The following is a 576,716-nucleotide window of genomic DNA, read 5'->3' as shown; positions in this document are numbered from 1 at the left end:
AGCAGAAAAATGAGATCATCCAAGGACATGGGGTGAGGTATCATCAATATGCCGATGATACCCAGCTTTACATCTCCACCCCATGCCCAGTCAACGAAGCGGTGGAAGTGATGTGCCGGTGCCTGGAGGCTGTTGGGGCCTGGATGGGTGTCAACAGACTCAAACTCAACCCGGATAAGACGGAGTGGCTGTGGGTTTTGCCTCCCAAGGACAATTCCATCTGTCCGTCCATTACCCTGGGGGGGGGGAATTATTGACCCCCTCAGAGAGGGTCCGCAACTTGGGCGTCCTCCTCGATCCACAGCTCACATTAGAAAACCATCTCTCAGCTGTGGCGAGGGGGGCGTTTGCCCAGGTTCGCCTGGTGCACCAGTTGCGGCCCTATCTGGACCGGGACTCATTGCTCACAGTCACTCATGCCCTCATCACCTCGAGGTTCAACTACTGTAATGCTCTCTACATGGGGCTACCTTTGAAAAGTGTTCGGAAACTTCAGATCGTGCAGAATGCAGCTGCAAGAGCAGTCATGGGCTTACCTAGGTACGCCCATGTTTCACCATCACTCCGCAGTCTGCATTGGCTGCCGATCAATTTCTGGTCACAATTCAAAGTGTTGGTTATGACCTTTAAAGCCCTTCATGGCATCGGACCAGAATATCTCCGAGACCGCCTCCTGCCGCACGAATCTCAGCGACCGATTAAGTCCCACAGAGTGGGCCTTCTCCGGGTCCCGTCAACTAAACAATGCCGGTTGGCGGGTCCCAGGGGAAGACCCTTCTCTGTGGCGGAGCCGGCTCTCTGGAACCAACTCCCCCCGGAGATTAGAACTGCCCCTACTCTTCCTGCCTTCCGAAAACTCCTTAAGACTCACCTTTGCCGTCAGGCATGGGGAAACTAAACATCTCCCCTGGGCATGTTAATTATACATGGTATGCTTGTGTGTGTGTTTGCTATTACATGGGGTTTTCTTAAATCGTTAAATATTTTAATTAATTGGATTGTTGTGACTGTTTTTACTTGTTGTGAGCCGCCCCGAGTCTCCGGAGAGGGGCGGCATACAAGTCCAACTAATAAATAAATAAATAAATTAGTACACTGGTAAAGCTGGCAATAAAACAGCAAATAAAAGAATTAAAGATCACAGCAAGATAACTCACAGCGATAAGAAACTGCACCATACTCTTTTCTACACTCACTAAAACAGCATTTTGTGACAGTTCAAGAAATTAAGTCATTCTGGACTGCTCTGAGAGTAACAAAGTGCTGGAAGTATAGTGGAGTTTTGAGCATTAGTTAGTTAGTTAGTGTTGTGATTCAGCCTGAGGCTCCTCAGGGACCGGCTGGAGCTCTGCCGGATCCATGCCCAGAGGAGGAGGACAGTGACCAGGAGGGGGAGGACCAGGCAGACGGGGGAGAGGAACGTCAGGAAGAGGAGGAGGGAGAGCAGCCTGAGACCCCCCTGGGGGGGGGGGCTCTCCCCAGCTAGTAGCCTGGATTCATTGGATGAAGACGCACAGGCTATAATAGACATGAGGCAGAGACATGCAGCTCAAAGAAGGGGCCAATTAGAAAGATATTTCCATCCCTGAATTGGCAACAGCTGGGTTTGGGTGTGGTTCTCCTCAGCAGGGTTGAAAAGGCAGGCCCGCCCTTACAGTCTTGTGGAGAGTTATCAACTGGGAGTCCTGTAACCTTGTTTCGATTCTTTGCGTCTCTGATCTTGGCTTGTGGCCTAGAAGGCTGAAAGACTTGGGGGAGGCGTGGGTTTTATTATCTCCAGTGTTGTTTTTGCCAGCAAGAATCCTGTTTTATTGCCTGGCCTTCGTGAAACCTCTGTGAAGCTTCATCGTGTTCCTGTCTGTAAGAACAGTTTGTGTTACCTGTGTTTGCTTTCCAGTATATAAGCTGCCTTTGCTTTTTACCAGTGTGTCTGGGTACTCTTTTTGGTTGGTGTTGGCGTCTGGGGGGACCCAGACAGAACAGTTAGTTAGTTAGTTAGTTAGTTAGTTAGTTAGTTAGTTAGTTAGTTAGTTAGTTAGTTAGTTTGTAGATATATTCCACCCTTCTCCACCCCCTTTATAGTTTCTTATAAAGAATGTAAAGATTTTCTTATTTTTATAAAGATGCTGATAATATGGTTATAGTTGTCTCTTGTACCACTTAATTTTAGTCCGCACTCCTCCCTTTCTTCAATTTATATCTTTACTCATTTTCTTTATTCTGTCATTTTAAAATGCCCTAGATTTCTAATTTCTTTTCCCATTTCATATTTCCCTTCTAATTTATTACTCTTTTTAAAAATTTTAACTCATTCCCCATATTTAAACAAATTCTATTCTTATCACTACATTTCCATCCACTGGTTAATAACATTCTACAATCACCATAAAAAAATTATGTTTATTCATTCTATAATCTTATATAAAGACCTTTAGAGGTAATAATTATACAGAACTTGTATCATTCGTACAATATCAGTAATCATGTGAATCCTTTTCAGTATTAAATCAAATGTGTAAGTTATACAAATCTTATATAAACAAATCTTATAAAGAAGGGTAGTAATTGTTCAAATTATATATCCTCCCCAATTGACCTACTTTAGTCTAATTTATTTCCCTTCTTTTTTTATTCTTTTTTCCCTTTTAACAGCAAAACTTAATTCAATTAATTCAAAATTTAATTTAATTCAATCCATCCTGTACCAATCTAATATAGTATTAACCAATTTTAACTAAATAACTATGCTGATTAATTATACAAACACATAACTAATATTGTTAACACAATTAAATATAAAACAATAATTATAAAAAAATTATGACATTCTACCATCAATCATCCATTCATGTTTAACCTCTAAATAATTCCATTTCTTGTAATTTTTCCCTTCTAAACCCCTCTCTTTTCTTTATTACCAATAACTTTAGTACCAATAACTTCTTTTTTTCAAAATTCCCTTTCTTCCTTTGAATATATTATTTCTGTAGGTCTACTCTCAATTCCTCCTAATCTCTTCTGCCTATTACCACTCTCATTTTAAAATTGCTTCCTCTGATACCAATATTCCCCACTTGCTTTTTTTCTTATCACTGTAAATCCCAGTGTAATCATCAATCTGTTTTTTATTTTCAATTCCTTTTTCATTTTTCTTATCACTGTAATCATCAATCTGTTTTTTATTTTCAGTTCTCTTTTCATCTTTGAAGTCCACTTGTTCTCTATTTTCTTCCTTTTCATATCCCACCATTGTTAATCTAAATGTTCTTTATAATCCAGCTCCATTTCTGTTTTCTTTCCACCTCTGATTTTGAAAAGATAATTTTTATATCTTCATAAATGTACTGTATTTTAACATCCTAGACACTTCTTCATAAATGCACATTTCCATATTGTCAATTTCACAATTCACAAAGTTCACAAAATTTTATTTGCAGCTCAAGTCTATATGATCTCTTTGTGTTTCAGTCCAGTCCAATTCAAAATCCTCTTATGTTCTATCATCAAAACATTGTACCACCAAACACAATGGCAGGACACACACTGCTTTTAAGTTATTTCAAACTCCTAGATATCTTCTGGCAAGGTCAGTCTCCAGCTGTCAGCAAATTCATGCTTCCACAATCTGTTGCAGTATTTTCTGTTAACCAGCAGAGGGTATTGTTAATTCCCACTATAACAAAACATTTTTAAAAAGGCTCTGTATTTTAAATCCACTTAGCACTTATAAAGTATTTTCTTCTGATTCTTTGGGATTTTTTATTCACTTTAACTTCCATCGACTCAGTTATAAAAAGTTCCTCAAATTTGGGCTTTTAGTCCTGCTCCTTTAATTCTCTCTATGGTATTTCCAATTGCTAGATAGCCGCTCTCTCCATTTTGAAACCTCTTTTGTTTCCTTTTAAGTTTTAAATTTCTTCTTTTAATTGTTAAATCAGCCAAACACCAGCTCTTTACCTCTCTCCAGCACAAATACTTCGATCTTGTCACACAGGCAACCCACAATCTCTCCATTCAATGTCCAATCGTGGCCATCCCAGCTAATAGTGACAGAGTTGTCGTCTTCACCTGCTGGCTGAGAGGCTGGTGCTGGCTCCCTGTGAGGTTCACAAGCCCCCCAGACAACCAATTGATGCCTCTCTTCTCCATCATCCTCCAAGGCTGATCTGACCTATTCCAATTGGTTCCAGGTCTCTGAACAACTGTGATGCGGTGTTCCCCATGGAGTGCAGGGGACACCTGTACCGCTGCGATGTTGACCACACCCCCATCCCCAAATCCAAAACACTTTGGCACCATGCACAACCCTGGTCTGTGGATCTATATCTGAACATGCATATGTTGCTATTGGGCTAACTGAAATTGCCTTGCAAATTATCATTGCATTGCAGGCTTTAAAATATGGGTTGTAATTGAGCAAACTACTCTAGTGTGGGTTAATAAGTAGTGGCTCTTGCTTTCTGGGTCTAAGACTGAGTACGTGACTATAGGCCCACCCACCCCTTTCTTGCCCCTTTCTCCTTCAGGGAGGACATCTGGTACCATTACCTGCTAAGAGAAAACAAAGTGGAAAAGAAGAAACTTCTCCTTGAGACATTCTTTTCTTTAAGAATCAGAATTCTACCAGAAAGTAAGAGCCTCTTGTTCTTATCAGACTTTCTTTTCTCCTTATTTATTTATTTATTGGATTTGTATGCCGCCCCTTTCCGGAGACTCAGGGCGGCTAACAGCAATAATAAAACAATGTACAATAATAATCCAATAAATACTAAAAATGATTAAAAACCCATTAATATATATAAAAAAACCACACCAAACATACATACAGACATACCATACATTAAATTGTGAAGGCCCAGGGGGAAAGAGTATCTCAATTCCCCCATGCCTGGCGGCAGAGGTGGGTTTTAAGCAGCTTATGAAAGGCAAGGAGGGTGGAGGCAATTCTAATCTCTGGGGGGAGTTGGTTCCAGAGGGCCGGGGCCGCCACAGAGAAGGCTCTTCCCCTGGGTCCCGCCAAGCAGCATTGTTTAGTTGACAGGACCCGGAGAAGACCCACTCTATGGGACCTAACCGGTCGCTGGGATTTGTGCAGCAGAAGGCGGTCCCTGAGATAATCTGGCCCGGTGCCATGAAGGGCTTATTGCTTCTGTAAGTACTTTTAAGAGCTTGTAGTTTGCATGTTGCATGAGAAACACTATTCAATTCCATGAAATATAAAGATAAAGGCTCCATGTCTTAGTTTTGACACCACTGTGGAACTTAACCATGCAGGATGGAACTCACACCAACATGACTTTTTACAGAAGCCACAATGCATGTAATATTTTAGATTTCAGGCATAAAGCCATCATAATTACCAATCAGAAACTATATTTAATTTTCAGTCTCTTTTCTATTACTCAGCTAAGGGAATCACAGCTCTCCTGATTGTAGGTTCCATCATTCAAGACCCACTTTGTGATTAAGGTGGGTTACCCTTAAGCACAGAGAACCAATAACCATAATGCACCAGTAACCTTATTTAGTGTGCATTTATCATCTCCGCATATCCTGATGGTGCTGTCGCCTTTAATGGGTGTCACTTTCAGGATCTCCCATTTAGCATGGTCGACTGGTTCAAGAATCCCCTGCTGGATCAGTTTGTCAAGCTCCCAATAAATCTTTGGACAGGGAGTCATTGCTCAGAGTCACTCATGCCCTCATCACCTCGAGGTTCGATTACTGCAATGCTCCCTACATGGGGCTACCTTTGAAACTTCAGATGGTGCAGAATGCGGCCGCGAGAGCCATCATGGGGCTTCCTAGATTCGCCCATGTTTCTGCAACACTCCGCAGCCTGCAATGGCTACCAATCGGTTTCCAGTCACAATTCAAAGTGTTGGTAATGACCTTTAAAGCCCTACATGGCATTGGGCCAGAATACATCTGGAACCGCCTTCTACCACACGAATCCCAGCAGCCGATAAGGTCCCACAGAGTTGGCCTTTTCCGGGTCCCGTCGACCAAACAATGTCATTCGGCGGGCCCCAAGGGAAGAGCCGCCCCGAGTCTTCGGAGAGGGGCGGCATACAAATCCAAATAATAAATAAATAAATAATAAAGAGCCTTCTCTGTGGCGGCCCCGGCCCTCTGGAATCAACTCCCCCCAGAGATTAGAACGGCCCCCACCCAACCTTGTCTTTTGCAAATTATCAAGACCCACCTTTGTCGCCAGGCATGGGGGAGTTAGGATATTCCTTCCCCTAGGCCATTACAAGTTATGTATGGTATGTTTGTGTGTGTGTATGTTTGGTTTTTATAATAAGGGTTTTTAGTTGTTTTATTAAATTGGATTGTTACATGTTGTTTTTTTATCATTGTTGTTAGCCGCCCAGAGTCTGCGGAGAGGGGCGGCATACAAATCCAATAAATAAATAAATAGAGCCGACGGGACTCGCCTGGGATTCAGTCGGATCAGGGCATCCTTGGGGTCAAGGCTAAAAGAGATAGGAGTGCCCACATACTTGCCCAGGTCCTGGCTAAAAATGTTCTGGAATTCCTCAAACAGGTCATCGAAGACAGGGTTGGCAATGGAGGCCGAGGAGATCAAACCAATCCAAGCTCAGGCCGTTTGAAAGGTTACCACCCACCACAGTGAGCTGGAGAGGCGCCTCAACACTGTTGAACTTGATCAGGAACTGGCCTTGGCTGACAATGGTAGGCAGTTTAATGAGGTGCTGCTTGAGGCGGTGCTTCTGGATGGTCTTCATGGCACCGGACCAGGGTATCTACGAGATCGCCTTCTGCCGCACGAATCCCAGCGACCGGTTAGGTCCCACAGAGTTGTCTCCTCCAGGTCCCATCAACTAAACAATGTCGTTTGGCAGGACCCAGGGGAAGAGCCTTATCTGTGGTGGCTCCGACCCTCTGGAATCAGCTCCAGAGATTAGAACTACCCCCACCCTCCTTGCCTTTGGTAAACTCCTTAAAATCCACCTCTGTCGTCAGGCATGGGGGAACTGAAACATCTCCCCCTGCCTATGTAGTTTTTTGTGTATGATGACTGTATGTATGTTTTTATATATTGGGGTTTCTTGTTTTTTAGACTTTTTAAATGTATTATTGTTATTTTAGATTCTAAATATTAGATTTGTTATTATATATTGTTTTTATCATTGCTGTAAGCCGCCTCGAGTCTACGAAGAGGGGCGGCATACAAATCTAATTAATAATAATAATAATAATAATAATAATAATAATAATAATAATAATAATAATGCTCAGGAGGGTGAGCTTTAAGGTCCGCTAGGAAACAATGGAGACTGGACATGACTGGACAAATAAATAGTTGCCTAACAGGACAGGCAACGATTCATCATTACAAAGTGAAGCATGTCGTGAATAATATTTATTTACTGGCAATGGTTGGGGTGATCATGGGGGCTTCTGAATTGTCCTGGTAGTACCTATGCCAACGTAGAAGTCTTCTTTTGTATCCATTTGCCATATAGAACACATATTATCTTATTTTGCTTGGGGGAGGAATACCACTGATACAGACTTACTTTTGTATGCCGAGAACAATTATTAACAATATGCAGTTTTATAATAGCAATAGCACTTTAGACTCATATACCACTCCATAGTGCTCTTCAGCACTCTCTCAGCAGTTTACAAATGGCAACATATTGTCCCCAACAATCTGAGTCCCTATTTTACCAACTTCAGAAGAACAGGAGGTTGAGTCAACCTTGAGCCTGTCAGGATTGAACTCCTGGCAGTGGTTAAAGTTAGCCTGCAATACTGCATTCTAACCATTGCACCACCATGGCTGTATAACACACACACACACACACACACACATTATTATTATTATTATTATTATTATTATTATTATTATTATTATTGATTAGATTTGTATGCCGCCCCTCTCCGTAGACTCGGGGCGGCTCACAACAGCAATAAAACAATTCATGACAAATCTAATAATTTAAAAACATTTTTTAAAAACCCTATTATTAAGCAGACATACACACAGACATACCATACATACACATGCATGAGTGTGCACAAAGACACACAAAAATATTCCAAACAGAATTGTCCAAGTATATATTTGATATTTTAATCAAAAGGAGCATTTTAATGCAATCAAAAGGAGAGACAATCAAAATTCACTAAAATTCACCAAAATTTTGCTGTCATCAGTTTTGTTCCCATTTATTTTGCAATCCACCTACTTGTGCTTAAATATGTAGTGAAAGTGACTTCTTCCTCTTGGTCATCATACCAGATAAAATCATAACCAACAAGATTTCAACAGCAGTATTGGCCAAGAGGACAAAGAAATCGCAATAAAATTATGCCGAGAAAAACAAGCATTTAAGCAAACACTGTATGCTTGCAACCTGTGCCTAAATGACTCATATACAACATTTTTTTTCAAGATTCAGGTACTTTATTTTTTTCCCCTATAAAAAGCAGGGGGTGCATAAATCAAGATAAATGGTTTGATTTCATTGCTAATCCTGTGTAAGGAAGCAATGCCTTATTGCAGGGAGGGATGTCCTTAAATGCTCCCATTTTAATCTAACTCTTTCCCCCAAGTTTTGCAGATAAGTGAATGAAGATTGATAGTAAGTGGTAAACTAGACAGCAAGCAGCTTTTGTAGGGACTTGTGTGAAAGTTTTTGAGAGAGAAACGAACTGATTTCCATAATCAGAAGGATCCCCTCCATTAATATCACCACCAATTCAGTTATTTTGCATAATCCTAAACCATTTTGAATTATTTCACTTAAAACAGTTCTTCCATTACTAGGAAACTGAAATTCAGTAATCCAAGTACAGTAATACCTCGACTTACGAACTTAATTGGTTCCAGGATGAGGTTCGTAAGGTGAAAAGTTCGTAAGATGAAACAATGTTTCCCATAGGAATCAATGGAAAAGCCAATAATGCGTGCAAGCCCATTAGGAAAATCCAAAACATTAAGTCTTTTTTTTAAAAAAAAGTGGCGGGCAGTCGAAGCTGAGGCGAACGGAGTGGGGGGAGGGACAGCGAGAGGTGGCAAGAGGTGGCAGTCCCAATGAAGCAAGGCGAAAAGAGCCTCTCTTGAGCTCCATGGGTCTTTCCCTCCTGTTTTTGCCCACCCTGTCCTGCTCATTTCCCCCACACCTTTCTCCTCTCTTGAGCTCCATGGGTCCCTCCCGTTTTTGCCCACCCTGTCCTGCTCATTTCCCCCACACCTTTCTCCTCTCTTGAGCTCCATGGGTCCCTCCCGTTTTTGCCCACCCCGTTTTGCTCATTTTCCCCACACCTTTCTCCTCTCTTGAGCTCCATGGGTCCCTCCCATTTTTGCCCACCCCGTTCTGCTCATTTTCCCCACACCTTTCTCCTCTCTTGAGCTCCATGGGTTCCTCCCATTTTTGCCCACCCCGTTCTGCTCATTTTCCCCACACCTTTCTCCTCTCTTGAGCTCCATGGGTCCCTCCTGTTTTTGCCCACCCTGTCCTGCTCATTTCCCCCACACCTTTCTCCTCTCTTGAGCTCCATGGGTCCCTCCCGTTTTTGCCCACCCTGTCCTGCTCATTTCCCCCACACCTTTCTCCTCTCTTGAGCTCCATGGGTCCCTCCCGTTTTTGCCCACCCCGTTCTGCTCATTTTCCCCACACCTTTCTCCTCTCTTGAGCTCCATGGGTCCCTCCCATTTTTGCCCACCCCGTTCTGCTCATTTTCCCCACACCTTTCTCCTCTCTTGAGCTCCATGGGTCCCTCCCATTTTTGCCCACCCCGTTCTACTCATTTTCCCCACACCTTTCTCCTCTCTTGAGCTCCATGGGTCTTTCCCTCCTGTTTTTGCCCACCCCGTTCTGCTCATTTTCCCCACACCTTTCTCCTCTCTTGAGCTCCATGGGTCTTTTCTCCATGCAGTTTGGAAGGGGGAAGGTTTGTCGCTGGGATTCAAAGCAGCGCTGGCAAAAATGAAGGGAATCGAGGAGCCTCAGGGAAATCGTGGCGGGTTCGGGTTCGTAAGGTGAAAATAGTTCGGAATAAGAGGCAAAAAAATCTTAAACACTGGGTTCGTATCATGAAAAGTTCGTATGGAGAGGGGTTCGTAAGACGAGGTATTACTGTACCATATTTTCACACCATAAGATGATTCAGACTATAAAAGCACCTAGCTTTTAGGGAGGAGGGAAAATCTGATTCCCAGCATTTTGCCTCCTCGTAGCAAACAGTAAACAGCCTGGTCAGCATCAGCACAGCCTGATTTAGCATGAGCAGCTGATTGACAGTTGGATCGGTCTCCCGGCTTTCCACCAATCAGCTATTACAGGCTGCAGGGATCACTGCCACCCATCACCGCCTATCGCCGCCTCCACACACACCATTTTCTGATTCCACATGCCCAATTTTTGGCCAGTTCCAGGAGGTGGGGATTGCTGCCACCACTGTCACCATTTGACCACAATTGGCAGTGGTGGAAATCCCTGCCGCCTAGAATAGGCTGAAAACGGGACACACAGAGGCTGAAAATGGGGCGTATGGAGGCAAAAATGGGGCACGTGGAAATCATGATAAGTGGTGCCGATGATTGGGGTGATGAGCGGCAGTGATCCCTGTAACCCTAAGCAGCTGATGGGTGGTATTCTGGGAGGCCAACCCAACTGCCAATCAGCTGCTCGTGCTAAATCAGGCTGTGCTGAAGCTGATTAGTTTTTTTTGACTCTTTGCTGCAAGGAGGCAAATTGCTGGGAGACAGAGGCCAAAGGGTGGTGGTTGGCAGGGGGGCGGAGCTTCGGCAACATTCAATTCAATTTCAATTTATTAGATTTGTATGCCGCCCCTCTCCGAAGACTCTATGAGACCCTCAGACATTTCCACCCACTTTGGGGAAAGGGAAAAGTGTGCCTTATAGACCCCAAAATACGCTACATTGTGTAATAAATCTTGCCTCATTTGTAGTACACCTAAAAGCAATGCGCGCGAGAGAAATAATATATATATATATATGTGGAATTAGAACCACAGAGCCAAACAGAGGTGCTCATATATTTTAAGAAATATTTTACTGAGTTGATTGATTAGGATGGGTAGGGTTTGGGGGTTGTGATCATCTTACATTGTTGTAGTCTAGCAGCCTCATTTTACACCACATATCTGTCAGTGTTCAGTGTTTCATGGCCATCTTAGGAATAGTCAGCCCCAAGCCAGATCTCACAAGCATTTCCGGTCCAGCCTTCCCAGCACTCGCAGTTTCCACAGTTACATATACCATTTCCTGCAACAAAAAGACATATCCATAATTTAAATTAAAAAGGAGTTGCTCTGTGGAAGCATAACCCATCACGAAAAAATAGCTTTTATTTTTCTTTCTACATATTTCTCCCTTCTGGCTTGAATTGGCTTAAGACTTTTATTTTCTCCTTAGATCCCTCCAGGGGTGGGCAGCAGGCAGGACGGGGTGGAATGCAGTTCCACCGGCAGAAATGAAGCTGCGTCTACGCAGCCATCAACAGGAGAGAGTGCTGGCGCCCTCTTATGGCTAGCCAGCCAAAGTCCTTAAGAGATATTACAACTGTAACAAATGCAAACTACAATTGGTAGTTTAGCACACATGGCAATCCCAAATATTGTTATGTAGCATGTATTAACAATCTCCCCCTTTGGGGTTGACAATTGTTAAACAGAGTTGCATTCGCCATCACAGCCCTAGGAAGTAGCAACTGCTTCAAAGTGATTCACCAAAGTTCATAATTCAAATGGCGTTTGAATTATGGTCTCCCTGGTCCAATTCTAGCACTACGAATTGAGCATATGAATGATTGTGTGAAATCACAATTGTGCATGTGTGCACATGAGTAGGAAAGAATATAACACTGGATAAATACAGCTTGCCCCATTTTAAGACAAAGTAATTTGGGGCCTGACTTAAGACAGGGATTCCCCAACATGTGTAGAAAAATATTTATGATAGTAATATTTATGATAGTGAGCATTTATTATAGGACAGACGTTATGACAGCCTCTGTGTGTTATTTGCAGTTCTTGGGTGTAATGGAATAATTTACTCCTTCCTCTTTCAAAAGTCAATTTTATAAGGGGAACTGGAAGGATAGGAAATAGGCAATCAATTCCAGGTTTTTTTAAAGCATTCCTAAAAATCTCCCCCTTCCTCCCTCCTCTTCTCCCGGTCTCTCCTTCACTGTCTCCCCCTCTTCCTCCTCCATCTCTATTCATGAGGAGAGGTTTCTTAAGACTATTGCTTCATACACATAACCTGTTTCTTTTCCCAGGTCTAATGAAGAGGATTTCCCTCACTTATTCATGAAGGAAGAATCAAAATTTGAAAGCGATTTCTTCTCATTCATTTAGAAATCTTTGTTTTGCAAAGCAATAATTGTTTAAAGGTGCTTTGCCTCTTAGTTTTATAGCTCTGGACTCAAGAGGCTGTTGGATGGATGAGAGCATGCAATGTTTGGGAGCCACTGAGGTGCCGCGCGTCTTGTTAAATAGCAGATAGGTTGATTGTGGAGATCATACAACACCTGTGCAAATAAGGCCATCATATTTGTCACAATCCCGGTCATCACATTCGCAGAATTCCCCTGAAATGTACCATTCCTGGGGGGAACAGATGCATTTTCCACAGTGACAGGAACCTGAAAGCATAGAAAAATCATTACTGGTGCTCAGAGAAGAGTAGAACTTTTCAATCAGGCAGGGGGACATCTTAGGTAATCAGTACCTATCAATGAATGATTGTCTACAAGGAGTTCATTGTGATAAAAGCCTATTGGTGAGAAGGACGTTCTAGGAGGGGGGCTTTAACTGGAAGCGTTTTTTAGCATGCTTTATAACGATTTCCGTCCATTTTGATTTAATCAGGGTTTGCTTGGAAGGAGAACATTTTGTCTTGGTTCCAAAGCTTTAAAATCAAAGCCATTCTTCTCTGCGGGATTAAGGGAGAGTGGGTGAAGGCATGTGAGAAGATTTAGCGAAGGTAAAGGGAAGGACAAAACCTCAAGGTTATTGAAACTACAGAGATATAATCAGGAATAAAAACAGAGTGAGATAATAAGAACAGGTCTCACTGGACTGTATATAGCTGTGTGGAAACACCATCCTGCTCACGTAGGCTACTTGTTTTTCTATGAGCAGTTTTTTCCCCCCAGGCCTCTCTGGACACAACAGAGCTACAAGTGTCAGGTAGGTCGCGCACCTTGCGGTGGGGTGCAATTTTGGGTTGGCAGGTCGGGGTGGGTGGGCCACGAGACACGTGTCCTATCTGGGACTTGTAGCTCTGTCGCGCTCCTCTAGAGAGAGAAAGAGAGCGAGTGAGAGGCGGGTGCACACATGCCATGGCTCCTCTGGGCTCTGCCTACGACAATTTGAAATATGCTTCTGCCTGCGAGGAAGATGAGACGAGCACTGATCTTTGCCTCATCTCCTTGCAGGAAAGAGTGTGCTTCAAAAACTACCAGAGGCAGAGCATCTTGCTGGAGTCCGTTTAGCTCCAGTTCCAGCTCCAGGTGTTGCTATAGAGCGAGAAGTACACTTGCAGAGCAGCCATTGCCCTGGCTCGGGTTTGGTAGCTGCAGAGCCGGTGTTTTGGCGATAGAAAGAAAGTGGGAGATAGAGACAGAAAGAAAGAAAGAAAGAAAGAAAAAGAAAGAAAGAAAGAAAGAGAAGGAAGGAAGGGAAGGAAGGAAGAAAGGAAGAGAAAGAAAGAAAGAAAAGGAAGGAAGGAAGGAAGGAAAGGAAGGAAGGAAGAAAGAAACAGAAGGAAGGAAGGGAAGGAAGGAAGGAAGAGAAAGAAAGAAAGAGAAGGAAGGAAGGAAGAAAGGAAGAGAAAGAAAGAAAGAAAGAAAGAGAAGGAAGGAAGGAAGGAAAGGAAGAAAGAAAGAAACAGAAGGAAGGAAGGGAGGGAAGGAAGGAAGGAAGAGAAAGAAAGAAAGAAAGAGAAAGGAGGAAGGAAGGAAGGGAAGGAAGAAAGAAATAAAGAAAGAGAAGGAAGGAAGGAAGGAAGAAAGAAAGAAAAAAAGAAAGAAAGAGAAAGAAAGAAAGAAAGAGAAGGAAGGAAGGGAAGGAAGGAAGAAAGAAAAAAAGAGAAAGAAAGAAAGAGAAAGAAAGAAAGAAAGAAAGAAAGAGAAGGAAGGAAGGGAAGGAAGAAAGAAAGAAATAAAGAGAAAGAAAGAAAGAAAGAGAAGGAAGGAAGGGAGGGAAGAAAGGAAGGAAGAAAGAAAGGAAGGAAGAAAGAAAGAAAGAAAGAAAGAAAGAAAGAAAGACTTCATCTTCTTTCTTTTGGCTTCATGCAAGGAAAACAGCAGAACTCTTTCTTTCTCTCCCCCAAGCTCCAGCTCTGTGGCTTCCAAACCCCAGCCAGGGCAGAGTGCGCTTCCCACTCTATGGTGCCGGTCATTGCAGGTCTCCCCTTCCCCATCTGCTCCACTCCAATTTCCCTGCGGTCCCCCCACCTGAGCGCTGACTGACCAGAGTGCCCTGCCCAATGCCCTGGAAGCCCCCCCCATCTTGGGAGTCACCGGATGGCGATTGAGCCAGACTCTTCCTGGGGAGGGCAGCCTCGCTGGATCCCTGCCTGCATTCCCTTCCTCCTACAGGCCCTGCTTGCTTTTCCCAGGCGTCCAACAGCCACGCGGAGAGCAGCCCTGACAGAAGCAGATTTTCCAAATGCAGTAAGTAAGGTTGAATGTGTATAGTTTTAGAAGACGGGTGTGTGTGTGTGTGTGTGTGTGTACATTCACATACAGTTTATATAGTAGATAATGTATATTTTTATGTGCCTGTGTGTAATATGTGTGTATATATAGGATTATTATTATTATTATTATTATTATTATTATTATTATTATTATTATTTATTAGATTTGTATGCCGCCCCTTTCGGTAGACTCGGGGCGGCTCACAACACAATAAAACAGTTCATGACAAAAATCTAATAATTTACAATTTAAAATATTTTAAAAACCCCATTATTTAAGCAAACATACATACAAGCATACCATACATAAATTGTATAGGCCCAGGGGAGATGTCTCAGTTCCCCCATGCCTGACGACAAAGGTGAGTTTTAAGGAGTTTACGAAAGGCAAGGAGGGTAGGGGCAGTTCTAATCTCTGGGAGGAGCTGGTTCCAGAGAGTCGGGGCCCCCACAGAGAAGGCTCTTCCCCTGGGACCCGCCAACCAGCATTGTTTAGTTGACAGGACCCGGAGAAGGCCCACTCTGTGGGACCTAATCGGTCGCTGGGATTCGTGCGGCAGAAGGTGGTCTCGGAGATATTCTGGTCCAATGCCATGAAGGGCTTTAAAGGTCATAACCAACACTTTAAATTAAATAGTATATTTTGGATGTTCAGAAGTAATAAATAGATAGGGAAATTGTATCTCATTGAGGCCCTTTGAGCTGAGGAGAGGCAAGGCGCCCTAACCCTAAACCTTGACGTGAGTGATGTCAAGTTGGCCACGCCCACCCAGTCACATGCCCACCCAGTCATGTGACCACCAAGCCACCTCCATCCAGTCGCATGACCACAAAGCTATTCCCGCCCAGTCACATGACTGCCAAACCACTCCCACAAAATTAACCCACACCCACAAAACTAAGCCATGCCCACAGAGTGGTAGTAAAAAAAATTGGAATCCACCTTTGATCTCAAATATTAGAACAATGCTATCCTGTTACCCCATTCTTTCTTTTCATTAGACTAGACATATCTTATTTCTGTAACTAGTTTTTGTTTATTTTAGTCTTCAAAACTACTTAGAACCTGGGCCTCTTTTTTGACAAATCACATTTTTTTTTAAAGTGATTTTACATTTAAAAAATCACATGCAGCCACACACATACACACGCACTTTATAATAAATAAAGAACAAAAGAATAGATATGCTGTGATGATGCGTGACATTCATACAAATTATAATCAAATTCCACAATGCTGTTTTGCCTGCCCCAATTTCCCAAAACATTTGAAGGACAGATGCAACTCTGTATTTTTAGGTTAAGTGTCTCCACTAAGTAGATGAAATATTATAAAAGACTGGATTTATTCTACAAAAAATAAAAGTATCTTTTCATCTTCTACCTCATCTTAGACGATGGTAGAATATTAATGACTGGGAGAGCCAGTGTTAACAAGGTCAGCCAATGAATAAGCATAGCAACTAAGTCAGCCAGTTTAACACTTCTGAGTCTGTGCAGAGAATCAAAACTGAAAACCTAAGATTAAATCGTGGCGTGGCTCAGTCCACTCTGTGCCATTCTACTCTCTCTGAACTCTGAACAGAAAGCTTGACCACTGCTCAAAATGAAACTGTTTGCAACTGTTGCTACATTGAAGAAATAATCTACTTGTGGTATTGTGTGTGTGTGTGTGTGTGTGTGTAAGTAACATATTTTTGCTGATAATGAAAATAAAGGGAGACTAATATAGATCTATTTCAACCTAGCCTTCTGCCACACGAATCCCAGCGTCCAGTGAGGTCCCACAGAGTTGGTCTCCTCAGGGTCCCATTGACCAAACAATGTCAGTTGGCAGGATCTAAGGGAAGAGCCTTCTCTGTAGGGGGCCCAGCCCTCTGGAATAAGCTCCCCTGGAGATTCGCACTGCCCCCACACTCCTTGCCTTGCAAAGGAGTTTAAAAACTCATCTTTGTTGCCAGGCCTGGGGTAATTAGATCTTCCCCCTGACCAAAAAATGTTTTTAGCGTAAGTTATTGAGTGAATATTAATGAATGTTTTTAAAAATGTTTTAGAATTTTTTTAAAAAAAATTAATTGTATTAATTGTATCGTTATGTCTATTATATATGCTGTGAGCTGCCCCGAGTCCTCAGAGAGGGGCAGCATACAAATCCAATTAAATAAATAATAAAACAAATAAATTTAGCTCTCATCAGCTATCCATACCCTTTACCAGGATTTGAACCTGGGCAGTGTTGTGAGTGGTCCACGTCCGGCTCAGGTGGTCATGGATTTCAAGGCCCAGGAGATGGAGTACTGGCATCGCAGGCCAGTGTTCTTGCCATCTGAGTCTGAGAGAGTGACGTGGAATTGGAGAAACCATCAGAGACTGTAGCACCCCCAGTTATGGGACTTAGTGAGTCAGATGACGATGGGGAATCAGAGGAGGAGCCCACACCCTTCCCTCCGTTAGATGCAAGAGTCAGGAGAATGTGGTCTAGGCGGGAATATCTGAAAAGAAGGGGTTCTTGGCATGAATAGATCTATGGGTCACTTGGCCATGCCTTGCCAATATTTAAGGGATAGTGTGAGGAAAAGAGGGTGTGGTGAACAATAGTTATCATCAGGGCGTTCATGACTTTGGAGCAGAGCAGAATTTCTGCTTTCACAGGTTCCTGCTTCTTGCCTGCTTCCAGCTTTTCTGAGTTTTCACTGAACTGTAAGTTAGTCAAGCTGTCAGAAACATTCCAAGGACTGTGATTAATGACCCTGGGCTTGCAACCCAGATTCTCTTATCTCTGCTTATTAACCGGAAATGCTTCCAGCATGAATTCTTTAGGTCCCACAGAGTTGGCCTTCTCCGGGTCCCGTCGACTAAACAATGTCGTTTGGCGGGTCCCAGGGGAAGAGCCTTCTCTGTGGTGGCCCTGACTCTCTGGAACCAGCTCCCCCCGGAGATTAGAACTGCCCCCACCCTCCTTGCCTTCTGTAAACTCCTTAAAACCCACCTTTGCTCCCAGGCATGGGAGAATTGGGACACCACCCCCAGGCCTGTACAATTTATGTATGGTATGTTTGTATGTATGTCTGATTAATAATGGGGTTTTAAAAATGTTTTTAAATTATTAGATTTGTTATGAATTGTGAGCCTCCCCAAGTCTGCGAAGAGGGGCGGCAATCAAATCAAATCAAATCAAATCAAACATAGATAGATAGATAGACAGACAGACAGACAGACAGACAGACAGACAGACAGACAGACAGACAGGCAAGCAAACAAACAAACAAACAAACAAACAAACAAACAAATAAAAATTATTGCCTGGATTTGTGTTCACCAATAATACTTTTGCAATGATCAATGTCTGAAAAGTGTGTGTGTGTGGCTTTTATTGCTGATCGGATCCACCCAGAAATTATATAGTTATGTTTATAAAGAAGTTAATGAATCAATCTGAATCGGTTATCTGTGTGTGCTTTTGGAAATGAATTTTTCTGCAACAAACTGTAATAGAAAATTCTTTCTTCTCGCCTGAATTCAAGGCATGACCCTGAGCCCTATTGTTGCAAATGCAACTGATCTTCAAAGACTAGGACCAAAATGTAATTTATAATGAAAGCTGATGATTACTACATGCTAACTTATGCGACCTCTAAAATAAAGGAACTGAGTGAATTTTGATGAATATGAATTGCACAAACAATGGAAGAGAAGGTGGGTGGGTGGTGGACAAGAACTTTTCCCGTTCTGCTCAAAAGCAAAATTCCTTCTTCGAAGTTTAGCAATTGTAGAGTCGCCTGCTGCTAGTAGCACTTAAAGCCTACTGCTAAAATATATCCCATAATACACAATGGCCCCATATTGATATATACACCCACAAGGATATCACCAAATGGAGTGGCATGCTGTTGGTAAACAGTTCCTGGGGGCAAAACTTTGCGATGCAATGTGGAGTATTTTGCCACAAGAACATTCTGTAATATAAACATTTTGAAAAGCTTTTTTTAAAAACAACAATGGATTACCAAAAGAAAGTACCCCAAGATGTAAAGCACAAGTTGTACTTTTTTTCTTTTTAAATAACAGGGCCAATTGAAGCATCACTCAGTCGCCCACGTACTTACCCTTTCCTGAGCATAATATGCCGTCGGCTGATTCACAAAAACTTCTGCTCTCCTCTTCGGCCATGTTACATTTCCTTGGGTGTTGACACAATTTTCCAAACCATCCATCCTTGCAAATGCAACGACCACAGGAACAGGTCCCTTGATCTAGATTAAAAGGAGAATTCCCTAAGCAGGGACTTTAACATGCAGAGGAGTTTATTCCCTTTGTCTTTTCCGAGGGGCTCATGAATGTGCAACTATTTCTACTTCGTACTAAGAATAATAATAATAATAATAATAATAATAATAATAATAATAATAATAATAATAATAATAACAACAACAACAACAATAATAATAATAACAATAATAATAATGTTCTGTCGGGCTCTCTGGTAGAATCCTCCCCAAAATTCACAGGTACAAATTTCAGACACACACACGTTTGAAAATTCAAAACAATGTTCTTTATAATGAAAATTCACTTAAACCAAGCCCTCTTTTGGTATAGCAAAGAGCATTTGTCTCCAAACAAACCGGTAATTTGTACAAGTCCCTTATCAGTTCTGTGATACTTAGCTTGCAGCTGTGAGGCAATTCACAGTCCTTCTTCTTTCACAAAGTGAAACACACTTTGCCCTGGTTTAGTTTCAAAACGGGGAAAAATCAGCACACAAAAGGTCAAAGACAGTAAAGCAGTCACACAACGATCAGATAATCCTCCACAATGGCCAAACCCACAGGCTGCTATTTATAGCAGCCTCACTAATTACCACAGCCCCACCCAACTACAGGTGGCCTCATTTTCTTTGATAATAATCTCTCAGTTGTTGCTGCCTATGCATCGCTCTCCGCATGCATTGCTGTATCATTAACTTTTGTTCTGAATCCAAGGAGGAGCTAGATAATTGATCTCCTTCTGAGCAGTCACTCATGTCTTCTTGGTCAGAGGAGCCTTCATCAGCAGATTCCACCGGGAGCAAAACAGGCCTGCAGCATGTGGATGTCTCCCCCACATCCACAGTCCTTGGGGAAGGAGCCGGGCCAGAGCTAACCACAACATCAAATAATAATAATAATAATAATAATAATAATAATAATAATAATAATAATAATTTATTAGACTTTTATGCCGCTCCTCTCCGAAGATTCAGGGCGGCTCAAAACAGCAATAAAACAGTACAATACAAATCTAATAGTTAAAAACTATAACTAAAAGCCCGCTATCTTAAAAAATAATCAACATTATACAATCACAACCACACATAATTCTTAACAGTCAAAAAAGGGGATACATTAGTTGTCCCATGCCTGGCGACATAGATAGGTCTTCAGGGTCTTGCGGAAGGCGAGGAGGGTGGGGGCCATTTGAATCTCTGGGGGAAGTTGATTCCAGAGGGCCAGGGCCACCACAGAGAAAGCTCTTACCCTAGGTCCCACCAGACGACATTGTTTAGTCGACGGGACCCAGAGAAGGCCAACTCTGTGGGACTTAATCGGCCACTGGGATTCATGCGGCAGAAGATGGTCCCATAGATATTCTGTTCCGATGCCATGTAGGGCCTTATAGGTCATCACCAACACTTTGAATTGTGTCCGGAAACTAATCAGCAACCAATGCAGGCCGCGGAGTGTTGACGAAACATGGGCATATCTGGAAAGGCCCATGACTGTTCGCGCAGCCGCATTCTGCATGATCTGAAGTTTCCAAACACTCTTCAGAGGTAGCCCCATGTAAAGAGCGAGGAAGATGAAATGAGCAATGTCTACATTTAGCCTCTCCTGGGCCCTGGAGGCCCATTCCCCCTCCCCCCGAGCATCTGTGTGGACCCTCCACTTACCGGGAATCCAAAACGGGCTGCGTGGAGACTCCTGGGAGGGCAGGTCAATGTTTGTGGAGTCAGCCAGTAGTTTCAACTTAAAATTAACAACCGGTTTGCCCAAACCGGTCTGAACTGGCTATATCCCACCCCTGATAATGGTCTTATCTCCAAGTAGGTGCTTGAGCCAAATCAAAATCGTTGCAACTGCATGTAAGTAACAGAATTTGCAACAATCTGCAAAGGGAAAATATCCTGTCTCTCTTGCCAGTTTCAGAAAAGGCAGCATTCGGCAGATGCAAGGATCTCTATTCCAAGGAAGCAGGGTATTTTGGCCTGTTTTACAATGCATTTCTAATTCTTGCATTGTGTCAAAATGGAAGATGATTGCAGCCTGGAATGGAGAATAACAGCCGAACAGGAAAAATCTGAAATCTATTCCCTTGCCCCTTCAAGATGCATTAAGATGGATAATGGATGGGGAGATTTCAATTTAGCCACATGATGCAAGGCCTTATCATACTCCTCCTCCTCTACGCTACTTAAAATGGACTTGTTTACTGAAACAAAGGGCTCTTACAAATACAAGAATCAGATCCTTCCATATCTCTATAATGCCATGGATCTCCCAGTGGTTTTGGCACTTGACCTGATTAATTTTAGTGGTTAATTGCCTCAGCTATTCCACATAGAATGCAATGAAGATAGATCTGTGCTATTTTTTTCTCTCCCTAACTATGCAGTACACAGCTAACAACCCACAGCTAACATTGGAACACCATCTTTCGGCTGTGGCGAGGAGGGCGTTTGTTCAGGTTCACCTGGTGCACCAGTTGCAGCCCTACTTGGACAGGGAGTCATTACTCACAGTCTCTCATGCCCTCATCACCTCGAGTTTCAACTACTGCAACGCTCTCTACATGGGGCTACCTTTGAAAAGTGTTTGGAAACTTTAGATCGTGCAGAATGCGGCCGCGAGAGCTATCGTGCAGCTTCCTAGATTCGCCCACGTTTCTACAACACTCCATGGTCTGCACTGGCTGTTGATCGGTTTCAGGTCACAATTCAAAGTGTTGAAGCCCTTTAAAGCCCTTCATGGCATTGAACCAGAATACCTCTGGAACTGCCTTCTACAGCACAAATCCCAGCAGCCAATAAGGTCCCACAGAGTTGGCCTTCTCTGGGTCCCGTCGACCAAACTATTTGACAGGCCCCAGGGGAACTATTTGACAGGCCCCAGGGGAAGAGCCTTCTCTGTGGCAGCCCCAGCCCTCTGGAATCAACTCCCCCCAGAGATTAGAACGTCCCCCACCCTCCTTGTCTTTTGCAAGTTACTCAAGACCCACCTATATCGCCAGGCATGGGGGAATTAACATATTTCCCCCAGGCTTTCTTATATTTTATTTTTGGTATGTATGTGTTGTATGGTTTTTAAATTGTTGGGGTTTTTTAATGTAATTTTATTATTAGATTTGTTCCATTGTTATACTGTTTTTATTGTTGTTGTGAGCCGTCCCGAGTCTTCGGAGAGGGGCAGCATACAAATCTAATAAATTGAATTGAATTGAATTCCTCCTGAGGGGAAATTTCTACCATGTCATAGTTTGCAGTTCCAGGGATATCCTTTCTATTCTTAAGCGAAAACACCATCAATTCTTGCTAGCATTCCTCTTTTGTAGGCAATCAGTAGGGAGCTTTCAGGTTGTTGTTTATTGTTCTTTCAGCAGAGAAAACAATGCAGCGAGGGAGGAAAAAGCAAGGGAGAAGAATCTCATTAATTGCCATTTTTAGACCGTCCTCCCCACCCCCCACCCCCAATTTCTCTCTTGAGGGATTAGCCAGTAGAGAACCAAGAACAGAAAATACAAGGGAAGTGATACGGCACGGCAAAGACGCTGCTTTTACAGTTCTTTTAATAGCATTTCACACTGGCTCATGTAATCTCAGACATTAACATTAACACCCTTGAAAATGTCCAAAGATACTTCACCAGAAGAGCCCTTCACTCCTCCACTCGAAACAGAATGCCCTATGAGACTAGACTTTCAATCCTGGGCCTAGAAAGCCTAGAACTAAGATGCCTTAAACAAGATCTAAGTATTGCCCACAAGATCATATGCTGCAACGTCCTGCCAGTCGGTGACTACTTCAGCTTCAACCACAACAACACAAGAGCACACAACACATTTAAACTTAATATTAACCACTCCAAACTTGACTGTAAAAAATATGACTTCAGTAACCGAGTTGTCGAAGCGTGGAACTCATAGTATCATCCCCAAACCCCCAACACTTTACCCTTGGATTATCTACGATTGACCTATCCAGATTCTTAAGAGGTCAGTAAGGGGCGAGTACAAGTGCACTAGAGTGCCTTCCGTCCCCTGTCCTATTGCTCTCCTATATCTCCTATACCTTTCTTCTATTCCTATATCTCTTCTTCTATTCTTTCATTGATACGTTCTATTACTATATCTTCTTTTCTATTATTTCTTAGATATATTTTACTATGAGTATTTCCTCCATAACCTTCATCATGTATTTTACTATGTGTATATAGATATATGCCCACTAAAACCCTCATTGTGTATTGGACAAAATAAATAAATAAATAAAATAAATAGATAAACAAACAGTTCTTTTAATAGCATTTCCACACATGGCTCATGTGATCAGGAAGGAGAAGGTAGGGGGCTTAGGAATGGAGCTGGTAGCAGTCTTCTGAGTTGAGGTCAATTGTTTCTCTCCTCTGGAAGCAATGCTTTTGTTAGATTGTTTTTCTTCCAGATCCAGACCACTTTCACACTTGACTTTCCTTTCTTCCATTCTCCCACTAAACCAATTTTGGCCCTACTCTATTCTGTTTCCAGGGGGTTTGCCTGCTGAAAAACAAATAGGCAGTCTTGAGCCTTCTGTCCAGCTGTCCATCAACAGAATAACTTTCTGAAGATCAAAGAGAATGGGTTTACAATTTTATAATAATAATAATAATAATAATAATAATAATAATAATAATAATAATAATAATTTATTTGATTTGTATGCCTCCCCTCTTTGGTCCAGTGAAAGAAATTGGCAAGAGAAAAGTCAGGTTCAAAGGTAGGTCAGATCCAGAGAGGAACTAGGAAGAAAACACATCCAGAAATTCATCCACATTGCTGCCCTATTGGAAAGACACTTGGACAAGGTGTCTCTTAGGACTCTGTCCATAACTGTTGGGTTGGCAATATATTAGCTGTAGGTGTTGCAGATTGACACAAGAGGGAGCTAGAGTTTATAGCTTATTTCTCCAAGTCACCCTTTCTGTTTCTTTTTGTCTGGCTACTCACTGTTAATGGCTACTTACTGTATGTAAGCTCTGCAATATCTCTGCAATTTCTCTGTATTGTAGTTACATATTATAGCTAAAATGTGTTTAGGCTTGATACCGTGTTTCCCCGAAAGTAAGACAGTGTCTTACTTTCTTTTTATCCCCAAAAGCCCCACTACGTCTTACTTTCGGGGTATGTCTTACATTGGAAAAAAATTGAAAGGGTCGCGTTCCCGAAGGCATCTCCCCAGGCAGCTGTGGGACAGGAGCCTCGTGAGCCCTTTTCCAAGTTCAACCTCAGGGCTCCAAGCGGCGTGCACGCATGGAGCCACAGACGCGTGTCGGGGAAGCGTGTGTCTGGAGGGGAGGAGCCGCTCTGCGCAGTTGGGCAGCCCCACCTGCCTGCCAGAAAGGAGGCGGGTGAAGGAGGGCGCAGCTCCGGCTGCTCGCCTCAGAGCTGGTCGGCCTCGCTGGCCGCTTGCAGCCGAGCCTCGGCAGGACTCGGTTGCTGGGACGAGCGCCTTCGCTGCAAGCCGCCGCCCGCTCGGCTCGCTTCGGACCAGCGCCGTCCTTCGCTTTGCCAAGCCGGGGAAGAGGCGGTGGCGCCGCGGCGAGGCGAAGGCGAGGGGCGCGCGGGGAGCTTGGAAGCGACGTCATCGTGCTCCCCCACCCGTGTTTCCCCGAAAGTAAGACATGTGTCTTACTTTCGGGGTATGGCTTATATTAGCCGACCCCCCTGAAACCCCTGATACGTCTTACAATCGGGGGTGTCTTACTATCGGGGAAACAGGGTATCTTTGTTTACTGATTATGACAAAGACAACTGGTAAGAAAGACTATGTACTTGGTAATATTTGGATTGTTCTTCTGACTTATTATGTGTATGACCTTAGACTGTTTATCTGAATATGTTATTAGATTAGATTTATTGGATTTATATGCCGCCCCTCTCCGCAAACTCAAAGTAAACGTTAATTCAAGTTACTATATCTGTGTGTGGCTGATTAGTTATTCACAACTAATCTGAATCTGTGTGTGCATAACTTTGGTAAACAAGGATTACTCTGCTCATACATTAACAGCATCATCTAATCTATTTTAAGACCCATCCTTCCTCCCTCCTGGCAGAGTAAGCTAGGAAGGAGCATGTGCTTCTGCCTTGTGCTTCTCAGGGTACACATACCTACAAATGTACCCAGTCACAATACAAGGGAAACCCAGAAAGAAATACAAACATACAGATGTATAGGTTATGACCTATAAAGCCCTTGGCACCGGACCAGAATATCTTCGGGACCGCCTTCTGCCGCACGAATCCCAGCGACCGGTTAGGTCCCACAGAGTCGGCCTTCTTCGGGTCCCGTCGCCTAAACAATGTCGTCTGGCAGGACCCAGGGGAAGAGCCTACTCTGTGGTGGCTCTGACCCTCTGGAACCAGCTCCCCCCTGAGATTAGGATTGCCTCCACCCTCCTTGCCTTTCATAAACTCCTTAGAAACATAGAAACATAGAAGTCTGACGGCAGAAAAAGACCTCATGGTCCATCTAGTCTGCCCTTATACTATTTTCTGTATTTTATCTTAGGATGGATATATGTTTATCCCAGGCATGTTTAAATTCAGTTACTGTGGATTTATCTACCACGTCTGCTGGAAGTTTGTTCCAAGGATCTACTACTCTTTCAGTAAAATAATATTTTCTCATGTTGCTTTTGATCTTTCCCCCAACTAACTTCAGATTGTGTCCCCTTGTTCTTGTGTTCACTTTCCTATTAAAAACACTTCCCTCCTGGACCTTATTTAAACCCTTTAATATATTTAAATGTTTCGATCATGTCCCCCCCTTTTCCTTCTGTCCTCCAGACTATAAAACCCACCTCCTTAAAACCCACCTCTGCCGTCAGGCATGGGGGAACTGAAACATCTCCCCCTTGCCCATGTTGTTTTGGTGTTTGATTGATTGTGTGCTTGTTCTTTATATATATTGGGGTTGTTTTATGAATTTCTTAACTTAAAATTGTAATTGGATTGGTGGGTATTGGATTTGTCACTATGTACTGTTTTTGCCATTGTTGTGAGCCACCCCGAGTTTGCGGAGAGGGGCGGCATATAAATCCAATAAATCTAATCTAATCTAATCTAATCTAATCTATGTTTTCTTTGATCTGTTGTGAGTCGCCCCGAGTCCTCGGAGAGGGGCGGCATACAAATCCAATTAATAAAATAAATAAATAAATAAATAAATAAATAAATAAATATCTCATCTTAGTTCATTATACAGAAGTAAATGTAGACACTTCCTATGGCCATTGTTGGTAAAAAGGATTGAAACATTTTGAGGAGTCACATTCTACATGTTCTCTCTAAGTTGTACTCATCTTAAATGAGTTCATCAGCTATAGTTCTTATTTTGATGAATATATTTATTTATTTATTTATTTATTTATTTAGTTAGTTAGTTAGTTAGTCAGTCCAATAAATAATACACATTGAAGAGAATAGATATGTAGTAATATAAATAAAGAAAAGAATAGAAGAAAATATATAAAAGTATAGGTGAACATATTTGAAAGGAAGAAAAGATAAATGAGATAAGGAGAGACAATTGGACAGGGGACGGAAGGCACACTGGTGCACTTATGCACGCCCCTTACTGACCTCTAAGGAAACTGTAGAGGTCAATTGTGGATAGTCTAAGGGAAAAATGTTGGGGGTTAGGGGTTGACACTACTGAGTCAGGTAATGAGTTCCACGCTTCGACAACTCGGTTGCTGAAGTCATATTTTTTACAGTCAAGTTTGGAGTGGTTAATATTAAGTTTGAATCTGTTGCGTGCTCTTGTGTTGCTGCGATTGAAGCCGAAGTAGTCATTGACAGGTAGAACGTTGCAGCATATGATCTTGCGGGCAATACTTCGATCGTGTTTTAGGCTTTGATGATTTATATCTTAGAAATCCCCTATGAAATAGCGCTTATGGGGCTGCCCTTGAGAATGCATTTCATAATACTAATGTTTTAAAAAACAATCTAGAATGATTTATTTCCAGTCTGTTTTTCCCCCATGAGCTCATGGCGCAATATAGAGAGAATCTCCCCCTTCAATTCTTCTACCATTCTAATAACACTAGGTGGAACTAAGAGAGACGGGTAAACAAAGTCACCCAATTTGGACCTGCCTGAGTCACGCAACTACAATGCACTTATTAGTTCCTGAGAGCAGAATTGCAACATTTCCCTGGGTATAAGTGGTCTTTTTGCGTAGGTAAAGGTGATTATACAAGGTGAAGCTCAACTCTAGTCCCAGCTGTGAAATACAGTGTGTGCTCTCAAAAAAGTCTACTTTGGTTTTGTTTCAGTGCCGGACAAAGATCCTTTTCTTCTTTCCTATCTTTTATCCTCTTTATATTTCTGATGTGCTTTTGTTTATTTTTAGATTTTCTTGTGATGCTTCTTTTAGCGTTTCTTTTAATTGGCTCTTGTTTTAACTGGCTCTAGCGGGTTGTTTTCCATTCTAGCTACACGGACTTTATTGATGTTTCATTCTATGTCATCTTAAAAGTGATTAGCTAACTAGGCAATTATTAAGTCTCAAAAAGTATCTGAAAAAAACACGTGACAAGTCAGCTCAGGTAAAGCATATTCTAAATGCTGAAAGGACAGTTTACATTGTCAAGCATATTATTTAACTACCCTATATTATTTCCTACCATGGCAAGCTTTCTTTCCCGCTGTGTTCTCCTGGGACATTTTACTTCTTTGAGGAATTTGAATAACGCAGCACATTTTTCTGCATTCACCTCATGAAGGAGAAGGAGAAAGCTACAAGATGAAGTAATTTCCATTTCAATCAAGGGCACCAATTTAAGTGTGATAAACTTCTGAATATGATCAGAACAGAACAAGGCATGTAGACAAAAGATTTAAGTGCCAAAGCCCACTGCAACAATATAGCCAAGAAGGCTTCAAGAGTTGTAAACCTAATCCTACGTAGCTTCTGCTCTGGCAATCTCACACTACTTAACAGAGCTTACAAAACTTTTGCCATACCCATCCTCGAATACAGCTCATCTGTTTGGAACCCATATCGAATCTCAGACATTAACACCCTTGAAAATGTCCAAAGATACTTCACCAGAAGAGCCCTTCACTCCTCCACTCGAAATAGAATACACCATGAGACTAGACTTTCAATCCTGGGCCTAGAAAGTTTAGAACTAAGACGCCTTAAACAAGATCTAAGTATTGCCCACAAGATCATATGCTGCAATGTTCTGCCTGTCGGCGACTACTTCAGCTTCAACCACAACAACACAAGAGCACACAACAGATTTAAACTTAATATTAACCGCTCCAAACTTGACTGTAAAAAAATATGACTTCAGTAACCGAGTTGTCGAAGCGTGGAACTCATTACTGGATTCCATAGTGTCATCCCCAAACCCCCAACACTTTACCCTTAGATTATCTACGGTTGACCTATCCAGATTCCTAAGAGGTCAGTAAGGGGTGAGTACAAGTGCACTAGCGTGTCTTCCGTTCCCTGTCCTATTGCTCTCCTATATCTCCTACACCTTTCTTCTATTCCTATATCTCTTCTTCTATTCTTTCATTGATATGTTCTATTCCTATATCTTCTTTTCTATTATTTCTTAGATATATTTTACTATGAGTATCTCCTCTATAACCTTCATCATGTATTTTACTATGTGCATATAGATATACAGTACAGTGATCCCCCGTTTATTGCGTCCCCAACCATTGCGAATAGGGTACTTCGCTATTTTTCAACCCGGAAGTCAAAAATACCATCTACGCATGCGTGCCGGGCACGCATGCGTAGATGGCAGCGGCTTCCCTGGGTCTTCCCCCTCTTGCTGGCGTCAGCGAGGAGTTTCCCCACCGCCCACGCAAACTCCTCGCTGCCGCCCGCCCTTCGCCCGCCCACGCCGTTCATTCTCGCCGCACGGGCCTGTCCACGCTGTCTCTCGGCGCTTTCCAGCTGAGTCCGGGAGCGAACTCGCTCCCCGACTCAGCTGGAAAGCGCCGAGAGACAGCGTGGACAGGCCCGTTCCTTGGCGCTGTCACTCGGGGCTTTCGTGCTGAGTCCGGGAGCGAACTCGCTCCCCGACTCAGCTGGAAAGCCCCGAGAGACAGCGCCCCCCGGACCCCCAACCCGGGTTTGGGGGGTGGTAGGAAGCTCCCATTGTTGGCGGAGACCTTTTAAAACACTCGCGCGGCTTCCAGGACTCGGTTTGGAAGCCGCGCGAGTGTTTTAAAAGGTCTCCGCCAACAATGGGAGCTTCGTAGCACCCCCCCCCGAGCCCCCAACCCGGGTTTGGGGGGTGGTAGGAAGCTCCCATTGTTGGCGGAGACCTTTTAAAACACTCGCGCGGCTTCCAGGACTCGGTTTGGAAGCCGCGCGAGTGTTTTAAAAGGTCTCCGCCAACAATGGGAGCTTCGTAGCACCCCCCCCGAGCCCCCAACCCGGGTTTGGGGGGTGGTAGGAAGCTCCCATTGTTGGCGGAGACCTTTTAAAACACTCGCGCGGCTTCCAGGACTCGGTTTGGAAGCCGCGCGAGTGTTTTAAAAGGTCTCCGCCAACAATGGGAGCTTCGTAGCACCCCCCCCCGAGCCCCCAACCCGGGTTTGGGGGGTGGTAGGAAGCTCCCATTGTTGGCGGAGACCTTTTAAAACACTCGCGCGGCTTCCAGGACTCGGTTTGGAAGCCGCGCGAGTGTTTTAAAAGGTCTCCGCCAACAATGGGAGCTTCGTAGCACCCCCCCCGAGCCCCCAACCCGGGTTTGGGGGGTGGTAGGAAGCTCCCATTGTTGGCGGAGACCTTTTAAAACACTCGCGCGGCTTCCAGGACTCGGTTTGGAAGCCGCGCGAGTGTTTTAAAAGGTCTCCGCCAACAATGGGAGCTTCGTAGCACCCCCCCCGAGCCCCCAACCCGTGTTTGGGGGGTGGTAGGAAGCTCCCATTGTTGGCGGAGACCTTTTAAAACACTCGCGCGGCTTCCAGGACTCGGTTTGGAAGCCGCGCGAGTGTTTTAAAAGGTCTCCGCCAACAATGGGAGCTTCGTAGCACCCCCCCCGAGCCCCCAACCCGGGTTTGGGGGGTGGTAGGAAGCTCCCATTGTTGGCGGAGACCTTTTAAAACACTCGCGCGGCTTCCAGGACTCGGTTTGGAAGCCGCGCGAGTGTTTTAAAACATCCCCGCCGACATGGGAGGCTCGCTAGCACACCCCCGAACCCCCAACCCGGGTTTGGGGGTGTGCTAGCGAGCCCCTCATGTCGGCGGGGATGTTTTAAAACACCCGCGCGACTTTCCAATGAGTCCCGAAGACAACGCGTTTGTCTTCGGGACTCATTGGAAAGTCGCGCGGGTGTTTTAAAACATCCCCGCCGACATGGGAGGCTCGCTAGCACACCCCCGAACCCCCAACCCGGGTTTGGGGGTGTGCTAGCGAGCCCCTCATGTCGGCGGGGATGTTTTAAAACACCCGCGCGACTTTCCAATGAGTCCCGAAGACAACGCGTTTGTCTTCGGGACTCATTGGAAAGTCGCGCGGGTGTTTTAAAACATCCCCGCCGACATGGGAGGCTCGCTAGCACACCCCCGAACCCCCAACCCGGGTTTGGGGGTGTGCTAGCGAGCCCCTCATGTCGGCGGGGATGTTTTAAAACACCCGCGCGACTTTCCAATGAGTCCCGAAGACAACGCGTTTGTCTTCGGGACTCATTGGAAAGTCGCGCGGGTGTTTTAAAACATCCCCGCCGACATGGGAGGCTCGCTAGCACACCCCCGAACCCCCAACCCGGGTTTGGGGGTGTGCTAGCGAGCCCCTCATGTCGGCGGGGATGTTTTAAAACACCCGCGCCGCCCCCAATCTTAGGCTCCTCGCTAGCGCTGCGGAAGTAAAAACACCCTCTGCACATGCGCAGAGGGTGTTTTTACTTCCGCAGCGCTACTTCGCGAAAACCCGCTCGTTGCGGGGGGTCCTGGAACGGAACCCTCGCAAAGAGCGGGGGATCACTGTATACCCACTAAAACCCTTATCATGTATTGGAATAAATAAATAAATAAATAAATAAATAAATAAATAAATAAATAAATAAATAAATAAATAAATAAATAAATAAATAAACAAACAAACAAACAAACAAACAAACAAACAAACAAACAAACAAACAAACAAACAAATAAATAAATAAATAATCAATCAATCTTCGGTTGCTTTCCCTTCTTAGATCTTTGCTGAAAATGAACTATTTTTTTCTTCATCCAATGATGGGCAATAGAATCTTGAGGACTTTGTAAGTATGCAAGATCATGATTGCTTATGCCCTCATCCATTACATTTTCTCTTTATATTTACCTCAGCCTAGACTTGGAAAAGTGAGCTATAAATCAATAACTGTTAGTAAGACAAGCAGAAGACAATTATCCAGTTCACCTCCACTCCATTTGCTTTTTCAATAGGCATAAAGTCTTCCTACCAATTCACTCAAGACATATTTTGCCTGTGCATCTCAACATAATTAGTTGGTTTTCCAATATCTTCTAGGTTGAAAAAGTCTTTTTTTCCCTATAAGTTATAAATTCAATTCAATTTCAATTCAATTTATTAGATTTGTATGCCTCCCCTCTCCGAAGACTCGGGGCTGCTAACAACAATAATAAAAACAATATTCCAGCGAAAACAAATCTAATATTAAAAAGCACATAAAACCCTATCATATTTAAAAAAGCAAATACATATACGTACCCAAACATAAATATAAAAAAAGCCTGGGGGAAAGGTGTCTCAACTCCCCCATGCTTGGCGGTATAGATGGGTCTTGAGTAATTTACAAAAGACAAGGAGTGTGGGGGCAGTTCTAAGCTCTGGGAGGAGTTGATTCCAGAGGGCCGGGGCTGCCACAGAGAAGGCTCTTCCCCTGGGGCCCGCCAAATGACATTGTTTGGTCGACGAGAAGGCCAACTCTGTGGGACCTTATCGGTCACTGGGATTTGTGCAGTAGCAGGTGGTTCCGGAGGTACTCTGGTCCAATGTCTTTGCATTGTGACCGGAAACTGATCGGCAGCCAATGCAGGCCACGGAATGTTGCAGAAACGTGGGCGAATCTAGGAAGCCCCACGATGGCTCTCAAGGCCGCGTTCTGCACAATCTGAAGTTTCCGAACTCTTTTCAGAGATAGCCCCATGTAGAGAGCGTTGCAGTAATTGAACCTCGAGGTGATGAGGGCATCTCCTATAAGTTTTTATTTTTGATGCCCAAGTAGGAAGCATACTATGTGAGTAGTGATATTTTAAGAAATTTGATTAATGGTTTTTTTTTTTTGCTTGAATTGCATAAGCCCAATATACAACAGCTAATAGAATATGATACATATTCTATCGTAAATTTCCCTGAGTCTTTTCATGTGCAAAAATTCAGTGACAGATCTACAATGACGAGTTGAATTATTAGATTTGTAATGCTAAACCACGATATTGCTGATCTCAATCTCACACAGAATTTGATTTCTGTATTTAAAATTTTTAGTAACCACTTTCCCCCAAACCATTACAATATTGAAATTTTATCTTTTTATCTTTCTGATTAGTATATCTATTTGAAACTAAAGTGGGGGTTTGCGTCAGGAGCAGAGAATCATACAAATTTGTAGAGCAAACAAGGCTCCTTTTTAGGCTATTCTTGACCAATATACATTTGTTTAGCTTTTGGTAGACTCTGAAAAAAACAAATAATTTTAAATAATAAAAAAGCCTAACTTCCTCAATATTTCTACATATTTATGCCCACCCACCCCAAAAGCAGGGAGGGAAATTCATCTATTGTTCATATCAACATAAATTATTTGTCTGAAATTTTTAATTTACAATTTCCATCAACCACAATCAGCATGACCACTGCCTTCATCAGCAATAACAACAACAACAGAGTTGGAAGGGACCTTGGGGATCTTCTAGACCAACCCCCTGGTTGGGCAGGAAACTCTACACTACTTCAGACAAATGGTTATTCATCATCTTCTTAAAAACTTCCAGTTTTGCAGCATTCACAACTTCTGGAGGCAAGCCGTTCCACTGATCAATCGTTCTATCTGTCAGGGATTTTCTCCCTAGTTCCAAGTTGTTTCTCTCCTTGATTAGTTTCCACTCATTGCTTCTTGTCCTGCCCTCAGGTGCTTTGGAGAATAGCCTGACTCCCTCTTCTTTGTGGCAACCCCTGAGATATTGGAATACTACTATCATGTCTCCCCTAGACCTACTTTTCATTAAACTAGACATACCCAGTTCCTGAAACCGTTCTTCATATGTTTTAGTCTCCAGTCTCCTAATCATCTTTGTTACTCTTCTCTTCACTATTTCTAGAGTCTCAACGCCCTTTTTACATCGTGGTGACCAAAACTGAATATAGTATTCCACGTGTGGCCTTATCAAGACATTATATAGCGGTATTAATATTTCACGTGATCTTGATTCTATCCCTCTATTAATGCAGCCTAGAACTGTGTTGGCTTTTTTTTTTTTTTTGGCAGCTGCTGCACACTGCTGGGTCATATTTAAATGGTTGTCCACTAGGACTCCAAGATCCCTCTCACAGTTACTACTGTTGAACAAGGTACTACATACAGTAGAGTAGAGCCTCTACTTACAAACTTAATTTGTTCCATGGCCAGGTTCTTAAGTAGAAAAATTTGTAAGAAGAAGCAATTTTTCCCATAAAAGCAAATAATGTGTGCTATTGGGGAAACCACAGGGAGGGTGGAGGCCCTGTTTCCTCCCAGGAGATTCCTAGAAGGGCCCCATGGAGGCTTCTTCCCACCTTTTCTGGCCCTGTTTCCTCCCAGGAGATTCCTAGAGAGGCCCCATGGAGGCTTCTCCCTTCCTTTTCCAGTTACAGTTTCGGAGGCTTGGGTTTGTAAGTAGAAAATGGTTCTTGAGAAGAGGCAAAAAAAAATTGAACACCCGGTTCTTATCTAGAAAAGTTCATAAGTAGAGGCATTCTTAGGTAGAGGTACCACTGTATACTGTACCTGTGCATTTCAGTTTTGTTGACTAAATGTAGAACTTTACTTTGAATTTCATTTTGAATTTCATATGAATGTGATGATGTTCCAATCAGAATTTACAGATAGCAAAGTTTTTAATATGATGCTGGCTCCAGATACTATTTTTAGGAATAGGGGCATTTTACTGAATTTCCATTTTAGCTTTATAGCTGGTGAAGTGCACACCACAAGCACTTGTATGCCCTCATCTTTGCTACTCCTTCTGTTTCCCCAAGATGTGAATCATTGAGCATATGGTAGCCCTTTCGTTTAATTCAGATGAAAGATTCTGAGTCAATATCTCCTATTTCTTTCAAACAATTTCACATTTTAGAAACAAAACCATTTGTTTACATTGTTTATTTTACCGAACATAGATATATAGTGGTGTGGTTAGCTCTGGCCCAGCTCCTGCCCCAAGGACTGTGGATGTGGGGGAGACATCCACATCCCGCAGGCCTGTTTTGCTCCTGGTGGAATCTGATGATGAAGGCTCCTCTGACCAAGAAGACATGAGTGACAGGGAGGAGGAGAGTGTGGCAGACAGTTCAGAAGGAGATCAATTATCTAGCTCCTCCTTGGATTCGGAACAAGAGTTAACGATACAGCCACACATGCGGAGAGTGATGCATAGGCAGCAACAACTGAGAGATTATTATCAAAGAAAATGGGTGGGGCTGTGGTAATTAGCGAGGCTGCTATAATAGCAGCCTGTGGGTTTGGCCATTGTGGAGGATTATCTGTTTCATGCCTGCCTTGCTGACTTCGACCTTTGTGTGCTGATTTTCCCCCGCTTTGAAACTAAACCAGAGCAAAGTGTGTTTCACTTTGTGAAAGAAGAAGGACTGTGAATTGCCTCACAGCTGCAAGCTAAGTATCTCAAAACTGATAAGGGACTTGTACAAATTACCAGTTTGTTTGGAGACGAGTGCTCTTTGCTATTCAAAAAGAGTGCTTAGTTTATTTGAATTTTCGGTATAAAGAACATTGTTTTGAATTTTCAAACATGTGTGTGTCTGAAATTTGTATCTGGGAATTTTCGGAAGGATTCTACCAGAGAGCTCGACAGAACATATAGTAGACCAGTTATTCATTTCATTTAAGGAAAATGCACTATGGTGTCTACATTTCTGCCTCTTAAAATAATTACTTTCTTTATATCGTTATATTTACATTATCACAGTAATTCCAAACCGGGGAAAAAAATTGCATTATAACCACATTACATCTGAAACCCATATTAAAATTGGCCTTACCATTGCAGAGATTGCCATCATTGTCTTCACATTGTCTATCATCACACTCGCAAAGTTTGCCATATATTTTGGACTCTCCAGGAGGAAAACATGTACACCGGCCACATTCACATTTTCCTGTGAGAACAGTCATCTCTCATTAGTCAAATCCAACAGCCGAGGTCAACTTGTTCTTGTCTATGACTCAGTTTAGCAAACTAACAAAGAAATATAAAGATCACCCTGTTTGATGATTGTCCTTCCCATCCCAGCCCTTCCTTCCTTCCTTCCTTCCTTCCTTTCTTTCTTTCTTTCTTTCCTTCCTTCCTTCCTTCCTTCCTTCCTTCCTTCTTTCTTTCTTTCTTTAATTTATTTAATTTATTTATTATATTTGTATGCCGCCCCTCTCCACAGACTCGGGGCGGCTCACAACAATAATACAAACAATATATCACAAATCTCATATTAAAAAGTCTCTAAAAAAACCCCTTATTTAAAAACAAACATACACACAAACATACCATGCATAAATTATATAGGCCAGGGGGAGATGTCTCAGTTTCCTCATGCCTGACGGCAGAGGTGGGTTTTAAGAAGTTTACGAAAGGCAAGGAGGGTGGGAGCAATCCTAATCTCTGGGGGGAGCTGGTTCCAGAGGGTCGGGGCCGCCACAGAGAAGGCTCTTCCCATGGGTCCTGCCAGATGACATTGTTTAGTCGACAGGACCCGGAGAAGTCCAACTCTGTGGGACCTAACTGGTCGCTGGGATTCATGCGGCAGAAGGTGGTCCCAAAGATATTCTGGTCCGATGCCATGAAGGGCTTTACAGGTCATAACCAACACTTTGAATTGTGACCGGAAACTGATCGGCAACCAAGACTGCGGAGTGTTGGTGTAACATGGGCATACTTAGGGAAGCCCATGATTGCTCTCGCAGCTGCATTCTGCATGATCTGAAGTTTCCGAACGCTTTTCAAAGGTAGCCCCATGTAGAGAGCGTTACAGTAGTCGAACCTCGAGGTTCATCAGGTGTCACCAGATCAAACTCTTCCCAGACATATGGACAAGTACAGGCCCCAGTCACCTCGACTGACTCATTGTCAGCCGACTCTGTTATCCAATCGGAGTCGACTGGATATGTAGCCATCGCCATGCAGCCCAGCTCACCACTTGCCTCCATGCCTAGCCTGCTCTGCTCAGCTCACCAAAGATAAGATTGCCACTTGCTCAGATAGGTCAGGGAATGTGTCATCCCCCAGTTCCGGCCTTGACCCAGAGCCGCTGCCCACTCGTCACCTGCCTCAGCCAAGTTGGAGAATGCACCATTTCCCAGCTCCGGTCTTCCTGGGATCTCCCAGGAAGATTGGAGCTGTGCAATAGCACGTGGGGCATGTGCAATAGCGCACACCCATGCTCTTTTGGTACCCAAGGAAAAAAAGGTTCTCCATCACTGCCATACAGCATCAATAACTGCCTATTCAAGATCCTTGGAAAGGACTCGATAAATAGACCAAAATGCCAAACCCAATCCAAACATCTGGCTGATTGTACAAAGAACCAATACAATAAAATCACCAATATTCTAATAAACTGACAGTCCTATAAGGTAGACCAGATTAAGAAAGAGACTGACTGGGCCTAAAGCTGCTTTTTTTCTTTTCTTTTTTTGAATTTTTGAATTGATTTTTTAAAAATATGAGACAAAACAAGACATACAACATTTAACATGTAAAGGAGCTACCATTGCTCCGCTAGGCAAAGAAGTCTTCTAATACAGAAAAAAATGAATAGTTATAATTAGGTCAATACAGAAAGATAAAAGTTGTTAATAACATATCTCTTAATATATTCGTGATATAAAATCTATATATTTCAGCATTTTCGTTACGTCTCAATCAATTAATAAAACTAAAACTTATCCATTAAATATCAGTATAGAATATATTCAACCTGGTAAGTTTAACTAGTCTATAATTTACTTTTGTATCATTAATAATCTTTATTAACATTCCACCAATTACATACTTTCTCCCAAGTTTTATAATACTCTGTTTCCATTTGATTATTTAACCTTCTCGTCATCTTATCTAATTCTGCACATTCCATGCTCTTTTGGTACCCAAGGAAAAAAAGGTTTTCCATCACTGCCATACAGCATCAATATCTGCCTATTCAAGATCCTTGGAAAAAACTCGATAAATAGACCAAAATGTATTTGTATTTGCATTTATTAGATTTGTATGCCGCCCCTCTCCGAAGACTCAGGGCGGCTAACAACAATAAAAAAGACAATGTGAACAAATCTAATATTAAAAATAATCTAAAAAACCCCAATTTAAAGAACCACTCATACATACAAGCATACCATGTATAAATTCTATAAGCCTAGGGGGAAGGGAAAATTTCAATTCCCCCATGCCTGACGACAGAGGTGGGTTTTAAGGAGCTTGCGAAAGGCAAGGAGGGTGGGGGCAACTCTGCTATCTGGGGGGAGCTGATTCCAGAGAGTCGGGGCCGCCACAGAGAAGGCTCTTCTCCTGGGTCCCACCAAACAACATTGTTTAGTTGACTGGACCCAGAGAAGGCCAACTCTGTGGGACCTAACCGGTCGCTGGGATTCATCTGGCAGATGGCGGTCCCGGAGATATTCTGGTCCGATGCCATGAAGGGCTTTATAGGTCATAACCAACACTTTGAATTGTGACCGGAAATTGATCGGCAACAAATGCAGACTGCGGAGTGTTGGTGTAACATGGGCATACCTTGGGAAGCCCATGATTGCTCTCGCAGCTGCATTCTGCACGATCTGAAGTTTCCGAACACTTTTCAAAGGTAGCCCCATGTAGAGAGCATTGCAGTAGTCGAACCTCAAGGTGATGAGGGCCAAATCCTATCCAAAATGCCAAATCCAATCCAAAAATCTTGCTGATTGTACAAAGAACCAATATAATAAAATCACCAATATTCTAATAAACTGACAGTCCTATAAGGTAGACCAGATTAAGAAACAGCCTGACTGGGCCTAAAGCTACTTTTAATTGAACGTCTATTCCAACAAAATTTTGAAAGACTAAATTGTGTTTTCCTCCCTTTCTCTTTTATCTTCTTTCTTGCCCTGGGATCAAGCCTCCGTTATCTGTTTGTTGCCTTAGTAACAGATCTTCCCTCTGTCCTTCAAAGCCATCCTCTATACTCTTCACATAAACAAATCAATAAAATTAAGGTCAGTGGAACTAGGAGACGTCTCTCAACCAAACAGGAAAATTATATGGACTAGATTAGATAGAAGGCATAAGATTCCATAGAATTAATGTCTATCAGAGGTGGGTTCCTCCCAATTTGGACCAGTTCACCCGCTGGTGATGTAGTTTCAAGTTTTATTGGATTTATATGCCGCCCCTCTCCGAAAACTCGGGGCGGCTAACAGCAATCATAGACAATATACAATAATAATCCAATACTAAAAGCAAATTAAAACCCCTTAATATAGAAAACCAAACACACATACAAACATAGAAACATAGAAACATAGAAGACTGATGGCAGAAAAAGACCTCATGGTCCATCTAGTCTGCCCTTATACTATTTCCTGTATTCTCCCCCTAGGGTAATGGACGGACAGATGGAATTGTCCTTGGGAGGCAAGACCCACAGCCACTCAGCCTTGTCTGGGTTGAGTTTGAGTTTGTTGACACACATCCAGGCCCCAACAGCCTCCAGGCACCGGCACATCACTTCCACTGCTTCACTGACTGGACATGGGGTGGAGATGTATAACTGGGTATCATCGGCATATTGATGATACCTCACCCCATGCCTTTGGATGATCTCACCCAGCAGTTTCATGTAGATATTAAATAGCAGGGGGGAGAGGACCGACCCCTGAGATACCCCACAAGGGAGAAACCTAGAGGTCGACCTCTGACCCCCCACTAACACCGACTGCGACCGCCCGGAGAGGTAGGAGGAGAACCACTGAAGGACAGTGCTTCCCACCCCCAACCCCTCCAGCCGGCGCAGAAGGATACCATGGTCGATGGTATCGAAAGCCGCTGAGAGGTCAAGAAGCACCAGGACAGAGGACAAGCCCCTGTCCCGGGCCCGCCAGAGATCATCCATCAACGTGACCAAAGCAGTTTCCGTGCTGTAGCCGGGCCTGAATCCAGACTGCTGAGGACCTAGATAACAGATGTAACCATGATACATTGGAACCAGTTGTGTTGGCTCAGGTCCATAGGCACCACTGTCTTTTTTTTAAAAAAAAGATTCTTTTTATTTTTATTTTATTTTGCACATGCGCAAAAGCTGATTTTCCGGCACTTCCTTGCCACCACTCCCCCAAGCTCATGTAGATGGAAAAGCCTGCCGACACTCTTGGTAGTTTCTCCTGCAGTGTTTTCCAAACTGGGAGAACCCAAAGCGGCAACTCTTTACTAGGTGCTTTCCCAGGGCCCTGAGGGCCACTCTCCTGGAGCCCCATTGATGCTGCTTTGGAACTTTCCTTCCGCTACTGCTGCGGCTGGGAGCTCCCATCAGGATCGAAGGCAGGTAAGTATGTTGGGGCTGTGAGCTCTCTTTGTTCTACAAGGGCTACGTTTGGGCATCTGAGAGTGGCTGCCGGCAGGATAGCGTGAGGGTGGAGCATGAAGGTGGAGAGCCTTATTAGTTTCTGGAGGGCTTTTGGCTGAAAACATTCATTAAGAGAAACTCTCTAGAGCTGTGATGGCAAGCCTATGAATAGAAATAGAATAGAAATAGAATAGAAATAGAATAGAAATAGAATAGAAATAGAATAGAAATAGAAATAGAATAGAAATAGAATAGAAATAGAATAGAAATAGAATAGAAATAGAATAGAAATAGAATAGAAAGAAATAGAATAGAAATAGAAATAGAATAGAAACAGAATAGTAACAGAATAGAAACAGAATAGAAACAGAATAGAAACAGAATAGAAACAGAATAGAAACAGAATAGAATAGAAATAGAATAGAAATAGAATAGAAATAGAATAGAAATAGAATAGAAATAGAATAGAATTTTTATTGGCCAAGTGTGATTGGAATTTGTCTTGGTGCATATGCTCTCAGCACACATAAAATAAAATAAAATATACATTTGTCAAAAATCATGTGGTACAACACTGAATGATTGTCATAGGGGTCAAATAAGCAATGAAGAAGCAATATTAATAAAAATCTTAGGATATAAGCAACAAGTTACAGTCATACAGTCAACATGGGAGGAAATGGGTGAAAGGAATGATGAGAAAAACTAGTAGAATAGAAGTGCAGATTTAGTAGAAAGTCTGACAGTGTTGAGGGAATTATTTGTTTAGTACAGTGATGGTGTTCGGAAAAAAACTGTTCTTGTGTCTAGTTGTCTTGGTGTGCAGTGCTCTGTAGCGACGTTTTGAGGGTAGGAGTTGAAACAGTTTGTGTCCAGGATGTGAGGGGTCAGTAAATATTTTCCCCGCCCTCTTTTTGACTCGTGCAGTATACAGGTCTTCAATGGAAGGCAGGTTGGCAGCAGTTGCTTTTTCTGTAGTTCTGATTGTCCTCTGAAGTCTGTGTCGGTCCTGTTGGGTTGCAGCACCAAACCAGACAGTTATAGAGGTGCAGATGACAGACTCAATGATTCCTCTGTAGAACTTGGGCAGTTTGAGCTTCCTGAGCTGGCGCAGAAAGAACATTCTTTGTTGTGCTTTTTTGATGACGTTTTTGATGTTAGGTGACCATTTTAGGTCTTGAGATATGACACACGAACCTATGCCACAGATGGCATGCGGAGCCGTATGGGGGGGCATGCAAAACTTTGTCCCATGTCAGCTGCCCAGCGCGCATGTGCATGCTGGCCAGCTGATTTTCAGCCTTTGGAAAGGCAGTTTCATCCTCCAGATGCTTCCCTGAAGCCCAGGAAAGAAAAAATCCCCCAATGGACAAACCGGAAGTTGCACTTCCCCTGATAGACAAACCGGAAGGTCAGAAAAACGTACTTCCGGTTTGCCTGCTTGGGCATTTTTTTCACCTACCAGCAGTGGTGGGTTCCTACCAGTGTGGGCCAGAGAACTGCATTGGTATGAACCCACTGATTTTCTGCTATTCATTTTCCCAGCATCTTCATGTGGAAGAAGCCCTCAGCTGTGCTTCGGATGAAGAATAAAGGTCAACATTAAGACAAGAGCGGGCAGGAGGACTTCTTCCACATGGAGACACCATTTTAAAAAATCGTGGAAAATCAGTGGCTCTCTGGACCGTATCGATAAGAACCCACCACTACCTACCAGGCTTCAGAAAGGCCTGTGCATATATGTGGGGGGCAGCACAGGGGAGGTGCACATGCAGGAGGGGTGGGAAGGGGTGTGGGCACATGCACACATGCTAATACACACACACACACACCTTTTGGCATGTGAACAAAAAAAGGTTCACCATCATTGCTCTGGAGCGGTGATGGCAAACCTTTTTTTCCCCTCGGGTGCCAAAAGAGCATGCATGCTCCCTATCGCGCATGCACAATTCCCCACATCCATAATTCAATGGCTGGGGAGGGCGAAAACACCTTCCCCCAATGGCCTGTTTCCCAACTTCTGGTGGGCCCAATAGGCTTGCATTGCACCCTCCCCACGCTCTAAAGACTTCCCTGGAGTCAGGAGAGGGTAAAAATGAACTTCCCCATCCCTCCGGAGGCTCTCTGGAAGTCAAAAACGCCCTCCCAGAGCCTCTGTGCAAGCCAAAAATCAGCTGGCTGGCACAAACGTGCATGTTGGAGCTGAGCTAGGGCAATGGCTCGGGTTCCAGCAGATATGGCTCCGTGTGCCACCTGTGACACCTATGCCATAGGTTCACCATCACTGCTCAAGAGGCTTGCCTTGACCACCTGAGTCATAACAGGGAGGTATCTACAGGCTTAGATCTATAATCACTTCTACTTAAAGCAAAGGGGAAATACATATAATTAAATATAATTGCTGTATGGGGAATGGACCTTAGTATAGTCCTTTGATATGTTGAAAGAAAAATCAAAGCTAAAGAGTTGCAATTAATATCCATATAGCACAACCGCTTAGTTTGAGAGCTCTCCTTGGTCTGTTAGTGGCTATTAGGACAGTGTTCAAAAATGGGCAAAGGGTGGTTTAAAAAGTGTTGGGGAGAATAACATGAAAATAAATAAAGGTGATTATCTTTGACTTAAAGGTAATAACATTATATTGTTAATTTGATTATGGTGATACCTTGTCTTACAAACTTAATTGGTTCCGGGACGAGGTTTGCAAGATAAAAAGTTTGTAAGATGAAACAATGGAAAAGCGATTAATGCGTGCAAGCCCAAAACTCACCCCTTTTGCCAGCCGAAGCACCCATTTTTGCACTGGTGGGATTCCCCTGAAGCTCCCCTCCATGGGAAACCCCACGTCTGGGCTTCCATGTTTTTTGTGATGCTGCAGGGAAATCCCAGCAGGGGAATCCTGGCAGTGCAAAAATGGGTGCTTCGCTGGCAACGGAAATCCGGAGATGGGGTTTCCCAGCGAGGGGAGCCTCAGCAAAATTGCAGCATTGCAAAAACACGGAAGTCCTCGAAACCCCACCCCTGGACTTCCGTGTTTTTGTGATGCTGCGATTTCCCTGAGGCTCTCCTCGCTGGGAAACCACACCTCCGATCTTTCGTTGCCACTGAAGTGCCCATTTTTGCGTTGCTGGGATTCCCCTGCAGCATCGCAAAAACATGGAAGTCCAGAGGTGGTGTTTCCCATGGAGGGGAGCCTCAGGGGAATCCCAGCAGCACAAAAATGGGTGCTTCGCTGGCAACAGAAGTCCGGAGGTGGGGCATCCCAGTGGCAGCGACTTGGGTTTGTAAGGTGAAAATAGTTTGGAAGAAGAGGCAAAAAAATCTTAAACCCTGGGTTTGTATCTCAAAAAGTTTGTATGATGAGGTATCACTGTACTTCCCTTATATTGGGCCTTAGTACCACAGAGCAAAAAACCCCCCAAAGCCCCCCAAAAACAGCAAGCTAGGAGCAGGTTTGTGTGGAGGTAGGTGAGTGGGATAACCTCGGACTAATTCTGAATTGTGTGTCTGTATGTGTACTTCTGTATGCAACTACTTCTAGAATATAGGCAATACAAATACAGTGGTACCTCTACTTATGAACTTAATTCATTCCATGACCAGTTTCTTAAGTAGAAAGGTTTGTAAGAAGCAGCAATTTTTCCCATAGGAATCAATGAAAAACAAATAATGTGTGCAATTGGGGAAACCACAGGGAGGATGGAGGCCCTGTTTCCTCCCAGGAGATTCCTAGAAAGTCCCCACAGAAGCTTCTCCCCATATTTTCCAGCCCTGTTTCCTCCCAGGAGATTCCTAGAGAGGCCCCACAGAGGCTTCTCCCTGCCTTTTCCGCTTACAGTTTTGAAGGCTCGGGTTTGTAAGTGGAAAATGGTTCTTGAGAAGAGGCAAAAAAATATCTTGTTCTTATTTAGAAAAGTTTGTGAGGTGTTCTTAGGTAGAGGTACCACTGTATGCTGGACAAATTTCCCTCCCACCAGACAAAAACGTTTTCAGAACTTGCTGTGGTAACCATTCCCCAGAGTAATTCCCCAGAGCCAATTTAACTGAATAAGGAAAACCTTACAATCAGTTTCTAACCTCCCACTATAGTCTTTACAGATGTTAAGTCCTTTGGGAGTTGGGCGGCATAGAAATACAACAAATTAGATTTAATTAATTAAATTGCTTTTAATTTATTTTTGGGTAGCAATTTAAAATTTTTGTCTTTTGGATTGGAGACATTTAACAGTTACAATTACCTCGAGGGCACATAGAGATTTTGACACACACACACACACACACATAGAAAACAAGGAGGGAAAAAAGAGGTTTACACACACTGGTCATTCCCACCATAAATCTCAGTTAAATTAGGGAAGGCACAAATCTCAACAAACTTTATTTTATTTTATTTATTAATTTAATTTAATTTAATTTAATTTAATTTAATTTAATTTAATTTAATTTAATTTAATTTAATTTAATTTAATTTAATTTAATTTAATTTAATTTAATTTAATTTAATTTAATTTAATTTAATTTAATTTAATTTAATTTAATTTAATTTAATTTAATTTAATTTAATTTAATTTAATTTAATTTAATTTAATTTAATTTAATTTAATTTAATTTAATTTAATTTAATTTAATTTAATTTAATTGTTTGTTTATTTATTTATTTTGTCCAATATCCAATGAAGGTTTTAGTGGGTATATATCTATATACACATAGTAAAATACATGATGAAGGTTATAGAGGAGATACTCATAGTAAAATATATCTAAGAAATAATAGAAAAGAAGATATAGTAATAGAACATATCAATGAAAGAGTAGAAGAAGAGATATAGGAATAGAAGAAAGGTATAGGAGATATAGGAGAGCAATAGGACAGGTGATGGAAGGCACTCTAGTGTACTTGTACTCGCCCCTTACTGACCTCTTAGGAATCTGGATAGGTCAACTGTAGATAATCTAAGGGTAAAGTGTTGGGGGTTTGGGGATGACACTATGGAGTCCGGTAATGAGTTCCACGCTTCAACAACTCGGTTACTGAAGTCATATTTTTTACAGTCAAGTTTGGAGCGGTTAATATTAAGTTTAAATCTGTTGTGTGCTCTTGTGTTGTTGTGGTTGAAGCTGAAGTAGTCGCCGACAGGCAGGACGTTGCAGCATATGATCTTCTGGGCAATACTTTGATCTTGTTTAAGGCATCTAAACTTTCTAGGCCCAGGATTGAAAGTCTATACAATCACATACCATGTGGTTGTATGGAAGTCAGAGAGGAAGGGAGAGAAACGAACAAACAAACAAGTGGGGTACACTTCCCACAACCCCAAGAAGCCAGTTGGCTGGAAGGCACAAAAGAAGCAGAGTCAGACAAAACAAATTACATTTCAAGTCACTGTATACAAGAGTTGCATTCTGGGCCTAAGTAATTGAAGAAAAACAAACAGGAGGGCAAATCTCAGACCCACAGTAAGGAATTTCAACAGCTTTACTACTTTATCAAATGTTGCTCACAGTCACTCATGCCCTCATCACCTCGAGGTTCGATTACTGCAACGCTCTCTACATGGGGCTACGTTTGAAAAGTGTTCGGAAACTTCAGATCATGCAGAATGCGGCCGCGAGAGCTATCGTGGGGCTTCCTAGATTCGCCCACGTTTCTGCAACACTCCGCGGCCTGCACTGGCTGCTGATCGGTTTCCGGTCACAATTCAAAGTGTTGGTAATGACCGTTAAAGCCCTACATGGCATTGGGCCAGAATACATCCGGAACCGCCTTCTACCGCACGAATCCCAGTGGCCGATAAGATCCCACAGAGTTGGCCTTCTCTGGATCCCGTCGACCAAACAATGTCATTTGGCGGGCCCCAGGGGAAGAGCCTTCTCTGTGGCGGCCCCGGCCCTCTGGAATCAACTCCCCCCAGAGATTAGAACGGCTCCCACCCTCCTTGTCTTTCACAAATTACTCAAGACCCACCTTTGTCGCCAGGCATGGGGGAGTTAGGATATTCCTTCCCCATGGCCATTACAAGTTATGTATGGTATGTTTGTGTGTATGTTTGGTTTTTATAATATGGGTTTTTAGTTGTTTTATTAAATTGGATTGTTACATGTTGTTTTTTTTATCATTGTTGTTAGCCGCCCCGAGTCTGCGGAGAGGGGCAGCATACAAATCCAATAAATAAATAAAATAAATAAGTAAAATGTGTCTGGTTTAAGGTTTACAATGTTCAAACCGCTCGTTTGATGAGGTCATAATCACAAAGTAATCAGAGGTTCATGTCAAGTTGAAAAGGGATCGGCACTTTACCTATACTTGCTTCCCTTTGCTGGAGTAATAGCTTTGCCATAGCAACCTAGTTACAGAGGGAGAAAGTGAGAAAAGGAAGCTTCCTGAATTGGCTTCGGAATACAAAGCTCACATAAACAAATGCCTGTTTGTATCAGTCCAGTTCATTATTCTCAATTGTGTTTCCAATCCAGTTCATCATTCTCTTTGTTTCCAGGAACTAGATTTTCCTCTATTTAACGTTGGACATCTATGCCTGAAATCTTGCTTTGTAATTGCGAGTCAGAGAATTTCTAGGAAAGCACTATTCGGATTCTGAAGTAATAGGAGCTGTAAAAAAAAAAAGTTACAAAACGGTCAACATGTCTTCTTCCCCATTTTTCCTGCTTACACCAAGTTTTGCACCAGTAGCTTCTTCATAACCACGCAGGCTATTCTTCTAGTTTTCAAATCCTATGCTTGTTAGGAACTTTTTAAACAATTCTTATTATTTTTATTTATTTATTATTTGTATTTGTATGCCGCCCCTCTCCGAAGACTCGGAGAGGGGCGGCATACAACTCTTGTTGTTGTTGTTGTTGTTGTTGTTGTTGTTGTTGTTGTTCTTCTTCTTCTTCTTCTTCTTCTTCTTCTTCTTCTTCTTCTTCTTCTTCTCCTTCTTCTCCTCCTCCTCCTCCTTCTCCTTCTTCTCCTTCTTCTCCTTCTCCTTCTTCTCCTTCTTCGTCTTCTTCTACTTCTTCTTCGTCTTCGTCTTCTTCGTATTCTTCTTCTCCTCCTCCTCCTCCCCCTCCTTCTTCTTCTCCTTTGTCTTCTTCTTCTCCTTCTTCTCCTCCTTCTCCTCCTTCTCCTCCTTCTCCTCCTTCTTCTTCTTCTTGGAGGTCTTATTCTTGAACCACAAGCTTTCTTCTCCCAACTTCAAGCTGCTGGCCTTTGTCTCCAATATCAATTGGTGTCAGAGAAAACCATGATGACCACAATGCTTGATATAAATGGTGGCATGGACTTGCATTTCCAGCACTTCAGGAGAACGACATTAAATTATAATAGTGTCAGCGTTCCAAATAGCACCTGAGAAATAAATCAAGTCCCAGTTCAATTCTCTCAATCAGAGCTCTCTCTCTCTCTCTCTCTCTCTCTCTCTCTCTCTATCTATCATGTATCTATCTATCTATCTATCTATCTATCTATCTATCTATCTATCTATCTATCTATCATGTACCTATCTATCTATCTATCTATCTATCTATCATCTATGTATCTCTCATGTATCTATCTATCTATCTATCATCTATCTATCTATCTATCTATCTATCTATCTATCTATCTATCATCTATCTATCATCTATCTATCTATCATCTATCTATCTATCTATCATCTATCATCTATCATCTATCTATCTATCTATCTATCTATCATCTATCTATCTATCATCTATCTATCTATCATCTATCTATCTATCATCTATCTATCTATCTATCTATCATGTACCTATCTATCTATCTATCCATCTATCCATCTATCCATCTATCCATCTATCATCTATCATCTATCATCTATCTATCTATCTATCTATCTATCTATCTATCTATCTATCTATCATCTATCTATCATCTATCTATCATCTATCTATCTATCTATCATCTATCTATCATCTATCTATCATCTATCATCTATCATCTATCATCTATCTATCTATCTATCATCTATCTATCTATCTATCATCTATCTATCTATCATCTATCTATCTATCATCTATCTATCTATCTATCATCTATCTATCTATCTATCTATCTATCTATCTATCATTTATCAATCATCTATCTATCTATCTATCATGTATCATCTATCATCTATCTATCTATCTATCTATCTATCTATCTATCTATCTATCTATCTATCTATCTATCTATCTATCTATCTATTTGATTTTTATGCCACCCTTCTCCTTAGACTCAGGGCCGCTTACAACATGTTAGCAATAGCACTTTTTTAAACAGAGCTAGGCTATTGCCCCCACAATCCAGGTCCTCATTTTACCCACCTCAGAAGGATGGAAGGCTGAGTCAACCTTGAGCCGGTGATGAGATTTGAACGGCTGACCTTCAGATCTACAAGTCAGCTTCAGTGGCCTGCAGTACAGCATTCTACCTGCTGCGCCACCCCGGCTCATTTCGACTTATTAACAGAACCATGCTGGCTACGCCATTGTCATTCCGATTCTGAATAGTTCCCAGAATCTCACCTAGGTTAAGGTTCATCTTACGTCACCCACGCCCACAAGTTCATCATGAGAGCCAGTCCCGGTGCAGGGGCTTATCAACTTCCTCTTCTCTTCAGTTGAGGCAGAACAAACGGTGACCTTGGCTTGGAGAAAGGAATTGTTGGTTGTGTCAAGTAACTTTCCCCTCTGACTACTCACTATTCCTCCCATCCCCTTGTGTTGTGACAGGCTGAACTCTCTAACTTCACATGGAGGCTTCAGCCTGACAAATATATATATATAGAGGCAAAAAAGGAGCTGTGATGTTCCTTCAATATACCAGGGTGATTCGACACAAAATGTAACCCTTCCCTGGTACAGAGCTGAAAGGATTGGATACTGTAGCCTAGAGGTTAATTCTCTGCCTTACAAGGCAAAGGTTGCAGGTTCAAGTCCCATATATGAGAAGCTTCAGGATGTTAACATTTCAGGGGAATGGGGGGAATCAGGGGTGGTTTTCCCATTTTGCTACTACCAATTCATTGTGTGCATGCACCAGGGGTGGGGTCCAACCGGAACGCTAATTTGGGCTCACCGCGGCGGCTCGTGAGTGCTTGTAGGGCCTGTTAGTACAGGGTACATGGTTGTTAGGGATTGCCATTGTAAACTGCATATTGTACACTTGTACCAAACTTCTACTTAAAGAGTTAATGTGCACTTAAAGGGTTAACTTGTACTTGAAGAGTTAATATTCAAGGCTGTTTCATCACTTCCTCATTGAAGCTATAAAAGCTCATTATTTTGCTCAGTCACTTCCTTTACTTTTGCCTGAGAGAAAGCGGGAGTTGTGTTTAAGCTCTGTGCTTGTATAAGCTTTGTGCTTATTATCTAAATTGTATAAGCTTTGTGCTTATTATCTATATTGTATTTTGCTTTGTGCTTTTATCTTGTAATTGCTCAGTGCTTATTATTCTGTATTTGCTTCGTGCTTATTCTGGATTGTTTATATGTAAATAATACTTATTTAACTAAGTCTGTGTCTTGGCTTTATCACACATCCACGCTCTGTTAAAATTCTCTGCTCGGTGTTGTCGAAGGTTTCATAGCCTAGCTAACCGAGACAAGCCAACAGGGCCAGTGCAATTTTGCTTCTGCACCTGTGGATATAACAAAATCGCGCAAAGAGCCACGGTGTTTCAGTGAGGGTTTTTTGCTTCTGTACATACCGAACAACAGGCGCAACTGTGGCTCCGTGTGTGATTTTGCAATCTCCACAGGTGCAGAAGCAAAATCGCGCTGGCCCTTCTAGCACTCACGAGCCGCGATGGCAAGCCCAATTTAGCATTCTAGCACACTCTGTGTGAGTGCATGGTTTGTGCAAAGGCCTGCCTTCCACACATGCGGCCGGACTTCTGTGCATGCACTCGGCCTCAAAATCATCCCCACATAGGATATCATAGAGCCGGGGCGGGTGGACAAACCCATCTGTGATTTCCACTGGCTGAATACCACCTCTGGGGTAAGTCTCCACTTATCCCCACCTGCAAAGACAAACTTTCCATTATTTCTATGTGCAAATGTTCGCTTGATATTTAAGGACAAAGTAACATCTAGCAATGGCTGTGGCATTTTAGGTCCCTTATTGTATGTACTACACTATACCATTATGCTGCCATTCTCCATTGTTGAGCTTTTAAAAACGCACAAATTGCTGAAAATGCCTGGTGATAAGAGCAACTTTAAATATAATGCTTACGCAGGATCATTAATTACATGTATTTTGAACCAATTGCTAGATGGAGTATATAGAAGATAATAGAACTCCCTTTGTAAACTCTTTAATTTTGATTTAAATACAGCATGCTCAAAATCTTCCTGTATAATTTACAAGAATTTCTACCCTCTTCCACCGTCTGTGCATTGCCAAAGTTAAATGACAGTAGGATGGGCTCTCTAAATGAGTCATTATTTCTTTTATATTTCTAAAACACACTCTTTTCAGAACTCTTTTTCATGCAACCTTCACCTGCACCCAGCTGTAACAACAAAAGGGAAATTTGGTTTTACATAAGGTATTGGAGGTCAAGTTATAGCACCTGCTATACAAATCTAAGCCTGTTTTCACATTAACAGAATGCTTTGCATGTCCTCGTGTCAGCACAATTGTGCCGATTCCCCAGGAATTAAGAGAAGGGGTATAATCATTGCACTAGAGAATAACACATTGTGATCTGAATGCTCAGTGCTCTTTAAAATGCCCCCATCTCATTTTCATCAGTAGGGCTGATGACAATGTTAAAACGATTTTGGTTGGAAATAATCATCTGCATTTTAAAGAAACACTGGGCTGATTTATTAACCAATTTGAAACTACTGGAATATTAAATAATGAAGAAGGTACAACATAGCTAATCTCTCTCTCTCATCCATCCATCCATCCATCCATCCATCCATCCATCCATCCATCTATCTATCTATCTATCTCTGTATTTGTTTAGTAAATTGCTACCCACAGCAATTGAATTGCTTTGAGCATCTTACCAAAATAAGGGAATAAATAGTGGATCTAATCATGTAAAGTATAAATTGTAAAATGCCTGGATGAAAATAAATGGAAGTTGTTCTTATAACCCAGCATTTCTCAATTATTTTCTGTTACACCCCCCTTTGAAAGAAAGAAACATTTCAACACCACCCCCAAATTCTCCGCTGGGATGGTTGTTTGCAATATTCAGCATGTTTTCGCTGAAAAAACTCAAGCAGTTTATCAGAGTGATTGGGGTGTAATGTTTTTAAGTGATGCCTTAAATTTATTTGGCTTCATGCTGTCCGCTGCCAACATTTTTAGACCTGGTAAACATACTGGTTTTTCCTTGTCTCCCACCATAGTCACATTGAAGCCAAGCACTACATACGCTTCATCATATTTCCTTGTCTTAGCTTTCAGGAGACTTACATTTGTTTCATTATCTCCATCTCTCTCCTCATTTCTTTTCATCTCTCTTAGATATTTTTCCACGGTGTCTCTTAAAGGTTTGTTATATGTACTTCATATCTCCTACTCAGTGCTGTATGCGCAGGGGTGGGCAGCAGGCAGGATGGGGTGGAACACAGTTCCACCGGTGGAAATGAAGCTGTGTGCCCAGCTCCAGCTCACTATCCCCCCCTCCCATCCTCTTCCTCCTCCTTGGAAAACGGCAGGGAAACCAGCACCAGCAGGAGTCGCAGGGGGCCCATTTCCTCCCCCACTCTTTTCTTAACAGCTGATTGGCACCCATTCATCTAGCTACCCAGACTAAGGCAGGGGGCGACCCAGGAAGGAGATCGCGGGAAACACGAAGCAAATTGTCACCCCAGAAAGCAACACTGGTGAGGTTGTAAGTCGAGGACTTAACAGTTCACTTGAATGATGATGATTGTTCAAGCCACTCCCACCTGGTCACATGGCCATCAAGCCACTCCTACCCAGTCACATGGCCATCAAGCCACACCCACAAAAGAGGCCACACCTACAGTGTGGCAGTAAAAATTTTGGCTGCCCATTACTGTCCCTGCGGCAAAAAAGCAAATTCCTGGGGTCACACGCCCCCCTTGGCATGCCCCCTCCAGGGCCCCGTCCCACTATTTGAGAAACACCATAATAACCTAATCATTGCATGATCCTCTTAAGCAACTCATTCCTCAAAAAGAAGAATTAATTGGCAGTGTCTCCAGCACATCTGTGAAAATGCCCCTGTGAGCTTAACTCTGCAAGGCCTGCAAGTAATCGAAGTTGGGCAAAGCTTTGTACACTTAGATCAGAGGTCCCTAATCCTCTCACCGTGGTCCACGACTGGGCCATGGACTGTTTGAAATTAGATTGTGGGAGAGATGGGCAGGCATGCGCATGTGAAGCTCCATTTGAGCGAGCAGAGGGCACTTGCACTCTTGCACAAAGCTCCATTTGCACGAATGAAGATTTGCGTGCAAATGTTTGTTTGTTTGTTTGCTTGCTTGCTTGCTTGCTTGCTTGCTTGCTTGCTTGCTTGCTTGCTTGCTTGCTTGCTTGCTTGCTTGCTTGCTTGCTTGCTTGCTTGCTTGCTTGCTTGCTTGCTTGCTTGCTTGCTTGCTTGCTTGCTTGCTTGCTTGCTTGCTTGCTTGACTGATTGCTTGATTGCTTGCTTGGTTGACTTTTATGCCACCCCTCTCCAAGGCCTGGGGCAGCTTATAACATATAATGAACAATATACAATATCTTAGATCCAATTAATTAATTTAAAAGTCTAAGAACCCAAGCATAAAAAGCAGTCATTCCATTCACTCAACATTTTATCAACATATTTGTTGGCCAGGGGGCAAGAATCTAATGGCCCCAAGCCTGGTGGCATAAGTGAGTCTTCAGGCTCTTGCGAAAGGCGAGGATGGTGGGGGCAGTACGAATCTCCGGAGCTGATTCCATAGGCCCAGGGCCCCCACAGAGAAGGCTCTCCCCCTAGGTCCCACCAAGTGACATTGTCTAGTTGACGGAACCTGGAGAAGGCCAACTCTGTGGGGCCTAACCGGTCACTGGGATTCATGAAATATCCTTTTTTCACATGAGATGAGCTTTACACTTAAGCACAAACACCCTCTGCTCAACTGCTTTCCACTCGTGTGAGTAGAGTTTCAGGCACAAGCAGAAGCACTCTCCATTCACACACAAAGCTCTAGTCACCCACATGGGAGAGCATATACCTGCCGCTTACACACATGGAGCTGTGTGCATGCACGCATGTTCCTGCCACTCACATGCTTCCCTCCCCATGCCAGGCTGGGCCACCAAGCTAGAATAGAATAGAATAGAATTCTTTATTGGCCAAGTGTGATTGGACACACAAGGAATTTGTCTTCAGTGCATAAGCTCACAGTGTACATAAAAGATATAAGTGATAAATCTTGATCAGAGTCATCATAAAAATACATACATCATAAAGGTTGGGGACCACCAATTTAGATGTAAAAAATTAGCATTGACTCTGGAAGCAAATAACAATGAGTAGCCATTGCTAGAAATAAGACCAACAAAAGGAAGCTTGTATTGCAGTGGTTCTCAACTTGGGGGTTGTGATCCCTTTGGGGATTGAATGACCGTTTCCCATGGGTCCCCTAAGACCATGGGGAAAAACAAATTTCCCGTGATGTTAAGAACTATTTTGGCTCCGTGGAACACATTTTTACAATCCGACCAATCAGGCTTTACAGTGGGAGGTGTCCCTCTGATCTTCCTGCCAATCAGCTTAAAGCTCTGTTGGGAGATTTGGCGCTAGACTTATGGTTGGGGGTCACCACAACATGAGGAGCTGTATTAAGGGGTCGCGGCATTAGAAAGGTTGAGAACCACTGCTGTAATGCCTATGAAAGAAAACGAAAATGAAAATGGCTAAAAAATTACAAAGAATAGATACAATTTTGAAAGAATTCTAGATTTCACCCAGATGTTACAAAAGCCAAAAATAGATTGTGATGGGAGGAAAGGCTGAATTGGCAACTCAAGGTGAAAATGGGGAAGCGCTACATTTAAAGAAGGACTTATCTAACATTATATCAGTTTCTGGTTATAGCCAGAAACCGGAATAGCTTTTTAAAAACATGAATTCTTTACCTCCTAATTAAACTTGCAATTACTTATTCTGTGTATGTATAAACTAAAATTATTATGACAACCTGTGGTATCAGAGCTATGTGCAGCCTTCTGAAAAAATTTGGGCACAGCTCTCTGAGCCCAATGAACATTTGCTACTGAATAGAAATTTTCTGTGCCATAGAAGTGGGAAATATACAGTACAGGAAAATAATCATATTAAACGCTGTTCATTGATACAATTGAAGCTGTAACATTTTGTTTTGTCCCGGGGTGGGTTCTAGGTGTGGTCTAATTACTGGTAAGTAGTAATGGGCGAACTGAACCCGCACAATGCAGGTCCGTACTGAATTTTGCAGTGTTTGGTATGCCGAACACGTTTTTTTTTCAAACTTTGGTCAAAGTTCGGGGTCGTGTTCGGTGTTCGGAGCTTTGACATTACCGGCAGGTTGCTAAGGACGCCAAGGTGATCACTTCCTGGATTCCATGGAATCCAGGAAGTGATCACCTTGGAGTCCTTAGCAACCTGCCGGTGACGTCAAACTCCGCCCCTGGAATCTCTTTGTGGGAGGGATTCCCCAGCTCCTTCAAAGGGAGGTCTTCACATAAAAATAAACATGTTTATTTTTACATGAAAGGACCGCCCTTTGCTTGCAGCGCCGTTGCAGTGTCCTTTTTCGTAAAAATAACAATGTTTATTTTTATTTATTTATTATTTATTTATTTATTGGATTTGTATGCCGCCCCTCTCCGGAGACTCAGGGCAGCTAACAGCAATAATAAGACAGCATATAATAATAATCGAATACTACAAACAATTAAAAACCCATTATAATAAAAACCAAACAGACATACAGACATACCATGCATTTTTACGTGAAGACCTCCCTTTGAAGGAGCTGGGGAATCCCTCCCATGAAGTGATTCCGGGGGCGGAGCTTTGACATCACCGGCAGGTTGCTAAGGACGCCAAGGTGATCACTTCCTGGATTCCATGGAATCCAGGAAGTGATCACCTTGGCGTCCTTAGCAACCTGCTGGTGACGTCAAAGCTCCACCCCGGAATCTCTTCGTGGGAGGGATTCCCCGTTCGGGTTCGGTTCGGCCAAATTTTGGGTAAATTTTGTCCGAACTTGCCGAATCCGAACACTGTTGGGTACGCCCATCACTACCAGTAAGTCTTTACAGAGTGGTATTAGTACCTCCCTAGTCCTAGATTATATTCCTCTGTTAATGCAACTCAGGGTTGTATTAGCCTTTTTGACTGCCACTGCACATTGCTGGCTGATATTTAGTTGGTTGTCCACCAAGACTCCACGATCCCATTCGCAGTCACTAATAATGAGTGTGGTTTCACCCAGTTTATATATATGTCTTTGGTTTCTCTTATCTAGGTGTAGGCTTTTACTTTACTTTTAACTGGACACTATAAAGGATGACACAAGAATGACCATGGTGTATCTGAAGGAGGCAGTGTGAGATAGAGGGGCATGGAGAGGGCTGATCCATGGAGTGGCCAAGGGTCAGTCATGGCTAAATGGCTGACAACACTGATCATATGTGATATCATTTGAGTTCTCGGTCCTTCCCTCTTGAATCCCTTGGCTGGATGCCATTATAGCAGCTGGCATTGGGGAGGGAGGAGATAATCTCTAAGCAATTCAGACAAGATCCTGATCATCCACATTAAAATGCAGCTGGAGCTAAGCAGTTTTGACATTTGGCAGACCACTGCTGCTCTTCCCGCATGTATAGTAGCTAAACTAGAGGTGACAAGACTTCTGTCTAATTCGTCCTCCACTTGGCAACGATTCAGCTGGCAATATAATGTGTCGATTTACTCTGCTTCTCTCCTTGCTTCCTTTTTAAGAACTCCCTCGAAAGAAAATGCTTGAAGCCAGAAACCAGGAAGCAGAGAGAGGATGAAGAGTGATCATTTCCATCAGTGAAAAACAGGACCTCAGAAACTCAATTAAAAATAAATTATAAACAATCTTTTTTTTAAAAGGGCAGCTTTGGCTAACAGGTGCCCTTAGCTGATTCTGAACTGGTGCAAAATCTTGGGGTAATGGTGTCCTTAGGTAGTGAAATATCATTGCACAGAACCACAATAATTCCTGAAAGTTAGTTAGCTAGTTAGTTAGTTAGTTAGTTAGTTAGTTAGTTAGTTAGTTAGTTAGTTAGTTTTTGCAAAAATGGGCTGGCAAAGGGCCTGGGAAGCCTGCAGAGAATCCTCGGTGCTGGGGGATGGCAAAAATGTCCACATTTTTGTAAAAAGCAGGCCATTTTCACCCATTTTTTCACAAAAACGGGCATTTTTGCCTTCTAGTAGCTGTCTGCAGGCTTCCCGGACCCTCTGTCCACGCCATTTTTGGGACAGCAAAAATGGCTGTACAGTGGAACCTCATCTTACGAACACCTCTTCTAACAAACTTTTCGAGATACGAACCCAGTGTTTAAGATTTTTTTGCCTCTTCTTCCGAACTATTTTCACCTTACGAACCCAAGCCGCTGCTGCTGGGATGAAGGGGTTTCTTTTTTTTCCTTTTTTGAAGAAAGAAAAGGGAGGGGCGGCTTGGAGGGTGAAAGAGTTTGCAGAGAACAGCATGCTTGCAGAGGCACTGAAAGGGTGTCTTTTGAAGAAAGAAAAGGGAGGGGCGGCTTGGAGGGGGAAAGACTTTGCATTAACAAAAGTAGGAGAACAGTGTGCTTGCAGAGGCACTGAAAGGGTGTCTTTTGAAGAAAGAAAAGGGAGGGGCAGCTTGGAGGGGGAAAGACTTTGCATTAACAAAAGTAGGAGAACAGCACGCTTGCAGAGGCACTGAAAGGGTGTCTTTTGAAGAAAGAAAAGGGAGGGGCGCCCCCTTGCCTTTCTTCCTTCCCACTCACCCTTTAGCCTAGCCTCACTTCTTCCACCCGCCCCCTTTAGCTGCTCCTCCCTGCCCTCTGTTCGCCTCCCTTCTAAAGTTTGGGATTTTCCTGAAGGATTTGCACGCATTATTTGCTTTTACATTGATTCCTATGGGAAACATTGTTTCGTCTTACGAACTTTTCACCTTATGAACCTCCTCCTGGAACCAATTAAGTTCGTATCATGAGGTACCACTGTATTCTGTGTGTAAGACGCACAGACACTTTCACCCTCTTTTAGGGGGAGGGGAATGTGCATTTTTATAGTCTGAAAAATACGGTATATTCTCAACAATCGGCCTATTGGGCATATGAGTTTGTGTGGGTGTAACAAGCTCCTGGCTCTCTAAGGAAGAAGATGGTTTCCTTGAAATCAAGCTGAGATGGAAATGCTTAGAGAGGCAGAGAGGAATGCAAAGGAGACTTTCCAGAACATAATAGCTTTGTCCTACTTTTAGGAGTATAGCTCCCTTGCTGGCATGTAAGAGAGAGATTCCCTTAGGAAGAACTCAATTCTTGGAGAGTAAGCCCTATGCTCTCATATTTGATAGTTGGTATATCATTCAACATTACAGTAACATATTTAACATTCAATGATTTTCCCATAAATCTAATAATATATCTTAATACACTGTGCTAAAAAGATACCAAATTATCACATAATCATATCATGAAGTCAATGAACACACCTATTTCTTATATATCCAAAAAAATCACCCGAAACCAGGGGTGGGAGAACGGGGGGACGCATTGGGGTAGTGAAAATGGAGCTCCACCCCAGAGCACCCAATTTGCACAGAAAGATGTTGAAAGAAAATTCAGGGTGTCCTGCATAAGCCACGCCCACAGTGTGGTAGTAAAAATTTTGGTAGCCTTTCACTACCCCAAACCCAACCCTGATGTCCATTCTTTCAAATACAATATACTGTACTCTTAGATTAGATTAGATTAGATTTATTGGATTTATATGCCGCCCCTCTCCACAGACTCGGGGCAGCTCACAACAATGACAAAAAAAGTACATAGTGACAAATCCAATACCCACCAATCCAATTACAGTTTTAAGTTAAGAAATTCATAAAACAACCCCAATATATATAAAGAACAAGCACACAATCAATCAAACACCAAAACAACATGGGCAAGGTGGAGATGTTTCAGTTCTCCCATGCCTGATGGCAGAGGTGGGTTTTAAGGAGTTTATGAAAGGCAAGGAGGGTGGGGGCAATCCTAATCTCAGGGGGAGCTGGTTCCAGAGGGTCGGAGCCACCACAGAGAAGGCTCTTCCCCTGGGTCCCGCCAGATGACATTGTTTAGGGTACGATTTCAATAAATAAATCTTAATCTTAAATTTGAAGAGAACATTTAATATTCTCAAGACCCAAACCATTTTTTTAAATTAAAATTTAAAATTATAATTTCTATGATAAAAATTAAAACATTTCTTTTAAAAAAGCAATGAATAAAAAGGAAAAAATAGAGGTGCAGTAAAAAAATGGTAATGAAATAAAAAATAAACACTATGAATACAGTGATCCCTCGATTTTCGTGGTCTCGATTTTTGCGAAACGCTATACCACGTTTTTTCACAAAATAATAATTTAAAAATACTCCACGGTTTTTTTGCTATACCACGGTTTTCCCCACCCAATGACGTCATACGTCATCACCAAGAGTCACTTCTCTGTCTCTTTTTTTTCCCTGTCATTCTCTGCTTCAATCATTTTCTCATTTCTCTTTTTTTCTTCCCTTTTTTCTATCATTTCTCTCTCTTCCTTCCACTCATCTCTCTCTCTTTTTCTTCCTCTCTCTCACTCTCTTCCTTCCTTTCTCATCTTTCTTTCTCTCTCTCTTTCTCTATCTTGCTTCTTCCTCTCTCACACTCTCCTCCTCCCTCTCTCATCTCTTTCTTTCCTTCTCTCTCTTTCTCTATCTCTCCCCCTCTTGCTCTCGCGCGGCGGGCGAGCGGGCGAGCAGGAGGACTCGGCGGTGAGAGGGGCGGTAGCGGCGAGCGGGCGAGCGGCGGGCGGGCGGGTGCTTACGGGGAACAGTGGCCGCCAGCGCTGCTGCAGGAGGACTCGGCAGTGAGAGGGGCGGTAGCGGCGAGTGGGCGAGCGGCGGGCGGGTGCTTACGGGGAACAGTGGCCGCCAGCGCTGCTGCAGGAGGACTTGGCGGTGAGAGGGGCAGTAGCGGCGAGCAGGCGAGCGGCGGGCGGGCGGGTGCTTACAGGGAACGGTGGCCGCCAGCGCTGCTGCAGGAGGACTCGGCGGTGAGAGGGGCAGTAGCGGCGAGCGGGCAAGCGGCGGGTGGTAGCGGCGAGGGTGCCGGAGGTGCTGGGGGGGTGGGGGCAGCCGACATTCAAAGCAATCTTTGTCGGCTTCCGCACTTTCGTCACTCCCCGCCCCCAACTTCAAGCCCTTGCGCGGCCTTGCGCATGCGCAGATGGTATTTTACTTCCACGCCGCTATATCGCGGAAAAACGATTTTCGCGGGAGGTCTTGGAATGTAACCCCCGCGAAAATCGAGGGATCACTGTACAGTAAAGGAAGATACCAACTGCAGTTTCAACTAAATGATTATTCCCTTATCTCCATGAACTCTAAACTCATTGGGGATCGTTGTCTTTTGATCTCCTCATATGGCATAACTGTCTGGAGCAGGAGTCTCCAACCTTGGCAACTTTAAGATTTATGGACTTCAACTCCCATAACTCCCAGCTTTGCTGGCTGAGGAATTCTGGGACTTGAAGTCCACAAGCCTTAAAGTTGCCAAGGTTGCAGACGCCTTGGTCTAGAGCAGTGTTTTTCAACTAGTGTCCCGCGGCACACTAGTGTGCCGTGAGACATGGGCAGGTGTGCCATGGGGAAATTAAACATGGGTCCCCAATCTATGGCCCGCATGCCAGATACGGCCCGCGGAGGCCATTTATCCAGCCCGCCGCCAGCCACCTCCATCCGAACATATACACTCCCCTCACAATCCCTCCAGCTAGAGGTGAGGCACAGGGAACGCTCACTGACCAATCACCTTTTAGGATTCATCCCAACCACTAGCGATGAACCAATAGCAGTCCGCCTCTCATCCACACCCAGGAAGGTCCCCGCTCGGGCTGCCGCACACTTGTCATTGTGTGGCCGCGGTGAGTAGTTGAAGCTGCTACTCCTCCCCATGGTCCTGATTTCTAATCCTGGTCAGGACTGGAGGTAAATGTTGCCACCATTAGATGAAGCCTCAGCCTCAGCTGGTTATGTCTATCCTGATATAGATATAGATAGATATTTGACCTTTTTCTTTTTATAACAGGCCCCCGCAAAGGGTGATATACAATTCATCACAATGCATCACAATGTTATCTTATTGTATATGGCCTCCTGAAGGGTCATCTTCTTGAAGAACTCAAGGGTCATTTTGTGTCATTTTGGTTGGTGGTATGCTCCAGGATTTTGTAAATGTAAAAAATGTGCTGCGGCTCAAAAAAGGTTGAAAATCACTGGTCTAGAGCACTTGTGGGATCTCAAGTCCTCTCCTTGTTCAGAGGGGGATTATGAAAGCTGGTCTAACTCAGTAGCTCTTCATTCTGCCATGGTTGTTGGCTCTGCCTTTCATGGAGCTGTCTTTAAATTACCATTTCTACTCCAAGTCCTGACCTGAAGCCACTATTAATTATTTATTTATTTATTTATTCATTCATTCATTCATTCATTCATTCATTCATTCATTCATTCATTCATTCATTTATTGGATTTGTATGCCACCCCTCTCCAAGGACTCGGGGCAGCTCACAACATATCAGAACAACATAACAATACATCTAAAAATTCAATTAATATTTATTTATTTATTTATTTATTTATTTTGTCCAATACATAATACACATTGAAGAGAATGGATATGTAATAATATAAATAAAGAAAAGAATAGAAGAAAAGATATAGAAGTATAGGTGAACATATTTGAAAGGAAGAAAAGATAAATGAGATAAGGAGAGAGAATTGGACAGGGGACAGAAGGCACACTGGTGCACTTATGCACGTCCCTTACTGACCTCTACGGAACCTGGAGAGGTCACTCGTGGATAGTCTAAGGGAAAAATGTTGGGGGTTAGGGGTTGACACTACTGAGTCAGGTAATGAGTTCCACGCTTCAACAACTTGGTTGCTGAAGTCATATTTTTTACAGTCAAGTTTGGAGAGGTTAATATTAAGTTTGAATCTGTTGCGTGCTCTTGTGTTGTTGCGGTTGAAGCTGAAGTAGTCATTGACAGGTAGAACGTTGCAGCATATGATCTTGTGGGCAATACTTAGATCGTGTTTTAGGCGACGTAGTTCTAAGCTTTCTAGACCTGGGATTGGTAGTCTGCTTTCATAGGGTATTCTGTTTCGAGTGGAGGAGTGAAGGGCTCTTCTGGTGAAGTATCTTTGGACATTTTCAAGGGTGTTGATGTCCGAGATGTGGTATGGATTCCAGACAGATGAACTCTATTCAAGGATGGGTCTGGCAAAAGTTTTGTAGGCTCTGGTGAATAGTGTGAGATTGCCAGAGCAGAAGCTGCGTAGGATCAGGTTAACAATATAGCTAAAAAGACTTTAAAACTCTAATATAGTTTTTTTTAAAAAAACAGATTAATCACCATTCACTCAACCAAAGATACTAAACATTCATTGATCAGGGGGCTAAGATCTAGTAGCCCCAAACCTGGTGGCTAAATGGGTCTTTAAATTTTTATGGAAGGCGAGGAGGATGGGAGCAGTGCGAATCTCCGGGGCTAGCTGATTCCAGAGGGCTGGCGCCCCACAGAGACGGATTTTCCCCTAGGCCCCGCCAAACGACATTGTCTGGTTGATGGGACCCTGAGAAGGCCGACTCTGTGGGACCTGACCGGGTGCTGGGATTCACGCGGCAGAAGGCGGTCTCAGAGGTAATCTGGCCCAGTGCCATGTAGGGTATTGCTATTGTGGCTGCCCTGGAAATTCCAGTTCTTTATTTTGTATTAGAAATCCCAGAAATGTACAGTTTGAGTTTTTGATAGAAAGATGTTATAATTTTGTTTTCTGTAATAGCAAAAAAGCAACTCAAGTGCCTTTGAGGAAGCAACACATGCGGTACATATTGATCTGTTAGATAACAAGCGTTACCTGGAGACAACTCCACTGTTATGAATTAGGAAGATCAAATTCAATTTAAAGCTGGAAAAATCCTTAAAATAGTCATTACATAGTAGTTGATTTCAATTCATAATCTCAGCTTCTACCCAAGTTTTTCATTAAAATTATTTACCACCAATTTTCAAAGTAGAATTTTTCCTAAGTGTTAGATATTCACGAATCTTGTTATCAAAACTTAATTTACATTTCAATACAGCCCAAAGATTTCTCACTGCTTGCACTCTTGGAAATAAAACACCTTTTTTTGCAATGTGTTGTTCCAAGCATCTTACATAAAAGCAAAGAAAATAATAACTTTCCAACTTAGTTCATAAGATATAATATGTGACTATACAAGCTACTTATCCACCACAATCAAACTCTTTATATTTTAACCATCAAATATCTTACACCTAAAATCCCTCTTTCTTCTTTCGAAATTTGATTGTTTATCAGGCATTTTAGTCGTCCCAAGTGTGGGAGGGGTTGGCAAAAAGAATTATATTGAGAAATTGGAACAATGGTATTATCTAGATGTCAAGTAATGGTTGTCAGAAATGTATGCTACTAAATGTATTTCTACTAATCCAAAGATGCAGTAATGTGTTCCTATGAAAGAGATTCTTGATTACTTACAATAATATCTTGTTCATATTATAGTAATGAATTAACGCGTAAACCAGTGGCTATTGATAATAGCCTTCTTATTTCCTTCTTAGTCTGTATTTTTCATTTATTTATTTATTTTTATTTATTTATTTAGTCCAATACATAAAACACATTGAAGAGAATAGATATGTAGTAATATAAATAAAGAAAAGAATAGAAAAAAAGATATGAAAGTATAGGTGAACATATTTGAAAGGAAGAAAAGATAAATGAGATAAGGAGAGACAATTGGACAGGAGACGGGAGGCACACTGGTGCACTTATGCACGCCCCTTACTGACATCTAAGGAACCTGGAGAGGTCAATCGTGGATAGTCTAAGGGGAAAATGTTGGGGGTTAGGGGTTGACACTACTGAGTCAGGTAATGAGTTCCACGCTTCGACAACTCGGTCGCTGAAGTCATATTTTTTACAGTCAAGTTTGGAGCGGTTAATATTAAGTTTGAATCCGTTGCGTGCTCTTGTGTTGTTGCGATTGAAGCTGAAGTAGTCATTGACAGGTAGAACGTTGCAGCATATGATCTTGTGGGCAATGCTTAGATCGTGTTTTAGGCATCGTAGTTCTAAGCTTTCAAGACCTAGGATTGATAGTCTGCTTTCGTAGGGTATTCTGTTTTGAGTGGAGGAGTGAATTTACATTGTATTTAAATGTATTTAAATTGTATTTAAATGAAATGCATGGTCACTTCTTCAACTCATGTAAAGATTGTAGGAACCAGGCATCATTTAGATCAATGTTTCCCAACTTCAGAAATTTTGAGATGTGTGGATTTCAATTCACCGAGCTGGCTTGTGGAATTCTGGGAGTTGAAATCCACACATCCCCCCCCCTCCTGACTCCTATGCACTTTACAGAAGACCCATGCCCCCTAGTGGACCGGCTGTGAAAAAACAGCAGCTTTTAAAGACTTTTTTAAAGACTTTTTTTTTTTTTAAGATCTAAGTTATATTGAAGACCTACAAAGACACTACACCTGGACCGATTGATTAACCGACGATCAGCTAATAACTAATATTAAGATCTGATTTTAGTCCATTTTTATTATTTTATACTATTTTTACTATTAATTAATTATTAATTATTAATCTTGTGAACTGTTATTTATATGTATTTATATTGTGTCACATTTTTATTAGTATTTTTATCTATTAATAATTTAATCCTTTTTAATATTGGGGAGGTTTAATAATTAATGGATGATTGGAATGGATTCAATGTTGTGCATGGAATGAATGACTGGTATGAGTGTGAGGGTCGGGGTGGGTGGGAGTACGATATGGATGGGATGAGTGACAATAGTTTGAGTGATAGATTTGGCCCACCTGACACTCGGGAGACAGGAGAGGAAGGGGCACTGATCTCTGGGGTGGCAGAGGGCCGGAATATCCCTGTGTTGCTGGGGAGAGGCAGATATGGCGGGGGCCACAGAGCTAGCCGTTCCAGGGGAACGAGAGACCGTTGCCTAATAACGGTCCCTTGTTCCGGCTCTGTGAGCCCAATCTTGGGTACTGGTGATGAGTGTAACTCTGGCCCTGGACTCAGGTTGCTGCTGCTCAATGCCAGGTCGGTGGTAAATAAAGCTCTCCTCATCCGGGATCTGATCCTGGATGAGGAGGCCGACCTGGCTTGTATTACTGAAACCTGGCTGGGCCCGGAGGGAGGTGTCCCTCTCTCTGAAATCTGCCCAGCCGGGTTTCAGATATGGCATCAACCTCGACCCCAGGGAAGGGGGGGAGGAGTGGCTATTATAGCCAGGGAGAGCCTTTGCCTGCGTAGACTCATTGCTCCGGAAATTGCAGGTTGTGAGTCTCTCTTGCTGAAGTTGGACTTAGGGGTTCAGGTGGGCTTATTTCTCACGTACCTGCCTCCCAGCTACGTGTCAAAAGCCCTGCCTGTGCTACTCGAGGAGGTAGCCGGGTTGGCGGTGGAGTTCCCCAGACTCATTGTCTTGGGGGACTTCAATCTGCCGTCACTCGGTGAAACCTCTGGGTTGGCACAGGAGTTCATGGCCACCATGACAGCCATGGACCTGACTCAAGTAATACAGGGTCCGACTCACGAGGGAGGGCACGCGCCTGACATGGTATTCCTTTCCGAGCAATTGAGTAATGGTCCGAGATTAAGGGGCTTAGAAGTGTTGCCTTTGTCATGGTCTGACCATTTTCTGCTACGGCTTGACTTCCTGGCTCCAATCCTTCCCCGCAGGGAGGCGGAACCAATGAAGATGTTCCGCCCCAGACGCCTGATGGACCCAGAGGGCTTTCAGACGGCGCTTGGGGTTATCCCAGAGGCACTTGTCCACAGTTCGGCGGAGACCCTTGCTGAGGCCTGGAACAGGGCTGCGGCAGGGGCTCTCGACCGGATTGCGCCTTTGCGACCTCTCCGCGGCGCTAGACCCCGTAGAGCCCCATGGTTCAACGAGGAGCTCCGGGTGTTGAAACGCCAAAAGAGACGTCTAGAGAAGCGATGGAGGAAGAGTAAGTCAGAATCCGATCGAACACTTGTAAGAGCTTTTATTAAGACTTACAAAGTGGCGCTCAAGGCGGCAAGATGCGCGTACCATGCCGCCTTGATTGCATCAGCGGAATCCCGCCCGGCTGCTCTGTTTAGGGTGACCCGCTCCCTTCTTAATCAGGGGGGAGTTGGGGAGCCCTTGCAGAGTAGTGCCGAGGAGTTTAACACGTTTTTCGCTGATAAAGTCGCTCAGATCCGGGCCAACCTCGACTCCAATTGTAAAACAGAGTCGACTGACAACGAGTCAGTCGAGGTGACTGGGGCACGTACTTGTCCACCTGTCTGGGAAGAGTTTGATCTGGTGACACCTGATGAAGTGGACAAGGCCATCGGAGCTGTGAGTTCTGCCACCTGCTTACTGGATCCGTGTCCCTCCTGGTTGGTCTCGGCCAGCAGGGAGGTGACACGGAGCTGGGCCCAGGAGATTACCAACGCTTCCTTGGGGAGGGGAGTTTTTCCACCACTCTATAAAGAAGCGCTTGTGCGCCCCCTCCTCAAGAAGCCCTCCCTGGACCCAGCCGTACTTAACAACTATCGTCCAGTCTCCAACCTTCCCTTTATGGGGAAGGTTGTCGAGAAGGTGGTAGCGCTCCAGCTCCAACGGTCCTTGGAAGAAGCTGATTATCTAGGTCCCCGACAGTCAGGCTTCAGGCCCGGTTACAGCACGGAAACCGCTTTGGTCACGTTGATGGATGATCTCTGGCGGGCCCGGGACAGGGGTTTATCCTCTGTCCTGGTGCTCCTCGATCTCTCAGCGGCTTTCGATACCATCGACCATGGTATCCTTCTGTGCCGGTTGGAGGGGTTGGGGGTGGGAGGCACTGTTCTTCAGTGGTTCTCCTCCTACCTCTCTGGCCGGTCGCAGTCGGTGTTAGTGGGGGGTCAGAGGTCAGCTCCGAGGTCTCTCCCTTGTGGAGTGCCTCAGGGGTCGGTCCTCTCCCCCTTGCTATTTAACATCTACATGAAACCGCTGGGAGAGATCATCCAAGGACATGGGGTGAGGTATCATCAATATGCCGATGATACCCAGCTTTACATCTCCACCCCATGCCCAGTCAACGAAGCGGTGGAAGTGATGTGCCGGTGCCTGGAGGCTGTCGGGGCCTGGATGGGTGTCAACAGACTCAAACTCAACCCGGATAAGACGGAGTGGCTGTGGGTTCTGCCTCCCAAGGACAATCCCATCTGTCCGTCCATCACCCTGGGGGGGGAATTATTGACCCCCTCAGAGAGGGTCCGCAACTTGGGCGTCCTCCTCGATCCACAGCTCACATTAGAAAACCATCTCTCAGCTGTGGCGAGGGGGGCGTTTGCCCAGGTTCGCCTGGTGCACCAGTTGCGGCCCTATCTGGACCGGGACTCATTGCTCACAGTCACTCATGCCCTCATCACCTCGAGGTTCGACTACTGTAATGCTCTCTACATGGGGCTACCTTTGAAAAGTGTTCGGAAACTTCAGATCGTGCAGAATGCAGCTGCGAGAGCAGTCATGGGCTTACCTAGGTACGCCCATGTTTCACCAACACTCCGCAGTCTGCATTGGCTGCCGATCAATTTCCGGTCACAATTCAAAGTGTTGGTTATGACCTTTAAAGCCCTTCATGGCATCGGACCAGAATATCTCCGAGACCGCCTCCTGCCGCACGAATCCCAGCGACCGATTAGGTCCCACAGAGTGGGCCTTCTCCGGGTCCCGTCAACCAAACAATGCCGGTTGGCGGGTCCCAGGGGAAGAGCCTTCTCTGTGGCGGCACCGGCTCTCTGGAACCAGCTCCCCCCAGAGATTAGAACTGCCCCTACTCTTCCTGCCTTCCGAAAACTCCTCAAAACCCACCTTTGTCGTCAGGCATGGGGAAACTAAACATCTCCCCTGGGCACGTCAATTTATGCATGGTATGCTTGTGTGTGTGTCTGTTATCATATGGGGTTTCTTTTCTTAAATCGTTAAATTTTAATTAATTGGATTGTTGTGACTGTTTTTACATGTTGTGAGCCGCCCCGAGTCTTCGGAGAGGGGCGGCATACAAGTCCAACAAATAAATAAATAAATAAACATCTTGAAGATGCTCAGAGCAAGAAACATTCATCTAGATAAACTACTGGGAAGTACTAGGGAACATGCATTGGTCATGATCCATGTAGATATCATCAACATCTGGAAAAAGAAATCAGCTAATTATAGAAGCCTAAATTATGCTGCTAGAAAGAAGACTGAAATCCAAGATTATCAAGGCACATTTCACAATAAATCCCATTAGCCCATGACCAGGTCTAACTAGATAGACCTCTCAAAATGTGGTGACAATGAAAGGAGGTGACAATGAAAGGAGGAGAGGTTCAGAATTAGATTTGTAGACTTTTAAAATGTGTGTTTGAATCAGTTTTTGAGGCTACCGTGCAGTTTTCTTGGCATGTTTTTTGGAAATGGTTTGCTATTATTTCCTTTTTTAAAAATTAATTAATTTATTTATTAGATTTGTATGCCGCCCCTCTCCGTAGACTCGGGGCGGCTCACAACAATAACAATAACAATGTAAAAAACAAATCTAATAATTTAAAAAACACTAAAAACCCCATTATTAAAAGCAAACACACACACAAACATTCCATGTATAAACTGTATAGGCCCGGGGGAGATGTGTCAATTCCCCCATGCCTGACGGCAGAGATGGGTCTTAAGAACTTTACGAAAGGCAAGGAGGGTGAGGGCAGTTCTAATCTCCGGGGGGAGCTGGTTCCAGAGGGTTGGGGCCGCCACAGAGAAGGCTCTTCCCCTGGGTCCCGCTAAACGACATTGTTTAGTCGACGGGACCTGGAGAAGGCCAACTCTGTGGGACCTAACCGGTCACTGGGATTCATGCGGCAGAAGGCGGTCCCGGAGGTATTCTGGTCCGATGCCATGAAGGGCTTTATAGGTCATAACCAACACTTTGAATTGTGCCCGGAAATTGATCGGCAACGAATGCAGACTTGGTAGGGGTGAGAGTGACTAACCCAAAGATACCAAGGTAGCCTCAGCTGTTGAGCTATACAAATAAATAATAAATGTTGTAAAATACAGATGCAATGTGCAAGTGAGTTAATGGTGGATATAATAATTAGGAGACTAAAAGGCACACTAAAGGACATGATATATTTCTATATCTGTTTCTCTACTAATTGCTTCCAAATTCAGATGGGAAAATTAGATGTTATGTTTGCACTTTAACTTTTTAAAGGGTTTTTTTTTTTTGAGGATAAAAATTATTTACAAAAATAAAGATATTAAATGTGAAATGAAATGCATGGTTGCTTCTTCATCTGATGTAACGACTGTGGGTGTTTGTTGTTAGCTAGAATCTAAATGCAGTGGGTAATAAAGAAATCTGGTGGAGGAAAGAGAATGAATGGGTAATACATCCCTGTATTCAAACTATAAGGAAATGATGTGGAGAAGCACACTGCAAGAGGCATTGCATTCTGACATCCAATATGGTATAAAATGCAGGAAAGAAACAGGGTGAGAGATGGGTTAAATGTGTTATCAGTATAGTTTTTTGCGTTGCCACAAGAGATTCAAATCCAGCCTGCCTAGAATTCTGTTGATTCTTATCTAGTGCCAATTTAGCGCTGATCATTCATCAACTAGATTGTGGTTTGATATATTTTCTATCTTGCAATTTTACAAATGATCCTGATGCTATGAGGCTGACATAAAATCTTTTATTAGGTAATGTTGGAAAACTGGATTCCACCATAAATCAAATATAAGTGGAAATTATCTGGCTATTAATATAAATTAGATCTAAGCATTCTACTTGATTAAAATGCTGAAGCTAATCTTGAGCTATCAAAAGAAATTAGGGAGAGATTCCAAGAAATAGGTGTAATTATTGGGGCCAGTTAATCTTAAACAGACTTGGTACAACTAACATATCATATTTCTAGATTTGTGAATTGATTGTGTCCTAGAATAGCTTGTATTAAAACCAAACACCAGGGAAGCAATCTAGGTTTAATCCTAAATGGTATGATATGTAAGAGCTACAAAATTTATAGGAAAAGGTGGCCAAAATGCTATTACATTTAGATATATCTGAGTGGAATACTGCCAAATTTGACTGCAAAAGTGCCAGCTTCAAAATATAAGAGGATTGGTGAAAATGGATTGAAAGAAAAATAGACAAGAAATCTAAATTTCTTAATAATACACTAAAGATATTCAGAGCAATTGAAACTTAGCTGAAATATATTCCACACTGTTTAAGAAAGAGTCAACCAAATCCAGGAACCAACTCTAGTAACAAATCAGCACATTTCTCTAGTAATGTCCACAAAACTGTGTCATAATGAGGAAGATTTATTTCAAGTAGTGGAAACCCTGTTTTAACATGGAGAAATGGAAGGAACAGAGATGCTGGAATAAAAAGTGTAAATAACACTGGTCAACACAAAAAAATCATCAGCAAAGGTAATATGTCTGTTTTATGGAGTATGATGTGCTGATTCAAAAATATGCTTAGTTTTGCTCTATCACAAAAAGTTTCTGATATAGAAGCATTTTTGTTATTTCATTATTTCTACATTTTCAATGTATGTGGTTTTTCTACATTATTCCTATTTCTTTGCTTGTCATACTTAATTGTGAATTTTATTACACTTTTAATTTTTGCTCCTATTTTGGTTTCTATTTTGCATGTAAAATTAGTTTGGTTCAATAAAAACTGTTTTGTAAGATCAAGCGCTTTTTTCTGATATATAGATTACTGCTTTCTTAATGGCGCCAGTATAGAAACATAGAAACATAGAAGACTGACAGCAGAAAAAGACCTCATGGTCCATCTAGTCTGCCCTTATACTATTTTCTGTATTTTATCTTAGGATGGATCTATGTTTATCCCAAGCATAGTCACAGTTACTGTGGATTTACCAACCATGTCTGCTGGAAGTTTGTTCCAAGGATCTACTACTCTTTCAGTAAAATAATATTTTCTCATGTTGCTTTTGATTTTTCTCCCAGCTAACCTCAGATTGTGTCCCCTTGTTCTTGTGTTCACTTTCACATTAGTTCGGGTCTGTGAGACCCGAAATCAAGGTTTGAGACCCTGTAAAAAATTTTCCCTGCATATCTGAAACTTGAAATTTCATGACTTTTCATCATTTCAGGGGTTCTCTCTATGAGAATTTTTTTTTGGGGGGTGGGAGGTTTCTTTCTTGCTGAAAAAAAACAACTCCCTAATGTTATGTTCCCGGGTCACCCTGACCCGGACCGAAAACTCTTCATTTGCAGTGCTTATGTTTGGTCTTTTTGAAAGCTTTTTTCACTTGGAAAGTAGTCTGAACATTTCTTCACACAATGGAATGAAAATTGAACTGAAAAAATTAATCCTTATTGGTTTATTTTGCCCATAAATGTGCCTCCCCCCCCGTTTTTGTGAAAGTTTTTTCAATTTATGGATAGTTTTGCTTGCAAAATGCAGTCTATTTTACTGGAGTTGGTGTGGGAATGGTACCTTGAACATTTCTGAATATAAGAAAAATATAAAGGAACTGAAAAAAATGATTCTTACTGGTTTTTTAACATCAGAAATAAGGCCTCCCTCCTCCCCTCGGCTGCTTGCAACCATTTTCACTTTATATTTACGCAGGCTTCAAATCCAAAATATTTTTAATATCTTAGGCATTCATTTACTCAATTTAACAATGCTGATCATCAAAAAAATATTTGTGGGGGTGGGGAAAAATTTTTTTTTCTGGGCAAAAAAAAAGTCACGTTTAGTCTGTTCGGGTCATATAGACCCGGACCAAAATGATTTTTTTTAGGTACTTGAATTTGGTATTTTTGAAAACTTTTTCAACTGGAAAACTAGTTTGAACATTTATGAACATAATGATATGAAAATTGAACTGGAAAAATTGAGACTTATATTTTTATTTTGATCAAAAAGCCCCTCCCCCCATCCTTTCTGAATTTCGTGTCAATTTCTATTTTTTAAGGCTACAAATCCCTAAGGAATTTCCCCCCAAAAGGTTTGATATACTAAATTGAACATTTCTGAATATAAGAAAAATATAAATGAACTGAAAAAAATGGTTCTTATTGGTTTATTTTTGCCACAAAAGGGACACCCCCCCCCGGCCTTGCTGTGTGCCATTATTGTCACTGTTCATACATATTTGTCTAGAAATATTTGGAATATCCTTTTGAAAATCAACCACATTGTAGCCAGATAACTAATTTTATGAAAGAAATCCATTTTACTAAAAAAAAGTATGTAAATTTGAAATTAACAGCATAAATTTTATATAAATTGAAATAACTTTATATGCAAAATAAACCAATATGCATCAATTTTTCCACTTCAATTTTCATATCATTATGTTCAGAAATGTTCAAGCTACAAATCCCACACCAACTTTAGCAAAATTGAATGTATTCTGCTAGCAAAACTATCCATAAAGTGAAGACTATGTCACAGAAACGGGGGGGGAGGCACATTTATGTGCAAAATAAACCAATAAGGATTAATTTTCTCAGTTCAATTTTCATATCATTGTGTGCAGAAATGTTCAAGCTACCAATCCCACACCAACTTTAGTAAAATAGAATGGATTTTGCAAGCAAAACTATCCATAAATTGAAAAAACTTTCACAAAAACGGGGGGGGAGGCACATTTATGTGCAAAATAAACCAATAAGGATTAATTTTTTCAGTTCAATTTTCATTCCATTGTGTGCAGAAATGTTCAAACATGTTTCCAGGTGAAAAAAGCTTTCAAAAAGACCAAACATAAGCACTGCAAATGAAGAGTTTTCGGTCCGGGTCAGGGTGACCCGGGAACATAACATTAGGAACTTTTTTCGAACAGAACAGCGGGGTTAAAAACACTTCCCTCCTGGACCTTATTTAACCCTTTGACATATTTAAATGTTTCGATCATTTCCCCCCTTTTCGATCTTGTCCCCCCTTTTCCTTCTGTCCTCCAGACCAGTATATTTCCTATACCTTATAAAAATGATGCTGCTCCATGGAAACTATACTTGCTACAGAAAAACTATATGTGTGTTGTGGTTCAGCCTGAGGCTGCTCAGGGACCGGCTGTGTCTCTGCTGGCTCCATGCCCGGAGGAGGATGACAGCGAAGAGGAGGGGGCTGAACAGTCGGACGGGGGAGAGGAAAATCAGGAATGGGATGAAGGAGAACAGCATGAGAGCCCCCGGGGGGGGGATCTCCCCAGCCAGTAGTTTGGAGTCATTAGGTGATGAGGCTCAAGCCGTCATTGACATGTGACAGAGACGGTCAGATCAAAGAAAGGAGCAATTAAAGAAGTATTATCAGCACTGAATTAGGAACAGCTGGGTTTGGGTTTGGTCCTCCTTAGCAGGGTTTAAAAGGCGGGCAAGCCCTTGAAGCCATGTGGAGTGTTATCAGTTTGTAGTTGGGTTATCCTGTCTTGTTTCTCGGCGTCTCTGTTCCTGGCTTGTGGCCCAGCAGCTTTGGAAGACCCGTGGGAGGCGTAGGTCTGCTATCTACAGCCTCGGCTTGGCAGCAAGAATTCTGTATTGATGCATGGACTTTTGCCTTCGTGGATATATCTGAAGACACAGCATTTTCCTGTTTGTAAGGACATTTTCTGTTACCTGTGTTTTTCTTGACTTTTATAAAACTGCCTTTGCCTTTTACCAGTGTGTCTGGATTCTCTTTTTGGGTTGGTATTGGCTTCTGGAGTGACCCAGACAGAACAATATGTTTTTGGAATCAGAAAACAAAATGATTCAGGAAAGTACAACGTCAACTGCGATTACTACAAAAAAAATTTTTTTTGTAGATCTGTGTAATAAGGACTGAAAAGGAGGAGATAATATATGGAAGAAAACGGTAAGAATTTATTTCACTATATTCAGAATTAAAAGCAAGAGAATCAAGTGAGCCATCAAACAACAAAAAGTTAATGGAATATTCAAAGAGGATATGGCAATTGCAAAAAAAAATAATAATAACCCACCCCGAGTTAATATTTACTTTACTGTGCAAAATAAAGGACAATTATCTGAAATGTAATTCTCAGGGAGGGAATCAGAGTTAAAGCAAACTGAAGTAAAGTCTCTTAGGAGAATGTGAAGTATAAACAAGTTGGTGATAGTGAAGATCTCCAGAAGCATCTCTTTAAAATGGGTAAAAGTTCAATGTTACTAATAAAAAAAAACACTTCACAGCAGAAATCAAATGCTAAGCATATATATGATGAGAAGGTCATCATATAATCTATATTATGACCATGAGGCTACCTAAAAGTATCTGAAATGTCGATAACTAATTAGGAAAAAGATCTTGGGATTCTGGTAGGTATGTCAATGAGGATGTGGGCTAAGGTTGGCAGCAGTGAAAAAGACAAAATCCATGCTGGGAATTATTCTGAAAGGGATTACCATCTTTGAAAAAGATGTATGAGTGCTAAAGAGAAGACTGTAAGAAAAGAGTAGAATATTTTAGCTTTAAAGTGAAACTGAAAGGAAATATATAGTATGGAGCAGTATTGGGGTGCCCCTTGTACGCCTGGGATCGCCATTCTGGTAGCAGGAAGGTCAATGTTGTGAGCTGCCACAAGTCTTCAGAGAAGGGCGGCATACAAGTCTAATAAATTATTATTATTATGTCAATACAATACAGCAAATGAGATCACTATGCTGGATTTCGTATTTCATCACCAGTCGGGCACTTCCCAAGCACCTAGGACTGCATGATGTAGCAGCAAATTATGTTTGCCGTTCCCAGTAAAGCAGCCTTTTGCAATTGACAGATGGAGATTTTGTCAATTCTGATGGTTTTCAAATGTCCGCTGAGATCCTTTGGCACTGCGCACAGCGTGCCAAGTACCACTGGGACCAGTTTCACTGGCTTATGCCAGAGTCGTTGCAGCTCAGATCTGGGCCGATCTCGACTCCAATTGTAAAACAGGGTTGACTGACAACGAGTCAGTTGAGGTGACTGGGGCACGTACTTGTCCACCTGTCTGGGAAGAGTTTGATCTGGTGACACCTGATGAAGTGGACAAGGCCATTGGATCTGTGAGTTCCACCACCTGTTTACTGGATCCGTGTCCCTCCTGGTTGGTCTCGGCCAGCAGGGAGGTGACACGGAGCTGGGCCCAGGAGATTACCAACGCTTCCTTGGGGAGGGGAGTCTTTCCAACACTCTATAAAGAAGCGCTTGTGCGCCCCCTCCTCAAGAAGCCTTCCCTGGACCCAGCCGTACTTAATAACTATCGTCCAGTCTCCAACCTTCCCTTTATGGGGAAGGTTGTTGAGAAGGTGGTGGCACTCCAGCTCCAACGGTCCTTGGAAGAAGCCGATTATCTAGGTCCCCAGCAGTCGGGTTCCAGGCCCGGTTACAGCATGGAAACTGCTTTGGTCGCGTTGATGGATGATCTCTGGTGGGCCCGGGACAGGGGTTTATCCTCTGTCCTGGTGCTCCTTGACCTCTCAGCGGCTTTCGATACCATCGACCATGGTATTCTTCTGCACCGGCTGGAGGGGTTGGGGGTGGGAGGCACTGTTTTCCAGTGGTTCTCCTCCTACCTCTCTGGCCGGTCGCAGTCGGTGTTAGTGGGGCGTCAGAGGTCGGCTCCGAGGGCTCTCCCTTGTGGGGTGCCTCAGGGGTCGGTCCTCTCCCCCCTGCTATTTAATATCTACATGAAACCGCTGGGTGAGATCATCCAAGGACACGGGGTGAGGTATCATCAATATGCTGATGATACCCAGCTTTACATCTCCACCCCATCCCAGTGGTGGAAGTGATGTGCTGGTGCCTGGAGGCTGTTGGGGCCTGGATGGGTGCCAACAGACTCAAGCTCAACCCGGATAAGACGGAGTGGCTATGGGTTTTGCCTCCCAAGGACAATTCCATCTGTCTGTCCATTACCTTGGGGGGGATTATTGACACCCTCAGAGAGGGTCCGCAACTTGGGCGTCCTCCTCGATCCACAGCTCACATTAGAGAACCATCTTTCAGCTGTGGCGAGGGGGGCATTTGCCCAGGTTCGCCTGGTGCACCAGTTGCGGTCCTATCTGGACCGGGACTCATTGCTCACAGTCACTCATGCCCTCATCACCTCGAGGTTCGACTACTGTAATGCTCTCTACATGGGGCTACCTCTGAAAAGTGTTCGGAAACTTCAGATCGTGCAGAATGCAGCTGCGAGAGCAGTCATGGGCTTACCTAGGTATGCCCATGTTTCACCATCACTCCGCAGTCTGCATTGGCTGCCGATCAATTTCCGGTCACAATTCAAAGTGTTGGTTATGACCTTTAAAGCCCTTCATGGCACTGGACCAGAATATCTCCGAGACCGCCTCCTGCCGCACGAATCCCAGCGACCGATTAGGTCCCACAGAGTGGGCCTTCTCCGGGTCCCGTCAACTAAACAATGTCGGTTGGCGGGCCCCAGGGGAAGAGCCTTCTCTGTGGCGGCACTGGCTCTCTGGAACCAACTCCCCCCAGAGATTAGAACTGCCCCTACTCTTCCTGCCTTCTGTAAACTCCTTAAAACCCACCTTTGCCATCAGGCATGGGGGAATTGAAACACCTCCCCCGGGCATGTTCAATTTATACATGGTATGCTTGTGGGTGTGTCTGTTAGTATATGGGGTTCTTTTAAATCTTTAAATATTTTAAAGTTATTTGGATTATTTATGATTTGTTCTATCTTGTTGTGAGCTGCCCCGAGTCTTCGGAGAGGGGCGTCATACAAATCTAAATAATAAATAAATAAATAAATAAATAAGCTCGATTTTTAGATCTTCGTATTTCACTAATTTCTCTAGCTGCTTCTCCTCAATTCTGCTGTCTCCTGCGATTGCGATGTCGATGATCCATACTTTCTTTTTTTCCACAATCAGGATGTCTGATGTGTTATGCTTCAGAATTTGGTCAGTCTGAATTCGGAAGTCCCACAGTAGTTTTGCTTGCTCATTTTCGACCACTTTTTTGGGCTTATGATCCCACCAGTTCTTTGCCACTGGTAAATGGTAGTTCCGGCACAAGTTCCAGTAGATCATCTGTGCCACAGCATCATGTCTTTGCTTGTAGTCAGTCTGTGCGATCTTTTTGCAGCAGCTGAGTATGTGATCAATTGTTTCATCTGTTTCTTTACAGAGTCTGCACTTTGGATCGTCTGTTGATTTTTCAATTCTGGCTTTGACAGCATTTGTTCTAATGGACTGTTCTGTAAGCCATGACCAGGTCTTTTCTTTATCCAATTTGCCTTCAATCTTCTCCACGAACTGGCCATGTAATGCTTTGTTCCACCAACTGTCCATACGACATTGAGTTACAGTTTTTCTATACTGGTCCTTGGTTTGCTTCACCTTGAGAACTTCCTATTGTTGACGTCCATCAACGCTGACTCTTTGCTCTCCTTCACATAGTCAGCTAATGCATGCTTCTCTTCTCCCACTGTCTGCTTCACTTGCAAAAGTCCTCTGCTGCCTATTTTCCTTGGTTGTTGTTGTTGTTGTTATTATTATTATTATTATTATTATTAATGTGTGAGCATCTGCACATCCCTGCCACATGCACAGTCACCCCTGTGCCCCCCCCCCTATGCAAGATTTTGCTTCTGCACATGCACGGAAGCAAAATAATCGGCAAAAATCGGCAAAATCTCGTGTGAGGATGCTTGCGTTTGTGAGATTTTGGAAACTTTGCTTCTTCTTTGCTTCTGTGCATGCATGGAAAATACGGCAAGCAGTTCTACAGGTTAATTGTTTACACCATCAGGAAATTTCACTTAAGTTCTAGGAGTTCTAAGGGGTTTTTTTTTTGGTCCCTCCTGTGGCTAATAAAAGTTTGCCCCCTAGGCAAAAGTTTACTATCCAGGGAGTAAATGTTTACAATTTTTGTACAAAAAATTATATACAAAGGTAGTCCACAAAAATCCACAAAAATATTTAAAGATTTAAAAATATTCTAAAATGTATTGCAGTCTCTGCCTGATCCAGCAAGTCTTTTCTGGCATTTTCTGGTAACTACTTAGGAGAGTTTATGTCTCCTAGGTCCACACATTTATTAATACTACTTACATCTTTCAGGCGCTATTGATGTATTTATTCAACAATATTTATAAACTGCTCAATTCCTAACAGACTCTAGGCCCGTGATGGCAAACCTAAGGTGTGTGTGGCCAAAGTGGCACATGAAACCATGTCGCCTGGCATGTGCAGCCTTGCCTGTTTGTTTTCTGGATTTCTGGTGTGCAAATGCATGTGACAATCAGCTGTACTTCATGTATGCAGCACGCCGGCCAGCTGATTGTCGAGCGCGTATGCACACTAGAACCTAAACGTTTGGCTTTTCCAAAGCATGGTCCTAACAAGCATGTGTCCGTGCACATTAAGTTTCCACGCAACCTTTTTGGCACTCGGTGTCGAAAAGGTTCGCCATCACTGCTCTAGGCAAATTACAACAGAATCCAAAATATACATTACAAACAGATATACTGTAGATAACAAAAATCAACAAGTTAAAAAATTGCTATATCCAAGTGCATTCCCTTAATCTAAGTCCAAACACCCATTGGAACAAAGCTCCTTTGACATGTCTCTGTATCATCATCATCTCCATCTGTGTCAGCACCTGAAGTTTATAGACTGGTCCCATGTTGTGGTTAGCTCTGGCCCAGCTCCTGCCCCAAGGAATGTGCAGGTGGATGTGGGGGAAACATCCACATGCCGCAGGCCTGTTTTGCTCCCGATGGAATCTGCCGACGAAGCCTCCTCTGACCAAGGAAGCGTGAGTGACAGGGAAGAGGGGAGATGGGAGACAGTGCAGGAGGAGATCAATCATCTGTATCATCCTTGGATTCTGAACAAGAATGACACATCCACGCATGTGTAGCGTGGACCATATGAGTGTAGCGTGATGCATAGGAGACAACAACTGAAGGATTATTACAAGAGAAAATGAGGCCACCTGTGGTTGGGTGGGGCTGCTGTAATTAGTGCTACAGATAAAAAGAACAGTGTGCTGGTTTAGCCTTGTGGCAGTTTATCTGATTCATTGTTTTGTCAAGATCATGGTTTTTGTGCTGTTCAAGATTGTGTGTGGACTCTCTGGACTTTAGAATTGGACTCAATTTCCCAGTTATTGGATGAGCAATTGGACTGCATTTAACCTGTGCCTTGTGTGTACCAGGAAATCCCTTTGACATTTAAAAAGGGAGCTGTTTCTGTTTTTCTGTTTATAAAAACTTTTGGGTTTTCCTTTTGTAGTGTGGTGTGTGTCTTCCTGGACTAATTACCCTGTAATTACGGGCGGTTGAAACACACCGGCAGAACAGTCCCAAATCACCCCCGATGGCACAGATGCCTAAGAATAGACTAGACTAAGAATGAACTCCCACCATACTGGCTGTCATATCTACTTATCATCATGGTAGGTCCCTAATCTTTAACTAGATTCTTCTGAGTCATATACTATCCACATGAATCTTTGAGGTATGGGCAAGTGAGCAATCTTGTTTTGTTTCAGGATTTTTTAATGTTCTTACCCCTCTCCTTCCCTGTTCTTACCATATGAATGTAAGTGACTTAGCGCACAGTCTTATCCACATTCCATTGCACTCTGCGGGTGTAAAATTTGCTTCCATGGAAACAAGTCCCCGGATCATTTATGAGCATTTATTCTGTCATAATCCCACAGTGTGAGAGTGAGAGTGGGAGTCACCGAGAAGAAAAATCCGGGGGGATATAAGTGTATGTACGTGTGTGTGTAAAATAATGCCCTACACAAAATTGAGGGGAAGTCACAAAAGGTTCTCAATCATTAAAGAGGAAATTATATGTCACCATCTCCAGGATTCTATTTGCCATGAAAGCATTGAAATCATAATTGCTCAGAGTGTTCTAGACAATATAAGCCCCTAAAGTTTTGTTGCAGTATATTGTTCAGCACGCCAACCCGAAAACAGTTATATGTAGCTGAATTCTCATGTAAACTTGCCAAACTTTAAAATCCACCGGAAATGCTGCCTGGTGCCTGCCTTACTTACATAGATTTATTAATTTGCTTTGTCAAGTACGTATTGGTGGTATACAAAGATATAATATTTATGATACTAGTAAAAGAGAAACATTAGGACAGGGGGCGGAAGGGACTCTGGTGCACTTATGCACGCCCCTTACTGACCTCTTAGGAATCGGGAGAGGTCAACAGTGGATAGTCTAAGGGAGGATGCCGAGAAGCCCCCCAGCTGTTTGAAAAGGTGACAGCCGGGCGGTGGGGCTTCTCGGCGGCCACCCGAACCCGAACTTTTGCCGAACTTCCGGGTTCGGCGTTCGGGTGGCGGATTCGTAAGGCAGAAAAAGTTTGTAAGAAGAGGCAAAAAATTTCCGAACCCCGGGTTCGTATCTCGGAACCCAAGCCTGGAAAAGTTTCCCGGAAAATTTGAGAGCGGCACAAAGGCCCTGCCAGTTTCCTGCCATTCCCCCTGGGTTTCTCTCTCTGGCGCAATGTATGGGAGGCATCCTTGTGCCAGGTGTACGGTAGGCGCATGCTCATCCTCACCGCCTCAGAGTCCCTCTTTTTTTTTTAAGCCTTAAAGTTTTGGATTTTTTTTATTCCCCTCACCTCACCTTCTTCCTTTGGCAGCAACTGTCCTCCTCTTCTTCTTCCTCCTCCTCTTCCCACCCAAGTTCTGAGCTTTTATTTCTTTCCTAATGGGTTTGCATGCATTCTTAGCTTTTACATTGATTCCTATGAAAAAATTGCTTCTACTTACAAACTTTTCTACTTAAGAACCTGGTCATGGAGCGAATTATGTTCTTAAGTAGAGGTACCACTGTATTATGTAAGCAAGCTTGAAGTTGGTTATATGTATTGAATAAGACTAACTTTGTATATGCATTGAGAATATTTCTTACTGTAATATTATTATTATTATTATTATTATTATTATTATTAATCATTATTTATTAGATTTGTATGCCACCCCTCTCCGTAGACTCAGGGTGGCTTACAGCAATGATAAAAACAATATATAATTACAAATCTAATAGTTAGAATCTAAAATAACAATAATACAGTTAAAAAGTCTAAAAAACAAGAAACCCCAATATATGAAAACATACATACAGTCATATCATACACAAAAAACTACATAGGCAGGGGGAGATGTTTCAGTTCCCCCACGCTTGACGACAGAGGTGGGTTTTAAGGAGTTTACGAAAGGCAAGGAGGGTGGGGGCGGTTCTAATCTCTGGAGGGAGCTCATTCCAGAGGATTGGAGCTGCCCCAGAGAAGGCTCTTCCCCTGGGTTCCACCAAACGACATTGTTTAGTTGACGGGCCCCGGAGGAGACCAACTCTGTGGGACTTAACCGGTCGCTGGGATTTGTGCAGCAGAAGGCGGTCTCATAGATATGTAAATGACTAGGACTAGAACTGACTACGCTACTTGTCTACTGTAAATGATATTTATAAATTCAATGTATGTGGTCTAGTTATTTGAAGTACTGCTCATATATGTGTGAATATTAGCTGGATATCTCTAATCTCCACGTTTGTCCTCTGCATACGGTCAGTAACTCTGCTAACTCCCTAATACTTAAAAGGTCTCCTCTTCAGCAGGATGACATCTCCCATACTGTGGTGAACATTTATGTCCCTAAACAGTGTTTGTCCTACATACTTGAGATGGATAGGCCTGCTTTTCTGTATTATGTCATTTAGCAAAGATGGATCGCACAGCTGCTGAGAGAAGGAAGTTCCCAGCTGCACAGAAAATTTTATTTCTCTCTTAAGCTTGGCAAAACAATGCCTTCTGCAGGGAAGTGCGGTCATTTCTCATGACTTGAAAAACTCAGGGAATCGTATTTGCTTTGCCACTGCTTGAATCTGGCCAGGCTTTCATAGCCACATGGAAGTAGAAGTCACCCTATTCCCTTCTATTTGATAAATAAGCATATTATATTTTATTTATTTATTTTTAATTTATTTTATTTTTAAATTTATTTATTCTTTGTCCAATATACAATACATATGGAAGAGAATAGACATTAAGTAATATATATGATGATAGAAAGTAAAAAGAAGAGAAGTAGATGGGAGGGAAAGAATATATATGATATATATGTTTTTATGAAATTACTAATTTTAAATTGTAATTAGATTGGTGGGCATTGGATTTGGTATTATGTACTGTGCTGTTTTTTATTATTGTTGTGAGCCGCCCCGAGTTTGCGGAGAGGGGCGGCATATAAATCCAATAAATCAAATCTAATCTAATAAGAGATAAGGAGAGAATATATATATATATATATACCGTGTTTCCCCGATAGTAAGACACCCCCGATTGTAAGACGTATCAGGGGTTTCAGGGGGGTCGGCTAATATAAGCCGTACCCCAAAAGTAAGACATATGTCTTACTTTCGGGGAAACACGGGGGTATTGCCGGGGGGAGCCCGATGACGTCGCTTCCAAGCTCCCCGCGCGCCCCTCGCCTTCGCCTCGCCGTGGCTCCACCGCCTCTTCCCCAGCTTGGCAAAGCGAAGGACGGCGCTGGTCCGAAGCGAGCCGAGCGGGCAGAGGCTTGCAGCGAAGGCGCTCGTCCCAGCAACCGAGTCCTGCCAAGGCTCGGCTGCAAGCGGCCAGCGAGGCCGACCGGCTCCGAGGCGAGCGGCCGGAGCTGCACCCTCCTTCGCCCGCCTCCTTTCCGGCAGGCAGGTGGGGCTGCCCAAGTGCGCAGAGCGGCTCCTCCCCTCCAGACACACGCTTCCCCGACACGCGTCTGCAGCTCCACGCATGCACGCTGCTTGGAGCCCTGAGGTTGAACTTGGAAAAGGGCTCACGAGGCTCCTGTCCCGCGGCTGCCCTTCTGGACTCTGGGGAGATGCCTTCGGGAACGCGACCCTTTCAATTTTTTTCCAATGTAAGACATACCCCGAAAGTAAGACGTAGTGGGGCTTTTGGGGGTAAAAAGAAAGTAAGACACTGTCTTACTTTCGGGGAAACACGGTATATGTAGATTGTTCTGAGTTCGGGTTTTGCCCCGTGTAATAATTTGAGTGTCTATGCGACGTTTCGGTGAAATCACATTCACCATCATCAGGCTGAAGTTTCAAGCTTCGTGCTGTTGTAAATATGGAATGTTTGCAACTGCCATTTCTTCCTTGTATATAGTGTTAGGGCTGGAGATTTGCTTTGAATGTAGCAAATAGATTGGGTGACTATGTTTTAGTGATCTGATTGGTTGGTGGAATCATAATTACTAGAAGGATTGACATGGTGATTCTTATGAAGTGTTTTTTTGTTTAGGGCTGGTTTCCAAATCTCTGGTAGGCGGGACGTATCATCCCTTTTATTCATGCAGAGGGGGTGTTTTTCAGTCTCTATAGCTTCTAAAGTAATTCTTCTATATAAATTTTCTGTTTTGGAAAGTAATTTAGTTTTTTCAAAGTCAATTTCGTGCCCTGTTTTTTTAATGTGCTATATATGACGGTCTTGGTATATTCGGGTTTCTTCCCATGTAGGATTTGGAAATTTCTGGCGACGTTTTGACAAGTTCCCACTCGTCATCTTCAGGCTGGTGTTTCTGTCCTTGTTCTCAGGCGAACACTGCGAGACCTAAGCTGCCTTCCTTCTGTAAATACTGGTGGCTGAGTGTGGTTTGATGGCTCAGCAATTGCATGTATGTATGTATGTATGTATGTATGTATGTATGTATGTATGTATCAAATGTTTTTAGCTGAAATTTTAAAATTAAGGGAGACTAGGATGGTACCATTTCGGTACCACTATCTATCTATCTATCTATCTATCTATCTATCTATCTATCTATCTATCTATCTATCTATCTATCTATCTATCTATATGTGTGTGTGTTTATAGATAGATAGATGATAGATAGATAGATAGATAGATAGATAGATAGATAGATAGATAGATAGATAGGGAGAGAATATATATGACATATGAGATAAGGAAAGACAATTGGACAGGGGACGATAAATACTATGGGAAATTAAAAAGGCTTCTCCATCTTTCAAAGGCTATTTGGCAACTAGCAAATACTGGGTTGGCGACAGAATGAGAGGGCTCAAAGGCTCGCTTTTGAAAAGGTGATAGCTGAAAAATAGGATCAGGCCTATAAATGGAACTGTCTTCTAAATAGTGTCCGCTGTCAATTGGTAGGCAGTTCAAACCTCTGACTGACAGTTGAAGGACAATTCATGCTACTGTTCTATTCTCTATGGACATACAGGAATTTCATTTTAAATGTAATTGACTATTAACCTGACACATTAATATACCATTAAAGAAAGGGAGAGGACAGAGAAGAGAGACCAAACATATAAAATCTGGGGGCTTTTTCTTTGAACAGGATGAACTGTAATATACTAATTGGCTGAACATTAACTAATTGGTTATTTTGCTCCTGCACTTAAAATATGGCAAAGAAACTAGATATTTTTTTCAGGATGGACCCAGGGGTGGGCAGCAGGCAGGACGGGGTGGAACGCAGTTCCACCAGCTGAAATTTATATGTTTATTTATTGGATTTGTATGATGCCCCTCTCCGAAAACTCGGGGTGGCTCACAACATAAATGAAGCTGCGTACCCAGCTCCAGCTGACCATCCCACTCTCCCATCCTCCTCTTCCCCCTCGGAAAGCAGCAGGGAGACCAGCACCAGCAAGAGTTGCAGGGGGGCCATTTCCTCTCCCCTCTTTTCTCAACAGCTGATTGGCACCTGTTCACCTAGCTACCCAGTCTGAGTCAGGGGGTGACCCAAGAAGGACAGCGCAGGAAACGCGAAGCAAGTTGTCACCCCAGAGAGCGACACTGGTAAGATTGTAAGTCGAAGACTTACCAGTTCACTTGAACGATGATGATCGTTCAAGCCACTCCCACTTAGTCACATGGCTGGCAGGCCACTCCTACCCAGTCACATGAACATCAAGCCACACACACAAAATAAGCCACGCCCACAGTGTGGCAGTAAAAAAATTGGCTGCCCATTACTGGATGGACCTGAAACATCACCAACTCCAGGAAGAACTTGGAGGCTTTTCTTAATGGGCATTTGGCCATGGGCAGCATCTGAGTATCATTCTCTCATAGAAACATTTGAAAATACTTTCCAATGCAAATGGTGGGCAGGCAAACAAACAAACAAACAAACAAACAAACAAACAAACAAATAAATAAATAGGGCCTTTTTTGTTGTGGCTCCAGACCTAAGAACATGCTTCCATTACCTGTTCATTTATTTTTCCTTTGAATAGTTTTTTTGGAAATAAATTAAAATCATTTTGTTTTTAAGAAACTGATTCTCTGATTATGTTCCTGTTTAATGATTTTATTGATTCTTTTACACATTGGCGCTTGATATTAATAGCACTTAGACTTATATACTACTTCATAGAGCAGTTTACAGAGACAGCATATTGCCCTTAACAATCTGGGTCCTCATTTAACCTGCTCAAATGGATGGAAGGCTGAGTCAACCTTGAGCCGGTGAGAACTGAACTGCCGAACTGCAGTCAGCAGAAGTATTATTATTATTATTATTATTATTATTATTATTATTATTATTATTATTATTATTATTATTATTTATTAGATTTGTATGCCGCCCTTCTCTGAAGACTTGGGGCAGCTCACAACAGTAATAAGAAACAGTGTAACAATGGGACAAATCTAATAATAAAATATATATAAAACCCCCAACAATTAAAAACCATACAGCACATACATAACAAACATGAAATATAAAAAGCCTGGGGGAGATGACTTAGTTCCCCCATGCCTGGCGATACAGGTGGGTCTTGAGTAACTTGCGAAAAACAAGGAGGGTGGGGGACGTTCTAATCTCTGGGGGGAGTTGGTTCCAGAGGGCCGGGGCCGCCACAAAGAAGGCTCTTCCCCTGGGGCCCGCCAAACGACATTGTTTGGTCGACGGGACCCAGAGAAGGCCAACTCTGTGGGACCTTATCAGCCGCTGGGATTCGTGTGGTAGAAGGCAGTTCCGGAGGTATTCTGGTCCAATGCCATGTAGGGCTTTAAAGGTCATTACCAACACTTTGAATTGTGACCGGAAACTGATCAGCAGCCAGTGCAGACCACGGAGTGTTCAGAAACGTGGGCGAATCTAGGAAGCCCCACGATAGCTCTTGCAGTTGCATTCTGCACGATCTGAAGTTTCCGAACACTTTTCAAAGGTAGCCCCATGTAGAGAGCGTTGCAGTAATCGAACCTCGAGGTGATGAGGGCATGAGCGACTGTGAGCAATGACTCCCTGTCCAAGTAGGGCCGCAACTGGTGCACCAGGCGAACCTGGCCAAACGCCCTCCTCGCCACAGCCTTAAGATAATGTTCCAATGTTAGCTGTGGATCGAGGAGGACGCCCAAGTTGCGAACCCTCTCTGAGGGGGTCAATAATTCCCCCCCCCAGGGTAATGGACGGACAGATGGAATTGTCCTTGGGAGGCAAAACCCACAGCCACTCTGTCTTGTCTGGATTGAGTTTGAGCTTGGTTGGTTGAGAAATGGTAAATATAATTGATTGAGAAATGTAAACCTCTAAAGTTTGAGTTTGCAGATCACTGTTAGTTAAAATCACTGTTTTATTGGGATCAGACCACTGGCCAGTTTGAGACATACAGATAGCAATATGTAATGGCACTTAGACTTGGGTTCTCTAAGTCAGTGTTTTTCAACCAGTGTGCCGTGGCACACAAGTGTGCCACGAGACATGGTCAGGTGTGCCGCGAAAAAGGAAGCTCGGGTTCCAGTCTCGCAACTTTTTGCTGAGAGAGAGAGAGAGTGAGAGAGAGAGAGAGAAAGCAAGAGAGAGAAAGAGAGAGAGGAAGAGTGAGAGAAAGAGAGAGAGAAAGAGTGAGAGAAAGAGTGAGAGAGAGAAAGCAAGTGTCAGAGAGAAAGCAAGCAAGAGAGAGAGAGAGAAAGCAAGCAAGAGAGAGAGATATAAATGAGCAAAAAGGGGAGGAAAAAAGAGAAATGAGAAAATGATTGAGACAGAGAATGAGAGGAAAGAGAGAGAAACAATAGAGAGAGGTGACTCTTGATTTAAAGCATATGATAAAAAGCACCCAAAGAATAAGAGAGAGAGAAAACCCAGCCCTCACCTGTTTTTGGAAATCGTTCAAGAGTGTGTATACACGCACACACACACACACACAAGGGTGGGGAGGAGACAGGGATGGAAAAAGAGAGGAAAGTGTCTTAGGGTGTCATTTTGGTTGGTGGTGTGCCCCAGGATTTTAAAATGTAAAAAATGTGCCGCGGCTCAAAAAAGGTTGAAAATCACTGCTCTAAGTGGTTTACGGAGTCAGCATATTACCCCCAACAATCTGGCCCTTCCTTTTATCGACCTTGGAAGGTTGAGAAAACCTTGAGCCTTCAGAAAAGAATTCCTGAAGTGAGCAGTGAGTTAGCCTGTAGTACTGCATTCTATCTACTACATCACCATGGCTCTTCTTAATACTGACAGTGGGGATTGGGGATTTACAGTTTTTTATTGTTTTTATTGGCCTTTTTTATTTGATTTGATTTCATTTATATGCCACCCATCTCCTCGCAGACTCAGGGCAGCGAGCAACAATAAAATACGATACAAAAGTTAAAACCCCATAACAAAAAAACATTCATCACACAATCATACCACAATCAGACCGAGCAGGTGTCAATGTTCAACGCTCTTCCCAGGCCTGTCAGCAAAGCCACATTTTTAGGGCCTTTCAGAAAGTCAGGAGAGTGGGGCTGGTACGAATCTCCAGGGGAAGCTGGTTCCAGAGTGCCGGAGCCACCACAGAGAAGGCACTCCCCTGTGGTCCCGCCAGCCGGCATTGTTTGGCTGAGGGGACCTGGAGGAGAGCGACTCTGTGGGATCTGATCAGTTGCTGGGATGTGTGAGGCAGAAGGCATTCCTTTTTCATGCAACTGAAATGTTATGTATCTTATAAATAATAGTACTGGAATATCAGAATACTGGACAAATAGCTCATAGACTGGATTTTTAAAAACATTAGTAAATCCACATTAATATTAGTTATGGAAATATTGTACAAGCAGTTCCACTGTGCTATCTTTTCATTTGTTCCCCTCATTCATTTACGATGAATACAATGGTCTGCTGCCCTTCGAAATGAATTTTAATGTTGGATAATTTTCCAAGTCAGATAGAGAGACTCCATTGCTCTTTAATTGCTTCTTGAAAATAAGGAAATTATACATAAAGAGCTTGAGGGGAAGCAATCTCCTATCACCCTCTCTGCTTCAGGTTCCCTGGAATAGTTCCAGTGTTATTCCTCCTCCCCTCCCCTCTCCTCTCATCTCCCCTCCCATCGTGTTTCTCCCCTACAAGTTGTAAAAGATGCTACACTTACTCTCCATTCACAGTAAGATACCATTATAGAGACAGAAACATACCGTGTTTCCCCAATAGTAAGGCAGTGTCTTACTTTTTTTTAACCCCCAAAAGCCCCCCTATGTCTTACTATGGGGGTATGTCTTACATTGGAAAAAAAATTGAAAGGGTCCTTTTAGCGGCGCAGCAGCGAGGAGGCGAAGATTGGGGTTTCCCCTTTGCGTGGGCGGCGGGGAAGACCCAGGGAAAGGATAGCGGCGGTGGTTTGGATTAAGCGATCGTAATCCCCCAAAAGGATGAACTCCAGCATCGGAAGGCCGATGAACCGATGGCTACGAAATTAAGGCTTTTCTTTGAGAGAGAGAGAGAGAGTGGGGGATAGTCGTCGTCGGAGCGCTAAAGACCAGGGCAGAGAAAGCGCGAGCTGCATGCGGGAGAAGCGGAGGAGGAATCAGGCAAGCCGAATGGGAATCCCTCCCCTGCCCTCCCTCGCTCCATTCCCCGCCAGCAATTCCTCCGCAAACCCACCTCTACATCCTCGCTCTGCAAGTGCCGAGACAGGCGGACCACATTGCAAAGGGCTGCCTCTCCTGCCGCCGCTGCTATTGCTAATGCCCGGGGCTGTAAGCAAAACCCGGAACGGACTCACACAGAACAGGCTCCCATTCGGCTTGCCTGATTCCTCCTCCGCTTCTCCCGCATGCAGCTCGCGCTTTCTCTGCCCTGGTCTTTAGCGCTCCGACGACGACTATCCCCCACTCTCTCTCTCTCAAAGAAAAGCCTTAATTTCATAGCCATCGGTTCATTGGCCTTCCGAGGCTGGAGTTCGTCCTTTTGGGGGATTACGATCGCTTAATCCAAACCACCGCCGCTATCCCCCCCTCGCGCGATTCCTTGCACCTTCTTCCCAATGTTATATCTGCGGTTCAGCCTCCTTCCCCGTCGAGAAAGCGTGTGCAGCGGGGAAGACCCAGGGCTCCCCCCCCGCAATACCCCCGTGTTTCCCCGAAAGTAAGACATATGTCTTACTTTCGGGGTATGGCTTATATTAGCCAACCCCCCTGAAACCCCCCATATGTCTTACAATCGGGGGGGTCTTACTATCGGGGAAACACGGTAGAAGATTGACGGCAGAAAAAGACCTCAAGGTCCATCTAGTATGCCCTTATACTATTTCCTGTATTTTATCTTAGGATGGATATATGTTTATCCCAGGCATGTTTGTCTTCAGTTACTGTGGATTTACCAACCATGTTTGCTGGAAGTTTGTTCCAAGGATCTACTACTCTTTCAGTAAATTAATATTTTCTCACGTTGCTTCTGATTTCTCCCCCAACTAACCTCAGATTGTGCCCCCTTGTTCTTGTGTTCACTTTCCTATTAAAAACAGTTCCCTCCTGAACCTTATTTAACCCTTTAACATATTTAAATGTTTCGATCATGTCCCCCTTTCCCTTCTGTCCTCCAGACTATACAGATTGAGTTCATTAAGTCTTTCCTGATACGTTTTATGCTTAAGACTTTCCACCCTTTTTGTAGAAACATAGAAACATAGAAGACTGATGGCAGAAAAAGTATCTAGTCCATCTAGTCTGCCCTTATACTATTTCCTGTATTTTATCTTACAATGGATATATGTTTATCCCAGGCATGTTTAAATTCAGTTACTGTGTAACTGTAGCCCGTCTTTGGATCCGTTCAGTTTTATCAATATTTTTTTGTAGGCGAGGTCTCCAGAACTGAACACAGTATTCCAAATGTGGTCTCACTAGCACTCCATATTGGAGAGGAGACCAACTCTGTGGGACCTCACCGGTCACTGGGATTCGTGCGGCAGAAGGCAGTCTCGGAGATAGTCTGGTCCTATGCCACGTAGGGCTTTATAGGTCATACCAGATGGTCAATAGTGGGTTAAAGTTGCTGAGGCCATAAGTTATTGGGGAGCCCCTGCCTGTAGAGACTCAGCTCCCCCCTCATACAGAGACCAGACAGAGACTTAACCAAGTCTGGGGAGGTGACTGAGGACTATCAGGCTGACAAGGCTGAATATCATGGCTCCAGATGTATCTCTGCAAAGTCTGGAAGCGTGATGAAGAGGACTGCAGCCAAGCTTAAGGCCAAGGCTATCTCTATCAAGAGAAGGCAGACAAAAAGCTTCAGAGAGAGACAGGTGGAACAAAGGAACTAGAGAAGCAGAGAAGCTATGGCACCTCAATCTCCTAGGGTAGTGATAGCGAACATATGGCCCTGGTGCCACAGGTGGCACATGAAGCCAGATCTGCTGGGACGCGAGCAGTTGCCCTAGATCAGCTCCAACATGCATGTGTGTGCCAGAGGCTCTGGGAGGGCATTTGTGGCATGGGGATAGTGAAGGCATTTTACCCTCCCTTGGCTCCAGGGAAGCCATTGGAGCTTAGGGAAGGCGAAACATGAGCCTACTGAGTTCACCAGAAGTTGGGAAACAGGCCATTTCTGGCCTCCAGAGAGCCTCCAGGGGGCAGGGAGGAACTATTTTTGCCCTCCCCAGCCATTGAATTATGGGTGTCGGCACTTGTGTATATGTGAAAACACACACCCATTCTCTTTTGGCACCCGAGGAAAAAAAGGTTCACCATCACCGCCCTAGGAGATCAGACCGCCATTCCTGGTCCCTTTCCTATTCAGCCATTAGATATCTCTAATATCAGCATTCCAAGAGGGACAGGTTTCTAGGGCTGGACACCAGTGGGCACTGTAGAGCATGGCTTAGTTCAACTCAACTGATGGACCTGGGCCCATGCTCCCTTCTCAGTCACTGTAGAGCAGCATATAAGAGAAGAGGGCCTCCACCCAAGGCCACTTTCACTCCCACCGCAGAGGGGCTCCACCAATTGGGGGGTTGTGAACCAGAAATGCCACTAGAGGTTCAGAAGTGGATTTCCGAGGCAGTCAAGTGGGGCTTTGTGGCTGTCATACAACACAATCGACAACCATCATCAAGTTCCCTTTGAAGATACAATTTTGGAAAAGGAAAGCATCATAGAAGAGCCCATGGAAGAGGAGGCAGGGCCGGGATGGAGGATGGGTGATGTAGGAGATGACCATTAGGAGCCCAAGGGAGGGGTCAAACACATCATAAAACATGAGTCCCTTCCTGCGTGTAAGAGATCTAAGTCCATTCTACCTTGATTTCCTTTCTGTTCTTAACTCCCATCCATTTTACTTAACAGTCACTTGGCCAGATTCTTGTAGAGAGCTAAGCTTGCAATAAATCTTTATACTCATTTATACTATTTAATTCCTGGTTAAATCCCCTGACTTCTCTGGTGCATGACAGAAGTACTGTTGAGGTCTTGAACTGTTGAGGTCTGAAAAGGTGATTTGTTTATTTTTACTTTGATTCCTTCAAAAATGCCCATCTCTAGTATTCTGAACTATTAGTCATCCTCGAACCAGAGTTGGGATTCGCTGTGTTAGAAATGCCACAATATATATTTTTTCTAATACTTTGTTAGCGGTAGAATGAACCTGCCTTTAGACAGAATCTTAGTGGCAGGAAGAAAGCTAAGGAGTCAATTTACTGCCATATGATGTGTGAATTCACTATTTTCTGAGTAATTGCTGTAAAAGAAAGCAAAATCTTTGGCAATGTGTAAGGAGAATGCATAAACACAGGTTCTGTCATTGATGATGGGAATGATAAACTCCAGAAACCTGTTAAGAAACACTTTTTCTCTGAAATGATAGAACATTTAGTATTGTTCTTGTTCACTCTTTTTGTCTCCACCTGCCCCCTCTTACATCCTGATAACTGTCAATAAATGTCTTCCAATCTTTTTGTCCCCACGTAGAGGCTGACATTGAATGCCTCGTACCAGTAGCAATGGATTAAAATTACTTGATTGGGGACAGTGATTAGATGTTTCAAGCAGTAGATAGTTTAATGTCTGGCAAACAAGGACATGGTCTGAAATATCTGCTGTTGCTCTTGGTTGCTTTTCCATAAACAAGATTGACTGCTGCTTTGTTTTGTGGGGTCCTTTGTTATTTTTTTTTTTAAACTTGAACTTCTATGTAATGAGTCATAGAATTAATTCCACAAAGAGGTATGTAATTTGCAGATTAATTTACTAGAAAATGTCAAATGCTCTGGGGAGGTTTAATCACCAAAAGTGTTAACCTTGTTTATTTCCCTTTTAAACTTTTTGTTCATTAGCAATAAATTTCCAAGACATTCCCATCTACACCTGCTTCCACGGTACGCAACACAACCGTTTCAAACGCAAGGAACCCGGTTCTTCAAAACAGTTGTTGAAATTATAAACCGTGTAATTGTCATTCAAGAATATAAAGAGATTTGCCTGCCCAGCGATATGAATATTGCCTAGTGATTACAGGCCTTTGAGTCCTGAAACTATGGCAACAGAGGATAACACACTGTGTAGCTGCATTTTTGATGAAATATATTGTCCCCATGATTTTTTGCCCTTGAAATATTCCTAGGTAGAATTCCATCTTCCTGGACTGGATTAGGCTTGAACCAAATGAAGAAAATGTTTATGTTTATGTTTATTAGATTTGTATGCCGCCCCTCTCCGCAGACTCGGGGCGGCTCACAACACAATAAAAACAGTTTATAACAAATCTAATAATTTACAATTTAAGATATTTAAAAAAACCCATTATTAAGCAGACATACATGCAAGCATACCATACATAAATTGTATTGGCCCAGGGGAGATATTTCAGTTCCCCCATGCCTGACGACAAAGGTGGGTTTTAAGGCAATATTCCAAAGGCAAGGAGGGTAGGGGCAGTTCTAATCTCTGGGGGGAGCTGGTTCCAGAGAGTTGGGGCCACCACAGAGAAGGCTCTTCCCCTGGGGCCCGCCAACTGACATTGTTTAGTTGACGGGACCCGGAGAAGGCCCACTCTGTGGGACCTAATACAATGAATTCAGAAATAACATCGCTAGTCAACACCTTCCTCAAAAAGTACAGTGGTTAATAAAGCTTGGAAGTTAATGTTTGCTTAATATGAAGCCTGCAGCTATATATTGAATGTTTTCCCAAAGGAAGCCTACAATTTGAAGGGGATTTGCTGAGAGGCTTGTGTATAACATCTGTATCGCTCACTCCCTGACAACAAAAGAGAAGATGAAATGTATATTTCGATAGATGCTGAGAACTGACAAGCTTCCTTTTAGCATTTCTGCTCAAGCTTGGTGGCATTCTTGCCTAATATAGAAGGAAACCGTGAAGTTTGATCTAAAAAGAAAGAGAAAACAGGTTTTCCTTTTCGTCCTTATAGTGAATTATTATACTTTGAAGGGCTGCATCTGCTGTTAGGAACAGAAATCAGCAATTCGTTTCTATCAGCCAGTTTATCCCAAGCTGGAAAAGAACTTGGCATGTTGCTTGTTTACAGGTGATCAGCTGGCTGGTTGGGGATATGGGGTTGGCTTTTCACTAGTGCTGAGAGTGAGAAATTAGCAATTGTTTTTGGATTATGCCTGCCACTCTCAAATTGGAAATATCTCCAAAAGAGGAAAACAATTATTTGATCCTGGAACATTGTAAACAAGAGAGAAGTTCTGAATGTACAGTCTGGAGTTTAACACACTGTGTTCTTAATTTGGAAGATAACAAAACTGAATTTATATGTGGGGGGAAAGGGGAGGGGTTTTTTAACACCGTGAGAAAAAAAATCAATAATTTTGATCTTATCTTTGTTTTACGAGGTTCTGAGTCTCCTTCCAATCCTCCTACAGAGACAACATTTCAATATATATCTGTTTTTCAGATTGCCCATATGTTTCCTTATTGTGATTACTTATTAAATATTATATCCTCGTGTGAAGTGATGGGTGAGCTTTCTTCCAAAAGCTTTTCTTTCTGTTTTATTTGTATTTTTATACAATTATTTTTTTTTAAATGGTAAAACACAACTGCAAGGTCAATTGCATGCAACATTTTTGTAAGAATTCATCTTGTGCCTTTTGTTGCCACTAATAAAAAGCAACTTGATGGTTTTTCTCTGCAGATACCATTTTCAACATCTGGCTCAAACAACAGCTAGATGATTTGCCCCCTTTTAGGCAGTAGGAAAGCCAAAAGTTTCTCTCCTACCACAGAAGCAGTTCATAGATATTGGGTCATTCCTAGAAAAATGATGGCTGTAATTTGGTTTAAAAAGCTATTGTTAAGTGTTTAGGGGTATGCAGAGTAATCTCTGAGTAGTCAAAGATACCCATGCACAGAGCAAACGTGGAGGTGGCAGATATCCAGCTGGTAGACCAGAGATATTAGTAATAATTCAGCAATACAATCCAGATGCATTAAGTGTATAAATATTATTTACTTTGGCAAATAACTTAGTCAAGAACAATCCTAGTCAAACACAATTACATCAGTCAATATTCTGGTCCTCTCCCCCCTGCTATTTAACATCTACATGAAACCACTGGGCGAGATCATCCATAGGCATGGGGTGAGGTATCACCAGTATGCGGATGATACCCAGTTGTACATCTCCACCCCATGTCCAGTCAACGAAGCAGTGGAAGTGATGTGCCAGTGCCTGGAGGCTGTTGGGGTCTGGATGGGTGTCAACAGACTCAAACTCAACCCTGATAAGATGGAGTGGCTGTGGGTTTTGCCTCCCAAGGACAATTCCATCTGTCTGTCCATTACCCTGGGGGGTAAAAACATTGATCCCCTCAGAGAGGGTCCGCAACTTGGGCGTCCTCCTCGATCCACAGCTCACATTGGAGAAACATCTTTCAGCTGTGGCGAGGGGGCGTTTGCCCAGGTTTGCCTGGTGCACCAGTTGCGGCCCTATTTGGACCGGGAGTCACTGCTCACAGTCACTCATGCCCTCATCACCTCGAGGCTTGACTACTGTAATGCTCTCTACATGGGGCTACCTTTGAAAAGTGTTCGGAAATTTCCGATCGTGCAGAATGCAGCTGCGAGAGCAATCATGGGCTTACCTAAATATGCCCATGGTACACCAACACTCCGCAGTCTGCATTGGTTGCCAATCAGTTTCCGGTCACAATTCAAAGTGTTGGTTATGACCTATAAAGCCCTTCATGGCATCGGACCAGAATACATCCGGGTCCGCCTTCTGCCGCACGAATCCCAGCGACTGGTTAGGTCCCATAGAGTTGGTCTTCTTCGGGTCCTGTCAACTAAACAATGTCGTCTGGCGGGACCCAGGGGAAAAGCCTTCTCTGTGGTGGCCCCGACCCTCTGGAACCAGCTCCCCCCGGAGATCAGAATTTCCCTTACCCTCCTTGCCTTTCGTAGGCTCCTCAAAACCCACCTCTGTCGTCAGGCCTGGGGGAACTGAACTACCCTTTTCCCCCTAGGCCTATACAATTTATACATGGTATGTTTGCGTGTATGTTTGGTTTTAATAAGGGTTTTTTAATTATTTTAAACATTAGATTTGTTGCATGCTGTTTATTACTGTTGTTAGCCGCCCCATGTCTACGGAGAGGGACGGCATACAAATCAAATCAAATCAAATCAAATCAATAAAAAATCAAACTAATAATAAATAAATAAATAAATAAATAAATATTCACAATACATATACAATATTATATGCCTGTCTCAATATGTTAAACAATACTATAAGCCTTACTTACAAAATACATTAAACCCATCATTTGATCACATAGTTCTTTAGTATAGTCACACAGACAAACTAGAAATAGCAGAGAGTAATCAGAGAGAGATAGAGAGAGGTAGGTAGAGAGAGAGAGACACAAAGAGAGAGAGAGAGAGAGGCTTCCGGCTCTTCAACACTAACTCTTAAAGCTATAATGTTATAAATCACTTAAACATACATTGATTGTTTATATATAGCCAAACCCAACCAGTTATGTACATAACACTAACAGCTATGGATAAATAATGTGCTAAAGGACCCAGGTGTATCTCTGATACTAAGATGGTTCCTGAATTATGTACAAGTGGTCCTTGTCTTTTGACCACAATTGAGAACAGAATTTACATTGCTAAGCAAGAAATTTGTGATGTGAGTTATTTTGCAACTTTCCTTGCCACATTTGTTAAGTGAATCACTTGCAGGTGTTAAATCAGTAAACACCACTGTTAAGTGAATTTGGCTTCCCCATTGACTTTGCTTGTCAGAAGGTCACAAAAGATGATGGCATGATCCCAGGGTCCTGCAAACATCATAGATGTGAACCAGGTGTCAAGCATCTGAATGTAAAACATATGACCATGGGATGCTGTTATGGTAGTTAAGTGTGAAAAATGGTCATAAATCACTTTTTTTTCTGTGCTATTGCAACTTGGAATGGTCACTAGCAGTAGTGGGTTGCTACCGGTATGGTAAGGATACCACACCGGTAGCAAAAGTTGCACTGCCCACGCAGCTTCCCTTCTCTTGCACATGTGTGCCCAGTGGGGTTTTTTGCTTCTGTGCATGCACAGAAAGCAAAATCCTGTGCGAGATTTTGGTTATTGTTTGCTTCTGTGCATGCGCAGAAGCAAAAACGTCACCAAAATATATATCTCTCTCTTATGTGCCTCCTTGCGAGATTTTGCTTCCTGTGCATGTGCAGAAGCAAAAAAACTGCTGGGATGTGCACATGTGCACACAGGAGAATGGAAGCTGTGCTCACAGTGCACCAGTAGCATCGGGATTGGTCACTTGAAAGACGGCGTTTAAGGGGTGACTTGATCGAAGTGTATAATATCATGCATGGGATAGAAAAGGTGGATAGAGAAAAATTATTTTCTCTATCACACAATACTAGGACGAGGGGGCACTCCCTAAAGCTCATAGGTAAGTACCTCTGGAACTGCCTGCTACCGCATGAATCCCAGCGACGATAAGGTCCCACAGACTCGGCTTTCTCCGGGTCCCGTCAACTAAACAATGTTGTTTGATGGGACCCAGGAGAAGAGCCTTCTCTGTGGCGGCCCCGACCCTCTGGAACCAGCTCCCCCCAGATATCAGAGTTGCCCTCACCCTCCTTGCCTTTCGCAAGCTCCTTAAAACCCAGCTCTGTCGTCAGGCATGGGGGAATTGAAATTTTCCCTTCCCCCTAGGCTTATAGAATTTATACATGGTATGCTTGTATGTATGATTGGTTCTTTAAATTGGGGTTTTTAAGATTATTTTTAATATTAGATTTGTTCACATTGTCTTTTTTATTGTTGTTAGCTGCCCCGAGTCTTCGGAGAGGGGCGGCATACAAATCTAATAAATACAAATACAAATACAAATAAAGGGAAATATTTCTTCACCCAGAGAGTCACTGATTTATGGAATTCCCTTCCAGAAGAGGTCGTGACAGCTGTCAGCCTGGATAGTTTCAAGCCAGGATTAGACAGATTCATGGATGCCAAGTGTATCGGTGGTTACTGAAACAGATGTCCATGTGCCGCCTCTATGTTAGTTGAGGCAGGCAGGATTCCCTTGAGTACCATTTGTTGGGGGTCAAGGGAAAGGGAGGGTTTTGCCTCCTCTTTCTGCTTAAGATCCCCATGGACAATTTGTGGGCCACTGTGTGACACAGAATGCTGGACTCGATGGGCTTCGGCCTGATTCAGCATGGCTCTTCTTAGGTTCTTTATGTTCTTAGGTGAACTGTAGTAAGTAAAGTATTACCTGTAGTTTTTGAGCAGGGAAGCCGACAAAGATATGACCAATTTCTATCTTCAGAAGTTGAGCAAGGTCAGTGTGGAAGACATTAAAACTCAAGAAAGCCTTGACAGGCAAAGCCAAAGTCAATTTACTTGCTCCAGCCACCCACTTTCTACAGAGGGCCATGCAGATGCCTACAGGAAGCAGCACATTGATACAATTTCCAGCTGTTCTTCCATAGCAGTGACATTTATTAATAGACTGCTACTGTTTTGGGAGTTACCCTGTAATCATCACAGTTAATAAGCAGTAATTATTCTCAAGGCTTATCCTTATCCTCTAGGAATTTGTCAATAGTACATTTTTTTAGAGTCATCTTAAGGTTTCTAAAGTTGTTCTAAAGATTAAATGTACTGAAAAGGTTGCAGGGTGTCAGGGAAATACACCAATGGGCTAAAAACCACGAAGCTGCTAGCTGTAACTGTGCAACTGAAGCCATGCCTCTTTTTTTTTTTAAATGTGTGTTGCCTTGATCACATGTTTGTGGCTGTCTTCCTGATTTTTTTGACCTGCCTTTCCCCAATATCTTTGCATGATCTTATGCAGTTGCTATGCATCCTTACTACACTTGGTCGACTAGACCTTGTGAAGTGATCTGGGATCAGTTTGAATATATGAATCCTGATGAAGCAAATAGGATTCTATGTAGTGCCACCTCCCAGTTGGATCTTTCTCCATCGTGATTTGCTAAGGCCTCACACCGAGGCAGCAAAACGTTGGATTTCAACAGTAATCAACACTTCTTTAAGTAGGGGAATATTTCTATCACCTCTGAAGCCATGATGTACTCAAAAATATTTTGTTCAACACAATTGTTAGAAAAAGGGATCGCTCCATTATGTCAGAGATCTTTAGAATTGAACTATCTGAGGACTGGAAAAGAGCTGATGTGGTTCTCATCTTCAAAAAAGGGGAGAGGGAATCAGATTCAGGAAATTACAGACCAAACAACCTGACATCAATCCCTGGGAGGATCTTGGAAAAGATAATCAAGCAACAAATCTGTGAACAGCTAGAAGAAAACAAAGTTATAACCAGTAACCAACATGATTTTGTCAAAAACAGATCATGCCAAAATAAATCTTATTTCATTCTTCAATGAAATGACTAAATTAGTGAATTAGCTAAATGCTATGGAAATAGTATGCAGTGGTACCTCGGTTCTCGAATGCTTTGGTTGTCGTACATTTCGGATACCGAACAAAATTTTCAGCAAAAATTTCCTTCGGTATCCGAACAAAAATTTGGATACCGAACAGCCACAGAAAATTTTGTTCATTATCCGAAATGTTACCACTAGGGGCAGCTGCAATCCCAGCAGCTTCGGGGGGGCTCCTTTCCTCAGTGCTTTGTCTTGTTACAGTACCTGTAGGCAGCTGCACCAACTTTCTCCTTCCCGGTGGCGGCAACGGCAGCGGCTTCCCTTCGAGGAGCAACAGCGCTGGGAAAGTCACGTGATGAAGGGAAGCTGCCAGAGCCATCTCAGCAGTTGCTGCCGCTCCAGAAGCTTCCCTTCATTAAGTGACGTTCCCGGCGCAGTTGCTCCTCGAAGGGAACGAAGCGGTGGAAGTGATGTGCCGGTGCCTGGAGGCTGTTGGGGCCTGGATGGGTGTCAACAGACTCAAGCTCAACCCGGATAAGACGGAGTGGCTGTGGGTTCTGCCTCCCAAGGACAATCCCATCTGTCCGTCCATCACCCTGGGGGGGGAATTATTGACCCCCTCAGAGAGGGTCCGCAACTTGGGCGTCCTCCTCGATCCACAGCTCACATTAGAACAACATCTTTCAGCTGTGGCGAGGGGGGCGTTTGCCCAGGTTCGCCTGGTGCACCAGTTGCGGCCCTATCTGGACCGGGACTCATTGCTCACAGTCACTCATGCCCTCATCACCTCGAGGTTCGACTACTGTAATGCTCTCTACATGGGGCTACCTTTGAAAAGTGTTCGGAAACTTCAGATCGTGCAAAATGCAGCTGCGAGAGCAGTCATGGGCCTACCTAGGTATGCCCATGTTTCACCATCACTCCGCAGTCTGCATTGGTTGCCGATCAATTTCCGGTCACAATTCAAAGTGTTGGTTATGACCTTTAAAGCCCTTCATGGCATCGGACCAGAATATCTCCGAGACCACCTCCTGCCGCACGAATCCCAGCGACCGATTAGGTCCCACAGAGTGGGCCTTCTCCGGGTCCCGTCAACTAAACAATGTCGGTTGGCGGGCCCCAGGGGAAGAGCCTTCTCTGTGGCGGCACTGACTCTCTGGAACCAACTCCCCCCGGAGATTAGAACTGCCCCTACTCTTCCTGCCTTCCGTAAACTCCTTAAAACCCACCTTTGCCGTCAGGCATGGGGGAACTGAAACATCTCCCCCTGGGCACGTCTAATTTATGCATGGTATGTCTGTGTGTGTGACTGTTAGCATATGGGGTTTTTTAAATATTTAAATATTTTAAATTTGTCTGATTGCTTATGATTTGTTTTTTACATGTTGTGAGCCGCCCCGAGTCTTCGGAGAGGGGCGGCATACAAATCTAAGTAATAAATAAATAATAAAGCCGCCGCCAGGAAGGAGAAAGTTGGTGCAACTGCCTACAGGTAACAAGACAAAGCACTGAGAAAAGGAGCCCCCCGAAGCTGCCGGGATTTCAGCCACCCCCACCCTTCCTGCAGCTTGGAGCACTTATAGAGCTCCTCAGATTTTTTATCTCATAGGAAATAAAGAAAATAGATTTAATTGGTTCCCAGTGACTCAACAGGGACTGGGAACCAATTAAATCCATTTCCATTATTACCTATGGGATAAATTAATTCGGTACTCAACCAAATCGGTTCTCGACCACACTTCTGGAATTGTGGTCGAGAACCAAGGTACCACTATACTTAGATTTCAGTAAAGCATTTGATAAAGTAGACCACAACCTACTTCTTAGCAAGCTAGAAAAATGGGGAAAGACAGCACCACTAGTAGTTTTGTTTGTAACTGGCTGACAAATCATACTCGATGTGTAGTCCTCAATGGAACTATATCCATATGGAGGAAAGTAATTAGTGGGATAGCCCAAGGTTCTGTTTTCATAAATAATCTAAACAAGGGAGTAGAAGGGGAACTCATCCAATTTGTAGATGACACTAAGCTAGTAGGAATAGCTAACACCTCAGAAGACAACATCTAAAAAGATCTTGACAGATTCAAATAGATTTGTCCTCTACAAATGGGAGAAGGTATATTTACATTTAAAATGGAACAGGCATAAACTTGTGAACAATAAAAACACCCATTAACCGAAACAGTGATTCCTATGTGATCAATCAACATGTTTAGCTATTGTTATTATGGCTCTAATTATAATTATGGAACCAATCTTGGATAGTTTTTTAATTAAAAGGAAGTGGCATCATTTTTTAGTTTTCAATAAATATCTGTCTTAGATGTGTCTTTCAAAGAAAGTTTCAGGCTGATTTCCATGTACCCGATTGAAGGCCATGGCTATTCTAGTTTATTCTTGAGGCAGTTTTGAGACTGGCTTGAAAGCTCACTTGATTGTCAGAGAACAGCCCAAACCTCAGATGGACACTGGCAGTTATGATCAAAGTTCCCTCAAGATAAAGTTCCTGAGGTCTTTCTTCCTGTTATCAGGAGAATTGCTGTCAACATGCGTCAACTACAATTTTTGGTGAAGCTACCCTTCATGCTACAGAACTGAGCGAGTTTGCTGGATTCTCCTAAAGCAAACCCAAAGGAAAAACATTTGACAAATCTCTTAGGACAAGTTGAGCTTTTAAAATATAAAGAGACTATGGAAAGTATCACTAAAAATATACATTGCTACCTCAAAGGTTTTTCTGAACTGAGATTTGCTTCTGCAGTAAATGAAGTAACTTTTTTGCATTGGTTGGAAATATTTATTTATTTATTATTATTTATTTATTTATGCTACCCTTCTCCTCAGACACAGGGAGGGTGGCTCACAATATGTGAGGAATATAAAAGGAATATAAGATGATGTTTATCAATCAACTGTTGTCATTGTTGATTAATAGCTGTTTGTGTCCATTATGCATATAACGTTCCATTTGTACATTGAAAAATATGTTAAGATGTGAGTAATAAGAATGAGAGAAAATATTTCTCCAGTAATCAGAAGTACTTCTTTAGTTAATAATGAATGAAATACAGTGGTACCTCATGATACGAACCCCTCGTGATATGAACCCCTCATGATACGACCCCGGGGTTCAGAAATTTTTTACCTCTTCTTACGAACTTTTTTTGGCTTACGAACCCACCGCAGATCGCAAAATGGTGCTCTGCTGGGCGCCGCCACCCGGCTGTCACCTTTTAAAACAGCCGGTGGACTTCTCGGCGTTCTCCCGAACCTGAACCCGAACTTTTCGGGTTCGGGTTTGAGAGGCCGCCGAGAAGCACCGTCACCCGGCTGTCACCTTCTGAAACAGCCGGGGGGCTTCTCGGCATTCTCCTGAAAGCCGAACCCGGAAGTTCGGGTTCGGGTTCGAGAGGCTGCCGAGAAGCGACCGGCTGTTTCAGAAGGTTACAGCCGGGTGGCGCCGCTCGGCGGAGCGCCGTTTTTGCGATCGTCGGCGGCATTTTCAGCCGATCTGGAGACTAGAAAGGAGGTGGGGAATCCCAATAGGGAATTCCATGGGTGGAGCTTTGACATCACGAAGATGTCCGACCGGGTTCGGCGTTCAGGAGAAGGCCAAGAAGCCCCCCAGCTGTTTTAAAAGGTGACAGTTCTAAGGTAGCTTGGAAGACTTGATTAGGTTAAAAAAACACCCAAAATATAATTAGTCTCTCTTTCTCTTAACAATTTTGACTACTAAGAAACCCAGTCAGTTAGGTCCAGGTTAGTCATATCTCCACTGAAAGATTGCTTCCCAGGAAAATCATTCTTCTTCTTCCTAGCATTTTTCCATAGGTTCAGGATCTGCTTTTCAGATCATTGAACACCACTTTGCACAGTCACTTGTGTTTCGAGGGCGCAAGCCCACGCTTCCATATATTTGTTGATGGTGTCTTGCCATCTCTGTTTTGGATGCCCGTGAGGTCACCAGCCATTGACTTCTAGTTGGTAGCCGGGGTGCCACAGTGGTTAGAGTGCAGTCCTGCAGGCTACTTCTGCTGACTGCCGAGTGCCAGCAGTTCGACAGTTCAAATCTCACCAGGCTCAAGGTTGACTCATCCTTCCATCTTTCCGAGTTGGGTAAAATGAGAACCCAAATTGTTGGGGGCCATATGCTAATTCTGTAAACTACTTAGAGAGGACTGTAAAGCATTATGAAGCACTGTATAAGTCTAAGTACTATTGCTATCTTGTCTATAATTGGTGCCACACCAAAATGCTGTAAATGGTATCATTTGTGATGTGATCAAGAAGATTGCATGGGGTTGGCCTCCTCCAGGTCCCACCGACTAAGTAATGCAGGTTGGCAGGGCCGTGAGGGAGGGCAGCCCCAGCTCTAGGGAACCAATTCACTCTCAATGTCCAAACATCTCCCACACCTTTGGCCTTCCAAAAGGCTACGAAGACCTGGCTTTGCCTGCAGGCCTGGGGCCCATGAATTTACATCTTTCATGGCAAAATTGTATTGAATGGTATGTTGTGTTGATTGGATTGCTGAGTTGTGAGTTATTACTGGGGTTATTGTTTTAATTTATATTGGACTTCTTTTTATGGTTAACTATATTTTTATATAGTCTGTTAACTATATTGTTAACTATATTTTAGATAGTCTGCGGAGAGGGGCGGCATATAAATCCAATAAATCTAATCTAATCTAATCTATATTTTGTTGTAAGCTGCCCTGAGTCCTTAGGGATTGGGTGGCATATAAGTTGAATAAACAAACAAACAAACAAATAAATAAATAAGGGAGATGCCCAAAATTCAATAGAGCACGTGCATTTCCATGGCATGGAAATAGCTTTTGGTCCCTGTGCTATACAGTGCAACAGAGTAGATGGTTGTCTTGCAAATCTTAGATTTAAGACAGGTTGGCATTTGTCTGTCACATAACACATCAGTGAATTCTCGCCAGCCCATCCAGGTTGCATTCCCTTCCTCAGTGCTCGCACCTTGCCATTAATGCCTTCATTGCCTTGGAGATGGGATCCCAGATACCACAGGAAAACATTGGACAACAACAACAATAATAGTAATAATTTATTAGATTTGTATGCCGCCCCTCTCCGAAGACTCAGGGCGTCTCACAACAGTAATAAAAAACAATATTATAGCGAGACAAATCTAATATTAAAAAGAAGCATATAAAACCCTATCATATTTAAAACCAAACAACACATACATACCAAACATAAAATATAAAAAGCCTGGGGGAAAGGTGTCTCAACTCCCCCATGCCTGGCGGTATAGGTGGGTCTTGAGTAGTTTAAGAAAGACAAGGAGGGTGGGGGCAGTTCTAATCTCCGGGGGGAGTTGATTCCAGAGGGCCGGGCCACCACAGAGAAGGCTCTTCCCCTAGGGCCAGCCAAACGACATTGTTTAGTCAACGGGACCCGGAGAAAGCCAACTCTGTGGGACCTTATCGGTCGCTGGGATTCATGCGGTAGCAGGCAGTTCCAGAGGTACTCTGGTCCAATGCCATGTAGGGCTTTAAAGGTCATAACTCAGGAAAAACATTACTCGTCCATGTTTTGTCTATTTATACTAATACCTGCATGCACCCATTCACAAGTGACCCAATGCAGAATATTTGAAGGTGTTCAGGTATTAACATCCCAATGTAATCATGGGCTCTTAAAAACCTGCCTTCAAGGCAGTTTGTCAGCCTTTGGCAAAAGGAGAACATTTCCAAGTGCTTCAAAAAGCGTTCAATCAAGTCAGCATGAAAATGTAATCCTATGCAATTCAAGGAAGATGCCCATACATTTTCTTGAATTAACCTTGCTGTTCTGCTCGGGTCAATATGACCTGAAATGAAATTTGAGACCTGTAGATTATTTGTCATGCAGATCTCAAACTTGTGATTAATTGACTTTTCCTCATTTGAGGGGTTCTTACTATGAGTGTGGGGTGGGTTTTTTTTGCTACATGCTGATTGTTACATTTTGTTACACCTGAAACAAGTGTATAGTAAATGTGAAACAAGTATACAGTGTTCCCTCAATTTTCGCGGGTTCGAACTTCGCGAAAAGTCTGTACCACGGTTTTTCAAAAATATTAATTAAAAGATACTTCGTGAGTTTTTTTCCCTATACCACGGTTTTCCTGCCCGATGATGTCATCTGTCATTGCCAAACTTTTCTCTGCCTTTAATAAATATTTTTTTTAATAAACTTTAATAAATAAACATGGTGAGTAATAATCTAAATGGTTTCTAAGGGAATGGGAAATTGCAATTTAGGGGTTTAAAGTGTTAAGGGAAGGCTTGCGATACTGTTCATAGCCAAAAATAGTGTATTTACTTCCGCATCTCTACTTCGTGGAAATTCGACTTTCGCGGGTGGTCTCAGAACGCATCCCCCGTGAAAATCGAGGGAACACTGTATAGTAAATGCAAACAGAACAGCAAGCGTAAGTTTATTTTGAAACTTTTCTATTGAGCTCAACAAGTTTAGAACTCACTCCCCTCCCCAAAAAAATTGCATATTAAATGTACTCTTAAACAGTAGAAGCTTTGTGAGAATAGATAGGTTTCATATCTCCTCCTAGTGGTAAGGAATGATGAGCGAGAGGATTTCATTATAACTCCGATCCCACAGTAATGTCTGTTGTCTTTGAATCAAACTGTTATCTAATATGGTTTCAGCAAAGATGCTTCCAGCTTCCTGGCACCATGCCAGTCAATCAAGGTCCTTGTTACTCTGGATTTATTCTGATGTTGAAATACTTTTCTGTCTTCTCTCTACACACACACAGTTTTGAGGGGGGAACTACAAGGAAAGAAAAGGTTCCACTCCTACTAGCATGCATAGAAGAGTTGTATATGCAAGCATGCACACAAACAGGTAGCAACAGGATTTAGAACCCACTACTGATGTTTATGTACTGACCTTAGTCATACTGTTTTTTAATTTTTAAATATAGGGCAGAAATTTCTTCTTTTCGAGTGCTAATTTTTAACCATTTTTAAAAGGCAGATTCATAGAAACATAGAAGACCCCATGGTGTTGGTTATGACCTTTAAAGCCCTTCATGGCATTGGACCAGAGTACCTCTGGAACCGCCTGCTACCGCACGAATCCCAGCGACCGATAAGGTCCCACAGAGTTGGCCTTCTCCGGGTCCCGTCGACTAAACAATATCGTTTGGCGGGTCCCAGGGGAAGAGCCTTCTCTGTGGCGGCCCCGGCCCTCTGGAATCAACTCCCCCCGGAGATTAGAACTGCCCCCACCCCCCTGTCTTTTGTAAACTACTCAAGACTCACTTGTACCTCCAGGCATGGGGGAGTTGAGACACCTTTCCCCCAGGCTCTTTTATATTCTGTTTTATGTTTGGTATGAATGTGTTGTTTGGTTTTTTAAATAATGATAGGTTTTTATATGTTTTTTAATATTAGATTTGTTCTACTATAGTATTGTTTTTATTATTGTTGTGAGCCGCCCCGAGTCTTCGGAGAGGGGCGGCATACAAATCTAATAAATAATAATAATAATAATAATAATAATAATAATAATAATAATAATAATAATAATAGTCTGCCCTTATACTATTTCCTATATTTTATCTTAGGATGGATATATGTTTATCCCAGGCATGTTTAAATTCAGTTACTGTGGATTTGCCAACCACGCCTGCTGGAAGTTTGTTCCAAAAATCTACTACTCTTTCAGTAAAATAATATTTTCTCACGTTGCTTCTGATCTTCCCCCAAATAACCTTAGATTGTGACCCCTTGTTCTTGTGTTCACTTTCCTATTAAAAACACTTCCCTCCTGAACCTTATTTAACCCTTGAAAGGAATTGGCACTTCCAAATTAAAATAATAACAATCTAGATAGATTTTGTGAAATGGACTTGATACCACAGAATTAAGTTGAAATGCATAACGCTTGAAATTAGAAGGTAAAGTATATTTTATTTATTTTATTTAGAAAATTTATATTTCTGCCTACTCACACAAGGCAATGAAATGCAGGAAGAGAGAGATTTTTTTAAACCTCTCTCTCCTATTGAAACACACCATCCTGTGACACCAAAATGTCTATTCATTGGTTACTTACTTTTTTTTTGCTAATTTCAAAATTTAATCTCATCCCCTTGGATTTCCAAGGGAATATTGGCTTGGTACAAAATAAAACTATACTGACTTGCCAGTGAAGCAACCGATCCTAGCTGTTGCTATGCAAATACCATGGCTTGCTTGCAGCTGAATATTCTGGAACTTTTTTGATATCATAAACAGCCAAATGTACAACATACATGTGGCTGTTTACTTACTTAACATACTTAACACTCGAACCTATAAAAATGCAGTTATAGTCACTAACCCAGGTCTGCAGGAAAGAGACAAGATGATATAATCGTGTAGGTGGGACTGAACCCTTTTTTCCCTTCTTATGTGGGAGCAAGGAAATTTTATTTATTTATTTATTTATTTATTTATTTATTTATTTATTTATTTATTTAGTTAGTTAGTTAGTTAGTTAGTTAGTTAGTTAGTTAGTTAGTTAGTCCAATACACAATGAAGGTTTTAGTGGGTATATATACACATAGTAAAATACATAATGAAGGTTATAGAGGAGATACTCATAGTAAAATATATCTAAGAAATAATAGAAAAGAAGGTATAGTAATATAACATATCAATGAAAGAATAGAAGAAGAGATATAGGAATAGAAGAAAGGTATAGGAGATACAGGAGAGCAATAGGACAGGGGACGGAAGGCACTCTAGTGCACTTGTACTTGCCCCTTACTGACCTCTTAGAGTAAAAAACGATATTTTAAGAGTCAAAAACGCTACTTTAATTTTTATCGGGGTTTGATGCAGTGATTCTGCCTTTTACTGCATTGAAAAAGCAATCTTATCAGTGAAGGTAAAAGGAATTTTGCCACCACATTTAGCAATATAAGCTGGAGAATCTCTCAGTTGGAACCTGGATACAATGTATGGTCCATTCCTACAATAGTAGGAATCTACGACTCCAAATCTCAACCAACAAATGATCTGTCCTACACATTGGTAAAAAGAATCAGAACACCAAATACAAGCTGAATAAACAAGACCTTATATATAGACAACCCTCACTCTGTAAAAGACCTTGGGGTAATCATATCAAGTGACCTAAGTGCCAAAGCCCACTGCAACAACATCGCCCAAAAAGCTTCAAGAGTTGTTAACTTAATCCTACGTAGCTTCTGCTCCGGCAATCTTACACTACTAACCAGAGCATTCAAAACTTTTGCCAGACCAATCCTTGAATACAGCTCATCAGTCTGGAACCCACACTGCACATAAACACTCTAGAAAAGGTCCAGAGATACTTTACCAGAAGAGCCCTTCACTCCTCCACTGGCAACCGAATACCCTACACAACTAGTCTTACAATCCTAGGTTTAGAAAGCTTAGAACTACGTCGCCTTAAACACGATCTAAGCATAGCCCATAAAATCATATGCTACAACATCCTTCCTGTCAATGACTACTTCAGCTTCAACCACAACAACATACGAGCACATAACAGATACAAACTTAATGTAAAGCGCTCCAAACCTGACTGCAGGAAATATGATTTTAGTAACTAAATAGTTGATGCATGCAACTCACTACCAGACTCTGTAGTATCATCTCCTAACCCCCAAAACTTTACCCTTAGACTATCCACCGTTGACCTCTCCCGATTCCTAAGAGCTCAGTAAGAGGCGTGCGTAAGTGCATCAGCGTGCCCTCCATCCCGTCCTAAGGTTGCTTTTATTTTTTTACTAGTATCATGTATATGAATATTATTATATCTAATGTTTCTTCTTATTTTTCTTGTTACTAGTATCATATAGTATATAGAATAGAATAGGATTTTATTGGCCAAGTGTGATTGGACACACAAGGAATTTGCCTTGGTGCATATGCTCTCAACGTACATAAAATAAAATATACATTTGTCAAGAATCAAGAAGCACTTAATGATTGTCATAGGGGTCAAATAAACAATGAAGAAGCAATATTAATAAAAATCTTAGGATATAAGCAACAAGTTACAGTCATACAGTCAACATGGGAGGAAATGGGTGATAGGAATGATGAGAAAAACTAGTAGAATAGAAGTGCAGATTTAGTAGAAAGTCTGACAGTGTTGAGGGAATTATTTGTTTAGTAGAGTGATGGCGTTCGGAAAAAAACTGTTCTTGTGTCTAGTTGTCTTGGTGTGCAGTGCTCTGTAGCGACGTTTTGAGGGTAGGAGTTGAAACAGTTTGTGTCCAGGATGTGAGGGGTCAGTAAATATTTTCCCCACCCTCTTTTTGACTCGTGCAGTATACAGGTCTTCAATGGAAGGCAGGTTGGCAGTAATTGCTTTTTCTGCAGTTCTGATTATCCTCTGAAGTCTGTGTTGGTCCTGTTGGGTTGCAGCACCAAACCAGACAGTTATAGAGGTGCAGAAGACAGACTCAATGATTCCTCTGTAGAACTGTATCAGCAGCTCCTTGGGCAGTTTGAGCTTCCTGAGCTGGCACAGAAAGAACATTCTTTGTTGTGCTTTTTTGATGATGTTTTTGATGTTAGGTGATCATTTTAGGTGAATATTATTATATCTTTACATACCTCCAATATGTACTTGACAAAACAAATAAATAAAATAAATAAATAAATAATAAAGTAATCTCTTCTAGTTGAATGGAAATCAGAAATGAGACAAAGAGCTATATCAGTGAAATCTGCAACATCTTGCCCAAATTTTGCATGGAAGCACTTTATGTTTCAACTTAGCTGAAATAGATCGAGGAATCTGGCCCGTAATGTAAAGGAAATTGAGTTCAGAGCCATGTCTTTCATCTATCATTTCATTTTGCAGTATTTGCATATATTTCAGTAGCTACTCTTGTAACAGTAGCTCAAGAAGTAAAGCAATCTGAACCATCAGGTCCTATACAAGTGAAGTCTCAGAAAGATTGGATGTTTCACATTGGCTGACTCCCCACCTCAGAGGTAGAATCAAAGTGGATTGCAGCCTTTTTCAAGGAATATAATAGGAATTTTTCTTTGTTCTCTGAGTCATGATTTAAATTCAGACATTTCCTTCTATACTGTATATGTAAGTTTGGAAAATGACTAAAAGCACGGTGGAAGTAAATTATGAATATAAGAAACCCCAGACATAATCAGCATCTTTTGAACAGAAGTAGGAGCATAAATGATTAACCAATATTTATCTGTCTGCCTGTCTGTCTGTCTGTCTGTCTGTCTGCCTGCCTGCCTGCCTGCCTGCCTGCCTATCATCCATCCAAACCCACCCACCTATCCTTCCATCCTTCCATCCATCTATCCATCCATCCCATCCATCCATCCTGTATATTGATCTAAAATTTAAATCAATCCATGAAATCCATGAAATATATATTTCAATCCATGAAATATATAATACAACTATTCAAAAAATATCTACTGTGGTTTACATAATACAAAACATTTCTTTCCTACCTCTCCTCAAGATTCATTGCATATTTTTAGATGAAATGACATTCTATCCTAGTTCCAGAAGTGTCCAAGTGTTGTTCCTGGTGATTTATGGATGCAGATGAGTAAGTGTATTATCATTTTGAAAAACAAGTGAAGTACAGAAATGAGCCAGCATTCCGACTATGTGCAGTGCTAATATTTTAAGAGACGAGAGATGAATTTTCATCAGAACAAAAAGGCATTTGTTCTATTAGAGATAGAAATCAAATTGTTCTTTCAGAATATGGACATTTCATCCTTGTCTTTCAGATAACTAGCTATATGTTTGTCTTTATGTTCTGTGTTACACATACGACATTCTAAACACATACCTTTGGAAGATTAGCAAAACAGATATATTAAAATAGATACAGGGGAAAAAAAGAAACTTACTCGTGTGGTTTGAAACAAGCATGTGGATGATGTATAATCATAATACAGCTGGAAAAGGCATCTTTATCTAGACCACAGCTTATTTGCATTATCTATAGCATGCATGTCAAACTCGCCACAACATGTTGCCATCACATGACATTTCGTGACATTTTTCCCATTTGTGGAGCTGGGGTGGGCATGGCCCATGCATGACACATCCAGCCCACAGACTGCCATTTCCACACCCTTGATCTATAGCACTGATGGCAAACCTATGGCACAAGTGCCACAGATGGCACACGGAGCCATATCTGCTGGCATGCGAGCCATTGCCCTAGCTCAGCTCCAACATGCATGTGTGTGTCGGCCAGCTGATTTTTGCCTTGCACAGAGGCTCTGGGAGGCCGTTTTTGGCTTCCAGAGAGCCTCTGGGGAGATGGGGGAGGGCGTTTTTACCCGCCCCAGCTCCAGGGAAGTCTTTGGAGCCTGGGGAGAGTAAAACATTAATCTACTGGGCCCACTAGAAGTTGGGAAACAGACTGTTTATGGCCTACAGAGGGCCTCCAGGGGGCAAGATAAGCTATTTTTGCCCTCCCCCGGCATTGAATTATGGGTTGGGTACTCACACATGTACAATAGCACATATGCACGCTTTTTTGGCACGGATCTATAGTGCCAAAAAAGGGAAGAAGATACTTCCAGGTTCTACCAGATTTTTCCACTCATCCTTTTCTCTTTGACTATGGTAAACACATGCTTTCCATTCCCTTTTGAATGCTTGTTAATGCATGCTCAGGGCACATTGCTACATTTTTTGATTGCCATTTTGGAGCCTTTCACTGGATCCTTGCTAGCGGGGAGGATATTTATGTTGTGATCCAAAAGATGGAAGACTCAGGAAAGGAAACCAATGGTCCTCTGCCCACCCCTTCACCCATGTAAAATGCCACTCGAGCAATCATGGGCATGCCGAGATATGCCCATGTTTCCCAAACACTCTATGAGCTACATTGGCTGCCAATTGGTCTCCAAACGCAATTCAAGGTGTTGGTTATGACCTATAAAGCCCCAAATGGCATTGGACCAGATTACCTTTGGGAACATCTCCTACGTCATGCAACCTAGCAGCCGGTTAGGTCCCACAGAGTTTGGCCTTCTCCAGGTCCCATCAACTAGACAATTTCTGGTGGGTTTGGTGGGGCCAAGGGGAAGAGCCTTCTCTGTGGCGACCCCCAGACCTTTGGAATCAACTCCCGCCAGAGATTCATACTTCCCCCACCCTCCCAATCTTTCGTAAAGCCTTAAAAACACATGGGGGCCATTGAAATTTCAACATCTCCCCTGGCCTATGATTGAATGATAGGATTAATGTGGATCGATGTTTTTAAATATTGGGGTATTAAAATTTAAATTATATGTTTTTAGCATTGTAGTCTTAATATTAGATTTCTCAAATGTTTTGCATTTATATGTTGTGAGTCGCCCTGAGTCTTACGGGAAGGGCGGAATAGAAATCTAATTAATAACATTTAAAAAATTTTTAAAAAAACACATTAAATGACAAACTAAAGTCGACAAATGAGTACAGTAATACCTCGTCTTACGAACTTAATTTGTTCCAGGACAAGGTTCGTAAGGTGAAAAGTTCGTAAGATGAAACAATGTTTCCCATAGGAATCAATGGAAAAGCCAATAATGCGTGCAAGCCTGTTAGGAGAATCCAAAATATTAAGGCTTAAAAAAAAAAAGCGGTGGCCAGACAAAGCTGAGGGGAACGGAGTGGGGGGAGGGAGTCCCAATGAAGCAAGGTGAAAAGAGCCTCTCTTGAGCTCCATGAGTCCCTACCTCCCGTTTTTGTCCCCCCCCCACTGCTCATCTCCCCCACACCGTTCTCCTCTCTTGAGCTCTATGAGTCTTTTCTTCCCGTTTTTTCCCACCCCACTCTGCTCATCTCCCCCACACCTTTCTCCTTCCTTGAGCTCTATGAGTCTTTTCTTCCCGTTTTTTCCCACCCCACTCTGCTCATCTCCCCCACACCGTTCTCCTCTCTTGAGCTCTATGAGTCTTTTCTTCCTGTTTTTTCCCACCCCACTCTGTTCATCTCCCCCACACCTTTCTCCTTCCTTGAGCTCTATGAGTCTTTTCTTCCTGTTTTTTCCCACCCCACTCTGCTCATCTCCCCCACACCTTTCTCCTTCCTTGAGCTCTATGAGTCTTTTCTTCCCGTTTTTTCCCACCCCACTCTGCTCATCTCCCCCACACCGTTCTCCTCTCTTGAGCTCTATGAGTCTTTTCTTCCTGTTTTTTCCCACCCCACTCTGCTCATCTCCCCCACACCTTTCTCCTTCCTTGAGCTCTATGAGTCTTTTCTTCCCGTTTTTCCCCACCCCACTCTGCTCATCTCCCCCACACCGTTCTCCTCTCTTGAGCTCTATGAGTCTTTTCTTCCTGTTTTTTCCCACCCCACTCTGCTCATCTCCCCCACACCTTTCTCCTTCCTTGAGCTCTATGAGTCTTTTCTTCCTGTTTTTTCCCACCCCACTCTGCTCATCTCCCCCACACCGTTCTCCTCTCTTGAGCTCTATGAGTCTTTTCTTCCTGTTTTTTCCCACCCCACTCTGCTCATCTCCCCCACACCGTTCTCCTCTCTTGAGCTCTATGAGTCTTTTCTTCCCGTTTTTTCCCACCCCACTCTGCTCATCTCCCCCACACCTTTCTCCTTCCTTGAGCTCTATGAGTCTTTTCTTCCCGTTTTTTCCCACCCCACTCTGCTCATCTCCCCCACACCGTTCTCCTCTCTTGAGCTCTATGAGTCTTTTCTTCCTGTTTTTCCCCACCCCACTCTGCTCATCTCCCCCACACCTTTCTCCTCCCTTGAGCTCCATGAGTCTTTTTTTCCCATTCCCCCCCACTCTGCTCATCTCCCCCACACCTTTCTCCTCCCTTGAGCTCCATGAGTCTTTTCTTCCTGTTTTTGTCCCCCCTACTCTGCCCGTTTTTGCGATCCTGGGATTCCCCTCCTGGAATTTCCCTACAGCACCGCGTTTTTGCAGAAGTCAGGAGGTGGTGTTTTCCATGGAGGGGAGCCTCAGGGGATCCCAGGATCGCAAAAACTGGCACTTGGCTTGCAACAAAAGTCTGGAGGCGGGGCATCCCAGCAGCAGCGGCAGTTTCACAAGGTGAAAAAAGTTCGTAAGAAGAGGCAAAAAAATTCCGAACCTTGGGTTCGTATCTCGAAAAGTTCGTATGACGAGGGGTTCATATCACGAGGTACCACTGTATTTTTTTCCTCTAAGTGTGCCAAGCTCAGATGGAGAACATAGGAAATAGCATCCTCAAAGGAACAATATGGACAGTAAGCAAACTGAAGTGAGTCAAACGCTGGAGGGAGCTGGGATACAATAAAGTCCTTTATCAGCCTTTCAAAACATTTCATAATGATAGACATAAATGCAACCAGATGATAATCATTAAGACCTGTGATTGAAGACTTTTTTGGCAGTGGCAAAATAATGGCAGTCTTAAAATACAATGGGACCACCACCCCCTGCTGCAATGAAAGATTGAAAATATCTGTAAAAACACAAGCCAACTCATCTGCACACTTCCTAAGAACACACCCAGGGATATTATCCGGGCCTGCTGCTTTACAAATGTTAACTTTCCACAATGTCCTCCAGACAGAGGTAACATCAAAGCTAAGCGTTTGCGTATCAAGATGGATAAAGCTTTCCCATATGAAAATATGTATGAAATGATGTTCCATTATTTTAAAACTGTGTGTGTTTGTATAAAAACATATACTGTAGTATGTATATATACATATGTGAGAGGTGGGTTTCAGCAGGTTCTGACCAGTTCTGAAGAACTGATTGCAGATTTTTTTTGAGAAGTTTGTGTTCTGTCGGGCTCTCTGGTAGACTCCTCCCGAAAATTCACAGGTACAAATTTCAGACACACACAAGTTTGAAAATTCAAAACAATGTTCTTTATAATGAAAATTCAGTTAAACCAAGCCCTCTTTTTGTATAGCAAAAAGCACTTGTCTCCAAACAAACTGGTAATTTGTACAAGTCCCTTATCAGTTCTGTGATACTTAGCTTGCAGCTGTGAAGCAATTCACAGTCCTTCTTCTTCCACAAAGTGAAACACACTTTGCTCTGGTTTATTTTCAAAGCGGGGGAAAATCAGCACACAAAAGGTCAAACGCAGCAAAGCAGGCACGAAACACAACGATCAGATAATCCTCCTCAATGGCCAAACCCACAGGCTGCTATTTATAGCAGCCTCACTAATTACCACAGCCTCACCCAACCACAGGTGGCCTCATTTTCTTTGATAATAATCTCTCAGTTGTTGTTGCCTACGCATCGCTCTCCGCATGCATGGCTGTATCATTAACTCTTGTTCTGAATCCAAGGAGGAGCTAGATAATTGATCTCCTTCTGAGCTGTCTGCCACACTCTCCTCCTCCCTGTCACTCAGGTCTTCTTGGTCAGAGGAGCCTTCATCAGCAGATTCCACCGGGGGCAAAACAGGCCTGCAGCATGTGGATGTCTCCCCCACATCCACAGTCCTTGGGGCAGGAGCTGGGCCAGAGCTAACCACAACTCAGTTGTAAAAAAATTTGAAACCCACCACTGACACACACACAAACATATATGTATACACACACAGAAGTGTGTGTGTGTGTGTGGACATATATACTTATGCATATATAATTATGTGGTTATATATTTTATGTACAATAGCAGAAAAGAGGTTTTCACATGTACATAGTCAAGTAATTAAAGAAACACACACACAGCTGTTTTTCACCAATGGAACAGCTCCTGCCAGAAAAACAGGAAGTGGCCCCCAAAGTCCCCTGCAAATCTTGTATTCACTGGAAAGTTGTAGGGTAGAAAAATAAAACCACCTACCGAAGGTTTGACCTTCAGTTTACATGTAATTGAATTCCATCTATAACAATGTTTTCCAATCCATACTATGTGAACAGAGGTATTTGTTTTCCCACATCTTTCCCTGTTTTACATCTGAAAACTGATTTTTATTTTACACTTGCACGAAAACCTATTTCTACTTTGTGACCGCGACAAAGAAAAGTAATAGTAGACCACTGTCAAAAATGAGAGGCTAATTTTCATAAGTATTTATTAAGAGAAATACTGCATGCCAATTTTCTTATATATAAATGATAACAGCTGGATTGGAAGAGAGCATAAAAGGAGGATTCAAACATGCAGGTTGCCCATTCTTGTTCTAAACCTCAGGGAGAATGTATTTATCTTGTCCAGTACTGTTGACATACTCAGTCGGATTTATTTTTCATTACCTGCAGCTTGGCTCTTTTCATTGAAAATCTGTAAGACTCAATGTGGAGTCTCACATTGAAAAACATGTTCAGATAAGTTAACTGATTTGTATATACAGCTGCTTTGTATATCTATATACTTTTAAAACTCTTTATCATAACCCTTAACTAGGTGAAACAATACATCATAGAGCAACAATGTGCTTATGCACGCCCCTTACAGACCTCTTAGGAATGGGGTGAGGTCAACAGTAGACAGACTAAGCTTACAAAACTTTTGCCAGACCCATCCTCGAATACAGCTCATCTGTTTGGAACCCATATCGCATCTCAGACATTAACACCCTTGAAAATGTCCAAAGATACTTCACCAGAAGAGCCCTTCACTCCTCCACTCAAAATAGAATACCCTATGAGACTAGACTTTCAATCCTGGGCCTAGAAAGTTTAGAACTAAGACGCCTTAAACAAGATCTAAGTATTGCCCACAAGATCATATGCTGCAACGTCCGCCCTCTTATGCCCAAACCAGTCATAGCTCTTAAAGACATATTACATCTTTACATAGACTACCATTGGTAGTTTACTACATGGCAACCCCAAAACAGGTGAGTACCATGTACTAACAAAAGATCAAAATGAATACAAAATGCAAGATATAAAATTATAAACCCCAGCCATAAAACCCAAATTTTAAAATCCCAAACATTTAATCCCATTCATCCAAGCTCATCCCCAACACAATCATACTATTAGCCAGAGCAGAATGTCAATGCTCAAAGGCCCCAGGCCTAATGGCAAAGGTATATTTTTAAAACCTTTAAATTGGATGCAACGTTTATCTTGAATTACATGGAGAAAACCAAACTAGTTTCTTTTTTTTAAAAAATGATAACCAAATACAGTGATACCTTGTCTTACAAACTTAATTGGTTCCGGGATAAGGTTCTTAAGGTGAAAAGTTTGTAAGACGAAGCAATGTTTACCATAGGAATCAATGGAAAAGCGATTAATGCGTTCAAGCCCAAAATTCACTTTTGATAGCCGAAGCGCCCGTTTTTACACTGCTGGGATTTTCCTGAGGTTCCCCTTCATGGGAAACCCCACCTCCACACTTCTGTGTTTTTGCGATGCTGCAGGGGAATCCCAGCAGGGGAATCCCAGCATCGCAAAAACAAGCACTTCGCTGGCAACGGAAGTCCGGAAGTGGGGTTTCCCAGCGAAGGGAGCATCAGTGAAATCGTAGCATCGCAAAAACACCGAAGTAATCGAAACCCCACCTCCGGACCTCTGTGTTTTTGCAATGCTGCGATTTCACTGAGGCTCCCCTCGAAGGGAAACCCCACCTCCGGACTTCCGTTGCCAGTGAAGCGCCCGTTTTTGCGCTGCTGCGATTCCCCTGCAGCATCACAAAAACACAGAAGTCCGGAGGTGGTGTTTCCCATGGAGGGGAGCCTCAGGGGAATCCCAGCAGCGCAAAAACGGGTGCTTCACTGGCAACGGAAGTCCAGAGTCGGGGCATCCCAGTGGTGGCGGTGGGTTTGTAAGGTGAAAATATTTTGTAAGAAGAGGCAAAAAAATCTTAAACCCCAGGTTTGTATCTCAAAAAGTTTGTATGATGAGGCATTTGTAAGATGAGGTATCACTGTATAAACAAAACAATGAGAATAATAGTTGTAATTGTGCTGCTGCTCCTAGGAGGCAAGATAGATGGAACAGTGATTGGATCCAAATACTAAAATCTGTAAAGAAAGCTTCACAGTCAACGTGCTCCATCTGTGCTCAGATTATTCAGAGTGGGAAGGTTGCACAACCTCTCTATGGCAGGAAAAGCACAGGAAAAAGCTCGAGTATGTTCAAATAGAACATAATAATAATAATAAAACCTCTTAAAAAAATGACCCTGTATATGAATGCTTAGAGCAGTCGTGCGAAACTCAATTTCACTGAGGACTGCACTGAGGATTGTGTTTGATCTTGGAGGGGGGGTGTTAATGGTGTGGGGGGGGGCATGGCCAGGATAAGCATGGCCAACTCGACATCACTCGTGTCAGGGACACCTTTGGTGACCTGGGCAGGGCTGGGGGGGATCCTCCTGCAGCGCCCAGCCTGCAAAATGGAGCTTGGGAGGGCTGCACGTGACCCCCCCCCTGGTGGTAATGGGGAGCTCCTGGAACATTTTTTTTAATTTTTTTTTAATTCAATTTTTTATGCCGCTCTTCTTCTTAGACTCAGGGCAGCCCACAACATGTCATGGCATCGGACCAGAATATCTCCGAGACCGCCTTCTGCCGCACGAATCCCAGCGACCGATTAGGTCCCACAGAGTGGGCTTTCTCCGGGTCCCGTCAACTAAACAATGTCGGTTGGCGGGCCCCAGGGGGAGAGCCTTCTCTGTGGCAGCACCGACTCTCTGGAACCAACTCCCCCCGGAGATCAGAACTGCCCCTACTCTTCCTGCCTTCCGTAAACTTCTCAAAACCCACCTTTGCCATCAGGCATGGGGAAACTAAACATCTCCCCCTGGGCCCGCTGAATTTATACATGGTATGCTTGTGTGTGTGTATGTTAGTATAGGGGTTTTTTAAACTTTTAATATTTTAATTAATTGGATTATGTATTGGATTGTTTTTTCACTTGTTGTGAGCCGCCCCGAGTCTTCGGAGAGTGGCAGCATACAAATCCAAATAATAAATAAATAATAAATAAATGTTAGCAAAAGCACTTTTTAACAGAGCCAGCATATTGCCCCCACAATCCGGGTCCTCATTTTACCCACCTCGGAAGGATGGAAGGCTGAGTCAACCTTGAGCCGGTGATGAGATTTGAACCACTGACCTACAGATCTACAGTCAGCTTTAGTGGCCTGCAGTACAGCACTCTACCTGCTGCGCCACCTTGGCTCATGGGGGGAGATGCCGTTCCGGTAGAGAAACTGGAGTTGTGTGCGCAGTTCCAGCTGACCGATGGACAGGTGCATGCGCCCAGCACGAGACTTGCTTTCTGCGCATGTGCAGGAAGTGAAATCTTGTTTGAGGACATGCACGACCATGAGATTTCAGAAATTTTTGCTGATTTTTTTGCTTCTGCTCATGCGCAGAAACAAAAGACCAGCAAAAATCACCAAAATCTCACGGTCACGCACATCCTCATGTGAGATTTTGCTTCATGCACATGTGCAGGAAACAAATTTCATGCCAGTTGCATGCACCTGGCCCATGCCCACGCCTGCCCATGCGCCCACGCCCACTGCCCGCTTGGAGACGTTCCAGTGAACAGAGGTAAGTGCAGCCCCTAACTGTCTCCCGGGCTCCATTTTTGTCTGCAACAGCCTCTTCCAGCACTCTGCCAGCAAAATTGGAGCCCAGGAGGGTCACATGCGGCCCTCCCAAGCTCCATTTTCCCTGGCAGAGTCACAGCAGGCTGGTCCTTCGCTTTTTCTAGGGTGGACCTTTGGGGCAGATCTAAGCACTCTGTGTGCCAGATTCAGCCCGTGACCTTGAATTTGACACCCGTGGCTTAGTGGAAGACCAATTCAATTCAATTCAATTCATTTTATTAGATTTGTATGCCGGCCCTCTCCGAAGACTCGGGGTGGCTCACAACAACAATAAAAACAATATAACAGTGAACAAATCTAATATTAAAAGAAAAGATATATAAAACCCCAACAATTAAAACCATACAACACATACATACCAAACATAAAATATAAAAGTCTGGGGGAGGTGTCTCAGTTCCCCCATGCCTGGCGATATAGGTGGGTCTTGAGTAATTTGCGAAAGACAAGGAGGGTGGGGGCTGTTCTAATCTCCAGGGGGAGTTGATTCCAGAGGGCCGGGGCAGCCACAGAGAAGGCTATGCATATTAGTAAGTAAGTTGATGACTATCTGCAAGGGAATTTTTTAAAATAAAGTGAAAGGAGGGCTAATGTATATCAGAAGCATCCTATCTGAATCATTGACATGGTTTATTATACATCACATGATCTCAACAGCAAAATACAGATTCTGCATTTGAAATAGAATATAATAGATCTGTTTTTGAAATGGATTATAATCTATTCCTTTATTATTGGTTTATTTTTACTTGGTAGTTTCTAAAATATACAGTAGTTGTAATATTAAAATTTGATGGAGTTATAATGTTGTATTTAAATTTTTTAAAAAATTCTGGGCATTGGAAAGGACCGAATATAACTATATTATATATAATTATATATTATAACTATATAACAGAAAAGATGTGAAAGATTCATTTTCCTCTCACACCTGCACTAACCACTGTAGCTCCTGAAAACACAGCAATACTTTTTAATAAAACACTGCTCAGCAGGGGAATAATAGTTTTCACTGTCTGTCAAAGCTTCATTTTCTTGTTGCTGACCTTCAAAACCTGCCTATATCTTAGTATTCTACTACCTCTTATTTATTAATTAATTGCTCTGTCGGTATATGTGCACATGTTTCTGAAAAAAGCACAAATAAGAAACCAGCCTTTATGCATGATGATTGGGAGAAATCTCAAAGCCAAATAAATAATCGGCTGAAGTTGATCTTCTTTTATAAACAGGTCTTTTCGCAGGATAACACCTGTTTGTCTACTTGACTCAATAATTAAAATACCCAGTTGATTCTTGCAATGTGTAGCCTTTCTTCCAAACTGAACATGTGAAGGAGGGAAGATTATAAGTTGTCAAATCCCCAGCAAAGGTGCAGAGAAAGATTTTCCGCAACCATGCTACATTTTAAACACACTTGATTAGATAAAAATAGTGTTTAACTTTTGTCATCCTCATGAATGACAATAATACATTGATCCCTTCAATCAGCCAAAGGAACAAAACATGGGGAATTGATGAATGACTCATTTCAACATATATGCTCTGTGTTGTATATACTGACATCCCCAAAGTCTAGTTGCTATGAATGCTAAATAAAACAGCACAAGCATGCAATTAAAAAAAAAAATCAAATGAACAATTTTAGAAAAGTCTTTACAATCATCAGAGAAGCTGCCCTGTGTCTAAACTATGACATAGCAGTTTAATCTGGAAATTGGAAGGTTCAGACAGCAGAGTATTGCAGATTCCATAAAGCTCTTTTAAAGGGAAACCAGCACAGGAGAATGAATAATAATTCCCACCTCTTCTTTAGCCTATGTCTGAAGAGCAAAAGCCCAGCCTTCGTTGATCTCAAACAAATTAAATAGGGCTTAAATTGGTGAGTGTTTGGATGGGAGACCAGCCAGGAATCTCAGGGCTATCAGCTTCCTAGTAAGACTATAGGTCTCCGATATCTAGTAGCAGGCTCACTATTGCCTCCTGCTGGTTTCAGTTTGAAAGGAGTGAAAAATCAGTTCCAAATAAAATCAAATAATAATAATAATAATAATAATAATAATAATAATAATAATAATAATAATTATTATTATTATTATTATTGTTATTATTGTTGTTGTTATTGTTGTTGTTGTTATTATTATTATTATTATTATTATTATTATTATTATTATTTTTATTAGATTTGTATGCCGCCCCTCTCTGTAGACTATACAGAAGAGCCATTATGACTATACAGTGTTCCCTCGATTTTCGCGGGTTCGAACTTCGTGAATAGCCTATACCACGGTTTTTCAAAAAATATTAATAAAAAAATACTTTGTGGTTTTTTTCCTATACCACGGTTTTTCCCACCCAATGACGTCATATGTCATCGCCAAATTAATAATTTTTGCAAATAAATAACAAAAAAATAATTATTATTAATAAATAATTATGTTTATAAATATCAGGATCACTAAGTGTCTTATTCTATGGTGAGTAAAGGGTTTTTAAGAGAATGGAAAATGGTAATTTAGGAGTTTAAAGTGTTACGGGATGGCTTGTGATACTGTCTATAGCCAAAAATGGTGTATTTACTTCCGCATCTCTACTTCGTGGAAATTCGACTTTCGCGGGTGGTCTAGGAACACATCCCCTGCGGAAATCGAGGGAACACTGTACAGAAAAGATATAGCATCAGTAATGGGCTTCTGCCCCAATGGGGGGGGGGACGGGAACACGACACAGTGGGGGTAGTAAGTTTATGCACTATTTATTGAATACGTAATAGTTTTTTTTATTGTCCTTTCTTCTCCAGTACCTTAGTTTGACCCTTAATTACTTTTAAAATAGGAAATAATTAGTATGTTTTTACCCATAAATGCTTTAATTATTTTAATCATTATCTAGAACTGAACTTTTATAGCAATTAAAAAAAATTGAGCTACTTGCCTAATACTGAACCTTGTGGGTTCAATACAAAACCTTAAAATGTTACTGTGCTCCTCAGCAAATAATGCGGTCATTTTGTCATTATTCAAATAATGTGACTTAATCAACTGAAAAAGAGTCCAAGCACTTATTTGAAAATTTATCTTGGTCGATAAGCCACTCGAACCCAGTTACATGACCTTTAAGCTACCCCCGGTCACATGATTGTCAGGCCACTCCCACCTGGTCACAAGGCTGGCAAGCCACACCCACAAAATAAGCCATGCCCACAGTGTGGCAGTAAAAAATTTGGCAGCCCATCACTGTATAGCATGACAGTATAATTATTCATTTTTCAGCATCTGATGAGAACGCGGAGGAAGTGAAGTAATATATATACACTTGACATAATTATAAGTAAAACTTTTATAGAAGTATGCAGCAGTCGCACAACTGAATGTCCAATCAGTTATCTAGCATGTCATAGACAATTTTGCACAATATGTTTAATATTTAGTATCAGTACCACAATTGCAAGAAGGGAAGCTTTTCATTTCCACTGATACAGGGCAGAGACACCTCTTCTAGTATTATACCTAATTATGTTCAAGACAAAGTGAAGCAAGTTAAAGCAAGGTGGTTTGGGAGCGGGATTACTAATGGTCAAGAAGGTACCTTGGACCATGTCTCTTTCCAGGCATTCTTGGGGATAAACTGGTAGATGTTAAATGAACAGCTGTTTTCCACATTGACATGATAGCATATGCTTGACTGTAAAAAATATGACTTTAGCAATCGAGTTGTCGAAGCGTGGAACTTACTACCAGACTTGGTAGTATCATCCCCTAACCCCTAACACTTTACTCTTAGACTATCTATGGCCCACTTCACCAGGTTCCTAAGAGGTCAGTAAATGCACCAGAGTGCCTACCGTCCCCTGTCCTATATTCTCTCCTATATCTTCTCTTCTATCTCTTCTATCTCTTTTGCTATTCTCTCTAGTTATATTTACTCCTGTATTTTGTCTTTTATACTCTATTTGATACATTCTACTTGTATATATCCTCTATAACCTTCATTGTGTATTATTGTGTATTGGACAAGATAGATAGATAGATGATAGATAGATAGATAGATAGATAGATAGATAGATAGATAGATAGATAGATAGATAGATAGATGAATAAATGAATAAATGAATAAACGAACAAACAAACAAATAAACAAATAAACAAACAAATAAACAAACAAACAAATAAATAAAAATGTTCTTAATGACATTGGCCAAGTTGGGGGTCCCCAATTCATGAGTCTCCAAATAATTTGTTTCCCCCATTAAGCCTCTGAAGCTGGATAAGGTCAAGAAACAATTACAAAGATTTTAGTACGATGACTTCAGCGTTCATCTGAGATACAAACTGGAACTTGGAATTGAAAAAAATAAAGTTCCCATCTATTAGTACTATTAACCGGAAGACAACATCCAATTATCACAAACCTATAGATTTCTATTTTCATATATTCCTCATAACAACCAAATCATTCTTTCTGATATAAAGTGTATTGTCCTATTATAATTAAAGCTACCCCTCCAATTGTCTGCATTTATTCTTACCTGTACATAAGGCAGGGATAAATGTGATAAACTCTACTCCATAAATTCAGGTAACTTTCTGAAACACATATCAGTTTTTGTTTTTTTTAAATTTCATGCATTAATAAAATTGAACGGGCCAAAAGGCGGACTACAAAAATGGTGGAAGGTCTTAAGCATAAAACTTATCAGAAAGACTTAATGAACTCAATCTGTATAGTCTGGAGGACAGAAGGAAAAGGGGGGACATGATCGAAACATTTAAATATGTTAAAGGGTTAAATAAGGAACACAAGAGCAAGGGGGCACAATCTGAGGTTAGTTGGGGGAAAGATCAAAAGCAACATGGGAAAATATTATTTTACTGAAAGAGTAGTAGATCCTTGGAACAAACTTCCAGCAGACGTGGTTGGTAAATCCACAGTAACTGAATTTAAACATGCCTGGGATAAACATATATCCATTGTAAGATAAAATACAGGAAATAGTATAAGGGCAGACTAGATGGACCATGAGGTCTTTTTCTGCCGTCAGTCTTCTATGTTTCTATGTTTCTAATCTACGCACTTGCCTATGTATTCCTCTTACCTTCCAAATTGCAATCTTTCATATTTTATTTATTTATTTATTATTTAGATTTGTATGCCGCCCCTCTCCGCAGACATATGTTACATTGAGCATATAAATATTGATTTCTAGTATTCATCTTGACTTTAGTTAATCAAGGTATTCACATAATTCTTTTTAGTAATACAAATCATATGTAGACTAGGGTATCTGTCTTAATCGCAAGGGATAAACAGTATTTCCTACCAAGGGAAGAATAATATCAGTCGCTATGTCTACTGTGGCCAGTATGTCAGAGGTTCAAGCAACCCAAATTTATTCAGGGCTTTAATCAAGAGACTCTCTTACAACCAACATTTGGCTCCTATATTTCCACAATGTGTAGTTAGATGTAATTAAGATGCTTGGATTTTAGAAAAATACAAGATTTTCAAGTGATATGTCTTCTGTTAGATTACATCTATTTATGTTATAAAAACTCTAATCTAAATGCTGACATATATAAAATAATTTCTATTGAAAATATTTTTTAAAGATTTATGGTTTGACCAATATTTCTTGCTCGTATTCTGTAGAATCTATTTAAATGTTGGAGTCTATTTTCCCCCCTTTTATATTGATTTTTTGTTCTTCTTCATTTTTGCTCATCATTTTATACTTTTGAATAAAGATGTGACTTAGAGCAATAGAAGAAGATTAAGGGCTTTAATACTCTAATTTTGCAACAACGCTGAATAGAATTGTGTTGTGCTGTCATGAGTGTTCTTTGAGCCCTGAAATATACTGGAAATGAAGGCTGATTCATACATTGTTATCTGAACAGCTTGAAGCTCCATAGTTATGTGCCGCATTTATATCTTCTTCATTAACCTAAGGAAACTTAACATCCCTAGGAAACTTATTTTTTGTTTAAGAAAGCAAACACTAGAAATGAATCAAGCATTAAGGTTTAAATCTCAGAAAATAGAGAGGGAGGGAGAGTTTCTATCAAATTGTAATGAAATCATTTATGTAGAAACATAATTATTTATTTCTCTTCTATTTTGTTCAGATTTCCATTTCCTTCCCAGCCCTCTTCAATGTGACTTTCTAAAAGAAGTATTTAACCCCCAAGTTAATCTTATATAAAAGTTAAATTGCTATATTATTTGTCTTCCCTAATTGAAACACGTAATACTGAATGAACGTTCATGATTTGGTGTCCACGGTCACATTCAATTTCATAAATATTCAACTTTATCTTTAGGGAGGTGAGAATGGCTCTATTTTTAGTGCCAAATCTGCCCTTTAAAAACCTCCAAATTTGTCACCCATCACTAACAAAAGTAAACCAGTCTGGGGACTCAGTCTACACATATATCTCATATTTTATCTCATATATCATATATCTTTTCTTCCTTTCATATATCTTCTCTTCTATTTTTATATCTTTTCTTCTATCCTTTTCTTTATATATAATACTACATGTCTATTCTCTTCAATATGTATTTTGTATTGGACAAAATATATAAAAATAAATAAATAAATGAATGAATGAATGAATAAATGAATGAATGAATGAATGAATGAATGAATGAATAGGAGAACATAGAAGAATAGGATGGGAAGAAATCTTGGAGATCTTCTAGTCCAATTCCCTGCCCATGGCAGGAGAGCCTATACCAGTGATGGTGAACCTACAGCACTGGTGCCACAGGTGACCTGCAGAGCCATATCTAAGGGCATGCAAGCTGTTGTTCTAGCTCAGCTCCAGCACACATGTGCATGCTGGTCAGATAATTTTTGGCTCACACAAAGGCTCTGCAAGGGAATTTTTGGCTTCCGGAGGGCCTCTGGGGGATGTGGGAGGGTGAAAAACAGGCCTATCGGGCCCACCAGAAGTTGAGAAACAGGCTGTTTCTGGCCTCCAGAGAGCCTCTGAGGGACAGGGGAGGCAATTTTCATCCTCCCCACGCATTGAGTTATGAGTGTGGGCACTCGTGCTGGTGCGGTAGTGTGTGCACACACGCTTTCAGCACCCGCGGGAAAAAAGGTTCACCATCACTGTCCTATACCATTCCAGACAGATGGCTGTCAAGTCTAAGTCTCTTCTTGAAAACTTCAAGTAATGGAGCACCCATCATTTCTGGAAGCGAGCCATTCCATTAATTACTAATTTTCCATTATTATAATATATTATCATTACACTTAAACAGAACAAATTTGTCATTTCACATATGTACATAGGTTATTTTATTACATGAGATTTATATACGATACCTTTTTTAGTGAAATATAACCCTGCATTAATTAATAAAACTAAAATTGCTAATTATGTTTATCATTGGATAGTATCGTAAAAAGCCAATAATCTACCTGCTGGGATTAATACATAATTACTAATTCATAATTAATTCATAATTACTGGGATTAAATTATAATACATATTTTATTTGCTTATAATTTAAGAATGTTGCACCCCTCTTTTCAAATATCCTCAACTTCTTCATAATTTGTGGAAGGAACTACATAGTGAGTTATGAAAAAAATGAGTTATACCATCTTGATCTGTAAATGTAGATACAGCAAATGAAATAATTCTACCTGTAACCATTTGGTTGCAAACTAACCAAGTCCCATGATCCCTAAGCTACATGACTCTAGTGGCTACAGATAATGATGGAAGAGGCAAGGAAAGAGTGACAACGTTATACTGAGCATAGCAATTAAAGGACCTAATTACCATTCTTTTTAGTGGTAAGCAGAGCACTCTATTTGTTTCAAGAGATGGGTGCATTTCTTGATATGATAAGTGTTGTGATTCAGTCTGAGGCTCCTCAGGGAACGGCTGGAACTCTGCCGGCTCCATGCTCAGAGGGGGAGGACGAGGAACAGGAGGAGGAGGAGGACCAGGCAGACGGGGAAGAGGAATGTCAGGACAAGGAGGAGGGAGAACAGCCTGAGACCCCCGGGGGGGAGCTCTCCCCAGCGAGTAGCCTGGAGTCATTAGATGAGAATGCACAAGCCATCATAGATATGAGGCAAAGAAGGGCAGCACAACGAAGGGGACAATTAGCCAGGTATTTCCATCCCTAATAGGCAACAGCTGGGTTTGGGTGTGGTTCTCCTCAGAAAGGTTGAAAAGGCAGGCCCGCCCTTCCTGTATTGTGGAAAGTTATCTTTTGGGAGTCCTGTGACCTTGCTTCGATCCTTGGCGTCTCTGATTCTGGCTTGTGGCCTCGAAGGCTTAAAACTTGGGGGAGGCGTGGGTTTTATTATCTACAGTGGTGTGTATGCCAGCAAGAAGCCTGTTGTATTGTCTGGCCATCGTGACTCTTCTGTGAAGCTTCATAGCATTCCAGTTTGTAAGAACAGTTTTTGTTATCTGTGTTTGTTTTCAAAGATATAAAATGACTTTGCTTTTTACCAGCGTGTCTGGATACTCTTTTTAGTTGGTGTTGGCGTCTGGGGGAACCCAGACAGAACAGATAAGAATGGTAGTAACTGTGTGGATTGTAAATGTAAATGTGACCTTTTGTTATTAAAAAGTGAGTGGAAGAAGGAAGCGTATACATGCGTCAGATGAGATTGTCTCATTATCTGGAAAACAGCCAATAGGTGAAATATTCTGCTGGCTGATTAAGGGAATTACTTACAATGGACTCAAAATTAAACTAACTTGCAAAGTCACCTACGTAAAACCTTGGTCAATAAGGAAGATACAGTATATGACAACAGAGCATAGGTTTCAATGTCAAACAAGTAAAATATCTCAATGTTGTCAACAAGTGTCAGAAATAACAAGAGAAGAAAAATGAAAGATGTATGGAAGAAAGAGCTACAATAGAATGTGCAAATATTAAAGCATGGCATAAATACCATGTGTGAGCTAAAATGTAGAAATAGAAATACTAAAAGAGCAGATAGGATTTGGAAATGTGAAATGTATACTAGATCAAAAAGTTAAGGTAAATTAGATAATAGGGAATGCTATCTCTATAACATCTCACAGGTTGTTGTATGTGTGTGTGTGTATATATATATACACACACACATATACATACCGTGTTTCCCCGAAAGTAAGACAGTGTCTTACTTTCTTTTTATCCCCAAAAGCCTCACTATGTCTTACTTTCGGGGTATGTCTTATATTGGAAAAAAAATCATCAAATTTTTTGTTTTAACCATAAAATTAACATTTATTTACAACCTGAACAGTATTGTATTCACCACAAAACAGCAGATGATACCCCAGTATGCCAGTGTGTATGTTTTACTGATGTATGATTAATACTGTGTGCATTACCGTATTTTAAGCAGGAGGCGGCAGTGACAAGTGCAGGGGACGGCGCGGTGACGTATGGAGAGGGGGACGGCGCGGTGACGTATGGAGAGGGGGGCGGCGCGGAAGTGGGCAGGAGGCGGCGCTCATTAAGATCAGAGGGAGGTGGCAGACGCGGCGACGTATGGAGAGGGGGACGGTGCGGACGTGGGCAGGAGGCAGCGCGCAGCTAGATCAGAGGGAGGCGGCAATATCCCCGTGTTTCCCCGAAAGTAAGACATATGTCTTACTTTCGGGGTATGGCTTATATTAGCCGACCCCCCTGAAACCCCCGATACGTCTTACAATCGGGGGTGTCTTACTATCGGGGAAACAGGGTACATACATACATACATACATACATACATACATACATACATACATATATATATATACAGAGAGAGAGAGAAAGAGAGATACACACACACACACACATACATAAAGAATTGTCCTAAAAATATGAGTTCCAGGTGTATTTATAAATGAAGAGACAACAGCCATCACAATCTCTGGAACATTTAAAATTCAGCTAACACTTTTTCAAACCGCAAATAATCAGGTAAAACTGCAAACTAGTCAGCTACATAGCTTTTCATGGCACAACTAATGTGGGTTCAATTCTACCCAAAGTTGCTCACTATTCAGAGTATGTTAATACACCCCTTCCTCACATTTTGCTATCTGATGTTTCCTGAATAAGAGTATTTATTTATTTTATTTATTTATTTATTGACAATAGTGATAAAAATAATATATAGCAATCCAATAATAAAACAACTAAAAACCCTTATTTATAAAACCAAACATACATACAAACATACCATGCATAAACTGTAGAGGCCCAGGGGGAAAGAACATCTCAGTTCCCCCATGCCTGATGACAAAGGTGGGTTTTAAGGGGCTTACGAAAGGCAAGGAGGGTAGGGGCAATTCTGATCTCTGGAGGGAGTTGGTTCCAGAGGGCCGGGGCCACCACAGAGAAAGCTCTTCCCCTGGGTCCCACCAAACGACATTGTTTAGTTGACAGGACCCAGAGAAGGCCCACTCTGTGGGACCTAATCAGTCGCTGGGATTCGTGCGGCAGAAGGCGGTCCCGGAGATAATCTGGTCCGGTGCCATGAAGGGCTTTATAGGTCATAACCAACACTTTATTACTTAAAATATTCTGCCACCCCTAAGTGGACAAGACTGCACCACTATCTGTTACCAAACGACAAACTCAATAACAAGCAAAACATTAGATCAGCACACAGACATAACGCATAGTACATTGTTATTATGAAATATGAATAAGAAAAATGAAGTCTTCATATCTTTCAAACTAAGCACATTCACTCCCTACTGGGCACTAATGGAATATCACTTTCACAAGTTACATGATGCAGCAACATGAAGGATGGCCTGAATCATGAAACAATCATGAAGAACTTTTGAGCATCGGCTTTACTGAATTAGAACTTTTGAGGTCTCAAGCCACCTGCTGATCCTTGCCATTTAAAGTGGCAGGCCAGGGAGGAAATTGAGCAGGTGGCAAAGTCTACATGATGGATTGCTCATCAGGCAAATCTGAGCCTCATTGTTCCGCTTCATTTCTTTCCCAGATAACATTAAGCAAGCAGCCAGCAGTGCTGGGGAACTGCTCTAATCTAAAACAAATATTTGACTGTAAACTAATGTACATGCTTGGTGAAACTACATTGCTTCCACAAAGGTTCATTTGTGGAGGCAGTTTAATTTCACCAAGCATGAACATTATGATCATCCTGGAAAATCCAAGCAACCTACCTCTGCCAGAACATGGAAGATGTGAATTTCCTTGGCATTTCCTCAGGCTCTCTTCAGGGGAGATAGAACAGGAAGTTGGATGTTCACACTTCTTCCCCATCCATCCGGTCTTACAGTCACATCGCCCACAGTTACACTGGCCATGACCTTAACAGCAAAACAAACATATACATATTTCACCTCCATCTTCCTACAGTTGTCTAAAATCTCTGAGCTTCTATGTAAATGTTTCTTGAATCAGTGGAATTAACAATACCTAATTGCTTGCTACGGTTTCTGTGGATTGTATCACATAGTGGTACTTCTACTTATGAACTTAGTTCATTCCATGACCAGCTTCTTAAGTAGAAAAGTTTGTTAAGAAGCAATTTTTCCCATAGGAATCAATGTAAAAGCAAATTATGTGTGTGAATGGGGAAACCACAGGGAGGGTGGAGGCCCTGTTTCCTCCCAGGAGATTCCTAGAGAGGCCCCATGGTGGCTTCTTCCTGCCTTTTCCGGCCCTGCTTCCTCCCAGGAGATTCCTAGAGAGGCCCTACGGAAGCTTCTTCCTGCCTTTTCCGGTTACAGTTTTGGAGTCTCGGGTTTGTAAGTGGAAAATGGTTGTTATCTAGAAAAGTTCGAAAGTATTATTTGGCCTCTGTATTATTAGAATTTTCACTGTAAAGCATATTAAATCTTCCATTGAGATCACACGAAGTCTTTGAATTATTTCCTTTACCTGAACAGAAATCATCTGAATATCGATCATAGGCGGCCTTGCAGTTGCGTTCATCACATTCACAAGTATCTCCATGAATATCTCCCCAATCTCCAGTTGGGTCAACATCATGACATATGCATTCTCCACATACACAGGTTCCTGCGATAGGAAATGTTGATATTGAATCAAAGAAAAACTAATGATTTTATATTTAAATGAAATATGACAAGGCTGGGCAAACTTTTCATAGCCAAATGCCATGAAAATAAGTCTTGCATTAACCACAATGATATACTCCAAGGAGGGAGAGATGCAATTTTAAAAAATCATTCTACCTATATATACTGCTCAAAAAAGATAAAGGGAACATTCAAATAACACATCATAGATCTGAATGAATGAAATATTCTCATTGAATACTTTGTTCTGTACAAAGTTGAATGTGCACAACAGCATGTGAATCAGTGTTGCCTCCTAAGTGGACAGTTTGATTTCACAGAAGTTTGATTTACTTGGAGTTATGTTATGTTTTTTAAGTGTCCCCTTTATTTTTTTGAGCATCCTGGCGACGTTTCGATGAGGTCCCACTCATCATCTTCAGGCTGGTGTTTCTGTCCTTGTTCTAAGGCGAACACCTTAGAACAAGGACAGAAACACCAGCCTGAAGATGACGAGTGGGACCTCATCGAAACGTCGCCAGAAATTTCCAAATCCTACACGGGAAGAAACCCGAATATACCAAGACCGTCATACCTGTACCTGTGAAATCTACGAAAACAAATATATATATATATTAGTATAATAATTCCATGCATATTTTGTAGACAATGTATTGACTGGGTCAAATCTTTTTTAAACAACGCTGACAATAATAATACAAATAAGTATTTCCCAAAAACAATGTTAAAACAGTCTGCAAAAACATCTGCTGATTATTGCAATTATCTCAATCAGTTTAAATGCTCTGCCCACAAACCGCTACAGCATAAATCTTGTGGTCCCAGTTGTCCCAGCTTTCTGATTGCCAAAAATGCTGTCATTCAGGAAAGATTGCTTTGGAACTAACAAGAAAAATGTGAGTTCCTCATGGTCAATGAAGCACCTCTCTTTCCTTCACTGCCCCTATAAGGCGGCTATGACCCTGTAGGGTCTCCCTACAATAGTTACCATCTGGATTTAGCAGGGCTCAGTGGAGGCCACTATTTTCCAGCCAATCTTGCTGTGATATCAATAGGAAGTTGAAATGGCTATTCCAAGAGGAAATTTATTATTTCCATAACACATTAACAAGAGGAAAGCAACATTTGCATCTGAAAAGGGTGGATGCAGATAAATTTTAAATCACAATAATCCAGTCTTGATTATGTCTTGGGTATAATATGTGGGTATGACTAGGTTTGTCGAGTTTCTATTTTCACTTATCCTAGGTACTATAAGTTATTTGACTCCATTACCTTCAGCTCTTTGGGGTCTTTCTCCAAAGACTCCTAGAACTACCCCAGATGACAGTAAATGGACACAACAGCCAAGCTTGTTTGTTATTATTAAACACCCATGCTCAGTCATTCCTCTCTGTGTGGTGTGGGTTGGTATCTGCTGTAGGTAGTTTGCTTATCATTTACCATGCTGAGCAAATGCAGTGTGCTGGGGTCTTCTGCTGTGATCTTCTCCATAAACAAACTTTATCAAATCATGGTGGCACTCCATAGTTTGTTCCTGCTGGAAGTCTTGGGAAAAACTGTGTTCACACAGTGTGATAGGCCATTACACAAGCCGGGGACTACTGTGTCCATGACGTGCAGCTCAGAGAGAGGACCAATTAGAGGCACATATTTCCTTATACCTAAGCCACATGGGTTGCTATGTTGTGCAAACAGCCCTAGAGCATTTTGAGCATGCATACTGAGTCAGAGCCACTAATATTCCTCCCATCTGGTCCTCAAACAGCATGTTTTTCTATTCCTGCCATTAGAAAAGAAAAGCCTTTTACACAAAATGTTGTTAACAGAATAATAAAATAAAGAGTTGGAGGGGACCTGGGAGGTTTTCTAGTACAAACCCCTGCAGGCAGGAAACTCCATACCACAAGGGTCTGTTCTGGGTCCTATTCTTTTTAATATGTTTGTGAGTGACATAGGGGAAGATTTGGTAGGGAAGGTTGGCCTATTTGCCGATGACTCTAAAGTGTGCAATAGGGTTGATATTCCTGGAGGGGTCTGTAATATGGTAAATGATTTAGCTTTACTAGATAAATGGTCAAAGCAATGGAAACCGCAGTTTAATGTTTCCAAATGTAAAATAACGCACTTGGGGAAAAGGAATCCTCAATCTGAGTATTGCATTGGCAGTTCTGTGTTAGCAAAAACTTCAGAAGAGAAGGATTTAGGGATAGTGATTTCTGACAGTCTCAAAATGGGTGAGCAGTGTGGTCGGGCAGTAGGAAAAGCAAGTAGGATGCTTGGCTGCATAGCTAAAGGTATAACAAGCAGGAAGAGGGAGATTGTGATCCCCTTATATAGAGCGCTGGTGAGACCACATTTGGAATACTGTGTTCAGTTCTGGAGACCTCACCTACAAAAAGATATTGACAAAATTGAACGGGTCCAAAGGCGGGCTACAAGAATGGTGGAAGGTCTTAAGCATAAAACGTATCAGGAAAGACTTAATGAACTCAATCTGTATAGTCTGGAGGACAGAAGGAAAAGGGGGGACATGATCGAAACATTTAAATATGTTGAAAGGTTAAATAAGGTTCAGGAGGGAAGTGTTTTTAATAGGAAAGTGAACACAAGAACAAGGGGACACAATCTGAAGTTAGTTGGGGGAAAGATCAAAAGCAACATGAGAAAATATTATTTCACTGAAAGAGTAGTAGATCCTTGGAACAAACTTCCAGCAGACGTGGTTGGTAAATCCACAGTAACTGAATTTAAACATGCCTGGGATAAACATATATCCAGTGTAAGATAAAATACAGGAAATAGTATAAGGGCAGACTAGATGGACCATGAGGTCTGCCGTCAGTCTTCTATGTTTCTATGTTTCTATTTCAGATAAAGCGTTCTCCTACCTCTTCTTAACAACCTTCAGTGTTGTAGCACCCACAATTCATTCCACTGATTTGTTGTTCTCACTCTAAGAAAAATTCTTTTCAGCTCTAGCTTGGTTCTCTCCTTACTGGCCATCCATTACATACTGTATACTGCATGCAATATAGTTACATATTTTTGCTGATAAGTGAAAAGGAAGGGAGCCTAGTATAGACCTATTTCAATCATGTTATGGTCTCATCAGCCAAACATACCCTTATTGGGATTTGAACCTGTAGCATGCTGCGTGTAAGGCAGGATATTAACCTCTGTGCTACAGGCTCGACTCCAAATCAGCTTTTACCAGGGAAGAGCCATATGGTTGGTTTTCTGTTGAAATCACCCTGGTATTCCCAAATATGGGAGGAAACAACGTTTGCTTTCCTTTTGTCACTCAGCCCCACACAGGGGCCATTCCAAGGCAGATAAATTGTATACATACACACACACACACACACACACACACTATTTTTAAAGTATTACTTTCAACAAAATCATGACATTCTATCAATCATAAAGTTCCATGCCACCAAATAGACAAATAATTCATTTACAAAACTGATTTTAAAATCTAGTGCATGGTTTCTAGAACTATGAGTGTGTGTGTGTATATGTGTGTTTTCAATATTTTAGCCAGTGCTTTTAAATTGTCATATAATTAAAATAAGAGGGTTTTATAAATGCTCTCAAGATAATTAGATGGTCCTCATTTGGCAGAGTTTTCTCAATAAAGAGATAGTAAAAAGATAAATTTTGAAATTTGCACTTTTGCTTTAATCTAATAGATCTGGACTGTAGTTAGAAAAACAACAGTTGATACTTCAAATATTTTCTTAGTGAAAACAAACATATTTTCACATTTTAGAAACACAGTAAATCTATTTATGAATATTTTTCATCCAATCAAACTAAAAGTACTTGAATGAAAATGTAATCATAAATTAGTGGTAATTTCTACCATGTACATGTACATTTCTAACATGTACATACAAAAGATTTAGACCCAATTTTTATTTTGAGAAAGTTGATGAGGGCTAACTCTCTCATAATGGAATATTGTATGTAAGGTCTTCTGAACTGGTTCTGTTAAGAAATCAACAGTCCTGGGAACCGTTTCTTCTGGATGGCAGCAACGCTTATCTACACATTCGCAGTATTTAAAAGCCACATCCTCTCCATTGTTGAAATATTTTAAAAAATGCAAAAAAGGCCAAAAATTGCCAAAATCTCACGTGTGCAAGCATCCTCGTGTGAGATTTCGCTTGCTATACATGCGCAAAAGCCAAATTTCACGCAGGCGCGCATGTCAGGGATATGCAGATGCATTCACATTGCCATTTCTGCCACCGGGACGGCGATCCCGACCTTTCCGGTAGCAGACCTTTACTGCCTGGTACCCTATTAAGCTCTTACACCACAATGGAAAATATGTACTATATTTTTGGACTATTAGACACACCTTTTTCCTCCATAAAAGAGGCTGAAAATTTGGGTGTATTTTATACTCTGAATTAGCTTTTTTTCCCGCCCTAACTAGGTGCTAACAATCTTCCCAGCTCTTACCTTGCAGGCTCTTTCATTGTTACTCTGCTAAGAATGTTTTTCAAGTCCTAAGTCTTTGCAGGGTTTTTTTCATTGCTCTATTTGCTCTGAATGTTTCTGTTCATCCCTAACCAGGTGCTAACAGTGTTCTCAGCTCTTACTGGCTTGCAAGCTCTTTCATTGTTACTCTCTCCGAATAAGGTTTTTTTTAAGTCCTAACCAGGGGATAAAATAATATGCTAAAGTGGACCAGACTAAGGATGCTACCCAGATGAATATCTGGTAAGCAGATTTTCCCCCACCCCTATTTTCCTCCCCAAAAACTAAGTTGTATCTTATACTCCGAAAAATGTGGTATGTATACGGGTGAATGTGTATACACAGGAAATTGCTTTATGAGTAACTTAGGGTGCTTTCTATATTGTTCAGCTATGTTGATCAGCATTTCTCCATGGTGCTCTCTTCCTTCCCCAGATTTTTTTTTTTGGTCATATTTCACTATGTTAGTACACTAGGGGGCAAATAAAACAGAATCAAGTGGGATTGGCTCATGGTTATCCACATCTACCCCTCTTTTTGTAATAACGAATCAATTGAGTTTTCCCTAAGCCCTTTAATTTTGAAAAAGTGCCAAAGGTAGGAAAAGAAGTTAACTTAGATCAGTGGTTCTCAACCTTTCTAAGACCGCGACCCCTTAATATAGTTCCTCGTGTTGTGGTGACCCCCAATCATAAGTCTAGCGCCAATTCTCCCAACAGAGCTTTGAGCTGATTGGCAGGAAGGTCAGAGAGACGCCCCCACTGTAAATGCCTGATTGTTTGGATTGTAAAAATATGTTCCGAGATGCCATAATGGAAGCTTTAGTTCCTAATACCAGGAGAAATTTGTCTTTTCCCAGGGTCTCAGGCGACCCCCATGAAATGGTCATTCGACCCCCCAAAGGGGTCTCGCCCCCCAGGTTGAGAACCACTGACTTAGATGATAACCAAGGTGAACAACAAACCTCTGTTGCTGCAGATTTTGCCATTTGGAGAGGTGCACTTCTTCTTGATCTCCCAGGGGGCGATGTCGCATTGGAGTTCACATTTATCGCCATGCCAACCAGCCTCGCAGTAACAGTTTCCACAGTAACACATGCCATGGCCTTATCCCAAAAACATAAGGTTGACAGTGAAGACTTCCTTCCAGAAACATACACTATTCAGTTCCTTTTTTTTTGTAAACTTAAAAGTTTTAAGCTTAGATGTTTGATCGACGATGGGTGTTATGAAACGGGAGTCAGATTTTTCTCAAAAAAATCATAATAAAAACCATAGCCACAAAATATTTATTTTGTATTTGAGTTCTGAGAGCCAGTGAGGTCTAGTGTTTAATCTCTGTCAAGACCCATCAAAAGCTAGCATTTTCTGACCTTCTGAAGAAGCTGTTTGATTCATGTGAATTTATGAATGTGACACGTTTTGTTCTGAAAGGTGAAGTGTCCGCCTGTATTTAATCAGAGATTTTGGTTTATATGAGTCGAACTGTCAGGATGCACATAATACAGATATTTACAGACGTTAGCAATGCCTAATATCAAGGTATTGCCATGATTAAATGTACCCTTTTTTCTTTTTTATTGACATTAAATCACCGAGAATTCTTCCTTTACAACAGTGTAATTTTGACAGTTACTAAAATTCCATTGCTGGCATCAGATCTAACCCAATATATTTAATAAATGGTACATATGTCACAGCCTCCTTCTGCTTTCTTACTTTTGTTTTACTCTGTGCTAAGAAGAAGAAGCTCTGTTGAGTTTAGAACAATTAAGGTTCTGGTGTGTGTGTGTGTGTGTGTGTGTGTATATATATATATCACATGTTTTTTTGCTGAATTTGAAAATTAAGGGAGACTAGGATAGATCTATTTCGGCCTTATTTGTTTCCGTAGATTTTCACGGGTATATGTATGTAGATTGTTCTGAGTTCGGGTTTTGCCCTGTGTAATATTTTGCATGTCTATGCGACGTTTCGGTGAAATCACATTCACCATCATCAGGCTGAAGTTTTAAGCTTCGTGTTGCTGTAAATATTTACAGCAACACGAAGCTTAAAACTTCAGCCTGATGATGGTGAATGTGATTTCACCGAAACGTCGCATAGACATGCAAAATATTACACAGGGCAAAACCCAAACTCAGAACAATCTACATACATACATACATACATACATACATACATACATACATACATACATATATTCATCCATTTATTTATTCATCTATTTATTCATCTATTCATTCATTCATTCATTTATTTATTTATTTATTGGATTTGTATGCCGCCCCTCTCTGCAGACTCGGGGCGGCTAATAACAGTAATAAAACAGCATATAATAATAATCCAATACTAAAAACAGTTAAAAACCCATTATTATAAAAGCCAAACATACATACAGACATACCATGCATAAAATTGTAAAGGCCTAGGGGGAAAGAGTATCTCAATTCCCCCATGCCTGGTGGCAGAGGTGGGTTTTAAGCAGCTTATGAAAGGCAAGGAGGGTGGGGGCAATTCTAATCTCTGGGGGGAGTTGGTTCCAGAGGGCCGGGGCCGCCACAGAGAAGGCTTTTCCCCTGGGTCCCGCCAAGCGACATTGTTTAGTTGAGAAGACCCACTCTGTGGGACCTAACTGGTCGCTGGGATTCATGCAGCAGAAGGCGGTCCCTGAGATATTCTGGTCCGATGCCATGTATACCAAATAACAACATTGCATGTTTGGGAACATTTTTTCTTTAAATAATCTTCATTTTTGCACTCTTTACTAATTGTGATGTCTCCATTTTTTTTTACCAACTCCCTCCACTTGGGGAAATATTCTAGGGGAGACTGAGCAGTATATTTTAGTTTGAAAAGATCAGATTATTTTAAACATGTCTAGCCTTTCGTACGAATATAAATAATATGGATTTTTAAATTTAAAATTTATCACAATTATAAAATATTTATGAATATCAATTATATTTGAGTTTTTGAGAGCCAGTGTGGTCCAGAATTTAAGGTTCCAGGCTATAAACCAGGAAATTGTGAGTTCTAATCCCGCTTTCGGTATGAATGTGGCTGGGTGACTTGATCTTGTTGCTTTCTCCCAAGCACTAACATCAGGTTCAAGCAATATGTTGGTCGGTCAATTTCTGTTGCAACCAATAGATCAATATTGCGTTGATATGAGAAAAAGAAAACCCTACTAGAAGAAGAAAAATGTTATACATTCCTATATTGATGAAAACTTAGAGAGAACTATGCCAGAGTAATTACTGCAATCTTGTATCTAAAATCTCTTTTGAATTAAGCTCAGTGTTTACTAACTTGAGGGACTGCCAAAACACAGCAGTTTACCACAATTCTTCAGGATCTGTTTGGATCTGTTTATCGCAGGGCTATTTCTAGTGGTGTTTTATGCAAATATTAACCAAGTTCAATTCTTATTTTTAAAAAAAATCTGCACAAAAGTCTGGTAGGTATTGCCACCTTGTGTGTGTATGTACCTACCTACCTACCTACCTACCTTCCTATCTATCTATCTATCTATCTATCTATCTATCTATCTATCTATCTATCTATCTACTTATCTACCTATCTACTTATCTACTTATCTACTTATCATCTATCTATCTACCTATCTACCTATCTACCTATCTACCTATCTACCTATCTACCTACCTGCCTGCCTGCCTGCCTGCCTGCCTACCTACCTACCTACCTACCTATCTAATTACCCTGCATATGACTTTGTGATTTTGTGACACCAAGTTTAATAGATTTAATTATGTAATACCTGAAAATGATCAAAATCTGAAACTAATTTACATTATACCCAATATCAACATAACCATAACAATTGGTGTCAATTCTGGGACAATGAAAAGCATGAGAAAGAAACTCAAAATAGTCCTACATTGATTCAGTTTGGTATGAGAAAGGCCTGAAAGAAAGCCTGGCAAGCTTTGAAGATTCTGTTATTATCCTTTATAAGGATAACATTCCTGCAAATCCTTGTTGTGCTTCCCGATCTGGCTACCTCAAAGGATTGGCAACATCTGAAAGACCAAACTATGCTAATGGATTCTACAGCACTGCTCTAACTTGAAGAAGCTCCAGCTTGTAATTCCTCTGCCAGTAGAAGTAGTAATATGCAATTGAGGAAGATGTGGATATTTAGTCAGGAACTGGTGATCAATCTTAAGATCATAACCTCTAGTTTAGGCAAAGTGTCATGGTGTTTATTAATTACACATCTTTCAAAACTGGCTCTCAGATTGGCAAAGAGATGCCTTTTGCTTCCAATTCTGTACTAATCAAAATGACTATGCCACCTTTAGGATGTTAGTTATCCACTTATACTCTGAGATGCTTGTATTGAAAGATGTGATAAGCATCTATCCAAGTTTCTTGTAGCAAAAAGATATTGAATTGGACAGATTCTTGAAAATGGGATGACCACTCTGTTATATTCTGTGAAAAGGATGTCAATTTGCATTATTTCAATTAGCAATTCTTTTTTCAATGGGATTGAAATTTGGGAAGGGAAGAAGTACAGTTTCCCCCCTAGTAGCCATGAGCTGCTCAATTTTCTTCTGGTGGCATACTTTCCAACTGTCTTCTCAGGAGTAAAGTGATGTTTTTCTTCTTACACACCATCAGTGACCTAATCTCAGAAGTAAATATTTATGTCTCAGAAAGAAAGGGCAACTTCTGGCCTCAGATGATTTGATGATAAATGAAGCTTTCAATTAAAACTTCAGTTAGATAATGGAGTGCCCTAACTATAATGCTAAATTTTCAGAAGATTATGCAAACTGCCACTTCAATGCTGTCTTGCGAAGGTCATTTTTTAACCTGCAAATGAATCTTGGGTATCTCTAATTAAAACTTGTGGGATGATTATTTTTCTGTTATCCTGTAATAGGTGGGTTGAGTCAAGCTAATAGAGGAATGGTCTATTCTGGTGCAGCTTTTTGTTGATTTGATAGCAGCTAAACATGGTCATAAGGAAAGGACCAAGGGTTTGCATTGTCATGATATGAAGTGGAAAAGAGAGACGTGGTATACATAGACTGTTCCAAATTAAGTTCCACTGCCCAGTTTGGAGTAAAGTATACAACTGTATCAGCAGAGGATGTCAAACTTTGCAAGTTGTAGGGACAACATTGCAATCCATCTCCATTTCTTTTTGTCTGTGCATCACCTCCATCACCATCATAAGCACTGAAAAGGGTTGCAGCTTGAATCACAATGCTGTGGCTACCACCTTGGAGATAACAATGCTCGCCAACCACTGCTGAAAATGTCTGCACACAATACTCCTTTCTTTGCTGCTGGATCAGTTAGCCATCTGTCCTGTTCTTTTCCTTCATGAGACACATCAGATTCAAAGGCAAAAGATAGTAGTATTTGTTGTGTTTGGGCCTGGGCCAGCCGTTGCTCCCACAGATGGGAGAGACGCGGCACAAAGTGAATGTGAAAGCCTGGCTGACAGCCAGGAAGATGTGGCAGACAGCCAGGAAGATGTGGCAGACAGCCAGGAAGATGTGGCAGACAGCCAGGAGGACGAGGCCACTGGGACACAGGATTCAGCAGACAGCCCAGGGGATTTGGCCTGCAGTCCCTGAGACAGTCTTTCCTCCCTGAGTTCTTCTGCAGATCAATATATTGATCTACATAGCCGAAGAGCTATGCAAAGAAGGGATCGCTTTAAGGAGTATTACAAATCATTATAGGTGCACCTGGGCTGGGTATGGTTCACTTAATGAGGGCTAAAGGGATAAAAGGGAACAAAGGCCAAGGCAAACTGTGGCTGTTTATCTGTGTTGTTTTGTGGTTCCTGCTTCGAAGTTTCTGTGCCGTTGGAGTTTTCAACCCAGCTTTTTCAGACAAGTGGGAGGTGAAAACTCTGGGACTTGCTGTTTGCTTCAAAAATTCAAAAGGACTCCTGAAACGTCTTTGCTCATTCCAGGTTGTCTTTGTTTGTTTTTCCCTGTGTTTTTTGTATGCGGCTGAAGTAAGCCTTGCATTGTTTTTGGACATTAAGAATTGTTTTTTGAGTAAGCTATTTTTGTTTATCTAATACAAGTTTGCTGATTAGCAGAGCATGTATGTGTTTGATTTCTTTTCATTGGACTATTACGCATTGCCGAGCCAGTCAGGCAGAACAGTATTCTGGGGGGAAATTAATTTAAGAGATTGCAGGTAGTATTTGGCCATGATCATGTTCTGAAGCTCCTTGCCTTTCAGTCCAAAGTGCCGTAGAGTCATTTTAAAACTGCTTCAGCATTTTGTTTCAGCAGAAATACTGCCCTCCTTTTATTGTTTATTGCAAATATTACAATGCTATACTTTTCTAAATTTTATTCATCATTTTCGCAACTGAAGCTAACTGTTATCAAATTTCTTTGGGTGCAGAAATTCTTCAAAGAAAAAGGTGGGTGGCAGAAGCTATTACCTTCCTCTGAAAGGAAATGATGGCTAGTAACTGCAGTATTCCTTGCCTTGACCTCCAAATTATCTCTAAGGACAGCTGTGATTATGAAGGCCCAGGCAAATTGGTGTATTCAACACAAGCTGGAACAAGAACCATTTCCTGCAAAAAATTGTCCTCAATGATAGAGCATGATTATCTGAAGAATGGATGCGGTGATTAGCATAGCTTTAAATATGCTCACCTGTACACATCAGTCTGGTTTCTTCATCTATGCATTCTCCGTCATCACACTCACAATATTTGCCATGGATCAATCCATTTCCTTCTAAATTGTCACATTTACATCTGCCACAGTGACAAGTACCTTTAAACACCACAAATACAGTACTGGCATTAGGACTACAGTGTGCCATTCAGTTTATCATTGAAAATAATGTTTGATTTCATGGCTTATGTTTCTTTCAGAATTTTATATAGTGTACCATATTCTTCGGAGTATCAGATGCCCTGGGCTATAAGACGAACCTTAGTCTTGGGGGAAGAAAATGGGGGGAAAAATAATTTGCCGACCAGGTATTCATCTGGCTAGTTCTTAGTCTGTTCAACTTCAGCACATTACTTTGCCGGTTTTGAGCTCGTGTACTTGCTTTTTATCCCCTGGTTGGGGATAAAACCAGGTTCTAAAACACTTTACTTTTCTCTCTCTCTCTCTGTTCAAAAGAGAAACAATGAGAAAAGCAGGCAAAGGGAAGATCGCTTTGCTAGCAAGGCATGGAAGATTGATTCAGGTATTAATCCACAGCCTTATACGTAATCCACACAAGGAAGGGTGTCTGGGAAATGGGGGTGTGGACTCACAACATTTGTTACATGGAAGAGCCAAGAAAATGTGGTGCGCCTGAAAAGAAATACAGTGATACCTCGTCTTACAAACCCCTCGTCATACAAACTTTTTGAGATACAAACCCGGTGTTTAAGATATTTTTGACTCTTCTTCCAAACTATTTTCACCTTACAAACCCAAGCCACCGCCACTGGTATGCCCTGCCTCTGGACTTCTGTTGCCAGTGAAGCACCCGTTTTTGCGCTGCTGGGATTCCCCTGAGGCTCCCCTCCATGGGAAACACCTCCTCTGGATTTCTGTGTTTTTGCGATGCTGCGAGGGAATCCCAGCAGCACAAAAATGGGCGCTTTGCTGGCAATGGAAGTCCAGAGGTGGGGTTTCCCAGTGAGGGGAGCCTCAGTGAAATCGCAGCATCACAAAATCACGGAAGTCCAGAGGTCGGGTTTTGAGGACTTCTGTGTTTTTGCGATGTTGCAATTTCGCTGAGGCTCCCCTTGCTGGGAAACCCCACCTCCGGACTTCCATTGCCAGCGAAGCACCTGTTTTTGCACTGCTGGGGTTCCTCTGCTGGGATTCCCCTGCAGCATCACAAAAACACGGAGGTCCGGAGGTGGGGTTTCCCATGGAGGGGAGCCTCAGGGGAATCCCAGCAGTACAAATACGGGGGCTTCAGCTGGCAAAAGGGGTGAATTTTGGGCTTGCACACATTAATTGCTTTTCCATTGATTCCTATGAGAAACATTGTTTTGTCTTACAAACCTTTCACCTTACAAACCTCATCCCGGAACCAATTAAGTTCGTAAGACGAGGTATCACTGTACTAAAAAATCATGTTCTCTGTCTTTCGAGATATTCTGATCTGCTTTGCTGGTGGTTGCAAAAACTGGCGGTGAGTTTCTGATTTATGTTTTGATTTATGAGCAGTGTTATCTAGGAATTTAGAAGGATTGGATTTTGGTGTGTTTCCCAGATTCCGAGCCGACTTGGAAAATTACCGGAGACCAGAACACTAATAGGTTGATTTAATTCATCCTTCATTGTTATGGCAACAACTTCCAAACAACTCTACCTGGAGGGCTGAGAATCTTCATAGACATTTCACCCTTCACCCTGCTCTCTAGCTATGGTTGCATCCTCTGTGGTTCTATTCCTTGATTGTTTTGGTTGATATTTTCTTCAATTTTTGTCCAAATCTAAAATATATTGTGGGGTGGTGGCCTGGCAATCAAAGCTATATACTGAACCCCAAGCTAAGATTTCCCAATGGTCACAGGGGATATTTCTGTTTATTTTTTCCTTATAGGGCTGCTCGTTCCACATGTCACTCAGGGCAGTGAATTAAAATAATTAAAATGTGAACAAAACTGCAAATCCATCCCTCCAAGGGAAGTGCACACATCCACATAAATAGTAGAAGTGGGTTCAATGTAGGACAACCAAGATTTTTACTACCACAATGTGGGCATGGCTTATGTAGGACGCCCTGCATTTTCTTTCAACATCTTTCAGTGCAAATTGGGTGCTCTGGCTGGAGCTTCCTTTTTGCTACCCCACTGCGTTCCCCCTCATCCGGGCAGTAGCCCACCCCTGGGTGGGTTCCTACTGATTCGGATCAGTTCTATAGAATCTTTAGTAACTTGGCGGCCTAGGTCGCTGGAACCAACAACGACCCAGGCCTGCAATGCCCCCGAGCTGATTTTCACATAAGCACTCTAGGTGCTGCCATCTTTTTATGCTTCTACATATGCACAGCTATTTTTTTAGTACTGTACATGTTCTGCCGGCTTCTAGTACAAGCCTCCAATGAAAAGGAAATTGGTTCAAAACAGACACACACACACAGTAGAAGTCCAGTAAATGTTTTTTATCTCAGCAAAAGAGAAGCAAAGCTCCCTTTTAGAATTCAAAGGGAGCTCTTGTATAAACAAGGCAGTAATGGATTACAGTATGATAACAAGGCAAGCAATAAATCAGCAATAAACCAGTACTGTGAAGTTCGGCACAAATACTGTTTGTTCCAGACGTGGCAAAAACTTACAAGGATTTCTTTTCTCAAACTCCGTGACTCCCAATAACTACGATCAGATAATCTACACACTGCTAAGCCTGCACGCTGCCAATTTAACAACTGCTATAATTACGTGAGCCCCACCCAACCACAGGTGGATTCTCTATCGCCTGCAATATTTCTTCAGTTGTTCTCTTCTTTGCATAACTCTACGCGTGTGTGGGTCTAGCAATTCCTCCTCCGAATCTACCGAAGATAATGGAGATTGGCTTCCTGGGCTGTCTGCCAAGCCCCCCCTCTTCCAAGTCACCCCCACCTTCTTCTTCTTCCGAGGAAACTTCACTACATGACTCTGTCAGCAATAAAACAGGCCTATGACATGTTGATGTTTCCCCTGCATCCACCTCCACATTGCTTGGGGCAAGAGCTGGGCCAGAGCCAACCACAACATCTACATGTGTGTGCAAAAAGCATGGAATGCGCTCCTGCTTGCACAGCAAATCCCTGAGCGAACCGGCAGTAGCAGAACCCGGAACCCATCTCTGATAAACAGCCATCTACTCCCAAAGTCAGTGTATTTATGGTGGTTAGAATACAGTATTGCAAGGTAATTCTGCTGACTTTCGACTGCCAGCATTTCAATTCTCACTGGCTCAAGGTTAAATCAGCCTTCCATTCTTCAGATTGGTAAAATGAGGATCCAGATTGTTGGGGGCAATATGCTGACTCTTTAAACTGCTTAGAAAGGGCTGTAAAGCACTGTGAAGCAGTATTGAAGTCTAAGTAGTATTGTTATTGTTATTTAATTTCCTTGCTGAATGCCTGGAGGACAAAGTTTATGATGCCTACTGAAAACTACAAAGTTTATGATGCCTAAAGAAAACCATCAGTCCTTTTCTTAATAATAACCATTTAATCTTATTTTTTTTCACACTAGTTAAATGCTTTCACACAATATATTTTGCATGATTGATTAAAAACTACTTCACCAAAGTGATTTATCAGCCCATTAAAATTAAAATCTCACCTGCATTTGAACAAATGATGTCTTGAGAATTCTTGCACATTTCATTACTCTTCCTCCGTGTAAAATTGCAGATAGTTGGGTATTGACAAGCATCACCATACCAACCTTCTTCACATTTACACTTTCCACAATCACACTTCCCATGACCTAGATAAATAGTTTTAAAAAACAAATCTTACATATATTTTCATATTTACTTCGTTAAAAAGACTTCTTTGCACCAAGTAATAGATTTTCATTCTGAAATTATGAATAATCTTCTTCATCTGTGATCTATTTAAATAAAACTTGGAAGAGAGTTTTATTATGCAATCTTACTGCTCATAATGGATGGAGTAGCAAAATCATAATGACAGCAGAGATAGCATTTCTATCATGTATACGAATCCTGATTTTCATTTAAAACTACTCTTGCAAATGTCTTCTGCTTTAAAAAGAATAGATTGTTTAGATAAAAGTTGCTTGTGAAAAAATATATCTGTCTTTACACTATACACATGAGTAGTGATGGGCGAACTGAACCCGTGCAATTTGGGTCCGTACCGAATTTTGCTGTGTTCGGTATGCCGAACACGAACCTGAAATTTTTTCAAACTTCGGGCAAAGTTTGGGGTCGTGTTCGGTGTTTGGAGTTTTGACGTCACCAGCAGGTTGCTAAGGATGCCAAGGTGATCACTTCCTGGATTCCATGGAATCCAGGAAATGATCACCTTGGCGTCCTTAGCAACCTGCCGGTGACATCAAAGCTCCGCCCCCGGAATCTCTTTGTGGGAGGGATTCCCCAGCTCCTTCAAAGGGAGGTCTTCACGTAAAAATAAACATTGTTATTTTTACGAGAAAGGACCGCCCCTTGCTTGCAATGCCGCTGCGGTGTCCTTTTCCGTAAAAATAACAAAGTTTATTTTTACGTAAAGACCTCCCTTTCAAAGAGCTGGGGAATCCCTCCCACAAAGAGATTCCGGGGGCGGAGCTTTGACATCATCGGCAGATTGCTAAGGACGCCAAGTTAATCACTTCCTGGATTCCACCCCCGGAATCTCTTTGTGGGAGGGATTCCCTGTTCGGGTTCAGTTTGGGTTTGGCCGAATTTTGCATAAAGTTCATCTGAACTTGCCGAACCCGAATACCGTTGGGTTCGCCCATCACTACACATGAGCTGTGATAGCACAGTGGTTATAATGTAGTATTTCAGGCTACTTCTGCTGACTGGCTGATCAGCAGAAGCAGCTGTTTGGCTGTTTGGCAGTTTGATTCTCACCAGCTCAAGCTTCACTCAGCCTTTCATCCTTCCAAGGTCAGTAAATGAGGACCTGTATTGTTTCTGGGGGCAATATGCTGACTCTGTAAACCACTTAAAGAGAGTGGTAAAGCACCGTGAAGCCGTATATAAGTACTATTGCTATACATTTATATTACTCTTAGTGACATATTAACACTTGCATTTTCTGATAACCTATAGTTCCCTGTTTTAATATTAATGATTAACCTACTACTTCATTATCAATGTACAACACTGTCAATGATGACTATAATTTGAACAAATTGATGCAGGTGATCTAAACAGATTGGATTCCACTTTGGAAATCAGTTAGCCTTCAAAAATTAGATGAACATATATTGGAGTTTAGGGAACATTTCAGAGATTGGAAGAAGCAGAGTTGTTTTCTTCTGTCGGGGGGATCTATTATGGGGGAGGGTAATGCATCAAGACTAAGTTAGAAAGGGGTGGGCATGTCTGTCAAATGATATAATTTTCTCTTTTCCAAATAGCAGCTTCAGGAAAGAGACCAGAGGTCCTTTATTAATTAATTGATTAATTAGATGTGTATGCTGCCCTCTCTCTTTATAGAGAACTTGATCTCCTGCATAAAGGGTTTGAAATTTAACAGAAGGCCACATGATCAGAACTTGAAGGTTGTGTTCTAAAACCAGAAGAACCATTTCTGTTTCCAGGAACAGGTTTGCTGGAGACTGACCACACAAATATAGCATCCCTCTGATACTTATGGCTACGTGTCCATAGTGCTAGGGACATTTGGACTGTCCAAACCCAAAATTTCAAGCCTGGAGGCATAGAGAATTCTTTTGTGAGGAGAGGAGTGGAGTACTTTCCTCAAGAAGTACGTCTGAACCTGCTCAATTGTGTTAATATCCGATAAACAGTGTGGGTTCCAGGTGGACAAGCTGTATTCCAGAATAGGTCTGGCAAAGGTTATGTATGCCCTAGTTAACAATTCAACATTATCGAAGAAGATTCACAAAATAAGATTAACAACTCTGGCTACCAAATAGAGATTTCTTTTCCTGCAACCTAATTCCATTTTATTTACAGTGTCTTTCTTACAAATTGGAACCGGACCTGATTTTCCTTCCTATCAGAGTTAGTGTGAATTTGTGTTAGAAATGTGGTGGATACCAGGAACAAGGTAGTTTTCTCAATAAAGACATTACAGCAGGAGTTCTTTCTTCAGAAGGCTCTTTTACTTCTTCAGTAGTATCCAAAAGTAACTATTTATTCTGCACTATACAGTGGTACCTCGACATACGAGTTTAATTTGTTCCAGGCCCGAGCTCGTAAGTTGATCAACTCACATCTCAAACGAATGCCTTTAGACTTTGTTTTTCACGCCGAGATAACCAGAAGCAAGGATTCTTGTGCCATCTAGTGGAAGCTCGGCTCATATCCCGAATTTGAGCTCGGGTGCTGAACTGAAATTTCTCTCCCCTCGTGGCTCGTAACTTGGAATACTCGCATGTGGAGCAGCTTGTATCTAGAGGTACTACTGTATTACAGAACAAACCACCAACCAACCAACCACAATTAGACCACACTATACTAAACCAAAACATCAAATCAGACCACACCCACACAAAAGTTGTATTACATTATATATATGTACTGACCAATCAGATCATAGAACAGATTGCATCATTCTGCTGAAGCACCATGACTCAGCATTCACTTTACTTCTACTGTACGTGTAATATTACTTCAGGTTTATATCCTAACACTTCCAACAAACAGAAACCTGCAAATCTCCTGCCACCTCTTTTGCAGCCTGATAACTTAGAGAGATTTCTTTAATAAGTAGATAAAGCATCATGATTATTCATTTCTGCAGCTCTTCTTTTAAAAGCTGCAAGCAACCCCCAAACTAGTTTTTAATAAAACATCAATAAATAAATGAAATCAACATATATTAAAGTTCATTGATTGCCCAGGACACAAGTGAAAGCCCTTGAAATATAGAATTCCTTTTTGCACCCTACTGGGATACAAATAAAATAAATCTCCAGCTGTCAACAGTGATTAAATTTGGCTCATTAAAAATATATAAACCACAGAATAATTCGAACACCTTTTATCTGACTCTGAAAGTGCTGTGTGGGATTGCTTAAGAAATCACTTGTGTTTGATCCCTTCTTAAATGCCAGAGAATTTAGATGTCAAGAAATAAAAGAAGAGAGTAGGAGAGCTCTGTAAATATTGTCCAGCTTGACAGATAAATATCTCTAACATATCTCTAAGGAATTTCAAAATAATCATATTTTACATCCTACCTCCCCAAAAGGAGTGCTATTAAGTTATTACATTTGCATATACTGTACATATATGCCCATACAACATATAAACACCTGTTCTAATTTGAGATTTACTGTAGGGCTCAGAAAGGAGCTCCTACAGAGCTGACATATTTTCATTTTTCTATACCACTAGGTGGCTACTTTGATCACCCCAAAGATGGATATGCATTTCCTCACAAAAATTAAATATCACAGTTTTCTCTCTAATTGCATATAGGAATTTATAGATGTATTGTATTGGCAGTTCTGTGTTAGCAAAAACTTCACTTCTATTCTTTCTCTAATATATTTTACTCGAGTATAACCTCTATAACCTTCATTGTGTATTGTTGTGTATTGTACAAAATAAATAAATAAATAAAAATAAATAAATAAAATGTCTTATTGCTTTCTTCGACTCCAAATCCTCTCCTAATCAATGCCACAGATGACTGGATATTATAAAAAGAGAGAGACTTGAACAATGCTTTGAAGCAAATGAAAACATTGCTGGGGGGAAAATGCTCATTTTACCAGGTGTTACAGGGCACAAAGTTTAAGCTTAAAGTACCCCACGAGGGCACTCCGATTTGAGTTTGCAAGACTAGCAAAAATAATGTAAGTACAACTGAGGCCAAAAACCTTTATTAATTGCAGGGCATTTCAGAGTTCAAGTCAAAAGAGTGTGAATCCAGTATACCATATGCAGAGGAACTTAAAAGATTTCTGAACATTGCTGGGCTAAATACATTAAGAGGTCAGATAATGTGGAATTTTGAAAGGAAAAAAATACTTAACAGAGCCAGACTGAAGATTTAATGAATTTATTGGAAGTGCTATCACCATGGAAACTGCTGCTAGAGAGATTATAGAGGCCTAGTCAAGAAAATATTAATAATCTTGGAAGAACATACAAGCAGAGCATAAGAGGTCAAATGAACTGAGCAGTTATGCAGATTTAAAGGAGAAGCCTGCAGCCAACATTCGAGAAGATCCAAATGTTCTCAACAGATAAACACTGGGCCCTATCTAAAAAACCCCAAAACTCAATGGTGAGACAATAAGGTTTTACACTTAGGCAAGATAAACTAAAAGTATTTCATAAACAAAGAAGCTCCATTTTTATTCTCTTCACTTCCGTATTCAAAATGCAGTTCAGACTAGCACATTCCTTTTCTCCCGTTATCTCTCTTAATTACATTCCACATACATTCCTCCCAGCTTCCGCCCATCTCTCAAGATTTATGTACTCACATCATGATTCAAAAGCAGCAGCAATGACTGTAAAATAACACAGAATGAACTTGCTCGCTCGGGAGCTGGACAGAAAAACACATTTCATTTTAACACTACAACATTGAAACTCCACCCTTCTTCCCCACTGGCCCCCTGACGTACCAAATACATCACTCCAGTATTTAACCCATTCCTCCCCTTAATATCTTTTTCCAAACACCTGTTCCTTGCGTTTTTGGACCCTTCTGAATTGAGGATTGACCCAGCGAACGTCTGTTTCTTCCTCACTAGATTCTGAACTCATAGCAACATCCTGTGGCTGGCCTCCCACCTGTTCTAATACCTGTAACCCAGGGCCTACCACTAATTCATAAACACTATCTGTATCAGAGTCCTCAAGCTCTTCATCATCCTCCAACTGACCAGGAGTATGTACAACAAATAGGAGACTTCCAGCTGTACTTCCGGCACTATCGGAAGCAAGGATGGCGAACTCTGCGGCACTGCTCTGAACTCTCCCCATCTGAGGGCTCTGAAAGGAGACATAGCCACCCTGTAGGGGTGGTGAAGTAAAGGAGGGTGCCTTGTAAGTCAAGCAGAACCACATCTCTCCTCCCTGATTTGGAAAAAACTTCCTCATGGTCACATGATCAAAATTCACATTTATGATTGTTAGGGAACTGATGGTACGATGGGGCAAGGTAAGAGGATATATGGTCAGTAGAATTCGAGACCAAGCTATAAAGAATAAATTGGAATCACTTTATAATATGTAAATAGATATACAGTGTTCCCTCGATTTTCGCAGGTTCGAACTTCGTGAATAGCCTATACCACGGTTTTTCAAAAAATATTAATTTTTTAAAAATACTTCACGGGTTTTTTTCTATACCATGTTTTTTCCCGCCCGATGACATCATACATCATCACCAAACTAATAATTTTTGCAAATAAACAACAAAAAAAATAATTATTTTTAATAAATAATTATGTTTATAAATATCAGGATTACTAAGTGTCTTATTCAATGGTGAATACCAGTAATAATGGTTAGTAAATTGTTGTTAAGGGAATGGGAAATGGTAATTTAGGGGTTTAAAGTGTTAAGGGAAGGCTTGTGATACTGTCCATAGCCAAAAATGGTGTATTTACTTCCGCATCTCTACTTCGCGGAAATTCGACTTTTGCGGGAGGTCTCGGAACACATCCCCCACGAAAATCGAGGGAACACTGTATTGCTCTTGAGTTAAAATGGTATATACAAAATATGCTCCCATTTTGGTGGAGGGATATGAATGTTGTCTGGTGGCAGACACTAAGAACACTGGGCACACTGTTATATGTTGTGTGTATGTTTTATTGTTATTGTTAAAAATCAATAAAAATATTTAAAAAAACATTTATGATGGTTGTAGTGTCTCAGATCATATGATCTCCTTTTGTGATCTTCTGACAAGCAAAGTCAACAGATAAACCAGATTTATTTAATGACCACATTACTGATTTAGCAACTGCAAAGATTCACTTAACAATTATGGCGAGAAAGATTGTGAAATTCAGTTAACAAAATTCTCACTTAGCAACATAAGTTCTGGGCTCAATTGTGGTCATACATTGAGATCTACCTGTGTAAATTTAATCTCATTTGCCTATTGAAAAAAATTAAAACAATAGTTGAAATTGAAAACAATACTTAGAATAGAATATGGAAGAACTAAACAGTTGAAGCATATCCAGTTTGTATTCTGTCATCGTATTCAGGAGAAACATTGGTTTGGAAGAAAAAGAAATTATTGTTAAATCTGTTGGAAGATACTAGAGTGCCTTCCGTCCCCTGTCCTATTGCTCTCCTATATCTCTTATTCCTTTCTTCTATTCCTATATCTCTTCTTCTATTCTTTCATTGATATGTTCTATTACTATATCTTCTTTTCTATTCTTTCTTAGATGTATTTTATTATGAGTATCTCCTCTATAACCTTCATCATGTATTTTACTGTCTGTGTGTGTGTGTGTGTGTGTGTGTGTGTGTGTGTGTATAGGCTGAAGTTGTAAACTATATCTACAGCAGCACGAAGCTTACAACTTCAGCCTGATGATGGTGAATGTGATTTCACCAAAACGTCGCATAGACACTCAAAATATTACACGGGGCAAAACCCAAACTCAGAACAATCTACATACATATACCCGTGAAAATCTACGAAAACAAATATATACATACATACATACATACATACATACATACATACATACATACTGGGTTGGGCCGAGAGGCAAAAAAAAAAAGGAGCTGTGATGTTCCTTCAATACACCAGGGTGATTCGACACAAAAATATGTAACCCTTCCCTGGTGCAGAGCTGAAGGGATTGGATACTGTAGCCTAGAGGTTAATTCTCTGCCTTACAAGGCAAAGATTGCAGGTTCAAGTCCCAGTGGGTATGGCTAGCTGATAAAGCCAAAATAAGGCCAAAATATATCTATCCCAGTCTCCCTTAATTTTCAAATTCAGCAAAAAAAAAACATGTGACACACACACACACACACACACACACACACACATATGTAGATTGTTCTGAGTTCGGGTTTTGCCCTGTGTAATATTTTGCATGTTTATGCGACGTTTCGGTGAAATCATAAACATGCAAAATATTACACAGGGCAAAACCCGAACTCAGAACAATCTACATACATATACCCGTGAAAATTTACGAAAACAAATATATATATATATATATATATATATATATATATATATATATATATATATATATGTCACATGTTTAAGCTGAATTTGAAAATTAAGGGAGACTAGGATAGATCTATTTCGGCCTTATTTTGGCCTCATCAGCTAGCCATACCCACTGGGACTTGAACCTGCAACCTTTGCCTTGTAAGGCAGAGAATTATCCTCTAGGCTACAGTATCCAATCCCTTCAGCTCTGTACCAGGGAAGGGTTACATTTTGTGTCGAATCACCCTGGTATATTGAAGGAACATCACAGCTCCTTTTTTGCCTCTCGGCCCAACCCAGGGCCATTACCCAATTTACGAAAACAAATATATATATATATATATACCCACTAAAACCCTCATTGTGCATTGGACAAAATAAATAAATAAAAATAAATACCAAGTCAAATATGCAATGATACTACTTTGACAACTAGACACAAGAAAGACTTATGGAAACTCTTATTCAAGGTAAAAGAAGACTGCACTAAAATTGATTCGCTGCTCAACATTAAGCAAACTAAAATTATGTTAACAGTCCCTTCTAAGCTAATGCAAATAGCAGAAAGAATTTGACATAGGCATAGATTCTACCTTCATGGGCAAAAATGTATAGAAATAGTTAATATAGTCATGAAAGCAACAACTGTCTGCTTTTTGGAAAAAGACTATGATAGACCCAGACATAATATTAAAATGCAGAGACATCACACTGATAACAAAGGAAGCTACATGTTCTCATTGCCATAATTTTCACAGTTGTAATAAACAGCTTGAAAGTTAGATCAAGTGAAAGACTGAATTAAAAGAAATACATGCATTTGAATTGTGGTGCTGCGGGCTGCAAGAAAAAAAACATTCAGTACTAGATGAATTAAAACCAGACAGCTTGTAATAAGCACTAATGGTTAAGATTTATATTCCAGACAGATAATACAGTGATATCAGTTCCTGTTAAAGGCCATGAGTCATAAAAAGAAATCTAAAGGAAGTGAAAAAGGGATTGACAGTATAAGACAAATTAGCTAGATACTATCACTGATGATAGAAGCATAAATGTACAGGAAATAAGCAGTTACTGACTGCCAGGAACACAAATTCTCAGAAATAACTGAATAAAATGTTGTAATAACTCATCTAGAATACAAATATTCCAACACATTTAGACTATCCTAAAAAGAAGTCTTATTAAAGTCACCACATAAATCTGTTACTTCAGTCTTACCAAAACTGAACCATGGATTCAATTAAAAGTATTTCAATATCAAATTTGGGAAGAAATGAACAACTTTCTATTCAGTAACCAGGATTTTGTTCTGTAACGCAAGAAAATGAGTTTCCATTCATTTTCAATAAAGACTAATAAATGGCTGATCAGAAGCAAAACCACAAGTAGAATGTAAAAATTGTCTTGTACTCTATGATCAATAAGTCATGGTCATAACAAACAGTCCTAAATAAAAAAGGACGTTATATTCCCAAGGAAAACAATACCCTTCTGTTTCTCTATGTGACCAAACAATGTCGTTTGGCTCTTCCCCCCAGGGGAAGAGCCTTCTCTGTGGCGGCCCCGGCCCTCTGGAATCAACTCCCCCTGGAGATTAGAATGGCCCCCACCCTCCTTGTCTTTCGCAAGTTACTCAAGACCCACCTATATTGCAAGGCATGGGGGAACTAAGACATCTCCCCCAGGCTTTTTATATTTCATATTTGTGTGTATGTGCTGTATGGTTTTTAATTATTGAGGGTTTCATATATTTTTATTATTAGATTTGTCCCATAGTTATACTGTTTTTATTACTGCTGGGAGCTGCCCCGAGTCTTCGGAGAGGGGCGGCATACAAATCTAATAAATTATTATTATTATTATTATTATTATTATTATTATTATTATTATTATTATTATAACAAAATCCCATCATAAGAACTGTTAAGGTATTCAAGAACTGAGAGCCATGTTAACAAGGTTAGCCAATGAATAAGCATAGCTACAATAGGAACTAACCACTTCTGAGTCTGTGCAGAGAATCAAAACTGAGAAGCTCATGGCTAAGTGTGGCTCACTCTCCTCTTTGTACTCTTCACTCTGCATTCTTGTCCACTCTGTGCTTGTCTGTTGCTGAAATGAAACTAACTGTTGCCTGCTGCCTGTAACTGATTACTGCCTGGTATTGTGTGTGTGTGTGTGTGTGTGTGTGTGCGTGTGTCTCTCTCTCTGTGTGTATGTGTGCATGTGTAAATGAAGAGGCAACAGCCATTGTGATCTCCAGAACGTTTAAAATTTATTAAAAACTACTAAAATTAACTAAGCTTTTGTTAGTCCTCTACTAAAGTCATCAAAGTGTTAAAATTCCCATTGAAAACAGTTGATATTATATAATGCTGCTCACTTTGCTCATTGCCGGTGTCACAGGCCCACACCCTTCCTTCCCTCCTGTAATTAGCTAGAAATACTAGCTTTACTGTATTTCCCACATTTCCAGAATGATTCACTTTTTCATACCTTTGTCATTTGTCTTGACAATGATTTGCCAAAAATCGGCTAGAACACACCTATTGGAAGCAGGTTATGATGTTGGCAGTACAAAATGAATAGTTGTAATTCTGAAATACTTTTCCTCAGCTACTCTGAGTGCCTGACTGCAAAGAATATAAATTCTTCCATTCCGGACAAGTCAGTTAGAACTGAAGAAGCTTCAGATCGTGCAGAATGCAGCCGCGAGAGCTATCGTGGGGCTTCTTAGATTCGCCCACGTTTCTACAACACTCCGTGGCCTGCATTGGCTGCCGATCGGTTTCCGGTCACAATTCAAAGTGTTGGTAATGACCTTTAAAGCCCTTCATGGCATCGGTCCAGAATACTTCCGGAACCGCCTTCTACCGCACAAATCCCAGCAGCCAATAAGGTCCCACAGAGTTGGCCTTCTCCGGGTCCCGTCAACCAAACAATGTCATTCGGCGGGCCCCAGGGGAAGAGCCTTCTCTGTGGCGGCCCTGGCCCTCTGGAATCAACTCCCCCCGGAGATTAGAACGGCCCCCACCCTCCTTGTCTTTCGCAAGTTACTCAAGACCCACCTATATCGCCAGGCATGGGGGAATTAAGTCATCTCCCCCAGGCTTTCTTATATTTTATGTTTGGTATGTATGTGTTGTATGGTTTTTAAATTTTGGGGTTTTTTTACTGTAATTTTATTATTAGATTTGTTCCATTGTTATACTGTTTTTATTGTTGTTGTGAGCCGCCCCGAGTCTTCGGAGAGGGGCAGCATACAAATCTAATAAATTGAATTGAATTATTAGATGAGAGATTTGTTCAAAGAAAATTAAGCAAGGAATAAAGTCCAGCTGCCTTTTGAAAAAAGTATGTTTGGGACAACTATGACCTGGATGATTGAGAGTCTCCATAATCACAAGGATCCCAGGAATTTGGATCTCTTCCTCATAATCCTTCCTATTCCAGGACCTCCTCCTCCTTTTCCTCCAATCCCATTATTCTGGCTTAGGACACTTTCTTCAAAATGTAGTAAGCTACCTTTGACATGCCTGGAAGCTTTCTTACACATCCAAAATAAGTCAAATGAATTTATTTAGTTTGAAATAAAACTAATAAAACAACTGAAAATGTGAGTTTCGGTCCTCATTTTGACTTTGAATTCCATAGAGAAGAATTAATAATGAATGTCACAGGTGGAGCAGGTTGAAATTCATCTATGAAGTTTAGATTTTGTGGAGCTCTTTTGTGTTTATTACTGACTTTATTTTCCCTATCATTTCTGGAATGATTTTCCAAGAAGTAGAAATGCCAGTCACTCCCCCAGAAGTCAGACTCATAACTGCACAAACAAGAAGAAAATTGCTCACACTACAGTATATTGAAGATAGTAGAATTCTTTTGTGAGAGGATATGAAATAGTGACCCTAAACTTTTCTGTTTTTTAAATAACCCAGAACATTTCTCACAACAAACAATTATTAAAGAAATCTATTCTTAATAAGAAGCAAAGAAGGAATGGAAAGAGGAGGGGGAGGAAATTTGTTTGTTTCCCCCATTCAATAGACAAGTTTTCCTAATTTAAAGTCCTCCTGGTTCATCTGTAAGCTTCTATAGCTGCAGAAATACGGTACTACTTTCCAAGAGATTCAAAAAGATTTACTTCATTTTGTTGGTCCTCATTAAAGAAGAAAAAACAAGTTCCATTTGACCTTCATTTTACTCCTCTGCAGCTAATCAGAAGCCTTCACTGTTTAGAAAAAGATTTTCTGAGAGTTTTTCACCTTGAAAAGATGGATTGAGAAAAGATGAATTTGTACTTTTTTTCAGGCAATAAAAGCTATACCTTTCGTTTTACTCCTCTTTTCTCCTTAGGGTTGAAGACATCCTTTTAAAATTACTAAGGTGTTGCTCTTTTGTAGTCATTAAATGCTACTTTATATAGCACAATGCCTACCTATGCAGACAACCATATTCTGATTCAAGATCACAATCCTTTTAATAAAATATCCTACTTAGAATTTTGTCTCCTTCCCAAAATGGCTGCTGAGGGGGAGAGATTTTTTTCTTCTCTTACTGGCAGGAATATCTAAAGGATCTTGACAAACGTGAACAATGAGGGCTGCCTCACAAAATGAAATTCAATGGTAAAACAATTAAGGTTCTACATTTAGGCAAGGAAGGCAAAATGGACAGGTACAGTATATGTGGTACATTGCTCAGCAGTAGTAATTGTGAGAGGGATCTTGGAATCCTTTAAATATGAGCCAGCAATGTGCAGCAGCTGCCAAAAAAGCCAACACAGTTCTAGGCTGCATTAACAAAGAGATAGAATTAAGATTATGCGAAGTGTTAATACCATTTTAATGCCTTGATAAGGCCACACTTGGAATATGCATTCGGTTTTGGTCACCACAATTCAAAAAGGTTGCTGAGACGCCTGAAATAGTACAGAGAAGAGCAACAAAGACGATTAGGGGACTGGAGGCTAAAACATATGAAGAACGGTTGCAGGAACTGGGCATGGCTAGTTTATTGAAAAGAAGGACCAGGGGAGACAAGATAGCAGTGTTCCAATATCTCAGGGGTTGCCACAAAGAAGAAGGAATCAACTTATTCTCCAAAGCACCTGAGGTTAGAACAAGAAGCAAAGGGTGGAATCTAAACAAGGAGAGAAGTAACTTAGAACTAAGGAGACATTTCCTGACAGTTAGAACAATTAATCAGTGGAACAGCTTGCCTCCAGAAGTTGTGAATACTCCAACACTGGAAGTTTTTAAGATGTTGGATAACCATCTGTCTGAAAGTAGTGTACAGTTTCCTACCTAAGCAGGGGGTTGGACTAAAAGACTTCCAAGGTCCCTCCCAACTCGTTGTTGTTGCTGCTGCTGCTGTTGTTATTATTATTATTACTCACAATCTGCTGTGTTTGCTGCCAGAGCAGTTTCTTTGGCAGCTATGCACCCTGGATTTGAATAGTAGCACTTAGGAATGACCCAAGACCACTTTCAAACACCTGTGGAGGAGGAGTCTTGAAGATTGAAGCTCCATTTAGGAGCAGCTGGAAAGTTAATCGGCTTTTTGCATCTCTTACTAGCAGCAGAAAGTTTTCCTAAACATGCCTTGCACTTTTAACTTCACTTTTTGAACTTTTGCTTTTTGTTTTTATACTTTATTTCAATGTTAATTGGCTGGCTGAATGCTGATTTATTTCAATCCCCCTGGCTGAATGTTATCTGCTGTTTCTGCTTCTTCTCTGATTTATTTGGTTGTTTACACCAGTTTCTAGTCCCTCGTATGGAAACGTGGCACTTCTTTGGATGGAAAATGTTTATATTTGGACTTTTATCTTTTTGAATATTGAATCTGTGTTTTAGCAACTTTTAAAAAAAGGTTTTGGATCAAAATGGTCTCTTTTGTTTGTTTACTATTCTGTTTATCTACTTCACTGAGTAACAACATATTGTTACTATCTAACAAAATGAAAAGTGTCTGAAGTAGTTTAGGATTTCCTGCCTAAACAGGGGGTTGAACTAGAAGACCTCCAAGGTCTCTTCCAATTCTGTTGTTGTTGTTGTTGCTGCTGCTGTTGTTATTATTATTGTCGTCATCATCATCATTATTATCATAATGGGGAAGAGCCTTCTCTGTGGCGGCCCCGACTCTCTGGAACCAGCTCCCCCTGGAGATTAGAACTGCCCCCACCCTCCTTGCCTTTGAACAAGTATAGGATAGTCTGTATAAACATAAGTAGAAAGTAATAATTTAAAAAGACAATAAGACAGTAGGACAGGGACGGTAGGCACAATGGTGCGCTTATGCACGCCCCTTACAAACCTCTTAGAAAAGGGGAGAGGTCAACTGTAGACAATCTAAGGTTAAAGATTTTGGTGTTTGGGAAGAAACCCCAGAGTCAGATAATGCATTATATTTTTATTATTATTGTTTTTCCTGCTATTTAGTTATTCTTACAGTATACAGACTAACAATTTGTAAACAGATTTAGTAGTTTAAAACTTTTTTGCCCTGTTCTGTAAGGGGTGGAAAACTAACATCGTTACATTAATCAGCATTCAACTAGGGAGGAATCTATGTGTGCATGTGTTGGTCTTTTTTTCCCCCAATATACTTTTTCATTTTAATGTTCTGCACGTTGTGGATTTTAAAAAAAAATATTTTGGTGGTTTGTATCTTAATCTTCTTCAAACAAGATTAAATTGTTATATGAATTTTGTCTCCATTAAACTTTAGACTATGGATGCAATAAATGTGGCCCATTAGCTTCTTAAAGAAAACATTTCTGAATATTGGTATAAAAATCTGGGAAACATGTTTAGCATTTTGATAGATGCAGGGTGGCAATGGTAATATGGTAGATGTCTTAAGCCTCATGGGTGCTTAAGGAAGCCATTCATTCCCCAAGACTTATAAATCTCAATGGTCCCAATGGTTCCTAGCTCCTCTACTTCTGGAGTATTATTGTCCACATAGCATTCAAAGCTGAGGGCAGCCTTGAATTTGTATTCCAAGTTTCAAGTTTCAAGTTTTATTGGATTTATATGCCGCCCCTCTCCGAAAACTCAGGGCGGCTAACAACAACCATGAACAATATACAATAAAATCCAATACTAAAAGCAAATTAAAACCCCTTAATATATAAAAACCAAACATACATACAAACATACCATGTATACAGTTGTAACGGCCTAGGGGGAGAAAAAAGTCTTAATTCCCCCATGCCTGGTGGCAGAGGTGGGTTTTAAGTAGCTTACGAAAGGCAAGGAGGGTGGGGGCAATTCTAATCTCTGGGGGGAGTTGGTTCCAGAAGGCCGGGGCCGCCACAGAGAAGGCTCTTCTCCTGGGTCCCGCCAAGTGGCATTGTTTAGTTGACGGGACCGGAGAAGACCCACTCTGTGGGACCTAACTGGCCGCTGGGATTCGTGCGGCAGAAGGCGGTCCCTGAGGTAATCTGGTCCGGTGCCATGAAGGGCTTTATAGGTCATAACCAACACTTTGAATTGTGACCGGAAACTGATCGGCAACCAATGCAGACTGCGGAGTTTATGTTTTCATAAAAGCACTTTCCTTGCTGTAGCTTCACTCTCTGTCTATTAGAGTAAAGAAAATTCAATGATAAACAAGAGGCAGCAGAGAAATATATTGCATGCAGTAGAACATTTATTAAAGCAGCAAAACAAATGAAAACAGTAAGCAAAGGCGGCAGATAAAAATCCCACAGCCAGTTAATAATGAATCAAGACAATATCATAAAAATCATACGTTATCAAATCTGGCAATTTTCTCAAACAAGATGTTGTGAAGGAGAAAATCATTTTGCAATCTAAAATGTTCTTCTGATAAATGGATTGATTGCCAGCGTCGCCTATAGGTATTGATGTGAGTATACGTTTGGGAGCTCAGTGAGTATGTTTGGGTGGGCCAAATTTTTAACACAATCCAATTCATTACTCAGCTCACAACTCAACATGATTTGCTAGTACATGAGGAAGGGAGGGAAAAAGGGTGGGAGGGAGGGAGGGAGGAAAGGAAGGAAGGAAAGGAAGGGAGGAAGGAAGGGAGGGAGGGAGGGAAGGGAGGGAGGGAGGGAGGAAGGAAGGGGAGGGTTCCACTTACCTACCCTATTGGTTTGCATCACACCCAAGGTTTTGTGCGTGCATGTTCAATTCACCCATACATGGGTTCCTACCGGTACGGTTGACACCATCGCACTGGTAGCAAAAACTGTGCAGTTCTATGTCTCCGGTGTGTGCATGTGCACGTCTTAGTAAGATTTTGCTTCTGCACATGCTAAGAAAGCAAAATCTTGTGAGGGAAATTTGGGCGATTTTTTGCTTTTTCGCATGCATGGAAATTTTGAATACCTAAGCATCAGGATGCTGCAAAGGTTGTGTGAAAAATGATCATAACTCACTTTTTTCAGTGCCCTTTTAACTTTGAGCACTCCTTAATAACTGTTGTAAGTCAAGGACGACCTATATTACCCTTATTTTTTTCAGTGTTAAAAAAGTTGCAAATATTACTTCACCGGTATGTCTAAAAATAGATATATCAGTAAAGAAATATCAGAAGGCAGGGGTGTGTTCCTCCCAGTTCGGACCAGTTTGCCTGAAATAGTAGTGACCTGCTGGTGAAGTCACGCTGTCACGGACTCAGTTCGGCTCCTTCCTTCCTTCCTTCCTTCCTTCCTTCCTTCCTTCCTTCCTTTCCTTCCTTCCCTCCTTTCCTTCCTTCCTTCCTTTCCTTCCTTCCCTCCTTTCCTTCCTTCCTTCCTTTCCTTCCTTCCCTCCTTTCCTTCCCTCCTTCCTTCCTTCCCTTCCTTCCCTCCTTTCCTTCCTTCCTTCCCTCCTTTCCTTCCTTCCTTCCTTCCTTCCTTTCCTTCCTTCCTTCCTTCCTTCCTTTCCTTCCTTCCCTCCTTTCCTTCCTTCCTTCCTTCCTTCCTTTTCTTGGATGCCCCCATCTTTAAAATAAAATTATTCTGAGCATGCGCAGAAGCCAAATTTCTGGCACTGTGAATGTGGTCGCCATCTGGTTTTTGGCTCCGCCCCCAAAATTTCAATACTGTGCATGTTTGCATGTGCAAAGTGAATGAGTGCCCATGTGGTGCACCCATGCGGTGCAGGAGGAAGCAAACTGGCATCTTCTGAAAGGACCAGCTTGCTGACTTTATTTCTGCCTACCTTTCTTAAGCAAACATAGTCATTCTTTTTCACAAGCATTCGGCAACTTCCCTTTGTTATGTTAATGCATAACTTTCTCTTTGTGTATTTGCCTATCATTTTGTCTTGATCTTCAGGGTGGTGTTGCCTTTCATAATGCCAATACTAATAGCCTCTTTATTAGTCAGTTCCAGATTCTTTCGAGTGTGCTTTATTTACTGGATCCATTTTTGGTGTGTACTTTTCTCTCCTTTAAAAAAAAAAAATAGCAGCATTTTATAATAAAAAGTTGGGGGAGAATTAAAAGAAAATCTAATTAAAGATTTCTGTTTCATGCAAGAAACAGAAACAAAGCAAATAAGGAGCAATTAAAGAACATTACCATGCGAACAGAAAGCAATTAGAAATAGAAGATAGAAGAAGAAAACTTTTAATGAAAGTTACAGTAGCCATGGGAACATCAATATGGCTTTTCCAGACCATAACGGATATGCTTGCTCTGCATATCCCTTATGCCAGTGATGATGAACCTTTTTTGGTTGCGTGTGTATGTGCTAGCTGTCACGCTGAGTATTGACAGCCCCAGAGACATTCAGAGACTTTTAGAGTTATTCAGTAATTAAATAGTTAACAGTGTGTGTGTTTTATTAGCTCCTCCTACTATGATGTAAAATCCTGCCACATCATACATGCATCACATCCGTCCCCTCCAGATCCTCCATATTGTATTGTTATATCCTTTGTTAGCTGCCATGATGTAAGACATACTTTATATGCCTCCTAAGGCATTCCTTATTTTTTTACTTTTGTAATAAAAAGAAACTTCATTTGAAAGCAAATTCTTTCTTAAATCCATCGATCTCCAGAAATGATTTATTATAGTCCACGCGGGCTGTAATTTATCGCTATATTTCTGTTACTAGAATGCATGCATATGCCCACACCCAACAGTGAACTATCAGCTGGAACGCTAAATTGCATTCACCGCCGCAGCTCGTAAGTGCTTGCGGGGCCAGTGGGATTTTGCTTCTGCACCTGTGGCGGTAGCAAAATCGTGCATGAAGCCACAGGTGCACCCATGGAAGCAAAAAACCTCACCAAAACATGGGCGCACCTGCGGCTCCATGCACGATTTTACTACCTCTACAGGTGCAGAAGCAAAATTGTGCTGCTCCGCAAGCACTTACAAGCCGCGGCGGTAAGTGCAATTTAGTGTTCCGGTTCATAGCCCACCACTGCCCTTCTCTCCCCACCACACAAGTACACCCTCTCTGCACTAACCCCTACACATGTGTACAGGCCTTTCTGAAGCCTGGTAGGCAGTGGTGGATTCCTACTGATATGGTCCAGAGAGCCGTGCTGGTATGAACACACTGATTTTCCACGATTTTTAAAATGGCGTCTCCGTGTCAGAGGAAGCCCTCTTGCTCCCCTCCTCATCTTTATGTTTGAGAAATACTTGAGACAGTCGGTTCTTAAAGCTCTTTTATTGGTAAAGGCAGCACAGCTCTTTTTGTAAGTGACTTCAAGTAAGAACGCGACTGGAATAAACAGTGCCAGTGCGCTCCTTTTATACTTTATTTTTCCCGCTAAAATCCGGCAGTCAAACCCTTAGCCAATCAGAACGCAGCAACCATTTTAACTATTTACATTTACCTCAGAGCATATTTAACAATGCTGATCTTTATCTTTCATCCGAAGACCAGCTGAGGGCTTCTTCCACACAGAGACGCCAAAAAGAATTATCGCCAAAAATCAGTGGGTTCATACCGCTGAGGCACTCTGGGCCACACTGGTATGAACCCACCACTGCTGGTAAGTGAAAAAAATGCCCAAACAGGCAAACCAAAAATGCATTTTCCTGAACTTCCGGTTTGTCTGTTGGGGGATTTTTTTTTTGTCTCTTTTTTTTTAATCTTCCCTGAAGCGTCCAGAGAACGAAACGGCCTTTCCCAAGGCCGAAAATCCATTGACGCTGGAGTTGAAACATGGAAAAGTCTTGTGTGCCCTCCCATATGGTTCACCATCACGGCCTTATGCCATTTAAGTGAAATTCAATAAAGAAATAGACAGAGAGATAGGGACAAAGAGATGGAGGGAGAATCTCTTTGAGAGAGGGAGGGTGTGCAATCTGAGGTTAGTTGGGGGAAAGATCAGAAGCAACGTGAGAAAATATTATTTTACTGAAAGAGTAGTAGATGCTTGGAACAAACTTCCAGAAGACGTGGTTGGTAAAGCCACAGTAATGCCTGGGATAAACATCAATCCATCCATCCATGCCTGGGATAAACATCCATCTGAATTTAAACATGCCTCTGGGATCCTAAGATCCATCCTAAGATAAAATACAGGAAATAGTATAAGGGCAGACTAGATGGACCATGAGGTCTTTTCCTGTCGTCAGTCTTCTATGTTTCTATGAGAAGAGAGGGAGAGAGCGTGGGGGACTATCAAAATACTATAAAAAACATAAAGAATCAACTTCAGACCAAAACTAAAGTGTAACAAGGTAGCATGGATGCAATCTACATTTTTCTAGTTCAGACTGTAATCGTGGAGGAAATCAGTGGTAGAAGAGCGAGCTTTATCTCCATACATTCCTGAAATTTGAGCCTTGATCACTGTGCTTCACCATCTGTCCAATCAGTGCCCAAGAGGTGTTTCCTGCATTAGCTCACCACCCATCCAGAAAGCTCTGATAAGGGCAACTTTGATGGGGGAACTACTATGTCGATTTTTGAATGCAATATGCTCCCTTTCTTACCACTCCCTCATGGTGCTTTGTTTTGCTGCAGGAAACAATAAAAAGGGCATCTGCTCCAGTAGCATCCAAATTGACGAATTAGGGCCGCAGCTTCATTGAGATATTTTTCACATTTCTAAAGCACCAATCTCCCACAAGAGGCAGTTTTAACAGGATCTGAGCAAGCGGAAGTTATTTATTTATTGTGTGCATAAGTGCACTGGAGTGCCTTCCGCCCCCTGTCCTATTGCTCTCCTATATCTCCTATACCATTCTTCTTTCCTATATTTATTATTATTTATTATTATTATTATTATTATTATTATTATTATTATTATTTATTGGATTTGTATGCCGCCCCTCTCCGTAGACTCGGGGCGGCTAACAGTAATAAAAAACATCATGCAAATCCAATACTAAAAACAACTAAAATACCCTTATTATAAAACTAAACATCCATACAAACAAACATACCATGCATAAATTATAAAGGCTTAGGGGGAAAGAATGTCTCAATTCCCCCAAGCCTGACGACAGAGGTGGGTTTTAAGGAGCTTACGAAAGGCAAGGAGGGTGGGGGCAATTCTAATCTCTGGGGGGAGTTGATTCCAGAGGGTCGGGGCCGCCACAGAGAAGGCTTTTCCCCTGGGCCCCGCCAAGTGACATTGTTGTGTTGATGGGACCCGGAGGAGGCCCATTTATTCTGTTCTTTCACTGATATATTTTATTCCTATTTTTTCTCTTCTATTCTTTCTTAGATATATTTTAATGTGAGTACAGTGGAACCCCGACATAAGAGCTGCTCTACTTACGAGCAACTCGAGATAAGAGCTGGGAGGGGAGAGATATTTTTGTTCTACTTACAAGCCCAAATTCGAGATACAAGCGCCAAGGAGCTGTCTCCTGAAGCTGAACGCTAACTTCCGCGTTCGGCTTCAGGAGACAGCTGCGAAGCGGCGCGCGTGTTTTAAAAGGTTGCAGCCGGCCTGGGGGGCTCGGGGGGTGCTTGCAGCCAGCCTGGGGGGCTTGCCAGCACCTCCCCGAGCCCCCCAGGCTGGCTGCAACCTTTTAAAACACGCGCGCGGCTTCGCAGCTGTCTCCTGAAGCTGAACGCGGAAGTTAGCTCTTTTTCTTTCTCTCTTTTACCTTCCCTTCCTCTATTTCTTCTTTTCTTTCTCCTTCCCACCTTCTTCCCTCCCTCCCTCCCTTCACTCATTCCTCTCTTACTCTCCCCTTTCATAAGTTTCCTTGCTTCCTTCCTCTGTTCCTGTCCCTTCCCTCTTTCCTTCCTTCCTTCCCACCCTCCGTCCATTCATTTATCCCATTCCTCTCTTGATCGCTTAAAGCCGGTCCCTGGTGCAAAAAGGGTTGGGGACCTCTGTCCTACAGGATTGGGTGGCAGAGAAGTTGAACATATGTAAATTTAAAAGTTTAAGAAAGTTTACAAGTTAAGTGAAAGAAACTTCATTATTCATTTATATGTACATGTACATTTCTTCATTAAAAACATGTCTTTCTGCATAATTTAGACTAACTTTGTGAGTTTTTTGAGGGCTGGAACCAATTAAAATTATTTACATTAATTCCTATGGGGAAAAGTCGTTCGAGATAAGAGCTGCTCGACTTAAGAGCCCAGGTCAGGAACGAATTAAACTCGTATCTCGAGGTACCACTGTATATCCTCTACAATCTTCATTATATATTTACTATATGTATACCCAATATAACTCTCATTGTGCAATGGACAAAATCAATCAATAAAATAAAAATAAATAAATAAAATACATAATAACTAAAATCCTGCCCCAAATTGATGGGGCAAACTTGCCCTTAAAGAGGCCACAACCCTAGAATTATATATTGCCACATTATTAATATTATAAGGGACATAATTTCCTTAATTTATTTTTATTTATTTATTTATTTATTTATTTATTTAGTTAGTTAGTTAGTTAGTTAGTTAGTTACTTAGTTACTTAGTTACTTAGTTACTTAGTTAGTTAGGCCAATACATAATACACATTGAAGAGAATAGATATACGGAGAGGGGCGGCATACAAATCCAATAAATAAATAATAAATAAATATGTAATAATATAAATAAAGAAAAGAATAGAAGAAAAGATATAAAAGTATAGGTGAACATATTTGAAAGGAAGAAAAGATAAATGAGATAAGGAGAGACAATTTGACAGGGCACGGAAAACACACTGGTGCACTTATGCACGCCCCTTACTGACCTCTAAGGAACCTGGAGAGGTCAATCATGGATAGTCTAAGGAAAAAATGTTGGGGGTTAGGGGTTGACACTACTGAGTCAGGTAATGACTTCCACGCTTCGACAACTCCACACATGGAGCTTTGTATCTCCCCATGTGAGTGTAGCACCCATATTTCGGGGGAAGCATAATTCTTTTGCCTTTCCCATCTTGGTTTGCTTGTGGCAAAACCTCAAGGGTGGAAGTAGGCAGGAGAAGGATGTGCAAGATCTCCCAAACTTTGTGTATCTCAGACTGACTTGATACAGGGCTATTTGTGGAATCCTGTGGACAGCGCCCATACATGATTTCTGCAGGAAACACTGTTGCATGCAGTATTGGCTGTGTTTCCATGATAGGCTTAATTTGGGGTCAGGAGAGGCTAAGTCTGGTGTAGGGGTAGGCAAAGTTGGCTCTTCTATGACATGTGGACTTCAACTCCCAGAATTCCTGAGCTAGGACCATGATGGACCATGAGGTCTTTTTCTGCCATCAATCTTCTATGTTTCTATGATAGAGGGGGGGAAAGCATGTGTTCAAAAAATGTAATGCTCTTTGTGCTGGCAACACTACATTCCATTTTGTCAGGCTGTGCAAAGTATTTGTCTGAAAATTGAAAATGGAAAAGAGAAATGTGCTTAGAACCGGCAATAGAGGAAGACAGGCAGTAGGGGAAATTGTGTTGCTAAGACAGAACAGGTGCTGATTTTCCCAGTGGAAAATAGTTGAGAAGAAGAAAGGAAAGAGGGAAACAACTCAAAATTGAAGTGGTGCAAACAGCCAGCAGGTGGGAGCAAGTTTTACACATGGGGAATGTGTAAATTGTTGTGTGATGGAACAAAGAGCAATCAGCACATGGATTGCATGGGTGTTTTTTTTTTAAAAAAAAGATCAGAGGTTACGCTTTATTACAAAATGAAATTAGATCTATTTTTATTTTTCTAGTGTTAATGGTGGAGGAACACAAAGAACTCAAATTGTAATACAATCAGGGGTGATGGAATATATTGTTTTCTCTTCTTAAAACATAGTGTTTCAGCCTTTCAGGTAAAATATATGGTATGGAGATATGAATGGTATCACTGAGATAAAGAGCTCTTTCATCAGCTTTCTTGCTTCACATCATAGTAAGTATTTTATATCATGATGCCTTCTTTCGGATTTCTTTCTTTATAATAACCATTTTAGTGTACAGCTCAGTATTCTAACTTGGTTTATCTGTGTTCAAGACAACCAAGGTTTAGTTTCCTTTGAGAAACAGATCTTTTAAAAAATATTTACATTTTATAATCTGCTCACTTTTTTAAAAAGTGAAAAGCAGGGAAAATATGTGTTCTGCCGGGCTCTCTGATAGGAGCCTCCTGAAAATTCAAGGGTACAAATTTCAGGCACAAGCACATTTTAAAATTCAAAACAAGGTTCTTTATCACAAAAGTCAATATAAACTAAGCACTCTTTTTGTATTGCAAAGAGCACTCTTCCCAAAACAACCGGGTAGTCTGTACAATTTCCCTTAAGCAGTCATTAAGCACTTAGCCAGCAGCTGTGGAGAAACTTCACACCCCTTCTTCTTCCAACAAAGTGAGACACACACACACGTTGCTCTGCTTTGGTTTCAAAGGCGTGAAAAAGCAATAAAGTCCAGCACACAAGATTCCTGACAAACTGTGAACAGATATTCTTCCACAATGGCCAAACCCTCATGTTGCTATTTATAGCAGCAGCCCTAATTACTGGGGCCCCACCCAAACACAGGTGGCCTCCCTTATTTCCTGTAATATGTTCTTACTTGGTCTCTTCTACGCATAATTCTGCGCTTGCGTGGGTCCAAAATATCATCATCTGAAGCAATAGAAGATAAGGAAGATTGACTGCCTTGGCTGTGTGCCAAGCCCTCCTCTGCCGAGTCACTCCCACCTTCTTCTTTGTCTGAGGAAACTAAACTCTGAACTGATTCTGTCGTCAATAACACAGGCTTGTGACATGTTGAAGTTTCTCCTGCATCCACCTCCCCATTCCCTGGGGCAGGAGCTGGGCCAGAGCCAACCACAACAGATATGAATGTTCTTTTATACCCATATACTTTTTTATACCTGCGTGTTTTGTAGTATTTTGTTTTTTATATTTTTCCATTGCTTTTATTGGACTATGATTAACAAACATTAAGGGAACAACAGTACTATATGGATATAGATCTTTATATACATCTTGGAGATTGTAAATCCAAGATGTATATAGAACAGTGTTTCTCAATTACTTTCTGTTATAACCCCCACCCCAAGGAAGAAGTAAACATTTTGTGCCCTCCCCCCTCCAACTCTCCACCAGGGTGATTGTTTGCAATATTCAGCACCTTTTCGCTGAAAAAACTCAAAGGGCTTATCAGCGTGATTGGAGTGTAATGTGTTTAAGTGACACCTTAATTGATTTGGCTTCATGCTATCCACTGCCAACATTTTTAGACACAGTAAACATACCGGTCTTTGACTCTGTCATCTGCACCTCTATAACTGTCTGGTTTGGTTCTGCAACCCAGTAAGACAGACACAGACTTCAGAGGAAAACCAGAACTTCAGAAAAAACAATCACTGCCAATCTACCTTCCATTGAAGACTGCACATCCATTGCACATAAAAAAAGAGGGCCATGATAATATTTACTGACCTGTCACATCCTGGACATAAATTGTTTCAACTCCTACTCTCAAAAACGTTGCTATAGAGCACTGCACACCAAGACAATTAGACACAAGAACAGTTTTTTCCTGAATGCCATCACTATGCTAAACAAATAATTTGCTCACCCTGTCAAACTATTTACTAAGGCTGCACTACTATTACTATTAGTCTCTTCATCTTTCCTATCACCCATCTCCCCCTACTTATAACTGTATGACTGTAACTTGTTGCTTGTATCCTTAACATTTACTTTAATATTGATTGTTTCCTGATAGCTTATTTGTACCCTCTAACGATCATTAAGTGTTATATCTTATGATGCTTGTCTTTTACGTACACTGAGAGCATATGCACCAAAGACTAATTCCTTGTGTGTCCAATCACGCATGGGCAATATATTCTATTCTATTCTATTCTATTCTATTCCATTCCATTCCATTCCATTCCATCCCATCCTATCCGATCCGATCCTATCCTATCCTATCCTATCCTTACCAGTATTTGAAATTATTAGGATAGCAAGTATTTAAAAAATGAACAGTGACGAAGTTTTTATAACATTAGTTTCAAACCTTCCATCCTGTTTTTAAAAAGCTTTCATTGGATCAATGTGTTTATTTACTTTATTTTGAGGTTATTTTGATCCTCTTCTACTAAAAGCAGGCATCTATATTCTTTTTTCACAGAAAGGTAATTTAGTTTAGTAAAAATAAAATAAAATAATAAAAATAAAAATAATGAAAACAAATAAAATAAAATAAAATGCAGTGGGAAACATCTATCTAGCCCTGTAGCTATTATTTATCACCTGCATCAAGAGCAGGTAGCAGCATTTAGTTAACCTTGGCTCTGGTTTTTAGTAGGTCACATTGACATGAACGCCATTTTGTGAAAGTATTTAAGCAATGCTCACAAAATTTCCAATTTGCCCCACTATCACTCCCCAAAAAGAAACCTTGCCTTTTTCCACTCCATTTCTTTTCCTAAGGGTAAAACACTGAAGACATTACTGCTTTGTGGTTCTCCAGCACAGAGCTAGAAAGAGAAAAGATTATCCCAAGATTACTTGTCTTCCTTGTTCACTTACTGTTTAACCTTAATACAGTTTGGTCATCTCATAACATTGGATTTCTGGCCTCATCCAATGCAATTTTTTCTTGATTAATCAGAAGGTGACTTTAGTAAGTCTCCATAAGTGCATCAAACAATGCCTGTTGGAAGTCAACCAGAGCATACCACAGAGACAGTACAAAGAATGTGCAGTAATCACACAGATGCCTAGGCAGGACAATAAATGCTTTCAGCTATTTAAGTGTGCACATTTGATGACAAGATTGTTAAAAGACTAACACAAGCCACACAAAGGCACTTTTGTTCTAGCTTTCAAGAGCTGTGCTGCACTTTAGGTATCAAGGGTTTCACGTGGTGAACATACCAAGCACGGCAAAAACCCTCTTCCAACTAGTCTTAAATTATCATTTAATTTTAGCAAAGAAAAACACGGTGATCCTTTGCCATTTTGTTCTTTTCATTATGCTTCATTTTGATGTTGATTATATGAATTTCCGCAGAACATTCATGCTGAATAAAATGGGAGAGGTGCATTAACAACTGAGAACAAATTAGTTTACAGAAGCAAATTGTATATGACATTTAGAAGCAAGAGGAGTGGGAAATGAAAGCGGCACTTGTTTGTTTGCCTAAGTCTTGAGAATGCAACTTTCTTAAGGACTACCACACTATAAAGGCCAATTTTCATATGGTTAAAATCTCCTTCAATGTTTCTTGTAATGCACCAAGGACCAAAAGGTTTAGATTCTAAAGTAGGTAAGGAAATTACTTTGAACTCCCTTACATCTGAAAATATCATCTTTTACTTTCATATGCTTTTTATACTGATATTTCAATTATATTGCAAAGCTTAATTTTGGACCAGGAGTCACTGCTCACAGTCACTCATGCCCTCATCACATCGAGGCTCGACTACTGTAATGCTCAAGAACAATCCCATCTGTCCGTCCATTACCCTGGGTAGAGAATCATTGACCCCCTCAGAGAGGGTCCGCAACTTGGGCGTCCTCCTCGATCCACAGCTCTCATTAGAGAAACATCTTACAGCTGTGGCGAGGGGGGCGTTTGCCCAGGTTCACCTGGTGCACCAGTTGCGGCCCTATTTGGACCGGGAGTCACTTCTCACAGTCACTCATGCCCTCATCACCTCGAGGCTCGACTACTGTAACGCTCTCTACATGGGGCTACCTTTGAAAAGTGTTCGGAGACTTCAGATCGTGCAGAATGCAGCTGCGAGAGCAATCATGGGCTTTCCCAAATATGCCCATGTCACACCAACTCTCTGCAGTCTGCATTGGGTGCTGATCAGTTTCCGGTCACAATTCAAAGTGTTGGTTATGACCTATAAAGCTCTTCATGGCACCAGACCAGATTATCTCAGGGACCGCCTTCTGCTGCACAAATCCCAGCGGCCAGTTAGGTCCCACAGAGTGGGTCTACTCCGGGTCCCGTTGACTAAACAATGTTGCTTGGCGGGGCCCAGGGGAAGAGCCTTCTCTGTGGTGGCCCCGGCCCTCTGGAACCAACTCCCCCCAGATATTAGAATTGCCCCCACCCTCCTTGCCTTTCGTAAACTGCTTAAAACCCACCTCTGCTGCCAGGCATGGGGGAATTGAGATACGCTTTCCCCCTAGGCCTTTACAATTTTATGCATGGTATGTCTGTATGTATGATTGTTTTTTATAATAATGGGTTTTTAACTGTTTTTAGTATTGGAATATTGTTATATGCTGTTAAATAAATAAATAAATAAATAAATAAATAAATAAATAAATAAATAAAGAAAGAAAGAAAGAAAGAAAGAAAGAAACAAACAAACAAACAAACAAACAAACAAACAAACACATACATAATAATTTTAAAAAAAGTATCAGCAACTTGTGAAGCCAGGTTTGATCTGGATCTCCATGGTCTACAATCAGTCCATCTATCCACTTGTTATTAAATTAAGTTTGCTGCTCATCTCATTGCCAGACAACTAAAAAATGGGGAGGGAGGGAGCATAATAATTAGAGGGGGACGTGGGATCTACTATTGGCCCAGCAACCATCTCCACTAGTGGTATTGGGTCCCTAAGCCAACTATATTATAATGTAAATGTTAAAATGAAGAGCTTCAATAACTTCAGGTTTCCATTTGATTATGGAGCTTGCTGGATGATTCCCGGTATTTATTTTCTCCCTCCAACCTACATCACAGCATTTCTGTTGCATGGATAATTTTAGAAAAGATGCCCCGTGCAACCTACTTTAATCTCTTCATATAGGGTTTAAATGTACAATAAATCTACCATCTTCTTTCCCTATACACTGGTACCTCTACCTACAAACGCCTCTACTTACAAACCTTTCTAGATAAGAACCGGGTGTTCAAGATTTTTTTGCCTCTTCTCAAGAATCATTTTCCACTTACAAACCGGAGCCTCTGAAATTGTAACCAGAAAAGGCAGGGAGAAGCCTCCGTGGGGCCTCTCTAGGAATCTCCTGGGAGGAAACAGGGCCAGAAAAGGCGGGGAGAAGCCTCCGTGGGGCTAATATAGAAATGGCGTCTCTTCCCATTTTATGAGCATAGGCCAGCTGAACTTGCAGTTGAACTAGAATTGGCAATGAGGCAAAATCATCTAGTGAAGTCTATTTAAGAGAATAAAAAGGCCGCATGGCGTATCAACCAAGGTATTATTGTCCTCCCAGCTTCTGCTGCCCGAGGCAACTACTTCTATACCTAATAATAGGGTTAAATCTAGGAAGGAAACTTTTACATTAAAAATGTTAACTATCAGCTCTTAAGCGTCAGGAAAATCCTTATTCTGAACCCAGGAACTGTATAGCATCTTAAAAACCCTGCAAAGTTAAATGCAGAGAAAAATAACTTTTTAAAACAAAACTTGAAGTGCAGCTTTTAAGTTTTAAGACTGCTTTTTGAATTAACTACAGTGGTACCTCTATCTAAGAACGCCTCTACTTACGAACTTTTCTAGATAAGAACCAGGTGTTCAATATTTTTTTTGCCTCTTCTCAAGAACCATTTTCCACTTACAAACCTGAGCCTCTAAAACTAACTGGAAAAGACAGGGAGAAGCCTCTGTTGGGCCACTCTAGAAATCTTCTTGGAGGAAACAGGGCTGGAACAGGGGGGAGAAGCCTCTGTGGGGCCTCTCTAGGAATCTCCTGGGAGGAAACAGAGCCAGAAAAGGCAGGGAGAAGCCCCCATGGGGCCTCTCTAGGAATCTCCTGGGAGAAAAGGGCCTCCATCCTCCCTGTGGTTTCCCCAATCGCAAGCATTATTTGCTCTTACATTGATTCCTATGGGAAAAATTGCTTCTTCTTACAAACCTTTCTGCTTAAGAATTTGGTCACAGTACAAATTAAGTTCGTAAGTAGAGGTACCACTGCATTTTATCATTTATGATTTTATATGTGATTGAATGCATGCATTTCATAGGAAAGCGGTGTGGTATGTTTTGGGATCTTGGCCCTCAAAATGTTGCTAGACTTATTGCGCTCACAATCACTCACCCTTCGCTGAATATTTAGTCTACATCTTCCCCTGATGGAAGTGAGGAACACTTGCTTGCCACCTTCAAGCAATCAAGAGACCTCAAACCTGTTGAGTGTTGCTGCTTTGTTCATCCCCATTGCGCTCCTTCCCAGAATCAATAATGATCAGCAATTAGGTTTGTCACGCTTCATTTCCTCCTTCTGTCTCTACACCAAACACCACAGCTGGCCAAGAAGTGTTTTTGAAATGGGTGGAAAAAATATATAGGTAGCTTAAAAGGCTGTAATCACTAATCATAGGAGAAAAGAAGCATCTGAAGCAATAATTATGACTGGGAAACCAAACATAGATTGCAGATAGAAGATGAAGTAAAGCAGAAGCATTTGTTGGCATGCTATCTTGAAACAACAAAAGGAAATCAGTAAATCCTCCTTCACCAGGAGTGGGTTCTAAAAGCTGTCGCTCCCGGTTCGTGAACATGCTTGCGTAGAAGCATGATGAACGGATGGACGGAGCCTCCCGGGCAAGATCACTGTAGTTGTTAAGTGAATCATGCAGTCATTAAACAAATCTGGGTTCCTCCATTCACTTTGCTGTTGGAAGCCGTCTGGGAAGGTTATAAATGAATAGCTGTCCTGAGATAGATAGATAGATAGATAGATAGATAGATAGATAGATAGATAGATAGATAGATAGATAGATAGATAGATAGATATTTACTTATTTACTTATTTACTTATTTTTATTTATTTATTTACTTATTATTTACTTTATTTATTTATTTATTTATTTATTTATTTATTTATTTATTTATTTATTTATTTATTTATTTATTTATTTATTTATTTGATTTGATTTGATTTGATTTGATTTGATTTGATTTGATTTGATTTGTATGCCGCCCCTCTCTGGAGACTCGGGGCGGCTAACAGCAATAATAAGACAGCGTATAACAATAATCCAATACTAAAAACAATTAAAACCCATTATAATAAAAAACCAAACATACATACAGACATACCATGCATAAAATTGTAAAGACCTAGGGGGAAAGGGTATCTCAATTCCCCCATGCCTGGCGGCAGAGGTGGGTTTTAAGAAGCTTACGAAAGGCAAGGAGGGTGGGGGCAATTCTAATCTCTAGGGGGAGTTGGTTCCAGAGGGCTGGAACCGCCACAGAGAAGGCTCTTCCCCTGGGTCCCACCAAGCGGCATTGTTTAGTTGACGGGACCCGGAGAAGGCCCACTCTGTGGGACCTAACTGGTCACTGGGATTTGTGCAGCAGAAGGCGGTCCCTGAGATAATCTGGTCCGGTGCCATGAAGGGCTTTATAGGTCATAACCAACACTTTGAATTGTGACCTGGAACTGATCGGCAACCAATGCAGACTGCAGAGTGTTGGTGTAACATGGGCATATTTGGGGAAGCCCATGCTTGCTCTCGCAGCTGCATTCTGCACGATCTGAAGTTTCCGAACACTCTTCAAAGGTAGCCCCATGTAGAGAGCGTTACAGTAGTCGAGCCTCGAGGTGATGAGGGCATGAGTGACTGTGAGCAGTGACTCCCGGTCCAAATAGGGCCGCAACTGGTGCACCAGGTGAACCTGGGCAAACGCCCCCCTCGCCACAGCTGTAAGATGTTTCTCTAATGAGAGCTGTGGATCGAGGAGGACGCCCAAGTTGCGGACCCTCTCTGAGGGGGTCAATGATTCTCTACCCAGGGTAATGGACGGACTGATGGGATTGTTCTTGGGAGGCAAGACCCACAGCTACTCCGTCTTGTCTGGGTTGAGTTTGAGTTTGTTGACACCCATCCAGGCTCCAACAGCCTCCAGGCACCGGCACATCACTTCCTATATACTATTCTGTGCCAAGCGCATTAAAATAACTATCCTGGGGAAAGCTTGCATCCATGTGCATAGATGTGATATTTGTAAGCCTTATACATCCTGATATCCTCCATGAATGGCCTAGCCCCAATTATCGGTTATGAGTGATTAAATGAATTATTCCTGCTTCTAGTCTCTCTAATCACATACAAACCATCTTCTTTTCTGTTGAGCAATCTAACATACCTGCACATATTTTGAATTGCCACTATTCATGGTGGCATTTTTTAAAAAAAAAAATTATTGATTTTTTACAATATAAACATACACACAACATAAAACAAGTGCTTTGTGAACTGTGCCCACCATCAGACAAACATTCATACCCCACCACCAAATCGGGGGTGTTTCTTGTATAAATCATTTTAACCCAAGAGCAAAGTATCTATTTACATATTATAAAGTGATTCCAATTTGTTTCTTGTAGCTTGGTCTCGGATTCTACTCGCCATATATCTTTCTTTCTTTCTTTCTTTCTTTCTTTCTTTCTTTATTTATTTATTTATTCATTTATTTATTTATTTATTTATTTGTTTATTATTTAATTTTTTTTGTTTTGTTTTGTTTTGTTTATCTATCTATCTATCTATCTATCTATCTATCTATCTATCTATCTATCTATTTATTAGATTTGTATGCCGCCCCTCTCCGCAGACTCGGGGCGGCTCACAACACAATAAAAACAGTTCCTGACAAATCTAATAATTTACAATTTAAAATTTAAAACAGTTAAAACCCCCCATTTTTTAGCAGACATACCTACAAACATACCATACATAAATTATATAGGCCCGGGGGAGATATCTCAGTTCCCCCATGCCTGACGACAAAGGTGGGTTTTAAGGAGTTTGCGAAAGGCAAGGAGGGTAGGGGCAGTTCTAATCTCTGGGGGGAGCTGGTTCCAGAGAGTCGGGGCCGCCACAGAGAAGGCTCTTCCCCTGGGGCCCGCCAACCAACATTGTTTAGTTGACGGGACCCGGAGAAGGCCCACTCTGTGGGACCTAATCGGTCGCTGGGATTCGTGCAGCAGAAGGCGGTCTCGGAGATACTTTGTCCCATCGTCCCATCAGTTGTCGCAAATCAGTTTCATTAACCAAATCCATCCTTTTATCCATAATCTCAAATTGAATGTGATCCACCATGTACCGGTACCAATTTTGCATTGTCCATGTTGTCGCATCCTTCCAACCAAAGACTATTACCGCCTGAGCGCTTTCTATCACTGCTTGTTTTATTTCTCTAAATTCTCCCTTCGCATTACTTTTAACTAATACTGCCATTTCCTTAGTAATTATCCATCGTATATTTAACATTCTATTAATATCCTCTTGCACTTTTTGCCAAAAATTCTGCACTATCGGGCATTCCCAAAACATGCATAAACACTCCTTGATCTTGGCACCCATGCCAACAAATATCCTTAACATTCTGCTGAAAGTATGCGAGTTGAACGGGTGTGTAATACCACTTATGTAATAGTTTTCCTTATATTCTCCACTATATTTTTCATCTCTTGTGCCTCTACTTGTATCTCACTTTGCTACCATTTAGTCAATCCTTGGATCACATCCCGTCTGACTGCACAAACATCTTATATACAGTGATCCCTCGAGTATCGCGAGGGTTACGTTCCAAGACCCCTCGCGATACTCGATTTTTCACGATATAGTGGTGTGGAAGTAAAAACACCATCTGCACATGCGCGCCACTTTTCCATGGTGTTTTTACTTCTGCTACATACAGCTCGCCGCCCGCCCGCCGCTTGTCCGCCGCCTGCCCGCCCGCCGCTTGTCCGCCCACTGCTTGTCCGCCGCCTGCCCGCCCGCCGCTTGTCTGCCACCCGCCCGCCCACCGCTTGTCCACCCGCCGCTTGTCCGCCGCCGGCCCGCCGGCCCGCCGCTTGTCCGCTCGCCGCTACCGCCCCTCTCACCGCTGAGTCCAGCGCTGGCGGCCACTGTCCCCCATAGGCACCCGCCCGCCCGCCGCCCCCCCCCGAAAGAGATGAGAGAGGGAGGAAGAGAGTGTGAGAGAGGAAGAAAGAGAGAGAGAAGAGTGGAAGGAAGAGAGAGAGAAATGATAGAAAAAAAGACGTCATCGGGTGAGAAAAACCATGGTACAGTATAGCAAAAAAACCGGGGAGTATTTTTAATTTATTATTTTTTGAAAAATCGCGATATAGCGTTTCGCGAAGATCGAGATCGCGAAAATCGAGGGATCACTGTATATTATTTGATTGCGCCTTGGTACCGTCACTTTTTTCTCTTATTATTTTCTCTAACTCTATCTCCTCCCTAAATAGTGCTTCTTTCATGGTGGTATTCTTAATAAACCAACATTATTGCATAAAGTCTCCTTACTCAGAACTGTTTTTAGGGGCCCAGAATATTATTTTCAGGGTTCCCGTTGGCAGGACCACATCTTCAGGACCTTCCAAAAGTGTGTTAGGGTGGGGGCCATTCTAATCTCTAGAGGGCTGATGTTCCAGAGTGAAGGAGCCACCACAGAGAAGGCCCTTCTTCTGGGTCCCGCAGAGCTGTCAAACTTCTGGCACACAGGTCAGATGTCTCACAGGCTGGTTACCCCCACCCTGATTTTAGCGAAGGGGGGGGGAAAGTCTCAATATGTCACATGATGCCGCCATTACGATGTGAGTTTGACACCCTTGCCTTAAAGGATGGGACATAAAATTAAACGTTAAATATTAAAAGAGTTAATATTCACTGATATTTTCAATTGAATGTTTTAATTGTAGCTCTCCAACTCTATAAAGAAAAATATGAAGGTAAATAATTATTGTGAAATAAACTGCTGTTTCAGATGTAATTATCATTTTGTTAAGGCGCATCTCTAAAGATAGTAGCAAAAGCAAGTGATACATAACAATTTAAATTATTAAAATGTTTAGAGCTGGATATACAGAATAGGCATTCTAAAGCAAAACAACAACCCAAAGACTAACACGCAGTAGTTTAAAATTTTCTGACGTACCATTTAGTTTATACATTAATTATAGACAAATAGCTAGCCAACAGGAACCTGACAGGGTCTATTTAAATAAAAGACAATGATTTATCCAGCCAAAAATAACAAGGTGGCCAGAGGAAGATTTGGGACAGGAGGATTGGAACGAGGGAAAAAAACAATTGACAGAAACCTAAAAGCATATGGAAGAAAAGGGATTCTCCCCCACCTTTTAAAAAGTTAATTATATACATTTTCCATCATTCAACTCAACAAATTACTGGTTTGAAAAGGTAAGAGAAAGAATGGCCCATGTCAGGCACACAATTACAACTGACATTTATGAGCTTACTGTTGATAACAGCTATTTTTCTACACAAATACTAAAGCTTTTGCGGGTGTGGATGAATGTTCTTTCTCAACAGTGTCTAATTAGAACAATTTTCCAACAGGACTTCTCTAGAGCAAGGAGTTTCATGAAGAAAGTATACGAAAAATTTCACGCCATGTCAGGCTATGATTGTAAGCCACCTGCTGTGAAATTAGAATCAAATCAATCGACTCCTAATCAAAGCTCCATATGTTAAATTCTTAACTTTCTTAAGAGACTTTAAATTTCAGGTTTGTATTAGGTCTGGGTATAAAATATCACTTTGCCAGTATATGCTCTCCATGCATGAGATAAAATGAATTACAGTTCCCCAAAGGTTATAGGAAATATTACTACCATTAGATTCTTTGTTGCTTCCTCTGTCACAGCTGCCCACCTAGAAACTACAGTACAATTATCTACACTTAGGTTGCAGTGGCATTGCACATGAATAAAACTGCCATAATTTTACCCGGCAGCTGGCAGTACTATCAAACACAGGGCTTTTTGTCTTAGAATGATGGAACTGGCAACTAAGAGTGCTTTAGCAAGGTTCACATGCCATTAATCACAATTTCTTTCTTCCTGTCCTCCTGGTCTTACTGTTGCAAAATTGTGATGCATAATAGTGCTGTGCAATTTTTGAAGTCAATCAATCAACCAGAATATTGTTGGAAGAGACCTTGGGGGTCTTTTAGTCCAACCCTCTGTTCAAGCAGGAGACTCTATACCAGTGATGGCGAACCTTTTTTCCTGGGGTGCCAAAATTGCAGACGCACACACTATCGCATCTGCGCAAGTGCCCATATGCATAATTCAATGCCTGGGTAGCGCAAAAATTGCCTCCCCTGCCCCACCGGGAGGTCCTCTGGAGGCCAGAAGGAGCCCATTTCCCAACTTATGATGAGCCTGTTTTTCACCCTCCCCAAGCTCCAGAGGCTTCCCTGGAGCCTGGGGAGGGCAAAAACGCCCTCTCCCACCCCTCTGGAGGCCCTCTAGAAGCTAAAAATGCCCCCCCGATCCTGTGTGAGCCAAAAATCAGTTGGCCAGTATGCACATGCGTGCAAGAGCTGAGCTAACGCAACGGCTCGCGTGTTGGCAGATATGTGGCACCCGTGCCATAGGTTCACCACCACTACTCTATACCATTTCAGATAGGTGGCTGTCCAGGAACTTCTTAAAAACCTCCAGTGATGAAGCACCCACAATGTCTGAGGGCGAGCTGTTCCACTGGTTAATTGTCTGCACTGTCAGAAAGTTTTTCCTTAATTTCAGGTTGCTTCTCCCCTTGATAGGTTTCCATCGTTTCTTGTCCTACCCTCTGATGGTTTGGAAAAACAAGTTGAGCCTCTCTTCTTTATGGCAGCCCCTGAAATACTAGAATAATACTACATGTTACCCTAGTCCAGGAGTAGGCAAAGTTGGCTCTTCTATGACAGGTGGACTTCAACTCCCAGAATTCCTGAGCTAGTATGATTGGCTCAGGAATTCTGGGAGTTGAAGTTCACAAGTCATAGAAGAGCCAGCTTTGCCTACCCCTGCCCTAGTGCCATGATGGCGAACCTATGGCATGCCATATCAGAAGGCATGCGAGGCATTGCCCTAGATCAACTTCCAGCTGATTTTCAGCCTTGGGGAAAGCAGTTTCCCCCTTTGGACGCTTCATGTAAGCTTCCCTGAAGCACCAGAGTGCAACAACCCCCCACACACCCAGTGGGCAAACCGGAAGTTCGGAAAAACAGACTTCCAGTTTGCCCGTTGTGCTGTTCTTTGCACTATGGAGGGTTCAGGGAAGCTTCCTGAAGCCACAGAGTGTGAAAAACAGCTCAACAGACAAACCAGAAATTCAGAAAATGGACTTCCAGTTTGCCAGTTGTGCTGTTTTTTGCACTCCAGTACTTCAGGAAGCTTCCTTGAACCCTCTTCCCTGAACAGGCAAACCAGAAGTCCATTTTTCTGAACTTCCGGGTTGCCCATGTGGCCATTTTTTCACCATCCCAGGCTTCAGTGAGGCCTGTGTGCATGCATGGGGATGGGGGGATTATGCGCATATACAGGGGGTGTGGGTATATGTGCACATGCTAGCACACCCACACACACCTTTTTGGCATGCAAACCAAAAAAGGTTCACCATGACCGCCCTAGTCCTTTTTTTCTATAGACTGACCATGCCCAATTCCTGCAACCATTCTTCATTTTTTTCAATCTCCCTGCCTTAGTTGGTTTTCTTTGCACTTTTTCCAAAGTCTTAACATCTTTTTTTTTTGTAATGCAGTGACAGGTGAAGTCTTACTAAGGATTTATAACTACTTTATAATTTATTACTAAGGATTTGTAGTATGATGCTTCCTCTCATACAGAAAAATAAAATCCATACTAGAAAGACTTATAGTGCAGTGATTGGACTTTGGGATGTAAGATGTGCAGATAAGTTGATTTATAAACATTCATTTAGCAACTCTTTAATGTTACCGCACCGAAAAAGTGATTTATAATTACAACCCTTACAGTCTTCCCATAGTCACATGATCAGAATTTAGCCTCTTAGCAACCAGCATATATTTATGATGGTTGCAGGAACATAAAGTCATGTGATTGTCATTTCTTCCTGTGTGGCTTCTAACAAGTAAAGTCAATGGGGAAGTTCAATTCTCTTAATGACAGCATGATTTATTAAATAACGGTGATGATTTGGTTAAATCATCACAAAATTGGGCATGACTCACTTAATTTCCACCTTTCTTGGCAACGGAAATGGTGGTTCCAATTGTGGTTGTATGTTGCGGGCTATCTACATGTGTGCTACACAATCAGGCAAGATCTTTGAATAGAATAGAATCTTTATTGGCCAAGTGTGATTGGACACACAAGGAGTAGACTGGTGCATACGCTCTCATTTGTACTTTCTTTAACTTTATACAGGTAGTCCTTGAGAAATGACAGACCACTTATTACTGCCAACCTGTCTTCCCTTGAGGACCTGTATACTGCATGAATCAAAAAGAGGGCTGTGAAAATATTTACAGACCCCTCATATCTTGAACATAAACTGTTTCAACTCCTATCCTCAAAACGTCGCTACAGAGCATTGCACACCGAGACAACTAGACACAAGAATAGTCTTTTCCTGAATGCCATCACTCTACTAAATTTCCTCAACACTGTCAAACTATTTACTAAGTCTGCACTACTATTACTACTAGTTTTTTCTCATCATTCCTATCACCCATTTCCTTCCACTTATGACTGTAACCTGTTGCTTTTATCCTTAAGATTTTTATTAATATTGATTGCTTCCTCATTGCTTATTTGACCCTTATGACAATCGTTAAGTGTTGTACCACACGTTTAAGATAAAATACAGGAAATAGCATAAGGGCAGACTAGATGGACCAGGAGGTCTTTTTCTGCCGTCAATCTTCTAGGTTTCTAGATTTCTTGACAAATGTATATTTTCTTTTATGTACAATGAGACCATATGCACCAAAGACAAATTCCTTGTGTGTCCAATCACACTTGGCCAATAATTCTATTCTATTCTATTCTATTCTATTCTATTTCTGTTCTATTTCTATTCTATTTCTATTCTATTCTATTCTATTTCTGCTCTATTTCTATTCTATTTCTATTCTATTTCTATTCTATTCTATTTTATTCTATTTCTATTCTATTTCTATTCTATTTCTATTCTATTTCTATTCTATTCTATTCTATTTCTGTTCTATTTCTATTCTATTCTATTCTATTTCTGTTCTATTTCTATTCTATTTCTGTTCTATTTCTATTCTATTCTATTTCTGTTCTATTTCTATTCTATTTCTATTCTATTTCTATTCTATTCTATTCACAACTGTTCACAATTGCGACTGATACCCCAAATTTAAATAGGGACCTGTTTCAAAGTTATGGCAGATATAGTACCCAGCAGTCATACCTGCTTATCAAAGACAAAGCGGATGTCGCAATGCCTGTCTTCTCCCTCCTCCCATCCTGCAGCACTCTACTCCACACACCTCCTGGAAGCAGCCACCATTTTGAGCACTCCTAACATTCCCTACAGGCTGCTTGTCAGAGAACTCGGCGTCTGTTAATAGACAAATGTGTGAAAAAAATAATCTGTCAGGTGTTAAGCAAAACTAGGGAACAGGGAAAATTATGTTCATTATGAATGAAGTGAAGTTGATTAGCTAAAAATTTCAGCTGTAGCCTGGCTAGATCTAGCCCCAATTATCTTTTCTTACCATTGTTTTGGCAGATTTAGTGTTATATACAGTATGTAGGGCCTTCCATCTTTCTAATAGTAGGTTTCACTTACCTTCACTACTGGTTCAGAATTGTGAATGTACACGCGGGATGCTTCTGCACATGCACAGAACCTTCTGTCTATGCGCAGATCATCCATGGTGATGTCTGGGCAGGTGGGCGGAACCTCCCACCACCACTTCCGGTTCACCCAATCCAGAGTGAGCTGGTAGCAACCCATCATTCTTTCCTTCCTTCCTTCCTTCCTTCCTTCCTTCCTTCCTTCCTTCCTTCCTTCCCTCCCTCCCTCATTCATTCATTCATTAGATTTGTATGCCGCCCCTCTCTGTAGACTCAGGGCGGCTAACAATAATAAAACAGCATATAACAAATCTAATATTTAAAATAACTAAAAACCCTTATTAAAAGCCAAACATACACACAAACATACCATGCAAAAATTGTATAGGCCTGGGGGGGAAAGGGATATCTCAATTCCCCCATGCCTGATGACAGAGATGGGTTTTAAGGAGCTTACGAAAGGTGAGGAGGGGGGGGCAATTCTGATCTCTGGGGGGAGCTGGTTCCAGAGGGTCGGGGCCGCCACAGAGAAGGCTCTTCCCCTGGGTCCCGCCAGACGACATTGTTTAGTCGACGGGACCCGGAGAAGGCCAACTCTGTGGGACCTAACTGGTCGCTGGGATTCATGCGGTAGAAGGCGGTCCCAGTTCCTTCCTTCCAGTAAGGTAATAAGTAGACTATTTTTATTCTTTTTAAATTATACATTGACATATATTTTGTTTCTGTATGCCAGTTTTGCTAGAACTATGGCTACAGACCTTCTGTTATCTAATATAATGATCAAAAAGCCTCTGGTGGGTGCTAATATATGTATAATTTCTAATCACATGAAAATATTTTTTAAAGACCAGATTTGTGTTTCACATCTTTGTCTTAGTATAATATAATAAGAAACATTCCTGCCCTTGCCAACTTGATAAGCAGTTGGTAAACAAGATTAGTTGGGGAATGAATTTAGGGTTCTCTTTGGGAATAAAATTATCACAGTTGCCAAGGGATCTTATTATTCAACTTCTGAATAATGAATTAAGTTCCTTGAGGCTTCCAGAACATTAATGTAGCACTTGCAAGAAAGCCACTCACAATAATTGCTTGGTTACAATGTTGTTTTGGTGTCAGATATTCCCAAAGATGCCTGAAAGAAAACATTTGTGTGGATAAAAGAAGGAAAATGAAGACAAAGAAAGACACTATAAGGCCCTGGTCAGACCGCACCTAGGGTATTGCATCCAGTTCTGGTCACCACACTTCAAAAAATATATAGAGACTCTGGAAAGGGTGCAGAAAAGAGCAACTAAAATGACAAAGGGACTAGAGACCAGGTCATACGAGGAAAGGTTGCTGGAACTGGGCATGGATAGTCTAGTAAAAAGAAGGGCTAGGGGGGACATGATAGCTGTATACAGGTACTTAAGGCGTTGCCACAGAGCGGAGGGGGACACACTGTTTTCCAGGGCACCAGAGGGCCGGATGAGGAACAACGGTTGGAAACTGACCAAGGAAAGATTCAACCTGGAGATAAGAAAGAATTTCCTGACAGTGAGAGCGATCAACCAGTGGAACAGCCTGCCAACGGAGGTTGTGGACTCCCCAACTTTGGACACTTTCAAGAGGAGATTGGACTGCCATTTGGCTGGGGTGATGTAGGATTTCCTGCTCAGGCAGGGGGTTGAACTTGATGACCTGTAAGGTCCCTTTCAACTCTAATAATAAATAAAAAATAAAAAACTATTTATGTTTCTTACAAGCTCCTGATTACTGGCCTCCACTCTGGGTGTACAAAAAAGGACTATCAAAACCACTATTTGGTTGAGATGCATTAAGAATAATGCTTTTTAAAAAACATACGTGCTATACTGATTAAGTGTATAGTGTTTCCTCACCACTTCGTGGTTCAGCTTTCGCGGATTCGGTGCATCGTGGGTTTTTTATAAAATATTAATGGAAAAAATATATCATGAATTTTTGCTACTCCGCGTGTTTTCCGAGGAACTCAATCTGAGACGTTACTTGCCTACATGAGATTGTAAACAACATTGGTTGATTGATGGAGAGGTGACCAACCAGAGAGTGCTGCTTTGTATAGAGCTACTTGGTTTTCCCAACTTTCCATCATGAGAGGGGGCCTACATGGGTATATTTATAGGCATGTATATATCTGTTTCCCTGTTAAGTTGGATAGGTTAAAACAGGGGTGTGTGAGAGAGAGAATGATATATTTGACTCCATTCCACTTTTCTTATCTTCTTATCTGCCTTTACTGTAACATTCAACAGCTAATAAAATATGGTAGTATAATGTGCAAAAGTGTAAAAATGAAGTGAACATGTTTATTTGAAAATAAGAGAGTATACTTTTGTAATTTTAAAACAAAAAGATTATTTTAAAAGATTCAAATGTTAGCTGCTGAATGTTACAGTAAAGGCAGATAAGAAGATAAGAAAAGTAAATATGGTAAATATTTTCTATATATAAGCATGTAGCAGAAAAGCAGATAGTTAAACTATTGATGGCACTGATAGGTGGTCTAAGAAAACATAGAGAGTTGGAAAGTGTAGATCTAGTGTTTGGATGAGAGACAAGTTGCCAGATGCTGTTTACATGAGGAGATCAGTAATAGCAAAAGCTTAAAGAAATAATGTTTGTATTTGAAACATAGCATTCAGTGACAGCATGTTTTGGGAAGAAATAAAAAAAAGCTCTTGGTGGTATTTGAAAGTTTGAAAGCTTTCAACAGCACAAAGGCTTTTGATTTGGGGACAATCCTTTCAATCTCGGGAAAAAAAGGGGTTGTTTGAGAACTTGTGCTCTATCATGAACTTTTTATGTAACACATAAAATGTAAACACATGCACACAAATATATATTCCCTTCTCACCCCTGTGGGTGGTATCTGTCTTCCTTAGTCTCTGGTCCTCTACCCAAGGTCTTGGAGTTTGATGGTTCTGTGCAGTATCTTAGCTATTTCCAAGCATTTCCAAAGGTGCTCTTTCAAGAGGCAACTAGAGCAGTGATTTTCAACCTTTTTTGAGCCGTGGCACATTTTTTACATTTACAAAATTATGCGGCACATTGAATTTGGGGGGGGCAAAAATTCCCCCCCCTCTCTCTCTTCCTCCCTTTCTCTCTATTTCTCTCTTCCTCCCTCTTTCTCTCCCTTCCTCTTTTTTTCCTCTTTATCGCTCCATCCCTCTTTCTTTCTCTCTTCCTTCTTTCCTCTTTTTTGCTCTTTCTCTCTCCCTCCCTACCTCCCTCTATGTCTTTCTCTCTCCCATCTTCCCTCCCTCTCTTTCTCTCTCTCTCTTTCTTTCTTTCTCTTTCTTCTCTTTCTTTCTTTCGCTCTTGTTCTCTTTCTCTCTCTCTTGCTTTCTTTCTTTCTCTCGTTCTCTTTCTTTTTCTCTCTTGCTTTCTTTCTCTCTCTTGCTTTCTTTCTCTCTCTTGCTTTCTCTCTCTTATTTTCTCTCTCTCTCTTGCTTGCTTGCTTTCTCTCCCTCTTGCTCTTTCTTTCTCTCTCTCTCTTTCTCTCTCTCTTGCTTGCTTTCTCTCCCTCTTGCTCTTTCTTTCTCTCTCTCTCTTTCTTTCTTTCTCTCATTTTCTTTCTCTCTCTGAGTTTCGCGGCACACCTGAACATGTCTCACGGCACACTAGTGTGCTGCGGCACACTGGTTGAAAAACACTGAACTAGAGTTTCTTGCTTTTCTTTGGAGATGTTTCACTTCTCATCCAAGAAGCTTCTTCAGAGGATGGATGGTGAAGAGTGGAAGGAGTCTGAGTAGCCAGTCAGAGCTGAAGAAGCTTCTTAAATGCGAAGCAAAACATCTTCAAAGAAAAAGATAATCATAAGATAAGATAATCATAAGATAATCATGGAAAAGATAATCAAGCAACGAGTCAACAAACACCTAGAAGCAAAGAAAGTAATAACCAAAAGCCAACATGGGTTTGTCAAAAACAGATCACACCAGACTAATCTAATAGCATTCTTTGACAACGTGACAAAATTAGTGGACCAGGGAAATGCTGTTGATGTGGTTTACTTGGATTCAGTAAGGCTTTTGACAAAGTAGACCATAACCTACTACTAAATAAACTAGGAAAATGTGGGATGGACAGCAACACTTCCAGATGGATTCAAAATTAGCTAACTAACTGCACTCAACATGTAGTGCTCAATGGAACTACATCTACATGGAGGGATATATGCAGTGTGTTTTAGGTCCAGTATTCTTCAACATCTTCATTAATGACTTGGACGAGGGGATAGATGGGGAACTTATCAAATTTGCAGATGACACCAAACTGGCAACAATAGCCAACATGCCAGAAAATAGGTGCAAAATGCAGAAGGATCATGACAAACTTGAACAACGGGTGCTATCTAACAATATGAAATTCAATTGTGAAAAAAGCAAGGTTCTACATTTAGGCAAGAAAAACAAAATGCACCGGTACAGTATATGTGGTACATTGCTCAGCAGTAGTAACTGTGAGAGAGATTTTGGTGTCCTAGTGGACAACCATTTAAATATGAGCCAGCAGTGTGCAGCAGCTGCCAAAAAAGCCAACACAGTTCTAAGCTGCATTAACAGAGGGACAGAATCAAGATCACGTGAAGTGTTAATACCACTTTATAACGCCTTGGGGAAGCCACACTTGGAATATGCATTCAGTTTTGGTCGCCACAATGCAAAAAAGATATTGAGACTCTAGAAAATGTGCAGAGAAGAGCAACAAAGATGATTAGGGGACTGGAGGCTAAAACATATGAAGAACGGTTGCAGGAACTGGGTTTGGCTAGTTTAAAGAAGGACCAGGGGAGACATGATAGCAGTGTTCCAGTATATCAGGGGTTGCCACAAAGAAGGAGGAGTAAACCTATTCTCCAAAGCACCTGAGAGTAGAACAAGAAGCAATGGGTGGAAACTAAACAAGGAGAGAAGTAACTTAGAACTAAGGAGAAATTTCCTGACAGTCAGAATGGTTGATCAGCGGAACAGCTTGCCTCCAGAACTTGTGAATGCTCCAACACTAGAAGTTTTTAAGCAGATGTTGGATAACCAGCTACTTGAGTATATGCTGCTTGTGTCTGTATCTTATATGCTGACACTATCTGTTGAACTGTCTCCAAAGCCTGTTTGCATAGTCTGTTTCTGGGGTCTTACCTAGGGTGGCAGATCCCTTCTTCTTTGGATCTGGTGCAGAGTATCTGTTCTTGTGCTACTGTGATCAATATCATCTTTTAATCCAGCACTTTCTGTTGTACATACTCCTGATCAGTTGGATGATGATGAAGATATTGAGGACTCGGATTCAGATAGTGTTTATGAATTAGTGGGGGGCCCGGGGTTACAGGTAGTAGAACAGGTGGGAGGCCAGCCACAGGATGGGGTTATGAGTTCAGGATCTAGCGAGGGAGAATTAGACGCTCGCTGGGTTAACCCTAAATTCAGAAGGGCCCCAAAACATATAGAGGTCTGGAAGAAGATATTAAGGAGGGATGGATTAAATACTGTAGTGATGTATTTGGCACATCAGGGGGTCAGTGGAGAAAAAGGGTGGAGATTCAACGTTGCAGAAGGGAAAATTGATGTGTTTTTGCCACGCTAAAGTAAGCAAAAGTATTCTGTGTTGTTAACAGTCAGTTCTGCTGTTTTTCAAAGTCATGCTGTTAGGAAAATAAATCTTGTTAAGTGGAGCAGGAGAAGGAATGTGAGGAATGCAGCTAAGAGAGATAACAGACTGAGTGCCTGTATGGAATGTGTTTAAATTACAGGACAGCAGAGAAATAAAAGAAGTTTCTTTATTCATGAAATGATGCATTTAATAAGAGTTATTTGTAATTGCTAAATTTCTACCAGAAATCAGAACACTTTCTAGCCACTAGTAAGATTTCCCAATGTCAGCCAATTCAATGTTCTGCCTATGGTACAACCTTTTCAGGGTTTTGTCTTGCCATGGTTCTTCCTCTACTTGATATTCCTCCCATGTTACTAGGGGTTTATCTTTGGGTACCAAAGTACTCTTGTCCAGGGGACTTTGACATTCACCAGACCACACCAGCTATCTTTCCAGCTGGTTTACTGGATGCTAAACTTGTGGTGAAAACCTCTCTATATTGTGAAGAACGTCTGTGTCTTCACATTGGCAGCCTCCATTTAGCACAATGACTATCTGTTCACTATACAAACAAAATTATCTGATGACTAACAGGTCATGCATGTTAATGACATGGACCTTGGTTTTCCCACTGAGCTAGTTTTTCAAGGACTGCAGTCAGGCGGTAGGGAAAGCAAGTAGGATGCTTGGCTGCATAGCTAGAGGTATAACAAACAGGAAGAGGGAGATTATGATCCCGCTATATAGAGTGCTTGTGAGACCACATTTGGAATACTGTGTTCAGTTCTGGAGACCTCACCTACAAAAAGATATTGACAAAATTGAACGGGTCCAAAGACGGGCTACAAGAATGGTGGAAGGTCTTAAGCATAAAACGTATCAGGAAAGACTTCATGAACTCAATCTGTATAGTCTAGAGGAGAGAAGGAAAAGGGGGGACATGATCGAAACATTTAAATATATTAAAGGGTTAAATAAGGTCCAGGAGGGAAGTGTTTTTAATAGGAAAGTGAACACAAGGACAAGGGGACACAATCTGAAGTTAGTTGGGAGAAAGATCAAAAGCAACATGAGAAAATATTATTTTACTGAAAGAGTAGTAGATCCTTGGAACAAACTTCCAGCAGACGTGGTAGATAAATCCACAGTAACTGAATTTAAACATGCCTGGGATAAACATATATCCATCCTAAGATAAAATACAGAAAATAGTATAAGGGCAGACTAGATGGACCATGAGGTCTTTTTCTGCCGTCAGACTTCTATGTTTCTATGTCTTATCCTTTGGCAGTATTTGAATGCTGCCATCTTCCTTCCCTCCTTATTGTGATTCCATGTGATTGTGAGATACAAAGGTACTTGTAGCTGATCTTTATATCTGCTAGGTGGGACTGCTACTAGTTTCACCTCATCAATTTAAATCCCTGCTTCTACTTCCATCCAGCCACATTCTCCAATCCAAATGATATCCCAATGCCCCCAAGAGCCATCTCTGGTAGATCAGTTGATGTCTTATTTACTTTTACGATACAGTTTGATGTAATCCATCTAGAGAAGAAGGCTGATGGTTGTTTATCTGGAATAATACATTTTCTGATATTCTAAAGTCCCAGAACAAGTACAAATTTAGGGTAATGAATTCTAGCCCAGACGAAAGAAAGGCAGTTTTATTTTATAAAAGTGACATTATCTAATGCAAACTCACTTAATGTGAATTCTTTTACCAGTATATATGAATGGATTATTTATTATTTCTCTGACTCCTAACAGTCTTTATAATTGACGGCACTGTGCAAAAGCATTCTTGAAGTGATTTTGTAGAGTACTATTGAAATTGGCAGGTTGCTCTTTGGGAATTATACATGTAGCATCTAAAAATAGCATCATAAAAGGTTAGCGGCACAATATGGGAGGAAGCCATCATCAGACTTAAAATCTTGCTTCCGCTTATTGGTTGTTTTTTTCACTTCTTCTCATACAATGTTGTTAGAAATAGACAAAAACCTCATAGAATCCATTAAAAGATGAAGATTCTGTCCTTTGCAGCTGTCATTCTGAAAATTGCAACTCTTTTATTGAATTCCTAACAGATGCTTTTTCTTATATGGGGGAAAGTGTGTTGCTCTTGGATTAAACAGCTATTCTGAATATTTTTACAAGTGTTTCCAGTGTTTCTGGCTGAGAGTTATGAGAATTATGGTCCCATGACACATTTCCGGAAATCTTTCAAAAGCATATTGTCAGTATTGAGGTACTGACGAATGACCGGTTATGAGACTGACAAGCAATAAACAATATCAGATTCCTTCTTCCAAACTCAACAATTTTTCATAAATAAAAGTACAGGGGTACCTCTACTTCCAAACTTAATTTGTTCCATGATCAGGTTCTTAAGTAGAAAAGTTTGTAAGAAGAAGCAATTTTTCCCAATCAATGTAAAAGCAAATAATGCATGTGATTGGGGAAACCACAGGGAGGGTGGAGGCCCTTTTTCTCCCAGGAAATTCCTAGAGAGGCCCCACGGAGGCTTCTCCTGGCCTTTTCCAGCCCTGTTTCCTCCCAGGAGATTCCTAGAGAGGTCCACAGGGGCTTTTCCCTGCCTTTTCTGGCCCTGTTTCCTCCCAGGAGATTCCTAGAGAGGCTCCACGGAGGCTTCTCATGGCGTTTCCAGCCCTGTTTCCTCCCAGGAGATTCCTAGAGAGATCCACAGGGGCTTCTCCCTGCCTTTTCTGGCCCTGTTTCCTCCCAGGAGATTCCTAGAGAGGTCCACAGGGGCTTCTCCCTGCCTTTTCTGGCCCTGTTTCCTCCCAGGAGATTCCTAGAGAGGCCACACAGAGGCATCTCCCCACCTGTTCCAGCCCTGTTTCCTCCCAGAAGATTCCTAGAGTGGCCCGACAGAGGCTTCTCCCTGTCTTTTCCAGTTAGTTTCAGAGGCTCAGATTTGTAAGTGGAAAATGGTTCTTGAGAAGAGGCAAAACAAATATTGAACACCCGATTCTTATCTAGAAAAGTTTGTAAGTAGAGGCGTTCTTAGTTGATTAACTATCACTGTAGTTAATTCAAAAAGTAGTTTTAAGACTTTAAATCTCCACTTCAAGTTTTGTTTTAAAAAGTTCTTTTTCTCTGCATTTAACTTTGCAGGGTTTTTAAGATGCTATACAGTTCCTGGGTTCAGAATAAGGATTTTCATGACGCTTAAGAGCTGATAGTTAACATTTTCCATGTAAAAGTTTCCTTCCTAGATTTAACCCTATTATTAGGTATAGAAGTAGTTGCCTCGGGCAGCAGAAGCTGGGAGGACAATAATACCTTGATTGATACGCCATGCGGCCTTTTTATTCTCTTAAATAGACTTCACTAGATGATTTTGCCTCATTGCCAATTCTACTTCAACTGGAAGTTCAGCTGGCCTTTGCTCATAAAATGGGAAGAGACGCCATTTCTATATTTGCCCCGGGCTATTTATCTTTCCTACTCTTGAATTTTTCATTCAGTACACTACAGTGATCTCTCCTAGCTTGTTTCAGCTATGACATCTTGCCAAATAAAGAGAACTTCCTCATAATAAGATGCAGCTGTCAAATAGGAAACTTCTATTTATTCAAGCTGTCTTTTCAAATAATTTTCAGGAAACTTCTATGTTTCAAGATCTTGTGTCCCCTTTGTGCTTTTCGCATTGCTGGCTTTTCGCACTGATCGACTTACAACAATTCATTTAGTGACTGTTCTGTTTGAAGAAATTTGCATTCTGGCCACTGATTGGATAACAGCAGCCATTTGAATGCCGGACGCTGATTGGATAACAGCGGCTGCTGCCAGTTTTAAATGGCTGTCAAAGCCACGCCTACCCTGTTGAACTGTTATAAAGTGTGCCGTTATTTTAGGGTGCTTCTTGTGCTACCAAGCCTGTTAGCAATCACTTGCTGCCGTTCCACTTAATTGTTAATAAAACCAATTTAACTACAACGTGTCCAGCCTGGTGTACCCAGTCTAACAGCGACCATTCTACGAGACCGTCTTCTGCCGCACGAATCCCAGTGACTGGTTAGGTCCCACAGAGTGGGCCTTCTCCGGGTCCCGTCAACAAAACAATGTTGCTTGGCGGGGCCCAGGGGAAAAGCCTTCTCTGTGGCGGCCCCGACCCTCTGGAATCAACTCCCCCCAGAGATTAGAATTGCCCCCACCCTCCTTGCCTTTCGTAAGCTCCTTAAAACCCACCTCTGTCGTCAGGCATGGGGGAATTGAGACATTCTTTCCCCCTAAGCCCTTATAATTTATGCACGGTATGTTTGTTATATGGATGTTTAGTTTTATAATAAGGGTATTTTAGTTGTTTTTAGTATTGGATTTGCATGATGTTTTTTATTACTGTTGTTAGCCGCCCCGAGTCTACAGAGAGGGACGGCATACAAATCCAATAAATAATAATAAAAATAATAATAATTCAAAGTTACCGTGGTGCTGAAAAAAGCAACTCGTCACCATTTTTCAGAGATGCAACCAAAGGTGGTAGTCACTTATTTTCCCTACCAGTTTGCAAATGTGAGCACATGGACATGCACGCTTTGGTCATGCATGCACCTTTCATGCATTCACATGACCTTCCGCGCATGCCCTTTGCTCTCTTGTGCGGTTTGCACACATGCAAGTGGCTCCAAAATGTGCCTAAATAGGACAGCATAGGACCAAAAAAGGGCCATGGGGGGACACTGCACTCCCCCATGTGCCCCCATCCCTTATATACAACCCTCGCATGCACCCCACCCTCCCACATGTGTGTCTATGCGTGGTGGAGCTGAGCTGAGCTTGCGTGCCTGCAGAAAGGGCTCTGTGTGCCAGCTGTGGCACACATGCCATATTGAACAGGTCCAAAGACGGGCTACAAGAATGGTGGAAGGTCTTAAGCATAAAACGTATCAGGAAAGACTTAATGAACTCAATCTGGATAGTCTGGAGGACAGAAGAAAAAGGGGGAACATAATCGAAACATTTAAATATGTTAAAGGGTTAAATAAGGTCTAGGAGGGAAGTGTTTTTAATAGGAAAGTGAACACAAGAACAAGGGGACACAATCTGAAGTTAGTTGGGGGAAAGATCAAAAGCAACATGAGAAAATATTATTTTACTGAAAGAGTAATAGATCCTTGGAACAAACTTCCAGCAGACGTGGTAGATAAATCCACAGTAACGGAATTTAAATATGCCTGGGATAAACATATATCCATCCTAAGATAAAATACAAAAAATAGTATAAGGGCAGACTAGATGGATCATGAGGTCTTTTTCTGCCATCAATCTTCTATGTTTCTATGTTTCTATCATGGGCATAGGCCTCGTGGTTTGCTATTTTCCTAGCATGAAAGACATTGTGGATTCTGCATCACCAAGGGTAATTATAGTAGTTATAATTCATGTAATGCCCGGTAAATAGATTGATATAGACTTTAACTCCATATTTTATTTTGCTATCTCAATGCAACACAAAAGAAGGTGCTTGAATTCTGAATTTGTGTACAACTGCTATCACAGCTTTTCAACCATTTGTGAACTTTAATTTCCTGTTTTTAATGCTTCTTCTCACACAGCATGTGGAGATGTTTTGATTGCTTTTGTCCAGGGTAGAATCTGGTAATTAATATTGTAAGGTTTGATTAAGACAATTTTTCACAGAAATGATGATTATGTAGCAGAGTGGATGAGCAGGAGAACATATAGGAAATCTAATACAAAGCACCCAACAAACTCTTTTGAAAGGTAGACCAAGGAACATAGAATTGACCACTGTTTGATAAATGACAATTCCCAGGAAAATCCTGAGTAATTCTATGCTGGGGTTCTTGATACTAATCTTTGACAGTCTTTGCTGAAATGTTATAATAATTCTCAAGGGATGTTTTTTAAAAAGTGCAAAATTCAGGAAAAGTATGAACTGAAGGGGATGTCTGAACTACTGACAAATTCTATGAAATGCAGCAAAATTTATTTGTTTGTCAAGTACGTATTGGTGGTATACAAAGATATGACAATATTTATCATTGAGTCTGTCATCTGCACCTCTATAACTGTCTGGTTTGGTGCTGCAACCCAACAGGACCGACACAGACTTCAGAGTACAATCAGAATTGCAGAAAAAACAATTGCTGCCAACCTGCCTTCCATTGAGGACCTGTATACTGCACGAGTCAAAAAGAGGGCGGGGAAAATATTTACTGACCCCTCACATCCTGGACACAAATTGTTTCAACTCCTACCCTCAAAACGTCGCTACAGAGCACTGCACACCAAGACAACTAGACACAAGAACAGTTTTTTCCCGAACGCCATCACTCTACTAAACAAATAATTCCCTCAACACTGTCAGACTTTCTGCTAAATCTGCACTTCTATTCTACTAGTTTTTCTCATCATTCCTATCACCCATTTCCTCCCATGTTGACTGTATGACTATAACTTGTTGCGTATATCCTAAGATTTTTATTAATATTGCTTCTTCATTGCTTATTTGACCCCTATGACAATCATTAAGTGTTGTACCACATGATTCTTGACAAATGTATATTTTATTTTATGTACGTTGAGAGCATATGCACCAAGGCAAATTCCTTGTGTGTCCAATCACACTTGGCCAATAAAATTCTATTCTATTCTATTCTATATACAAGATACTAGTAAGAAAGAAACATTAGGACAGAGGATGGAAGGCACGCTGGTGCACTTATGCATTCCCTTTACTGACCTCTTAAGAGTATCCTTAGGTTCCTATTTTCCATATACATGTATTTCTTGATTCAGTCCTGAATCAGTTCTGACAATAGCTAGGGGTGTATTTGCACATTTAAGATTACACAAGGCATATAAACAATATGTCTTCCTCTGCCCATTCAAATATTGGGCTGGGACTCATCTCATTGCCCAGGCAGAGACAAGAGAGCTCTTCCTCATATTGGAAAGCCTTCCTCAGCGGGAAGGAAGTTGCCAGAGAGATTTTATTTTATTTTATTTATTTATTTATTAGATTTGTATGCCGTCCCTCTCCATAGACTCGGGGCGGCTAACAACAGTAGTAAACAGCATATAACAAATCTAATGTTTAAAATAATTAAAAACCCTTCTTTAAAACCAAACATACACACAAACATACCAGGCATAAATTGTATAGGCCTAGGGGGGAAAAGGATAGTTCAGTTCCCCCAAGCCTGAGGTGGGTTTTAAGGAGCTTACGAAAGGCAAGGAGGGTGGGGGCAATTCTGATCTCCAGGGGGAGCTGGTTCCAGATTGTCGGGGCCACCACAGAGAAGACTCTTCCCCTGGGTCCCACCAGACATTGTTTAGTTGACCTAACCGGTCGCTGGGATTCGTGCGGCAGAAGGCGGACCCGGATGTATTCTGGTCCGATGCCATGAAGGGCTTTATAGGTCATAACCAACACTTTGAATTGTGACCGGAAACTGATCGGCAACCAATGCAGACTGTGTAGTGTTGGTGTAACATGGGCATACCTTGGGAAGCCCATGATTGCTCTTGCAGCTGCATTCTGCACGATCTGAAGTTTCCAAACACTTTTCAAAGGAAGCCCCATGTAGAGAGCGTTACAGTTACAGATTCAAGTACAGAGTTTTTTATATCCTCATGTCAAAGCTAGAAAGCTTATGGCGACTTCTTGTATGGAAGAACAAGCCTCAAACTGCTGCTGCAAAATCTATGTTCCACCTTCAATAAGTATTTTATTTTGACAGTTATTCTGAATTGTTGTTTTGGATTATTGATGCCAGAGGTGGGATTCAGCAAGTTCTGACCAGTAGCTGAAATTTATTTATTTGTTTGTTTGTTTGTTTGTTCATTCATTCATTCATTTATGCCGCCCTTCTCCTTAGACTCAGGGTGGCTTACAACTTGTTAGCAATAGCTCTATAGTCTACAGTTAGCTTCAGTGGTCTGCAGTACAGCACTCTTCCTGCTGTGTCACCCCAGCTCATTGAAATGTTGAGTAGTTCAGAGAACTGGTAAATACCACCTCTGACTGATACCACCACCATCTATTCTCTGCCTCTTGAGTCCCAGCTGATTGGGAGGAAATGGGGATTTTCCCTGGAGTGGTGAGATAATGGAGATTTTATAGTATCTTTCCCCTACCACACCAGCCAAGCCACGCCATGCTAACAAAGCCATGCCCACAGAACTGATAGTAAAAAATTTGAATCTCACCACTGGCACGCATACATGCGCTAGAACCTGGAAGTTTGGTTTTTTTGGAGTAATGTCATAGCGAGAACGCACACATGCAATGTTTCCATGTGCCAAAACGGTTTGCCATCACTGGTATAAAGCTTCTGCCTTGAAAAAGTTGGATTAGAAGACCTCTAAAGTCCCTTCCAGCCCTATGATTGTATAATTCTCTATACTTTATTGAAATGGGCTGTAACAGAATATCCCAAGCCTGATCGTACCTTACCTCCCCTCTGTTCTGTCGGGCTCTCTGGTAGAATCCTCCCAAGAATTCACAGGTACAAATTTCAGACACACACACGTTTGAAAATTCAAAACAATGTTCTTTATAATGAAAATTCACTTAAACTAAGCCCTCTTTTGGTATAGCAAAGAGCACTCGTCTCCAAACAAACTGGTAATTTGTACAAGTCCCTTATCAGTTCTGTGATACTTAGCTTGCAGCTGTGAGGCAATTCACAGTCCTTCTTCTTTCACAAAGTGAAACACACTTTGCTCTGGTTTAGTTTCAAAGCGGGGAAAAATCAGCACACAAAGGTAAAAGTCAGCAAAGCAGGCACGAAACAGAACAATCAGATAATCCTCCACAATGGCCAAACCCACAGGCTGCTATTTATAGCAGCCTCACTAATCACCACAGCCCCACCCAACCACAGGTGGCCTCATTTTCTTTGATAATAATCTATCCGTTGTTGTTGCCTATGCATCGCTCTCCGCATGCGTGGCTGTATCATTAACTCTTGTTCTGAATCCAAGGAGGAGCTAGATAGTTGATCTCCTTCTGAGCTGTCTGCCCCACTCTCCTCCTCCTTGTCACTCATGTCTTCTTGGTCAGAGGAGCCTTCATCAGCAGATTCCACCGGGGGCAAAACAGGCCTGCAGCATGTGGATGTCTCCCCCACATCCACAGTCCTTGGGGCAGGAGCAGGGCCAGAGCTAACCACAACACCCTCCCTCTTATGCCACAAAGAATCAGGGAGGAGCCTGACCAACTCTCTTCTGAATACTGTCTTGTTTTCCAAACTGTAGAAAACTAACTTTCAGCCTTTTTTGCATGTATAATAGCTCTTGCCTATTGTGTGTATAATAGCTCTTGCCAAGTAAACTCCTTGACCTTCCATACCAGTGATGGCAAACCTTTTTTTTCTAGGGTGCCAAAAAAGTGTGTGCACGCACTATCACACATGTGCGAGTGCCCACACCCATTCAATGCCTAGGGAAGGCGAAAACAGCTTCCCTCACACACACACACACCCCTGGAGGCCTCTGGAGGCCGGAAATGGCCTGTTTCCCAACTTCTGGTGGGCCCAATAGACTTGTGTTTCACCCTTCCCAGGCTCCAAAGGTTTCTCTGAAGCCAGGGAAAGATAAAAATGCCCTCCCCCGTCCTCCAGGAGGTTCTATGGAAGCCAAAAACACCTCCCAGAGCCTCTGTGTGAGGCAAAAATGAGCTGGGCAGCACACACATGCTGAGTTAGGGCAACAACTCATGTGCCAGCACCCGTGCTATAGGTTCACTATCACTGCCCTATACAATCATTTCTTATAAGCTTATGAGCATTACATAGCTGCTTTTAAAATATAGCATCATATAATGTTCAGCTATAATTGTACACATTTTTAAATGCCACATTAGATATGGTTCTCGTGTAATATCAGAGTGGTCTGGCATGATAGGCATTTTATAATCACGGTTTTCTTTTAATCACTGACAACAATGCATAACTTTTCTCAAATGAGAATGTAGTCGCCTAATTTTCTACCGCAAATAGCAATTGTGAAATTGGCAAGCTGAAGAACCCCTTGGTTTGTTGAGCTCCTTGGCAAAGACTGCAGACAAATATATTGCCAGTGATGGATTACCTCCCGTTCTCTATAATCTGGCAATACCGCCAAACAGTTTGTCTCACATAAGGGCATCTTCTTGTTCATATGCTTTGACTTCTGTGAATTATTCATTTGTCTATTTTGATCTGTGTTCAGAAGAAATATCTTTCAGGGCCTCATCTACCTCAGGGCTCTCCTCCCTTGGCAACTTTAAGACTTGTGGACTAAAAACTCCCAGAATTCCTCAGCCAGCAAAGCTCCCAGAATAAAGCAAAGCTGGCTGAGGAACTCTGGGAGTTGAAGTCCACATGTCTTAAAGTTGCCAAGGTTGGAGATTCCTGATGTACCTCATTATGACCTGTTATAATAATCAGGAGACAAAATGTGGCTATCTTAAAATCATCATTTTTAATATTTTTCTACAAAACAGGTGATCTACCTCATTTTTATTTTATTTTTATTTTACATTGTCCTCTTTTTCATCTTATATTTTATTCAGTGATACCTCGTCTTACAGATACCTCGCCATACAAACTTTTCGAGATACAAACCCGGGGTTTAAGATTTTTTTTGCCTCTTCTTACAAACTATTTTCACCTTACAAACCCACTGCAGCCGCTGGGATGTCCCACCTCCGGACTTCCATTGCCAGCGAAGCACCTGTATTTGCACTGCTGTGATTCCCCTGCTGTGATTCCCCTGCAGCATCGCAAAAACACAGAAGTCTGGAGGTGGGGTTTCCCATGGAGGGGAGCCTCAGGGGTATCCCAGCAGCGCAAAAACGGGCGCTTCGGCTGGCAAAAGGGGTGAATTTTGGGCTTGCACGCATTAATCACTTTTCCATTGATTCCTATGGTAAACATTGTTTCATCTTACAAACTTTTCACCTTAAGAACCTCGTCCCAGAACCAATTAAGTTTGTAAGACAAGGTATCACTGTTTTTTAATCTCATGTTCTCTGCTCTAAAATGGCTTGTTAACAAGCAACATCTTTAATTAATCACGAGGAATTACTCGTGTTGCTGGGTTAGAACTCTGCATCATTTTTAGCTGGTATCCAACCATGTGCTGCAAAATATCTCTCATACTAACATAGAATAACTAACAGAGATTTTGCAATCCAGACTGGCTTGGCTATGCCATTTTGGAATATTTGAAAATCAGACCTGAACATGTCACATACATCCCAGTTGACATTCAAGAGACCTTTTTTACATTTTATGCATAGATCTTGATGTATATCAGATGCAGCATTGTATACCAAGATAACTTACTGAAAGAAATCTACACACAAGTAAATTTAAACTAAATTCTAAAGGTTCACTGGCCTTACAGGTGAGAAACTGGGTACAAAATTGATGCAAATTGACAAAACTGGCATACAAAATTAATGAAACAAAAGGTCTTTTTAAGGACAGGATAAAAATAATGTTTCTTGGGAAACAAAGGTTTGAAAAAAGAAATCTATCCCACCTTATTTTTAAAGCGATTGTTTGGCCCTCTCTTCCTCTTTTGTTTTTAAAAATCCAACCTGTTTATCTCATTGCAATGCCGTATTAATTTAATTTAAAATGATCTTTAATGTTATAATAATTATTAATGTTCATGTCTAGAAATATTCTAAAAGTGTTCTTAGGCACATAAACAGCAATGGAAAGATTAAAAAATGAAAGCAAATATTACATTCTTGTTGCAATTAATTAAGTCTTTTATTAACTTAACCTTTATTAACCTTACTCCTTCCTACTAAGATGTGTGTCCTTTGTTATTACTACACAATAGAGTTATGTTATTTGATCTGTAAATATCCAAATGGCCACTAGATCACAGCGAATTGTTCAACATTTTCTGAATCTCTTTGCTACCATCTAGGGCACATGGCACAGTGTATAAGGCACAGTCAGGCTGATAAAAGTATTTTATTCTGGTCCTTGAGTCAGGAGAAAATGATGCCAAAATAAATTGCATTACTCCAGTGGGCAAGCTCTAATCTATCTCAATAACAAGGCTGGTCTGAGTGGTACTGTCCTTATATGTTATATGAGAAGCAAGTTAATTTGTTCCCAAGGGAATCCAGCTGAGAGATTTTATGTGAAGAGTTATGAGGAATGTTAGGCAATCTTAGGCAAACTTAAGAAGAGATTAGATAGTCATTTGTCGAGAAGGGTATAGGGTCTCTTGCTTGTGTAGATTAGAAGACCTCCAAAGTATCTTCCAACTGTTGTGGTTAGCTCTGGCCCAGCTCCTGCCCCAAGGACTGTGGATGTGGGGGAGACATCCACATGCTGCAGGCCTGTTTTGCCCCCGGTGGAATCTGATGATGAAGGCTCCTCTGACCAAGAAGACATGAGTGACAGGGAGGAGGAGAGTGTGGCAGACAGTTCAGAAGGAGATCAATTATCTAGCTCCTCCTTGGATTCAGAACAAGAGTTAATGATACAGCCACGCATGCGGAGAGCGATGCATAGGCAACAACAACTGAGAGATTATTATCAAAGAAAATGAGGCCACTTGTGGTTGAGTGGGGCTGTGGTAATTAGTGAGGCTGCTATAAATAGCAGCCTGTGGGTTTGGCCATTGAGGAGGATTATCTGATCATTGTGTTTCCTGACTCTGACCTTTTGTGTGCTGCTTTTTCCTCGCTTTGAAACTAAACCAGAGCAAAGTGTGTTTCACTTTGTGAAAGAAGAAGGACTGTGAATTACCTCACAGCTGCAAGCTAAGTATCACAGAACTGATAAGGGACTTGTACAAATTACCAGTTTGTTTGGAGACAAGTGCTCTTTGCTATACCAAAAGAGGGCTTGGTTTAAGTGAATTTTCATTATAAACAACATTGTTTTGAATTTACAAACGTGTGTGTGTCTGAAATTTGTACCTGTGAATTTTTGGGAGGATTCTACCAGAGAGCCCGACAGAACACCAACCAGGGGTAGATTCTAACCTCGCTGCCAGTTCACTTTCTCTCACTTTGCGCATGCACATAAGCGCAGTGGCAAAAAAATCAAAACATTTTTTTAAAGCCAAAATCAAGAAAGCCACGCACATGTTCAGAAGGGGAAAAAAACCAGAAAAAAAATTCCCTGCAAAAAATGTTTTTAAACACCCTCCCCCCAAAAAAGCCAAAAACAAGATGGTGACCGCATTCACAGTGCCACAAACTCAGCTTCTGTACACGTACAGAAGGAAAAAAACCTGGGAAACCCCCCCACAAAAAATTAATATAAATAAAGAATACACCCCCCCCCAAAAAAAAAAATCCCCGCCCCCACCCACAGACGGAAACTGCTTGCACAGTGCTGGAAACAAGGCTTCTAATCATGTGCAGAAGAAAAAAAACTGGGGGGAAAATCTCTCCCAAAAAAATTATATATATAAAAAGAAATCCAACCCCTGCTCCAAAAGAGATGGTGGCATCCACAGACTGGTTCCATGACATCATTGTGAAGTCACCAGCGGGTCGCTACCAGTTCGGGCAAACCAGTCTGAACCAGAAGGAGCCCATCTCTGCTTCCCACCAGGGATGGGCTCTGCTTTTCTTTGCTGCTGGTTCGCTCCTAATCATGTCCTGCACACATTTTATGCACCATGGATTCATGTGCACATGAGCAATCTTTAAAAAACCAGGTTATGTGCATGCGCAGAAGCAAAAAACAAGATGGTGGCCTTTATGGCGCTAACAAACAAGCTCAGAGGCGTGGTAGGCCTGGGTTGTTGCCAGTTCTAGCAACTCAGGCTGCTAAGATACTACCAGTTCTATAGAACTGGTGCAAACCTGGAGGAACCCACCTCTGCTTCCAACTCTGCATTTCTGTTAGTTCTTTTCTGTTAGCACCATACAGATATATGGAGCATTGGTAAATCCTGCAAGAGAATGACATGCTGCCAATGAAGGGCTGTGATAACCCCCTGAAGTGACTCAGGAACTATGAAAAACATGAGGGGAGTAAACAAAATGTCGCCTCTCCCCATTTCCACCCCAAAGTCTCTACTGCCTTTATTTAAGATAGAATCTAGCCATTTTTCTCAATTTAAATTGACCTCCTTACAGTGATGGGCTGCTACCCGAACAGTCAGGTGCTACACTCTGGTAGTGATTTTCAGGATACGAACATCCCTGATGCACACACACAAGTCCCCACCTGAGATTTTGCTTCTGCGCATGCGCAGTAAGCGAAATCTCAAGTGAAGAGGCTCACGTGAGCGAGATTGTGGTGATTTTTGCTGGTTTTTTGCTTCTGCGCATTCACGGAAGCAAAACTATCAGCGAAAATCACTGATTTGCTCTCTTGCGTGCATCCTCACACAAGATTTTGCTTGCTGTGCATGCACAGACGCCAAATCCTCCACCAAGGGGTGCCCGCGTGCCCACTGGACACGTGCATGCCCACAATGGCCTCAGAGGGCGCAACAGTAGTGCCAAAGATGGCAGTCCTTCGCTGCCTCCTTAGTGCCCCCTTTTATTTTCTTGGATGATTCTTCTTTTCCAAAGTAGAAGATGTTTGCAGGCAAAAATCTTGATGGAAGTCAGTGTCCGGTTTCTTCTGCAACCCAAGCCAAATAATCATGAAGGCCAACATAAGAAGAGCCATGCTGAATCAGGCCAAAGCCCATCAAGTGTCACACAGTGGCCCACCATGTACACATGGGGATCTTGAGCAGAAAGAGAAGGCAAAACCCTCCCTTTCCCTTGACCCCCAACAAATGGTACTCAAGGGAATCCTGCCTGCCTCAACCAACATAGAGGCGGCACATGGACATCCATTTCAATAACCACCGATACACTTGGCAACCATGAATCTGTCTAATCCTGCCTTGAAGCTATCAAGGCTGACGGCTGGTCACGACCTCTTCTGGAAGTGAATTCCATAAACCAATGACTCTATTAAACCAATACTTAATAACCAAAGAAGAATGAGCCTGGATATAGTAGCCTCAAGGAAATTAGGCATAGCCCAGCCTCTGTCTGCATTTTTACCAATATCATGGATCAAGCATCATAGAATGTGATCTCAGAAAAGTTTGTGTTAGGAGAAGGAAGAAGATCCATCTTTAAAATTGGCAGAGTTAAATTTGAATGTAAGCTTTTCCATGGAAATCTGGGAATTAGATTAAAGTAAGTAGACATGTTCTTTAAAAACACTTAGCAGGGCATCATCATGTAGCAGGGTAGAAATTAATCAAGGAGAGAAGCAACTTAGAACGAAGGAGAAATTTTCTGACAGTTAGAACAATTAATCCATGGAACAGCTTGCCTTCCAAAGTTGTGAATGCTCCAACACTGGAAGTTTTTAAGAAGATGTTGGATAACCCTCTGTCTGAAGTAATGTAGAGTTTCCTGCCCAAGCAAGGGGGTGGACTAGAAGACCTCCAAGGTCCCTTCCAACTCTGTTATTATTATAGCAGTTAATGGCACAGGAAAGCGAGATTGAAATGAACTGGCCAGTGGTAGTGCAGTGGTTAGAATGCAGTACTGCAGGCTGCTTCTGCTGCCTGCCAGCTGCCTGCAATTTGACAGTTCAAGTCTCACCATGCTTAAGGTTGACTCAGCCTTCTATCCTTCTGAGGTCAGTAAAATGAGCACCCAGATTTTGAATCTGGTAAATAGAAAAAGCACTCTCCCCCACATATGGGGACATTGCTGTTTTAAAAAAACAAAACAAAACAGGATTTTCACTGAAAATATTCCTAAATGTAAATATATGACTGTCCTGAGAACTAGATAACTGTAAGTGTATGAATATATCTAATAGCTTCTAGCCATATACACATTTGACACAAAAATATGTAACTCTTCCCTGGTGCAGAGCTGAAGGGATTGGATACTGTAGCCTAGAGGATAATTCTCTGCCTTATAAGGCAAAGGTTGCAGGTTCAAGTCCCAGTGAGTACAGCTAGTTGATGAGGCCAAAATAAGGCCGAAATAGATTCTATCCTAGTCTCCCTTAATTTTCAAATTCAGCAAAAAAACAAAAACATGTGACACATACAGATAGAATTGTCAGCTATCAATAAAATTAACTGCCTTGGAAATGGCCCTGGGTTGGGCTGAGAGGCAAATAAGGAGCTGTGATGTTCCTTCAATACACCAGGGTGATTCGACAGAAAAATATGCAACCCTTCCCTGGTGCAGAGCTGAAGGGATTGGATACTGTAGCCTAGAGGATAATTCTCTGCCTTACAAGGCAAAGGTTGCAGGTTCAAGTCCCAGTGGGTATGGCTAGCTGATGAGGCCAAAATAAGGCCAAATAGATCTATCCTAGTCTCCCTTAATTTTCATATATATATGGATGTGTGTGTGTGATTTTTTTTGTTGAGTTTCAGCAAAAATATGTTACATATTTATATATATATTTATATATGCTTTATATATATATGTATATAAAGCATTTTATGTACAATATAGATTATCAAAATAAACATTGCAGTAAGTTTTTTTTTAATGGAAATTGGATATTTTCCTTTTAATAAAGTTGATGCTTAAAAATGTGTTAGTATTATTTTTTTTTCCTACAATATCTTCCAAGCACATTGCTGGCATGCATCTGTTATTATTGGCATTCTCTGTAACGTTCTTACTGACCTAATTGTGGGCTCTGGCCTAAAAAACTGACACGTTTCATGGAAAGGGGACAAATGTTAAAAGAGGATGTGATCTGGAAAAAAAATAATACATCTTGTACTTTGACGAATGAGGAAATCATGTTTTCCTCTGTTTTTCCTATATTGAGATTTACAAAATTCTTGACAACAGAAAGTTATCTATTAGAACAGCTGAAAATACATGTATTATTTATAGTCTAGAATGGTTTCTATTCTCATCAAATCAAAACTGCTCAATAGTTAAGACTTCAACAATCTATGCATGCATATGTAAAAAAATAAATGAGTATATCCTACACTGCTCAGTCCCTGGTAAGTGTATAATCCAGTAGACATGTGCCCGAATCTTATTTTGTAATGCCCAATAGATGCTGAAAGACATGAAATCACACTGAACTGAGTAGGTCTGACATTATGATATGCAACCAGAGTTGCCCGCCATCTGAAATGTGATGCTCTGTTTTGGTCTCCGCATGCTCCATTTTTGGAATCGGGGAGGGGATTGTGGCACTTGAAAACACTTTCCTCTGCGATTCCAAAAACGGAGAGTGTGGAAACCAACACAGGTCATCGCATTTAGGGTAGCAGGCAGCACCAGATGCATGGCTCATTTTTGGAATCAAGGAGAAAAATGTGTCTCTCTATTGGGTCTTACTGAAGAAAGCCAGGCTTTCAATGGCTAGGACTACAGGAAGGAAGATGGCGAAGTGGGTGGGGCATCTCGGAGTGGAGCCGTCAGTGCCAAGTCCCTCTTCTGCCCCCATGAAAATCATTTCCCACCCCACCCACTTCAGTTAAATGCCCATAATTTTTTTTTCTTGTTTTGCTCCCCTAAAATTAAAGTGCGTCCTATATTCCGGTGCGTCTTATACTCTGAAAAATATGGTAATTGCAATAAAAGTCAAAACAAAGAGCAAAGGATGCACAGAATATATAAAGAGCACAATTCCACAGTCTAAAAAGAATGGAGGGTGACTAGATCCAGACACTGATTGATTGATTTTGTGAATCTGATCAGAAATTTCATACACACGCCTCTATCATCAATGCACTATGTAGACTGCATTTGCCTTATCTTTAACTGAATAAGCAGGAATGAATCACTAGTTTGTTAAATTGCCTTGCACACTGTATCGGAAAAAGGAAAATCAATTTGGAGGTCCTGCGTTATGTATAGTAGGTGTAAATCAGACTGCGTAATATGGTGGGGCAGGTATTTAAAAGCAACTTCCTTATTGAAGTTATCAGAAAGCTGGAAGCCTGCTTTATTGGACCAGTTATCAGAACATAATTTACCTTATCTATTTATTTATTTATTTATTATTTATTTATTGGATTTGTATGCCGCCCCTCTCCGAAGACTTGGGGTGGCTAACAGCAATAATAAGACAGCATATAATAATAATCCAATACTAAAAACAATTAAAAACCCATTATAATAAAAACCAAACAGACATACAGACATACCATGCATAAAATTGTAACGGCCTGGCGGCAGAGGTGGGTTTTAAGCAGCTTACGAAAGGCAAGGAGGGTGGAGGCAATTCTAATCTCTGGGGGGAGTTGGTTCCAGAGGGCCGGGGCCGCCACAGAGAAGGATCTTCCCCTGGGTCCCACCAAGCGGCATTGTTTAGTTGACGGGACCCGGAGAAGACCCACTCTGTGGGACCTAACTGGTCGCTGGGATTCGTGTAGCAGAAGGCGGTCCCGGAGATAATCTGGTCCAATGCCATGAAGGGCTTTATAGGTCATAACCAACACTTTGAATTGGGACCAGAAACTGATCGGCAACCAAACCAGACTGTGGAGTGTTGGTGTAACATGGGCATATTTAGAAAAGCCCATGATTGCTCTTGCAGCTGCATTCTGCACGATCTGAAGTTTCCAAACACTTTTCAAAGGTAGCCCCATCTAGTTATTGAAATAAAGTATATGACAACTTTAGGACCTCTAGGTAACATACAAATTATTTATAGAAAAAATGTTAATAAAACAATCTTAGAGTATAACAGATATAAAATACAAAAGCTAAAACCATTAACAGTATTAAACTTCAAAAATAAAAAAGCTTCACTTCTGTCTTAAACTAGAAGGAAATAAACTGAGTGTTCCAACTGTAATGTCTGAGAGTTGTTAAGGCACTAGGCTAAAATCTGGGAGACTGTGTTGTAATCCTGGCTTCAGACACAAAGCCAATTAGGTGATTTTGATTGTCACTCTCTCTCTCAGCCCTAGTCAAAGTTTCAGAAATCTTGTAAAAAAAAAAATCAACAGTGACTGAAAGACAGTTTTATCCCCCACAAAAACAAACCAAAATATCAGAGCCCTAATACTAATGACATTCAAAATAAGGATGCTCTTGAATTTCCTAGCATGAAATCTGTTTAGCCACTTGGACTCTTCGTTTTTCTGTGTGAAAGAAATTGACTATGTGAGGAAGACTACCAATACACCAGAAATTAATCAACTTGCTCTTAGTAGGGTAGAAAGTATCAGCAAGGAGTTATTTTCCTGGCATGAGTAGCTAATGTTTGTTTATTTATGAAATTTACATGTCACCCATCTCACCGTCAAGTAACTCTGGGTGATTTAGGTAAAAGTAAAGGTTCCCCTCACATATATTTGCTAATTGTTCCCAACTCTAGGGGGCGGTGCTCATCTCTGTTTCAAAGCCAAAAAGCCAACACTGTCCAAAAACATCTCTGTGGTCAGGTTGAACGGGTCCAAAGACGGGCTACAAGAATGGTGGAAGGTCTTAAGCATAAAACGTATCAGGAAAGACTTAGTGAACTCAATCTGTATAGTCTGGAGGACAGAAGGGAAAGGGGGGACATGATCGAAGCATTTAAATATGTTAAAGGGTTAAATAAGGTCCAGGAGGGAAGTGTTTTTAATAGAAAAGTGAACACAAGAACAAGGGGACACAATCTGAAGTTAGTTGGGGGAAAGATCAAAAGCAACATGAGAAAAGATTATTTTACTGAAAGAGTAGTAGATCCTTGGAACAAACTTCCAGCAGACGTGGTAGATAAATCCACAGTAACTGAATTTAAACATGCCTGGGATAAACATATATCCATCCTAAGATAAAATACAGAAAATAGTATAAGGGCAGACTAGATGGACCATGAGGTCTTTTTCTGCCATCAGACTTCTATGTTTCTATGTCATGTGGCTGGCATGACTAAACGCCAAAAGCCTTCCCATCAAAGGTGGCCCCTATTTATCTACTTGCATTTTTTATGTGCTTTCAAACTGCTAGGTTAGCAGAAGCTGGGACAAGTAACGGGAGCTCAACCCATTACGCGGCACTAGGGATTCGAACTGCTGCACTGCTGTCCTTTCGATCAACACGCTCAGCATGTTCTTAGAACTGGTAGCACTGATGGCAGGAGACTCCGGCCAACTGCCTGGGATACTTCTGCACATGTGCAGAAGTGTTATACATGCAGGAGCGTACGTGCAAATGAGTAGTAAACTAATTTGGAATCCACTACTGGTCTTAGCCACTGTGTCTCTGGGCGATTGCATCACAAAACAATAATATAAAGTTAAGGCTTTGATCTTGAGCAGCATGATATTCAAGAGGCAGGAGAAAAGGCTCTTCTCATAGATCAATGATGGCAAACCTTTTTTGGTTTGCATGCCAAAAGCATGTGTGTGCTGTACTAGCAAGTATGCACGAGCCCCCCACCCATTCCCTCCACCATGCATGTGTACGCCCTGCGCATATGCACAACCCCCCCCCCATCCCTGTGCATGTGTACAGGCTTCACTTTTCAGAAAAATGGACTTCCGGTTTGCTCGTTGGGCTGTTTTTCGCACTCTGGAGGCTTCCGTGTTTTTGCAATGCTGCGATTTCGCTGAGGCTCCCCTTGCTGGGAAACCCCACCTCCGGACTTCCGTTGTCAGCTAAGCGCCCGTTTTGGCGCTGCTGGGATTCCCCTGCTGGGATTCCCCTGCAGCATTGCAAAAACACGGAAGTCCGGAGGTGGGGTTTCCCATGGAGGGGAGCCTCGGGGGAATCCCAGCAGCGCAAAAACGAGTGCTTCGGCTGGCAAAAGGCATGAGTTTTGGGCTTGCACGCATTAATCACTTTTCCATTGATTCCTATGGGAAACATTGTTTCGTCTTACAAACTTTTCACCTTACAAACCTTGTCCTGGAACCAATTAAGTTCGTAAGACAAGGTATCACTGTAATTTACTATGTGTATAAATAACCTCTATAACCTTCACTATGTTTTGGAATAGATAGATAGATAGATAGATAGATAGATAGATAGATAGATAGATAGATAGATAGATAGATAGATAGATAGATAGATAGATAGATAGATAGATAAAACTGTTGGGTTGTTGTTGTTTGGTACTGTCCTTCAATGAGTGTGTGCCATTTAATTCTAATTCTGTTGGTGGCTTCATTTATCCACATTGAGAAATTTAAAATAATGCAATGAAAAATGCCCATAATTTGCTAAAGCCCAACACTGGTTCAGATGGATGTAAAATTGCCAGTCCTGGTCCTTAAACATAGTGTGGACCCCTTTGGAATTGCTGCATCTTGCTTACCTGCACAGATTTCTCCACCGTAGGTTTCACATACCCATTCGTGGCATTCACACAATGGCCCATAATATTTGCCTGGCTCAGTCACTTGACAGATGCAGACTCCACAATCACACTGGCCTCTGCCACTGCATAGTTTTCCACCTGGAACTTGGCATCGCTGCTCTGACTCAGACCGGGAAAGACTGCAAGATGAGGTGCTTTTTAAATCACTCCTGGAGAGGATGAAAACAATAGCAAGTTGCAAAGACGTGAGAATTCATCATCACCATCATCATCATCTCATTTTAGCCACTGCCGACCCACTGTAGGATGTAGGCTTCTTCTGCATGTTTCCACTTATAGACTCCTGAGCATTCTTGCTGATGTTGTCAATCCATCTTGTTTTAGGTCTATTTTGTGGACACTTTTTATCTAGTGGGATCGATTCTATGACTACCTTAGACTACCTACTGTTCTGTCGGGCTCTCTGATAGACTCCTCCCGAAAATTGACAGGTACAAATTTCAGACACACACACGTTTGAAAATTCAAAACAATGTTCTTTATAATGAAAATTCACTTAAACTAAGCCCTCTTTTTGTATAGCAAAGAACACCCGTCTCCAAACAAACTGGTAATTTGTACAAGTCCCTTATCAGTTATGATACTTAGATTGCAGCTGTGAGGCAATTCACAGTCCTTCTTCTTTCACAAAGTGAAACACACTTTGCTCTGGTTTAGTTTCAAAGCAGGGAAAAATCAGCACACAAAAGGTCAAAGGCAGCAAAGCAGCCACGAAACACAACGATCAGATAATCCTCCACAATGGCCAAACCCACAGGCTGCTATTTATAGCAGCCTCACTAATTACCACAGCCCCACCCAACCACAGGTGGCCTCATTTTCTTTGATAATAATCTCTCAGTTGTTGCTGCCTATGCATCGCTCTCCGCATGCGTGGCTGTATCATTAACTCTTGTTCTGAATCCAAGGAGGAGCTAGATAATTGATCTCCTTCTGAGCTGTCTGCCACACTCTCCTCTTCCCTGTCACTCATGTCTTCTTGGTCAGAGGAGCCTTCATCAGCAGATTCCACCAGGGCCAAAACAGGCCTGCAGCATGTGGATGTCTCCCCCACATCCACAGTCCTTGGGGCAGGAGCTGGGCCAGAGCTAACCACAACACCTACCACCAGTTCTTACCAAGAAGAGTCCTCCACTTCTCTTCTCACAACAAATACCTTACTCCACTAGACTTGAAATGCTGTGATTAGACAATTTACAACTACATCGCCTCCGAAATGATCTAACAGTAGTTCATAAAATCATACACCAAAATGTCCTTCCTGTTGGTGACTACTTCACCCTCAACCGCAACAACACACAAGCATGTAGTAGATACAAATTAATGTAAACCTCTCCAAACTAGACTGCAGAAAATATGACTTCAGCAATAGAGTGATCAACAACTGGAATACACTACCTGACTCTGTGATTTCTTCCCCAAACCCCCAAATCTTTATTTATTTTATTATTTTATTATTTTTATTTATTAGATTTCTATGCCACCCCTCTCCGAAGACTCGGGGCAGCTCACAACAATATTAAAAACAATATTCTAGCGAAAACAAATCTAATATTAAAAAGCACATAAAAACCCTATCATGTTTAAAAAGCAAACAACACATACATACCCAAACATATATATAAAATAAAAGCCTGGGGGGAAAGGTGTCTCAACTCGCCCATGCCTGGCGGTATAGATGGGTCTTGAGTAATTTACGAAAGACAAGGAGGGTGGGGGCAGTTCTAATCTCCAGGGGGAGTTGATTCTAGAGGGCTGGGGCCGCCACAGAGAAGGCTCTTCCCCTGGGGCCTGCCAAACGATTGTGTACAGTTGACTTCTCCCCTTTTCTAAGAGGTTTGTAAGGGGCATGCATAAGCGCACCATTGCACCTACCGTCCTGTCCTACTGTCCTATTGTCTTCTTTTATCATTACTTTCTACTTATGTTATGCTTATTCAAATTACTATATTATACTTGTTCAACAAAATAAATAAAATAAGTAAAATAAAATTATTTTACTCTCTTGATATCATATACTTTCATTTGTTCTTTGATCACAGGGGTATTACCACTATGAAAAAACCCCAACCCAACCCAAAACCTGTTTCATTGGACCAGACAGGGCCGCCATCAGGAATTTTGGGGCCCCATACAGCCTAAGTGTCTGGGGGCCCCCCCGTGCCATTTTAAAACTACTTTTTTAAAGTTTTTAAGAAGATGTTAGATAATCATCTGAAAATAGCTGTAAATAAAACCCGATGTTCCCAGAATTAACTTTATTCATAAGATTATGATAGCAACAACTTGACCTTAGTTTTACTGGAACTATAGAATAATCATATAATAACCGCTGATGTTACAGGCCGTATAACTATATAAAGAAGGAACTGTGAGGATAACAGTTCAAAAGGGACGGGGGTGGTGTTTGTTATGTTGTGTTGTTTTGTTGCTTGTCTTATAAAATGCAAATACAAAATTTAAACAAACAAATAAGTATATTGTAAAATGATAGATTATGTACTATCTTATTTTTTTAATGTTTACATAATAACTAGTTTTTTTAAAAAAATCATCTGTCTGAAGTAGTGTAGGATTCCTGTCTAAGCAGGGGGTTGGACTAGAAGACCTCCAAGGTGCCTTCCCACTGTTATTCTATTCTAATTATCCAGGGGGTTGTGTAGTTATCAGTGGTATTAAAATAGGAGCTGTTAAAAAAAACCCAAATACAATTTCATATTGCTTCACATCTCAATATCCTTTTCGATCTAGTTTTTACGCCCATCGGTGAACGCAGGTCTGAACGAGCCCGTGGTATCCAAGTTAATTTCAAAGTACACTGCTCAAAAAAAAGTGAAGGGAACACTTAAACAACACAATATAAACTCCAAGTTGTCAATCAGTGTTGCTTCCTAAGTGGATAGTTTGATTTCACAGAAGTTTGATTTACTTGGAGTTATATTGTGTTGTTTAAGTGTTTCCTTTATTTTTTTGAACAGTGTAGATCAGGGGTCCCCAAACTTTTTACACAGGGGGCCAGTTCACTGTCCCTCAGACTGTTGGAGGGCCGGACTATTAAAAAAACGTGTGAACAAATCCCTATGCACACTGCACATACCTTATTTAAAGTAAAAAACAAAATGGGAACAAATACAATATTTAATATTTATTCTTCCTCTTTCTCTCTCTCTCCCTTTCTCTCTGTCCTTGTCTTTCTAATTCTCTCTCTCTCTTTCTCTGTCCTCTCTTTCCCTTTCTTTCTCTCTTTCTTTATCTCTCTTCTCTCTTTCACTCACTCTCTTTGTATCTCTCCCTCTCTCTGTCTCCTGCTTTCTCTCTCTCTCTCCCTTTCTATCTCTCTTCTTCCTTTCTCTCTCCCTCTCTATCTTTCCCTTTCTCTCCCCCTCTCTCTTTCTTTCTCTCTCTCTTCTCTTTCTTTCTCTCTGTCCCTCTCTTTCTTTCTCTCTGTCCCTCTTTCTTTCACTCTGTCCCTCTCTTTCTTTCTCTCTGTCCCTCTCTTTCTTTCTCTCTGTCCTTCTCTTTCTTTCTCTCTGTCCCTCTTTCTCTCTGTCCCTCTCTTTCTTTCTCTGTCCCTCTTTCTTTCTCTCTGTCCCTCTCTTTCTTTCTCTCTGTCCCTCTCTTTCTTTCTCGCTGTCCCTCTTTCTTTCACTCTGTCCCTCTTTCTTTCTCTCTGTCCCTCTCTTTCTTTCTCTCTGTCCCTCTCTTTCTCTCTGTCCCTCTTTCTTTCTCTCTGTCCCTCTCTTTCTTTCTTTCTCTCTGTCCCTCTCTTTCTCTCTGTCCCTCTTTCTCTCTGTCCCTCTCTTTCTTTCTCTGTCCCTCTTTCTCTCTGTCCCTCTCTTTCTTTCTCTGTCCCTCTTTCTTTCTCTCTGTCCCTCTCTTGCTCCTGAGTGGGCCGGCGAGGGATATAGAAAAGGCTGGGACGCAGCGCGGAGCTCTCAAACGAAAGAGCCGCCGCGGTAGGGGAGTCAGTGGGAGCGGTGACTCACCAGGAGAAGACCCACGCGGCTCCTCTGGGGGCCTTGCGGAAGGCGGCGGCGGAAGCCCCCATGGCCGACGCTGGGTGTGAGGGAGGATGCATTCTGCGCGGGCGGAGGCCCACCCTCGCCGGAAGAGCTGCCCATTTAGCAGTCCCGCTGCCCCATTGGCCGGCAGGGGATGATGGGCAAGGGACGCCTCGGGGAAGGAGGGCAGGGCGGGAAGGGAAGGAGGGGGCTGGCGGGGGTTTAGGGAAGGGGAGCCGAGGCCAGTCTTGCAGCTCCTTGGCGGGAGGAGTCGAAAGCCACCGGGAGAAGACTGGGCTCAGCAGCAGAAGCGCCGGGCCCGCCCCCCCCATTATTCAGGCTCTCTTCGGGGTTGGGGAGTTTTTGGCGGGCGCCGGGGCCCGGGCCCCCCCAATTTTCCAATTTGCCCGTGGCCCGGGACAGCAGTCCCAGTAATACCCGTCTATCGGCGGCCCTGGGACCAGATTACCTCCGGAACTGCCTGCTACCGCACGAATCCCAGCGACCGATAAGGTCCCACAGAGTTAGCCTTCTCCGGGTCCCATCAACTAAACAATGTTGTTTGGTGGGCCCCAGGGGAAGAGCCTTCTCTGTGGTGGCCCCGGCCCTCTGGAAACAACTCCCCCCGGAGATTAGAACTGCCCCCACCCTCCCTGTCTTTCGTAAACTACTCAAGACTCATTTATACCGCCAGGCATGGGGGAGTTGAGATAGCTCTTCCCCCTACGCCATTACAAGTTATGCATGGTATGTTTGTGTGTATGTTTGGTTTTATAATAGGGGTTTTTAGTTGTTTTTTTTATTATTGGATTGTACATGTTTTGTTTATTATTATTGTTAGCCGCCCCGAGTCTGCGGAGAGGGGCGGCATACAAATCCAATAAATTATTATTAATTAAATTATTATTCATAAGTATTCTTTTCTTCTGCAAAGACCACACAATCTGAATTTGCCCCTGGAGAAACCATTCTGTCTGTCACACATTTATTAAAATGGATCCACACTTCTGCTTCTGCTGATCTGCAAATAAACTATTTCATAGGATGCTGAAAATATTCAAGGCTAAAAATGATGATGTTTACTATGACCGCACAATGTTTTGGATTTGATTCCACCAAAAAAACATACTTCAGAAGCAGGTAAATTTCCTGCACCTATTCAAGGCAGTCATTATTATTATTATTATTATTATTATTATTATTATTATTATTATTATTTATTACATTTGTATGCCACCCCTCTCTGTAGACTCGGGGCGGCTCACAACGGAATAAAACAGTTCATAACAAATCTAATAATTTACAATTTAAAATATTTTAAAAATCCCATTATTAAGCAGACATACGTACAAACATACCATACATAAATTGTATAGGCCCCGGGGAGATATCTCAGTTCCCCCATGCCTGACGGCAAAGGTGGGTTTTGAGGAGTTTATGAAAGGCAAGGAGGGTGGGGGCAGTTCTAATCTCTGGGGGGAGTTGGTTCCAGAGAGTCGGGGCCGCCACAGAGAAGGCTCTTCCCCTGGGTCCCGCCAATCGACATTGTTTAGTTGACAGGACCCGGAGAAGGCCCACTCTGTGGGACCTAATCGGTCGCTGGGATTCGGAGATATTCTGGTCCAATGCCGGATGTCTTCTCAGAATCATGAGACCTGACATAGCTGCTTTAAACAGTTGTAGGCAACCATCCTTCTTGTAACTTTATGTGTTCTGAAGCATCATTTGGGAACTGAAACTGAAGCACTGCACATTCCTAAGACTGACTCATCCATAGAGATCTATAAAGGGGTTATCTAATACAGAACCATTGTCAGTAAAAATGTTTCGGCAAGTTGTCCAAGTAATATAGAGCCGAGGTGGCGCAGCAGGTAGAGTGCGGGCCACTAAAGCTGACTGTAGATCCGCAGGTCAGCAGTTCAAATCTCATCACCGGCTCAAGGTTGACTCAGACTGCCATCTTTCCGAGGTGGGTAAAATGAGGACCCGGATTATGGTGGAAATATGCTGGCTCTTTTAAAAAGTGCTACTGCTAACATGTTGTAAACCACCCTAAAGAGAAGGGCGGCATTAAAAAATTGAATGAATGAATGAATGAATGAATGAATGAATGAACGAACGAACGAACAAACAAACAAACAAACAAACAAACAAACAAACATATTGTCTCTATTTTTGACAATTCATTTATTTCCTATGAGCAAATTCATCTTTGAAGCCTTTCTATAGGAATTTAATATACTGTATTGTATAATATCGGGCTTTTGTAATTATTGGTCACCCGTTCTCCATTCCCCAAAAGAAACTTTCAAATTTTATTATTTATTTATTTATTTATTTATTGATTGATTGATTGATTGATTGATTTTGTCCAATACACAATGAGGGTTTTAGTGGGTATATATATATAGTATAGTATATATATATATATAAAAATACATACACACACACAAACACACACATAGTAAAATACATGATGAAGGTTATAGAGGAGATACTCATAGTAAAATTTATCTATGAAAGAATAGAAAAGAAAATATCAATGAAATAGAACATATCAATGAAAGAATAGAAGAAGAGATATAGGAATAGAAGAAAGGTATAGGAGATATAGGAGAGCAATAGGACAGGGGACAGAAGGCACTCTAGTGCACTTGTACTCGCCCCTTACTGACCTCTTAGGAATCTGGATAGGTCAACCGTGGATAATCTAAGGGTAAATTGTTGTTAATGGGATTGATTTTAAGAGAATAATCTAAATAAAGGACCACTAAGGTGTCAACACTTTCAAGTCCAATCCCAGGCTTTAAGTATAGAGGTAAACAAGGCCATACAAATGTGAGGCCAAGGTTTTTTTCAGTACTCCTGGATACACTGCTAGTCTCATAACCAGAATTTTCAAAGATGTATGCATTTCTTTATTATTGGTATTTCTGAGTCAGGGCTTTTAGCAGACAGGATTTTAAATGGAATAGCATGAAACTGGCAGCCCTGACTGACAACTTTATAAATGAGTAGATCAGATTAAACGGAGACTATTTAAAGACCCAGACACACTTTGGAAAATCCTTCTTTTGCACTCAAGGGGGCACTACATTCAAAATTCAAGGGCAGTTTAGCCTATCCCCACTGGTTCGGAGCATTGATGTATGGCGTGTATCTCCGCTTCACTGACAAACACTACACCGAGAGATTTGTTTTTGCATCAAAACGGGATTTCTGCTTAAAGTTACAGAAACAAGCAGCAGTTTGAGAGGAAATAAAAAGCCACAGACGCCCTCTTATTTAGCAGCCACTTTCTCCCTGCACCCTGTCGTCCAAAGCTTATTGCTAAAGCAGACTGATAGAGCTTACCGCGGGGATAAGGATGAACTTTGTGGAATAGCAGGCAACAAAACGAACACGGAAGAGGCGAATAGCAGCAGCACCAAGCCGAGAAAGCCCTTTCTATGCATGATTAAATCCAAGGGCGGTGGTAAAGAGTTCTCCTGGAGAGTTCAAACACAGAGACCCACTCGGCTTGCTATGTTCTGAGCTGGCCAAAACCAGCTCCTTCCCCCACCGTGCTCCACCAAATGCCTTTGATTAGCTGTCTGGAAGCTGGATTTGGGCAGCATCCTGGAAGGAAAGGCTAGTGCCAAACCCTGAACTTTACAGTCTCTAGGCTGGGAAGTAATTAGAAACAGTTGTACAGCCAGTTGGCTTATTTTTGACACAAGAAAGCATCCTGTTTTATGGTTTTGAGCAAACACTTTTTTTATTCTAAAAGCCAGAAACCTAAGACACCTTTTTCCAGAAGTGAGCTTTGATGAATCGAAGTTTGCGATTGTGGTGGTAAAAAGATTGGGAGAAATATGTCCTTTGGTAGCCATACTCAGTGTAGCATTTAAAAGCACAGGTGAATGCTTCAAGTTCTTCAGTGGAGAAGGAAAAAGAGAAAGTGATTTGGTGCTTCAATTCCCCCTTTGCCTAGAGCCCACTGCAATAACATTGCCAAAAAGGCACTAAGAGTTGTTAACCTAATCCTTCTCATTTTCTTCTCTGGTAACATTGATCTGCTAACCAGAGCATACAAAACATTTGCCAGACCAATCCTAGAATACAGCTCACCTGTATGGAACCCGCATTGCATATCTGACATCAACACAATTGAGAGAGTCCAGAAATATTTCACAAGAAGAGTCCTTCACTCCTCTTCTCGCAATAAAATACCTTACTCCGCCAGACTTGAAATTCTTCGATTAGACAACTTAACTTTCCAACTTAACTATAGTTCATAAAATCATATACCAAAATGTCCTTCCTGTTAGTGACTATTTCATTTTCAACCGCAACAACACAAGAGCACGTAATAAATTTAAGCCAAATGTCAACCGCTCCAAACTCGACTGCAGAAAATATGACTTCAGCAATAGAGTAATCAACGCCCGGAATGCATTACCTGACTCTGTGGTTTCTAGTCCTAATCCCAAAATCTTTAACCACTTTATCTACAATTGACCTCACCCCCTTTCTAAGAGGTCTGTAAGGGGGATATTTGCCCAAGTTCGCCTGGTACACCAGTTGCGGCCCTATCTGGACCGGGACTGACTGCTCACAGTCACTCATGCCCTCATCACCTCGAGGTTCGACTACTGTAATGCTCTCTACATGGGGCTACCTTTGAAAAGTGTTCGGAAACTTCAGATCGTGCAGAATGCGGCTGCGAGAGCAATCATGGGTTTCCCCAGGTATGCCCATGTTACACCAACACTCCGCAGTCTGCATTGGTTGCCGATCAGTTTCTGGTCACAATTCAAAGTGTTGGTTATGACCTATAAAGCCCTTCATGGCATCGGACCAGAATATCTCCGGGACCGCCTTCTGCCGCACGAATCCCAGTGACCGGTTAGGTCCCACAGAGTTGGCCTTCTCCGGGTCCCGTCGACTAAACAATGTCATTTGGCGGGACCCAGGGGAAGAGCCTTCTCTGTGGCGGCCCCATCCTCCTTGCCTTTCGTAAACTTCTTAAAACCCACCTCTGCCGTCAGGCATGGGGGAATTGAGACATCTCCACCGGGCCTATACAGTTTATACATGGTATGTTTGTGTGTATGTTTGCTTTTAATAATGGGTTTTTTAGTCTTTTTTAAATTATTAGATTTGTTTTACATTGTTTTTATTGTTGCTGTGAGCCGCCCCGAGTCTACGGAAAGGGGCAGCACACAAATCTAATAAATAAATAAATAAAGGGGCGTGCATAAGCACACCATTGTGCCTACCGTTCCTGTCCTACTGTTCTATTGTCTTCTATCATTACTTTTATCATTACTTTTCTAATGTTTTATTTATACAATTTACCATCCAGCAATGGGCTACCAAAATTTTTACTACCACACTGTGGGCATGACTTATGCATTTTGTTTCAACATCTTTCAGTGCAAATTGGGTGCTCTGGGGTGGAGCTCCAAATTTTGCTACCGGAACTGTGTTCCTAACCATTCCCGTAGGAGCCTATCACTGTTACCATCCTGTAATTGTTTGACAAATAAATAAAAATAAATAAATAAAAATAGAAGCAGTACATTAGAAGCTGTTCCTGCTGACCTTCAGGATGTCAAGCTGACAAGGACTGCAGTGCCCAAGCATCTGCTCAATGTAAGAGATGTAATCAGTTTTCAGACATCACACAGGAGCAAAACCAGGCTTGTCACTATGCGTTTGACTGCATGCAGGCAAAACACACAGAACACAGATCCACAGTCATGTCTTTCCTGTGTTCATAATTAGATATTTCTCCCTCCCCCAAAGCACTTACATCTTTTTGACAGGGCAAAGAACCTGCAAAGCAGTAGGTGCTCTCTGTATTTATTTGCTGATACCTAGATGTGAAACACTGAAATAATCAGCTCAGGCAGGTACATCTTTTGGAGGCTCAAAAAAAAAAAAAGGCAAGCTGGTGTTCTGCTGGGCTCTCTGGTAGGAGCCTCCTGAAAATTCAAGGGTACAAATTTCAGACACACACACATTTTAAAATTCAAAACAATGTTCTTTATCACAAAATTCAAAATAAACTAAGCATCTTTTTGTATTGCAAAGAGCACTCATCCCAAAACAACCGGGTAGTCTGTACAATTTTCCTTAAGCAGTCATTAAGTACTTAGCTAGCAGCTGTGAAGAAACTTCACACCCCTTCTTCTTCCAACGAAGTGAGACACACACACACACACACACACACACACACACACACGTTGCTCTACTTTGGTTTCAAAGGCGTGAAAAAAGCAACAAAGACCAGAAAACAGTAACACAGGATTCCTGAAGATACTCTTCCACAACGGCCAAACCAACACGCTGTTATTTATAGCAGCAGCCCTAATTACTGGAGCCCCACCCAAACACAGGTGGCCTCTCTTATCTCCTGTAATATGTCCTTACTTGGTCTCTTCTATGCATAATTCTGCGCTTGCGTGGGCCCAAGATGTCTTCATCTGAATCAATGGAAGATAATGGAGATTGACTGCCTGGGCTGTGTGCCAAGCCCTCCTCTTCCAAGTCACTCCCACCTTCTTCTTCGTCCGAGGAAACTAAACTCTGAACTGACTCGGTCGGCAATAACACAGGCCTATGACATGTTGAACCCTGCATCCACCTCCACATTCCCTGGGGCAGGAGCTGGGCCAGAGCCAACCACAACAGATGGTATTACCATTGTAGAATCACAGTCTGTTTTCTCATGAAGAGTCCAAGAAAAAAGTGAAAAATTGTTAACAATCATTCTTAATTCCAGGCCCGCTGGAAAAGCCAGGTTTTAACAGCTTTCCGGAAAACCGGTAAGGAGGAGATAATGTGAATCTTTGGGGGAAGTTGATTCCATAGGGTCGGAGCGGCCACAGAGAAGGCTCTTCCCAGAGATCCCGACAAACATTATTTGGCGGATGGGACCTGGAGAAGGCCAACTCTGTGGGCCTTTACTGGCCGCAATGAGGGAGGAGGTGGTCCCTCCTCCCTCATATTTATTATTTATTTATTTATTATTTAGATTTGTATGCCGCCCCTCTCCGCAGACTCGGGGCGGCTCACAGCAAGATACAACAATTCATGACAAATCTAAATATAATTTAAAATATTTTTAAAAATCCATTAACTAAACAAACATACACACAAACATACCATGCATAAATTGTACATGCCCGGGGGAGGTGATTCAGTTCCCCCATGCCTGACGACAAAGGTGGGTTTTAAGGAGTTTACGAAAGGCAGGGAGAGTAGGGGCAGTTCTAATCTCTGGGGGGAGTTGGTTCCAGAGAGTCGGGGCCGCCACAGAGAAGGCTCTTCCCCTGGGGCCCACCAACCGACATTGTTTAGTTGACGGGACCCGGAGAAGGCCCACTCTGTGGGACCTAATCGGTCGCTAGTATTCATGCGGCAGAAGGCGGTCTCGGAGATATTCTGGTCCAGTGCCATGAAGGGCTTTAAAGGTCATAACCAACACTTTGAATTGTGACCGGAAATTGATCGGCAGCCAATGCAGACTCTGGAGTGTTGGTGAAACATGGGCATACCTAGGTAAGCCCATGACTGCTCTCGCAGCTGCATTCTGCACGATCTGAAGTTTCCGAACACTTTTCAAAGGTAACCCCATGTAGAGAGCATTACAGTATTCGAACCTCAAGGTGATGAGGGCATGAGTGACTGTGAGCAATGAGTCCCGGTCCAGATAGGGCCGCAACTGGTGCACCAGGCGAACCTGGGCAAACGTATATATGTATATTTGTAACAATACTGTAGTGATACTATACATATTTGTGTTTTCTTTTAAATAATAAACTTTATTTTTTTTAAAAAAGAAATCATGCAAAATATTGCTTCTGATTCTGGGCAGTTGTTGTTTCTTGACACTGCTGGCGGCACTGGCAAAACATTCTTGATCAATACCTTGCTGGCCAAAAATTAGAAGGAGAAGGAATTATCGCCCTAGCCGTTGCTTCCTCAGGAATTGCAGCCACCTTGATTGACAGAGGCAAGACAGCTCACTCTGCCTTCAAGTCTGCACTTTGTAACCTCTCTAAGCAGAGTGACATGGCTCAGCTGCTTCAAGAATCCAAACTTGGGGCTACCTTTGAAAAGTGTTCGGAAATTCCAGATAGTGCAGAATGCGGCTGCAAGAGCAATTATGGGCATCCCCCAATATGCCCATATTAGATCAACACTCCGCAGCCTGCACTGGCTGCCGATCAGTTTCCAGTCACAATTCAAACTGTTTGTTATGACTATTGAGTCCTACATGGCATCGGACCAGAATACCTTCGAGGTCGCCTTCTGCCACACGAATCCCAGCAACTGATTAGATCCCACAGAGTCGGCCTTCTCCGGGTTCCGTCGACAAAACAAGGTCGTCTGGCAGGACCCAGGGGAGAGCCTTCTCTGTGGTGGCCCCAGCCCTCTGGAACCAACTCCCCCTAAAGATTAGGACTGCCCCCACCCTCCTTGCCTTCCGTAAACTACTGAAAACCCACCTATGACGCCAGGTATGGAGAAATTGATTTCCCCCGGCTGTCCCGCTTTATGTATGCTATGTCGAGTTCTGTGATTGTTCTTAATAAGGGTTTCTTAATTGTTCTGGTTTTAACATTGGATTTTTAGACTGTATTGTTTGCTGGGAGCCGCTCCGAGTCCTCGGAGAAGGGCGGTATACAAATCAAATCAAATCAAATCAATTAATTAATCAATCAATTGAATAAATGAATGAATGAATGAACGAACAAACAAACAAACAAACAAACAAACAAACAAACTTATTGGGTGGGGTGAGTGCACCATGACTTACAAAGGCAGTTTTGAAGCTGTAAACAGGGCGCTCTAGGACATTAGGGGCAACAACTGTCTTATGGGTGGATGCTTTGGGCTGGTGATTTCAGCCAGACTTTGCCATGAGGGACACGTGCAGATGAAATCAAGGCCTGTCTCAAGTCATCCATCTTATGCCCTAAAGTCAAAGTCCTGACCTTGATAGGTAACATGTCTGTCCACCTTCAATGTGATTTGAGGGCAGAACAGTTTTCTAAATTATTACTCGACATTGGTGATGGCAACCTTTTGGAAGAGGAGGGAAGAATAACTATTCCCAGTAATCTCTGCGATGTTGTGACAGATCTGATCGGCTTGACTGACAGAATATACCCCAACATTCATCAGGCTGGAGCGGAATACGGTTCGTGGCTGAGGTAAAGAGCTATTCTCACTCCAACAAATGACTCAGCCAACAGCATTAACAACTTTCTGCTGGAAAGGTTGTCCACTGAGCATATGAAGTAGGAATCTGTGTCCTCAGTAACGGAGATCGGAGATCGGGGAGTTCTTGTACTCTCAACCCACCAGGATTACCACCTCATGTCTCCTACATCTAAGAGTTATGCAGACGTATGGTGGCACTCCAATCATGCTGTTGGCAATCCAAGCCCACCAAAACTGTGCGACGGCACCCAGCTTCAGGTGAAGAATCTGTACAAACACATAATCAAATCCACAATTTTCACAGGTATCAATCAGGGAGAAACCGTTTTCATACCCCGAATTCCTCTGATCCCATCAGACTACCGCTTTGAGTTCAAACGTCTACAATTTCCTATTAAGGTTTGGTACACCATCACCATCAATAGGGCAGAGGGATAGACTTTGAAATTGGTTGGTATGCATCTCATGAGTGACTGTTTCTCCCATGGCCAGTTCTATGTGGCATACTCCACAATCAGTTCACCAGACAGTCTGGTCATCCTCCAGCCAGATAGCAAAACCAGGAATATTGTTTACACGGAGGTTCTTAGCAATTCATCTGAGGGATGAATCGAAAGTCTATGCTTTGCAATTTATTAGCCTGGCTACATAGACAAAACAGTTATGGTTGCTGCTGGAATTAAAGGCCTTAAACCAGGGGTCCCAAAATCTTTTACACAGGGGGCCAGTTCACTGTCCCTCGGACTGTTGGGAGGGCCGGACTATGAAAAAACCTATGAACAGATTCCTGTGCACACTGCACATACCTTATTTCTTTCTCTCTCACTCACTCTTTCTCTCTCTCTTGCTTTCTTTCTCTCTCTCTTGCTCTCTCTCTCTTGCTTGCTTTCTGTCTCTTGCTCTCTGTCTCTTTCTCACTCTCTCTTCCTCCCTCCCTCCCTTTCTCTCTCAATCTCTTTCTCCCCTTTCCTTCCTTCCCTCCCTCCCTTTCCTCCGTCCTTCCTTCCTCTCCACTTCTTTCCCTCACTCTTTTTCCCTTCTCTTTCCCTTTTCTTTCTTTTTCTCCACTTCTCTCTCTCTCTTTGCCCTCTTTTCACCCTCCCTCTTCTCTCCCCGTGGAAGACTCACCCGACAAGCCTCCACCCTCCGACCCCGGACTCCCATTCAATCCCCATTCAGAAAACAGGAGCTAGCAACTCAAAGAGGAGGAGGCAGGTATGTGCGTGTATGTGTGTGTGTTGTGCCCAGCTCGGCTTTCGGCAAGCCTTACTTTACCTCGGGTGAGATGAGATTGAGGGGGACATTCTCACTGCTTTTCTAGTGCGGCCTTGGAAAAGACCCACGGGCCAGATAAATGGCCTCAGCGGGCCGCATGTGGCCCGTGGGCCGTAGTTTGGGGACCGCTGCCTTAAACCCACCCATTTCATTGTTGTTACACTTACAATAATGTCTTCATCTGCAACAGAAACTTGGTTGAAGGTCTCTAACAAAATACAGTGATCCCTCGTTTATCACGGGGGTTACTTTCCAGGACCACCTGCGATAAATGAAAAAACGCAAAGTAGGGATGCGAGGCCTTTTTGAAATATTAAAGGGTTGCCGCCTCCTTGAAAGCACTCAGGGATCTGGAGGGGAAGAAAGGAGTTGCCCTCGTCCTTTCTTCCCCTCGTCCTTTCTTCCCCTCGTCCTGTCCAGAGCAGAAAAGTCGCCAGGGCAGAAGACGGTGAGCCTTCGGCTTCCCCCTTGGCTCCACCACAGCCTTCTGACCTCCAGGCAGACCTAGAATCTCGGCAGACACCGCGCGCCCCTGACCGCGCATGTACACACGCCTCTCAGAGAAGCCCACAATGCACTGAAGCCCCGAGCGGTGAACCGCGAAGTGGCGAGGGATCACTGTATGTCACTTTTTTAACTACTCAATTTTCAAGCTGTAAGTGTCCATTTATCAATCCTGATCATATCGTTTATTTATTAATTAGATTTGTATGCCGCCCTTGTCCGAGGACTCCATAACAGTTCCGTAACAAAGCACAGGTATTTATCTAGTTATTTTCATAAGAATATTTTCATTTTTATTTTGTAAAAATAAATATTTTATTTTCATAAATAATTAAAGGTGGTGAACATACATACTACTCTTTCCTCTTATTTTCCCTACAATAACCTTGTGAGGTGGGTTGGAGTGAGCGAGTATGACTGGACCAAATTTATCTGGCCACCTTTCACGGTTAAGGCAGAACTCATAGTCTCATAGTTTCTAGCCTAGTGCCTTAACCACTGGACCAGTGGTTCTCAACCTTGGGGTTGGGACCCCTTTGGGGGTCGAACGAGCATTTCACAGGGGTCACCTAAGACCATGAGAAAAGACGAATTTCCATTGGTGTTAGCAACTAAAGCTTCTATTCTGGCATCTCGGAACATATTTTTACAATCCAACCAATAATGTGTTTACAGGGGGCTGTCCCTCTGACCTCTTGCCAATCAGCTTAAAGATCTGTTGGAAGAATTGGCATTAAACTTATAGTTGGGGGTCACCACAAGATGAGGAACTGTATTAAGGGGTCGCGGCATTAGAAAGGTTGAGAACCACTGCACTAGACCAAATATTTCCACTGTCTCTTTCCTGTGCTTACTTAAAAGTTCTGAAGAAATAAAAAAGCAAGTATGACTGAACATCTTCAGTGAGGCATGGTAGGAAGGAAGACTAAATAAGGAAGCAAGCAATACATAAGGAAGTTATATATGCATGATAAACATATATTTGAAGACTGTCAGCCATCGGAACACAGTGTCCTATGCAGTAGCGCCATTCCAGTGGTTTAACAAAGGGTAAAGTTCCAATACATCATGTGATACTGTGACATAATTTGACACTCCTGGTATAGGGTCTCCTGGTCAAGCTGGAGGTTGGACAAGAAACTCAAAAGAGCTCTGCAAGGCTACTGGTGAGGAGGTCACCCCACCCCTTCTCATAAGAACATCTGGCTTGAGCTGATTTAATAGAGGAAGTGGGGAGGGTGTCTTCGTAGAAAACCTTTTTTTTTTTTTGCTTGGGCATGCACTTCCTCAGCCTTTGTAAACTCTGCTTTAGACCATGTTTCTGCCTTGTGAACTCTGACCTTGCTTATTTTTATTTATTTTTATTTATTCATTTGTCCAATACACAAATACATAGAAAGAAAATAGACATGAAGTAATATATATATAAGGGTAAAAGTGAACATAGAGGAGAAGATATATGAAAGGAAGAAAATATATATGATATATGAGACAAAGGAAAGACAATTGGACAGGGGACGAAAGGCACACTAGTGCACTTATGCACGCCCCTTACTGGCCTCTTAGGAACCTGGACCTTGAATCTTGAAAATGACTCAAGGATCTTGCCTTGTGGACTTTACATCTTGTTTTTGGACTATGAACACCATCTTTATCTTATGAATCAGCTCTGGTGACTATTGGTTTTAGTTTGTGGGATTGTGTTGCACAGAATGCAGGTAGCTGCTTTCAGAAATATTTGGAGTGGATTTTTTCTGGCCATTGTAGGGCCATTTGTCTTGGGATAGCAGACCAATAAAATGCTTTATTGAAGCCTGCATTTTCCAAGGCAACCTGGGTCATAACCATCTTGATTCCTTCACTTGTCAGTATTTTTCCCTTGTTGATGATAAGGCTGCCACATTTGTCCAGTCCAAACTCCGCTGCAATATATGGCTGTATATTGTCATTATGGTTCTCATACTGTCAGCCAGATGTCCAGACTAGCTTTGGTATTTTTATCTATTGAGTCCTTCCCAAAGACCTAGGAAGACAGATATTGATGTTTGATAGTATTAAAGGTATTACTATTAAGCTTCAAGACTGCCTAACTCCATAGTGTCTATGGGTGGCTTACAATCTAAACATTAAAAATAAAATAACTAATATCAAAGAAACAATGCGGCTAACATGAAAATAAAATCAGAAATCAAAGAGGATAAATTGCCAACCTAGTCCCAGGTCTTGGAGAACAGCCAAGTTCTGCAGAACAGCAATCTGTAGAAAAATCCAAAGAGTGATAGCTGTACAGATTTCCAGGTAAGATGATGTACAATTGTTTGCCATAAGTCTTGTGCTGCTCTCATGTTAAAAGACAATTGCTTGGAAATAAACTCCATGTTATTGTGGGAAAGGATAAAACATCCTATAATTTTTTCGTATAAATAGCAATATAATAATCTATAGGTCAATATGTGCCAAGACTGTCTGTTCCTCCATAACTTCTAAACTGTTTTTTTTTTTAATTGGAGAAGAAATATTGAACTGAAGAGGGCCAACCTACCTAATTTGCTCAAATCCTGGATGGACTTATAATCTGAAACATAGAAACATAGACGATTGATGGCAGAAAAAGACCTCATGGTCCATGTAGTCTGCCCTTATACTATTTCCTGTATTTTATCTTAGGATGGATATATGTTTATCCCAGGCATGTTTAAATTCAGTTACTGTGGATTTACCAACCACGTCTCCTGGAAGTTTGTTCCAAGCATTTACTACTCTCTCACTAAAATAATATTTATGATCTTTCCCCCAACTAACCTCAGATTCTGCCCCATTGTTCTTGTGTTCACTTTCCTATTAAAAACCGTTCCCTCCTGAACCTTATTTAACCCTTTAATATAATGAAATGTTTTGATCATGTTCCCCCTTTCCCTTCTGTCCTCCAGACTATACAGATTGAGTTCATTAAGTCTTTCCTGATAAGTTTTATGCTTAAGACCTTCCACCGTTCTTGTAGCATGTCTTTGGACCCGTTCAATTTTATCAATCTCTTTTTGTAGGTGAGATCTGGAGTTCTGGAGACCTCACCTACAAAAAGATATTGACAAAATTGAACGGGTCCAAAGACAGGCTACAAGAATGGTGGAAGGTCTTAAGCATAAAACGTATCAGGAAACACTTCATGAACTCAATCTGTATAGTCTGGAGGACAGAAGGAAAAGGGGGGGACATGATCGAAACATTTAAATATGTCAAAGGGTTAAATAAGGTCCAGGAGGGAAGTGTTTTTAATAGGAAAGTGAACACAAGAACAAGGGGACACAATCTGAAGTTAGTTGGGGGAAAGATCAAAAGCAACATGAGAAAATGTTATTTTACTGAAAGAGTAGTAGATCCTTGGAACAAACTTCCAGCAGACGTGGTAGATAAATCCACAGTAACTGAATTTAAACATGCCTGGGATAAACATATATCCATCCTAAGATAAAATACAGAAAATAGTATAAGGGCAGACTAGATGGACCATGAGGTCTTTTTCTGCCGTCAGACTTCTATGTTTCTATCTCCAGAACTGAACACAGTATTCCAAATGTGGTCTCACCAGCGCTCTATACAGCGGGATCACAATCTCCCTCTTCCTGCTTGTTATACCTCTAGCTATGCAGCCAAGCATTCTACTTGCTTTCCCTATTGCCTGACCGCTGTTCCCGAGACTGTCAAAAATCACTACCCCTAATCTAATAATCTACACTTATATGTCTTTCAAGTGTTATCTTATTACATCAGCACATATAAAATCTCTGTTATCACAATGGCTCTAGTACAGACATTTGCTGCACACTGGTTAGAGCATCTATATCAGGGGTCCCCAACCCTCCCAGTCTGTCAACTGGCACCAGTCTGCGGCATGCCAGCAACCAGGCCATGCAAACAAAGGAAGCCCCATCCGCGGGTTGCAGGCAGCATGTAAATGCAGATCCCTCTAGTTCATGGAAAAATCTTTCTTCACAGAAGCAAAAGGTTGGGGACCATTGGTCTAAATGAATCACAGGCAAACCTGCCTACTTTCATTTTTATCTCTCATCTGTTTCACTTGTTTATTATTTCCACAGTCTCTCCAGATGAAAGACACTGGGAGATATAACTACTCAGATGCAACCCTCAATCTTGTAAACACTGGCTGTGTTCTGCATATCTATTTCTTTGCTTCCATCATTTGAACAAAGCTGCACATGTAACTCACTTTGGATTTTTCAGCACCGCACCACTTATTTATGGACGTGCCAAAATAACGGAAGTCTAATCAATCAAAGCAGTGATAAAACTGCATTGTCTTAAGCTTCAAACAGGTTCTTAAAATGTTCCATTTTTTAAAGTTACAGCTGTCCAATGGCAGATAATATGATGGATGAGAAAACACTAGATATGTCTTACATTTATGACTCAGAAAAACTGAACACGCCCCATAAAGTTTAAAATATTTCTCGATGTAAGTCATTCATGAACTCAAGTGAACTTTCTTTTAAAATATTCGTTTCCTTCCCATGGTCTTAGTAGAATTCTTGTTAATAGTAAATTAGATGTTTATACTTTTAATTATCTCTTTTAAGCACAAGAAAGAATCAATTTTGTCTACTCGGATGTGGGCTTGGAAACAAGACTCCCAAATATGTTTCATTAGCACATCTGTATGGCACCCTTATACAGTGGTACCACTACCTACAACATCTCTACTTACAAACTTTTCTAGACAAGAACTAGGTGTTCAAGATTTTTTTTGCCTCTTCTCAATAACCATTTTCCACTTACAAACTGGAGCCTCCAAAACTGTAACCAGAAAAGCAGGGAGAAGCCTCCGTGGGGCCTCTCTAGGAATCTCCTGGGAGGAAACAGGCCCGGAAAAGGTGGGGAGAAGCCTCCATGGGGCCTCTCTAGGAATCTCCTGGGAGGAAACAGGGCCTCCACCCTCCCTGCGGTTTCCCCAATCGCACACATTATTTGCTTTTACACTGATTCCTATGGGAAAAATTGCTTCTTCTTACAAACCTTTCTACTTAAGAATCTGGTCACGGAACGAATTAAGTTCGTAAGTAGAGGTATCACTGTATATCTTTTGGGCAGAAGAAATAATCAATTTTCTCTACTCGGAAATGGGCTTGGAAACAAGAGTCCCAAATATATTTTATTAGCACATCTGTATGGCATCCATATATCCTGGTGGGTTCCCTAGTGATAAACTCATAGAGTTGGATGAAGTCTTGTGGTGATAAATTCCAATCCCTGCTAAGGGCAGGAACCAACAAAAATAATCCCCAACATAAAGATTTTATTGCTTTATAATCTTGTAACAAATTTCATTTGACACAGATGACTGGAGACTTATAAGGAAGCTACAACAATTCTCAGTTTGGGCAACAGTCCCGCTTAAATGTGCTTATTGCACAGCTGATCTCATGATAACTAGCCAGACTATTAAGAGAAAAGCCACCGAGAATCAACTGTTAGATTACCCTTACATGAAACATATCAGGAACTCAATATTTTCATATAAAAGAGCAACAGGAGGAAATAATCGCCTAGATCGATTGATAGAAATCTAAACTTTATTAATGAATAACAAATACAAAATCACAATTTTGTATCCATTGTATATTATTTAACTGGGAAGTGTGAAAATGCTTTCCATTATGTTTCATAATTATTTTTTTTACTGTGTTTCTACAACTTTAATTAAATCCGTGAACTACAAATTCTGGCATGGTGTGCTGTGCATTACATGATTTGCTTGATTCATGGATATTCCGAAAGAATACTGTGTTCAGTTCTGGAGACCTCACCTACAAAAAGATATTGACAAAATTGAACGGGTCCAAAGACGGGCTACAAGAATGGTGGAAGGTCTTAAGCATAAAACGTATCAGGAAAGACTTCATGAACTCAATCTGTATAGTCTGGAGGACAGAAGGAAAAGGGGGGACATGATTGAAACATTTAAATATGTTAAAGGGTTAAATAAGGTCCAGGAGGGAAGTGTTTTTAATAGGAAAGTGAACACAAGAACAAGGGGACACAATCTGAAGTTAGTTGGGGGAAAGATCAAAAGCAACATGAGAAAATGTTATTTTACTGAAAGAGTAGTAGATCCTTGGAACAAACTTCCAGCAGACGTGGTAGATAAATCCACAGTAACTGAATTTAAACATGCCTGGGATAAACATATATCCATTGTAAGATAAAATACAGAAAATAGTATAAGGGCAGACTAGATGGACCATGAGGTCTTTTTCTGCCGTCAGACTTCTATGTTTCTATGTTTCTAAGAACATTGTTAAATTTTTAGGTAGCTACCTTACCAGCTATTGATCCACATTCCCTTGTTCTTTTTCTTACTCTGTCTTGCTGTACTATATCCCATCAATTTCCAAAGACCAAAGGACTATTTTACAGGTAAAGGTGGAAACGCGTCAACAACTATCAACAACAACCATTTTTAACGTCAGTCATCTCCCTGGATAGAATGTTGCCTGGTAGAAAGATGGATTTAACTAGATGTGGAGAAGCCTAGGGCTGCAAATAAGTTGCCAGGTGACTGAGTAAAGCTCTCCTCTTGAGCAAGAGAGAGAAACCTTTCCCCATCTGCCAGTTTCCATCCTGGTGAGAATAAATGCTTTGCCTCTATCTCTTACTTGCTCACACACTCCTCCTATATGACATTATGCTTGTCTTCTCCCTCCCTCCCTCTCTCTATGGGAAATGCAGCCCACAGGGACTTTGGAACAGATGTACAGCCACACAGTAGGGCTCCAAATACAGTGGTGTTGATACGGGTGTCGGGCGGGGGCTCCCAATCAGAGTTAAAGCCCCTGCCATTTTTCAGATGAGCTGTGACTCTTTGCACACCCTCCCTATGGTGGATATCACATTTTGCGCTCAGGAAAATAACTTGCTTTGGATTGAATTAGCAGAGATGGCAAAATTAACTACTTTGATTAGAAATAATGGTTTTATAAGATGGGAAATCATTTGTGGACATTCTCTCTATACATTAAATACAACAACAACAACAACAACAACAATTTATTAGATTTGTATGCCACCCTTCTCCGCAGATTATTGTTAATCAATAGTTAACAGACGGATTTGAAGATCAGACTAATATATTGACTGTTCTTTTTTCTTCTTTTATGTATAGTTATGTATGTGTATGCGTGTATGTGTATATATGGTGATATACCTCCGGAACCGCCTCCTACCCCACAAATCCCAGCGGCCGATAAAGTCCCACAGAGTCGGCCTTCTCCAGGTCCCATCGACTAAACAATGTTGCTTGGCGGGCCCCAGGGGAAGAGCCCTCTCTGTGGTGGCCCCAGGGGAAGAGCCTTCTCTGTGGTGGCCTAGGCCCTCTGGAATCAACTCCCCACAGAGATTAGAACTGCCCCCACCCTCCTTGCCTTTCGCAAATTACTTAAGACCCACCTGTATCGCCAGGCATGGGGGAATTGAGACACCTCCCTCAGGCTTTTATATTTCATGTTTGGTATGTGTGTGCTGCATGGTTTTAAATGATGGGGTTTTATATGTTTTTAATATTAGATTTGTTTCATTGTAATATTGTTTTATTATTGTTGTGAGCCGCCCTGAGTCTTCGGAGAAGGGAGGCATACAAATCTAATTAATAATAATAATAATAATAATAATAATAATAATTATTATTATTATTATTATTATTATTATTATTATTATTATTATATACAGTATATAAATTTGTAAAAAGAATATGTAAAATAACTGGGGGTAAGTGTTCAGCTGAGATGAATCTTACAGGTTAAATGTTATTTGATATTTGGATTATGGTTTTCTCTTTTTTTGTACACCTATTTTTTCTTTTTGTTGTATGTTTTTGTTTTGTTTTGTTTTGTTTATGTACATTTGTGTTTTATCTTTTATAATAAAACTCTCTCTCTCTCTCTCTTTCTCTGTAGGATAGAGACAGACAGACAAACAAGCAGACAGAGTAAAAGAGAGATATGATAGAGAGAGAAAGGTAGGTAGATTAGATAGATAATTAGTTAAATAGATGATAGATAGATAAAGAGTGAGAAAGGTAAGAGAGAAATGACATAGGAAGTAGATGATAGATGGATAGACAGACAGACAGACAGACAGACAGACAGGAAGTAGATGACAGATTAGATAGATAGATAGATAGATAGATAGATAGATAGATAGATAGATAGATAGATAGATAGATAGATAGATTACCGGTATATCTATTATCTATAGATAGATTAGAGGGATAGATAGATAGATAGATAGATGGATAGATAGATAGATAGATAGATAGATAGATAGATAGATAGATAGATAGATTGATTGATTGATTAGAGGGATAGATAGATAGGTAGGTAGGTAGATAAAAGAGAAATGACAGAGTGAGAGATAGGAAGTAGATGAGAGATGAAAGAGAGAGAGAGATGTAGAAGAGAGAGAGGGAGAGAGGGGGATAAGTAGGATAGATAGACAGAGAGGAAAATAACTTGATTTTCTCTCAAGGTAGGAGCGGTGAATCCGGTGGCCTGAGATTTGCAATTGGCCCGCCACTCCCAGCTCCGCAGCCCGGCCCCAGCAAGTAGGCCTCACATTACCTGCCTCACCGAAGAAAGCCCCCCCCCCAATGTACTCTCTGTCCCCCTCACTTTGCCGAAACGGATCCTCGCGCAGCCCCTCCGGCTGCGGCGATTATCAAAGCCGGGGCGCCTCCACCTTCCTTTCCCCAGGCGGCAGGGCTTCCCTCTTGCCGCCCGCAGGCTCCTTCGGGGAGAGTCGGGAACGAGCCCCGGGGGAGGCCGAGTCGACCCAAGGTGAGAGGGACGAACGAGCCCGGGCCCCCCGCGCCCGTCGCTCGTGTGGCGGGAAGCGCCGCCGCCTGCGCGTGTCCTCTCGCGCTCCCGCCGGCCCGCCCGTAGATGCTCGCAGGGGGAAAGCGCGGTTGCCGGGCGACCGCAAGGCTGCGGCCAGCCAGCGGAGGAGAAACCTGCTCCTGAGCTCACCCCCTTTGCCTACCGGCCGGGTGAGGCGCCTTCCTCCGCCGCCCCGCGGGTCACGCCCTCTCCCACCGCTTGCCGACGCCTCGGGAGACCCGGCTTTAAAATAATAATAATCATAATCATGCCAAATGCTCTCCCGGAGGAAGACGTCACCCAAATAAGCATCCTCGTCCCTTAACGCCATGAAGGCAGGCGGGTAGGTTGGCCGTCTGCGGGCTCTCGGGCTTTGGGGTTTGGTGGGTCCGCTTCCCCCCGTTTGAATCGTGTCGACCTCCCCCCGCGAAAAGATAAGGATGCGACGCGGCAGGGCTGTTTTGGCGGGGAGTGGGGAGGGGAGGCGGCCGCTTCCTTGACGGTACGGTTGCTGGAGCGAGGCGGAGAGGTGCTTTTTCAAGGGCGGGGGGGGGAGGCCGGAGGAGGTTGGCTGGTGCAGTGGCGGCCACCCGCAGAAGAGGCCTCGCGTCCTTCGGGTTGGGTCACGGATCCCTTGGATTGGAAGGAGGCAGCTTCTCTGCAGTTCCCGTGGGTAAAATAAGGCAGCGGGGAAGTCTCCTCCACCCCAGCTAGAGAGAGAGAATAGAATAGAGTAGGGTAGGGTAGGGTAGAGTAGGGTAGGGTAGACAGCATAGCATAGCATTGCATTTTTAAAATTTATCTATCTAGCTCTAATCTAGCTCTATCTATCTACCTACCTACCGACCTACCTACTTTATCTGTCTGTCTGTCTGTCTGTCTACTGTATCTATCTATCTATCTATCTATCTATCTATCTATCTATCTATCTATCTATCTATCTATCTATCTATCTATCTACGGAGCGGCATACAAATCTAATAAATTATTATTATTATTATTATTATTATTATTATTATTATTTTATTATTATTATTTATTAGATTTCTATGTCGCCCTTCTCGAAGCGACTCGGGGCGGCGTGCACCATTACAAATGCAAACAATATATGTGAGAAATCTAACTATTATAAAAGGACATACAAAGTTAATAAATATCTAAAAACCCTTTATTTCAGTGATCCGCGTTCATCCAATGCAATAATTTATATCAACTGGGGACAATCTCATGGCTCACAGTCCTCATGCTTGTGGGCAGAGGTATTGTCTTCAGAGATTTACAAAAAAACCAGGAGGCAGGAGGCGGTACGTATCTCCAGAGGGAGTTCATTCCAGAAGGCCGGGGCCGCCACAGAGAAGGTTCTTCCCCTAGGCCCCGCCAGATGACATTGTTTGGCAGACGGGACCTGGAGAAGGCCAACTCTGTGGTACCTAACTGCTGGGATGCATGAGGCAGAATGGAACAGAACGGAATGGAACAGAATTGAATTATTTATTGGCCAAGTGTGATTGGACACAGAAGGAATTTGTCTTTGGTGCATAGATATCTGTTCAAATAATGCGAGGTGTTCCTGAAACCTGGGATTCAGGATCTTAAGGGGGGATGTATGCAATGGGGGAAGGAAATTGGTTGGGTTTGTTCAGCGTACAGCCCCACCAACAATAGCAATAGCGCTTAGATTTATATACTGCTTTACGGTGCTTTACAGCCCTCTCTAAGCGGGTTTATAGAGTCAGCATACTGCCCCCAACAACACTCTGGGACCTCATTTAGCCTGCTTGGATGAATGGATAGAAGGGTGAGTCAACCTTGAGCAGGTGAGAATCGAACTGCAGTCAGCAGCAGAAGTTTGCGATACTGCTTGGTTGAGAAACGTAAATGGTTGAGAAATGTCAACCTTTAAGGTTTGAGTTTGCTAGATCACCCTAAGTTGATTTATTGGGATCAGACCCCTGGCTAGTTTGAGACATACAGATAGCACTTTATATAAGTGCTTCACGGTGCTTTACAGCCCTCTCTGAGTGGTTTATAGAGTCAGCATACTGTCCCCAAAAATCTGGGCCCTCATTTAACTCGGATGGATGGATGGATGGATGGATGGATGGAAGGAAGGAAGGAAGGCTGAGTCAAGCCGGTGAGAATCGAACTGCAGTCAGCAGAAGTAGCTTGCAGGTTGAGAAATGTAAAAGTTCTCTTCTCCGGGTCCCATCAACTAAACAATGTCATTTGGCGGGACCCAGGAGAAGAGCCTTCTCTGTGGCGGCCCCGACCCTCTGGAACCAGCTCCCCCCAGATATCAGAGTTGCCCCCACCCCCCTTGCCTTTCACAGGCTCCTTAAAACCCACCTCTGTCGTCAGGCATGGGGGAATTGAAATTTTTCCCTTCCCCCTAGGCTTATAGAATTTATACATGGTATGCTTGTTTGTATGATTGGTTTCTTAAATTGGGCGGTTTTTTAGATTATTTTTAATATTAGATTTGTTTATGTACATTGTCTTCTTTATTGTTGTTAGCCGCCCCGAGTCTTCGGAGAGGGGCGGCATACAAATCTAATAAACAAATTAAATAAATAAATAAAAGTAAATGGTTGAGAAATGTCAACCTCTAAGGTTTGAGTTTGCTAGATCACCCTAACTTGATTTATTGAGATCAGACTACTGCGCAGTTTGAGACACACAGATAGTGATAGCAGTTAGCACTTAGACCTATATACCGCTTCACAGTACTTTACAGCACTCTCTAAGTGGTTTACAGAGTCAGACAATTGCCCCCAACAATCTGAGTCTTCATTTTATGGATCTTGGAAGGATGGAAGGCTGAGTCAACCTTAAGCCTGGCGAGATTCGAACTGCTGGCATTTGGCAGAATTATCCTGCAGTACAGGTAATTCTTGACTTAAAACCACAATGGAGCCCCATGTTTCTGTTGTTAAGTGGGACATTTGTTAAGTCAGTTTTGCCCCATGTTACAACCTTTCTTGCACAGTTGTGAAGTGAATCCTTGCAGGCAATACGTTTGCAACCTGGTTGTTAAATGAATCTGGTTTCCCTGTTGGGGGCAATATGCTGATTCTGTAAACTGCTTAGAGAAGGCTCTAAAGCACTGAAAAGTGGTATATAAGTCTAAATGCTATTGCTATTATTATTTGCTTGTCAGAAGGTCAACAAAAGGAATGGCCTTGGGACACAGCAATGGCCATAAATATACGAACCAGTTGCCAGGCATCTGAATTTTGATTACATAATTAAGGGGAATCTGGAAAGGTCATGATGGTGAAAAATGGTCATAAGTTACATTTTTCAGTGCCCTTGTAACTTTCAATTGTCACTAAATGAAATGTTGTAAGTCAAGGACCAGCTGTTTTGCATTTTAACCATTGTGCCACCATGACTGTTGTGGTGCACTAATCTGTGTTGAACAGATGCCCCATAACATTTTGGAGTTCTTCCCTGTTAGGTAAGGGCATTATTAGGTTTCATGGCCTGCCATGAGATTCTTAGATGAAATGTCACCTGGATTGACCACCATTGATTGTACGTCTCTCCATTGCATTCTTCAAACTATACTTTTAGAAGGCCTAAGGCTTCTGAATATTAATTTTCAATAACAGAATCCTTTAATTATGAATAGAATAGAATAGAATAGAATAGATGTCTTCTAGTCCAACCCTGTTCATGCAAGAAACTGTATACCATTTTAGACAAATAGTTGTCGAATCTCTTCTTAAAAACTTCCATTGTTTGAGAATTCACAATTTCTGGAGGCAAGTCGTTCCATTGATTAATTGTCAGGAAATTAGTTTTCATCCATTGCTTCTTGTCCTGCCCTCAGGTGTTTTGGAGAATAGCTTAACTCCTCCTCCTTTGTAGCAACCCCTGAGATACCAGAATACTACTATCATGTCACCCCTACTCCTTCTTTTCATTAGACATACCCAATATGAAACTTGCTTGGTTTTAACTAACTGGTGTGCAAACACAAAGCTTAGAGGTTTAAATTACTTAACCATATGGGGTAGTGCGCTGAACAAATCTAATCAATTATTACTTATTCAGGAAATCACAGATAAGCGGTGCATGAAATCAATCATTATCTCCCATGACAATTTATATGCCCAATGGTTTAAAAATACATTCAGTGTAAGGTAAATATTTGTATTAGTTACTCACCAATATGTTGAAATCTTAAGTACAACAATTTGGTAATAAACTCAAGATTAGCTTTTGAATGACCTAGGTAGTGCTGCAAAATATTAGAGCATTTGTGCATAATATAACAATGAACGCATGGTTAAGGAAAAAGGTTTTTAAAAAAAATCAAAGACACAGGCTAGTTTATAATTGCATTACAAATAGTGTTGGGCAAACCGAACCCGCACAATTCGGGTCTGTACAGAATTTTGTGGTGTTCGGCATACCGAACCCGAACCCGAATTTGTAAAAAAAATCGTGCCAAACGCCGCAAAAGCCACCGCCCAGCTGTCATCTGCTGAGAAGAGGAGGAGGAGCTGGGCGCCGGTGGCGGCAGAGGAAGGCGAACACCAGGGAGCTGTCGGCCAGTCGGGAGGATGGGAGGGAGGCACTAAAGGAGCTGGGGAATCCTTCCCCCAAAGAGATTCCGGGGCGGAGCTTTGATGTCATGTATACCGGCAGGTTGCTAAGGACGCCAAGGTGATCACTTCCTGGATTCCATGGAATCCAGGAAGTGATCATCTTGGCATTCTTAGCAACCTGCCGGTATACGTGACGTCAAAGCTCCGCCGCCGGAATCTCTTCGTGGGAGGGATTCCCCAGCTCCTTCTAAGGGAGGTCTTTTCACGTAAAAATAAACATTTTTATTTTTACGAAAAAGGATGCTGCAGCAGTGCTGCAAGCAAAGGGCGGTCCTTTCACGTAAAAATATACATTTTTATTTTTACTAGAAAGGAATCCGCAGTGGCGCTGCAAGCAAAAGGGGCTCCTTTCACATAAAAATAAAAATATTTATTTTTACGTGAAAGGACCGCCCTTTTGCTTGCAGCGCTGCTGCGGCGTACTTTTTCGTAAAAATAAATAAAAATTAAAAATCTGTAAAATTAAAAAACGATGGGATTCCGGGGGTGGAGCTTTGACGTCACGTAGCATTCGGAGTTTGGGTTCGGTTCGGGTTCGGCTGCCATTTACACGAAGTTTGTCCGAACTTGCCGAACCCAAACACCGTTGGGTTCGCCCATCACTAATTACAAAATTGAGTGAAGCTTTTGGTTAAGAACTTTGATGGTTAAGTCTGCTTCAAATTATGATTTAATACCTATTAACTAGAAAGATTTTCTTTGGGGTGCATCAGCAATTGTAATTTGGTGTGATTGTTGAAAACAGAGTCCTTGACATGACCACAATTGAGCCCAGAATTTATGTTGCTGAGTGAGAAATTTGCTAAGTGAGTTTTGTCCCAATTTATGACTTTTGTTGCCACATTTGTTAAGTGAATCACTGCAGTTGTTAAATTAGTAACATGGTTGTTAATTGAATCTGGCTTCCCCATTGACTTTGCTTGTCAGAAGGTCGCAAAATATGGTCACATGATCATGGGACACTGCAATGGTCATAAATATGAATTGGTTGTCAAGCATCCGAGTGTAAATCATGTGACTATGGGTATGCTACAATGATCATGTGTGGAAAATGGTCATAAGTCACTTTTTTTGGTGCTGGAACCTCAAATAAAGCCCTTCATGGCATCGGACCAGAATATCTCTGGGACCGCTTTCTGCCGCACGAATCCCAGTCCCACAGAGTTGGCCTTCTCCGGGTCCTGTCGACTAAACAATGTTGTTTGGCGGGACCCAGGGGAAAAGCTTTCTCTGTGGCGGCCCCGACCCTCTGGAACCAACTCCCCCCACAAATCAGAATTGCCCCCACCCTCCTCGCCTTTCGTAAGCTCCTTAAAACCCACCTTTGTCGTCAGGCATGGGGGAACTGAGATATTCCCTTCCCCCTAGGCCTATATAATTTATGCATGGTATGCTTGTGTGTATGTTTGGTTTTTTAAATAAGGGTTTTTAAAATTATTTTAAATATTAGATTTGTTACATGTTGTTTCATTATTGTTGTTAGCCGCCCCGAGTCTACGGAGAGGGGCGGCATACAAATCCAATAAATACTGAGCTTTGACGTCATGAAGACGTCCTTCCTGGAGGCCACGTTTCGGCCGACCAGGAAGGACATCTTCGTGACGTCAAAGCTCCGCCCATGGAATTCCCTATTGGGATTCCCCACCTCTGTTGGAGCCTCCAGTTCGGCCGAAAATGCCACCGCCAATCACAAAAACAGCGCTCTGCCCGGCGCCGCTGCCCGGCTGTAACCTTCTGAAACAGCTGGGTGGTTCTTGGCGGCCTCTGGAACCTGAACCCGAACATTTGCCGAACTTCCAGGTTCGGCGTTTGGGAGAACGCCAAGAAGCCCCCAACTGTTTCAAAAGGTGACAGCCAGCCGGCGGCGCTTCTCAGCGGCCTCCCGAACCCGAACCTGAAAAGTTTGGCAAAAGTTCGGGTTCGAGTTCGGGAGAACGCCGAGAAGCCCCCCGGCTGTTTCAAAAGGTGACAGCCAGGCGGCGGTGCCCAGCGGAGCGCCATTTTGCGATTTTTTCCCCTTGCACACATTAATTGCTTTTACATTGTTTCCTGTGGGAAACATTGTTTCGTCTTACGAACGTTTCACCTTACGAACCTTCTCCCGGAACCAATTAAGTTCGTAAGACGAGGTATTACTGTATATGGTGCCTTTGGAAGAGAGAGAGAGGCCCTGAGTTGATGAACAGATCATTGTAAGTCAAGGGCATCTGTATTTTGATTCCTGCCTTCTGAGAAGATAGATTTTTAAGTTTTTCAAGGTGACATTTTTGAAGAATGCTGTCGTATGCTGTCTCAGTCTTCTCAAGACTAAACACTTTTCAGATCCTTTCATCTCTCTTCCTAAAATTTATTTCTAATCCCTTGCTCATCCTTGCTGTCCTTCACTTTTTGTCCTATTTCCGCTTTTCAGAATTCTTAAATCCTAATGCCCAGGACAGAACCTATTATTCAAGATAAAATATAAACAATGCAGAATAAAATGGAGTAATTATTGCTTGTGTTTTAGAAATGGTAGTTAATGGAGTCTAAAATAGTTTTGGTTTGTTTTGCAGCCTCAGCACTGCTGACACATATTCAGTGTGAAATCAATTAATATTCCAAGATCATTTTCACAACCCGAATAGCCCATATTCACATTAGAAGGTTGTTTCCTAAGTCGACAACAGTGCATTTCATACTGATATTTCAGCCCATTTGCCAAACTGTTCAAAATTGTATTCAATGTTATTTCTGTAAGGATCACCAACTAATCACCCAATATTGTACTATCTACAAGTTTGATGAGTATTTCTTCTTCATTCAAATCAAAAATAAAATGTTCAATCTAAAATTTTGGAGCGAACTTCTATTTAATATCATCATTCAGTTGATTTTGTTTATTTATTTGTCATATTTATATAGCCCTTCATCTCACAGTCAAGTGACACTGGGTGATATACAACAAAGTTAAAACAAAAAATTATTCTTTCAGTATAATTATTAATCCTCCTTTCTCCTAATTACTTATAATGCTTTCCCATATGGTGTTAGATTAAATCAAGATGTGTCTGCAGCATTCTTCCATTATACTAAGAAAACTATTCAATGAAAAAATTATGGCAAAACTTGTCAGGTTGCTTTCAGCTACATTACAGTAGTACCTCTACCTAAGAACGCCTCTACTTACGAACTTTTCTAGATAAGAACCGGGTGTTCAAGATTTTTTTGCCTCTTCTCAAGAACCATTTTCCACTTACCAACCTAAGCCTCCGAAACTGTAACCGGAAAAGGCAGGGAGAAGCCTCTATGGGGCCTCTCTAGGAATCTCCTGGGAGGAAACAGGGCTGGAAAAGGCAGGGAGAAGCCTCCATGGGGCCTCTCTAGGAATCTCCTGGGAGGAAACAGGGTCTTTACCTACCTTCCCTGTGGTTTCTCCAATCGCACACATTATTTGCTTTTACATTGATTCCTATGCGGAAAATTGCTTCTTCTTACAAACGTTTCTACTTAAGAACCTGGTCACGGAACGAATTAAGTTCGTAAGTAGAGATACCACTGTATTTTCAAACTGCTCATAGATCCATCCATCCGTGTATGATCTGCTTTAGAATCTTCCCATGTGTTGATATTTTTGGAAATAAAGATATTTGCTGTCCTCTAGTTGTATGGCCTTCTTATCTTTCTGCAGATTTTTCAAAGATCAGAAAGTTTTGGCCAGTACATCAAAAAGGCCATTCAGTATGTAAGGATGAAGAGTTCATCTTAACATTTAAAGTAATTGAATGTAAATAGCGGTTTCATTTTTCTTGGTAACTTTTCGTCTATACAATTACCCAGTAGAACACATTCCCTCTTGTTGGAGAACACGGAACCCTAATAGTTTTTAACAATTTTGTCTTGTCTTTTCTTTACTATCCATTACCTTTTCTTTCCTAGTCATCCTGATTGAATAGCTGATAGAGAGATATTTTCTTTCTCCTTATTATGAATGTACCAAAGAAGCCATATTTGCTGTTTTTAGCCTCTTTCACCAATTTTAATTGATTCTGACCTTTAACTTTCCAATGTCCTTTCTATACTTATTTTCTATCTCTAAGTATTCTTCCTTGGTAAATTGTCCCTTTTCTAGCTCTTATAGTTATCCTAGGTTGTAATGCCCTGTAATTAAATATATATATATTATTTTGAAATGTAAGTTTAGCCAAAATGCTATTGCTTAGTTGTTATCAAACTGCTATTCCTTCACATCTTTCCTCTTGTATCTCTTGGGATATTCAAAATGTTTCAAAACGCAAAATGTTTCAAGCATGAAACACTTGTGTGATGTATGGGTGTGCAAATTATTTCAAGCATGAAATATCTCAAAGCTTATAGCTTAGATTTGAAAACAGACTGATTTGTGAGTTCTTTTGAGTACCCAGAGCGTGAAACAGTGTGGTTTTGAACTTGAAATACTTCTGAAATTTCAAAATTTCAAAACTTGCTCATGGTCTAGGAGTAATTTTGGTATAGTACTTGAAATATAAAGCTTGATAAAATGTTATGCTGAAAACAAATTATATCATTTTGCATACTGTATCATTAATGTTTCTTATTTATGGAGGAGTGATATAAATACTAATTTCAAATAAATGGATCTATACCATATTTATTTTATTTATTTATTTATTTTATTCATTTGTCCAATACACAAATACATAGGAAGAAAAATTGACATGTGGTAATATGTATAAGGGTAAAAGTGAACTTAGAGGAGAGGATATATGAAAGGAAGAGAATATATATGATAGGTGAAAGAAAGGAAAGACAATTGGACAAGGGACGAAAGGCACACCAGTGCACTTATGTACACCCCTTACTGGCCTCTTAGGAACCTGGAGAGGTCAATCGTGGAGAGTCTAAGGGAGAAGTGTTGGGGGTTAGGGGTTGACACAATTGAATCCGGTAATGAGTTCCACGCTTCGATAACTCGATTGTTGAAATCATATTTTTTATAGTCAAGTTTGGAGCGGTTCGTATTAAGTTTGAATCTGTTGCGTGCTCTTGTGTGCCACTTAAAATATTTTCGAGACCTAGGTTTCTTTGTTTGCTTGAGTCACAGGCAGTTCACAAAGACATTTATAGATGCTGTGACTTATGTTCAGAAAGAGGTCAATGGCAGTGCCAGTTCTAGATGGTCAAAGTGCATGAAGCAGAGTGACATGAAGTATTTATACAGGAGTCAACAACCTATAACTGCATATGATTCTATAACTCCCTCAGAACCTTTGCTTATGCCACTAAAATTCAGCGGTAAACCCACTCTAATTTTCTTCAAGATAGGTGCATCAAACCTCTGAATGTTTTCAGGCAGTTATTTTTTTTAAAAAAAATCCAAACCCCAAGCCAATATAATTTTAAACCTGACCCATGTTGATGTCATCACATCTGGACACAATCCTGTGGTTCTTTAACAGCAAAATAATGATTCTTTAATAATGCAATTACTTATGGCTCAGTCATAAAGACATTTGGAAAATGAAATAAAAACATTAGATAAAAGTCCCAAATATGCTTTTTTTTTTCAACTGGGTTTTCTGTTTTTTTCTTTGAAGACATTTTGCTTCTCATCCAAGAAGCTTCTCCAGTTCTTCAGGTGGGAAAAAGGCACCTTAGGGGCAACCCTGACCTAGATGACTGAGAATCTCCATCAGCAGTAGATAAAAGCTTATAATAATTAAATTGAACTGTATTCTGTGAATTTCTGAAGTGGGCTCAAGTATCTAGTTGTAGAAGAGGGAAGGGTTCAAAGATAAGCAGAGACCATCGTAGGAGCGAAAGAAGCCAACTTTATTCCAAGAGGGAATCCATCAATCCATCAAACAATCAATCCAAACTTCTTTTTCCCAGACAGCTTTCTTATAGCAATGTTATCTCTATGCAACTTTTGCTCTGTACATGCGCAATTTACACGATGTGGTAATTCATGTTAGCAAAAACTTCAGAAGAGAAGGATTTAGGGGTAGTGTGGTCGGGCGGTAGGAAAAGCAAGTAGGATGCTTGGCTGCATAGCTAGAGGTATAACAAGCAGGAAGAGGGAGATTGTGATCCCCTTATATAGAGCTCTGGTGAGACCACATTTCGAGTACTGTGTTCAATTCTGGAGACCTCACCTACAAAAAGATATTGACAAAATTGAACGGGTCCAAAGACGGGCTACAAGAATGGTGGAAGGTCTTAAGCATAAAACGTATCAGGAAAGACTTAATGAACTCAATCTGTATAGTCTGGAGGACAGAAGGGAAAGCGGGGACATGATCGAAACATTTAGATATGTTAAAGGGTTAAATAAGGTTCAGGAGGGAAGTGTTTTTAATAGGAAAGTGAACACAAGAACAAGGGGACACAATCTGAAGTTAGTTGGGGGAATGATCAAAGGCAACATGAGAAAATATTATTTTACTGAAAGAGTAGTAGATCCTTGGAACAAACTTCCAGCAGACGTGGTTGGTAAATCCACAGTAACTGAATTTAAACATGCCTGGGATAAACATATATGCATTGTAAGATAAAATACAGGAAATAGTATAAGGGCAGACTAGATGGACCATGAGGTCTTTTCTGCCGTAAGTCTTCTATGTTTCTATGTTTCTATACACAATGAACAGTACAACATTCATGATGTTGCAAAATTCAAAGGCAAAATCTAGGGAAGTCTTGGCAGTAGGCTTTAAGGTGTCAGCAAATACGCTCCTGTTACATTTTGCTACAAGCTAGAATTTTCCCAGGCCTTCAGGCCTATCCAAAGCTCTGTGTTTGCAAAGCATAGGGTTCAAAACTCATGCTAACTTATGCTAACAGCATAACGTGAACTGAGCACCCATATGTGGCTTTGGGTCACATCTGGGCGTGCCCAACCATGTGACCTTAGACTTATGCAAGGAATAGTACATCTAGTAGGCACAACTGGCCTGTTATCAGTGCAACTGATCATTAAGAAATGCCCAGCTATTTCATATTTGATGACGAGTTACCAATGAGAGAGTATGGATGGACTAGGACCTGGAAGTCCTAGACTTAATGGCACATTCTGGTGAAGATGGGCTCCAGATGAGCCCAGAAGCTCAGAAGACCAAACCTCTGGTCCTAGTACTGACCCAGTTTGGTTCCTGCAACATTATACTAGGAAATGCATATTTGTCTTCATTCATGATTCCCAACTAGGCCCATGCAATGGCAGCCTCTTTGAGGCAGAAGTTGGTATATTCAGCTTTTAAAAAATTAATCAAATGGATACCGTTTGCTGGTTTTCTGCCTATTTGTCCTGTGATATGGTTTCATGGTCTTCATTTAAGCTTGTGTAAAATGTGTTATATAGAATTTGTTGGTTTCTCTGCTTCAGCCATTCCCTCTTTTAGTTAGTTATCCAATAGAAACATTGTGGAGATAAAATGATGAGAGATTTACACAAAAGCCATCTTTCTAAGAAGACAGGCAAAAAACATCAGTGATGAACATTTTTAAATATTCTACCTTTTTATTTAGATTAGATTAGATAGATAGACGATAGATAGATAGATAGATAGATAGATAGATAGATAGATAGATGATAGATAGATAGATAGATAGATAGACGATAGATAGATAGATAGATAGACGATAGATAGATAGATAGATAGATAGATAGACGATAGATAGATAGATAGATAGATAGACGATAGATAGATAGATAGATAGACGACAGATAGATAGATAGATAGATAGATAGATAGATAGACGATAGATAGATAGATAGATAGATAGATAGACGATAGATAGATAGATAGATAGATAGATAGATAGATAGACGATAGATAGACGATAGATAGATAGATAGATAGATAGATAGACGATAGATAGATAGATAGATAGATAGATAGATAGATAGATAGATAGATAGATAGATAGATAGACGATAGATAGATAGATAGATAGATAGATAGACGACAGATAGATAGATAGATAGATAGATAGATAGATAGATAGATAGACGATAGATAGATAGATAGATTAGATAGAAAGATAGTATGTTTTATTTATTTAAAAATAAAGCACATCAAAAGGGTGAAGTGATCATTCGATAAGAAATGTAATACATGTTTTCTCACTATTAATTCAAATGGAAGATTCATCTATTGGGATAGTGCTTATTTTTTTATTTAATGTAATTGTTTATTTATATCCCATCTTTACTTCTTCAAATAAATCAAGCATATCTAAGACTCCTTTTTCCTCCTATTTCCCCCCGCCAAAATAATTCTGTGAGGTGAGTAGGGCTAAAACAGATTGACTGACCCAAAGTCACCCAAATTGAGCCAGTGTTGAGCTGTATCATTGAACCAATATTGTAGGACAAAACTGAAGTTAAACAAAAAAAAGTTCATGAATTGTCCTTGAGTTATTGAAATGGTTCATTAAAAATAAAAGTAAAGCCAAGTTAAATTGCATAAATTCTTAAGTAATGTATGTCCGAACATGTTGAAATGAATGAGACATAATTGTAGAAATCACAGACACAAAGGCATGATTTTTGAACAATGCTTTGTCCAGGTTGGAAATATATTTTTCTCATGTTCAGAAGCATTTGCTTTCTTTCTTTCTTTCTTTCTTTCTTTCTTTCTTTCTTTCTTTCTTTCTTTCTTTCTGTCTGTCTGTCTGTCTGTCTGTCTGTCTGTCTTTCTTTCTCTCTCTCTCTGGATTTGTAGTTATTATTTATAACAAGTTTCTTGTGTATACAAGTATAAAGTATTAATTTTATCTAGTTACTACAAATAAATAGTTAATATGTAACACATAGTATACAGACAAATCATTTTAAGATACGATTGCTAACTAAACAGAAATGTCTTAATTAACTTTTTTACTCTAGACCAGTGATGGCGAACCTATGGCATGTGAGCCATAGGTGAAATGCAGAACCATATCAGAGGGCATGCGAGACATTGTCCTATGTCAGCTCCCGCATGCATGCGTGCGCTGGCCAGCTGAGTTTCAGCCTTGAGAAAGGCCGTTTCAGCCTCTGAGACTTCAGGGAAGCCCCAGAGTGCAAAAAACGGCCCAACAGGCAAACCAGAAGTCTGTTTTTCCAAACTTCTGGTTTGCCTGTTTGCCAGTTTTTTCATTGTCCCAGGCTCCAGTGAGGCTTGTGTGCATGTGTGGGGGGTGGGGATATTGTGCATATGCACAGGGGGCAGTGCGGAGGGGTGTGCATGCATAGGGAAGAGGGAACATGAACCAAAAAAGGTTCACCATCACTGCTCTAGACAAAGACAAAGTGTTTTAATTACCTTAGGCAAAGTTGGCTCTTCTATGACTTGTGGACTTCAACTCCCAGAATTCCTGAGCCAATCATGCTAGCTCAGGAATTCTGGGAGTTGAAGTCCACAAGTCATAGAAGAGCCAACTTTGCCTACCCCTGCCTTAGGTTAACGGAAGAGTGAACAAGTAATTATTTCCTTAAATTAATCAAAGGAGCGGGTTGCCTAATCAGGCACGTAGGCTGTCTCATCATATCTACCAGAGGGCGTTCTTGGAGATATGGATAGTTAACCCACACATAATAGTGTACATGTTTTATCTCATGTTTTTAGAAAAGAGTCGACATATTTAAACAAGACCAGTTTTCAGAATTATAGTTCTATTGTTTTATTAACATTGCATAGTTCAGATATTCATGTCATCGTGTTAATATTTCGAGTATGCTGGAAAGGGAATTGAATTAGGCTACCGTATGGTTCTTCCCTTGTACTCTCACTAGATTAAAATGAGGTTTAAGATCACAAAGACCAAAAGCAGAACATGCCCTTTCAGTGTAATTATCTTTGATTCATTCATTATCCTAATTGCCAAGTTCTGAATTCTTCAATCACTAAACAGTGTTATTCAGACATTTCTCATTATCAAAAGTGTATCAAGATAGGTATCGTTTCTGTTGTTTCTTCTTTCTCTCCTCTCTGCATTCCAAATTACACTGTTGCTCCCATGGAAACTGAACATTGGAAATTGTGTGTCATGCTTGTTCTCATGAAGTCAGGGAGCTCCATATAGTTTCACGAAATCCAGAAACGATCTGAATGTGGTTTTCCAAGAGGAAACTTCTTCCTGATTTTTTTTAAGACTCTGAGATTTTTGCAAATGCAAACTTAGAGTTAGAGGTCTTCTTGTTTTAAACAGGGATATAATCTACAAAACCATCCAGGACTTTGCTGTAAACTCATACTGATAAATGCAGTTTTGCGAATGTGAAAATGGCCTCTCCTGTCTTGCTGAAAATCAGCTGGCCAGCACATATGCGCGCTGGAGCTGACATAGGGCAAAACCTTGCATGCCCTCAGATATGGCTCCATATCCCACCTATGGCACCTATGCCATAGTTTCACCATCACGGCTCTACTTGGCTTACAGAAGGAGCCGTTGGCTGCCTTTAGGCCGGTGGCGTTTGCAGTGGTGGCGGGAGCACAACGGAGCCTGGCGGCATTGTCTGGAGAACGGGGGGGTGTAGGAGGCATGCGCGGATGATGCACCCCCCCATTCCCAGCATGCTCTGCACGCGTCATGGGGCATGACGTGCTTCCAGGAGGCGAGTGGCATCCCCCGTATAAAAGGGGGTGGTGCGCCACTCATCTCCTCTTTCTTTGTTGCCACTGTCCTGGCTCGCCACCCGCCATCCCTTTATGCAGTGTGACTGGTGGTCGCCTACGGGGGCCGAGTAGGAATTTTTGGCGGTGGTAACGCTTTAGTTCTCGGCCGTTTTTTCACCTACTCCACACTGGTAGTTGGTGAGGGGTTGGTTTATTTATTTATTTATTTATTTATTTTATTACTTAGATTTGTATGCCGCCCCTCTCCGAAGACTCGGGGCGGCTCACAACATGTAAAAACAAATCATAAGCAATCAGGCAAATTTAAAATATTTAAATATTTAAAAAACCCCATATGCTAACAGTCACACACACAGACATACCATGCATAAATTAAACGTGCCCAGGGGGAGATGTTTCAGTTCCCCCATGCTTGACGGCTAAGGGGGTATCCAGCAATTTTATCCGATAGGATTAGGTCAATTCGGCCAGCAATTTTTATTTACTTATCTTTTATCCCTACAGTCACGGGGAGGCGGTAAGGAGCAGAAAATTGGAAGTAACAGCAACTGTGTGATCTCCTTTGGGCACCTTTTGAAAGGTGACGGGCCGGTCCCCGCCATGGTTCCAAGGCTAGGCCGGCCCAGATATGAAGGCGAGATGCCCTTGGGGCTCACCCACCACATGCCCAGAGACGACTGACTGGGTGGGTGAGCCTCCCCACATGCATGTGCGTGGCATGGAGCAAGGGAGGGTCAAGTTCAAGTCCAAGTTCAAGGGGACCCTCCCTTGCTCAGCAGGTGGCTTTTGCCCTATAGTTGCTCAGAAAGGTTTTTGAATGGTAGTTCCGCCCCCTTTTGTTTTACCTCTGCAGGTCCTAAGTTATTAATAAATGTGACCCATAAATCCCACTTCTGTGTCCATGTGCTTACTCCACATCCACTGCAACAAGATACGTTAGTGGTGAAGCCATCTTTTTAATATTCATTTGTAGTTATCATGTAGGGATGGGGAAAGCAAATTTTTATATACACATTTATCTCATATATATTCAGAGAGCATGAGAGAGAGAGAGAGAGACTGATCAATAATTTTATCACATTGCTATAGTGCTATTGCTACCTGAAATTTGGAAAAGAGCTAATGTGATTCCCATCTTCAAAGAAGCAGGAAAAATAGATCCAGGACATTACAAAACATCAATCTAATCATTATTTAATGAGTTAAATAATTCTTCTCTATCTAGTATTTCTTTAATAGATTGAGTTTATAATTTCCAGCGTTCACAATTCTAAGAGTGCCAAGAATCTATGATATCCGAAGATAGCTAAATGTTTATACACATAAATGTTATGTAGGACCAATATTTTTAAAATGAAATGCTTGTTTAAGACAGTTATAAAAATCACTTCAGATTTTAAGCATTCATAAGTTTAAAATTAAGGTAAAATGTTATGTGAGTTTTTGGACCCAGTTTCTAGTTTCATAAACTTTGGGGAGAATGAATAATAGTACCTCGTGTTCTTTTCTTGCCACTTCTCTCATTTGAATATATCATAATTTTATATGATTATGTCCAAATTGCAGTTTAATGGGGATTTACTAACCATAATTCTACCTGTCAGAAAGAAGTTGGTTTAAAATTGCCGTAGGTCAACCAACATTATGCTACAGTTTTCCAGTTTTAAATGAAAGAAATGAAGGTATAGGAAGAAGCAATTTAGAAAGCCGTCTACTATTTTTAGATTGTCAAATCTATAGAAAAAGAATGAGTTCCTGTTAGTTCTTTTTCACATTAGTATAGCATGGTTCACTTTTAGCTTAATTAGCATTAAGTATAGCTACAAAAAAAATTATATTCATCACAGTTATTTGGAAGTACTTTTGTTATCTTTTCTAATTCCACACATTCATTCCTATAATACAGCGGTCCCCAAACTATGGCCCGTGGGCCACATGCGGCCCGCTGAGGCCATTTATCTGGCCCGTGGGTCTTTTCGAAGGCCGCACTGGAAAAGCAGTGAGAATGTCCCCTTCAATCTCATCTCACCCGAGGTAAAGTACGGCTTGCCGAAAGCCAAGCTGGGCACAACACACACACATCCACGCACACACCCGCCTCCTCCTCCTCTTTGAGTTGCTAACTCCCGTTTTCTGAATGGGGATTGAATGGGAGTTTGGGGTCAGAAGGTGGAAGCTTGTTGGGTGAGTGCTCTGCAGGGAGAGAAGAGGGAGGGTGAAAGAGGGAAAAGAGAGAGACAGAGAAGTGGAGAGAAAGAAAGAAAAGGGAAAGAGAAGGAAAAAGAGTGGAGAGGAAGGAGGGAGGGAAGGGAGGGTGGGAAGGAAGGAAGGGGGAGAAAGAGAAGGAGAGAGAAAGGGAGAGAGGAAGAGAGATAGCAAGAAAGAGACAGAGAGCAAGAGACAGAAAGAAAGCAAGAGAGAGAGAAAGAAAGAGAGTGAGAGAGAGAGAGACAAAGAAATGTGCAGTGTGTATAGGAATGTGAAGACAAAGAAATGTGCAGTGTGTATAGGAATCTGTTCATAGGTTTTTTTTATAGTCTGGCCCTCCAACAGTCCGAGGGACAGTGAACTGGCCCCCTGTGTAAAAAGTTTGGGGACCTCTGCTATAATATGTAAAACGTCTTCCACAAATCTATCTATTCCTGCTAATCCAAACCTTTTGGTATTTCTGTTCTCCTGAACACATCAGCAGAATTAATATTAGATTTCCTGTCAGCCAGTTCAATTCAGCTGGTATCCAGGTGTTTTCTATTGAAAACTGCTGTAACATATGGATAAACGGCTTTGAATTTTTCAACACAGCACTATTTACTTTTGCTAAAGGGTAAAATGCTTTTCATTCAATAATTTTTTCACGTGCAAGCGATAATGTAAACCACGGTTTGTGTAATAGCTAAAATCTGCTCAGAAAAAGCCAAATATGGTAAAGAGGATTATTTTTAATGTTTTTGTACCACAAATTTTATAGACAAGCAACAAAAGATCTTATTCAAATCTATAATCCCGCTTTCCTTCAGCTTTTCAAATAAGCTACAATAATGAATAATAAATGTTAAAGCAATAATTAATAACAGTGTACCAATGACATGGCTGAGATGTGACGAAAGCATCTTGATACATCAATTATCTTCTGTCGTAGCACTCCGCTGGATAGAAATTCTGGCTTGTTATGAATAGTCCGTCTGCTTACACTTAACTTGCAGATTTTGTGTAGACATTCTTTAAAATATCTGCCACTTAATTTTGGTGGTGGTGGCAAACAGCTGCTCAGTGGCCACTTTTGGTAATCAAATGGATAGCAAAATACAACAATATTTGGATTGTCTATGTACAGTAGTCCCTTGCTATACCGCGCTTCACCTACTGTGGCTTCACTTCATCGCGGGTTTTCAAGAAATATTAATGAGAAAAATCATTCGCGGATCTTCGCTGGTTCGCGGGTTTCTGAGGAAGTCGATCAGCAGATTTAAACAGCCCGCTCAATGCGATCGGCAGGTTTTTCAAAAAAAATATATCTAAAATTGTAAATACTGTATTTAAATACTGTATCTAAAATAAATGCTGTGTGGGAAGGGTTTATAAACACTTAAAACAATGAAAACTTACCAAACAATTACAATATAAATACTTAAATAAGTACTATCAGTCGATAAATTCCCCATTGCGGATTTCACCTATCACGGCCGGGTCTGGAATGTAACACCAGCGATAGGTGAGGGACTACTGTATACATGTCTATTTTAAACATGCATCCATACAGCTTGTTAAATATCTGTACCAACTCCCAGTGGAAACTCTTATGGCAAAACAATAAATGATTTCCTTAGCATGTTGTTCATACTTAGGCTCAAGGTATTCTTTTTTTCTTTCTTCCCAAGTAATCTAGTATTCATAAACTAAGAATTTAGATGGCTTAAAAGGTGTGACATGCAAACTTCTGATAACAAATTATTCCCATCTAATTTTTTTTTGTTAGTGCGAAGAATGAAATAAGAGTAGAATAGAATAGAATAGAATAGAATAGAATTCTTTATTGGCCAAGTGAGATTGGATACACAAGGAATTTGTCTTTGGTGCATACGCTCTCAGTGTACATTAAAAATATATATATTTGTCAAGAATCAAGATTGATTGTCACTTAATGATTGTCATAGGGTACAAATAAACAGTCAAGAAACAATCAATATTAATAAAAATCTTAAGGATACAGCAACAAGTTACAGTCATAAGTGGAAATGAGTGATAGGAATGATGAGAAAAAACTAGTAGAAATGGTAGTGCAGACTTAGTAAATAGTTTGCTAGTGTTTGCTAGTGTTGAGGGAATTGGTAGTAAGTATTAGTAGTAAATGAAGAAAAAAAGACAGTGATAATGTAAAGTACATTGACTGTCATGTACTTGCCTAATCTAGTAAAGTCAAATCTGTAGTGGCCTTTTATTTCCATAGTTTATAAATCAGATATCTGGATAAATGTCATAATCTTTAATCTTGTCAGGCAGATAGCAGCATGATTTTTTTCCCCTTTCCTTTTTTTAAAGGACATTTCACAGTTTTATATAAACAAAGAAAATTTCAGTATGCTGAAAAGGAAACAGAGTTCTAGGGTAGAAGCCCAGCCTGTAACAGATTTTGGTCCTGATGAATCCTTATCAGACAATGCAGATATCCTGTGGATTAACAAACCAGTAAGTATGACACACTACCTTAACTTTCTTACCTTTATATGGTTAAATGATATGATTAAATGATATGATGCAACCAGGAAAGACATGTATGGGTTTTTTGTTGTTTTGATTGTTAATTGTGGGTTTAAAATTGTTTTGTGCTGTTTTTAAGGAGTTTTATATTTTATATTTAAGAAGTACTGTATTTATATTATTGTATTTGGTTGTAAGCCGCCCATCTCTTTCTTCATTTAGTCATCATTAACTATTGATTCATTCTGTCATATTATGGATTAGAAGTTCTTATTTAGTTGTTCCCAATAACAAAGTATCTTTTCAAAATTCACCGAATTCCAATAACAGAAATGTAAGCACATACTTTCATTTACCCATCGGGAGAAATTTAAGTAGGTAATTTCCATTGATTGTAGCAAAATCAATAGAACTTAACAATACTTAATAACATAATAATAATAATAATAATAATAATAATAATAATAATAATAATAATAATAATATAAAGCTGCAATTAAGCATTGTTATGTTCCATTGGTTTTGCTATAATCAATGGAAATTATCTACTTAAACTTCTAAATAAGGCCTTTGTGAATTGCTTTTTGAACTTTTCCTTCATTTCTGGTATGAACAAATCGTTATATCGACATTCCTTCAGTGGCCAGTTCAGTTTTACTATTTCATTTTCAGTTCCTTTCTTTTTTATATACTTTGCATAAATCCAGTCTAACATGAACAAAAGTATACTGTTTGTTGTACATACTCCTGATCAGTTGGAGGATGATGAAGATATTGAGGACTCGGATTCAGATAGTGTTTATGTAGTAGTGGGGGGGGGGGTTACAGGTAGTAGAACAGGTGGGAGGCCAGCCACAGGATGGGGCTGTGAGTTCAGGATCTAGTGAGGGAGAATCAGACGCTCGCTGGGTTAACCCTAAATTCAGAAGGGCCCAAAAACATAGAGAACAGAGGTCTGGAAGAAGATATTAAGGAGAGGAATGGGTTAAATATTGTAGTGATGTATTTGGCATGTCAGGGGGCTAGTGGAGAAGAATATATTTGCTGAAAAGAAATATGGATGTGTTTTCACCACGCTAAAGTAAGCCAAAGTATTTTGTATTGTATTTAGTCAGTGCTGCTGGTTTTTTTAAAAACTATGTAGTTAGGAAAGAAATCTTGTCTAAGTGAAGCAGGAAAAGGAATGTGAGAAATGCGGCTAAGAGAGAGATAACAGACCGAGTGATGTCTGGAATGTGTTGAAGTACAGGAGAGCAGAGAAATAAACAGAGTTGCTTTATTCATGAAATGATGCATTTAATGAGAGTTATTTGTAATTACTAAACTTCTACCAGAAACCAGATCACTGTTAATATTAAAAATTAATCTGAAAAAAATTCTGAGTTCTGAATGTGACACTTGCAACACAATTATCACATTCCATTAAGAAAAGGGAAAATCAAGTATACAAACTCACTATCAAATTCACTAGTGACAATAAGGAAGCCAAAAAGAAACATGGAAATATGCCAGCCCCGTGTTACATACAACATATTTAAAAGGGCTGTTTTAAAAAGAAAATCAAATAATACAACTGTTCAAAAAACAGGAAAAACACAATTAAATGGTTAAAAAAAACACATCTGCATTTTTATTGGAGGACCCAACTGAGAGCTAGGAGAGTAGAGAAGAGGGCAACAATTTCATGACTTTAAACAAATGAAAAATGGAATGAGGTGCTGATTGTCCTAAACCACTGCAATGCAAATTATTCTAAACTTTGTGCAGAGGGAAAGGGGAAATTACCGTATTTTTCGGAGTATAAGATGCACCAGAGTATAAGATGCACCGAGATTTTATACCAAATGATGTAGTAATATATTGTTCAATAAAATACCAGTGTAGCAGAATACTTTTTACTAACGTGTAGTTTTTAAAACCATGTACACTTTTTACAAACTTCAAACTTGACATTAAACTTGTGGACTTCCACTCCCAGAATTCTTCCTCCAGTCATGCTATCTCAGGAATGGGAGTTGAAGCCCACAGGTCTTAAACTTGTCAAGTTTTAATACCCCTGCACCCCTAATCCCTAACCCAGGGGTCTTCAAACATGGCAGTTTTAAGACTAGTGGACTTCAACTCCCAGAATTCCTCCTTCAGTCATGCTAGATGGGGTAATTAGAAGGCAAAGACAGCCCCGTTTTTGCAAAAATGGGCCAATTTTTTGGCTGTTTTTCCACAAAAATTGGATGGGCAAAGGGTCTGGGCAGCCTGCAGGGAGCTCCTGGGTGTTGAGTGCTGGCAAAAATGCCCCCATTTTATGCAAAATGGGCCATTTTCACCCATTTTTTTGCACAAAAATTGAGGCAGTTTCTCCATTCCCCATCACCCAGGAGCGTTCTGCAGGCTTCCCAGACCCTTTGTCCCAAAATGGGGAGCGAGGACAAGGCTTCAGGACAGCAAAAATGGCTGCATTCGACGTATAAGACGCACCTACATTTTCAACCTATTTTAGGGGGGGGGGGGTGTGTCTTGTACTCCGAAAAATATAGTATCTCATCTACATGGTACCCTTTATATAAATGGACTTAGAAAAATACACAAACCCAAAAAAGTGCTAAAGGCCCAAAATGAGCAAGAATTACTGTCTTTTTAAAATATATATATATATATTTATTAATTTTTTATTACAACAAACAAACAAAAAAATTCTTAAAGAAAAAGTGCCCAACACCAATAAACCCCACCACCATTTAGGGGATTAAATTATTTGCAATAAGTTTCAATTTCTTCCTTGGCTCTGGTTTACATTTCTTTACATACAAAAAGTGATTGGAATTTATTTTTCACATTGTCGTCACAAATTCTACTTAAGATATAATTTTTCACCTTATTCCATCGTGCCATCAGCTTCTCCAATTTATTTTCATCAAAGTTATTTAATCTTATTTCCATAATTTCGAAGTGGATGTGGTCCACCATGTACCAGTACCAATTCTGGATTGTCCATTTATTGCTATCCTTCCACCCTCCATTAGGGTGGAAGAATTACTGTCTTAATTCCCTTTACAGCATATTTATTTATTCATTCATTCATTCATTCATTCATTCATTCATTCATTTATTCACTCATTCATTCATTCAATTTTTATGTTATAATAGTAGGTGTTTTTAGCAGTAAAAGCCTTCAATACCTAAACTATTTTTTTTGTTTTGCATTCAGGATGCTAATTTGAACTGTTAGATATGAAACAACACCGAAAAGTATTCGTAGTTGTACGAGTTGATAAAAACTTTATTGCTGTTTTATATTCCTCAGTGGGTGCATTCCTTGCTGCGCATCTGTGCCATTATCAGTGTTATTTCGGTGTGCATGAATACCCCAAAGACCTTTGAACATTATCCTCCCCTTCAGTATGTGACCTTTGCTCTTGATACGTTGCTGATGTTTCTCTACACGGCAGAGATGATAGCAAAAATGCACATCCGTGGCATAGTCAAGGTAAGTCATTTTTAATTTGTTATTTTTTAACAGACACCATATCTTTTATACTCAGATTCTGGATCCATTAACTGAAGTAAACTTTGCTATGCTCTAAATCAGTGTTTGCCAACCTTGGCAACTTGAAGATACCTGGACTTCAACTCCCAGAATTCCCCAGCCAGCATAGCTGGCTGGGGAATTCTGGGAGTTGAAGTCCAAATATCTTCATTAGCTGTCTGGGGTCCAAATATCCAAATATCTTCATTAGCTGGCTGGGGAATTCTGGGAGTTGATGTCCAAATATCTTCATTAACTGGCTGGGGTCCAAATATCCAAATATCTTCATTAGCTGGCTGGGGAATTCTGGGAGTTGAAGTCCAAATATCTTCATTAGCTGGCTGGGGTCCAAATATCCAAATATCTTCATTAGCTGGCTGGGGAATTCTGGGAGTTGAAGTTCAAATATCTTTTTTAGCTGGCTGGGGTCCAAATATCCAAATATCTTCATTAGCTGGCTGGGGAATTCTGGGAGTTGAAGTCCAAATATCTTCAAGTTGCCAAGGTTGGGAAACACTGCTCTAACTGAAATCTCCAAATCATGTTATGTTCCTCTTCTGAATCTGTCTATTACATATAATACTCATTGTTTGTAAAATTAGCCTTCAGGACCATCTTATTGATTATGTTTACTTTCTTTTTCTCAAAAGACATTTCTTTCATTACATTGTTTAGCCTTTTTTTTTTAACATGAAGGAGCCTGTATGTGTGCGAATGGGTATATGAACATCCACTGTGGTCTTGCAAAATGGTTAGGCTTTCATTCTCTCAAGTCTTCCTCACCGAATCCAAAACTCAATTTATCAGGGGCTGTTTGCAGATCTTGAATATCAAGATACCAATTTTTGTGCTTTAACTACTTCGTGACTAATAGCTGAGCGTAATTGTTGGGCAGTCCATGCTTTCCTGCTGTAATTCTATAGTATATAGCAGTGATGGCGAACCTATGACACGCGTGTCACCACTGACACGCCTAGCCATTTTTGGTGACACGCGGTCGCCGGAGAAACGGAGCTTTAGGGAGTGCAATTGCAACCGCAATTATTATTATTTTTCCTCTCCCCTTAATTAAGAGGCCGGGTGATTTTCACCCCGCCGATATTTGCTATGGCTGGGAGGGGCGAGAACACCGCCTCCCAGCTGATTGGCGTGGTGCCAAGCATCGAACGGTGGTTGGCTCGCAGGGGCCGCTGGGAGCGAGGGGAGGGGTTGCAGGCCTCCTCCCTTCCCCCTGCCCAGGAAAGAGTTGTAAGAAAGAAAGTTGTAAGAAAGCGCGCTGCTTTCTCGGAAAGCCAGCTTTCCTGGCCAGCACAGGGCTTTCCCGCCGCTCCCTCCCTCCGAAAACACAACGGAGGTCCACAGCGAAGCCAAGTGGAGCAACGGGAGGCTCAGGCTGGTGGCGGTAGACCTCCGGGTTTTTTTCGGCGGGGGGGGGGGGCAGGAGGACCTTCCTGGCTTTCCGGGGCAGCTGGCTTGAGACTTGTGCCGGTCAGCAAAGCCAGCTGCACGCCGGAGATGTGGAGAGAAAGAAGGGAAAGAGAGGGAGGGAAAGAGGAGAGGACAGAAGGAGGGAGGGAAGGAAGGGAGAGAAAAGTGAATGAGAGGGAGAGAGAAAGGGAGGAAGAGAGGGGAATAGGGGAAGGAAGGAAAAGAGAAAAAAGTGGAAGGAAGAGAGAAGAAAGGAAGGGAGAGAGAGAGAGAGAGAAAGAGAGAGAGAAGATAGGAAGGAAGAGAGAGTGAGAGAGAGCAAGAAAGAAAGAGGGAAAGATTGAGAAAGGCAGCGTGTGTGTGTGTGCGCGTGTGTTGCCCATCACTGGTATATAGGCTCCAAATTGGGTGCCTTGTTCCCCTGCCTCAAGTTCTGCTTAGTTTGTTCCTGAACAAACTTTCTATTGTGTTTTTCCTACATTGGAAAAAAAAATGGTCATATTCCACTCTACTCTCTGTTACAGTCAGCTTTTTGTGAACGAATATCCATGTCTGTTTAAAACAAAACAAAACACCAGTATCTTGAAAGGAAACTATGCATTGAGGAGGTCAGTTATTTAAAAAAAGAAACAAATACAGTAGTACCTCTAGATACGAGCTGCTCTACATGCGAGTATTTCAACATACGAGCCACGAGGGGAGAGACATTTCTGTTCTAGTCCCGAGCTCAAATTCGGGATACGAGCCGAGCGTCCACTAGGTGGCGCAAGAATCCTTGCTTTTGGTTATCTCGGAGGGGAAAAACAGCGTCTAAAGTTATTTGTTCGAGATACGAGTTGCCTCGACATACAAGCTCCCTTCTGGAACGAATTATGCTCGTATCTAGGGGTACTACTGTAAATGCATTTAAATTCTTAAAGGTTTCTGCAGCAGACATCCTTTCTTGGAAACTCTTGGGATTTTAAATGCTGACAAACCAGCAATTTTGCATTCCAACCTCTTTTTCCTCATCACATTGCCATGTAGTGACAATGGCAGCCTTGAATTAGGGGCAAGTCAGAAAGTCCCACCAGTGACAGGAGAGGCCACCTCTTGAATCACAAAGTAATATGTTGTAGCTTTTGAGATGGCATTTGCTGAGCCAAAATGGGTTTTCCTGTTAAGGATAAAATGGCAGTGGTACAAATATAGATTGTAAATGCCCTACCTGTCATTTGATAGGGCAAGTGGGGTGGGGTGTGTTCTTCTTGTGCCAAAGCTGGGACTGTACCAGAATCTGGAAGAACTCCGTAATGGATGTCATCAAATGCTATTTTGCACTATCTGTAATTGTAAAGATAGAGCTACATAGTTGATTATAGCTGATAACATTGGAATCAATGTAAGCCTTGAAGAGTTTTAGATACTGCTGTGAAAGCTATAGAAGCCTTGTTAGGCTTTAACATGGATAAATACCAGTGGGGAAAGCCTTCTTTATTTTAACTACTGTGGGCGTGGCTTGATGGGCTTAGCTTGGTGGGTGTGGCAGGGGAAGGATATTGCAAAATCCCCATTCCTTCCCCACTCCTGGGGGAAGGATATTGCAAAATCTCCATTCCCAGCCCACTCTAGGGCCAGCCAGAGGTGGTATTTGCCGGTTCTCCAAACTACTCAAAATTTCTGCTACTGGTTCTCTGAACTACTCATAATCTCTACTCCTGGTACTCTGCACTACTCAAAATTTCCACTACTGGTTCTTTGAACTACTCAAAATTTCCACTACTGGTTCTCTAGAACCTGTCAGAACCTGGTGGATTTCATGCTTGCTTTCTTTCTTTCTTTCTTTCTTTCTTTCTTTCTTTCTCTATCTCTCTATCTCTCTATATCTATATCTACCTACCTACCTACCTACCTACCTATCTATCTATCTATCTATCTATATATGTCACATGTTTTTTTTTGCTGAATTTGAAAATTAAGGGAGACTAGGATAGACCTATTTTGGCCTTATTTTGGCCTCATCAGCTAGCCATACCCACTGGGACTTGAACCTGCAACCTTTGCCTTGTAAGGCAGAGAATTATCCTCTAGGCTACAGTATCCAATCCCTTCAGCTCTGCACCAGGGAAGGGTTACATATTTTTGTATCGAATCACCCTGGTGTATTTGAAGGAACATCACAGCTCCTTATTTGCCTCTCAGCCCAACCCAGGGCCATTTCCAAGGCAGTTAATTTTATTGATAGCCGACAATTCTATCTATCTATCTATCTATCTATCTATCTATCTATCTATCTATCTATCTATCTATCTATCTATCTATCTATCTAATTATCTTAATTAGATTTGTATGCCGTCCCTCTCCGTAGACTTTCAAAGGTCTGTGTGCCTTAGATAAAGAAAATCTCTATCCCAAATTTTGCATCAGTAAAAGGTTGATATTCTAGCTGATGTAAATCATGCAGCTGTATTTTTTCCCAACGACACAATACTTCTAGTCCCCTTGGGTTGGAATTCCACAAGTTGTGAGTGATGTGGAAATACATTGCAATTGTGATTAACCTATTTAATGAATTTATTGTGGTTCAGTCAAATGAATTTGTTGCTTATTTGGAGTATGTCCTGAACCAACCCTAAAGTTTGTGTAACCACCTTTTTTTTTAACATGACCTGCTTTTTCTTTTTGCTTCTGCTTCTGTCACAAAATGTTATTGATTTATATCTTGACGCATTGGATTTTTTTACACAATTGCTGTCATAGATTTTCAGCTGCACCAAAAAGTATAACATAATTTTATCTCAGTTGGCTTAATCAAGATTACATAGCTATATATTAGGCATGTCCTATTCTTATCCCATCACAATAAATTCAAATGCAGAAGTAGGCTTCTAGTTGATGTAAATGTTAATGTGTATCTAAATTTGGTGGTGGTCTTCCATAAAGTAGGATGCATATTGAAGCCTTTAGCTATGTCCCGCTTGGAATCCCAAGCAATAATTCAGCTTTCAGATAAAACTGGATATAACTATACATTAACACAAAAGGGCGATGGGATAAAAATCTCAAGGATACTGCTTCTTGTTCTAAACATCAACATGCTTTTTTGGATCTCAAATCAAATGGCTTTATAACTGTAATTTTCAACAGTCGGAAGTTTAATTTTTTGGCTTCCTGGTGGAGTTTGTTGGTGTTAGTCATTACCTGGCTTAGGCCAGACTATCTTTGAGACCGCCTTCCACCACATAGGTCCCAGCGACCTATGTGGTGGAAGGCGGTCTCAAAGATAGTCTGGACCTAAGCCATGTTGGTCTTCTCCAGGTCCTATCAGCTAAACACTATTGGCTGGCGGGTCTGCGAGGGAGGGCCTTCTCTGGGGCTGCTCCGAATCTCTGGAACCAGTTTCCTCCTGGGATCCGGACTACCCCCATCCTACTGGCCTTCCAGAAAGCAGTAAAGTCCTGGCTTTTCCAGCAGGCCTGGGGCTGTTGATCTGATGGTGGTAACCATCAAGATCTGGCCGTAAATGGTATGCATTGGTTTAGCTGTTGTACAGTGGTACCTCTAGATATGAGCTGCTCCACATGCGAGTATTCCAAGTTACGAGCCGGGATACGAGCGAAATTTCTGTTCGACACCCAAGATCAAATTCAGGATACAGCCGAGCTTCCACTAGATGGCGCAAGAATCTCCTTGCTTCCAGTTATCTCGGCGTGAAAAAAAAAAGTCTAAAGGCGTTCGTTCCAGATACGAGTTGATCGACTTACGAGCTCAGGTCTGGAATGAATGAAACTCGTATGTCGAGGTACCACTGTATTTAGATTGTTTTTCGACTCTTTTTATAGGTTTTAGTATTATTTGGATTTTTATATTTTGGGTTGTGAGTCCCTAGGGATTTGGGCGGCATAAAAATTGAACAAACAAACACAGTTTCCCACCACTTACACCCAGGGGTAGGCTGCTGCCCAGAAGGGGGGAAAAGCAGTGTAGTAGCAAAAATGGAGCTCCACCCCAGAGCATGCAATTTACACTGAAAGACGTTGAAAGAAAACGCAAGGCGTCCTGCATAAGCCACGCCCACAGTGTAGTAGTAAAATTTTTGATAGCCCTTCACTGCTTACACCACTTAAAAGAAAAATATGAAGCTGGGCCTTTATCTATTTTTCCTTGTGTTTTAATTATGAATACTGGCGCCATTGTGCAAAAGAACTACCGGTATCTTGCAATTAAAAATTATCCATTCAGTGAATAGTATTTTTGTTTCCTTTTCTACTAGTTGCTATTTTTCTTATTATAACTTTCATATATAGATATATCGTGTTTCCCCGATAGTAAGGCAGTGTCTTCCTTCCTTTTTACCCCCAAAAGCCCCCCTATGTCTTTCTTTCGGGGTATGTCTTATATTGGAAAAAAATTGAAAGGGTCGCGTTCCCGAAGGCTCAAAGTTGACTCAGCCTTCCATCCTTAACGAGGGTAAGTCAGAAAAGCACAGGGTCTGCAATGTTTGGGGTCCATCAGCTGATGAAAGGCACCGAAAAAAAGGAGGAAAGGAGCTAAAAAGAAGCAGCAGGATTGAAAGACCCGCATAATTTCCGAGCCGAGATAAATGAATGATGAAACCTGGACTGCCGGGCGGCCCGCCTGGAACGCCAGCAATGCCGCCGGGCCGATTGCCGAGTGGGGACGGGGCGTGGGAGGAGGCAGCGCTGCACCAGACCCCTCAGGCCGCTCCGCCCAGGATGGGGCTCCTCCGGAGGGGCGCACGGGGGCTCGGGAGGAGCCCCATCCTGGGCGGAGCAGCCTGAGGGGTCCGGTGCAGTGCTGCCTCCTCCCGCGCCCCGTCCCCGCTCGGCAATCGGCCCAGCAGCAATACCCCCCGCGTTTCCCCGAAAGTAAGACATATGTCTTACTTTCGGGGTATGGGTTATATTAGCCGACCCCCCTGAAACCCCCCATATGTCTTACAATCGGGGGGGTCTTACTATCGGGGAAACACAGTACATGGGAGAAGAGAATGTATATGTTTTATAACTGTAACTAGCTGAAATACACTAGTTGTGAGTCAATTTTAAAAAAAGAAAGAAAAAAAACTGGAAATAAATAAAAGCTTTTATAGGTAGGAGCTTCATCTCTAAGAACAAACAACTCATTTTAACCCGTAACATACTAAAACTATGGAAAAAAGACTTGGCTATTTGAGCACTTTGCATTGCTAAGTTCTTCCCCGCAATATAAAAGAAATGAAGATGCCCACTTAACTTATTGATGGGCATTTAACAATTATAATAAAAATAAACCAAGCCTTTCACAACATTTATTGTGGAACTAAAATGAGTAAAAGCTTATATATAAACGCTACACTTTTATTTTCAAGGAGATCCATTTGAGTTTGTCCTTGGACTGTCATTGAAAATAGCTCTGCAGCATCTATACATTTCGTGTATAAATAATTTTTTTATCTTCTTTTATATTGCATCTTCAGAGCATTCTTAGAGTGTGTATCTCCAAAGTATATTTTTTCTAGGGTGCTCAGGGTTAAGATGGGCAGCTTCATTTCTCCCAAGTGCAAAATGAATTTCTTGTTTCCCTTTTACTTAAAAATGCTTCTTGTTTTCACTCACAGCTCTTCCTTCCACATGTTAGATATGTAAGACACCCCCCCCCCCCCGCCCCTTGCTGGTTTTTTTCTTCCCATACTGAATAAACTGCATAAAACATAGTCAGAATTCAGCTAAGGAATTTGTTTTCAAAGGAAAAGTATCCAGCATTGTCACAGTGACCTCAGCCAGGATGATTGGAATTGCAGCCCAACAGGGGAAGAGCCTTCTCTGTGGCGGCCCCGGCCCTCTGGAACCAACTGTCCCCAGAGATTAGAATTGCCCCCACCCTCCTTGCATTTCATAAGCTACTTAAAACCCACCTCTGCCATCAGGCATAGGGGAATTGAGATTCTCTTTCCCCCTAGGCCTTTACAATTCTATGCATGGTATGTATGTATGTATATTTGGTTTTTATATTAATGGGTTTCTAATTGTTTTAGTATCAGATTACTATTGTACACTGTTTTATTGTTGCTGTTAGCCGCCCCGAGTCTCCGGAGAGGGGCGGCATAAAATTAAATAAACAAACAAACAAACAAACAAACATCTCCTGAATGTGCCATGGGGGAAAGAAAGGATGAAATTTGGTATAAAGGGTGAAATGCATAAAATTAAATGAATGAAAAGTCAAAAGAAACAATTGTGGGTTATTTTCAAAGGAGGCAAGGAAAACTTTCAGAAACTGATATCTCTGTAATGTAGCTCACAGAAACATTTAGAATTTTACGGCATAAAGAGCTTAGACCTAATAAACGAGATTAGAAGTTTCTTGAAACTAGTCCTGGATCTCTCAGACCTGGCATAGTTGAAGGAGCCAGTCATGAGAAGGAAGTGAGATGATTGGGGTGAAACCGTTTAATGGAAGGGGATAGATTTTTTAAAAAATACATTTTTAATTTTTGTTTCTCATACATGTACAGAAATATGCAATTTCTTAACCATTAATAATCATTTACCTTTTAACATTCATTTTAATTTATTTCTCATCCTAAAATTAAAACATATAGTTTTATCTTCTACCATTCCATATCCCCTTGTTATTCCACCACAACCCCTTCTCTCCCCTCTTTCCTTTCCCCCTTTCTTCTCTCCTCCTCTTCTTTCCCTTCTATTTTATTTTTTTATTTATTCATTTGTCCAATACACAATACATAGGGAAGAGAATAGACATGAAGTAATATATATAAAGATAATATGTAAAAATAGAGGAGAAGATATATGAAAGGAAGAAAATATATATGATATATGAGATAAAGGAAAGACAATTGGACAGGGGACGAAAGGCACACTAGTGCACTTATGTATGCCCCTTACTGACCTCTTAGGAACCTGGAGAGGTCAGTCGTGGATAGTCTAAGGGAGAAATGTTGGGGGTTAGGGGTTGACACTATTGAGTCCGGTAATGAGTTCCACGCTTCGACAACTCGATTGTTAAAGTCATATTTTTTACAGTCAAGTTTGGAGCGGTTAATATTAAGTTTGAATCTGTTGCGTGCTCTTGTGTTGTTGCGGTTGAAGCTGAAGTAGTCATTGACCGGTAGGACGCTGCAGCATATGATCTTGTGGGCAATACTTAAATCGTGTTTTAGGCGCCGTAGTTCTAAGCATTCTAGACCCAGGATTGTTAGTCTATTTTCGTAGGGTATTCTGTTTTGAGTGGAGGAGTGAAGGGCTCTTCTGGTGAAGTATCTTTGGACATTTTCAAGGGTGTTGATGTCCAAGATGTGGTATGGGTTCCAGACAGATGAGCTGTCTCTACTTCCCCTTCTCTTCCCCCATTCCTCCCTCTTCCTCCCTTTCCAAACCCTCTCTCCTACTCTTATTGGGGGGGGGGGAGATAGATTTTTAACTGTACATATGGGAGCAAAGTACTCCCGTTTCTACTGTTAAAGGTCCCCAACTCCCACCTTCACCTCCATTTGTAAAACCACCAATTGATATTTGATAGCAAAATGGCAAGATTTCAGCATTCGTTTTTCAGGTTATTTGAGTCTTGGGAATGTGCTTCTAGCTGAAAAGCCATTTTCATTTACCTCCTACAGATTTCTTTTCATTTCCAACCTTATATTGAAGGGAGGAAGAATCAACACAACCGGCCCACCAAAAATTATCCATTCTGCAGTCAGGTTGCAGTTTCATAAATTCAGGGTGTTGGAGGGACTATAGGACATTTTATTTTATTTTATTCATTTATTTTGTCCAATACATAATACACATTGAAGAGAATAGATATGTAATAATGTAAATAAAGAAAAGAATAGAAGAAAAGATATAAAAGTATAGGTGAACATATTTGAAAGGAAGAAAAGATAAATGAGGTAAGGAGAGACAATTGGACAGGGGACGGAAGGCACACTGGTGCACTTATGCACGCTCCTTACTGACCTCTAAGGAACCTGGAGAGGTCAATAGTGGATAGTCTAAGGGAGAAATGTTGGGGGTTAGGGGTTGACACTACTGAGTCAGGTAATGAGTTCCACGCTTCGACAACTCGGTTGCTGAAGTCATATTTTTTACAGTCAAGTTTGGAGCGGTTAATATTAAGTTTGAATCTGTTGCGTGCTCTTGTGTTGTTGCGATTGAAGCTGAAGTAGTCATTGACCGGTAGAACGTTGCAGCATATTATCTTGTGGGCAATACTTAGACTGTTATAGAATGATACAGTTGGTACTTAGCCAGTGATGGGCTGCCAAAATTTTTACTGCCACACTGTAGGTGTGGCTTATTTTGTAGGTGTGGCTTGATGGTCATATGACTGGGTAGGAGTGGCTTGCCAGCAGGTGGGAGAGGCTGGGCAATCATGTGACCGGGAGTGGCTTAAAGGTTTCAAATAGGTGCTTGGACTCTTTTTCAGTTGATTAAGTCACATTATTTGAATAGCCACAAAAAGGACAAATGCATTATTTGTTGAGCAGCACAGTAACATTGTAAGGTTCAGTATGATAACAGATTAGGCAAGTAGCCCAATTTTCTTTAATTGCTATAAAAGTTCAGTTCTAGATAATGATTAAAATGAATAAACCGTTTATGGGTAAAAACATACTATTTAATTATTTCCTGTTTTAAAAATAATTAAGGATCATTCTAAGGTACTCTAGAAGGAAGGACAATAAAAAAACCCTATTAGGTATTCAATAAATGGTGCATAAACTTACTACCCCACTGCGTTAAACCCCCCCCCCCCCAGCAGCCCATTACTGCATTTAATCAAGCATTTAATATGTGTATTACCATTAGGATTTACTGGTTCCTGGGCTATCCTGCAAATCCCTAGGGCAATAACAACTCAGAGCTTATTTGTTAAGTTGGTCTGATTGTGTGGGAGAACTTCATTTGGCTACAGAAAAACAGGCAACCTAGTCTAAATGCAGACATACAGAGAGGAAAGGGTAGGGCGATAGAATTCTGCTTTGCTTTACAGGAAAACCCTGGCAAACACACAGGCCTTTATGTTTTCAACATCTGTATTGCATTTTCAGATTTCGGCAGGCTGCCTGCCTGAGGCTGCCTGAGGATAAAAATGGGAAAACCAGGGCAGGCAAGAGGGGCAATCCCATAAATACTCTTCCTTTGCAGGAAAAAAATAACAACCAACCAAATGCATCCATTTTTATAGGAATCTGTGCAGATCCTTGAATCCTCTGTGGATTCCAGGAATCACACAGTAAAGACTAACTGGTGAGAGTGTTAATAAACTTGGACAGCTTCTGTTCCTATAGCTAGTATTGGCAGTTCTGTTCTGACTCAGAGGTCTGACAGCTCTTCTGGTTGAGTCTATTTTTATTTCCCCTCCCATCCGTCTTATTCCAATTCCCCTTGCAAAAGTGGCCTTTCCCAAAGCTTGCTGCTTCCTTAATTGATGCTTATTTTCCCCAGCTACATACAGCAGGTAATAAGAAAGGCCAATATGTCAAAGACTATATGAAATCTTTGTGGAGACTGGAGGTGGGGTGGGGGAGATGAAGCAAGCTAAATCTGGCCTTAAGTAGCTACATATTAAGGAATAAAGCGTCCTAAATGCTTCACAACCTTTGCTATACCCAAGGGAAGGTCATTCAGTTTAACCATCTGTTAAAAACAAATTCTTTCGGAATAAAAACATACTTTTCCTTCCACTGGCTTATTGGCTTAAAGATGCCAACGTGGTCGGTTCAACTGCAGCATTCTTTCTTTTCTATTTCTTTCCATTTAAGAAAAAGAAGGTTATATATGTCACGGTTTAATGGATTAATGTCCGTTTGAACATTAACCCACCGCGGAGGCGATGGATGAGAGTCCAATCGTTTTTTCAAAACAAGATTTCTTTTATTATAAAAGTAGAAAAAATAAACATGTCCTGGTGGACAAAATAACAAATACATCTTAGATGATGGAGGTTAGAATAGGAACGGAGAATCTTTGCATGAAGAAGAAGGATGTGAGGTTAGATGTGGCAGGATATTACATCATAATAGGAGGATCTTAAAGAAACCCACACAGGTAACTATTTAATTACTGAATGTCTCTGGGGCTGTCAATATTCAGGCATGGGTATAAATGGTTGCAGAAACATACTGTTTGGTCAAACTTTGGTTTGCAGAAATATAAGATTTTTGTGTGTGTGTGCCTGTTTAAAAAAAACACCCTGTAAACTTCTACAGGCATAATATACAGTACCGTAGCTTTATATTGTTTGTATTACTGATCCATTAAGCAGATTAGTTATATACTTACATACTTATGTAACTATTTTTACCAGGTATAAAGAACTCTAAATTGGAATACACACTATAAAAATCAACAGTCCAAAGCAAATAGTAATCATAATATAATCTTATGACTAAAGGATGTTTGGAGGGAAATAAATATGGAAAAGAAACAATTTACCCTTTATGCAAGTCCTCACCAGTCTTGGTTGAAGATAGAAATGGTATGGATGAAACCAAAGCTTAGAAAAGAAACAGAAGAAGAAGAGATAATGACGAACATTTGGGCAGACCATAATCAAATTAGAGTGATTTGGAAAGGGGAAAAAAAAAGAAAAGATGGATGCTGAATAAAAAAATATTGAAAGAGAAAGAATATATACAATTTATTGAAAAAGAAATGAATATATATTTTTAGAATAAACACAAAAGAAGAGACATCATTTCAAAACCTATGAGACATTGCAAAAAAGCGTATATAAGAGGGCTTACAATAGCATATACGGCAAAAAGAAACAAAAAAAGAATACAAGAACAAGATAATTGGTAGAAAGAAATTAAAAGATTAGAATTGGATTTACAAAAAGACTCCCAAAACAATCAAATTAAAGAAAGGAGAGATATAATAAGATATAAATTAAATTTAGTAATGCAGGTTGATATGGCAAAGAAAATTAAGATTGCAAAACTTTTTTTTTGAAAATGCAAATAAAACGGGAAGGTTGTTAGGATACAAACTAAAGAAATAAAAAGAGAAAAAAATAATATGTCAACTACAAGATGAACAAGGAGGGATACATTATGGAAAAGGAGGAGTGAAAAATATAGCGCAGAGTTTTTTGCAGAATCTATATGCTCAAGAAAATATATTAGAAGAAGACATTAAGCATTATTTGGATAAGATGAACCTAATAAAATTAAAAGATGCACAAAGCGAGATATTAAATGCAGTAATTACAAAAACAGGAATAATAGAGGCAAGGAAAAACAAAAAGAATAACAAATTTCTCATATGTGGCATGCATGCTTATCAGGGCCATGCTACAGAAGAGCCAAACTTCCTGGTTCTAGGGCGCATGCCTGGCTGGAGATGAGCCGGATGGCACACATGCACAGGCCAGTTTTGGGTACTACCTTGCGCACGAAGGGATTGTGCTCCAGAAAAGCCAAACCTCCGGGTTCTGGCATGCATGTGCACCCAACAATCAGCTGGCAGGTGCACATGTGCATACTAGTTTTTGGCCCAAGCTAAGGGCAGCTGATCATCACATGTGCATGTGTGCCAGAAATCCGAAAGACTAGCAAGGGGCTTGGACTTGGTTTGATCTAGAATGGTCATGTTCCAATTGAAACTATGGTTAAATCTGTGAAATTAACGACTGTTCATGTCTTCTGACTTTGCTAGTTGGTGTTCACGGATGTGTTCTGCCCAGTGGTGAGCTGCTAATTGGGCTCATCTCCGTGGCTCTGGAGGTAACATAAGTTTGAGCGGAAATATGCTTCTGGGCCTATGCAAGTAGCAAAATCGCGCACGAAAATACAGGTGCACCCATGTTCTGGTGAGTTTTTCCCCACATGTGTGGAAGCAAAAAACCTCGCCGGAACACGGGCACACCTTTGTCTCCATGTGTAATTTTGCTACCTTAACGGGCGCAGAAGCATAATTCCGCTCGAACTTGCGGTACCTCCAGAACCGCAGAGTTGAGCCCTATTAGGCGTAACAGTTAGCAGCCCACCACTGGTTCTGTCAGTCTTCCTCCTGCTTGTCCTGCATAATGGTTATTGCAGTCCTTATATTGTGATGTTGTAAATTATTCCTGTTTTTTCTTCTGGGGTTGCTGAGTTTTTTGGTTTGTTGAGGATGTTGTGAAGGACAAATCAAACCTCAATAGACACATAAACACTAACAACATCTATGATTATCACCCAGCCTCAAAAGGAACAAAAAGACCCAAGCACCTGTCCATCAGCAATCAGCACCCAGATCAACATAGACTAACTCCAAGGTTAACGTCAGACCAACACTGACAGGCAAATCACTAGCATATAAACTGACAGCAAACTGCACGTCTTATCAGCACTGATCATGTTACTTAGTCTGGGTAATGAAATATGTGCAAGAAAACAAGCAAACTCGGGGAGCACCAAGGACCTCTCACTGCAATTGCTATTCTATACCTTCTTCCTGATGTGTATTTAATTTTATGAATGAAGCCAGTTGGATCTTTCAGAAGGATGTTTTTTTGTAGGAGAGACATTAATATAGTGGTTTCTAACCTTTTGGGCACTGGGGACTGGCCCTATGGAAAGGTTTTCCCACAGACCAGAGGGTTGTGGTTTTGCATCCCACTAATGGGGCTTCATTTGTTTGCATGACCTGATTGCTGGCATGCCGTGGCCCAGTGTAGAGACGAAAGTGGACTTTAGGAGGAACCCTTCTATTCTACCATCTTTTACTATATTAGATGTTGTGGTTGGCTCTGGCCCAGCTCCTGCCCCAGGGAATGTAGAGGTGGAGGCAGGGGAAACGTCAACATGTCCTAGGCCTGTTTTGTTGCTGGCAGAGTCAGGGAGTGCAGTTTCCTCGGACGAAGAAGAAGGTGGGGGTGACTTGGAAGAGGGGGGGTTGGCACACAGCCCAGGAAGCCAATCACCATTATATTCTGTCGATTCGGATGACAAAGTGTTAGATCCACGCAGGCGCAGACTTATGCATCGAAGAGACCAATTGAGGAAATATTACAGGAGATAAGAGAGGCCACCTGTGTTTGGGTGGGGCTCCAGTAATTAGAGCTACTGCTATAAATAGCAGCGTGCTAGTTTGGCCGTTGTGGAAGATTATCTGATCGCAGTTCTTCAGGATCGTGCCTCGCTGTGTCTGAACTTTGTGGATTTTTCACGCCTTTGACAGCAAAGCAGAGTAAAGTGTGTGTGTGTTTCACTTCGTGGGAAGAAGGAGGGCTGTGACGTTTCTTCACAGCTCCTAGCTAAGTACTTAAGGACTGATTGAGGGACTTGTACAGCCAACAAGGTTGTTTTGGGGAAGAGTGCTCTTTGCAATACAAAAAGGGTGCTTTGTTTCTTTTGAATTTTGTGATAAAGGACATTGTTTTGAATTTTCAAACATGTGTGTGTCTGAAATTTGTACCCGTGAATTTTCGGGAGGCTTCTACCAGAGAGCCCGGCAAAACATTAGACAACACAGCATCAACAGTAGAATCCTTCAAGGTTTTGAGTTCTGCAATCTCCCAGGATTTGAAATGGACACCTAACATTTACCATCATTAAAAGGCACCGCAAAGAATATTCTTCCTGCATCAACTCAGACAGTTCAGACTGCCCAAGGAATTGCTCATGCAGTTCTACAGGAGAATTATTGAGGCTGTTATTTGTTCTTCTATATCTGTCTGGTTTGATGCAGCAACAAGACAGATACAGACTTGTCAACTGTACGGAAAGCTACAGATAGTTAAGGGGGGGGGACTATTGCAACCAGCCTGCCTTCCATTGAGGACCTGTATACTGCACAGGTCAGAAAGAAGGCTGAGAAAATATCTGCATAATAATAATCATAACAAAGATAATGATCATAATAACGATATCAGTGTCAATTGAGAAGGTAGTGGGACAGATGAGGAAATATGCCAGTGCTTCTCAATTATTTTCTGTTATTCCTCCCCCCACCCAGGGAGAAGTAAATATTTTGCGCCCCCCTGCAGCCCTCCGTCTGCTGCACAGGTCAGAAAGAAGGCTAAGAAAATATCTGCATATCCCAGTCCTTCTCAAATAGTAGAGCCACGCCCCTGGGAGGGTGCAGAGCAATGTCAGGGGACTTGTGTGATCCCAGGGAACATGCATGGTCCCTCTCAATCGATTCCCCCTGACAGGGAGTGCTTTTATAGTTGCATACTGCTCTAAGTCTGTTGTGGTTGGCACTAAGCCAGCTTCTGTAGCTGGGGATTTTGATGTGGATCTGTGGGAGTCCTCTGTTTATAGAAGACCTGTTGCCTCGGACAGTGAAGATGAATCACAAGCAGAGGCAGATGGGGGGGGGAGAGACAGACAGGGGAATGGGTGCAGCCAGCCCACCAGATAGTTCCCCAGCTAGAGAGTCCTCGGACTCAGAAGGGGAAGACGTCATGAATAACCCTATCTTGAATCCCTGCCTGCACAGGATCTTGGGAAGGAGGGAACAGCTGCCCAGGCACCAAAACAGATAATGGAGTGCAGCTGTTCAGAGGTTAATTACAGTGCTGAGACTCTGATAAATAAGGGAGGTTTGGAGAGCTGGACGTGGGTGTTTATCATTAGCATTTTGGAAGAAAAAGAAAGGAGATTTGAGCAGCGTGGTTTGCTTCTGTTTTGGGATTCCTGTGAACTCTGACACATGCCAGCCGGAAAAGGCTGTGTGATTTGGAGTGTAGAACTCTGGCTTTATTGATCTATAAATCATCCCTCTGCTCTGGCACAAGCCTCCATGTCAAGTGAACTGTTAGTGTGAGTAACTTCACCTCTTGGGACTAAATAAAACAGTAATTGGTTTTTGCATTTCAAGCAGGTGTTTTGCCTCTGAACTTAAAGAGACTTTCTTGATATAATGGTTGTGCGTTTGACTTCATTCTGAACTCGTGGGTGGCTAATTGCCATTAGCCAGGCAGAATAGAGCCCAAAAGAGAAGGCAGCCAGGCAGGGCAGGACAGCCACATGGGTTTTGTTTTTCTCGGAGGGTGCTCTGGTAGCTATGAATGGCGTGGTGAACCTGCTGCTAGATAAGGAGGAGCAGGGCTGGGTTCCAGTTGAATTTTGCTAATGGTGCACATGGGCGCACACATCTCACTGCACGAGTTCACTTCCCCACATGCTCAGGGTTGCATTACAAGCCAAAACATGGACGAAGGCGAGGGCAGGTGGGAGGGCTTCTTCCGACACGGAGACGCCGGGGGGAAATCGACGAAAATTGCACCATTAGTGGGTTCCTATCAGTGTGGCACTCTGGACCGCACCAGTAGGAGCTCACCACCGAGGAGGAGCAACCTCTGCAGCTGGGCGAAAGCTTCGAATTGCACCCTAAGCCTCCTTCCACACCATTTTCTATGAGTGCCTGGCAGAGGCGGTGCTTATGGACCCCAAAACATGGGCTTGATTAAGCTGGCCTGGCCCCATGTCAAAAAAGGGCCCTAACCACGGTAGCCTAAGCCGGCCTAACCGAAAACAGGCTCCACTGAGTTCAGTGTGACTTTCTCCCAGGTAGGTGGGTAGAGCAGCCTTCCCCAGCCAATAGTTTGTTTGCAGCTTATAATAAGTAAAATAATAAATATTAACACTGAAATTCCATTGAGGCCTAGATCGGAGAGTTGGGAGGGGGCAAAATATTTACTTCTTCCTGGGGTGTAACAGAAAATAATTGAGAAGCACTGGCATATCCCCTCACATCCTGGACATAAACTCCCCCCAGGATGCCACTGTAGGGCACTGCATGCCAAAATAACTAGACACATTTTTTTTTCTGAATACTGCTGAATACTTAATTTCCACAGTTCTACCTTATATCTAAATAGATTGTCCATATGTCATTAATATAGCTAGATCACTTTTAATCTTCTCTTCTGTTCCACTAACTTCTGTATTGACACTGGTATCATTATTATGATTATTATCTTTGTTATGATTATTATTACTTGGTTGTTTTGTAAATACACTGAGCACTGAAATTAAATTCCTTGTGTATAAATCACTCTTGGCCAAGAAAGAATCCTGTCCGGTCCTATGGGAGGAAGTAGAATGCCTTCTTCTCCCCCCCCCCCCAAAAAAAAACTGTATTAACTTTCAATAAAAAGACATACAAACTTACAAACATTTAAACACATAGTAGGGGTTACAATTACCCCTCTTTTCTTGAAGTCAGTTTTTAATACAGAAAAAAGGATAAAGTCTTAAATCTTTAAATCAAAATAATATTCTAATTGAAAAGAAGAATTTTGTTTACATATTCTAATAAACATAGAGTTAAATTGATAAAAAAGAAAAACCAACAACAATAGCAACAACTAAAAATATCAATAACATTTGATTATATTCATACAGTTTTCATAACCTTATTTACAACTTTATTCTTATCTATCCATGTATAAACTTTATTCCAAATAGTATAAAAGTCAGATTCTTCTTGATCATTCAGCCTTCTTGTCATCATATCCATCTCTGCACAATCCAATTTTTTTTTAACTACATTCTCTTTTTTGGGGACATCTTCCCCTTTCCAATTTTGTGCATAAATTATCTGGCCGCTGTTAAGATATGTACAACCAGATAAAAAATATATTTTTTATATTTCTGTTTAGCTATACCTAAAAGATAAAATTCAGGGGATTTTTCTATTTCATGTAATGTAATCTCTTTTATCATTTTTTCTATCATTCTCCAATGCCTTCTTATATACTGGGGAACAATATATAACACAATTTCTGTTGAGTTTGATTTTTGAGTTTTTTATAGTTAATTAGGCAAGCTGGTTTCAAAACTGTGGTTAGTTTTCTTCTAGCACATCAATTTTTTTCTCTACACCTTATACAGCAGTGATTTTCAACCTTTTTTGAGCCACGGCACATTTTTTACATTTACAAAACCATGGGGCACATTGAGTGGGGAGGGGGGCGGCTAAAAAAAAGTTTGGACAAAAAAAATCTCTCTCTCTCTTTTCCTTCCTTTCGCTCTATTTCTCTCTCCCTCCCTCTTTCTCTCCCTTCCTCTTTTTCTCTCTCTCTCCATCCCTCTTTCTTTCTCTTTCTTCCTTCCTCTTTTTTGCTCTTTCTGTCTACCTCCCTACCTCCCTCTGTCTTTCTCTCTCCCACCTTCCCTCCCTCTCTTTCTCTCTCTCTTTCTTTCTTTCTCTCTCTCTTGCTTGCTTTCTCTCTCTTGTTCTCTTTCTCTCTCTCTCTTTCTTTCTTTCTCTCTCTCTCTCGTTCTCTTTCTTTTTCTCTCCCTTTCTTTCTCTCTCTCTCTTGCTTTCTTTCTCTCTCTCATTTTCTTTCTCTCGCTTGCTTACTTTCTCTCTCTCTTGCTCTTTCTTTCTCTCTTTCTTTCTCTCTTGCTTTCTTTCTCTCTCGTTTTTTTTTCTCTCTCTGAGCTTTGCGGCACACCTGACCATGTCTCACGGCACACTAGTGTGCCGCGGCACACTGGTTGAAAAACACTGTTATACAGTATATATATAATGTGGTTAATTAGGCAACATGAGTATCAAATTGCATTTTTTACATAGCCATCCTGCTAACTTCCCAGAAAATCTTGGTGCAGTGATGAGCAGGGTGAGCGATTCCACCAAGATTCGAAGGTCATGGAGGACGGTATCAAGGTAGATGGCATGTACATATGATGGCTGACTGTTGTTGGAGCATCAAGCGAGAATGTCCACAGATTAAACACTCCAGAAAAAAGCTATAAGTGAAAATGTTTACCTTTATAATTACAGTTCAATTAAAAACAACTATTTGTATTAACACAGTTTAACTTGCAGTAACTATTATAGACTTTGAATAAAATTATTCTTTGTAAACAGTATATTTGGTAATGTTTTAACTTTACTTTCCTTTATATGCACAATTTGTATGACTTGAGGGTATCCTGTGTCTTAAAACGTTGACATGATAGACAAAAACAGTGGTTATAGACAAAATGGGCGAGCAGTGTGGTCGGGCGGTAGGAAAAGCAAGTAGGATGCTTGGCTGCATAGCTAGAGGTATAACAAGCAGGAAGAGGGAGATTGTGATCCCCTTATATAGACCGCTGGTGAGACCACATTTGGAATACTGTGTTCAGTTCTGGAGACCTCACCTACTAAAAGATATTGACAAAATTGAACGGGTCCAAAGACAGGCTACAAGAATGGTGGAAAGTCTTAAGCATAAAACGTATCAGGAAAGACTTAATGAACTCAATCTGTATAGTCTGGAGGACAGAAGGAAAAGGGGGGACATGATCGAAACATTTAAATATGTTAAAGGGTTAAATAAGGTTCAGGAGGGAAGTGTTTTCAATAGGAAAGTGAACATAAGAACAAGGGGACACAATCTGAAGTTAGTTGGGGGAAAGATCAAAGGCAACATGAGAAAATATTATTTTACTGAAAGAGTAGTAGATCCTTGGAACAAACTTCCAGCAGACGTGGTTGGTAAATCCACAGTAACTGAATTTAAACATGCCTGGGATAAACATATATCCATTGTAAGATAAAATACAGGAAATAGTATAAGGGCAGACTAGATGGACCATGAGGTCTTTTTCTGCCGCCAGTCTTCTATGTTTCTTCTATGTTTCTATGTTATTTTTGGATCCAAGGCCAAAAATTTGTTGAAAACAAGTCACAGATTTAAGACAATGAAATTGCTGTTCCCCAATTGATCCAAGCTATGTTCAAGATAGTATTCCGCATTTTTACTTCCTTAGAATAAATCTCTGTAATTGCCTCTAATTCCAAATGCAATGGATCACTTACTCAGCTTGCCTGGACAGGGAACCGGGTCCCTTTTCTTTGAGGTCATAGAGGTAAATTTCTGAATGAATTGCCCTTCCAACCTTAGCACACTTAACCCTGCTGATACCCGTGGCATCATTCACAGAATGCGCTCGCAGAATAAAACTTAGGACAGCTGCAGAATATTATTGTCTTACTGTCTGCCTTTGAAGGACAATGTCTATTTACACTAATTTATTCTATTTGCTCTCCGCTGGCTGCTTATAGTCCCTGGCTTGACTACTTCAAAAATCCTTAGCCGAATCATCTAATTAGTTTGATGTGGAGGTGGCTTTGTATTTAGCTGCAAGGGAATTGGGGGTTATTCCGATCAAAGGCTTGAATGGTAATTTCAGAATGATTGACAGCCTCATGCTGTGATGTCTTTCACAGCAAATATGATTTTGATCTTAGTCAAACAACACGCTTAGCCCACAGATCTTAATTTCCGTCCTTCCTATCAATTATTTCAGCACATGCTTTTCCCATTCCTTTTGTCTTCCCTTGTTTTACTAATCCCACATCTCTGCAATGGATTAGAACATTTCTGCTGATTACTGGAGTTACAACAGCATGAGACTCATGTTGTAGGTGTAAAATGCCTGCATTTTACACAGTTGCGCCAGTTGCAAAAACTCGGTGTACTCCATAGGAAGTGCCTTTATTCAGTCGCTCGTATTGTTCCTTTTGTGAACTTTGGGGGAAAAAAATATGTGTTTTGTGAGCCTTTCTAATCAATGTATGACCTAGTTTAGTTTAGGCAGTGTGGGGTGGTGTGTTTTTTTCCCCCTGATTCACAGTCCTTTGAACAAAGAGAAGTGCTTTTAATATGACTTTCATTTCCCTTTACAGAAGATAAGAAACATTAACCAATGTGTTAGAATGCAGATAGCCTTTACCATATTTATTTCTTTATTTATTTATTTATTTACTTACTTACTTACTTACTTACTTACTTACTTACTTACTTACTTACTTACTTACTTATTTAATAAATTTCTATGTCGCCCAACTCCCTAGGGCAGTGATGGCGAACCTATGGCATGGGTGCCACAGGTGGCACTTGGAGCCATATCTGCTGGCACATGAGCCGTTGCCTTAGCTCAGCTCCAATGTGCATGTGTGTGTGGCCAGCTGGTTTTTGGCTTGCACAGAAGCTCTGGGAGGGCGTTTTTGGCTTTCAGAGAGCCTCCGGAGGGATGGGAGAGGGTGTTTTTAACCCTCCCCTGGCTCCAGGGAAGCCTTTGGAGCCTGAGTAGGATGAAACATGAGCCTACTGGGTCCACATGAAGTTGAGAAACAGGCTGTTTCTGGCTTCCCGAGGACCTCCAGAGGGTGGGGAAAGGTGTTCTTGCCCTCCCCAAACATTGAATTATGGGTGTGAGCACTCGTGCATGCACGATAGCATGCACGCATGCTCTTTTGGCACCCGAGGGAAAAAAGGTTCACCATCACTGCCATAGGGACTCAGGGTGGCTCACAACTAAAACAGGCGTAGTTTTAAATAGTTACAGTCACCCATACATTCATGGACTAACCTCGCTAATCATCCCCCCTGAGGTCAATGGTCCCACGCCTGTCGGAAAAGCCAGGTCTTTACAGCTTTCTGGGCCAATAAGGTGGGGGTAGTGCAGATCTCAAGAGGTAGCTGATTCCAGAGTGCTGGGGCCACCACAGAGAAGGCTCTCTCTAGCACACGGACCCGCCAGCCGACATTGTTTAGTTGACGGGACCTGAAGAAGGCCAGTCCTGTGGGCTCTTAACAGTCGCTGGGAGCTTTGAATTGGTGCTTTGAATCTCCATGTGTGTGATGTGCATAATTATGTTTGTATGTACAGCTAGTCCTCAAGATAGAACAGGCCATTTAACAACCATTCAAAGTTACACACACACACTCCCAAGCTACGGACAACCCCATTTCAAAGTTTCAATCCCTGCAACACCTCCTTAGTCATTTGCCCTTTTAACTGACTGTGGAGATACTACAGCACACCCATCCACCTGTTTTCTTCCTATCCTTCCCCACTACCCCCCCCCCTCACAGGCCCTGTTTTGCCACCCCTACCAGGTTCCACACATTCCTCCCCACCCCCATCCATTGTTTACTAACTTACCTTTTGAAGATATCTAGGACTCAGGAAGTAGGGAAGGATGTTTCCTTATTGGCTGTTGCTAGCCACATGGCACATGGCTCTACCTGGGCAAAATTGAACAGAATTGGAGCATTCTACAAACTATTTTTTTTAAAAAATAAATAAAAATGTTACTGGTTGATTCTTGTTTGTGTTGGGTTTTTTTAAGTTTTGCTATTGTTTAAATTTTCTGTAGCCATTTTTAACTTTTGAATAGAGGGGTAGGAAATTGAAGGGAATCTTCTACTACAGGAGGGCATTCCCGCTGTTTCATGTATTGATTCTCAGCAGAACTACTCATTCCTGAAGCCACTTCTATTGTGTGTCTACTCGTTCTTGTCTTGTGTTGACACAACATAATTATGATACAGGAGCAAGATTAGTGCCGCTCCTTTTTGTATAGGGAGACGATGCACTCACAAACGCTTATTTTAGAAGATTTATAAGACATCTTAAATACTATTAGTATTTAAAAGTCTACCTTGCTATTAAAAAATATCCTGTTTGAAAGTAACCCATTAACATACCAATTTATGTATATGTCTTTGAACAATAAAAAATATTACATATACCCTTATTCCTTTGTTAGCCTCTCTTCACAAGTGGTTTAAGCTAGACACAACACTGGAACATTAAAAGCACTGATAACAAAAGTGCAAGACAGTGTACCAATCAGCCTGCTTGACAATCACTTTCAAGCTATTTTTGTGACACACTTGCTGTGCTAGTTACGTTTCATGTCAACCATAGCCTACTGCATCAGACAAAAATCCATCTTTGTTCAGACAGACTGAGCAATCCTGAATCTTACGGCCAATTTCTCTTCCTCCTTCTGCTTTTTTCAAGTTTTAGCTTTTGTGGGAACTCTCTGTATTTGATAACTACTTGGATGGATGGGTAAAAAGTACAATGGGTATAAGGAAATAGGATGCAGTAACAGTCTTCTCACAAAATAGACGAAGTAGTCTGAGTATTCACATACTTTCCCTACCGGTTCGCCCACCACCAAAAATGTGAGCGCATATGTGTGCACACTTGCTTTGGTTGCATTGTGCACCTTTTGTGCATGCATGCAGCTTTCCTACATGCACTTTGCTCACATGTGTGGCTTACACGCATGTGTGTGACTTGAAAACATGACTAAATAAGACGGCATAAAACCATGGTGGTACCTGCAGGTTGCAACTACTGGTTCACCCGAATCGGTGTGAACCGACTGAATACCACCTCTGGAAGTAGTCCACTCACAGTGAATGGTGAATGTGGCTGATTACAGGACAAACTTTTAGATAAAGATATAATGGTATTTCTTCACCATTCTTTTCACCTCAATCAGTATACTATCTGCAATCTTAACTTAACATATTGCTATATTTTAGAAGTAGCTATGGGATGCAATCCATTATTGTAAATAAATATGTTAGAGTCTAAAATTTTGCATTCTTGCACATTATTTCATTTTTAAAATTAAAACTATCTTTTTAAAAAAATACACTTAGAGCAGGGGGATTTGTGATGTCAAAATACAGGTCCCTGTGGGCCCATTTGAACATATAATAAACCTTCAATCACTACTTTATCACCACAAAATAAACTAAAAGTTTATCTATTGATTCCACATCATTGTAGCCTAGAAAAAGAAGCCCAGATCAATAACACTATAAATTAGAATCTTTAACCATAGCCATTAAAATATATATTTATTTTTAAATATTGTTAAGAAATCCTTCTAAATTCAGTTGAAGCTATAGTGTAGATTAAGTTCACATTCTGCAAATGTGGTTCAAATTACGAGGGTCGCCCTGAAAGTAATGCATCATTTTTCCCTTTAGTCTACAGTAATGGTACGAATGCAAAACTTTAGATATACATTATTTGAATTGTCAGGAGTGCGTGTGTAAATTTTGTGTTTCTTCAGACAGATAGCGTAGCTGCAGCAGTGTTTCGAAATGGCGTCTGTAAGTGATGTACATTACAAGCAGTGTATCATCATTGAATTTCTCATTGCGGAGAAAGAAACTGTTGGGAACATTCACAAACGTTTGTGTGCTTATGGAGAATCTGCAGTCGACAGAAGTACGGTTAGTCACTAGGCACAGAGGGAGACACCATTAGAAGACAGTTCGGCAGTGCAAGAATGGCTTTGTGACCAGAACAAGGAGTGGTACCAACAGGGCATATACACCCTTGTGTCTCACAGGAGGAAGGCAATAGAACATGATGGACATTACGTGGAAAAATAGAGAGAGTAGAAGAAGCATCATTCTTTCTTGTGTGTAAGTTTCATTGTGTTCAATAAATAATTGTTGAAGAAAAAAAATTGATGCATTTTTTTTCTGGGTGACTCGTAATTTAAAATGTTTATTTGACATTAAATCCTTGGTTGAAGCAAAGCTTTCTTTGTTATAAATTGTATCTCATGAGCAAACCTGCATACTAATTGACTCACTAGCAATTAGAACCAGGTCAGCCATTTTCCATTGATTAAAAAAAAAATTTTTTTTAATTTAAAAGAAGTTACCAGTTAGGCTGTATATAATTATATTGAATGCAAATCATTTACAAGTCAGTGAATGACAGTCAAACTCTCCATGGGAACCTTTTCTTTATTCTCATTTCTAGGGACTTCTTCTTACTTGCTGAAGCTCATGTATGCATAATAACAATGAAAATAATATTTTTCTCTTCTGAATTACAGTTTTGTTCGTCTAAATCCACCCAGGTTTTATAGCTTTCAGGATTAATTAACCAAGATTGTTTTTATCTGAGGCAGCTCTAATTAAATATGTTGGGCTTCAATTAAACAAAGTCTTCATTTCTCAGGATATCACATGAAACCTCTAATCACACCACACACTCCCATATTTTGCCCTACTTTATTATTTTATTTTATCTATTTTATTTATTTCATTTTACTAGGTGCACATACCACATCAGTTGTTGACTGAGCTTCTTGCAGCAGTATAAGATTAATCCTAAATTGAATGAAATGCAGATTGAAATAAAAGGTAATACACTGGGTACCAACCCTGTGGCCTTACTCTGATCCTCTCCCCACCACCTAAAAGGGAGGGAAATCATTTTTTACTCTTCCATTCAGGAACCATCATGGCCTCAGTAGGACTGAAAATACCTCTGCCAGCTAGATATCTGATAGATCTGTGAGAGCTGGAAGGAGAGAAGTTGAGTCCACATCAACACTTGATATTTTATAGTGTATCCCTTCCAGAAGTAGCATTTGCAGGAATCCTTCTCAATTCATTAACATATTTCATTTTTATCTCACCTTTCTCCTCAAATTTTGACATGTTGAAGCTGTATTGCGGGATCTCTCTATTGGAAGAAGTCATTACTCCCTTCTGAAACCTCTTCAACAGTCTTCAGAAACTTGTACCATGTTTGTATTTGATGTTTCACCATGCTTTTTCCCCCCTGCTGGCAAAAAAGGAGGAGGAGGAGAAAAAGGAAGAAGAAGGAGGAAGAGGAGGAGGAGGAGGGGAAGGAGAGGAAGAGGAAGAAGAGGAAGGGGGAGGAGGAAGAAGAAGAAGGAAGAAGAAGAAGAAGAAGAAGAAGAAGAAGAAGAAGAAGAAGAAGAAGAAGAAGTAGTAGTAGTTTATCAGAAGGTCCAATTATTGTGAATCTTCTTGAGAGATGTGTAGAAATGTTGCAGCTTGTTCATATAGAAATGGATATTTAACTACACCTTTTTTAAATGATTTGGAATATGATAACACTCCAGTCTATAGATGGACAATCATTCACATCCCTTTGTTTTTTTAAAAAAAGTTTTTTTATTATATTATAGAATAAAATACAAAACTATGAAAGCAAATAATAGGTCACAGTAAGGAAGAAAAGAGGAAAGAAAAGTGAGGTGGGGAGGAAGAAAAGGGGGAAAAAGTGTTGACTCCAACTCACTCTATTGCAGTAGAATAGAAAAGTTGAACCTCAACTTTTTACTTTTCCAAACCAAAATAAAATAGCCGTATTTATAACAACTAATCAAAGTTTCACTTTTTTGCACCTCAAGCACAAAGAAGCAGTCTCCATGTAGCAACAAATGTACTTACATTATTTTCTTTAATAAAAACAGTCAATTTAGCCATCTCTGCCAGCTCCATCAACTTCTGTAGTCATTCGTCCTTGGTGAGAATTGAAATGTCCTTCCATTTTGTGCCTACAGTAGTCTTGGTGCCATTAACATGTATAAGATCAAGATTCTATTTTTTTTTCTAAGTCTTTTCCCATTAAACCCAGAATTCTTAAAATGAAGATAAAGATGAAACCAGAAGGAAAGTTTCTGGTTTCATCTTTATCTTCATTTTAAGAATTTCCTGTATTAAAGTATGAATCCTACTCCAAAATTTCTTTGTTTTATCACATTTCCACCATAAATGATAAAAAGTCCCTTGTTTACTTTTACATTTCCAACATTCATTTGAGATACCTTTATACATTCTAGATAATTTATCTGGTGTTAAATACCAGTTATTTAACACGGCACAATCATTCATAACCCTTTCTGATTTGGTGAACTGTACACAGATGTATTGCATATAATTTAACCACATGATGTGTTGGAATCCGTTTGTGAATTTTTGACTTTAGATCCTTAACTAATGCAAACTATACTTGTTCCTCTTAGGATGATTTTATTTTGAAAAAATCTTAAAATGCAAGCTTCTAATGCAGCTGTTTGTTTGTTCCTAATTATCTGAATGATGCTTTTCCTTACTTTCCCTCCTGGAGAGAAATTGGAGGAATTAACCCATAGCTGCCTAACTCTAGACTCTTAATCAACATTTATAAATATGACACCTTGGGGCATCAGGAATGCTCTTATTTCAATCAGGTACAAGGGAAATAGCAGGATTGTTTTACTGTGCATATTTGAGACGAGAAAGAATATCTGCAAAGGATATGTGTTTTCCCTATTCTTTGTCATCATGGAAGAACATATTTTGGGGAAAATTTTAAAAAAAGATAGCCGCTTATTTAGTACTATTCAAAACACTTTATGGAACCAAGAACGTTCCATAAGTAGTATGGAACAGAATACAGATAGTCCTTGACTTACCACAGTTCATCTAGTGACTGTTCAAAGTTACAACAGCACTGAAGAACGCATGACAAGACCATTTTTCAGAGTTACAAACTTTGCAGCAGCAGCATCCTGATCACGTGATAGAATCCAGATGCTCGGCAATTGGTTCATATTTATGACCATTGCTGTGTTCATGTGATGCCCCTTGCCACAACAAATTATTTTCAGAGATTCAAGGTCATCTTTTGTTCAGCACCAGCCGGAAGTACAGGGGAGGATTGTGGACGTTGAGAGAACCAGAATGGTCCATGTGATGAACTTGTGGGTGTGGCATGAAAGGGATGAACGTTAACCTGAAAGGAGAACTATAGGAAAAGTTAGTAGGCTTGATAGCAGTGTCAATGCAAAGCCAAATTCATTTAACAACTAGGTTACTTACATATCGACTGCCATCATACACTTAACAACTGAGGCAGGAAAGGTCGTAAAATGGGGCAAAATTGACTTGGAACAAATGTCTCACTTAACAACAGAAAGTTTGGGCTCGATTGCAGTCATAAGTCGAGAACTACCAGCAGTATAAAACAATATTTCTCAATCTCAGCAGCTTTATGATGAATTGATTTCAATTTCCAGAATTCCTTAGCTAGCCATGCTGTCTGGAGTATTCTGGACATTGATATCCATATACTTAAATTTCGCTGAGATTGAGAAACATTGGCCGAAGCCCAAAAAACAAATTTACTTGAGCCTCAATTATTGCCCAAGGAAGTGTGCTCCCTGGGGTTAATGTGTACCAGTATCTGGTCCTGTCTATCTCCCTTCATATTGTTGGGCTGCAGCTCTCATTATTTCCCAGCATTAGCCTAGCACTAATACAGTAGTACCTCTAGATACGAGCTGCTCTACATGCAAGTATTTCAAGATACGAGCCACGAGGGGAGAGACATTTCTGTTCTATTCCCGAGCTCAAATTTGGGATACGAGCCGAGCGTCCACTAGGTGGCGCAAGAATCCTTGCTTTTGGTTATCTCGGAGGGGCAAAACAACTTGTTCCAGATACGAGTTGCCTCGAGATACAAGCTCCCTTATGGAACGAATTATGCTCGTATCTAGGGGTACTACTGTAGTTGAAATTAAGCAACCAAGTCATCCAAGTCTCGATCTGAGTAGAAAAACTTCCTAAAATATGAAAAGAAACAAGAATCAAATAAATGTGTCTTCTTAAGGGCATTATCACTAAATTCAGCCTGAATTAGAAAGACCACAGTGTTTCATTTAATAGGTTGAGACCATGACAAAGGTATTATTGAAGGGAGGTTGAGCATCTGCAGAACCAGATGTATCACGGGCATGAGATTCACTCAGAACATTGATAGATTACACTGCCACTATTCAAAGCGCATGAATGGAGGTAATCTCCTTTTTTCTATAGATGGAGTTGGGAAAAGGTTGGCGGTTAACCACCCCACAGCCATTTCAGATGTTCAAGGTAAGATGGAAGAAACCCACCTTGCTTGGGGATATTTCCCTTATCAAAGGTAAAACCAGAAAAATGCTTGCCTGTCCAAGCTGAAAATGAATTGCATACATAAAGGCTATGGAGGCTAAAGTGGATCATGTGTTATTGCATAATTTCTGTGCTGTAAACAGTAATCATACTAAGCTCTTTCATCTTCATATATGGCTATAATGTCTTTTCCATGGATGGTGAAAGCTAGCAATAGTTCTCTTGCTTAAGGACATATGCTTAATTTCATATTCCATTTTCAAGGCATTGCTGCTCTGATTCCCCCCCCCCAATCTATTTGAAGTCATAATTACTTAGGAATTTATTTATTTTTTAGATTCTGTGGTATGTATAAACGTTGGACGTGCAATGTTTCTTTAGTGACCAACTGCCATCACAAATTTATTTGAAAAGGTGACCACAGAATGGGTTGTGTTATTCTGCACTTACAAACATTATCCCCATTTACATTGGATACCAATAAATCAGGGGTGGGCTGCCACCCGGATGGGGAGGGGACGCAGTGGGGTAGTGAAAATGGAGCTCCACCCTAGAGCCCCCAATTTTCACTGAAAGATGTTGAAAGAAAATGCAGAGCGCCATGCATAAGCCACGCCCACAGTGTGGTAGTAAAAATTTTGGTAGCCCTTCGCTGCAATAAATTATTATTATTATTATTATTATTATTATTATTATTATTATTATTATTATTATTAATTAGATTTGTATGCCGCCCCTCTCCGCAGACTCAGGGCGGCTCACAACAGTGATAAAAACAATACATGGTAACAAATCTAATAATTAAAATCTAAAATAACAATTTAACATTAAAAAGTCTAAAAAGAAAAAAACCCAATACAGTGTTCCCTCGATTTTCGCGGGGGATGCGTTCTGAGACTGCCCGCGAATGTCGAATTTCCGCGAAGTAGAGATGCAGAAGTAAATACAGTATCACAAGCCTTCCCTTAACACTTTAAACCCCTAAACTGCAATTTCTCATTCCCTTAGCAACCATTTAGATTATTACTCACCATGTTTATTTATTAAAGTTTATTTGACAAAATATTTATTAAAGGCGGACGAAAGTTTGGCGATGACGTATGACGTCATTGGGTGGGAAAAACCATGGTATAGGGAAAAAAACTGCAAAGTATTTTTTAATTAATATTTTTGAAAAACCATGGTATAGCTGTTTCGCGAAGTTTGAACCCGCGAAAATCGAGGGACCACTGTATAGAAAATACATACACACAGTCATATCATGCACAAAGCTATATAGGCAAGTGGGGGATGTCTCAGTTCCCCCAAGCCTGACGACAGGTGGGTTTTAAGTAGTTTACGAAAGGCAAGGAGGGTGGGGGCAGCCCTAATCTCTGGGGGGGAGTTGCTTCCAAAGGGTCAGAGCCGCCACAGAGAAGGCTCTTCCCTTGGGTCCCGCCAGAGGACATTGTTTAGTTGACAGGACCCAGAGAAGACCAACTCTGTGGGACCTAACCGGCCGCTGGGATTCGTGCAGCAGAAGGCGGTCTTGATAATTTTGAATTCATTTGCTTAGTATGACCCTTTTGTTTCTTTTCAAAGTTTCTAATTTGAAATGGAGAACCGGAAGGGAGATGTGTGCTGCTTTGATAATAGAGGAGTGTGCTTTGTCCAAACAGTTCAACTTTGCATGAAAACATGATTCTTCACTCAAAACAATGGACAGATATTGTAGGACGTAGCAAAGTTAAATGAAGAACAGACTGGGGCGAAATGACTATTGTGTAAGGAGGACCTAAAACAGGAGAAGAGTTACACTTTATGAGTCTCACCCATTCCTGCATGTATATGGTTTGGTTTTTTTCAAACCTAGATAATTTTCAAACCAAATGTGTAAGGAAAATGCAAAATGGATGGTAATACTGAATTATGCAACAGATCCTGGATTTCATACTGAGCTAAGTATAAGCAAGCAATGCAGATTGATTGATTGAGTTAGTTAGTTAGTTAGTTAGTTAGTCCAATACACAATGAGGGTTTTAGTGGGTATATATATCTATATACACATAGTAAAATATATGATGAAGGTTATAGAGGAGATACTCATAGTAAAATATATCTAAGAAATAATAGAAAAGAAGGTATAGTAATAGAACATATCAATGAAAGAATAGAAGAAGAGATATAGGAATAGAAGAAAGGAATAGGAGATATAGGAGAGCAATAGGACTGGGGACGGAAGGCACTCTAGTGCACTTGTACTCGCCCCTTACTGACCTCTTAGGAATCTGGATAGGTCAACCGTAGATAATCTATTTATTAGATTTGTATGCCACCCCTCTCCGCAAAGTAGAGTTTTAAATTGACATTTGCTCTATTACAATATCATTAGTCCCTCTCCCCCTTCAGACAAGGCTATGCTACTAAAATGGTTGGGTATACTAAATCTATAACACTTTACCAACTACAAGGAAACATTGGTGGCACAGTGGTTAGAATGCACTATTGCAGGCTAATTTAGCTCACTGCCAGGGGTTCGATCCTCAACAGCTAACAGTTGACTCAACCTTCTATCCTTGTGAGGTCAGTAAAATGATGACTCAAATTGCTGAGGGAAATATCCTGGGTCTGTAAATCGTTTAGAGAAGGCTGTAAAGCACTATGAAGCGGTATATAAGTCTAAATGCTATTGAAATTATATTGTGGGTGAATTCAAGTTGCCTGTTGTGACCACAGTGGTATATTTGGAAAGTACTGAGAGGGGTGGTCATACACCCACTCCTTTCGCCAATTAGCCAACCTTTATTGTCACCATTTCTCCCCCAGCAGTTGTTCTATTACGACAACGATTGCAGAGTTCTTTCTCTAACTCTTACTTCCCACCCTCCTCGTTTTTGCAGAAAGCTTATTTCCAGGCTTCCAAGAAGAGAGGAGAGGAAATTCGTGCTTATTGAGAAAAGAACAGGGATATATCTAACAATATCTGTGTTAGCACTAGCCAACCATGTACTAGTGGAGATCCTTGCCTTTAGATACAAGAGCCCTTGAACTTTCCTGAAAATAATGAGGGATGTTGATCTAGTCCAGTGATGGCGAACCTATGGCACCTGTGCCACAGATGGCATGTGAGCTGTTGCCTTAGCTCAGTTCCAATGTGCATGTGTGTGCTGGCCAGCTGATTTTTGGCTCGCACAGAGGCTCTGGGAGAGCATTTTTGGCTAAAGAGAGCCTCTGTAGGGTTGGAGCCTTTGGAGCCTGGGGAGGGTGAAACACGAGTCTACTGAGCCCATCAGAAGTTGGGAAACCAGCCATTTCTGGCCTCCAGAGGGCCTCTGGGGGTGAGGGAAGCTGTTTTTGCCCTCCCTAGAGTGTGGGCTCTCATACTCGCTGAATAGTGCATACGCATGCTCTTTCGGCACCCGAGGAAAAAAAGGTTCACCATCACAGATCTAGGCTTTTGTTGTTTATTTGCTGTTGTGATTCCGTCTGAGGCCCCTCAGGGAACGGCTGATCCTCTGCCGGCTTCCTGCTCAGAGGGGGAGGATGAGGAACAGGAGGTTCAGGCAGACGGGGAGGAGGAATCTCAGGCTGAGGGAGAGGGAGGACAGCCAGAGTCCCCCGAGAGAGAGCTCTTCCCAGCAAGCAGCCTGGATTCCTTAGATGAAAATGCACAAGCAATAATCGATCTCCGGCAGAGAAGAGCAACACAACGAAGGGGACAATTAGCCAGGTACTTTCAGCACTAAAGAGGCAACAGCTGGGTTTGGGTGTGGTGCTCTCTGGAAAGGCTGAAAAGGCAGACCCACCCTTCCTGGCTTGTGGAGTATTATCTTTGGGAGTCCTGGGACCTGGCTGTGATCTTTGGCATCTTGGAATTCTGGTTTGTGACTTTGAATACTGAAACCTTGGGGGAAAAAGGTGTGGGTCTTATTCTCTACAGTGGTGGGTGTGCCAGCAAGAAGTCTGCTGTATTGTCTGGCCGCAGGACTCTGCTGTGAAGTCTCATAGCCTGCCTGTTGGGAAGAACAGGTTTTTCTCTGTGTTTATTTTTCACACTATAAAGTGCTTTTGCTTTTACCAGCGTGTCTGGCTGCTTTTTCCAGTTGGTGTTGAAGTCTGGGGGCACCCAGACAGAACAATTTGCCACTTTTCTTTATTTGTTCATTTTGATCACCCTCGCCACCTCCTACTGCCCAGCAGTTAGTAAGTTTCAGTGATACTCTATAGCAAGAGTGTCAAATCCACGGCCCACGGGCCGGATGCATCCTGTGCTGCCCATGCCCACCCCTGGCTTCACGATGGTGAGAAAAGCCGCAATATGTCACGTGACGGCAGCATGATGATGTGAATTTGACACCTGTGCTCTATGGCAGTGTTTCCCAACCTTGGCAACTTGAAGATATCTGGACTTCAACTCCCAGAATTCCCCAGCCAGCACTCACTGGGCATTCGCTGGCTGGGGAATTCTGGGACTTGAAGTCCAAATATCTTCAAGTTGCCAAGGTTGGGAAACACTGCTCTATAGGATTTATCTGGCTGCACCGTGAGGCCAGGATCTGCCTCCTTTCTCTCTGCACATTTGTGACCTGCTGTGTTCCCATGTGCTTCTTTGGGTCACATTGTTTTGTACTTGTGGGACGACATCCCAGTGAGGTTGGGAGGAGGGCTAAACCAACTACGCACAGAAGCCCAGGTAGAAATTGTGGAATTGTGCAATCATATCAGGGCCATCCATTGTATCTTCTTTGTCCCACTGTTCCCTTGGGAGAAGTCCCAATGTCTTCTCCACTGGCTGGTGATTTTTGCTGATGCCCTGATGCCCTCCAAGGTCAAGATTCCTCTAGGTTGGATCAGACAGAATAATAATTGGCTTCAGGGCAACACATGTGCCAAATTTGCTCTTCACCAAGGAAGGGAATTATAGCATAGAAGAGAAATGGCCAAGATCACTCCCTTTCAGAGTGAATAACTAGTGATTGCTGACAGATATAGAATTACAGTGCTCCCTCGATTTTCGCAGGGGATGCGAAAGTCAAATTTCCGCGAAGTAGAGATGCAGAAGTAAATACACTATTTTTGGCTATGAACAGTATCACAAACCTTCCCTTAACACTTTAAACCCCTAAACTGCAATTTCCGATTCCCTTAGCAACCATTTAGATTATTACTCACCATGTTTATTTATTAAAGTTTATTTAAAAAAATATTTATTAAAGGCAGACGAAAGTTTGGCGATGACATATGACGTCATCGGGTGGGAAAAACCATGGTATAGGGAAAAAACCCACGAAGTATTTTTTAATTAATATTTTTGAAAAACCGTGGTATAGACTTTTCGCGAAGTTTGAACCCGTGAAAATCGAGGGAACACTGTATATGTGTGTGTGTGTATGTGTATATATATATATATATATATATATATATATATATATATATATATATATATATATATATAAATATATAATTTTTTAGTTTTATAAAAGGGGAAGGGGGAGAGGCAGTACAAAATCGAAAAACGAGGGGAGGGGAAGGGAGAGTACAAGTGTAATAAGTTTAAGGTACATTTACAGAGAGTTACAGAGGTCTCTTATATTCCTTAGTATATATATTGTTACAATATTTCTATTCTTGTTTCATTCTTAGTTTAAATTCCCTTGACCATATTTATTATCTTTACCATATATAACTTAACAAACCTAAAGAGGAGGTGGGGTAGGAAAAGAGATTGTCTGCTTCAATAGCAGACCTTGAAGTTAATGACTTGTCGTTGTTATTAAGCGGTGAGAAGTAGGAAATGAGAGTAGTAAAGTATTTAAGAAGTGAGATTAAAGTTGAGTTAATAGGATTGAACTCTGTGATTGCTGACAGATATAGAATTATAAATAAACTCACAAAGAAGCCGGAGAGAGAACTTGCCTAAAGAATGCAGAAGTAAAACAGAAACAAAAAAACAATAAGGTGAGAGGATATTCCAGTGATGGCATCTGGAAATCATCGTGTTCGAAATACCATGGGCTTCTTCTATTTGTCGTACCTTCTAGGTTAGTAGAGAATTTATATTGATGTTAAATATATTTTATTTCATTTGGCTATAGCCACAATGGTTAGAAGAAGCACACTTTACTTTAAAAAAACCCTGATATTTACTTATACAAACAGAACTTTGTTATGGTTATTGATCAATAAAAATACCATTAATAAAACAAATATAAAACTATCTCCCAACGGCAATAACTATTAGCAATCATTTGAGGGGCAAGCTTATACATAATGTATCAAAAGGACCTTGATGGACTTAAACACTGGGTTCTATCTAACAAAATGAAATTGAATGGTGAAAAAAGTTCTGCAGATATGCAAGAAAAAACAAATGCATAGGTGACACTTGGGTAATAGTAGTACATGTGAGAGAGATCTTGGAGTCCTAGTAGACATTTACTTAAATATGAGCCAGCAGTGTGCTGCAACTGCCAAAAAAGCCAACACAATCCTAGGCTGTACTAAGAGAGGGATAGAATTAAAATCATGTAAAGTGTTAATATCATTTTATAATTCCTTCATAAGACCACACTTGGCATATTGCATCCCGTTTTAGTCATCACAATATAAAAGGGTATTTAGACTAGAAAGAGAGCAATAAAAATGATAGAAGACCAAAGACTAAAACATACAAGGAATGGTTGCAGGAATGTGGTATATCTAGGCTAGCCTAGTGAAATGAAGAACTAGGGCTAACACGATAGCAGAAGTGTTCCAATATCCACAAAGATGAGGCAGCAGGAGTCAACCTATTTTCCAAAGCACCTGAAATCAGGATATGAAGCAACGAATGGAAACTAATCAAGGAAAGAACCAACCTAGAACTAAGGAGAAATTTCTTGACCATTAGAACAATTAATCAGTGGAACAACTTGCCTTGAGAATTTGTGGGTGCTCCAACACTGCAGGTTTTTAAGAAGAGATTGGACAACCATTTGTCTAATTTGCAGGAAATATTATAAATATTAAACCGATTTCAAACCATTATCTTATGCCCTATGCTGAACCATCAGATGACTTCCCTGGTTTGGCTTAGAGTAGTCTGAATCCAGCTTTGTGGTCTATTGCTATATGTGTACTAAATGGCTCTAATATGTGTAACCAATCATTAAGATTTCTGGGTCATTATAATATTATAATGGCTATTTCAGAGCCACTAACTATAGTTTACTTGTTTTGATGGAATGTCAAACTATAGTCATTGAAGCTTCTGCTTGCTTGCACAAAAGGGAAAAGGAAGCAACTGCATTTCCATCTCAATTTATTTATTTGTTTGTTTGTTTATTTATTTATTTATTCATTCATTCATTCATTCATTCATTCATTCATTCATTCATTCATTCATTCATTCATTCATTTATTTATTTATTTATTTATTAGATTTGTATGCCGCCCCTCTCCGTAGACTTGGGGTGGCTCACAACACAATATAACAGTTCATGACAAATCTAATAATTTACAATTTAAGGTATTTTAAAAACCCCATTGTTAAGCAGACATACATACAAACATACCATACATAAATTATATAGGCCCGGGGGAGATATCTCCGTTCCCCCATGCCTGATGACAAAGGTGGGTTTTGAGGAGTTTACAAAAGGCAAGGAGGGTAGGGGCAGTTCTAATCTCTGGGGGTGGAGCTGGTTCCAGAGAGTCGGGGCCACCACAGAGAAGGCTCTTCCCCTGGGACCCACCAACCGACATTGTTTAGTTGACGGGACCCAGAGAAGGCCCACTCTGTGGGACCTAATCGGTCGCTGGGATTATTAAAGAAGACATAACAATCTAATCGCTTGCTTTGTTTTGTTTCTCATTCCTCTTATTAGTTAGAGAAAAGATTGCCAAACTAAGCCAAAGCCAATAAATTAGGTCCCAGCATGATGTGTGAACCTGCCATTCAACTTATCCATGGGTCCATTGATATTAATTAGACAAAGGGTTTAAAGAGTCACATCTTATAATGTTAAATAAAATCCATGATTGGAGCTGTTGTATTATCTGGTTAAATAGTGAGTCACTTGGCTTTGACATTGTAGTTGTTGGCCTACTTCCTGGTACGGAGGAAAAACATCCATCAAGTATCTGGGTATTTTTCCCTTCCATCCTCCTGCTAACAATGTCAGATATTAAATAAGTTAGTAGAACATATTCTATTTAAAACATTTCCAAGGAATATTTCTATGAAATTACAAAAATAGAAGAGAAGAGAACAGAACAGAAGAGAACAGAATAGAATAGAATAGAACATAATTCTTTATTGGTCAAGTGTGATTGGACACAAGGAATTTGTCTTGGTGCATATGCTCTCAGCGTACATAAAAGAAAAAGATACGTTTGTCAAGAATCATGAGGTACAACACTTAATGATTGTCATAGGGGTCGAATAAGCAAGGAAGAAACAATCAATATTAATAAAAATTTTAGGATACAAGCAACAGGTTACAGTCATAATATCAAAAATTAATTTTCCTCAAAGCTCTCCCCATAACAGAAAGAATAGCTCTGGAACCACAGTTTTAGTATCTGCTCTTTTAGCAATATTCGAAGTATGTATAAGAAATTTGCATATGGGAGGGATGTAACATGGCGAGCTGTAAGTATTTACGGATAACTGAAAAAAGCCCTCATGTATATAAATAAATGCACAGATGCTCACTTCAGAAATTTCAATTAATGTGCCTAGATCAAGAACAGAGCACGTGCCTTAGCCTCCTGCTCATTGTATCGTTGCCTATTCAGCTTCAGTGGAAGGAACTGGAGGCTGCATCTTTCAGTACATGCAAAACATTAGACACACTACTTATCAGAGGCACTGTTTATTGCACAGAATTAGTTAATTGGGATCATCAGATTTCAATAGCAGGGCAGATATAGGACCATCACTAACCATACTGCAGAGGTCCAGAACACTAGAGGGTGAGATTTCTGCACCTCTTTGCTGACATCTAGTGCTGCTCTGAACAGAACATGCCATTGATTGTGAATAGCACATTCATATTTAAATGATGGGTTTCTGTACCATCATCTCTCTGGTGTTTATGCTGAGGCAATCGGGATATTTAAACATAAGTTTGTCTTTCACAACAGATGCTACAGTGTGTATATTTTGTCACTGCAAGCTATTAAGTTCTAAACGTCGTTTTCTGCAAATCATTTTTAATGCGATCTCCAGCAAACCAACAACATTTCTGCGCAAGTAAAATACCAGTGTTACAGAGGGGTTGGGATGGGACATGGGAATACATTCCCATGTATTGTGGGTAAGCCAAATAATTCAGAAAAGGTAGCTGCTGCTTACAATTCTTCCTTATCCCGCTGTAGGATAATTATAATCTAAAAAGGGCAATAATATCAGCAATGCACTTTTGCAAATCATGTCTATGCTTATACTACCATTCTGTTGCTTTACTCATGCATACAAAGTTCATATTTTTGATGTTTTGGTAGACTACAGTTATGGATGATAGTGTTCTAAACCAGTGATTTTCAACCTTTTTTGAACCGCGGCACATTTTTTACATTTACAAAATCCTGGGGCACACCACCTACCAAAATGACACTCTAACACAGTACACAGTACTCACGAAGAGAGACTGAGGGAACTGGGCATGGATAGCCTGGAGAAAAGGAGGGCCAGAGCGGACATGATAGCAGTCTACAAGTATACGAGGGGTTGTCACAGAGAGGAGGGGATCACTTTATTCTTCAGGGCACCAGAGGGCCGGACGAGGAACAACGGCTGGAAGCTGACCAAGGAAAGATTCAACATGGAGATAAGGAGGAACTTCCTGACGGTCAGAGCGATCAACCAATGGAACAACCTACCAGCGGACCTTGTGAACTCCAACACTCTGGACATTTTTAAGAGAAGATTGAACTGCCACTTGACTGGTGTACTATAGGGTTCCTGCTTGGGCAGGGGGTTGAACTCGATGGCCTTCATGGTCCCTTTCAACTCTAACAATAAATAAATAAATAAACAAACAAACATAACAAGCTGAGGCTGAGGCTTCATCTAGTGGTAGCAACATTTACCTCCAGTCCTGACCAGGATTAGAAATCGGGACCCTGGGGAGGAGTAACAGCTTCAACTACTCGCCGCGGCCACACAATGATAAGTGCACGGGAGCCCGAGCGGGAACCTTCCTGAGTGTGGATGAGAGGCGGCCTGCTATTGGTTAATCGTTGGTGGTTGGGATGAATCCTAGAAGGTGATTGGTCAGTGAGCGTTCCCTGTGCCTCCACTCTTCCTGTCGCTGATAGCTGGAGGGATTGTGAGGGGAATGTTTATGTTTGGATGGAGGCGGCTGGCGGCAGGCCGGATAAATGGCCTCCACGGGCCATACCCGGCACGTAGGCCATAGTTTGGGGACCTATGTTTAATTTCCCCACGGCACACCAGACCATGTCTCACGGCACATTAGTGTGCCACGGGACACTGGTTGAAAAACACTGCTCTAAACCATATGGATGAAATGAAATGAATTTTTATCAAGCTTGGAAGAAAATATGTTAGTGGACAAAGCAAAAAAAAAAATCAATGTTTGAGAGAGTCCAGGAAATGATGTTCAGTGATGTTTAGTATAAGATCCCGTATCTATAAATACAATATATTTTATTGCAGGGTTTGACTTTATGGCAATGCCTATGAAGGATCTCACTGCTTATTGAACAAGAACATCAAACTAATAATGCCAGTGCAATTTTGATAGGCATTAATTGAAGCACTTCATCTGGAATATTTACTTACTTACTTACTTACTTACTTACTTACTTACTTACTTACTTACTTACTTACTTACTTACTTACTTACTTACTTACTTACTTACTTGTTTATTTATTCGATTTTTATGCCGCCCTTCTCCTTAGACTCAGGGCGGCTTATAACATGTTAGCAATAGCACTTTTTTAACAGAGCAAGGCTATTGCCCCCACAATCCGGGTCCTCATTTTACCCACCTCGAAAGGATGGAAGGCTGAGTCAACCTTGAGCCGGTGATGAGATTTGAACCGCTGACCTTCAGATCTACAAGTCAGCTTCAGTGGCCTGCAGTACAGCACTCTACCTGCTGCGCCACCCCGGCTCAATATAGCAAGTGATCATTGTATTATCTTCTACTCTGCATAAACCACGCTTTCTGCTTTGTACCCAGCTTGGGGCATCCATGCATTTAAAAATAGCATGGGTCTTAAGCATAAAACGTATCAGGAAAGACTTAATGAACTCAATCTGTATAGTCTGGAGGACAGAAGGAAAAGGGGGGACATGATCGAAACATTTAAATATATTAAAGGGTTAAATAAGGTCCAGGAGGGAAGTGTTTTTAATAGGAAAGTGAACACAAGAACAAGGGGACATGATCTGAAGTTAGTTGGGGGAAAGATCAAAGGCAACATGAGAAAATATTATTTTACTGAAAGAGTAGTAGATGCTTAGAACAAACTTCCAGCAGACATGGTAGATAAATCCACAGTAACTGAATTTAAACATGCCTGGGATAAACATATATCCATATATGTAAGTCATGATGTCAGTAGGTGGTCTAATAGGGAGTTGTTTAAGAGGGATGGTTTGCATCCATCATACAGAGGTACCCAGGTGCTCGGTGAGGAATTCAGAACTTTTTTGGACAGGCATTTAAACTAGGTAAAGGGGACAGAGATGTACCAGATGTGGAGGATTTCTGTCCCCGACCAATGAGGATAAATCAGTTTCTGGAAGCTTATGAAAAGGGAGCTGTAAATAAAATAGATGTAGTTGTTGATGATAAGGGGCAAACTAATAATGAAAATAATGTTCTTCGGGTAATGTACACGAATGCTCGAAGCTTGAGCAACAAGCTCTTGTGAGTTAATGGCCATAATATCTAGAGATAATTTGGATCTGGTTGCCATAACTGAGACATGGTTTAAGGATTCTAATGAATGGGAAATATCCATACCAGGATATACACTGTATAGGAAGGATAGAATAGAGAGAAGGGGAGGTGGAGTAGCCATTTATGTTAAAGAAAGTCTAAAAACAATACTAATTCAAAATACATGTAAAGATCTTGAGACCCTCTGGATTTGCATACAAAATAAAGACGGTTCTGTCATTAGAATTGGGGTGATCTATAGGCCTCCAGGGCAATCTGAGGAACATGACAACAAGATGGTGGATGAGATTACCCTAATGGCAGTAAAGGGAGATATTGTGGTTATGGGTGATTTCAACATGCCTGATGTTGACTGGAATATCCCCAGTGCCCTTACATGCAAAAGTAAGAATATAGTAGAGGCCTTTACAGGAGCAGCTCTGGCACAGCTAGTTAAGACACCAACTAGAGGGGAGAATATTCTAGATTTAGTTTTTACAAATGGGAATTGGGTTTCAGAGGTCAAGGTGGGAGAAAATTTAGGTTGCAGTGACCATCTATGTTTGTGGTTTGATGTAAAAACTGATTGTGAGCAATCCTATACTGCAACCAAAGTATTGGATTTCAGAAAAACAAATTTTAATGCAATGGGGGAATATTTAAATAATGAATTAAAGGGGAGGAATAAATTGGCAGGAGCGAGCACCCAGTGGACTGTATTAAAAAAGTCCATCTTAAAAGCCACAAGACTTTATGTAAAGCAAGTAACTAAAGGTAAAAGGAAGAAGAAACCGCTATGGTTTAGCAATGATGTAAGGGCTATAGTCAATGAAAAAAAGGCTGCCTATAGGAGGTATAAAGAGTCTGGAAGTATAGCTGATAGAGAGGTGTATAAAATGAGACAGAAGGAGGCGAAACAGATAATATATGCTGCTAAAGCCTCAAAAGAGGAAGAAATAGCAAAATCTGTAAAGAAGGGGGATAAAACCTTCTTCAGATATATTAGTGATAGGAAGAAGAAAAACTGCAGCATCACAAAGCTTAGTACCGGGAATAATACATGCATTAATGGGAATAAGGAGATCGCTGACCATTTCAATAGCTACTTCTGTTCAGTTTTCTCAAAAGACACCTTACAAAATAAAACTATAGAGGGATATAGCATTGCTTCCAGCTGTACGGATTCAGCTCCAGTGATCTTAGAAGCCGATGTCTTAGAAGAACTTGAAAGATTAAAGATAAATAAGGCAATGGGTCCAGATGGCATCCACCCCAGAGTTCTTAAAGAACTCAGATCTGTCATTGCTACCCCCCTGACTGATTTGTTTAACCAATCCCTATTAACAGGAGATGTCCCTGAGGATTGGAGAATGGCCAGTGTTGTGCCTATCCACAAGAAGGGCAGTAGAGAAGAAGCTGGTAACTACAGGCCAGTTAGCTTGACATCAGTTGTAGTTAAAACGATGGAGACTCTACTCAAAAAGAGGATAAATCAGCATCTAAAAAACAATAACTTATTGGACCCAAATCAGCATGGCTTTACTGAAGGCAAATCGTGTCAGACTAATCTCATTGAGTTCTTTCACTATGTCACAAAGGTGTTGGATCAAGGTGGTGCCATGGATATTGCCTATCTGGACTTCAGCAAAGCCTTTGATACGGTTCCACATAAAGAGCTGATAGATAAATTAGTGAAGATTGGACTTAATCCCTGGATAGTTCAGTGGATTTCAAGCTGGCTGAAGCATAGACATCAGAGAGTTATTGTTAATGGCGAGTATTCTGAGCAGAGACAGGTTACAAGCGGTGTGCCACAAGGGTCTGTTCTGGGTCCTATTCTTTTTAATATGTTTGTGAGTGACATAGGGGAAGGTTTGGTAGGCCTGGGATAAACATATATCCATTGTAAGATAAAATACAGAAAATAGTATAAGGGCAGACTAGATGGACCATGAGGTCTTTTTCTGCCGTCAGTCTTCTGTGTTTCTATGTTTCTATCCTAAGATAAAATACAGAAAATAGTATAAGGGCAGACTAGATGGACCATGAAACATAGAAACATAGAAACATAGAAGTCTGACGGCAGAAAAAGACCTCATGGTCCATCTAGTCTGCCCTTATACTATTTTCTGTATTTTATCTTAGGATGGATATATGTTTATCCCAGGCATGTTTAAATTCAGTTACTGTGGATTTATCTACCACATCTGCTGGAAGTTTGTTCCAAGGATCTACTACTCTTTCAGTAAAATAATATTTTCTCATGTTGCTTTTGATCTTTCCCCCAACTAACTTCAGATTGTGTCCCCTTGTTCTTGTGTTCACTTTCCTATTAAAAACACTTCCCTCCTGGACCTTATTTAACCCTTTAATATATTTAAATGTTTCGATCATGTCCCCCCTTTTCCTTCTGTCCTCCAGACTATACAGATTGAGTTCATTAAGTCTTTCCTGATACGTTTTATGCTTAAGACCTTCCACCATTCTTGTAGCCCGTCTTTGGACCCGTTCAATTTTGTCAATATCTTTTTGTAGGTGAGGTCTCCAGAACTGAACACAGTATTCCAAATGTGGTCTCACCATCATTCTATATAGTGGGATCATAATCTCCCTCTTCCTGCTTGTTATACCTCTAGCTATGCAGCCAAGCATCCTACTTGCTTTCCCTACCGCCTGACTGCACTGTTCACCCATTTTGAGACTGTCAGAAATCACTACCCCTAAATCCTTTTCTTTTGAAGTATTTGCCAACACTGAACTGCCAATACAATACTCAGATTGAGGATTCCTTTTCCCCAAGTGCATTATTTTACATTTGGAAACATTAAACTGCAGTTTCCATTGCTTAGACCATTTATCTAGTAAAGCTAAATCATTTACCATATTACAGACGCCTCCAGGAATATCAACCCTATTGCACACTTTAGAGTCATCGGCAAATAGGCAAACCTTCCCTACCAAACCTTCCCCTATGTCACTCACAAATATATTAAAAAGAATAGGACCCAGAACAGATCCTTGTGGCACACCGCTTGTAACCTGACTCTGCTCAGAATACTCGCCATTAACAATAACTCTCTGATGTCTATGCTTCAGCCAGCTGCAAATCCATTGAACTATCCAGGGATTAAGTCCAATCTTCACTAATTTATCTATCAGCTCTTTATGTGGAACCGTATCAAAGGCTTTGCTGAAGTCCAGGTAGGCAATATCCACGGCACCACCTTCATCCAACACCTTTGTGACATAGTCAAAGAAATCAATGAGATTAGTCTGACATGATTTGCCTTCAGTAAAGCCATGCTGATTTGGGTCTAATAAGTTATTGTTTTTTAGGTGCTGATTTATCCTCTTTTTGAGTAGAGTCTCCATCATTTTAACTACAACTGATGTCAAGCTAACTGGCCTGTAGTTACCAGCTTCTTCTCTACTGCCCTTCTTGTGAATAGGCACAACACTGGCCATTCTCCAATCCTCAGGAACTTCTCCTGTTAACAAGGATTGGTTAAACAAATCAGTCAGGGGGGTAGCAAGGACAGATCTGAGTTCTTTAAGAACTCTGGGGTGGATGCCATCTGGACCCATTGCCTTATTTATCTTTAATCGTTCAAGTTCTTCTAAGACATCGGCTTCTAAGATCACTGGAGCTGAATCCGTACAGCTGGAAGCAATGCTATATCCCTCTATAGTATTATTTTGTAAGGTGTCTTTTGAGAAAACTGAACAGAAGTAGCTATTGAAATGGTCAGCGATCTCCTTATTCCCATTAATGCATGTATTATTCCCGGTACTAAGCTTCGTGATGCCGCAGTTTTTCTTCTTCTTATCATTAATATATCTGAAGAAGGTTTTATCCCCCTTCTTTACAGATTTGGCAATTTCTTCCTCTTTTGAGGCTTTAGCAGCATATATTATCTGTTTCGCCTCCTTCTGTCTCATTTTATATACCTCCCTATCAGCTATACTTCCAGACTCTTTATACCTCCTATAGGCAGCCTTTTTTTCATTGACTATAGCCCTTACATCATTGCTAAACCATAGCGGTTTCTTCTTCCTTTTACCTTTAGTTATTTGTCTTACATACAGTCCAGTGGCTTTTAAGATGGCCTTTTTTAATACAGTCCACTGGATGCTCGCTCCTGCCATTTTATCCCTCCCCTTTAATTCGTTATCTAAATATTCTCCCATTGCATTAAAATTTGTTTTTCTGAAATCCAATACTTTGGTTGCATTATAGGATTGCTCACAATGAGTTTTTACATCAAACCACAAACATAGATGGTCACTGCAACCTAAATTTTCTCCCACCTTGACATCTGAAACCCAATTCCCATTCGTAAAAACTAAATCTAGAATATTCTCCCCTCTAGTTGGTGTCTTAACCAGCTGTGCCAGAGCTGCTCCTGTAAAGGCCTCTACTATATTCTTACTTTTGCATGTAAGGGCACTGGGGATATTTCAGTCAACATCAGGCATGTTGAAATCACCCATAACCACAATATCTCCCTTTACTGCCATTTGGGTAATTTCATCCACCATCTTGTTGTCATATTCCTCGGATTGCCCTGGAGGCCTATAGATCACCCCAATTCTAATGACAGAACCTTCTTTATTTTGCATGCAAATCCAGAGAGTCTCTAGATCTTGACACGTATTTTGAATTAGTGTTGTTTTTAGACTTTCTTTAATATAAATGGCTACTCCACCTCCCCTTCTCTCTATTCTATCCTTCCTATACAGTGTATATCCTGGTATGGATATTTCCCATTCATTAGAATCCTTAAACCATGTCTCAGTTATGGCAACCAGGTCCAAATTATCTCTAGATATTATGGCCATTAATTCACAGAGCTTGTTGCTCAAGCTTCGAGCATTTGTGCACATTACCCGAAGAACATTATTTTCGTTATTAGTTTGCCCCTTATCATCAACAACTACATCTATATTATTTGCAGCTCCCTTTTCATAAGCTTCCAAAAACTGCTTTATCCTCATTGGTCGGGGACAGAAATCACCCACATCAGTTACATCTCTGTCCCCTTTACCTAGTTTAAATGCCTGTCCAAAAAAGTTCTGAATTCCTCACCGAGCACCTGGGTACCTCTGTATGATGGATGCAAACCATCCCTCTTAAACAACTCCCTATTAGACCACCTACTGACATCATGACTTACATAGCCAAAACCTTCAGCTTTACACCACTGCCTTAACCACACATTAAACTCTCTGATACACGTTGTTTTATCCTCTTGGCCACAAACCGGTAACACCTCTGAGAAAGTCACTGAATCAGTTATTTTACCCAGCTCCACACTTAGACATTGAAAATCTCTTTTTACTACATTAACATTTCTCTGGGACAAATCATTTGTGCCAAGATGCACCACCACATCAATGTTATTACCTTTACTCACAGTCTTAACAATGTTTGTAATCCGCCTCCTGTCCCTGCTGGCAGTGGCCCCTGGGAGACACCTCAGCACCTTAACCACATCCTTGCTCTGTCCCAAATCAACACCTCTAACGGTCGAATCACCCACAAGAAAATGTGTCCCAAATCAACACCTCTAACGGTCGAATCACCCACAAGAAAATGAGGTCTTTTTCTGCCGTCAGTCTTCTATGTTTCTATGGGAAAAAAGCTGGAGAAATATCAGAGTAAGAGTTACCCAGATAATGGGGCTCTGGAAACAAAACATGTGAAAAAAGGTTTAAAGTGTTAGGTACATTTTATTTGCATGGGAGAAACTAAGGAGAGATGTTATAGTAGTTAATAAATATTGCATATAAAGACTGTGTTATCTAAGAAGAAGAAGCAAGGCCCTTTAAAGAGAGCCAGTGTAGAGGCTTTTCACTTTAGAGAGCCAGTTTGGCTTTGTTGTTAAGGCACCAAGCTAGAAATCTGGAGATTATTGTCAGAGTTATTTTGAATTGTGTCAGAAATGTTAGAAATGTCGAGGACACCAGCCACTAGAAAGGTTTCTTAATAAAGACACTACAGCAGGAGTTTCTTCAGAAGATTCTTTACTTCTTCAGTAGTAGTATCAAAATGAACTATTCACTCTATACTATATTACAGAACAAATCACTATACTAAACACCAACTAACCTTGATCACAGCAAACCACATAATACTACCAAACCACACTGGACCAGGCCACACTAAACCACATCCACACAAAAGGTGTATAATTTATTTATTTATTTTATTTATTAGATTTGTATGCCGCCCCTCTCCGAAGACTCGGGGCGGCTAACAACAACGAAGTAAACAATGTAACAAATCTAATATTAAAAAATAATCTAAAAAACCCCCAATTTAAAAGACCAATCATACAAACAAGCATACCATGTATAAATTCTATAAGCCTAGGGGGAAGGGAAAAAATTTCAATTCCCCCATGCCTGACAACAGAGGTGGGTTTTAAGGAGCTTGCGAAAGGCAAGGTGGGTGGGGGCAACTCTGATATCCGGGGGGAGCTGGTTCCAGAGGGTCGGGGCCGCCACAGAGAAGGTTCTGCTCCTGGGTCCCACCAAATGACATTGTTTAGTCGACGGGACCCGGAGAAGGACAACTCTGTGGGACCTAACCGGTCGCTGGGATTCGTGCGGCAGAAGGCGGTCCCGGAGATATTCTGGTCCGATGCCATGAAGGGCTTTATAGGTCATAACCAACACTTTGAATTGTGACCAGAAATTGATCGGCAACCAATGCAGACTTCGGAGTGTTGGTGTAACATGGGCATACCTTGGGAAGCCCATGATTGCTCTCGCAGCTGCATTTTGCACGATCTGAAGTTTCCGAACACTTTTCAAAGGTAGCCCCATGTAGAGAGCATTACAGTAGTCGAACCTCGAGGTGATGAGGGCATATATACATGTACTGACCAACCAGGTCGTAGAACATATTGCATCATTCTGCTAAACCACCATGACTCAGCATTATCTTTACATTACAGTAATTACAGCATTTCTGCTGTACTTGCAATATTACTTCAAGTTCTATATACTAACAATTATGAATTTGAGTTCTGCCATAGCCATGAAAGCTACTTGGGTGCCTTTGGCACAATAATTCTCTCTCAGCCTACAATTCCAGGCTCAAGTGACCAGCCGATGGGTCAATTTCTGTCGCAACCAACGGAACTGAAAAAGCAGATCCTGAACTTGAAGGAATATGCTAGAAAAAAAGAAAAAAGACGGGGGGGGGAGTTTGTTTGTAGTTGAAACAAAGAACAGAGCAAGAAATTAAATGAGTTTTAGAAGAAACATGAGGAAACATTTCCTCTGGATAACAGTCGTTAAGCAATAAATCATCCTTCCAATGGATCATAGAAAAATTAAAGGGAGGGAAATGATGATGATTTTATTATTACATCATATAAATCATTCAAATTGTATGCTTGTGTCCAGCATAGTGATGAAAATTTATAATTGTATCATGGGGACAATGGCTTAATAACATAGATTAATAACATTAAATTGTAGCATATCGTTCACATAATCTTACACTCTGCTCTACCCTTGCCAATTTCCTTGAATGTTTTTTAAAAAAAATATAATTTATTTTATTTTATTTATTTATTTAATTCAACTTCTATGCCACCCAGTGCAGCTTACAATGACATAAAATGATTCAGATACAATAAAAAGAAGTCAAATATAAACAGTCTAAAACTATAAAACCCCAGTTAAAAACCTTCAGCACAACAATCCAACAACCGAAATCTATAACCTTGTATTTATAGAAACAGATTAAATATAGAAACAAGACATTCTCGATGTTTATTATGACACATATTTTAGGAAGAAATATTGTTTATTGCTATATTGCTATTGTTAATCAGTTATGAAGTAAGGAATTAAATAAAATATGTATATCCAGAAAGTTGGAGGCTGTGAAAATGTATTTATCTATATACAGTACTAATGATATATGGACAATCTATTTAAATATAAGGTAGAACTGTGAAACCCCACCTCCGGACTTCCGTTGCCAGCGAAGTGCTCTTTTTTGCGATGGTGGGATTCCCCTGCTGGGATTCCCCTGCAGCATCGAAACAACACAGAAGTCCAGAGGTGGGGTTTCCCATGGAGGGGAGCCTCAGGGGAATCCTAGCAGCGCAAAAACGGGCGCCTCAGCTGGCAAAAGGGGCTTGCACGCATTAATCGCTTTTCCATTGATTCCCATGGGAAACATTGTTTCGTCTTACAAACTTTTCACCTTAAGAACCTCGTCCCAGAACCAATTAAGTTTGTAAGACAAGGTATCACTGTACTAACTTCATTATTTTCACAATTCAAGGTGGCAAACAAATCCAAAATACCGTCCATCTCCTATTTTCCCTACAATCACCTTGTAACATTAGTTGGGCTGAAAAAAAAGGGACTGGCCCAAAGTCCCCCATCAGTTAGCTTTCATGGCAAAGTGGGACTTGAACTCATGATTTTCCACTTTCTAGCCTGGAGCCTTAGCCTCTGGAGCAAATTGACTCTTTTTCATACAAATCTAATAAATAATAATAATAATAATAATAATAATAATAATAATAATAATAATAATAATTATTATTATTATTATTATTATTATTATTATTATTATTATTATATTCATTTCAGAAACATAAAAAAAAACACCAAACCCCTATCAAAAGCCTTTCCTGCATCTAAATATACTGTATTGTGGTTGCTGGTTTTTATTAAACAACTACAACAAATTTAGTGTTGTCTACCTCTGAATTGTCTTACATAAATCCAGCCTGAGTTGAATATACAACAATTGAAATAAATAATAATAATTTATTGGCAAGGACAACATTCCTATTGATTTATGAAATAGAACTATAATTAAGATTTGTAATAGGATCCGTGCCTTTCTTGGGTAGCGTTAAGTTGCATCCATACAATAGAATGTGATGTATCGATCTATTAGAAATTCAGCATAAATTCCAGTAAAATATAAGGTAAGAGCCCAGCATTTATTTTGTCAATCAATCGGTCCTTAGAACAGTATTTCCCAACCTTGGCAGCTTGAAGATATCTGGACTTCAATTCCCAGAAGTCCCCAGCCAGTGAATGCTGGCTGGGGAATTCTGGGAATTGAAGTCCAAATATCTTTAAGTTGCCAAGGTTGGGAAACACTGCCTTAGAATATGTCCAATGCTTAGTATTTCGTGTGATAAGGAAATTGCCATAAGTAATGACATTGGAAATAGATGACCAGAAAAAAGGGATATGCTATCTCTCTCACACACATACATGTACACACACGCACCCCAAAATAAAAAAGTGATAAAATTGTATTCTCGATGGAACAATAGTCAAGGCATGTTGCAAACATCCCTGCACACAATAATAAGGTACTATCATCATTGTTATTATGCAAAGCCAAGTGTGAGGAGGTTGAAGAATAAATCACAATATAAAGGAGAACACTTTATTTCTTTTCCTTATAGCATCTGAGATCAATATATAGAACAAACTGCCTAATTAGGAATTACAAGATTGAACAGTAGCAGAACATAGAACATTTTCATCCCCCTGAAGAAATTTCAGGTATAAAACCCTAGAGAAGTGAGAGATTTTTCTACTCTGGCCAGATCATCTTAGGATATGTCAGATGTATGTCAAGAAATCTAGAGATCCTTCTGATGAATGATAATTTTCAGTACACAATACCCTGTCTTGCATTTCTCTAGCATCATCCCTTGGAAAGAATTATATAGCTCTTGATTTTCATTCTACTTTAGCATTGTATTTTCTCAGCTTACTTGATCAGTGGCTGAAGTTTTTATTGATTGATTGATTGATTGATTGATTTTGTCCAATACACAATGAGGGTTTTAGTGGGTATACACATAGTAAAATACATGATGAAGGTAATAGAGGAGATACTCATAGTAAAATATATCTAAGAAAGAATAGAAGAGAAGTTATAGGAATAGAACATATCAATGAAAGAATAGAAGAAGAGATATAGGAATAGAAGAAAGGAATAGGAGATATAGGAGAGCAATAGGACAGGGGACAGAAGGCACTCTAGTGTACTTGTACTCGCCCCTTACTGACCTCTTAGGAATCTGGATAGGTCAACTGTAGATAATCTAAGGGTAAAGTGTTGGGGATTTGGGGAGGACACTATGGAGTCAGGTAATGAGTTCCTCGCTTCGACAACTCGGTAACTGAAGTCATATTTTTTAAAGTCAAGTTTGGAGCGGTTAATATTATGTTTAAATCTGTTGTGTGCTCTTGTGTTGTTGTGGTTGAAGCTGAAGTAGTCGCCGACAGGCAGGACGTTGCAGCATATGATCTTGTCGGCAATACTTAGATCTTGTTTAAGGCGTCTTAGTTCTAGGCTTTTTAGGCCCAGGATTGAAAGTCTAGTCTCGTAGGGTATTCTGTTTCGAGTGGAGGAGTGAAGGGCTCTTCTGATGAAGTATCTTTGGACATTTTCAAGAGTGTTAATATCTGAGATGCTATATGGGTTCCAAACGGATGAGCTGTATTTGAGGATGGGTCTGGCGAAAGTTTTGTAAGCTCTGGTAAGTAGTGTGAGATTGCCAGAGCAGAAGCTACGTAGGATTAGGTTTACAACTCTTGAAGCCTTCTTGGCTATGTTGTTGCAGTGGGCTTTGGCACTTAAATCTTTTGTTATTAGTATACCAAGGTCTTTAACCGAGTGGGGGTTATCTGTGATAATTTGATTATTCAGTTCGTATCTGGAGTTCAGATTCTTCTTCCCAATGTGTAGGACAGAGCATTTGCTAGTTGTGATTTGGAGTTGCCATGTGTTAGACCACTCAGAAACAGAGTTCAGGTCTTTTTGGAGAGTAGTTGTGTTATCGGTGGTGTTGAAGAGTTTTACATCATTGGCGAAGAGGACACAGTTGCTTGTGATGTAATCGCAAAGGTCATTCATCATCTATACAAAAAAAGAAAAGGCTGTATTATGATGGGCCTTAGTATATAAGAGATTTTAAAAAAACCTAGAAAAGAACTCATTCATGTATTAAGGCATTCATAAGAAAGAAGACTGATATTCTTGTCTTGAAATACTAGAAATTGGAGCAGTGAGAGTTGAAGTATATTACTTGGGCCCTTGTAGACTTCAATAATTCTGATGTGGACACATTTGTATACTTCTTACAATCTCTCAGATGACACCAGTAACATCTAAACTCATGCTCCCATGCTAACAGAATGATGAATAATTTTTATGTCTCTGCACATCTCAGTGAATACGATTACAATGTTTTTCTCAGTAATTTCACAGTAGTTGTCACTTTAGGGCAGGGGTAGGCAAAGTTGGCTCTTCTATGACATGTGGACTTCAACTCCCAGAATTCCTGAGCCAATCATGCTAGCTCAGGAATTCTGGGAGTTGAAGTCTACATGTCATAGAAGAGCCAACTTTGCCTACCCCTGCTTTAGGAAGAAGGAAACAATTGAGGTTTTTTTTAAAAAAAAATCAACAACAATCCTAATGCTTCCATCTCCAATATCAGTAATTAGATATTAGGATAATAATAATAATACTGTTGGGGATTAATCTTTACCTGTCTCTAGCATCCTATTGAATGCAGTAAAACATGATACTGTACGGAAATAATTATTGACTGTGTCTACTTTTGAATTAAATATATGCTAAAAAGCTTGGGCTGAATTTATATATTCTTATTTAAAGCAAATATAGGTGTTAGTATAATACTTATGCATACCATTGCTTTACTCATTTTAATCATATGTGGAGCAGTGTATGAATGAGCTTAAATTAAATGTACTTAAAGGTAAATTCAAAGACATGCCTGAGAAAGAATTCCATAGCATATCATTTTTTTCCTGTTTGCTACAGCTGCAAATCATTAGAGCCTTTTCTTGATCAAGATGCATCTGCAAACAGTGCTTGTAACTAATACATTACCAATGTCCCAGGTTGAACCTAAAAGTTAACAAGTCAAGAAAAAAATATTTAAAAATATCCACAAACAGCAAAAAACAGTTTATTTATTTTATTCAATTTTTATGCCGCCCTTCTCCTTAGACTCAGGGCAGCTTACAACATGTTAGCAATAGCACTTTTTTAACGGAGCAAGGCAATTGCCCCCACAATCCGGGTCCTCATTTTACCCACCTTGTAAGGATGGAAGGCTGAGTCAACCTTGAGCCGGTGATGAGATTTGAACCGCTGACCTTCAGATCTACAAGTCAGCTTCAGTGGCCTGCAGTACAGCACTCTACCTGCTGCGCCACCCCGGCTCCTTATATTTAAGAGCCCTTTGTATGTTGAGTTACATTGGGGGAAAATAGTCTTTCCTGTGTTTAATTTATCTAATTCACTTCTCTTATTCCAGATGCATTGCTTACAAACTTAAGCTATTCACTATAGTACAGAGATAAAAGAGGAGCTTTTAAATATTTGGCACTGACATTTGTGCCAAATTGTTGCATGGGTGTGTTCAACAGCTCTCAAGGTAAATAACATCTATGAGGGAACAAAAGGAGGATATTTTCTGAGATGCACATTGTAAGCAAATGATTCTTGTGAGAATCTGTTTTACTCCGTTTGGCATATTTATTTATATATAAATGTTTATGTATTTATTGCAGCAGTCTCTAATTTATGGCCCTCTTGAGCCATTTAATTAATAGTTGCTGCACCCCTGAAGATACCACATTGGAGAAATGTTTTCAATGCTATCTGATCACTTTTGTTTAACTATGATTACAAAATAACACAATGAATACACAATATGATCCAATTTAATATTTTTTTTCTGTAGGGGGATAGCTCCTATGTGAAGGACCGCTGGTGTGTATTTGATGGATTCATGGTGTTTTGTTTGTGGGTGTCCTTAGTTTTACAGGTAATTATATTTCATTATAATAAGGGCGTCTCTGCCCAAGTACTGAATATTGAGTTTAATTTAAAAATCCTCTGATTGGCTCTCCTTTTTGTTAGCAAACTCAAGGGTGTCTGAAACTTATATTTGAATGCCACAGAGTGTACCTAGATTAGATTAGATTAGATTTATTGGATTTATATGCTGCCCCTCTCCACAAACTCGGGGCGGCTCACAACAATAATAAAAAACAGTACATAATAACAAATCCAATGCCTACCAATCTAATTACAATTTAAAATTAATAAATTCATAAAACAGTCCCAATATATATAAAAAACAGGCACGCAGTCAATCAATCAAATGGCAAAACAACATGGGCAAGGGGGAGATGTTTCAGTTCCCCCATGCCTGATGGCAGAGATGGGTCTTAAGGAGTTGACGAAAGGCAGGGAGGGTGGGGGCAATCCTAATCTCGGGGGGAGCTGGTTCCAGAGGGTCGGGCCCCCCACAGAGAAGGCTCTTCCCCTGGGTCCCGCCAGACGGCATTGTTTAGTCGACGGGACCCAAAGAAGGCCGACTCTGTGGAACCTAACCGGTCGCTGGGATTCGTGCGGCAGGAGGCGGTCCCGAAGATATTCTGGTCCGCTGCCATGAAGGGCTTTATAGGTCATAACCAACACTTTGAATTTTGACCGGAAACTGATCGGCAGCCAATGCAGACTGCGGAGTGTTGGAGTAATATGGGCATACTTAGAGAAGCACATAATTGCTCTCGCAGCTGCATTCTGCACGATCTGAAGTTTCCGAAGACTTTTCAAAGGTAGCCCCATGTAGAGAGCGTTACAGTAGTCGAGCCTCGAGGTGATGAGGGCATGAGTGACTGTGAGCAATGACTCCTGGTCCAAATAGGGCCGCAACTGGCGCACCAGGCGAACCTGGGCAAACGCCCCCCTCGCCACAGCTGAAAGATGTTTCTCTTTGTTGGGGGTCAAGGGAAAGGGAGAGTTTTGCCTTCTCTTTCTGCTCAAGATCCCCATGTACAACTGGTGGGCCACTGTATGACACAGAATGCCTGATTCGATGGCCTTTGGCTTGATTCAGCATGGCTCTTCTTATGTTCTTAGGACATTCAGAGCGTAGGAGGAACCTAATTCTGGAGGGCAGGTGCTCCTACACAGAAAGCACACTTCCGGAGTCCTGGTAGATGATACTGCTTACTCAAAGGAACCTGGAGTTCACCAATCCTGTATGATTGATTCACCTGGGCAGATACCATAAAAGACTGGTGGCCCCTCAAATAAACAGGCCCTAGGCTATGTAGGGTTTATAGATAATGAGCTATAAGAATGGTGGAAGGTCTTAAGCATAAAATATATCAGGAAAGACTTAATGAACTCAATCTGTATAGTCTGGAGGACAGAAGGAAAAGGGGGGACATGATCGAAACATTTAAATATGTTAAAGGGTTAAATAAGGTTCATGAGGGAAGTGTTTTTAATAGGAAAGTGAACACAAGAACAAGGGGACACAATCTGAAGTTAGTTGGGGGAAAGATCAAAAGCAATGTGAGAAAATATTATTTTACTGAAAGAGTAGTAGATCCTTGGAACAAACTTCCAGCAGACATGGTTGGTAAATCCACAGTAACTGAATTTAAACATGCCTGGGATAAACATATATCCATTGTAAGATAAAATACAGGAAATAGTATAAGGGCAGACTAGATGGACCATGAGGTCTTTTTCTGCCATCAGTCTTCTATGTTTCTATGTTTCTATGATTAGGATGACAATTTTCTATGACCTAAAAATTTAGAAATATGCATTTTATTGCCATAAAATTATTTAAATATGAACAAGTAAAACAAAAATATGACCAATTTTTCCAAAATTAGCACTCAGTTTTTGAAAAACTGGGCTTGCGCGCGCACACACACATAAACACATACACAAAAATGTGAATTAAAAGATTTGTTTTTCTTCACTTCAAGTGCTATGATTGAAGCAATCAGATAAACATTTTGAGAATACAATTTTGAGAATACATCTCTGGATTAGTTTTCAGTAACAGGAAAATTGCACTGGATGACCATTTGCATTTTGAGATTATCAAACTTTTAAAATTCCTTTTGTTTTCCACCAGTATGTTCTTGTATCTAAAGAAACTCTGTTCCACATCACAAGAGATTATAGGAGCAAATATGAAAAGAGCAAATTCATCTGGAGAAAATTCTGTCTCAAAGTCTTCACATCTTGTTTCAAGTTCATTTAGAATGCTACTTATTTTGCAAAGTGTTAAATAACTCAGATTAGATTGCAGTACCCTCTGCAGTTTATCACTAATTTTCTCTTTACTTGTTTTGGATCATTCTCAATTTATTTGGTACAATGTTCAGTGGATCACTAAATCTATTCCTATAATTTCAAGGTGGCTGATTGCTCTTGATAATCTACTGAAGTTAAATCCTATATAGCCTAAGTTTTCAGCCATGGTTTCAGAAAAGGAATCTTGCACAATGTTTATGGAGGAAGATTCACAACAGTCAAATTGTTTAATTATCCAACTGCAAAGAAGCATTATTAATGAAATAATACACAGTCACATCCAGCCAAATCCCCCAATGTGTCACAACAGGTTGGAGAGGAAAGTAGGAGCAATTTCTTTGAACTTTTGTTCTATCTATCTATCTATCTATCTATCTATCTATCTATCTATCTATCTATCTATCTATCTATCTATCTATCCATCCATCCATCCATCCATCCATCCATCCATCCATCCATCCATCTATCTATCTATCTATCTATCTATTTATTTATCAAAACATGTACAAGATAATAGGTATGGTATAAACATAAACAAGCAAAGTAGGTATAGGAAAATTTTGACAATAGGACAGTAGAACAGGGATGGTAGGCACAATGGTGTGCTTATACATGCCCCTTACAGACCTCTTAGGAATGGGGTGAGGTCGACTGTAGACAGTCTAAGGTTCCCAAAGCAGAAGTCCTACATGTCTATAGCAAGTCATGCTCACCACTGTTCACATCACTGCATTCTGGAACAGCTGAAGATTCTGGGTGATCTTTAAGGGCAGAGCCCCATGTAGAGTGTCCTATAGTAATTAAGCTGCAAGGTACCCACACCATGAGTGTGTCCACGTATGTCCATGTGCCGCCTCTATATTGGTTGAGACAGGCAGGATTCCCTTGAGTACCATTTGTTGGGGGTCAGGGGAAAGGGAGGGTCTTACCTTCTCTTTCTCCTCAAGATCCCCATGGACAATTGGGCCACTGAGTGACACAGAATGCTGGACTCGATGGGCTTTGGCCCGATTCAGCATGGCTCTTCTTATGTTCTTATGAGTGACTATTTGAAGGGCCATTTGTTTTAGGAGAAACACAACTGGTGCGGCATATGAAGTGCTGCAAAGCTTTGCACATGGGTCTTTCTGGAGAAAAGCATTGTTTTCCCACCCCCCATCTCCTGTCATTGCATTACTGAAATATATTAGAGTGAAATTAGTTGGGCAATCAAGCTACTATTAAACTAAAAGGTAATGCTTTAAAAAAAACTGTACAGTGTGAAGTACCTAATATTTTGAGATGTACCAGTTAGATAAATTGTGTACTTTTGAGTACTCTTGCTTGGACACTATCTGAATTACACAAAACTAAAAGAGAAAAGCTCTACTATTGGTCTGCATAAGGCTTTCAGATAAAACCTTACATGGTTCAAAAAAGATTTATCTGTCTATAAATATGTACAACTGATGAAATGCTCCCACTAGAATAATTGATATCAGCACTGAGGTGTGTTATACATTACATATTGCATTCCAGATTTAAATGACTTGTTCTCTTGTTGGTGTTTAAAAAGAAATTGAATTTTACTAGTAGGTGTGTGCACTAGAGCTTGTTACCGTTACTTGTTTTGGCAGCCTAACATAGCTCGCTCTCCGTATAGAACTCTTCCTCTTCGGTTTAGCCTAGAGCAGTTCTATCATTTCAGCACAGTATATCAGCAAAGACATACTGTACCTTCCGTTTGACTACTGCAGTAAACCAGCATGGGATTGTTTTAGATCAATGTGTTCAAGGTTCATTCATATTGTTGAATGAGATCATCAATGTTTCAGTTTGCAGGATAATCAGTTGCAAAGGCAATTTTTTAAGAAGCATGGAAATCCTCAACTGAACACCAACAAAAACACTGAAAGTTAACAATGGAAGTATGTTGTTCCTGGAAATTATAGTGTTTTGCAGAAATAATCATTTAAAACTAGCAGAAGAAGACTGGCATGATTAGGAAACATCTGAGAGAAAAAGGCATTCTTTTTCTTCCTAGGTTTTTGAAATCGCTGAGATTGTGGATCAAATGTCTCCTTGGGGAATGTTAAGGATCCCACGACCGCTTATCATGATTCGAGCATTCCGAATTTATTTCCGCTTTGAATTACCAAGAACCAGGATAACCAACATTTTAAAGTAAGTCTGTTCTTTGTCTTTGATTTTAAAGTGTAGCTTTGGTAACTTTTTAGGCACAGCTGTATAAAACAAATATATCGTGAATAATATATCACTTGCATTCAATGTCCTATTTCCTATTAACCTGTATCTCTTTGCTTACTTTATTTATCTTTGCAATATGGGTGAATGATTGGGGAATTTCCAGACTTATGTTAGTACTCTGTCCTCTGAAAACCAAACATTTTTTAAAATTGCCAAAGGCCTGATTGGTTTCTCAACATAGTGTATACCAGTATTTCCCAACCTTGGCAACTTGAAGACATTTGGACTTCAACTCCCAGAATTCCCCAGCCAGCAAATGCTGGCTGGGGAATTCTGGGAGTTGAAGTCCAGGTGTCTCCAAGTTGCCAAGGTTGGGAAATACTGGTGTATACCATCAGTTCTCTGGGTTTTCAATAAATATTTCAGTTTACAGTAGATGTCGCTATTAATTATTAGGGCACACTTTTTAATATATACATAAATAAGATTTTAAAAATAGGTTAGAGAAGTACATATCTGACAGCATGCAAATTATTACTGTCCAGTGTAGTTCCTAGCATCTGAATTCAATGCAATATCTAGAACAAAAAAATACCAAAGTTCAATCACTTTGATAAAATGGGTGATTAATCTACATCTTCAGAGCCTTTTCTGGTGGACCTGAAGTCTTCAAAACTTTGTCCTACTTTTTTCTCATTGTATATTAGATTTAATGCGTATCACTTTCTTTTTTAAAAAAACCTAGGCGTTCAGGTGAACAAATTTGGAGTGTTTCCATTTTCCTTCTGTTCTTTCTGCTTCTGTACGGAATTTTGGGAGTCCAGATGTTTGGACCTTTCACATATCATTGCGTAACAAATGATACAAAACCAGGGTAAGTCTCAACCAGGATTTTTTCTGTGTGTCTCTTTATTTCTCTGTCTAAAGGATAATTCCCTGTCTTATTTTGTACAGTGATACCTTGTCTTACAAACTTAATTGGTTCCAGGACGAGGTTCTTAAGGTGAAAAGTTTGTAAGACGAAACAATGTTTCCCATAGGAATCAATGGAAAAACGATTAATGCGTGCAAGCCCAAAATTCACCCCTTTTGCCAGCCGAAGTGTCCATTTTTGCACTGCTGGGATTCCCCTGAGGCTCCCCTACATGGTAAACACCTTTTCTGGGCTTCTGTGTTTTTGCGATGCTGCAGGGGAATCCCAGCATCTCAAAAATGAACGCTTCGCTGGCAACAGAAGTCCGGAGGTGGGGTTTCCCACCTCTGGACCTCTGTGTTTTTGCGATGCTGCGATTTCACTGAGGCTCCCCTTGCTGGGAAACTCCACCTCTGGACTTCCGTTGCCAGCGAAGCGCTCATTTTTGTGCTGCTGGGATTCCCCTGCAGCATCAGAAAAACACAGAAGTCCAGAGGTGGGGTTTCCCATGGAGGGGAGCCTCAGGGGAATCACAGCAGCACAAAACGGGTGCTTTGCTGGCAACAGAAGTCCGGAGGCGGGGCAACCCAGTGGCGGTGCTGGGTTTGTAAGGTGAAAATAGTTTGTAAGAACAGGCAAAAAAATCTTAAACCCCGGGTTTGTATCTCGAAAAGTTTGTATGACGAGGCGTTTGTAAGACGAGGTATCACTGTATGTGATAATTGGTCTTGACAAAGAGACCTTGAAATGTGAAACTGTTTCAGTGAGATTTGATAGTTTAGCAACACACAGTTTTTAAGAACTTTTGGACCGATTTGATCTTTAACAGGAAACTTGGGAACAATAAGTTCGAATTTCCCATGAAACATAGCCTGTTTCCCCCAAAATAAGACATCCCCTGATAATAAGCCCAATTGGGGTTTTGAGTGCATGGCAATAAGGCCAAGTGCTTATTTCAGGGTTTAAAAAAATATAAGACCGTCTTATTTTGGGGGAAGCATGGTAGTTGTCAGATTGCTGTAAGCATCTACAACAGTATCTAAGAGTGTTGCTGATAGATTTCTGGGGCCCTTAGGAAATGTTTCTTGCATGAATAATTTTATCAAAGACAATGTTGTAGCCAGAAGGAAGGTGTTGTTGTGGAATTGCTAGGAAATGTGTAGAGAAATGAGAAAGGGCTCAACTAAATTAGAAAGGTCTAGCAGAGAAACAAAAAGAGAAACAATATTCTTCATTTTAGTTAATTACACCTTACATATTAAATGCAGCTGTTTCTAATTGGGTTTTAAAGTACTGCTAATAGAAGGTGTGATTCTTTCTTTTTGGTATCTGTATTTAGCATTTTATTGTACTTTACTGTTTGAAACTTAAAAGCAGCTTGAAATACAGTGATACCTTGTCTTACAAACGCCTCGTCATACAAACTTTTCGAGATACAAACCCGGGGTTTATGATTTTTTTGCCTCTTCTTACAAACTATTTTCACCTTACAAACCCACCACCGCCGCTGAGATGCCCCGCCTCCAGACTTCCGTTGCCAGCGAAGCACTCTGGACTTCCATGTTTTGTGATGCTGCAGGGGAATCCCAGCAGGGGAATCCCAGCATCACAAAAATGAGCACTTTGCTGCCAACGGAAGTCTGGAGGTGGGGTTTCCCATGGAGGGGAGTCTCAGGAGAATCCCAGCAGCGCAAAAATTGGTGCTTTGGCTGGCAAAAGGGGTGAGTTTTGGGCTTGCACGCATTAATCGCTTTTCCATTGATTCCTATGGGAAACATTGTTTCGTCTTACAAACTTTTCACCTTAAGAACCTCGTCCTGGAACCAATTAAGTTTGTAAGACAAGGTATCACTGTATCTGCTATGAAGTCTAGAATAAATATTTCTTAATACATATTTTTATTTGCTGTTTGCTTGTTTATATTTATTTAATCGCTGTGAAGGAGCAATGCATATTAAGGAAGAAAGATTTTTAAAAGTAGTGTGTTAATTATTTAATAATTAATGTCAGAGCAAGCTGAACTTTGGTTTTATATATTAGTTCCTTTATCATATCCATATTTATATAATTTCAGCATCAGCACATATTGGGCTCTTTTCTTTTATTTTTCACAATAAATTGGAAGTAAATGGATGTGCCAAGATTGCCTGTGAATTTCATTGCAAATAGGAATTTGAATTATGAAGTGTCAATCCAACATTTTATTCCAGTTTTCCCTAATTTGGTGCCCTGCAGAAGCAATGGAACAAGCACTTCCCATCATTCCTGCTGTTCTTTCTACCTGCTTCAGTATTTAAAGCCAAGCCTATATTATTTTCTACAACCCACATATTAAACAAAGAATTCGGTTACAATAAATGATGGCCAAGGCACTTCAATTCTATAAGATCTCGTTTTATTCTATAGTCTTCCTCCATGGTCTTAAATGAATTGTCCTAAATCTAATATTATTTTCTCAAGGCTGATTAACTTAGTCCAGTAACTCTTAATCTTCAGATGGAGAGGGAAAATATATAGGATTACTCCAAAATAAATGATAGAGGGTATTTTTTCAAGTAAATCACTTGTCTCTTTCTGTCATTTTGACATTTGAATGTACAATGATACCTCATCTTACAAATGCCTCGTCATACAAACTTTTCGAGATACAAACCCGGGGTTTAAGATTTTTTTTGCCTCTTCTTACAAACTATTTTCACCTTACAAACCCACCACTGCCGCTGTGATGCCCCGCCTCCGGACTTCCATTGCCAGTGAAGCACCTGTTTTTGCGCTGCTGGGATTCCCCTGAAGCTCCCCTCCATGGGAAACCCCACCTCTAGACTTCCGTGTTTTTGTGATGCTGCAGTAGAATCCCAGCAGCGCAAAAATGGGCACTTCGCTGGCAACGGAAGTCCAGAGGTGGGACTTCCCAGCGAGGGGAACCTCAGTGAAATTGCAGCATCACAAAAACACAGAGGTCCGGAGGTGGGGTTTTGAGGACTTCGGTGTTTTTGCGATGCTGCAATTTCACTGATGCTCCCTTCGCTGGGAAACCCCACCTCCGGATTTCCGTTGCCAGCAAAGCGCTCGTTTTTGCGATGCTGGGATTCCCCTGCTGGGATTCCCCTGCAGCATCGCAAAAACACAGAAGTCCGGAGGTGGGGTTTCCCATGGAGGGGAGCCTCACGGGCGCTTCGGATGGCAAAAGTGGCGAATTTTGGCCTTGCACGCATTAATAGCTTTTCCACTGATTCCTATGGGAAATATTGTTTCATCTTACAAACGTTTCACCTTAAGAACCTCACCCCGGAACCAATTAAGTTTGTAAGACATGGTATCACTGTATATATAACTTATACTAATAGTCCCCCTCCCTCTTTTCCTCTCACTCTCCTTCAATAGATTGCCCTACAGTAGATCTCAATTTGCTGAAGGATACATATCAAATCCTTTTTCCATTCTCTTGAGCCATTATTCCATTTAAAGATGACGATGTGTGAATTCGATAGTATATTCATATTGTTTTCTGTTCCCAGAAGATCAGAAAGCTCTTCAGTTTATAACTTTGTTGCTATGCATTATTCCTTAGTTACTCTCTGGCACCTAATTTTTATACAGGACTGTTATTTCTGTTCAGGCTATGATTTGGATACTCAAACAGGTAACCAGATAGTCTGTCCCTCTTTTTGTACAAAGCCGAAAGAACAAGATTGCCCACATAGCATTCAATTTGACTAACTGATTTCCTTGTCATCCCAATAGAAACATAACCTGGAATAATTTGGCCATCCCAGACACACATTGCTCAAAAGCATCAGAAGAAGGTTACCAGTGTCCACCAGGATTTGAGTGTTTGGACCTCGAAGAAATGGGTTTAAGCAGGCAGGAGCTGGGCTACAGCGGTTTTAATGAGATAGGTATGTTTATCTGATTGTAATCTATTTCCAGTGCCCATTTGAAAATGCTTAAGATGTTTCTAGAAGCTATTCTGAGGAGATAGGGTGTTGATGTACAAGGAAGGAGCATCAAATTTGGTATATTTTCCTCATAAATCAAAATGAAAATTGATTACTGAATACACAGTTAAGTCTGTGCAATTCAACTCTAATTTCCAAATTCCAGATGATCTTAGTAGTAAAAACGTTTCGCTGATGGTACCTTCTCTCAAAGAAAAGCCATTGTAGCTGTAGAGTTCAGCACTGTCCAGGAATGAAAATCATAGGTGGTTGATTTTTATTTTTATTTTTTATTTTAAAAATGATTTTTATTTACATAAAAACAATTAAACAAATAAACAATAACCGCTTACAGTACATTGCGTACAATACAAACAAAAAATTAAAAGACGCGAATGTAGTATGTCTCCTCACCCCTCCTGAGGCTGGCTCACTTGACAGCCTCCTCATTTTAATTTTTAGCGGTATTATAACCAATGGTTTAATCCATGTCATATAATTTCTGATTTTTGTTCTTGTTTTACAGTTTGAAAACATATATTTCATTAACTAAACAGAGAAAAAAGTTGTGTTTAATTCTTTAGTGGTTTGTATTTATACCATTTCGTTGTTGCGCAGCGCTACTAGTGGTTGTTCTTTTGTTCAACCGTGTTCAAAACCATGTTCAAAAAGATATTGACAAAATTGAAGGGGTCCAAAGACAGGCTACAAGAATGGTGGAAGGTCTGAAGCATAAAACGTATCAGGAAAGACTTAATGAACTCAATCTGTATAGTCTGGAGGACAGAAGGAAAAGGGGGGACATGATCAAAACATTTAAATATGTTAAAGGGTTAAATAAGGTTCAAGAGAGAAGTGTTTTTAATAGGAAAGTGAACACAGGAACAAGGGGACACAATCTGAAGTTGGGGGAAAGATCAAAAGCAACATGAGAAAACATTATTTCACTGAAAGAGTAGTAGATCCTTGGAACAAACTTCCAGCAGACGTGGTTGGTAAATCCACAGTAACTGAATTTAATCATGCCTGGGATAAACATATATCCATCCTAAGATAAAATACAGGAAATAGTATAAGGGCAGACTAGATGGACCATGAGGTCTTTTTCTGCCGTCAGTCTTCTATGTTTCTATGTTTCTATGTTTATACTATTTTGAGATGTCTTGTTCTTTTAGCTCCATTGTGAGCTTATCTGATTCAGCACAGTCCAACATTTTTTGTATTAAGTTTCGTTCATTCGGCATAGCTTCATTTTTCCAGAATTGAGCTATAGTTATTCTCGTTGCTGTTATTAAATGTTGTATAAGATAATACCGTTCCTTTTTTCATTTGGTTTTCAATGATGCCAAGCAAAAATATTTCCGGTTTCATTTCTAATTCAATCTCAGTTATTTCTTTTATCCATTTTCGGAGTTTCAACCAAATTCCTTTAACTTGTCTACAGGTCCACCACATGTGGAAATATGAGCCGTATTCCTCTCCACATTTCCAACAGTTGGGTTTAAGATTGGTGTACATTTTTGCTAGCCTTGCTAGTGGTATGTGCCACCTGTAAAGCATTTTAACTGCGTTTTCTTTGAAGTGGATGTTGTAATTGGTGTGCCATATTTTTCCCCATTGATCTAATTGAATTGTATGACATAGGTGGTTGATTTTTAATCGTTTCCCTCCCGGCTTTTCCCCCCGCCTTCTATGAAGATGACAAAAGCTATTTTTCATTTCATTTTTCATTTTATTGGATTTGTATGCCGCCCCTCTCCGTAGACTCGGGGTGGCTAACAACAGTGATAAAAACAACATGCGACAATCCAATATTAAGAAGCTAAAAACCCTTATTTTAAAACCAATCATACATACGAACGTACCATACATAAATTGTGGAAGCCTAGGGGGAAAGAATATCTTAATTCCCCCGTGCCTGATGACAGAGGTGGATTTTAAGAAGCTTGCGAAAGGCAAGAAGGGTGGGGGCTATTCTAATCTCTGGGGGGAGTTGGTTCCAGAGGGCCGGGGCCACCACAGAGAAGGCTCTTCCCCTGGGTCCCGCCAAATGACATTGTTTAGTTGACGGGACCCAGAGAAGGCCAACTCTGTGGGACCTAATTGGTCGCTGGGATTGTAGGTGACTGCAATATTTTATTGCAGTTTGGAGATGTCATGTCTAATTCAGCTCTTAAATTATATTCTATCGACACTGTCATGAGCATTAAAGTTAATACATTAACATTTTCCTTAAAAGCACATCTGAAATTGATGGGCAGAAAGCAACCTACGTGAGTAAGAAAATACAAGTGGGATCAGATGAGAGAGACAGTGACCAATGTTATGTATGACCTGTGTAAATCTGAATTGGTATTATCTGATTGAGATCCAATATTTAAAGATGGTATGATTCCTTGTGAGTTTTTTATTTGAGATTTGAGGGCAAATCTATTCATTTTAGCTGTTTTGAGTTGCAATTTTTTTTAAAATTATGTGTCCATTAAGTTATACAGTGATCCCTCTATTATCGCGAGGGTTCCGTTCCAAGACCCCTCGCGATAATCGATTTTTCGCAATGTAGGGTTGCGGAAGTAAAAACACCATCTGCGCATGCGCGCCCTTTTTTTCTATGGCCGCGCATGCGTAGATGGTGGAGTTTGCGTTCCCCGCCGCCCATGCAAAGGGGAAACCCGATTCGGCTCCTCGCTGCTGCTGCTGCGCTACCGAGCAGATCAGCTGCTGGGCGGCCGAAGGACCCTTCCCTGGGTCTTCCCCCTCTTGCTGGCGGGCGGGCGAGCGGCGGGCATCAGCGAGGAGCCAGGGTTTCCCCTTTGCATGGGCGGCTGGGAAGACCCAGGTTGCGGGTTCGGGGGGTGCTGGGAAGCCCCCCAGGCTGGCTGCGACCTTTTAAAACAGCCGCGCGGCTTCCCAGCTGAGTCCTGAAGCCAAACGCGGAAGTGGTTTTTTTTTTTAATTAATATTTTTTTAAAAATCGCGATATAGCATTTCGCGAAGATCGAGATCGCGAAACTCGAGGGATCACTGTAATGACGAAACCTCAAAGCTCCTAAAGGAACTCCTTATTTTGCTAGAGTAGAATGAAAATCTCGGACTGTAAATTGTGTAGAAGAAATTAATTCTGTCAGGCTTTCGCTTTGTTTGTTTGTTTGTTTGTTTGTTTGTTGATTGATTGATTGATTGATTGATTGATTGATTGGATTTGTATGCCGCCCCTCTCCGGAGACTCGGGGCGGCTAACAGCAATAATAAGGCAGCGTACAATAATAATCCAATACTAAAAACGATTAAAAACCCATTAATATAAAAACCAAACATACATACAGAGATACCATGCATAAAATTGTAAAGGCCTAGGGGGAAAGAGTGGCGGCAGAGGTGGGTTTTAAGTAGCTTATGAAAGGCAAAGAGGGTGGGGGCAATTCTAATTTTAAGAGGTTCTCCTTGTAGCTTTCTGAAGGCAGATAGCAAAGATGAAGAAATGACTGTATCATTCAGCGTTCAAATTATCTAACTAATAATAATAATAATTAATAATAATTTATTAGATTTGTATGCCGCCCCTCTCTGAAGACTCGGGGAGGCTCACAACATAACAGTGATACAATGCATTACAAATCCAATAGTAGAAAAAATTAAATCAATTTATACCCCATGCCCAGTCAACGAAGCGGTGGAAGTGATGTGCCGGTGCCTGGAGGCTGTTGGGGCCTGGATGGGTGTCAACAGACTCAAGCTCAACCCGGATAAGACGGAGTGGCTGTGGGTGCTGCCTCCCAAGGACAATTCCATCTGTCCGTCCATCACCCTGGGGGGGGAATTATTGACCCCCTCAGAGAGGGTCCGCAACTTGGGCGTCCTCCTCGATCCACAGCTCACATTAGAACAACATCTTTCAGCTGTGGCGAGGGGGACGTTTGCCCAGGTTCGCCTGGTGCACCAGTTGCGGCCCTATCTGGACCGGGACTCATTGCTCACAGTCACTCATGCCCTCATCACCTCGAGGTTCGACTACTGTAATGCTCTCTACATGGGGCTACCTTTGAAAAGTGTTCGGAAACTTCAGATCGTGCAAAATGCAGCTGCGAGAGCAGTCATGGGCCTACCTAGGTATGCCCATGTTTCACCATCACTCCGCAGTCTGCATTGGTTGCCGATCAATTTCCGGTCACAATTCAAAGTGTTGGTTATGACCTTTAAAGCCCTTCATGGCATCGGACCAGAATATCTCCGAGACCGCCTCCTGCCGCACGAATCCCAGCGACCGATTAGGTCCCACAGAGTGGGCCTTCTCCGGGTCCCGTCAACTAAACAATGTCGGTTGGCGGGCCCCAGGGGAAGAGCCTTCTCTGTGGCGGCCCCGGCCCTCTGGAACCAACTCCCCCCGGAGATTAGAACTGCCCCTACTCTTCCTGCCTTCCGTAAACTCCTTAAAACCCACCTTTGCCGTCAGGCATGGGGGAACTGAAACATCTCCCCCTGGGCACGTTTAATTTATGCATGGTATGTCTGTGTGTGTGACTGTTAGTATATGGGTTTTTTTAAAAAATATTTAAATGTTTTAAATTTGTCTGATTGCTTATGATTTGTTTTTTACATGTTGTGAGCCGCCCCGAGTCTTCGGAGAGGGGCGGCATACAAATCTAAGTAATAAATAAATAAATAATAAATAAATAAAATCCCTAACTATACAATCATACACATTCAACCTAATCCGTCATACAGTAAGGCCAAAAACATAACAAAAAAGGGGGGAGAGGGTGGTAATTATCCCCACGCCTGGCGACAAAGGTGGGTCTTCAACATTTTACAGAAGGTGAGGAGGGTGGGGGCTGTTCGAATCTCTGGAGGGATTTGATTCCAGAGGGCTGGGGCCACCACAGAGAAGGCTCTTCCCCTGGGTCCCGCCAAACGACATTGTTTAGTCGACAGGACCCGGAGAAGGCCAACTCTGTGGGACCTAATCAGCCGCTGGGATTCGTGCAGCAGAAGGTGGTCCCGGAGATATTCTGGTCCGATGCCATGTTGGGCTTTATAGGTCATAACCAACACTTTGAATTGTGACCGGAAACTGATTGGCAGCCAGTGCAGGCCACAGAGTGTTGGTGAAAATAGCCCATGCAGATGTTAGCTGGATCAATAAATATATCTGATTCCAGTTTAAAAATACCATATTTTTTTTAAAAAAATCTTTAATTTTCCACTTGTTTTTCTCAATTACTGTGGAGTGTTAATTGTGTTGTCCTTGTAAGGTGTTGCACATTGTTATTTCTGATCACTGATCTCTGACTTTTCTTGTATATTGAGGGTTGGCATAGCTGCTTGGCAAACGTATTTGTGGGTGGCAGGTTGGAGCTCTCAGTTTGGCTTACTAGATTTGGAAGAAGAACCACTGATTTGTTTCCATTTGGATGTGTAGTTTGCTGCCCCTGATTGCTAGGACTTTGGGTTGTCAGGGAGATTAATAAAATCAGTTGACAAATTTGGCATCTCTTAGAAAAATATTTCCATCATCAGTGGCAGGAAGACTTCAGTTGTACTGGAATTATGGCTTATTCACAACATTCTTAGTGAATTGGTGGAGGCAACTTAAGCAGATTAGTATTGTGAACTACAATGCCATGGAGTAGTAGTTCTGAACATGTGGTCCACATATCTCTGGTGTGGCTGTAAATTCATCACAAGGGGTCTGCAAAGGCTTGAAGAAATTTGATTTGATTTGATTTGAGATTTGAGATTTGAGATTTGATTTGATTTGATTTGATTTGATTGCCGCCCCTCTCCGTAGACTCGGGGCGGCTCACATTATTATTTAGGTTTCAAGAGCGGTGAAGAAAAGGTGGACAACCATTGCCTTCTCACTCATACCTTGCTGCGGTCAGTAAGGGCCCACAGAGTTGGCTTTCTCCAGGTCCCATCCGCCAAACAGTGTCGGCTGGCGGGACCTCGGGGAAGAGCCTTCTCTGTGGCAGCTCCGACTCTGTGGAATCAACTACCCCCAGAGATTTGCATTATTTCCTCCCTACTGGTCTTCTGGAAAGCTGTCAAGACCTGGCTTTTCTGACAGGCCTAGAATTAAGATTAACTGTTAGTGCTCAAGGGTTTTTTTTAGTAGTTTTTATGGTATTGTAGATTTTATCGATGTTTTAATTGCTCTTTTTATTGTATTTTTATTGCATAACTGTTGTTAGCTGCTCAGAATCCGTTTCGGAGTGAGCGGCATATAAATGCAATCAATAAATAAATAAATAAATAAATAAATAAGCAAGCAAGGGCAGGTAGGCTTCAGTAAAAAAAAAGAATAAGAAAGAATAAACAACATTTGTAGCCATGCCATTACAGTGGACATTAAGCAGTGGCCATTAACGCCTTCACCTCTCATGGAAAGAACTGTTCAACTGGGAGCAGAGTTTCCAGTTGCATTGACAGGCTAACCTAGAAATATACTATATAGCAGGGGTCCCCAACCACCGGGCCGCGGACCAGTACCGGGCCGCGGGGCATGTTGCACCAGTCCGTGGAGTCAGCAGCTGCCGGCCCTCATGCCGCCACCCCCTCCCTCCAGCAAGAGGCCTCGGGAGGCAGGTTCTGCCGGCCACAGGACGATGGATGGGACAGAGGGGCAGGAAGGACCGAGAGGCTCAAGCCTCTTTTGGCTTCTGCTGCGGGGCGCTTTTGCGTTTTTGGCTGGGGGGAGGCAGGAGGGCCAGCATGACCCACTCTCTCCAGCGCTTAGCTCCCGCTGGGCAAGAGGGCTTGGGAGGCAGGTTCTGCCGGCCACAGGACGATGGTGGGAAAGAGGGGCGGGGAGGACCAGCACCCCATGCTTAATCCCGCCCCCAACCACGCCCCTTTCAGCCCCCACTGGGCCATAGAAAAATTGTCTTGCTGAAACTGGTCCCTGGTGGAAAAAACGTTGGGGACCACTGCTATATAGGACACGCAAAGTGGAAGCTTGTGGCTGCCTATGTCAAAAAAGCTGGCCTTTGGCTAGCTCCTTATATCAGAGCCCCCTGATGCAACATATATGGAAGTGAAGATGCATCACCGTATGCTGTCTGCCATAATTCCAGCAAAAAAGTCATCTGAATGAATTTGCTGTTCCCTCTTTCAGTTTCCAAATAAGCTTTAATCGGGATTATCTAATCAAAGCTTCCCATCAAGACTTTTCACAGCCACCCTCTCAGCTTCTCTCAGCCATTTCTCTGGAAACGGTGGAGTTCCCAGTTTTCTCCATTCTTGCCACCTCGGCAAATTTAAGACTTATGGACTTTCTCAACCTTTTCTTCACCACGGACACCCTTTACATACCTTCTGTAGCCATGGAAATGGGGGCTTTTCCATGATAATTTGTTAATAACAAATCAGAGTAAATTAATAGGGAAGGCATATAAATATTTGATAGGTTATAAAAATATAGACCAGACGTTAAAAGATGGTATGATAAGCTGGTGCAAAAATCTAGGAAGAGAGATCGATTTAAAAACGTGGGAGAAAGTTTGGAAAAATGAAAAATGACAAAATCAACCTCATTAAAAGAAAATCAAATTAAGATGTTCTACAGGTGGCATTTGCCACCAAATAGAATAGCAAAATGTTCCCTAACATGTCCCCCAATTGTTGGAAATTCAAGCGAGAAATAGGCTCTTTTTATCATCAGTGGTGGACTTGCCAAAAACTAAGTCATATTGGAATACAATAGAAAAGTGGGTAAAAGAAATTACTTTACAAGATATTAAGAAAACGCCAGAATTTTTTAAATTGGGTATAACGAATCAAAAATTTAAAAAGGATATTTTTTTTAATCATTCATATTTTAACAGCAGCTAGAATAGTATTTGCACAGAATTGGAAGGGAGGAGATATTCCCGAGGAAGACGATGTAATAAATAAAATTATAGAGTGTGCCGAAATGGATATGATGACAAGGCGGTTAAATAACCAGGACGAATCAGAATTTTATGAGATTTGGAATAAATTGCATATATGGTTAAGTAAAAGAGAAAAAACAAAATTCAGATGATTTGAAAGTATGTATAGATATTAAAAAAAGTTTTATTTTGTTAACTTTACACGAAATAAGGATATAATAACAAAAATATTTCTTTATATCTGATTTATTATATTAACCTTATAAGTTAAGAGTGAACCTTTTCTTTTTCTGTACTAGTGAGACTTCAAAAACAAGTGGGGTAATTGTAACCACAAATAGTTGTTTTATTTATGTACGTTATATTTGTCTTTTTATGAAAAATGTAATAAAGTTTAAATGGGGGCTTTGCTGTCTGAAGAGTTCTGGGAGTTGAAGTCCTCAGGTCTTAAAGTTGTCATGGTTGAAGACCTCTTGATCAAGACAGTGACCCCACTGTCTCCCCAATGACCTCTACAAGAGACGTTCTCTGGAGATTTTCAGTCATTCAGGTCATGGTTGTCCCAAAGATGCTTTTTCACGAGATGACTGGACTTTCAGAAAGTCCATTGCCTCTGCAGGAGACAGAATAATGCTCACTTGCATAGAGATGAGGGAGAAATATATTTTCTTCTCCTCGAGCCTCTTCTTGACAATTTCTCAGCTGTTCTTTCACACTGTACTGATCCTGATGTCCCCCAGGACATCTGAGCAAGAGAAAGAAAAATGCATTTATTTGCACAAGGGAGAACACTTTTTTAAAAAAAAACCTCATATTTTGACACTTTTCCAGCAAAGAAACCCCATCTGTACTTTTTAGCAATCATCCTGTCTGGCAGAGTGGTCCCAACAGCATCAAAGATATCAAAGAAATTGGAATCCTAGAATGCAGAATAAACTGGTTCTTTATATATAAAAGACAAAAAGATTACAAACTTTTCCTGAATGTTGCCATTATCCTGTCCGAGCCTTCAAAGAACAGTAACCAGAGGTGGGTTTCCATACTGTAACAACCGGTACCCCCAGCACCATAAATGTGAGAGTGCATGCACACACGCTCACTTTGCTTGTGTGCACACCATCCGCGCATATGTGCAGCATTACAAAACACTGCAATTTGCTCACACATGCTGTCCATGCATATGTGCAGCATAAAAAACACAGCTATATAGGACAGGATTGCACCTAGGGAACTAGAGATGCTATAAGATTTTAGTTTCCAAAGTAGTTTGTCATGTACTACTGAATCAAAGGCTTTACAAAAGTCTATGTAAATTGCATCTATTGATTTACCTTGATCGAGTTGTGAAGTCCATATGTTTTTGCAGTACAGGAGTTGTAGTTTAGTGGATAACTTTTTTCTGAAACCAAATTGTTTGTTAGAGAATAGGTTGTTAGTTTCTAGATGAAGGGTGATAGATTGATTTATGATTGATTTCATGACTTTGCAGGTTATGCAACATAAAGAGATTGGTTTGTAATTTTCAACGTTACTTGGATCTCCTTTTTTGAAGATTGAGATGGCTGTGGCTAGTGACCATAAGTTGGGTAAGAGGCTAGTCCTGAAGGGTTTTTCAGAAAGTATGCTTAGAAGTTCAGCTATGGTTGTAGAGAGATTTTTTAAGAAATATGCACACAGACTGTCAGATCCAATGGATAGAGATGGTTTTAGGTTGTGTAATGCTTTTCCAACATTATCTTCTGTAAAATCAATTTGTTAGATTGTTGAAATTGTTTGTGGTGCGACTAAAAAATATTGGGCATGAGCCATTGCTGTTTACAAAAATGGAGACGAATAATTTATTTATTTATTTTATTTATTCAATTTTTATGCCGCCCTTCTCCTTAGACTCAGGGCTGCTTACAACATGTTAGCAATAGCACTTTTTAACAGAGCCAGCCTATTGCCCCCACAATCCGGGTCCTCATTTTACCCACCTCGGAAGGATGGAAGGCTGAGTCAACCTTGAGCCGGTGATGAGATTTGAACCTGCTGACCTTCAGATCTACAGTCAGCTTCAGTGGCTTGCAGTACAGTACTCTACCTGCTGTTTTAAATAGGTTGGCTTTAACAGCTTCATCATTATATTCTTTATCATTTGGTCCTTTGAGTGATGGGATGGATCTCGAGTATTTGAGTTTGTTGTTTACAAAATTTTAGAAGACGCGTATGGAATTTGTGCGCAGAAGGTTTTCTTCTTGATTGATGGGATAATTGTTACATTTGGTCTTTAATTGGTGGCATAGATTTTTGTAGTGGCTATGTGAGCACTCTTGCACACTCCAAAGTGCATTTTGTCTTCCAATGTGTAGCACTGCATCCCTCTACTTTCTATTAGGGCAGCATCCTAAAGAATGTAAGAACTGACATGCTCTGACATTAGAGAATATATATACAGCATATATTGTATAGCCTAGCCTTATATATATATATAGCCAGGCCTAACCTTTTGTCCATTATAAATACCTTTTTAATAAAATACAGTGAGACAGCTATTTTGACTACTGCATACATTGTAAAATTATCTACTCAGAAACACATTGTTATGTTCATTGTATCTCAACTTATTATAACTGAACATCTTAATTATGTTGCTTTATGTGGAATGATAATAACATTTTCAGTGTCTGCAAAGATTAGAAATGAGTAGTGAATGGGAAAGAATAAATGATTGTGTGATTACATTTCTCAGAATTATGATTTAATTATATATAACTATGCCGATGAAAATAACCAGAATTTTATTTATTTATTTATTTGTTTTATTTTATTTATTTATTTATTTATTTTGTCCAATACACAATGAGAGTTTTAGTGGGTATATATCTATATACACATAGTAAAATATGTGATGAAGGTTATAGAGGAGATACTCATAGTAAAATATATCTAGGAAAGAATATAAAAGAAGATATAGTAATAGAACATATCAATGAAAGAATAGAAGAAGAGATATAGGAATAGAAGAAAGGTATAGGAGATATAGGAGAGCAATAGGACAGGGGATGGAAGGCACTCTAGTGCACTTGTACTCGCCCCTTACTGACCTATTAGGAATCTGGATAGGTCAACTGTAGATAATCTAAGGGTAAAGTGTTGGGGGTTTGGGGATGACACTATGGAGTCCAGTAATGAGTTCCACACTTCGACAACTCGGTTACTGAAGTCATATTTTTTACAGTCAAGTTTGGAGCGGTTAATATTAAGTTTAAATCTGTTGTGTGCTCTTGTGTTGTTGTGGTTGAAGCTGAAGTAGTCGCCGACAGGCAGGACGTTGCAGCATATGATCTTGTGGGCAATACTTAGATCTTGTTTAAGGCGTCTTAGTTCTAAACTTTCTAGGCCCAGAATTGAAAGTCTAGTCTCGTAGAGTATTCTATTTTGAGTGGAGGAATGACGGATCATTATTTCCTTGCTGCTGCTGATGTAACTATAGTCTCTGAAATTGGAAGTGCTAACACTAATGCTATTCTGCATTAGGTTGCTTTCAAACACTGTAGCTGAAATTAGTTTGGATAGTAGAATCCCAGAGGCAAACCGGCACTAATTTATTCCTCTCGGTTAGATTCCATATTCATTACGTACGTCCTCTTCATTTCTGTGTGTTTTATTGGGGGCAGGGCTCTCTATCAATCCTGTATCCTGGCATATCCCCGACTTGTTCCCTGCCAATCCTCATAATTGCAAAACAAGAGCAGTTATAAAAAGGATCACTCACTTTAATTGGTTTTGCTTCTTTTGCTGCTGAAAGTCCTTTCTATATGGCTTTCCAACTATCTCCTTTCCAGGCCCATTCTTTTATCTTCTTTTTAAATATTTTTATTAATGTTACACTTTTAAAAAAGAAAACACAGTAGTAAGTACAGAAGAAAATCAAAGAAAATTAAATTAATAGTAGTATATACAAATATAGTGATCCCTCGTTTTTCGCGGTGTGGATGCTGTCCAAGTCCCTAGTGAAGAAAATGTCTTCAAAAGGGGCTAAGTACAACCCAGCCGTGTGGGGTCACTCACGAACGCGAATCCTAGAAAGAAGAACCTGGGCACATTCTCTCTCTGGGTGAAGTGACATGGTATAGAGTCATGTACCCCTTTTTATTTGAGAACATAAGGAAATGGGGTATAATTACATAAACATGTCAAAATGATACATCCAACAACACAACTTCAAATGTATCTTTTGAGTTCTTCCTTTCCCATAGATATCAAGAACCAATTTCCTAGAAACTTCCTAAGAGCAGATGTTTTTTCACACCTAATTTCTCTGAAGTCTTCTTCCTTATCTTGCTAATCTTCCTTAATCACCCTGTCCTGCTGTTGTATGTCTTAGGCAATGTAAATTCCCCCCTTTGATCCTATATGTCCTGTCCGGAGTGGTGAAAACTTTGTTTATTGTGAGATGGGTTTTTTGAGCCCCTTTTGTTTCTCTGTAGTGATTGCCAGGAACGCAGATTAGGCAGATTAGGGCCCTTCTTGTCCTGGGTTATTAGAATCAGGGTAAGCAGAGTATTCTTTATGCTAGAGGTCCAGATTTATAAATCCTATTTCTAACATTTATGCTATACTGCAACATCGCGGGGGATGCGTTCCAAGACCACCTGTGAAAAACGAATTTCCGTGAAGTAGAGGAATGATTTTTATTTATGTATTTAATGAGTATTTGGACTTTTAAAACCCACCCTTTTCATTAAACAGTCATTCTGTAATGTTTCTCAGCTGGAACTACATGTGGTATCCTACCTGTTTCTTTAATAGAGTACAGTAATACTGTAGAAGAATTTTATGAATTTTTAGTGGATTTAAAATTTTTAATGGATTTAATGGATTTAAACCCCCTTTGAAAACCCGTGAAGTAGCAAATCCGCGTAAGATAAACCATGGCGTAGCGAGGGATTACTATATTAGCATTGTATTAGCATTAAAGTAACTATATTTATATTATATTAATTATACCCCAGACTATAATTTGTCTCAAGTATATAAATTAGTACATGCTTTTTTTTCTGTTAACAAATTAATTTCATATATACTTCAATGATTTATCATGCAGGCTATATTGCCCCCCGCCCCAATTGTAAAGTCTAGATTTTATTTATTACATACGTCAAAATATTTTAAAAAGTAAAAATAATAAACAAATTAACATTATTAAAACAACTATAAAGCAAAACTAAACTTTTATCTTCAGCTCTTCTCAAATCAGGGAGAAACACATGATCTTTCTAGTGGGGTTTTTTGTGTCTCAAAATCATAATAAGACTGCATACCAAGGATTGAATGTTTTTTAAAAATGCCTTAATCTAAGTAGAATTTACTCACTATTATACTCACTAAGTGGAATTATGCGCACTATTGCATATTATAATGCAAAGTGATACATTCTCAAAGGATGTATGCAAAAGATTGATCAGGCAGTGCTGTTAAGATTGGAAATTTCTATTTCTCCTTAGTTCTAGGTTGCTTTTCTCTTTGCTTAGTTTCCATCCATTGTTTCCTCTCTTGCCTTTTGGTACTTCGGAAAATAGTTTGACCCCCTCGTCTTTGTACAAGCCCCTCAAATATTGGAACAGCGCTACCATGTCACCCCAGTCCTTCTTTTCATTAGACTAGATATACCCAATTGCTACAATCGTTCTTCATATGTTTTACCCTCCAGCCCCCTCATCATTTTTGTTTATTATTTATTTATTTATTATTTAGATTTGTTGCTCTTTGCACAGTCTCAACCTCTTTTTCAAATTGTGATGACCAGAAATGGATGCACTATTCCAAGTGTGGTCTTACTAAGACTTTGTAAAACAGTACTAGAACTTCACATGAACAGGAGTCTATCTCTCTAATACCCAAATAGGAGTACAATGGTATCTCTACATAAGAATGCCTCTACTTACAAACTTTCCTGGATAAGAACTGGGTGTTCAAGATTTTTTTGCCTCTTCTCAAGAACCATTTTCCACTTACAAACCCGAACCTCCGAAACTGTAACCGGAAAAGGCAGAGAGAAGCCTCTGTGGGCCTCTCTAGGAATCTCCTGGGAGGTAACAGGGCTGGAAAAGGCGGGGAGAAGCTTTCATGGGGCCACTCTAGAAATCTCCTGGGAGGAAACAGAGCCTCCACCCTCCCTGTGGTTTCTCCAATCACACACATTATTTACTTTTGCATTGATTCCTATGGGAAAAATTGCTTCTTCTTACAAACTTTTCTACTTAAGAGCCTGGTCACGGAACAAATTAAGTTCATAAGTAGAGGGACCACTGTAATAAGGAGAGAGCATACTGCTTCCTTTTTGCCACTTGGCCCCTCCAAGGGCCATTCAAGACAGTGAATTTTTTTATAGCTAACAAACTATATATGTGTAATATATGTATACATATACATATACATACATACATACTGTACATACCATACATACATATATTTATATATATACTTGTTTTTTGTTGAATAAGCTCAAAATAGATCTATACTAGTCCCCCTTCCTTTTCACTTAATCAGCAAAAATATGTCATACACACATGTAGACACAAAACATATATACAACGATAGTAGTCTTAATAACAGTGAAGAGGTTCATAACTATAAAAATATTGCAGTCTCTGACAATTTATAATCCACAAAGGAAAGTAGAGTGATAGTTACAGCTCAATATATTAAAGGTTTACCATCCAGACAATAAAAGTTTACCATCCAGGTCATAAAAGTTTATAATCCTCCCCGTGATAGTTGTAAACAGCTGTGAATAAATGATGACTCAGTTTTCTCAGGATTGTCAAACAAATATAAATTCATATTCAGTTCATTCATAATTATTGAGTTAATAAAGATCATGATCCTTATAAATCTTTATAAATATGCAGAGAGAGAAAAAGGTTAAAAAAAAACCTTGCAAACAGATCTGCCCCAATTCATTAGAGAAAGGGAGAGGAATAACACTCCTGCAAACAGATCTGGTACCTAATTCATTTTGCAATTATGGCTGTGTAAATATGCACTGTTAATGGATAAAAAGAACTATACAATTTTAAAGAAAAACAGTACAGTGACAGCCTATATAGTATGAAATGCTATTGCGTGCTTTGATCCTTCTCTCCAAAGTATCTCTTCAGCATAACAAAGGAGCCTGCAGATATCCTATGCTACCACTAAGAGCTGTTAATCTAATCTAATTAATCTAATTTTATGTGGCTTCTTCTCTGACAATATTACACTGCTAACCAGAGCATACAAAACATTTGCAGGACCAATTCTCGAATACAGCTCACCTGTCTGGAATCCGCACTGCATATCGGACATTAATACAATTGAGAGAATCCAGAAATATTTCACAAGAAGAGTCCTCCACTCCTCTACTCACAACAGAATACCTTATTCCACCAGACTTGAAATTTTGGGCTTAGAGCTACATCGCCTTCGATCTGATCTAAATGTAATTCATAAAATCATCTACCACAATGTCCTACCAGTGAATACCTATTTCAGCTTAAACCACAATATTACATAAGCCTACAATATCACTGGCCCCCTCAGAGAAGGTTCGCAACTTGGGCGTCCTCCTCGACCCACAGCTCACATTAGAGAAACATCTTTCAGCTGTGGCGAGGGGGGCTTTTGCCCAGGTTTGCCTTGTGCACCAGTTGTGACCCTACATGGACCGGGAGTCACTGCTCACAGTCACTCATGCCCGCATCACCTCGAAACTCAACTACTGTAACGCTCTCTACATGGGGCTACCTTTGAAAAATGTTCAGAAACTTCAGATCGTGCAGAATGCAGCTGCGAGAGCAAGCATGGGCTTTCCCAAATATGCATAGCCATGTCCCGTCGACTAAACAATGCAGGCTGACGGGTCCGTGGGGGAGAGCCTTCTCTGTGGCTGCCCCGACCTTATGGAACCAGCTGTTCCCCAAAGTCTGTACTGCCCCCACCCTGCTGTCCTTCTGAAAGGCCGTGAAGATCTGTCTATGGGGGCCGTGAATGTAACATATTATCACATCCGATTTGTAACTGATTCTGTATGTATGTGGGTTTGGATAGTTTCATTAGGGTTTATTATGCATTTTACTGTTCTTATTACCAATATTTGACTTTGTTTAGTACTATTTACTGTTGTAAGCCGCCCTGAGTCCCATTGGGATTGGGCGGCATAGAAGTCAAATTTTAAATTAAATTAAACTAAACTAAACTAAACTAAACTAAACTAAATTAAATTATCCTGAGGTATAATACCCCTCAGACTATAGGAAAAAAAGTTGGACCCTTTTTCCTATTAATTGCTGCTCTCTAATTTGTACAGGGTTACGTGGTGATTTTGTTTGTCCTTTTCTTGTCACAGGATATGTTTAAGAAGTAATAAGAAGTCTCTATGGGATTTGTTTCTTTCCTGTCTTAAGCTTCTTTATTTATCTCTTTTCCCTAAGGTCCTTACCGGTACTTTAGTAGATAATATTGGTCTTATCCATTATTAATACAGTCTGCTCAACACGATGGAGACTGAGGAGCCATTTAGAAAACCAGTTCAGTCTGATAGATGGATCAGATCCTGCTGCGGAGAAACCATAATGAAATTCAGTTCCCTTCCTATAGAGTCTGGCAGGAGAATAATATTTAAATTAAGAAACAATCTCCGTAGCGGTAATGTTGGAAATCATGTGTGTGTGAAGAGGGGAGGATTGGCCATTTTTGTAGTTGCAATTCCTTTTTAAAAAAATAATAACAATACAGTTTATTTATTTATTATACAGGGAGCTTATATGTCCTCCAATCTAGCAGAAAACTGAGAAGGTCACAGTCCGTATAATAGAAGAATTAAAATATAAAATGGTGTAACATAATAAAAAATAACATTAGCAAATAATAACTAAATTTAGAAAGGGATTAAATCAATCAGAAAAGCATCACAACACTATCCAGAGTGGAATTCTAACTTTTACTAGATCCCCTTCTTAGAGCGGCCTCTTAAAAAACACCATCTTTTAATACTTGTGGCCCGCCGGCGGGATACATCACGTGCTGGCCACGCCCACCCCCAGTTTAGCGAAGGGGGAGAGCCACGATATATCACATGATGACATGAGTTTGATAACCCCTGTTTTAACAGGTATCCTAAAACAGGGGGCTCTTTTTATCTAATTGTTAAAGAACGTGGCCGCCCCGAGTCTTCGGAGAGGGGCGGCATACAAATCTAATAAATTGAATTGAATTGATGCAAAATAAATTGGTTTTTCCTTGTTAAAGGAAGTCAAAGAGTCTCCTGTCATGTTTTCTGGCAAATAGGAATTAGATATATAGGGGGCTCGAAAAGTTAAAAATACCAGAGCAGGCCTTCAGAGTATCAAGCATTTGGTCTGTTCATTTCAGAGCAATTGGTAACCTACATTAAAAGAGGCAATCAGGTGAAACTAATATGAATAGATTAGTACAGCTGCTTTGTAGTAACATTCAAAAGAGAATTCGGCTACTCTCTTGGCATTTGGGGCATTTAGCATTAATTTCATCCACTAGATAATAGAATCTCAATCACAGTATGCAATTTTTTAAAAAAAGAACTCTAGACTTCATTGTCTTTGTTCTTTATACAATTTATTTTACAGTTACTTCCATTAATATTTTAATATTACACCTGAAATACTTTCAATGTGGAATGAAAATTACCAGATTATAAACTGAAAACTTGCTCTTTAGCTTCAAATTATTCATAAAGTGAAGAATGTTAAAGTGTGTTTGTGTGTGTGTGTGTGTGTATATGCGTGTGTCCCCTTCTCTTTCTCTTCATCTTCCTCACATTCCCTGTTTCTGCAGCTATTGTCCCCTAAATATTTATACTCCCCCTAGGGCAGTGTTTCCCAACCTTAGCAACTTGAAGATATCTGGACTTCAACTCCCAGAATACCCCAGCCAGCATTTGTTGGCTGGGGAATTCTGGGAGTTGAAGTCCAAATATCTTCCAGTTGCCAAGATTGGGAAACACTGCCCTAGGGTGTAAAAGTTCCCCTCGCACAAATGTGCTAGTTGCTACCGACTATAAGGGGCGGCACACATCTCCGTTTCAAAGCGAAGAGCCAGTGCTGTCCGAAGACATCTCAGTGGTCATGTGGATGGCCTGACTAAATTCCAAAGGCGCATTGGACACTGTTACCTTCCCACCTAAGGTTGTCCCTCTTTTTCTACTTTCATTTTCACATGTTTCGAACTACTAGGTTGGCAGAAGCTGGGACAGGTAACACAAGCTCACTCCGTTACACAACGCTAGGGATTCAAATCGCCGAACTGCCGATCTTTATGATCGACAAGCTCAGCCTCTTAGTCACTGAGCCACCACATCCCTGTGGTATTTGTCCAGATAAAATAGTGGTGTAAAAAGAAGATGGGCAGATTATTAAGAGAAATTGCCATTGTTTTGGTTCTTACTTGCATATGTGGAATTAAAAGTAAGAGAGTAAATCTCCAAATGCAACCAGTGATTTGAAAAATACAGTGGTACCTCTACTTAAGAACGCCTCTATTTAAGAACTTTTCTGGATAAGAACTGGGTGTTCAAGATTTTTTTGCCTTTTCTTAAGAACCATTTTTTACTTATGAACCTGAGCCTGGAAAAATTTCACAGGAAATTTGAGAGTGACACGAAGGCCCGGCCAGTTTCCTGCCATTCCCCCTTTGATCCTGGCCATCTCGGGCTGTTCTGGGCTGCCAGAGGAGACTTTCAGTGGCGCTTAAGGAGGCTTTGGCAGTACAGAGCAAATAAAGCATTTTCCTTTCTCTGGGCGCTTGGAGAGGGAATAAACCTCTGCCAGCACCCAGAGAAAAGAAATGTTCCCTTCGCTCTGGGTAGCCCAGAACGAACTGAGCATTTTATTATTTATTTATTTATTTATTTTTATTTATTAGTTGGACTTGTATGTCGCCCCTCTCCGAAGACTCGGGGCGGCTCACAACAAGTAAAAACAGTCACAACAATCCAATTAATTAAAATATTTAACGATTTAAGAAAAACCCCATGTAATAGCAAACACACACACAAGCATACCATGTATAAATTAACATGCCCAGGGGAGCTGTTTAGTTTCCCCATGCCTGATGGCAAAGGTGAGTCTTAAGGAGTTTTCGGAAGGCAGGAAGAGTAGGGGCAGTTCTAATCTCCGGGGGGAGTTGGTTCCAGAGAGCCGGTGCCGCCACAGAGAAGGCTCTTCCCCTGGGACCCGCCAACTGACATTGTTTAGTTGACGGGACCCGGAGAAGGCCAACTCTGTGGGACCTAATCGGTCGCTGGGATTCGTGCGGCAGGAGGCGGTCTCGGAGATATTCTGGTCCAATGCCATGAAGGGCTTTCCTTTCTCTGGGCACTTGGAGAGGGAATAAACCACTTTGCTGTGGTGACTCCCTCACACTGCCTCCCATACATCTGGTGCAAGGTTGCCTCATGGAGCATCTGGGCACAGAAAGGCAAAAGGGGGGGATGCTTCACCACAGCTGGATCAACTCGGCTTCAGCCAAACCGAGGAATCCCCATAGTGAAGGAAAGGCGCTGGCTACAAAGCAAGCGAGTGAGAGAAGAAGGGAGCCCTTCAGCATGGCAAGGAAGAGGAAGCAGGTAGCAGCAGCAGTAGCTGCTGCCTTTCGGTCAAAGATGCGGGAGGTTCCCCTCTCTCGCCCACCTGAGTTTCTCTCTCTGGCGCAGTGTATGGGAGGCAGCCTCACGCCAGGTGTATGGGAGGTGTATGCTCCTCCTCGCCGCCTCAGAGTCCCCCTTTTTTTTTAAGCCTTAAAGTTTTGGATATTTTTGATTCCCCTCAACTCACCTTCTTCCTTCAGCAGCAACTGTCCTCCTCCTCTTATTCCTTCTCCTCCTCCCACCCAAATTCCGAGGTTTTATTTCCTTCCTAACGGGTTTGTACTTATTATTTGCTTTTACATTGATTCCTATGGGAAAAATTGCTTCTACTTAAGAACTTTTCTACTTAGGAACCTGGTCACGGAACGAATTAAGTTCTTAAGTAGAGGTACCTCTGTATAGGCTTCTTCAGGGAAGTTTTTGTATCTTAGATATAAAAGTTTTTATATGTTCGACCTTGAAGGCACCAAGATGGCTTAAGCCAAGCTCACTTCAGGGTTGACAGAGGGTTTAAGAAAAAGATCTAGAAGAATAATCATAAATTTTTATCTGATGCTTTAATCAGAAACTTCTGGTTCAAGATGTACTCACTGCATTTGATACAGTTTTTCTTCGCTTCGTGGGTTATTTCTAATCCAAAGAATGCTGAGACAAGTCATTTCTGTTTGCTATGTGTAACTCAGCTCTCTTAGATGAGCATGTACAAAATGCTGATTGCATATTGTGAAAAGTTTTGAAGTATTATTTTTTTTTAAAAAAATTGCTATACTTCATCACTGTTCATAAAATAAATGACTCTTTGTCAGAACGTGCTGTGAAATGTTTACAGCTGTCAGTCTATTATTCATGGATTTCAGAAATGGAATTTAAACTTTCTCAAAGTTGACTTATTTAAATCGTGATACTGAAATAAATGATAGCGTGAGCTTGATTTGTAAGATGATCAGGTGACATGCCTGGAAGTTTCTGATCATCATAATGACCTGGGCTAGTTACTGAACCTAGTCCAAATACAGTGGTACCTCGGTTTTCGAACGCTTCTCAGTTCGAACAAATTGGTATTCGACCAGGAAATTCAAGAAACTTTTGCCCTGAAATCCGAACAAATATTTGGAACTCGAACACTTGAGAGAGCTGAAGACAAAAGCCGGCAAGCTAGAGAGAGAGAGAGAGAGCCAGGGACAGAAGCAGGTGAGCGAGAGAGCTGAAGATAGAAGCCGGCAAGCTACAGAGAGAGAGAGAGAGAGAGATACAGGGACAGAAGCAGGCAAGCTAGAGGGAGAGACAACTGAGGAGGAGAATTTATCTTAAATTGTTTCGGTTCTCAAGCAAATCGGTTCTCAACCACACTTCCAGAACGAATTGTGGTCGAGAACCGAGGTACCACTGTACTAGGTTTTATATTATCTCATCTAAAATTTCTCAGCTGGAAAAGGAAATGTTTGAGACTTCTGAGACCACATTGTACCTTCTTCTCAAGAGAATAAAATTTAATCCACAATGCTATGGTAGCAGTTTTTTTGTATTTAGTAAGTCTTTACAGTGAAGATCAAGAAACTGACTGAACAATATTTTTCTCAGCTAAATCAAAAAGATCCTCTAGGAATGGATTTCCTATAATTTCTACAATCTTGCAAATGTTTCATACTTGGTTTTTAATGTGAATACTTAAAAATCATCATGTGAAATACAATGTATTAGAAAATTAAGGGAAAATTACCCCCCCCCCCACACACACACACAATTTAAGAGTATCTGAATCATTCGTTATCAGAAAAGTACTCCCTCAAGCACTGCAGTCTGAATCTCTTTCTCAAACTGGATTATCCAACATCAAATGGCAGTGCAGGTGGGTGAATCATGGGAAATATAGATCAATGATTCTGAGCAAGATCTTATTAAAGAAGGCTTATATAGTGTTTGAAAAAGTTTACAGAAAATTGATCTCCATATTCAGATTAATTAAATGTGCATTTTTTCCTTATGATTTTGATATTCTAATATTAGCAGAGGCTAGGTGCAGAATGCATTAATCACTTAAAGATGCTACAATAAATATGGTAGCTACTTTTTAAATTGTCCTTTTAGGTCAGTAATGATAATAATCTACCTCTTCACCCTGAATCAGATGATGCAAAATGTATTGTGTAAGGTAGCTAGATTCTGCAAAGTAGAATAAAACTTGTAGATGTTGTGGTTAGCTCTGGCCCAGCTCCTGCCCCAAGGAATGTGCAGGTGGATGTGGGGGAAACATCCACATGCCGCAGGCCTGTTTTGCTCCTGATGGAATCTGCTGATGAAGCCTCCTCTGACCAAGGAAGCGTGAGTGACAGGGAAGAGGAGAGTTTGGCAGACAGCCTGGGAGGGGATCAATCATCTCTATCATCCTTGGATTCTGAACAAGAATTAATGACACATCCACGCATGCGTAGAGTGATGCATAGGAGACAACAACTGAAGGATTATTACAAGAGAAAATGAGGCCACCTGTGGTTGGGTGGGGCTGCTGTAATTAGTGCTACAGATAAAAAGAACAGCGTGCTGGTTTAGCCTTGTGGCAGTTTATCTGATTCATTGTTTCGTCAAGATCATAGTTTGTGTGCTGTTCAAGATTGTGTGTGGACTCCCTGGACTTTAGAATTGGACTCAATTTCCCAGTTATTGGGTGAGCAATTGGATTGCATTTAGCCTGTGCCTTGTGTGTACCAGAAAATCCCTTTGACATTTAAAAAGGGAGCTGTTTCTGTTTTTCTGTTTATAAAAACCTTTGGGTTTTCCTTTTATCGTGTGGTGTGTGTCTTCCTGGACTAATTACCCTGTAATTACGGGCGGTTGAAACAAACCGGCAGAACAGTAGATCAGGGGTGTCAAACTGGTGACCCACACACCAAGTATGTCATGCGCAGGTCACGCCCACCCCTGCTCCGCGAAGGGGTGAAACATGTGACAGCAACGTGACACTACAAGTTTGTGTTGTAGATGAAGGTGAATTAGAGTTAATCTGCAGAGATATATTTTGCCTTAAATGAAGGAATACATAAATTTTTGTTCTTATGAAAAGAGATTTTAAAAAACATACAATTGGAATGGTTTTAATGCTACATTTATTTGGTTGATTATGCTGCTGCAGCTACTCTGTGCCTTAAATTCAGGCCATAATATAAGAATAATAAATAAATATTAAACAAAATAAGGAAGCAGCAGGAATAAAATGAATTTGAGAAAAAATATTAGCACACCGTTGGTGGCAACTGTTTCAAAGAAAGAGTCAGTATAAAAAAAATATGCAACCAATTGTCATAGACAGGTAATGAAAAGAAAGCAACGTGGTTTTCAACTTTTCTTTCTTTTTCACTTTTTAAAGCTCCTAGTTGGGTTCTGATACATATCTTTTATATAGATTCTTGGAGGTTGTTCTTCAGTGACAAATATGCACTAACTGAGAACAAATTGTCCCTCTCAACTTCTTTCACATAAAATCGTTGAGCTGCCAGCCTTTGTAAAATGAGTTTAACAGGCCTCAGGCAAAGAATGATACTAGCAAGCAGGTCAAGGGAAAACCCTACACAATTGCTCTTGTGTGCACTGACCTTGTAATCTACTAAGCAGAGGATGTGTGTTTTTGTTTGTTTATATTATTTTGTAGTTTTGAAAAATATAATCCTTAAAAAAACATAGTTCAATAATGTTCCTGCATTATACCTAATCTTTCCCTATTCTGAGCTAGAGTTACAGTTAGATAATTTAGAATTTTATTTTATTTATTTTATTTTATTTTATTATATTTCATTTCATTTCATTTCATTTTATTATGCTACCCTTCTCCTTAGACACAGGGTGGCTTACATGTTAGGGATAGCACTTTTTAACAGAGCCAGCATATTGCCGGGTCCTCATTTTACCCACCTTGGAAGGATGGAAGGCTGAGTCAACCTTGAGCCAGTGATAAGATTTGAACCGATGGAAGGCTGAGTCAACCTTGAGCCAGTGATAAGATTTGAACCGCTGACCTGCAGATCTACAGTCAGCTTTAGTGGCCTGCAGTACTGCACTCTACCTGCTGTGCCATCTCGGCTCATTAATACCTGCTTAGACCCCAAACTCCTATTCCTAATGATCTTAAGGATTTTGTGGAGGGAGAACTATTTGGAGACTAATGTATATTTCTTAATTTCTTTTTTTTTATATGGTAAGGTGTACTTACTATATGGTCAAAATGTCTTCTCAGAAATGCTACTTTATGATACTGTCATCTCCAGATGTTTAGAGTTTCAAGTCAACCTAGCCATACATTGGTATCATAACCAAGGAAAATGTATTTCCAAGTGAAATGAGTCTTGTGCATTCTCCCTCATCTAGGAAGAAAATGTTCCAATTATTAAGCTAGTCTGTTTGTTTGTTTGTTTGTTTGTTTGTTTGTTTGGTTGTTTGTTTGGTTGTTTGGTTGTTTGGTCATTCTTATCAAACATTTTCTAACTACAGAGATTATATGTCATTCAATCCAGTAAATGTTCCTAAACTCCAAAGAATATTAACACACTTTAATACCTATCCAATCCAATAATTGTTCCAATTAACTCTAAACAGCATTAGCCTGTTTAGCCCAACCTCCCCAACAACACATTTTACTATTCACCCAATATCTTTATGTAAGTTAGTGGCATATAAGAAATTATTGAATCTGTTGATTGCTTTTTGTAACATTACACTTTAAGGACACAGTGACCTGTTTCATAACTATCTGATTTAATACCAAGATAGTTCTGATTTATTTTATGTACAGGTACTATTTTCAGAGCAGTATAATTCCATTTCTTTGCCTATGGCAAAAAAAAAAAAGGTGGCATATGTTGATTGCTTCAATGACCTGCAATATATTTGTTTTGTTTTTATTTCATTTGAAAAAACAGCCATGCTAACTTGTTGGTTTGGGTTCAGTGCCTATCACAAAAAAAACCTAACTACAGGAAATTATTGCAGAATAAATGAATGTAATATGCAACAGCTGGATTCGATTGGTTAACACACTTTATGGGGAAAACCACGAATCCGACATATTTCAGATTTATTTTCACTCATATTATGTGGGAGAATAAACATCCCCTGTATGTGGAATACACTGCTCAAAAAAATAAAGGGAGCACTTAAACAACACAATATAACACCAAGTAGATCAAACTTTTGTAAAATCAAACTGTCTACTTAGGAAGCAACACAGATTGACAATCAATTTCACATGCTGCTCTGCACATTTAACTTTGTACAGAACAAAGTATTCAATGAGACTATTTCATTCATTCAGATCTAAGATATGTTATTTGAGTGTTCATACATATATATTCATATGTGGCATGAATGCAAAGGGTGGCATTCTTTTACATTGCCACAAATTTAAAAGCTAGCAGTATTTTCTGAAATCTGATACATATTTTTTTTGAAAAGAGAAATGCATTCCCATTTCCTTGATGATCAATCTTTGAAATAAACATCTTGATACTCTACAGCACTAGCTGCATGTGTGTGTGTCCCCCACACACACACGCATACACAAGATGTGTTGAGGAATACACTCTAAAATTCTCATCCATCTCCACTCAAGTCTTCCCTATAGTATAGAAATAAAATCCTGTACAAGAAGCATCTGGCAATGTCTGGGCACTGTCTTCTCTCTGTAGATTCTGGTACCTCTGTTAAAAATTGTTCCTCAGATTTCCATTTTAAGTGTGAGCGCATGAACTTTTATGTGAAAATTACCCATTTTCCTTGATTAATTGAGACTTCTTCTCTACAAAGATTCCAGCTGGGAAAAATATTAGCTATAATTAACAAGAGAGGCCAGGAGAGATGAGAGAGAGAACGTGCACTAATAAAAATATGAACACAATGTCCCACATTGTGTTCAAGACTGTTTGCTGTGTCGTATCTGTAGGTTCTTTATAGATGATACTTTAAAAACCCATTTATTATTATTATTATTATTATTATTATTATTATTATTATTATTATCTGTTAACAACAAGGTGAAATTACAGCTTCCAGTTCTTTAGCTTGTATTGACTTGCATATGTGTTGAGTTTTTTCCAAGAATCTCAGATGGCCATAATGTATGGTGTATGCAGATCCAAATAGTGCAGGCTTTGGTCAGGCCTGGAAGCCATCTTGGGCATTGGATCTTCAAGTCTGCCACACTTAGTGCTGTGGGTAACTGGGAGGAGGGATTGTATTGAGCTGGGGAGATATATAGTTTTAATAAGATAACATTCCTTTCTCCAAGAGTCAAGGTCACTCTGCCCTGCACCTGGAGGGGTGTAGCTGGGAGGCATCTCCAATGGGGACAGTGCATTGATTGGACCATGTGATGGGCTTGTGAGTAGTGTTGGACGAACGGAACAAAGTTCTGGTTCGGCACCCGAATTTTAAAAAAACCTTCAGGTTTGGCACCCAATTTTTTTAAAAAAGTTCAGGTTCAGCACCCAAACCCAAACCCAAACTTTTGCCGCTTTTGAGTTTGGTGCTCAGGAAAGCGCCGGGAAGCGCTGCCGCCCAGCTGTCACCTTCCGGAACAGCTGGGGCACTTCCCGGTGCTCTCCCGAACCCGACACCAGAACTTTTGCAGAACGTCCGAGTTCTTTTTTTTTAAGTGCCCTCCAAGATTTTTTGGTATGGCATCCAGTATAACCACTGGGATTTCCAGGGTCAGTTTATGTCATAAACTTTCAACTTCAGCTTTCAGATTTTGGTATTTTGCAATCTTCTCCAATTCTCTGTCTTCTACTTTCCAATGGTATTGCCATATCAGTTACATTTTCTTCTTTTCAGCCACACAAATCTGGTGTGTTATGAAGCAAGATTTTATCTGTTTATATATTGTAAGAACCAACTGGTAAAACTATTTTTCTAGTAACTTATGTCTATTAATTATTACAAAGATTTGGGGAAAACTGATGTTCCAAGAATGCTATAGTTTAATAGCTAAATATAAAAATTGTTTTCATAGAAGTGCATCTTTTTATGTTGTATGATAGAAATTCCATATTTCCTAAATTAGTTGTAATATTTAAGAACTGCCCAACTTCCTCACAAGGAGACACTCAGGGATGGGTTCTGCTTACCTTCCCCACTGGTTCCCATCATAAGGGAAGCGTGCAATTTGCGCGCATGCAGTCACTACACTCATGTGCATGTGTGCCTCCCCTTATGCAAATTAGCTTCAGCCCAGGCCCAGTAGTTAAGAACAAGCCCGGAAAACAGCTGAGGAGCTGATCAGCTGGGCTTTGGAAGAAGTAATATAGGTCTGTATAAGAGCTTGAGGTCAGGCCCATTTCCAAGCAAACAGAGAACATGTTCTGCATGCACAGAAGACAAAAAAGCTAGAAAGAAAAACCCAGGGGGGGGAATTAAAAATAATTCAATTAAAAAAAAAGATGGTGACTGGCACAGAATGGACTGGTCCAGTTCTGTGACATCACCAGCGGGTTGCTATCGTTTCAGGTGAACCGGTCCAAACAAGGAGGAACCCATCTCTGGAGTCACTACATTTTAAAATGATCATGAGTCATCTATGTCTTTTTCACATTTGCACATTAATACAGTATATTTGATTTTTAATGCTTTGGTTATTCAATTGAAAATATACATGGAAAGTATACTGCTCAAAAAAATAAAGGGAACACTCAAATAACACATCCTAGATTTGAATGCATGAAATATTCTCATTGAATATTTCATTTGCACAACAGCATGTGAAATTGATTGTCGATCAGTGTTGTTTCCTAAGTGGACAGTTTGATTTCACAGAAGTTTGATTTACTTGAAGTTATATTCTGTTTTTTAAGTGTTCCCTTTATTTTTTTGAGCTGTGTATTTTGTTTGTTTCTTTGCTTTCTTCTTGTTTGGCTTCACTCTATATTTCTAAAAGCTGTCTGTTAAACTAACTGTAAATATTGCCTTGTATTATGTAAGAATGATACTGGTTTTCAGAAACTTTACCATATATGCTTAATTTGTCCATACTGTCATTCTTGTTAGAGTCAAGGAAATTATCATAATACCCATCTGTTCTGCCGGGCTCTCTGGTAGAAGCCTCCCAAAAATTCATGGGTACAAATTTCAGACACACACGCGTTTGAAAATTCAAAACAATGTCCTTTATCACAAAATTCAAAAGAAACAAAGCACCCTTTTTGTATTGCAAAGATAACTCTTCCCCAAAACAACCTTGTCGGCTGTACAAGTCCCTTAATCAGTCCTTAAGTACTTAGCTAGTAGCTGTGAAGAAATGTCACAGCCCTCCTTCTTCCCACAAAGTGAAACACACACACACTTTACTCTGCTTTGGTGTCAAAGGCGTGAAAAACCCACAAACAAAGTTCAGACACAGCGAGGCACGATCCTGAAGAACTGCAATCAGATAATCTTCCACAACGGCTAAACTAGCATGCTGCTATTTATAGCAGCACTTCTAATTACTGGAGCCCCACCCAAACACAGGTGGCCTCTCTTATCTCCTGTAATATTTCCTCAATTGGTCTCTTCGATGCATAAGTCTGTGCCTGTGTGGGTCTAACATTTCGTCATCCAAATTGACCGAAGATAATGGTGATTGCCTTCCTGGGCTATGTGCCCAGCCCCCCTCTTCCAAGTCACCCCCCCCCCCTCTTCTTCATCCAAGGAAACTGCACTCCCTGACTTTGCCGGCAACAAAACAGGCCTAGGACATGTTGACGTTTCCTCTGCCTCCACCTCCACATTCCCTGAGGCAGGAGCTAGGTCAGAGCCAACCACAACACCCATCCATCTTAAATATTGAAAGGTTTAAGATTTGCTATCAATATTGGATGTTTACTTTTCTTTTGTAGATTCTTCAGATTTGAATATAAAGTTCATTCCCTTTATACAGATAGTCCTCAACTTACAATAATTCATTTAGTGAATGTTCAAAGTTACGAAGGCACTGAAAAAAGTGAGTTGAGACCATTTTTCACTTTACAACATTTCCAGGGTAACATGATCAAAATTCAGATGCTTGGCAATTGGTTCATATTTATGACGGTTATTGTGGCGCTAGGTGATCATATTTTGTGACTTTTTGACAAAGTCAATGTGGAATCCAGGTTCATTTAATCATATTACAAATGCAATGATTCATCTAACTGTGTCAAGAAAAGTCATAAAATGGAGCAAAATTCATTTAATAAATGTTTGTTTGTTTGTTTGTTTGATGTTTCACTTAGCAACATATTTTGGGCTCAGTTGTGGTTTTAACTTGAGGACTACCTTTATTTACAGCAGATAGCATCAGCTCAACTCTATCAGGCTTTTAAAATAGTATGAATGCAGTCACTGAATGCTTCTGATTGACGTATAATGAAACACAACAGTGAATTGCATGGCTTTTTCTAAAGTTCTTTTGCATTCAGATTTCTATTTGATAGTGACATCCATCACTACACCTATTGATTTTAAGTTCAACATATTTCCAGTATTTTAATATTGTTGAAATTGCAGTGTCAAACTGTGTAATGTCCCTAGATTAAACATCTTTCACATTTTCTTGCTTAGTATAGCAAATAGTGTGCTTCTATAATTTAGTTGAAGAATAACCTTATAGTTAACATTGACACGAATAGATGGTTTTCCGTTTCAGTTGCATGTAGATTTTATCTCATAGATGAAGGCAAATGTATTTTCTTCTTTTTAAATATTTTTATTAATTTTCCACTTTAAGAAAAAAGAAAACACAATAGTAAGTACAGAAGAAAATCAAAGAAAATTAAATTAATAGTATATACAGTTATTAGCATTATATTAGCCTTAAAGTCACTATATTTATGTATTTTATTTACATCAGATGTGTTCAGATTCTCAGTGTTTAGCAACGTAAACCTGAAATTAAAATAATTTTGGTAGGAATCAGGCCTAACACAACCTCTCATTTGGAAGGTGATATATACATACAAATGAGTAAATATTTTTTATATTCACCCATAATCTGCAAACATCAATTAATTTGCAAACATCAACTGCATCAACTATTCAAGGTGTTACCCCATCAACTAATCAAGATGTTACAACACAGCCAACCAACCTGCTTACAGAAATTAAACCAGCACTCCACACACACACTCCAATATTTATAGAAAGACGGCAGCTCCGACCACGCTTTGTTCGCAACCCCATATATAAACCCTGGGAAATAGGCACAAGCTCAATTCAATATTTGTTGTCTTGAGTTATTTTTAAAATAATAAATGTGGGATATAAATAAATAAAATTCATTGAAGTATGATTAAAAAGTATAATTCTATGTACCTTGAGAGTTTACACACTAGAACTAATTCCTTGTGTGTCTAATTTGGTCAATAAAGAATTCTATTCTATTCTATTCTTAGTGCATTTCAAAGTATTGCTATATATGATTATACAGTGGTACCTCTACTTACAAGCTTAATTCATTCTGTGACCAGGTTCTTAAGTAGAAAAGTTTGTAAGAAGAAGCATTTTTTCCCATAGGAATCAATGTAAAAGCAAATAATGTGTGTGATTGGGGAAACCACAGGGAGGGTGGAGGCCCTGTTTCCTCCCAGGAGATTCCGATAGAGGCCCTATGGAGGCTTTTCCCCGCCTTTTCTGGCCCTGTTTCCTCCCAGGAGATTCCTAGAGAGGCTTCTGCCTGCCTTTTCCGGTTACAGTTTCGGAGGCTCGGGTTTGTAAGTGGAAAATGGTTCTTGAGAAGAAGCAAAAAAAATTTGAACACCTGGTTCTTATCTAGAAAAGTTCGTAAGTAGAGGCGTTCTTAGGTAGAAGTACCACTGCATATACTAATACTAATATAATGACTATGTATACTCATACCCATGTATAAATATATAGGTTTGAATATATATGCACAAAATAAATGTAACAAATTTATTTCCTGACCCAAAGATCCTCAATACAGTATAGTGGTTTGCAGAACAGAAGTTTGGTTCTGTTTTATTTCCAGATTCTTAAGTGTAAATCTTACCTTGAAACCTGACCTGACCTGCCAGTAGGGCTCAGGATGTCAGCAAGTGTAAAAAATGTTTTAAATAAAAAAGTTTGGGATTATATTTGGAAATACAGTAGTACCTCTAGATACGAGTTTAATTCGTTCCAGAACCGAGCTCGTATGTCGATCAACTCGGATCTTGAGTTTAGACTTTGTTTTCCCCCCGCCGAGATAACCAGAAGCAAGGATTCTTGCGCCACCTAGTGGAAGCTTGGCTCGTATCCAGAATTTGAGCTCGGGTATCAAACAGAAATTTCGCTCCTGTCGTGGCTCGTAACTTAGAATACTCGCATGTGGAGCAGCTCATACCTAGAGGTACTACTGTAAAGCACGAAAGTTTACTTCCAGAATAACGGGGTTTATAAGACCATAGCTATCTCCAGTACCAATTAAGTATAATTGTTTAACAAAGATCCTTGTCAAGAAAAAGCAGATGTACAAAACAGTGACAGAGCATTCTATGGCTCTCCATATAATTAGCTTCGCTGGGGGAGGGCCATAAATTATGAGGAATCATAATATCAGTCACATGGAAATGTGAAACAAGCGCACTTTTATACTCAAGCTCTTAATTAACTTTACTGATGAAATGGTGAATGTGTTACAAGTCCTAATTATGCTGGGTTCTTTGCGTAAAGCAAAGAACCATCAAACTTTTTGGATTGAAAGGTATTGCAGATGAGCTGGCTAAAAATATACGATACTACAGTTTTAAAAGAACACTCGAGAAGCATACCGCTTTTTAGTTTTCTCAGAGAAACAAACATAAACAAACAGAGCCGGGGTGGCGCAGCAGGTAGAGTGCTGTACTGCAGGCCACTGAAGCTGACTGTAGATCTGTAGGTTCAAATCACATCACCGGCTCAAGGTTGACTCAGCCTTCCATCCTTCCGAGGTGGGTAAAATGAGGACCCGGATTGTGGGGGCAATATGCTGGCTCTGTTAAAAAGTGCTATTGCTAACATGTTGTAAGCTGCCTTGAGTCTAAGGAGAAGGGCGGCATAAAAATCGAATGAATGAATGAATGAATGAATGAATGAATGAATGAATGAATGAATGAATAAATGTTCTTTGTAATAATAAAATGAAGGTGTAGATCGGTGAATAGTAGGACTGTTTCACTTATTGGATAATAGAAGAGTTTTATTTATTTTTCTATTGTGAGACAAAGGAGTGAAAATAATTCACTGAAAAAACCTGACATTTTCTTTAGATCTTTTTAATGACCGCGACTGCGAAATCATGGAAATATACTTGATACTCTTAAATTGCTCTAACAACCATCGTGTTGATTCACACATTAATCAAAACTGCCTATGCCATTTTTTAAATAGTGTTAAACAAGCTTTTTCTGCCTTGCCTAATGAATCTTGATCCTTTCAAGACCAGTGCCTTTCATTTGAGATATTTCTTTTCTTTAGTCATTCCCTGGTTATTTATGTATTGTGGTGTTTAGGCTTACATAAAGACATAAAATATTCAATAAAATAATAAGTGATCACTACTTCAGAATGCAAGTCCAGAATATTCTAGTGCTAGTTACATTTGTAGAACTTGGGTAATGAAAACAGGCCTATAATCCTTTGGGACATTCTTCTAGAACTGATCAGAAGACTTCTGAACTAGATGAGAATTGTATCTGCTGTTATTTAACCTCGGGCAAATATTATACCAAACTAGACAAAGTAAAGAGACCAAATTATGCTCTGAATCAGAGTCTTATGAGCCTATTTGGATATTGCAATATTTTGAATCTATCAGAATGGTATACATTGCATCATTCTTTTCGTTCTCAAATGAAAGAGAGATGGAGAGAGGTAAATTCTGTTATTATCTCATATTCTGGCTATCAGGTTTTACATGATTTCCACCCAGCTTGCCCCCTCTCCCTTGAGAATTTTCCTAGTTTTACACAATGTACGAGGGTTATCTGGAAAGTAAGATTGCAAGGCATGTAGCTCTCCCAGGGAATGTTCATGGGGGAAGTTGGTATTATTATCATGTAGCAGGAAGCCAGTAGAAGGAAAGAGCAGTGCCAATGGTCAATAGATCTTCGACTGGCATTGGAGTGAAGATTAGAGATGAGCATCCTCATTCTGTTTCCATCTAAGTGTGAAGTATGCACTGTAGTAGTAGTAGTAATAATAATAATAATAATAATAATAATAATTATTATTATTATTATTATGTCAATACAACACAGCAAATGAGATCACTATTCTGTATTTCGCATTTCATCACCAGTCGGGCACTTCCCAAGCACCTAGGACTGCGTTATGTAGCAGCGAATTATGTTAATAATAATAATAATAATAATAATAATAATAATAATAATAATAATAATAATAATATTATAGTGCATACGTCTAAATAATAATAATAATAATAATAATAATAATAATAATAATAATTATTATTATTATTATTATTATTATTATTATTATTATTATTATTATTATTATTTAGATGTATGCCGCCGCTAAGGGTCAGTTATGTCCCCCAAGCCTGGTGGCATATGTGGGTTTTCAGTAATTTGCAAAAGACAAGGAGGGTGGGGGCAGTCCTGATCTCTGGGGGGAGTTGATTCCAGAGGGCCAGGGCCACCACAGAGAAGGCTCTTCTCCTAGGGCCCACCAGACGACATTGTTTTGTCAACGGGACCCGGAGAAGGCCAACTCTGTGGGACCTGATCGGTCGCTGGGATTCGTGCGGCAGAAGGCGGTCCCGAAGGTATTTTGGTCCGATGCCATGTAGGGCTTTATAGGTCATAACCAACACTTTGAATTGTGACCGGAAACTGATCGGCAGCCAGTGCAGGCCGCGGAGTGTTGATGAGACATGGGCATATCTAGGAAAGCCCATGATAGCTCTCGCGGCTGCATTCTGCACGATCTGAAGTTTCCGAACATTTTTCAAAGGTAGCCCCATGTAGAGAGCATTACAGTAGTCAAACCTCGGGGTGATGAGGGCATGAGTGACCGTGAGAAGTGACTCCCTATCCAATGTGCTGTAATATGTGCTACCTGAATGATAAGAGCATGAATTTGTGTGTGATGGGTGCCCAAGATTTTTCTCACTGATTGCTGAGTTTCGAAATTTTTGGCTGAAGGAGAATGGGTATGGCACCACTGCATTGATTGACGTTTGCTCTCTGGAGTATGGGGATAAGCCCAAGTTCCATCTCCTGTCACTATACAATTGAGAAAAGCCTCGACTTCAATCTTGAAATGGTCAAGAAATTCTTGGGTGGCACTCACTCTGCCGATTTTGTGCACTTCAGTAAGCGCCTTGAGCATCCATCGCAGCAGTGTTCATGCCCTTAGCATTCATATTACCGCATACACTTCACACTTGGAGGAAACAGAATGAGGATGCTCACCTCTAACCTTCACCGCAACACCAGTCAATGATCTACTGACCGCTGGCACTGCTCGTTCTCTTCCACTGGCTTCCCACTATACAATAATAATACCAACTTCCCCCACAAACATTCCCCGTAAAAGCTACATGCCTTGTAATCTCACTTTCTGGATTACCCTCGTATATTTTAATTATATTGACCACTAGAAGGTAGCATATGACCAATTTAATCCATATTAGGCATCATCAGACATAGGAATTCCCTCCAATAAGAGCTCACAGAGTTGGTCTCCTCCAGGTCCCGTCGACTAAGCAATACAGGTTGGCGGGACCAAGGGGGAGGGCCTTCTCTGTGGCTGTCCCCGCTCTCTGGAACCAACCTCCCCCCGATATCCATACTGCTCCCACCCTGCTGGCCTTTCTCAAGGTCATGAAGACCTGGCTTTGTCAGCAGGCCCGGGAGCCATAAATTTACATTTTTGATGGCCAATTGTATGAATGGTGTGTATGTATAGGAGTGTGATTGCCATTTTTAATAATAACTCTTTAAGGGGTTTTAGTTTGCTATGTTTTAACCTTAGATAATGTTCGACTTTTTTTACTGTTTTGTATGTATTTATATTGTACTCATACTGAGTCCTTCGGGATTGGGCAGCATAGAAGTCAAATGAATGAACGAACGAACAAACAAACAAATAAATAAATAGTGAGATCTTACTCTATGGAGTCAGATCATTACGTAAGTAAGTAAGTAAGTAAGTAAGTAAGTAAGTAAGTAAGTAGGTAGGTAGGTAAGTAAATAAGTAAGTAAGTAAGTAGTCAAATCTTATTCTATGGAGTCAGAACATATCTTGGGAATTGAAGTCATGGACTTTTGCCTTTTAGTTTGCATCATTTAGTGAGCTGGGGTGGCGCAGCAGGTAGAGTGCTGTACTGCAGGCCACTGAAGCTGACTTGTAGATCTGAAGGTCAGCGGTTCAAATCTCATCACCGGCTCAAGGTTGACTCAGCCTTCCATCTTTCCGAGGTAGGTAAAATGAGGACTCGGATTGTGGGGGCAATATACTGGCTCTGTTAAAAAAGTGCTACTGCTAACATGTTGTAAGGCGCCCTGAGTCTAAGGAGAAGGGCGGCATAAAAATCGAATGAATGAATGAATGAACGAACGAACGAACAAACAAACAAACAAACTTTACGAATTATTGAAATCCTAGCACCCAACCATGTTTCAGGAAATGATCTATTAGAATACATACATACTTACACACATACATATCTTTTAAGTGCTTGTAAAGTAATATAGGTACTATGTAAATGCTATGTTATGACACGTCCTCTTGTACACATCTGGTGGCACTTTGATGTTCCCTATAATAGAAATTGGCCTGGCATTTGTTTTGTTCTGGGGAACAAGGTGAATTTGCCAAGCTTTCTACTGATTATTTTAATCTTCTGAATATTTTTCTGCCTTTATAACTTTACATTTAGTCACAATGAATCTTGTTTAATTGTTGACAGCCTTGGAAATTATTCATAGCCGATATAAATAAAAGTAAGGGGGAGGGAAGGAGGAAAATACCACCAAAACAGCCTGAGAGATGCTGCATGCTGAGAGGCTGAGAGGAGGCTAGCTGCCCACCCAAGCGGTCGCCCAGCTGAGAAGGGGCCCAGTGGCCCAGCTGAGAGGCGGCCCACCAACCCAGCCCCAAAGCCTGGAAATTCTGGGCATTGAGGCAGCCGGAGGTTAGTTGAGCAGCAGCAAAACAGAGCTGAGCAACAATGGAATAGAACTGTATGAACCTGGAGGCCAGTTGAGAGGCAGCAGAATGGCACTAAAAAGTAGCACTTATTTAAGCACTTATTAAAGCTTGATTATCTTTTCCAGAATCTGCCCTGGTATGGAAGTCAGGCTGATGGGTCTGTAGTTTCATGGATTTTCCCCCCATTTATTTATTTATTTTATTTTATTTTATTTTATTTTATTTTATTTTTTATTTATCTATCTATCTATCATCTATCTATCTATCTATCTATCTATCTATCTATCTATCTATCTATCTATCTATTTATTTATTTAGTTATTAGATTTGTATGCCGCCCCTCTCCGAAGACTCGCGACGGCTCACAACAGCAATAAAAAAACAATATAACAGTGGAACAAATCTAATATTAAAAACATATAAAACCCTATCATTATTTAAAAGCCAAACAGCAACATTCATACCAAACAAAGTATTAAAAAAAAGCCTGGGGGAAAAGTGTCTCAACTCCCCCATGCCTGGCGGTATAAGTGAGTCTTAAGTAGTTTATGAAAGACAGGAAGGGCGGGGGCAGTTCTAATCTCCGGGGGGAGTTGGTTTCAGAGGGCCGGGGCCGCCACAGAGAAGGCTCTTCCCCTGGGGCCCACCAAATGACATTGTTTAGTCGATGGGACCCGGAGAAGGCCAACTCTGTGGGACCTTATCGGTTGCTGGGATTCGTGCGGTAGAAGGCGGTTCCGGAGGTACTCTGGTCCAATGCCATGTAGGGCCTTAAAGGTCATGACCAACACTTTGAATTGTGACTGGAAACTGATTGGCAGCCAATGCAAGCCACCGAGTGTTGAAGAAACATGGGCGAATCTTGGAAGCCCCTTTGTTGAATATGGGAACTACATCAACTCTTTTCCAGTCCTTTGTCAGTTCCCTGGTGCTGAAAAATATAGTTCGGTGCTTCTGAGACCACATCTGCCAGTTCCTTTAGAAATTTGAGGTATCATCTGTCTGGTCTTTGTGATTTGTCTAGGATAGAGAGGTGCTCACTTACCATTTTCTTCCCTCTTTTAACTTGTGTTCCTAATCTGTTTTTTGTGATACTGTTTTTGAGAGGTTGGACTGTTTTTTCCCTTTGTGTAAAGACAGATGCAAAAAACGAGTTAAGTATTTCTGCTTTCACCCTGTTGCTTCTTGCCACATTCTCCCAGAAATGAACTAATTGTTTCCTTGACTTTTTTCTTGTTCTTAACATATTGGAATAAGCTTTTTAACTTTTGCCGCAAGCCTTTGTTTGTTGTGAATCTTGGCTTTCTTCACTTCATCTTTGCAGGTTTGGATTATTTGTTGATATTCTGCCTTAGTTATGTGCCCCTCTTTCCACATTTTATACTTGTCCTTTTTCTAATTCAAAGGAATATGTCATATTCAAATTAATATGTCATTCATATTTATTTATTTGTTTGTTTATTTATTTAATTGTTTGTTTGTTTGTTTATCAGATTTGTATGCCGCCCCTCTCCGTAGACTCGGAGCGGCTAACAACAATAATAAGACAATATAAACAAATCCAATATTTAAGTTTAAGTTAAATTAAAAAACCCTAATTTGAGAAACCAATCATACATACAAGCATATCAAGCATAAATTTTATAAGCCTAGGGGGAAGGAAATATCTCAATTCCCCCATGCCTGACGACAGAGGCGGGTTTTAAGGAGCTTACGAAAGGTAAGGAGGGTGGGGGCAACTCTGATCTCGGGGGAGTTGGTTCCAGAGGGTTGGGGCCGCCACAGAGAAGGCTCTTCCCCTGGGTCCCATCAGACGACATTGTTTAGTTGACGGGACCCGGAGAAGGCCAACTCTGTGGGACCTAACTGTATTTTAATAAACAATTACATATTCTGTAATTGTTTATTAAAATAAAAACAAAGGGCTTTTTCTCTTATGAAAACCACTTATAACCATTTTTCCTACAATGCACAGCACTGGTTTTGCCTCATTCCTCTGTCACTTGAAAAAAAAATTTTTTTTCATTATTACATTCATTATTTTTTTTCCTTCCTTTTTTAATCCCTTTAGTAGCGGGTGGTTCAAAATAAGCAATTTATGGTTTAGAGCATTTTTCCTCTCTCTCCACGTAGCATATGTGCTGTGCACAGTAGTTAGAGAAAAATGCCCTCATATCTTGCATTCCCTAGTATGAAAAACCCAGATGGTGCAATATGAAAGATGAACAGTTCTTCAGTTCACCGAATACTTTTCATTTCTTCCAGATTAAGTACAGTGTACAAAGGAGTATCAGCATGAGCAAAAATTTATTGATTATTTTTTCTCCTTATTGAAAGAAAACCTCTCCCATCCACAATCATATTTTCACCTCTTTTTACTCTACTTTCCCCCCAAACTCCTGTTAAAATACTATTTAAAAAGAATGCACACTGACACAAAATATGAATGAGAATGGTATGAGAATGAGTGATAATTTGTACCGTGTTGTTCAAACAAAAAGAAAATAGAGGGAGTAAGATACTGCAAATATTTGCATCTAATTTGGTAATTAGACAATAAATACATTAACTTATATTCAGTTAATGTAAAAATAACAATCAGCATAAATCAATGCAATAAAAATGCAATTAAAAATACCATAAATAATATCTTATGTTCTGTCGGGCTCTCTGGTAGACTCCTCCCAAAAATTCACAGGTACAAATTTTAGACACACACACGTTTGAAAATTCAAAACAATGTTCTTTATAATGAAAATTCACTTAAACCAAGCCCTCTTTTGGTATAGCAAAGAGCACTCGTCTCCAAACAAACTGGTAATTTGTACAAGTCCCTTATCAGTTCTGTGATACTTAGCTTGCAGCTGTGAGGCAATTCACAGTCCTTCTTCTTTCATAAAGTGAAACACACTTTGCCCTGGTTTAGTTTCAAAGTGGGGAAAAATCAGCACACAAAAGGTCAAAGTCAGTAAAGCAGTCACGAAACAAAACAATCAGATAATCCTCCACAATGGTCAAACCCACAGGCTGCTATTTATAGCAGCCTCACTAATTACCACAGCCCCACCCAACCACAGGTGGCCTCATTTTCTTTGATAATAATCTCTTAGTTGTTGTTGCCTATGCATCGCTCTCCGCATGCGTGGCTTTATCATTAACTCTTGTTCTGAATCCAAGGAGGAGCTAGATAATGGATCTCCTTCTGAGCTGTCTGCCCCACTCTCCTCCTCCCTGTCACTCATGTCTTCTTGGTCAGAGGAGCCTTCATCAGCAGATTCCACCGTGGGCAAAACAGGCCTGCAGCATGTGGATGTCTCCCCAACATCCACAGTCCTTGGGGCATGAGCTGGGCCAGAGCTAACCACAAAAATCTTAGTACCGCTAAAACTTTCTAAAATTAATAACATTGCACCCCCACCATGCCATTATCAGAATGACAGAATTGGAAGGGATCTTGGCAATTTTCTAGTCACGTGATAGCAAACCGTTTGTGGCTTGCATGCCACAATGGTGGGTGTGCTAGCATGCATGCACATGGTCATGTCCTTTCCTTCCTCAAACACATATGCACACACGCCCCGCGCTCCGCCCCCCCCAACGTGCATGTACACGGGCCTTACTGAAGCCTGGTATATGAAAAAAAAAATGCCCAAATGGGAAAACCGGAACTTCAGAAAACACACTTCCAATTTGCCGTTGTGCTAGTTTTTGCACATGTTTTTTTTTTTGCTGAATTTGAAAATTAAGGGAGACTAGGATAGATCTATTTTGGCCTTATTTTGGCCTCATCAGCTAGCCATACCCATATATAAGATAGAAAAAAACTTCTCACATTAGATCACATAAGCTATATAATAAAATTCTAGTTAAAAGCTGTCATTGGTTATGGGAAATCAATTATTTATTTATTTATTTATTTATTTATTTATTTATTTATTTATTTATTTATTTATTAGATTTGTATGCCGCCCCTCTCCGTAGACTCGGGGCGGCTCACAACACAATAAAAACAATTTAAAATTTAAAATAGTTTAAAAAAACCCATTTTTAAGCAGACATACCTACAAACATACCATACATAAATTATATAGGCCTGGGGGAGATATCTCAGTTCCCCCATGCCTGACGACAAAGGTGGGTTTTAAGGAGTTTGCGAAAGGCAAGGAGGGTAGGGGCAGTTCTAATCTCCGGGGGGAACTGGTTCCAGAGAATCGGGGCCGCCACAGAGAAGGCTCTTCCCCTGGGGGCCGCCAACCGACATTGTTTAGTTGACGGGACCCAGAGAAGGCCCACTCTGTGGGACCTAATCGGTCGCTGGGATTCGTGCAGCAGAAGGCGGTCTCGGAGATATTCTGGTCCGATGCCATGAAGGGCTGTGCTGGAAGATATAATGCTTTCCTTTCGTGGCTCTTTTCAAATGTAGATTTTAAACTTTTTGGAGCAGTTGTTACAGGCACATCTTATTTTCCTTCCCAGACTCTAGACTAGCCTGAGGGAGCCTGGGATTTTCATTGATAAATCAATACATGTTGCCCTTTCCTTCCCACTACCATGTCATGTTCCAAATCAGAACCATTTTCTAAAGACCCCCAAGCTATTTTAGAGATAGCATTATGTCAAATTTGCCCTTTAAAAGCAGTTCCTTCTCCCTGCCCAACTGCAAGCTTGATATGTTGAGGATGGCTTCTCTTACAAACCGAAGATCCAGCAATGATGTTTCAGCTTTTCAACTTGATGTTCAACTGCAATGTCTCAGGTCTCTCTTTATTAGTTGTAATAGTCCTGCTAGAGAGCTTATTTGGAAGCCCTGAACTTTCAAAGCCATGGCTAAACAAATAAATGGTCTTACAGGACAATGGAATCAGCAGCCATTTTTATTTTTATTTTATTTATTATTTATTTGCTGTTCATTTTTGATACTTGTTAATCGTCCATCTCCCTCAAAGGGCTCTGAGTGGTGTTTTACATTTCTACTACTTGCTAATAAATTTACTTAGCGCTATGTAGCTTGAAACTATCTTGCAACTCATCATATTATAATTGTTAGGACTCTGTCCATAACTGTTGGGTTGGCAATAGTGTTGGGCGAACCCAACAAAGTTCGGGTTCGGCACCCAAACCCGAACTTTTGCCGAACTTTCAAGTTTGGCACTCGGGAAAGTGCCAGGAAGCGCCACCACCCAGTTGTCACCTTCCGGAACAGTCGGGGAGCTTCCCGGCACTCTCCCGAACCCGAACTTTTGCCGAACTTCCGGGTTCGGCATTCGGGAGACCGCCAAGAAGTGCCCCGGCTGTTTCTGAAAGTGACAGCTGGGCGGCAGCGCTTCCCAGAACAGCCGGGGAGCTGTCGGCCGGTTGGGAGGCGCAAAATGAGGTGTGGAATCCCACGAGGGGATTCCAGGGGCGGAGCTTTGACGTCACTGAGACATCCTTCCTGGAGTCCCCATTTGCAGGTTTGGTTCGCCCAACAGTAGTTGGCAATATATTGGCTGCACATGTTGCAGACTGCCACAAGAGGGAGCTAGAGTTTATAGCATATTTCTCTGAGTCACCCTCTCTGTTTCTCTTTATCTGGCTACTCACTGTTAGGTTTGCTCTGCAATTCTCTGTATTATTTATTTTATTTATTTATTTATTCAATTTTTATGCCGCCCTTCTCCTTAGACTCAGGGCACATGCTCTGTATTGTAGTTATATATTATAGCTAAAATGTATTTAGGCTTGATATCTTTGTTTACCAATTATAACAAAGACAATTGGTATGAAAGACTATGTACTTAATAATAAAGGGGGAACATGATCGAAACATTTAAATATGTTAAAGGGTTAAATAAGGTTCAGGAGGGAAGTGTTTTTAATAGGAAAGTGAACACAAGAACAACGGGACACAATCTGAAGTTAGTTGGGGGAAAGATCAAAAGCAACGTGAGAAAATATTATTTCACTGAAAGAGTAGTAGATCCTTGGAGCAAACTTCCAGCAGGCGTGGTTGGTAAATCCACAGTAACTGAATTTAAACATGCCTGGGATAAACATATATCCATTGTAAGATAATATACAGGAAATAGTATAAGGGCAGACTAGATGGATCATGAGATCTTTTTCTGCCGTCAGTCTTCTATGTTTCTATGTTTCTATCCTGTATATTAAAAAAAAAACCATCGCAGCTCCGGCATGATTTCTAATAATAACATAATGATAATGAACCAAGGTGGCGCAGTGGGTAGAGTGCAGTACTGCAGGACCCAAAAGGCTGCCTGCTAGATCTGCAGGTCAGCGGTTCAAATCTCATCAGCGGCTCAAGGTTGACTCATCCTTTCCATCCTTCCGAGGTGGGTAAAATGAGGACCCGGATTGTGGGGGCAATATGCTGGCTCTGTTAAAAAAAGTGCTATTGCTAACATGTTGTAAGCCACCCTGAGTCTAAGGAGAAGGGTGGCATTAAAAAAATTGAATAAATAAATAAACATAAATGACATTTGGGAGTCTCCATCAGTCATATGTCCTATGCCAATAATGTGGATTCCTCGACCAGCCGCTCATTCAGAACCAAAGTGATTGTGTGGGTATTGATTGATTTATTGATTGATTGATTGATTGATTGATTGATTGATTGATTGATTGTTAGAGTTGAAAGGGACCATGAAGGCCATCGAGTTCAACTACCTGCCCAAGCAGGAACCCTATAGTACACAAGTCAAGAGGCAGTTCAATCTTCTCTTAAAAATGTCCAGAGTGTTGGAGTTCACAACGTCCGCTGGTAGGTTGCTCCATTGGTTGATCGCTCTGACAGTCAGGAAGTTCCTCCTTATCTCCATGTTGAATCTCTCTTTGGTCAGCTTCCAGCCGTTGTTCCTCGTCCGGCCCTCTGGTGCCCTGAAGAATAAAGTGATCCCCTCCTCTCTGTGACATCCCCTCATATACTTGTAGACTGCTATCATGTCCGCTCTGGCCCTCCTTTTCTCTAGGCTATCCATGCCCAGTTCCCTCAGTCTCTCTTCATAAGTCTTGGTTTCCAATCCCTTAATCATCTTGGTTGCTCTTTTTTGCACCTTCTCCAGAGTTTCAATGTCTCTTTTGAAGTGTGGTGACCAGAACTGAATACAGTACTCCAGGTGTGGTCGGACCAGGGTGTAGTAGAGTGGCATTAAGACTTCCCTGGTCTTGGAGTGTATTCCCCTGTTGATGCAGCTTAGGATTGTGTTGGCTTTTTTAGCTGCTGCTGCACATTGTTGACTCATGTTTAGTTGATCGTCCACCAAGACTCCGAGGTCTCTTTCGCAATCACTACTGCTAAGAGGGGTTTCTCCCAGGTTGTATGTGTGTCCAGGGTTTTTTCTGCCTAGGTGAAGGACTTTGCTCTTGTCGATGTTAAACATCATTTTGTTGGTGTGGGCCTACTGTGTTAGTCTGTCTAGGTCTTTCTGTAATTTGAGCCTGTCTTCTAGGGTATTGGCTACCCCCACCAGCTTGGTGTCGTCTGCAAATTTGATCAGTTGCCCTTCTATTCCCTCATCCAAGTCGTTGATGAAAATGTTGAAGAGCACAGGGCCCAGGACTGAACCCTGTGGTACCCCACTGGTTGTCGGTTTCCTCTGAATGGAGTCCTAGTGTTTGTAAAGGCATGCTTCTCGCGAGTTAGGCATTATTGACTGTCTGGTGAAGAAGTTCCTTGATTTTCTTTTACTGCACTTTTTTTTTCTTTACCAAAGAGAAATTGGGAAAGAATGGAGAGCTCAAAAGGTGTTTTTTTTCTCCTTTGGAACCTGGCATAGCTATTGTCTCCTATTTCCAGAAAGAACTGGATTGCCACCTAGTGGCACTGATGCACTTAAAATAGGCAGTTCTAGAGAAAAAAAATGTTTTTAAAGTAAACTAGGCCAGGGGTCTCCAATCTTAGCAACTTTAAGACTTGCAGACTTCAACTCCCAGAATTCCTCAGCAGGCGAAACTGGCTGAGGAACTCTGGGAGTTGAAGTCCACAAGTCTTAAAGTTGCTACGGTTGGAGACCCCTAAACTAGACAATTGTGTGATCAGTTCAGTCATCCTTTGAGAGAAAGGTAGTTCCGTCTGATGTGACCAGAATCAATGCTAAATTTCAACCATATTTTTAAATAGCATATTTTAGGTACTTTGATTCAAAAACGTTATGACGTAGTGCACAATTTGAACTAACTTGAGGGGACAAACAAGTAAATGCAATGAGGGTTTTAGTAGCATATACAGTAGATGTGCTGTATACTTAAGTCTTTGAAAACCAATTTTAAACTTTAAATGTTACCTTTAAAACAGGAATGTACTCACCTGGATTGCCATTTGTCAGAAATTTTGTAGATTCGCAGTGGTTCTCAACCTTTCTAAATGTGAATGTGTTGTTTGGTTTTTTAAATAATGATAGGGTTTTATATGTTTTTTAATATTAGATTTGTTCTACTATAATATTGTTTTTATTATTGTTGTGAGCCGCCCCGAGTCTTTGGAGAGGGGCGGCATACAAATCTAATAAATTATTATTATTATTATTATTATTATTATTATTAATTATTATTATTATTTATTTATTTATTTATTTATTTATTGGATTTGTATGCCGCCCCTCTCCGTAGACTCGGGGCGGCTAACAACAGTGGTACAAACAAAATGCGACAATCCAATACTAAAGCAGCTAAAAACCTTTATTTTAAAACCAATCATACATACAAACATACCATACATAAATTGTAGAAGCCTAGGGGGAAAGAATATCTCAGTTCCCCCGTGCCTGATGACAGAGTTGGATTTTAAGAAGCTTTCGAAAGGCAAGAAGGGTGGGGGCTATTCTAATCTCTGGGGGGAGTTGGTTCCAGAGGGCCACAGAAAAGGCTCTTCCCCTGGGTCCCGCCAATTAATTAATTAAATTATTAAAGCTGCGATCCATAACACAGTTCTTTATGTTGTGGTGATCCCCAACCAGTGCTGGGCTCCTACGGGTACGGTCAGGTACACAGTACCGGTAGCAAAAGTTTGGTCAGATACACAGTACCAGTAGCAAAATTTTGACTTTTTTTCCCCTCCTGTGCTCTGGGTATGCATTTCCTATCACAGTAAATGACGTTGAATGTGTATAATTTTAGAAGAGCTGTGAGTGCGTGTGTGTACATACACTTTATATAGTAGATAATCGGGTGGGCTACTTCTCGGATGGGGGGGAACGCAGTAGGGTAGCAAAAATGGAGCTCCACCCCAGAACACCCAATTTGCATTAAAAGATGTTGGAACAAAATGCATAAACCACGCCCACAGTGTGGTAGCAAAAATTTTGGTAGTCCATCACTGCCCCTAACCATAGGTCTAGTGCCAATTCTCCCAACAGAGCTTTAAGATGATTGGCAGGAAGGTCAGAAGGACACCACACTGTAAACGCCTGATTGGTTGGATTGTAAAAATACGTTCCAAGGCGCCAGAATAGAAGCTTTAGTTCCTAACACCATGGGAAATTTGTCTTTTCCCATGGTCTTAGGTGATCCCTGTGAAATGGTCATTCCACCCCCAAAGGGGTCCTGACCCCTAGGATACTGTAGAATCTCCTGCTTTGACGGATTTGGGGTTTGAACTAGAAGACCTACAAGGTCCCTTCCAACTCTGTTAATCTGTTAATGTTAGATAAAGATATGGACCACACTGTGTCAACATGATTTATACATTTCATAATAATTGGATTTATTCTGTATTACACCATCTCTACTCTGCAGGCATATATCGATATTTTCTAGGAAAACTAAGAAATCTATAAATGTGACTTATAATTATGCCCTTAGCTGCTGTTATCTCTAGCCCCATTTTCAGTCTACATCAAATTTCTGCCCCATTTTATTCTTTTAATCACATGCAACAAGATTAGTATCAGGGAAATCTAAAGGAAACAGATAAAATTTACCTTTTATTGCCCTCATACCAGTGAGGGGCATCCTAACACAGGTCCTAGGATATGGTATATAATCATAGAAACATAGAAACAGAAGTCTGACGGCAGAAAAAGACCACATGGTCCATCTAGTCTGCCCTTATACTATTTCCTGTATTTTATCTTACAATGGATATATGTTTATCCCAGGCATGTTTAAATTCAGTTACTGTGGACTTACCAACCACGTCTGCTGGAAGTTTGTTCCAAGGATCTACTACTCTTTCAGTAAAATAATATTTTCTCATGTTGCCTTTGATCATTCCCCCAACTAACTTCAGATTGTGCCCCCTTGTTCTTGTGTTCACTTTCCTATTAAACACTTCCCTCCTGGACTTTATTTAACCCTTTGACATATTTAAATGTTTCGATCATGTCCCCCCTTTTCCTTCTGTCCTCCAGACTATGCAGATTGAGTTCATTAAGTCTTTCCTGATACGTTTTATGCTTAAGACCTTCCACCATTCTTGTAGCCCGTCTTTGGACCCGTTCAATTTTGTCAATATCTTTTTGTAGGTGAGGTCTCCAGAACTGAACACAGTATTCCAAATGTGGTCTCACCAGCGCTCTATATATCATTCATGGATATATTCAATATAGAACTATCACAGAAAATAAGGGGGTCCTCCGTGCTGTTTGTGTATGTATTACAATAGTGAGTTACAATTACCCAGCAGTTGCTGAGCTAGAAAATCAATTTGTGCAATTATTAAGCACATCAAATTATCTGATGTAGCATATGGCAAGTGGTAAAGATTAATGATACAGGTACTACACTTTTTTGCATATATATATTTGATCATGAGAAGGTTGCAGAAATTGTGAAAAATGTAATGAGTCTCTGAAAAGGCTGTAGAACAGCCTGTGGGTCAGATCCAGCCCACGGAGTGTTTTAATCCGGCCCAAGTGCGCCCCCATGTGGCCCATTTTTAGCTTCGCTGGCCTCCAGCAGCATTCTACCAGCTGAAAACAGGCTGCGTGGGGCCTCCACATGGCCTGTTTTCAGCCGACAGAGTGTTGCAGGAGAACTGGATTGGACTGAATTACAATTATGTGACCTCAAGTAAGTGCATGATCTGGATAGAAAGCAAGCAATGTCCTATGTTAATACTGTATGTCCATTTAATCAACAATCTATAGTTCACAGCCATTTCTATTTACTATCCTGAAAACATACCTCTGCTGTTAGATCTTGTATTATTATGGTTATTTATGCTAGCGTATTTTTATTATTAGTTGGGAGGGGATTTTGAGCCTGTGTCAAATGCCCACCATGGCCATGTCCACTGTGACCACGATGCCCCCCCCCCCGGCCACACACACATACACACCCACCAACCTGCCAAGGTCAAACAGAGATTCCTAGAGAGGCCCCACAGAGGCTTCTCCCTGCCTTTTCCAGTTACAGTTTCGGAGGCTCGGGTTTGTAAGTGGAAAATGGATCTTGAGAAGAGGCAAAAAAATCTTGAACACACGGTTCTTATCTAGAAAAGTTTGTAAATGTTCTGTCAGGCTCTCTGGTAGAATCCTCCCAAAAATTCACAGGTACAAATTTCAGACACACACACGTTTGAAAATTCAAAACAATGTTCTTTAGAATGAAAATTCACTTAAACTAAGCCCTCTTTTGGTATAGCAAAGAGCACTTGTCTCCAAACAAACTGGTAATTTATACAAGTCCCTTATCAGTCCTGTGATACTTAGCTTGCAGCTGTGAGGCAATTCAGAGTCCTTCTTCTTTCACAAAGTGAAACACACTTTGCTCTGGTTTTGTTTCAAAGCAGGGAAAAATCAGCACACAAAAAGTCAGTCAGCAAAGCAGTCCTGAAACACAACGATCAGATAATCCTCCACAAATGGCCAAACCCACAGGCTGCTATTTATAGCAGCCTCACTAATTACCACAGCCCCACCCAACCACAGGTGGCCTCATTTTCTTTGATAATAATCTCTCAGTTGTTGTTGCCTATGCATCGCTCTCCGCATGCGTGGCTGTATCATTAACTCTTGTTCTGAATCCAAGGAGGAGCTAGATAATTGATCTCCTTCTGAGCTGTCTGCCACACTCCTCCTCCCTGTCACTCATGTCTTCTTGGGCAGAGGAGCCTTCATCATCAGATTCCATCGTGGGCAAAACAGGCCTGCAGAATGTGGATGTCTCCCCCACATCCACAGTCCTTGGGGCAGGAGCAGGGCCAGAGCTAACCACAACAGTAAATAGAGGCGTTCTTAGGTAGAGGTACCACTTCAGGCAAATGATTATCCAACATCTTCTTGAAGGCTTCTAATGTTGGAGCATTCACAATTTCTGGAGGCAAGCGCTTCCACTGATTAATTGTTCTAACTGTCAGGAAATTTCTCCTTACTTAAGTTGCTTTTCTCTTGATTAGTTTCCACCCATTGCTTCTTGTTCTGTCCTCAGGTGCTTTGCAGAATAGTTTAACTCCCTCTTCTTTATGGCAATCCCTAAGATATTGGAACACTGCTATCATTTCTCCCCTGGTCCTTCTTTTCATTAAGCTAGACATACTCAATTCTTGCAACTGTTCTTCATATATTTTACTGTTCGAAATTCTATGAGGAAAGATTGTCCGAAATGTGTTTAACTTGAAGTAAATTTCATTGGCAGATCTTTGTTTCTCGTCATCAATCAGAACCTGTAAACAGAATTGATAAGGATGAGATTCAAATAACTAATGATCTCTTCGAACTGTTTTTTTATTGACGGCGTGCAGTATTTTAGCTAGACAAAATTGCATGACAACAAAGAGCGTTTAGTTGTATTTCGTGTTTTCCCACAGTACATTATTCTTTAGTTTGACCCTGTTTATCTTCTTTTTCACTTTGATGAGCCAGTGGGATAACACTTACTTTAATTCTTTTAAGGTTACATAATACAAATATAAACATGTTTTGTATCGCCACAGACATTTAAACATAAACATGGTTCCTCTCAGCTCGGCAATAAACGTTTTGAGAATTCTTGCCCTTTTGAAAAATGAGAAATAAGAATAAGCCTCTCATTCTTTGGCTTTTCACCACAGATTCACAAATCGTAAATGGTGTGACAATGTATGACAATTGCTACTGGGTACCCAACTTGCAAGCAAATTGGCCAGAGGGGTGAAGTATTTTTGAAAATTACATAGCACAAAATGAAGCACTGCTTGAATCTGATCGGAATGAAGCTCCTCCCTGTAGAACAGTGTTTTAGCTTGTTAAATTAACCTCCCAAGGTGCTCAGCCAACACACGTTGAGAGAGGAAAGAAAAATGATCTCACATAAATGTTCTTTTCATGAACACTTACATTAGCAATTACCAACAGAACAGGCACTCAAGGGCAGATCAGGCAATATGAAAAATTGTACATTCGCTGCTATATATTTGGGGTTTTTATTTATTTATTATAAAGATATTGTTCTTTTTTGTTGTCATTCCGATGGCAAATTGACCTGTGCTGGTATTTAAGGCAAAGAATAAGTATATAAATCCAGTTTTTCAACTCTTTATATAACAGCATTATGGATTCCTTCTGCAGTTTTCTTTTTCGGTTGCTACAAGCAACATTCTATGTGGCATTTGGATTTTCCTAAATGTGTGGGATAAGGGAATTTTGAGCTCCTTGATTCGTCTGGCTTGGTGCCCTGCTATATGATTCTGCCTCAAATTAGGAGTAGAATAGAATTCTTTATTGGACAAGTGTGATTGGACACACAAGGAATTTTGTCTTTGCTCCCAGTGTACATAAAAGAAAATATACATTTGTCAAGAATCATGAGGTACAACCGCCTTCTGCCGCACGAATCCCAGCGACCGGTTAGGTCCCACAGAGTTGGCCTTCTCCAGGTCCCGTCGACTAAGCAATGTCGTTTGGCGGGACCCAGGAGAAGAGTCTTCTCTGTGGCGGCCCCGGCCCTCTGGAACCAGCTCCCACCGGATATCAGAGTTGCCCCCACCCTCCTTGCCTTTCGCAAGCTCCTTAAAACCCATCTCTGTCGTTAGGCATGGGGGAATTGAAATTTCCCTTCACCCTAGGCTTATAGAATTTATACATGGTATGCTTGTATGTATGAGTGGTTCTTTAAATTGGGGTTTTTAGACTGTTTTAATATTAGATTTGTTTACATTGTCTTTTTATATTGTTGTTAGCCGCCCCGAGGCTTCGGAGAGGGGCGGCATACAAATCTAATAAATACTAAATACAAATACACTTAATGATTGTCATAGGGGTCAAATAAGCAATGAGGAAACCATCAATATTAATAAAAATCTTAAGGATACAAGCAACAAGTTACAGTCATACAGTCATAAATGGGAGGAAATGGGATGAGAAAAAACTAGTAGTAATAGTAGTGCAGACTTAGTAAAAAGTTTGGCAGTGTTGAGGGAATTATTTGTTTAGTAGAGTGATGGCGTTTGGGGAAAAAACTGTTCTTGTGTCTAGTTGTCTTGGTGTGCAGTGCTCCGTAGCGATGTTTTGAGGGTAGGAGTTTATATCCAGGATGCGAGAGGTCAGTAAATATTTTCACAGCCATTTTTTGACTCGTGCATAGGAGCTCAGTGGAAAACAGGTTGGCAGCAATTGTTTTTTCTGCAGTTCTGATTATCCTCTGAAGTCTATGTCGGTCTTGTTGGGTTGCAGAACCAAACCAGACAGTTATAGAGGTGCATCTCATTGGCAAAGCTTGAAACTCATTGGTGTACTTAACTATTATTGATTCATTTACTTATTAATAGAAAAGAGCTATAATCCATTAAATCTATTCTTTTGACTTCTCCCACCACTGCCCCATTTTTTTTAGGAATGTGATACTGATGTTGCTATATTAGATTCTTAAATGTCACTATTAATACTAGAACATCAGTGGTAATTTTATATAGATACCTAACTGAATTTATTTATGCTGTTGGTTGCATCATTTTTGCATGTACAACCTCAACACACTAGCAATGATAATACTGTATATAGCATACTTTCTTAACTGAGGTTCTTCGAACCCTAGGGGTTCATAAGAGGTCACTCTATGGGCTCTGTGAGTAATTGTGGTTCTTTTAAATAAACGTTCTTTTAAAAAGCAGTGTGCCATGCAATGCCAATGCTTGAAGTAATGAAATCAGTAGGCTGATTCAGGAAGATGGAGTTAATTATAGATTTAGCAAAGCTTCTCTGTATTTTCTTTCTAGGCTCTGACAGTGCTAATCCTTAATAGAAGTAGCAGTGATCATTGTTTATATCTGTAAATGACTTTCGTATCAGTATAAGACAGTCTTCAGCTCTCACTTTAATTTGAATGCAATAAAAAAACGCAACATTCCTCCACTCCCCCTTCCTTCCTTCCTTCCTTCCTTCCTTCCTTCCTTCCTTCCTTCCTTCCTCGCTACCTCCTTTCCCATAACTACATGCATACACTATATATCTATATGTCTGTCTGTCTATCTATCTATCTCTATTTTTCTATCTATAAATCAGTGGTGAGTTGCTACCAGTTCGCTCCGATTCAGGCGAACCGATAGCAGCAGCGGTGGGAGGCTCCACCCACCCACCCGGAAGTCCTCACGGACAATCTGCGCAATCGTGCACAGCTCTGAACTGGTAGAAAAGTTAAAATGAAACTCATTACTTCTATGAATATAACTATGTGTCTGTATGCTATATGGATAAATGTTTGTGTGTGTGTGCATAATCACTCACCACATTTTTGCTTTTTTTTTGTAATGTAACAGCTGTTGAATTTCATCTCAGAGGAGGATTGCAGGGCTAAGTAAAGTCCCTCCTGATTTCTCTGACATCATAATTAAAACCTTGACACTTCAAGCCTGCCTACATATCCAGAAATAAAACCTCCCATAATTAATTATGCTTATATAATATGATAGTCTTGCGGAATAGTTGAGGGCTGTAGTACATCCTATCTTCGGGGTTCCAAGGAGGGGAAAATTGATGGACAGATTGCAATATATATAAGATGTTATTTACAGGCATATCTCACCTTCACAATAGGTATTTGTCAGATGTTTGCTTCTTTTTTAGCACGAATCCATTTCCTTAAGGAGATACAGGGTAGAATGAAAATAAAATGGAAAGCAGAAAGTCTTAATTTACAAGAAATCCTGCTTCAAAACAGCGGATGCTGTTTTGCAAATGTCAACATTAAAAAAAATATATATTTTCCAGAATGTCAGAATAGTCTGTTTTAGATGCTTTTGATTTGATATTCTGATACGGAGCGATTCAGCCCCTCAAGCAAATTGGTTTTTAAATATCCCAACAACTCAGATTATATATCTCATTCTGAAGTTTTCATTCATGTTCCAAATGTCAGTCTAATGACATTTATTTTTATAGTTTTTAACAGATTTTTAAAGACGCTGGTATCACAGGGGGGGGGGGGGGGACCCTTATGGGTTCATTTGTAGGCAAAAAGTTACACAGTGCAATATAATTGAAAAGAAATACTGGAAAAGATGGGGAAAATGCTTTTTAGATTGTAGCTTCCAGATGCAATTTAAAAAGAAAACATGCATTAATATGGTAATCACAGTCTAAGAAATATGGCATATTACATGGGTTGTCTTTAAAACCCTGTAAAGGCATTTTAAGTCATTTCTGTGTTCAGTTTCAAGAGTTGACAGCCAGTTTATCAATCATCTAGGAAAGACTTGAGGGCTTTTGGAAAAGCATGTACGGTTTGCCACTTTTTAAACCAGAAATAGCTTATTTTCCCTATACAAATTTCCCCAAGCTAAAAGAGAATTGAAGTCAATTGAAGTAAAAGTCAATACATTTATGCCTTAGATCAGTGATTTTCAACCTTTTTTGAGCCGCGGCACATTTTTTACATTTAGAAAACCATGGGGCACATTGAGTGGGGGGCGGCGGCTAAAAAACAATTGGACAAAAAAATTCTCTTCCTCCCTTTCGCTCTATTTCTCCCTCTTTCTCTCCCTTCCTTTTTCTCTCCATCCCTCTTTCTCTCTTCCTTCTTTCCTCTTTTTTGCTCTCTTTCTCTCCCTCCCTCCCTCCCTCTATGTCTTTCTCTCTCCCACCTTCCCTCCCTCTCTTTCTCTCTCTCTCTCTTTCTTTCTTTCTTTCTCGTTCTTTCTCTCTCTTGCTTTCTTTCTTTCTTTCTCTTGCTTGCTTTCTTGTTTTTTTTCTCTTGCTTGCTTTCTCTTTCTTTCTTTCTCTCTCTCTTGTTTTCTTTCTCTGAGCTTCACGGCACACCTGACCATGTCTCGCGGCACACTAGTGTGCCACGGCACACCGGTTGAAAAACAGTGCCTTAGATGATGGTTGTTGCCTACAACTAAACAAAGTGTTAGGGAACCTGTGGGTGATTGGTGATGAGTGATGGTGCACCTTTCACCGTTTTTAAACTTGTATTTAATTGTAACTTTCTTAGTTGTATTTAAGCTTTTGTAACACTTTTTATCTTTTTACTGTAAATAGAGTCTCTTAGTTGAGATAGGCAGTGTAGAAATGTGATGAAGAAATGAAAGAAAACTCTACAGCTAAGGCTAAATCATGCTGTTTATATTACATTGAGCCGTGATGGTGCAGTGGTTTTAATGCAGTAGTGCAGGCTGCTTCAGCTGTTCACTGGCTGCCAGACCCGCTGCCAGGGTGGCGCAGCAGGTAGAGTGCTGTACTGCAGGCCATTGAAGCTGACTGTAGATCTGAAGGTCAGCGGTTCAAATCGCATCACCGGCTCAAGGTTGACTCAGTCTTCCATCTTTCCGATGTGAGTAAAATGAGGACCCGGATTGTGGGGGCAATAGGCTGGCTCTGTTTTTTAAAAAGTGCTATTGCTAACATAGAAACATAGAAGACTGACGGCAGAAAAAGACCTCATGATACATCTAGTCTGTCCTTATACTACTTTTTGTATTTTATCTTAGGATGGATATATGTTTATCACAGGCATGTTTAAATTCAGTTACTGTGGATTTACCAACCACACCTGCTGGAAGTTTGTTCCAAGGATCTACTACTCTTTCAGTAAAATAATATTTTCTCATGTTGCCTTTGATCTTTCCCCCAACTAACTTCAGATTGTGCCCCCTTGTTCTTGTGTTCACTTTCCTATTAAAAACACTTCCCTCCTGGACCTTATTTAACCCTTTAACATATTTAAATTTTCAATCATGTCCCCCCTTTTCCTTCTGTCCTCCAGACCAGCGTTTCCCAACCGGTGTGCCGCGGCACAGTAGTGTGCCGCGAGACATGGCCAGGTGTGCCGCGAGAAGCTCAAGCTGGGCGGGGCGCTGCCGGCGCCCCTGCCTGAGTGTCGTCCTGTGGATGGTCTTGGGCTTCACAGTCGCTTCCTGGTTCCCTCTCCTCCCACCGCCTGTGTCTCCCGCCGTCGCCTCCCACCAAGCTGTGGGTTCCTCGAGTGGGAGCTGCCGCTGCCCTCCGTCCAGCTCAGCCACGCTGCCGTAGAAAGCACAGAGGTTATTGCCACCACTTCTGCCTCCACTCAGGGAGCCACCGTGGTCACCGCGCCTTTTCCTCTCCCTCAGCTCAACCACGGTGGCTCCCTGAGTGGAGGCAGAGGCGGTGGCAATAACCTCTGCACTTTCTACGGCAGCATGGCTGGGCTGCCTGGAAGGAAGCGGCAGCTCCGAGGAATGAGGCGCTGGCGGTAGACACAGGCGGAGGGAGGAGAGGGAACCAGGAAACAACCGTAAAGCCCCAGACCAGCCACAGGACGACCTTCAGCCAGGGGCACCGGAACCGCGCGCAGCCATGGTGAGAGCAGCATGAGGTAGCAACGAGGCGCGAGGACAAGCAGGCAGCTTGGCGGAGGGGAAGCGCTGAGGGGCTCTCCTCCTTCCCCACCCCCCGCGCTTCTCTCCCGCCCTGGCTTTCGCTTCGCCCCATGATTTCCCCGCAATTTCATCCAGGCCACCTCTTGCCTCCTTTTGAACTGCGGGGAAATCTGCGGGCAAAGCAAAAGCCAGGGCGGGAGAGAAGCGCGGGGGTGGGGAAGGAGGAGAGCCCCTCAGCGCTTCCCCTCCGCCAAGCTGCCTGCTTGTCCTCGCGCCTCATTGCTACCTCCTGCCTTTTTCCAGGGACCTTTGGAAGGCACCCAGGGAAGGGGGGGGATTGGGGGTGGCTGCAGCGGCTTCTCGTCCTCCTCATCCGGCTGCTAATGCCCGCCCGGCCCCTTTTGCAGTCCCTTCACGGAGCGCTTTTGTCCCAGGCTGTCAGCGAAAGGGCTGCAGGACAGGCGGGGCAGGCGTTCTTCTCACAGCTGAGGCAGAATTTGGAATGTCGGGGGTGTGTGCATGCAGGCTCCGCATCCCCCTGCCACCCAGAACATTTAAAATAAGAAAAACCTTCGCTGGCCTCCGCAGAAAAGAAAGGAAGAGAGAGAAAGAGAGACAGAGCAAGAGAGGCAGAGAGAGAGAGACAGAGAAAGAGAAAGAGAGAGAAAGAGAGCTAGCAAGAGAGAAAAACCTTCGCTGGCCTCCGCAGAGAAGAAAGGAAGAGAGAGAAAGAGAGACAGAGCAAGAGAGACAGAGCAAGAGAGACAGAGAGAGAGAGAAAGAGAGAAAGAAAGAAAGAAAGAAAGAGAGAGAATGAAAGAGAGATAGCATGAGAGGCAAAGAGAGCAAGGGAGAGAGAAAGACATATAGGGAGGGAAGGAGGGAGAGAGAAAGAGAGCAAAAAAGAGAGGAAGAAAGAAAGAGGGATGGAGAGAGAGAAAGAAGGGAAGGAAGGAAGAGAGAGAAAGAGTGAGGGAGAAATAGAGTGAAATGGAGGAAGATTTTTTTTTGTCAAAACTTTTCTTTAGCCACCCCCCCACCCCCCCCGTTCAGTGTTCCCCAGGATTTTGAAAATATGAATAATGTGCCGCGGCTCAAAAAAGGTTGGGAAACACTGCTCCAGACTATACAGATTGAGTTCATTAAGTCTTTCCTGATACGTTTTATGCTTAAGACCTTCCACCATTCTCGTAGCCCGTCTTTGGACCTGTTCAAACATGTTGTAAGCTGCCCTGAGTCTAAGGAGAAGGGCAGCATAAAAATCGAATAAATAAATAAAATAAATAAATGTCACCAGGGTCAAGGTTGACTCAGGCTTCCATCCTTCCGATAAATGAGGACCCAGATTGTGGGGGGTCAGTATGCTGACTCTGTAAAGGCTGTAAAGCACTGAAGGGGTATATAAGTGTTAAGTGCTATTGCTATTATAGAAAAAGTGGGAGGATAAAATGAGTATTTTATGTACAACAATTGAATTCATTACCGAAAGAATAAGATGCAACTTATTTTTCAGTCTATAAGGCGCACTTCCTCCCCGCCCCACCCCCCAAAATAGGTGTAAGTGTCTGTGCATCTTATAGAGCAAATTTTTCCAAACCCCACCCACCCATCGGTGCCTACACTTCGACCTCTGGTCTTCTTGCAGCAAACAGCCTAGTTTAGCACGAGCAGCTGATTGGTGGTTGGATCACCTCCCTGGATCAGCTGTTGCAGCTGTGCAGATTGCTGCTGCCCGTCGCCACCCATTGCCGCCACTGATTAGTGCCACCTCTACATGCCCTATTTTTGGCCTACATGCACCCCATTTTTGGCCTGCTCCAGGCAGCGGGGATCGCCACCAATCGCCACTGCCATTCAGCAGCTATAGGCAGCAGTAGCAGCAGCAATCCCCAGACTCAAAACAGGTGGCATGGAGGCCAAAAATGGGGCATACGGAGGCCGAAAATGGGTGCGAGGAGCATGGGGTTTATGCACACATGTGCAGGGAGCGAGGCCCATGCAGGGGATCATGTTCACATGCACAATGGGGGTTGTGTGCCTATGCGCAGGGATGGAAGCACGAGGGGGGTCACACATGCATTGCATTATGGGTGCAGGCACATGCATGCACTTTTGGCACGCGACAACCAAAAGGTTAGCCATCACTGACGTAAGATCTTTTAACATAGCATCTGAGTATACAGACAGTTCTGAGAAAGGATGGAATTTTTTGCCATCAGAATATTCAGGCCTAATAAGTTCAAAATTCGATCCACAGCTCACATTAGAGAACCATCTTTCAGCTGTGGCGAGGGGGGCGTTTGCCCAGGTTTGCCTGGTGCAGTAGTTGCGGCCCTATCTGGATCGGGACTCACTGCTCACAGTCACTCATGCCCTCATCACCTCGAGGTTCGACTACTGTAACGCTCTCTACATGGGGCTACCTTTGAAAAGTGTTCGGAAACTTCAGATCGTGCGGCTGCGAGAGCAATCATGGGTTTCCCTAGGTATGCCCATGTTTCACCAACACTCCGCAGTCTGCATTGGTTGCCTATCAGTTTCCGGTCACAATTCAAAGTGTTGGTTATGACCTATAAAGCCCTTCATGGCATCGGACCAGAATATCTCTGGGACCGCCTTCTGCCGCACGAATCCCAGCGACCAGTTAAGTCCCACAGAGTTGGCCTTCTCCGGGTCCTATCGACTAAACAATGTCGTCTGGCGGGACCCAGGGGAAGAGCCTTCTCTGTGGCGGCCCCGGCCCTCTGGAACCAACTCCCCCCCGGAGAATAGGATTGCCCCCACCCTCCTTGCCTTTCGTAAACTTCTTAAAACCCACCTCTGCCGTCAGGCATGGTGGAACTGAGATATCTTCCCCAGGCCTATATAGTTTATGTATGGTATGTTGTGTGTATGTTTTTTAAACTATGGGTTTTTAGTTTTTAAATATTACATATTAGATTTGTATTGTACATTGTTTTCTATTACTGCTGTGAGCCGCCCCGAGTCTACGGAGAGGGGCGGCATACAAATTTAATAAATAATGATGATGATGATGATGATGATGATGATGATGATGATGTTTTGGAGGAACCCTTTGGGTATTTATTTATTTATTATTTATTTATTTATTGGATTTGTATGCCGCCCCTCTCCGTAGACTTGGGGCGGCTAACAACAGTAATAAAAACAGCATATAAACAATCCAATATTAAAACAGTATTGCTCCAAGGGATTCTATAACTATTGGTACACCCATTCATTTCTTCCTCTGTAAGAAAGCTCAACTTCAATTGGTAAATCATATTGTTATTTTTCATAGGTGTTTCTAAAATTTTTATTTTTTATTATTGTTATTGTTGTTGTTACTACTACTATGAGTCATGCTTAAATGCCCGAATTGTAGAGAAAGACAAATGAGTATAAATAACAAGAATTTTTAATTCAGCGTATCTGCAGATATAATTGTCCTTACACACCCGATGAAAGCTTATCAAAAAGAATTGTAGAATGAAAATGCATTAGCTTTTCTGGGGCAGAGAAATGTGTTTCATGGACAGCCAAATGATGTTAAGGGAAGATGATGCTTACTTTTCAATGATTCATTTAATTTCTATAGAACTTTTTTTTTTCCTTTTACCATTTACAGGAACAAGCATATTTACTGTTTATGAAGCTGCATCTCAGGAAGGTTGGGTCTTTCTGATGTACCGAGCAATCGACAGTTTCCCCCGATGGCGCTCTTATTTCTACTTCATCACCTTAATTTTCTTCCTTGCCTGGCTTGTTAAGGTACATAGACAATAACCTAGTAATAAGGGGAAGCAGAAGAAAGGTTCAGATTAGAAAGCAACCTTTCTGATATAAAAGATGTTCTGGCTTGTACTGGTCACACTACTATCCTGTAAGGCAGTGTTTCCCAACCTTGGCAACTTGAAGATATTTGGACTTCAACTCCCAGAATTCCCCAGCCAGCGAACGCTGGCTGGGGAATTCTGGGAATTGAAGTCCAGATATCTTCAAGTTGCCAAGGTTGGGAAACACTGCTGTATGGTAATGGAGGGAGAATGTTTATTAATTGTATACATTATTTTGAGATGTTTATTATTTATTTATTTTATTTATTTATTTTGTCCAATACACAATGAGGGTTTTAGTGGGTATATGTATCTATATACACATAGTAAAATACATGATGAAGGTTATAGAGGAGATACTCATAGTAAAATATATCTAAGAAAGAATAGCAAAGAAGATATAGTAATATAACATATCAATGAAAGAATAGAAGAGATATAGGAATAGAAGAAAGGTATAGTAGAGAGCAATAGGACAGGAGACGGAAGGCACCCTAGTGCACTTGTACTCGCCCCTTACTGACCTCTTAGGAATCTGGGTAGGTCAACCGTAGATAATCTAAGGGTAAAGTGTTGGGGGTTTGGGGATGACACTATGGAGTCCGGTAATGAGTTCCACGCTTCGACAACTCGGTTACTGAAGTCATATTTTTTACAGTCTAGTTTGGAGCGGTTAATATTAAGTTTAAATCTGTTGTGTGCTCTTGTGTTGTTGTGGTTGAAGCTGAAGTAGTCACCAACAGACAGGACGTTGCAGCGTATGATCTTGTGGGAAATACTTAGATCTTGTTTAAGGCGTCTTAGTTCTAGCCTTTCTAGGCCCAGGATTGAAAGTCTAGTCTCGTAGGGTATTCTGTTTTGAGTGGAGGAGTGAAGGGCTCTTCTGGTGAAGTGTCTTTGGACATTTTCAAGGGTGTTGATGTCTGAGATGCGATATGGGTTCCAAACGGATGAGCTGTATTCGAAGATGGCTCTGGCAAAAGTTTTGTAAGCTCTGGTAAGTAGCGTGAGATTGCCAGAGCAGAAGCTACGTAGGATTAGTTTTACCACTCTTGACCTGAAAGCTAAGATAGTATCTTGCTTATAAAACAGATCCTCTCAAAAGTATATTGATACTATTCACAATTGTACTTATTACACTAGGCCTGTGATCCACCAACCTTTTGGGCATGGAACTAGGGACTGGTTCCATGCGGAGAGGTTTTTCTGCAGGAGACATGGTTTCATAGGCTACCTGCATCCCATGAATGGGGTTTCATTTCTTTGCGTGGCACAATTTCTGCCATGGCATGAACTGGTTCGAGTCCATGAACCAGGGATTGGGGATCCCTGTACTAGGTCATCATTGGAAGAATGTTAATGGTCCAGAAGAATAGTGTTTTCCAGGAACTTCCCCAAGTCTTAACTAGAAAACTGAATTGCTAACTTCAGTTGCCATCACTGCTATATTAGATTTTGGCAAACTTTCTATATCTAGCTCAAAGCTTTCAGAATTTCTACAATGTCCAGAATTTCAGTAGAATATACAGTATTTCACTGGTCTGGTAGAATACAGATATCTACTTGGCGTATGGCCATATTGTAGAAGGACTGCAATTGAGTTCTTTATCCTGGCTGCCTGGGTAACACATGCTATAGCATCTTTTCTCCTACACTGAAATTGTTGTTCAGACTGCCTTTTTAATCTGAGAGGTTCCACGCTGTCATTTCCCTTGCATTCGCTTTCTAAGCTTTGTAACTGTCACCTCCCCCCTCCCTCCATTCAAAGTCAAACTACCATTTGGAATGATACCAATGCTCAGTGTTGGTTGCCAGTGTTTGCATAAGTTAAATACTACTATGATTCCTGTATTATCTTATTATAAAGAGAGAGAAGTCTCTTCAAAGAGATCAGGAAAACACTGGAAATGTTGTGTGGCAAGATATTCTGCTATTTTATCCAAGTGATAATATATTTTCATAGGGACGATTTGGAATTGGTAGGAGACTTTAATATGAAGTTGGTAATCAAATGATTTTAAATGTACAAAGACTAAGAAATAACCTCTACTGAATGGAGAACTTTATAGAAACAATTATATAAGCTATTACACTTATTTTGACCCACAACCAAAATGTTAGCTCCATAGAGTAATCCTTTACATTATATCTATTCATGTTGGTTGGTTGGTTGGTTGGTTGGTTGGTTGGTTGGTTGGTTGGTTGGTTGGTTGGTTGGTTGGTTGGTCTTGTATGCCGCCCCTTTCCGTGGACTTGGGACGGCTCACAACATATCAATAATAAAACAGTATATAATAATACAATTAAATCCAATTAATTGAGATGGTTAATTTAAAACGTTATAAAAAGCTAAACATTAAAAATCATTCATTCAAGTGCAAACCATAAGCATGTTAGGCATTCAGTGGCCAGAGACTAGGATCTAGTGACCCCAAGCCTGGTGGCATAAATAAGTTTTCAGATTCTTATGAAAGGCAAGGAGGGTGGGGGTAGTACAAATCTCTGGGGGAGCTGATTCCACAAGGCCAGGGTCCCTACAGAGAAGGCTTTTCCCCTGGGCCCCACCAAGTGACATAGTCTAGTTGACGGGCCCTGGAGAAGGCCAACTCTGTGGGACCTAACTGGGATTCATGTGGTAGAAGGCAGTCCGGTAGGTAATCTGGTCCAATGCCATGTAGGGGCTTTATAGGTCATAACCAATGCTTTGAATTGCATCCAGAAACCAATTGGCAGCCAATGCAATCCGCGGAGTGCTGAAGAAACATGGGCATACCTTGCGAGGCCCATGACTGCTCACATGGCTGCGTTCTGCACAATTTGTAGTTTCCAAACACTTTTCAGAGGTAGCCCCATGTAGAGAGCATTGCAATAGTCAAACATCAAGATGATAAGGGCATGAGCGACTGTGAGTAGAGACTCCCTGTCCAAATAGAGCTGCAACTGGTGCAAACCTGGGCAAACGCCCCCCTCGCCACAGCTGAAAGATGATGGTCCAATGTCAGCTGTGGATCGAAGAGGACACCCAAGTTGTGGACCTTCTCTGAGGGGGTCAAAAGGTGTCCCCCCAGGGTGATGGACTGACAGCCACTCCATCTTGTTGGGATTGAGTTTGAGTTGAGATTGAGTTTAACATTGTGTTCAATATTTTAAGTCTTTGGAGAATCCTTTTCAATTTGGGAAATAATTTAAAATAATGGTCTAATGTCAGCTGTGGATTGAAAAGGACACCTAAGTTGTGGACCTTCTCTGAGGAGGTCAAAAGTTGTCCCCCCAGGGTGATGGACGGACAGCCACTCCGTCTTGTTGGGATTGAGTTTGAGCTGGGATTGAGTTTAACATTGCTTTCAATATTTTAAGTCTTTGGAGAATCCTTTTCAATTTGGGAAATAATTTAAAATAATGGTCTAATGTCAGCTGTGGATTGAAAAGGACACCTAAGTTGTGGACCTTCTCTGAGGAGGTCAAAAGTTGTCCCCCCAGGGTGATGGACGGACAGCCACTCCGTCTTGTTGGGATTGAGTTTGAGCTGGGATTGAGTTTAACATTGCTTTCAATATTTTAAGTCTTTGGAGAATCCTTTTCAATTTGGGAAATAATTTAAAATGATGGAGTTAGGAGGTGTTTTTACACCATCACTTCTTCTCTGTCATTTTCCGTTTCTATTTCCTTCATCTCTTCCCTCTCCTCTTTCCAATCATCCTTGGGAGGATTAACTGTATTAGCAATTGACCTTGTGAATGACATATGCAGCACCTTATCTCAGACTATTCTTCACATAAACCATAATTTTCTTCCCAAGCTTCAACAGGAGATGAATATGCTCTTCACCAAAAACCCAGAAAGGGAGAGATCATTTGAAATCTCCTAAGAAATTCTTTTATTCTGATAATCATCAATAGCAAAGTGGAACATTTAAAATCCGGTAGAACTCTCTTATATTCATGATAACTGTAATGCCAGGAGATAACTTTGAAGCCACTATCATAAACCTGGCAGTGTAAGCTGGATAAGAGGTTGCATTATTACTCATCCTTTGTACTATCTTGCCTTGCGCATCTCATTTTTAACTATCAACTAGGTTGTAGTGTGCCGGAGTTAAAACTATATTTAGGTAATTGTAAACCCATCTGACAAAATGAAATGCCTACTCTGAAGCAGAAAATCACTTAAGGGCAGATTTTTCTCCATTTTTTTTTTAATTGTAGACAGCTCTGCCTTTTTATTCTCTTTAGCAATTACATTTCCTCGGCCCAATTTATTATTACAGCAATAAAGCTTTTACTTCTTTTCATTTGGGCTTTCTTCTTGAGCTTCCCAGCCTTTAGCTACTCTACAAAAAATGAATTTCTGAGAACATATCACTACTTTTCAAGGGAGAATATTAGCTCATCCATTTTACTATAATCTGTTTATATTATATATGTTTGTTTGTTTGTTTGTTTGTTTGTTTGTTTATTCATTCATTCATTCATTCATTCATTCATTCATTCATTTATTGGATTTGTATGCCGCCCCTCTCCGTGGACTCGGGGCGGCTAACAACAGTGATAAAACAACATGTGACAATCCAATAGTAAAATAATTAAAAACCCTTATTATAAAACCAAACATACATACAAAACATACCATGCATAAATTGTAAAGGCCTAAGGGGGAAAGAATCTCAATTCCCCCATGCCTGACGGCAGAGTTGGGTTTTAAGAAGCTTATGAAAGGCGAAGAGGGTGGGAGCAACTCTAATCTCTGGGGGGAGTTGGTTCCAGAGGGCCGAGGCCGCCACAGCGAAGGCTCTTCCCCTGGGTCCCGCCAAATGACATTGTTTAGTTGATGGGACCCAGAGAAGGCCCACTCTGTGGGATCTAACTGGTCGCTGGGATTCGTGCAGCAGAAGGCGGTCCCTGAGATAATCTGGTCCGGTGCCATGTAGGGCTTTATAGGTCATAACCAACACTTTGAATTGTGACCGGAAACCGATCGGCAACCAATGCAGACTGCGGAGTGTTGGTGAGACATGGGCATATTTGGGGAAGCCCATGATTGCTCTCGCAGCTGCATTCTGCACGATCTGAAGTTTCCGAACACTTTTCAAAGGTAGCCCCATGTAGAGAGCGTTACAGTAGTCGAGCCTCGAGTATAGCCACCCATTTGATGGAAAGTGACTGGTGGTGTACAGCACTCTAATAAAACAGGTCAAAATAAATCAAATAACACTATTAGCAGTAATTAGTTGGTCAGAAATTTCAAACAACCAAAGTTTTAGCCAAGTCAAGCACAGTTATTGAAAGGTAAAGTAAGGGTAAAGGTTACCCCCCCACACACGTGTGCTAGTCATTTCTGGCTCTAGGGGTGGTACCCATCTCCACTTCTAAGCCAAAGGGCCAACACTGTCCAAAGATATCTCTATGGCTGACATGACTTGATACCGAAGGCACATGGAGCGCTGTTACCTTCCCCCACCAAAGAGGGTCCCTATTTTTCTACTTGTATTTTTTACGTGCTTTTCGAACTGCTAGGTTGGCAGAAGCTGGGACAAGTAACAGGGGTTCACTCCATTACATGGCACTAGGGATTTGAACCGCTAAACTGCTGACTTTCTGATCAACAAGCTCAGCATCTTAGCCATCACTGGGCCACCACGTCCCCTCTTATTGAATGGTACATAATGGATATTGTTACTCTACTCATCTTGCTTCCAGATGTTCCCCAACTTCCAAGCAAGAAAGCTCTTCACTTTTTCAATTGAGGGCAAAATATCCATTAGAATGTAAGAAAGTCTGTATTTCACTCATTTGTATTTCATCCAGCTCCATTTCTTTCTTTCTTTCTTTCTTTCTTCTTCTTTCTTTCTTTCTTTCTTTCTTTCTTCTTCCTTCTTTCTTTCTGTCTGTCTTTCTTTCTTCCTTCCTTCCTTTCCTTCCTTCCTTCCTTCCTTCCTTCTTTCTTTCTTTCTTTCTGTCTTTCTTTCTTCCTTCCTTCTTTCCTTCCTTCCTTCTTTCTTTCTGTCTTTCTTTCTTTCTTCCTTCCTTCCTTCCTTCTTTCCTTCTTTCTTTCTTTCTTTCTTTCTTTCTTTCCTTTTAGTTTTTCTAGAACTTCTATAATTTTTAAAAAGTTCTGACCTCTTTCAGTGCCTCCTCTTGGGTTTGATTTTGCCCCATGATTAATATTATTTTCCTTTCTTGGGCTGATGCCATTCAAATGCTTCATCTTCACTCCAGTAGAAAACAGTATGTTGTTATATTGAAAATAAATGAAAATAAATTTTGCTACCGAAAAGAGGGGGAGGGACAGAGGAAGCAGAATAGTAAGTGGCACAATAAATATTATTCGTTATTTAAAACCAAAAGAGATTTTCCTAGGCACCTAGAGTAATGGCCTTGATGAGCGCTGTTGTGATGATGGATCCAATTAAGCAGGCTTTGAAAATAATATTTGGCTGCCTCCTTACATATATGTTATTTCTTTTATAGAACGTATTTATTGCTGTCATCATTGAAACATTTGCTGAAATCCGTGTCCAATTTCAACAGATGTGGGGCTCCAGAAGCAGTACCACTTCAACCGCAACTACTCAGGTAAACATGGCTAAATGTTTATATGTACAAATGGATGTGTGTGGTAAACATTCACTTTTATTTATCTAAAGCTACATTACTGCAAAAAATGCACATTTTTTAGTATTCTGTAATAATCTATGTTCTGTTGCCGGACATGGCTATTTCATGTGCATTGCGTACAGTTTTCTGCATGGAAGAATTTATCATGCAAGAAATTAAACTGGTTCCTGTTTGCAGGTCCTATGTTCAGCACCAACTATAAAATCTGTAACTAAAAATCAGTGACCAATTCAAGGACAAAGGCAGCGGAATAATATAGTATGAGGTCAAAGGAGTCTGCAGCACATTCTCTGTAACAACAAGAGATTTCTTAAGAGAAAAGGATGCAACTTGGAGAAAAAGGATGGTCCACAAAATAAACATCACCCATTTTGTCTGTAGATATGAGCGTATAAATAGATTCTGACAAGTGTTTTCCCCCTGCAGATGTTTCATGAAGATGCTACAGGAGGATGGCAGCTGGTTGATGTGGATGTGAATAAGCCCCAAGGCAGAGCGCCAGCGTGTCTGCAGGTGCGTTGCTTTTTAAATAAAGCTACCAAAGTAGTAAACCAAATGGGGAATCTTGCTGTTTGAGATTGACAGTAAATTAAATTTCCCATAGCTACAATTTAAAGTTAGAAATTGGTCTAAGTTTTATGTACATTCATCTGAATTTTTGAGCATATTCTTTTTTTTGCAAAGAAAAAATTCTTTCCCTTCCTCTGAATCTGTCTCCAGATTTCCACAAACACTTCAATCCAATTCTTACCATGTTAGAAGTATAAATACAATTACGATTGGCATGTTAGAGGAAAATCAGTTTCTTAAAACATAATTGATTTATTTATTTATTTTATTTATTTATTTATTTATTTTGTCCAATACACAATGAGAGTTTTAGTGGGTATATATATATATACACATAGTAAAATACATGATGAAGGTCATAAAGGAGATACTTATAGTAAAATATATCTATGAAAGAATAGAAAAGAAGATATAGTAATAGAACATATAAAAGAATAGAAGAAGAGATACAGGAATAGAAGAAAGGTATAGGAGATATAGGAGAGCAATAGGACAGGGGATGGAAGGCACTCTAGTGCACTTGTACTCGCCCCTTACTGGCCTCTTAGGAATCTGGATAGGTCAACCGTAGATAATCTATGGGTAAAGTGTTGGGGGTTTGGGGATGACACTATGGAGTCCGGTAATGAGTTCCAAGCTTCGACAACTCAGTTACTGAAGTCATATTTTTTACCGTCAAGTTTGGAGCGGTTAATATTAAGTTTAAATCTGTTGTGTGCTCTTGTGTTGTTGTGGTTGAAGCTGAAGTAGTCACCAACAGACAGGACGTTGCAGCATATGATCTTGTGGGAAATACTTAGATCTTGTTTAATTTAAGGCGTCTTAGTTCTAGCCTTTCTAGGCCCAGGATTGAAAGTCTAGTCTCGTAGGGTATTCTGTTTTGAGTGGAGGAGTGAAGGGCTCTTCTGGTGAAGTGTCTTTGGACATTTTCAAGGGTGTTGATGTCTGAGATGCGATATGGGTTCCAAACAGATGAGCTATATTCGAGGATGGGTCTGGCGAAAGTTTTGTAAACTCTGGTAAGCAGTGTGAGATTGCCAGAGCAGAAGCTACGTAGGATTAGGTTTACAACTCTTGAAGCCTTCTTGGCTATATTGTTGCAGTGGGCTTTGGCACTTAAATCTTTTCTTATTAGTATACTGAGGTCTTTAACCGAGTGGGGATTATCTGTGATAATTTGATTATTCAGTTCAGATTTGAAGTTCAGATTCTTCTTCCCAATTGTGTAGGACAGAGCATTTGCTAGTTGAGATTTGGAGTTGCCATGTGTTAGACTACTCAGAAACAGAGTTCAGGTCCTTTTGGAGAGTAGTTGTGTTATCGGTGGTTTAGAGCAGGGCTGCCAAACTGCTCTGTCTCCGGTCACAATTCAAGGTGTTGGTTATCACCTATAAAGCCCTGCATGGCTCAGAGCCTGACTGTTTACGGGACCGCCTCCTGCCACACACTTCCCAGAGACCTATTAGATCGCACAGAATAGACCTCCTCCAGGTCCCATCAACTCAACAATGAAGGACCGCAGGGGAGGGCCTTTTCTGTGGCGGCCCCGGCTCTATGGAACCAGCTCCCTCTCAATGTTCGCACTGCTCCCACTTTACTGGCTTTTCGAAAAGCTATTAAAACCTGGCTTTGCCGACAGGCCTGGGAGCTGAGAATTTTAACACCTGACTTGTCTGAATATGTTTGTAGGTATGGATGTTGGTTAGATTGTTTTGGGGGAGGAGTTATAATTTGGGTTTGTTACAGTTTTGGAGTTTTAATTATTGTTGTTGTTCAACTTCTTTTTTATTATTGTATCATTGTGTTGTTTTTTTACTGTTGTAAGCTGCCCTGAGTCCTATGGGATTGGGTGACATAGAAGTCAAATAAATTAAATTACCGGCCCGCGAACTTGATGTATCACACGCTGGCCAAGCCCCCGCCTGGTTTAGCAAAGGGGAAAAAAGTCCCAATATTTCACATGATGCTGCCATCACCACGCGAGTTTGACGCCCCTGATTTAGAGTTCATGCCTTCTCCTGTTGTGGTCTGCCAGCGACTTGCAGAGCTGGCAGCAGAGTCAGACAGCGAGGAGGCTGGGGAGGAACATGGTCCAGGCCTGGAGTCTGAAGAAGTCTCTGGGTCAGAGGCAGAGATGGAGCCCAGGTCATCTGGGAATGCTGTGCTGACTCCAGAGCCTCTAGGACAGCGGATGCTGGCTGGGGAATTCTGGGAGTTGAAGTCCAAATATCTTCAAGTTGCCAAGGTTGGGAAACACTGATCTAGCCTATACCCTATTAAACATTAAACTACCTCCCTTAATATATTTTTTCTACATAATATTCTGTTTTATTGTACAATCACTTCCAACTTTTTATGATCCAATAAATGATATATTGTGATATTTTACTCCTTCACCTGCCAGGACTGTCTGTTAGTAACTCCTTCACTGAATTCTTGTAATAGTATTTGCTTTCTTCTTCCTTAAGTTAGAAATTTAAAATAAATTCATCATCTAGGTCTCTATGAGTATCAGATCTTAATTTGCTGGATGCAACAGAATTACTCCAGCTTTTATTGCAAAGCAAATAGTCAGGTTTATATTGATGTCTTTTTGATGAAGTCCACATCTAAAAGACTTGTTTAGATTGCTGGAGAAAGATATTTACATTGTATGCTAAATGCAATTTATTAAGTTTCTTTTCAATGCAGCCAGTTTACACAACTTTCCCAAGTCTTTGCTAACTTACACAAATCTGATACAATGTGGCACTATAATGTATAAGAATTGTATAACAGATTTTTGTGTTTTTAAAAAAAATATCTTTATTAATTATTAACATTAAAAAGAAGACAAGACAAATACAAAACAGAAAAAGAAAAAACAACAACACACACACACACATAAGCAAAAAACAAAACAAAGATAAGACAAGCATAAATTTGCCAGCCTACATGTTGGCATTGTTACTACAGCTTTCAAACTATTATTTTCTATATTCATTTACATGAGTCTTGGCCATGTTAATTTCACACTTATATCCAGTGTTTTATAATAAAGGAATAATAAAGAATAATAACATTGCTAAAAAGTAACATATTTGACTGTAATGTAATTATTTAAAATTTTAAATATTTTAAATATTATACCATGTTTTCCATGTCTGGTAGAATTCTGTGTTATCTTTTTATCGAATTTCCATTGTCATTTTATCCATTTCAGCAATTTCATAGATTTTTGTTATATCTACTTCAAAACATTTTTATACTAAAAGAATTGATCCAATTTGGATTTAAATAGCTGGGTTGGAAGTACTATAAGAAATTCAGCCTCACAGTCATGCAGATTACATCAGAACAGCTGTTAAAATAGGTTCGTACAATCAGTGTCATATCTGGAATCAGTACTTAGAGTCTTTTTGACTCATGCATTATACAGGTCCTCAATGGAAGGCAGGTTGGCAGTAATTGTTTTTTCTGCATTTCTGATTATCCTCTGAAGTCTGTGTCTGTCTTGTTGGGTTGCAGAACCGAACCAGACAGCTATAGAGGTGCCGACGACAGACTCAATAATTCCTTTGTAGAGCTTAGAACTGCCTTAAACATGATCTAAGTATTGCCCACAAGATGATATGCTGTAATGTTCTGCCTGTCAAAGACTACTTCAGCTTCAACCACAACAACACAAGAGCACACAACAGAATCAAGCTTATTATTAACCGCTCCAAACTTGACTGTAAAAAATATGACTTCAGTAATTGGGTTGTCGAAGCGTGGAACTCATTACCGGACTCTGTAGTATCATCCGCTAACTCCCAACATTCTAACCTTAAACTATCCACTGTTGACCTCTCCAGATTCCTAAGAGATCAGTAAGGGGCGTACATAAGCACACTAGACTGCCTTCCGTTCCCTGTCCTATAGTCTCTCCTATACAGTATCTCGTATTTCTTCTCTACTATATCCTCTATAACCTTCATTGTGTATTATTGTGTATTGGACTAAATAAATATAAATAAATAAATAAATAAATAAATAAATAAACTGTATCAGCAGCTCCTTGAGCAGTTTGAGCTTCCTGAGTTGGTACAGAAAGAACAATAAAAAACAAGGATTTAGCCAGCCCTTATAAAAACATTTATCAAAGGTAAGCATCATAAGCATAAAAGGTATCAGGAAAGACTTAATGAACTCAATCTGTATAGTCTGGAGGACAGAAGGAAAAGGGGGGACATGATCGAAACATTTAAATATGTTAAAGGATTAAATAAGGTTCAGGAGGGAAGTGTTTTTAATAGGAAAGTGAACACAAGAACAAGGGGACACAATCTGAAGTTAGTTGGGGGAAAGATCAAAAGTAACGTGAGAAAATATTATTTCACTGAAAGAGTAGTAGATCCTTGGAACAAACTTCAAGCAGACGTGGTTGGTAAATCCACAGTAACTGAATTTAAACATGCCTGGGATAAACATATATCCATTGTAAGATAAAATACAGGAAATAGTATAAGGGCAGACTAGATGGACCATGAGGTCTTTTTCTGCCGTCAGTCTTCTATGTTTCTAGGTTTCTATGTACATCAAGATAAAATTTCTGAAAAGAAAGGGATACCTTGCTTCACAGATGTGTAGGAAGCGATGCTTAATGAAACCATAATACTTCAAAGCACAAACCCAGCAAGACTTAGTAATCAAATTACCAGGTATATGTCTTCCAGGAAATAGCTTTGATAATCCTTGATTTTGTTCTGCGTTGGCTGTTCGGGTGAAATCATTACGAGGAAAGTCTTGACCAAATAAAAATGCAACATCTACTTTGGCCTGAGAACTCTATAATAGAAAATGTAGCTGGAATATAGGAGCTCAAATATTGACAGTGGGAAATCCCATGTCAAAAATTGCAGATGATAAACCCCAAAGGTGTTTTTTTCCAAAACGCAATTAGACTTTCTTAGGTTTTTTTTTTTTATGTTTCTCTTCTTAAACAAGAAACTTCTTTGGTTCTTCAAATGGGGAGGAAGAGGGAAGGATATATATGAATATACATGAACATACACTGTTGTGCTTTAAAATATGTTGACCATGTCATGATGTTGAATACAAAGAGATGGTATATGGAGCTTCAAGTAGTGATGTGACTGGCCTCTTAGTTCAAGGGTCTACACCAGTGTTTTTCAACCTTTTTTCTTCAGGGGAACTCTTTGGTGTTGTCAGATTTTTGGCGGAACCTGTACCGTGTATGTACTGTTACCGTTTATGTCCTTTCAAGGCGAGCCCCCAATTTTTTTCGATCTAAAAATGTTCGTAGGTGAGTTGGACTGCTGGAGACCATTTTGACTTCAAAAACGTCAACAGTCTGCTATAGTACATTTCATGCCTGCAATACCCTACGAAAATACCCTATACAGAATACCCTACGAAAATAGACTAACAATCCTGGGTCTAGAAAGCTTAGAACTATGACACTTAAAACACGATTTAAGTATTGCCCACAAGATCATATGCTGCAACGTTCTACCTGTCAATGACTACTTCAGCTTCAACCGCAACAACACAAGAGCACGCAACAGATTCAAACTTAATATTAACCACTACAAACTTGACTGTAAAAAATGACTTTAACAATCGAGTTGTCAAAGCGTGGAACTCATTACCAGACTCAATAGTGTCAATCCCTAACCCCCAATATTTCTCCCTTAGACTATCCACGATTGACCTCTCCAGGTTCCTAAGAGGTCAGTAAGGGGCATATATAAGTGCACTAGTGTGCTTTTCGTCCCCTGTCCAATTGTCTTTCCTTTATCCCATATATCATATATATTTTCTTCCTTTCATATATCTTCTCCTCTATTCTATATTTTTCTTTATATATATTACCTCATGTCTATTCTCCTCTATATGTATTGTGTATTGGACAAAATAAAAAAATAAAAAAAAATTCCTTGCACAGTTCAGAAAACTAGTCCACTAATCGTGTAATTGTGCGGTTTGCATAGCAAAAAAAGATCACTGATCATGCTAGCTAAATAATTGCTACTGTACTGACGAATCTTATGATGAGAATGGACAGCATCAGTTTTCTGCTCTGTGGATTCGGATGCAATGTCAGGCGATTGCTCAGTAACGTCATCTAACTTTCGTTTTTTAATAAATCGGTCCACGTTAGCGACAAAAATACATTTAGATTTAAACTATATTGAAAATTAATGCGTATGACACTGTACGGTCTCACAACATAAACAAAAATAGTATGAAGGTAAACAAGTGCAACAACTAATAACCAGATAGTGCGCAGGCATAGCATGGTGCAGGTAAGCAGGTTAGGCGTGATACGGTCCGGCTCGATTTTGCCCTAATTTTTTTTCAATCATTTTTTTCTTGTTTCTTTTTTTAAAATATTTTTTATTATTTTTCAAAGAAACAGACAAAAACAAACAACATTAAACATTTAAGGAGCTACCATTGCTCTGCTTGTCATAGAGGTCTAACTAATACAGAAAAAAAACCCCTAACTATGGTCAGATCATTACAGAAATGTCACACATGCACATTACATTCTTATTAAGTTTAACTCTATGTTCTTTATGTTAATTAAATTTCTTTATCTATAAAATATCATATACTTATTCAAAAAAAATAAAATATAAAAAATAACACTTCTAACTTTATCATACTATAAAACTGTTTTTAAACTATGTCACTCTATCTTATAAACCTTCAGAATAATAAATTCAAATAGTTATAAGTTCTTGCTTATTTAATTTTTAATACTATTTTTAAAATTCCTCCATTCATATACTTTATTCCATGTTTTATAAAATTCTGTTTCAGCTTGATTGTTCAAACGTTTTGTCATGATGTCTAGCTCTGCACATTCTATAATTTTTTAAAATACCTCTACATCTTTTGGTATTTCCTTTTCTTTCAATTTCTGTGCAAATGTAATTCGTGCCGCAACCAATATATGTATTATTATCATTTTTTTTCTTACTAAGTCGTGGAACCCCTGGCTGGCCCTTGTAGAACCTTTGGGTTCCACGGAACCCTGGTTGAAAAACACTGGTCTACGCATACACATGGTACATTCATGTAAATCTTCATCTTCAAGGGTACTCTGGAATCTTTACCTTCACCAAGGCAAAAGGAAATGCAAACATATTGTAGTTTATTCATGTTTAGGTTGTTTCTAATTTGTTTGTTTTTTCCCAGAGGTTCTCTGTATTGGTTTATCTGGACTGTTCCGATACTTTTCATTTTATTTATTTATTTATTTATTATTTGGATTTGTATGCCGCCCCTCTCCGAAGACTCGGGGCGGCTCACAACAAATAGTACAAATCATAAATAATCCAATCAATTAAAATATTAAAGCTTTAAAAACCCCAATGTACTAACAGACACACACACAAATATTTTGAGTTCATTTGAAAAGCACATTGAATGAGTGAATTTGGCTTATTGAGTTTATCTTGTTTGTTGCTTTCTTGTGCCCTGTTTGGGTAGACTTGAGAACATGGTTTAGAGTGAAAAGATGCTAGACTGGGGATAGTTTGTGACACGTTCTTCTATAGTTCCTCTGTCCCTTTACTTTACATGTAAAAAGAGCCTTACTAATATGTACAGTGATCCCCCGATTATCGCGAGGGTTCCGTTCCAAGACCCCTCGCAATAATCAATTTTTCAGGATGTAGTGGTGCGGAAGTAAAAACACCATCTGCGCATGTGCACCCCTTTTTCCATGGCCGCGCATGCGCAGATGGTGTTTTTACTTCCGCACCTGGGAAGACCCAGCAGCTGAGGAGCCACCTGCCTGCCCGCTTGTCCGCCGCTTTTCCACTTGTCCGCCGCTTGTCCGCTTGTCCGGCCGCCGCTTTTCCGGCCGCCGCTTGTCCGCCGCTTTTCCGCTTGTCCGGCCACTTGTCCGCTTGTCTGGCCGCCGCTTTTCCGCCCGCCGCTTGTCCGCCGCTTTTCCAGCCACCACTTGTCCGTCCGCCGCTTGTCCGGCCACCGCTTGTCCGGCCGCCGCTTGTCCGCCGCTCTGGGAGTTGAAGACCCAGGGAAGGTTCCTTCGGCCGCCCACCAGCTGATCTGCTCGGCAGCGCAGTAGCAGCGAGGAGCCGAAGATGGGGTTTCCCCGTTGCCCACGCAAAGGGGAAACCCCATCTTCGGCTCCTCGCTGCTACTGCGCTGCCGAGCAGATCAGCTGGTGGGCGGCCGAAGGAACCTTCCCTGGGTGCCGCCCGCCGCTCGAGAGCAAGAGGGGGAGAGATAGAGAAAGAGAGAGAAGGAAAGAAAGAGATGAGAGAGGGAGGAAGAGAGTGTGAGAGAGGAAGAAGCAAGATAGAGAAAGAGAGAGAGAAAGAAAGATGAGAAAGGAAGGGAGTGACGTCATCGGGTGGAAAAATCGCGATATAGCGTTTCGCAAAGATCGAGATCGCGAAACTCGGGGGATCACTGTAATTAGTAGTGTAACTGCAGATCCCTCACATCCTAGACATCAACTGTTTCAACTTCCCCTTTCTAGATTCCACTATAGGGCATTGCATGTGAAAACAATTAGACACAATAAGGTAGCTTTGTCCCCCATGCTATCCCTCTGCTGAACACCTAATTCCCATAGTACTGTCTTAGGCCTAAAGATATTTACCCATGTAGTAAGGCTGTATTGATATTACCCTTCTCATCTTCTCTTCTTTGCTACTATCTTCTCCTATTGGTATCTATGATTTATCACTTGTTGTAGCTTATTATTAATAATTAATTATGATCTATGATATATGACCCATCACTTTTTTTGTTGTATGTACATTGAGAGTTATGCACCGGAGACAAATTCCTTGTGTGTCCAATCACACTTATTATTATTATTATTTATTAGATTTGTATGCCGCCCCTCTCCGAAGACTCGGGGCGGCTCACAACAGTAATACAAAAACAATATAACAGTGAGACAAATCTAATATTAAAATAAAACATATCTAAAACCCCAACAATTTAAAACCATACAACACATACATACCAAACATAAAATATAAAAGCCTGGGGGAGGATGTCTCAGTTCCCCCATGCCTGGCGATAAAGGTGGGTCTTGAGTAATTTGCGAAAGGCAAGGAGGGTGGGGGCCGTTCTAATCTCTGGGGGGAGTTGATTCCAGAGGACCGGGGCCCTCCTTGGCCAATAAAGCTGTTCTGTTCTGTTCCGTTCCACTCTACTCTACTCTACTGTATTCTGTTTGCTGAGCAAAGGTACATACTTTGTTTTGTTCTGGGATGCTGAGCATGTTAAGATATGCTGAAGCAAGCAGGCAGGGTGGGTGGAGAGGTTTCCTGTGAGCAGGAATTAACTGTCTTTCTTTTGATTGTTTTCATTCCTGAAAGTAGAAACTGCTTTGGTGCAGCCAGACGGAACTCAGCACTCTGCCCCATCGGCTTTCCTCCAAATAAACCATGCTAAATCCTACTGTTACAAGACTTAGGCAAACTTAATTAATAGTATAAAAAGATAAAAAAATATAGCCACGCATGGATTGGCTTTCATTTTTCTGTTTGACCTTCAGGCAGGTTATCCTACCCTGCCTTGTATCATGTAGCTGAAATAAATGTAGATTGCCCTGTTCTTTAAAAAAAAATACAAGTCCTCAATTTCACTTTCCCACTTGTTAACACTGCTATATGACAAAGGGGGGGGGGGACCAGAATGTTGGGAAGGGTTAGAGAAACAGATGGAGGAATTGTTTTTTTTATAAATTGACTGACTGGTGATTTTCATCAGGAACTGTTAGCTGTCTTTCTTTTGATGAAAAACAAGGCTAGAATATTCTTTGGCTAGAATATTAGAAACATCTCAAATGTTGTCCTCCTGGATACAGAACATTCTAGCTCTGTTGTTTGGTTGGAACACCACTAATTTGGAACATTTCATAACTTGTAACTTGTTTAGAATTTCTTGTTCTTTAGAAGATATATTTTTCATTTCTTAACCACCTTGATTGATTGATTGATTGATTGATTGATTGATTGATTGAGCATATGACATATCATACATGGACTTGCAATATATGTTAACGCTTAACCTAGACTTCCAGCTGTACTTCTGGCACCATCGGAGACATGGACCACAAACTCCGTGGCCCTGCCCCTCACCAGGCAAGGGTTCATCATCACTCCTGGTGTGGGTGGGTGGGCGTGCATGAGCATGAGATTCGACTTCTGTGCATGTGCAGGATGCAAATCTCGCAAGGGGACGTCATGCGCACAAGATTTTGGCATGCATCAGCATGAGATTTGACTTCTGCGCATCTGCAGGATGCAAATCTCACAAGGGGACGTCATGCGCACAAGATTTTGGCATGCATCAGCATGAGATTTGACTTCTGCACATGTGCAGGATGCAAATCTCACAAGGGGGCATAATGCACACAAGATTTTGGCATGCATCAGCATGAGATTTGACTACTGCGCATGTGCAGGATGCAAATCTCGCAAGGGGACATCATGTGCACAAGATTTTGGTATGCATCAGCATGAGATTCAACTTCTGCGCATGTGCAGGATGCAAACCTCGCAAGGGGACATCATACGCACAAGATTTTGCCAATTTTCGGCAATTTCTGCATGCGCAGAAGCAAAAAGAAGCTGAAAATTGGTGAAATCTCGCCCGTGCGAGCATCCACATGCAAGATTTGGCTTCCTGCGCATGCACAGAAGCCGACTCTCACACAGGTGCGCCCACCCACCCCACCAGTCATGTGGAGCTGCGCACGCAGCTACATTTTCGCTACCACTCTATAGGTAGCCTGTACTGGCAGGAACCCATTACTGATAGCTATCCTGTAGGGGTGGTGAAGTAAAGCAGGGTGCCTTGCAGGTCAAGGAGAACAGTATCTTCCAACCCTAACTTTGAAATCCTCCTCCTCTGAAGACGAGGAGCAGCGGCAGTCAACACGGCTGCCATGAAGCTGGGGACAGCCAGAACACCTAAGGCAGTGCAGGAATGAATGAGCAGTGAACAGAGACTATGTTGCTGGGTGAGATGATACTTTTTTCATTACAAACTACCCCAAAGATTTAATCCTAGAGAAGAGACTCTAAAAATATAACTGTTTAAGCAGCAGAAGAAAATATTTTAAAAGAGATTTATGCTGGAAAGTAAGTTGAGAGCACCATCTATTGACAAAAGGAAAAGTGATTCCTAAATTCCTGGAAATTTACAGAGGAGAAAATATTTGACATTCAGTGGTGGTGATTTCTGGCTGTCTATTGCTTTATGCTTACCAGAGACAGAGATAAGAAAGACAGTTTATAAAAGAGATGCTGGGAAGCTAGAATAATGACTAGAACCACAGAGTAGACTTAAAGAACTTGGAAAATATCTTGGAGTATCAGACTATTGAGCAAATGGTGGAATTAGCCCATTTAAACAATTGACCTGTTTTTGAAAGAAATGGAGATTGAGTGAAACAAATATCTGCTGGAAAAAAGACAGTATGGAAATTTGACAGGAGAGCTCAGTTTAATAAACCATACTTCTAGGGTTTTGGACTCCCTGAATTCAATTGGGGCCTGATTGTTTTTCCACTTTTATTGCTATGTGATCTACAGCAGTGTTTTTCAACCAGTGTGCCGGGGCACACTAGTGTGCCATGAGACATGGTCTGGTGTGCCGTGGGGATACGGCCCACCAAGGCCATTTATCTGGCCTGCCACCAGATGCCTCCATCCGAACATAAACTTTCCCTTCACAATCCCTCCAGCTGTCAGCACCAGGAAGAGTGAAGGCACAGGGAACGCTCACTGACCAATCACCTCCTAGGATTCATCCCGACCGCTAGCGATAAACCAATAGCAGGCCACCTCTCATTCACACCCAGGAAAGTCCCCGCTCGGTTGCCGTGCACTTGTCATTGTGTGGCCGCGGCGAGTAGTTGAAACTGCTACTCCACCCCATGGTCCCGATTTCTAATCCTGGTCAGGACTGGAGGTAAATGCTGCCACCACTAGATGAAGCCTCAGCCTCAGCTGGTTATGTCTATGCTGATGGTGTATACAGATATTATTAACTATATGCATAATATGTATTGTGTTAGAGTGTCATTTTGTGTCAGTTTGGTTGGTGGAGAGCCTCAGGATTTTGTAAATGTAAAAAATGTGCCATGGCTCAAAAAAGGTTGAAAATCACTGATCTACAGTTCAACACAGGGGCCCATATTGTCACACTAAGGGAAGGATAATGTGTCACATTTATACAGTGAATCCCGGCAGACACAAGTGAGGTGTATCTCATCTTTGTTTTTGTTTTTCTATTTATAAATTGACAATATGAGTTACATACCTTTAGTTTAATGCCATAGATATGGTTGTGTACGAGAAGTACAAGCTGAACTGCAAATTGGATTTAAATGTGACATTGATTTAGAGTCATTACAAGAGACCCAGGTCCATCCTCAAGTGAATTCCATTGCCCCTAATTTAGCACCAATTTAGCCTGAACCATCAGTTGACTAGATTATAGTATAGGTAGCAATAATAAACTTTTCTGTGCTTTGAACTCAATGAATACTCCTGGTTATTTTATAGGCTGCCATATTTCATTCTGAAGAACCCAGTTGAAAATTGCCCTTTATTAACAACATATCATTCATATAAAAATATATAAATAGATATATTTCTGTATAGGAGTGTGTGAGTATGTGTGTGTGTACAAACACATACACACTGTCAACGAACAGTAGGAAAATATTATTTGCTTTTGATATTATCACTGGAACACATATAAGTACCATAAATTACTGCTGCAGTTCTGTATCTTAGGAAAATGGTTAATTTGAACTCCTGGTATCAAATAATTTCTTTTCCTTTGTGGGAAATAATGTATTTTTTATCTTGTATGATTAGCTGCTGTTATTATTTCCACTCTTAGTAAAGGAAAGGGAAAAAATCCATGTTTTATTACTATTTCTTCTTCTCTTCTTTTTTTGTTTCTGCTGCCAAATGCATTTTTGACAACATGGGTAGAACATGCTTAGTGTGAAAATCAGATATCTATCCAAAATTCTAATAACTAGCAATATGATTTGTCATCTGAGTTAATGACAATGCCTTTCAGGCACCTTCTACCTATCTTGAGTAATGAACAATCCCGATTTTGAGCATAGAAAAGGGAAAAGGAAATGTATGTTTTACCAGTCTAACAAATGTATTGAGCTGCAAACCTTCATGATAGTGAACTGCAATAAGTCATTTCAAGATCAAGTCATTGGTGTCTTTCAAACATTAGAGGCAGCTGAAATTTAGACAAAATTCAGATTCACATGAGTTAGACTTTCAGAATGTTCACTTTGGAGGAGCAATATTTTTTTGTTAAATCAGCAAATGTGTTACAAGTAAGTAAGTAACATACTTACTGTTCTGGTTTCAGGCTAATCCAGGTAATAATTGGAATAAATGATTGCTAAAGGCATATATTTGTTTAAAAAAACGCAACATCTTTATTTCTCCTTTTTCTCCCATTTATACATCTTATCACACAGTAATTTTCTTTCTCATTTCTCTCTTTAGTAGTTAGCCTAATTATCTCAGAAATAACATCAAAACATTCCACAAGTCATTCTGAAATTTATGGGCTAATCAGTGCTAGCCAGGAGCCATAAAAGCACGTCATAAATCACACATTTGTTAGCTTACTCTCCGGAGCGTGTCGTGGATGCGTCCATCTTGGGATGACAAGATTGAACGGAATCAGCTTCTTCTTCCGTTCACACCTGGAATGTGAGGTAATTGATTAATTAATTCCTCACTCTCTAACTCTAATATCTCCTTCCTCTTTCTTTTACTCGTCTCTGATAGTGTCTAAAACAGGGATCAATCCATCTGCCATCTCCCCCGTTTGATTCATCCAAACTCATGTCTATGTCATTAGCTCCATGGTCATCACTAACATTGCCATCTGCCTCTAAATCAGGTAAATTTACAATCTCTAAATCCTCCTCTTCCTCCGAATCTGAACATTCCTCAGGCTTCAAGGGAGTATAGACAACACTTACTGAGCTGCTTTCCATTTAAGTTTAGAAAATTAAGTAATCCCTACAGAAGCTCCAGAAAGCTACAATGTAAGAGGCTCAATGATGTTGCCCTGCTATAGGTAAACCATCCACTTGTTGCCCAGTGTTTGTTTGTTTGTTTGTTTGTTTGTTTGTTTGTTTGTTTGTTTGTTTGTTTGTTTGTTTGTTATTCGACTTCTATGCCACCCAATCCTGAAGAACTCAGGGCGGCTTACAATAATAATATGAAAAGAAATAGAAATAGATACAGAACAATAAAAAGAAGTCAAATATAATCAAAACTGTAAAATCCCATATTAAAAGAAACCCATTAATGATAAAACAGTCATAATACCATACGTACATACCATTCATACAGTGTGGCCCTGTAAGTTGTTAGTTCATGCCCCCCCAGGATTGATAGATATATCAATAAATACTGAGAAAACTACAGATATATCAATAAATATTGATATATCTGTAGTTTTCTCAGTCCTGGACCAACCCTAAATGACTTTGAGTTCATTTGTGGGAATGTTATAACGATATTGCCCAATTTATAAGCTGTTGTGGTTGGCTGTGGCCCAGCTCCTGCTCCAAGGAATGTGGAGGTGGATGCAGGGGAAACATCAACATGTCATGGGCCTGTTTTATTGCCGACAGAGGCAGGTAGTGCAGTTTCCTTGGACGAAGAAGAAGGTGGGAGTGATTTGGAAGAGAGGAGCTTGGCACACAGCCCAGGAAGCCAATCTCCATTATCTTTGGTCGATTTGGATGCAGAAGTCTTGGACCATGCAGGTGCAGAGTTATGCGTAGAAGAGACCAATTGAGGACATATTACAGGAGATAAGAGAGGCCATCTGTGTTTGGGTGGGACTCTAGTAATTAGAGCTGCTGATACAAATAGCAGTGTGTTGGTTTGGCCATTGTAGAAGATTATCTGATCACAGTTCTTCAGGACCTTGCCTTGCTGTTTTCCAGACTTTGTTTGTTGATTTTTCACTCCTTTGAAACCAAAGCGGAGCAAAGTGTGTGTGTCTCACTTAGTTGGAAGAAGGAGGGCTGTGATGTTTCTTCACAGCTGCTAGTTAAGTACTTAAGGACTTATTAAGGGAATTGTACAACCTACGAGGTTGTTTTGGGACGAGTGCTCTTTGCAATACAAAAAGGGTGTTTTCTTTCTTTTGAATTTTGTGATAAAGAACATTGTTTTGAATTTTCAAACGTGTGTGTGTCTGAAATTTGTAACCTTGAATTTTCGGGAGGCTCATACCAGAGAGCCTGGAAGAACATAACCCAACCCTTTAAAGTGTAGGCAAATTCCTTTTCTTAAAAAGACACAAGCAAAGCAAGGCAAAACCAATATTGGAGAAATAGTTCTTACATTTTATTGTATACTGTCACGGTTATGAGACAAGAGGAAACTTGAACACAGCGTGCTCACCTGAGCTAGAAAAGACTGCACTTTGCAGGGGTCTTCAACTTTGGTAACTTTAAGACTCATGACTTCAACTCCCAGAATTCTCCAGCCAGCATAGTTGGAAGTCCACAAGTCTTAACGTTGCCAAGGTTGGAGACCCCTGCTCCAGTGGATGAGCAGACTGATTCTGTGAGGCGCATTTGAGGACCAGCCAAAAGCACTTCCTACCATTGCTGGAGGCAGCTTCCTCAGTCTCCTTAATGATATGACTGACTCTATCCAAAGCAACAATCTGCTTTGCAGGTGTTGAGTAAAAATGAAACTGCAGACATCTGGAGCCATAAGCTTCATCTTCCTATATACCAGTACATATATAGACTATATATTAAACATGTGTTTCTGTTTCTCCTGCAGGATGGATGGATCTGTGCTTTATTACTTTTACAACACTACTGGTCTTGGTTAGAACTAAGAGAACAGTCTCATTCTGTACATATATATTAAACATAGACTCATTGAGTTTGGTTGAGCTTGTTCCAAGATGTTTGTATGAATGAATAGATGGGCAGGATTACAATTTAACCATCTTTTATTTGGTGGTAGCTATATTTAATTAGTCACCCTTAAACAACTAACTTAGTTGATTTTGGTAAAACACTGTCTTGTAGCTATTTGGGATGATTTTCTTAAGCCAGAAAAATGGATGTAACAGGCATGTAGTACATATCCCAATTAAGATTTCCATTTTCACTTACTGCATTTTGTTTATTGTTCTTGTCCAGAATTGAAACCAAATTTCATGTAAAATAAAATCTGAACTATGTAGCGGTCTAGTTTATTTGGGCAAATGAGTTACAAGAAAACTGCAAGAGAGGTATTTAAAGAATTAAATTTTCAGAAAGATACATTAACTGTTATCACCATGTGTCCTCATATCCCTCTCATTTCCCCTCCTTGAAAACAGCATTCTAACTTTTCTTTGTGTATACACTCAACTTTCCATTTCATACAAAACCATCTTCCATTGTGTCTAACAAATGCAACCAATTTTGTCAACAGCACATCTTGATTGCTATAATTGTATTAAAAGTCAGAGGGATTCTACGGTATGATTGAAATGCCTGTTTTCAGCTTGATGAGGTTTGAAATATTGGAAGTAGTTAACCTACAGATCAAGCTTTGCAGATGAAATTAACATTTAATTCAAGTGGTGCTGTTGAATTCTCCTAAAATCCAGCATGATTCAAAAATAGTTTGAAACCACAAATGACCACCAGTAAACCAGAAGATTATCTCAGAATTTAAAAGAATTATAAAATTAAGAATGTTTATTCCAATTAGTCTGCATTATGTATGTGTGTACCACCAGCTCTGAGCAGCTATAACCCCATGAAAAAAATAAGCTTTATTTATTTATTAAAACTCTAAATTATATTCTCTTGCAAGGATCAGTGCTAGCTCTGGTTGGCTGTGTGATTGATTTGGATTCTGAGGGGTTAGTAGGCTGGTTGTAGGCCAGTGTGACCATTGATGGAATTGCTTGTGGAATGCCAGGCTTCGATCAACTCACCAGCATGGCGGCAGGTAGCATGAGCAAAGATTTTTGTGTTGCTCCAATCAAAAGGTGCTATTTGGTTTCAATGTTTTTTATTTTCTTTGAACATGTCTCCTTAATTCTTATTGTAATAGATATACTTTTAAGCCATGGAATAATTGCCTGCATTAAGAAGACATGGAGATTTTTTTTTTTCATTCCCAGATTTTTAAGGGAAAAATATTTAGTGGATCCTAAATTCTCCCTATCCTTTCATATATGTGATTTTTACAACTCTAAAATGTATACGCTAAATTTTACAAGGCAGCAACTAGTGATTCTCAGAATCTTTATGTAAAGATACAGTGATCCCTCGATTTTCGCGATCTCAATCTTCGCGAAACGCTATATCGCGATTTTTCCACCCGATGACGTCACTCCTTTCCTTTCTCATCTTTCTTTCTCTCTCTCTTTCTCTATCTTGCTTCTTCCTCTCTCACACTCTCTTCCTCCCTCTCTCATCTCTTTCTTTCCTTCTCTCTCTTTCTCTATCTCTCCCCCTCTTGCTCTCGAGCGGCAAGCGAGCAGCCGGGTGGGCGGGTTAACGGGCAAGCGGCAAGCGAGCGGCTGGGTGGGCGGGTGATGGGCAAGCGGCAAGCGAGCGGCTGGGTGGGCGGGTGATGGGCAAGCGGCAAGCGAGCGGCTGGGTGGGCGGGTGACGGGCAAGCGGCAAGCAGCAAGCGAGCGGCCGGGCGGGCGGGTGACGGGCAAGCGGCAAGCGATCTTGGGGTTTCCCCTTTGCCTGGGCGGCGGGAAGACCCAGGGAAGGTTCCTTCAGCCACCCAGCAGCTGATCTGCTCCGCAGCGCGGCAGCAGCGAGGAGCCGAAGATGGGATTTCCCCTTTGCCTGGGCAACGGGGAAACCCCATCTTCGGCTCCTCGCTGCTGCAGCGCTGCGGAGCAGATCAGCTTCTGGGCGGCCGAAGGAACCTTCCCTGGGTGCCGCACGCCGCCCACGCAAACTCCATCATCTGCGCATGTGCGGCCATGAAAAAAAGGGCGCGCATGCGCAGATGGTGTTTTTACTTCCGCAACCCTACATCGCGAAAAATCGATTATCGCGAGGGGTCTTGGAACGGAACCCTCGCGATACTCGAGGGATCACTGTAATTGGATCATGAAGCAAACTGCCAAATAACTACTAACTCAAAAAGTAAGAGAAAAAAACTTTACATTTTCAGTCTTTTGTACTGCACAGAGTGAATTATATGCATATACGTTGAAATTCTTTAATGTGTTGTTCTTTAAAAACATGTATATTATATGACCTCAGAAGTTTTTAAAAATTTGTAAAACAATTATTTCCCTGCAGTGAGCCTCTGCCACCCTAGCAGCATAAGTAATCATTCCATTTATTTGCAGCTGAACAAAGTGATTTTGATTACTTTAAGTTTGTATAAACTGTATTCTATAAAATAGTTGGGGAATCGTTGTGTATCTTCCTTCAAAACCACCCTCCTGTATATATACATTATTGCTTCTAATCCCACATTGGCAGAGGCAGCTAAATTGCCTTGATTTCTTTGAAATAATAACCTTTTATATGTGGGCCTGTTTTTATTTCAAGATAATGTTAAGAATTTTCCGTAGAAAAGAATGAGTTATTTAAAGAGATACCATAGCAACCTCAAATTACTGATCAGAATTGCTACTTGAAACTAAAAAGGAGGTGGAGTGGGGACAATGTGAGTTTCAATCTCAAAAGTCCTTGCATTATTGGGAAAATATTTTTCTTCCAGTCTTCCTATTCTCCAAAAACTTTCATGCTAAAATTCAGATGCACGTTCAGCTACTCTCTAGCACAGAGCAATCATGGGCTTCCCAAAGCATGCCCATGTTACACCAACACTCCGCAGTCTGCATTGGTTGCTGATCAGTTTCCGGTCACAATTCAAAGTGTTGGTTATGACCTATAAAGCCCTCCATGGCATTGGACCAGAATATCTCCGGGACCGCCTTCTGCCGCACGAATCCCAGCGACCGGTTAGGTCCCACAGAGTTGGCCTTCTCCGGGTCCCGTCGACTAAACAATGTCATTTGGCGGGACCCAGGAGAAGAGCCTTCTCTGTGGCAACCCCGACCCTCTGGAACCAGCTCCCCCCAGATATCAGAGTTGCCCCCACCCTTCTTGCCTTTTGCAAGCTCCTTAAAACCCACCTCTGTAGTCAGGCATGGGGGAATTGAAAATTTCTTCTCCCTTCCCCCTAGGCTTATAGAATTTATACATGGTATGTTTGTTGGTATGATTGGTCTCTTAAATTGGGGTTTTTTAGATTACTTTTTAATATTAGATTTGTTACATTGTTTTTTATTGTTGTTAGCCGCCCCGAGTCTTCGGAGAGGGGCGGCATACAAATCTAAATAAACTAAACTAAACTAAACAGACCTGGGCAAGGGGCGGCCCACGGGCCACATCCGCCCCGCCCACTGTCTGTGATTGGCCCTCCCGTGGTCTGTGACCGGTCCACGGAGGCCGGGGTCCGCTCCAGTGTGAGGATGAAAGAGCTCACTGCGTCTGCCGGGACTCCTCGAGTTCCTGCTTTCCTGATGAATCATGAAGAAAGCAGGAACCGGAGGAGTCCCGGCAGATGTGGTGAGCTCTTTCATCGTCACACTGGAGCGGACCCCGACCTCCTACCAAGAGCGGCCACGCAAACACTCCAATGCAATGACTGGGTGCACCGTGGTGCCGTAAAGCAAACAATTAGGGGTCTGTAGAATGGGTCTGGGTGTTTAGGTCAGGCCAGGGTCTGGGTCTTTACAGTATTGGGTAAAACTGAGTTAATTATATTAGTCCGGCCTGCTAAAACCATTCCAATTTCTCATGCGGCCCCATGGCAAAATTAATTGCCCACCCCTGTCCTAGCACTTCCCTTTTCTTACTTGCAAGGGACAGTTTTTTCTCTATATATTTCTCTTCCTTTCTCTCTATTTTATTTACTCTGAGGATTTAGATTTTTTTCCTCCTAAAATAGAAGATAATTTTCATCCCTGTTAAATATTTTTCCATGGTGTTTCTTAAGGGTTTTTTATATGGACTTCATATCCCCTACTCTGTGCTGTGTGTTATTGTTTGGTGGGGGAAAAACCCTGCTCCTTGTGACAAAAAAAGCACATTCTCCAGAGTCATGCGCCCCTCCTGATATCGCTTCACGCCCCACTAGGTCTTGGCATATTCGGGTCCCAAATATGGCAAAACCTTCATACCTGTACCCGTGAAAATCTATGAAAATATATGCACCTGTACCCATGAAAATCTGCCTTATTCATGCAGCAGATCAGATCTACCGGTGGAGTTATTGCATGAAATCCATGCTTGGTTACTTGTGTTGGTATATCTCGGCATAGCTGGGCTAAGAGACCTTCGACATACACCGAGCAGAGAATTTTAACAGAGAGTGGGTGTGTGATAAAGCCAAAGAAACAAAGACACAGACTTAGTTATGCTTAATAAGTACTATTTACATATAGACAACAGATAGAAACAATTCATAATAAGCACTAAGCAAATACAATACAATACGCACAAAGCATAATGCACTCCCCCCTCAAGGCAAAGTAATAATGAGAATGACTGAGCAGAAATGTGCATCACAGAGTAATTTGAGGGAAGGAGTACTGGCGCCCTCTAATGACGAACCAGCCTAGAATATTTAACAGTTAAAACAATTTTACAGGGATAGTACAAGTTTACAATGGCAAACCCTAACAAACATGTACCCTGTACTAACAACTTGTGTAGCTAATATTCTGTTTAATGAGCAATAGGCTTCTTTCCTTCTTACCAAGCCAGGGGTGGGTTATAACTTACCTCGTTTCCAGTTTAATTCCTCCTGCACCACCTGGACGCACCTCATAGGCATGGGCATGCGCAGTGCCCCAAGGTGAAACACAAGCCTACTGGGCCCACCTGACGTTGGAAAACAAGCCATTTCCGGCCTCCAGGAGGCATGGGAAGCTGTTTTCTCCCTCCTCAGGAATTGAATTATGAGTGTGGGCACTTGCGCATGCATGATAGTGCATGCCCATGCACTTTCGGCACTCAAGGAAAAAAAGATTCGCCACCACTGGTATAGAGTCTTCTGCTTGTGCAAGGGATTGGACTGGAAGCCCTCCAATGTCCTCCCAACTCTGTTGTCCTGTTATATTCCGACTCAAAGGAATTAGAAATTACTATAATGGAAAGATAAGTATAATGATGAAATGATTGTCTTTTGAACTGCCACTTCTGGCCTTCTCCTGCTTTCTTTGAATTCTGTGAGGATTTATGAACCTCCTTCATTTTTGTTAAAATAGAAGAAATTTTAAAAGTTTACTGGAAAAAACCATTTCCTAAAGAGAACAATACACAGACATTAAACATTAAATGGTGTGGATGCTGTCAACGTCCCCAATGAAGACGATGTCCTCAAAAGAGGCTAAGAGCAACCCAGCTGTGTGGGGTCACTCACGAACACGAATCCTAGAAAGAAATCTTGGACACATTGTCTCTCTCTGGGTGAAGTGACATGGTGTAGAGCCATGCGCTCCTTTTTATTTGGGAACATAAGGAAATGGGGTATAATTACATATACATGTCAAAATGATACAACTTCAAACGTATCTTTGAGTTTCTTCCTTTCCCATAGATATACAATCTTCTTGGAACTTCCTAAAAGCAGATGTTTATTCACACCTAATTCCTCTGAAGGTTCCTTCTTTAACTGGCTTAATCTTTCTTAATTGCCCTGCAATTGTTTGTGTGCTCCAGGCAATGAAACTTCCCCCTTTGATCCTATAATGTCCTGTCCGGAGTTGTGAAAGCCTTGTTTATAGTGAGATGTTTATTCTGATCCCCTTTCCCAGGAATGCAGATTAGGCGAGTTTATTGCCCTTCCTTGTCCTGGGTTTTATAGAATCAGGGTCAGGCAGAGTATATATATTTTTATGCTAGAAATCCAGATTTAATAAAATCCTATCCTAACATAACTTGCTATACTGCAACAAAATGGAGAATGCATTTAGCTTCTAAAACTTCATTTTACAATTCACCGTTAATGTTCTTTGTACCAGTTTTGATCTTTTGATTAACAAAATTGGAATTTCTAAAATTTTCGCTGTTCTTCCAAATCTGTTTGGCAGTAATGCCCTACTAAGGTTTTAGATATCTTTAAGAGTTCCAGTGGTCTTTGTAGTTGGTTATTAGAAGTTGCTCCTGCTTTTATCTTCCTAACTACAGTGCTCAGAAAGTCAAGGGAGATGAGAAGGATTATTCCCTGGCTTCCTTGATCTGATGAAAAGTTACTTTTGTTATTTAAGACAACCAATTAATACCCTAAAGCCAAAATCTCCTGCTTCTACTATACTGGTAGTGGCTTCTTGGTCATTCAGTTGCTCTTCTTAATGAACATAAGCAGGAAATACTTGGAAGATTACAGAAAAATAAATCCATCTGTTCTTCCTATCAGGGCAGTTTCTTGGTAATTGACTAATGTGCTTTAGCAGTTAATGTAATAATTGCTATCAAGGGGACAATAAATTGGGGAAGGAAGAGTCACAGAGATTTGCCTTCTCAGAAGAGAAAATACAGTAGTAGCTTACTACATGGATATTCAGTCCCTTTCCAATCAGAATGCTGATGGCAAACTGCAGAACTAAAATTCAATTTTGTGGGTAGGTTAATTGTATCCAAATAATTGTATCTTTTTCTAGTATTACTCTGTGGAACTATATTTTTGTAATGCTACAGTGACATAGATTTATACCTCATGCCATGACAATTGAATCATAGCATTAGCTCATTCAGTTCAACCCAAATAGCATTAAGTATAACATCCTTAGTGTGAAAGCGATTCAAAATGTTAAAGGGATGTATTAATTTATTTTATGCTGGGATCAGGACAGGATTTATTCTGGAATATTTCTCTTCCTTTTCCCTTTCAACTGCGAGTCAACTTTCAAAGCAAAAAAAAAAAAATCAAAGCAGTAAATCCCAAAAGTGAACTTAATACTCAGACGTGCTTAGAAAACGAAACTGCTTGATAGGAAGGTGGCTACGCCCAGTGATTTTTCAATTGCTTCCAAAGGATGTTGGAATCCCCAAGATAAATGCACACACCCAGATCTACATCATCCAAAAGTCATCTTGGGTCACTCCTAATCAGACAGCAACATTGTCAAAGAAGTACAGTGATCCCTCGTTTATCACGGGTGTTACGTTCCAGGACCACCCACGGTAAACGAAAATCCGTGAAGTAAGGACGCTATATTTATTTAAGTATTTATACACTATTTTAAGGCTTTATAAACCCTCCCCCATACTTTTATGCTACATAAAGCTTAGAACTACAACGCCTAAAACACAATCTAAGTATTGCCCACAAAATCATATGCTGCAACGTCCTGCCTGTCAATGACTACTTCAGCTTCTACCGCAACAACACAAGAGCACGCAACAAATTCAAACTTAATATTAATCGCTTCAAGCTTGACTTTAGCAATCGAGTTGTCGAAGCGTGGAACTCATTACCGGACTCAGTAGTGTCAACCCCTAACCCCCAACATTTCTCCCTTAGACTATCCACGATTGACCTCTCCAGGTTCCTAAGAGGTCAGTAAGGGGCGTGCATAAGTGCACTAGTGTGCCTTTTGTCCCCTGTCCAATTGTCTTTCCTTTATCTCATATATCATATATATTTTCTTCCTTCTTATATCTTCTCCTCTATTTTTATATCTTCTCTTTATATATAATACTTCATGTCTATTCTCTTCAATATGTATTGTGTATTGGACAAAATAAATAAATAAAATAAATAAATAAACTTTTCCCATTCCCTTAATAACCATTCCCATACTGTTCTGTGCACTGTAAAATGTTTTGAATTCCTAAACCTATGCAATGAAACGATGCTCCACGTAAAATGGCCGACTGTAGGAGCAGACTCAGAGATGGGGAAGCTGCGCATAGACGAAAAGTAAACAACACGCTACTGTACTGAGCCAATCAGGCTCTGGGATACAAAGCAGCACTCTCTGGTTGGTCACTTCTGCATCAATCAACCAATCGTGTGTTGCTCAAGTTCCACAGAAAACCCGCAAAGTAGCAAAAATGCGCCATATATTTTTTCCATTAATATTTTATAAAAACCTGCGATGCACCGAGTCCGCGAAAGGTGAACCGCGAAGTGGCGAGGGAACACTGTAGTTTTAACAGTAAAATCAGCAGATTATTGTTAAGCAGGGGTGCACCAGCCATCTTGAGATGAAATCTCATATTATCCTATGTTGTGATTCAGCCTGAGGCTCCTCAGGGACCGGCTGCGTCTCTGCTGGATCCAGGCCCGGAGGAGGAGGACAGTAAACAGGAGGGGGAGGACCAGGCAGACGGGGGAGAGGAACGTCAGGAAGAGGATGAGGGGGAGCAGCCTGAGAGCCCCCAGGGGGGGGGCTCTCCCCAGCCAGTAGCCTGGCTTCATTGGATGAGGAAGCACAGGCTATAATTGACATGAGACAGAGACGTGCAGCTCAGAGATGGGACCAATTAGAAAGGTATTGGCATCACTGAATTGGCAACAGCTGGGTTTAGGTGTGGTTCTCCTCAGCAGGGTTTAAAAGGCAGGCAAGCCCTTTTAGCCATGTGGAGCGTTATCAACTTGAAAGTTCTGTGACCCTGCTTTGCTTCTCGGCGTCTCTGATCTTGGCTTGTGGCCTAGAAGACTGGAAGACTTGGGGGAGGCGTATGTTTGTTATCTCCAGCGTTGTTTTTGACAGCAAGAATCCTGTTTTACTTCATGGCCTTCGTGACACATCTTTGAAGTTTCAGCGTGTTCCTGTTTGTAAGGACATTTTCTGTTACCTGTGTTTGCTTTGAATTCTATAAACTGCCTTTGATTTTTACCAGTGTGTCTGGCTTCTCTTTTTGGGTTGGTGTTTGCTGGAGGGACCCAGACAGAACAATTCTATATTTTAAAAGAAAGTATTATTATTATTATTATTATTATTATTATTATTATTATTATTATTGTTATTAATTAGATTTGTATGCTGCCCCTCTCCGAAGACTCGGGGCGGCTCACAACAGTAATACAAAAACAGTATAACAGTGAGACAAATCTAATACAGTGGTACCTCGGTATTCGAACGCTTCTCAGCTCGAACAACTCGGTTTTCGACCAGGAAAATCCAAAAACTTTTGCCTTGCAATTTGAACAAAGCTTCGGAATTCAAACAGCCGAGCCGAGCCGAATGCCTTTCATTCAGCAGGGAACGTTCCCGGCGCTGCTGCTGCGCTAAGGAAAGCCTCTGCTGCTGTCACTACTCTCGGGAAAGAGAAAGTTGGTGTAACTGCTTAAAGGAAAGGAGCCCCCCCCGGAAACTGACGGTATTGCAGCCCCCCCCCACTCCCTACAGCTTGGAGCGGAAAGGTGTAGGAAGGGTGGGGGCAGCTGCAATACCGGCAGTTTCGGGGGCTCCTTCTTCCCTTTAAGCAGCTACACCAACTTTCTCCTTCTCAGCGAGGGCGGCTTTCCTTCAAGCAGCAGCAGCAGCGCCGGGAACGTCAGCAGCTTCCCTTTCTCATGTGACATTCCCAGCGCTGCTGCTGCTTGAAGGAAAGCCGCCCTCGCTGAGAAGGAGAAAGTTGGTGTAGTTGCTTAAAGGGAAGAAGGAGCCCCCGAAACTGCCTACAGCTTGGAGCGGAAAGGTGTAGGAAGGGTGGGGGCAGCTGCAATACCGGCAGTTTCGGGGGCTCCTTCTTCCCTTTAAGCAGCTACACCAACTTTCTCCTTCTCAGCGAGGGTGGCTTTCCTTCAAGCAGCAGCAGCGCCGGGAACGTCACACGAGAAAGGGAAGCTGCTGACGTTCCCGGCGCTGCTGCTGCTCGAAGGAAAGCCACCCTCGCCGAGAAGGAGAAAGTTGGTGCTTAAAGGGAAGAAGGAGCCCCCGAAACTGCCGGTATTGCAGCTGCCCCCACCCTTCCTCAGATCTTTATCCCATAGGAAATAAAGGAAATAGGGGCTGGAAACCAATTAAACCCATTTCCATTATTTCCTATGGGATAAATTAATTCGGTATTCGACCAAATCAGTTCTCGGCCACACTTTTGGAACGGATTATGGTCGAATACCGAGGTACCACTGTATTAAAATAAAGCATATCTAAAAGCCCAGCAATTTAAAACCATACAACACATACATACCAAACATAAAATATAAAAGCCTGTAGTTACAATTAGCAAGAGATCCATTTTCTGTTTATTTTAGATTCTGTCAGTAACATGGAGATCAGAGTATCTATCATCTTCTACTTACAGTATTTATTTGCATAGAAGCTGTTCTGCTTGAGACAGACTGTGAATCTCACTTCACAGATTCTTCTAATACAAATTAATCATTTTCATGCCACTGTTGTTGCATTTGATTAGCTCAAAGCATTCCCTGTTTTATATGCAGAGTTTGTCCTGATTTTTACAAAATGTCAGAGTAATTAAGCATTAAAAAAAAAATGATTAAAATGGTGAAATTTGGGAAACTTGTCTTGCCAGGCCAGTGAATCACGTTCTTTAATGCAAATTTGATTTTGAAACCATCAAAATATTCTTGAGTAACATAGGACTGAACAATAGTTTCTTCCATTATTCAGTTGGTATCACAGAGGAAAGAGACCGACTTAGGCAACTACTGCAAGGAAACAAGGAAAACAGTTATGAAGTACAAAGAAGAGAAATGCATAAACTGATTTATTATACATAGCACAGTCTCAGTTGCACAATGAGAATTAGTGATCTATGTATCAGTCTAAACATTCATAGGAGTGGAGGTTGGTTTGCTGATGCTGTTGATGCTATGTTGAAGCAACGAAATTTTGATGTGAGCCTATGTCACTTTCCAGAGCAATGATTCCCCTTTATCTGGAGCTCAATATGGAAAAGATGTCCCAAACTACAGGTGGTCTTCAACTTACAACTGTTCGCTTAGTGACTGCTCAAAGTTACAACAGCAGTGGAAAAAATGACTTATGCCCATTTTTCACACTGATTGATTGATTGATTGATTGATTGATTGATTGATTGATTGGATTTGTATGCCGCCCCTCTCCTCAGACTTGGGGCGGCTAACAACAATGGTAAAAGACAACATGTAACAATCCAATTTAATAAAACAACTAAAAACCCTAATTATAAAAACCAAACATACCATGCATAACTTGTAATGGCCTAGGGGAAGAAATATCTTAACATTCTAATCTCTGGGGGGAGTTGATTCCAGAGGGTCGGGGCCGCCACAGAGAAGGCTCTTCCCCTGGGCCTCGTCAAACGACATTGTTTGGTCGACGGGACCCAGAGAAGGCCAACTCTGTGGGACCTTATCGGCCGCTGGGATTCGTGCGGTAGAAGGCGGTTCCGGATGTATTCTGGCCCAATGCCATGTGGGACTTTAAAGGTCATTACCAACACTTTGAATTGTGACCGGAAACCGATCGGCAGCCAGTGTAGGCCGTGGAGTGTTGCAGAAATGTGGACGAATCTAGGAAGCCCCACAATGACTCTCGCGGCTGCATTCTGCACGATCTGAAGTTTCCGAACACTTTTCAAAGGTAGCCCCATGTAGAGAGTGTTGCAGTAATCGAACCTCGAGGTGATGAGGGCATGTTGCAGCATTCCTGTGGTCATGTGATCAAAACTTATGACAGTTGCCATGTCCTGGGGTGATGTGATTCCCTTTTTGCAACTATCTGACAAGCAACATCAATGTGGAAGCCAGATTCACTTAACAACCATGTTAGTAACTTAACAACTGCAGTGATTAACTAACCATGGCTAGAAAGGTTGCTCTCATCATCAATTTTGTGCCTAAATGTTTCACTAGTTGAGCTTGATCCTGATTGTTTGTGTATTGTGGAATATGGGCTGGGAAAATGGGTTAGACTTAGAGAACAGCCTAATTTTGCTTCCCTCATCTAATGCCATCTTTTTGTTTCAGTTGCAAGCAATGAACTAAGCTGCATAAAGTTAGCAGTGTATTGTGTAATTAATCGATAGAGTATAAAATAAAACATAAGGTTAGCATTATATTTATTTATTTATTTATTTATTTATTTTGTCCAATACACAATGAGGGTTTTAGTGGGTATATATCTATATACACATAGTAAAATACATGATGAAGGTTATAGAGGAGACACTCATAGTAAAATATATCTAAGAAATAGAAGGTATAGTAATAGAACATATCAATGAAAGAATAGAAGAAGAGATATAGGAATAGAAGAAAGGTATAGGAGATATAGGAGAGCAATAGGACAGGGGACGGAAGGCACTCTAGTGCACTTGTACTCGCCCCTTACTGACCTCTTAGGAATCTGGATAGGTCAACCGTAGATAATCTAAGGGTAAAGCTTTGGGGGTTTGGGGATGACGGAAAGGGGCGGCATACAAATCTAATAAATAATAATAATAATAATAATAATAATAACAACAACAACAACAACAACAACAACAACAACAACAACTATGGAGTCCGGTAATGAGTTCCACGCTTTGACGACTCGGTTACTGAAGTCATATTTTTTACAGTCAAGTTTGGAGCGGTTAATATTATGTTTGAATCTGTTATGTGCTCTTGTGTTGTTGTGGTTGAAGCTGAAGTAGTCGCCGACAGGCAGGACGTTGCAGCATATGATCTTGTGGGCAATACTTAGATCTTGTTTAAGGCGTCTTAGTTCTAGGCTTTCTAGGCCCAGGATTGAAAGTCTAGTCTCGGGGGGTATTCTATTTCGAGTGGAGGAATGAACGGCTCTTCTGGTGAAGTATATTAAACATTTGGCCACAAGAGATCCAATTGCCAAAGGCAATGCAAATATTTGAACCAGGATTATTATTCCTAGCAATAATCCTACCTCTGTATTGTCTCCAAAGAAAAGATCTCTAAAATTGACTAATTCTTATAAAATTCTTAATATCATAAGCAATTGATACCCAAAAGATGTTCCCAGCAGGATTTCTGAGTCCAAGTACTATGTTTTGTTTTCTGAAGTATAGGGAAGCGCATTGTTCAACTTCTGCTCTTTCTACAAAAACTACCTGTACAATATTGTTTTATCGCTTGTTGTGAGCCGCCCCGAGTCTTCGGAGAGGGGCGGCATACAAATCTAATAAATTATTATTATTATTATTATTATTATTATTATTATTATTATTATTATTATTATTACAGCTCCTTTAGCAAACTCTTGATATTATTCGTCTCTATATGCAAGCCAAAACTTACGGTAGTTGCCACACGGTGCTAATGGCCAGATCTGTCTGGGATATGAATCATTGGGGATGGCTTAATGCTCCTGGTTCTTTGTTATGAGTTATGGAGTTCAGTTAATGGCTCCCAGTAATAGATGGCTGTCAACTGTAAATTTACTAGATTTTGGAGCACTTTGATGTCATCCATATAAATACTGTGGATTAAAGCAGAAAGGTTACTAGGCAACATTCACAACGATTCCAACAAAGGAGAATATTTGTAGCTTAGGGTTGAAATGAAGGTCTTTGAGGCTCTACCAGCTTGGTTGTTTTTTTGCAGATATTTCATGACTCAAACTAGGTAACATCATCAATCAGGAGATAATTTGAGTCATGAAACATCTGCAGGAAAACAAGCAAGAGAGAGAGAGAGAGAGAGCACCCAGGACCCCTCACCCACAACCATGGATGCTTTGATGGTTAATCATTTTATTGTATATACATTTTCACTACAGGAATAATTTATCCTGCTTAATTTGCTTTAGTTTAGTTAAGAATACTTTGCAATTCACTTTTATTCCAGAGTATGCGTGTTTGTTGTTTGGTTTGTTGGTTTGTTGGTTTGTTTTATCAAGTACATATTGGTAATATACAAAGATATAACAATTTTTATATACATTAGGACAGGGTACGGTAGGCACGCTGGTGCATTTATGCACGCTCCTTACTAGCCTCTTAGGAATCGGGTGAGGTCAACAGTGGGTAGTCTAAGGCAGTGATGGTGAACCTATGGCATGGATGCCATAGGTGGCACGCGGAGCCATATCTGTTGGCATGTGAGCCGTTGACCTAGCTCAACTCCAACATTCATGTATGTGCTGGCCAGCTGATTTTTAGCTTGCACAGAGGCTCTGGGAGGGTGACAGATTTAGAGATAAATTATAGCCCGCGTGGACCATAATGAATCAAATCTGAGGGTCGATGAATTAAAGTAGAGAATCAGCTTTCAAACAAAGTTACTTTTATTAGGAAAATAAGAAAATATAATTAAATGCCTTAAGAGACATCTGACATGCGTGCTACATCATTGAAACCTAACAGAGAATGTGATGGACAATATGGAGGATTTCAACAAGAAGGAAATGATGCATGTATGATGTGGCAGGATTTTACATCATAATGGGTGGAGCTAATACAAACACACACTGTTAACTATTTAATTACTGAACGACTTAGAATGTCTCCGGGGCTGTCAATACTCAGTGTGACAGAGGGCACTTTTGGCTTCTAGAGAGCCTCCAGGGGGATGTGGGAGGGCGTTTTTACCCTCCCCTGGCTCTAGGGAATCCTTTGGAGCCTGGGAGGACAAAACACGATCAACTGGACTCACCAGAAGTTGAAAAACAAGCCATTTCCTGTATCCGGAAGGCGTCCATGGGGCGGGGAAAGCTGTTTTCGCCGTCCCCAGGCATTGAATTATGGATGTGGGCACTCAAGAAAGTGTGATAGTATACGTGCAGACTCTTTCAGCACCCGAGAAAAAAAGGTTCTCCATCACTGGTCTAAGGGTAAAGTTTTGGGGGTTAGGTGATGATGATCGACAGGCACGAGAGAACCAGGAATATTTCACCCATGATTTATTTCATAGAGAAATTATTCAGGGGCATGATTTAGATCCAACACTCTCATTCTTTCTACTTGTGCTTAAAATTGAAATCATAGTTGCCACACATTCATGTGTTGCTTTACCTGAACTTTCTGCTTAAATTAATTTTTGAATTTTAATGAATGTTTAGTCTGATCACACTCCATATGCCTTTATTTATTTCCAAAAAGCATTTCAGTGATTAAACATAGCTTTTTATAATTTGAAGTGTACTTTTGGGGATACAGCATATTTAATCAGCTGTCCAAATATCCTTTGGGCAGGGAACAATCCCACCCTGCTTTCAATAAAAGATTTCTCCTAATGTAAAGAAACTGCATGTGGTTAAGTCCACACAGATTGCATTAACGATTTATTTGATGTAAGTATGTCAATGATTGTAACTTTTTTTCTCTAGGTGATTAGCAAAGCTAAAATAAATACTGGAAATTAGTGTAGCTGATATTGGGCTGTTTTATTTTGCTGAAGTTTTTTTTTTTCATACCCTTCCCTGGCATTTATGTTTTGATATTGCTCTCATCTTATCCCTTATGGTGTTAAAGAAGTTATTTGAAGGCCTTGACAATTTCAGTCAGAGTTTCTATCATGAGTTGGGGGGAGGGGCCAGCTTATTAATCCAATCTGGCCACAAAGAAAATTAAATTTTGATGTCTACTTCTGATTTTATTTTATTTTTTTGTTTACTCTGAAATCTGGAGTTACTGCCCCACTGCAACAAGGCAGAGGAATACTGATTTGGCAAGTGGTGCGAAGCAAGGAATAGACTGCCAGGAATTCATTACATTTAGGATGTCTGAAAAGTTGAAGCTAATGACATATTTTTTTAATGTCCTAAACTGATTAAAGAACAAGAGGAGGCAAGTGACAAAACATGCACAATGGCATCATTCATACAGATACTCAATATATTGTTAACAGATATTGGGACATAAATACAGTATATAATCACAGTATTTGCAGTTTTCCGAGAATAAAATCATGGCTTTTCCCCCAAGATAAACACACCTATATTTTAACTCTTTGCAGAGAATGATGAGGTCTTCGATTTTCCATATGTTTATCCTGAGCATGGTAGCTGTGGATGTCATTGTTGCTGCTAGCAATTATTACAAGGGAGAAACTTTCAAGAGCCAATATGATGAGTTCTACCTTGCAGAGGTGAGTCTTCCTTTCAGTATTGATTGATTGATATTGAACCAAAGAAATTTCCTAATGGTGGGAGCAATTAATCAATGGAATAACCTGCCTTCAGAAGTTGTGGGTGCTCCTTCATTGGAGGCTTTTAAAAAGGGACTGGACACCCATTTGTCTGAAATGAAACAGGGTCTCCCATCTAAGCAAGGGGTTGGACTAGAAGACTCTTCCAACTCTTTTTGTTTTATGAAACAAATCAACATTATTGTAGATGCCTTGACCAACATAAGACTGATTTAATATGATTTAAATGATGATGGACAATGATGTTGGGTTGGGATGGTTGTTTCAAGTTATACCTTTTAACTTTACATGCAACCATAAAGCTTTTTAACTGATATTGATTATTTACTATCAAGTTATTTTGGTCTCCTAATGGCCACATAGCTGTTCTCATTCATTCATTCATTTATTTATGAATAGGACTTGCATGCCGGCCCTCTCTGAAGACTCGGGGCGGCTCACAACATGTCGAAAAATAATATACAGTAGTCCCTCGCTATACCGCGTTTCACCTACTGCGGCTTCACTTCATCGCGGGTTTCTGAGGAAGTCAATCGGCAGATTTAAACAGCCCGCCGAACTCGATCGGCAGGTTTTTTTTAAAAAAATATATCTAAAATTGTAAATACTGTATTTAAATACTGTATCTAAAATAAATACTGTGTGGGAAGGGTTTATAAACACTTAAAACAATGAAAACTTACCAAACAATTACAATATAAATACTTAAATAAGTACTATCAGTCGATAAATTCCCCATCGCGGATTTCACCTATTGCGGCCAGGTCTGGAATGTAACGCCAGCGATAGGTGAGGGACTACTGTACAGTATACATAATTTAAAAATCCAATTAATATAACTAAAACTTTTAAAAACACGAATAGATTTAAAATCATCCATTTACCATTCATCATCAAAACATACTACATTTGTCGGCCGGGGGACTAGGGTCTAATGGCCCCAAGCCTGGCGGCATAAATAGGTCTTTAAGTTTTTATGGAAGGTGAGGAGGGTGGGGGCAATGTGACTGTCCAGGGGAAGCTGATTCCAGAGGGCTGGGGCCCCTAGAGAGAAGGCTCTTCCCCTCGGTCCCACCAAATGACATTGTCTAGTTGACAGGACCTGGAGAAGGCCGACTCTGTGGGACCAAACCAATCGCTGGGACTCATGCGGCAGAAGGCGGTCCCGGAGGTATTCTGGTCCGATGCCATGTAGGGCTTTATAGGTCATAACCGACACTTTGAATTGTGCCCGGAAGCTAATTGGCAGCCAATGCAGTCCGCGAGAGATGGAGATATATGGGTATGCTTTGGAAGGCCTATAGCCACTTGCGTGGCTGCATTTTGAATGATTTGAAGTTTCTGAATACTCTTCAAAGGTAGCCCCATGTAGAGAGCATTGCAGTAGTCGAACCTCGAGGTGATAAGGGCATTATGATCTATCTCTAACCTTTCAAGTTTTGTATTTGTCACCATTGTAACTGCATCTATCCACCTTGCTGCTGGCTATCCTTTTCTTCACTATCCTTGTACATTTTCCAACATTAGAGCTTTCTCTTAGTTTTTCCATAATGTATCTTAAAATAGGATAATTTAAGCCTGGTCATTGACTGATTGACTGATAACTTTGGATTGATTTATTGGATATCAATCAATTTGTTTTCTTAGCTGTCTACAATATTCTCATAAATCTTTGTTCAATATTAATGTTAAAAGCATATCCATTAATATCAAATGCCACATATATGGATACATCACAGGTGGGTTAACATTGGTTTGTGTTGTTTATTTTTAAATATATATATATCTTTATTAATTATTAACATTAAAAAGAGGACAAAACAAATACAGAACAAAAACTAAAGACAAAAATAAAACTGGCTTGTTTAGATGTCAATATTTAATTCAAGAAAATGTTTTGCACTAGCTATATACAGTATGTTTATCTTACTTTTGACAAAAATCTGTCAAGCAACTTTCAAAAAGGAAAAGAATAGAATAGAATAGAATAGAATAGAATAGAATTTTATTGGCCAAGTGTGATTGGACATACAAGGAATTTGTCTTGGTGCATATGCTCTCAGCGTACATAAAATAAAATATACATTTATTTATTTATTTATTTTATTTATTATTTAGATTTGTATGCCGCCCCTTTCCACAGATTGTCATAGGGGTCAAATAAGCAATTTGTCAAGAATCATGTGGTACAACACTTAATGATTGTCATAGGGGTCAAATAAGCAATGAAGAAGCAATATTAATAAAAATCTTAGGATATAAGCAACAAGTTACAGTCATACAGTCAACATGGGAGGAAATGGGTGATAGGAATGATGAGAAAAACTAGTAGAATAGAAGTGCAGATTTAGTAGAAAGTCTGACAGTGTTGAGGGAATTATTTGTTTAGTAGAGTGATGGCGTTCGGAAAAAAACTGTTCTTGTGTCTAGTTGTCTTGGTGTGCAGTGCTCTGTAGCGACGTTTTGAGGGTAGGAGTTGAAACAATTTGTGTCCAGGATGTGAGGGGTCAGTAAATATTTTCCCCGCCCTCTTTTTGACTCGTGCAGTATACAGGTCCTCAATGAAAGGCGGGTTGGCAGCAATTGTTTTTTCTGCAGTTCTGATTATCCTCTGAAGTCTGTGTCGGTCCTGTTGGGTTGCAGCACCAAACCAGACAGTTATAGAGGTGCAGATGACAGACTCAATGTTTCCTCTGTAGAACTGTATCAGCAGCTCCTTGGGCAATTTGAGCTTCCTGAAAAGTATGCAGGAGAAATAAATTTCCCTTACAATCTACAGGTAATCCCCCTGTATGCCTTGTTTTAAGACAGATATTGGTAACTACCTGTGTATAGCAGATATTTTATTCCACTTTGCAATTCTGAGCAACAGAGAGGTAGGCATGAATGTTTTCAGGAATAAGGGAAACACTCTCTTGCCAACTACTCAACTTTTGATAAACAGAAACACCTTAGCCAGTTTACCCCTTTTTTCTCATTTCAGAGATTTGATCTGAATCTAAGGTCTTTTTCTTGGAAAAGTTAGTATGACACATGATTGCCGACATATAATAATTCCAAGAAATTTTGCTTAGGCTTTTTTTGTCCTTTTCTGTTCTCACAGGTGGCCTTTACAATCCTTTTCGATCTGGAAGCTCTCTTAAAGATCTGGTGCCTAGGATTTACTGGATACATCAGTTCATCTCTTCATAAATTTGAACTGCTGCTGGTTATTGGAACTACTCTTCACATTTATCCAGTCCTCTACCATTCACAGTTTACATACTTTCAGGTAGAGTGCTAATTTTCACTTCAGTATACCCAAGGAAAATAGTATTTGAAATCACTCCAAAAAGTGGTCTACATGTTATTGATGTTTATTAATTTATTCTGTGGCTTTATTTTTTTCATTTTCAGCATGATGCTCACCTGTCAGGTACCTGCCAAGTACATATTCCTTATTGAATTGTTGTGTTTGTTGTGTCAATACCCTTTTTTATTAATTGAATCCAAAGCACTGTACAATTTATATGCCACCTTTCAATTTCACTTGAAAGATTTTCAACGTCAACCATAGCTTTTCAGATAGCTAAAAGCCCTCCAAATGTCTAGTTGACAGGACCCGGAGAAGGCAGACTCTGTGGGATCTAACTGGTATAGTAATATAGTACTATATATTAATATATAGTAATATATAGTAATATAATATAGCCTTATCTTACTGATTACTTTCTGGTGTGCCATCTGCAGACTCTGGGGTTCATCTTTCTAGCCAGGGGTGATAAATAAAAAACAACGCAACAGGAACTTAATCATTTCTGAACTTCCTGGATTGTTTAGGATCTTCACCTCTCTTACAGCAGCAGGATCCTCCTTCTATTCAGAGTTTAATGGATCAGGTTCCAGCCACAGGGCGACCGATTATTTTGGGGCATCTCTAGAAGAAAGAATTTTACATATTCTCAACTCCAATATTGTCCTGAGTTTTCCGTATAATAATCTGGCTTTTATTTATTATATGATACATCAAAAAGCCTTACTTTTTGATCCTTAAGAGACTTTAAAGTTTTATAGTATTGAAATGCATTAATTCATTCATCCCAGAAATTCTGAAGATCAGCCGGATCCTTAGATTTAAATAGGTATTTGATTAAGACATGGCTTTATAAATGATTTATAATCCATTTAGTATTTTATTTTACGCTTCACCACAATTTTTAAAGGTGTAATCTTTAAAATTTATTTATTTATTCATTCGTTCATTCATTCATTCATTCATTCATTCATTGGATTTGTATGCCGCCCTTCTCCGTGGACTCTGGACGGCTAACAACAGTGACAAAAACAGAATGTAAAAATCCAATACTAAAATATCTAAAAACCCTTGTTATAAAACCAATCATACATACAAACATACCATGCATAAATTGTAGAAGCCTAGGGGAAAGATTATCTTAGTCCCCCCATGCATGACGGCAGAGGTGGGTTTTGAGGAGCTTACAAAAGGCAAGGAGGGTGGGGGCAATTCTGATCTCTGGAAGGAGTTGGTTCCAGAGGGTCGGGGCCGCCACAGAGAAGGGTCTTCCCCTGGGCCCCGCCAACCGACATTGTTTAAATGACCATTTAAGATTTAAAAATCAAAAACTTTTCATAAATCAGTGGCTGAAAGGGCTGTATTCTCAAATACAGTCAAAATATGGCTAGTTTAATGAAAAGAAGGACCAGGGGACTGGAGGCTAAAACATCAGAAGTTTTTAAGAAGATGTTGAAGAACTATTTGTCTGAAGTGGTGTAGGGTTTCCTGCTTAAGCAGGGGATTGGACTAGAAGACCTCCAGGGTCCTTTCCAACTCTGTTGTTGTTGTTGTTGTTAGTATGGATCTTAGAACACCACAAAATGCAGAACACACATCTTCTAATACTTGCTTCACAGTCATCTTTATTAAATTCTCAGTGTAAAATTACCTAGGATTTTTAGTATCTGCATGTTGACAGTTTTAAGTTACCTTCCTATCCTCAATGATATATGGAAGACTTTGAAAAATGGATTGCCTTTTGCTACATGAGTTATCTCCTTCTGTCCATTGTGGCCACAATCATTTCCCCAAAGCCCACAGATAGATTTTAAACTGTAATTGCGCACACATGCGCACACACACACACACACACACACACACACACAAATATATAGCCATAAATCTTCCCTGCAAATGCAAATGAAGATCCAAGCTTGACCTTGATGCATGACTGTTAGATCTAGGTTTGATTAAAATTTTAACATTTTAATTATAGAAAACTGAAGTCTTATTGGAAAGAGATAATTTTTAAAGATGAACATTAGAGCCAAATTAATTCAACGGACAGGATGTCTAGTAGCCTATTGATATTCAAAAGCTATGGATGCTAAAAGAACAGGGGGAGATGAAAATATAAATATATCAGAATAGAATTCTTTATTGAATTCTTTATTGGCCAAGTGTGATTGGACACACGAGGAATTTGTCCATTGGTGCATATGCTCTCAGTGTACACAAAAGAAAAGAAACATTTGTCAAGAATCATGAGTTACAACACTTAATGATTGTCACGGGGAACAAATAAGCAATCGGGAAATAATATTAATATAAATTGTAAGGATACAAGCAACAAGTTACAGTCATATAATCATAAGTGGAAGGAGATGGGTGTTAGGAATGATAAGAAGACTAATTGTAGTAGTAATGCGGCCTTAGTGAATAGTTTGACAGTAGTGAGGGAATTATTTGTTTAGCAGAGCGATGGCATTCGGGAAAAATAATATAAAGAAATAATTACAGAGAGTCCTCAAGTCCTCATCTTACAAGCAGTTGTTTAGTAGCCATTCAGATTTATGATGGTGCTGAAAAAAGTGACTTATGAACATGCTTGATGCTCAACAAACATTGCAGGGCTCCACAGTCACATGATTGCAATCTGGTTGCTTGGCAAACTTGCATTTATTTACAATGGAGCACTTGTCCTTGGGTCATGTGATTGCCATTTTTCCAGATGACTTCTGAGAAGGAAAATCAGTGAGCGAAGCCTACTTAACAAACCACAGTTATTTGCTTAATGATCATGGCAAAAAAAAGTGGATTAAATCAGACATGGTCATGTGATGACTCACTTAATGACCGCAATCAGTTCTGATTGTGGTCCTAAGTTGAGAACCACCTGTATTGCAGCCAAAATCACAAAATAAAGTAGTTGAAACAATTATTTCTCTTCACAATGATCATCATCAATGTTTTGAATGATGTTGGGATTATCTTCCTAATAAAGTGTGTGTATGTGAGAGAGTGTGTGTATATCTCCGGGACCGCCTTCTCCCGCACGAATCCCAGCAACTAGTTAGGTCTCACAGAGTTGGCCTTCTCCGGGTCCCGTCAACTAAACAATGTCGTTTGGCGGGACCCAGGGGAAGAGCCTTTTCTGTGGAGACCCCGACCCTTTGGAACCAACTCCCCCCAGATATCAGAGTTGCCCCCACCCTCCTTGCCTTCCGTAAGCTCCTTAAAACCCACCTCTGTCACCAGGCATGGGGAAATTGAGACTTTCCCTTCCCCCTAGGCTTATAAAATTTATGCATGGTATGTCAGTATGTATGATTGGTTTCTTAAATTGGGTTTTTTTTAAAAAAAAATTAACTTAAATATTAGATTTGTTTACATTGTATTATTATTGCTGTTAGCCGCCCCGAGTCTACGGAGAGGGGCGGCATACAAATGTGATAGATAGATAGATAGATAGATAGATAGATAGATAGATAGATAGATAGATAGATAGATAGATAGATAGACAGACAGACAGACAGACAGACAGACAGACAGACAGACAGACAGACAGACAGACAGACAGACAGACAGACAGACAAACCATAGTCATATATTCATATATTCATACACACACAGCACAAAAACAAAGAAAAACAAAATATTTTTTTCTATATAATGTGTTATAAATTGAAGGAACCAGTCATCTCACATAACTGATAGTAATATGTGTGTAGTTTTTCCTCAGATATTCAAACACTCTGATGCACTCATATATGATTATATGTATGGAATAAGAAATATTTATCATCTGTTGGAGAGGAAGAAATCTCTGCTTCTAATCCTCAAAAAAATTCAAACCATTCTCAAAAAAAAATACAGGCTTGTAAAAAGGATATTGTTTGAAGTCTGTCCTGTCTCTCTCTTGATGAAAACAAATGGCCTTGTAAGCTGGTTTCTGGAAAGATTAATTGGATACTTAAATGTCAATTAAGGTAATATAGGTATGGATGGAAGCACCCACAATAAAACATTTAGCAGAATCCTAGTGAAGCATGGTACAAGTAACTTGTTTTTAACATTTAAAGAAAAACTGGATGGTTCAATCTATTTTGATTAAAATATATACACATAGATTGAGTGAGTGAGTGAGTGAGTGAGTGATTAAAAGTCAATTAACTTAGGAGGCATGTGTCAGAAATATGTTCGTTTCTGAAGGTAATATCACAATGCGAGTAAATGGTTTGTAACCATGGGATAGGTTGATGTAAGCCATAATCAGCATGTAATCATGGATTTGCTAATTGTGCTGCAATCTGATTGGCTGAATCGTGTGGGACCTAATCGGTCGCTGGGACTCATACGGCAGAAGGCGGTCCCACAAGTAATCTGGTACTTGATATTGGTACTAATAAGAGAGAAACATTAGGAGAGGGATAGTAGGCAGGGGAGGTCAACAGTGGATAGTCTAAGGGAAAAGTTTTGGGGGTTTGGTGATGAAACAACAAAGTCCAGTAGTGAGTTCCATTCATTAACAACTTGGTTGCTGAAGTCATATTTTCTACAGTCAAGTTTGGAGCAGTTTACTTTGAGTTGCATCTGTTGTGTGCTCGTGTATTGTTGTGGTCCAACCTGAAGTAGTCGTTGACAGGAAGGACGTTGTAGCACATGATTTTATGGGCTATGCTTAGGTCGTGTTTAAGGCAACGAAGCTGCAAGCTTTCTAAGCCTAGGATTTCAAGTCTGGTTGTGTAGTGAATTCTGTTGCAAGTAAAGGAGTGGAGGACTCTTCTTGTAAAGTATCTCCGTAATACTTAACTAGTACTAGTACTAGTGAGGTACTAGTAAAGTACCTCACTTTCTCAGAGTGTGGAACAACAGACCGTCCTGTCTTTGGTAAAGTTTGGGATTTAGGAATGTTTAAAAACAATTTTTGTACCTATTGTAAATCTTTCCTGAATCTCCTATATGTAATGTATTTTGCTGTTTTTGTAACTCTTGCAACAATAACTCTTAAATATATAACATGCAGCTCTGACCTAAATCTTTGTAGTAATTGTTGTCTGTTTTGGGAAGTTACTATTGTCTATTTAATTTGGTGTACCTTATCATATTTGGACACAAATCAAAGAAAGAGAGAGAAAATGAACTATAATTCACCATAAATTCCAGTTGTATGGATATGGAAATGCTGAACTTTTGGACATCAGCTTGAAATTATAAAAAAATAATGCATTTAATGGATATATATGTTAAGATTGGAAAAGGGTTTAAATTAGGTGGTTGGAAAGCCTAATAATGTGAACCGAATATCCCTTCCCCAAGCATTAAAGCGGCCACAATCTTTGGAAGTCATAAAATTGTTTCAAAGTCCAGTTGTGACTCTCAAGAATTCCAGTGAAGTGAAACAGCAGAGCAGACAAAACATGTACAGAGTGCAGAGGGTGTTTCAAATCAGCTGAGCAGACCTTTCAAAGGGCAGTTTCTTAAATGCTTTGCACTTCCTTTGAATGCTTTGTTCATCCCTTCCATCTACTGTAACCATTCCATCTACAAGCTTTATGCCATAGGTGTTGCTAGAAAAAAAACCAATTTGTTTCTTTTGTCAACCTGCAGCTATATCAATAAAAAAAAATATTTTCTCTCTGCAGGTACTTAGAGTTGTTCGACTTATCAAGATTTCTCCTGCCCTGGAAGATTTTGTATACAAGATTTTTGGACCTGGAAAAAAGCTTGGGAGTTTAGTTGTATTTACTGCCAGTCTATTGATTGTAATGTCAGCCATTAGTTTGCAAATGTTCTGCTTTGTGGAAGAACTAGACAGATTTACCACCTTTCCAAGGGTAAGTTAAAAATTCCACTGCAACCAATCAGATTATGGCTGCTTAGAAATGGGAAGTCACTTGGTAATTGGTTTAACGTAGTTGGGTTTGAATGAAAATAATGCCATTTTCTTAATCTGGTAGTCTAAATTTATGTAACTTAAAGACACAAATAATGTAATAGTCTTAGTGAGCCAAAGTCAGATTCCTATTATTGCTGTTTCTTATTTCTATACTATTGATTAGGTTAATTAAATTGGAATAAATAAAACAATGTGATACATGTAAGAATTGATAGTATATATTTTTAATTAGAGCAGAAAGATAAACATATATAATTCTTACACTTCGGAATGAAGGAGAGTTTCTTTTCCAATTTAAAAACTAATATATTGGTATAATTAAACCTAAAAATGCAAGTTAGTCCTTTTGTTGCTCTAGGAAAATGATCACTTTTAGACTGGAAAATATTATTTCTTTCAACAAATTATCAAACTTTATTAAAATTTATTATTTATTAAAATCAATAATACAAGTCAAATTACTAGCTAAATATAAATAGAAATAGAAAAAAGGTCTTACCAAAGGAACTTCCAAATGAAAATTTCAAAATAATTAACTAAAAATATAGCATTTCCTCCTAAATACTTAAGCCACATGAACACAATTTTTTCATTGCAGAATTTTCCCTAGTCTTTATATACAGTATAGATTGGGAAATTCTTTAGACTTTTAAATTACATTTGAGTTTTTTAAAAATATTTTGTTTTACTCAAAAGATTAAGAACCAACATCAAAAAGAAAGGAATTGAACAGAAACAGAACAAAAACATTCAATAATGTGAATTAAAAAAACAAAAGACAAAAACATATATTATCTCCCCTAGTTAAGCACTGAAAAATCGATTGCAAGAATAATACAGTAGCTTCTTACCTTGCAAACCAAGTCCAGAATTTATAAGCTTGTACATCTATTTGCAACCCAATTGACCTATCATACATTAGAAATGTGAAAGGTAAAATAATTAACATTTGAAGCTTTTGAGGCTAACATTGTAGGTCACAAATTTCTACTGATGACAATCACCTACTTTTAAATCTCTACTTTTTAATGTCTTTTTTAGCTTGGAAAATTGTCACATGGGAATTTCTTTCTTTACTTCTATTTCAACAGAAAATTAGCAACTATTGTTCTGGAGTTTAGTTTTTGATTGTTTTTTTAATTCACACTCCCCCTGCTGCAGAATTAGAAGGATTACATTTAAACCATCTAAAAAGAAAATTAACATAATAACAATGAGATGTGGCAGAATTTTGCATTTTTTACTAGCAGGATACTAAAACAAAATATGAAATAATTTAGAAATGATGGTGTTTTGTTTATCTCCTCCAGGCTATCACTTTATTCTAACACCAATACTTTGTCACTATGACTTCTGCCTTTCCAAAAAGCTGCTGGATTGATTTTTAATGCAGCCATTTATTTTATTTATTTATTTTAATTCTACCCTGTAGAGTTTTTGTTATTCTACTTTGTACTGTTAAAGTGACCAGAACAGAGAAATGTATGTATTTTAAAAGAAATGTAGAACTAGATTCTTAGACCGTGATGGCAAACCTATGGTTCACGTGCCACAGATGGCATGCAAAGCCTTCACTGTGGACATGCCTGCTGTCACCCCAGCCCAGAGGTGGGCAAAGTTGGCTCTACTATGACTTATGGACTTCAACTCCCAGAATTCCTGAGCCAATCATGGCAGCTCAGGAATTCTGGGAGTTGAAGTCCACATGTCATAGAAGAGCCAAGTTTGCCTACCTCTGCCCCAGCCCATCTGCACTGACTCCCACCAGCCAGTTGGTCTTCAGATCTATGACGTGCATGTGCAGGGCACACACATTGCATTTGGGAGGGGCTTGTGCACGCACCCCCTGTCCCCCATTTTGGGCCTGGAAGGCCTCCTGCACCAACCTAGAAGCCAAAACAGGCCATGGAGGTTCCACGCGCAGTCCCCACATGCCCCATTTTGGACTGGAAAATCTCCTGCAACAATCTAGAAGCCAAAAATGTGCGAAGGAGGATATGGTTCATGCATGGCCGAGGTGTGCATGCACTGAGATGATGATGATAATAATAATAATAATAATAATAATAATAATAATAATAATAATAATAATAACAACAACAACAAACAACAATAGTAATGATGACAACAACAACAAATACATTATTATTGTTATTGTTATTATTATTGTTGTTATTATTATTATTGTTATTATTATTATTATTATTATTATTCATTACATTTGTATACCGCCCCTCTCCGAAGACATGTGGGGGGGATGCTTGTGTTGCATTTTGGGAGTGCACCTACATGTTCATTCACGTGTGTGTGCACCTGCTTCGGACACTCCACATCAAAAATGTTCGCCATCCCTGTTCTAGGTGAATGTAGAAGAGGAACCCTACTGATTTATCTCCCATAAATGTAAGAATAGAACTCAGGTTCTCACTGAAAATGTCATTCCAGATTTTTCTTTGAGCTCAGTCCTGGGCCCAGCTCAGTAACATCCTCCTTGTTTGTTTATTTGTTTGTTTAATTGGATTTATGTGTCGCCCATCTCCAAGGACGCGGGGCAGCTTGCAACATATAAAAAACAATGCAACATACCTGACTCAGCGGTGTCAACCTCTAACCCCCAACATTTTTCCCTTAGACTATCCACGATTGACCTCTCCAGGTTCCTTAGAGGTCAGTAAGGGGCGTGCATAAGTGCACCAGTGTGCCTTCTATCCCCTGTCCAATTGTCTCTCCTTATCTCATTTATATTTTCTTCCTTTCAAATATGTTCATCTATACTTTTATATCTTTTCTTCTATTCTTTTCTTTATTTATATGATTACATATCTATTCTCTTCAATGTGTATTATGTATTGGACAAAATAAATAAATAAATAAATAAAATAAATAAATAAAACAAAACAAAACAAAACAAAACATCATAATCCAATTAATTTAAAACAGTTAATCTAAAAACCCCATAGTATTAAAATCAGTCATTGCCATTCACACAGCAAACATACGCTACATTTATTTGGCTAGGGGGCTACGGTCTAACGGCCTCAAGCCTGGCAGCATAAATGAGTCTTGCGGAAGGGGAGGGGGGCAGTGTGGATCTCTGGGGGGAGCTGATTCCAGAGGGCCAAGACCCCCACAGAAAAGGTTCTTCCCCTAGGTCCCACCAAACGACATTGTCTAGTTGACGGGACCTGGAGAAGGCCGACTCTCTTGGACCTAACTGGTCGCTAGGATTCATGTTTAATAGATTATTGCAGTGTTTTTCAGCTTGGACACCTTTAAGATGTATGGACTTTATTTCCCAGAATTCCCCAGCCAACATGGAGAATTTAGCTACCTGGGGAATTCAGTCCACACATCTTAAAATTACCTAGGTTGGAAAACACAGGAATGCAGAGATAGAAAATTGCCACCCAGAATCTTCTTAAATGGGTAGCCATATTAAATCAAATCATGAAAGTTCCTGGTTTTGTTTCACATATCAAACCAATGGCAACAGAAAAGCATCTTCAAACACTCATTATGGACAAGTGTTTGGGGTTCCTAGGTGAAAGGGAAGAGGAAGTCAGGCATTTTAGCTGGGCACGGTACTATTCCCCTCTAAGTAAAAGCCAACGTAAAGTGGTCAGCATGTCCTGACATTGAATCGTTTGCTCTAAATGCCTAAAGACTTAGCAGAGAGAACAATTGATTATCACATCCATTAATGTTGCTGAAGTACAAGCCCTGTAGGACCATTATATGTTTTTAGGAGAAAAAGAGAAAAAGCAGACCACTTTTATTTCCTAATGCCTCTAAATTCCATGCTTTCACATGGTGTCTTGACAAACACCACATAAATAGAAGCTTATGGTTGCCATGGCTACCATCTACAGCATTCTCTAGCCCATTTTTCTCAGATTGCAAGGTCTCTTATATTTTGTTTTGCAGGTGAATGGGGGTTTTTGAGATCCAATTTTGTATTTCATATTTTCCTTTTTCCTTGTTTTTTAATTGTTGAAATTATGGTTGGAACATGCCTTGCATTTTTAAACTCTCTTAGATACTTAGTATTTTTGTGCATTGTGCTTTTTCTGTTGAGGAAGATTTTTTTATGAGACATAGTTACTTCAGGAAATAGAGATTAATATTCTGATTAATATCACACTCGAAGATGTGAAACTTCCCCTAAAAACGGGGGGGGGGGGTTTCTGAAAAATGTGATTTTTTTTTCCCAGAGGCATTTTTTAAAAAAAATGAAAATAATATATTTTAAAAGAACCATTTTAATATCCTTGCTTTAAACATGAGATGGTTCAAATATGAAATAAAGGTGTGAAATATATACCAAATTTAAAAATAGACCACTAATCTCAAGAATAGCCATTCTTCAGAAATTCATGAAAATTATAAAAATTTTCATGAATTTCCCACACACACAAAAGAGGGTGGAAATTTCAGTGGGTCTTTCCTGTAGACTGAATACAGCCATCTTTGCTGAACTGCAATGATGAGTAGCATTAATTCAATTTTAAATAAAAACAATTAGAATAAATCTGAAGGGTTCTTCACACACATATACTGTACACACACAATTTAAATTTTTTTTTAAAAAAAACCCGCTCTATTTGCATAAATCTCCAGGTCTCATTTTCACAGCTGTTAGTTGTTCTGACAGCAAGATAGCTACATTTCTGATTCCTTTTAGCATAACTGGTGGGAAGTATATCTCTCAACTAAAAATATCTTGTTCTGAAAGCAAGATTGCTACTTTCTAAAGTTAAAATCACTGTATACTGCCGTATTATCTTAAAACTAATGTTTTTCCAGTGCAGATGTTGTCACTTACAGGAAATATCTTGGAACACTGTTAGAATAAATCATGTTATAAATGGTGGTTTTGATTTTCTTAGACAAAACGGTGATAACTTTTTTTAAAAAGTTCAAAAATAAATGCAGCTCCATTTAATACCAGAACCAGATTGTTACTACCAACAAATAATGTAAATGATATTTGTCTTTTTTCCTATGTTTTACTATGTGAGATATTCAGATCTGTATAAGAGTTTACACTATTAACCACGAATCACATTATGATCTTCATTCAAAAATGCAGATACAGGATTGAGTTCAGACTTAGTATTTAACAACTGCATGGAGGTTTTCTGATCATCTGGATATGGCATATGTGATATAAAGCTGAGAACAGAAACTGGAGAACTTTTTTCCCTATCTGAGGAATAGCATATGGAACCTGCTGGTGAAATATAGTCTGCTAGCTGTAAGAATGGCATTAAACTTTGCTTTTACAACTGTGCCTCTGAAATTCAGTGGTGCTCCTTGGATTTTACAACGGTTTATTGCTGTGATGTGTTTGGGCTTAAGAAACATAGTAAAGATATGATGTTTTGGAAAATATTAGGAACTTCTGCTAATAAACAGAAACATGCAGTTTCTACCAATAATACCATCAGAGCAGTGTACAACTACTTATTATTATTATTATTTATTGGATTTGTATGCTGCCCCTCTCCGCAGAATCGGGGTGGCTAACAACAATGATAAAAAAAACAACATGTAACAATCCAATTTAATAAAACAACTAAAAACCCTTATTATAAAAACCAAACATACACACAAACATACCATACATAATTTGTAATGGCCTAGGGGAAGGAATATCCTAACTCCCCCATGCCTGGCGACAAAGGTGGGTCTTGAGTAATTTGCGAAAGGCAAGGAGGGTGGGGGCTGTTCTAATCTCTGGGGGGAGTTGATTTCAGAGGGCCAGGGCCGCCACAGAGAAGGCTCTTCCCCTGGGGCCCGCCAAATGACATTGTTTGGTCGATGGGACCCAGAGAAGGCCAACTCTGTGGGACCTTATTGGCCGCTGGGATTCGTGCGGTAGAAGGCGGTTCCGGATGTATTCTGGTCCAATGCCATGAAGGGCTTTAAAGGTCATTACCAACACTTTGAACTGTGACCAGAAACCGATCAGCAGCCAATGCAGGCCGCGTAGTGTTGCAGAAACGTGGGCGAATCTAGGAAGCCCCACGATGGCTCTCGCGGCCGCATTCTAAACCAGATTGTCTGTGCAATCACGAGCCTGGTGCTTTATTTGCTTATTTCAATAAAGAAATAAGGAATTTATTTGCTTATTTCAATAAAGGATATATAACTGGCTTATTTGTCTATGTTTTGATCTAGGCCTTCATGTCAATGTTTCAAATCCTGACCCAGGAAGGATGGGTGGATGTCATGGATCAGACTCTCAATGCTGTGGGTCACATGTGGGCACCAGTTGTTGCTATTTACTTCATTTTATATCACCTTTTTGCTACCCTGGTAAGTTGTTGCTTGCACCGTATGCATACATCCATTTTCTGAACCCCATTTTGCACAAGTGCAAAACTAGCTCATCTTGGAGTAATATTGTCAGTACACCTCCAGGGATACCAAATGTGTGTTCTATCACTTTAGGTTACATGCTAAGGAGATGGACTTGCAGGGCAGAAACAGTTCAAAGGAAAAATGGTTCTTTTCTCTGTTTCAGCCTCCACATTGCCTGCCTGCTTCGGCTGCCATAGAAACAGGGAGTGGGGGGAAGGTGTGCTGGAGATGTCTCTAATTGTGTTTGATTAGGAAGTTAGGGAGGAAAGTTCTCATCACATACTGCCAGGCTACATGGACATGTTTATAGCCTGCTCAAGGTCATTAGCTTTGACGGGCCAGATGTGAAGCCCAACTGTCCAGTGCACCCACCATACATCTTGGGACATGGGTGTCAGCATTCCACACTGGTCAAACAACCAATGATAGAAATACTGTATTGTAACCAGAGTACATGTGGCAGTGGTGGTTTGTTCAGACAATAATACAAGTCAACGTATAGTAAAGATATTATTTTCAGGATATACAATATCTTCATAATATTACACAGTAATTGTAATACAGTCCATAATACATCTCTTCTTCGCACATAGCAAGTACATAGTACTGTATTACATATATTATCTCCTTCGCACACAGCTCTTAATATATTCTATACAATATCTTGCTCACAGTTCTTAGTATATTCTATACAGTATCTTGCACACAGCTCTTAGTATATTCTACACAGTATCTTTCACACAGCTCTTAGTATATTCTATACAGTATCTTTCACACAGCTCTTAGTATATTCTATACAGTATCTTGCACACAGCTCTTAGTATATTCTACACAGTATCTTTCACACAGCTCTTAGTATATTCTATACAGTATCTTGCACACAGCTCTTAGTATATTCTATACAGTATCTTTCACACAGCTCTTAGTATATTCTACACAGTATCTTGCACACAGCTCTTAGTATATTCTACACAGTATCTTTCACACAGCTCTTAGTATATTCTATACAGTATCTTGCACACAGCTCTTAGTATATTCTATACAGTATCTTTCACACAGCTCTTAGTATATTCTACACAGTATCTTGCACACAGGTCAGAAATACTTTATATATACTTAACCAGCATATATAAACAACAACATAACGAACATTTCATGATAAAGCATCAGTACATAATGCAGAGCAACAGCAGAATGAGAATGTAGCAATGGATTGTAACAGAGAGTCACACATCTGTCTCCTTTATGTTACCAAATTGCAGCCCAGCCCATAATTGCTGCCTAGCTCTTAAAGCAATATCATTATTTCCTTCTTGCAATCTATGCGGGCTTATCTTAATATATTGCATGATACTGACAATGGGGATTGGATGGTTTGCCCGGGGGTGTTATGAAAGAGGGTTTGGGGATTCTTTATATATGCATTTATGTGCCTTTTGCCTCAAAACTTGCTCATCTCTATCCTCGGATAGAGTCCTCGGAGAGGGTGGCATACAAATCTAATAAATAATAATAGATTAGATTAGATTAGATTGGATTTATTGGAGTTATATGCCGCCCCTCTCCGTAGACTCAGGGCGGCTCACAACAATGGTAAAAAACAATACATAGTAACAAATCTAATATTTAGCAATCTAAATTACAGTTTTAGGTTAAAAAATCCAAAAGAAACCCCAATATATAAAAAACAAGCACACAGTCGAATCATACACAGAAACTACATGGGCAAGGGGGAGATGTTTCAATTCCCCCATGCCTGACGGCAGAGGTGGGTTTTAAAGAGTTTCTGAAAGGCAAGGAGGGTGGGGGCAATCCTAATCTCTGGGGGGAGCTGGTTTCAGAGGGTCAGAGCCACCACAGAGAAGGCTCTTAACCTGGGTCCCGCCAGACAACATTGTTTAGTCATAGTTTAATAATAACATGGAGTTGGGGTTTTTCTTTTCTGCACTTCAAATGGAAGTGTGTCTGACAGTTCCTTTACTGATCCGTTCTCCCATTCAATTGCTTCTGGTCATTTTAAGTTTACTTTTATGGAAGAAAAATTGTTAGTGAATGTTGTGGTTCAGCCTGGGACCCCTCCGGGAATGGCTGATTTGCTGTCGGCTTCCAGCTCAGAGGGAGAGGCTGAGGACCAGGAGGTGCAGACTGACGAGGAAGCGGAATCCCAGGCTGAAGAAGAAGGACAGCCAGAGTTCCACCAGGGGGAGCTCTCCCCAGCAAGCAGCCTGGATTCCCTGGGGGAAGATGCTCATGACATCATAGATATGCGACAAAGGAGAGCTAATCAGAGACGAACTCAATTGGCTAGGTATTTCCAGCATTAGAGGTCACAGCTGGGTTTGGGTGTGGTGCTTGGGAAAGGATAAAAGGCGGCCCCACCCTTCCTGGCTTGTGGAGTTTTATCTTGGAGATTCGTGAGACCTGTCTGTGAACTTTGGTGGCTACAATCCTGGTTTGTGCCTTGGACTATTGAAACCTTGGGGGTGTGTGCCAGCAAGAAGCTTGTGAAATTGACTGGACATCAGGACCCTGTTGTAACGTATTGTAACCTGTCTGCTGTGAAGACAGGTTTTCCTTTGTGCTTATTTTTTCCTGCTATAAAATACTTTTGGGATTTTACCAGAGTGTCTGGCTGTTTTTTCAGTGGGTGTGGAGGTCTGGGAAAACCCAGACAGAACAGAATAAAACTCCACCAACCACCAGACACCTGGTGCTCATTTTGGAGGGGTGGTTTGGTTGTTTTGTTCCTTGCTCTTTGCTGCTGGTTCCTGGTTGGACTTCTTTTGTTTGTCGGCTTCCTGTTTTTGCCTGTCACCATGGATGTTTCTGCAGCTGACATACAGGCTGTCTTTGCAGAGTTGCGAGGGGACATTGCTCACTTGACCCAGACAGTCTTGTTATTACAACGTCAAGTGGAGGTTTTGTCCCAGGCGGCCCCACCCCAGGCGGCACCTGTGGTACCACCTTCAGCACCTTTGCCCAGAAGGAAATGTTTTGTGGCGATGCCGGAAAAGTTCTGGGGGGATCGGCGGCTGTTTTCTGCGTTCCAGAGCCAGGTGCAGCTTTTTATCAACGCGCAGATGATGCACTTCCCAGGGGATGACCACAAGGCGGCGTTTCTGTGCAGTTTATTGGCTGGCCCTACAGCGTCGTGGGTGGCACCTTACCTGGCCCGGGATGATCCGCTACTCCAGGACTACAATGCTTTTTGTGACTTGCTGCGTCACCAATTTGCGGACCCGGTGCAGGAACAAACGGCCACGCGGGCGCTGAAGCAATTACGCCAGGGTTCGCGCCCCCTGGTGGACTATATGGCTGACTTTAGGTCTCTGGCCGGGCAAGTCCAGTGGAATGAGGCTGCCCTGATCGAGGCCTTTCAAGATGGACTATCCGACACGATGTTGGACGCCTTAGTGCATGAGGTGATGCCCGGCACGTTGGACGGTTTGGAGCGGCATTGCTTGGCAATAGAGGCCAGGCTGTTGGCCAGGGAAGTCCGTCGAGCGGGACGGTCCAACCCCCGTGCATCAGGCGTCCCGCCGACACCTGTTTCGCGGCGGGGGTTGTCAACCGTAAGCACCCCGGCTCCGGTCCCTGCGCCCCGACGTTTTTCACCAGCGCTGCCTCCACGCTTGATGGATCGTGTTGCTGCCGGGGAGCCGATGGACGTAAGTTACGCCCGACCCCGACAGACCCCGGAGGAACGAGGGCGTCGGCGGGCAGCTGGGTTGTGCTTCTATTGTGGGGCCCCGGGACATTTTGCTGTCGTTTGTCCCCACAAGAGGCGGAGCACCGTGGCTGCCGTCGTTCCTGTACCCTACAGCCCTCCCGTGCTTCCCATGGCGTCCCCTGTGCAGTTACAGGAGACAACCCCTGGTGTCCCCGTTCCTGCCCTGAACTCTCCGATGGCGGGGCCTTCATCTGGATGTCCTCCGTCGCCGGAACGATCGGGAAACGAGGGGGGCCCGGCTTGGTGGCAACACTAGGTCGGGCGGGGATCCCACTTTCGTCTGACTCCACGACTCCCGAATTTGGACCGTTTTGACACCTGACGCTTGCGGTGACCTTGCATATCGCGCAACGGACTCGGACTTACCCCGCGTTGGCCCTTGTGGATTCGGGGGCGACGACGAACTTCTTAGACGAAGCCTTTGCCCAACGTCATTCCTTGCCCCTTTGTCCTGTTACCCCGCCATTAACTGTGGAGACTATCGATGGGCGGGTTTTGTTGGCTGGTCCCATCCGTTTCCAGACCCTGCCGGTGCGGATGTGCATCGGAACTCATGAGGAGGCCCTACAGTTTTATGTTACCAAGGGGCTTCATTTTCCCCTCGTGTTGGGGTTGTCATGGCTGCGTGCACATGACCCACAGGTGGTGTGGTCTCAGAACTTGGTCACCTTCTCCAGTTTGCAGTGCGTGGACCATCACCGACATGTGTGCGCAGCCCACGGCCCAGTAGTTCCCGCGATTCAATTACCCCGTTGCCTCGAGGAATTCGCCGATGTGTTCAACGAAAAAGAGGCGGATCGGCTACCACCACATCGGACGTATGACTGTGCCATTGACCTGCTCCCTGACGCCAAGCTCCCGGCTGGTCGTTTGTACTCCATGTCCGAGCCGGAGCTTGTGGCTCTCAAGGAGTTTGTGGAAAAGAATCTGGCCAAGGGATTTATTCGGCCATCCAAGTCCCCTTTGTCTGCCCCTGTTTTGTTCGTGAAAAAGAAAACAGGCGATCTTCGCCTCTGCTGTGACTATCGCCGCCTTAACGCCATCACAGTGCGGAATAGGTACCCCTTGCCCTTGATCCCTGAACTCATGGACCGGTTGCGGACGGCAACGGTATTCACCAAAATCGATTTGCGCAGTGCGTATAATTTGGTCCGGATGCGGGCCGGGGATGAGTGGAAGACAGCGTTTGGCACGCGTTACGGCCACTTTGAATATACAGTGATGCCATTTGGCCTCACCAACGCCCCGGCCGTGTTTCAACATCTGATGAACGACGTGTTCCGGGACATGTTGGACCATTTTGTGGTGATTTACCTTGATGACATTTTAGTGTATTCCCCGAACCATGCCTTGCATTTGACCCATTTGCGCCGGGTCCTGCTCCGGTTGCGGGAGCAGCAGTTGTATGCCAAGCTGGAGAAGTGCCAATTCTTCCAGACTACCGTCGAATTCCTGGGGCACATTTTATCTCCAGGTGGCATTTCCATGGACCCGAACAAAGTGGCCGCACTTCAGTCTTGGCAACCTCCACGACGGGTGAAAGACGTACAACGTCTTTTGGGGTTTGCAAACTACTATCGGGCTTTTGTTCCGGGGTATGCCACGTTAACCACGCCCTTGACTCGGTTGTTACAAAAACAAGTCCCATTTGGTTGGGGGGAGGCGGAACAGCGGGCTTTTGATGCCCTGAAAGCGGCGTTCATGGCGGAACCGCTTCTGCGCCATCCTGATCCCGCTCAGCCGTTTGTGTTAGAAACCGACGCTTCAGATGTAGCGGTTGGCGCAGTGCTTCTCCAAGCCCATCGGCCCGGTGACATGTTGTTTCCGTGTGCCTACTTCTCCCGGAAGCTGTCTCCCTCGGAAAGGAACTATACTATTTGGGAGAAGGAACTTTTAGCGGTGAAGGCCGCCTTTGAGCATTGGCGGCATTACCTGGAGGGGGCCCGTCATCAAATCGAGGTACGGACGGATCACCGGAACCTTGAGTATTTGCAGACGGCCCGGAAATTAAACCAGAGACAGATCCGCTGGTCTTTCTTTTTCGCGCGGTTCAATTTCCGCATCAGGTACACTCCCAGTGCCCAGAACCCCCGAGCGGATGCCTTGTCGCGCAAGCCAGAATACACGCACCCGAAGGAGCTGGCCCCTCTGCAGACAGTGTTACCCCCTGCAGCTTTGGCTGCTACTCAGGACCCAGTAGACTTGCGTCACCGTTTACGGGAGGCGCAGCGTGAGGATGGGTTTGTAGCGCAGAGAGTGCGGGAGTTAACACCCAATTCCCCATGGACGTTTCAAGACGGTCTGCTTCGGTACCGGGGGCAGCTGTATGTTCCCGCCGGCCCAGTGAGAGGGTTGATTATGACCCAGTGTCATGACTGTCCAGTGGCGGGGCATTTTGGTCTGTTTAAAACATTGGAGCTAGTCTCTCGGACATTCTGGTGGTCACGCCTCCAAGATGATGTGCGTTCCTATGTGGCCACCTGTGTCCAGTGTCGTACGGCCAAGGGGGTGACTGGAGCCCCACCGGGATTACTGCAACCTTTGCCCACGCCTGAGAGACCCTGGGGTGCCGTGTCCATTGACTTTGTCACTCATTTGCCTTCCTCTGCTCGTTTCACGGTAGTCATGGTGGTGATGGACATGCTCACCAAGATGGTGCATTTTGTCCCTTGCACTAGGGTGCCCACTGCCCAACTCACGGCTCAAATGTTTATTAGTCACGTGTTTCGGTTACATGGGCTTCCGGATCGAGTGGTCTCTGATAGGGGCACACAATTCACAGCCCGGTTTTGGCGGGAATTGATGTCGGCCCTGAATGTGTCCGTGTGCCTCGCCTCGACGCAGCACCCCCAGACTGATGGCGGTACAGAAAAAGTGATCGGGATATTGGAACAATACCTGCGGTGTGTAGTGGCGGATCGCCAGACGGATTGGTCCCGGTTTATCCCTGTAGCGGAGTTCGCTTTCAACAATTCCCGTCACTCATCGACCCGACTCACGCCCTTTTTCGCAAATTATGGATTTCACCCTCGCTTCTTTCCCTTGACCCTCCTAGATTCCCCGGTGCCTGCTGCTGAGGACTTTCTCTCAGAGCTGCAGGCGGTTCACGAGATGGTGAAGAGATACCTGAATAAAGCCAAGGAGGACTACAAGAGGGTGGCTGATCGCTCCAGACGGGATGTGCCCCCCTTGGTGGTGGGGGATCAGGTGTGGTTGTCCACGAAATATGTAGCCTCTGAATTACCCCGGCACAAACTAGATCCCCGGTTCCTGGGTCCTTTTCCCGTTGAGCGGGTGATTAATCCGGTGGCTTACCGGCTCACCCTGCCGGACAACTTGCGGGTTCACCCTGTGTTTCACCGTTCGCTGCTAGTCCCTGTCCCTCCCGATTGTCCGCTCCGTCCCAATGTTCCCGTGTTTCCTGCCCCGTGTGTTCGTGATCACCTCCCTGAAGCTATGGTACATGACGTTGTGGATTCCCGTTGGGTGGATGGGTGTTTCCAGTACAATGTGCAATGGGTAGAGGGGGATCCGGATGATTGCTCCTGGGTGGAAGCGGCGTTGTTGGACGCTCCCGATCTTCTTCGGGCTTTTCACGCCCAGTTCCCTCAGAAACCGCGTCCTCTCCACTGGCAGGTGGGGAGGGGCCTTCCGCGGGGGGATGGTGTTGTGGTTCAGCCTGGGACCCCTCCGGGAATGGCTGATTTGCTGTCGGCTTCCAGCTCAGAGGGAGAGGCTGAGGACCAGGAGGTGCAGACTGACGAGGAAGCGGAATCCCAGGCTGAAGAAGAAGGACAGCCAGAGTTCCACCAGGGGGAGCTCTCCCCAGCAAGCAGCCTGGATTCCCTGGGGGAAGATGCTCATGACATCATAGATATGCGACAAAGGAGAGCTAATCAGAGACGAACTCAATTGGCTAGGTATTTCCAGCATTAGAGGTCACAGCTGGGTTTGGGTGTGGTGCTTGGGAAAGGATAAAAGGCGGCCCCACCCTTCCTGGCTTGTGGAGTTTTATCTTGGAGATTCGTGAGACCTGTCCGTGAACTTTGGTGGCTACAATCCTGGTTTGTGCCTTGGACTATTGAAACCTTGGGGGTGTGTGCCAGCAAGAAGCTTGTGAAATTGACTGGACATCAGGACCCTGTTGTAACGTATTGTAACCTGTCTGCTGTGAAGACAGGTTTTCCTTTGTGCTTATTTTTTCCTGCTATAAAATACTTTTGGGATTTTACCAGAGTGTCTGGCTGTTTTTTCAGTGGGTGTGGAGGTCTGGGAAAACCCAGACAGAACAGTGAAGGAGTTGTCAGAAACAAGAGGAACTTCCTCTTGACTGATACTTGCTTTTCTCTATTTCTTGAGTATTATACCAATTGCAGATTGTTAAGTCAGTATTTCCCAATACAACCTCTAGCTTTGCCTTGTGTTGCCTTTCCTACAACTTTTGGGCATTGCCAGAATCCTCCTTCATTGCCTGCTTAGAGATATTCAGCTGTTGAGCTAGGGTTTGGTCATAACTTTTAATTTTATTATATGAGTGTTTTGCATTTGGATACTATTCAATAGGATTGTTTTAATTTATTACTGTCACTTTGAATAAAGATTGCTACTTAGATCCCAGGAATGGATACCCATTGAGGCAAATATCTGTGCAGAATTGTTTGGCAGAGACAACTTGCCTTTTTAACTGATGGGTTTTCACTTGTCGATAAAGGCAACTATGTTAATTCTTGGAAAGAATCTGAGGTTCAGATCTGTAACATGTAATGATCTGTGTTTACAAAAAATACAAGATATTTTTAAACAAGATCATGCTTCCCCTTTAATAGAGTATTTATTAACATCCCGAATCACAGCAAAACAGGGGTCATAATGAAGCAAGAACATATATTTAGTAAGCAAAGTTTTCTATATTTTCATTGCGTTGCAATCTTCCCATGGCTGTAATTAAACAGAAAGCTAATCAAACACTTGGGACAACAGCTGATAATTAGAAGTTAGTACAGCGCTTCCCTATTTTATGATGTCCGAATAAGCACATGAAAAATATCATGGTATGGCAAACCAAAATAAACGCAAACCAACAATTAATTTCAGATATAGATAGAACATAATGAAGGGATGCAATTTGAGCAGATCTTCATTGCTTTACACTTCTGCAATATGGAACAGGTGTTTTTTATAAGAAAGGAAATGTCCGATCCAATGGAGCATATGTAAAAACAATCTCATTAAATAGATGAAACATAAGGACTGATGGTGTTATCTGGTGCAAATTTGGCAGTTACAACAACAGCTTCTATTCAAGCAACTACCCAATTCATTAAGGGAAGGATTATTCCCTTTTGGTCTAATGTATAGTTATCCATGATCTAGGCAGAAATTGAATTTTCTAGAGGTTATATTCTCTTCAATCCTTGAGACATGTACCCTTCTAAATATAGATTTTCCTGCATCCCTTTCCAACATATATGTTATCCTAGGATGTTCAGATTCGTACATTAATGTCTGTGCATATACATAGAAACATAGAAACATAGAAGTTTGACGGCAGAAAAAGACCTCCTGGTCCATCTAGTCTGCCCTTATACTATTTTCTGTATTTTATCTTAGGATGGATATATGTTTATCCCAGGCATGTTTAAATTCAGTTACTGTGGATTTATCTACCACGTCTGCTGGAAGTTTGTTCCAAGGAACTACTACTCTTTCAGTAAAATAATATTTTCTCATGTTGCTTTTGATCTTTCCCCCAACTAACTTCAGATTGTGTCCCCTTGTTCTTGTGTTCACTTTCCTTTTAAAAACACTTCCCTCCTGGACCTTATTTAACCCTTTAATATATTTAAATGTTTCGATCATGTCCCCCCTTTTCCTTCTGTCCTCCAGACTATACAGATTGAGTTCATTAAGTCTTTCCTGATACATTTTATGCTTAAGACCTTCCACCATTCTTGTAGCCCGTCTTTGGACCCGTTCAATTTTGTCAATATCTTTTTGTAGGTGAGGTCTCCAGAACTGAACACAGTATTCCAAATGTGGTCTCACCAGCATTCTATATAGCGGGATCATATAGAATAGAACAGAACAGAACAGAATTATTTATTAGCCTAGTGTGATTGGACGCACAAGGAATTTGTCTTGGTGCATATGCTCTCAGTGTACATAAAAGAAAAGATACATTTGTCAAGAATCATGAGGTACAATACTTAATGATTGTCATAGAGGTCAAATAAGCAACGAGGAAACAATCAATATTAATAAAAAATCTTAAGGATACTAGCAACAGGTTACAGTCATACAGTCATAAGTGGAAGGAAATGGGTGATAGGAATGATGAGAAAAAACTAGTAGTAATAATAATGTAGACTTAGTAAATAGTTTGACAGTGTTGAGGGAATTATTTGTTTAGCAGAGTGATGGCATTTGGGAAAAAATGTCCTTGTGTCTAGTTGTCTTGGTGTGAACATTCTTGGTTGTGCTTTTTGATGTCATTATTGATGTTAGGTCAATAACAGGCCATAAAAGAGCCAGGGTGGCACAGCAGGTAGAGTGCTGTACTGCAGGCCACTGAAGCTGACTGTAGATCTGAAGGTCAGCGGTTCAAATCTCATCACCGGCTCAAGGTTGACTCAGCCTTCCATCCTTCCAAGGTGTGTAAAATGAGGACCCTGATTGTGGGGGCAATAGGCTGGCTCTGTTAAAAAGTGCCCTGGCTCTGTTAAAAAGCCGCCCTGAGTCTAAGGAGGAGGGCGGCATAAAAATTGAATAAATAAATAAATAAATTTTAGGTATGTATGTATGTATGTATGTATGTATGTATGTATGTATGTGTACTTTAATATTACTGCTATTGAGATGTTGATGGCCAGGGGATCAGAGGGAACAAGTGCTGAAAACTACCTTAATGTGAGTTCCAACCCATTTACATGCACATCATAATATAACAAGTACATACATACGAAAGGGACAGAACTTGCAATAGGATGGCCCGATAATGTTATTATCCTTTTAACAAAAGCCCTAGAACCTGAGGCTTCGCCTGTCATCATTAACAGTTGTTTAGAAGTCCTGTAAAACTTCTGTAACCATGACCAAAAAAAAAACCCTCTAGGAAATAGTGACAGAGACACAAGCAATAAAACAGCAGGAAAACATTGCAGCAAATGATAACTTTCAGGACTCAGAATGAGAAGGTGGGTAAAGTTCAAAAGTGTTAATTGTATGCACTTGGAAACAGATTCTGTAGAGAGCTGAGAGAAATGAATAGTTTTCACAGCAGAGGCTAAGATAGAAGTTACATTTGAAAAGCAAAAAACTGTGTTAGGAGTGAAGTCTATTATTAAAAGGGGATGGTGAAGTTAAATAATAAGCTGAGGTTTAACTGTTCTTTTGTGGAAATGCTCTAGAGTTGTTTTTGACATTCAGTAAAAACCTTCCTTCTGTGCCTGTTGTTCTCAGCCATAGAAATGGGAAACAATCAGCCTAAAACTGCACTGTATTTTGCAACCAAGACACAATTCTTTGATCAAATCTTGGAACAGTTTTTCATTGGGTTTTTAGCTGGAGCAGTGGCTGAACGATGGTTGAACTATTATTCAGCAATATATGTGCATATACTTATTATACTGTATATTCTACATGTTTGTATGTACATAAGCAACCCATAAAATCACTATCCAGAAATCCAAATGGTCTACAACTATATCTCTTCTCTATTTTGGACTTTTTCTTCTTATTTGTTTCACTAAAAGGATGTTAATTTATTTAAAAAATATTAAGTACAGTAGTACCTCTACTTACGAGCTGCTCCACATGCGAGTATTCCAAGTTACGAGCCGCGACGCTAGCAAAATTTCTGTTCGACACTTGAGCTCAAATTCGGGATACAAGCCAAGCTTCCACTAGGTGGCGCAAGAATCTCCTTGCTTCCAGTTATCTCGTCGCGAAAAACAAAGTCTAAAGGCATTCGTTCGAGATGCGAGTTGATCGACTTATGAGTTAGGGTCTGGAACGAATTAAACTCGTATGTCGAGATACCACTGTACACTGGTACCTCTACTTACGAACTTAATTCTTTCTGTGACCAGGTTCTTAAGTTGAAAAGTTTGTAAGAAGAAGCAATCTTTCCCATAGGAATCAATGTAAAAGCAAATAATGCGTGCAATTGGGGAAACCACAGGGAGGGTGGAGGCCCTGTTTCCTTCCAGGAGATTCCTAGAGAGGCCCCATGGAAACTTCTCCCCACATTTTCCAGCCCTGTTTCATCCCAAGAGATTCCTAAAGAGGCCCCACGGAGGCTTCTCCCTGCCTTTTCCGGTTACAGTTTCGGAGGTTCGGGTTTGTAAGTGGAAAATGGTTCTTGAGAAGAGGCAAAAAAATCTTGAACACCCAGGTCTTATCTAGAAAAGTTCGTAAGTAGAGGTGTTTGTAGGTAGAGGTACCACTGTATTCAGTTCTATTTTTATTTTATTTTGTAGATTCTGCTGAGCTTGTTTGTTGCTGTTATTCTAGACAACTTGGAACTTGATGAAGATCTAAAGAAACTTAAACAAGTAAGGTTGTTTGTGTTGGATGTTATTTATACCAAAGCTGTACTACGATGCATTCACTTCTCTCTCGAAAATATAGATGCATCTTCAGAAAGTAAAGTAAGAGCTGTGCATAGTGTATTAAAACTTGATATGCCTAAATGTTAAAGAACAATTAAAGAGGCAGGGAAAGGATCCTATGACTATATTTGTTGAGCATTCAGGAACTCATTTTCAATAGTGTTTAGCACAGGGCGGTCAAACTCTCAGGCCAGGGGCCAAATGCATCACATGCGGGCCCCACCCCACCCAGTTTAGCAAAGAGAGAAAAAGTCCTGATATGTCATGTGACGATGTGAGTTTGTCATATTTATCAAAATAATTCCTTGAGAATCCAGGCGAGAGTATCGTCTCACATCTCCCGAGAATATTAAGGATGGTGCATGTGGAAAGATAGACTGTGGACCTGCCTGAGCAGATTGCAAATACTGGGGCATCTTCCTCCCTTCCCTTCTTGGTCCTTCCTCGTCATCAGAATGATTGAACTTCCTAATCAAACAGCAACATTGGGCAGCAAGAGGGTGTTCTGTCGGGCTCTCTGTTAGACTCCGCCCAAAAATTCACAGGTATAAATTTCAGACACACACACGTTTGAAAATTCAAAACAATGTTCTTTATAATGAAAATTCACTTAAACCAAGCCCTCTTTTGGTATAGCAAAGAGTACTCGTCTCCAAACAAACTGGTAATTTGTACAAGTCCCTTATCAGTTCTGTGATACTTAGCTTGCAGCTGTGAGGCAATTCACAGTCCTTCTTTCACAAAGTGAAACACACTTTGCTCTGGTTTAGTTTCAAAGCAGGGAAAAATCAGCACACAAAAGATCAAAGTCAGTAAAGCAGTCACGAAACACAACCATCAGATAATCCTCCACAATGGCCAAACCCACAGGCTGCTCTTTATAGCAGCCTCACTAATTACCACAGCCCCACCCAACCACAGGTGGCCTCATTTTCTTTCTCAGTTGTTGTTGCCTATGCAACCCTCTCCACATGCGTGGCTGTATCATTAACTCTTGTTCTGAATCCAAGGAGGAGCTATATAATTGATCTCCTTCTGAGCTGTCTGCCACACTCTCCTCCTCCCTATCATTCATGTCTTCTTGGTCAGAGGAGCCTTCATCAGATTCCACCGGAGGCAAAACAGGCCTGCAGCATGTGGATGTCTCCCCCACATCCACAGTCCTTGGGGCAGGAGCAGGGCCAGAGCTAACCACAACAGAGGGTAAGGAGACAAAATGGCTACCTGGGAGCTCTGCAGCTGCAGGATGCATCAGGAATCGCTTGGACAGAATCAAAGTCCAGGGAAAAAAATAAAAACAAAAACTAAAGAAAGAGTAGTTTCCTAAACTACGAGGGTCGCCCAGAAAGTAATGCGCCACTTTTTTTTCCTTCAACAATTATTTATTGAACACAATGAAACTTACACACAAGAAAGAATGATGTTTCTTCTACGCTCCCTATTTTTCCACTTAATCTCCGTCCCATTCTATGGCCTTCCTCCAGCGAGACACAAGGGTGTGTATGCCTTGTCGGTACCACTCCTTGTTCTGGTCACAAAGCCATTTCTGCACTGTGCAAATCACATCTAATGGCCTCACCATCTGTGCCCAGCGGCTAATTGTACTTCTGTCGATTGCTGATTCTCCATAAACTGTATACAAACGTTTGAGAATGTTCCCAACAGTTTCTTTCTCCGCAGTGAGAAATTCAATGACGACATGTTGCTTGTAACATACATCATTTACAGACGCCATTTTGAAACACTGCTGCAGCTACGGTATCTGTCTGAAGAAACCCAAAATTTACACACACACTCCTAAACATTCAAATAATGTATATCTAGAGTTTTGCATTCGTACTATTACTGTAGGTTGAGAAAAAAATGTAGTGCATTACTTCTGGGTGACCCTGGTAAATTGGGGTTTTGACTGAGCAAATCACTCTAAAATATAGTGTCCTACAAAAAAAAAAATCTTCGTATCTATACTTTGGCCTTATCTTGCCACTGACAATTATGATAGCAGAGTAACAGATTTTTTTATGTTATGCCTAACATATTTATAGTAAGATAGATATGAGACTTTTTAGTCATTCCAATCTCAAACATTTTATATCAGACATTAAGCAGTGTTGAGCCTTCTTGGAAATTGAATGGTAATAATAAATCTGAAGGTTGCATGCTTTTTCTTTTGACTGGCCCCTTCCCATGGCATATTTAAATCCTAGGATCAATCAAATGATACTTTATTTCATAGAGTGTGGTTTTTCATAGCTGATCTTTATTGGTGAAATAACTTTCGGCCCATGCCACACGAAAAAGCAAATAATACAGCTAGAGAAATGTCAGTGGTTATTCATTGTTTCATACAGTATTATTCAGTGCTTTCTGAAGGCTTATGATCTTCAAAGTTCAAAACGCATTATAACATCATGATACAAGTTCATCTGTAACAATGCATGTTTCAAGATTTGCCCTTTATCTCTCTCAAGACACCTATGCTGAAGTCAGTATTCACATTTTATATCTCATTCATATTTGTTGGCTTGTCTCGGTTAGCTAGGCTATGAAAGTATTATTTACATATAAACAAAATGTAAACAATCCAGAATAAGCACGAAGCAAATACAGAATAATACGCACTGAACAATTACAAGTTTAGCACAAAGCAAAATACAATATAGATAAGAAGAGCTAAAATACAATATAGATAACAAGCAGGAAGCTTAAACACCACTCCCCCATCTCTCAGGCAAAAGTAAAAGAAGTGACCGAGCAAAATAATGAGCTTTTATAGCTTCAATGAGGAAGTGACGAAACAGCCTTGAATATTAACTCTTCAAGTACAAGTTAACCCTTTAAGTGCACATTAACTCTTTAAGTACAAGTTTGGTACAAGTGTACAATATGCAGTTTACAATGGCAATCCCTAACAACCATGTACCCTGTACTAACAATATTCTTCTGTGAAAGATTTGTTCTCTTACAAAACTTCTCACACCTCTCTTCCTATTAGTATTATATACGGATGACTCAAATGCAAATGTTCTACAATTTTTGCAATTTATGTGCTGCAGTACCTATAATCATGTGTAACAACTTCACCATCATTTAAGCATCATTTTTCTCTGTATATATTAGCCAATATTAGACAGTAAGTTTTTTCAAAATAATTTTTCCAACTTTTTGTAACAGTGGGCACAGATTTAACATACAATGATCTTATATTTCCCAGTATGGTTGTCTCTTAAGTTTTCCCATGTTATATAGTTATAATTTTTTACACGCATGCACACAAGTTGCTTAGTGATTCTGCCTGACACCCTACCAATTTGTAAAATTATACCAAACAATCCTTCCACTGTACATGGTTCAGAATAAAGTGAAACAGTTCATAGCAACAGCTGCCAGTAAAAAGAATACATTGTTTGCATGTATAAATTCCCCAGTGATGCCACTTGACATAATTCCTTAACATATTCTAGATATTAGAGTTAAGAAAAAGTTGAGCTGAAGTTTGGTCCTTAAAAACCGCCAAAGTCCATTTTAGAGGGGTCTACCCTCACTTCTAATTGGGTGTCAGTTCCATTATGTTTTTCTATTGCACTTCCCGTCTCTGTAGATGAATATAAATAAAATGGTATTTCTACTTACGAACTTAATTTGTTCCGTGACCAGGTTCTTAAGTAGAAAAGTTTGCAAGAAGAAGCAATTTTTCCCATAGGAATCAATGTAAAAGCAAATAATGTGTGCAATTGGGAAAACCACAGGAGGATGGAGGCCCTGTTTCCTCCCAGGAGATTCCTAGAGGCGTCCCATGGAGGCTTCTCCCCACCTTTTCCCGTCCTGTTTCCTCCCAGGAGATTCCTAGAGAGGCCCCACGGATGCTTCTCCCTTCCTTTTCCGGTTACAGTTTCGGAGACTCGGGTTTGCAAGTGGAAAATGGTTCTTGAGAAGAGGCAAAAAAATCTTGAACACCCGGTTTTTATCTAGAAAAGTTTGTAAGTAGAGGCATTCTTAGGTACAGTTACCACTGTATAGCCACTACAATTTAAGTCTTAGCCTTGTTCAAAAATTAGCTAATCACAAATAAGTGCCACCTTTGCAATTCATATACCAGTGATGGCGAACGTTTTTTTTCTTGGGCGCCAAAAGAGTGTGCTCACACCCATATCTCAATGCCATTGGTTCTACATCACTGTCATATACTATTAGCATAGAATGTGTCATTGGCTTGATTCCTATGTGCAAACAGGAATATGTCCTTCATGTATTTAGGGTCTGATTGTCAGTTAATAATAAAAGTAGATGTCGAACCTACTGCAGTTATGCAGAAGGTTTCCCGTATAAACAATTAGGCCACAGCTATGTCATGACAGATAGGTCTCAATAGTTAGCAGCACTCTCTGAGCAAAGGAATAAAGTGATAGGAAAGGTTATTTGTTGGTGGCTGCTGTTTGTAGGGGTGGTGGTGACAGTTTTGTTGAAGGAGATGCCAAATACTTTTGAGTGAATGAAGAGAAAGTGCAATAAAGAATATACCATCTCCATAGCTTTTCAAGTTTTATTAGCAGATGTGACATAGATTGATTTTTACGGTCTTTTTATGGTCCTCTTCTGTTAACAAATACTGAAGAAACTCACTTTTTTCCTTTTGTCAAACATTCCGGAATTTAGCGACGTGCTATTTTGGATTCCATAATATTTCTTTGTTATGTGATTTTTGTATGATATTACTGGAAGTCAGTCCTACTGGACTGAATAACACTTACTGTGCATAAAGATGCTGCTACAATGTGAAACCACTTAAATGATTCAGAAAATAATTGAGTGCGTGGTAAGTGGATCTCCTTGCAGAATTCTCATCCCCTCCACTATCTCCAGGGATAAAAGGAAAAGGGCTTTAGATTATAGTTATTTAGTGAATAGCTAATTTCAGCGGCAAAGCTGACATTGTAGGATGCTTTGCTGTTTTGTTTTGTTTTTCTCCAGCAAAAAATAAAGGCACCCAGCATAATTCTAATGGGTTTTAGAACACTACAGTTTTCATTCTCATGGAGCAGATTTCTTAATGTATTTCTTTGGGGAGTCTGTTCTTCCTTATGGATAGAAAAATAAACAATTTTACGAAGTACTGTTCATTACTTAAGGGTGCTGAATTAAACCATATCCTGATGTAAACCTTCAGAAATTAAATTAAAATCCATACTTAAAAATGAAATGCATGGTTTGGTAAAGGATAAATTTCAAATTAAATTATTTTAATCGCTTAGGATGTTGTAAATAGTCTACCGGCAATACTGTCATTTTGTAAAAATACATAAACAATTTTGCAAATATCAATCTAGTGCCTATTTCAGTATTAACAAAAATCAATTAATTCCTATCTATACATAAAAGTGATCGGCATGAAAAGTAGATTATTGTTTCTTTGTTTTCAAAATATTGCTATATGTTAAGCTGGTTAGTGTTTCTGATAGCATTGCAAGGAAAGAAAAGAAAAAGAAAAAAGCTGTAATTTCTTTAGGTAAAAGTGTTACAGCATTCAGCTCAAATTTTTTTTATAAAAAAGCTAGTGAAAGAACATGCTATTTTTATAAGTACTGCCAGACACTACTGCTGCCACTGGATTTTTTTACTTGATTGTCTACAATTTAAATGAATATTCTCCAGGAGTTCATAGCTTTGGAGATTTTTTCCCCCCTTGAATATTTCTTTGTGAACTCCTAAATATTTCATGTACCAAAATAGTTTTGAAATGAAAACCAACCCAATACTTTTAGTAAGAATAATTACACTGAAATGGAAACAAAGAACCTGTTCTATAAAGCAGTGTTTTTCAACCAATGTGCCGCGGCACACTAGTGTGCCGTAAGACATGGTCAGGTGTGCCACGAAGCTCAGAGAGAGAAAGAAAGCAAGAGAGAGAGAAAGAGAGAGAAAGCAAGCAAGAGAGAGAGAGAAAGAAAGCAAAAGAGAGAAAGAGTGAGCGAGAAAGAAAACAAGATAGAGAGAAAGAGAACAAGAGAAAGAAAGCGAGAGAAAGAGAAAGAAAGAGAGAACAAGAGAGAAAAAGAAAGCAAGAGAGAGAGAGAAAGAGAGGGAGGGAAGGAGAGAAAGAGAAAGACATAGAGGGAGAGAGAAAGAGAGCAAAAAAGAGAGGAAGGAAGGAAGAGAAAGAAAGAGGGATGGAGAGAGAAAGATAGAGGAAGGAAGGGAGAGAAAGAGGGAGAGAGAAATAGAGTGAAAAGGAGGAAGAGAGAGAGAGAGAATTTTTTTGTCCAAACTTTTTTTAGCGCCCCCCCCCCTGCTCAATGTGCCCCAGGGTTTCGTAAATGTCCCGCGGCTCAAAGAAGGTTGAAAATCACTGCTCTAAAGCACCCAAAGGCAGGACAAGAGGCAATGGATGGAAACTAATCAACGAGAAAAGCAATCTAGAACTAAGGAGAAATTTCCTGACCATTAAAACAATTAACCACTGGAATGACTTGGCTCCAGAAGTTGCGTCGTTGGAGGTTTTTAAGTAGAGATTAAACAGCCATTTGTCTGAAATGGTATAGCATTTCTTGCTTGAGTGGGGGATTGGACTGGAGGATCAGTACTTAGTTTGATGGAATACACAATAGAGAAGGAAGCCAAGAACAGTTTTTTGAATTAGGAATAGACTTTTTTTAAAACCACAGCATTTTGATACTTAGGTGAGTCTAAAAACACTCATGCTAAAAACTAATTGTATAATGCAATGCAAATCTATTTCCACCTCAAGGACGTCATTTTATTGTTGGTTGTTCTCGACTTAAGGAAACAAGCTTTCTTTGAAATTCTAGCACTGCATAGAAGTTGGTTTAAATTTCCTGAAAGGTTCTGCATTCTATTATGTTTTAAAAATAATATGTAGATCGTGATAGAACGAGATACTCTCTAAGGCTATAACATAAACAATATATTTCAGGCAAAACACCACCAAGGAAAATATAATGAGAATTAGCTCTTTATTTCCCTTTTCCTATCCAACTTAATTCTGATATTTGATAAGACAGGAACCGACAAAAATACATTTTTTCAAAGAACTACAGTACTGTACTACAGTACTTTAGGGGTTTTTTTTTCCCTATCATGAACAATTGATGCTTTATAACTGTATTATTATTTTACCTAATACTAAGCTTAGTCCAGATTGTTTTCCAGTAAAAGCAGAAAAGCTACCTTTTTCCTAAACAATCCATCACTTGTACTGCAAACCGTTTAAGAAACTGACAGGGATGTTTACGGTGGTGTTAGATTATGATAATATGTAATTTCCCCATACTGAGTGGCAATCCTAAAAAAGATTGTCAAGTTCTATTTGAGCTCTTAATATCATATAAATAAATACTGTAGGAACGATTTGTCCTCGGAGTCTTCGTAGAGGGGCGGCATACAAATCTAATTAATAAATAAATTTGTGCTATAATCTTCTTAAATTCTGATTAAACAAAGAAACCAATTAAGTTTAGCAAATTATGAGTATATGCTGTCAAAGTATGTAAACAATTAAAATGGAAAGAACGATCATGAGAACATTTTCTAATTCTTCTTACTCTACCACTCCATATTCAGTGCCATAATAGTTCTTTTCCGCAGGATTACATTTTTAAGTATCTGATGTTGCCAACAACAATCAGCAAAGAAGATGCAAACAACCCATTTGCTTTTCCTTGCAAGTAAAGATAAATTTAGAAAAGAAGAAACTTTTTATTGATCATTCCCAAATAATGAATTTGTCCTTTGCATAGTTGTTGCTTCAGTACCTTTTTCCTCCAAGTGTCATCTTTTCACAATACAGTATATAGAATACCCTGACTATAGATATGTTGTTCATATTTCTTGATTATCCGATAGGATGCTACAGTAGATGCCAGAAACTTTAGATGCTAGATTCTGTAGTCTTGGCTATCTATCAGGTTTTTCTTGAACTTGCATATGAACTGCTCAGTTTCCCAATAAATATAAGATCAGTAATTTTCATGATGTTAACATTATTCCATACTGAATTGATGGAACACATATCAATAATCGGGGGGAGGGGGACTGTTCTGTCGGGCTCTCTGGTACACTCCTCCCAAAAATTCACAGGTACAAATTTCAGACACACACACGTTTGAAAATTCAAAACAATGTTCTTTATAATGAAAATTCACTTAAACCAAGCCCTCTTTTGGTATAGCAAAGAGCACTGGTCTCCAAACAAACTGGTAATTGGTACAAGTCCCTTATCAGTTCTGTGATACTTAGCTTGCAGCTGTGAGGCAATTCACAGTCCTTCTTCTTTCACAAAGTGAAACACACTTTGCTTTGGTTTAGTTTCAAAGCGGGGAAAATCAGCACACAAAAGGTCAAAGTCAGTAAAGCAGTCACGAAACACAAAGATCAGATAATCCTCCACAATGGCCAAACCCACAGGCTGTTATTTATAGCAGCCTCACTAATTACCACAGCCCCACCCAACCACAGGTGGCCTCATTTTCTTTGATAATAATCTCTCAGTTGCTGTTGCCTATGCATCGCTCTCCACATGCGTGGCTGTATCATTAACTCTTGTTCTGAATCCAAGGAGGATAATTGATCTCCTTCTGAGCTGTCTGCCACACTCTCCTGCTCCCTGTCACTCATGTCTTCTTGGTCAGAGGAGCCTTCATCAGCAGATTCCACCGGGGGCAAAACAGGCCTGCGGCATGTGGATGTCTCCCCCACATCCACAGTCCTTGGGGCAGGAGCTGGGCCAGAGCTAACCACAACAGGGGACCTAGTAAAACTAGTAGAAAAGGAGCTGTGAAAACTCTTAATCACAATGTGCTTGTAATATAAAAAAGAATTGTATGAGTATTATGCCTATTCTGTTTTGTGTTATGTCGTGCTTTCTAGTGATTTAACTGCTGTTCCCATAATGGTTCATTGTTGGATTAGCCATTGCTGCGAGCATTTTGTGAGTTTTTGGAGATACGTTTCTATGAACCTGGCAATGAAACAGAGAGGAGGAAAGAGAACAATTGAAAATTAACTCAGTAGTACTGTTTATATGTTAAACACTGTTCCAGCATTGAAATGTACCCAATTGATATGTTTACAAAATCAATTCAAGTCCTACCCTGCCTCCCAAGCTCTTTTGGAAGGTTGCAATCCAATTAATGTTAAATTGTTGAAATGCATCATCTTTCATCATCAAGCCCTATTCATTTGAAATGTCCCCTCATTTCCTAAACATTTTATTTCTTTATCCACTTGTGTATTTACTCAAAGGGAGGGTTTTCCCTTCTCTTTCTGCTCAAGATCCCCATGGACAATTGGTGGGCCACTGTGTGACACGGAATGCTGGACTCGATGGGCTTTGGCCTGGTTCAGCATGGCTCTTCTTATGTTCTTATGTTCATTCATTTTTGTCGTATTTATACCTCCTAGCACAGCCAGAAAGGTTCTCAATTAAAAAAAAGACACAAGTAGTGTTGGGCATCCGCACCACGAAGTCACTCAGCATAGCTTGCTAGTTTTAGGAAAACTGTGCCTCTTAGTAAGAGCTCTTCATTTTAAATGCACCATTGATTTCAGACAGATCTGACCTTTTCAAAGACTGTATCGTGTGGATTAAAATAGAGATCCTGTGAACATTTTATTTGTCAAATATGTGTGTGCCTTTTTCATATATTTGGCTGTTTAACAAAATGACAAATACATCTTTGAAATGTGTAAATGTGACTCCTCAAATGTAACTTATGATAGTGACTCATAAATAAAATCGGAGAAAAGATGACGGTGATAAAAGTTACCCATTATTTAGTTGGCTATTCAAAGTTGTTAAAAACTATTCCAGGCTTAGTTTATTTCTGGTTGATATTGTTATGTACAATCCTGACAAAGCTTGAGAAATTAATTCAGAATATTAACACTGGACTTAAACAATATTATTAATGTTAGATTTTAATAGACTCCAATAAGGATAATTAGTAAAATTATTATTTTTCATTTGTTCAAATGTAATCCACACATTTTTTTAGTCATATCAAAATATTACTTAAAAAGCTGGGATTAAAAAATAAACAGGGCTAACTCCAGCTTTACTGATTGACTAATTTTTTGTGTTTCCAGAAAAAAAGATTGGTAACCAATTCATTTTATAATGTAATCTGACATATGTCAGAAATCCGTTTGTCCTGTTTCTGGTAATTCAGTGTAGAATTGTAGCCTTTAAAATTTTTAGGAAAGTAAATACAGTGGTACCTCATCTTACGAATGCCTCTTCTAACGAACTTTTCAAGATACGAATCCGGGGTTTAAGATTTTTTTGCCTCTTCTTCCGAACTATTTTCACCTTACGAACCCAAGCAGATGCTGCTGGGATGAAGGAGTTTCTTTTTTCCCCCTTTTTTGAAGAAAGAAAAGGGAGGGGCTGCTTGGCGTAGGAAACATTTTGCAGAGAACAACGTGCTTGCAAAGGAACTGAAAGGGTGTCTTTTTAAGAAAGAAAAGGGAGGAGGGAGGGAGGGGCAGCTTGGGGGAGGAAAATTTTTGCAGAGAACAACTTGCTTGCAAAGGAACTGAAAGGGTGTCTTTTTAAGAAAGAAAAGGGAGGAGGGAGGGGCAGCTTTGGGGAGGAAAATTTTTGCAGAGAACAACGTGCTTGCAAAGGAACTGAAACGGTGTCTTTTGAAGAAAGAAAAGGGAGGGGCGCCCCCCCTTGCCTTTCTTCCTTCCCACTCACCCTTTAGCCTAGCCTTGCTTCTTCCACCCGCCCCTTTAGCTGCTCCTCCCTGCCCTCTGTTCACCTCCCTTCTAAAGTTTGGGATTTTCCTGAAGGATTTGCACGCATTATTTGCTTTTACATTGATTCCTATGGGAAACATTGTTTCATCTTACGAACTTTTCATCTTACGAACCTCCTCCTGGAACCAATTAAGTTCATATGATGAGGTACCACTGTATTTTGTCCCTTTGTATTGTTGTCTTATCCAGAGAGATTTGGAGGCCTATGCAGAGGGAATGAGAATGGAAAATTTTATTTTTGGCAGTTAATGTTAGGCATCCCATATTAATATTTCATTTTTATCTTACACACAGGTCTAAAGTTTGATGGAATCTGCTCTCTCAAAGCTCCACTTACTTAGCGAACATCACTGATAAACACATGCTACCTGAAAATTCCAAGACACTTTTACCAAATGCTTACAAATTAAACTAAAGTGCACTAAAGCTTAAAAAAAACCACCTCAGCTATAAACTTTAGGTAGAGAATTTGAAGCTAGGAAAGTGATTGTCAAGAACTTTTCCAGATTTTGAACCTTTAGAATAGAGTTGTTAGCCATTGGGTGGAGGAGGTTAAAATATTTCAAGCACTTTCTATAAATTGAACAATGCAGAGGAAGAACGAGATATGCATCATGCTGAGCAAATATTACACCCAAAAGTGTTCAAAGGCACTAAGTGAAGTTAAATGCCTTATACTTCCCAATAGGTAGTATTATCTCAGCACGACAGACGTTGTGAGACATTGCGGAATAATTTTGAGCTTAGATTATTTTTAAAGCATATTATTAATCATTATATTGTTTCAGCATGATCCCTTTTCCTACCCTTGCTTATATACTCTTTTGCTAGACTGCTCCACAAATCAGTATTTTTATTGTCCCTCAGTTTTGCCTGTATTAAAATTGGTCACATTTGGTGTTGCCTTGCGCAAAGATAATGATTTTATTTTGATTTTGGCTTAACCCACAAGCTTATCCAAATAAGAACATGTGAAGCTGCCACAAGAAAGGTGACATGGGTTAAAATCACAAAGGAAGGGTTTGCATTACTGTGGCTTAGTGTAGAAAGAACTTCCAAACTCCTGGTTGGCAGACCAATGTTTTTAGCCTATTTTGGGGGGAATGGAATTGTCACTAGATTTTTAATAGGTGAAATGATGTCAAAATGTTTGTAGCTTTGAATCAAAACAGCAACAGATATTGGCCCCAACAATACAGTGGTACCTCTACTTACTAACTTAATTCATTCCGTGACCAGGTTCTTAAGTAGAAAAGTTTGTAAGAAGAAGCCATTTTTCTCATAGGAATCAATTTAAAATTAAATAATGCGTGCGATTGGGGAACCACAGAGAAGGTAGAGGCCCTATCTCCTCCCAGGAGATTCCTAGAGAGGCCCCATAGAGGCTTCTCCCTGCCTTTTCCGGCCCTGTTTCCTCCCACAGAGGCTTCTCCCTGCCTCTTCCGGCCCTGTTTCCTCCCAGGAGATTCCTAGGGAGGCCCCACAGAGGCGTCTCCCCACCTATTCTGGCCCTGTTTCCTCCCAGGAGATTCCTAGAGAGGCCCCACAGAGGCGTCTCCCTGCCTTTTCCGGTGAGATTCGGGTTTGTAAGTGGAAAATGGTTCTTGAGAAGAGTCAAAAAAATCTTGAACACCTGGCTCTTATCTAGAAAGCTTCATAAGTAGAGGCGTTCTTAGTTAGAGGTACCACTGTACAGTATTCCCTGCAGTTCTACATAAGAAGCCATCCCCCTCAAACTTTGAATTAAAATTGTGACCTCTGTCAACAAACAAACACACAAACCCACACAGGCACAAACAGTGGTGGGATTCAAAACAATTTACTACCAGTTATGTGGGCATGGCTTGGTGGGCTTGGTGTGGCTTGGTGTGGGCATGGCTTAGTGCAGTGTTTCCCAACCTTGGCAACTTGAAGATATCTGGACTTCAACTCCCAGAATTCCCCAGCCAGCAAATGCTGGCTGGGGAATTCTGGGAGTTGAAGTCCAAAAATCTTCATGAAGTTAGTTGGGGGAAAGATCAAAAGCAACGTGAGAAAATATTATTTCACTGAAAGAGTAAGTAGATCCTTGGAACAAACTTCCAGCAGACATGGTTGGTAAATCCACAGTAACTGAATTTAAACATGCCTGGGATAAACATATCCATTGTAAGATAAAATACAGGAAATAGTATAAGGGCAGACTAGATGGACCATGAGGTCTTTTTCTGCCATTAGTCTTCTATGTTACTATGTTTCTATGTTTCTATTTTGCCAAGGTTGGGAAACATTGGCTTAGTGGATGTAGCAGGGGAAGATTACTGTAAAATTCCCATTTCCTCCCAATCAGCTAGGACTCGGGAGGCAGAGAATAGATGAGGGCAGGGCCAGTCAGGGTTGGTATTTACCAGTTTTCCAAACTATCCTAAATGTCTGCTACCGGTTCTTCGGAATTGGTCAGAATCGGAAACACAGAGAGAGAGAGAGAGAGAGGAGGGGAGGGAGGGGGAGAGAGAAAGAGAGAGTTCTGGTTCAACATGAAAAGTAACTTTAGTCCTTTAAAGCTTTCTCATGCTTTTGGTATTTTTAAATAAAATGGCATTTGATACACCAGTCATGCCATATACCCCAAAAGATTCTTTATATGTACCTAAAGGCCTTATTTTGAGAGGAGATATTTCATCCCTTCCCTTTGAAAAACCAACTGATCGGGAAAAGTTAAACAGGGCACTTGGATGACAGATCAGCAAGAACTACTGGGATATAGGCTAACTAAAAATTTCAAGAAGAAAACAATAGTAAACCATGCTGCATTGCTGCAAAGAAAACTACATGAAAACAGTAGAAATGGCCCTCAACTCAAAGAGTGGCACTTGAAATATACATTTGATAAATTCTGTGCATAGGTTGCTACCACTGAAAACGTATCTTATGTTCTTTTCTACTGGAGGCTGGAAATGGCCTGTTTCCCAACCTCTGGTGGGTCCAATAGGTTCGTGTTTTGCCCTCTCTGGGTTCCAAAGTTTTCCCTGGAGCCAGGGGAGGGCAAAAACGCTCTCCCCCATCCCCACAGAGGCTCTCTGGAAGCCAAAAACGTGCTCCCAGAGCCTCTGTGTGAGTCAAAAATCAGCTGGCCAGCACACACATGCACATTGGAGCTGAGATAGGGCAACGGCTCACGTGCCAGCAGATATGGCTCTGCATGCCACCTGTGACACCATCAGTTCACCATCACTGCCATAAACTATACGCAAATGTTTGTGAATGTTCCCAACAGTTTCTTTCTCCGCAGTGAGAAATTCAGTGACGACACACTGCTTGTAACGTACATCACTTACAGACACAATTTCAAAACACTGCTGCAGCTATGCTATCTGAAGAAACGCAAAATTTACACACGCACACCGTTCCCCGTAAGGTGTGTGCGGGAGCACACGCGTGCCCAAAAATATCCCCCGCGCACCCTTTTCCACTGGTGCGCAGTCCCCATCCCCCTGCCAGCCCGCGGGGGGGCAGGGGCGGGGAGGCGCCGGCAGTAGAAGGCGCTGCCCCCTGCCCGCCCGATCCACCCCCTCTCCTCTTCCGCCGAAAAAAAAGCATGGAGGCTGCCTGCTTGAGCCTCCCGTAGCTCCACCCCGCTTCACCCTGCCTGTCATCCTCCATTGTGTTTTCGGGGGGAGTGGCAAGAAAGCCCTGTGCCGGCCAGGAAAGCCAGCTTTCCGGGAAAGCAGTGGGCCTTTTAAACATGCTGCTTTCCTGCACCTCTTTCCTGGGGGGAGTGGCCTCCTCCCTCCCCTCTGCCCAGGAAAGAGTTGCAAGAAAGCAGTGCATTTGAAAAGCCCTGGCCAGCACAGGGCCTTCCTGCCGCTCCCCCCCGAAAACACAACGGAGGTCCAGGAGGACAGGCGAAGTGGGGTGGAGCAACGGGAGGCTCAAGCTGGTGGCGGCAGACCTCCGTTTTGTTTTCGGCTGGGAGGGGGCAGGAGGACCTTCCTGGCTTTCCCGGGCAGCTGGCTTGAGCCTTGTGCCAGTCAGCAAAGCCAGCTGCTCGCCGGAGATGTGGAGAGAAAGAAGGGAAAGAGAGGGAGGGAAAGAGGAGAGGAAAGAAGGAGGGAGGGAAGGAAGGGAGAGAAAAGTGAACGAGAGGGAGAAAGAAAGGGAGGAAGAGAAGAAGGAAGGAAGAGATAAATATAAAGGGAGAGAGGGAGAAAGAGGGAGAGGAAGAGGGGAAGGAAGGAAAAGAGAGAGAAAGAGAAAAAAGTGGAAGGAAGAGAGAAGGAAAGAAAGGAAGAGAGAAAGAGAGAGAGAAGATAGGAAGGAAGAGAGAGTGAGAGAGAGTGAGAGAGAGAAAGAAAGAAAGAGTGAGAGAGGAGAGAGGGAGGAAGAGAGAGAGAGTGAGAGAGAGGAAGAAAGCAAGAGAGAGAGAGGAGTGGAAGGAAGAGAGAGGGAGAGAGAAATGATAGAAAAAAGGGGGGGAAAGGGAAATGAGAAAATGATTGAGGCAGAAAATGACAGGAAAGAGAGAAACAGAGAGAGAAGTGACTCTTGATTTAAAGCATATGGTAAAAGCACTTAAATAATAACAGAGAAAAAAAACCCAGTCCTCACCTGTTTTTATTAATAGTTATGTTTTTGGATTTGCTGGTTGTTTTAGTTTTAATAGTAATAGAGTTTTGTTTTGTTTTATTATTCATTTCTTTTAATAAAAAAGAAGGGATTTATTTATTTGTTTGTTTGTTTATTTATTTATTTATTTATTTATTTATTTATTTATTTATTTGTACTTCTATGCGCTCAGACACTATACTTTTCCGCCCACCCCGAAAAAAAATTAGAGGGAACATTGCACACGCACTCTTGACAATTCAAATTATGTATATCTAAAGTTTTGCATTTGCACCATTACTGTAGGCTGAGGGGAAAAAATGTAGTGCATTACATTCTGGGTCACCCTCGTGTAAGCAGATACACATCAGTTAACCCTGCATTTGTACCTGAAATGATCTCCTTACTATCTCCCATCCCCCAAAGTCCCAAGAAGGGCTGAGAAAAGGGGGTCATCATGGGCTAGACTCCCTGTCAGCAACCTGGAAGGAACAGCACTTCTATCCATTCCAGGAAGCATTTCTCTAAAATGCTTGTCGCATTTCCTGATCTGTTCTGAAACTGTTTTAATTAGCATACCAGCACTTCCACGCTAAGAATTCATTAACGATAAGATTGAAGATAATTGTGGCCTTTCCAATGCCCTTAAAGATCTCCTTATCCTTCACTATACTATCATTAAATCTGTATCTTATGTTTATCCTTTAGCTCAAGGTGTTTCCAGGGTACATGCAGTTTGTTACAGCAAGAGCTATTTGGAGGCAGTTATCCTTCCACACACAGAAGGCCGAACGGAGAATCTGCCCATTAGATATCTTCAAATTATCTATGATTATTTATTCTTCATGAAATTTTCTAGAGAGCATGATAAATTCATCTATATGCTTGATTTGTTTTAGTAAGACACTTCATTTGGGCAATCTTTATGAGGTAGGCACCCTGGAGTGTGGAGTGTCAACAAATATCTATGTTGAACATAGATGGGTGGGATCAGGGCCGCCATCAGGAACTTTGCCTAAGTGTCGCCCCCCCCCCCCCCGCCATTTTAAAACTACTGCCCCCCAAATCCCGTGCCATGCCACCATGGCCAAACACCCTGGGCAAGCCCTCCTCCAGCCCTCTGAGGTCAAACACAGCCCTGATGTGGCCCTCAATGAAATTGAGTTTGACACCCCTGGCCTAGAGGCTAAATCCTATGACTAAGGGCTAAGAGAACGGGTATGTTTAGCTCAACAAATAGAAAACTGAGGGGGAATATAATAGTAGTTTCCCAATCCTTAAAGGGCTGCCACAGAGCAGATGGCATCTATTTATTCTCCATGCCACCTGAAGGTAGTAAAAGAAGCAATGGGCGGAAAATTCAAAGTAAGAAAAACCTTCGCTCTTACTTTGAATGTTCCGGGCGGGCTGGCAGGGGGATGGGGAGAGCGCACGCTGGACCGCGTGCCCAACATTGAAAATTGCCTTTGCCGGCTCCCGCTGTGAGAATGCCTGCCCCGCCTCTCTTGCAGCGAAGGAAAAAGAGAGGCGGATCGGGCGGGGGCAGCGGCGAGTAGCCAGGGGCGCGAGGGGGCTAGAGGCGCGGGGGGTGGGGGCGGCTGCGGCTTCGTGCGTGCCCTTGGAAAAGGGTGCGCGGGGGGCATTTTGGGGTGCGCTGGCGCAGGCGTGCATAGCCTACAGGGAGCGGTGCTGGGCACAATGACTGCTGCGGGCGCCAGGGGGCCGGCACACGGTGGCAGGCCAAAACCGGGGGCCCCCATTTTTCAATTTGGCCGGGCCCCTGATGCCAGTACCAGTAGTACTGGCCTATCGGCAGCCCTTGGTGGGATGGTCCTTGCAGCTGTGTATGTTTTAAATTATCTGGTTGTGTATGTTTTAAATTATCATTCCTCTATTTTGAAGAAATGGGATGTCAGAATTTAAATTCCTTTTTCCTTTATTGGTTACGTTCTGTGTCTGCCAAATTGTTTCTTTCAAATTTTTGTACAAGTTAATGGGTGTGTTAGGAGCTGAGTAGCCACCACGGCCCATTATTGCTGCAAAAGAAATATCTTTGCCTATTAGCTATTGAAATGTGGATATAATTCTCATTACAATATGTTCATTCCTTTGGCTAAGAATGTCAAGGAAAGTTGCTTAGCATTAACCTTGTTGACCGCCTGGGAAATGTTTTCCCCTTAGTCCTTTGCATATATTCTTTCTACTTCTTCCTTCTTCCTATTTTCTTTCTATTTATTTATTTTAGGATTCATACATAGCTGCCCATTTTATATATCCAGATTTTGGCAGCTCACAACAACAATAAAAACATGTAGCATGAAAAACAATTTAAAAACCAAACATTCAAAAGGCAGCATCTAGCTATTCTTTGAAAATACTGTAGTTAGAAATTAGCTTGTGTTTGAAAGACGAAAAATAAAGTCTGGTACCAAGTTATATAGCCTTCAAGTTTCTTACAGTGCCACTCCCTATCAATAAATTCCAAAACAAGATTCCTTGGTTTACTAAGAATTTAATAACTTCTGAGTCAACAGGGATTCTCTTTGCAATCCAAGTCGAAAACATAATTCTATTAATTAATAACAGATGAGTTTAAATTGACTTTATTTTTCCTTATAGCATTTGGAGAACTGTGAAAAAGCAAATATTTATACAACATCCTTTGCATTTAATATATTTCAAGAAATATATTGCTTGAGTTTCAATGTAACAGTATCCTTAAAATAGTGAGAAACTGATATTAGAATCTTCTGTAGTTCTTTCCTGCCATCTGGTGGCTTCTCAACTGCTTGCATTTGTTCGGAAATAAATGTTCAGAAAAACAAAAACCTGATCCCTAAAATGTTGGATTATTTTTTATTTTTTTATTTTAATTCAGCTGAAACAAAGTGAAGCAAATGCAGATACCAAGGAAAAGCTCCCATTACGCCTACGAATATTTGAAAAATTCCCTAACAGGCCTCAAATGGTTAAAATTTCCAAGCTCCCTTCAGATTTCACCGTTCCCAAAATAAGGTAGTAAACTTTTTCTGCCTCCTTACTGCAAAGCTGACTGTTTTGAACTTCGTAGGCTTTTTTTTGTTTTTAATTTTTATATTTTGGGGTATATAGTAGTTTGTTTTTAAAGGCATACGAGAGTTCTCCTTTTTCCTGTCTCCTGTGCCAAAATTTACAACTCATTGAGACCCCGGGAGTTGGGCAACATATGTTGTTTTTGTTGTTGTTGTTGTTAAAAGTAATCTCCATGGAGATTTCTTAAAAATAAGCCCCAACTGTATTCATTAAATGAAAAAGTAGGCATTCTTTGACAAAGTGACGAAATTAGTGGACCAGGGGAATTGATTGATTGATTGATTGATTGATTAATTGATTGATTGATTGGATTTGTATGCCGCCCCTCTCCGCAGACTCGGGGTGGCTAACAACAGTAATAAAACAGCATGTAATAATAATCCAATACTAAAAACAGTTAAAAACCCATTATTATAAAAACCAAACATACAAACAGATATACCATGCATAAAATTGTAAAGGCCTAGGGGGAAAGAGTATTTCAATTCCCCCATGCCTGGCGGCAGAGGTGGGTTTTAAGCAGCTTACGAAAGGCAAGGAGGGTTGTGGCAATTCTAATCTCTGGGGGGAGTTGGTTCCAGAGGGCCGGGGCCACCACAGAGAAGGCTCTTCCCCTGGGTCCCGCCAAGTGACATTGTTTAGTTGACGGGACCTGGAGGAGACCCACTCTGTGAGACCTAACTGGTCGCTGGGATTCGTGCAGCAGAAGGCGGTCCCTGAGATAATCTGTCAATGTGGAATGCTGTCAATGTGGTTTACTTGGACTTCAGTAAGGCTTTTGACAAAGTAGACCATAACCTACTACTAAATAAACTAGAAAAATGTGGGATAGACAGCATCACTTCCAGATGGATTCAAAATTGGCTAACGAATGGCACTCAACATGTATTGCTCAATGGAACTACACAGTACGGTCAGGAACGCAGTACTGGTAGCAAAATTTGGAGCTCCAAACCAGAGCACCGAATTTGCACTGAAAGATGTTGAAACCAAATGCATAAGCCACACCCACAGTGTGGTAGTAAAATTTTTGGTAACCCATCACTGGAACTACATCTACATGGAGGGATGTTTGCAGTGCAGTACCCAAGGCTCTATTTTAGGCCCAGTACTCTTCAACATCTTCATTAATGACTTGGACAAGGGGATAGATGGGGAACTTATCAAATTTTCAGATGACACCAAACTGACAGGAATAGCCAACACTCCAGAAGATAGGTGCAAAATAAATTGAACAATGGGAGCTATCTAACAAAATGAAATTCAATGGTGAAAAAAGTAAGGTTCTACGTTTAGGCAAGAAAAACAAAATGTGCAGGTACAGTATATGTGGTGCATTGCTCAACTGTAGTAACTGTGAGAGGGATCTTGGAGTCCTAGTGGACAACCATTTAAATATGAGCCAGAAGTGTACAGCAGCTGCCAGAAAAGCCAACACAGTTCTAGGCTACATTAACAGAGGGATAGAATCAAGATTACCTGAAGTGTTAATACCACTTTATAAGGCCTTGATAAGACCACACTTGGAATACTGCTTTCAGTTTTGGTCACCACAATGCAAAAAGGATATTGAGACTCTAGAAAAAGTGCAGAGAAGAGCAACAAAGATGATTGGGGGACTGTAGGCTAAAACATATGAAGAATGGTTGTAGGAACTGGGCGTGGCTAATTTAATGAAAAGAAGGACTAGGGGAAACATGATAGCAGTGTTCCAGGATCTCAGGGGTTGCCACAAAAAAGAAGGAGTTAACCTATTCTACAAAGCACCTGAGGGTAGAACAAGAAGCAATGGGTGGAAACTAAACAAGGAGAAAAGTAACTTAGAACTAAGGAGAAATTTCCTGAACAATTAATCAGTGGAAAAACTTGCTTCCAGACATTATGAATGCTCCAACATTAGAAGTTTTTTAGAAGATGTTGGATAACTATTTGTCTGAAGTGGTGTAGGGTTTCCTGCTTAAGCAGGGGGTTGGACTAGAAGACCTCCAAGGTCCCTTCCAACTCTGTTGTTGTTGTTGTTAGTAGTAGCAGTAGTAGTAGTAGCAAATAAGTTTGATAATTAACACTATCATATATGGGAGAAAAACCTGGAGACCTACTTCAGTTTTTACCCTCAAAAAAAGATGTGGAAGATATGGTACTGAGCAGAGAGTCCCCCTGGCTGGGAGGTACCAATAAAGCTACAGGGGAAGCCCTAGGATTCGTATCACTAGGTCCTGATGGATTACATCCCAGAGTTCTGAAGGAACTGGTAGATGTTATCTTCGGACTATTGAAAAATATATTTCGAAGTTCTTGAAGCATCAAGGAACTTCCTGAGAACTAGAAAAGAGTTGATGTGGTCCCCATCTTCAAAAAAGAGAGGGGCAGAGATCTAGAAAATTACAGACCAATCAGCCTGACATCTGGATACCTGGAAATTCCTGGAAAAGATAATCGAGCAACAAATCTGTGAATACCTAGAATTTAGCAAAGTTATAACCGATAGCCATCTTGAGTTTGTCAAAAGACAGATCATGCCAAACAAATTTTACTTAATTCTTCAAATGATTAAATTAGCGGATCAACAAAATGCTGTGGATGTAGTATACTTAGATTTCGGTAAAGCAGTAAAGTACCATCAACAAAGATATGCAACCATGGTCCTGCTCCCTGGAGACACAGCTGACCAAGCAAAGTGGCATTCGTTGATCTGAAAAGCAGATCCTGCATCTGCGGGAATACGCTAAGAAGAAGATTTGATAAAGTAGATCACAATCTACTTCTTGGCAAGCTAGAAACATATGACAACTGTGTTAGAGAAGTATTGATTGAAACATTATTATTGCTGAATATATTTCCAAAAAATGGTCATAAATCCCAATTTGGATTCATGTACATTGAGTTCAATCACTGATTCTCAATTATTGATTGCATCACTATTTAGAACATTGCCTTCAAAATGCATCTTCTTTAGTTGGAAACAAGATAATCTCTTTAGTCAGTTTATCTTGAAGGTCTGGAAAAAAAATATGGGAGAATGATTTGGCATTAGAACCTGGTAACCATCCTTGGAACTGTCTACAATACCGAGTTCTTTTAAAATGTGTTTACCAATTAATAAATTATGAAGTATTGACCATGATAATCCACAGATTGCATTTGACTCTATTAAAAATGAACTTACTAAATAGTCATTTTTCTGTATTGTATTATAAGTGTTAATCTTGTAATAATATCCCATTAGTCTTTTACAATGAATCCTACGTAGGTCTACTATTTTCCGCAAGCCCAATTGATAGAACATGCAAAAACTGATTAAGTTCCTATTGCTTGCTGCCCCATTCATTATAATCAACTATTTGAAAAAAATAAATACATTTTATTGCTATTTAACTGGACTAGTATTTACCTTAACTGGTATTTAACTGTAATTATATGATATAAAAGATATATACTCTGGCTGCCGATCGGTTTCCGGTCACAATTCAAAGGGTTGGTAATGACCTTTAAAGCCCTACATGGCATTGGGCCAGAATACATCCAGAACCGCCTGCTACCACACAAATCCCAGCGGCCGATAAGGCCCCACAGAGTTGACCTTCTCCGGGTCCCATCAACCAAACAATGTCGTTTGGCAGGCCCCAGGGGAAGAGCCTTCTCTGTGGCGGCCCCGGCCCTCTGGAACCAACTCCCCCCAGAGATTAGAATGGCCCCCACCCTCCTTGTCTTTCGCAAATTACTTAAGACCCACCTTTGTCGCCAGGCATGGGGGAGTTAAGTTATCCTTTCCCCCTAGGCTATTACAAGTTATGCATGGTATGTTTGTGTGTATGTTTGGTTTTTTTTATAATAAGGGTTGTTTAGTTGTTTTTATTAATTGGATTGTTCATGTTGTTTTACCACTGTTGTTAGCCGCCCCGAGTTTGCGGAGAGGGGCGGCATACAAATCCAATAAATAATAATAATAATAATTAATAATAATATTTATTAAAATGTGATTGTCATTTATTCATTATTCATATATAGACGAAATATAATTAAGAGGCAGTCTCTCTCTCTGTCTCTTTCTCTAAAGGGAAAGCTTTATGAAGCAGTTTATTGATCGACAGCAACAAGATACAACTTGTTTATTGAGAAGGCTTCCATCAGCTTCTTCCTCCTCCTGCGATCATTCTAAAAGGCTGGCTATTGAAGACAAATACATTGACCAGAAGGCAAGTCACTAGATACAGCAGTACATAAAGATCTCCACTTATGCAGAATTGTGGTCTGACCTCTTAAATGTGTTCTGTCGGGCTCTCTGGTAGACTCCTCCCAAAAATTCACAGGTACAAATTTCAGACACACACACGTTTGAAAATTCAAAACAATGTTCTTTATAATGAAAATTCACTTAAACTAAGCCCTCTTTTGGTATAGCAAAGAGCACTCGTCTACAAACAAACTGGTAATTTGTACAAGTCCCTTATCAGTTCTGTGATACTTAGCTTGCAGCTGGGAGGCAATTCACAGTCCTTCTTCTTTCACAAAGTGAAACACACTTTGCTCTGGTTTATTTGCAAAGCAGGGAAAAATCAGCACACAAAAGATCAAAGTCAGTAAAGCAGTCATGAAACACAACGATCAGATAATCCTCCACAATGGCCAAACCCACAGGCTGCTATTTATAGCAGCCTCACTAATTACCACAGCCCCACCCAACCACAGGTGGCCTCATTTTCTTTGATAATAATCTCTCAGTTGTTGCTGCCTATGCATCGCTCTCCGCATGCGTGGCTGTATCATTAACTCTTGTTCTGAATCCAAGGAGGAGCTAGATAATTGATCTCCTTCTGAGCTGTCTGCCACACTCTCCTCCTCCCTGTCACTCATGTCTTCTTGGTCAGAGGAGCCTTCATCAGAAGATTCCACCGGGGGCAAAACAGGCCTGCAGCATGTGGATGTCTCCCCCACATCCACAGTCCTTGGGGCAGGAGCTGGGCCAGAGCTAACCACAACAGAATGTATGTGGGATGTCACTGTAGCTGGTGATTACATTGAATTTATCATTTTTCTAGCCAAGAATGGATATAAACTAAACTGTGTGGGATTGGTGAAAGACAGAGCTTCTTGGAAAGGTTTATGACTGATGCTATGAATTATAGAAAAGGTCTTCAGAAAGTGAATTTGTATGTAGATGGTTTTTAAAAACATTTCTGAGCCTTGGTACCTCTAGTGTTGAAGGGCAAAGAGGGACAGTATTATCCTGTTCACCCAAGCTCTACAACAGTCAATATCAGTCAACCAACAATGGATGCTCTGTACACAAAGTCATAACTTTTAGAATCTATTCTTTTAAAAAATCAGAAAAATATAAAAATAAATGTCAGTCATGTAGGAAGGATTTTTTCCGAGGTCTTGAACACTACAATGTTCCCTCACTTTTCGCGGGGAATGCGTTCCGAGACCGCCCGCGAAAGTTGAATTTCCACAAAGTATAGATGCGGAAGTAAATACACTATTTTTGGCCATGAACAGTATCACAAGCCTTCCCTTAACACATTAAACCCCTAAATTGCAATTTCCCATTCCCTTAGCAACCATTCAGATAATTACTCACCATGTTTATTTATTAAAGTTTATTAAAAAAATATTTATTAAAGGCAGACGAAAGTTTGGCGGTGACATATGATGTCATCGGGTGGGAAAAACCATGGTATAGGGAAAAAACCCGCAAAGTATTTTTTTAATTAATATTTTTGAAAACCCGTGGTATAGACTTTCCGCGAAGTTCGAACCCGCGAAAATCGAGGGAACACTGTACTACGAAATAATGTTGGGCTTCGCAGATTGATTTAGTTCCCTGTACTCAGCAAGAATTTTATCTATGTGACTGGGACATTAGGTTGCATTTTGCTAGATGATTATAGCTTTCTACGGAAGCAATTACCATAGCAACCTGACATTTAAGTATATCCTCCAAAGTGTCTTCTCTCTAATACTCATTTGAAATAACAATTTTTTAAAATGAACATTTGTCTGTGTGCACAAGAAAACACAAGCTATAGAAAATGTTAATTAAACATACAACAGAGAAAACAAAAACAAAAGAAATGGTCTGTTGACAGCTGTCAGATTCCTTTGTGTGTATGCTATCTGTCGTTCATGCAGTGTAAATCAAATAACTCAGAATACTGAATGATATTATGAGGTTGATAGAATTATGAGAATTAGATCACAACATTTCACAGAAATCAGATTTTAACTGTGGCTTGCAGAAGTCATTTTGAGAATGTCTCTTTATTCTGGCACCTCCCTTTCTGAAACAAATAAAATGGATGTTGACTCATCTCAGTTTTATTGTTGGAATTAATTCCGCTTTAAGCTATTTTTAAGAATATTTATTACCTGTTAAGTTAAAGACCTTTATTAAAAGGAAGCCCACTGAAACCTCTGAAGGTTTTGCCCACCAAAACTGAGATAGAATGCAACATTTTCCTTAAGGAAGAGGCCAGGTATGTTAATAACCCAGGGGACATAGAATCATAATCCGAGTCTTCGGAGAGGGGTGGCATACAAATCTAATAAATAATAATAATAAAAATAATAATCAAATAAATAGAAAATAAAAGATTAGTACTCTGTGTCACTGTTTCTCAACCTTGGCCATTTTAAGTTACGTGGCTTCAACTCCCATCATTCTGTTCACAGAGCTTAAAGTTATCAGCGTTGAAAAATACTGCTCAATATCGGTGGTCCCCAAACTTTCCACATGTGGAACTGTGCACATGCGCTCACATATCACTTCTGCGGTCTAGTTCCAAATGGCCCATGGCCTGGTAGTAGCTCAGGGGTTGGGAACTCTGCTCTATATGGTTAACTTTCTCCTGTAAGAAGAGAATATACCAGTGATGGCGAATTTTCTTTTTGGCTTGGGTGTCAAAAGGGCACGCATGCAATAGAGTGCTCACACGTGCCCACATTCATAATGCAATGTCCTCCCCCCATGAATATGCTCACAAACCCCTCCCCCCCCACTGCCACTCCCGCACATAGGCCTCACTGAAGCCTCCACGCTTCCGGTAGGCCCGTTGGGCCATTTTTCGCCCTCCGCAAGCTCCAGAGGCTTTCCTGAAGTCCAAAGAGGGCGAAAAACAGCCCAACAGACCTACTGGAAGTTCATTTCCAAACTTCCGGTAGGCCTGTTGGATCTATTTTTTTCCATCCACAGGCTCCAAAGGCTTTCCTGAAGCCCAGGCCTCCACACACCCTCCATAAGGCTGAAAATCAGCTGGCCAGTGTGCTGGAGCTGACATAAGGCAATGCTTCACATGTCCTCAGATTTGGCTCTGTATGCCACTTGTGGCATGTGTGCCATAGGTTCACCATCATAGAAATATGTCTTCGGAGAGGGGCAGCGTACAAATCTAATAAACTGAATTGAATTGAAATTGAATATATTGAATATATTGAATATATTGTACCTTTAAAGCATAGGGAAGATTGCATTCTCTTCTTCTTCTTCTTCTTCTTCTTCTTCTTCTTCTCCTTCTCCTTCTCCTTCTCCTCCTCCTCCTCCTCCTCCTCCTCCTCCTCTTCCTCTTCCTCCTCTCTATTCCAAAATTGAAGTGACATAGTTCTAAGTATAAGAAAAGTCTTGCACAGGAGGTTTTACACAATATTTTCAGACAGAAATTCTAATCCATACAGTTATTCCAATAACTGACCTAATATTTCGTTTGTGCTTGCTGGTCACCAAGTATCATTTCATTCAGTTTAACAACCATGCTTTCATTTACAGTATATTAGATGATAAGTTGATTTATCAGGCTAAATCATGCATGATAATCAAGCAGCCTTTCTGTAGCCTGTCATTCTCTGAAGCATTTTTTTTACAAACTGTTCTGTCGGGCTCTCTGGTAGAATCCTCCCAAAAATTCACAGGTACAAATTTCAGACACACACATGTTTGAAAATTCAAAACAATGTTCTTTATAATGAAAATTCACTTAAACCAAGCCCTCTTTTGGTATAGCAAAGAGCACTTGTCTCCAAACAAACTGGTAATTTATACAAGTCCCTTATCAGTTCTGTGATACTTAGCTTGCAGCTGTGAGGTAATTCACAGTCCTTCTTTCACAAAGTGAAACACACTTTGCTCTGGTTTAGTTTCAAAGCGGGGTAAAATCAGCACACAAAAAGTCAAAGTCAGTAAAGCAGTCACGAAACACAACGATCAGATAATCCTCCACAATGGCCAAACCCACAGGCTGCTATTTATAGCAGCCTCACTAATTACCACAGCCCCACCCAACCACAGGTGGCCTCATTTTCTTTGATAATAATCTCTCAGTTGTTGTTGCCTATGCATTGCTCTCCGCATGCGTGGCTGTATCATTAACTCTTGTTCTGAATCCAAGGAGGAGCTAGATAATTGATCTCCTTCTGAGCTGTCTGCCACACTCTCCTCCTCCCTGTCACTCATGTCTTCTTGGTCAGAGGAGCCTTCATCAGAAGATTCCACCGGGGGCAAAACAGGCCTGCAGCATGTGGATGTCTCCCCCACATCCACAGTCCTTGGGGCAGGAGCTGGGGCAGAGCTAACCACAACACAAACTATCTTTGTAGCATTATTACTATCCTCATTGTCAACAGCACTACTTTTTACATTCATGTTTTCATATAGAAATGTATTTTTGTTTTCTGTGACATCTGGGTTGTTGTCAAATATGATAGCCAATATGATAGCTTCCTATTCATATATATCGAATGTATACTTATCTTTTCTTTCTTTGGAAACCATCTGTCTTCCTTGAAGCAATTTTATAATCCTTATAAATCTGGCAGATTAAGGGAGAAATCTCTTAACCAGTGGTGTTTTGGTTTTTTTAAAGGCAGGTATATTCTATAGCCATAAAACTGGATTTAGTGCATTGCAAAATAAACATAGGAAGATTCGGCATTCAAAATAAAAAGAACTTTAAGCTACTGATATATATTTCAATAAATGTTTCTAGTGTAATTCTTGGGAGGATTTTTCAAGTATCTTTCAACGTACATGTTAACATACTAAATTCTCAGAATGTTCAGAGTATGTATGTAAACTGAATGGAATCTTTTGTTCCAAAGGAGCCTGCAATATAATTCCATGGGCAAAGTTTCATTGGAGAATTCATATTCACAACCTACCAGCATAGTAGATGTTAGACTTCTTAATAATTGTACTTTAGGTCTTTATTTCCTGCCTTTTCACTAATGGTGAGCATAGTATGCCAGTATACTAAGGTATATGATAGAAAATATGGTACCATATTTTTATTTATTTATTTATTTATTTTGTCCAATACATAATACACATTGAAGAGAAAGATATGTAATAATATAAGTAAAGAAAAGAATAGAAGAAAAGATATAAAAGTATAGGTGAACATATTAGAAAGGAAGAAAAGATAAATGAGATAAGGAGAGACAATTGGACAGGGGATGGAAGGCACATTGGTGCACTTATGCACGCCCCTTACTGACCTCTAAGGAACCTGGAGAGGTCAATCGTGGATAGTCTAAGGGAAAAATGTTGGGGGTTAGGGGTTGACACTACTGAGTCAGGTAATGAGTTCCACGCTTCGACAACTCGGTTGCTGAAGTCATATTTTTTACAGTCAAGTTTGGAGCGGTTGATATTAAGTTTGAATCTGTTGCGTGCTCTTGTGTTGTTGCGGTTGAAGCTGAAGTAGTCATTGACTGGTAGAACGTTGCAACATATGATCTTGTGGGCAATACTATATTCTATATAGTACATATAGTATATAGTATATATAGTATATAGTATTCTATTCTATATAGTATAGAATAGAAAATTTACTCTAAAATTATTGGTCTCAAATCATCTTCCAGATGAAGTCCAAATTCAAAACAAACAAAAATAATTGTTGGTTCACCATAAAAGCATTGTCGGCTTCCATTTGATTTCAATAGCTAAGGTCTTAAACAAGATATTCTAAGTACTAAGACTGTCAATAAAGTTGGTTTCCTTTTCTTTTACAGCTTCGCAAATCTGTTTTCAGCATTAGGGCAAGAAATCTTCTGGAGAAGGAGACTGCAATCAATAAAATTCTTAGGTATTAAAGAAGGATTTGAGGATCTTTTCATTATGAGTAGGATTCATGTAAAATGAAAGCAATATAATATGCAATGCATCACAGTTCGCTGCTTGAGATCCGAGTTGCACACAATGGCTAAGTCTAAATCATGAGAAATGGAGAAGGTTACCATTTTAGTGGTGAGACTGACAGTTTGTTTGTTTGTTTGTTTGTTTACTTACTTACTTACTTACTTACTTACTTACTTACTTACTTACTTACTTACTTACTTACTTACTTATTGGATTTGTATGCCGCCCCTCTCTGGAGACTCGGGGCGGCTAACAGCAATAATAAGACAGCATATAAAGACAGCATATAATAATAATCCAATACTAAAAACAATTAAAAACCCATTATTATAAAAACCAAACATACATACAGACATACCGTGCATAAAACTGTAAAGGCCTAGGGGGAAAGAGTATCTCAATTCCCCCATGCCTGGCGGCAGAGGTGGGTTTTCAGTAGCTTACGAAAGTCGAGGAGGGTGGGGGCAATTCTAATCTCTGGGGGGAGTTGGTTCCAGAGGGCCGGGGCCGCCACAGAGAAGGCTCTTCCCCTGGGTCCCGCCAAGTGGCATTGTTTAGTCGATGGGACCCGGAGAAGGCCAACTCTGTGGGACCTTATCGGTCGCTGGGATTCGTGTGGTAGCAGGCGGTTCCAGAGGTAGTCTGGTCCAAAGCCATGTATGGCTTTAAAGGTCATGACCAACGCTTTGAATTGTGACCGGAAACTGATCGGCAGCCAATGCAAGCCATTGGGACCTAACTGGTCGCTGGGATTCGTGCAGCAGAAGGTGGTCCCTGTTGACTTAGTGAATTAGTCTTGACCTAGCTCTTTCCATCCTATCTTGGAAAATGGCATTTTTAATTCAAACCTTTTCATCCCTTGCATAGACAAGGTTTGAGAAAGCCATCTCCTATCCTTCCAGAGAACTGCATGTCACTATCTGCAGTTTCCTGGCTATGTTTCAAGTTCAATTTTAAAACAATACTTTGGAGCATGATGGTGCAAATGTCTCCTCCCACTTATGACTCTATGACTGTAACTTACTGCTTGTATCCTTACGATTTATATTGATTGTTTCCTAGTGTGATTTGATTGCTTATTTGTACCCTATACATAGCATTGTATATTTTCTTTTATGTACACTGAGAGCATATGCACCAAAGACAAATTCCTTGTGTGTCCAATCACACTTGACCAATAAAGAATTCTATTCTATTCTATTCTAGAATGATTCTTGATTAATGTATCTTTTCTTTTTGTGTACACTGGAAGCATATGCACCAAAAACAAATTCCTGGGCCAAAAAAATAATTCAGTTCTATTCTATGTAAGTCTGGAATTCTTTAAGACAATGGCGTCATTTCCATGATCCCAGAAAATTATGTAGGTTCTTCAAAATGTTGCACATCAATGTTACATTCAAACATTCATAGTTATTTTTACCTCCGGAACCGCCTGCTACCGCACGAATCCCAGCGACCGATAAGGTTCCACAGAGTTGGCCTTCTCCGGGTCCCGTCGACTAAACAATGTCATTTGGCGGGCCCCAGGGGAAGAGCCTTCTCTGTGGCAGCCCCGGCCCTCTGGAACCAACTCCCCCCGGAGATTAGAATTGCCCCCACCCTCCCTGTCTTTCGTAAACTACTCAAGACTCATTTATACCGCCAGGCATGGGGGAGTTGAGATTTTCCTTCCCCCGTGGCCATTACAAGTTATGCATGGTATGTTTGTGTGTATGTTTGGTTTTATAATAAGGGTGTTTAGGTGTTTTATTATTGGATTGTCACATGCTGTTTTTATTATTGTTATTAGCCGCCCCGAGTCTACGGAGAGGGGCGGCATACAAATCCAATAAATAAAATAATAATAAAAAATAAATATTTCCTAAATGCTGTATATCCCTAATTATTACTTATCATAGCATCTGTTTACCTAGAGCCTGTACTCGTCAGCGTATGCTTAGTGGCTCTTTTGAGGGACAGCCTGCAAAAGAACGATCTATTCTTAGTGTTCAGCATCATATACGCCAAGAACGCAGGTAAGCAGAACTCAATGAAACCTTTTAAGAAAATGTTAAAAGTAGAAGATAAAATTCTTGTAAAGTGCACAGTAAACATGTGCAAATTAGAATCAGTTCATAACAAATGACAGCTGTATTTTTATTGCAATAATAATGACATTATTATAATAGACAATTCTTATATTTTAAATATAATTGTTTTCAAAATATCCATGTTCTAGTTGTAAACAGTCAAGAAAAAAGTTCTGTAAACAGGGTGATCCAATCATGACCTTTATTGTTCAGCTGCCCTCACAGATTTATGGATTAGTTCAATGATGTACTTTTTAAGTTAACCTTTGTACTTTTCACATCATTTGTATCTGAGAAAATTCATTCAAAAGGAAAAAAAATGAACTGCTCCACCATCTCTTTGGACTAATGCAGGGCTGTCAATCTCCCAGCCTGCGGGTTGACCACACCCACACGCTAGCCACGCCCACACCCAGTTTAGGGAAGGGGGGAAAGCCCTAATAGATCATGTGATGCTGCTGTGACGATGTGAGTTTGACACCCCTGGATTAGTACAACTAGAAATTCTGTACTGCAGGTATAACTTCTTACTTCCCTAACTTTAGCACCTTTATTATCTGTCGACCTTCAGCTGTCATCGTTCCTAGGTGATGTGGGAATTGTAATTGAAAACACGTGAAAGTCACCAGTTGTAGAAAGCAAGATGCAGCTGAGTGTAAAAAAAAAAATCAAACCCATAATTGCAAAGTCTGTTGTCCAACTGATGCGCACTCCATGATCTCAGGTTTTTCACCAGATGAATGTCATTATTTCAGGTCACTGAGGCACGGCTCCAACAGTCAGCGAATCAGCAGAGGAAAGTCTCTTGAAACATTAACTCAAGATGTAAGTTTAAGTGAATAGTCTGAGTCATAACTAAGTAAAACTAAAAACAGAATGAAATTTCAAATGCCTTGGATATTGTAACACAGATTGTTTTTAAAACCCTGTAATTCTGGTGTTACATTTGAGTGCATTCTTTTGTGAAATGATCCTTTCGAGTACAAAAACAGCATTCACAGTAATTTCAAATTACACAGTTACTGAATCTCAGTTCACAAATGAGCAAAGTAAATTGTTCCTGGGAATTATAATTTGGGATAAAAGACATCTCCAGCTGGGTCAGAATTCATAATAATCCATCACATCTTTCCTGGTATACCAGGGTACTTGGGCAAGATGACAGCTGTTTCTCATTAGCAAAATTGCATATAGCATCCAGACAGACATCATGTTTGGCCAGTAGACAAATCCTTATCTTACTTTATGCAGATGATACTGCCTACTTTTTCCTTCCCAGTGGTGGGATTAAGATGAGTGTTATTGTCCTTCACAACTAATTGTGAGAAAGAAAGATATACCATAAATTAAATCACAGCTGAATGTAAGTTGCTATCAAAAATATTAATGGTAAATGGAAGATTAGTGAACATGTTCAGAACAAATGAGATAGTCTGGGCATATTTCACAACATTCAAATCCTTCATGTTACACACACAAAAAAAAGGTAATTGTTCTATGCATGGCCCTCGGATCAAAACCCCCGACTTAAAAATCCTTTATTTTATGAATAAATTAAACTCTTTATTGATATAAACATACATAACGAAAAGCAGGTTTTAAACAGCCAAGAAGAAGTCTGCATTGGTTGCCGATCAGTTTCCGGTCACAATTCAAAGTGTTGGTTATGACCAATAAAGCCCTTCATGGCATTGGACCAGATTATCTCAGGAACCGCCTTCTGCTGCACGAATCCCAGCGACCAGTTAGGTCCCACAGAGTGGGCCTTCTCCGGGTCTCGTCAACTAAACAATGTCGTTTGGCGGGGCCCAGGGGAAGAGCCTTCTCTGTGGCGGCCCCGGCCCTCTGGAACCAACTCCCTCCGGAGATTAGAATTGCCCCCACCCTCCTTGCCTTTCGTAAGCTCCTTAAAACCCACCTCTGCCGTCAGGCATGGGGTAACTGAGATATTCTTTCCCCCTAGGCCTTTACAATTTATGCATGGTATGTTTGTTTGAATGTATGTTTGGTTTTACAATAAGGGTTTTTTAGTTGTTTTAGTATTGGATTTACATGCTGTTTTTTATTACTGTTGTTAGCCGCCCTGAGTCTACAGAGAGGGGCGGCATACAAATTCAATGAATGAATGAATGAATGAATGAATGAATGAATGAATGAATGAATGAATGAATGTATGTGCCAAACTCGGCCTCATTCAGCATTCCTAGATAACACAGTCCATTTATCATAGATGAATCATATATCATATGAATTTTGTTCACCAGAGTCCTGGCAACAAGCAATAAGCAGAGAAATAAGTTTTATTGTGGCAGAAATCATGGTTTTAAAACCTTGTTCAAGCACACCCTCAGTCTCCCATCTCTTCCCTTGAACGACATTGAATCCCCACACCCAATTTCCCAAGATCCTTTGCCTTTATACTCCTGGAAGTGACATCACACCACAAAGAGGCTAAGTCAGTACACTAATACCTTTTGCTATGCAACTCCTTTCGCCTTCTGAGCAATCTTCTATTATTTATTTATTTATTAGATTTGTATGCCGCCCCTTAGACTCAGGGCGGCTCACAACATACAATAGAACAATTCACAACAAATCTAATAAATTTAAAAAAACATTTAAAAACCCCAGTATTAAACCAGACATACACACAGACATACCATACATAAATTGTATAGGCCCGGGGGAGGGGGGGAATGCCTCAATTCCCCCATGCCTGACGGCAGAGGTGAGTTTTAAGGAGTTTATGGAAGGCAAGGAGGGTGGGGGCAGCTCCAATCTCCGGGGAGAGCTGGTTCCAGAGAGTCGGGGCCGCCACAGAAAAGGCTCCTCCCCTAGGCCCCGCCAGATGACACTGTCTGATCAACGGGACCTGAAGAAGGCCAACTCCGTGGGACCCCGATCGGCCACTGGGATCCATGCGGCAGAAGGACTTTCTACTCTAATGTCTTACTCATCCTCCGACTGGGACCACTCCTCCATTGTCGTATCAGCCCCCTCTAGTGGTTCCTCAGGTTCACTCAAGTCACTTTCTCCCTCACCTTTGCTCTCTGCTTCAGCTGCCAACCCCCCTGGCCCAGGGTATCCAGAGGGATCTGGCTCATCCACCTCAGAATCAGACATGACCTGTGGTGGACAAGAAGCACACACAACAGTAATTATCTACAGTGGGTGGGTGTGGGTGTTTCTATCTAATTGGAGGCCCTCATATCCTCAACTCCTTGCTGATTTCAAGACAAAACAGTTAAGTGCTATGCTTATAAATATTTATGCATTTTGAGAAAACACTAATGCAAATTTCTGAATGTTCTGTCTGGGTCCCCCCAGACGCCAACACCAACCAAAAAGAGTAGTCAGACACACTGGTAAAAAGCAAAAGCAGTTTATATAATTCAAAGCAAACACAGGTAACAAAAACTGTTCTTACAGACAGGAACACTATGAAGTTTCACAGAGGTTTCACGAAGGCCAGACAATAAAACAGGATTCTTGCTGGCAAAAACAACACTGGAGATAATAAAACCCATGCCTCCCCCAAGTCTTCCAGACTTCTAGGCCACAAGCCAAGATCAGAGACGCCGAGAATCGAAGCAAGGTCACAGGACTCCCAGTTGATAACTCTCCACAAGACTGTAATGGCGGGCCTGCCTTTTCAACCCTGCTGAGGAGAACCACACCCAAACCCAGCTGTTGCCAATTCAGGGATGGAAATACCTTTCTAATTGGCCCCGTCTTTGAGCTGCTCGTCGCTGCCTCATGTCTATTATAGCCTGTGCGTCTTCATCCAATGAATCCAGGCTACTAGCTGGGGAGAGCCCCCCCCCCGGGGGGTCTCAGGCTGCTCTCCCTCCTCCTCTTCCATACGTTCCTCTCCCCCATCTGCCTGGTCCTCCCCCTCCTGTTCACTGTCCTCCTCCTCTGGGCATGGATCCAGCAGAGATCCAGCCGGTCCCTGAGGAGCCTCAGGCTGAATCACAACACTGAAGGTGGTCTTTGGCTCTCTATTGGATCCCAAGTGCTGCTTCATAGTGAAGCCAACTTTATTTCTCTAGAACCCCAATTGTGAGAAAGTAGACTTGCCATATCTAAAACTAGTCTAATGCTTCCTTAACCTTCTATAATCAACATACTTCCAAGTGGATCAACTCTAGAAAGCTAAGGATATCTGGCTTTTATGGAATTTAAGTTAAATAGTCTCTTAAACAATATATTTGGGACATGGATAAAATAGCCTGATGCTGTGCAATTGGAAATGTTATCAAAAATCTCTGTCCTGTTTCTTACTTTTTTTGGTAATTACCCTTCAGAACACTGCTATAAATTTTTACTATCCCAGCTAAACATTCAGCTTTCTATAATATTCAGAATGGCTACATTCTTATTTCTACAAAGTCAAGGCCATTTTTATTGGATTGATTGTTGCTCCTTAATCATAATAAATTGTTGCTTAAGATCCACTATAATCCATCTTAGAAATTAAATGTAATTTCTAACTCCCTAATAACTACTTCAGCACTGAATTAATATTAAACTCTTAATATCATCAAGCATGCTTAAATTTAATTGGACAAATGTAATAATTAAAGTGCAGAATGGTAAAGAAAACATTTAATAATAAATAGCTGATCATAATTACTGATAGTTTTTATTTTCTCCCGACCCAGATTAAAAACTTCCTTTTTCTCTTTTAAAAGTTTTATGCAATTGCATACTGTTAATTTTTTACAGTAAAAAATAGAAAACAGATTTAATTTTTTTTTCTTTCAGCATTCTAATACAGTGAGGTACAGAAATGCACAAAGAGAAGACAGTGAAATAAAAATGATCCAAGAAAAGAAAGAACAAGCAGAAATGAAAAGGTATTTTAAATGTAACTTTTATATCAGTATATAAGACTGATCTAAATCCCAGTTAGGCATTCATTGCTTAGTGAATTTTAAATGGTTACTCCACTGATAGATTGATTAAATCTGGACAAATTGTTTATAAGTGGAATCAAGCATATTTTCTTTGCATATACAGTGATACCTCGTCTTACAAACCCCTCGTCATACAAACTTTTCGAGATAGAAACCCGGGGTTTAAGATTTTTTTGCTTCTTCTTACAAACTATTTTCACCTTACAAACCCACCACCACCACTGTGATGCAGCGCCTCCGGACTTCCATTGCCAGCAAAGCACCCATTTTTGCGCTGCTGGGATTTCCCTGAGCTCCCCTCCATGGGAAACACCACCTTCAGACTTCTGTGTTTCTGCGATGTTGCAGGGGAATACCAGCAGGGGAATACCAGCAGTGCAAAAACAGGCGCTTCACTGGCAACGGAAGTCCGGAGGTGGGGTTTCCCAGCGAGTGGAGCCTCAGTGAAATTGCAGCATCATAAAAGCACAGAAGTCCAGAGGTAGGGTTTCCCATGGAGGGGAGCCTCAGAGAAAACCCAGCAGTGTAAAAACGGGTGCTTCGGCTGGCAAAAGGGGTGAATTTTGGGCTTGCACGCATTAATTGCTTTTCCATTGATTCCTATGGAAAACATTGTTTCGTCTTACAAACTTTTCACCTTAAGAACCTCGTCCCAGAACCAATTAAGTTTGTAAGACAAGGTATCACTGTATCTCATAAATCTTTGTATAGATTTCAAAGGCCAGCAATATTTTAAAAGGGACACATTCTTTGCTGTACATACATCTTCTGAGAGCTTACAATCATAATAGCTAGTGGCATATTTACACCATTATCATCCAGGATCCAACCTTCTCTATGGGTGTTCTGTCAGGTTCTCTGGTAGACTTCTCCCAAAAATTCCCACATACAAATTTCAGACACACACACATTTGAAAATTCAAAACAATGTTCTTCATAATGAAAATTCACTTAAACCAAGCCCTCTTTTGGTATAGCAAAGAGCACTCGTCTCCAAACAAACTGGTAATTTGTACAAGTCCCTTATCAGTTCTGTGATACTTAGCTTGCAGCTGTGAGGCAATTCACAGTCCTTCTTCTTTCACAAAGTGAAACACACTTTGCTCTGGTTTAGTTTCAAAGCGGGGAAAAATCAGCACACAAAAGATCAAAGTCAGTAAAGCAGTCACGAAACACAAGGATCAGATAATCCTCCACAATGGCCAAACCCACAGGCCGCTATTTATAGCAGCCTCACTAATTACCACAGCCCCACCCAACCACAGGTGGCCTCATTTTCTTTGATAATAATCTCTCAGTTGTTGTTGCCTATGCATCACTCTCCGCATGCGTGGCTGTATCATTAACTCTTGTTCCGAATCCAAGGAGGAGCTAGATAATTGATCTCCTTCTGAGCTGTCTGCCCCACTCTCCTCCTCCCTGTCACTCATGTCTTCTTGGACAGAGGAGCCTTCATCAGCAGATTCTACCGGGGGCAAAACAGGCCTGCAGCATGTGGATGTCTCCCCCACATCCACAGTCCTTGGGGCAGGAGCTGGGCCAGAGCTAGCCACAACAATGGGAAGAAAAGGTTGGGATAGTACTTAGCCACAGAAAATCCTAAAGATTGTCTGGTTGGCGGTTGGTCAGGATTCAGGCCTGTTTACAGGATGGAAGGTTGCATTGCTCATTCCAAAAGATGGATCTGTGGTAGAATAACGGAATTAAAGAGAAATCATGGCAGAGTGCCAAGATATTTCTCTTTGCAGCATTTATTGTTTATATACAGTTTTCCAAGCGGCAAAAGGTAGGAAAGAGCAACAGCATTTTCACTGGTCAATTCCCCCTTCACCTTCTCTATGAGCATCTTGTTATTGCAACCTAGATGGGATCATGTACCAGCCTGATCATTCTGGGCATGTGAACTGGGTGATCTCATGTAGGCATGAGAAGCCCACTTCTCAATAATTCTGGGAATCTTTCACATAGAAAGAGAACGTATGTTCCGAACGGATTTAACTGTTGTTCATAAAATCATACATCACAATGTACTCCCTGTTGGCGACTACTTCACCTTTAACAAGGCGAGTGACATAGGGGAAGGTTTGGTAGGGAAGGTTTGCCTATTTGCCGATGACTCTAAAGTGTGCAATAGGGTTGATATTCCTGGAGGGATCTGTAATATGGCAAATGATTTAGCTTTACTAGATAAATGGTCAAAGCAATGGAAACTGCACTTTAATGTTTCCAAATATAAAATAATGCACTTGGGGGAAAGGAATCCTCAATCTGAGTATTGTATTGGCAGTTCTGTGTTAGCAAAAACTTCAGAAGAGAAGGATTTATGGGTAGTGATTCCTGACAGTCTCAAAATGGGTGAGCAGTGTGGTCGGGCGGTAGGAAAAGCAAGTAGGATGCTTGGCTGCATAGCTAGAGGTATAACAAGCAGGACGAGGGAGATTGTGATCCCCTTATATAGAGCACTGGTGAGACCACATTTGGAATACCGTGTTCAGTTCTGGAGACCTCATGTACAAAAAGATATTGACAAAATTGAACGGGTCCAAAGACGGGCTACCAGAATGGTGGAAGGTCTTAAGCATAAAACGTATCAGGAAAGACTTAATGAACTCAATCTGGAGGACAGAAGGAAAAGGGGGGACATGATCGAAACATTTAAATATGTTAAAGGGTTAAATAAGGTTCAGGAGGGAAGTGTTTTTAATAGGAAAGTGAACACAAGAACAAGGGGACACAATCTGAAGTTAGTTGGGGGAAAGATCAAAAGCAACATGAGAAAATATTATTTTACTGAAAGAGTAGTAGATCCTTGGAACAAACTTCCAGCAGACGTGGTTGGTAAATCCACAGTAACTGAATTTAAACACGTCTGGGATAAACATACAGTATATCCATCCTAAGATAAAATACAGGAAATAGTATAAGGGCAGACTAGATGGACCATGAGGTCTTTTTCTGCCGTCAGACTTCTATGTTTCTAACAACAACAACACAAGAGCACGCAATAGATACAAACCAAATGTAAATCGCTCCAAACTAGACTGCAGAAAATACGATTTCAGCAATAGAGTGGTCAATGCCTGGAATTCACTACCGGACTCTGTTGTTTCTTCCCCCAATCCCAAAATCTTCAACCTTACATTATCTACAATAGACCTCTCCCCTTTTCTAAGAGGTCTGTAAGGGGCGTGCAAAGTGCACCTTTGTGCCTTCCGTTCCTGTCCTAATGTGTTTTTATCTTTTCTATCTCTACTTTATTCTTATATTATGTTAAACATACTACAATACAATACTATATTTGTATGACAAATAAAAATAAATAAATAAATAATAAATAAATAAATAAATCTTATGGGGTTCACCCTCTGACTCCTGCATATAGGGTTCTTTGTGTTTGTTTAGTTCCCGTTGAATAATCATCATAGCTGACCAGAGGCTTTCTGTAGCTCACATTTAACATGGTCTCAATTACACAATACAGTGATACCTCATCTTACAAACGCCTCGTCATACAAACTTTTCGAGATACAAACCCGGGGTTTAAGATTTTTTTGCCTCTTCTTACAAACTATTTTCACCTTACAAACACGCCGCCGCCGTTGGGATGCCCCGCCTCTGGACTTCCTTTGCCAGCGAAGTACCCGTTTTTGCGCTGCTGGGATTCCCCTGAGGCTCCCCTCCATGGGAAACCCCACCTCCGGTTTTCCGTGTTTTTGTGATGCTGCAGGGGAATCCCAGCAGGGGAATCCCAGCAGTGCAAAAACGGGCACTTCGCTGGCAATGGAAGTCCGGAGGTGGGGTTTCCCATGGAGAGGAGCCTCAGGGGAATCACAGCAGCTCAAAAACCAACGTTTCAGCTGGCAAAAGGGGTGAATTTTGGGCTTGCACGCATTAATCGCTTTTCCATTGATTCCTATGGGAAACATTGTTTCATCTTACAAACTTTTCACCTTAAGAACCTCGTCCCGGAACCAATTAAGTTTGTAAGACAAGGTATCACTGTACTGTGATATTGCTGCTAACCAAACGAAATTTAGGAAAAAAAATGTATATATTGATTGCTGACTCTGTAATCACGTTGTTCTTGAAAGAAAAGTTCAGGAAGAAGAGCTGCGGGAGAATCACCCCTATTTTGACAAGCCTCTTTTCATAGTGGGTCGGGAACACAGATTTAGGAATTTCTGCCGAGTTGTAGTCAGAGCTCGCTTTAATGCGTAAGTATATGTGCAGCTTATGATTTGATTCACTTGCTTTGATTCACTATGTTCTGTTATTAAAAAGCTTTGGCAAAATAACATCAATAACTAATCAGAGACACTTTAACATATCTAGCAATTATGTATTTTGCAAATGTTTCTTGGCTTTATTACTGGTTTTATTCTTTCAACCATAAACGGAAACTGAGAGATCTGCGTGCACTGCTTTTGAAACATAAAGTCACAGAATAATGTTCCTTTATTTTTCAAAATTTGCAAATGAATTCAGGGGTGTGAATGTCATGATGCCTTCTGCGCAGATTGCCCTTGACACCCATTTGAATATTGTGCAGATGTGGGAGCTGATAGAGGAGAACATTATGGTCACTGTACTTTATAGTTCTCCTAAAGCCTTCCAATCAGCCAGCAGTATGGCTGGACTTCAAATCCCTCTCTGAGAAATTCATGTGCTCAGCTAAAATAAAATAAGCTATTTTGGGTGTGGTCATGATATACAGGAGTGGTGTGATGCAAACCCAGAGCCATGCAAATTTTAGAACTATGACAGAATACTTGCTGCAATCCAATTCTCTCCAGGTGAACTGGAACATCAATTCCCAGAGATACAAAACAATATATTGGAGAGCACCAGTTTTGAGGAAGGATTTAAGGACTTGGATTTGAACTAAAAGTATAAAATGCAATATAAATTGTCTTGATATTTCAGAAGACATATTAATTTATTTTATTTTATTTATTTATTTTGTCCAATACACAAAGGGTTTTAGTGGGTATATGTGTGTGTGTGTGTGTGTGTGTGTGTATGTGTATGTGTATGTACATATTTTTTTAATGTCGGATCACGCTGGTATATTGAAGGAACGTCACAGCTCCTTTTTGCCTCTAGGCCCAACCCAGGACCATTTCAAGGCAGTTAATTTATTCATATCCGACAACTATATTCTGTATGTATCAAATGTTTTTAGCTGGAATTTTAAAATTAAGGGAGACTAGGATGGTCCCATTTCGGCCTTGTTCTGGCCTCATCAGCTAGCCACACCCTTCCTTACTGGGATTCGATCTGGCAGCCTCTCCCTTGAAAGGCAGAGAATTAGCAATTGAGCCACCAGACCTTGATCCCTCCAGCTCTGTACCAGGGAGGGGCTATATGTTTTTTTTTATGTCGGATCACGCTGGTATATTGAAGGAACGTCACAGCTCCTTTTTGCCTCTAGGCCCAACCCAGGACCATTTCAAGGCAGTTAATTTATTCATATCCGACAACTATATTCTGTATGTATCAAATGTTTTTAGCTGGAATTTTAAAATTAAGGGAGACTAGGATGGTCCCATTTCGGCCTTGTTCTGGCCTCATCAGCTAGCCACACCCTTCCTTACTGGGATTCGATCTGGCAGCCTCTTATGATCTGACATTATACACACACACACACACACACACACACACACACACTAAAATACATGATGAAGCTTATAGAGGAGATACTCATAGTAAAATATATCTAAGAAAGAATAGAAAAGAAGATATAATAATAGAACATATCAATGAAAGAATAGAAGAAGAGATATAGGAATAGAAGAAAGGTATAGGAGATATAGGGGAGTAATAGGACAGGGGACGGAAGGCACACTAGTGCACTTGTACTCGCCCCTTACTGACCTCTCAGGAATGACCTCTTAGGAATCTGGATAGGTCAACCGTAGATAAGTCACTGGTTTTGTTTCCATTAATGGATAGCCAATGTAGTTGTTAATTAAAGAGATAAAATTTGTCCTTATATGTGACCAGTGCTTAAGTCTAAAATTAAGTCACAGTCTAAACTATATCTATTAACATTAGATTTAAGAAACTGGTAGAACATTTTAGCCAAGTTATTTATTTATTTATTTATTTATTATTTATTTATTATTTGGATTTGTATGCCGCCCCTCTCCGAAGACTCGGGGCGGCTCACAACAAGTGAAAAACAATCCAATACAATCCAATTAATTAAAATATTATAAGTTTAAGAAAATCCCCAATACTAACATACACACATACAGGCATACCATATATAACTTCAACGTGCCCAGGGGGAGATGTTTAGTTTCCCCATGCCCGACGGCAAAGGTGGGTTTTAAGGAGTTTACGGAAGGCAGGAAGAGTAGGGGCAGTTCTGATCTCCGGGGGGAGTTGGTTCCAGAGGGCCGGTGCCGCCACAGAGAAGGCTCTCCCCCTGGGGCCCGCCAACCGGCATTGTTTAGTTGACGGGACCCGGAGGAGGCCCACTCTGTGGGACCTAATCGGTCGCTGGGATTCGTGCGGCAGAAGGCGGTCTCGGAGATATTCTGGTCCAGTGCCATGAAGGGCTTTAAAGGTCATAACCAACACTTTGAATTGTGACCGGAAACTGATCGGCAACCAATGCAGACTGCGGAGTGATGGTGAAACATGGGCATACCTGGGTAAGCCCATGACTGCTCTCGCAGCTGCATTCTGCACGATCTGAAGTTTCCGAACACTTTTCAAAGGTAGCCCCATGTAGAGAGCATTACAGTAGTCGAACCTCGAGGTGATGAGGGCATGAGTGACTGTGAGCAATGAGTCCCGGTCCAGATAGGGCCGCAACTGGTGCACCAGGCGAACCTGGGCAAACGCCCCCCTCGCCACAGCCGAAAGATGGTTCTCTAATGTCAGCTGTGGATCGAGGAGGACGCCCAAGTTGCGGACCCTCTCTGAGGGGGTCAATGATTCCCCCCCCAGGGTAATGGACGGACAGATGGGATTGTCCTTGGGAGGCAAAACCCACAGCCACTCCGTCTTATCCGGGTTGAGTTTGAGTCTGTTGACACCCATCCAGGCCCCAACAGCCTCCAGGCACCGGCACATCACTTCCGCCGCTTCGTTGACTGGGCATGGGGTGGAGATGTAAAGCTGGGTATCATCGGCATATTGATGATACCTCACCCCATGTCCTTGGATGATCTCACCCAGCGGTTTCATGTAGATGTTAAATAGCAAGGGGGAGAGGACCGACCCCTGAGGCACCCCACAAGGGAGAGACCTCGGAGTCGACCTCTGACCCCCCACTAACACCGACTGCGACCGGCCAGAGAGGTAGGAGGAGAACCACTGAAGCACAGTGCCTCCCACCCCCAACCCCTCCAACCGGTGCAGAAGGATACCATGGTCGATGGTATCGAAAGCCGCTGAGAGGTCGAGGAGCACCAGGACAGAGGATAAACCCCTGTCCCGGGCCCGCCAGAGATCATCCATCAACGCGACCAAAGCGGTTTCCGTGCTGTAACCGGGCCTGAAGCCCGACTGCCGGGGACCAAGATAATCGGCTTCTTCCAAGGACCGCTGGAGCTGGAGTGCCACCACCTTCTCGACAACCTTCCCCATGAAGGGAAGGTTGGAGACTGGACGATAGTTGTTAAGTACTGCTGGGTCCAGGGAGGGCTTCTTGAGGAGGGGGCGCACAAGCGCTTCTTTATAGAGTGATGGAAAAACTCCCCTCCCCAAGGAAGCGTTGGTAATCTCCTGGGCCCAGCTCCGTGTCACCTCCCTGCTGGCCGAAACCAACCAGGAGGGACACGGATCCAGTAAACAGGTGGCAGAACTCACAGCTCCAATGGCCTTGTCCACTTCATCAGGTGTCACCAGATCAAACTCTTCCCAGACAGATGGACAAGTACGTGCCCCAGTCACCTCGACTGACTCGTTGTCAGTCGACTCTGTTTTACAATTGGAGTCGAGGTCGGCCCGGATCTGAGCGACTTTATCAGCGAAAAACGTGTTAAACTCCTCGGCACTACTCTGCAAGGGCTCCCCAACTCCCCCCTGATTAAGAAGGGAGCGGGTCACCCTAAACAGAGCGGCCGGGCGGGATTCCGCTGATGCAATCAAGGCGGCATGGTACGCGCATCTTGCCGCCTTGAGCGCCACTTTGTAAGTCTTAATAAAAGCTCTTACAAGTGTTCGATCAGATTCAGACCTACTCTTCCTCCATCGCTTCTCTAGACGTCTCTTTTGGCGTTTCAACTCCCGGAGCTCCTCGTTGAACCATGGAGCTCTACGGGGTCTAGCGCCACGGAGAGGTCGCAAAGGCGCAATCCGGTCAAGAGCCTCCGCAGCAGCCGTATTCCAGGCCTCCGCAAGAGACTCTGCCGAACTGTGGATGAGTGCCTCTGCAATAACCCCAAGCGCCGTCTGGAAACCCTCTGGATCCATTAGGCGTCTGGGGCGGAACATCTTCATTGGTTCCGCCTCCCTGCGGGGAAGGATTGGAGCCAGGAAGTTAAGCCGTAGTAGAAAATGGTCTGACCATGACAAAGGCACTGCTTCTAAGCCCCTTAGTCTCAGACCATTACTCAATTGCTCGGAAAGGAATACCATGTCAGGTGCGTGCCCCCCCTCATGAGTTGGACCCCGTACTACTTGAGTCAGGTCCATGGCTGTCATGGTGGTCATGAACTCCTGTGCCAACCCCGAGGTTTCGCCGAGTGACGGCAGGTTGAAGTCCCCCAAGACAATAAGTCTGGGGAACTCCACCGCCAACCCGGCTACCTCCTCGAGTAGCACAGGCAGGGCTTTTGACACGCAGCTGGGAGGCAGGTACGTGAGAAATAAGCCCACCTGAACCCCTAAGTCCAACCTCATCAAGAGTGACTCGCAACCCGCAATTTCCGGAGCAATGAGTCCACGCAGGCAAAGGCTCTCCCTGGCTATAATAGCCACTCCTCCCCCCCTTCCCTGGGGTCGAGGTTGATGCCATATCTGAAACCCAGCTGGGCAAATTTCGGAGAGAGGAACACCTCCCTCCGGGCCCAGCCAGGTTTCAGTGATACATGCCAGGTCGGCCTCCTCATCCAGGATCAAATCCCGGATGAGGAGAGCTTTATTTACCACCGACCTGGCATTAAGTAGCAGCAACCTGAGTCCAGGGCCAGAGTTACACTCATCACCAGTACCCAAGATTGGGCTCACAGAGTTGGAACAAGGGACCGTTATTAAGCAACGGTCTCTCGTTCCCCTGGAACGGCTAACTCTGTGACCCCCGCCATATCTGCCTCTCCCCAGCAACACAGGGATATTCCGGCCCTCTGCCACCCCAGAGATCAGTGCCCCTTCCTCCCCTGCCTCCCGAGCGTCGGGTGGGCCAATTCTGTCACTCATACTACTGTCACTCATCCCATCCATGCCATATTCCCACCCACCCCAACCATCACACTCATACTCATTCATTCCATATACAACATTAAATCTACTCCAGTCATCCATTAATTAGAAACCCCCCCCAATATTAAAAGAGGATTAAATTAATAATAGATAAAAATGCTGATAGAATATAGCACAGTATAATACATATAAATAGAATAAAAAAGTTCACAAGATTAATAATTAATAAAATGGTATAAAATGTTAAAAATGGTATAAATCAGTTCTTAATATTAATTATTAGCTAATCGTCGGTTAATCAATCGGCCCAGGTGTAGTGTCTTTATAGGTCTTCAATATAACTTAGATCTTTAAAAAAGTCTTAAAAACTGCTGTTGTTTTTTCCAGCCGGTCCACTAGGGGGCATAGATCTTCTGTAAAGTGCATAGACGTGCATAGAAACCAGGGGGGGGGGGAGGGGGGGGGACAAACAAGATAGTCATTTGCAAAGTTAGTATAAGCAATGTCCATGGCCAATTGGCCATATTGGTCCCAGGCAACCAGTCAACCAGTCCCAGGCAACCAGTCCCATCCTTCTCACTCTCCTCCATAGTTCATCGTCCAGCAAGCCCGTCTCCACAGTCTTTCCCACCTACTCCTCCCTTGGCACCAGCAGCTCACACCTGCTGGTGCCATACAGGAAGGGGGGGGGGCGGGGGGGTCGTTATTCCAAATATGCCCCGCCAGCAATTTTCCTCCACTGGAACAGGTCGCTCTTCGTCACCTCCATTTCCCCTGCTCTCTCTCTGCTTCGACGCTGGTCACTCTCACTCACCAGGTCGGGGGGGGGGGGTGTCGGTTCAGTGCCCCCACACTCCACGTTCCACGTTCTTTCAACACGTTCTTTCAGCACCATCCACTTTCCTCCTTTCCTCCTTCTCCGTTGTTTCTTAATTTTTGTGCAAAGCACCGCCGCCATCTCTCGCGTCCCAATCAGCCACCTCTCGACGCTGCGGTCTTTTCCGGTGTCTACAGCACCCTCCGGCCCCCACCATCTCCGGCCCCCACCATCTCGGAACAATCTGCTCCCATCTGTCGGGCCGGGTCTGGGGATTCAGCCCGACAGTCGCTCTGCCTCTTCTCGGCTGCTCTCTTCCCTCCGATGTCAAAGACTTTGCGCGCGCTGCCGCCGCCATCTTCCGCGTCCCAGCTGGTTCCACGTCCCAGCTGGTCGCCCCGCAGACACTCACGCGCCTCTGCCCCCAGCCTCAGAGCTCTGCAGTTGGGGATACAGTTGGGGGTGCAGCAGCCACAGCGATAACAGACAACCTCCCATCCTGGACCAACATTTCCGACGATATACCGTTGTTCAAGGGAGCGGCGGACCCACCATCTCCCCACCGCTCGAACCGGAACCGGAATTGTGAATTGTGGGGTCATAAATGAAAATGTTCAATCCCCAAATGGCTGTGGATTTGTAGTTTTGCTATTGTTTATTTTAAAAAAAATACTCTTCATTTCAAATGCAGATTATCTTGTATAATAATAATAATAATAATAATTGAATGATACATACTCTAAACTTTTTTCCTCTCTGCTACAGCTCTAAAACAGATCCTGTTACTGGAGCAGTTAAAAACACAAAATATCATCAACTTTAGTAAGCAAAAATGAATTTATGCATTTTATATATTGATGTACACTTTTTTCCAAACTTACATTTCTCTGGAAAATGTTTTCTTAGAATAATTATTTCTAAGATGTCAACATTGTGAAAGATTCTCTATTTTTACTAGTCCAATTTATATTTGACTGATATTTATAATTTCTGAAGCCTCATTGACACTTGGTGTGTTCCACTTTATTTTGCAGTGATTTGCTGGGATTGGTTACTTATCTAGACTGGGTAATGATCATTGTCACCATCTGTTCCTGTATTTCAATGATGTTTGAATCCCCTTTTCGAAGAGTAATGCATGCACCTACTTTACAGGTAATTTTCTGAAAATAATTAATTTGGATATAGTATTTTTATTTATTTATTTATTGTTAGAGTTGGAAGGGGCCATGTGAGGGTGCTGCAAAGTCCCTGAGGGAACGATGTCTTCAACCCCAGCCATGGGGGCTCACTCACGAACGCGAATCCTAGAAAGAAGACTTGGACACATCTCTCTCTGGGTGAAATGACACAGTATTGAGCTGTGCACCTCCTTTTATTGGGGGAATATGCAAATGGGAATGATTACACATACATGTCAAGTAATATACAAACATCCAATAGCATAACTCTGAAACATGACACAACTTCCGAGTCCTTCCTATCTCCATATGGCACGTAACTAGTTTCTACTGAACAAATGTCTCTCATGGCCAATTTCCTGGGACCTTTTGTTGTTTAACACAGCTATCTCCTGTTTACCACAAAGCAAGGTCTTTTATCACAGCCTTCGTCCTGTTTACCCCAGGCAATGTAAATTGCATCTTTTGATCACACAGTTCTTTTCCTGTTGACACATTCTTGTTATCCAAGGAGCGTTCTGAATCGTTTTATGGCCAGTCACTTCCTAAGCAGATTTCACCAGAAGTACAGACTTATGTGATTTTTACGTGCAGTCCTGTCCTGGCTAATGGAATCGGAGTGTATAAGGCATTTACGTTAGAAGTCCAGATATAGTGTAATCCTATCCTAACATGCTATGGCAGCTGCAACCATGTGGGTCATCAAGTCCAACCCCCTGCCTAAGCAGGAACCCTATTTTTTGGAAACCTTATTGCAGGGGTGTCAAACTGGATTTCTTCAAGGGCCGGATCATCATTGTAGTTCTCTTTCATGGGTCAGCAGAGGGCGGCAGAGAGAATGGGGGAGCCAAAAACAGGCCTCCTGAGGCCCCCATGTGGCCCATTTTCAGCCAGCAGAGTACTGCTGGAAGCCATGGAGGGTGAAAATGAGATGCGTGGGAGGTACATTTTGAGCCCTTTTTCAGCAATAGAAGCACTATATTCCCAGGCAGACACTGAGGGCCGGATTTAAGCACCCCGCAGGCCACAACCAGCCCGCTGGCCTTCAATTTGACACCCCTACCTTACTGTTATTTTGTAAAAAGAAAAAAAGTCCTTTTCTTTGTTTTTCAGATTGCTGAATATGTTTTTGTAATATTTATGAGTATTGAACTTAACTTGAAGATTATGGCTGATGGACTGTTTTTTACACCAACGGCAGTCATCAGAGATTTTGGAGGTGTCATGGATATTTTTATATACCTTGTAAGTTTTTGTTGTTAAAGTTAATTTATATTGACTGGTCCCTAATATGATTTGCTTCCTTATTAGTACCCAGACTATCATTAAGTGTTGTACCTCATTATTCTTGACAAACGTATTTTTCTTTTATGTACACTGAGAGCATGTGCACCAAGACAAATTCCTTGTGTGTCCAATCACACTTGGCCAACAAAAAAATCCATTCTATTCTATTCTTAATTCAAACCAGTAAAAAGTAGAACCTATGTTAAGAGTTAAAAATTTGTATCCATATTGAATCAGTTTCATACAAAGTTCCAAATACCTTCAATTGCATGTTTATAATATATAAACAATTAAATTTAACATATTTGCAAAAATAGACTACCTGGAGCCTATGAGTATTTAAAATAAAGAAGTTGCATTGTTTTATTAATGTGTTATTTTCATCATGGTGCTAAAGTTTTATTTTACAGCTGACAATGTTTATGTATGAAACACATTTTAATACTCACATTTCAGGTTATTTTCCCCTCTTTCCAAAGGTAAGCCTGATATTTCTCTGTTGGATGCCCCAAAATGTTCCTGCTAAGTCAGGAGCTCAGCTGCTAATGGTTCTACGATGTCTTCGGCCTCTTCGGATTTTTAAACTGGTGCCTCAGATGAGAAAAGTTGTTCGGGAACTATTTAGTGGCTTCAAAGAAATCTTTCTAGTGAGTAATATATATGGTTTCTTTTTCCAAATAGTATATATATATTTTAGAAGGGAAACTATCAAAACATCTTTCATAAGAACTCTCCAAATACATTTAATGAATTAATCTATTTGGGTCTTGTCTAAATCAGACTCTATTCCATTGAGGGCCACATCAGGGTTGTGTTTGACTTGGGGGGGCAGAGGGTATGGCTTGCTCAACATCATTTCTGTCAGGGGTGCTTCTGTTGACCCGAGTGCTCTGCTAGTAAAAACAGTCTCTCAAGCTTCATTTTTGACTGCCATGGCTTCCTGCAACCCTCTGCCAGTGAAAACAGAGTTCGGGAGGGCTCTCCTGAGCTCCATTTTCTCTGGAAGAGGGTTGCAGGAGGCTTTGGCAACTGGAAACAGAGCTTGGGAGCCTGTTTTGTTCTGCCAGAAGCACCACAGGCCAGTCCTTCACATACGGTTTCCATGGCAGCCCCCGCAGGCCAGAGCTAAGTACCCCCGTGGCCCAGATCCGACCCCTGGGCCATGAGTTTGACACCTCTGGTCTAAATCCATCCATTTATAAGCTCTGATCACATCCATAAATTAGTAGAATAGACATCAGCTGGCTCTCGTATTGAGCATAACATTAAATTATTTTTAATGTGGGGCATAACATTAAGAATAATAGGTGATATTTTGAACTGGGAAAAACATTACATTTCTTTGGGAATGCATTAAATTTTATCATGTTTACACAAAGAAATGAACTGATGTGGTGCTATGTTCCATCTTCTCCCAAGTTCTGAATACCAAATTTTACCAAGTGTTAAAAGTAAACTTTGCACTTCGCAATGCATGGGTGACATGGTTTCATATAAGCATATGGGTTGCTTTTAAAGAATTATAGTTCAATCTGAATCCTATGGTTGGCAGAATAGGACGTTTTTGTTTGTGCACATGCTTGAAGAGATGTTCATATGAATGCATGAAATATATAGCAAATAGTTTATTATTTGAACAGGATGGGGAGTAAATTTGAAGGATGAGAAAACATGGAAAAGAAATCACTTAGTTGCCATCCTCAAAACGTGGTTGGAGCAACCCGTTCTCCTTCCTTGTAATTCTATAATGAAAGCGATTGTGTAGCAAAAGTTGTTCCAGAAAATGTAAGAGAAAAATACAGCTGTACTGGAGAAGGTTTGACTCCTTTTCATGTTTTTTTTTTCAGGTTTCAATCCTTTTATTGACATTAATGCTTGTTTTTGCAAGCTTTGGAGTTCAACTTTTTGCTGGCAAACTGGCCAAATGCAATGATCCTCATATAATTGCAAGAGTAAGAACAACTTTTATGTACTTAGATAAATTCCTCTTTCTTCTTTTGCACATTTTCATTGACCGATGAAATTTAATTTATGGTGATATTATGTAGAAGCATTCCAAAAAAGGAATAGAAGTGAAAGTATATCTATAAAGTCAAGTCACTTCTCACTGTTTCATTTATTTAAAAATATTTTTGGACTCCCTTTTAGAGTGTTGCCTCTTACAATGGTTTCTACCATATATACTTATCTAAGCACAAACATATAAACATCAGTGCAACTTTTAAATAATAATAAATTATCACAGAAGTGCAAAAATTGCAAGCAAGGATGTAACTGAAGAGGTTGAGTATTTAGCTTAGTGAGAACAGTAAAATCCAATAATTGTGCCTTTCCCGACATATAAGAATTGAAGCATTGAGAGGGAACAGTTTAGCTAAGAGAGTTCCAGAGTCCAGACTATCAGGATAATTATGATTTAATAGCTGACCAGCTACTGTCATCTTGTAATACTGTAACAATGATGCAGTGGTAGCAATGAATCAGCAGGGTTATTTGACTGCTACTGCTTTAAGAGGCTAGCCGCCCTGAGTCCACGGAGAGGGGCGGCATACAAATCCAATAAATAAATAAATAAATAAATAATAAGTAAATAAATAAGTAAATAAATAAATAAGTAAATAAATAAATTTAAAATAATATAATATAATATAATATAATACAGTGGTACCTCATCTTACGAACGCCTCTTCTAACAAACTTTTCAAGATACGAACCCAGTGTTTAAGATTTTTTTGCCTCTTCTTCCGAACTATTTTCACCTTACAAACCCAAGCAGCTGCTGCTGGGATGAAGGGGTTTCTTTTTTTCCCCTTTTTTGAAGAAAGAAAAGGGAGGGGCAGCTTGGAGTAGGAAACATTTTGCAGAGAACAACGTGCTTGCAAAGGAACTGAAAGGGTGTCTTTTTAAGAAAGAAAAGGGAGGAGGGAGGGGCAGCTTGGGGGACGAAAAATTTTGCAGAGAACAACGTGTTTGCAAAGGAACTGAAAGGGTGTCTTTTTAAGAAAGAAAAGGGAGGAGGGAGGGGCAGCTTGGGGGAGGAAAAATTTTGCAGAGAATAACGTGCTTGCAAAGGCACTGAAACGGTGTCTTTTGAAGAAAGAAAAGGGAGGGGCGCCCCCCTTGCCTTTCTTCCTTCCCACTCACCCTTTAGCCTAGCCTTGCTTCTTCCACCCGCCCCCTTTAGCTGCTCCTCCCTGCCCTCTGTTCGCCTCCCTTCTAAAGTTTGGGATTTTCCTGAAGGATTTGCATTCATTATTTGCTTTTACATTGATTCCTATGGGAAACATTGTTTCATCTTACGAACTTTTCACCTTACGAACCTCCTCCTTGGACCAATTAAGTTCGTATGATGAGGTACCACTGTATAAGAGAGGCCCTCTCTCTCCGTGTATGCTTTTGTGCTGTAGTTGATGATTGATTGCCTGACTTTGCCTAGTACATGTATGTATATATTTCTTGTAGATAAACCCCTATTTGAAAGACAAATCTCTGTCTACTGTATTTTAGTCCTGGGTTGTCTCAAAATAGTTACACTATGCGCACTCTGAAAAGTTATGGACCCAGTACAGAGAGAAGGCCAGAGAGAAGAGATACTCAGCGAGAGCTTGCACCAGAATCATAGGGGCTGTGCATCGTGATGTGTTAGTGGTTAGTGCTTGTAACGGAAATAGGCAACATGGATTCCGTCAGCGTAATGGGACAAAGTTTCATGGTGTCTTGGCTGAATGAGACAAATTATCTCTGTTTACTTTATTTTGCTCCTGGGTAGTCTCAAAATTGTCACACAATGTGCACTCTGACACACACTTATACAAGGGTCGCCCAGAAAGTAATGCACCACATTTTTTTCTTCAACAATTATTTATTGAACACAATGAAACTTACACACAAGAAAGAATGATGTTTCTTCTATACTCCCTATTATTCCATATAATTTCTGTCCCATTCTATGGCCTTTCTCCAGCGAGACACAAGGGTGTGTATGCCCTGTAGGTAACACTCCTTATTCTGGTCACGAAGCCATTTCTGCACTTTGCAAATCACCTCTTCGTCATCCCCAAAATGTCTTCCGCGAATGGCATCCTTTAATGGCCCAAACAAGTAGAAGTCTGAGGGAGCTAGGTCAGGGCTGTTCCCTACAGTTTCTTTCTCCGCAGTGAGAAATTCAATGACGACACGCTGCTTGTAACATATATCATTTACAGACGCCATTACAGAGCCGGGGTGGCGCAGCAGGTAGAGTGCTGTACTGCAGGCCACTGAAGCTGACTTGTAGATCTGAAGGTCAGCGGTTCAAATCTCATTACCGGCTCAAGGTTGACTCAGCCTTCCATCCTTCCGAGGTGGGTAAAATGAGGACCCAGATTGTGGGGGCAATAGCCTAGCTCTGTTAAAAAAGTGCTATTGCTAACATGTTGTAAGCCGCCCTGAGTCTAAGGAGAAGGGCGGCATAAAAATTGAATGAATGAATGAATGAATGAATGAATGAATGAATGAATGAATTTCAAAACACTGCTACAGCTACACTATCTGTCTGAAGAAATGCAAAATTTACAAATGCATGCCTGAAAATTCAAATAATGTATATCTAAAGTTTTGCATTCGTACCATTACTGTAGGCTGAGGGGGGGAAATGGGTGCATTACTTTCTGGGCAATCCTTGTACTTTCAACTCTTGAAGTAGATGACTGGTGTTGTAAATCTGTTGTTGCTCTCAATATATTTGTGGTCTCAGTCAAAGAAAATACTGCTAAGAGTCTGGCAAAGAGTTTCTCATCATGCATTCTTCATGCATAAATTAGCTTTTCTGCATTCCTCAACATAAATGGCAGATTTTCTAAATTAACTCTTGTGTGTTTACAGTATGCTCTTGTGATATATGAAAATTTTGATTTCTATACAAAATGTGATGTTATGTTTCTGACAGGAAGATTGTCATGGTATATTCCGAATAAATGTTAGTGTTTCCAAAAATCTGAATTTGAAGCTAAAACCTGGTGAAAAAAAGCCTGGATTTTGGGTGCCTCGGGTGTGGTAAGTAATGTTCTTTTGGCCTTAATTATAGATTTATTTTTAGAATTTATGAATAGAATTACTCCAGTAGATTTATCCAATGGAATGATCATTTACAATCCTAATTTTTTAAATTCAACAGCCACATTGAAATGTGCCTTTCATCCAAAAGACGGTATATTTAGAGATTATTATTGTATGGTGAATAACAAAAAAAAATATGGACTAGTCACCTTGCTTAATTCTCTTGAGTTGCTATTTGTCAGTTTCTTCCCATCAAACTTCCCCTTTTCCCCTCCCCCGCCCAAAAAAACTATTTTTCAAAATTAAGGAGTACATAAGATCAACGGCACAGAGGGAATTTCAGGAGAGGGTAGAACCGTGATGGCGAATCTATGGCAAGAGACTATCAATCCTTGGTCTTGAAAGCTTAGAACTACGACGCCTAAAACACGATCTAAGTATTGCCCAAAAGATCATATGCTGCAACGTTCTACCTCTCAATGACTACTTCAGCTTCAACCGCAACAACACAAGAGCACGCAACAGATTCAAATTTGTTCACCTATACTTTTATATCTTTTCTTCTATTCGTTTCTTTAGCTGTATTACTACATATCTATTCTCTTCAATGTGTATTATGTATTGGACTAAATAAATAAGTATGCCACAGGTGGCATGTAGAGCCTTATCTGCCATCACAGGAGGAATTGCTGTGGATCAGCTCCAGCGCGCATGTGTGTGCTAGCCAGCTGATTTTTGGCTGGACATGGACCCTCCTCTCCCAGGAGTCTCCACACAGCCTGTTTTGAGATAAGTAAAGGGCTTTCACAGAGGCTCTGGGAGGTTCTGGAGAGCCTTTGTTGGGGGGGTGTTCTGTCGGGCTCTCTGGTAGACTCCTCCCAAAAATTCACAGGTACAAATTTCAGACACACACACGTTTGAAAATTCAAAACAATGTTCTTTATAATGAAAATTCACTTAAACCAAGCCCTCTTTTGGTATAGTAAAGAGCACTTGCCTCCAAACAAACTGGTAATTTGTACAAGTCCCTTATCAGTTCTGTGATACTTAGCTTGCAACTGTGAGGCAATTCACAGTCCTTCTTTCACAAAGTGAAACACACTTTGCCCTGGTTTAGTTTCAAAGCGGGGAAAAATCAGCACACAAAAAGTCAAAGTCAGTAAAGCAGTCACGAAACACAACGATCAGATAATCCTCCACAATGGCCAAACCCACAGGCTGCTCTTTATAGCAGCCTCACTAATTACCACAGCCCCACCCAACCACAGGTGGCCTCATTTTCTTTGATAATAATCTCTCAGTTGTTGCTGCCTATGCATCGCTCTCCTCATGCGTGGCTGTATCATTAACTCTTGTTCTGAATCCAAGGAGGAGCTAGATAATTGATCTCCTTCTGGAGCTGTCTGCCCCACTCTCCTCCTCCCTGTCACTCATGTCTTCTTGGTCAGAGGAGCCTTCATCAGCAGATTCCACCGGGGGCAAAACAGGCCTGGAGCATGTGGATGTCTCCCCCACATCCACAGTCCTTGGGGAAGGAGCTGGGCCAGAGCTAACCACAACAGGGGGGAAGGTATTTCCACCCTCTCCATCCTCCAGGAAAGCCTCTGGAGATTGGGGAAGGCAAAAACTAGGCCTTCCGGGTCCATTGGAAGTTAAGAAATGGACCGTTTCTAGTCTCCAGAGGACCTCCGGGGGGTAGGGAAGGCCGTTTTCACTCTTCCCAAACTCCTAGAAATCCTCTGGAGCCTGGGGGAGAGTAAAAAGTGAGCCCACTGTGCCATTGCATGCCAAAGCAAAGGGAGCATTGGGGGATGTCACACATTCATGCGTGGAGGGCAGGGCACATTGAATTATGGGTATGGACACATGTGCGAATTCACCATGCTGCCCTTGCTTTTGGCATGTGATGGCAAAAAGATTAGCAATCCCTGGGCTATAACAAGAGATTCACTTATATCAGGGAGTAACATGTTACTAATCTGGCAATGTCCGTAGTCTGCATTGGTTGCCGATCAGTTTCCAGTCACAATTCAAAGTGTTGGTTATGACCTATAAAGCCCTTCATGGCACCGGACCAGATTATCTCAGGGACAGCCTTCTGGTGCACGAATCCCAGCGACCAGTTAGGTCCCACAGAGTGGGTCTTCTCCGGGTCCCGTCAACTAAACAATGTCGCTTGGCGGGACCCAGGGGAAGAGCCTTCTCTGTGGCGGCCCCGGCCCTCTGGAACTAACTCCCCCCAGAGATTAGAATTGCCCCCATCCTCCTTGCCTTTCGTAAGCTGCTTAAAACCCACCTCTGCTGCCAGGCATGGGGGAATTGAGATACTCTTTCCCCCTAGGCCTTTACAATTTTATGCATGGTATGTCTGTATGTATGTTTGGTTTTTATAATAATGGGTTTTTAATTGTTTTTAGTATTGGATTATTATTATATGCTGTTTTATTATTGCTGTTAGCTGCCCCAAGTCTCCGGAGAGGGGCGGCATACAAATCCAATAAATAAATAAATAAATAAATAAATAAAATATATTGTCGGCAAACACCATTGTTTTTACTCTTAGTTTCTGTGTTGTGTTGCAGGGCTAATCCTCGAAACTTTAACTTTGACAACGTTGGTAATGCAATGCTGGCATTATTTGAAGTCCTGTCATTAAAGGGTTGGGTAGAAGTCAGAGATGTTATCATTCATCGTGTGGGTCCGGTATGTATATTCCTCAATCTGTCAGGCTGGTCAGATTTTTCCTATGAATTCTTATTAATAAAACAATTGTAATATTTTTTTAAAATTATATTTCAGATTCATGGCATATACATTCATGTTTTTGTATTCCTGGGCTGCATGATTGGACTCACCCTTTTTGTTGGAGTTGTCATTGCTAATTTCAATGAAAATAAGGTAACACTTCAGATTTTCTATATTTTGATATAGTAATCATGTTTATATTGTGTTTACTTTTGTTTTCATGTGTAATTAAACAATATTGTTGATCTAACTTATAGTTGTGTTTATATTAAGCACAAGAAATATTACCATATTTTAATTATGAGAATCTTTTTTTCATCACATGAAATATAGCATATATCTATGTATTTCCATGATTAATTTATAGTAACGGAGTTCTTATGAGAATATTTTTTTCATCACATGAAATATAGCATATATCTATGTATTTCCATGATTAATTTATAGTAACGGAGTTCAGTATAACATTTTGGGCATTGCTGTAAGCATTCCCCCTTCCCACTGGTTGCTTTTCCAGGAAGGCAACTCAGACTTGATTTAACAAATTTTCAGTAAGATTCTTAATTTAAAAGGACAGAACATACACAGAGAGAGACAGAGACAGAGACAGAGAGAGGAATTAGAAAACAACCCTTAAAACAAAGTAAAACAGAACACTGTTCCTAGTGAAAGTCTCCTTAATGATTATTCATTCCAATAATAAATATGGTAAGAAGAATCATATTTCACAAGAAGAGTCCTTCGCTCCTGCGCTCGCAACAAAATACCTTATTCAACCAGACTTGAAATACTGGAATTAGACAATTTACAACTTTGTCGCCTCCGAAATGATCTAAATGTAGTTATTATTTTATTATTATTTATTAGATTTGTATGCCGCCCCTCTCCAGAGACTTGAGGCAGCTCACAACAGCAAAGTACAGTACAAATCCAATGATTAAAAGAATAGTTTATACCCTTAGTATAAAAACAATCATAGACCCCCAAACAAACCATATATAAAATGACACGGCCAGGGGGAATCAATTTCCCCATGCCTGGCAGCAGAGATGGGTTTTTAAGAGTTTGCAAAAGGCAAGGAGAGTGGGGGCAGTCCTAATCTCTGGGGGAAGTTGATTCCAAAGGGTCGGGGGCCGCCACAGAGAAAGCTCTTCCCCTGGGTCCCACCAGACGACATTGTTTTGTCGACAGGACCCGGAGAAGGCCAACTCTGTGGGACCTAATCAGTCGCTGGGATTCGTGCGGCAGAAGGCGGTCCCACATGTATTCTGGTCCGATGCCATGAAGGTCATAACCAACACTTTGAATTGTGAACGGAAACTGATCGGCAACCAATGCAGACTGCGGAGTGTTGATGTGACATGGCATATCTGGAAAGCCCATGATTGCTCTCACAACTGCATTCTGTACGATCTGAAGTTTCCGAACACTTTTCAAAGATAGCCCCATGTAGAAAGCGTTATAGTAGTCGAGGTGATGAGGGCATGAGTGACTGAGCAGTGACTTCCGGTCCAGATAGGGCCGCAACTGGTGCCCCAGGCAAACCTGGGCAAATGCCCCCCTCGCCACAGCTGAAAGATGGTTCTGTAATGTTAGCTGTGGGTCGAGGAGGACGCCCAAGTTGCAGACCCTCTCTGATGGGGTCAGTAATTCCCCCCCCCCAGGGTAATGTATGGACAGATGGAATTGTCCTTGAGAGACAAAACCACAGCCACTCCATCTTATCAGGGTTGAGCTTGAGTCTGTTGACACCCATCCTGACCCTAAAAGCCTCCAGGCACCGACACATCACTTCCACTGCTTCGTTGACTGGAGTTCATAAAATCATATACCAAAATGTCCTTCCTGTTAATGACTACTTCACCTTCAACTACAGCAATACACGAGCATGTAAAAGATTCAAGCTAAATATAAACAGCTCTAAACACGACTGCAGAAAATACGACTTCAGCAATAAAGTGATCACTGCCTGGAATGCACTACCTGACTCTGTGGTTTCTTCACCAACCTCCAAAACTTTAACCTTAGATTGTCTATAGTTTACCTCTCCCCGTTTCTAAGGGTTCTGTAAGGGGCGTGCATAAGCGCACCATTGTGCCTACCATCCCTGTCCTACTGTCTTATTGTCTTCTTTTATCATTTATTTTTACTTATGTTTATACAAACTACTACTATCCTATACATGTTAGATAAACAAACAAACAAAAGCAAATACGTTTTGGTGGTTGTTCTGTCCGGCTCTCTGGTAGAATCCTCCAAAAATTCACAGGTGCAAATTTCAGACACACACACATTTGAAAATTCAAAACAATGTTCTTTATAATGAAAATTCACTTAAACCAAGCCCTCTTTTGGTATAGCAAAAAGCACTTGTCTCCAAACAAACTGGTAATTTGTACAAGTCCCTTATCAGTTCTGTGATACTTAGCTTGCAGCTGTGAGGCAAATCACAGTCCTTCTTCTTTCACAAAGTGAAACACACTTTGCCCTGGTTTAGTTTCAAAGCGGGGAAAAATCAGCGCACAAAAGGTCAAAGTCAGTAAAGCAGTCACGAAACACAACGATCAGATAATCCTCCACAATGGCCAAACCCACAGGCTGCTATTTATAGCAGTCTCACTAATTACCACAGCCCCACCCAACCAAAGATGGCCTCATTTTCTTTGGTAATAATCTCTCAGTTGTTGTTGCCTATGCATCGCTCTCCGCATGTGTGGCTGTATCATTAACTCTTGTTCTAAATCCAAGGAGGAGCTAGATAATTGATCTCCTTCTGAGCTGTCTGCCACACTCTCCTTCTCCCTGTCACTCATGTCTTCTTGGTCAGAGGAGCCTTCATCAGCAGATTCCACCGGGGGCAAAACAGGCCTGCAGCACGTGGATGTCTCCCCCACATCCACAGTCCTTGGGGCAGGAGCTGGGCCAGAGCTAACCACAACAGTGATAATGGTTCCTGTTTTTTCAGGGAACAGCTCTACTAACAGTTGACCAGAGGCGATGGGAAGATCTAAAGAGCAGATTAAAGATAGCACAGCCTCTTCATCTCCCACCACGCCCAGGTAAATAAGAGCGTGTACAGCCTTGTTGCACTCTTTTGCCATCTCGACGCTAGTCTGTTTTGCCATTTCCTGTCTGGCCTCACTGTGACTTCCTGTCATGCATATAAGTTGTTCATGAGGACAACACTATTCTGAGATTCCTATTTTCCTAAGGATGTTGCACATCTTGGCATGACCAACACAATCAAATGCTTTTTATGATCAATTGATTCTTTTGGGGGGTGTATTTTTTATTAATTAGCCAGTATTCACCAGAAATAATGTCTCATGTCCCCAACTTTTTCTGAAGCCAGCTTTGTAGGGTTCAAATCTGTCTACTTTGCTAATACATGAAAGTAAGGATGTTATAGTATGTTGACTAATATGTGCCCACAATTAACAGTTGTACTGAGGGGGGAAATTCTTAGAAGCCATTGCAAATTGTGCTGTAAATAAACTTTTGCTTTTATTTTGTTTTTGGTTTTTTTCAGATAATGACGGATTCCGAGCTAAAATGTATGACATAACCCAACACCCATTTTTCAAGAGAACCATTGCAGTTCTTGTACTGGCCCAATCTGTGCTATTATCTGTTAAGGTACTTTTAAGTTGCTATATTAGCTACTTAAAAACAAGCATAAATAGGATAAAATCACTGTGTTTATAATAAACAGGAAGCAATTGTGGAACAATTTTAAACAGAAAATAAAATGAGATTTGTTTTTTCATAAACTATTTTTTTTTCTTTTGCATAAGTGGGATGATCAAGATCCAGTAACTGGTCCACTAGCTGCAATGTCAGTAGTCTTCACCTTCATATTCGTTCTAGAGGTAATATATTTCAATGTTTCTATAAATACATTTGCGTTAGATTTGTCTTGTGTCATTTATTATGCATTACAGTATTAGACAATAATAAAGATACTATTTATTAATTATGGTTATAAGTCACTTGAGTCCATCATTACTCCAAATGGCATATACAAATGTAAAACAATACAATACAAAAAGTATAAACAAGCAGAAATCTGGCAGTGTAACTCTGATTTGATTAATCCATAGAAACATAGAAGACTGACGGCAGAAAAAGACCTCATGGTCCATCTAGTCTGCCCTTATACTATTTTCTGTTTTTTATCTTAGGATGGATATATGTTTATCCCAGGCATGTTTAAATTCAGTTACTGTGGATTTATCTACCACGTCTGCTGGAAGTTTGTTCCAAGGATCTACTACTCTTTCAGTAAAATAATATTTTCTCATGTTGCTTTTGATCTTTCCCCCAACTAACTTCAGATTTTGTCCCCTTGTTCTTGTGTTCACTTTCCTATTAAAAACAGTTCCTTCCTGAACCTTATTTAACCCTTTAACATACTTAAATGTTTCCATCGTGTCCCCCCTTTTCCTTCTGTCCTCCAGACTATACAGATTGAGTTCATTAAGTCTTTCCTGATACGTTTTATGCTTAAGACTTTCCACCATTCTTGTTGGACCCGTTCAATTTTGCCAATATCTTTTTGTAGGTGAGGTCTCCAGACCTGAACACAGTATTCCAAATGTGGTCTCACCAGCACTCTATATAGCAGGATCATAATCTCCCTCTTCCTGCTTCTTATACCTCTAGCTATGCAGCCAAGCATCCTACTTGCTTTCCCTACCGCCTGACTGCACTGCTCACCCATTTTGAGACTGTCAGAAATCACTACCCCTAAATCCTTTTCTTCTGAAGTTTTTGCTAACACAGAACTGCCAATACAATACTCAAATTGAGGATTCCTTTTCCCCAAGTGCATTATTTTACATTTCCATATCCAGTTGTCTTCATAAGAATCGACCTTTACTCTAACCCAGTGATGGCTAACCTTTTTCCCTCGGGTACCGAAAGCACGTGTGCGTGTTCTATTATGCATGCGTGAGTGCCTACATCCATAATTCAGTGCCTGGGGATGGCAAAAATGGCCTCCCCTGCCCCCTGGATGCCCTCTAGAGGCGTGAAACAGCCCATTTCCCAATCTCTGATGGGCCCATTAGGCCCATTTTTTGCCCTCCCCAGTCTTCAGAGGCAAAAATGCCCCCCTCCATCCCACCGGAGACTCCCCGGAAGCTGAAAATGCCCTCCCAGAGCCTCCAGGTGAGCCAAAAATCAGGTGAGCTGAGCTATGGTAATGGCTCATGTGCCGGCAGATATGGCTCCGCATGCCACCTATGGCACTTGTGCCATATGTTTGCCATCACTGCTCTAACCCATGGCCAGGAAAAAGCTAGGTTTTAAAGGTTGTCTAAAATAAGGTAAGAGACATTGTTATATAGTGGTGGTGTTATATAGGGGTGGTGCAGCAGGTAGAGTGCTATACTGCAGGCCACTGAAGCTGACTGTAGATCTGAAGGTCAGAGGTTCAAATCTCATCACCGGCTCAAGGTTGACTCAGCCTTCCATCCTTCCGAGGTGGGTAAAATGAGGACCTGGATTGTGGGGGCAATATGCTGGCTCTGTTAAGAAGTGCTATTGCTAACATGTTGTAAGCTGCCCTGAGTCTAAGGAGAAGGGCAGCATAAAAATTGAATAAATAAATAAATAAAATAAATAAATAGAGCAGGGGTAGGTTAAGTTGGCTCTTCTATGACTTCTGGACTTCAACTCCCAGAATTCCTGAGACAATCCTCCTAGCTCAGGAATTCTGGGAGTTGAAGTCCTCATGTCATGGAAGAGCCATGACATGAGGCAGTTCTGTGTTAGCAAACACTTCAGAAGAGAAGGATTTAGGGGTCGTGATTTCTGACAGTCTCAAAATGGGTGAACAGTGCGGTCAGGCAGTAGGGAAAGCAAGTAAGATGCTTGGCTGCATAGCTAGAGGTATAACAAGCAGGAAGAGGGAGATTGTGATCCCGCTATATAGAGTGCTGGTGAGACCACATTTGGAATACTGTGTTCAGTTCTGGAGACCTCACCTAGAAAAAGATATTGATAAAATTGAACAGGTCCAAAGACGGGCTACAAGAATGGTGGAAGGTCTTAAGCATAAAACGTATCAGGAAAGACTTAATGAACTCAATCTGTATAGTCTGGAGGACAGAAGGAAAAGGGGGGACATGATCAAAACATTTAAATATATTAAAGGGTTAAACAAGGTCCAGTAGGGAAGTGTTTTAATAGGAAAGTGAACACAAAAACAAGGGGACACAATCTGAAGTTAGTTGGGGGAAAGATCAAAAGCAACATGAGAAAATATTATTTTACTGAAAGAGTAGTAGATCCTTGGAACAAACTTCCAGCAGACGTGGTAGATAAATCCACAGGAACTGAATTTAAACATGCCTGTGATAAACATATATCCATCCCAAGATAAAATACAGAAAATAGTATAAGGGCAGACTAGATGGATCATGAGGTCTTTTTCTGCCATCAGTCTTCTATGTTTCTATGTTTCTAAGACTTTGTTAAGCCCTGTTCTAGAGGATAGACACTATAATAAGGGAGGCTCACTTCCTTGATCCCATCAAATGGCACTGTTCACTCCACCAGATCGCACAGGAGAGAAGACAAGTGATAATTAGCACCCTGAATTATAGCTAGAAACTATTGGTTAACCAGTGCCTACTAGTAACATTCTTAGCAGACACATTATGTTATATGACCATACTGTGACATGTACATAACTGGGCCAGCTACAGCTTCTAAATAGTCTTCAAGGGCAGTCCCATGTAGAGTGTATTGCAGTAATCCAGATAAGTTACCTTAAGGCATTTTTGTGCAATTGATAACCTAGATGAATTTATATGAAAGTGGTCCTATCCACGGGTGCCACCTGTTCCTCAAGCAAGAGTTGTGAATCTAAGCAGTCTTCAAATTGCACACCAATTCTAAAAGAAGTGCGACCCCATTCAGAACTAAAAATTGAGTATTTTTTGACTAGGTTGTCCAAATACCCATAGCCATTCATCTTATCAACTTAAACTGTTACTGAACCTGATCACCAGGAAAGGTGAATCATTACCTTAACACCATATCTTCCACACCTAATCCCCGTGAGTGATACAAAAGGATGCCATTGACCTTTGAGTATCAAAACTCATTAACATCAAGGAGATGCACTACCTCCATCCCAGTTCCGCCAGGAGTCACCCTCGAGCATCACCAATGCCATCTCAATACCATGTCCTAACCTGAAACCTGTCTGAAAGATATACAGATTATAATTTTCAGGATTGACTGTCTATAAGCATTCTGCTGTCATATGACACACGATCCAAGAAAAAAGGAGGTGCTTTTACAAGCAAGTGGAGGCTAAGGTTTTGGATGTGAAGGGTTTTAGAAGTACAGCGATACCTTGTCTTACAAACTTAATTGGTTCCGGGATGAGGTTCTTAAGGTGAAAAGTTTGTAAGATGAAACAATGTTTCCCATAGGAATCAATGGAAAAGCGATTAATACATGCAAGCCCAAAATTCACCCCTTTTGCCAGCTGAAGCGCCCGTTTTTGTACTGCTGGTATTTTCCTGAGGTTCCCCTCCATAGGAAACCCCACCTCGGGAATCCCAGCATCGCAAAAACAAGTGCTTCGCTGGCAAAGGAAGTCCGGAGGTGGGGTTTTCCATGGAGGGGAGCCTCAGGGGAATCCCAGCAGCACAAAAACAGGTGCTTCGCTGGCAATGGGAGTCCGGAGGCGGGGCATCCCAGCGGCGGCGGTGGGTTTGTAAGGTGAAAATAGTTTGTAAGAAGAGGCAAAAAAGCCTTAAACCCCGGGTTTGTATCTTGAAAAGTTTGTATGATGAGGCGTTTGTAAGATGAGGTATCACTGTATTAGTATCTTATAAGTAAACTCATAAGGTTTACTGTATAGTAAACTCATAAGGTTTATCTAAAATACCTAAAAATCTCATCAATGAGAGATGAGATCTCTCATCAATGGGATCTCATCAATGGTCTTATATCAGCTTGGTCCATGTTAACGGATGGTGACAAATACACTGTAAGGTTAAGTTAATTAAAATCACCTAAGGAACAGCAAAATTTGCCAATTTCTTGTGTTTTTGTGAAAGATTTTATTTATCCTTAGATTTGTTTTATCCTTAGAAAGTGGTCGATCAAACATTAAACACAGGATTCTTTTTCTGCATTAGCAGAAAAATCAAAGTTTAGTAAAATATTTATCTTGTAATATTTTCTTGTTTGTTTTTGCTCATACATATTTTAATCCAATAGTCAGTACTGTATTTCAGTAATTACCCATTTCAATATTATTGAAACATAACTTTGAGAAATCATTCATGATTATACAAAGAGAAGCTTTTACATATATACATTTATTTTTGCCAGGTTACAATGAAAATTATTGCCATGTCACCTGCTGGATTTTGGCAGAGCAGAAGAAATCGTTATGATCTCTTGGTGACATCGTTAGGGGTCATATGGGTGATTCTCCACTTTGCCATTACGGTAAATTACAAGAACTATATTGTCTATTCAAAGAATGCAGGATATTTTTCCCTCTTTTTGCAAATCTGCAAAATGTGCAATTGAGGCTTGATCTTGCCTTGTTATAGTCATTCCTGAAAAAACAGTATTTTTTGTAATTACAATTAATATTATAACTGAGCTAATATTGTAACTGAGCACAAACGATTTAAACTAGAATTAGTGGAATGTAGTTTTAAAAGAATTATTCCAGAAATTAAACACAGTTCACTAAATATTTGCATTGGGCTTAGTTGTTATTGTCGTAGCACATCTGTTTATAAACTGTACCATGTCAGGCATGGAATGGAATGTTACTTGACTGAATATTCCTTAATGCTAAAGTATTCCTCTGTATTAACATTTTTCCCTAATAGTAAAATCAATGCTATAAAGAAGTTTGTTATTCCTGTGTATATTTTATGTTACCAATTGTAAGGGGCGGAGGGATAAACTTGATGAAATGTATTTCTACAAAGGGTTCTTACATGATTTAAAAAATAATAATGTTGAGAAATTAATGGAAGATAAATTATGACTTTAGAAATAGTGCCATTATATTTTGTATTGGTGAACTAGTGTTGAGTGCTTTATCTAGATCCACTTAATAGTATCAAAGACACCAGAAAAATTTGAGTAAGGCAGAAAAGATGAACGAGGGTTATAGGCAGTCTGATTTATGTTTCAGTTGCGTTAAAGCAAAAATAACTAAGAGGAATATATAAGAGAACTTTTCAAATATCCGAAGAGTTATCCATCAGAAGAAGGCCAAGATCTGTTTTCCATCATCCCATAGAAGAACTGTCTTAAATTACAGGAAAACAAATCAGTCAGTTTTTATGGAACCTATATGTCAGAAGCAATATACTTTTGGATATGGAAGATGAGAATAAAGAATGGGGAAGAGCTATTGTCTTAATTTTCCTGCTTTTTAGGATTAGTTGTCACCCTATTGACCCCCCCCCCTCCACAATAGACTCAACGTGATCAGTAATTGACATATTTTATTTTATTAGCTTAACTGTGAATCATGTAACAGATAAAGCTAGAACTGCAGGCTGTAAATTAGGCAGAGGCACACCTGTAGAGTAAGTATCTCTTATCTGAGAAGCACATAGCTGTGGCCTAGACATGCTAAAAAATAACAAGTCTTGATGTAGTCCAGTAGTCGGACCCATTACAATCTACAGTGCCCAGTCCAGAATTGTTTGATTGTTTGTTTGTTTGTTTGTTTGTTTATTTATTTATTTATTTATGTCCAATACACATGTAGTAATACTGTATATATCAAGGAAAGGATAGAAGAAAAGATTGAAGAATAGAGGAGATACAGTATATGAAAGGAAGAAAAGATACATGAGATATAGGAAAGACAATTGGACAGGGGACGGAAGGCACACTAGTGCACTTATGCACGCCCCTTACTGACCTCTTAGGAACCTGGAGAGGTCAATCGTGGATAGTCTAAGGGGAAAATGTTGGGGGTTAGGTGTTGACACTACGGAGTCCAGTAATGAGTTCCACGCTTCGACAACTTGATTGCTAAAGTCATATTTTTTACAGTCAAGTTTGGAGCGGGTTAATATTAAGTATGAATCTGTTGCGTGCTCTTGTGTTGTTGCGGTTGAAGCTGAAGTAGTCATTGACAGGCAGGACGTTGCAGCATATGATCTTGTGGACAATACTTAGATCATGTTTTAGGCGTCGTAGTTCTAAGTTTTCTAAACCCCAGGATTGTAAGTCTAGTTTCGTAGGGTATTCTGTTTTGAGTGGAGGAGTGAAGGGCTCTTCTGGTGAAGTATCTTTGGACATTTTCGAGGGTGTTGATGTCCGAGATGTGATATGGATTCCAGACAGATGAGCTGTATTCGAGGATGGGTCTAGCGAAAGTTTTGTAGGCTCTGGTGAATAGTGTGAGATTGCTGGAGCAGAATAATAATAATAATATATTAGATTTGTATGCCGCCCCTCTCCGAAGACTTGTAGGATCAGGTTAACAACTCTAGAAGAAGCTATGTAGGATCAGGTTAACAACTCTAGGAGTCTTTTTGGCGATATTGTTGCAGTGGGCTTTGGCACTTAAGTCATTTGATATTAGTATTCCAAGGTCTTTAACTGAGTAGGGGTTGTCTGTGAGATTTTGTTTATTCAGTTTATATATGAGGTTCGGATTCTTTTTGCCGATGTGGAGGATAGAGCATTTGTTGGTTGATATTTGAAGTTGCCAGGTGTTAAAAAAATCTGAGACAAAGTCGAGGTCTTTTTGGAGAGTAGTTGTGTTGTCTGTGGTGTTGAAGAGTTTTATAATTGTAAGCCAAATATCTATTTCAGGAATGAGTCAGGAACGAGGGGCCACAGGTACAAGGACTAGCTATTGAGAAGTGTTTCCAAAGAGGAAGATACACTTAAATAACTGGAGTTTGGATCCTTATATAATTAGAGGATTCAATGTCATTCACTCTTAAGGAGTGTTGATTTCCCTGTCTCAAACCTCCTTAGCTTAATGCTCTTCTAAGTTCAGGAATTGACTTCTTGTCCTCTGAATCAGGAAACACAGGTGCTGATCTTAAGTTATTCTGAGTGAATCATTATTCTCAATTGGCTGACAGCTTATTGACTTTCCAGCCACAGGCTAAGACTTTGCCAAGTTACCTTCAGCCTCAGGGTCAGAGTTTCCATTATTTGATTGAAATAGGTCTTTTGGGTTAATTAGGTCCCACAGAGTTGGCCTTCTCTGGGTCCCGTCGACTAAACAATGTTGTTTGGCGGGTCCCAGGGGAAGAGCCTTCTCTGTGGTGGCCCCGACCCTCTGGAACCAGCTCCCCCCTGAGATTAGAACTGCCCCCACCCTCCTTGCCTTCCGCAAACTCCTTAAAACCCACCTCTGCCGTCAGGCATGGGGGAACTGAAATATCTTCCCCAGGCCTATACTGTTTATGTATGGCATGTTGTGTGCATGTTTTTTTAAATTATGGGTTTTTAGCTTTCTAATTATTGAATTTGTATTATATATTGTTTTCTGTTGCTGTTGTGAGCCGCCCCGCGTCTGCGGAGAGGGGCAGCATACAAATTTAATAAATAAATAAATAAAAATAAATAAGGAATCTGTGGCTCAACAGATGATCTGTTGAACTGTTAGTACATTCATTTTTATGAGTATATTTATCAAGTCATGTTTATGACATGAAGCTATTTCTGTCTAACTAATTTTATGTAATAACACCTGAGTAATGAAATGTTGAGTCTTTTTACATCAGGAACTATGCGCTCGATCATTTAATATATTAAAGATGTACTGGTTGTCGCCAGCGGTGGGCTATGAGCCGGAACACTAAATTGCGCTCACTGCCACGGTTTGTAAGTTCTTGCAGGACCAGCATAATTTTGCCTATTGCACCTGTGAAGGTAGAAAAATTGCGCAGGGAGTCACAGATAAAACCTTGCTGAAACACGGGCGCAATTTTGCTAGGTGCAGCAGCAAAATCGCGCTGGTCCCACAAGAACTTACGAGCTGCCGCAGCAAGTGCAATTTAATGTTCTTGCTCATAGCCCATTGCTGGTTGTCCCAAAAGTAAATCCTGAGTAACTCTGACTAATTAATAAATCTGAGTAACTGTTCTAATGTTGGTACTTTGTGTTTCAGAATGCCTATACATATATGATGGGAGCGTGTGTAATTGTATTCAGGTTTTTTTCAATCTGTGGAAAGCACGTAAGTATACATGAGAATTTCCCCCCCGTGCTTACAGTAATTACACATTAAGTGAGGACTGCTTTATTTTACTGAGTATTTTACTGAGTTGAGGCGCTTAAACCCTGTTATAGTAAATAATAATGAGAAAGGAATAGCTGACACAATCAGAATTAGAAATATATGTTCTGCCGGGCTCTATGGTATGAGTCTCCCGAAAATTCAAGGGTACAAATTTCAGACACACACACACTTGAAAGTTCAAAAACAATGTTCTTTATCACAAAAATTCAAAAGAAACAAAGCACCCTTTTTGTATTGCAAAGAGCACTCATCCCAAAACAACCTGATAGTCTGTACAATCCCCTTAATCAGTCCTTAAGAACTTAGCTAGCAGCTGTGAAGAAATGTCACAGCCCTCCTTCTTCCACGAAGTGAAGCACACACACTTTGCTCTGCTTTGGTTTCAAAGTCGTGAAAAATCAACAAAGTCCGGGAACAGTAAGGCACGGTCCTGAAGAACAACGATCAGATAATCTTCCCCAACGGCCAAGCCAGCACGCTGCTATTTATATCAGCAGCTCTAATTACTGGAGCCCCACCCAAACACAGGTGGCCTCTCTTATCTCTTGTAATATTTCTTCAATTGGTCTCTTCTATGCATAATTCTGCACCTGCGTGGGTCTAACACGTCCTCATCCGAATCGACTGAAGATAATGGAGATTGGCTTCATGAGCTGTGTGCCAAGCCCCCCTCTTCCAAGTCACCCCTACCTTCTTCTTCATCCGAGGATGCTGCACTATCTGACTCTGTCGGCAATAAAACAGGCCTATGAGATGTTGATGTTTCCCCTGCATCCACCTCCACAATCCTTGGGGCAGGAGCTGGGCCAGAGCCAACCACAACAATATAAAAAATGGTTTAGTTTTCATGCTGCCAACTCCATACAGATGGAAGCTTACAACAAAACACATCCACAGAATGAATGAGTATATAAATGTTATACACAATATAAGGTCTTCAAAAATAAACATCAACACAAAACTTTTAAACATCTTCAGCAATAAATTAGCAAAACGTTTACCAATGACATTTTGACACAAATAAATCCTAATCCACTTCACTAGATCCACCTCGGACTAATTTAAATGTTGAATTTAAAATGTTTTCAGTTTAAAATGAAGAGTTCCAAATTCACCAAACAATGTTCTGAAGCTATGTCAATTTTGCTGGCTTGAAACAGTGTCTGGATTTGTTGCAGAGATTCTAGCAAAGTTAAACCATTCTTGGAATAATCACAATGAAATTGGAACAGAATCCACTTCAATTTCAGTGAATGGAATGGAATGGAATGGAATAGAATAGAATAGAATAGAATTCTTTATTGGCCAAGTGTGATTGGACACACAATGAATTTGTCTTTTGTGCATATGCTCTCAGTCTACATAAAAAGAAAAGATACAATTGTTAAGAATCAAGAGGTACAACATTTAATGATTGTCATAGGGGTCAAATAAGTAGTCAGAAAACATTTTCCTTTTGACTCATGCCTTATACCTTTTCCTCCACTGATTTACAGGTAACTTTGAAGATGCTGCTACTGACAGTGGTCGTCAGCATGTACAAAAGCTTTTTCATCATCGTAGGAATGTTCTTACTGTTGCTTTGCTATGCTTTCGCCGGAGTAGTTTTGTTTGGAACTGTGAAATACGGAGAGAACATTAACAGGTATGATTTCTGCCACTTCATCTGAAAATATTTGATACCGTGATCTTGGTTTAGAGCATCCTTGCTTTGATAGCTGCCTCTATTGCTACATTCATTACTAGAGAAGCAACCCTATTGATTTGTGACTCAGAAAATCCAGCATCAAATACCAAAGGAGTGCTTAAGTAGCATTTTCAGGTATACATGAATCCACTTGGTATTTGCAGAACCTGCAAGCCAAGAGAACACCAGGGGGTTTCATTTGGCCTCTTATTATGAATAATTGCTAGTCTGGGTTCAAGCTTAAGATCCAAAACAGTTACACAAAGAGACATATTCAAGCAATTTTCAGGGAAGTGCTGGTTGCCCTGTCAGGTGACAGAAAGGTGTGTGCAACACAGCTAGTTCTCAACAATCTAACCTATCCTGCTGTTCTAAATAATGTCATAAACACTACCTTGCTTCCAACTAGGGAGTCTCATTCAGATACCAGACCAATTCTTTTCTGTGCACATTGGGGAAAATATACCACATTACCATTCATCTCAGGTAGCAGACTAGACTTCCCCCCTCCCTAGCCTGGTTAGGGAGGGGGGAATTACCCAAATACCGTAAAGCAGGGGTCTCCAACCTTGGCAACTTTAAGACTTGTGGACTTCAACTCCCAGAATTCCTCAGCCAACTGGCTGAGTGATTCTGGGAGTTGAAGTCCACAAGTCTTAAAATTGCCAAGGTTGGAGACCCCTGATATACAGGCCAGTTATGAAAATATGCCTATGCTTATAAAGTTTATAAACTTTGTTAATTCAAAAGGTTCATCAATACTCTTGATTTTTTTAACTGTTTGGTATTCTCAAAAATTCTTTCCAGTAGCGCAATTCAAGGCCTTCGTTTTTAATTAAAGCCCTACATGGCATAGGACCAGAGTATCTCCGAGACCGCCTTCTGCCGCACAAATCCCAGCAACCGGTGTGGTCCCACAGAGTTGGTCTCCTTAGGGTCCCGTCGACCAAACAATGTCGGCTGGTGGAACCTAGGGGAAGAGCCTTCTCTGTGGGGGCCCTGGCCCTCTGGAATCAGCTCTGTACTGCCCCCACCTCCTCGCCTTCCGAAAAAGTTTAAAAACTCATCTTTGCCACCAGGCTTGGGGTTCCTTAGATCTTTCCCCCTGACCAATGAATGCTCTAGTTGGACTGTTGAATAAATGATATTGATAGCTTTTTAATTAGAATTTTAAGATTGTTTTTTAAGATATAAATTGGATTGTTATTATTGTTTCCTGTTTTTCTGTACATGCTGTGAGCCGCCCCGAGTCCTCGGAGAGGGGCGGCATACAAATCCAATTAAATCTAAATCTAATTCAGTCTTCCTGACGGTTGAGCTTTCCCAGTTCATATATTACAACTTGAAACACCATCCTTTGAAAATACTTATTTAGTTGGCAGGCTGATGCCTCAGCATTTTACTCTTTTGTATAGATCTGTGGTAGTCTTAGTCTCAACTAGCAAATGTCTCTTTGATGGGTCTTTAGTGCTCTCTGAGCTTGCTTGTTTTTTTGCAAATGTTTCATTACCCTAACTAGGTAACATCCTTGGTGCTAGTAATGAGCTCTGTTTGCTATCAGTTTATTTTATTTATTTATTTAGTTAGTTAGTTAGTTACTTAGTTAGTTAGTTACTTAGTTAGTTAGTTACTTAGTTAGTTAGTCCAATACACAATACATATTGAAGAGGATAGACATGAAGTATTATATATAAAGAAAATATATAAAAGTAGAGGAGAAGATATATGAATGGAAGAAAAGAGATAAGGAGAGACAATTGGACAGGGACGAAAGGCAGGCTAGTGCACTTATGTACGCCACTTACTGACCTCTTAGGAACCTGGAGAGGTCAATCGTGGATAGTCTAAGGGAGAAATGTTGGGGGTTAGGGGTTGACACTACTGAGTCCCGTAATGAGTTCCACGCTTCGACAACTCGATTGCTAAAGTCATATTTTTTACAGTCAATCTTATATTCTGCTATCTTGCCTGTCTGGGTGACTGCAAGACTTTAAAGTTTAAACTGAATATTTCCTGAATACCCAGACTGACTGAAACATTATACTTAATTTGATGTAATACACCATAGAGAAGAAAGCCAAGAATAGTTTCTTGAATTAGGAATAGACTTTTTAAAAATCACAGCATTTTGATACTTAGGTGAGCCCTAAAAACTTGCTTGCACATGTTTTTAGTTATAAAACATTGAATAATAATCTTTATTTGTTAAAAACAGACATGCCAACTTTTCATCAGCTGGTAAGGCCATTACTGTACTCTTCAGAATAGTCACTGGAGAAGACTGGAACAAGATAATGCACGATTGTATGGTAAATTGACAGATTAAAACCATGTATCTTTTTAGCCAACAGAAGCTTTACATCTTTTTTTTTTTAATTTTTTTTTCCAATATTTACATCTTAAAAATGCCTTACATTTTATTTTTAAAATGTTATCGTTCACCCAAATTTTGATGTACAGTATTGACTTTTGAAAATACTATAGAAATAAATGTATCAATACAGTGATACCTCATCTTACAAACGCCTCGTCATACAAACTTTTCGAGATACAGACCCGGGATTTAAGATTTTTTGCCTCTTCTTACAAACTATTTTCACCTTACAAACCCACCACCGCCACTGGGATACCCCGCCTCCAGACTTCCGTTGCCAGCGAAGCACCCGTTTTTGTGCTGCTGGGATTCCCCTGAGGCTCCCCTCCATGGGAAACACCACCTCTGGACTTCCGTTGCCAGTGAAGCACCCATTTTTGTGCTGCTGGGATTCCCCTGAGGCTCCCCTCAATGGGAAACACCACCTCCGGACTTCCGTTGCCAGCGAAGCACTTGTTTTTGCGATGCTGGGATTCCCCTGCTGGGATTCCCCTGCAGCATCGCAAAAACACAGAAGTCCGGAGGTGGGGTTTCCCATGGAGGGGAACCTCAGGGGAATCCCAGCAGCGCAAAAATGGGCACTTCGGCTGGCAAAAGGGGTGAATTTTGGGCTTGCACGCATTAATCACTTTTCCATTGATTCCTATGGGAAACATTGTTTCGTCTTACAAACTTTTCACCTTAAGAACCCCGTCCTGGAACCAATTAAGTTTGTAAGACAAGGTATCACTCTACTTGGCAAATTTTATTAGCAAATATTTGTGCTATATGCCCAACTAGGTTCATGCAGCTTTACTGCATTTATTAAAATGAATGTATTAGAGAATGTGTTAACAATTCTGTTTTAGTGGAATGTATTAACAATGATAAAGAATTGTTCTTTTTTTACCGGATCTTTGAAGCAGTCAGTAAAAAATAATGGGAAATAATTCTCTCTTCTATTCCCCCAAATTATCACATTGCCATCATCTGGTAATGGATTCCAAGTTAGGAAGCATTTTAAGTGGGTGTTGTATTAAAAAAATTGTACTACATTCTGCATCAAAAGAATATATCTGTTTAGGAAGAATATATCTATTTATGAAGGTTAGCTGAATAGATCTAAAAATATAAATGAAAATATGCAGTCCAAGCAATTCAAGTTGGCACTTCTGCAGAAATAGTTGGTCATTATTGGAAATAGCATTTTGATTTATATGATCCATCTTCCCCTCAATTCAGAATAATCTTTGTCTTTGGTCACAGGGGAAAATTGTGTAGTCTTTAGCAAAAGAAAGGAGAGGATGTGTTGAACAAGCAGTACAGTGTTCCCTCGATTTTCGCAGGGGATGCGTTCCGAGACCGCCCGCGAAAGTCGAATTTCTGCAAAGTAGAGATGCGGAAGTAAATACACAATTTTTGGCTATGGACAGTATCACAAGCCTTCCCTTAACACTTTAAAACCCTAAATTACCATTTCCCATTCCCTTAACAACAATTTACTCACCATTATTACTGGTATTCACCATTGAATAAGACACTTAGTGATCCTGATATTTATAAACATAATTATTTATTAACAATAATTATTATTTTTTTGTTATCTATTTGCAAAAATTATTAGTTTGCCGATGACGTATGACAACATCGGGTAGGAAAAAACGTGGTATAGAAAAAAAATTGCGAAGTATTTTTTAATTATTTTTTTTGAAAAACCGTGGTATAGGCTATTCGCGAATTTTGAACCCGCGAAAATCGAGGGAACACTGTATAACTTTGCTACATTTCATGGTGACTGATGTACACACACACACAATTTTTGCTTCAGATATTAAGATAATGCTTGGTTGGAAGAAAAAAATGTGGACTGGACAGGATCAGGGAAAGAAGAAAGTTGATCCATTCTGCTGTTAAACATGAACTTCATAATATGTGTGTGGGGAGGCATATCTACTTGTGTACCCCTGTTACATGTAATGTACCTTTTTGTTTCATGCAGGTACAACCTCCTTTTTGTACTCCAGATAACAGAACATACTGGAAAACAGATTGTGGGAATTATGCCGGCGCTCTTATGTATTTCTGTTCATTTTATGTCATCATTGCATACATAATGCTGAATTTGCTTGTGGGTAAGTTTTAGTCATGTTCGTGTTGGTTATGACCTATAAAGCCCTTCATGGCATCGGACCAGAATATCTCCGGGACCACCTTCTGCCGCACGAATCCCAGCGACCAGTTAGGTCTCACAGAGTTGGCCTTCTCCGGGTCCCGTCGACTAAACAATGTGGTCTGGCGGGACCCGGGGGGAGAGCCTTCTCTGTGGCAGCCCCGACCCTCTGGAACTAGCTCCCTCCGGAGATTAGGAGATTGCCTTTCGAAAACTTCTTAAAACCCACCTCTGCCGTTAGGCATGGAGGAAATGAGCCATCTCCCCTGGCCTATATAGTTTATGCATGGTATGTTTGTATGGATGTATTGTTTTAAATAAGGGTTTTTAGATATTTTAATTATTAGATTTACCATTGTGTTTTTATTATTGCTGTGAGCCGCTCCGAGTCTGCAGAGAGGGGCGACATACAAATCTAATAAATGAAATTATTATTATTATTATTATTATTATTATTATTATTATTATTATTATTATTATTTATTAGATTTGTATGCCGCCCCTCTCCGTAGACTCGAAATGAAATGAAATGAAACACAGCAATAAAGTTTTCATTCTGTATTTTAGCTATATTGTGGATGTTGATCAAGACCAAGTCACACTTAAAAATAGCCATTAACAACAAGGGTGGGTTCTGACTTACCTCGCTGCCGGTTTGCTTCCTCCTGCACCGCATGGCCATATGCGCATTTTGCGCCATGCAGACAGAGCATGGGGACCCAGTGCGCACTTGGTGTGTGCATTCGCAGTGCTGAAAAGCCAGGAAAAAAACAAGATGGCGGCGCCTATGGTGAATTTGGGGGATTTTCCAGTCAGCCATCAATGTCAGTTCAGCGAGCAGGGGGTGGGGAATTCCTGCTACAGTTCTAAAGAACTTGTCCAAACCGGTGGAACCCATGTCTGATTAACACCAGTGTTCAATCAGTCAGAATTAACAAATACCACTGATTTAACCAGTTCTTCTCTATGAATGATCAAACCCCCGCATGCATTAGTTTTATATACACTGTTCAATCCTGACAATCTTCTTAATTATTAGTGGGGGGAAATGAAATAACAATTAAATAATCTGATTATAAACCATAGCATAAAAACTATTAATCGTGGCTTAATAAATGCAATCAATTATGCCATCCAAAATAAAATCAGTAAATAAGGCTAGCTAGAGTTTCAAAAGTCTTTGAAACATAAATGAGCTCTACATACAAGATTTTGGGTCTGTTCTGATGAGTCTTAGGAAACATAATGAAAGATGCTATCACAGAACTGCTTAGCCCACCTAAGAAGCAAGTGGAATAAAGTCTCACTTCTAGTTTTTACATACTGTACATTATCTAAAATACTCAATAAACTTTATTTTTTAAAATAAACTTTATTTTTCAAAATAAACTTTATTTTTCAAAATAAACTTTATTTTTCAAAATAAACTTTATTTTTCAAAATAAACTTTATTTTTTAAAATAAACTTTATTTTTCAAAATAAACTTTATTTTTCAAAATAAACTTTATTTTTCAAAATAAACTTTATTTTTTAAAATAAACTTTATTTTTTAAAATAAACTTTATTTTTTAAAATAAACTTTATTTTTTAAAAAATATCTAAAATACTCACACAAATGTTTAGAGCAGCATGAACAACTTCAAACTATATATAATCTTTGAGTTTTTCATGCCGCCATCCATCTAATCTTCAAATATCCTATGTAGATGTTTGGTTCAGATTTCTCAAAAAAACCCAAAACTATTCATCAGTTAAATGTGGATCAAAAAGGCAATTACCAGAGAGAAATTAGTGTTCTCACCAATTTTTAGCTCTGCTTTGACTGCTTTTTTCAGTCCCATTCATATTCCATGGTGACCAGATTAATTTTGAGAAAATACAACCCAGCAGAGGGGGAAAAATCTATGTTTGCTTTAATAAACATTAGATATTTCAAAATATTGTAGGATTATTATTTTTTTGCTGCCTTTGTTATGCTCAAGGTTTGTAATTTCCTTTATGTAAACATTTCATATATACAGTTGAAAAAAAATATTGCATTATGGTTTCAGGCTACTTTGCAACTTATTCGGCTTCTAATGAAGTTGTTGTTGTTTTGGTTTGGTTTTTAAATGTGGGAGTCTATTGTGATATTAAAACGATGCATCTGTTATATCAGATGTGCAAAAACCTGAAGCATCAAGTTTGTGTATTGCCTGCTTGTGTATTGTGTATTGGTGCTAGATAAGAGTCGATATAATTAAAAGAAGATAGACCTGTATCGCTTGTGGGAATGTAATGACGCCAGCTAATTCCTTTCTTAATTCTGCCCCTAGGCCAGTGATGGCAAACCTATGGCATACATGCCTAAGGAACCATACCTGAGGGCACATGAGCATTAACCAATGTCAACATCAGCATGCATGCATGCACTGGATAACTGATTTTCAGCCTTCCTTTTGGTCCTTTTCACTCTCCCCAGGCTTCAGGAAAGGCTCCAGAAGTTCAGAAATGAACTTCTGATTGACCCATTGGGCCATTTTTTGCCATCCCCAGGCTTCAGTGAGGCCTGTACGCATGCATGGGAGGGCAGTGCGGAAGGACAGTGCACATGCAGGGGTAGTGGGGGTTGTGCACATGTGCAGGGAGAGCATTGCATTATGGGTGTGGGCATACACACACACAAACTTTAGCCACCTGAGCCAAAAACGGTTTGCCATCACCACCCTAGACTTTGCCTCTCCTCCTACACGTAGCAAAATCCTTTTACGATTTTACAAATCTAAGTTATTTACAATTATAAAGACTTATGAACTTGGGAAAATCTTACTTTTTTATGTTTCTGTCTTATGCAGCTATAATTGTGGAAAACTTCTCTTTATTTTATTCTACTGAAGAAGATCAGCTCTTAAGTTATAATGATCTTAGGCATTTTCAGATTATATGGAATATGGTTGATGACAAAAGGGAGGTAAGGCATTTCTCTGGAATACTGTAAGTTTCATTGACTTTTTGTTCTGTGAATCATAGAAATCTAATAAATAATAATAATATTAATTAGTTGAAGTAAAAATGGAATGTTAAATCCTTGGGAGAAGTCTGTGTCAACTTTTGTTACTTCCCCATCCAGTTCAGGTTAGCCCTCCCATCTGTAATGAGGTCCACTACAGTGGTACTTCTACTTACGAACTTAATTCGTTCCGTGACCAGGTTCTTAACTAGAATAGTTTGTAAGAAGAAGCAATTTTTCCCATAGGAATCAATGTAAAAGCAAATAATGTGTGCGATTGGGGAAACCACAGGGAGGGTGGAGGCCCTGTTTCCTCCCAGGAGATTCCTAGAGAGGCCCCACAGAGGCTTCTCCATGCCTTTTCCGGCCCTGTTTCCTCCCAGGAGATTCCTAGAGAGGCGCCACAGAGACTTCTCCCCGCCTTTTCCGACCCTGTTTCCTCCCAGGAGATTCCTAGAGAGGCCCCATGGAGGCTTCTCCCTGCCTTTTCCGGTTACAGTTTCGGAGGCTCAGGCTTGTAAATGGAAAATGGTTCTTGAGAAGAGGCAAAATAATCTTGAACACCCAGTTCTTGTCTAGAAAAGTTCATAAGTAGAGGCGTTCGTAGGTAGAGGTACCACTGTATATGAAAAACAACACAATATGACACACCAAGGCAGTCATCCTTGAGAACAATCCATCCTTCTCACCTTATCTCCTCCTGCCTATCACCCTCACAAGAGACCAATTTTCTCTGGCCCATCACTATTCCAGCTTAGGGAGTTCCACCTGACAGCCAGGTCACAATATAAATTTTTAACCAGTTGTCTGAACTGGCTTTTTCAAATAACCTCTGCAATAGCATGCCACACTGCTTAATTTTAGACAGCTAGATGCCACTACAAATGTATACAAAAGCCAGGGAAGGACTGCCCATTACCGGCACTCCTGTGCACTCCCGATGACCGGCACGGGTGCGTGCACGTCTGGCGTGTGCATGCAAGCATGAGGTTTGGCTTCTGCCCATGTGCCGGGAGCGAAATCTCGCACCAGGAGGCTCTCGCACATGAGTTTTTGACGATTGCTTTGCTTCCTCACATGCACGGAAACATAAAAATTCTGAAAATTGGTGAAATCTCATGGGCACTAACGTCTTTGTGTGAGATTTCACTTGCAACACATGCACAGAAGCCGAATTGCACAGGGGCATGACGGGGACACACAACTGTGTGCGCATCACGGTTTTTGCTACCACACTATAGTGTAGCCCAGTGATGGTGAACCTTTTTGTCCTCGGGTGCCGAAAGAGCGTGTGTGCATGCTCTCGTGCATGCGTGAGTGCCCACACCCATAATTCAATGCCTGGGGAGAGCAAACAGAGCAACAGCTTCCCTGCCCTGAGGTTCTCTCAAGGCTGGAAACCGCCTGTTTCCCAGCTTCTGGTGGGCACATGTTTCAGCCTCCCCAGGCTCTTAAGGCTTCCCTGGAGCCAGGGGAGGGTAAAAACACCATCTCCCGTTGCCCCAGAGGCTATCTGGAAGCCAAAACCTCCCTCCTAGAGCCTCTGTGTGAGCCAAAAATCAGCTGGCTGGTACCCACATGCATGTTGGAGCTGAGCTAGGGCAACAGCTCATGTGCTAGCAGATAAGGTTCCACTTGTGGCACCCGTGACATAGGTTCGCCATCACTGGTGTAGCCCGTACTGGATGCAGCCACTGCTGACAAAGACCATAACTTTAGTTTCACTCCTGCACAAGCATAAACAGCACCCTAACACCCATCTACAGACTGTGCAACTCGCAATGTCACTCCTGCCTTTCTATCTCTCATCTAGGAAATCAGACACATTTACCTTAGGGAGAGAAATGCCCCAGTGACAGGCTCTATGGTATTTGCAGAATTCAGGTCTGCATCTACTTCAACATCTGACTTGCTACTGCCACAACCCACCTCAGCCACCTTGTTGCCCAGCTTTCCAAAATACATCATATTGTAACTATAATAACAGAAAAACTTGCAAAAATGTTACTAAATCATTTATTTGGAGCATAGTAAAAGACAAATGCAAAGCTCTTTCCTGGTGTGAGTATTTTCTAATTGTGACTTTCTTCTCCCAGGGAGTGATTCCTACTTTCCGTGTCAAGTTTTTGTTGAGGCTATTGCGTGGAAGACTGGAGGTAGATCTGGATAAGGACAAACTTCTGTTCAAGCACATGTGCTATGAAATGGAGCGGTTGCATAACGGTGGAGATGTAACATTCCATGATGTACTGAGGTATATTGAGCAGCACAATTGGCCTGCAAACCTGAATCTCAGAATTAACTCACAAGCTTCAGGTCAGGAAAGATTAACCAAGGAGATAGGGCTACATCTGTTAGGGTTTCATTGCATCTAGACCAATGGTTCTCGACTTTTCTAATATCAGGACTCCTTAATACAGTTCCTCATGTTGTGACGACCCTCAACCATAAGCCTAGTGCCAATTCTCCCAACAGAGCTTTAAGCTGATTGGCAGGAAGGTAAACATCTGTAAACATCTGATTGGTCGGATTGTAAAAATATGTTCCAAGGTGCCAGAATAGAAGATTTAGTTCCTAACACTATGGGAAATTTGTCTTTTCCCATGGTCTTAGGTGACCCCTGTGAAACGGTTGTTCGACCCCTAAAGGACCCCGACCCCCAGGTTGAGAATCACTGATCTAAATCGACTAAAGATATAAGTACAGTTTATAAAATTATATTTTATATTCAATTTATTTATTAATAAAGCACATATTAAATTGTTTTTTCTTATTACTCTATTTTTTTCCTGCACTGTAAAAAGTGCAACTGTCATATTATCATTAGAGGTAAGTGTTGGCTTGTCTCGGTTAGCTATGCTATGAAATCTTCAACAATACCGAGCAGAGAATTTTAATAGAGCGTGGATGTGTGATAAAGCCAAGACACAGACTTAATTAAATAAGTATTATTTACATATAAACAAAATATAAACAATCCAGAATAAGCACGTAGCAAATACAGAATAATATGCACTGAGCAATTACAAGATTAGAGCACAAAGCAAAATACAATATAGATAAAAGCACAAAGCTTATACAAGCATGAAGCTTAAACACAACATAGATAAAGCACGAAGCTAATACAATAAAGATAAAGCACGAAGCTAAAATACAATATAGATAAAAGCACAAAGCTTATACAAGCACAAAGCTTGGACACAACTCCCCCGTCTCAGGCAAAAGGAAAGGAAAGGAAAGGAAATGACCAAGCAAAATAATGAGCTTTTATAGCTTCAATGAGGAAGTGACGAAACAGCCTTGAATATTAACTCTTCAAGTACAAGTTAACCCTTTAAGTGACAGTACAGTTTTACAGTAGCAACTGTAACATTTAAAGTGACAGTACAAGTTTGGTACAGTTTACAATATGCAGTTTACAATGGCAATCCCTAACACACATGTACTCCTGTACTAACAGTAAGAATAAAAATTTCAACAGAAACAAAGTTTTTGTTAGTGCACTCATCGTTAGAGTTTAAACAGTCATGGAAGCAGTTGACTTAAGTGGGTCTTCACCAGCCAAACTTTATTTGCTCTGATTACATGTTTCCTTGTAATTTATAATTACTCCATGCTCTCACTATGCAATTATCAATAGACACAGAGACATTAAGCATAGTTTTCCAAGTCAAACATTCCAAAGGAACTACAGTATATGGTTTTTGACACAGAGTCATTTCCCTTTTTTAAAATGAATCTTTATATTTCTCTTCTAGCATGCTCTCATATAGATCGGTTGACATCAGGAAAAGTCTTCAGCTGGAAGAACTCCTTGCGAGGGAGCAACTGGAATACACCATAGAGGAAGAAGTTGCCAAGCAGACGATACGCATGTGGTTGAAAAAATGCTTGAAGCGCATTAGAGCAGTAAGTTTAATCATTATTGTGTCATTAACAGTATTGGGCTGCAGCATGGATGATCCAGTACACCGTCCCAGTAGGAAAAATAGAGATGCGCATACATCTCTGCGTCCCCAACACATGCACACCCGTACGAGATTCAGCTTCTGCGCATGCGCAGAAAGTGAAATCTCACGTGAGGATGCTTGCGTGTGAGAGATTTCACCATGTATATTTTTAGATTGCCTTCAGGAGTTGTGAAGATCCCATGGCTAGAGGCTTTTAAGAAGAGACCGAACAGCTGTTTTTCTAAAATGGTATAGGACAGTGATGGCGAACCTTTTTTTCCTCGGGTGCCAAAAACACATATGCCTGTGCTATCGCACATGCGTGAGTGCCCACACCCATAATTCAATGCCTGAGGACAGTGAAAATGGCCTCCCCCCCCCCGAGGCCCTCTGGAGGCCTGAAATAGCCATTTCCCAAACTCTGATGGCCCAAAGGCAAATATGCTCTCCCCCATCCCCCCCGGAGACTCTCTGGAAGCCAAAAACGCCCTCCCAGAGCCTCCGGGCAAGCTGAAAATCAACTGGCTGCACGCACATACACATTGGAGCTGAGCTAGAGTAACAGCTTGCATGCCAGCAGATATGGCTTCATGTGCCACCTGTGTCACCTGTGCCATAGGTTCGCCACCACTGATATAGGATGTCCCGCTTGAGCAGGGGAGCAGGGGATTGGACTAGAAGATCTCTAAGGTCCCTTTCAGCTCTGTTACTCTATGTTCTATTGGAATAAATATCTCAATTCCTTTCTCTATGAGAGGAGCAAGGAAGAACAAAATCCCTTATGTAGGCAGTATCTCCTGGGTTTGATCCATTTCCACTCCTCACAGATCATTTTGTAAGAGTTCCTGTTGCTATTTTGTTATTCTATTGTCTAATTTAAAAATTATTGAAGTTAATATATTTCCGTAGCCTTTAGTTGATGTTTGGAAAACATTTTTTTTTAATTATTTTGATTTAAATAACTTTTTGGATAGTCTTGAAAACAGAAATAAAGTTAAGGCATGCGTTATCTTATGAGAATAATGCAATAGAAAAACTTCATTTCAAAGAGAATCCTATTTTTTGAAAAATACTTTGGTTGATTTTATACCATCTGTTGTGGTTGGCTCTGGCCCAGCTCCTGCCCCAGGGAATGTGGAGGTGGATGCAGGGGAAACTTCAACATGTCACAGGACTGTGTTATTGCCGACAGAGTTAGTTCAGAGTTTAGTTTCCTCGGACGAAGAAGAAGGTGGGAGTGACTCGGCAGAGGGGGGCTTGGCACACAGCCCAGGCAGTCAATCTCCCTTATCTTCCATTGATTCAGATGAAGACGTTTTGGATCCACGCAGGTGCAGAATTCTGCATAGAAGAGACCAAGTAAGAACATATTACAGGAGATAAGTGAGGCCACCTGCGTTTGGGTGGGGCTCCAGTAATTAGGGCTGCTGCTATAAATAGCAGCATGTGGGTTTGGCCGTTGTGGAAGAGTATTTGATCGCAGTTCGTCAGGAATCCTGTGTTGCTGGTTTCTGGACTCTGTTGATTTTTCACTCCTTTGAAAACAAAGCAGAGCAACGTGTGTGTGTGTGTGTGTGTGTGTGTCACTTCGTTGGAAGAAGAAAGGGTGTGAAGTTTCTTCACAGCTGCTAGCTAAGTACTTAATGACTGCTTAAGGTTAATTTTACAGACTACCCGATTGTTTTGGGACAAGTGCTCTTTGCAATACAAAAAGAGTGCTTAGTTTATTTTGAATTTTGGGATAAAGAACATTGTTTTGAATTTTCAAACGTGTGTGTGTGTGTCTGAAATTTGTACCCTTGAATTTTCAGGAGGCTCCTACCAGAGAGCCCGGCAGAACACCATCCGCTCAAGTTCAGCCCCTAGCGACGTGTGTGAAGAAAATGCTTATCATTTCTGTCTGTCACCAATGATAAGCCACAGCTCCCATTCATCTACCATCCCCATTAATTTACCCTTCTACATTTCTTTTTGGAAACAAATTTGAAAGAAAACAAAATATATCATGTGTGTCTTATTTTCCTAGAAACAACAGCAATCATGCAGTATAATCCACAGCCTCCGGGAGAGTCAACAGCAGGAATTAAGCCGTTTCCTAAATCCACCAAGCATTGAGACAACGCAGCCAAGTGAAGATATGAATGCTAATAACCAGGATAACAATGCACAGCCTGAGGTATGGGGTCATTCCTATTGTTCTCAAAAATCTCAGCCGGTGGCCTAGAAAGAGAGCCAGTTTGGTGTATGATTCAGGCATCAGTCTAGAAACAGGGAGGCCTTGAATTCTAGTCTCACATGAAGCCCACTGGATGATTTTGGTCCAGTCAGTTTCTCTCAACACTTCTCACATTCACTATGAAATTATGGAAATTAGATTACATAATTATAATGAAGAGAAATTAGTAGCAACAATGAGGCGGTGGGAAAAGGTTAAAAATCATATATTAATATTAGTAAGCGGTGCAAATGTAAAAAATAAAATTCAATCACTCTATAAAGAATGAGTAATGTAACCCGAAGCTGAGGTAAATGAAAGATATAAAATTGAATCTTCCCTGGTGGAGGGATATATGATTTTGTTTGTTTGGTGATGGTACACATATTTATGTTTTGAATTTATTTTTTATCTTTTTGTTAAAATTTTAAAAAAATCAATAAAATTTATTTTTTAAAAAATAAGTAAAACACTTCCAAAATATTGCCAAGAAAATTACCAGGAGTCAACATTGACTTCTAGGCCCAAAAATGGCCTATAACAGTGATGGCGAACCTATGGCATGGGTGCCACCAGTGGCACACAGAGCCATATCTGCTGGCACGTGAGCCATTGCCTAGCTGAGCTCCAACGTTCATGTGTGTGCCGGCGAGCTGATTTTTGGCTTGCACAGAGGCTCTGGGAGGGTGTTTTTGGCTTCCAGAGAGTCTCCAGGTGGATGGGGGAAGGCGTTTTTCCCCAGCTCCAGAGAAGTCTTTGGAGCCGGGGAGGGCAAAACACAAGTCTAATGGGGCTACCAGAAATTGGGAAACAGGCTGTTTCCAGCCTTCAGAGAGCCTCCAGGGAGCAGGGGAAGCTGCTTTTGCCCTCCCCAGGCATTGAATTATGGGTGTTGACACTTGCACATGTGTGATAGTGCGCGCACACACGCTTTCAACACCCGAGGAAAAAAAGGTTCACCATCACTGGCCTAGTGATAGGAAATAGGAAATAGGAAAGAAAATAGGAAAGTGAACGTAGTAGATCCTTGGAACAAACTTCCAGCAGATGTGGTTGGTAAATCCACAGTAACTGAATTTAAACATGCCTGGGATAAACATATATCCATCCTAAGATAAAATACAGAAAATAGTATAAGGGCAGACTAGATGGACCATGAGGTCTTTTTCTGCCGTCAGTCTTCTATGTTTCTATGTTTCTAGAAGCATTAAGAAAAATCATGAATGTGTGCAATAGTACACAACATATAAGAAAACATTCAAACTGCATCTGACCACAACATATTTGGTAGATACCCACCAGATCTAAAGCACTTTGGTAAAAGAGCAGGCCTTTCCATTTATTCCTGCTCCAAAAATATGTTTAAAGGATACCGTTTGCTTTTCTTTCTTTCTTTTTTCTTTTTCTTTCTTTTACCTCTCCATTCTTCTATGCTTAATATAATTTTTATGTTCAATTTTACGAGGCCTAAAAAACCCCCATAATTTCTGTGATTCATTATATATAAGGGAATATTATAATCCTCGGATATAAACAACCGGTATTCTGGAATACATTTTCCTAAACTGTTTCTAGCAACAAATACTGCAATAAATAGTACTATCGATAAGTTGTACCTAGGAATGTAAAATAAATTTAACACACATATTAATGGGAATGAAATGGCTTGATCTGCCACAACAGATTCTATTAGAATCTATTCTAGTATCTAAATCGCTCTCTACATGGGGCTACCTTTGAAAAGTGTTCGGAAACTTCAGATTGTGCAGAATGCAGCTGCGAGAGCAATCATGGGCTTTTCCAAATATGCCCATGTTACACCAACACTCCGCAGTCTGCATTGGTTGCCGATCAGTTTCTGGTCACAATTCAAAGTGTTGGTTATGACCTATAAAGCCCTTCATGGCACTGGACCAGATTATCTCCAGGACCACCTTCTGCCGCACGAATCCCAGCGACCAGTTAGGTCCCACAGAGTGGATCTTCTCCGGGTCCCGTCAACTAAACAATGCTGCTTGGCAGGACCCAGGGGAAAAGCCTTCTCTGTGGTGGCCCCAGCCCTCTGGAACCAACTCCCCCCAGAGATTAGAATTGCCCCCACCCTCCTTGCCTTTCGTAAGCTACTTAAAACCCACCTCTGCTGCCAGGCATGGGGGAATTGAGATACCCTTTCCCCCTAGGCCTTTACAATTTTATGCATGGTATGTCTGTATGTCTGTTTGGTTTTTATTATAATGGGTTTTTAATTGTTTTTAGTATTGGATTATTATTATATGCTGTTTTATTATTGCTGTTAGCCGCCCCGAGTCTCCGGAGAGGGGCGGCATACAAATCCAATAAATAAAATAAATAAATAAAATAAATGAGACGGCAACATTTAGAGTCTAAATATGGATGTTTATATGTGCATGAATTGTGTCAAAATTGAAAAAGCATGCATATAAAACATTAACAACACACACACACATTTGAGAAATCTGTATTCAAGTCTACCAATAATAATAAATATGGCTTTTTTATAAAAAAAAGTTAACAAAAAGGAATTATATGAGGGCTGAACAGAAAGATCTTTACAAAATTTCAAATCTGCAAAACTTGTGAAATTAGGGCCTTTTTGTTTCAAAGTTCCTTTTTGTTTCTTTCAGTTTTTAATTCCTTTCCTTTCTCATTCTATTCAGACAAGTAGTGAACAGCAGCTGCTTAGCCCCACCCTTTCTGACAGAGGTGGATATCGACAAGATTCTGGCGATTCTGGTAGACCTCAGCGAAAGCTTGGACAATGGCGTTTGCCATCTGGTAAGTGAAGAAGGGTATAAAACACGTTCCCAAACTGATACTGTTTCAGAATATAGATATAGCAGCTTTCCATATGAAGCAGAGTACAAAATAATTATATTAATGAAATTTGGAGATCTATCGGATACAGCTCTGAAAATCATCAAAAGAATGTTTAGTTATATTTTTAAAGGTTACATGACCACCTATCTTATGCATGATAATAGAAACATAGAAACATAGAAGACTGACGGCAGAAAAAGACCTCATGGTCCATCTAGTCTGCCCTTTTACTATTTCCTGTATTTTATCTTGCAATGGATATATGTTTATCCCAGGCATGTTTAAATTCAGTTACTGTGGATTTCCCAACCACGTCTGCTGGAAGTTTGTTCCAAGGATCTACTACTCTTTCAGTAAAATAATATTTTCTCAAGTTGCCTTTGATCTTTCCCCCAACTAACTTCAGATTGTGTCCCCTTGTTCTTGTGTTCACTTTCCTGTTAAAAACACTTCCCTCCTGAACCCTATTTAACCCTTTAACATATTTAAATGTTTCGATCATGTCCCACCTTTTCCTTCTGTCCTCCAGACTATACAGATTGAGTTCATTAAGTCTTTCCTGATACGTTTTATACTTAAGACCTTCCACCATTCTTGTAGCCCGTCTTTGGACCCGTTCAATTTTGTCAATATCTTTTTGTAGGTGATGTATGTATCCACATAATCTGTGGATGATGTCAACGTCCCTAATGAAGACAATGTCTTAAAAGGGGCTAAGAGCAACCCAGCCGTGTGGGGTCACTCACGAACGCGAATCCTAGAAAGGAGACTTGGACACATTCTCTCTCTGCGTGAAGTGACACGGTATAGAGCCATGTACCTCTTTTTATTTGGGAACATAAGGAAATGGGGATAATTACACGTACATGTCAAGTGATACATCCAATAACATAACTTCAAACATATCTTTGAGTTCTTCCTATTCCCACAGATATCACAAAACAATTTCCTAGAAACTCTTCCTCAGAGTAGTTGTTTCTCACACCTAATTTCTCTGAAGCCTTCTGCCTTATCACAACTAATCTTCCTTAATCACCCTCTCGTCCTGTGTATGCTTCAGGCAATGTAAATCTCCCCCTTTGATCCTATAACGTCCTGTCCGGAGTGATGTAAACTTTGTTTATCAGTGAGATGTTTATTGAGCCCTTTTGTTTCCTTTCGCCAGGAATACAGACTAGGCAGGTTAGTGCCCTCCTATCCTGGCTTATAATAGAATGGGTAAGCAGAGCATTTTTATGCTGGAGGTCCAGACGTATATAATTATGATACAATCCTATTCTAACATGTTTATGCTATACTGCAACAATAATCCTAGGTATTTTATGGCAACGTGTCAAATATACTCTCAAGAGAAAAGGAAATGAAATTTCTGATTCATATTTTAGCCTAACAAGAGCCAATTCTAAACTTCCTATCCCTCACATATGTGCTTGAAATGAATTCTGAATCACTTGGGCCACATTTTCATCCACTTGGTACACCAAAGTATTCTAATATTAGTCTATTTTCATGCAGATTGAAAAAGTATCTCTCCGTAACCTTTCCCCTCAGATTAGAGGTGGGTTCCTTTTATCTTTTTCTATTGTCCCCTTGCACAATTACACCTCCGTGCATGCTTAAAAGAATGATTTTACTTCCGCACATGCTCAGAAAGCCAAAAAATAACCGAAAATTATTTTAAAAAAATATGGCAGCATGCATGGACCGCTAGAGCAGTGTTTCCCAACCTTGGCAACTTGAAGATATTTGGACTTCAACTCCCAGAATTCTCCAGCCAGCAGATGCTGGCTGGGGAATTCTGGGAGTTGAAGTCCAAATATCTTCAAGTTGCCAAGGCTGGGAAACACTGCGCTAGAGACAGTACCAGAACCATCACGCCAAAATTGTGCAATCGGGAGGCCACTTCCAAAGCGCCTCAGATCATCAGTAATGAATCAACACTTTATTTTTATAGCCATAATTTGAAATCTACCTATCCATAAGAAATAGACCCCTGAGTTCATTGTCAGACCTATTCTGACTTAGTCCCTTAGCAAAGAAAGACCCCTGACTCTATTTGTAGTGAAAGGTATATTTTTACTAAGAGCCAAATGGATTACAGTAATGCAGCTGTAAAAGGTTGGTGTGCAAAGGTTCCTAGTAGCTTCTGCTCTGGCAATCTCACACTACTTGCCAAAGCTTACAAAACTTTTGCCAGACCCATCCTCGAATACAGCTCATCTGTTTGGAACCCATATCGCATCTCAGACATTAACACCCTTGAAAATGTCCAAAGATACTTCACCAGAAGAGCCCTTCACTCCTCCACTCGAAATAGAATACTTTATGAGACTAGACTTTCAATCCTGGGCCTAGAAATTTTAGAACTAAGACGCCTTAAACAAAATCTAAGTATTGCCCACAAGATCATATGCTGCAACGGTTGACCTATCCAGATTCCTAAGAGGTCAGTAAGGGGTGAGTACAAGTGCACTAGAGTGCCTTCCGTCCCCTGTCCTATTGCTCTCCTATATCTCCTATACCTTTCTTCTATTCCTATATCTCTTCTTCTATTCTGTCATTGATATGTTCAATTACTTTATCTTCTTTTCTATTATTTCTTAGATATATTTTACTATGAGTATCTCCTCTATAACCTTCATCATGTATTTTACTACGTGTTTATAGATATATACCCACTAAAACCCTCATTGTGTATTAAACAAAATAAATAAATAAAAATAAATAAATAAATAGTTAACATTCCCTTTACCATTTCCTCCCCCTGATTATCTCTCTATTGTCCAGTCGCATTCAATATTAGCATTTAGATAGCACTTAGATTTATATACCACTTCACAGTGCTTTGCAGCCCTTTCTAAGATGCAGAGAGTCAGCCTATTGCCCCCAACAATCTGGGTCCTCATTTTGCCAACCTGGGAAGGATAGAAGGCTGAGTCAACCTTGGGTAATGTTTTGGTAATGTAACATAATGTAATGGTAGTGTTCCCTGCATTAGATGGTGAGATGCTGCATTCCTCTCCCAGGCCCTGGGACGATGAGCAGATGTCTCGGGAAGGCACGACAGGTAGTTTCAGTTTCCCCAGAAGATCCCATAGTCTATGAAAGACTGACATTTAGCAAAGCAAAGCTCAGGATAGCAATTCTGACATTGTACCTCTCCTGGAAAAGGGCTCAGCCTAGAGAAAGAAAAGAAATGAAATATTAGGATTTTAGTGGGGTTTATCAGTGTATCAGTTATGGAATTTATAGAGCAAGTGTGGGGACAGCACATGTTTGGTGTCAGCCCCCCCCCCCCCCAAGTTTCAGAAGGTGGGACATCTTTCCAGAGGATTATTGAAATTTGCACCTGTGAGTATGTGAGTCAATGATCTCCTTGACATCAAATTGTTCTCTTTCAATAAGGAATGGCAGCTTTGTTGCATGACACAAGGGTGAGATATTTGCAGGATTTAAAAGGCTACAGTAGAAAACAGGATGTATATGTTGAAAGTTTTCTGATAGCTTTAGTTACACAATCACTAGGTACTGTGTTAGCTAGTGATGGAGAAAGGTCCAGCATATTTTGGTCTGTTCAAGGGTTGTCTGGATTGTAGGAATTTTGTGGAAATACTTCGTCTGTAACTTTAAATACCTTTTTGCTGCGATCTCTATTTTGTCGGTGTACTTTTTCTGCTTTTACAAGTTTTAAGCATGTAATTCTAATATTTTAGGAGCAGGGAGGTTTGGATTTAGAAATCTAGAAACAAACCAAGAAATAAGTCTGTTTGGTGCCAACTGCTAATTAGAGTCCAAAACAGAAATCAAAGCTCACAGATATTTTCTTTGATCACACTGCTCTCATTAACTGACTCACTCTGAGTTGGCATACTGAGCCCAACTCCCCAGTTTGTAGTTCATCATAGAAATAATAAAATCCTAAGAGAGAAATCCGAGCGGACATCTGGAACATAGTGAAAGTTGACTTCCACACTGAAGCGTCATGTGGCTCAACCTTAAATAGCCTAAGGGCATGACTAATTGTTCTAGAGATCTATTCACACAGAGACCTCTTCTTGCTTAGCCACTCATGCCTTCTGGCAACTCTGCGTACCCTAGCATCAAGAAGAGGCTCTTCCTCTTCTCCTGAGACACTCATGTGCATCTCAGGAGGTACAGAAGGCCCTGGTTGGCTTTCAGCCTCTAATACCACATTCTTTCCGATCTCCTCGCTATCAGTCTCAGGTGCCAGGTACATGGGCGTAGGGTAAATGGGAATAGTATGAATGATTTATTTGGCCCACCTGACGCTGGAGAGGCGGGAGGGAAGGGGGCATCGATCTCTGGGGTGGCAGAGGGTCGGAATATCCCGGTGTTGCTGGGGAGAGGTAGATATGGCGGGAGCCACGGAGTTAGCCGTTCCAGGGGAACGAGGGATCGCTGTTTAATAACTATTCCTTGTTCCGGCTCCGTGAGCTCAACCCAGGGCACTGGTGATGAGTGTAACTCTGGCCCTGGGCTCAGGTTGCTGCTGCTCAATGCCAGGTCGGTGGTAAATAAAGCTCTCCTCATCCGGGATTTAATCCTGGATGAGGAGGCCGACCTGGCATGTGTAACTGAAACCTGGCTGGGCCCGGAGGGAGGAGTTCCTCTCTCGGAAATCTGCCCAGCTGGGTTTCAGATATGGCATCAACCTCGACCCCAGGGAAGGGGGGGAGGAGTGGCTATTGTAGCCAGGGAGAGCCTTGGCCTGCGTGGGCTCGTTGCTCCGGAGATTGCGGGTTGCGAGTCCCTCCTTGTGAAGTTGGATTTAGGGGTTCAGGTGGGCTTGTTTCTCACGTACCTGCCTCCCAGCTGCGTGTCAAAAGCCCTGCCTATGCTGCTCGAGGAGGTAGCCGGGCTGGCAGTGGAGTTCCCCAGACTTATTGTTCTGGGGGACTTCAACCTGCCGTCGCTCGGCAAAACCTCTGGGTTGGCACAGGAGTTCATGGCCACCATGACAGCCATGGACCTGACTCAAGTAGTACAGGGTCCGACTCACGAGGGAGGGCACGCACCTGACATGGTATTCCTTTCCGAGCAATTGAGTAATGGTCTGAGACTAAGGGGCTTAGAAGTGTTGCCTTTGTCATGGTCAGACCATTTCCTACTACGGCTTGACTTCCTGGCTCCAATCCTTCCCCGCAGGGAGGCGGAACCAATTAAGATGTTCCGCCCCAGACGCCTGATGGACCCAGAGGGCTTTCAGACGGCGCTTGGGGTTATTCCAGAGGCACTCGTCCACAGTTCGGCGGAGTCTCTTGCGGAGGCCTGGAACAAGGCTGCAGCGGAGGCTCTTGACCGGATTGCGCCTTTGCGACCTCTCCGTGGCGCTAGACCCCGTAGAGCTCCATGGTTCAACGAGGAGCTCCGGGAGTTGAAACGCCAAAAGAGACGTCTAGAGAAGCGATGGAGGAAGAGTAAGTCCGAATCTGATCGAACACTTGTAAGAGCTTTTATTAAGACTTACAAAGTGGCGCTCAAGGCGGCAAGATGCGCGTACCATGCCGCCTTGATTGCATCAGCGGAATCCCGCCTGGCCGCTCTGTTTAGGGTGACCCGCTCCCTTCTTAACCAGGGGGGAGTTGGGGAGCCCTTGCAGAGCAGTGCCGAGGATTTTAACACGTTTTTCGCTGATAAAATCGCCCAGATCCGGGCTGACCTCGACTCCAATTGGAAAACAGAGTTGACTGACAACGAGTCAGTCGAGGTGACTGGGGCACGTACTTGTCCACCTGTCTGGGAAGAGTTTGATCTGGTGACACCTGATGAAGTGGACAAGGCCATTGGAGCTGTGAGTTCCGCCACCTGCTTACTGGATCCGTGTCCCTCCTGGCTGATCTCGGCCAGCAGGGAGGTGACACGGAGCTGGGTCCAGGAGATTACCAATGCTTCCTTGGGGAGGGGAGTTTTTCCATCACTCTATAAAGAAGCGCTCGTGCGCCCCCTCCTCAAGAAGCCTTCCCTGGACCCAGCCGTACTTAACAACTATCGTCCAGTCTCCAACCTTCCCTTTATGGGGAAGGTTGTCGAGAAGGTGGTGGCACTCCAGCTCCAACGGTCCTTGGAAGAAGCTGATTATCTAGGTCCCCAGCAGTCGGGTTTCAGGCCCGGTTACAGCACGGAAACTGCTTTGGTCGCGTTGATGGATGATCCCTGGCGGGCCCGGGACAGGGGTTTATCCTCTGTCCTGGTGCTTCTTGACCTCTCAGCGGCTTTCGATACCATCGACCATGGTATCCTTCTGCACCGGCTGGAGGGGTTGGGGGTGGGAGGCACTGTTCTCCAGTGGTTCTCCTCCTACCTCTCCGGTCGGTCACAGTCGGTGTTAGTGGGGGGTCATAGGTCGACTCCGAGGTTTCTCCCTTGTGGGGTGCCTCAGGGGTCGGTCCTCTCCCCCCTGCTATTTAATATCTACATGAAACCGCTGGGTGAGATCATCCAAGGGCATGGGGTGAGGTATCATCAGTACGCTGATGATACCCAGCTTTACATCTCCACCCCATGTCCAGTCAATGAAGCAGTGGAAGTGATGTGCCGGTGTCTGGAGGCTGTTGGGGCCTGGATGGGTGTCAACAGACTCAAACTCAACCCGGATAAGACGGAGTGGCTGTGGGTTTTGCCTCCCAAGGACAATTCCATCTGTCCGTCCATTACCCTGGGGGGGGAATCCTTGACCCCCTCGGAGAGGGTCCGCAACTTGGGCGTCCTCCTCGATCCACAGCTCACATTAGAGAACCATCTTTCAGCTGTGGCGAGGGGGGCGTTTGCCCAGGTTCGCCTGGTGCACCAGTTGCGGCCCTATCTGGACCGGGACTCATTGCTCACAGTCACTCATGCCCTCATCACCTCGAGGTTCGACTACTGTAATGCTCTCTACATGGGGCTACCTTTGAAAAGTGTTCGGAAACTTCAGATCGTGCAGAATGCAGCTGCGAGAGCAGTCATGGGCCTACCTAGGTATGCCCATGTTTCAACATCACTCCGCAGCTTGCATTGGCTGCCGATCAATTTCCGGTCACAATTCAAAGTGTTGGTCATGACCTTTAAAGCCCTTCATGGCACTGGACCAGAATATCTCCGAGACCGCCTTCTACCGCACGAATCCCAGCGACCAATTAGGTCCCACAGAGTGGGCCTTCTCCGGGTCCCGTCAACTAAACAATGTCGGTTGGCGGGCCCCAGGGGAAGAGCCTTCTCTGTGGCGGCCCCGACTCTCTGGAACCAACTCCCCCCAGAGATTAGAACTGCCCCTACTCTCCCTGCCTTCCGTAAACTTCTTAAAACCCACCTCTGTCGTCAGGCATGGGGGAACTGAAACACCTCCCCCGGGCATGCACATTTTATGTATGGGATGTTTGAGTGTATGCTTGTTAACAAAATGGGGTTCTTTTAAATGTTTTAAATTATATTTGGATTTGTTACAAACTGTTATGTTATGCTGTGAGCCGCCCCGAGTCTGCGGAGAGGGGCGGCATACAAATCTAAATAAATAAATAAATAAATAAATAAGTACCAGGCCATAACCATCTCTCCATCCTCGGGATCCGTGACCAGCTGAACGGGCCATGAATGGGGCCACAGCAGTTGGTAATTGACATAACAATGAAAGTATTGCGCCAGCACACCATTCATGTATTTACAGGCTCCATTGCTTTGGGGATGGTAAGAGGAACTGAGTCCTTGGGAGGTTCCCAAGAGCTTTAAAAGATTTTGCCAAAATAGGAAAGTAAATTATATACATCCCCGTCTGTTGTGGTTGGCTCTGGCCCAGCTCCTACACCAAGGAATGTGGAGGTGGATGCAGGGGAAACATCAACATGTCATAGGTCTGTTTTATTGCCGACAGAGTCAGGTAGTGCAGTTTTCCTTGGACGAAGAAGAAGGTGGGAGTGACTTGGAAGAGGGGGCTTGGCACACAGCCCAGGAAGCCAATCTCCATTATCTTCGGTCGATTTGGATGCGGAAGTCTTGGACCCATGCAGGCGCAGAGTTATGCGTAGACCGATTGAGGACATATTACATAATTTTAATTCAGTTAGGCCTTTGGTAACACCAGAAGGAAAGAGGAAAATCCTAGCTCTAAGTGCCTGGATAGAAATCTGTTGTTCAATAAATACTGTATGTTTTAAATACAGAATATGGGGAATGTTCTGTTGAACTGGGATTATGGAAGAATAATGTTTGCCATTCAAACTGTTCAACAGTCAAATAAAGATTACAATGAATTATTATTCCTACACAGAATAACAGAATAATATAAGCAATGGCAATAGGTGAAAGCAGCAGTAAGATCTTGGGGCTATAAAAAAAACTCTAAGCTTTATAGATTCAGAAAGTTAATATCATAAAAGTCTCACCTTGAAGATTCCTGGCTACCATGAGATTGTTGGGTACCAGCTTGATTGGTTTTAACCAAGAGTTGGACAATTTCATAGACGTCGTGGGAATCAATGGCTATTAGCCTGGATGGCAAGACTTCTGAATGCCATCTGTTTGGAGTCTAATTGGCTTCCTTGTCAGGTAGGTTGGCCACTGCTGTTATAGATTGCAGAGTCTGATCCAGTAAAAGCACTGCTTATGTTTTTATGTACTGATTTAAATGCATAAAGGTACCTTCCATGAACTTACAATTAAAGAGAGCAGAACTTCAAACTTGGAATAATTAAAGAAAAACCTGTTTATAGTACGCCATTTTTATATAAGATCTTTTTAGTACTGGTATATATTTATAGTATGCATCCGTAAAAGTCTACATTGTTGGCATTCTCATTATTGTTACCAATAAATGTCCCCATTTAACCATTGAAACTTACAACCACATTGAACAAGTGATACTTAGAGCTGGTTCTCATACTTGCAGCTGTCATAGTTCTTCACCATCACATGATCACGATCCTGGCACTCATCATTACAAAGTCATACCATCACGTGATCCTTTGTGACTTTCATTGGTGGCTTCCAACAAGCAAAGTCATTAGGCAAGCTGACATTGAGGTCAAGACATTGCAGTTAACGGAGACTGCAAGTACCATTTAAACCAGTGTTTTCCAACCTTGGCCACTTGAAGATATTTGGACTTCAACTCCCAGAATTCCCCAACCAGCGAATGCTGGCTGGGGAATTCTGGGAGTTGAAGTCCAGATATCTTCAAGTGGCCAGGGTTGGAAAACACTGATTTAAACAACAGCAACCAGAAGTGCCAAAACTGCCATCACTAAGCAGTGTTGTCACATGATGTCATGCTTTGTGACCATGTTGCTTGGCAACAGAAATTCCAATCCCAACTGCCATCATTACTGAGTTGCTCCTGTACTATTCTGTCCCATTGGATCCCATGGATGCTCAGCTTCCTCTGGTGATTTTTCTACTCCAAGATAAGCAGTGTGAAATATGACGATCTGAGAGAAAGTAAGTGTCCCAATTTAGCCACATAGGACTTAAATTCAACCTTTCCTGTCCCAGTTCAATACTCTTAATCACTACTGTCCTAAATAGACTGGACATGTACTTATCAAAATTTGGTTTCCAGTTGTTAATAATACTGTTTTAATATATAAAAACTTATTCAGTTATATGTAAAAATCGTTTTACTATGTAGAAACAAATGTGAAAATACAATAAAATTCTATAGTTTATCAGCTTACATCCAAGCACCTGGCAAGATATAGTACCTACCAATAGAGAACAACTCAGAGAGGTGGAATTTATTTATTTATTTATTTATTTATATTTATATTTATATTTTTATTTATCTATTTATTTATCTATTTATTTGTTTGTTTGTTTATTATTTATCTATCTATCTATTTATCTATTTATCTATTTATTTATTTATCTATTTATTTATTTATTATTTATTTATTTATTTATTTATTTGATTTTTATGCCGCCCTTCTCCTTAGACTCAGGGCGGCTCACAACATGTTAGCAATAGCACTTTTTAACAGAGCCAGCATATTGCCCCCACAATCCGGGTCCTCATTTTACCCACCTCGGAAGGATGGAAAGCTGAGTCAACCTTCAGCCGGTGATGAGATTTGAACCGCTGACCGTCAGATCTACAGTCAGCGTCAGTGGCCTGCAGTACAGCACTCTGCCTGCTGCGCCACCCCAGCTCATATTATGTTCTTGGGGAACCTCTCTGTGTAAATTTATCCCAAGAAATGTTTTGCCCTCAATAGAGGAGAAAGTGTGGTAACAAGGGATAGATAATGAAAGCCTTACATTCATAAAATCAAAAGTTTCTAATTTCTCTCACCAATGAAAATAATCCATGGAGTTAACATTGTCTTTCCTCTTGTTGTTGTTACTGAGTAATTAATTTTTAAAAAAGAAAAAAATTCATTAGACTTGAAATCCAAAGCCACAAATCCACTTCCCCTTTTTAAAAAAATATTTTTATTAAGTTATTTAAATTAAAAAAAAGAAAATAACAGAAAGGAAAAAAACAAAGGAAAAGAAAAAAGAAACACACCAAGATAAAGCAGTAATACACAAACAACTATACAATATAACCTCTAGGTTTATCTTACAGCAATTAATATTGACAATGTGTATATCTGTGTATATCTAACAGATAACACTATTTATAATTCACATAGTTCTATAATTTTTCCAATGTCTTTCCTTTGGAAACTCAGTAGCTACAGTTATAAATAAATAACTGTATATGTTATATACAGTTTGCATATAACATAATACAGTATATACAAAATAACATACCTATTAATGGTTTAGGTGTTTATTACTTTGTTGTTGTTGTTGTTTTTCTTCCTTTCCAGCCAATAATAACACATTCCACATTTTGTAATATTCCAAGTCCTCCAAACCCACTTTCCATCAAACCAGAATTGTTTAGCATGATTATTTCCTTGCAGTGAATAGTTTTGTCTTTCATTTTCTAGCCCCCAAACCAATAAGCCATTCGGTGTCTTCAGTCAACATAAGAATTGGTGGTCGGACAACTATGAAATCTGTTGTGTGCAAAATAAATCCTATGACAGATGTGGCTTCGTGTGGATCAGAAGTTAAGAAGTGGTGGACAAGGCAACTTACTGTAGAGAGTGATGAGAGTGGAGAAGACCTACTTGAGATATGATTTGGAAACAATTCCTGTCGAAGACACACTTATGCAACACAACTGTGCAGGAATAGCAACTCTGGACATGGCTGCTTTTTAATAAGCAGTTCTAATTGATTGTTTATATCAGGATAAATCTTGTAACTCACTTTCCTTCAACTTGGCAAGATTTACTACTTAATGTTTACTTTGAACATCCATGATTATTAAGGAGCAACATAAATGTTCAGAAAAAATAAAGGAGTTTTGGCCTTGTTCCCATAAATCATGAGCTTCAGGCTCTCACGCAGGGCTTTCCTACTTTCCAGCGGACTTTCAATATTGTTTCTCAGCGAACATTTGAAATGTCCGGTTTCTCTGAAGATATATTGTTGCTTGCTAAAATTTGGGAAACAGCTAATTGTTGTTAACAGCACAGGACTAATACTAAAATACAATATGATTATGTCATGATATGTACCAGGTTGATATTCTATTTTAATAGTATGGGTAAATTATGAGGACACAACATTTTTATTTAGAGATACTGAGACACAATTGTTGTAGAAGTAAAAGCACCCCAAAGAGAATATCGGTATGGACATGCTGCTAATGTTTCACATCACTGAATATTTTGTTTAGATCAGGGTAGGTGACTTCTAAGATCCATGTTGAATGGTTGGGTTGGACTTTAATCCCCAAAACAGATAAGCCAAGATAAAAACTAAAATAATTTAATTTGATTATATGTATTTTAGTTCAATTATTTCCTACTACCTAGGTTTAAATACCGGTGTGTATTTTATAATTTTCCCTTATTTCAAATTAAATATTGCAGTTTTAGTAGCAATTTTTGGAAACTTTCTGAGGACGCCATGCAATACACTGACCTCAGGTTGTGCTTCTCTTACTGAGACAAATAGTAATCATAGGTTAATTCACAGGTATCCTTGTCTATGTACATCACTTGATCAATGAAAATAAAACAATATTTCATGCATTTTATTTGTGTTAAAGTTTACATACAGAGATAGTGTGACAATATTTTCTCTGATATTGTCAGGATTTCCTTTGCCCTAAAATAATCATGTTATTGTTTTTATAGTATTCTACCCATCAATATTAGTATTATTTAATGATCTAGAATTAACTCAGAGGAGGTGATTATTTTATGTTTTTACAATATCTATATTTTAATATGCAAGCATAATGTGATTGGTTTAAAAATAGGGGTTTATTGTTCATTTTTATAATGTGCTTAATTGAAGTTCACTGTTTTTTATCAGTGCACCTGTTTAATAAGTTCCCTGATTTTTCATCTCTGTTAATATCTATCATTTATTAGAAATGAAACAAAAATAACCAGTGTAGATATAACTACTTAATATACATAGCTATACTGTACATAGATACATATGTACGTACGTACGTACATACACACATACATGTAAATTCATACTTGATATTGGATACAAGACTCATGGCAGGCCTAGATAGAAATCTCATTTTGTGCTTCATTATCCTTGTTAGAAATTAACATGTTTTTCTCAAAGATTATTTCTAAATATCCGTATTTAAAAGTTATATTATTATATATAAGTATATACTATATACTTAGTAATTAAGTATATTATGTGAGATTCACTAAAGTATGTTCTTGTAAGCAATCTATTTTCTAATCATGCTTTTTTAAAAACAATACTTTGATATCAGTCATTATTAAGGTAAGTATGAAATAATGCATTAAGAAAATAAAATAGTTGAGATTTCTAAATTTCTATTTATAAAGATTCTGAATTCCAGATATTTAATGAATGACAGCAAATGAACATTTAGGAGCACACAGTTATGAATCTTCATTATGCATCTAAGTATCATAGAAAAATGAGCCAGACACATGAGCATTGGGGAAAATTAAAGATTATGAAGGCTAGTGAAAAACATGGCTTTAATTGCTGCTCTGTTTCAACTACTCAATTATCGGTTATAGAAATGAAAATTGCAACTGACAGGGATCATTATCTTTCATCTCAAGAGTAAGACAAACAGACCATCATCCTAATTTTAGTTTTGCATTGGCCACAGTAATGAAGAGCATGTCTTTACTACCTCTGAAGTGCTTTTACCTTCACCACAATCACTTGTTCAAAACTTGAACCAGGTGGTTTTTAAATACAAAATAGAAGAGTTAAAGATTTTCTTCAATTTGCCTATGAAGGATAAAGTTTGGCAGGCATCATAACTGATCAGAATACAAGATCAAGTTAATGGTTCCTCCAGAAAGTGTGACCTTCTTTTGTTTGTCTTGCATTGTGCTTTAATGGTGTGCAAAATGTTTTACATTTGAAGCTTTAACATATGAAATTTCACAAAATGTTCTGTTCTAGGTGTAAAACTGCTGTTTCAAATACGAAACAATTTGTTCTGAGCATTTTTTATTTTCTTTGAGTTATAAACACAGGGGTATTTTGAATGTTTGTTTCCAAACCATAGGTGAACGTCATAGGTAGTATGACCAAACAATAGCCATCTTACTATTTCTATCAAACAATTAAATGTATGGGGAGGAAGGATTCTGATGCCTAAACATAGACAGTAGTGTTTGTAGGGTTTTGTATCTGCTTTCCAACAGTGGCATCTTTGGGGTAAGATTTTTTGCCACTACCATCATTTCCTATGGAAAATATGTTGCACTACTATGACAAGTCCAGCTTAAAAGCACCAGAATCATAAGAGTTCACCTTGAAAAAGAACTAAAAACTGTAAATTGTCCATGTTCTCCAAGAGCCTTATGGACATAAAAGTCCCAGCAAAACTAACAATCTTGTGTTAAGCTGATGCACGATTTTGTTCTTAATGCAGGTTGATTTTAACCAAAATATGTGTATCCATGACTTGTATTGCATTTGATTATTTTTGGTCTTTCTGTAGTTGTCCATGTGTACATTTTGCTGTTTAGAGTTAACATTTACATGGAAACTTCCTACAACCTGTTTACTAAACCTGTGCATTTTGTTGTTTAAACTGGATTTCATCAAAAACCTTCAGAAAATATCATTTCTGCTATTGTCAAAGATAGTTATTTGTCTTTTCTTTTATGTCTACTTTAACAATATTTTTTAGAAAAAAATAAAAAATGAGCGATACTCAGATTTATAAAATATGTTTTCTTGAACTTTCAATACTGTGCTGAATTAGAGAAACTTTCCTAGTTATTATCACAAATATTCTTTATAAATCTCTAGAAAATATCCTTTGACATATAATGTCAATAAAAGTTGCTTTCAGCGGTTGGTTGCTTAGAATTTCATTCTCAGTGGTTTTGATACATTTTTTGATGCCATGTCTATATGTCATCTCATTTATTTTAAACATTTTGGATACTTCTCAACCAAATAACAGTGGTAACTCAGAATAGTTTAATTGATACAAAGTAGATTTTAGATTCCATCAAGAGAGAGACAGTTTCAAGATCACATAAAGAAATAATACCATTTTATACTGCACTAGTGAGACCACATTTGAAATATTGCATCCAATTCTGGTCACCATGATACAAAAAAGATATTCAAATTCTAAAAAGACTGCAGAAAAGAACCACAAAGATGATAACTGGTCTGGAGGCTAAACCAAAGGATGAATGATTGAGGGAACTAGATATGCTGCAACGTCCTGCCTGTCGGCGACTACTTCAACTGCAACAACACAAGAGCACGCAACAAATTCAAACTCAATATTAATCGCTCCAAGCTCGACTGTAAAAAATATGACTTTAGCAATCGATTTGTCGAAGCGTGGAACTCATTACCTGACTCAGTAGTGTCAACCCCTAACCCCCAACATTTCTCCCTTAGACTCTCCATGATTGACCTCGCCAGGTTCCTAAGAGGTCAGTAAGGGGCGTGCATAAGTGCACCAGTGTGCCTTTCGTACCCTGTCTAATTTGTCTCCCCTTATCCCATATGTCATATTTCTTTCTATCCTTTCATATATCTTCTCCATTTTCATATCTTTTCCTTATATGTAATACTTCATACCCATTCCCCTCAATATGTTTTGTGTATTGGACAAATAAATAAGTAAATGTCTGGTCTAATGAAGAGAAGGACCCGGGATGATATGATAGCAGTCTTCAAGTATTGGAGAGGTTGTAACAGAGAAGAGAAAATCAGACTATTCTCTAAAACAACTAAGGGCAGGACAATTAGAAACAGATGGAAGATCATTAAAGAGAGATCCAACTTAGAACTAAGAAATTTCCTGAAAGTGAGAACAATTAATTGGTGGAACAGCTTACCTGAAGAAGTTGGCGCTCCATCACTGAAGATTTTCAAGAACAGCCATTTATCTGCCTGAACAGGGGGTTGGATTAGAAAACCTCCAAGGTCTCTTCCAACCCTATTTTTATATATACTATAGTAATAGATGCAATTTATTTAATTTTAAAATGTGCAAAAAAAATCCCTAGCAGATGTTGTGGGTGGTCCATGACAGGGTTAGTTAGTCACAGATTGTAAGGAGGTTGAACTGAGTCCATCTTGGTACCCTAGGCCAGTGTTCTTGACTACTAAGTCAGAGAGTGAGAGTGAGGGAGAGTTGGAACCTGAGGAACCTCCAGAGACTGCAAAACCCCTGAGGATGGTAATGTCTGAGTCAGAGGAGGAGGAAGACATTGGGTATCAGGAGCCCTTATAGATGCGAGGGTGAAAAGATCAAGAAGCAAACAGGGAAAAGTTCAGAAAGTGAGTCTATGAAAGAAAGTTTAGTCAGTATAGCTCTAGGAAACAGTTGACCACACCCAGTCTGTATATAAGGGAGGGTTTCTAGATAAAGAGGCATGGAGTTTCAAAGTTCTTCATGGTGGAGGACTCAGATCCGGAGTTCCAGAACTGCCGTGCTGAGAAACTGCCATGGTTCCTTTAAGAGTCATGCAGAGATGCCAATGAATGAAAAAGAAAAGAGACCTGGAGATCTGTAAGGGTATGTTTCTGATTTACAGATCTTATCTCAAGGAAGAATGTGCTAATCAATTCTGCCTCTTGGCTACTGGCGTCTCTGCCAACCTGAACTGAAAAATCTGTTCCTGTCTATACAAAGCATATTTAACTATCTAAAAGTGTTTGAATTGAACCCTTTGCTCGTGGGGGCTTCTTTGTTCTGATCTAGTAGTCCCAAAGCAGAACAGCAGAAACTAAAACAAATCAGGTTTCTGTAACAGGAAAAGTTGTGAATGTTCATTTAGTGGAAGGCAAAAGTCTTTGTATAATTTAATTCGCTAATGTTTTCTATTTTAAAAAATCCTATAGATTAGAGACTGTGGTTTTGTTCCAAGTGATTTGACCCTCATGAGTTACAGTCCTTTCGGGAAAAGGCTACTTATAGGAAGCTTTGCGCTGGACCTCATAATTGTCATTGGCTATATGGAAGCAGTTGATCATATAGCCTCTTAGGTCACTTCTCCTGCTCACGCCACTTAGCTCCATGGCTTTTTTTTTTTTAAGCAGCAGCCTTTTGCGTAAAATTGAGACATTGAATAGTAAACGGGCAAACAGGTTTTAACTGTTACATATCTGCCTGTTTGGGTAATCTAAAAAGTGGCCAAACTAAGTACTTTCTCAACATATTAGTTTCCATATATGTGCAGTATCTAAGTACAGCCCAGTTGTTATGTATTTATGTGTGCATTTATTTATTTGTTTGTTTGTTTGTTTGTTTATTATAGGATAGTGGTTTATATAAACATAACATAAAAAGTAATGATAATGATAGCCGCCCTGAGTCTACGGAGAGGGGCGGCATACAAATCTAATAAATAAATAAATAAAAGAAGACAATAGGACAGTAGGACAGGGATGGTAGGCACTGGTGAACTTATGCACACCCCTTACAGGCCTCTTAGAAAAGGGAGAGGTCAACAGTAGACAATCTAAGGTTGAAGATTTTGGGGTTGGGGGTTTCTTCATAAGCAACTGTGCACCGTTTCTGTACAGTATGTGAGCTGAATCAAGCAGTGGAAATGTAAAAGTATATTACAGTGTTTACTATTGCAGATTTTACAATGATCAGAAGAACTGCAAATGTTCTTGTGGATCATCATTTCATCCTGCCTTGAGCCGTCGTCCCACCTTTTCTGAGTTCTCACCTCTTTATTAGACTGCCTCCTGAAGATTTCCAAGGTATCTTCAACTGGTGCCAGTTGGCTGCCATTGCCTCATTGCAGCAGCAGCAAATTACAAACAAGGACATATAAACTATGCTTAATCTAAGAACCTAAGAATCAATAATGATCTAAGCTCAATAATGATCTAAGAATCAGGCATACAGTATTTATTTTTATTTATTGATTTGTTTTGTCAAGTACCTATTGGTAGTACACAAAGATATAGCAATGATATTGGTACTAATAATAGAGAAACGCTCTGAGTCCTCGGAGAGGGGCGGCATACAAATATAATAAAATATTATTAGAAACATAGAAACATAGAAGACTGACGGCAGAAAAAGATCTCATGATCTGTCTAATCTGCCCTTATACTATTTTTTGTATTTTATCTTAGGATGGATATATGTTTATCCCAGGCATGTTTAAATTCAGTTACTGTGGATTTACCAACCATGTCTGCTGGAAGTTTGTTCCAAGCACCTACTACTCTTTTAGTAAAATAATATTTTCTCATGTTGCTATCCACCTTTTCTATCCCATGTATGATTTTATACACTTTAATAAAGTCACCCCTTAAACGCCGTCTTTCAAGGCTGAAGAGACCAAGGCGTTGCAACCTGGGAGGTGCTCCATTTCTTTGATCATACTTGTTGCCCTTTTTTATTATGCATTATGCATGCCAAGTATATGATATATCTCAAGTATATGCTATAAGGGATCTGGAAACATACTAGTATACTTCTGTTGCTCATGTTTTCATTGTTAAACTTTTCAATTCCTGTTTCTTAAAGAAGGCCAGGGTTTTTGCCTCCGCTGAAGAATTACAAGGAAGAAAGTCAACTGTTGTGGCCAGTTTTATACTCTGCTCTGTAAACCATCTGGCCCCATCTGCCACAGTGCAGAGGAGACTATTCCAAAGTACAGCAGGTTGAGAAGCAAAGAAGAAGAAGAAATTAGACAGCACCTTTGTGGACAAAGCTGCCTTTGCCATCTGCCAGACATCACCGCAGTGCTCTGGAGATCTCTGCCTGCCCGGCTGGCTCTTAAGTTGGCAGCTGGACCTGCTGTGTCTTTTAATTCTTCCCTGAGCATCATTCGTGCTTTTAGGCCAGAACAATCATGCTGATCTGCCATTTACATTCAGCCAGATATTGGTTTCTCATGGAGTTTTAGAAGTACTAATAAACTATTAAGAAACCCTTTGGTGTAATTCCTTGGCTTACGGATCAATATATACCTGGCAGGAAATATGTCTGATTCTTTTCCCGGCGAAATATTGCTAGCTGGAACTCAGTCAGTTGTCTTCTTAATCTGAAGATCTTTCCTGACTTTTAAAGGAAGGTGCATTATTAAGTTTCGTATTTGAAAACAATCCCCCCGCCCCATTGTGAGTGGCACCAGACCAGTTAGTCACAGATTCTAAGGAGGATGAACTGGGTCCATCTTGGTACCCTAAGTCAGTGTTCTTGACAGCTGAGTCAGAGAGTCAGAGTATGGGAGAATTGGAACCTGAAAACCCACCAGAGACTGTAGAAACCCCAATTATGGTAATATCTGACTCAGAGGAGGAGGGAGACATTGGGGACCAGGAGCCCCTATTAGATGATGTTGTAGTTAGCTCTGGCCCAGCTCCTGCCCAAAGGACTGTGGATGTGGGGGAGACATCCACATGCTGCAGGCCTGTTTTGCTCCCGGTGGAATCTGATGGTGAAGGCTCCTCTGACCAAGAAGACATGAGTGACAGGGATGAGGAGAGTGTGGGAGACAACTCAGAAGGAGATCAATTATCTAGCTCCTCCTTGGATTCGGAACAAAAGTTAATGATACAGCCACGCATGAGGAGAGCGATGCATAGGCAGCAACAACTGAGAGATTATTATCAAAGAAAGTGATGCCACTTGTGGTTGGGTGAGGCTGTGGTAATTACTGAGGCTGCTATAAATAGCAGCCTGTGGGTTTGGCCATTGTGGAGGATTATCTGATCGTTGTCTTTTGTGCCTGCTTTGCTGACTTTGACCTTTGTGTGCTGATTTTTCCCTGCTTTGAAACTAAACCAGAGCAAAGTATGTTTCACTTTGTGAAAGAAGAAGGATTGTGAATTGCCTCACAGCTGCAAGCTAAGTATCACAGAACTGATAAGGGACTTGTACAAATTACCAGTTTGTTTGGAGACGAGTGCTCTTTGCTATACCAAAAGAGGGCTTAGTTTAAGTGAATTTTCATTATAAAGAACATTGTTTTGAATTTTCAAATGTGTGTGTGTCTGAAATTTGTACCTGTGAATTTTCGGGAGGATTCTACCAGAGAACCCGACAGAACAGATGACAGGGTCAGAAGGTCATGAAGCAGACAAGAATATCTCTACGGAAAAAGTTCTAGAAGGTGAGTCTATGGAATAGACAGTGAATATCTCTAGGAGACAGTTGACCACACCCAGATAGTATATAAGTGAGGATTTATGGGTAAAGAGGCATGGAGTTTCAACATTTGTAATGGTGAAGATCCTAGGTCTGGGGTTCCAGAAATGCTTTGCTGGAAAAATCCTCTTATCCCTTTCAGTTCATCATGCAGAGATGCAGCTATCTGAGGAAAACCTGAAGATTCGTGAGAGTGTGTTTAAAAAGCAATTAAAGCAGCTGAAAATTGTGTAAATTGGATTTGGCTCCCATCCGCAGCCGCTCATTTATCTTTTAGCCAATTTGACTGGGAACGCTGCCAAAATGGACAAAAATACTGACCTTGTTTTTTACAAATCATTCTTAAATATATACTGCTCAAAAAAATAATGAGAACACTGAAACAATGCAATATAACTCCAAGTAAATCAAACTTCTGTGAAATCAAACTGTCCACTTAGGAAGCAACACTGATTGACAATCAATTTCACATGTTGTCAGCACATTCAACTTTGTACAGAACAAAGTATTCAGTGAGAATATTTCACTCATTCAGATCTAGAATAGGTTATTTGAACGTTCCCTTTATTTTTTTGAGCAGTGTAGTTTTGTTTTTGGTTTGAATTTTATATGAGTGGGTGCTTCTTTGTTCCAAACTGAGTACATCCAAGCAGAACACCAACACCAACACCCAAAAAGACCCCAGTAATATTTCTAAGGCTGTAGCTATGTGTTGAAGCTTGAGCTACTGCTGCATAGAGGAGATTCCATTCATACAGGGAGTATCCTGTGGGTGAGCTGATACTTTAGGCCAGTGTTTCCCAACCTTGGCTACTTGAAGATATCTGGACTTCAACTCCCAGAATTCCCCAGCCAGCATTTGCTGGCTGGGGAATTCTGGGAGTTGAAGTCCAGATATCTTCAAGTGGCCAAGGTTGGGAAACACTGCTTTAGGCTATGTCTTGATTACTTCAGCAGGATGTATTGAATGAATAGCCACATTTGCCTGGTTTTATACCATGTGCCAACACCCCAGAAGATGAGCTCAAGATCCAGATGGATGTCGACAGACTTAAACCCTGGGTCCTATCTAACAAAATAAAATTTAATATAGAGAAAAGCAAGGTTTTACACTTAGGCAAGAAAAATCAAATAAACAGCTACAGATTAGGTAAAACCTGGCCCAATAGCATTAACAGTGCAAGAGGGATCTTGGAGTCTTATTGGACAATTACTTAAGTATGAGCCAGCAGACTATGGCAGCAACCAAAAAAGCCAATGCATTCCTAAGTTGAATTAACAAAGGGATACAAACAAGATCATATGAAGTTTTATACTGCTTTATAAACCCTTAATACTCACTCTACTAAACAAATAATTCCCTCAACACTGTCAGACTTTCTACTAAATCTGCACTTCTATTCTACTAGTTTTTCTCATCATTCCTTTCACCCATTTCCTCCCATGTTGACTGTATGACTGTAACTTGTTGCTTATATCCTAAGATTTTTATTAATATTGCTTCTTCATTGCTTATTTGACCCCTATGACAATCATTAAGTGTCGTACCACATGATTCTTGACAAATGTATATTTTATTTTATGTACGCTGAGAGCATATGCACCAAGACAAATTCCTTGTGTGTCCAATCACACTTGGCCAATAAAAATTATATTCTATTCTATTCTATAAGACCACACATAGAATACTACATTTGGTTTTAGACACCATATTATAAAAAAGATGTAGAGACTCTGGAAAGAGTGCAGAAAAGAGCAACAAGGGTGATTAGGAGGCTGGGGGCTAAAATACTGTATATAAAGAACCATTGCAGGAATTTACTTTGCATTCTATTGAAAATAAGAACTTGGGGAGACATGCTAGTGTTCCAGTATTTGAGGTGTTGCCACAACTAAGTGGTCAACCTAGTTTCCAAAGCACCAGAAGACGACAAGAAAAGAATGGATGGAAACTAATCAAGGAGAGAAGCAATCCAGAACCAGAGAGAAATTTTCTGACAGTAAGAACAATTCGTGTTCGGGGCTGATGCAATACCTGAAATTTGTCTGCGCACATCTCCAAGAGGGGAACACCCCCCTCATGACCCAATCAGGTCATGATTATACTGTTCATGCCAGGTCAGGCCCCTCATTTAGGAGTAAATCTCAAACGAGAGAGACCTTGTTGACAACAGACATGGCATTAAACAGCAGCAGCCTGAGGCCAAGATCTTAACATCCCATGTCACCAGCTATACGGGGTGAGCCCAATAAAACATAGAAACATAGAAGATTGATGGCAGAAAAAGACCTCCTGGTCCATCTAGTCTGCCCATATACTATTTCCTGTATTTTATCTTAGGATGGATATATGTTTATTTAAATTCAAGTTACTGTGGATTTATCAACCACGTCTGCTGGAAGTTTGTTCCAAGCACCTACTACTCTTTCAGTAAAATAATATTTTCTCATGTTGCTTCGTATCTTTCGCCCAACTAACTTCAGATTGTGTCCCCTTGTTCTTGTGTTCACTTTCCTTTTAAAAACAATTCCCTCCGGAACTTTATTTAATCCTTTAGCATATTTAAATGTTTCCATCATGTCCCCGCTTTCCCTTCTGTCCTCCAGACTATACAGATTGAGTTCATTAAGTCTTTCCTGATACGTTTTATGCTTAAGACCTTCCACCATTTTTGTAGCCTGTCTTTGGACCCGTTCAATTTTATCAATATCTTTTTGTAGGTGAGGTCTCCAGAATTGGACATGGTATTCCAAATGTGGTCTCACCAGTGCTCTATACAGCAGGACCAAAATCTCCCTCTTCCTGCTTGTTATACCTCTAGCTATGCAGCCAAGCATTTTACTTGCTTTCCCTACCGCCTGACCGCACTCATCACCCATTTTGAGATTGTGAGAAATCGGTATCCCTAAATCTTTCTCTTCTGAAGTTTTTGCTAAAACAGAACTGCCAATAAGGGGCCGGAACAAGTAATCGCTCTAACATAGCAAGTTCTAGTTCCCCGAGAGCTACCTACCCCTAGCTCCCGCCATACCTACCTCTCCCAGTCATAACCATGATATTCCGGCTCTCCAACATCCCAGAGATCTCCTCCCCCACCCCAGTGACCCTCCTCCTCCCCGGCAGGCCAGGTATCCCACTCACATCGAACTGGAGGTCAAATGTGCACCCCCAATGCACACTCAGCAGAGGAGACTCCGTTTGTTGCCCTGGCTTTCCCAACCACTCTAAACCCATTCCCTCCATCCCCAACCCCCCTACCTGTTCGGCCGGGCTATCTGATAGGAGCCTCCCGAAAATTCAAGGGTACAAATTTCAGACACACATGTTTGAAAATTCAAAACAATGTTCTTTATCACAAAATTCAAAATAAACTAAGCACTCTTTTTCTATTGCAAAGAGCACTCTTCCCAAAACAACAGGGCAGTCTGTACAATTTCCCTTAAGCAGTCATTAAGTACTTAACCAGCAACTGTGAAAAAACTTCACACCCCTTCTTCTTCCAACGAAGTGAGACACACACACACGATGCTCTGCTTTGGTTTCAAAGGTGTGAAAAATCAACAAAGTCCAGAAAACAGCAACACACGATTCCCGAAGAACCGCAATCAGATACTCTTTCACAACAGCCAAACCCACACACTGCTATTTATAGCAGCAGCCCTAATTACTGGAGCCCCACCCAACCACAGGTGGCCTCATTTTCTCTTGTAATAATCCTTCATTTGTTATCTCCTATGCATCACTCTATGCATGCGTGGATGTGTCATTAATTCTTGTTCAGAATCCAAGGATCATACAGATGATTGATCTCCTCCTGGGCTGTCTGCCAAACCTCCCTCTTTCCTGTCACTCATGCTTCCTTGGTCAGAGGAGGCTTCATCGGCAGATTCCATCGGGAGCAAAACAGGCCTGCGGCATGTGGATGTCTCCACCTGCACATTCCTTGGGGCAGGAGCTGGGCCTTAGCTAACCACAACACTACCCATGCATATACACCCCGATATAAAAATCTATGAGTTTCAGCAGATGGTAAAAACTAGTAAATTTTTTGAGAGCAGAGAGGAAATAGCAGCCAGAGCAGGAAAAAGAAGAAAAAGCAGTATCTGCCAAGTTTCTCGGCTGGCCGCTTGTGGGGGCAAAGAGAGCAAAACTCCACCGCAAAACGGTGGTGGTCCACATGGAGGCACAAACATTATTGTGTTCCTGCAGACTCCGTGCACTGTGATTTCTGAGATTTCTCATGGCTTCTGAGCCTGTAATGGTGGCGCTCATTTTCAAACTTCATTTGAGGGACTGAGGGTTAAAGACGATAGCAATATTCAAGGGTCACCTATTGATATACTTACTCCTAGCTTTGAAGATTGTAGCTGTTTTGCAGGTATCTTTCCCCTTTTTGAACACTAGAGGGCCAGCATTCCCTTCACAATAATTTCCTTCAGCAAAAAATTAGAGGTGAGAAATTTTTTCTCTCCCCAACTTCTCCCCCCCCCCCCCAAGAAGGTGCAGTGGCGAAACATTTAAATTCTTTGAATAAGTTCAGAAATTAGAATCGACTGATTAGACAAACACTTTCCTATAAATAAGCTACTTTAAGCTAATTTTTCAGAGGATTTTTCAAGCCTTTTTCGAGATTGTTGATCTCTTTCCTGTTTTATTGCTGGGTCACTCTTTGCTTTTAAAAAGCGAAAATTCCTTCAAATTAATTTCAATTCCTGAGGATTCGTGGAGATGGCCATACGTTTTTCTTGACAAGAATATGGATGTGTTTGCTACAGTGGTTTCCTCTTCCAGAAAGGTCTGATGATGATGATGATGTTGTAGTAACGCCCTTGTTGGGCCTCCTGCCAAGATATTTCATGAGAATCTCCTATCCAAATCCTAATCCATACTTACTTTGTTTAGCTCTGAAATATATGCCAAATAGTAAGCTTTTGAGAACAGACTGGACAACCACTTCTCCAGAATGGTATAGAACCATGATGGTGAACCTATGGTACGTGTGCCATATATATTTATTTATTTATTTATTTATTTATTTATTTATTTATTTATTTATTTATTTATTTATTTATTTATTTATTTATTTATTTATTTATTTATTTATTTATTTATTTATTTATTTATTTTTTTATTTATTTATTTATTTATTTATTTATTTATTTATTTATTTATTTATTTATTTATTTATTTATTTATTTATTTATTTATTTATTTATTTATTTATTGGATTTCTATGCTGCCCCTCTTTCAGGACTATTGATGGGAACACGAGTTCAGGTCTAGCGTGTATATGAACAGCTGCTTTTCGGTCCTTCTGGGCCCACTGGGAATTGGTAAACAAACTGTTTTCAGTCTCTGGAGGAGGTGGGAATGCTCATTTTTTGCTCTCCCCAAACTCCAGAGCCTTTCTAGGAGCCTGGGGAGGGCAAAAACAACCTTCTCCACTCCGCACTTCCCCCAGAGGTACTCCGAAAGCTGGAAATGTTCCATTTGCCAACTTCTAACTGAACCGGAAATTCCAGGGTTTTTGCTTTCCCCAGTTTTCAGAATCTTTTTAGGAGCCCGCGGAGGGTGAAAATGGCCTTTCACACCCACCCCGCAGGCCCTCCGCAGGCCAAAAATGGTCCATTTCCCAAAAATGGCCCATTGAGGGGGGATAGACCATTTTCACACTCCCTAGCCTCCTTGAAAGGCTCTGAAGCCTGGGGAGAGTGAAAAATGGGTGTGCCATCGTGTGCCAGAAGCGGGGTGGTGGTCACATGGGCATGTGCGGGGGGCCACATGGAATTATGAGTGTATGCATGCATGTCTCCCTGCAACCCCCCTTTTTGGCATGCAAACCAAAAAGGGTTCACCATCACTAGTATAGGATCTTCTGCTTGACCACATGGTTGGACTAGAAGACTTCCAAGGTCCCTTCCAACTCTGTTATTCTATGCATTTTTATGCCTTTTCCCATGTACTTTAATTTAAAGATCTAGAGTAGTGATGGCGAACCTTTTTTTCCTTGGGTGCCAAAAGAGTGTGAGTGAGCACTATTGCGCATGTGTGAGTGCCCACACCCAGAATTCAATGCTTGGGGAGGATGAAAACAGTTTCCCCCCGCCCCCTGGAGGCTCTCTGGAGGCCCTCTGGAGGCCGAAAATAGTGTGTTTCTCAACTTCTGGTGGGCCCAATAGGCTAGTGTTCCACCCTCTCCAGGCTCCAAAGGCTTCCCTGGAGCCGGGGGAGGTCTCCCTGGAGACTTTCTGGAAGCCAAAATGCCCTCCCAGAGCCTCTGCAAGCCAAAAATCAGCTGTCTGGCACACACATGCATATTGGAGCTGTGCTAGGGCAACAGCTAGGGTGCCGGCAGATATGGCTCTGCGTGCCATCTGTGGCACCCATGCCATAGGTTCACCTTCACTGATCTAGAGCAACAATCTGGAATGACCCAAATTGATTTGGGTTTCAGCTGATCCCAGTGTATAGGCCAATCTTAGAGTGATAATAATTAGAGTAATAGAAAACAAGGAGTGCTGTCATATTGCCACTGATTGAATTACATGTTGGTTTCCCCAGCCCTCTGCAATGAAGGAGAGAAAAAGAGGAATAATTTTCCCAAGCAACTGCTCACCGCTTTTTTGAAAAGTGCACATTTTATTCAATTGCAAAATACTCTTCTTGTAAGAACTGAATGTTTTCAAATGGCTTCGAAATTGAAATATAGTGAGGGCAATGCAAAGAATAAAAGCAGTATGTGGATATCGAGACTTCAGCTATTGGAGATTTTTAAGCAGAACAAATTCTTGTTTGAAAAGAGTGCTTTTTAGAAATAATCTCTATTAATAAAACTAATTTAGCAAATCCGGATGGAAAATAAAAAGCACTTCTCCAAAGCAAGAGAGCAAGAAGACACATTCTCATTAATTGTTTATTTACAAAGTTTATATTTGTAGATAACACATTTAAATTTAAATAAAGTTGAAAGAAGCTGAAGCAGCAACTAGAAATTGATAGGGTGAATGCTGGTCAGTCAACATTGACTCAAAGCCACACACACAAAAAGGTTGAAAACAAAGGTTTATCTTTTTTTATAGCAGGGAAAACTCTAACCAGATGACCTGGGCATCTTTAATTTCCTGGTGTTGCCTGTTTGAAGGCAACTTCAAATCATCTCCTTTCCTTTCCAATAGTTTTCAATCAGCAGGCAGATCATCTTCAAGCACCAGTTTCAAAAAATGAAACTAACTGATCTAGACAAGCACAATATCTTGTATTTCTTCTCTACTATATCCTCTATAACCTTCATTGTGTATTATTGTGTATTGGACAAAATAAATAAATAAATAAATAAATAAAAATTAAATAAATTCAAAACACACTGACAATGTCTTCTCAAATGATGATGAAACATTTGCAACCAAACTGCCAAGCTTGAAGCTCAAACTAACAGCCTAAACTGATCTAAAGTTTATTTTTATTTCTAATCTCCCATGAAAAATAATGTATCTCACCACCCTGCTCTGGTTAATATAATTTGAAAGTGATTAGTAAAACAAAAGGGCAGTACTCTGGTTATTTTTTTATTGTGAACCTTTTGTACAGTACGATTACTTTATATTAATGTGGGAAAAGTTTCTTCTGCCCTTCAGTGTAGTTAGAACAGATGAATCTAGGAGGGCAAACTGAAAGAAATTGGAGGTTAGGGATTTTTCCCACTAATATACAAAACTAATTGGATTTATTTAAGCTTTATGGTCTGACATTATGAAAAATATTTTTAAGTGCATGTGTACAATCTTTATGATTTATTTTTTAAAGCTCAGTTTAGAATTGATTCCCGTAATACTTTTTTGCACTAAAGTAATAAAAACAAATCCTGCACCACATTTATCAGAGAATATGAATTCTCATTTTCAATTCCCTATTTTTTATGTTTATTTAACAGCTGGGGTGTTACATAATGTTAATATCCATGTGAAATCACTGAAACTAAATGTGGGAAGATCCAGGACATATAAAAAGTACTTTACAGAAGGTGTAAACTTGAAGAATTTACTGCCATCTGAAGTGATGATCCTAAATGTATATGAATGGGTGGAAATCACACAAACACATACACACACACATCACATATTTGACACACTCTGTCAAAGACTTTGTCGTATTCATATCCAATGACCTAAGTGCTAGAGTCCACTCTAACAACATTGCCAAAAAAGCACTAAGAGTTGTTAATCTAATCTTACGTAGTTTCTTCTCTGGCAATATTCCACTGTTAATCAGAGTTTACAAAACATTTGTTAAACCAATTCTGGAATACAGCTCATTTGTTTGGAACCCGTATTGCATATCAGACATTAATACAATCAAGAGAGTCTGGAAATAATTCACAAGAAGAGTCCTTCACTCCTCCGCTAAGAACAAAATGTTGTATTCCACCAGACTTGAAATGCCGGGATTAGACAATTTACAACTACATCGCCTTCAATCTGATCTAAATGTAGTTCATAAAATCATATACCAAAATGTCCTTCCTGTTAATGACTACTTCACCTTCAACCGCAGCAATACACGAGCATGTAATAGATACATAGAAACATAGAAACATAGAAGACTGACGGCAGAAAAAGACCTCATGATCCATCTAGTCTGCCCTTATACTATTTTCTGTATTTTATCTTAAGATGGATATATGTTTATCCCAGGCATGTTTAAATTCAGTTACTGAGGAGTTATCTACCACATCTGCTGGAAGTTTGTTCCAAGGATCTACTACTCTTTCAGTAAAATAATATTTTCTCACGTTGCTTTTGATCTTTCCCCCAACTAACTTCAGATTGTGCCCCCTTGTTCTTCTGTTCACTTTCCTATTAAAAACACTTCCCTCCTGGACCTTGTTTAACCCTTTAACATATTTAAATGTTTCGATCATGTCCCCCCTTTTCCTTCTATCCTCCAGACTATACAGATTGAGTTCATTAAGTCTTTCCTGATACGTTTTATGCTTAAGACCTTCCACCATTCTTGTAGCCCGTCTTTGGACCCGTTCAATTTTGTCAATATATTTTTCTAGGTGAGGTCTCCAGAACTGAATACAGTATTCCAAATGGGGTCTCACCAGCACGCTAGATAGCGGGATCATAATCTCCCTCTTCCTGCTTGTTATGCCTCTAGCTATGCAGCCAAGCATCCTACTTGCTTTCCCTACCGCCTGACTGCACTGTTCACTACTAGTACAAACTATTACTATCCTACACATGTTTGACAAATAAATAAAATATACACATATATATTTCTCATATATGTATATGAATGTATATGTCAATATGTACAATTGATGCAACTATATATGAATAAAGAATAGTGTTTCTTTGCTGCAGTCATGAAATATTCAATCTGATTATTGTTGTTCAGTACTGCTTGCTCATTCTGTTATTCTTGGAACTGTGGCACTGATCTCAAGGCCTCCTACTGTCTTTCCTAATGAGACCCTCAGTGAAGAATGGTATGCAACCTGTCAGGATGACAGTTGTTTGAGAATCAGCTTCCTCAAACCAACCAACCCCCTCACTGAGGAAAAAGATGGCACCATGCCCTGCCTCCTTTGCACATTTTAAATATACGAAGTCTCCAGTGCATTATTTCTACTTCTCAACAAATAAGCAGCTTCGTAAATAAGAACATTTACAGGAAAAGAAGAAGGGGAACTATTTTCCAAAGCACCAGAAGGCAAGATAAGAACCAATGGATGGAAACTAATCAAAAGAGAGAAGTGCTAAAGCCCACTGCAACAGTCTCGCCAAAAAGGCTTCTAGAGTTGTTAACCTGATCCTACGTAGCTTCTGCTCCGGCAATCTCACACTACTCACAAGAGCCTACAAAACTTTTGCCAGACCCATCCTTGAATACAGCTCATCTGTCTGGAACCCATACCACATCACGGACATCAACACCTTTGAAAATGTCCAAAGATATTTCACCAGAAGAGCCCTTCACTCCTCCACTCGAAACAGAATATCCTACGAAAATAGACTAACAATCCTGGGTCTAGAAAGCTTAGAACTACGGCGCCTAAAACACGATTTAAGTATTGCCCACAAGATCATATGCTGCAACGTCCTACCACTCAATGACTACTTCAGCTTCAACCGCAACAACACAAGAGCACGCAACAGATTCAAACTTAATATTAACCGCTCCAAACTTGACTGTAAAAAATATGACTTTAACAATCGAGTTGTCGAAGCTTGGAACTCATTACTGGACTCCATAGTGTCAACCCCTAACCCCCAACATTTCTCCCTTAGATTATCCATGATTGACCTCTCCAGGTTCCTAAGAGGTCAGTAAGGGGCGTACATAAGTGCACTAGTGTGCCTTTCATCCCCTGTCCAATTGTCTTTCCTTTATCTCATATATCATATATATTTTCTTCCTTTCATATATCTTCTCCTCTATTTTTACATATTATCTTTATATATATTACTTCATGTCTATTCTCTTCCATATGTATTGTGTATTGGACAAATGAATAAATAATAATAATAATAACCTAGAACTAAGGAGAAATGTTCTGATGGTGAGAACAATCAACCAGTGGGAATACTTGCCTTCAGAAGTTGTGGGTGCCCCATCACCAGACATTTTCAAGAAGAGATGGACAGCCATTTCACTGCAGGGAGCTGGACAAGATGACCTCCAAGGTTCATTCCAACTCTATGTTCATTCTATGTTTATTCTATGTTCAATGTTCTTTCCCATCCTTAAAATACTGTACATCTTAAAGAAGGTGATGAATATATGAACATAGAAAAAGCAGGAATCCCTTTGTCTTTCTTGCCCTCAGTTGCTTCACTATTTATGGTTTGTAGGCGTCTATACACAATAAACCCTTGCCTTGATGGATTCCACATTCAGAATAATGCAAAGAAAAGCTCCATTAGAAAAAGTTGTCCATTGCCCAGAGTTGATTTGAATACATGGAAGTCAATAAAGAAAAGCCCTACATTGCATTGGACCAGAATACATCCTGAACCACCTTCTACGGCACAAATCCCAGCGGCCGATAAGGTTCCACAGAGTTGGCCTTCTCCGGGTCCCGTCGACCAAACAATGTCATTTGGCGGGCCCCAGGGGAAGAGCCTTCCCTGTGGCGGCCCCGGCCCTCTGGAATCAACTCCCCCCAGAGGTTAGAACGGCCCCCACCCTCCTTGTCTTTCGCAAATTACTCAAGACCCACCTTTATCGCCAGGCATGGGGGAACTGAGACATCCTCCCCCAGGCTTTTATATTTTATGTTCGGTATGTATGTGTTGTATGGTTTTAAATTGTTGGGGTTTTAGATATGTTTTATTTTAATATTAGATTTGTCTCACTGTTATATTGTTTCTATTACTGTTGTGAGCCGCCCCGAGTCTTCGGAGAGGGGCGGCATACAAATCTAATTAATATTAATAATAATAATAATAATAATAATAATAATAATAATAATAATAAATGGAACTGGCATATTTTTCCCCATTTGCTCACTTGGTTACAAACAAGTAGCTTAATTTTTTTATTTTTTGGTTAGGCATTCCATGTTTTTCCCACTACCTCTTTTCATTCCCATCCAGATGATTAGACAACTAAAATATGTTTAATGGAATTCTGTTAAGCCTCAAAAATACAGTATATTACGCAACTGTGGCTTTGAAGAAAGCTATTTCCTCCCCATCTATTGTACAATTTACAAAATTGTAAATTTGAGCATGGTTTGCTCTTTTTAGATTAATACAGATGTGCATTTCATTCCTCTATTTTGTTTTTTTAATAAATAGATTACAATTTATATCATCTCATTTCTCAATCCTGTTGATGAGAAACAAGCTGAAAGTGTTACTTCAGCCAAAAACAGATATAACTTTTGTCAAATTAAACTGGATTGGTCAATTGTGAATCACTGATACTACCATTTATAAAATTTTGCAATAGCTTAGAGATCTTTCTGCCTATGGATCTCTTGAGAAAAAAAATGCAAATAATCTCTAACTGCATATTAAAATATAAACAGGTTGCCTACTGTTTGATGACAATATTACTGCATGGGGCACTCATCAAATTAGCTCTTAATACTGAACAGAAAACATCAGTGGTGTTTTGAGGATATAATCTTTTTTCCACTAAACAAAAGAATATCTCTCGTATTAAAATATGTTTCATTCTTAAATTAGTGTTAGCTTTGAAAATCAATAGCAATATATATTTGCGTTGAAATTATTAAAGTTTGAAACTTAGAACTCAGTAATTTCATATCCAGTAAGGAACAGACTGAATTTAATTCATATTTCAGGGAGGGAAGGAACGAAGGAAAGAGGGAAGGAAGGAAGGAAGGAAGGAGGGAAGGAGGGAGGGATGAGGGAAGAAGGAAAGAAAGAGAGAAAGAAAAAGAAAGGAAGAAAGAAAGAAAGAAAGAAAGAAAGAAAGAAAGAAAGAAAGAAAGAAAGTGTTCTGTCGGGCTCTCTGGTAGACTCCTCCTGAAAATTCACAGGTACAAATTTCAGACACACACACGTTTGAAAATTCAAAACAATGTTCTTTATAATGAAAATTCACTTAAACTAAGCCCTCTTTTTGTATAGCAAAGAGCACTCATCTCCAAACAAACTGGTAATTGGTACAAGTCCCTTATCAATTCTGTGATACTTAGCTTGCAGCTGTGAGGCAATTCACAGTCCTTCTTTCACAAAGTGAAACACACTTTGCTCTGGTTTAGTTTCAAAGGGGGGGAAAATCAGCATACAAAAGGTCAAACGCAGCAAAGCAGGCACGAAACACAACGATCAGATAATCCTCCTCAATGGCCAAACCCACAGGCTGCTATTTATAGCAGCCTCACTAATTACCACAGCCCCACCCAACCACAGGTGGCCTCACTTTCTTTGATAATAATCTCTCAGTTGTTGTTGCCTATGCATCGCTCTCCGCATGCGTGGCTGTATCATTAACTCTTGTTCTGAATCCAAGGAGGAGATAGATAATTGATCTCCTTCTGAGCTGTCTGCCACACTCTCCTCCTCCCTGTCACTCATGTCTTCTTGGTCAGAGGAGCCTTCATCATCAGATTCCACTGGGAGCAAAACAGGCCTGCAGCATGTGGATGTCTCCCCCACATCCACAGTCCTTGGGGCAGGAGCTGGGCCAGAGCTAACCACAACAGAAAGAAAGAAAGAAGGAAGGAAGGAAGGAAGGAAGGAAGGAAAGAAAGAAAGAAAGAAAGAAAGAAAGAAAGATTAAGAAAAATGGAATGCTACAATCCTACAACTTTTCCTTCTATAAAACCATCCACAAGATTTCAATATGGGTGCAGTAGATATTCTAGAGGAGTATCAGTCTTCCTTTCTTCTCAGGTATGACTAATTGGAAGTAAACCTCTACTAATTTCCATGGACCAAAACCAACATCTTAATTAAATACACAGACATGAACACCAATTTTTGAAACTGGAAAGGCAATTGGCTTTCGGAAAAATAACTTTGGGACAACCAGGACCTGAGTGATTGACAATCTCTTTTTAATGATCATTTGGATTTTTGCAACCTGATAGCGCTAGCCAGATGTGTGCAAGGTGTTTGATTAATTAATTTTGCTAACTTTTAATTTATATTCTTTGGTCCATCAAGAAGAAAAGGAAGAGAGTTTATAATTATTCAAACTTCTTCTTCAAAAACACTGAAAAGCTGAATTGTGACTGACATAATAACAGAATTACAGAGTTGGAAGGGTCTTTGGAGGTCTTCTAGTCTTCTTTGAGTCCTTCGGGATTGGGCAGCATAGAAGTTGAATAAATAAATAAACCCCCTGCAGAAGCAGGAAACCCAAACCTGAATGGGAAATCCATACAGACAAATGATTGTCCAATCTCTTCTTTAAAAGCTTCAGCATTGAAGCACTTTTGGAGGAGCTAGTTACATTGAGTAATTGTTCTGTCAGGAAAGTTCTGCTAAATTCTAATTCTCTTTTTGATTAGTTTCCAAGTGTTGCTTCTCGTCTGTTGTGGTTAGATCTGGCCCAGCTCCTGCCCCAAGGAATGTGGAGGTGGATGCAGGGGAAACTTCAACATGTCATAGGCCTGTGTTCTTGCCTACAGAGTCAGTTCAGAGTTTAGTTTCCTCGGACGAAGAAGAAGGTGGGAGTGACTTGGAAGAGGAGGGCTTGGCACACAGCCCAGGCAGTCAATCTCCATTATCTTCCATTGATTCGGATGAAGACGTCTTGGACCGACGCAAGCGCAGAATTATGCGTAGAAGAGACCAAGTAAGGACATATTACAGGAGATAAGAGAGGCCACTTGTGGTTGGGTGGGGCTCCAGTAAGTAGGGCTGCTGCTATAAATAGCAGCGTGTGGATTTGGCCGTTGTGGAAGAGTATCTGATCTCAGTTCTTCAGGAATCATGTGTTGCTGTTTTCTGGACTTTGTTTGTTGCTTTTTTCACGCCCTTGAAACCAAAGCAGAGCAACGTGTGTATCTCATTTCATTGGAAGAAGAAGGGGTGTGAAGTTTCTTCACAGCTGCTAGCTAAGTACTTAATGACTGCTTAAGGGAAATTGTACAGACTGCCCTGTTGTTTTGGGAAGAGTGCTCTTTGCAATACAAAAAGAGTGCTTAGTTTATTTTGAATTTTGTGATAAAGAACATTGTTTTGAATTTTCAAACGTGTGTGTGTCTGAAATTTGTACCCTTGAATTTTTGGGAGGCTCCTACCAGAGAGCCCGGCAGAACATCGTCCTGTCTTCAGGAGCTTGGAAGAGTAGTTTGACCCGGTCTTCTTTGTGTTAATCCTTAAATATTGAAACTCTACTATCATATCACCCTTAGTCTTTCTTTGTCAGCTTTCCTTTCCGTATGGAAAGGCTGGAAACAGGCCCATTTCTAGCCTCCAGAGAGCCTCAGAGTCACCAATGGCCCTCCCTAGCTCCGTTTTCACTGGCAGAGGGATGCAGGAAGCCGTTGCAGGCCCAAAACAGAGCTGATAGAGCATTTGGGCCATCACAGGCACCCCTGACATGAGCGACGTTGAGCTGCCCAAATCCACCTCAGTCATGTTTACCTCACCCCTCTCCCAAGGTCAAACACAATCCTGATGCGGGCCTCAATGAAATCAAATTTGACATCCCTATCTTAGATTTTTTTTAGAACGGGGTGAGATAAAGGTAATGTCATGAGGACATGGCAGAAAAATTATACTGCTAGCTTATATTTCAGTAACGGCAGGTGTTAAGTTCGTAGTAATGAGATTGCACACTTTTTGTTGTCGCTGGCATTCTCGTAGCCGGACGCTTCTAGGAAGTTTTGGAATTTTTCCATATACGTTTCCCAGTTGGTCTTCTCTGGGTCGAAGTATTCTGGTGCTTTTGCGACTGAAGATGCTTCCATGATTTCTTCTTGTGACCAGATTCTTAAGTAGAAAAGTTTGTAAGTAGAAGCAATTTTTCCCATAGGAATCAATGTAAAAGCAAATAATGCGTGCAAACCAGAGATGGGCTCCTATGGGAACGGTCAGGAATGCAGTTCCGGTAGCAAAATTTGGAGCTCCACCCAAGAGCACCCAATTTGCACTGAAATATGTTGAAACAAAATGCATAAGCCACGCCCAGTGTGGTAATAAAAATTTTGGTAGCCCATCACTGGTGCAAACCCATTAGGAAAGAAATAAAAGCTCGGAATTTGGGTGGGAGGAGGAGGAGGAAGAAGAGGAGGAGGACAGTCACTGCCGAAGGAAGAAGGTGAGGTGAGGGGAATCAAAAAAATCCAAAACTTTAAGGCTTAAAAAAAAAAGAGGTACTCTGAGCCAGCGAGGAGGAGCACGTGCCTCCCATACACCCAGCACAAGGCTTCCTTCCATACACTGCGCCAGAGAGAGAAACCCAGGTGAGCGAGAGGGGGAGCACCACCAAAAGGCTCCTCTGGGAGCCCAGAAAAGCCTGAGATGGCCGGGATTAAAGTGGGAATGGTAGGAAACTGGCAGAGCCTTCGTGCCGTTCTCAAATTTCCTGGGCAATTTTTCTGGGCTCGGGTTCTAAGTAGAAAATAGTTCTTAAGAAGAGGCAAAAAAATCTCGAACATCCAGTCCTTATCTAGAAAAGTTCTTAAGTAGAGGCGTTCTTAGATAGAGGTACCACTGTACTGGTGTAGCAACTTAAGCATAAAACGTTTCAGGAAAGACTTAATGAACTCAATCTGGATAGTCTGGAGGACAGAAGGAAAAGGGGGGACATGATCGAAACATTTAAATATGTTAAAGGGTTAAATACGGTCCAGGAGGGAAGTGTTTTTAATAGGAAAGTGAACACAAGAACAAGGGGACACAATCTGAAATTAGTTGGGGGAAAGATCAAAAGATCAAATGATTTTTAATCATTTTTAGTATTTATTGGATTATTATTGTACATTGTTTTATTATTGCTGTTAGCCGCCCCGAGTCTTCGGAGAGGGGCGGCATACAAATCCAATAAATAAATAAATAAATAAAAGCAACATGAGAAAATATTATTTTACTGAAAGAACAAACTTCCAGCAGACGTGGTAGATAAATCCACAGTAACTGAATTTAAACATGCCTGGGATAAACATATATCCATCCTAAGATAAAATACAAAAAATAGTATAATGGCAGATTAGATGGATCATGAGGTCTTTTTCTGCCGTCAGTCTTCTATGTTTCTATGTTTCTCCCTTTTCAGTCTAATTCCTTTGTCTAGCATTGGGTCATTTCCTATATAGGGGTGCATAAAATGCCTTCAGACAATGTTTGTGCAGGGATGCTGTAAATGCAGCCGGGACTAAGATTTCCCTTATTCCTAATATCTGTTCTCCTATTTTTAAGAGGATAGCTTGCTAAATAACATCTGTAATCTATCGAGAGGACCTTTACCTTTACAAACCCTTAATTTAAAATAAGCAATTTAAAAAATATTTATAGCTAACATGGCTGGCTGGCTTTCACTCTCCATCTCTCAAAAACATTCTTTTTCCTCCTGATTGGCTTCCCAAAACCAAAACAAAAATCGTGCTGAAAGTTAATTTGCTCCATTGTTCCTGAGGCTTTTGCTTCGAATAACTTTCTACTGTGAGGGCTGTCTGGCACGAGAATTTATCAATTTCTCATCAAGCACAGTGCAGGTTTGTTCATTGCAAACTTTTCCCATGTTACCATTTATCTTTTCGCACAAAAGCAATGAACTGAACACAAAGGAGGTGGAGGGGGAAGAGGAGCTCCAATTGCCCTGACAATCTTCCCACTGGCTGTTATTAGATCTGCCTCATTTTGTCTCCTTTTTGCAAGTGTCAACACCTCCTGTTGTCAGCAATTTTCCACATTTGCAGCAAATACATTGTTCTTTTTTGGGGGGGGTCTTTTTTCCCATCATTGCCCTCCAGGTTCATTTGCTGCTGCAGCCATTTAACCCTAATAGTTGGAGCAAGAGCTCGTACGACTGCACCAGGTATATCAGAGTCCTGCTTCGGAAGTGATATTGCTTTGCGTGAAACCATCTCTTTAAAAAACTCAGATCAAATATAGATCACTATATAGAAGAGACTCTATAAAATATGCAGAAAAGAACAAGAAAGATATTATTATTGTTGTTATTGTTGTTGTTGTTATTGTTATTGTTGTTGTTGTTGTTATTGTTTATTAGATTTGTATGCCACCCCTCTCCGAAGACTCGGGGCGGCTCACGACAGTAATACAAAAACAATATAACAGTGAAACAAATCTAATACAGTGTTCCCTCGATTTTCGCGGGTTCAAACTTCGCGGAACATCTATACCACGGTTTTTCAAAAATATTAATTAAAAAATACTTTGCGGTTTTTTCCCCTATACCACATTTTTCCCCGCCCGATGACGTCATATGTCATTGCCAAACTTCCATCTGCCTTTAAAAAACATTTTTTTAAAATAAACTTTAATAAATAAACATTGTGAGTAATAATCTAGATGATTGCTAAGGGAATGGGAAATTGCAATTTAGGGGTTTAAAGTGTTAAGGGAAGGCTTGGGATACTGTTCATAGCCAAAAATAGTGTATTTACTTCCGCACCTCTACTTCGCGGAAATTCGACTTTCGCGGGCGATCTTGGAACGCATCCCCCGCGAAAATCGAGGGAACACTGTATTAAAATAAAACATATCTAAAACCCCAACAATTTAAAACCATACATACCAAACATAAAATATAAAAGCCTGGGGGAGCTGTCTCATTTCCCCCATGCCTGACGATAAAGGTGGGTCTTGAGTAATTTGCGCAAGACAAGGAGGGTGGGGGCCCTTCTAATCTCTGGGGGGAGCTGATTCCAGAGGGCCAGGGCCGCCACAGAGAAGGCTCCTCCCCTGGGGCCCACCAAACGACATTGTTTGGTTGACGGGACCCGGAGAAGGCCAACAGGGGGCTGGAGGCTAAAACATATGAAGAACTGTTGCAGGAATTGGGTCTGTCTAATCCAGTGAAAAGAAGGACTAGGGGGTGACACGATAGCAACTATTGGACATGTTACAATATTTGAGGTGTGGCCGCAAAAGAAAGGAAGGTCAACCTATTTACCAAAGGTGAGACAAGAAACAATGGATGGAAACTAATCAAAGAGAGAAGCAACTTGGAATTAAGGAGAAATTTTCTAACAGTGAGAACAATTAAACAGTGGAACGGCTTGCTTTCAGGAACTGTGGATGCTTCACTTGAGGACTTGAAGAAGAGACTGGACAGCCATCTGTCTGGAATGGTATAGGACAATGATGGTGAACCTATGGCATGGCTGCCAGATGTGGCACGCGGAGCCATATTTGCTGGCGCAAGAGCCGTTGCCCTAGCTCAGCTCCAATGTACCCGTGTGTGCTGGCCAGCTGATTTTTGGCTCACACAGAGGCATTGGGAGGGTGTTTTTGGCTTCCAGAGAACCTCTGGAGGGAGGGTGCTGTGGTTAGCTCTGGCCCAGCTCCTGCCCCAAGGACTGTGGATGTGGGGGAGACATCCACATGCTGCAGGCCTGTTTTGCCCCTGGTGGAATCTGCTGATGAAGGCTCCTCTGACCAAGAAGACATGAGTGACAGGGAGGAGGAGAGTGTGGCAGACAGCTCAGAAGGAGATCCATTATCTAGCTCCTCCTTGGATTCAGAACAAGAGTTAATGATACAGCCACGCATGCGTAGAGCAATGCATAGGCAGCAACAACTGAGAGATTATTATCAAAGAAAATGAGGTCACCTGTGGTTGGGTGGGGCTGTGGTAATTAGTGAGGCTGCTATAAATAGTAGCCTGTGGGTTTGGCCGTTGTGGAGGATTATCTGATCGTTGTGTTTCGTGACTGCTTTACTGACTTTGACTTTTTGTGTGCTGCTTTTTCCCCGCTTTGAAACTAAACCAGAGCAAAGTGTGTTTCACTTTGTGAAAGAAAAAGGACTGTGAATTACCTCACAGCTGCAAGCTAAGTATCACAGAACTGATAAGGCACTTGTACAAATTACCAATTTGTTTGGAGACAAGTGCTCTTTGCTATACAAAAAGAGTGCTCTGTTTATTTGCATTTTCGGTATAAAGAACATTGTTTTGAATTTTCAAACATGTGCGTGTCTGAAATTGTATCTGTGCATTTTTGGGAGGATTCTACCAGAGAGCTCGACAGAACAGAGGGGAGGGGTTTTTTACCCTCCCCGGGCTGCAGGGATGCCTTTGGGAGCTTGGGGACGGCGAAACAAGAGCCTACTGGGCCCACCAGAATTTGGGAAACAGGCCAATTTTCGCCCTCCCCAGGCATTGAATTATGGGTGTGGGCATTCACTCATGTGCTATAGTATACATGCACACTCTTTCAGCACCCAAGGGGAAAAAAGGTTCACTATCACTGCTATAGGACCTCCTGCTTAGCTGGGCATTTATTTTATTTTTTTATTATTTGTCAACCAGGTATTGGTAATACATATAGATATATCATAGTTTATATACATAAGATGGATACTGAACCTTTCTATATCTTGGAATGTTTCTTGGCCCATTCGGTGACCTGAAATAAGATTAGTTTCTATATCCTTCTTTCATCATACATATTCAGAACTGGTTAGATGTATAATTATGACAACTGTCTAAAGAGGCTAGGTGGGATTTTTCAGACCAATTTTAGGGGGAAAATGAATATTTATTCTTTTAGCAGAGCAAAAGAGAACAGGAGATCTTTCTGGCTTTAGAGGACTTACTTTCATTGGGCAATGAATGTGCAGAATTTATTTATTTATTGTTTGTTTGTTTGTTTTGTCAAGTATGTATTTGTAATATACATAGATACAACTGTTTATATATATAAGATGGGTACTATTAAGAGGAAACATTAGGACAGGGGACAGTAGGCACACTGGTGCGCTTATGCACGCCCCTTACTGACCTCTTAGGAATCGGGGGATGTTGTAGTTGGCTCTGGCCCAGCTCCTGCCCCAGGGAATGTGGAGGTGGATGCAGGGGAAACTTCAACATGTCATAGGCCTGTGTTATTGCTGACAGAATCATTGCAGAGTTTAGTTTCCTCGGACAAAGAAGAAGGTGGGAATGACTTGGAAGAGGGGTGCTTGGCACACAGCCCAGGCAGTCAATCTCCATTATCTTCCATTGATTCAGATGAAGACATCTTGGACCCATGCAAGTGCAGAATTATGCATAGAAGAGACCAAGTAAAGATATATTACAGAAGATAAGAGAGGCCACCTGTGTTTGCGTGGGGCTCCAGTAATTAGGGCTGCTGCTATAAATAGCAGTGTGTGGGTTTGGCCATTGTGGAAGATTATCTGATCGCAGTTCTTCAGGAATCGTGCCTTGACTTTGTTGATTTTTCACGTCTTTGAAACCAACGCAGATCAAAATGTGTGGGTGTTTCACTTCGTGGAAGAAGAAGGGGTGTGAAGTTTCTTCACAGCTGCTAGCTAAGTACGTAAAGACTGATTAAGGGATATTGTACAGACTACCGGGTTGTTTTGGGACGAGTGCTCTTTGCAATACGAAAAGAGTGCTCAGTTTATTTTGAATTTTGGGATAAAGAACATTGTTTTGAATTTTCAAACGTGTGATTTGTATCCTTGAAGTTTTGGGCGGCTCCTACCAGAGAGCCCGGCAGAACAGGGGAGATCAACAGTGGACAGTCTAAGGGTAACGTTTTGGGGGTTAGGTGACAAAACCACAGTCAGGTAGTGAGTTCCAAGCATTAACCACTCTGTTGCTAAAGTTGTATTTTCTGCAGTCAAATTTGGAGCGGTTCACTTTGAGTTTGTATCTGTTGTGTGCTCGTGTGGTTGAAGCTGAAAAAGTCATTGACAGGAAGGACGTTGTAGCAGATAATTTCATGAGTTATGCTTAAGTCGTGCCGAAGGTTAAAAGAACTAAAAGATCCCTAAGGTCCTTTCCAACCTATTAATGTTTTCTCCCGTAGCTGGGTTTTTTTTAATGATGACTAACTGATTTATGAATATCTGAAATACAAATACTTTCTCAGAGCTGTATCCTTGAATTTCTGCCTGTCCACTTTTTAAATATAAGCCAGATACAATCTTGTAGTATTGAGTTGATTCCCTTTCTTTTACCAATTTTCTAAACTGGGAGAAGAGAATGGAGATCAGCAGCATAAAAGTCTGCAGGCAATACAGTGATACCTTGTCTTACAAACTTAATTGGTTCCGGGACGAGGTTCTTAAGGTGAAAAGTTTGTAAGACGAAACAATGATTCCCATAGGAATCAATGGAAAAGCGATTAATGTGTGCAAGCCCAAAATTCACCCCTTTTGCCAACCGAAGCGCCCGTTTTTGCGTTGCTGGAATTCCCCCGAGGCTCCCCTCCATGGGAAACCCCACCTCCGGACTTCTGTGTTTTTGTGATGCTGTGATTTCACTGAGGCTCCCCTCACTTGGAAACCCCACCTCCGGACTTCCATTGCCAGCAAAGTGCCCGTTTTTGTGCTGCTGGGATTCCCCTGCAGCATCACAAAAACACGGAAGTCTGGAGGTGGGGTTTCCCATGGAGGAGAGCCTCAGGGGAATCCCAGCAGCGCAGAAACGGGTGCCTCGCTGGCAACAGAAGTCTGGAGGCGAGGCATCCCAACGGCCGCAGTGGGTTTGTAAGGTGAAAATAGTTTGTAAGAAGAGGCAAAAAAATCTTAAACCCCGGGTTTGTATCTCGAAAAGTTTGTATGATGAGGCATTTGTAAGACGAGGTATCACTGTACACAGTTTAGCTTTCTGTTCCTATTTGTTCTTTGCAATATAAGGGACATTTGGCAGAATGCTCAGAATCTAACTGCAAGCTAGTTTTGCTCAAGCTACTAAAAGAGTTAGAAGTGCACTGGCTACCGATTGGTATCCGGACAAAATTCAAAGTGTTGGTTATGACCTATAAGCCCTACATGGCATCGGATCAAATTACTTATGGGACCATCTTCTGCCATATGAGTCCCAGCAATGGATTAGGTCCCACACAGTCAGCTTTCTCCATGTCCCATCAATTAAGCAATGTCATTTGACAGGGCCTAGGGGAAGAGCCTTCTTTGTGGGAGCCCCGGCCCTCTGAAATCAGCTCCCCCCAGAGATCCATACTGCCCCCACACTCCTCACCTTCCGTAAGAGCCTGAAGACTCTTCCATGTTTCCAGTCTTAGGGATATTAGACATAGTTTAGCCCCCTGATCAATGAATGTGGTTTGAGTGGGAATGCTTGACTTTTTAATAATTGGGGATTTTATTGGATTTATGAAATTGGATTTATGACATTGTATCATATTGTTTTCTTTTATATGCTGTCTTCGGAGAGGGGCAGCCTATAAATCCAACAAACAATGAATCCCAAGACCCCAAATCCAAAAGTTTGGTGTGTTTAAAAAGTCTCCATAGGAGCATAGCGAAACCAGAAAGTTTAGCATACAAGTTAAGTTGAAGAAGAGGAGGAGAAGGAAGATTGGGAATTGTAAAATGTTGGAACGAGCCTATTATTTTTACATTGTTTAAAGAATTCCAAAATCTCAAGAATTCTCCTTATAAACACAGAAAAGGGTCCTTGAAAAATTGAGACGAATGCTTTTTGATACTGTATTCAGTTCTGGAGACCTCATCTACAAAAAGATATTGATAACATTGAACAGGTCCAAACACGGGCTACAAAAATGGTGGGAGGTCTTCAGCATAAAACTTATCAGGAAAGACTTAATGAACTCAATCTGTATAGTCTGGAGGACAGAAGGGAAAGGGGGGACATGATTGAAACATTTAAATATGTTAAGGGGTTAAATAAGATCCAGGAGAGAAGTGTTTTTAATAGGAAAGTGAACACAAGAACAAGGGGGCACAATCTGAGGTTAGTTGGGGGAAAGATGAGAAGTAATGTGAGAAAATATTACTTTAGAAACATAGAAACATAGAAGACTGACGGCAGAAAAAGACCTCATGGTCCATCTAGTCTGCCCTTATACTATTTCCTGTATTTTATCTTACAATGGATATATGTTTATCCCAGGCATGTTTAAATTCAGTTACTGTGGTTACTTTACTGAAAGAGTAGAAGATGCTTGAAACAAACTTCCAGCAGGCGTGGTCGGTAAATTTATTTATTTTTATTTATTTATTCATTCATTCATTCATTCATTCATTCATTCATTTATTTGATTTGTATGCCGCCCTTCTCCGTAGACTCGGGGTGGCTAACAACAGTAAAAGCCAATATGAACAAATCTAATATTAAAAGTAATGTAAAAAACCCCAATTTAAGAAACCAATCATACATACAGACATACCATGCATAACTTTTATAAGCCTAGGGGGAACGGAATATCTCAGTTCCCCCATGCCTGACAAAAGAGGTGGGTTTTAAGGAGCTTACAAAAGGCAAGGA

At 40.9% G+C, this 576,716-nt stretch overlaps 2 protein-coding genes across 3 annotated transcripts in view; one reads left to right on the top strand and one right to left on the bottom strand.

Moving 5' to 3' along the window:
• The window catches only part of ITGBL1 (integrin subunit beta like 1), a 223,625-nt gene extending 5,018 nt beyond the window's left edge, over positions 1–218,607 (bottom strand). The window contains exons 1-11 of one of the 2 annotated variants that reach the window (XM_070751236.1): positions 218,382–218,607; positions 210,964–211,175; positions 145,629–145,775; positions 141,991–142,113; positions 136,291–136,431; positions 130,675–130,815; positions 129,954–130,100; positions 35,241–35,357; positions 18,814–18,960; positions 12,534–12,647; positions 11,108–11,266 (exon numbers count right to left, since the gene is read on the bottom strand). In XM_070751236.1, the coding sequence (XP_070607337.1) occupies positions 11,175–11,266; positions 12,534–12,647; positions 18,814–18,960; positions 35,241–35,357; positions 129,954–130,100; positions 130,675–130,815; positions 136,291–136,431; positions 141,991–142,113; positions 145,629–145,775; positions 210,964–211,175; positions 218,382–218,482 (1,482 nt within the window). In that variant the 5' untranslated portion in view covers positions 218,483–218,607 and the 3' untranslated portion in view covers positions 11,108–11,174. Of the gene's footprint in view, positions 1–11,107; positions 11,267–12,533; positions 12,648–18,813; positions 18,961–35,240; positions 35,358–129,953; positions 130,101–130,674; positions 130,816–136,290; positions 136,432–141,990; positions 142,114–145,628; positions 145,776–158,570; positions 158,595–210,963; positions 211,176–218,381 lie in introns of those variants that run through there. The other variant, XM_070751238.1, reaches the window with a different exon arrangement.
• Positions 218,608–235,045: 16,438 nt separating this feature from the next.
• On the top strand, positions 235,046–544,578 carry NALCN (sodium leak channel, non-selective). Its single transcript, XM_070751235.1, has 44 exons — positions 235,046–235,250; positions 254,658–254,804; positions 258,118–258,300; positions 311,883–311,966; positions 316,293–316,432; positions 317,202–317,330; positions 321,114–321,268; positions 379,315–379,457; positions 385,990–386,094; positions 386,563–386,649; positions 418,641–418,772; positions 421,936–422,103; positions 427,752–427,943; positions 434,186–434,323; positions 446,576–446,650; positions 464,946–465,082; positions 469,197–469,335; positions 475,145–475,218; positions 477,188–477,289; positions 478,099–478,168; positions 482,111–482,202; positions 486,354–486,476; positions 493,220–493,276; positions 493,489–493,609; positions 494,749–494,880; positions 495,402–495,569; positions 496,770–496,874; positions 499,850–499,956; positions 502,542–502,662; positions 502,759–502,857; positions 505,670–505,763; positions 506,234–506,340; positions 506,499–506,573; positions 511,060–511,179; positions 514,841–514,909; positions 516,469–516,617; positions 518,875–518,968; positions 521,012–521,144; positions 524,018–524,133; positions 526,269–526,426; positions 527,931–528,081; positions 530,149–530,298; positions 533,016–533,133; positions 544,101–544,578. Exons 2-44 carry the CDS (start codon positions 254,697–254,699, stop codon positions 544,292–544,294), a joined length of 5,214 nt encoding a protein of 1,737 aa, XP_070607336.1. The 5' UTR covers positions 235,046–235,250; positions 254,658–254,696; the 3' UTR covers positions 544,295–544,578.
• The last annotated feature ends 32,138 nt before the right edge of the window (positions 544,579–576,716 follow it).

The sequence above is a fragment of the Erythrolamprus reginae genome, chromosome 4 (assembly GCF_031021105.1).
Source record: "Erythrolamprus reginae isolate rEryReg1 chromosome 4, rEryReg1.hap1, whole genome shotgun sequence".
Taxonomy (NCBI): domain Eukaryota; kingdom Metazoa; phylum Chordata; class Lepidosauria; order Squamata; family Dipsadidae; genus Erythrolamprus; species Erythrolamprus reginae.
The sequence above is the reverse complement of the archived record's forward strand: the minus strand, read 5'-3'. Positions and strand labels throughout refer to the sequence as shown.

Excerpts from the sequence above, each read along its gene's own strand:
- NALCN (XM_070751235.1), top strand. The coding sequence starts at position 254,697 with ATGCTGAAAAGGAAACAGAGTTCTAGGGTAGAAGCCCAGCCTGTAACA. Across the intron at positions 317,331-321,113 it reads ACAAATGATACAAAACCAGG|AAACATAACCTGGAATAATT; the intron begins GTAAGTCTCAAC and ends TCATCCCAATAG. Across the intron at positions 493,277-493,488 it reads ACAAAATATCATCAACTTTA|TGATTTGCTGGGATTGGTTA; the intron begins GTAAGCAAAAAT and ends TTTATTTTGCAG.